Raw genomic sequence first — 487,587 nt, forward strand, 5'->3', positions numbered from 1 at the left:
GCATCTCGGAAGAGCTGGTCAATGACAGGGCAGAGATCCTGGTAAGTGCCAGGACCACTCCCAGGGCCCCCAGTCTGAGCCCTCGGGCCCAGGGCACAGCAGAGTGGATTTAAACTCCACCTGGGAGTCCAGTAGCTGAGACGGGACACGTACCCCGATCTGGCCCCAATGTGCACTTTAAGAACAAATCCAGCCCTGCCACTTAATTCCCTGCATCATGAAAAAACAATTCAACTCCCTCTGCACAAAGGGCAGGAGAGGGTGTCTATCCTTCAGCAGCCCAGAAGGGCAGACGCGGTTTGGGAGACGCTCTAATGTCCTTGAGTCACTGAAGTGGGCTGAAAGCGTTACCAGTGACGACGCATACCAAATCAGCTATTTCGATTCTTCCGAGGAGACATTGATGGACTATTCCTCACGGCAGGATCCTGCGTAGGAAGTGAGCCCGGGGGACCCGATCAGGGACGTGAGAGTCGAGGAAGTACCGGATCGTTACCTAAAGCAGATGGTAGTTACCCACAGAGGAGCAAGCAGAAGCTCTGCCGTGACCGCTGATGGAAGCCCGGGCGAGGCACAAACGAGGAATTCAGTGAAATCCAACAGGCTGTCCAGACCAGCCGTCTAGAGCAAGAAATCCAAAGGAGACGGTGGGGAGCAATTTTTACAATTTTTCTGTAAACTTAGAACTGTTCTAAAAACTAAATTTTAATTAAAAAAAAATAAAAAGGCAGCTGAAATGACTGAAGAAGTTCCAACTGATCATCTCTTCACACAGTTGTTAAACTTGATAAGGTCATGCGCACATGTAAGAGATGTCCTCCTTGTCTAGTGAGCCCCGATTCATCGCACAGGTCCAGGGTAAACTTATTTCACCCCAATCTTGTTAGGTAACCTGCCCCATATTTGAAAACATGTCCTTAATTTGGCATTCTCTTCAGATTCTGGAACACTTGCATGAAGATTCAGTATCTGTAGTTCTCTGCTTGTTGTAGGACTTCGTTTAGCTAGTATTTACCTTGTTGTTGGATAGACAAGACACGGTAAGAGTGAGGTTTCACAAAATAGTGGCATCATTTTTTCATTTGCTAGAAGAAGACAGAACTCGTTCCCAAATGCACATGAAATTACTCCCACCAACTATCTTGTTAGAACGGTACCTTGACAATGAGCTTTTTATTTGGAAACATAAGCATGACTTGGTAGAAATTTAGCAAAACTTCTAGCACTTTCACGATGTCAGGTCTGTAGTCAACTCAGAAATGCACACAAAGAAGCCTAGCATAACCCTAACCTGCTGAAAATCATTAAACAAAAGTCCTATTTATGGCACTGGCCATGTCCTTTCCGTAAATATCTCAACACAGCTGTATTGTGGGTATTGATGGTTATGTTTAATTCCCAATTATTTTTCTGCTCCCAAGATTAGACTACACTAAGCAATTCTCCTCTGTCCTTCACATCTGACCCATTGGGGGTTGCGGTGCCTGTGAGGCAACTCTGGCCCAGGGAACACGATGGGAGTTTGACCATAATAAGCTCTCTGTCTCACGCGGAAGCCCAGGTGAAGAGATGAAACGCTTAGGCGGTGTGCTAGAAATGAGTCTGGAGCTGCTCAGGCTCCCTCGTAGTGTATTGAGCAATCCCACCCAACGGTGAACTCTCAGCACTAACTCTCCTTTGCGTAGGACCTTTCACCTCATGAACAAAACTGCAACCGAACTTCTGCACCTGCTGGTCTGCTATCAACAGATGGCGCTAGGGGTCATGCTCTGTCTTCAAAATCTCCTCCTCCATTGGGTTGCTCTTTAGCTGGATAAGCTCATGCTCAAGTTTGAGGGGTGTTATAACAACTTCATAGCACCTTTACTCATCCCATTTTAGAGATGAAGAAAGTGAGTCATAAGGAGGTTATTGCTTAAAGTAAATAAAAAGTGTCAGGACCAGAATCTGATGAGGTTTGTGGAGTCTACCTGCTTTCCACCAAGGGGTTTGCATTAGAGAAGGAGGTGGGAAGACTTCCAGACCATCCCAGAGGCAGAGTTCAATGGATAGAGGGGAAGAAGCCAGACCATGCCAGCGTCCCTCTAGCTGGGGGTTTTGGCCCTTGGCCCATTGTTCGCTAGGACTGTCTCTAGGTGCATTCCTTCTCTTGCTGCCTGAATCTCCCACAGCCCAGGAGCTCACGGCACAAGGCCCTCCAAAGCAACCTTCGAGCTGCACCTCCTGGCTCAGCAGGAGTTCATACTGTGCACTTGTGGAGTCAGGATGGGTTCCAGGCCCCGCTTAGACCGTGCGACCAGAATCAGCGTGCACACAGCTTCCTGGGCCTCAGTGGTTGTTCCATGTCAAGGACTCGTCTGTGCAGCCAGTCAAGGTGCATGAAGCCCACACCTGCTTCGTTCCAGAAAGCTTTGCCTCAGCCGTTGCAGAGGCTCATGGTGATGGGATAATATTCTGTTCTTTTAAGGATGCTACACCAGTGATTAAATCACTAGAGAGAGTGAGTCAGTGAGTTTGAAATTATTATTTTGTACCCAATTTCTTTCCTGTGAATTTTTGAAAACAATAAAATCACCAAGGAGAAATAAAAACCTGGGAACCAAAATCCCCATCAGCGTCCACCTAAAGGTCCCTTCTTTGTGATGGTTGAACTAGTCTAGAGAATTGCGTGTTCCCTAAAACTAGCAGAAGGAAAGAAAAGGCGCCTGCAGATGAGAGGGGGTGGCCATTATAAGCATCAATAATGCACTTTTTCTTTTTTTATAAACATCCTTCATTGGATAATGAGGAAGAAGAGACATCATTCTGTGTTGGCAGATCACTAAGGTCTGCAGTGGGGGAGGGGTACCAGGAGGGGAGAGTGGGAGAGGAAGGAAGAGAATGTCACCTCCAGCACTCCATCTGATTTAACTGAGAGACCACGACCTTGAATTGAAATGATAATCGATACAACTCATTCCAGCAGACATTAATTGTGAGTCTACGGTGTGCCAGCATACAGACGCAGAGATGTCTACAGCCTGGAGGAGCTCACCCTTTAAGGGGGAGAAAAAATACACTGTGCACAGACAGAAGTAGAACACCAGGGATCCCATCACTGCACTTTCTTATATTAAGAGATTAAATGGGAAGGCCATATGGTCATCTATGTGGATGCCAAAAAGACATTTGCTAAAATTGCACATCCGCTTCAGATAAACATTCTAAGTAACTGGGAAGTTGTAATAACTTTATAAAATTAAGAGTACCTATTAGAAACATCCAGCAAACAGTATCCTAATAATAAATCATCAGACATTCCCATTAAAGTCAGATGGCGAAATGCCACAAATGGCCACACGTTCGCCCTCCCCGTGTGTGCGTACTCCTTTGAAGTGTTGCTTTGGCACTTGTCCCATACGTGGTAGAGTCTTATCCCTAAACTCTCAAGTACAGGCAGGACTCGTGACATGCTTTGACAGTGGAACAAGGTGGAAGTGATATAGTGTGAGTCCAAGCTGAGGACCTTGGTGGCCTTGCAGTCCCTGCCTCCCTGGGAGTGCTGCTCTGACAGCACCATGTGAAGAAGCGTGGTCTTACCTGCAGCAGGACGCCAGATCACATGGAGCAGAGATGAGCGGTCTCACCTGACAGCCACGTGAGGCCACCTTAGGCCACTCTGCCCTTGTCACGCTGCAGATGACCATAGCTACACGAGAAATCCTGGGTGAGCCCAGCAAAGGAAAATCCAGCTAAGCCAGCCCCACAGTACAATGAACAAATAAAACAGCGACTGTTCAAGCCACTAAGTTTTGGGGTGATTTGTTACTTGTATTCGCTTGCTAAGGATGCTGGAACAAAGCACCCAAACGGAGTGGCTTAAACATAAACAACAGGCATGCATTCTCTCATAGTTCTTGAGGCTGGAAGTCTGAAACCAAAGTGTCGACAGGGTTGGTTGAAAGAGAAGGGTCTGTTCCAGAATTCTCTCTTTGGTTTGTAGATGGCCATCTTCATGTCCACATGGCATTCTTCCTACGTGCGTGTCTGTGTGGACAGATTTCCCCTTTCATAAGGACGCCAGTCATAGTGGAATAGTCTCCACTCTAATGACCTTGTTTTAATTTGATCTCCAAATAAGGTCATGTCCTGAGGTACTAGAAGTTAGGGCTTCAACATATAGATGGGGGTGGGGGGCACAATTCATCCCATCACATTACACAACAGTAGATGACGTGTGCAATTGGGAACAAGAATAATTGCTATTACTCAGTTTTTGTTCTGAAGGTTCTAACTAATATAATAAAGCAAGAACAAGAAACAAAATGTTTAAATAATAGAAAGGAAAAGAGAAGATTATCTTATGATCTACATGGAAAACCAAAGCACATTATCTGAAACACTATTAAAACTAAGGCTATTCCTTAAAATTCCTGCATTCCACATTAAAAAATGTTTCAAAATGGCTTTCCTTTATATCAGTGATAACTAATTTGCATATATAATTTAAAAATACTATATTCATAAAAGACTTGTATATGAATGTTCTTAGCTTTATTAATAAAAGCCCCCAAACAAAAACAATTCAAATATCCATCAACAGTGGACTATCTAAATTGCCACATTCACACAATGGTGGTTACATTTGACAATGTATACAAGTGTGGCATACACGTTTTTATATACAAAAGGTATTCAGTGAGAGTATAAAACTCATCAAACTTATACTTAATATGGTGCATTCATGTTATCGTATGCAAATTATACCTCAATAAAATAGCTTTTAAAAATTCTAATTTCATTAAAGGGATAAAGCTAAAATGAGTAGAAGGTATTAAAGTGCCAAAAGAAGATTTAGCGTAATATTTTTATAACCAGATGGCAAAAATAATTTCACATGACAGCAAAGCAAAAACCATAAATTAAAATGAAAACTTTATGTTATATAAAAAAATTTGAACAATTTGTATATCATAAAACATCATAAGAAAGTTTAAAAACAAGCCACAACTTGGAGAATTGCAGGATATCTGGCAAATAATACAACCCTATGCAAAACACTGGTCTAGGGTGTGAAGTGAGTGGAGAGAAAAACTATTGGAACTATTGGAACTTGGAAGATCTAAGAACTTATAAGGTGGGATATTAGAGCCACGGGGGTCTTTCAGGAGGAAGATAGGCCGTAGGAGGCAGAGCAGGCAGAGAGCTCTGCACAGGTGTCCATTGCCCGGCCACATGGTGGGAGGAGCCGTAAGGAACACCTCTCCTTGTACATTTAGTCCGATGCAGGGTGACCTGGCTTAGCAGCTAATGTAATATTACCATCACCTTCTCCTTGCGTAAAAGTGTGAGGATGACGAGAAAAATTTACCATGCCAGCAGGTCTCAAATCTTTTGGTCTCATGGCCTTTATACTATAAAAAACTACTGAGGACCCCAAATAGCTTTTTTTACATGGGTTATATCTATCACTATTGACCATACTAGAAATTAAAACTGAGAATACTTCTAAATATTTATTCCAATACATTTAAAAATAATTATAAAACAATTATGTGTGAACAGAAATTATTTCATGAAAATTAGCCATATTTTTCGAAACCAAATAAGGTGAGAATAGCATTTCTGCGTATCTTGTTAATGTCTGACTTAAGTGACGCCAGCTGGGTTGTCATATCTGCTTCTACAAGCAGTGTGTTGTGATGTGTTGTTTTGGTTGAAGTAAATGGACACAATCAGATCTCACACAGATATGTAGTTGGCAAAGAGAGCCATTTTGTAACAGCCTTTTCAGAGAATTGTGGAGATCCTTCTTGCATACTACACCAAAACTCTTAAGAAGTTTAGTTGCAATGTAGAAGCAGAAACCTCATCAGTGAATGTTTTTTACTGCACTACATTAAACACTATCGGTCCATCTTATACTTTGAATGGACTTTTACCCACACATGATTTTGCAGCATCATGAAGTGGTCATTTGAGAAAATGTTGGTTCAGTGATCTTTCAAATGTTGACACATTTCATTAAAATCATATTTGTTAAAATCACCACCCATCACACCAATAACGCCTTTAAATCCTGGGAAGCTATCAGGCTCAGGATGGCTGAGATAAATGTTCCAAAATTCCAGTTTTCACTTGAAAGCTCAAATTTTATCACTGGCAAAAAATACGGTCAGTTGCGTTCTTTGACACGACAGGCTCACTTCATTCATTTTTGAGAACATGGCTAGCACACCCTCAGTCTGGACTGCCGCAGCACGTCTGTCCGTTATCCTTTGACGGAGGTGGAGCTGTGAGGATGCAGCGGCTTATTCAGCCCCAAACAGGAAGCATGGCAGTGTTTTCTTGACACGATGCCCATGCCAGCGTGGGTAGCAGAAATGCTGTGCCCACCTTTCCCAGGAGATGAAAGAGGCATGCGGACAGGACCGAGACTTAATAAAACTAATGGATTCTGCTGCCTCATCAAGGGCATTCCTGAGTGAACTTGGCTCTTCTTAAACTGTGAGTGTGTACACACACTGACCACGAGTCCACGTTGCTGCAACTGCCCTGACACCTGCCGCTTTCCCCACAGCTGCTTTTGCACCACAAACACAAATGTCCACACAGTAAAAGAGGCAAATGACATCCTAGCACTAACCTGAACAGACTTTTGACCTCACAGACCTCCAGAAAGAGTCACGGGGACCCTCAGGGTCTCCACATTCACACACAGCGTGCTACCCTACTCCAAGGAAGTAATCTGACGTTGCTTCAAAGATGTATGCTCCACACTGTTTGAAACAACGAAAAATGGAAAATAATCTGAATGTTTCTACGATGGACAAAACTGTTTTACTAAATGTTGGTGCTTCCATCCAGGCAATGAAACACTCCAAAGCAGGTCACATGTCAGGGGAATTGGACAAGACCCAGAGATGGGCACCCTGGAGGTGTGTGGGGAAGTGCTGTCAGGAACACATTATAAGAACACGGAGCAAGTAGGACTGTGCGAGTCCTGGGGCGAGAGGGGCCTCAGCTCATCACACCTCTCGCAGGTACCCAAAGGGCCAGGGCACCAGCCGGCACCCTCACATCCAGGAGGCAGCTCCCTACAGCTGGGACAATGCATGTGTCACGCAGATCTCAGCTCCCGCTCCCCACATAAGAACGAAGGGTGTGGTGAGACCAAAAGGGAACACCCATGGAGCCATAGATAGGGGAGTCAGACCACTATATTCTCGCTGGTGGCTGGGTTGGAGACACAAAAGCAATCATCTGCCCGTACCCCAACAAGGGGTCTTCCTGCCCCCCAGTCTCACTGGCGGCTGGGCGAGACACAGGATGTAGCATCCAAACGATCTGCAATCCGTCCGGTTCTCTGCCTGCCAACCAACCAACCACCACAGCCACGGCACTTATATCAGTGGCTAATTGGCCAACTGGTTACAGCTGACGGCCAACCAGTCACAGCTGACGGCCATTTACTACCTGAGCCAGCACGTTTCCACGTGAGGCCGAGAGCCTAGAAACTGCTCTCGGGGGCTCTGTCCCCACTGCGTGCCTGTTCCCAAAGGGGATCTTAGTACAGCATCTGCTTCAAACTGGTAAGAAAGATGAGGTGATCCTACAGCCTTTTATATAAAAGGATATTTTTAAGGGAAGTAAAAATTCCCAGCATAAGTCCATCTTCTGTACTAAGAAAACAAAACAAAACACTCGAGAGTGTGTGAGGAAAAGCCTGGAGAGACCAACAACAAACTGTTCGCAATAATTATCTCTGGAGGGAGCATTTAAGGGAAATTTCTTCTTGAAAAATTTCTGGATCCTTCTAAACTTTTAGACCACTAGCATATGTCACTTTTATAACCATAAAGAGATTTCCAGTTTAAAAAACAAAACAAAAAGTGTCGGCATCCCCTGGGTCTCAAATGCTGTCCTCCTGAGTGCTTGTTCAGGTCCCCAGAGACACAGGTGCCCAGTGCAGTCAGAACTGATGGAGACACAGAAATGGCCTTCAAAGCAGGGGCAGAGCTCCAGGTGAAGCTCAGATCCAGCCAAACAGAACAGGTCCAGGGAGCGAGAAATCGATCCATTTTCCTGTGAAGGTGAGTGAGGAACAGGTGACAGAGGCTGGCATGGTAGTCTGGGCAACGCTGTGGAGCCTCAGGACCATGTGGCAGAGGAGGGGACAAACATCTAGGCAGGCAGAAGTGCCGCCGGAAGTGTTTGAACTAGCGATCCTATCACTCTGGGATGGAAATCGCACTCAACGAAAATGACTCTGGCAGCTCAGTTGTCCAAGGAGACGTAACAGAAACTGAAATACCAATACAGGAAGTAAGTGGAAAAATTAGTTAATGGATTTGAAGAAAAAGAGTCAAGCATCTTGGGACAGTTTAAGTGACACTGAAGTGCCACATGCTGTTGGTGCCACTCAATTCTGTGTCCAGTCCCGGCTATGGCACCGAGGGCCACAATCAGGAAGTATGGCAGCTCATTCACTCCACTGTATTTGCATTTATAAGCCTCGGCTCTGTGCCAGGCGGTGTTTGGACTAAGTTTCACATTTCAAGCATGTCTAACCCGCCCACAGAGGCATCTGAGGAAGTTCAAGCAGCGCTCTAGGAGACTGAACCGTGCAGTCATGAACTTTGAGAAGCTTCTGGAATTGTGGGTTTTCCTCCAGGGAACACAGAGAAGTCACTATGCAAAATTATTTCACCGAGAGATTCATGCCAGGAAGTTTAGTACCTGAGTTTTATAATTCAGCGTGAGCAGGAGTGGTGGGGACAATGCCCACGACGGACGGATGCACACGGTGGAGCTCAACACAGAGGTCAGCCAGTGCAGCCCCCAGGGAGGCTGAGCCAAGCCAGGCGCCCCAGACGCAGAGGCAGACGTGCTGGGAGAGGAGCGGTGCTGAGCTGTTCCCAAGAGAAGGTGACACAGAGCAAACTCCCAGGCCACCTTCTGCTGATGTTGCCAACTGCATGCCCTCGGCCCATTGCAACTTCGGGTCCATGACTATGCCCAGTACCCCTGGGCTGGGCCGGGCAGAGGGGGTTCAGTGAGAACAATCCCATTGTCAAGGAACTCAGACCGAAAGCCACACATCTAACAAGCTCTCGTCCAAGTCAGGTGCTGACAGGGGACTAAGCACATTTTAGGGGAGACAGAGAGAGACCACGGATTCTGATGGCGACGGCGGGCCTCATGGATACCGCGGCATTTCAGTGAAGGCCTTCACCGACGCGGGTGACTTTAAGCGCAGGGGGCTATTGCAGTGAGACTCTGATATATAAGATGAGTGTCCCCATTTTTGAGTGTGAATGTGTTAGCACCACTCCCTAAGAAACTGATCTTGCACTTAGCCCCTCTGCCTCCCTTTGCCCCATAAACAATCCACGCTGAATGCCAGGGCTGGCAGAAGGAATTTTCCTAAAACAGTGTTTTTATCACGTCACCCCCAGACCCAAATCCTGCTGTGACTGTACATTTAGAAATTTTTTTTCTTTTCTTTTTTTACATCGATGAAACTAGACATTCTCCGTAAAATGTGGAGGAAGGCTGCTTTGGAAGCAGCTCTCCTAAGAGAGGGCTGGAATTGCAGACACTGACTCCATCTGAGCCCAAGCAAGGACCCCTCACTGCTGGGGTGGGGGGAGCAGGCCCCCTGAGTCCGGAAGGTTCTATTTCCAGAAGAGAGAGAGCCATTCCAGGGGGCATTGCCAAGTGGGGAGCCTGAGGAGGGGGCAGAAGGGTGAAGGAGAGTGGCCACCATGGAGCTGGGGGCCGAAGGGGAGGGGAGCTCTTTCACCTGGAGAAGGGACTGCTGGAGTCGGAACCCCAGAGGAGTGTTTCCGGGGGGAGGGGGTTCACAGCTGTTTGCAGCCCTTGAGTAGAGGGAGGTCGACGTGGACTTGGGCTCAGGGAAGGGCGACTTTCCAGGTAGGTGATGGCACATTGAGCACACGGCCAGCTCAGCCACCGCAGACACCTTGGTTCTTCCTCATTGTCTGTCCTGCCCCGAGTCTCTCCTTGGAGGCAGGATTGTGTGCTGGTCCCAATGCTGGGGACACAGCGATGACCTGCAGACAGGCCCTGTTTTCACCAGTCCTGTAGTCTAGTCCAGAGCAGGGCTCAGCAAACAGCCTTTGGGGCCCCTCCAGCCAGCCACCTGTCTTCATAAACAGTTTTATTGGCACACAGCCACACTCACTCATTCACACATGGTCTTGGCTGTTTTCGGGCTAGTGGCAGAGCTAGTAGAGTCGCAGTGGAGACTGTGTGGCCCACAAAGACTAAACTACTTACATTGAGGAATAATTTGCCGAGTCATGCTCTAGACGTAGGCGGGCGGTAACAATACAGTGTACAGGGCCAGACCACCTCTCAGAGATTCTGTATTGAAGGAAACGCTTCATGTCAAGTGTTTCGCGCAACTCTTGTCACATAGTAAGTGTCATAAAAACCATAGCTCTCGATGAGGAGGATAACGGGTCGTTTGGGGTGCTCCAGCAGCTTGGAGATGGTGGCTGTAGGGGACGCCGGGGAAGAAGTAATGTCTACGACGATACCAGAAAGATAAGAGGTACGATCAGGCACATTACAGGCCCAGGCGCTGGAAGCACATGGAAAAGCCAGAAGCGAGAAAAAGCATGGTGCACTCGAAATTAATTCAGCATGGAGGGGCTGGTGGGCATGAGAGATGATGCCAGAAGGACCCTCCAAGGCTGGAAGAGCCAAGACACACACGCGGTTTACCCTGAGGCCCATGGCGATTCAGCAAGAGTTTACTGGGGTTGACATAATCTGGCTTGTGTTTTAGAAGCAGTTGTCCTGGCTGCAATGTGGCGAATGCATTAAAGGGGCAAGTGTGAAGGTTAGGAGGCCAGGTAGCAGGCTATCGGGGGGTGGGGTGGCATGGGGGTGGGATGTGGTAGCGGTCTCGACGAGGTCTTGGCAGTGGGGATGGAGCCCAAGGACAGAGGGTCGAGAGGAGCTTGAATGGAGTGGGTATGAGATGAGGCTGAGGGTCCCGGCCAGGCGCCTGGGCGGGGACGTGCCACTCACTGAACTAGGGCACGGGGAGAGCAGGTTGGTGGACAAGGGCAAGGCAGGCAAGGAGAGGCAAAGACCAGTGGGGACACCATATTGGCGAGCCGGTAACAGGAGACACACCCATCAGGATAACCAAGGGGATGGTAGTGAAGGCACTGATGACAGAGCTATGGGCAGGACCTCAGGGGCGACAAGGGATGGGGAAGCTGCCAGAGAACAGAGGGGAGGAGGCCAGCACCACCCCAAAGGCAGAAGGAGAAGGGGAGCATCCGTTACCTGAGTCAGAGAGGGCACCTACGCACACGGGACAGGAAGTCAGTGTCCAGCCTCATAGGGAGGAAACGGGAGAGAATGCCAGCCTCTCCCTCCCAGGACCCGACAGTCTCCTGCAGAAGCACAGGCCGAGGGAGCCAGCTGGCACGGTCCACCCTGGCCGGCCTCCTGGGCACATCGCAGGGAGGAGGAGAGCAGAGAGAGAACCAGCACAAGCAGGGTGAATCTGAAGGGCAGTGGGGGGCCTCCCAGGGGAGCCGGGTTTGGGTGGCTGAAGCTCAGGAGACGGTCTGCGCTAAAGGCACAGAGTGACAGGAGCCATGGGCCTGGATCTGGGGCCGGCAGAGGAAGGCCCACAGGAGAGGGCATCAGGGAGGTGGGAAGAAAAGCCGGACGGTCTGGCTTCCCCCAGACCCAGGAAGGGATACTCCTCAAAGGGAAAGGCCCGCTGTGTGGAACGCTGGGGAGAGGTGAAGTCCAGAAGGACTGACTATGACTCACCGACATAATAGCTGAGCCACTGTGGGGATCTGCGCCAGGACGTGTACTGAGCAGGACGGGAAAATCGCATCTGCACGCAGCTGCAGTGACAGAAGGCAGGTGTGGGCTGGCCGTAAAGGGGGAAATGGCAGCCGGGAGTGATGAGGGGAGGGGTGTCTCCAATGCCCAAGACTAAGGTGGTGAGTAAGGAGTTAGGAATGAAGCGTCCCTGTTCTCTGGAGAGCGAAGCAAAGCAGAGGGGACGCCCTAACAGACACCCCTTCTTCCCTGGCCCAGCCAACTCCACGGCTTGTGTGGGCTTGGATCCAATAAACCACTGGGGTCTTACGTAAAGGACAGTTGAACATCTCATCTCTCTAATTCTTTTTTTTCCATGCCAGAGGCAGCTGGGGGTAATAAGGGAGCACCCTTCCTGGGCCACAAAGGGAGTGGAAGTGAGGGGATGTGGGGGACACAGCCTTGTAGAAAACAGGAGAACCCCGACTATGTAAACACACAGATTTTCCAGGCTGGGTTGCAAACGAAGTGATGCTACTTACAAGTAATAGAACCTTGAGAAAACTCCCCACCCCCAGGCCCACCCTGGCTTCATTCACTAACTGAAGGTCGTAATACTCCCCCTCCAGAGTGTTACGGTGACAATTAAGTGGGATTCCAAATGCCAGGAAGGGACTGGCACATTGTAGGAGCAAAATACATGGTCATCACTTCTCTCAACTCCTGTGTGTTTCTGGGCATATCACTCACACCTCTTCCATCCACAAAGAAGACTTAAAACCTATAAACTCAAAGGAAATATCTCGAGCATGATAGGGGACTCGGAGTAGGAGATAGTTCACCCTTCTAAGATAATAGCACCCCCAAGTGTCTCTTGGAGGGACGTTTTAATCTGCAGTCACCTGACAGTGGAAATCTTTAATGACACAGCAACACAAGAAAAATGCTTTATCACAGAGCATTTCGCCTCGTACTTAAAGTGAAAACAGAATCAGCCTTTCTGTCAGGTAGTTCAATCCTTATTTAACGTTGGTTTTAATTAGCTCGAGCTCTAGTTACCTCAATTATCAGAGTTAAAAATTAAACCAAGCCTGCGAAAGAAATGTTTAGCTACTGGCAAAAAATTGAAGAGGGCGTGAAGAGGACATGCTGGGTTTTTTTTTTCTTTTTTTTTTCAGCATCTCTTAACTGTCTTTGTTCGACAGAAATTATTTTATTGTCGACAGATTTGTTACAAATTTATGAACCATTTTAACTTCTTTTTGTTGCATGAGGAACATTTTCTGGTGACAGAAATTGAAGAAATTGTCCAAAGCAGCAGACTCGTACGTGGCAGTTCTCCCACCCTCCTGGAGCGTTCCTGGGAGAGTGAGACACACTCCCCGTGGGTTCACGAGAACAATCACTCGTGTCTGTCAACGGGAGCGTAATATTTAGGGCGTTTAGAAGTAATCTTCATAATACAATAAATAAGATGAAACACCATGCGATTACTCATGCCGATTGACCTATGAAAGTGAAAGAAATGATATGACCACATAAAAAAATGGAGAGGAAATCAAGTTCCCTTTATGGAAACATTTTAAAAAACACTTTCCATTCCATCACTGGACAAAACTCCCCAAGATGATTATTGGTCTGTCTACTTTTCTTAACCAACACCCACCTGTGACACTCAGTAGAGGGCATAGCTACATTCATTACAAACTGTTGGAAGAAAAAATATGAGTGTCCAGAAAGATGCTTACATTGTACGCTTTGTCAAAGAGCTCTAACGCGAGGGGAGAGGGTTATATATCGCACTGTGGCTTTTTATTGCCCAATGAGGTAAACTGCAACATCTTGTTTCATGTACAAATATCATCATCTCCCATATGCGCTTAGAGGATGTAAATCAGAATATGATCATTTAGCCAGAGTTGCCTTTTCTCTTGTGCAGAATGAAAGCTCTCAAGGTTTCAAGCAATGATTAGACACTTTCTGTGTCCAGTGTCTCTAAGTATGCTTTTCAATTCATGACACAGTTGATCCAGTGATCCTTTTGCAAATTAAAATGATCTCAAAAGGAAATTCTGCATTTTAAAAATCCTTGAAAATGAGCAGCATAAAGAATAGGTTATAACCTAAGCTCCTGCTAATAAAATAAAAGATAACAATATAAAGAGAATTGTCCTCATATCACATTTAAGAAAATGGTCAACACTTTCTTTTAGAGAATACCTTGCATACACCACGTGGCATTTTGCATGTATCATGTGGAACAGTAGTTTATGCTACTAGGCGTTGGGTAAAGAGTTACAAAGTAAACTTTCTGAGGATTTTACATCCACTGTGTGCATTAGACTGCCACAGTCAGGAGCAATTCACCTAGGCTGCTACCTGCAGGAACCGGGTAATTTGAGCAAGGCAGCTGATGTCTTTTTAACCTCCAACTGTCAGACTGGATTGGGAATAATGAAGCTTGACAAGACTAACATTGTAAAAGAGTTCATAACGATGGATCTGCAACAAGAGCTGAATTTTAACGCAAAAGTAATAAATATTGTGCTGTGATTGAAAAGTTAGCTAATCTGGGTGTTCTTCTATAAAATACCACACTTCACAGAGGAAATGTGTGCCCAACTGGCACTAGAGTCATTTGCTTTGAAGTACATCATTCAGTAAACATTTGCGGATGGATATATTTGAATAATATACTATCCAAAAAACCACTCTGTGCCAAACAGAGTGGTAAGCCCTGGGGACTGAAAGACGAAGGACAGCAAGCCTGACCTTGGGGAGGAAGACAGACTGTGACTCAAACTAGATGGGGTCACTCCCATCAGAGTCACATAAATAAGTGCTGGACGACCCAGAGGGGATTTGGGAAAATTCTCTCCTCTGCCTGAGGGCCAGGGAAAGTTCTGTGGTGGAGATGACATTTGATTTTTGTCTCTGAAGGAAGACAGAATATGACAGGTTGAGTGGGAGGTAGAAGGGACAGAGGGATATATATATAATATATGTATATTTATATACATATATTATATATGTATTTATAAATAAATATATATATTTATACACATATATGTGTATCTAAATATAGAAAAGAATATATAAATATATAGAACTTTATACTCTCTAGATAATATACATTATTTCAAAATATCTCTGGGCCATGTACAAAAATTAAAGATATTCTAAAAAGTAAAGAATGCTTAGGTCACCTTCACAGACCACAGTGTAGTAAAATTACAAATGCGTGATTAAAAAATACTGAACCATTTGGAAATAAAACATTTCAGTCCTCTAGCTAGCACTTGAGACAAAAGGAAATCAGAATTGCAACTACAGAATGTTTATATAATAAGGACAATGGGAAGTCTAAAGGTAAAAACCTTAGTCATACTTGCATATGCTTTTTATTATTAAGTCAAAAAACTGTTAATGCTTATCATTCAATTAAAGAAATGAAAGAGAAAAACTGAGGAAAACATGATAGAGAAATTGAATCCAGATAAAAAGAGAAAATAATGAAACTGCAATATATTTTTTAAAAAAGCTAAAAACACCGACAGGTCCAAGCAATGTTTCTATAAAAAACAATAAAACAGACAAACCTCTGGAAAATCTAATCAGGAAAAATGATTGACAACAAAAACACATCATTACGAGGAAGAGGAATATGAGCAGAGATAAAATAATCTCCAATAAGCAACTCTATGAGAAGACCTTTTAAAGTTTTGATGGAACGCATGAGTTTTCTCTTATGTTTATAAGAAAACCAAAATCACTTTTAAAAGAAGTTGGAAACAAATAAGTAAAAATAGTTTTTAACTCTATCAAGGAGCTCTCAAGAAGTTAAAAACTCAAACAAGCCAAAGAGAGAATTTTAAATTCTGAAGTATCTATTTCCAAAATGGAACAAACAAAACACAAACAAAACCTGTTGTACCAAATGGATTTGTGAGTGAGTTCTAACAAATTCCCAAGAAACAGATAATTTCTCTGTCCTTTTAACCATCCCAGAGCACGGGAAAATAGGGAAAATGTCCCAATTTACTGCTTCAGTATAATGGAGCTACATTAGTTACCCGCAAGACTTAACGGTTTAAACAACAAACGTTTATTGTCTTCCCATTTCTGTGAGTCAGGAAGGAATTCAAAAGCAGATTAGGCGGGTGATTCTCACAGTCTCTCATGAGGCTGCAGTCAAGCTATCAGCAGGGGCTGGAGTCATCTGAAGTCTTGACTGGGGCCGGAGGACCCATTTCTAAGATGCTTCACTCTCAGGACTGTGGGCAGACGCCTCGATTCTTTTCTGGCTCTTGGCTGGTGACCTTGGCTCCTCACGTGTCAGGCCTTCCACAGGGCTGCTTGGGTAGCCTCAGGCCATGGCTGGTGACTTCTTCTGGAATGAGTAATCTGAGAAGAATAAGAGGAAAGTTGTAATGATATTTATGATGTAGGCTCAGAAGTTATTTCTGCTTTGTTCTATTTATTAAACAGGAACCACTAGGTCCAGCCCAGGCTTAAGTGGAGGAGAATTAAGTACCAAATCTTGAAGGCAGGTGTATCAAAGAATGTGTGGGCATATTGAAAAACCAACAGTCTACCCCTGGCCACAGATTATGTACATTTCTCCCCCACACAAGATACACGTATGCCTTCCCAGGATTGCTTCCAAATGTCCATTTCTTTCTAGCATCAGCTCTAAATCCGGGACTTCTCATCTAAACGAGGTCCAGATTGAAGGCTCCTCAGATGGAGCTCCTTCCATACAGCTCTTCAGGTACGCTTTCTCTTGCTGAGGACCCTGAACTATACAGAACACTTATCTGGCCCCCATACACACAACATACAATGACGGGATGGACATGGATCTGTGCTGTCGCCAATCTTGTTCATAGAGGGAAATGAAGGCCCAGAGAAGTCGCCACACCAATTCTGAGACCCAGTCGGGAAAATGCTGTGAGTTTTCTTGTTAGAACTTAGTCTTAGCCCTGTTTGGGCTCTCGGCTCTTTCTCTGGACTCTTGGTTCTGCTTTCTGAGTCATCCTTTCTTTTTCTGTAAAAGATCAGCATGTTTGCAGTGGCAACCTTCTCTCAGCTTGCTTCCTGCCGGCATAACTTTGACGGTTCAGTGGTCTCTTTTCCTTTTGTTCTTTTGGCCCTTCGGTCCAAGATGCTGTGATTCATGCCAATATACTCCTTTTCACAAGTCTGTGGGTATCAACACAATTTTATTGGAGATTCAATTAGACAAAAGCCACAGTCCCAAATGTCTTTGAGATAAATTCTTTTCCATCTTGAGCTTCTCCTAAGGGAAAAATTTTAACTCTGCTATCAGCAAATGGAGTCCGTACATTTATTAAATGGTATAGGTGCTGCTCCATGACCAAGTGAGGTGTTTGCAGAAATGATGATTTCGTATTAGAAAATTAACAAGCCCCCTTTTCTTCTTCAACAAATTGACCAAATTATCTCAAAATTGATTTTGAAAAATAAATGAGTGAAAATACATTTGGAAGACTACGTTAGTTATAATCACCAAGAAAAGAGGCTGAAAGTAATGAGAGGGACTTGCATTGTAAAATCTGTGGAAAGACAGCCCGAGTAGCCGCCAGGCATGCCTTGGGCAAGACTGAAACTGCACTGTGAACCATTATTCTGAAATCAACACGGAGAAGCAGCGTGGTGTTTGATGCTTTCCAGAATCTAAGGCAGAATCTTTGAAGCGCTTGAGTTCTGATGCTATTAAGCAACCCTGCCATCATATTTAATTCCCTCACCATCTACCATGAATAATGGTGTGCCCCACTTAGGTCGTCACTCCATCTCCCCCTCTGTCTCTCTCTCCCCGCCTTCCCCCGCCCGCTCCCGCTTCTCCCTCTCCTTCTCTGGCACCCCCCACCCCCCTCCTCTGTCCACCTCCCTCCCAGCATAGCCTTCTCTCTCCTACAGCTTCCTTCACAGCCCTGTTGATCCAGCCCCACAGACTGGGACAAATAAGTGACATTGGATATGTGCATTTTCATTTCTTATTTTGTAGAAATTGGTCTACATTCTTCTTTTTTTAGATTTTAGCTCTTTATTTTGCAATAAATAAATCATATGGAAACAAACTAGGAAAGCATACGCAATTGTGTGGTCATGTGCGGGATGCCCTCATAACCCTGCATTTATCATTATTTCTTACAAGATGTGCTTTGATTCATCAGATTTGCTTTACATGTGGATTCGCAGGAACACACTGGCAGCTAAAGGTGCCTCTATTGAAAGCCAATTCAATGAGGACTCACTGTCCCCAAAGCAAACCTGGGCCTTGAGGATCTCTTCCAGGGTGTGTCAGGGCAGGTGGGGCCTGGAAAGGAGCATGGCCTCTGCCCCACAGGTGCCTGGGCCCAGGAGTGGGTCCCTGAAGCAAGGCATTCTGGGTCATTGGCTGCTGGGGACTGAGGAGGACGGGCTGGAGTCCAGGTTGGATTAATTCCCAGAACAGAGAAGAGCCTAGAAATGTCTTCCCATGTAGTCCCTGCATCAAGCCTGTAATTCTGCTCTGCTCCTGATTTCAATTTCCCAGGGAAGAATTCCTCCTCTCCAACATATATTCCACTTTGGACAATGCTGTTCAAAGCCATCTATCCGTCCATCCATCCATCCATCCATCCATCCTTCCATCATTTCAACTAAGTACCCATTATGGGCGGTGCTGAGGGGTCATAATGATACACAGACCCTGGCAGGCCCTGATAGGTGGACTCCAGCACAGGGAATACAGTCAGGCTACCAGCACACTGTCGTCTAAGAATTAGAGCCATACAACTCTGGTGTCACCAAACCCTTCTGTCTCTGACAAATGCTATCCAGGCCTTGGTACCATGGACAGTTTCCCTGGAAGTTAGAACTACGGTTTAACACTGCTCAAGGAGGCAAACTGCCGGCTTCCTGAGATCCGGCTTCCGTGCTGGGCGGACAGTGTGCTTCACGAGCAGGCAAGTCTCAGGGACTGGGAGAGAAGGAGCTGGGTTTGAGGTCGGAGGCCGGAAGGTGCCGGGGAACCCCCTTTGACAGTTGTGTGGCCCCACTGGTGAATGGGTGCCAGCATATCCAGGCTGCGGGTGAGGTCTTTCTCTGTGCTGAACCCACAGGGGGTGGCTTTCCTGCAAGATTCTAAACCACCCGAGGAGCCTCCTGACTGAAGAGCTGTGCCCCCTGAAGGCCTGGCATACAACCAGAGAGAGATGGGCCTGCTAGCGGCTCTGCAGAAGACCGTGAAAGGGAAAGCAGAGGTCAGAACCACAGCTAGTGGTGACATGCATGGGCCCTGGCTGGCATGGCCCAGACAGCTGCCACCCTCCAGCCAGATTGCATTCCACTCACAGCTCTGTCCAGCCTGCCCTGTGTGTCCAGCTGTCAGCTCTCTGCTCAGGCCTTGAGGACCCACTCCAGCAAGCACATTTTAGGATGGACAGAGGGAAAGAACTGGAGGCTGGATGTAGTTTGGCAGGTGAGAAGCTCGGGACCGTGAAGTCCAAACCGTCACTCTGGACTTATGGCGGTGACCATGACTTGTCCAAGATCTGAAACGCAAGAGAAGAGTCTGTCCAATGTATATCCCTTGGTAAGGCTCACATTAGCTGTCACGGCTGGGCAGGTCTTAATACAGATGTATTTTAGATTCTGGAATTCAACACTGAGGAGCTTAACATTTTATTACAAAAAGTTCAGCAAGGTAGGCATTGGAGGTTTCCACAGCCGGTATGCTCAGGAGGAGCCGTGTAGCAAAGATGATGTGTTTTAGGGCTTTTTTACTCTTGTTATTGCTCCTGACGCAGGTTTCTGCTCACTGCTTTTTATTCTCAGAATTTAGCGCCGTGCTTTAACTCATTCAGCAATTGTTAGTTGCGTGCTTAATGCAGAAAGAGCTGGGAATGAGGAGCTGATGGGGGCCGGAAAAAGTGAAAGTTACTGAAGGCCAAGCCCAAGGAGATTCCAGCAAACTTTACACAGGAGGGGAGTTGGGGTGAGACAGCCATGCAGGGGTAGGTTGGACGAGGGGCCAGGCTGGGTTTGAACTGCGTTTGAAAGGAAGTGACGGCCAGGGAGTGATGAACACAAGGCACTGAGGGACAACAGGCGCCAAGGTGGGGAAGGAGGCTTGTGTGGACATGCAGAGGGCGGAAGGTCAGGCCTGAGCCCCAGAGCCCAGAGCCCGGATCGAATGCGGCAGCTGGGACCTTCCTCGCCCTCTGCTGGCGCACGGTGTGCACTGCAGGCTTATCAGGTTGTGTAACTCCTCGCTAGTTTCAGCCGGCAGCTGGCTGGAACCTTCCTCTGTAAAAACTCAGGGCCTCACTGGGAGCTGGTCCAGCACACAGGTAGAGAAGCTCTGACGTGTTCGCTTTAGGTTGCCAGTTGGCTCCTGCTCTGTCCTGGTCACTCACTCCACCTGCCCCTAAACCGGCTTGGCTGGCCTTGCTTCTCCTGGTGGGTCAGGGAGCCCTCCCCGTGACTCCTTCCACATTGGACCCACAGCCTCTGTTTTAGCCTAAGTCCCTCCAAAAGCAGAGCCTGAAATACGTCATTTATTTGGGGAAGCGAACTTGCACACATAGGTGATGGAGCCAGCCCTCACCTGCCCAGCCTAAAGGACTGGCACCTGGAAGGCTGTCAGATCGTGCCCGCTGCTGAGACTGGTAACCTCTTAGAGCGGTTCCTGGGCGCCCTCTTCTCTACACTTTGAGTTTCAATTAAAGGCCTCCTTTTGTGACCCTGTGTGTGGGCCAGGCCCTGGGAGGAGGGTGCCTGAAATCCCCAGTGGGTCCCACTTGGTTTTAGCACATGTGTGTACCACCTGCTGGGAGCGCTGGAGTGGGGTGGAGTCCGCCCAGCTTCCTCTCCTGTCAAGTGGAGATACTCTTGTCTAATAAGGCCGAGAAAGTGTCTAGCGCATCGAGAAACACGAGGCGGGCACTCAACAATGGCCTTTCCATTTCAACAGCTATTTGTTAACAGCGAACTCTAGAGCACCCTGCACACGTGTGCACTCACACTTACACACGTCACTCTCACACACACACACTCTCACACACATAAACACACACTCTTACACACACTCAAATACCCAAAAGGTCACAGCAGATGAGCTGCTGCATGCAGCCTTTCCAGGAGCTAAGCAGGCAGTGCCCTGTCATTTCGGTCGTTGCCCAAAGCACCTGCCTCTCCTCTATCATCTTCATTTACAAAAAGAGGAGTGGAGAGGTTAGAACCTTCCAGAACCACTGTCCTCATTCTGTGCAGGGGCACAAGCCCCACTGGCCACTCCCCAAGGCAAAGGGATCCTGGGAGGAGGTGGGACGAGGGTCCCTCTGGAGTTTAGACATATTAACCTGGGCCAAATTGCTTTGATCTTTTGAGGCCTCCTGCAAAGGGCTGTGCCCTGAGGCGAACACGACCTGGCATGTTGGTGTGTAAATGAGGGCCTTGCCTCTATGGGAAAACCTTGGCTACATCCTAAATGAAAAAGTATTTAAGTGAGAGTCAGGAGAGCCCCCAGAGGTCCCCACGATTTCATTGTGCCAATGCCAGTGATACGATGCTGGAATTATCAGGAGAATTGGGGAAATTCACCAATATGAGACTCAGTGCTTTTAGGGTGAGGGAGCTGGGCCCGGTCAGAGCCCAGACAAGGCTTTGTTTACCAGCCTGGGTCCAGCACAGGGACAGTGGCCCTGAAAGAGCCTTGTCCCATCTCAAACAACAGAGACCCACGGTCAACCTTCCAACATCCTGCAAAGATAGGAGGGGGCTCGGTGTCCAAGCATTTTCCTCAAGAAAGAATTGCCACCCGCATATGACTGCGTGGTGACTAGTCACTTTCAATCACGCTGCCCCATCACGTAATGCTCTTTGTCAGGCAGAAGTAAGAGCATTGGAGGCGAGGCAGTTCTAGAGGAAAATTGTTTCTTTAGTGCAACTGTGACCCGAGGAACAAGCAAGTGCTCCGGGGAAGACACGTAAATGATGGCTCAGCAAGCAGTATGCTAGCTCAGCGCAGTGGGCATTGCCCGGGGCGGGGGGTGGGTGCTGCCCTCCCACTGGCCCCCTCAGTGCCTGTGGGCTGCGGAAGCTGTCATCCAACTCGGGGACACTCCTGACAAAGTGAGGCATGGGGACTCGGCGCTACAGCCTACCTTAGGAATTCGACCCAGGCTGCAATCCCAGCTCTCCCCCAATGAGCACCGGGACCTTGACAAAGAAGGGTCTCAGACACAGCTGCTTCCACTGTAAAACGGGGACAGTTGTAGTGCCTGGCTGCCTAGCTGCAGATCTCCAAAGTCAGAGAATCACAGGGCAGCCGTCAGCCCAGTGCCAGCACTGACTGCTCTGTGCACATTGTGTCACTTAGTCTTCTCACCTGCCACCCTGGGGGACGGGATCAGGGAACACGCTTTCCACTGTAAGTAACAACACGCAAGAGAACTCAAAGCAGGAGAAGGAAGGAAGTAGTGAAGATGAGAGCAAAAATGAATGAAATACAGAGGAGAACACCAGAGAAACCAAAGGTGTTTCTTTGCAAAGATCTATAAAATGGACAAGGTGGACCGAGAATAAAAGAGAGACGACGGAAATGCTAAAATCGGGAAGAGGGACATTCATTGCTGCACCAAGCTTACAGAAACACACGCACAGCTCAAAGAGGAAGCCAAAGCTCTGTACCCACCTAATACGCCTACCCTCTGCCTTGCCAGCACCCGGTAGGATTACGTCACCACTCTTGTGACTTGCTGTGGTCCGTTAAATGTGACGAGCATGGCATGGGTCATTTCAGGGAACCAGGGTGTGTGCTAGCATTGTGTTCTTTTCTTCTGGTGTGACGACTGTGGAAGCCCATGTCGAAATGGAGCCTCTGCCTGGGCCACTGGGTGGCCAAGAGGAGCGGTCTCCTTCTGCTCCAGGTGGGTCATGGAGCATCATGAGAACCACTGATGTGAGCATGTTTGGTTTTGAGCCACTTCAGTTTCAGGGTCACTGATGCAGGTGACTGATACACTGTCCCCAGTGCCAGCATCCTGCTAAGGCTGGTCGTCACGATCACAAGAGAGCCAGGCAACGGGGCCCAGCCACAAAAGCCTTCGTTCTCATATCCATCAGGAGCGACAGCCCCTTCCCCAGCCATGAAAAAGAAGTCTCTCTCTTTGGTCTCAGTGGGTCGTGTCCACTTGTAGGTCCATAGAAGCTGCCAGAACAATGTCTATGCTGATTGGCTTTGAAATAATCTGCTAGGTACGGACCCCAATCTCCAGACCTAGATTTATATTCTTACCCAGATTACTAATATCGTGATGATGGATGATGGTGATGAGGAGGTGACCTTCAACTTGTTCAAGGTCAATAACTTACACACCTGGTAGAGGTGGAGCTAGATTTCAAATGAGGCTGTCAAATCAGAGAGACCAAGTCCTTACCAGAGGTCAGCTCTAGAGGAAGAAACACTCCCGTCTCCCTGTTCACTGCTTTGTCCCTCGCACCTAGAAGAACAGACATGGGTCCAGTGAATGAGCCAGCCGAGCTCTGTCCTCTCTGAAGGGCCGCTGAGACGACTGAAGGAGACCTCACACGCTGGCCGTTTCATCAGATGCCTGGCTGGCTTTGACCACAGCCACATGTCACTCAAACTTTTCAGGACTCAGTGCCTCTTCTACAAAACGGGAAGGGAAACAGTTACTTCTCGTATGTCCTTAGAAGGCAATTTTGAAGATCCGATGAGATAATAAATGTGGAAGCATTTTGGAACCTAAAGAGATTAATAACAAAAATAAATGATTATTATAGCTTACGCACAATAATAATTCAACATTATAATTGTATTGGCCCACTACCAAGTGTCTCTAGGAAGCTGACAGCAGTGATTAAAGTCTGGTTAAGATTCTTCTACTTTCCATTTCGCCAGTCTCAAGATGACACTTCCCATCCGGCCAGTGAAATCTATCAGAGAGGGAACAGGTGATGGGAAAGGGTGAGAATTTGCCTTGTCAGAGGGAGGCAAGCCTTGGCATCTGGTGGGCAGTGACTGGCATTTGCTGTTTTTTTCTTTCTTTGGCTGCTCATTCTGAGTCTGAAATTGATGACCAGCTCCCAGTGTGTGCAAATTAGGTAGAGCTCCAGGTGTGCAGCTGGGCAAGACCTATTTTCTATTTTTCCTCTCCTCTTCTGTCCTCCTTTCTCTCTCTCTCCCCTTCTTCCTCTCTTCCTCTCCCTCTCCCTCCCTTCCTCCCTCTCTCCCTTCCTGCCTAGCTTCCTCTCTCTCTTCTCAAATTCCTGTCAACCCGTTTCTCCCTCGATGGCCTGGTTTGTGATGACAAGAGCTTTCCAAGTTAACAGCACCCCACTATGGCTGCTCTGACTTGGGGGGCCCAGTGCCCTCATCACACACGTACCTGCACGGAAGCTGCTCCATGAGCCCCCGTCTGCCCCCACACCTTCCTTACCTTGAACCTGGGCTGCATTTCTGGTTGTGTCCTGTGGACGCTGATCCTTTTTTGGTGGAAACTGCTTCCTCTCACAGCACAGACATCTCGGGGCCGGCAGGTGTGCAGGTGTGCAGGTGTGCAGGTGCGCAGGTGCGCAGGTGTGCAGGTGTGCAGGTGTGCAGGCCTTGCCGCCTCCTGTTTCTCCCCAACTTCCTTCTGGAATTCAGCAGAGCAGGCTGCAGTGTCTGGGACCCCTGACATTCCTGTCGTCTGCTGACCTCCTGGTCTCCCTCAGTTGCCAGCCGCTCTGGTCCCTGGCGTGTGGTCTTTCCTGCCTCCTGGAAGCCTGTCCTTATTCTCGGGGGCTGACAAACCCCTATTCTTCACTCTGCACGAAGTGCCAGAGCACGTAGCTGGACCGTCCCTGCGTCCAGTGTGCCCTGCCCCTGGGAAGGAGCACATGGGTTTGAGGATATGGAGCAAGGGGCAAAGCACACAGTGGGAGCGGGAAGCCGCCACCCTCCACGCCCTGCAGAGAGTCCCGTGGGTGCTGCCCCGAGAGGAGGGAAGGGATGTCCACGGCAAGAAGGGGCAGTGGCTGGCAGGAGGGAAGAGAAAGGAAGAGCAGACGCCCAAGTCCTTTCTCAGAGGCATCATGCCTTCCTCTCTGCCCCCACATGTGTCAGTCACATAGCAGGAACCACAGTGATGAATATACAGACCTTCCAGGGTCCCCCATCCCCAACTGGGAAGAGTCTGCGATGGCCAGACTGCCTCTGTGGGTTTTGGGGAGGCTGACAGGACCCTGAGAACAAAGACCTGAGACCTGCAGGAGACCTTCCAAAGGGGGAGAATGACAAGTAGAAATGCACGGACAAGCAAATTAACTCGTTTGCAATAGGAAGCTGTGAGCTTTCCCAAACCATTGGACACCCTCTTTCATTCTGTGCAAACCTCTTTTCTCAGCCAGGAGAACCCAAGTGGCTGGGGATGGCGCAGTGGCAGTTCTTGCCTTCGCTTGGCATTCCTCCCTGGGAGTGGCCTTCCCCACCGGATGTTCAAAGGAAGGAAAGCTGCCGCTGCAGGTCCCTGCTGCCCACTGGGCCTCCCCTGCAGGCGGGAGGTCTGCTGCCCTGCAGACCGGAGGAAGCGGCAGGCTCTTTCTTCCAAGGCCACAATAATATGGTTTTCTTTCCATCCATGAACCCTCACTTCACCAGGGTTTCTGAAGAACCGAGGGCTGGCTCCGATGGTGCTTTTCTATGATCGTTGCTTTGTCTTCCAAGCTTACTTTTCCCGTGGAAAAGCTTTCAAAGGCAGCGAAAGCCCTTGGGTGTTGTCTGTGCTCCCTGCAGAGAAGCCAAAAATGTGAGGAGCTTAAAAATAACCCTGCCTTTTGCAAGGAGCTCCTTGTTCGATATTAAGTGCCCTCCTCTCCAACGCAAGTGTTCATAGTGCTAAATTACCTGTTAACAAGGATTTTTAAATAGTATAATTTATGCTAATTCAGAAACATTCTCGTTTCCAAACTGATTATTTTTACCTTTCAAGTGGCTGCATTTTTCATGAGTGGCGGTGGAGTCAGGGCTCTGTGATCAAGCATCTTTCTGAGTGGCTTCGTGTTCCGGGTTGTTTTCATAGGTGGCCCCCACGGAGGCACTTGCCCAGCTCGTGTACCATGAGCCACGGACGCGATCTGTTGTGACTGTGGGAGGATGAAGACGCCACCAGCGTTGACTGGTGGTGAGTGGCCAGGGTGGCAGCAACGGGAGAAATCTATCCGCTCTGACTCAAGAGGTTTCGTGGGAATGGAGGGGCCCGGGCTGGCCTCCGGGCCCCTCCTGGGGGAACCTCTCTCTCCCGCCCACCCCCAACAAGAATATCATGGAGTCTGATGATGAAGTCACAAACCCAAAGCCCAGGGCTACTTCTGGGTGTGGTCGGTGGCTCTGTCGAAATGTTCAATCTTAGGAAACCCTGCAGCCGTACCTTCCATTTCCCTCCAGTCTTTTGCAGAGCAAGTACGCCCACCTGCCCTCACCTGCGGGAAACTGGTCCTCTCTCCCTCCTACTGCATTTGGCTCTGATACCCACGGTGCCTCCGTTGGCTTGTCCCCAGTGTCGGCAACTACCTGGCTTTGTCCCCAATAAAGGACTAAGCTGTCCAGGAAGGATGGGAAGGGAAAGGAAGAGAAAGAGGAGCTGAGCTTAGAATTCTGCCTCCATCTTGGAAAACCCAGATCCTGCTAATAAAGGAGAGGCCCTTGAGTCCTTGCCAGCAATTCATCCCCCACCCTACCTCAAAGAAATCCACGTGAAGGTCTAAGAAGGAATCAAATGCCACCCGAATAGCTGCGATGAGGAGCAAGTCTACTTGGTGAGATATTGGGGGGAGCCCCAGGTTCTTTCCCTGTCGTTTCTTTAGGGCTGTCCTCCACGCAAAGGCTTACCAAGCCGACGAGGGAAGCTTTGCCTGTGGCCAAAGGTCCTTTCCTATAAGTTCAGCCAAAGGTCATCAGGACATCATGGGTGAGGGGAAGTCTGGCTGATGGTGCTTTTTCAGGCAGGGCCCCCAGCAACAGAGAATCCATGTGCACTTGAGCACTTACATGTCCCTGACATGCCCTAGCAATCGCAATCCAGGATGTGCTCTGGAGTGGCTGTCAAGTTCACTTGGATACACTGCAGCCCTGACCTCACAGCGTCCATACTGGCCTTTGTCAGCCATGCTCCTTCATGCTCCACCATACTCAATGGCTTCACCACGCTCCATCATTCTCAGCCATGCTCTACCATTTTCCATGTTCCCTGATGCTCCATCATTCTCAGCCATGCTCCATCACTCTCCATCATGCTCCCTCATGCTTCATCAAGATCCCCGGGACTCCATTCAAAGGCAAACTTTACATGGCGGCTGGTGGGTCCTCCTGCCCTTAACACTGGCCAGGGACACGGGACAGAGCCCAGGGTGCTCCCAATGGCCTAGAAGCATAGGCAGTCCCCCTGTGGATGCTGCCCAGCTCCCTGGCCTCCTCCAGCCTGCTCCTCTACACTGGCCCATCCCGCAGGTCTTCCTTCAGAAGTCCTTTCAAAGGGGCTCCCCCATGTCTGGGAGGTTGTGTGTGCTGAGTCTGCTACCGGAACACTCTCCATTCCCTGACTACCCTCCCCTCTCTGCCCAATTCTACTCATTCTCCAGGCATCCCCAGAAGTCTGTGCTAAAGGCCCCTCTCGTCCATGCTGGTGCTCACCACACGTGGCCTGCAACAAACCGAACCCTACTCGGCTGTTAGCTTGTCCATCCCTCACTAGACGCTGAGCTCCAAGAGGACAAGACTGGATCTGTGTCTCTTTCCCCAGGTGCCTGGCAAAGCACCTGGCAGGTAGCTGTCAACACCTTCCCAATGTCTTATAAAACAGCACACCTAGTTAAGAGAAAGGATAAAGAACAGATGAAATTCAGCACTTTCTAATATTGAACATAAACATTAATCGGTAGCAACAGCTAAACAGGTGGCAATAGATGAGCAAAACTAAAGCAGACCAGGACATGAGGACACGACGCTCAGAAGCTGGAAAGCGGAAGGCGATTCCTTCCTAGGGGCAGCACGACGACGGCAGGACCGAGCTTTGCTGCGGGTTACAGTTCCGTCAGTCCCCGCCCTCCCTTTTATGCGTGGGCCACTGCATTTCGACCATCGGAGGACATGGCTGAAGCAGCTGCTTCTTTGTGATGGCAAGACAAACTGGGAACACCGATTTTAGCTTATTTAGGAGCCAACAGTTATTTGCCCAGCAGGTTTCCAGTTATGTCTCTCTGAGCCATCAGCAATGAAACACATATTTAAATAATTCAAAAAGGACAAATTGGCAAAAAAAAAAAAAAAAAGTAAATGACCCCAAACAGACTTTAAAAGTAAGTAAATTACTAAAAAGTAATTAGAGATAAAACTAAAAAGCAAAAGTTAAAATCCATTCCACCAAGAAAGACTTCAGTGAATATGAAAGATAAAACCCGATACTAGAATCCAGAGCCAAAGATAATGAAAAAGATCAAATACATAAAAGAACAATCTTAACATCGATTAAAAAATAATTTCTTCAAATACTAGGAAGCAATCTTCAAGCACCAAGGGTGGTTTTTAAATAAGAAAAAGATTTTCCTACTTATTAAATCTAGGTTATATACTATCTTCTTTTATAAAGATTTGAGGAAAGCACATATTAAATTGGGTAGCTAAAATAAAGATGAATTTGTAATAGATCAGAAAGCATTTTGGAAGGCAGAAGAATAAAACCAAAATTTGTGTGAGAGATAAATTTGGCTTTGAGCTTCCTGGCAACAAAAGCGAAAACAGAGCATATGCCCTCATCATTCCTGTTTTACTGCACGTGTTCTCAACAAGGCCATTTTGTCCCTAAGGGAATGAAAATTGGTACCTGGGGACAAAAAAAGAAAAATCTTAGTTTAACGTAAGAAGCATAGGTATACATAACGTACATATAGCTACACAGTATATCTATACTATTAAAATTTCATGATGAGGAATGATTAGAAAAAAATGCCTAAAAAGACTCCTTGGGAGGCGATAGTGAAAAAAGGTTGAGAAACACTGTTTCTGATTAAATGGAATATATTTGCATCCAGAGAGGTACGCTGTGTCCCCGGATCATCATTCCAGAAGGAATGTCTCCAGAAGACACTTGATAACCAAAGATCAGTTTCTCCTGATTCGTTTTGCAGTAAAACCTTGATTTAAAAGGTGAAGAAATTTTGTGTCTGTATAGTTTGAAGTTCTCTCATTTGTGGATATATTTGCATATTTATAACTTATACTAGGAAATTTCTGTAATGTGTAAAGTGTGTCAAGTTTTACTGGCCTAACCATTGTGTTTTCTGCGTACATTCCAGCTCTAGACACCAGTCTGGGGTTCCTGGAAGTTAGGGAGGGAGGGGGAACCCCACCAGAGTGTGGGGTGTGGAGATTATCTGGGGGGACTTCCTGGAGGAGGCTGGGGTGTAGGGGAGAACTAGAACCCAGATGCCATTCCAGGATAAACACTACCATTTTTCCACAGGGCCAGGAACTATTTTACAATTTTTGGTGACAGCTCATGCAACGTGAAATGCTGACTATCCAAAAATTATCCACTGCCAGGGGGTGGCCTCTCACGTGCTCTCCCAGGTTGGCATGCTGACGCAATTGTTTTAGGATTGTGGACAATAACCAATTTCTCACGTACTTGATTGACAGGGAATGAATATTTATCTTTGTCAAAGAGCAAGGATTCACAGAGAAAAAAAATTCTATATTCACACGTGTCTAAAATGTCCTGGGGATGGAATGAATGGGGGACAGCTACTGAAGGAGAGAAGGGTCCTGTGGCAGCCTCTGCGAGGCCCGGTTAGGGGAGGCAGAGAGGCCCATCCTTGCGGTTTCAACAGGGACGGACACGTTTGGAAGAAACACAGGAGAGCAAACAGTGCTTTACCTGAAACACAGGACCCCTTCGTGGTTTCTTGCTACTGAAGGTCCAGAGAAAGCTCTGAAGTCTGATGTGTCTCCAGTTATATGACAGATCCCACGAAACAAAGTGCTCTCTCAGATTAGCTTCTGAAAAGGCTACCAGGAGGCAGAAAGAAGTGCAGGCAGGAGCCCTGGTCCAGGAAGGGTGGCTCTGCCTGCTCTGCGGACACGCAGAGGGACACACAGCGGGACACACAGTGGGACACGGGTGGGGTCCATCTGGGGCCCAAATCAGAGACAATTTAAAGCGAGATGACTAAGAATGGTGTTGGAAGAGGATGTGCACATTTCTAAATGGGGATCACAAAGCTCCTTGAGAAAGCAGAAAGAGCTGCATTTGTATTTTACACCAAAGGATGGAAACATAGTATCTCAGACACTGGGAGTCTTTTTAAATAACATTTTATTTTTTATTGTCAATGATTAACTTTGAGCCTATTAGAAGAGTATCATGATTATACTGAATAAAAAAATATAGATGATAGAATAAAAATATTAGGTTATACGAAGTTAGTTTTTTAAAATCATCGTCCACCAACATTTTCAGTATTTTAGAGCTTTGAAAGAAAAAGATCAAAACTTAATTTGCATTTTTGTTTTTTTTTTGTTTGTTTGTTTTACATTTCCAGCAGTTAAAAATTAAGAACATACATTGGCAGTCATTTGCAGACACCTATTACAATAAATGGAAGGACCACAAAAACGAAAATGAGTTCTAAAGACAATCATATATACACACTTCTGTACAGAAAGAGAACAAGAATTTACCCAATTAACACCATCTCTTGTGGTCTATGTATTCTTTTTTAAAAAGGAAAGAAAAGTGATCTTCCTTTACTCATAGCTATTTTTCCACTTGATCCAGTATTTTTAATCGTGTTTCCACTCCATAAATTAGTAACTGTTCAGTAGCTGCGAAATGTCCTACTTTAAATTATACCAGAGGAAATCAGGAACCTCCCTGAAAGCGTTGACCTTAATTGCCCGATGCAGGTTGAAGAGACATTCAACCCACAAAAAGTCACACCATCAGCCACAGTGGGGAGGGTCTGGTAAAACATTCTGCGCGCGTAAGCTGGGGACGGGCTCCGAGACGGGGAGCGTTCGGAGGCTCGGTGGCCATGCAGTTCTCAGGGGGGTTGGATGGCCTACCCTCGTCTACGATGCTCACCGCGGCTCCGCTGAACTCTGTGCTAACGTGTCATTTGGCACAAAAGGAAAGGGCTTTTGGGCAAGACTCAGGCTCTCTCAAGGAGGACACACTTTTGATCAACACAACGGTACGTGCCAGGCCCATATCCACCTTGCTCCCTGATACTAAGGGCCACGTACTCCACGGCTGAAAACCAGCTCCTTTTAAGGAAAAGCAATTGCACTAAATGTCAGACATCACAGCCCCAATGAGGTAAACGCCAGACACAGAAAGACACACGGAGGGAGAGGAAGGACGGCAGCTTGCTCCTTCCAGCCCGTCCTGCCGCGCTCACTGCACGATCCCGGAGTCCACAGACGTCTGCTTGCGCGTCGTCTTTGGAGGGGGAGGAGGCGGGGTTTTGCTGGGCAGTGGAGGTGGCAGGTGCTAGAAGACATGAACGAGGGAGACGTCACATTACTGATGCTCTGACAGGAAAGAAATGGTCTCTGGTGGCGTCTGTCCTGTCAAGAGGGCGGGGGGCAGGGGGAGTTCACGTGTTAACGTGTGCCCCTGGGTGGGGACTGCCCTCTCCAGGTGACCTGGGGTCTGCTCATGACTGGGCTGCTGCATCTCTGATGCTTTTCACAAAGCTTTTCACAAAGCACTTCAGAAGTCTGCACAGCCGCTGAGAAGTGTAACCACTTGTGTGGCACTTTCAAATCCAGGTGCTTATGTGGCACTTTCAAATCCAGGTGCCATTGTTTTAGGGGCCCCTGGAGATTGACTGTTTTCAGAACTAGGCAGTTTAAATGGTCAAGAGCAAGTGAATATGGGCAAAGCAGGAGCCAGGGCCACCCAGACAGCCTGGTGGGGCCCCAGTGGGTCCCTCCTTGTATCCCTGAAAACGCCCCTAAACTGTTCAGGGACAAACCAGTCCTTGGAGAGGCTCCCCAGTGGGGGTGAGAGGACCCCCTTGCTCTCAGAACTGGAAAGGCCACATGAGCGAGGCCACACGGGGGCAGCTGCAGCCACCCGGCAAGTGACCAGTTTACAGGCAGTTTTTTATCCAGTTGTTTCTGAAACTGCAAACAGAGGCGGATAAACAAGGTGAGGGGGCTGTTTAAACTCTTCACGAGGGAAACCCCATATGTAAAGAATGGTGCAGCTGTGTCTCAATAAAAATTTATTTGTAAGAACAGGTGGCAGGCTGCATTTGGCCCGTGGGCCAGACTCTGCCTTAGATTCCCAAGAATGAATTTACAACTGTAAAGGTGACAGAACAAAGCCCCGTCTAATGGACCTGCCAGGTGTGAAGTAATGAGGGCGGCTGTTGCCCTCTTCTTTCGGCACCCTGGCACCCATCACAGACACCTGACATACAGGAGATGTAACTGCTATTTACCTAACCAAGGAGGTAAATGAGTGAGCCAGCGAGTGCACGGATGAATGAATGAATGAACAGGTGAATGAAGGAAGAAGTGAACAGTGAGTAAATGAACCACTGAATCAATGAGCAGATGAACAAATGGACAGAGCAGGGTAAGTGGACGCATGCCCTAGGGAGAACAAACCAGAATGAAATCAGAGCATCATCATTTTTAAAAGCCTCTCAGGGAGGGTCACGTTAGCTCAATGTGAGAAAAGTTTCAAGGTCAGAACATCGATGCAGCCGTCTCTCACTCATCACGCACACTTCCTCCCCATTTGCAGACAAGTGAATATGAAAATGACCCAGTGCTTAACAGAGAGAAGAGAATAAATGTGGAAAAACAGAACTGATATAATGACATTTAGAGATTATAGAAAGGGAAGTAAACAAGTAGACTTTAAATCGGTAAGAAGGGTTAAAAGAAACACCTACTTGAAGGTCGGATAAAATGGTTATTTGTTTACAATGTGGCAAGCCCTGACAGTGCTTTTTTTTTCCTTTTTCATCATGCAGGCAGCAGACTTAAGCTTTGATTGCCCAGGAATGAACACACCCACTAGATGAAGAGCCAGGCCACCTCCTCCCACGGAGGCCCCTTTGTTTTAGAGATCTTGGTGGATTTCAGTAACTGACCATTTGGGCCACTTGTTTTTCCTCTTCTCACTCTTATGTTTCAAAGTCACCAATGAGGAGTGAGCCCACTGCAACCCTAGGTCCCAGCCTGGACCCTCAGAAAGGCAGAACCCAGGCTCCTGCACTGTGTGCTCTCGACCTGCGATCTTCCTGTGTGGTTGTGCTGTGTGATGTCCAGGTTCTGTGAGTAATAAACCTTTATTTTATTTTCCGTTTCCTGATGGTTACTGCTGAATGGCGTCTTGCCATCGTAAGAATCACAAGGGTTGGTCCAACCACCTGGTGTTTGACAGGCTGATACCTGCACAGAACACGTGTGAAAGCCCGAGAGAAGTCAAAGGTGAGCAACTGAGGGCCAGGCCACGCAGTCGGATACAGACACATGCTACAGACACCCTTTATGCTAAATACGAGCATGGCAGGTTTATCACTAATAAGCAACATGCGAGCCCCCATTACTGGTGGTCAAAGCATTTTGAAAGAAATGACAGCTTACAGTGGCAACAGCTAGAGATACAAGCCCACGGCTGCTCAATGGGCATGACGGGAGACTCAATGATCTCCCACGGCAGAGGAACGACAGCTGCCCTACAGCAGCTCTCAGCGTTTGCGCAGACACACAACTACTTCCAACTAATTAAGACATACTAACCACGGCCGTGTCACCTGAACGTACGCTCGTGCTGAAGGCAAATCAAATAAGAAACAAATAGCAAAGAGACTTGGGAAATTAATCTAATCAAATCACAACCCCTTTGTAAATGGAGCCAGAGTTTACATGTATTGGTCCCAACAGCACTGGCATCAATAACAATGATTTACCAAAGAAACTGAGTTGATACAATGTTGCCCATGAGTTGATTTGTAACAAAAACAGACTTGTTCCTACTTCCACCATCAGAATTCTCAGTTCATAGGTGTAGGGAGACCTGCGGGACAGTTGTGCTTTTCCAATAAAATAAAGACATGAAAATAAAGATGTGGCTGATCAACTAAGCTGCTAGGAAAACAACACCCCATCCAGTCGATGTTCTCCTTTTGTTTGAACTTGTAGTTAGTCTTGAGTTTCTGCAGTTGCAACAACAATCCCAGCCCCCTGAGAAGCCATCATTAGGTAACTTGTCCCTTCTCCAGGGCTACTTCCCCATCACGGTATCTTTAGGGACAGAGGGCCGATCTAAAAGGCACTGCAGCCTCAAGGACACCTGTCCCTTCAGCATCAAAGACAAAGTCCCCTGCTTGTTTGGTTTTCTTATACAAGAGGAATAAATCAAATATATAGGACCGTAAATAAATCTCCTCTCTCTTCCACTCCTCTCACAAGAAAAGAGATAATAAACTTACAGAACACTCAGTGAAAATATCTCCCTAAGAAGAAGAAGAAAAGGTGTGTAGGATTTATATTGTTTTTTAATGGGAGAAAGCACGCTTTGCAGTTATGAAAAAAATCACAGCCCTGTGACAAGCTCACGTGTTTGATGTTCCACAGTCCTATTGCCATGTAATCACTTTACTGAGGCTTCCCGGCACACAGATGTGAAGGAGGATATTTCAGTCTTCACACTGGGCTGATTGTAGTTTATACGGATGCACCTGGAGTCGGACCTCCCGGCCCTCCTTGGTGATTTCCCGGATGCCCGCCCCTCCACGCAGAGGCTGACCTCTGCACACAGCCGGGCCAGTGAACAACTGAGAACCTGTCTGACAGCAGCCTGGAGATCCAGGAGAGAACCGCCGTGGATCTCAAAACAATGTTTCTGGAACTGTCAATGGGTAACAGAGATCCTGGTTCCATGCATTTTAAGACTTAGCTAATATTGGCATTAGCAGGCTGAGGTCACTGAGCAATGAGCACATCAGACAAGATTAACGACTAAAACAAGTGTCCAAGGGGTACCAGCCTCGAGGAACCAGTGCTGACGAGGGTTCGAGCTGGCTGCTCATGCTTGTGGCAGCCAACACCCCAAATCTAAATGGGGGGGTTTCAGGGAGGCACAGCTGGGGGGCGTGTGGCCTCGGGGAACTGGGGTTTGCCCTGATGGGAGCCAGCTCGTGCTTCTCCTCTGCAGAGTCTCCGTGTGGTGCGTGCCTGTCCTCACTGGGAAGCGGCCAGTGTGAGGGTACTGCCATCTGGAGGAACTGCTGGGACCAGGGTTTCTCAGGGGCCAGGTGGGCATCTGATTGGGGCGTGACTCCATGCAGCGTGACATCGGCCAGCTGCTTTAAAAAGTCAGACAAACCTCCTAATAGAAAAGCTACATTTCAAAATCAACTTTCACAAGAATTGCACCTCAACTGGAATGACCCCCAAGGTCATGGGGTCACCCTCCAATCCAGCATCAGGAACTGCGCTCCCCCTTCCCGCGGTCCACCTCTGGATGTGGCTCTCTATGCAGTGATAGCGACAGAAGCACAGATTGCGCAGAGCTGTGATCGCTGTGACCCCTTTTCCCAAAATCAAAGCTAGGCTGGCCCAAAGGAGATACGTTAACATCAGGAAGGAGGGCTTTGGATTCTGTGGAGGGAAAGCCCTGACTTACCCTCTGGTGGGGGGGAGGGGGTGGGGGCGTCGCAGAAGCCATCGCGTCCTGCTTTTCCATCAGGTTCCCATAATCTGCCATGCTGCCTTTCAGAGGCAGAGGCGGTGGGACCTCGGCCGCCTCCATCCCTGTCATGCCATTCAGGTCCAAACCTGGAAAACCGGGATGGAGTTAAAATCAAACCCACATCCCCACTGGGTGTGAACACATATGTGGCCGCTTCATGTTCTCTCTGGAAGCGGGGAACGGAAAGGAGGCAGAAGTGCTTGTCAGCGGGGCAGAGAAGAGAGCGTGGAGGGGCAGAGAAGGTAGAGGGCAGGGGATCCCCTCCTAGAACAGGGGTAGGGAAGAGAACATCAAGTACCATAAGGCAGCTAAAACCAGAGCAGAAGGAGGCACAAACCCACTGTCACAATAGCCATGTCACCCTGGGTCCCTTCTGGTCCCTCCCTCCCTGGGCACCTCACAAGGACAGGTCCGCCTGCTGTTTCGGAAGCCCAGCCAGGACTGTCCCCAGCCTCCCACAGTTATCACCTGGAGCTTCACTACACGTGGAGAGCTCCGTCTACTCACACAGCGCACAACCCGCCGCCCGCCTTTCAAAGCTCCCTCGCGGGAAGACCCAGGCCTGCGTGCAATGACGCTAGTAGCAGCCGCGGTCACGGTGGCTGTTGCTTTAAATAGGCCAAGGGACGTACAATTGATTTTTAAAGTAAACTGAAAAAGTGGTCCTTTGCAAACGGGGAACAGTCATTAAGATAGCGTATTTTCTCAGCCCTTGTTGAGACTCTTAGAAATAATGTGTTTTCTTTTTATGTTAAAGGGAAGAAAATTGACATTTTTGCTGACAGGCCCCTTTTAGAGTTTTCCCGATGATGCACATGATGAAAAAACCCTTCATTAGGAAAAGGCTTCCTGGGAAGAGTTGTGTCAACTTACAAGGAAGTCTTGCCGTGGAATCCAGGGGAGCGCGGACAAGGCCTGTGACTGACCGACCACCCTCACGCTTGGTTGGCTGCTTGTTTTTATTGTGGTAAAATGTCTATAACCCCACATTTGCCACTCAACCATTTCAAGTGTACACACCAGTGGCATTTATTATATTCATAATGTGCGACCGTCACCACTATCGATTTCCAAAAGCTTTTTATCGCCCCAAACACAAAGCCTCTACCCATAAGGCAACGCTCCTCCTCTCGCCCCGACGGGCGCGGGCGGTTTTGAGAGCCTGGGTGGGCCCCGCGCTTTTCGTTTAGGGCGCTCGGGAGCCCTAAGACTGAGGTCTGGCCTGATGTGCGGAAGTCCCCAGGGGGCTCCTGGAAACGCCCCATCTGCTGCAACGGGAGGAAGTGGGTCTAATTCACAGGCTTCAAGCAAGTGGGGAGTTACATGCGGGACAGTGGCCTGAATTCAGAGGTGGAGAATGTGTCACTTACTGGACTGCAAACTGAAACTCAGCTTGGCCCGTGGCGTGACCGGCGGGGGTGTTTGCTGGCAGGACGGCGACGTCGGGGACACCGAGAAGCGCCTCTCACTTCCGATGACATTGATGACCTGGCTCTTGGGCCTCTGGGGCCGCAGGGGACTTATCTATATTGGAAGGACAGAAAGAGCGGAGTTAGCATCTGTCACGGGCCAAGTGTGTCACCCCCAAGTTCGTAGGTTGCAGTCCTAACCCCCAGGACCAGTGAGCACAACTTTATTTTGGACACAGGGCCTTAGCAGATGATGAAGTTAAGATGAGGTCAGTAGAGTGACCCTAGTCCCATGTGACTGGTATCTTTATGAAAAGGGAAATCTGGGCACAGACACGCGCACAGAAGGAAGGACATCTGAACATGAAGGCAGAGATCAGGTGACGCTTCCACAGGCCAGGGGACCCCAAAGACGGCCAGCGAACCTCCAGAAGCGGGGGAGAGGTCTGGCACAGAGTCTCCCTCCCAGACCGCAGAAGGAACCAACCCTGCTGCCACCTTGATCTCGGACTTCCCGTGAGACAATGCAGTCCTGCCTGCCGTTTGCGGCACCAGTTAGTCATACCCTGTTGCAGCAGCTCTGACCAGTTTGTTCCATCAGGAAATTTTATTCACATATTTCTTACAACTTGGTCTCAGATTGTTAGGCCTTGGGGATCACAAGCAATTCCAAAGCGCCCTGAGGTAGGAGCAACTACAAACGCCATTCACCAGTGCGGAAGGAGGAATCCAGACATCGACCCCCAGGTGGGGAAGGGGCTCGGGGCCGGGTCCCTGTGGCCTGATTGCTGGCCTGTGGGGTGGGCCCTGCGGGTGGGCCAGCGGCAGAGCAGGGGGGCTGAGACGTGTGCCCTCTGAGTGGTCTGCAAGGGCAGAGCTCACGTGGACATTACTGAGGCTGAAAGGACAGGAGAAAGGTTTAAGCCCTTCAGTAACGGCTGAGGGGACACAGGCTGGCCGCCAGACCTCTGCCGTGCTGATGGGGCAGCCCCGGAGAGCAGGAGTCAGGGCTTCCCTAACTGCTGTGGGAGCTGTGGGAGGCGTGGCCACGCTCGGGGCTCTCCGTGGGAGAATGTGAGTGTGACTGGCCACAGAGCTTCAGGGCTTGTTCAGGCGCTGAACCCATCCTTCCCGTCCTTTCCATCCTTCCCGTCTTTCTCATCCTTCCAGTCCCACGCCATAAGGGCCCTTTGTGAGGACTCTGAGAGCACAGGATGTTTGACTGTGAGACGCTAAGTGCACCTGGAGGGCACCGCAGGCTCTGAGAGGCTCAGCTAAGTGCCATGAAATTGTTGATGATGCAAATCAAGTAGGAAGCTAAGCCAGCCCCATAGAGTGACCAGAGAACACCTCTGCAGGGGCTCAGGGAGGCTGCAGGGAGGCAAAGAGCAGTGGCCGCCCCAGAGGCCCCCGGGGCACGACAGGCAATGGCCTTGCCTCAGCGAAGGGGGATGCTGCCTCCCCCTCCAGTAAACCTTCCTCCAGGGGTCCCCCATCTCCTGGGCCCTTCCATGGCTCATGGGGGCTTGTGCAGGAACTGCAGGTGCCTAACTACCCACAGACCTTGCAGGCACCTGTTACCGCAGGAGAAGGCCCCTCTGGGGACAGACAGGTAGCTGGGCTGAACCAAGAACAGTAGGCCTGCCCCCAGCAAGAGGTTGGGAGAGCTGGCTCCTGGAGCCGCAGCTGTGGTCATTCTGAGACTCCTCCAAAGCCAAGGGAGGTCACAGCTCTGTGCGCTGACCCTGCTGCGATCCTCCGGATTTGCTGAGGGTACCTGGGCCAGCTGTGGGAGGCCCACTTTGTGCTGAGCTCAGCCCATATTTGCTAGTGTCCTCGCAGGCCAACTGGGCCACAGCGGGGAGGGACAGAACTGGCATTGCAATGGCCAAGTGCCTGGGGCGCCCTCTGACTTCTTTTCACACACCTTAGTTGTGATGAGCTCTGCCACTTGGCTCAATTTCTGAAACCCTCTGTTTCAACAGCTGAAGTCCAAACATACTGAGACTTGCACAGTGTCTGGCATTTAGTAAATATTCAAAACACCTTTCTGTGAACACCCCCACCCCGTTACGATGCCTTGAGCCGTGAGGGGTGTATCCTGGGCTCGAGAGCAGGGGACCTCAGCCAGTCCTAGCAAGGTCACTGGCACTCCAGCTTTCCAGAATCGTGAACAGAGAATGTGCGTGTTCATCAGACACTCCTCATTGCGCGGCACTTCACGCCAGCTGCCGGCCGCCCTCCCCTGAGCCCTGACACTCTTGGCCAGCATCACACTGCAGTGAAACACCACGGCCAGCGGCAGGCAGAGCTGCGTCCAGCGGCCTCAGAAGGGCAGCGGTGGCTCTCAGGTCTGCCTTCTGCCTCTGGACAGCCGAGAACATGTGAGCACTGGTGTGCGTCGCACACTCTGGCTGAAACACAGCCTCTGCTGTTCAGGGTACAAACAAGCTGTGGGGTGTGTCCTGTTCAAAGGTGGTCACACCAGAGCCCTGTGATCAAGCAACCCTTCAGTCACAGCCAGGACAGATCATGGGCCCCTGGCCACCACAGACACACGCCCATCTGTTTCTAGGGGCGGTGGCTCTCCGCCTCACTCGGCCTCTGAAGCTGACAGCCTGTGAGAGCCTCCTCTTCGTCGTGCTCCCAGTCTACAAGTGGCACTTTCTGAGTAAAGTTTACCCCGAAGGCTCTCGGTGCCGCATTCTTGCCCTCAGATGGCAAAGGCTGCCGTGTGCTTCAGGGAGAAGCAGTGCCCCGGGCCCCGCCGTGGGACAGAGAGGACAGAGCGTGAACCAGTTTCCCTGGGATCCGTCTTGGATGTCAACTAAGCAGCACGTGTCACGTTAAGTCCCCGAAAGTCCTTCTGAAAGATGGCTGCGAGACCTAAGTGTGCAGCGGACGCAGCCTGGAGGACCACAGGGGATGGTGCTGCTGGCGGGGCCCAGTGGGAAGGGCAAGGAAGGGTGTCTGCTGGCACGGAGGACAGTTTTCTGACAACAAAGCATTCCTGCTCATCTCATCGTGTACTGGCAGCAGGTCCAGCCTCGCTGCAGAGACTACGAACGCGGGGATCCTGCGGGGGAACCCCCCACTCCTCATGGCCCCCACCGCTGCCCCTGCCCCTTCGGAATGGAGGGTGGTGCCAGCCAAGCATCTCGCAGGAACAGCTTCACCCGGTGCCTTCCCCTGCCCGTCAGCATTGGGTTATGTGAGGAGAGGGCTGAGGGAGACCCCAGATTGTCCAGTGACTACTTTATGGCAAAGGCCATGACCTCCATCCACAGCCCCATTGGCTGCCCGCGGAGCAAAGGTGGGTCCCAGCAGCTTCCATGGAGCTGGGCGGCGGTGATGTTGGGAAATTACCGTCTCGGAAAGGATCACGGCCTCCGGCTGCTGCAGGGGGCTGTCGGCAGCTCTCAGCTCCTTGTCGAATATCTCCTGAGGCTTGCTGTTCCTCTTCTCCTTCTTCTTGTCCTTCTTCTCCTTCTCCACGTCGTCTTTGTCCAGCTTGTCCTGGGACCTGGAGTGCATTTTCTTTGGCAGGAGGGGCTCCAGGGCAAACCTAAAGGAAACAGTTGTGTAAAGCACTGACATCTTCAGAAGAGAACGACTGCTTTTCACCCGGAGACACGTGTAATGTCACTTCCAGAAAATCGAAGTGCTGACTGGGAACCGACGAACTGTACTGGGAAAGGAATGATTTTCAAAGAGAGGCCGGGGGAGGCTCGAGATACTTACCAGCCAACAGCAGTGCGTGGGCTGTGTTTGTGCCTCACTAACCACAAACTGAAAAAACCCCCACATTTCCAGGACGGCGGAGGAAGGGGCGGCTGGGTGGGCATGACGGTGATTGTTGATGCAGGGGCTCCTGCTGGCCTGTGACGGGGGCATGGGATTTGGGGTACGTTTCAAAGGGGGGTGCTCACTTTTCAGGGACGCCTACTGAAATATTCACAGAGGCGATGGGGAGAAGTAGTCAGACACTGGTGGAAAGAAATTTCTGGTTTCTTGATTTGGACCAGGTTTCCGTGGCTAGTTTATGATCACAGACATGTGGGTTGCTTTCATATGAAAGCCCTGTGCATGGCCCAGTGAGAAGTCAGCTGAGTCCAACTCGCAGGTACGTACTGTACCGAGACGCCCTCAGGTTTCCAGCCAAGAACTGAGCTACAGACAGAGGACCTGGGTCCTAGCTCTGCCACCTACTGGTGAGTCGCGACATTCTCTAAGCACTGTGGGCGGGCTGTCCCCGTCACAAGATGAACCCAGGACACCACCACCCTTTTGCCTACTGACTCCAACAAGTGGGCACAAAAACATGTACATGGTCAGTCTACTGAGTAAATGGATCGTGGACTAGTTTCTAAGGCACGTGTCACAGCCGAGTATGCACACACATCTGCATTCAGTTGCGAGTCACTATTTTAATCCAAGACTGGGAGGGGGGCATTCTGTTTCTGTCCTACTAATTCATACGACGAGAGGGAAGAAACGGGTCCAATTCTAAGACTGGACTGTCATCCTCTGTATCAGGGCAGACGTAGGAGAGAGAGCCAACATGGAGAAGGGTGCGAAAGTGGCTTTAAAACCTGACAGCATTAACTCATATGTAAAGTAGTGTTATTACGAGGATCTTACATTTTCAAAGTACAGCATGTGAAAATGGCAATCTATTCCAAAAGAGGTATGGTCTCCTAAAAGGAGTTACAGTCATCCAGTCATAGATGAGAAATAGCCTGTGTTGTGATTTCTGATACATGTCTTTTGAACTGCGGGCTACACATCACTTCCATATGGTCAAGGCAAGCAGAACAGGAAGCCCAGAGCATTTGCAGACGCTCCTCGCCCTCTAGCTGCCCAGTGAGCAGCAGTCCCAAGCCTGGTGGCAGGGCAAACCCCAACCCTCACCAGGGGGACAGCTGGGACAGGAACTAGGCCCGAGCCTGCCCTTGGGGGTCCCCACAATGCCCTTGGGACTGGCTTGCTGGACCACCTGGGCAATACCTTGGCCTCTTCAAGGAGAGGCTGACTGCAAGAGAAGGAAACTTAGAGAGCCACTCACATTTTCATCATAACTGGTTTCTTTTAAACTTATTTGTGAAAGAAACATTTGGACCAACACCACTGCTCTGATTAAGGCCATTGCAGCCACGTAGCTCCCAGCGTGGGCGAGGTTAACACGGAAATCAACATTTAGATGGATCGTTCACAAGACGATCCTGCAAATAAATCCACTGGGGCTACAGGCTGAGAGCAAGTATTCTCATCTCCTCCTCTTTGTCTCTGCCGGTAAAACTGACAGGCAGCAGGATTCGTTGTTGTTAAGGCACATACCATTTCAACAGTAATGGTATTGAACGCGGGCATTGATTATCAGGAGCTGCTAACACGACTGAAACAGAGACAGGCAGACATGATGTCCCTCAGGAAGGAGGAAGGTATGAAGTCATCCTGGCCCCAAATCACACCTGAATCTAATCAAGGCTCTAGAAGCAATACCCATCTGCCAGGAATATGGAGGACAGAGACACACATCAAACGACACGGGAGGGACGCAATCAGCAAACTCCAGACTACAGGGTCGGCGGCCTAGATATTTCCCAAGGAATAAATTACAAGAAAAAGAAAAAAAGTGGAAAGAGAAATCTATTGATTCAAAGAGAATTAAAGAGATATATCAATCAACTGCAAGGTGAGCATCTTATTTGAATCAATTTCAAACCAATAAACTTTAAAAATATGACATTTATGACACAATTGGAAATGAACTCCAATAGCTGATGATAATATGGTATTACTGTTACTTTTTATGTGTGATAAATATCTCTTTTTCTTTTAAGTCCTTACCTTTTAGAAAATTCACACTGAAACATTTATGAATGAAATGATGGGATGTTTGAGACTTGCTTCAGAATAACATGGGGGAAGGAGAGAGCGGGATACAGACCAAAATGAGATTGGCTAGGAGATGATAAGAGTGGGTACAGGCCTCACTACAATATTCTGTCCACTTTGTCTATGCCTGAAAACTTTCCACAACAAAAACTTGCAAATGATGGATGAAATATATCAGTGTCAACTGGGATCAACCTGGACCTTTCCACCTGAATACACAGCAACCAATAAGTCAACACCCATTAGGTGCTAGATAGTGTATCTGTTATATTAGAAGCAATAATAAAAAATCTTCATGATTTTATTCTAGGTTTTGCAGAACGTGAGACAATTTAGGAAGAAAGGACTAGTGGACGTCATTCAACTCGGGGAAAACCTGCACTGTGAACTGTAGACAAGTATACAAAGAACCACAAGACGGGTTGAGTTTTAAATTTTTCACCTTATGAGAAGCAACTGCCGACAGGAGGTGCTTTATTTGGCAGGTACCTGTGCCAGTTGAGACCAAAGCCTCATTTTCTCCATATTAGTCAACAGCTCGGGGAGGTAACCCTGAGAATGAACGAAAATCTGGACTCCACCAAAGAAGCCTTCTAGGTCAGGATTAAACGAATTCCTCCCGGGGAGAAGAGGGTCCACACTCCTGTATTCGCAAGTGCAGTACACCACTCTCCTGTCCACAACCTGCACACCCATTTGCACCCTCACCCCTCATGTTTGGAAATACAAAACCTTTTTGTAACTAGCCTGGGGCTTTCCTGGGGAGAAGCTCAATTAAATTTCTTTAGCAACCTTGTTCGAAGTGACAAGCACACATGATTTAAATACCTCTAAATTGAGAACTTCCACATAGATTTGGCCTTGTAAGTAGCAGACACTGATAAAAATTACTGTTCAGAAAAAAATGTGGGTGTAGTTTTCAATTCTCCATCGGGCACATCGGTTGTTGCCAAAAAAAGGGGCATACAGAGTTGAATGTCCCTTGGGTGCTCTGGAAGTTTGTGCCTGCATGCTGTGGGAGCCAGGGGCTGGGGGACTGACAGGGTGATGGATTGTCAACCAAATGGGGCCAGACAAGCACTCAACTGTGCAAATGCGACAATAAAACCATCAGAAGTTCTTCTCTGATGATTAAATTGCATGCCACAGTTTTCGTTTTTTTATCATAAGAACAAACTACACGTTTGCTACACAAAAGTACAACAAATGTCAGCAATGGAGGTTCTCTTTGAACACAGCCAATGCGAGAGCTCGACCCACGTTACCCAGTCTGTTAGGTCCCCGTTCTCTTCTTAGTTGCTGTGTGCTTTCTGGTGCTCGAGAGCAAAAGTGGTTCTCCCAAGCAAGGTGGCTCTGCCAGCCTTCATGTGAGCCTGACTGTGTGTGACAGCCCTGCCCTGGTGCAACACCGTGGAAGGGAGCCAGAGATGGGAAGTCCAGGTACCTGGCCAGCAAGCGACACACGCTTCTCCCAGGGTACCTTGAACAGGACCATACAGTCCCTGGAGGTTTTAAGATTTGATGGAAAACCTTAGGGAAAGTGGTACCCAGAGTGAGAACTTCTTTCTCAAAAACTCACAAGACCCTGAAAGTCTTACTGGGTACGATATTCGTAAAGTCATAGACAGTTTTGATTAAAAAAGAAAATATCCTCTCAGTTGTGATAAAAGAAATCCAGGGCCCCCTCTGGGTCTCCTCCCCGCCCTCTCCCTGATGCAGAGGCTGACTCACCCATCAGAGCCTGGCCTGGAAGGGGTGCTGTCCGATGACAGGGAGGACACGGAGGCCACCGACAGAGGCCGTGACGAAGATGGCATCGTGAAGGACCGCACCATGGACCGAGGACGGCTGCCTCTTCTGTCGTCCAGGCTTGAGGGCTGAGAGAGAGGGAGACAACGGAGAGGAAGAGAGGGGGGGGCAGGGGAGAGAGAGGGGGAGGGGGAGGGGAAGGGAAAGAGGGAGACAGAGAGAGAGGCTTGTCTGATGTCTGCCCCAAAAGGCTTCCACCTGGCATGCCAGACTCTTAGGGAACTAATTGGTCTCAGCAGCCTGGAATCTAGACCAAAACTGCCCACACTTTTATGAACATGACCAGTTCCTCCTGTTCAGAGTCGAAGACGAAAACAATGACGGTTTGGGAGTTTTTTGAAACCTCCCCCAATATTGTGAAAAAGCCCAGAAAGAACTTCCTTGGCTTTAAAACAATTTTTAAATATAATTTTCTTTACCAAGACCACAGTGCATCAACCTGTTGTTCCAATGTCGTCGAGTGTATTGACCAGAAAATGTAATGTATGGAGAAACACCTAGGATGTGATGAAAAAATCTGCAAGAGCTTTAGATGAACTCCGTGTATCTCTGCATGCGGATAACCGGAGCCAATCACCCAGGTAATGGATGCATGACGCCTGAGCCTGTCCAGACTACAATGGTCTAGAGACCGGAACAGTGGGTGAGGGTCACCTCCTGCCAGGCAGAGGGCCGGTGATGCATTCTTGAGGAAAACGGTCGCTGGATGGAGTCTGCCATCCTCTCTTTGACATATTGTATATTTCCAAAACAAGTGTCCCTGAAATATACCACATGTCAACCTGTAATTAGCTACATAATGCTGGTGTATGTTCCCCCAAGCCAGATGTCGGCACATCTGGGACTGTAGCTGTGGCAGAAGCTCCTTGCTTTTACCTGAGGACGAGGAAACCAAATGCCTACCGGGCGCTTCCTCTCTGAGTGCCTTCGGCCACCCCACCCCTCGGCCCCACGCCACCAAAGCTGGCGTCTCATTCAGCCAGTCACCTACAGGAGACCTGCGTGGAACCACGGTGATTGATTACAGACTATATAACACCACTTCCACATCTGCAAAGTGGCCTGTTTCGTAAATGTGTTTTTTGCACATGAACTAGAATTTGATCTTGAATAAGAAAAGCTTCAAAACTGTGAAAGAACAGTATGAAGCAGGAGTTGGTAAGCTTTTTCTGTAAAGAGCTAGATAATCAGTATTTTAGGCTTGCAGGCCGTAAGGTCTCTGTCCCCACTGCTCAATTCCATTGCTGTAGCATGAAAACAGTCACAGACAATAGAGAAATAAGTGATCATGGCTTCTTGCCAATAAAACTTTATTTACAAAAACAAGTGGTGGGCCATAGTTTGCCATCCACTGGTTCAAAGCACTATGCAACTGGAGATCAGCAGTGTGGGGGGGTCTGCTGAGTCTTGGGATCAGCACCGATCACAGTGCCATTGCATACACCCCTGGAGATGTCCACTGTCATTAATTAGCCTTTAGCAGAAAACTGAACAGGAAACGGTTCCTCACAGACTAGTCCAAAGTGTGAAAAGGCTCCTAACACAATCTAGCCTACCATATCCTCTTCTCAGGCTTTCTGAAACACTTTCAAGGGCAATCCAAGGCCTGCTCTCTCTCTGAAGTGTCCTCTTATCCAGCCTCTCGGCTGGGCCCTGGCAGCCTGTTTTGTGACCTGGTGTTCCTGACACTCCCTGTGTGGGAGGGTCCTGACTGCCCCCCTGGGCCCGCCCCGGCCACCTTATCACCTTATCACCCAGGGCATCACCTGCCCGACACAGCCATCCCTCTTTTCTCTGGCGTCTCTGTGGGTCTTGGATCCTCTTTATGCTTTGAATGAGAACTGCTGGCAGGCTCTTTCCAAATCCATGCCACCCCTTGCTATTTTGTCCACAGCAGCAGCTTCTGAGGACAGCTCACAGGAGGGGAGGCAGCCGACACCAGGGGTCTGTCTTTCTGAACAGTCTTCTCAGCCAGCCTGCCCGCCTCAGCCCTGAGATTGCCTGGGCTTGACTCCAACCCCATCCATTCTGGATCCAGGTGAGGGACAGAAGGGAAGGGAGCCAGCACCTCCTGCTCAGGTGACACTGTGGCTTGGAAATGCTGCCTCCACATCCTGTCACCTCCTGGGCACGTGGACATGCAGAGTCCAGGAAAATGCAGCCGAGTGTACAGTGGAGAAGAAACGTGACCCGTCCAATGTTTGGGCATTATGGTCCCCATTCCTACGAGCAACCAGCGTAATGGTTTCCATTTCTCTGATGAAATGATCTTCACAGCAGCCATGGGGACGTGAGCATAGAGTGAGTGGCACAGGACTCAGTCGTGCACCGGAGCTGGAGATGGCCAGTGAGCCCCCTCCAGGTCCCGGGAGGCCCAGAAAGCAGCCCTTGAACTTCCTGCTACTGACCACAAACGGCTGGCGATGTCCCTTGAAAGGCAACCTTGAATCTTGGTCGGGATGTACACATACGGATTGGGAAGAATAAAGGAAGGGGGACGAGGAGGGACAGAAGTGACTCGGGGGCCCCACTCCTGAAGGGCACCCTTGGGTGTGGCCATGGGTGCTGCTGGGCCATTCGCCTCACAGTTCCTTCCTGACTGGGCAGCTCCTTTAGACATTGAGGAATTAGGACTTTTCTTTTTCCATCTGAAGCAGTTAGTCTCTCCTAGTCCTGACAGGTGTAGTTCCAAGGTGAGGTCCCTGTGAATGAACCATTGTCCCCTTCTCCTAGCAGCAGGGCCCACAGGGTGTGGGGCAGGTGGAACGAGGCTAAAATTCTGGCTCTAGCGAATATGTGACCTTGCTCTATAGAATAAGGAACCACTCTGAGCCTCGGCTTCCTCCCGAGCATAGGGAATAGTCATCAGGTCGGCGTGAGGGTGAAATGAAATGATGCAGGTGAAGCCTGTAGGGCTTGGCACACTCTGATGGCAGCTGTTGTTGTCCCTGCTGTGTTATTACTATGGACGGAGGCACAGACCCACTCAGCTCTCACAGGAGCGCGGCCTGCCCTGCCCCGTGGCTCTCTCGTCTCCAGGCTAAGCTGCCGTGCCTCCACCTTGACCCACGCCAGGTGCTTACTGCTCACGGAGTCATGCGCGGGGTGGTGAAGGTGCATTTAGCCACAGCGACCCGCGTTTTATGGGGAGGGTGAGAAGCAGGTACGTTTCCTAGTTTCCTGGACATGTTCCTTTCCAGATACTGTACAATGTCCACTGTGGATGGGAAAACCACAGGAGGTGACATGCTGGCCCCCAGGAAGGGGCCGTGGGGAGGTGGGCAGGGCCAGCTGGGATGTTAGGGACCCAGCCCACCTCTCAGAGGCCACGGGGGGTGGACATGAGGGGACCTGAAGGACTGGCCATCAGTCAGGTCTGCAACTCTCATGAAGCCCTGGCCCCATGCCTGCTCTCAGGCCTTGCAAGCCAACTCTTCTCCCTACTGAAACATGCTGTTGAACTCGAGCATGTAGAACAGGAGAAGGGGAACTTCTCACTGAGGGAGGGGCCGTCAGCTTGCCTGCCAGTCAGCACCCCACCCAGCAGCCTGTGAGGAACGCCAGGGTGCCACGGATCCTAGTCAGAAAACTACTGGAATGGGTCCCTCCCACTGGCCACTGCTGAGGGAGGCCCAGAGAGGAGCATACCGGGAGGCAGGAGCCTCCTGAGATGACAAAAAGGGACAGGTGACACACAGCACCCCCAGGGAGACCACGGCGGAATCTGGCATGAGGGATGAAGGGGACTCCCGGGCTTTCGCCTGGTGACCCGTGGATGGGGTGCTGCCAGGTAAGGTAGAGATGCCGGCCAGGTAAGGTAGGTGCCGGCCAGGTAAGGCAGGTGCCGGGCAGGTAAGGCAGGTGCCGGCCAGGTAAGGTAGAGATGCCGGCCAGGTAAGGTAGGTGCCTGCCAGGTAAGGTAGATGCCGGCCAGGTAAGGCAGGTGCCGGGCAGGTAAGGCAGGTGCCGGGCAGGTAAGGTAGGTGCCTGCCAGGTAAGGTAGATGCCGGCCAGGTAAGGCAGGTGCCGGGCAGGTAAGGCAGGTACCGGGCAGGTAAGGCAGGTGCCGGCCAGGTAAGGTAGGTGCCGGCCAGGTAAGGTAGGTGCCGGCCAGGTAAGGTAGGTGCGGGCCAGGTAAGGTAGAGAAGGAAGACGGGCGTACTCCACTGTGTGCACGTTGAGCTGATCGGCAGGAAGGGCACCCCGAAATTTGCTGGGAGGCAGTCTAAGAGTTGGGTCTGGAACTTGAGAGAAGCTTGAGCTGAGTGCCTGGACCAGGTGGCGGGTACAGTGACGAGGGCGGACAGAGGGAAGAACTCTCCAGGGTCCCCTGCTCCTCACCAGACTTGAAGGAATAGGGGGATGAAGAACAGGATGGGAGATAGGGAAATCTTCTTCACAAGCCTGAAGACAAACAAATACCTCCTGGGTGTCGAGGGGCCAGTGAAGGCAGAGGGGCTGGTGATGGACGCAGCTGGCACTTGGGGCCTCTTCTCTGCGGAATGTGGGGTCTGCACTCCTCATCCCTAAGTAGCAGGAGAAGCTGGGCTCCTGCGCTTTCCTCTGGGGAATGGGGGTTCCTCACAGCGCCAGGACTGGCAGGATGAAGGGCGAGCTGGAGCTGAGGGCCTGAGGGGCTGCCCGTGGATTGAGAAGTCAGAGCGTGTCTGAGTCCTCGCCTTCTATAGCTTAGGCTGGCTCAGAAAAATGCACAAAATGGTTTATGTCCTTTCTATGGGGTTTTTATTCTCAAATCCATCTTTTTAAAAACAGGATGATACTATATTGCTTTTCAAAGTATTCTGAGATGTTTGCAAGTTTTCCAAGTAGGTAAGACGGGAAAGGCTCTCTCAGACTGCTCCTTATTGTCGCATTTCTCAGAGGACAGAACGTCTGCCTGTCCTTTGCCTGCTCATGGGAGCCTGGCTACACGGTCTGCTTCTCGGGTCCCAGGACGGAGGAGAGCTCAGGAGGGCAGTTTCAGGGGACGGGTGGGAAATGCACTCTTTGTTCTGTTCCTGGATCACTTCTCCATAAGCCTGTCCCACCACTAGCTGGGAGGGGGCCCTGGCTGCCCCCATAGAGAAGGTGGACCATGGTACGGATGGTGGCTCCTCAGAGTGTGGTAGAAATCGTGACTCGCCAGCCAAGGACAGCTGCCTGGGAATAGGACAAACCTGTGCTTGTATGGGGAGACCCCACGCACACAACACCCCGCCTTCCTGCCCTTCATTCCTGAGCCTGGCAGAAGCACACACAGAAATACCGAACAGCAGTATAGGGAGGGACATGTGAGCAGGACAGGATTCTGTCATTTCGAAATATACATTAAATGATCGACAGAAGAGGAAGCTTTTCACTTAGTAAGAAAACTTCGAGATTTCACAAGTGTTGATTTCTTAGAAAGAATTCAAAGTGGCGTCAAACCTGGGAAGAGACGCATGGTGATGCGTTCCGAAACCCTTCTTGCCTCTCGATTCCAGTTGTGGTGAGTTACGGCTCCGAAGCCATCAGCGCTGCTCAGGGTTCTGACTCCTCTGAGGATGCTCCCGGGTGGCCGGCAGGAGAGCGCCTGCGCTCCCAAGCTGGTTCACCTGCGGCTGCTGCCGCTGCGCGGGCTCACCCGGGCTCCTGCCTGCTACGTGTTCAGACCAGAGCCCAGCGGTTGTGTGACTCCTGGCTTTGTCAGGCTCATTCCGGGCTGGGCCCAGAGCTCACCATGGCCGGCAGGGGTGGAGCAGGTGGGAGAGCATGGGGTGTAGTCAGAGCCAAAAGAGCCCCGCTCAGGGAGAAGCCCAACCTCTTCTGTCTCCAACCCATGGGCAAGAGAGGGAAAAGCTGCCGTGTAAATCATAGTCGTGATTAAAAGCACAGACAGGAGGCAGACTGACAGGCTTCAAACTCTGGGTCCGCCCCTTGCTGGCTCGTGATCTCAGGCCAGTTAACCTTTCTAAGTCCCCACTTCCCCAGCTGTAAAATGGGGATGACCACAGTGCCCGCCCTCGTAGTGTCACATGGATTCAGCAAATTTATATTTGCAAAACACTTGGAAAGGTCCCTGGCACATGGTAAGCACTAAATTGGGGTTTGCTAAATAAGATGCATGTATGAAAAGAACTGAGTTCAACAGAGAACTTCAGACAACAGTGGACAGGCGGAGCTGGGCCAAAAAAGGAACCAAAATGGCACATGACATTGCACACCTGGGTCTTTAGGAAGCAGAGAAAAGTGCCATGTGTTACGGGAAGCACAGCGACTTCCCACAGCATGCGTCCCTTTTGCAGGCCCAGGGGAACCTGCACACAGCCCTCCGTGCCAGCCGGCATGCGATTCTCATACTCCCTGCCTCCTTTCGCCACACTGCCGTTCATCTCTGAACAACGGGGAATGGGGTCCCGAGCCATCTGCTATGCCAGACGTCTCCAGATTCCACGGGCAGTCAAGGTCAGACCCCACCCAGGCTCCCAGAGACCGTGAGTAAGGATGGAAGGGCTGTTCTGAACCACACGCCATCACGACGTTCTGATGAGTGGTCAGGCCTTGCCCCCACAGCTGCTAAGACACGGCTCAGGAAGACGTCTCAAGCCTGCCTTAGGCTTAAACTGTAAGGCAGTTTGCATCATTAAAAGTCACAAGCGGCTCTTCCGTCACGCTCCTGATCCCAGCCCTGGCTCAGAAACCTTCCACGAACTCCTAGCTAAAGCCCAGCTCTGCCCTTCATCCCAGAGCAGAGCCTCTGGCCCAGACCGACCATCCAGGCTTCGGAGGTCGGGCACTTCTCCACCTCCTCCCTCCGACTCCTTTCTGTCCAACGCATGGCTGTGTCTGCTCTGGCCTGTGGCCTGCCATTCACACGCCTGCCTCCCGCCCTTTCCCCAGGCAGTGTCCTCCCATCTCCTCCCCTGGCCATCGCCATCGTACCCTTCCTGGCCTCGATCAGTGATGAACTCCTCTACTAGGTGAGTCTTCACTGACAGTTTCAGACCTCAGTAAGCCATCACTCGTCCCCTCAGCGACTTGGACCTGGGGCTGGGCACAGGCTCCACCTTTGCTTTGGGACATTGTGAGTGATGTTGGCCTGTGTGTTCTTTAGCCCTTTGTATGACTGCAGGCGTGGTCTCCCTGAACCAGCTTGAGCCGCACAGGGCTCTGAGACGTCCCTGTCACTCTGTCACACACACAAAGTGTCGATCGTGTTCGCAGCATGGGAGCCGGGTATTTGGCGACCAAGCAAATTCATGAATGGTCACTCATCCTGACCTCCCCAGTTATCGAAAGGTGGTTACTGGTTTGCTGGCAGATGGGCTGACAAAGGGGGCTGAGGTCCCTGATACGCCCGCTTCCTCAGCAGGCGTGATGTAGACATCGTGGTTACTCTGCCCAGTGAGCCTGTCACTGTTGGACGATGTGACACACAGAACCCCCGCGTCTGCAATTTGACCCGCTTACCATGGTCCGGACGCCATACTGCTTTTCCACTTTTTCCTTTAGCTGTTTGAAACAGGCTTCCATTCTCTCATGAAAAGGTCTCAGTGCTTCTGTGACTTTCTCTCCATGGATCCTGATCCCTTCGGCCAAAAATGGGATCTGAAAAACAAACAGGTCGACCCTCCTTATCTCTTGGTCAATGGTCTAGGGACAGAATACACACCAGGCGGAAAGTGGCATTGTGCAGCACGTATCTGCTTTTGCGTCCAAATCAAACTGGCTGATTAAATTCATCAGCAGGCACATCGCCCCCGAAGACCGAAATGTTTAAGTTAAAATCATTTGTGTTTCAAATTGGGCACGTCTCGTGCGGCGCTGGGCACACGACAGCCACTTGATTACTTCCCGGACTCGCATTTGTCTATTAATCCAGAAGAGACTTATCTGTGTTTTCACTTGAGTTCGGGAATAGCTGCATTTTGAATTTGTTTAGATGTGACTTGATCTATTAGCAGTGGGTCATGTCACAGTGAAAAGATGTTTTTCAGCTGAAAATATTGTCTTTGTAGGCAACTGAGACCCCTATTCCAAAAAGTAAAGATCTAATTATATGTGATTTGTGGTCCTGAAGGATAGTCTTATTTGGAAAGGAAGACCAAATTTATTCTTCCTTAAAACTAAAAATAATCACTTCTCTGCCAACACTGCTGTCACAAAATATCCATGCCAACACTTCATTTCTGAGAGTGGAGATGTAGCTGACCTTTAAAAGCGTCACCGACAGACATTTCATGCCCAGCCCCAGAGACCCTCCAGCGTCCCTGTTGCTGGGTGGGGTAGGAAAGGCTCCTTTCTCAGAAGCTCCTTGGCTTCTGCTTCTAACCCCCCACCCCCATCCCTCCTGCTCCGACAGGGAGTTAGACACTCCTCAGTGTAATCAAGCCAAGAGGCTTCCTCTTAATAATTTATAATTGAATCAAAATACTGATTAAAACCAGATTTTCCTAATATGACAGAACACCAATCTCAATGAGCAGATTTATTAGTAAGAAGGATAATAAGTACACAATTGAGTTTCACGTGAACACATTCGAGAAATCTTATCAAGATGAACCAATGCCTGAATGGCATTTGGTTGCCATTTATAGCACGCAGCTGCTGTCTCTTGCGGGTCTCCAGGAAAGGACAGACTAAGCGGGCGCTCCCTGTGGCTCCAGTGCCACCCGGCCTGCTCTCCACCTGCACTGGCAGAGTTTGTTTTCCTGACAGTTGGGTCTATACCCACGGTACACGCCAGGTATCCCCTTCCTGGCCGTTATCGCCAAAAGGGCAGCATACAGGTGAGATTTCAAAATGGCTGGGACGGTTTAGTGTTCCTCATGAATTCCTCCTGCAGATGGCAGCTTCTTAAATGAGATGCAGTTTGCTCAGGTTCAACACCAGGAAATGCTCCCGGTAATCCCTTTGTTTCCCGAGTTGAGTTCCGCCTCGGGGGATGGCAAAGGCAGGTCGGGGACTACTTGTGGTGGGATGCTACGTGTGTTGTGTCTGTCTGGGTGCTGACTGGGGTGAACGCACAGCTACCCTAGATACCGAAAGCATTTTGATAGAGAATGGACCTTCCTCAAAGTGCAAAATACAGTCTGATCATTTCTGTGTCTTTTGTTGGTTTGCTAAAACTCTAAATCGGGCAGACTCGACATCAAAAAGATGCTTAATGGACTAGAATTAAGGTGATTTGGTTTGGCCACTGGTACTATGTGGACTGCAATTTGATTTGGCAGCTGAAATGTATGGGGTGTGAGATTTCCCCCCTCGATAGGTCCCTGATGTTGGTGACACAGAGCCTCCTATGCTCGCTTGGGGCTGAGCTGCAGCTATGAAAATACAAGTAACCCCCGTATAACACGGTTGTTAGGTTCCTAAAAAATGCCGTTTTATACGAATCCATGTTATACGGAACAAAGAACTAGTACAAAAAAGGGGGTTAGTTTCCAAAAATTAAAAAAAAAAAATGCTATTATATTTTTACAATTAAGAGAAATACCTTCATTAAAGCAATTTTCACCTAAAGTATAACATATTAATATGTATTAAATAATGTTTTCATTGTCACCACTCCTAAGCTCTTAGTACGCTCCGTGTTGTTTGGGGAGTTCCCTAATTTTGAATGAGATATTTTTTGCCCTTAAAAGCTCTTATTACGCTCTGTGTTGTTCGGGGATTTCTCTAATTCTCGAACCGTGTTACAGCGAAACCATGTTATAGAAGCGCGGTGTTATACGGGGGTTACCTGTACTCTCCAACATACGAGACCTAATAACAAACAGAGGCGGCGGATCGAGGCCTGAGATGGCCTTTGGAGACCTTTTAGTTCACTGGGTTCCGACCTGGCTGATAGTTCACTGGGTTCCGACACCAAACTCTCTCAGGCAGATTGCTGGACCCCATCCCCAGGGCCCTGATTTGATCCAGAATGGGGCCTGGGAATCTGCATTTCTAAAGAGCTGCCCAGAGCCCAGAGAGGAGCGAGTCACGCCTCGAGGGGTTCAAACTGAGCAGCAGCCTGCTCTCAAAAGACGTCCTTCTACATGGCAGTGCTGTATTTGAAGAGTGCGCGTGTGTCCCCTACACACAGATTCTGGGCCTGCCTGCCATACAGAACATTGGCGAGCACGGCTCAGTGTTCCAGGAGCACCAACCCGGTGACAGCAGTCGTGCCTGTCATCAGCTGGGGATGATGAGTGAGCTTGGTCTTTCATCTTTGTGCATTTCAAAGAGAAATCTGGAAGCATCCCAGCAGGTGAATCTGAGTCTGTGGATTCATCTTTGGACTTTCCACAGGGAAGCTCAACAAGACAGCTGCATTTGGGGAACAGCTGAGCTGTGCCTTTGAGGAAAAGGCTGGCAATACGTGTGACCTGGCGACAGCTGTAAACCAGAAGAGGCCCCATGCCGCCTGCACCTGACTCCAGCTCACACCTGGGAGGAGCGGGTCTGCACCATCTCATTTCAGCGATGGCGAAAGCCGAATGAGTTGCTGCCTGCAACTTAACAAGCAGCCTTCACGTGACTTTAGGCACCAAGACGTGCTTACTGTACGTCAGGGAGGAAAATTCTGTCCACAGGTCCTGGGGGTTCCCAAGAGGAAAACCTCACTCCGCCCGGATGGCGCTTCAGGAAAACAGCAAACCAAACAAATTAACAAGCAAAAACAGAAAAAAGCATCCTGATAATCCCCAAACTTCTTACTTTTGATGAGTGTGTGACTCAATTACTGATACTAAAATATGGGTTTTCAAAACATTTGCAAATGAAAGCAAAAATCACAGGTACTGTTTTGCATATGTATTTTTTATCATTTTTGATTTAATGAAGTTGCTAGAAAACAGATTCCTTCTTTCAACTTTCCTGTGAGCCGTTTTAAAATTCATCCTTTAATACAGTTATTAGGGGTGATGACATAGTGCTGACATAAAGTTCTCTCTGGGGAACAAATTATTTTCCTCTGTAGGACTTGAAACTCTTAAAATCCAATTTGCTGTAAAAGCTTACAGGAAAAAAAAAAATCAATAGAACTTTTGCAGACCAAACTAGTTTTTGTGTAGCAATGGTTTTATAGCCTTCAGAGGAGTTTTGAATTTTGTACCCTTTGGTTTCTACAACAACTAAAATGGAATCCTTCACACTCCTAAACTCTCTCCCTCTTTCTCGGTAACAGGAGACAACCTACATGCGCCTTCCATTCCATGCAAAGACTCATTCCTGGCCATCGAGGTCCCTTGGAGTCAACCCTCAATGTTTCTCATCACAGAATAATTCCAAGGCAAACAGATGTCAAATGCATATGGATTTGTGGCAAAGTCACACCCATTAGGATGGCTACTGTAAAAAACAACAAAACCAAACCAGAAATCAACAAGTGTTGGCGAGGATGTGGAGAAATTGGAACCTTTGTGCACTATGGCTGGTGGTTTCCCTCAACTGCTGAGGGAAACACTTTGGTGGTTCCTCAAACAATTAAACATTGAACGACCACAAGACCCAGCAATCCTACTTCTGGGTCTATACCCGAAAAAGTGAAAGCAGGGACTCAAACAGATATCTGTACACTCATGTTCATGGAGCATTATTTGCAACAGCCAAAAGGTGGAAACAGCCTAAGTGTCCACTGATGGATGAATGGATAAATAAAATGTGGCACATACACACAATGTAGTATCATTCAGCCTTAAAAAGGAAGGGAATTCTGACATGTTTCAACATGGATGGACCTTGAGGACAGTGTGTGCAGTGAGATAGGCCGGTCACAAAGTACAGATACTGGGTGATTCCTCTGACATGAGGAACCTACATTAGCGACACTCATAGAGACAGAAAGCAGAGTGGGGGCTTCCGGATACAGAAGGAGGAATGGACAGTCAGTGTTTAATGGGCACAGAGGTTCAGTTTTCAAGCTGGAAAGTTCTGGAGACAGATGGGGCTGATGGTCACACAAGTGTGAATGTGCTAAATGCCACTGAGCTGCACACTTAGAAATGTTCAAGTGGTAAATTTTGTGTTATGTAAATTTTACCACAATAAAATGTGAAATAAGTACTTATAATGTGACTTGAAATCAAAGCTTAGCCCCACTCCACCCTAAGAGGTCACATCCGTCCACATGCTGATGATGGAGAAGCCACTAAGCTGAGGCTTTGGGTGGCAGGATAAAGGTGTCCGCAAACATGTGTCCTCAGGAACAGCCTCACCATGTCAGGGACCCAACTGTGTTTTCCGGGGATGACCACATGTGTACACACGCACACACACGTGTGCACACACACAACACACGCACACGTGTGCATATACATGTGTATGTACACACAACACACGTACACTTGTGCAAGAACAATGCACACAATACACATGCATACACAACACACATGTGCACATACATTCACATGTGCATACATGCACACATATACATGCAAACACATGAACACACAAACACACATGAATACACACACACACACCCCCCAGAGCTAGGTGGCCTTGCCTTGTTCCTTTGGGATTAGCATGTCAGGGCCACATCTGTGGAACACAATGATACTGAAATGCCCAGCTGCCCTTGGTTGGGCAATCACAGATCACACCCCAAGGACCCACCCGGAGGAAAGGTGCACAGGGAGCAGGAGGCAAGGTAGCCTGGGGTACAATGCCTGCTGGGCGCAGGGAAACCCAGGCCCCCGTCCCTCCGCTCTCTTCACTGGGTCAGCACGCTCCTCGCCTCCCACATTCAAAAATGAAGCCTAAAGCAGTAAGTTGGCCGAAGCACAGAGCAAGTAGGCAGCGCTCCCAGAGGGCGGGTCTGACGGCCCCTCCACCGCCAGGCTCACAAACGCTCCAAGAAGCGCAGATGCAAGAATAAGTAACTCCCCACGGAACACAAGACTCCCTCCGGGTCACCCACCCTTTCAAGACCATCGCCCTCGGAGAAAAAACTCAGAAGGCCTCAGACGCACAAATAGGAAAGCAAGATAATATGGCTGTCTTACAGCTGGGAAAACACAAATGAGGACCCCACCTGAACCCAGCACAGGCGGGGAGGCGCTGTGTGGGCTCCACCTACACCTCCCACAGATCCATGCGCCAGCGCCTTTCCTGGGATAGGCTGGAGCTGAGTTCCTAAGACGGCAAGGCTCTGACCTTGCCTCTGATGTTCTCCTCTGTCAATACCAGACAAAGATTTTCCAGCAGCCGGTGAACTGACCAAAGGAGGGAAACACATCAGGCTCATTTGCAACAGAGAATTTCCTGGGTGTTCAAATTCATGGCTGCAGCCCAGGAATTGAGTGAATCAGGGCAGTGGGGGGTGAGGTGTGGAGGTTTATCTGGGGACAAGCGTGGCTACGTGCGCTCTGGCTGGTGTCCACAGGACCCGGGGCTCAGGCGGCCCAGGTGGCCCGGGCACGCACTCAGCCTTCTCCCCCGCCCCCGCCAGCCCTGTGAGGCTGCCGGTGGACATTTACCTGCCATGCGATCAGGTCCTTGAGCTTCTCAATCTGCTCGTGGGCCTCTGGGTGCTCCTGCAGGTACCGCTCTGTAAAGAAGGCCTGGTGGAGACAGGGAGAGCCACTCAGAACCTCGCTCACCAACACGCACACCTACTGTGCACCGTGCCCTGGGGTAGGGCCGTGTGTAAAACAGACCCACACCCCTGCTGCTGCCACGGAGCTCACTCTCCCCGGTTGGGTGCTCCCAGCACCCAGGGCAAAGTGTCCACTAAGGTCAAATGAATACATGGAGTGAACAGGCAGCCAGGACGGGCATTCAGCGGGCACCCCAGGCCTAGGAGCCCAGCGAAGCCACAGTGGACCTGGACGGCTCAGGCCGCTGGGTGGCAGCTCCCAGAGGCCCACATGCTTATCACCGCCACCTGGTGCCCTGCCCATGCCGACCCCGCACCAAAGGGCAGCTGCCACAGAGCAGCATCTCCCTGTCCAGGGCGGTCAACCCCGTTCGTGCCCATTCTCGGCCAGTGCCCCTTCTGCCTCTGTTTACTTGGTCTAGATCAGGGACTAGCAAACTTGTTCACGAAGGGCCTCGGCTCTTAGCAAGGGCCATGGTTGCATCAGAAAACCAGCCAGACTCTAGGTAATGAATGGCTGTGGCCATGATCCAAACTTGAGTTATAAAAACAGGCGGCGGATTGTTGTGCAGACCGCTGGTCTAGACCACAGACGTGTCCTTCAGCTTCTGCCCTTCCCTATGGGGATGATTCCTAGGGAGACCAGCTGGCCCTCTCCACCGGACCAGCCCTGCTCAAACTCTGTCTTTGGCCTTTAATGATCCCAGGTCTCTTGAAAGTCACCCGAGGGTCACTCTCCAGAGCCAACCTGGGGGGTAGGGGGACAATGCACAGGCTGGCCGTGTCTGGGTGGGCAGCCTGCAGCTGCAGAGGGTTCCCTGGGCTCGTGGCCTGGCCTTGGCTCAGTCACTGCTGAGATGGCTCGATGAGACCAGGGTTGCTTGGAAACGGTGTTTGGAGACAGTGTGTCCCAGGATGGGGCTGGAAGGAGAGAGCTGGCATGTCACCTGCCTTTTCGTAATTTGCAAAGCCACCCATGACGGCAGGGTCCACAATGCCGTTGAGCAGCATGGACAGGGGGTTGACGGGAAGGCTGGGGTCATCCAGGTGTTGCTGCACCATGCTGTCCAGCTTGTCGTTCGTCAGCTGCATGGTCTCGATGGCGTTCTCCAGGGGGCTGATCTCCACCTGCGAGGAAGGGGACATGGCACGTCAGGCTGGCTGCTGCACCCACTGACTGCATCTTGTTTACCATCATCTTGTTTTAAGGAGAATGAAGAGTTGGGAATTTTAAGCATCGTGTCACTGTCCCGGAGGCAGGCCTGGGCACTTTGCAAGCCCCCTGTACCTGTGTGGCCAGGAGGGGACACAGGGGCCCTCCTATGAAGGAAGAGCTCGCACCTCCCAGGACGGGGGCGGGGGCACGTCACCACTTCCTATCGGACCTCATGGCCTCATCTCCAACCCTGCCACTGGTCTGTGGGAATGACCACATCTCTTCCTGGCTTCCCTTCCACGGCCTCTCACACATCTGCCCCATTTGCCTCTAGAAAGAATAGTTCCCTGTTTTTATCAAACCAACATTAGCCACTGTGTCCACAGATATTCCAAGGTGGGCTGTTCCAGGGGACAGACACAAGCGGAGAGGGCTCGAGGGGTGTTGATGAGGCTTTCAGCCGCGCCATTCTGGGATTACGCCCGCAGCCCTTTTCGTTCGTTTGCTACAAATGGCAAACACAGCCTGTGGCGGAACCACATCCTTCCAGAGAGTCAGGCTCAGCCTGCTCCACCTCGCAGCTGTTAAGCTCCTTCCAGGGCATCCTGGGCGGCTCACAGAATCGCTGATTACAAAGGGCTTAAGGGAAGAGGCTCACTAGGAGGATGAGATCCTGTTTATGAGAAGGCCCTCCTCTTCTGTCGTCTCACACACCAACATCACCAGATCCAATGGTACCAGTGGCACTTGCATTTCCGCCACCTGCCACGTATCTCCTGAGCTCCCCACAGGTGAAGGCCTGCCTGCCCGGGTGCTATGGGGGCAGAGCGAGTGGGAGCTTCTGGAGCAGGAAGTGGAAGTGCCCAAGGGGGCACAGAGCCCTAGGGCTTCAGAGCAGGAGGCGTGTCCTCTCGGATGGGCGGGGGATGTGGTGAGCTGGGCACTCTGGGAACGCCCCAGAGCTCACGTTGGCATGGGCGAAGGACTGGAGGGGAAACAGGACCGGGAAGAGAGGTTCCAGCCCGTTCTAGAACCAAATCAGCTGCTGTCTAGGGGGCTTATTGTGAACTACCAGGTAGGCACCAGCCTTTGGATAAGACCCTGATGGGTGAAAACAAAAGGCATGGGCACACACGACAAAGCAGGACAAAGTGTACATACGTCAATCAGGTCTTGTTATACTGGCAACTGCCACACCCTGGAACTGCTGCATATCCAATGAAAACCTGCTACCTGGCTCTGGTTCCCAGACACGAAACTGCCCGAGGGCTCACCACGCAGGCAAAGCACAGTTTAGCTAATGAGATACGAGTCATTATTTCTTTAACAAGTGCCAGTGAGGGGTGTCTTCTCAAGCTATTTTTACTTGAAATGAGCAAGTACTATTAATCAAGTTGTTTGTCATGTAAATGGCAATAAAACCATCAGGAAGAAAGATCTTAAAAAGTGTATGTAAATTGGAACTCATCTTAAACTTTTCATTTACTTAACAGAAACCACTGTCAAAACAGCACAGCGAAGCCTGGCTTTAAATATTTTCCGAGAAGAAATGAAATCTTAGTTCTGGTTTCCTTAGAAGCTGGAGTGGCTGTGATTACGCATCATTTCCACAACGATTTTCGAGGAGAGCTGCTGCTCTGAGAACACGTGGGGTGATCACGGGCTAAGACCTGTCTGGTCTGGGGTCTGCAGTGCGCGTGGCCACAGGACCGCGTGACACTCATGGGTGAAAGGGCGTGTCAGAGGCATAAAGGAGGATCACAGAGGACCCCTTTCCGGAGAGTCCTTACCATGAAAACAGACTTGACCTCAAACCACCTTAGAATTCCGGGTAACTTATATGCAGTGGTGTAGACGGCTCTCTCGATCCACATATTCTGCAAAGGGAACACACACAGCACGTGTTAGGCGGGTTGACAATCGCTTCGGCCCTAAGGGGGATTTCTACAACTCTCCACGAGGCAAGCCTCCCCCAGCAAGGGATTCCTCCTGGGACAGGTGACACATGGCCCTTCTGTGTTCTGAGCAGGTCACCCCTCCCAGGCCATGCATGCTCTGTTTACCAGTCACACAGGACACATCAATGTCCCCTGCTTTCTTGGCCAACAGTACGTAACTCCCTGCCACTTGGCAAAGAAAATATAATAGGAGAGTCGGGGAGAGTTATATACGCCAAAACGGGGAGGTTTCCTCGGAGCAAATAGATTTTTGGAAAGGTTCCAATGAGTTTTGCATCATCTTTACTTAGCGTTCAAGGGAGCTCCTTGTGCAAATGCGTTGAGGAAAAGTTAAGAAAAGTGATAAAATCAGTGTTTGAAGCTTAGAAATTTTTTCTTTTTTCTTTTTTTTTGTATAATACAGTGGTACCCGGTTTTTGAACATAATGCGTTCCGGAAGACCGTTTGAGTTCTGAAACGTTCAAAAACAGCCGCCAGCTAGGCCTCAGGATCTTGCACTCAACAGAAGCCATGTGACATGTTCGACTTCCGAGGCGTGTTCGAAAGCCGAAGCATTTACTTCCGAGTTTATGGCGTTTGTAAACTGAAATGTTCGTCAACGGAGACATTCGAAAACCGAGGTGCTACTGTAATGTGTTGATGTTAGAAAAAAAGATATGGAAATAGAAGGGAGAAAAATCACCCACTACTCAAAGTCGGTCACTTAATTTAGTATCTATTAATTAAAACTTCTCACTAAGCATTTAAAAGTTGTATTTTCAATAAAAGTACCACCTTATAACCTGTAATTTTTTTGTAAAATGGTACATTATATATTGCAGGAAATTGTTTCAAGCCAATAAATATAATTCAACATCTCTTTAAAGCCTGTACAGGACTCCATTGCAATAAATCTTTTTATAGTAAATCTTTTCTCCCACCTTCTGCGTTATCAGCCTCCCTGTCAGGGGTACTCACTGAGCAGACTGAGTCTGTCAGCGGTGATCCTGACAGAATGGGATGGCATAATGGAATGTTAACAATGCCAGAAAGCACTAATCCCAAACCTTTTAAACTCCAGAGCGGGAGGGGGAAGGACCTGGCTGAGTCCCCAGGACACAGGCCACGCCTCCCGCCCCCCAGCCAATGCTCCTAATGTCTCAGGTCCAGCTCCCTCTGGCACTTGCCCTAGGAAACAGCAGTCTGGCCCAGACCACATCTGCAGGGCGCCCCTTCCCCCACACCAACACACCCTGGGGGTGGGGGTGGGCTGCCTCTGGGTTCCACAGGGCTTAGGGCCAGCCCGGCTAGCCCTGAGCTCTCGGCCTGGCAAGATGGCTTTCCCAGCACCGGCCCTTGCGGCCAGGCTCCCTGCTGCAAGAACCCCCATGCTTACCTGGAAGCCTGAGGCTTTGTGGACTGTGAAGGACTAAATCCTGTGGCTGTGGGGACCTGGCGGGGCCATTAGGGGATTTCAGGGCCATTTAGAAAAATCACGGCCTTGGAGGCTTATGCAGCTGCGAAGGTCACGGGTCTGGGTTATTCTCAGCTCTGCCCTGACTGGCTGTGCACCCGTTGGCAGTGTACTTGACCTCCTTGTGCCTCTTTTCAGTACACGAATGCACAGAGCTGCCAGGGGGAGAGGTGTGCGGGAAATTCAAGAACTACAAATCCGCAGTTGAGAAACCATGTAAATAATGGCGGGAATGCTGTCATGACCATGACCATGACAGACAGGTAGGGCTGAGAAAGCCCCGCCCCCAGCGTTGCAGTACAGGTCAGGCCGTGCCTCTCTCACTACTACAGACAACACCACACTGACCGGTCACAAAATAGATCCAGGATGCCCCAGGAATCAAGAAATAGGGTCTCAGTTTTGAAATAACCCGTGCCGGAACTGGGGACGACTTCAGAATTCACCGACCCTGAGCTCCTAGCTGACACATAGACAACTGGGCTCAGGCAGGAAGGGCGTCAGGAGCTGTGCCCCGAGACTCGCAAGCATTTTGCCCTGAGATTGGAAGACTGTAAGAAAGTTAGGGCTTCCAGGGAAGGTGCATGGAGGTGGCTCCGCGGAAGCGCCCCCAGCTTCACTGGGGGTCAGCTGCCAGGTGCCAGGTCACCTTTGACCTCCAGGTCAGGGGGAGCCATTCCTAGTAGTGCTGGTGTCCTCAGGGGTCCCTGAGGTTAATGCCTCCTTAAAACACGGGCCTATGGAGGGATTTCCAAGGGAGGTTTTTAGGGCAAGAGGAGGGAGAAATATCAACATTAAAAAGAAAACCCGTGCTTTATTTCATGCCTTTGCAAAATGGAATCCATTAAACCAGTTATATGTATATTTTCTAAAAGGCTACAAGTATCTGCGTCAATATTTGCATGACTCTACGTGGTTTTCAACAGGGGACAGACATTTGGCAATGTGTGATAACGTTTTGACTCTGTTTTTGATTTTGATTCTGATTTGATGGATTGGGGAGGTGCTACTGGCATCTCGTGGGTCGAGGTCAGGGACGCTATGCCACATCCCATGGCCGGTACGAAGGACAGTGCCCAGCGCACAGAAGAACCCGGCCCAAGATATGGCAGTGCCCAGTGCAGACCCGTGAAGTGCCTGGCACCTCTGTGCGCCTATCTGAGTGGTGGGCCCAGCACGTGCTCCATGGGCCCCGAGGAAGATGACTCAGGTCCACCCTCAGAGAAGCAAGAGTGCTAGGGGCATGGGAGCGCTTTCACAGCACGTCACCTTATTGCAATATCGTATCATAGGGACCGCCACAACGCCATTTGTGGTATGTTCATCGTTTCACCAAATTTGAAGGGGTAACACGTTAGGATTTCTGTACATAATGTACAAAGCCACTGAACACTGCACTGGGGTCACCTCTGAGGCCATGTTTTTCCACAGGCAGTTTTGTTGGTGGTGGAATGTGCTTTTGGGGATGGTTGTTTTTTACCGCAAATTCATTGTCTGGGTTTTTCTCTCCTTTGCGTATTGGCCGAGAATATTCAAATCGCTGGACCTCGTTTACCCTGTAAAAACTGTAAAGAGACAGAGAAATCATTACACATTTAACCCAAAAAGCAGTCAGTTTGCTTTTAGATGTGAGGTCTGGCCTCCCAATAGGTCATGGCATTCCTTAAAATATCCCCAACCTTGACCCGAATCGATAGCAGCAGCTTCCTCTCTCCATGGGCATGGGAAGACAGATGCTGGAAGGTGGAAAAATGACCTTGAGTTTCTGCCCCCCCGTGTCCCTGAACACCCTCCAAGGAGAAGGGATGCTGAGGAAGAGTGAAATGGGCAAACACAGAGATACAATGAAGGGAAGGAGACAGGAAAAAGGCCTCCATTCTCCATTTGGGTATTTATTATTTTAAAAACCTAATAATGTAATAATTCAACAATTTATTAAAATAATTTAATAATTTATTATTTTCTTAGATAAAAAAGTTACGTCTTTATTATTTTTAAAGAGGTCTTATCTACTTCAGTTTTGAATCTACAAAAGGCAGACTTGCATGGACCAAGAGTGCACCTTCCTTGCTTGGGGTGGGGGGCAGGTGTGACAAACTCCAGAGACAGGCTGGGGGCCTTATTCATCCTCCTGCACTGAAATGCAGCTGGGCTCCCTACATGGAGGGGAAATACCTGAGAGTCCGCTATCGTTTCACTACTTGATTCATGCCTCCCTCTGAGAAAAAAATGTTGCAAAACTGAAAATGGATACTTTGTGGAAGTCATGATCCGTCAATAAACAGTCTTGGTTTATTTCCCATTATTGCTGATAAAAGGTTAAAAAAATGATAGTGAATTTTCGGGAAGGCCACAACCCACCAAACTCCATGATACAAAATAAGCAGATCTTAAGCATGGTTAGACCATTGAAGAGATTCATTTTCTTTTTTTTACTAGAACAAAGATTAGATAAAAAATTCTTAACATCAAAGGGACATCTAAAGCAGGGTGTTTCTACAGCATTGCCAAGTCAGATACAATTCAATGGAGAGGCATAAAATCTCACTCAAATTCACACAGCTGACCTGTGAGTTTTAAAAGCCACCTTGTAATCCCATAGTACAGAATTGTTGTGATTAGGGGTGAAAGGGCTCTTCTCACCCCAACCCAGTTCTCCACCAAGAGCACCTGTCCGAATCCCTTTTCCTGCCCTACAGAATGCAAATGCCGGGCCACAGCCCACGTGTCCAGGCTCAGATCTGCTGGAGATGGAGCGGGGCCTGTGCACCACTGAAAACTACAGGGATCCTTTCACCAGGTGGAGCAGAAGCGACCAGAGTGTCCCCTCCTCCCTCCTGAGTTCCCTGTGTCCTGACCTCGGGAAAGGAATAACCGTTGCATCCTCCCAGCCACTTCCTTTATAACTTCCTTTACAGTTGACCCTTGAATGACATGGGTGTGAAACGCAGGTCCACTTATACACGGAGTTTTTTCAATCAACACCTGCACTGTTTCTGAGCCCTGGTTGGGAGCCCACGGATGGGGAGGGCTGACCGTGTGCATTGATCTGTGCTATTTTATATAAGGGACTTGCGCACCCATGGATTTGGGTATCCATTGAGGTCCTGGAACCAATCCCTCCATATACCAAGGGACAATGAAGTTTTGGGGGAGTCCAAAGTTATACTCAGATTGTCGAATGCCCGAACCCCTGTGATGTTCAAGGATCAACTGTACTTCCTCACTCCACGTCCTTCCCTTTGATGCTGAAAATAACTGGTTTCCCTTTTTATTCTAAGTAAACAGAAAGGGCAGCTGAAAAGCTAATCAAGGACTAAGATCTGTCATTTAAAAGGTAAAACTATGAACAAGGGATCTGTACACAGCCTCTCCCCACCCTCGTGCTGGACAAGAAAAATGGGCTGATTACCTTACAATCTGCTCTGACACAGGCCTGTGAAATTTCGGGGGCAAATCGAGTTTGGGCTTCACTGTGAAGCACTGAATATCTGAAGGTGAAAGGGGTCAAGGATCTTAAGGCAGCGTGAACATCGATCGTGAGCGGGTCCCCCTCTTCCCCAACACCACCCTCCAAAGGAATGGGGGTGCGACCTCTTCCTGTTCGCTGTGTTGTGGTCTTAAAAGGATACACTGGCCCGGGGAGCTCTTAATATCCTCGCCTGGTGGAGATGTCGTCTTCATTTTCTCAGCGTTTGGAAACTGGGTTAAGAGCCGAGCCTCGAAGTCTTCCCTGCGTTCGTACTCTTTGCCCCGGTAAATGAAAACCTTCCCCTGGAAACGACAGTCAGGAAGTGACACCACAGGGCAGGGCCGGGAAAATCTCACACAGAAACGCACTGGCCTTTGGTTAAGAAGGAGGAAGTCGCTGACTGGAGGAACAACCTGTCATCTCACTGGTCTTATCGGCCAAGAACACAGGAACACAAGCCATGTTCGTTACACTGTGGAGGACGCCGTGACCACACCACGCAGAGTTACTGATCTCTGGTGATGTGTACAGTCTTCACGAGAACAAACCATTTACAAAACTATGAAAAACCAAGTGCATGAAATGGTAGATAGCGTGAAGGCACCTGGGCAAATGGATGGGTAATGGAAGGTGTCGTGTGTGTGTGTGTGTGTGTGTGTGTGTGTGTGTGTGTGTGTTATTGTTTTCTGGTAGGACCTAATGAGTTTTCATCCTGCCAAAAAGGAATTTGAGAGAGCATGAGATTACAGTGGGGCCTCAGAACCTGAGCGTGACATTTCCAGCGGACTCCTACAGAGTCTTGGCTTCAGCAGAACCAGACAAAGGGGTCCAGACCAAAGCAAAGCCCTTTGGTGGAGAGACTGGAGGTGGATGGTAGAACTTCCCTCATTTGCAGGTTCAGAGAGATGTGTGTGTGGACAACTATCCGTCAACCAATGAGAAGGCAGAACACAGAGTTCTCCTCCTAACGGGTCGTTTTGTCCATCTCCCATTTGTCACCTCCATCAGTTCCGGTTGGAGAGTCCCTCTGGGGGTAGTGATAGATGGCTGGGCTAGGTGACCTTGGGGGTGCGTGTTAACTAGGTAGGCATTCTTCCTTACATAGGCTGTCTTATTGAGGCCATTTCTGTCTGGGTGTGACTCAGTCACTCTGTAAATGTATCTATTAGGAAAGTTCTGATTCCAAGATATAACAAGTCTCTGTACCTTCACAGATTCAACCAGTGTTCTGAGTGTCAACTGAGTCACTGAAAGGTGGCAATGGGTAGACAGTGTGGTGCTCCGCTGGTCCCTGAAGCCTATTGCCTCCCCCATCCACCCCGCCCCCATCTTAGGGCTGTCTGAACCTAAAGGAAACCTACAACAAGGAAAAAACAGTGAGCAGAAGCCATGGAACCCGGGAAGCGGGGAACTGGGGGCTGATGCTTTTCCTCATGGGACTTGGTTGTGTGGGTGGATCTGTTGTTTTAACCAAGGAACACTGGGCAAGAGGCTCCAGGTGGGCTGGTCACAACCAGGTGCAGCCCTGTTATCTGTCGTGACGACGGCCAGACGCCAGAGAGGACGGGGAGAGCGGCAGACAGAACAGCATTCCACCGCGTACTTTTATATTTACCTCCCAGAGACTCAGCTCACAGTCAAATTAAAATTTGTCTAATTAATGAATTTTCAAAAGATAAAGAATGATCCTCTGGTATACTCAATTTATCTCCCTGCCTAGTCTCAACTCATTCTGAGTTCCTGTAAATCACTGAAGAATAAACAATTTAAGAATTGAATATTTTACTCACTCTGTGCTTAGGTATGTCTTAAAGTACCCATTATGGAAGAAAAATGTTCTCTTTCTCTAAAAAAATAATGTCAAACAGAGAGCAAAGTAATATGTAGTCTTAATCAGAAATATAAATACCCAGTGTGGACATCTTTGAAGGCTATATAAAGCCAAACATTTCAGAAATTCAGGAAGATTTAATGTATAACAGGCACTAGGAAATGAACTTATTATGCTTTACACTACAAGAAGGACTTAATAATAACAAATGTATATAAGGCTTTAACAGAAAAACACTAATGAGTTATAGGTGAAAACACTGATAACATTTTCTAGAAACGTCAATTACTTTGCATTCTGAAGTGGTCCCTTCAAACATGAAAACAAGGGGGAAATGTACATATAGTCAAAGATAGTCTTTCCTTGTAAGGACCATAAGTATTAATATGATTGCAAAAAAAGATCAACTCTTAAAGAAAAACACAGCAAAAGGGACAGCTAGTCAGTTCTCAGGGGCTGTTCTCCCGGCAATGCATTAAGAAGCCAGACGTTCCACCCACTCTTTTTATAACTGCTAATGTCATTGTCAGATTGAGCCCTGACAGGTGATCTGTGAAGCATAATAAATATACTGCTGCAGCCCCACGAAATTACTCAAGTGTGGCGGGAAAATCAGTTCAATAGTAATCACGCCCGTGAAACCCTATTCGTACTTTGCATTTTGTCCTTTTGACGTGGGTGACCCAGTGTGTCCTCCCAGCATATCTCTGGCATTATCAGTTGGCCCGGCACAGTGCCCACCCGGCTGGCACGTCAGGAAGCCAGGACAGAGCCGTAGTTAGTGGCCTTGGATCCAGCACTGAACTCAGACAGCCACACCTGTAACACCCAGCACAGCACGGGTCGGCCATGATTCGGGCTCGGTCTTCTCTTAGAGTCACACACACAGAGCCACACGTCCAATTCCACGCACATGAATCAAAGCCATGAGCAACGTGAGGTGACGTCAGCTCCAAGCCCATTATACCCTTTGGCTTGTTTTTCTATTTAAAATAAAGTTAATTTCCAAATGCTCCCTAATGTAGGACTTACAACCATATTCTTCTTGGAAAGGAAGACTTTCTCCAGAATGGGAGTTTCTGACCAACCACTATCTTAGACGTGTACTGCCATGGCTGTACAACGAAGGCCGTGGAGTCAAGGAGAGACTGAGCTGTGCCGACAGGGCCAGATGCCCCAATCACCCAGCCAGGACCCTGAGTGAGTGGGTCAACAAGCAGGTTTCCCTCTGGAGCAGGCCAGCCCTACGAGGGTCACTGGTTGACAGTCACAAACAATGACAAGTCCTCACCGACTACGTCCTTCCCGCTGGTGCCGACATTGCATAAAGGGACATTGTATACTATCAGGGAAGCCTGTGGAATCAGAAACTCCAGGCCAAAGGAACATAGCCCTGGGCCTAGGAATGTCTCACGGGGTTTAACTGCCCCAGGCACAGAGCTTCTCCTTCCTCAAAACCACAGGAACCATGCGTCGTCTCCCCATATAAGAGAAAAGCACGTGTCACTAAAAAAATGTCATAAGAAATGACAAGAAACCATGACTTGTTGGTCAGTGACCTCTAAGAATGAGTTTTTGGAAACTGGGAACAATTCTACGAGTAGGCCAGATGGCACTGACTCACCAGTTTCTCCTCTGGCCTCGTGAGTATTGGGGAATGGGCATTTGGCTGCCGACTGTGGTATTTCTTTCATCCTATGTCAAACAGCACATGTCTGTCTCAGGGATGGACCGTGAGTCAGAGCTTCCTGCACTGGAAATCCATTTCTAGCTTCGCGGGTGATTAAAAGTACACATGTTCACAGCAGTGTTATTCACAGTAGCCAAACAACCCAGATGTCCATGAAAGGACGAACGCATAAACAAAATGTGGTACATCCGGCCGATGGAGTATTACTCAGCCACAAAAAGGAAAGAAGTTCTGACACACGCTCCCACGTGGATGGGCCTGAGGACCTGTACTAAGAGCAATGAGCCAGAAGGGCAAATCCTGCGCCATCCCACGTATATGAGGTCCCTCGAGTAGGCAAAGCCATAGACACAAAGTGGAATGGTGGGTGCCGGGGGCTGACGGGAGCGGGAGGGGAGAGCAATTATGTAATGGGGACAGAGCTCCGGTTTGGGAAGATGAGAGAGATCTGTGGAGGGCGCGTGGGGGTGGTTGGACAACACTGAATATACTCACTGCTGCTGCACTGTGCACTTACAGATGCTTAAGATGGCAAATTTTATGCTGTGTATATTTTTATCACAGGTTTAAAAATACATATAAATGGCCAAAGGGGAGTTCTGTTTAGGAAAAATCAATAGAAAGTCTATATACAATCAAAGGAAACATTATCAGCCCCTCTTTGGCACCTTAAGCTCCACACTGAGCTACTAGAATACAGAGTCAGACTTTGAACCATGGTGGCAAAGTCCAAATTTTTCCTGAATGGGCAGAGGCTCTCCGCCCAGGGAACAATCTTGGCTCAGATTAAACAGAATCAAAATTTACCCGGAGGAATGTGGGAAATCCTTGTCCATAGTAGCCAACAGCAAAATAGTCAGGCTTGGGTCTTATCACTTTGACGATGTTTTCGTAAAACTGAGCTTGTTTTTTCTGAAAGGAAGTAAGAAAATGCATTTCAGGTTTGAATAGAGTATTTGAGCGTCTGTTCTTCTGGCGTCTTCCAGTGGGCTCTCGGTGCTTTGGCAATTCCAGGAGAGGGTCTTAGGAGGAGAGGCATGAATGTGTGCCTCTGAGTTGAGTCTCGCCACCCAGCCCTGAGAGAAGTTTTCACTCATCCTCTAGTATTCGGTAGGGGAGTGTGACCAAAAGAGCCAAATTTAGCAACCAGTGGTGATTTATAGGGTTTTCAATAACCACACAGACGCCACAGAAACGGTTTTGCTTCTGATTAAATGGCTGGTCTTCAGTATTTTAAAAAATGGTATTGACCAGATACGGGGAGACATTAAAGAAGAATTTAAAAGGGCAGAATTCTGCTCCAAATGAATGATAAACATTACAACACCATGAAGTCGGTCTGCTGAATACAGAAACGATGTGGTAGCCGAGAAGGCAGTAACCAGAAACTGTCGGAGCTTCCGTGGCAGGTGACAGGTCCAGGCCACTCTCCCTCCATCCAGTTTTACACCAGTGGCGCCTCTGGGAGGCCCTCGAGCCAAGACGACCCCTGTTTGCACGAGGTCAGCGGGTTGCACATGGAAATCGTCCATGGAAGTCTTAGCATGTGGTTACAAAAGCTGAGTGGGAAATAGATTGGACCCTCGTGGGCCAGAACCTACCAGCAAATAAATCACGACTCTCCTCCCAGACAACGCAGGACGATGGCCAAGGCCACCGAGCGCCTGAGGAGAATCCCCGCATGGAAAGGGAAAGGGAAATCCCAGCAGAGCACGTTTCGATTGCCCGTGTTCATGGACAGAGAGAGGAAGGAAGACCTACCAGTAATTCACTGAGCTGCTCATAATCAAACATCTCGTTTTCATACTGTTCGGCAAGTTCCTTGCCCAGGGCGATGGCCTCCTCCCACATCTGCGAGGAAGGAAAGGGAGAGAGAAAGCCACCCTGAATTATGTGGTCAAAGGCGGAAACAGTAACACGACCGTTCATAATAAAACACTTTGGAAATGAGCTTACTTAATTCAAAAACACTACGAGAACAGTGACTGAAAAGACAAATATTTACGAGAGGCTCGTGTCCTTCGGCTCATGATAGGCTTCAGCTGCCGAACGTGGTCACCTCCTGCCTCAGCCATCAGGCTGCGTCCGCCCGGGGCCCTCGCTGGCTCCCATCCTCTCCCTCCTGCTGCCAGTTAGGCTCCTGCAGCCCAGTGTGAGCAGCAGTGGAGCCAGGGAAAGGGGCCGCAGGGCGACGAGAGGCGGCGAGGAGCCTGATTTTGCTCTTTCCCACACCTTCCCATTTAATAAATTCTGTTTCAGCAGTCAGAAAGACCAGGATACATTTCAACTCCGAATTAAGGCTTCCAAGAAGTTCACTGTATATGTGCAAGTACCCGGAGGATGAAAAGCCTGCCATCATTTTATTTATTTTTTTAAGGAGGCGCAGCTCACAGTGGCCCATGCGGGGATCGAACCAGCAATCTTGTTAGCAGCACCGCGCTCTAATCTACTGAGCTCACCAGCCACACTGCCATCATTGTAAAAGAGGAACTTTCTGCAGTGATATTTTGAAAGTGGTTTTCCCCATCAGCTAACTGATGTACCAAAATGCTGATAAACTTTGTTACGTATGGGATAACTGATACGTGTAGTAGCCCTGGATTTCCCTTATTTTCCTTGGGAAAAATAAAGTGGTTAACTTGAAAAGAACATGGAAAATATGGAGGAAGAGTCTCTTCCAGGAAGCCTTCCAGGGTGCTGCCCACTCAGCTCCTTTTCTCCCACAAGGGCCCAGGATTCCACTACTTCAAATCTTTTGGTAATGTATCAAAATTGGAATTCTCCTTTGTCATTTGTCCTCAGAGACTTTATGTCCCGGAGGGCAGGGACCCAGCAGTACCCAAACTTCTGGACCGGAGCCCAGGACCTGCTGAACAATGTTTCTTGAAGGCTTTTGGCTTAGAATCAGGAAAGCGTCACACATCTTGCATACTGCGTTCCCAGACATTAGCTGCCCACTTCTCCACCGCCACCATTCCAACAAGATGGCGCACTCACTGCTCGGGCGAGTGGCTCCCAGCTTCCTCTGGGTCCAGCAACACCACACCCGTGTCCTTTTGTGTAAGTCCCTCACCTTTGTTCCACCCATTTTGCAGATAAGGAAGTTGGGGACTGGACATGTAAGTTACTTGCCCAAGGGAACAGGGTGAGTTGGACATGGCCCAGCTTAGTCTTTGGTGTTTGATGACTGTTTTAGATTGAACCGCTGTGACAAATACCACAGACAGGGAGGCTTAACCCACAGACATTACTTTCTCACAGTTCTGAAGCCTGGAAGTCCAAGATCAAGGTGCATGCAAATTCCTTTCTTGGTGAGGGCTCTCCTCCTGACTTGCGGACGGTGTTGGGAACACAGGCTGTGAAGGTGCACACTTGGCACGCCCTTGGCCTTGAGCCCTCAGCCACCTGCTATTCTGCCTTCTCTTAGTAGGATGACTCCATCGAGGGCCTTACCTGTTACTGAGTCACCCAACAGACTTACAGTACAATTTACATAGCTATGACTTAAAGAAACCATCTGCTATTTTTGATGAGAAAACAGCGATTCTGAAATAACAGCTGCATTTTAATACTTTGAAAGACGAAATAAAAATAAGCCCAGAGTAGAAACAAATTTCAGGGGCAGAGCCACCCCAGGGAAGAGAGAAAGCGGCTGAGATGTCCTTCCTACAGATTGCACACTGGCCCCTTCCCACAACCACCCCCGTCTCGTCTCCATTCTGTTGAAGCTTTCGAAGTCCCCTTGTATTCTTTGAATATCATACTCTACTGATCCAGAACTTTCTGTGGTCCTTTGCTGGAGCCCAAGCTCACATTTCTAGAAAGGGGGAGCTTCTGTCACTTTTAATGTTTCTTCTAAGTTCTAGCCACCAATTCTTTCTCCAGTGTATTTCCATTTCAAAGAAAACGTTACCTTTCCTTGTCGTTCTCCTTCACTGGATTTTTCTTTAGTTTTCTGCAAGCTGACACACACCTTCTCAGCTGCCTAGAATGGCATGGCTTCTAACTCATTGCTTAATCTGTTCTTATCCTGAACGACAGATGAGATGCTTTAGATCCACATCAAAAGCAATGGTTTTTTAAAAATATATAAGTCCTGAATAAATACCTTATCCAATTCACCCTGAGGTTACACGATTGTGTTTTCTATAAATGCACAACATCCCTCCGGGACTGTTTTAAAGGATTCTGCGTTAAGGAGATTTTCACCTGCTTTTAATAGGACTGGGCTCTAAGGAGTATGGGTAACTCATATTTCCAATGTGAATACCTTGAAAACTATTCAGTGCCAGAGAGCAAACAGATTCAGTACAATCAAGATTTAGATTATCTCGGTGAAAGAATCGCTTGAACTTGTGCGACTGAATGGCCTGCCTTAGCTGGGTTCTTAGATGTGCCCTAGGCTTATGGGGTTCACCGTGGTCCGAAGGGATAAGCACCCTTTGCACACACACTTTATTTTCTATTGTGAAATCCTTAATCCATGTTATAGCGTTCCTGACATTGCTAGCTCACTTGCAACACGGAATGTTCTTTCCAGCACCTCTTTCCATCAGATGGTCTTAGCTGCTTTCTCGTGATGATAATCTTCTCTTTCTCAACTGTGTGGTTTCAGGAAGTTCCATTTCTTCAAGTTTCGTGAATTGAAAACTTTTTCTTTCCCTGATGAAACTCCTTTGTTCGTTCTAATGCAGACGTGGCTGCAGAGAACAGATCGACTATTGATTTCCTGCAGAGAATTACAAGGCTGGTGGTGGACCCGTTGGATGGGGTGATGACATCGATCTCACAGGACAAGCAGCGGTGGCAGATGAAGGAAGAGGTGCGGTCTGGACAGCTGTCCCTTACCACTAATTCGGGCTGGTGATGACGCATGGGGGTATCCGCAGGCACCTCTGCTTTAACTCACTTACCAGCTGTAAGTGACATACCAGTGAAAGTGCTTTACCGGACGTTTGAATTCCACTTACTCTTCTAAAATTCCTGTGTTTCTCCAGGCAGCTGTTAGGGAATTACCCTCTGAATTTCCAGTGTCCACACAGGTCTCTGACGTGACAAGAATCCAACGGCGTGGAAGACCCCGGGGTGCTGGCCGAGGTCCCTCGGAGCCGGAGGGGACCATGGTGGCCCAGCTCTAGCACGGGCCCGAACACACAGTGTGTCTGCAGGAGTGCTGGGAGGGACAGCCTCTTCCCCGTCCCTCTAGGATGAGGGCTGGAGTCCTCGGAGAAGGTGTGTGTCATGGGAAGTGCAGCGGCAGCTTAGCGGCTGTGGCCCAGCTGAGAAGGGGCCCGCTGTTCTAAGAGGGGCCTGCCACCTCTCTTCACAGAATGGAGCCCCCTTGTGGGCACCTCCACTTTCTCTAGGCCTTTCCCTCTCTCCTTGAGCCAACGCATACCCTGCGTCCTCCTGCTGCTCCCAACGGGCTTCCACTGACCTGAGCAAAGAAAACATTTTCCAAAGACATTTCTGAGCGCGTCAGGCCTCAGCCCCAGCAGTGGTGCGTCCTCTGTGGTCTGAGCTCAAAGCTGCCTGACCCTGCAGTAACGGCTCCATCCTCTCCTTGAGTGTGCGCAAGACACAGCCTGCCACCCGAGAAAGGTGGCTAGACAGCGCTGACCACCCTCTGGAGGGGCAGAGGGACCCTGTGGGACCTGGCACTGGGGCCGGACGTGGGAGGCCTTTATGGAAAGTTTCTCAAAGCGACTAGAAGACGAATTCCGCTCTCGGGAGCAGTCAAGTATTCAAGGAGTCACAGCCCGTCTAACTCCTGGTCGTCCAAGTAGCTGCTTTCTCCCTACAGCAATTCTTGATCACTCAAAACAGAAAACCATTTGTTCACTTTTAACGCCCTGGAAGAAAAACGTGAGGAAGGACCACATTTTCTCAAAATGAGATGCTGTATATTTCTTGAGGCCAGGCCCCCTGCGGATCCGGAAGACCACCCAAAGCCTGAAGCGGCAGCAAAGTTACAGTTGCCTCGTGCTGGTGGTTCGAGTAGAAGGAGAAGGGACACACTCTGTCACTCACTCGTTCATCCTGCAGATAATTCATGGGCACCGGTGATGGGTGTGGGTGCAGCGAGCAGGACAGGGCAGGACGGGAGCACTTTGAGGAGTATTGTGGAAAAAAGAGGAGGAAAGGCACTGGCTACAAAGGGGAGTCAGAATGAGAGGACTTCTTGAAAGACGGGAGAGGTGACAGCCTGGTTGTTGGTGACTATGGATCAGCCAGTAGTGGAAGCACAGATGCCGAACAGGAGGGGCCGACGGGCTGGGATCAGGGCAGAGATGCGGGAGCCCCAGGGGACAGGATCACGGAGAGCCCGTCCCTAGGACAGGAGGGGCCTGCAGGGGCCAGATGCGGACCAGTGGTGAGGATATGCCGGGGCGTGTGGAGGTCTAAGCTGTGTCACACCACTGGGTCACCCCTCGTTGGAAAGTCAACTACTTTTAAAACAAAGTAACGTGTGGCAGGAACGGAGCCCACACCCTCAGAACTGTTTTCACTGCCTTGAAGGACACACAGCCTCACTGGACTCATCAGGACGCTTCTCCACACTTCTCTCGTCCAGCGTGGTAGCCCCGTGAGCAAGCTGACCCTCTGCTCCAGGCATCTGAGCGTGTCGGGTGCCTTCCGGAACTCACGCGCCTGACCCTGAGCCCACGTCAGAGCCACGAAACAATCAGCTGACTTCCAGGCTCTGGAGATATTACTTCCCGCTGTCACTCCTGCTGCCTCTGCCTCTCCGGGGCCCCCACAGCTCAGGCCTGGACCCACGCCAGCCTCCTGTCTCACCTCCAGCCCCCTCAGCTCTTCCCCACCAGGTCTTCCGCCACCATGCAGGCAGAGTGACCCTCTGAAACGAGGCAGATAAAGTCGTCATTGCCTATTTCCATAAACTCTCACGGCCCCTTGGACCTTGTGGAGTGGCCCCATCTATGGACACATACAAGGCCATGGACAAACTGCCTCCGAGTCCTCTCGGCTGTTTCCCCCAGGACACTCACCTCCACCTCCCCATACAAAGAAGGTTTTGGCTTCTCCAAAAAAGTGCGATGCCTCCGGGCGCCCCTGTCTTTCCCAGTGCTATTCCCACGCTTTGGAACCCCTGCCCCTCCCAGCCGTCGCCTGGCAAACTTGATCTCATTCTTCAAGAAGCAGTTTAAATGTCGCCTTCAGAGATACTCCCTTTCTCCTCAGAAGAGCCATCGCACCCACAACTGCTGGATGGCAGGCCCAGGGACCACCAGTGACAGACTGGAGGATGGTCTGTCATTTCTCTGATCAGCAGCAGCCCTCGTGTTCCCCTTGCAGGCCCTGTCTCTTCTCTCTGTAATTTATGGGTGCAGGCTGGCACCTGGCACACAGTAGGCTTGTTAGTGAAAAAATGTGTGAGTGGTCCTGCTGAGCATGGGGAAGCAGTGATGTTACTGAGTCTAAAAATGGATTGTCTCCTGCTTTGATAGCAAACGATTTTTTTTTACAGGAGCATTTATAATCAACGTATGATCTCTTTGAACACTTGGGCCAAATTCTGACTGAACAGATTCTGGTGAATATTAGGATTTTCAAAAATTTCGGGAAGTGCTGAGAATAAAACCAAGAAGAGGGTGTCATTATGCTCGTACCAGCAACTCCTCTGAATAACAACTTGTTTTTAAAGGGAAACTCATAGGATGAGAAAATTTCGCCCCCAATATTTAGAAAAGAAATCCAACCGTTTCAACAGAAACAGGAATTTGCTCCCAAACCCCCAATTTTAGTTCACAGGATGATGCAAGACACCTCATTTTTTGACTTGGGCACAAGGTAAAGTGAGAACTTTGTCAAGGCGATGTTATTTTAAGGGAAAAGAAAGCAGCGCTCCAGTGGAAAACAGTCATAGAGCTTCTACATGACGTGGGCTGCCAGTGAAGTGTCCCCTCTGTGGACGCTGACAAGCTGCTTCTGATTTCAGAGGTGGCTTCACGTTGAATACTGGCTTCTTCACTCTGGCGACATTTTCCTGCTGCCAGGTTTATTTTCGACTCACCCTCCACAGAGAAGCCTGTGATTTTCAGTGAAGTACTTGGACTTAAAGGCTTTGTTGAAAATTACGAGGCCTCAACCGAACACAATAAGACAGACAATTCAGCGCATCTTCAGGATAAAACATTCATTCATTCGTCTGCCACCATAAAGCCCGACCAGGCTTTGTCAGGGGAGGGGTGCTCAAAGGGGTGGTAAAAACACAGTGGAAAAGCAGTAATTATTAGCCCAGGAAGGAAGAGCTGGAAAAGAATAAAAAGGGGAACGAATGGAAATGTCATTTTACGGAGAGAAAGAAAAAGATAAAACGACCCAGGGCTAGGCTAAAAGACATTCAAAACTTTTTAAAATGGTAGAAAAGCAAAACTAGGAGAATGATTTTGTGCAGAAGAAATACAGAAAGATAACAACCTAATTCAAAAGCCAGAGTGTCCAATATAAAGAAGTGGAAAATCCATTCAATATAGCAGTTTTCGAAGCACAAAGGTAGAGAAACTTTTAATACAACCCGACCCTAGTCTCCTGCTCCAATGTTTGGGTCCCCCTGCCACTGAGATGCCGCCCGCGGGCGGGCCACGCCCCGGCTCCTTTAGTGGCCGCTCCAAGTTTTCACAAGACAAACCTGCCTTGGACTCTGTAGGTCCCTATTTCCCCTAGGCAGTGGGATAAATTTAAAATTGAAAATCAGCTTTAGGACGCGTAAAGTCTCCCATATTAAGGATACAATGAAAATGTCCTTAATTACATGCGGTGACGGCCTGTATCACTGGAGCTATACTTTTGCTCCTGTAATTTCCACTTTACAATTTTGTGGTCACCAGCGGTTGTAGGTCTTCAAGTTCAACGGTGGTTGCACGTTCCTTACCTCAATATATGGTTTTCAGAACTGCAAGTTGCTTCTTCTAAAGCATCAAACCAAGCCACAGAAAGTCTGCTGTAAATACACCTATGCTGAGGACCACAGAGAACACAGGCCTGGGTGAAGCTGTGCCGGCAGTTACCGTGTGTCCCCGAAAATAAGACCTCGCCAGACAATCAGCTTCAATGCATCTTTAGGAGCAAAAATTAATATAAGACCCGGTCTTATTTTACTATAAGACCGGTTCTTATAATATAGTACAGTGTAATATAATAAAATATAATACTGGGTCTTTATAATATAATATAATATAATATAATATAATATAATATAATATAATATAATACCAGGTATAATATAATGCAATATAATACTGGGTCTAATATAATATAATGTAAAATACTGGTATAATGTAATATAATATAATATAATACCAGGTCATATATAAGACCAGGTCTTACATAATATAATATAATATAATATAACATAATATAATATAATGCCGGGTCTTATATTAGTTTTTGCTCCAAAAGACACGTTGCAGTTGATTGTCTGGCTAGGTCTTATTTTCGGGGAAACACGTTAGGTCAGAGACTGTCCCTGAGGCTGGAAGGCCCTCCCTGCCTGCTTGTCCCTGCTCACTCACCCCATGGACTCCAGGAATCCTTCTGACAGAAGACTAATGTTATTTCTGACAGACATACAGGAGTCCAGGCAGGAAAACCCAGCCCTGTTCTTGCAAGAACTTGTGCTTGTCTGATCTACAGCCTCTGCGATACACGTGGCATTAAGTATAACCGGAGTCAGGCTCGGAGCAGGGAGCCTGCAGATAACACGCTCCCCTAACCTCCCCGGCAGCAGTGATGGCCTGGGACCTCTCACAGGCTCTGAGTGGGCTAAGGAGGCAGGACCACACTAAGGGGACAAATGTGCCCAATAGAAGGAACTCGTTGGAACGTCTGAACGATTGTCCTTTTCAAGTACTTGCTCAAGCGCTGGCCAGGAGGTGCCCACTTCAATGAAAAATGAATCAAAATGACAGTGCTGAGAGTGCGGGGTACTGTGTGGGTGGGGGGCAGGGGAATATGGGACCTCTCCGTGACTCCCACTCAGTTTGCTGTGAACCTAAAATTGCTCTGTAATATAAAGTTGATTAAAAAAGAATGACTGAGTGCCCAGTCTGTGTGTGGCATCGACCTCCCTCAGAGGGACACAGAAGCACCGACACAGCCTGCTCTGACCTCAACTAGCTTCAGCCCAAGGGGGGCCGGTGACTCAGGGGTGGTTCGTGGACCAGCTGCATTCTCACTACTGGGAGCTGCTTAAAAATGCAGAACCTCAGACCCTACCTGAGATGTACTGAATCAGAACCTGCATTTTAACCAGATCCCCGGGGGACCTACTTGAGGTCAGAGCAGGCAGTGTCTGGTGCGTCTGTGTCCACAGACTGGGCACTCAGTCCTTCTTTGAGATAAACTTTATATTACAGAGCAATTTTAGGTTCACAGCAAACTGAGTGGGAGTCACGGAGAGGTCCCATATTCCCCTGCCCCCCACCCGCACAGCACCCCGCACTGTCAGCACTGTCATTTTGATTCATTTTTCATTGAAGTGTGCCTTGTAAGAGGGGATACAGGAGCCATGTAAATAGTTCCAAGGCAGGGGCACAGAGGGGGCTCTCCCTGGATGAGGGGGCGAAAGGGGTGGAGACAGGAAAGGCTCCCAGGTAGAGAGAGCACGCAAATATGCGGAGCAGGTGGGAAGGATGCCACATGTGGAGACTGCAGGTGAGAAGGGCCGAACCGCATCCCGGGAAGGCCATGGGAAGTCCGGGTGGTCAGGATCAAAGAGCACGCCCAGAAAAAGGCACAATGCCGTGGGTGACGAGGGGACAGACACGTAGGGCACAGCCCTCCTATCAAGGGCCTCACCTGCCAGGTGAGAAGCCTGGATCTGCCTGTAGAGGCGGTGGGGTCCCCTGAAGTTTAGGCATCCTTGAAGTGATTCAGGCAGATCCCACGACCACTTTCAGGACCCAGAGGGATGGCAGGGGTGGGTGTGGGCCCCTGGGAAGGGAGTGGGAGAGCAGGGAGACTGAGCACTCACCAGGAAGGGATGCGACCGGATGAGCTGGCTCTAGAGCCATTTTTTCTGGCCACACACGGTCAGAGGATGTGTTGCAACGAGGAGAGCCCAGAATTGGTGTCAGAGAAGGCACACGTTCCTTCAGCCATGATGAACTCTGGCCCTCATCCTTCCTGGGCCTCCCGGGGTCCCCACCTCCCGCTCTGCCCACGCTACAGCCTGATGCCTGTTGGCTAGAACACAGTAAGCCAGGAAGCCATAGGAGTAAGGGATGATTGAATCAGCTCCATTTCTTTAGCAGATTGCCGAGAACCAGGATTCCCTTGGCTACGCTAACAGACGCTTAGTCACTGGCCTTAATCATGAAAGCGTCTTCTTTTTACGAAGAAATACATCCTGTTCCAATGCAGGGCCGGGTGTCATCCACAGAACATTTCTGATCCTATTTCCAAGTGGCCGCCGGCCAATCCACATGCTCTTCTAAATCTTTTGATTTCTGTCCTGTGTCAAGGACAGTAGGGATTGAGTAAGACACACATTGTCTTTCTGACAGGGGTTGGTTTATGTCAACAGCCACAGGGGGCAGCCAGCATCCTTTCCTGATACTGGTGCTGTTTTGGGTAGAACTGTGACCACCACCCCCGCCTCCCTGCCCCCCAAGGTGAAGTCCTCACCCGTGGTATCAGTGAATGTGACTTTATGTAAACAGGGACTTTGGATGGGGTCAAGTTAAGAGGAGCCATACTGGCTGAGTGGACCCTAAGCCCAACGACTGGTGTCCTTAGAAGAGGGAATCTGGACACAAGGCACCCTCACAGGAGTGTGCCCTGTGATGATGGACGGAAGGACTGGAGCGATACGTCTGCCCATGACGGGATGCCGAGGATTGCCAGCGGCAGCGGACACGAAGGGAAAGGCACAGAGCAGATGCGGTCCTACCTGCCCCACCTTCTCTCGGCGAGAGCATGGCCCTGCCAACACGGCGAGGCCAGGCGCCCCGCCCACAGGACACTTCTGCTGTTGAAAGCCACCCAGGTGGTGCTACTTTGTAACAGCAGCCCCAGGAACTCACACAGGGACCTTCAGGGAATTCTCTGGTTGCTTTTTTCAAAGTGAAGGAAAAAAAGCAGGAAACTGAGATGAATCCTGATGAAGCGCAGAAGGAGCTCGGAAGTCACTTTTTTGGCAGATTTTGAAAACTTTGGAAGCTGAAGGAGCTCCTTTGTTTAATAGTTTCTGCTCCTCGGATAGCACAAACTCCAGTGATGAGATCCAGTACTGGAAATGAAGGCAGGTTTCCTTCTAATAGACGTCAACGGAATAAATAATTTTGTTTGAGCCAATTTTTCTAGAAGCCACCAAGATGGAGCAATGTTGGCCTCACCATAAAATTAGTTTTTCGGTGACAATAGAAAAATGTGAATGTCAAAGAAATACTTTAGCTCAAAGTACCCCCAAACTCCCCCAGATTAGGGTTCCAGACTTAGTTCTCTGTGGCAACCATACAAATACTTGTGTTCTTTAGTCCTCACTTTCAGCAGAGCACCTAGGAAAGGGCGATTGTTTTTTTATTTTAAGACTTCTACTTAGAAGTACCAGCTGAAGGGCCATGCATAAAACCTTCCAAGAGACAACCTGTAACAAATTTCTGGTTCCACAGATATCAAATGTTAAAGAACATTTATCACTCACGCTGCAGGAAGGTGCATGTGAAGAGGAAGAGGGAGGAACAATTGCTTGTTTTCTTTTTTTTTTTTTTACCTTGCCTTTGTCGAAGTAGTGGATGATTTCCTGATAGAGTTGCTCCTTCAGCTGTCCCTGCGTTGTCGCCTGGTACCCATCCCGCTGGGTGAGGTGGGCCGCACACACGTCCTCCGACCACTGAGGCAAAAGCAAAGCATGAGTAATGCTACCATTTGCCAACCATCGGGTCAGAAGGCACCGTGAGCTCTACTTTTAGTGTGTACACATGGCCCTGATTCTGGGGACACCTAGGGCTGCTGTCATCAGGCAGCTGGGCCTGTAAATGGAACCTCTGTGCAGAGACCCTGAGAGGAATGAAGAGCAAGAGGGAGGCAAAGCTGGGTCTAGATTCCTACAGAAGAGAAACCCAGCAGGTTCAGCAAAGCACAGAACTGTCAGCTTGCTGATAATGTCATGTAACCCATGGGATGAATTACGAACCCGGTGATGTGTGGCTGTGTCACGGGGGCATCCAGGGAGCTGGCCTTGGGCCTGTGCTGCTCAACATTGTAATCGATCAACAGCCAAGAGGGCGCACGGACCCTGCTTCCAAGTCACAAGGAAAGGGACTTCACAGACGGTCCCGCTCCTTACAGACAGTGAGCAGGTATCTTTGTACCTTTAGCCCAGGCACGCTGCGTGGCTCAGAGGCAGGGCTCGGCCAGTGTTTGTGGAGGTGTCGGTGGGCTTATTTATCGTAAGAAGGAAGGGTGCACAGTGGTCTCAGCGAGCGGGGAACACATGCCACAGTGAATGAAGGCAAGCTCATTTGACATGTAAACTCCTGTACTCAGGCTCACCAAATCAATGGTATTAAGTATGCGGTTCTATAAACTTTAGTGTTAGGTGAGGACATACTATGTGGAAGGAACTAGGTCAAGGATGAGTCAAATGCCTGACACAGAGACAGTGCTATGCAAATTAGAGCGTAAGGATAAATAAAACACTGCAAAAAAATGTCACAGACATTGAAGGGTGGGAGGCAAACTGCACACTGGGATGTCAGGTAAGAATGAGACACCTTTATGCGGTCTGCAAATTGTTTCACCTTAAAATTAGACTTGATTTTCCTGACCACAACTGGAAGTTATAAACTCATTAATTACGGAGTTTTCACAATGTGGCTAGCTTGCTAGTTTTCTGGGGGATAAAAGTAAAACTTTAGAGGATTCTGAAATGTAACTATACTGAATAAATAAGACTAAGAAAATTCAGATGTCAAATGACTTTTCTGGATTTTAAAATCGCTAAAGAAATTGAATAGGGAGGCAAAAAGCCTCTATACGTTCTACTGAAACACTGAGATAAAGAACTTGACTGCTGGGCTACAGGCGAATGCTTTTATTGCCCTTGTTTTTTGACAAAATGTCCTTAACCAAAAAAGATTCCATTTGAGGATTTTTAGTTAAAGACCAAGAATGCATTTGTCATTGTTATATTGAAGAAGAATTTTCATAACAATACAAATAATGTTCCTTTAATGTGTTGATTAACCAGCATGAATTCACATTTACTGCAGTATCAAAACCTATCTAGGAGAAATTGCAAAACGTAATCACGTAAAAGATATGGAGAGAGTCTATGTGGGATCCACCATGTAACTGGAAAATTCAGAGCCCAGTGGGAAAGACAATGCAATGGTGCCCATTGATCTGGGCTGTGAAACACACCCTCATGCAGTTTTGATGACCCCATCTGTGCGCAATAAGTCTAATGATTAGACAAATGCTCATTACACACGTTATATATATATTCCATTCACACATAAAAGTTCATGTACTATGCGAGACAGAGCAACTGAGCGAGAGGTGTGTCAACCTTGTTTCAATTTCCCTGATGAAGAGATTTCTTCATATTTGCAAAAATGCCTTGTTACTGAAATTCGGGTTTCTCACACGTGAAGGCTATCAGAATTGCTAGAGGGACGGCTGGTGTCAGACGCACGAACTCCAATCTCTATCTTCATATATGACCCTCCTGGGAGATCTTTAGATGGTGCAGAGTCAAAGGCGGCCTTCTGATGATTACTGGCGAAGCATCCAGACGGAGCCCTGCCTGAGGCCTCTGGAGTTTTCTTTGCAACGGACCCTCTGGTTTTCAAAGGGAAATCTCCACACTCGAATGTCTCCAGAGCTGCCCCTGTACAGTTGTGTCACAGAAGCTACTGGAGATTTCAGGACTGGGCCAAAGGCTAGAAGATTCTTGCCTAACACAGTGTGCTCCTCACCGCCTGTCATCACCCAGTGGCCTCCTTAATGCCCATTTTCACGTCATCTTATCTAGTTTTCTTTCATTCAGCTTTCGATGTTTGGGGGGCTGACCTGAGACGGGAGATGGGATTCCTCAAATGAGTTGTCCTCAGGTAGGGCCACACAACTAACTCCTAGTTTTCAAAGCTGTTCTTGTTTATCCGGTTTATAGTTTTTCTAGTTTTCATAAGGCCAGAATTAGAAAGATGATCTAATGGTTGCTAAAGTTTTAAAATATCAAACTAGAGGTTGTGTGGTTATACCCACATCACGATCTGGTCCCTACACTCTCTGCGGTACGTCTCATCCTATCTCTTAGCTGTTCCACCCCAGATATTACTTCCTGACATCGTTCCCCACCATTACTGAATCTTGTTGGCATGATAAGGAATTGCAGAATCTCCATCACTGCTAGCTGACAGCCCAGTGATGGGTGTTTACCGTACTTACTGACAACTTGCTACGACATCTTGTTAAATCGACATTCAATAGGGCCAAATCTATCATCAAAGTACTTCCAAAATACCTTTGTTTATGTCACTGCATTTAAAACGTCGACATCCATAAAATCTTATGTTACAGGTTTACTAAAATTTGCCATAAAAAATAACATTTTAAATAGTCTTAGAATCCATAACAACAGAATCATAAAAGTGGATGGTAATTTTTATTACCTTCAGAAGCTTCGCATGGAGCAGCAAAGTGTAAGCGGCTTCGGTGTAGTTGTCACACTCTTTGTGCAGGTCACACAGTTTGTACAAATACCTGAGATGAGAAAATACAGGTACATTCTTAAAATGTCACCAAATAATTTGTGTTGCAGATAGCAAGAGCTAAATTCTACTTTCAGCAGTAAATCAGACCTATACTTTCTTTTTATAGTGTTCACAATTCATAATGCCTCGAAGACTGTTGGTGCAGAAAGCATGAAGAAAAACCAACAAGAGTAATATTATATATATATATTAATTTAAAGCCTCTCTTTTCAGAACAAAACTGAAACTGTCACAAGAAGGTAGAATTGTACTTCAAGATTTCTCATTCCTTCCCATCTTTTCCAGGATTTTTTTCATACATTTGAAATGAGATTACACAATGTTTGATAGTGATTTCTTATATTACTACTGAATCCAAATATTTTCCCCCCCAAAAAATCTGTAAAAATACAAATCCATAAAAATAAAGAGTTCCAATGATCACAGTGAATATGATCCAAAGAATTTCTCTGCCACAAAGAGATAAAGATTGCTTTTCAATGTAAAGCATCCTACATTTTTTGGATAAAAAATACTTGATTGTTTTCCCCAAAGTTTATTATATTCATATGGTATTTTTTTTTTAAAGGAGAAAGTTAAAAAAAAAAGTCTTAGAAATCAAAAGTTAGAGAATCATGCTTGGTGTAATAAACCCATCGTTAAACACTAATGCCACACGGATCATATTCTTGTTCTGGTCTTCTAAGTGGTGATCTTGCTAAATATTTGACACTGGCCCCTAATAGGGACCCAGGGAGGGATTCAATCACATCCCACCCTCTGGAGAAGTGATGGACAAAACTCCAGCAGGCAACACAGACCATGAGACTGTAGGGTCAGGTAATGTAAGAAGAGACTGAAAAAATTTCATAGTGCCTATTTCTGATAAAGTTCAAACTAGATTTCTCATTTGATCACGTGGCTTCCTGTGAAACATTAAATCTTGTGGTGGTACCTTTCCTCAAAAGGGTCATACAACAGAATTGCACACCTGAAATCTATGTAATTTTACTAACAATTGTCACCCCAATAAATTTAAAAAATAAAATTAAAAAAAAATGTCCTTACTCAATAAAAAAAAAAAGGATCATACAAATTGGTGAAAAGATGCAAAACCCCTATGAAGTACTCATTTATGGCTTTGCGTCTGAGCTGGCTAAGTATGACCCCCCCTCACGCCCCCAAATCTCCACATCTGCATGGTCAAACTGCACAAAAGCTCACAATACAACTGGACACTCCATCAAATTCAACCTCTAGGCTTCTCAGTTTCCTACAGGATAAACCCCTGTGACTGAAACATTTCTTAGTGTGGACTTGATAAACAGCAAGTACAATAGACATGTAGAAGGTACAGACAAGCATGATGCCCACATACCTTATATACATTTCTTCTCTTTCAATTTCTTTGTAGAAATTCTGAAAAATCAAACCACAACACTGTTAAGAAACCTATTCTATTAAAGGTGTGACATGCACATTAAAAATCCATGGGTTTTTCAACCCATGAATTAGAACCATTAGAAGCCTTTGAATTAGACCCATAAATTCACCTAAAATGCAAACCATCTTACACTGTCCTGCACTTGTTTTGGGGGTAGGAGGGCAGGGACTACATTTTAAACACTGCGATGGCTAAACTCCTCTTCTGTGATTTGAAAGTCACCTGCCCACAGTTACAACAAAGTATAGGACATCTTGAGATGGGACATCTTGTCCACTCTTAACCACTGTATTCTCATTAAAAGTGAAAAAGAAAAAATAGGAAAGATCCCAAATTTGGGAATAAGCGTCCTCACATGGTTGAAAGCAGGCTGGGCTCAGCCCCAACCAAGAGCCAGAAGGAGGCGCTGTGGTATTCCAGCTCGGAACCGTTCACCACAGTAGCCACATGCATTCAACTACAGAGTAAATTTAATTAAAACTAAAGAAGGTTACAAATTCACGTCCTCACTTGTCCACACTTTGAGTGCTGTGGTACTGAGAGGTACAGGAGAGGGCACTTCCGTCATCACAGACGTTTCTATCGGACAGCGCTGTTCTAGAACCACCGACCTTCCAAAACACAGTAAGAACACTGGTGGCCACTCACAAAAAGCCACCTTATGTACAAGCACTGATGGAGAAAGGTCAGTTAGCAGAGTATAAACAAGGGGTTGTTTCCCCATATTGTGGAGTATTTTCAGGGTTAACATCAACATTTCTATCAAAATTATATTTCTTCATGTGAACGCCTCTGCAACTACTCTAAAGTCTTTATCGTGCATGAGGAAACAGAAAGGTACAGACTAGTTACCTAGCAAAGCCTGAGGCATGGGAACACCATTGCTGTTTTGAGGGTGAAATTTAGCACCTGACCGCTATGGTAGAACGCCAGAGTCGGTACCTGAGATAACTAGTGACAATGACCATTTCAGAGGCAATTATCCAGGAAGAGGAAAGAGCCTGTTCAATTTCATTAGCAAAAAAACAACAACAAAAAACCGTTGCTTCTACAGCTGATCTCTCTGAAGAGAAACAAGAAGTAACTATAGAAAGTCAGAGGGGATACGTTTAGAAAGATGCACCAAGATTTTCACATTTTGCTGCATCTGAGATTTTACTGTCCTCTGGTTCATACGCTGCGGCTAGGTAATGAGAATATTTCCAGCTAAGAAAGAATCTGCTTCCTTCACTTCCAACTCTGCCTTGCCAGTGTTTACAAGCTGCAATTTCACACCATCCCCTTTTGCTCTCATATTTTTAATCCTTTCCTAAGCTTTTGATCATTCCCTTTACAATTTCACAACGGGGATATCACGCACCCTTCAATTCATTCCTCTCTCCGAAATACAGAAACGTTTTCTATTCCCTGCCTGTATTGAGTTCTGTTCCCTTCCCAGGACTTCAGAAGCTCTCTAGAACTGAGGACACTCATCTCAAACCCCAATTTCGATATCAAACCTCTGTGTTTCTACGTTGAAGTTCACGGTGCTCTGGGCTCCACTTCTGGGCTCTGCAGGTGGCATCCCAAGCCCCACAGTCTTCTTGCTCAAGCCCCCCCCGCCCACACCAGGGGCGACATCCGTGCCGGGTGCAAAGCTTGGCAGCTCTCCAGCAACCCCACTGGGGCCAGGTCCCCAGCTCCAACCCACCAGTAAGCACTGATCTTTCAGAACACATACATGACCTTTCAGTTTTGTACTCCTTCATGACTAAAACAGACACTAAGAATTTGAGAATTCTAGTTGGAACCACTGCAATTAGCCTTGTACAGGGGCCATGAAGAGAGTAACTTTTGTCTATAAAATAACAGTGAGTCTCCCTGTCGTAGAGATGGATAGGTTGATGGTTGCATAGAAGAACTAGGTGACACACAACAAAATTATTGACCAGGAATTAAAGATTGCATGATTCTCAGGTGACAAATGAAATTCTACTTAATTACAAATGTGCATTTTGTCTGGTGGGGACCATGACCCAATGTCCATGCCCACGTGTTTGCAGGGGTACGTTTAGGGGACTAGGCTGCAGGTCACAGTGACCCCTCAGATCTCTTTTTTTTTTTATTTCAATTTGTTTTTTAAGTGCAAGGAAGAGTGGGACATTAATGAACCATACTGCTTAGAATGTTCCAGTGACTCCATTTTTTAAAAAAAACAACAGCACTGGTTCTAAAGGAAATTTAGCAATGGGCTTAAAGGGCATCCATACATTCTATGTTCTTTATTTTATTTCTTAACGTTCGGATTTCAAGGGGATTTCTGCTTAGTGATAAACTGAGCACATTTTATATATTCCTAACACGTTTATACATCTATATTCATCTAGAGATGAATGTACATAGTCGTCTCTAGGAAATTCTATTTGTTTCACTAAAGAAGTACCAAGGGAAAGGGTGAAAGTGGAGCAGGACATTAAAAATGTATTTGTATTTTTATTTCTATGACTCAATGTGAGCTGGGCCGTGCATATTACGACAGAACACCTATCTATAAAAATGCAGTTTTCCCCTTTCTCTTTGACTCATAGACCTTTTTATTTGTTAAATGGAAGACCTGTGACAGGTGAGGACCCATCTGATCATCCCCAGGAAAAGGTTAAGAACAGCACCCCAGCTCCTCGTTGGATGGTCCGGGACGCCCCGACTTGAAGGAAGATCGTGTTGGATAACCTCAGGGACCCTGCGTGTGCTTCGTAGTCAACACCTAGCTCGTGCGGACGGCAGTAACAACACACAGGCACCGCGTGAGGCTCCATGCGAGACAGAAACACATGTCAGCGTCAGAAACCGTGCTGGCAGGTGTCATTACCAGAGCTGGTTTTCTGACCCTGAGTCTGGCTCAGCTACAAGGCCAGGCTCAGAGCACAGCACCATGTCCCCACCAGGTGTCGTGTCCCGGGGAGCATGGCACCTCTTGCTAAGACAAACAGTAGTCTGTCGTCAAAGTCGGAAAGCTAATCCACATAGCAATACTTTTTCCTTCTGGACACGAATCAGCCTCTCGGATCCCCCGAAAGACCAGAGGGAGCCCTAGAGAAGCATGTCCGTAGTAGGGAATGCTGTTGAAAAGGTTTCCGTTTCTCTCCACAGAAAAATCCTGATTTCTGTATCATGCTGGCCATGGTGGCATCATGGAAGCAAATGGCTTTGGACAGAGGCAAGAATGCGGGAAGGCAACGAGGCACGGGCCAGGCTCCCTCCTGTGGAAACGATCAAGGCCCTTACCTGCGGCACAGCTCACTGCCACGCTACGCAGCCAGTCTCCAGGTGGGTGCACAGACAAACTCACTTAGTGGCCACATCTCAGGGATAGAAGCCAGCAGCCGGTAATCCCTCCCGTTGCCCAAAACCCGTATGATGTACGTGCAGACATATTTAAATGTTTCCCGGATTACTTCCGGGGCCACGTCCAGTCTATGGATGAGACCAAAGACATTCTTCACTCTGAGTGTTTTGAACTTCTCGCGTTCGTTTCTGAATCTTTCCTAAGGTTTCCATCTTTCTGCTTATATTACTGTCCTTGCATAATGTCTACTTCTTCCATTAGCACCCTCAGCGCATTTATCACAGTTGTTTGAAATCTCCAGTCTGAGAATTCTAAAACCTCTGCCACATCTGAATCTGGCTCTGTTGCTGGCTCAATCTCTTCAAACTGTGTGTTTTGGCCTTGAGGTGCCTTGTAATTTTACGTTGAAAGTGGACATGATGTTCCAGGTAAAAAGACACCAGTACTGGCTCCAGCAGTGGTTCTGCTTTGTGCATCTGCTCTGGTAAGCTGGGATTCTCTGCACCATCCTGTCTTGCTGATTTTGGGGGCAGCAGCTTTCCCTGTGGCCCCCAGAAGATGGCTGTCAGAAGAGTTTTTGACTTTCTGTGTGCCAGTTGTCTCCTTGTCATGAGGATGGGAGTACCAACTTCTAAAGTCCCTTTTACATAGTGAACCAGAAACCGGAAGTCCCCCACACTTAGATTTTTAAGAAAAAGAAAACGTGCTACAGAAAAATGTTTATTATTAGCCCAAACAGGCCACCCAGCCACAGAAAGCCAAGGCGGAGATGGCCCCCGGGCTGTCACCTGCAAGTTCCCCATGCAGAGGCCAGATCCATGTTGACACGAAAGTGGATGGAAAGTGAAAATATTCCCCTTTATCTTTCCAATCCAAACATCTCTGGTGATTTTCTAATGGATGAATGATGTGTCATATTCATCCTGGCACAAAAGTCCGTTTCCACGAGCTCCAAGTGCCTGAAGTTGGGCAAAGAAGTCCAGGATTTGCATGTGGTGCAATGACTGGGGGTGATGTGGGAAATGCGGAGAAAGGAAATAAGGACCTGTAGAACTTACTCTACAGGTAGTGTTTTCTTGCTTTTCTGCCTCGGGGCAGGCAGGGGTGTTGAAGACACCCCTCCCAGGGCCAGGAGTCTGCTCTTCTGGCTCCTTCTGGGAGCAGCGGAGGAGGAGGAGAAAAATGCAGAAAGCCTGAAGCCAGACGTGGGAGTCCTGGCGGCCCAGAGGTTTGCCGGCCACTCCTTGCAGCTGAGCTTGTCATACGGCTTCCCAAAAGCACTTCCAGATGCCTCACAACTACACTGGGAAGAGCGTGTCCACAGAACTGGCCACGTCAGTGACAGCAGGTGTGTGGGGGGTCCGAGGATGGCAGAAGCCAAGTTTATCCGAGCCATCTGCTCTTCGTGTGGCCATACACTCCTTTCTTATGGCTGCCATAACAATTCGTCGCCAACTTGGTGGCTTAGAATAAAAGATATGAATTCTTTCACAATTCTGGAGACCATAGTCTGAAATCAAGGTGTAAAGAGGGCACATTTCCTCCAAACTCTCCTGTAGAGAATACTTTGTCTCTTCCAGCTTCTAGTGACCCCAGGTGTCCCTTTGCTTGTGGCAACATCACCCCAATCTCAGCCTCCATCTTCCCGTGGACTTCTTCTCTGTGTCTCTGCCTTCTCCTCTTATAAAGACACTTGTCATTGGACTTAGGGACCACCTGGGTGACCCAGGATGACCTCATCTCGAGAGCCTTGACTTAATCACATCTGCAAGATGCCTTTCTTTCAAATCAGGTCACATCACAGGTTCTGAGGATGAGGATGTAGCCACTATTCAACCCACTGGACATGTTTACAGTCTCTGAATAATGAAGCACGTTAGACCTGTAATCAACGAGGGCACTACCCTGCTTACGAAATGAGATGGCTCATCCGTCTTACCCACAGCAAACACCCAGAGGACAGATGATTTTGCAGACTTATTTACAGCCGATCTGCAAATGGTTCCTCGTTATTCCTTCCCTTCAACAGACAAGGAAACAAGCAAAGGAAGTCTATCCTGCCATGGGCAGCTCTGCGGCCAGCTATCATGAGCTTTCTGAACATCTTGGTTCAGTTTCTGGCTTACTGGCAGGTTGGAAATTTAATGAACTTTTCACTCACCAGCACGTTGACAGTACAGCTCATGCGGTTTTCTTTGTTCTCGTCATGCATGATGGTCCTATAATCCAGAAGTCTTTCCATCAGGCGCACGACGAGTTTTACAAAAGTTTCTCCTGTTTTGGCGAGGTATTTGTGCTTCCTGCAGTGTTCCAGGAGGCTGAAAAATAATTACACGCACCTTGTTAATCACACTCAGAAACCTGACGGAGATGCAATTTAAAATATTTCCCATTATTAACACATTTTAATTACTGCTGGGCTACAAAGTTCATTGTACTCTAATTACAGTCTCTCTGTCTCTATTCTGACATCAATCCCACCGTTAATCAACACTTACATTTTATCAAATAACACTTTGTACTGTTCGTCTCCTCTGCCTCCTTCCACTTCATGATCCAGCTTGGTGATGATCTCATTTTCAAACTATAATTAAACAGAGGAAGCGTAAGTCATCAGCATGGCAGGCATTGCATTTTATGGCTGGAGCATCAAGAGTACACAAACCGGCCAGAGATCACCATCAGGTAGCTACCCGAGGCTTTCAAGCCTGACTGCATTTAAGAGTTGCTGTCCCCTGGCCCCTGGGGACTGCTGATGACCCGGAATCTTCCATTTCCGTCTGTGGTTAATGGAGCCTAAACATGTGTATTTTGATAGCAGGAGTAAGTAAGAACCACAAGGGAACCCGAGGGGAAAATAAATCAAGAAGCAACATGAAAAAAAATCTCAAACTTCATCTCTATGAACAAGTAACATTTAAGACAGCTTGTTGGGTCCTGGAAATGAACAGATGATGTTTCACTTCCCGGCAAACAGTTCTCCGTAATCTGAAAACATCCAAGGGACCACTTCACTGCTGTTCCTTCATGGATCCTAGTGAAACATCTCTGGTTGAAAAAATAGTGTATGAAACAAGAGAGGCAGTCTCTAGAGACAGAGCAACAGACACTTCAAGAAGGTCCATTCCAGGCTTTCTTTGAACTCCCCAAAACTTCTTAGTGGACTTCCAGAGCTTCCCATTGGGAAAGAATAGTCAGAAATGACTATCTCGTGGGTGCATGCTTTCGGGAAAACACCAAATTCTGAGAGGTCCAAATCTACAAAATATTTTGACAGTGGCTGATCTAAAAATTACTACCTCGATAATGATGTATATGTGTCCCCATCTTCACTGCCCAGTCTCCCATCCCTGATAAAATTCAAAGCCACCTCTACTGGTATTCTGGCCAGGAGACTGCCCTATTGTAGGGGGACCTGAGGTCACACATTGCCTTGGGCCAGGTAGGAATAAGGGCCTGGGAGAGACTTAGTTACCATAGAGATGGAGACATCCACACAGAACTGGAAGACGACAAGTGAAGGAAGAACCGAAGGAAACAATAGCTGAGTTCAGGGCTTAGACAGCAAGCACACCATGGCATGTAGGCAAATGTTGCTGGGGTCCCTTTAAATTATATGCTGAGGTACTGCTCTCCCAGGCAACAATCCCAGGTCCCGCACTACTCTTAGGATCCCATAAGAGTCTAAACCACGCGAGAGAATTTCCTTCTCTCTTGGTCACCGCCGTGTCCCCAGCACCTGGCAGAGTGCCTGGTGCTGACGGTACGCTAATAGAAAGCATGCATGGTGTGCACATAAACTACTGGAGAGACATAGTGTGAAACTGGAGCTGGGCGGGGCTTAACATGGCAGCAAAGGAGGGGTCAGCAGGTTGCTAAGGCACAACCGGCGGACACTCAGCGAGTGCTTGTCACGGGTACTGCAGGGACCATCCACGGCCCTGGGGACTCAGCGCGCGGCTGCTGCAGTGGAAGCAGATTGTAGCTCCCGTGAAACAGGCAAGGGCTCTGGGGAGACTCAGGAAGGAGCCCGAAAGCAAGCCCAGACCTGCTGGATGTTGATCAGAACACACTGCCTGCACCTGGTGTGATCATGCTACAGATGAAACAAAGGGTGGAAGCAGGACTGGAGAGAAACATTGATTCCTGCTTGACATCAAGGACCCAGCAGCATCACCACAACCCGGACTTCGGGGAATCCCTGCAAATCTCTTCTTGATCTTCCCCATCATCTCCTCCCCAAACAAACACCCTCTCTTTGATTCTGTTTGGCCTAAGAAGTTAGGGATTTGAGGAACACAGAAAAAGAGATGGTTCTCTTGAAGAAGAAAGGATGACCTGCTCTTCTTTCCCCCACCTGAAGTCTCACGCTAACGACTTTGATTGTAAAATAACAGCCTTTCGGTACTAACCCACTATTACTCTGCTCTTTACGGAAAAGAATTCGGCAAAAGGAGGTTCTTTTCGGAACCCAGCACAAGGGAGCTGGCGTGCCACTAGCCCCAAAGCTGGCACTTCAAGACAGCTCCATCTACCAGATGGTGCCCTGGTGGGAACGCCAAAGATGAAGCATTTGGTGAGGGCTGCTTCCTTAGAGCAAATAACTGAGGTACAAAATAAGGCTCAATTTAACTAAAACACATGATTCAATTCCACACATTTAATGAGCATACAATGAGGAAGGCATAGACCAGGGGTGTCCAAACTCTTTTCAACGGTTTTCACCAAGGGCCGTATGCAGTAAAATACACAAACAGCCGGGCCACTCACTCGAGGTGAAGTACGTATTGCCTCACCTGGTTTATTTAAGTAAACTAAATATATTTTTGGAATTTGCTGCGGGCCAATTAACAATGGATTGCGGGCCGCAGTTTGGACAGCCCTGGCATAGAGAATGCAGAAAGACATGCCTTATCCTAACCTAGGCTTTTCAAATCGCTCATCACTTGTTAATCAGAAGACACTTGAACCTGGAGTCTACTTAATGGAAATGGCATGTTTTCTCTGCTCCCATGTAAACCTAGCTGTCACAAATTAGGGCAATAAGGAAGCCCCAGCTCATTACCTATGCTGCTTATCAAATTCTGACTGATGAATTTAATGTTCCTAAAAAGAGTGGATGAATGATGAGTAAATCACAAGAACACAGCTGATGCTAATTTTACTAACCTCTAGTCTAAACTAAGTAATTGGCACGAACACCTGGCAACCGTATTCTGTTTATCAGCAGGACGTAATACCACTGATCTGCAGCTAGCCTCTAGTTCCAGGGTCTTTGTTAATTTTTACTGAATGTACTAGAAATCATTTGCTAGTATGCCGTGAACTGTTATCATAAACAGAATTAAACGATTCTGCCCAAATAAATTGGAGGAAGTACATTTGTTGATCGAGCAGAGCTTGTTTTATAAAAAGCATGTTTATTATCTTACTCGTAAATGCACGCTGTCTGGTAATTTGCAACTGAGTTCTCTACGGTTAGGATGAAATTAGCAAGGGTTTACTGTGTTGCTCAAAATGTGGCAGAGGCTCGCTGATGTGATAAGCGAAATCATTATACAACATTTTCCTCTCCTTTCTGAATCGCCAATATTGCTACAAAAATATCCCCAGGGCATCCCACTTAAAGGACTGAGCAGAGCATCTCCACGCCTCCGGGACCAGCGGGCTCCGGGAACAGGAACATGAGAGGCCGCATCTGAATCGAGACCTATTCTGAAGGTTGATGTTGAGCTGAACGTAGTGACATCAAGGGCTGTGCTTGCAGGGGTATTGACATTGTTGTTAATTCAATTAACTCAGAAAGGAAGCACTGCTCCCCCAACTCAGCTCAGCATGGGTTATTGGCTCCGACATAAGACATTATAGAGTGAAGGGTCTCAGCCAATTCTATTGGTTTGGAATGCACTGCTTTTGTTTTGGGTCAGGTGTGCCATTCTGACTATATATATATATATATATATATATATATATATACATTTATAAATGCCTGAAACCAGGCCTGCATTTTGCAGGCATCCAGGAATGCATTTAGACGAGATCTGGGGTTATGTGGTAGCAAGGTCGGAAGCTGGACCGGGATGGAAAGGTTTGCATGAATAATCCTGATGATAAAGCGTGTAGAGGTTGTCAAGAGCTGCGTGGAAGCTGAAATCCAGAAAAATGCTATGCCAAACACGTCAGCAAAAGGGCTTCTTTGACCCCATGACAAATGAGCCCGAGGAGAGTGTTGCACTTCCCCCTACAGCCCTCTGCCTTCTCCTGGTTTTCACACTCACAAGATACTGGACGTAGGACCATGGTTTTAGGTCACCCCTTATAGCAGAGGGCACCAATAAAATCAGCCTCTGCTTCTGCGTTTGCAGATGGAACCAGGCCAGTCCCAGGGAACTGTAGAACCAACCACTTCCCTCCTCTTTGGCACCAACAGGATGGGTGGGCAGAGAAAGCCACTTAACTGCATCTGCGTGGAAAACATGGCCAAGAAGGAAGTGGCATGGCGCGGCAGAGAGCAGCCTGGCACTCAGACGCCCTTGGGCCTCCGGCCTGCATGCTGACGTCATACAAGTAACGGATTCCCCACAATCTAACACTCAGCCTTTCCACCCTCTGCTCAGACACACTTATATCTTCATGCATATTGCATTCCTCTTGCTTAACCATTCTGTAAACTTAATTACACACTTAATCTCTGGCGCTCCACATTCTAAAATCCCACCATCCTTCTACGTCCAATGAGCAGGCGGCTCACTGACCTTGGAAGCTTTTGTGAAATACTCAGCAGCCTAGAAGGCCCGAGGCCCCCTACCTGAGGAGCCTGGCTGCTCACCTGACAACACCTCAGACAGGTGCCGCTGCTCCCCATCTGTGCATGGAGCCAGATGGAGGAGAGACTTCAGGGCTGTGACAGCGCACTCCACGAACAGGCCCTCACAGCCAGTCCTGTTTAATTTGGTTAAAGGAGATGGTGGGAGTTTGAGCATCTCTTTGCTGAAGGGCTTTTTAAGAATCAAATTCAATGTAATCGCAACTCCTGGATCAAGGGTGTTAGCTTCTGTGATCTCTCAGGCCACTTTTGGGTCTGGGGTTCAATGAAATAAAAGCCTAATTCTTATGCCATATTTCCCCGTTAAGCATCCAAAACAATGGAATCAAGTACTACTTTGAAATTGAATGTGAAAAATCAACCAATCAACAAACGGAATCCCGAAGAACTGAAGAATAAACAAGATGAAATTGCTACCAAACTTGTTCACATTCATATTACTGTGCAAAATCTATTGGCTTTCCCATCAAGTGGCAGAAGCTGCGAGCATCCACGTGGGTTATTCAATTATTTGCTTAAGTTACCAGCATGGGCGGGAGGAAGAGATCATTCAAACAGGGGCTCAGAAACACCGAAGACACACAGATTCCTCATGTTACAATACTGTTCCAACTAAAGGGGGATTGCGGGGGTCGTGGAACATCTTAGCGACCTTGCAGAGAGGACAGAAAATAGCTCCGTGGCTGAAAACATGATTTTGCTGTGGAGCCTTTTTCATTCCCTTTCTATTAATGGTATACAGACTGTACGGTCATTTGCTGCAATTCTCATCTGGGAGTTCTGTATTTTCCAAAGACATAACAAATGGAATTCTTTAAAAAGGTGCCAGGAGAGAATTGCAAGTATTTTTTTCTTTTTTAAACTTTTAGACACTGGTAATTTTCCGTCAACCTTATTTCCATTTTGCTTCCGGTTTGTGGTAGAACAGCTTAGGACCACTCACTCAGTGGCTGTTCCTACCCCCTCAATGTCCCGAGCCGTGGGGGCTGCAGACCAGTCCTGGGCGGCAGGAGAGCACGCCAGTCTTTCATAGGAAACGGCTGGACGGGCTCCAGGGCACCTGTGCTTCAGAGCAGCCTGCGACCTCAGGTTGAACAGCCGTGAACTCGGGAGCTGGAGCCGTCCACCGCCCTGAAATTCCTCCACGGTCAGACTCGTCAGCAGCAGCCTTTTCAATCTCTCCAGGGTCTCTGTAGAAGCAGGGATCAGGCGTGACCTCCCACGGGTGTTCGAGGGAGATGGTGCCACACATGTGCAGAACTTCCCGGGTCAGCACCCCCACATCAGACCCGCGGAGGGGGGCTCCCTTGTTGTTGTACGGATGGCAATGTCCCCACGGCACAGAGGAGAGTCTGTGTTACACAGACAATGGCAGGCAGGCCACGAGAAGGAGCCTCTGTGAGAGGCTGGTGCTCAGCCGGGGGATCTGTACCCACCGGAAGTCTCGGCTCCCGGAAGGCTCCTGATCTGGGTAGTGAAGGTCCCAGGACTGACGCGCCGGCTCTAGGAGTGGGTCCCGGGGGTAGCAGCAAACCAGCACAGCTCGCTGGCCCGTATTCCCAGATTATAGGACACTGATACCAGCGGGGTTTTCAATGGCAACAGCATGCGCTGCCAGCAGAAGCTTCTTGCAGGTTCTCTCCAGATTGATAGTGGATGCCACCACTTTTCCATTGTAGATGGACTGTTCGTTTTGCAAGTCAAGGCGGGAGGCACCTCAGTGGGTTTTCGCTGCAAGGAACTCGAGGACACCCTCCTGCTTCATGTTCAGGACATCATGGGCTCTGCTCACGGTGAAAGATTCCCTTTAAGTTACGTGGGAAGCGAGAACAATGCCAGGGAGCGCGGAAAAGCTAAAGTATGTTTTCTTTATGAAGAAAAATCCACTGAAGCTGCAACTCGAATGTTACTCATATGGGGTTAGGGGACTCAGTGAGATGGGGGCGAGGTGGGCTGCGGGCCGGTGAAGGTAACATAGCCCAGCAGGTCTCCATGAACGTCCAAGGGGCACGAGGACGCCCATGCCTCCAACCTCTCCCTGCTAGCTTAGCAGATGCTGAAATCGTCACACACACAATCTCCCCTTTGAAAACAAACAAACAAAAAAATCAAGATTTCCAAAACTCTTAGTTTAAGTGTAAAATGCTACCCTGGGGGTGGGGTCAGTGAACAGTGAACACAACTGCTCGAATGACTCAAGGAGGGGATGAGTTACAAGGAAATAGACCAGAGATGTGTCCTTTGGGACAAATGGACAAGAGAGAGGCCAGAGACAAGGACAATGTTGGAGAATAGAAGGGGCTTGCAGACCATAGAAGACCCTTAGAAAGGGCTAGAAGAACCAGGACGGCCAAAGCGAGCTGGAGCATTGGAGGCACTCAAAGAGAATGGAAGAGGCAGAAAACACGAGAAGTGGGCTTTTGTTGAGTGGGTGCAGAAAAGGCCACATGGACAGGACAGAGAAATCACAGTGGCCACATTAACAGGGCAGACGATGGAGGGTGGCTGGAATACCAAGGGTCAACAGCGGCCGCCACAGGGCAGGAAGGGGTGACCCACGGGGGGCACAGCTAGAGTGGACACCCAGCTGAGGATGTACTCCTGCCTCCTTGCTGATGGAATATTCACAACACAAGTGCTAAGGAGAAAGACAACCCGAAAAGAAGGCGCCATCCTCTGTCACCACCCCAGCAACACAGGATGAATCAGACGCAGGGGAGCGGGGGATGGAACAGAGCCGTTCAGATCACAGAAGTTGTACAGCACTCCATCCCCCGCAGTGGCTGCCCTCTGGACCACAGGGCCGCTCAGGTGTGAACACCAGCCAACCTGAGGAATTTGTTCTGTAGGTGCAAAGGAATTCTAGAAGAACTCAAGGCCACTTGGACACACGTGGACCTTCTAGTTCATGCGCTTCCGCCTGGTGCACGCTCCTCCCTCATTGGATCAGGTCAGCTCGCCCCCATGGCCTCAGGTCCCTGCACAGCATCAGGTCCTTTTCCAGGTGCCTTCTGTTATCACTAGAGAATCTTAGTCAGCTGGCCTTTGCAGACACCTGTGAGGAACCGTCCAGCACGAACAGTATCAAGCTGACTTAGCTCAGCCTCAGCCCTGGAAAGAGCGTCCCAGACGCAGGACACGGCACACGGATGGGGAGTACCATGCCACCCCATCCCACCACCAGGAGAGCCCCTTCAGGGCACGGACCCTGGGGAGTCCACACCAACACCCAGGACCAGGGCAAGGATACGCCTGTTCTGCCCAAAGATTCATGCTCCTCTTGCAAGAGTGGAGACTGGGAAGAAGCCGACTCTGGCGGAAATGCATGTGGAAGAACATTCTAGTGAAGTGCCCTCTCTGCAGCCAAAGAACACAGGGGCAGCACCTCTGGGGCGCTCTGGACGAGCCCATCTGTAATACGCGCTTTTGAAATTCCAATAATGGGTTGGTGCAGTTTCATCTTGAGTAAAACGGCAGGTTTTTCTCCTGACTCTAGCAAGTCCCCTCACCTCCTCCAACGCTAAGAGTGTGTGTGATATGCCCGAGGGTAAAGCATATTTCACAAACAGTAGCGTATGAATAGCCCGACTCCGAGACGCATAGCAACCTTTAAACAAGTAAGCTGCATCACATGTTACAGAGCACTAAAGTTCTGTAAAAATGAAAACCCGTAATGTCTTCCCCTCACTCCATTAGGTCTGCACATCTGCTATGAAAGTTGAGCAATTTAAGCCCTTGTTGATGTGACGAATAAGGTTAGATAATTGGATTGGTGGCGGATTAGTTAACAGGAGCCAATCGGCCATGTCCTAGAAGCTTCCTAGGATGGAGGCAGGGAGGGCTGACTGCTGTTCTCTCCATGTGCCTGCCCACGACACATGCACCCCACCCCTTGCAAGGCAGAGAAGGCAGGCCTTGTGCTTCAGGAACAGCAGCTGATGAAAGATAAGAGTTAAACCGAGAACAGGAAGGAGTTAGAAAAGATCCAGCTAGTGGAGAGACAAGTGTTACGGTCCCGGAGAGCCCTGAGCTAGGGACTGGGAGAAGCAGACAGATGCTGGAGATGAGATGGGAAGCCCTGCAGCCACCAAGGCGGCCAGGAGAGAAAACAAAGACACGGCCAGTGTAACCCGTCCCCATAAAGCAAATGACGAGGAGCCTGGTGGAAATAGGATGATGGAGATGCAGCGGGTCTGGGAAAGATGACGTCCCACGTGACATCCCATGTGACATCCCACCTGACATCTATTGGCTGAGATAGGCCAATAGAAAAATAAATTGAGATATCCCAACAGAAAAGGAAATTGATCTTTTCCCAAATCACAAGAATGGATTACCATAGTAGGGAGATTTTTGTTCATAAGTTTTAGACTTTTTGCCTTTATTTTTAAAACCTTTGGTGTGTCCTACCACTTGTCCGCAAAGATGGCCCCAGCAGATGACAATACAAATGGCCAATGATTATGGACCAAAATATTCAAGTAGCTGACCACGCTTAGCCTGACGGTGGGTTTTGTCGGCCTGCGTCTTCATGTGTGTGCTGCTATCAACACACATCCATCCAAGCGAGGCCTGTTTCATGGTAGTGAAATTGTTCGTAAATTAGAAGTAAATGTGCATGAGTACTTCATGGTATTACTCAAACACTTCCATTTTCTGGAAAGATGTCACTTGATATTGGCCAGATTCTGAAGCCACTGATGGAGGGAGAGGCTTGAGAATGGAGGCAAAAGTGCCGTGACTCTCATTACTCTGTCATTTACTGAGAAACTAGAGTCCCTGTGAACTGGAGAAGATGAAGCACTTCTGCAGACGGTGTCTGAAGGTATGGGAAAGGCCTGGTGAAACAGGAAAGAGGCAAAAAGAGTGGGTGGAAGAAGAGGGAAAATTCAGAAATCTTTAGTCCAACTGCCTTTGATCTTATTTTGACCCAAAGGCTGCTCCAAAGAATGGCAAGGCCTTTGATCTTTATTTCTTGGGCTAGTGGCTTTTATCTATACAAATACATTTTCCTCCTTTACCTGATTCTTTAATTCCATGGCACGTTTTTCATAAAGTCCTTACTTGGGGCTTTAGTCATATAAAATTCAAAAGGTCCAATGCATTTTCAGCCCAGGAAAAAGCATTTTAAATTTCAATTCCTAGTTCTGGTGAGTTGACAGTGAGATTGGACCATGATTTAGTTAGTGCCAGCAGCAGTGGAGATGGATCAAATCTTATGACAATAACATTTAAAAAACTGGTAATAATATCAAAAGTTACAAAAATGTTTTGAATCAGCAATTCCACTTTCGAGAATGTACACTGGGAAAACTTTCAAAAGAAAGTCACGCTATCTATATGCATGTATGTGTTCACTGCACATTTATTCAGAGCAGTGAAAACCTGCAACAACCTAAATGCCCAACTAAACGAGATGCATAAGAGAAGATTAGCCAAGTTATTTTATGAAATGTTACGCCATATTTAAAATCATGGTTACTAAGTTATAATCAAGGAAAATGTCTTTAATAAATTGTCAAAAAAAAAAGAACAACAAAAAATTTGGACAATGTTTACAACATTACAATTACACATGTACGAAGACAGTGAACCAGAGAAACAAACACAGCTGTTCTTTTAAAATAGTCTCTTTAATTTATTTATTAATAAATAAATGTAAGGAAATCTTCCTCACCTATGGAAGGAAGGTAGGAAGGAAGAAAGGAAGGAAAGAAAGAAGGTGGGAAGGAAGGAAGAAAAGATGGACGGACTTTACGGGTTTGATTTTATTCACTTCTCACAGCATCCCTTTGGAGCAGATTCTATTTTTATATCCATTTTACAGCTCTAAGTTGGACATTTAAAGATGTTCAGTCATTTGCTCAAGACCCAGGTAGTACCAAGCTAAGGAAGAGATGGTGGACCACCTGACTTCTGTGTCTAAACCCAACTCCTACTCACTTTTAGCTTTGTATCTGTTTTTCGTTTTAGGAAATAGCAAAATTATTCTTCATGGCTACTTGCTATCTTTAGGCAACAATGATGAAAACTGACCAATAAACTCTATGAACTATTCAAAACTCCCTTAAACTAGAAAGTACAATGGTAGGGAAGGAAAAATCTACTCTTTAAATATTAGATCTCACTAAAGTCATGCTACCTTGATTGACTGAAGCTTAGGTTTCCTTTCAATACAGGATTTTTTTCTGAAAATTCCTCAAAAATCTCTGTAAAATATTCACATATTTGAACAAAGTTTGCTTTCAGTGTTGGGGACCCCCTATCGTTTGGGTTCTTCTCTTGCCTCCTGCAAAGCTTCATGGCCAAACCCTGAGTCCACTAGGGAGGAAGCCAGTGTGGGTGTGTACCCACCCGTGAACATGGGAGCACCTTCCTTATTTTCACGGAATCCAAGGAAGGAGGTTTTGTGACTTCTCAAGCACAAATAATTCAGATATTGTCCTTCCTGATGATACAGTATGTTCTGAGCTCTTTACACCCACTTTCTTTGAGCAATTCCCATTAGTTCTATTGCACAGGTAAAAGACCGAGTCACACATTTAAAAAAATAAAAGCCAAGCCGTTAGACTTTGAAATAACGTAAGTCAGCAACAAGCATCCAAGTCTCAGAGAATACAATAACACCTGATTCAATGCTCTAGGTGTGCATGTACCAAGGAGGGTGGGAAAGAGGCTTTTATCCAGGATTTAATGTGTATGTAAATCCAGATAAAATAAGTAAGTGAAAGCTAAAAACAGAACGATTCTCCCTAAAGATGAGAGCAAAGGACGATAGGCTGATTCAATAGGGAAAGTCCTAGGATCTTTCTGCATTCCATGTTCAGCACCTTTAACTCTAGAACCATCCACAGTCTGTCTCCAGGTTCTCAGGCCTGCTGTTCCCCCTTGCCCTCACATCACTGCACACCCACGTCCTTACCATCTGGAAGCTGCGGGTGGAGTGGAACTCACACTGCATCATGTCGAAGAAGATGGGGATGGTCGCTTTGCGCAGCTCTGTCTCAGGAATTAGCGTCATCTCCAGTATCGGGCCGACCATTTCGGGAATGAACTTTATCTTGTGCTGACCTTGAATAGAGAAATGCATTATTCAGGAATTAAACAAAGGATTCTACAACGGGCTTCAGTGGACACCACAAAACAACACTGACACCGTGAGGGTGAAGGCTGTGACCTTGGGACTGTGCACCCATTTGTCGCCTGCTGGCATTTCAAGCGTGTCCAGTCTTTAAGAAGCGGACTATATTCTAACTGTTGTAAGTGGATCTATTAAAACCTCCGCCCAATATAAGGGCGATAGTCATGACGTGTACAGTATAAAAGAGTAACACTGTTTTACAAATAGACAACGATCGCACGGATCAAGGATATGAGCAGCTAATGGGGACCCAGCTACGGACAGAGCGGGGCTGGGAGGTGGCACACTCCGGAACTCGTAACGTGGGCCATGAACAAGAGAGTCCATAAAGCGAGGGAGTTAGAGGAGCTGGTCTCTTGGGGCCCCTCTCACTCCAACATCTTATAAAGAATTTTCTATCAGGCGCCTCTGTAAAAAATGCAGAGTGATTTCTGTGACATTCTGAATGGCTACAATCAAAGAAATCAAAGCACAGCCCTGAGAATATGAAGTGGAAACAGAAATGACTCTGCCTTCTTTGGCTATTACTTGATTGAAAAACGCTTATTGGAATACCTACTTTATTAATCTCAACTCACCTATCTTGTCCAGATACGCTTTTTAAGGAATTCAGGGAAAGGTTGCCCAAACGTCATTTTTAAACTAACACTACTACCAATATGAATAATAAGGAATTTTATAATATCAGCTAACATTTCGCAGCGCTTACTATAGACAAGCCAGGTGAAAATGCCTCATTGAATTCTCAGGATAACCTTGTGAGACGGCCACCATCCCTCTTGCTTTGATGGACTTTGTTTTGGTTGGAAATCTTGGTATTGTGTCGTTGGAGGCCTCTGCCTTTGACTCAGACCGATGCTGCTAACTCAGAATCTTCGTCAGAAAAGCCTGTTGTTGTACAGAGACAGGCGGGAGCTGTGGGGCTGCTCTCCACTCAGCGCCTGCCTCCTGTGAGTGTGGGTTTTGCTGCCACGGTGCCCCCTGCCCACAGCAGGGGCCCCCACACGCTTAGGGTTATTGGCTTCTAAATCCCTGAGCGCTGGCAGTGACAGGTGAGCTCATAGAGAACTTGAACGGAACTAAGAAAGGTCTGAGGGGAGGCAGACAGAGGAAGCTGTAAAACCACCACCTACCTTCTCTCACAAAGAAGCTGCTGGAAAATTCATTTCTAAAAAGGGGGAGTTGACTTCATTTAGAGTGATATGATTAAACGTAGAGGCAGGTACTGTCAAGAAAGTGGCCTTTTAAAAGTCCTACCCTCTTGTTTTTAATTTCAGAAATCTTGATTTATGTTCATTGTGCACCATTGTAATCTACATCATTTTATTTCCAACATATTAGAGGAGAATGCACAAGAATAAATGCTTGAATGAATTCTTTGTGACATTTTGTTGTTAACACCAGGATTTATCCTGAGTTAATCAATCTTACTAATATTTTTACACAATCAGGAAATAGAATGGATACTCTGAAGAATTTAGTTTTCAGTATAACTCAGCCAATACAGGTTTCTGTAAAGAGAGCCATTAAAGAAATTTGGCTATTATAAATAACTACACTTGATGAAATACATAATCCTCATAATTAGCCTAAATTAATATATTTCCAAAATTTGTATTGGGTGGACAGATATGCAAAATGTAACCTAATAAGGAATCCGAATATAATTAAAATCTTATATTTCCAACGTTTAATAAATAATCAATGTTTTGACTAAGGCTCTATAATAATGTGATTCTCATCACTTCCCTAAATGCTTCATGTTTCTGAAAGGCATGTAACTGCCACGTGCAAAGCATTCTCTTAAAAACGCTATTATAGTCCGCCTCTCAGGTGACACTTTCCTTGTATTACGCCTAAAAAATGTCAAGCGCCGATGTTTCAGAAAACATGACAGTGACAGCAGGGTGTTCATCAGCCACAACTTGAGTGTCGTAAGAGTGCTCTGTCTGTCACGGCTTGCTTTTACTGTTCCAAGATGGGAGAGCCGCCTCAGGCAGTAACAAGTGGTTGTAGACACAGGGAAAGGAAAAGTTACAAGGCGAATCTGGCCTAATCTTCGATTCTGACACTTCCCACTAATGCAGGAAACACTGGCTGGGGCCAGCACTGAGCTCTGTCAACAGTGACACCCCTGCGGACGTAACCTTCGAGAAGGAATGGTCTTCAGGGTGAGATATTCCCCACTATTCACCTATTTTGGGTATTTTTTTTTTTTTTTGGACATGTTCATTATGGCTTTCCCCTGGAGCATATCTTACTCAAATTTAATGCTAAACTCATTATCAATGAGGATGAAAGGGACTCCTATAGTGTCGACTTCAAGAAAATAAAGGCTGCCTTTTCTTTTCCTTCCAAGAAAAAGGAACAAGCTAATTATCAGATCACAACGAAAATATTTACCTCCTGTCACCCTGCCAGTCTCCTAGTTACCACTCCCAAATTCTTTACAACCCACTAGAGTCTTTCTTATAGTTACTTATAGAATATAAACTATTCTATGTATACTTATAGAATATAAAGCTGTCTCCCCTGGGAACGGACAGCACCCTCTCTGGGAAGCCAGGCATACCCCCCACCCCCTGGAGGTTTGGCTGATCTCCTTACAATTATGACTGTTCAGAAATCTGGGCCGTTATCCCAGGAAATCTCCACATACACAGGGTAGACAGTGAAAGTGAGTAGGCCTCATTGTATGTGAGTTTACTGAAAAGCACACGATTTGTCCAGTCCCCAGAAAGGTACATGGAGGGAATCCCTGCCTGAAAAATACCCCAGACTGAACCCGGCTGCCAGGGATCTCACTGCGAGCACGTGTTCAGGCTGGGTTGGGGACAGCGCGGTGGCTCCAACGTGCTATACCTAGTAAACAGAGTGCAAAGCCAGGCGGCAAAGGAGAAAGGGAGAGCAGTGCTCCCCCAGGCCGCCTCACAGAGCACGCTTTGGTACCTAACTGAACAGCGGGGTACGTAAGCACATTTCCCCTGCCTTTTTTAGGAGACAGGCTGCTTTTGGTTTCCCCTCTCAGACTCAAACATGACAGGTTTGGGAGCATACAGAAGGTGCGCTCTGTCCTGGGGCAGTGCCCTGTTTGCACTTGCAGTAAATCGAGCAACAGTCTCGGGCCCTTGCAGTGAAGCTGCACACAGCTGCGATCTGAGACGCTCATTTCAAAGAACCCACATATTACTGGGGAGATTGATGGAGCGTTCAGCTCAAGGCCTGATCGAAGGATAGGTGATAATTGTAAGAGGATAAGTACATCTGACTTCTACTTTTATTTTCTTGGCAGAGCCGGTTGTGTTACCCTGCCAATACCTTTGCAAAATTAAGCCCATTTAAAAACAAAACAAAAACTATGTAGAAAACAGGTTGTGGACACCTTGGGGAGTTGTGCTCTCATACATTTCTGGAGTGGTAGTCTCGGCAGTGACACTCGCAGGCAGGCTTCCATAACTGAAATTCGCAGCAGGAAAGAACCAGGCTGCCAGGTGACCCCAAGGACCTATTCTTAGCCATCTGAGGGGCTGCTTCGGGCAGATCCTGTGGGTAGCCAGTACTTTTCGGTCAGGCCAGAGTCGATGGACTTGGTTGAAAAGCTACAAAGCAGATCTTGTGTATGAATCACAGTATTCAAATTGGCAACTGACAGGATGAAACGAGGCATCTTAACTGCATCCTGTATGCACCAGGTCAGAAGTGCTCTGCCACTCGACTCAGCCTATTTGAAGCATAATGACAGATGGTGTCAAGAGAACCAACAACTGCAGAAGGGCTTTAAAGATCTGATTTACACCACAGGGTGCAGTGTCAGAAGGCCTGGAGGTGGCGTCACAGAGAAGCGCACCATCTCTGGGCCCATCTCATCTTTCTCCATTGTAGTCATGAGCATCGACAAAATGAAATGGAGCCAGTTTCAAACGGTGATCAGTCTCAGGGACTCCAAAGGTGACCTTGAAAATACTTAAACGAAAACTGAAAAGACAGCAGCACCCATCAGTCAGGCCAGCTGTGGCTCCCACTGAGACTTGGAGGCTCCCTCTATGGCAGGGAGTGACCCTTCAATCGAGGGGCCAGAGAGAGGAGAAGAGCGTCTTGGGGGAGCATAAGGGGCCGGAAAGGGCTGAGTTGGGGCAGCAGCTATTAATCAAGCAACAGGGACCCATTTTAATATGTTAATGATCAGTGTGAATATGTAAGATCACGTCATCTGCAGATAGAGAGAATTGTATTTCGTCCTTTCTGACCTGAATGCCTTTCTTTCTTTTTCTGGCCTAATTGCTTGGCTCAGACTTCCAGCACTATGTTAAATATGAATGACAAGAGTGGGCATCCTTATCTTGTTCCTGATCTTAAGTGAGAAGCTTTTAATCGCTCACCACAGAGTATATTATTAATCGTGGTGAGCTTGTCATTTATGGCTTGTATTACGTCAAGGTACAATGCTTTTATACCTAGTTTGTTAAGAGTATCTATCACGAAAGGGTATTGAATTCTGTCAAGTGCTTTTTCTCCATTTACTGAAATATTCCTATGATTTTTATCCTTTATTCTGTTAATGTAGTATTATTACTTTTATTGATTTCAATATGTCAAACCATCCTTGCATCCCAGGGGTAAATCCCACTTGATCCTGGTGTACGCTCTTTTTAATATGCTGTTGATCCAGTTTGGTAGTTTTTGTTGAGGATTTTTGCATCTATGTTCATCAGAGGTAGTGGCCTACAGATTACTTTCTTTTATTGTAGTGTCTTGTCTGGCTTTGGTATCAGGGTGATGCTTTCCTCATAAAATGAATTTGGAAGTGTCTCTACCTCTTCAATTTTTTGGAACACTTTAAGAAGGATTGGCATTAGTTGGCATTAGTTAATTCTCCTTGAAATGTTGGCTAGAATTCACCAGTAAAGATAACTGGTGTTGGCTTTTTATTTGGAATTTTTCGATTGCTGAGTCAATCTCCTTACTCGTTTTCGGTCTGTTTAGAGTTTTGAATTCTTCATGATTCAGTCATCACAGGTTATGTGTTTCTAGGACTTTGCCCATTTCTTCTAGGTTCTCAAGTTTGTTGGGAGATAATTGTTCACAGTAGTCTCTTATAATCCTTTTCATTTCTGTGGCATCAGTGGTAGTGTGCCCTTTTTCATTTCTGATTTTAATTATTTAGGTCTTTTCTCCTTTTTTTCTTAATTAATCTAGCTAAAGGTTTGCCAATTTTGTTTATCTTTTCAAAAAAACAACTTTTAGTTTTGTTGAATTTTTCTACTCTCTATTTCATTTATTTCTGTTTTAATCTTTATTATTTCCTTCCGTGTGCTGACTTTAGGCTTAGTTTGTTCTTTCTCTAGTTCCTTGAGGTGTAAGCTTAGGTTGTTTATTTGAGATCTTTCTTTGCTGGTAAAGCCAACGCTATAGACCAAAGGGACCTAAAACATATAATGGAACATTCCACCTAACAGCAGCAGAATACACATTTTTCTCAACTACGTGTGGAATGTTTTTCAGGATAGATCACATGTTAAGTTATATAACAATTTTAAGGAGACTGAAATCATACCAAGTATCTTTTCTGACTATAATGGAATAAAACTAAGTAACGGATAGAAAATTAGAAAATTCACACATAGTGTAAATTTAAAAACATACTCTCGAGCAACCAATGGGTCAAAGAAGAAAACAAGAGAGAAAATAGAAAACATATTGCGACAAAGACAATGAAAACACAACATACCAAAACTTATGGGATGCAGCACAAGCAGTACTAAGAGGGAAGTAGACAGTGATAAATGCCTACATTAATTTCTAATCTTAAACACACACGTCTCTTTTTGCTTTAACTGCATAAGCATGTTGTGCTACCACCACCTGGTGGCAGCGTACCTAAATATAGGGTCCAGTTATGAGTAGGTGAATAAACCCTTTTGAAGGTAGACTATACGAAACTGAATAAAATACATGAGGCATATGCAGCAGTAGGATGAGCGACATGGCTTAATGTGTGAGAAGCTGAAGGAATGTTGGTGAAGCCCAGAAGCAAAGGAGTTCAAAGGCTGAGCTGTGTTCATCTGACACAAGAGGATGTTCTACTGATTTTTCTATTTGTCCCACCCATCAGATTTTCTTCCTTTTACTTTGGTCTCTCATCTCTTATTTACTGAAAACAGTTATTGCAAAGAATAGCAATTGCTCGCCAAGGAACAGAAGCAATTCAGATTTTTAAGATGCCCCAACACTGACAAACAGGTCCGATGCCATCACCCATGGATATCAAGATATTAACCACGACGGCCTGACATCATGGTTACTCACCAAGGTTGTACCACATGTCTCTGATCTCAAAGCCGATCTGTCTCCTCATATCTCCATACCTGAAGAGCAGGGATAGGAAAAACACTGAGTCACTCTACACAGACTTTGAAAATCAGAATTGGATTATTTAAAAGTGCAATTTAAGTCTTCCATCACTGAGACACAGACAGTGTCAAAGCTTCAACTTCCTTTGCCACCAAAGGGAATTGAAGGAGGAGGAATCCAGCCTGGGACTCTCACTTTCCTATCAGCACAGATTATAGAACACCCTCCCGCTGTGGGACCCTGGGGGAGGTGGTGGGGTGTAGTGAAATCATTTTCCTTTCTTCAATCTCCAATGACAAAGAGAGCCTGGCTCCTTGGCCTAAGGGGGAGTTTGTTTTCCAGGCATGTTGTTAGTATCAGGCCTGCAGACACCAAATGACACCCCACACCCCGCTCACCATTAGCAGTTTCCACATGGTAAAATTAAGCCCTGGAGTCTACAGTCAGAGCAGGGACGGCCTCTTCCAACTAACTCCCATTCTTCTTTATCATTTTCAATTTAAGGAAGGGCTTAACACCTATAGATAATGATAAATGCCCCCCCACTTTGTTGATCAGGGAAAACAAATGCTAATTTTCCTCCCAGTGGGTCAGCAAAGAGGTGTGTGTTTCGTGAGTAAACAGAATTTGATCCTTCAGAAGATAAACCTTTATTGGTTTGTGAGTAATTTAACTTTTTCCTTTATTGCCTAAGGAAAAGGTTGATCATATTAAAAATAATAATTTGGGAAATTATCATACAGTATTACAGTTTAGCAGCTGTGTCACTGAGCCTGCTCTGTTTGTCCTCTGTCAGCTGATGTGACAAGCAAAGCCGTTACAGATGACAGAATTGTGGCTCTAAAGGCAGAAAAGATCCTGTTGGTGAAGCAACAAGCACAGCCTGGTGCCTCTTTATTATAAACGTCTCCGGCGTCAGACACACCCATCTGTCACCTACATCAGGAGAGGGCTACAGACGCCATGATCATCTCAACCAGGGACGATGACACCCACCAGGCAGCTCGCTCACAGAAGTCAACCTTGGGGGGACCACAGTTGTACGGGTGCTGTGGCCCATTGTACAGATGGAGAAACTGAACGGGAGCGTAAGTCCTCCCTAGCAGGACAAGCTGGTCCTCGGAGGCCGAGGTCCAGCCCAGCCCCACAACCAGGAGAGCACCGATGCTGATAAATTCGGTGAGTGATGGAGGGGCTATCTCTGCCAGGAATGAACCCATCGCCAACACCACCGTGAGGAGAGCCTGTCCACCATTAGTGCAAAGCCACCAGCAGCAAAGTTACTGGATCCGAATTTGTGGGTGACAGGAGAGCACCCTTAAGTGTATAACTGGCACCCCAAGTCGCCTAGGAGTATGCGACCTGAGCACCGTTACGTTGCCCTTTTGAGGCTTGCAGAGCCATTTACCCCATTCCTATTTTTCTTCTGCACAACTGCCAAAGGGGTCCAAGCAGCTGCTGCAGCCCAGGACCTGAAAGGACGCAGCTGGCTGCACAGGAGCCGGGTGACTGGCGTCCTTGGGTGTCTGCCAGGAGAAGGGGACACAGAAAGTGACACTGTGCTCTAGCCCTAGCGCTGAAGGTCCCTCCCGAGGAGGGTGAGGCTGTCACGCCATGTGATGGGTCGCTTCTCAGGGACGTGGGCACCTGGCAAGGCAGGGAGGATCCTGACAACACAAACACCCCGGTGCCTGCCACTAAGTGCTCTGATCTCCACACACAGAGGAGACCAGAGGCCCAGAGGAGGTGACAGCCAGTCACAGGGGCTGGCCTGTCACTGATGGACTAACTCAAGCTTTAAACACTCTTCCAACAGCCAAGCAATTCTGTCTCATCCCGGGATAATACCTCAAAAAGTACGAACAGCTAAGGCGGGGCTCATCACCTGTGTCTCTGGGGCCCCGACTACACGGTCTTATAACAACTCTCCATTCACTGGAAATCCCCAAGTTCAGGAAGACAAAGTACAGGAGACCCTCAGCAGTGGCACACTTAATGTTTGCGTTTGGGTCACTCGGGAGTGACCGGTGCCTCATCCTTCAGTAACCTGCCAATTGGCCAGAGCTGGAGTTGCCACCTGGATGTGTGCAGGCGCCTACGGAGGGGAGTCTGCGGCCCTCGCCTCTGTGTGCACAGCACCTCTCCTTAAGGTGTGATGGGGGCGCATGTGTCTGGTCTACACTTACAAGCCAGTTCCGTTTTACTGTCCTGTAGGTGGAAAATGGCATTCCTTCAGAGTACTTGGGAAGGGGGGATTGGCAAAGATCTGAGGGCACACCCCACCCCACCCCCCCCATGAGAAACTGGACTATTATATACATGAAGGTACAAACAATGCTGCCTGCAGAGTCAAATAACACAAAGGTGCACCGGGCCGGAAAAATGGCAGCAAGGAGCCAAAGGGGCTGGAGGGTGAAGGGCAAGAAGGAATCTGCCTGGCAGGGAGGCTGATCGTTGCTTTGGTTTCAATGAGAAGGCGGTGTTGGTGAGTCTACACACGTCCCAGCATGATCCCCGATTAGAGTTACAGCTGTCACCACTCAGGAGAGATCCCAGAACCACGTGTGCATTCTTCCCGAGGACGAGAAAGGGGCAATCTCTGAGTTTCTGAGCTTCTGAGCTACTTCTGAACAGCATTGCAGAGCTGGCAGTCCCTTGGAGATCATAGCCAAGTTCACCTCTAACACTTCAGAGCTGAGGCAAATGAACCGGCCCTCGAGGGAGAAGCAGAGGGTTTGGCCGAGAGCACAGGGCATGGGGAGAAGACACGCCAAGTCTCCAGAACCCTCCCACAGCAGGCACCACGCGGCCGGGCGAGGGCGGACTCCCATGACGTCACGCACGGCGCTGTGCTGCACCCCTCCAGGTGTGCTGGTCTCACCGGATTCTCCCAGGGAGACTGTGAGCTGAGGACGAAGGCGCTGCTGCAGCCATTTTCCCACAGAGGAAGCCCCGATTCTTGGTGGGGGCTGACATGCCAGCTTGGTTGGCAAAGCCTGACTCCGTGTGGGGCTGGAGTCACCTGGCACTCCCAACGGCCCAGCTCACCTGTGTCGACCCACAGTGAGCACCTTCAACTGGCAAGGGGGCCCCAGAAGGCAGCCCTGCCACAGCCCAGGTACATGCAGGATGCCACATCCAGCCTGCCACTCTGACATAATTTAGCGTGGGTCTGTCTGGTCTCTGAGGCCTTGCCTCAGCATCTGGCTTCCTGAATCTTCACCCCAAGAAGCAGGAAAGTCATGTTCAGCAGAGACAGCACAGGCATGAGGGTAAGGCTGACGTTAGCCCGAATCGAAGCGCCCTGGGACAGTTACCCGACCACTCTGACCCTCAGTCTCCTTGTCTGTAGTACTGGGTAATGATGCACGATGCTCATCCCTCAGGCTTTTGTGAGAATGAGAGAGATGCTGGCCCGTCTGTCCTTGACGGCACTCAGGCCATTCTCGTTCTCTTTCTTTAAAAACCCCCTGTGGTTGTAATGGCCGTTCAGATGGATCCATTTTTGGAACAGGGCTATTGATTCACTAATTACTAAGCACATCCTAGAGGCCAGGCACAGAGCTACTACGGGAACATGAACATTGGGCAATTAATATTAGTATAGCGTGGAGAACACACCAGAGCACAGACCTGAGGGGGCTGTTAAGATGGGTGGAGATGGACACTAATCAAATCCCCCCCCCGAAACACACAGACACATATACAGTAGTTCTGGGAAGGCTGGGATCATGGCTCTTTGAAAAAAAGGGAGGAGTGTGGGAAGTTAACAGTGGGTTCAGGTTGGCTGTGGAAAGGGTTCTCTGTGTGAGTAACATTTGTTCTAAGATTTGAAGAAGAAGTGTGATCCAGACAAAGGAGAAGGAAGAGGACTCCAGGAAGGGGGCCAGGAGGTGGAAATGCCTGTGGGGGGGGGGGGTCAGAGGGGGTGGGGGGGGAGTATACAGACCAAAGAGGACTCTGGCTGGGGATGAGAGCCTGCACAAGGGTGCGCGCGTGCCTGCGTGTGTGCGTGCGTGTGCGCGTGCTTGTGTGTGTGTGTACACGTGTGCGTGTTTGTGTGTGTGTGTGCACGTGTGTGCGTGGGTGCGTGCGCGTATGTGTGTGCGTGCGTGTGTGTTGAGCAGAGGATGCAAAGGCAGAGTTTAAATCTTTTTTTTAATTTCAAAAACTTTTCTGAAACAAGACGTACATTTTACTTTACTAACGAGCACACACATAAGTATGTGTGTATGAAAGTCTCACGGACTAGCACTAACCTTACGGATGGCACTGAACTCTAATGCTGTCTCTTATATTCTATTTCGCTGAAAAATAAAAAAGCATGTTGGTCAGGCTGTTGTGGGTTGCACTGCGTCCTCCATAAAGACAACTGGAAGTCCTAACCCCCATACCTTGAACGTGACCTTTCTGGAAATAGGGGCTTTGCAGATCATGTGACGAGGAAGTCACCCCGGACTGGGGCTGGGGGCTAAGTCCAGGGACTGGTGCTCCTCTAAGGAGGGCACATCGAGAGACATAGACACACTGGGAAGAAAGCCCTGTGAAGACGGAGGCAGAGGCTGAGCGATGCGGCCACAGCCGAGGACGGGCCACCACCAGCGGACAGGAGAGAGGCCCGACCGGGGCCCCCGGCCCTCCCGCAGGAACCGGCCCTGCCGACACCTCCATTTGGAGTTTAGGCCTCCAGAACCACGTGACAAGAAACTCATGCTGTTTCAAGCCACTCAGTTTGTGCGAATTGTTAGGTTATGGCAGACGGCGCTAGGAAACAAATGTAACTGGCCCACTAAGTTGCTATCCTGGCCGAACAAGGGGCTGAGAATCAGTCTGAAAAACGCTATTTGAAGGAAAGAGAATGGAATGGGAAGGCCCGAGACCACGACTCAAGGAGCAACACCACGTAGGGCTTGGCTGGAGGCAGGCGAACCTGACAAGGGACCCAGAGGCCAAAAGCACAGCAGGAAATCCCGGAGAGGAGATATGGAGAGGAGATCTGGAAACAAAGCAAAGAGGTGGGGTACTGGGGCCTCTGCGGAGTCAGGGAGGCAGCTGGAGGCAGGGAGGGGTGCACTGAGGCATTTTTATTCCAATGGGAAGGGCCCATAAATTCCTGGGCGGTTTATTCCCATGCGGCCAATCAGAATAAACTTCTTCAGACACGGGGATGTGAGATGCCCCAGGGTCCTACGCTGCACACCGTGTGAGCGTGTTGAGTGAGTGTTTGTATGCGGGACACTAACCCTACCACCCAAGACTGGGCCCAGGGTTACCACTTGTTGAGTCCATCCCACTGGGTCCCCTTCTAATTCTTAGTTTACAGGGAACTTGTTTTGAATCATTCGAGTCTCTTGAAAATCAAAGCAGCACACAGGTTAAACACCACATTTCCTGTTACAATCTGGAACATACAATTGCAGCCCCAGATGAAGTCATGCCGCAGAGCAGGGCTTGTCACAGCGTATTTACCTCATTTCCGTTTCCCTAAAAAGTAACATGTACAGTTTGACTTAACACACTGACGCTTCAGAACCCAGTGTGTGGGAAGAAGGAGATCTTTCGTGTAGGTGGTATTTTGGTCCAGCTGTGAAAGCTGTCCTCTTAGAACAGGGGTGTCCAAACTGCGGCCCGTGGGCCAACTATATCCCACGATCCATTGTTAATTGGCCCACAGCAAATTCCAAAAATGTATTTAGTTTACTTAAATAAACCAGTTGAAGCAATACGTACTTCACCTCGAGTGAGTGGCCCGGCTGTTTGTGTATTTTACTGCATATGGGCCCTTGGTGAAAAACGTTGAAAAGAGTTTGGACACCCCTGTCTTAGAAGGTGCAGTGGGCTGACAGAGACTTTTATGGTAAACAAGGAAAAAAGGAGAAAAAAGAAAAGAAAAAGATGGGTAACAACTTGGGGAGTGAGCAGGTCCTAGTGAAGGGTGGTCTCTGCACACAGGTCCAAACGCACTGAACTGAGCTTGGCCATCAAACTTTATCCTCTTGGGCTGAAATTTTCAAGTGCGTTATTTTATGCTCAGATATGCAAGGGGCCCAAATCGTGAACCCTTTTCTCCCAGAACTTGGTCCTGTACACGGAACCGCCGCATTGTCCCATCCCATGGCTACCGTGTCCTGCATACTAAGGTCGTCGAGCTGGCTGCGAATCAGAAGTCAACTTCTTTATATTCGACTCAGATTTCCTGAGCCCCAATAACGTTAACGCCTTGTGGGGGAGAGGTGGGAGGAAGGCACGTTGGTCGGGTTTAGCCTTCAGGTGACATCTCTGTCCTCTGTCGGGAGTTACAGCACCAAGAACATGTGAAGGTGGAGTCAGCTGCATTTTCTTATTATGGACTTTGATTCCTAGGGGTTATTTATTTTGTGGTTCATTGGCAAATCTTGTCTTCAATTGGGGTTTGACATAATCAGTCCTGTGCATCGGGTGGCCCAGTCTTTTACGTCCCTCCCACGCGCGGTGGGGAATGTCTTTGGAATGACCATCCTAATTATCTCCCCGACCGAGGTCATGAGGAGGACAGCTTAACGAGAGGGAGTGAACAGGCAGATCTGATACTGGAGTTTTCTATCATTTTGAGCTAGACAGACGTGAGGAGCTGCAGGGCTCGGCGGGGAGGATGAGAGGTACCCCCTCTTGTGTGGGGGGAGGAACCTCCAAGTGGAGTCCGTACTAGGTGCATTTGGTTGGATTTACAGACCCTAGAGCAGTAGATGGGTCCACATGGAGACGGCCAGAGGCAACGCAGTGGGTGGGGCATTGTTCCACTCTGACCTCACAGGCTTTCCCTCTAGAAAAAACTCACCACATGAATCATGCTCCAGTGTGTTCTAAGTTAGCCCCCAGCCACGTGCTCAGATGCATGGGGTCATTCCCACGTCACTGGACCTCCTGCCCTGCCTCCAGCCATAAGCCCTCCAGATGCTGCCACTCATTTATGCTTCAACAACCCAGACCATCCTTTTGCCTGTAGAGCAGACCACGCCTCTGGGGCCCGATGTCCCCTTTGGGACTGGCTATCGCTGGCTCTTGGCTCCTCTCAGTGAACCTGGTAAATCTGTCAGCCTCCTTCACACCCAGGCTGGAAGCCCCTGCTGCAAGGAGGCCTTCGGGCTCCCAGGTGAGGCCTACACACCCACCTCAGGCCACACGGCATCTAGTTAGCACTTGCGCTCCACTCCAATCATTAGTATTTCTGCATATTGATCTCCCCCTCTAGACTGGGAACTTCGTATCTCTGGGTCCCTAGCACCAGGACCTAAAGGAACAGAGGACAGGTACTCAATCCCTTTTTATTAGCGCAATTTAAAAGTATTAAAGCATTTCTAGGCACGGGGTATGTTTAGAAATTTAACCATCTGGATAAGAGGTCTTCAAATATTTCTTAGGCATGTTTTGTTATTTAGAAATGAAATTGCACTTTGGTCATAAAGTGTTTGAGGTATAGCGAGAAACATGCAACACACAGGAATCATAAACCATAAAACTCCTAGAAGAAAACAGAGGCAGTAACTCTTTGACTTCACTCTTGACGGTATTTTTTTGGATCTGACTCAAAAGGCAATGGTAACAAAAACAAAAATAAACAAATGGGACTACGACAAACTAAAAAGCTTCTGTACAGTGAAGGAAACCATCAACAAAATAAAAAGGCAGCCGACTAAGTGGAGAAAATATTTGCAAATCAAATGTCTGATGAGGGGTTAATATCCAAAATATATAAAGAGCTCATATAGCTCCATAACAAACAAAAACACAAATAGTCCAATTTGAAAAATGGGCAGAGGATTTGCATAGATAATTTCTCTAAAGAGGACATACAGATGGCCAACAGATACATGAAAAGATGCTCAGTGTCACTAGTCATCAGGGAAATGTCACCTCACACCTGTTAGAATGGCCATTATCGAAAGGACAACAAAAAACAAGTGCTGGAGAGAATGTGGAGAAAAGGGAACTCTCGTGCACTGTAGGTGGGTATGGTAAACTGGTGCAGCCGCTGTGGGAAACAGTACAGAGATTCCTCAAAAAAGTAAAACTGGAACTACATTATGACCCAGCAATTCCACTTCTGGTATTTATCCGAAGAAAACAAAAACACTAATTTGAAAAGATATATGCGCTCCTATGTTCATTATAGCATTATTTACAATAGCCAAGATACAGAAACAACCTAAGTGCCCATCAATAGATGAATGGATAAAGAAGAGGTGGTACATATGTACAATGGAATATTACTCAGCCATAAAAAGACTGAAATCTTGCCATTTGCAGCAACATGGATGGACCTTGAGGGCATTATGCTGAGTGAAATAAGTCAAAGAGAAATACCACATGATCTCACTTACATGTGGAACTGAAAAGAAACCAAAATAAACGCACAAACAAAACAAAACCCAGAGATACAGAGAACAGACTGGTGGTTGCCAGAGGGGAGGGGGCGTTGGGTGGTGGGTGGAAGGGGTGAGGGGGGCCCAGAGGTACAAACTCTCAGATATAAAATAAATATGTCATGGGGATATAATGTATAGCATGGCGACAATAACAGTAATAATATATTGTAAATTTGAAAGTTGCTAAAAAGCAAATCTTGAAAGCTCCCAATACAAGAAAAACAGATTTTGTAACTTTGGGGACAGATGGCAACTGGACTCACTGGGTAACCATTTTGCAATGTGGAGTCATTAGGCTGTACATCTGAAACTAACATAATATTGTATGCCAGTTATACTTCAAAAAACACGCACAAAAAAGAATACAACAAACATGGTGAACCCGCCATGCCTCCCAGCCACACGGCCTCTGGGGCAAAAGCACTGGTCTCAGAAGCAGATACCTTCTCCGGGCAGCCTGTCCTGGCCAAACAAGTACCCACAACCCTGCGAGAGGGCCCCTCAGGCTCCTCTCAGGCTGCAGAACGGCTCAGGCAGTCTCTCCAGAGTCTTGCAAAGACAACTTCTGAAACACTCGGGATTTTTCCCTCAGGGCATCCATGAGAAATTTTCAAAGGGAAAATCCAAGTGTCTTATTGGTTGTGAGCGGGAGAACACTAAAAGCTCAATTCAGAGGCCCTGCCGGCTCTGGAAGGGGAGATGCCAGCTGGCTGTGTTTAGTTCCTGGGCTTTGAGGGCCCTGAGTGCAGGCGGCTTGGTGGGAAGCAAAGGTTTTCTTTGGCGGCCAAGGCCCTGGGTGGTTAATGCGTTTATTGATGTTGTTTTAGCTTAGCCTGCGAAGGCTCTCACCAACAAGAGAAAGGGCCCAGTGCAGAGCTGTCCCGCCCAGCCTGGAAAATGCTCCAAATCAAATTGTTTTATTCTAAAGCCCCTGAAGGAGATGCCAGCATTTTCAAGGCAGAGTTCCAGTTTAACTTGCTTCTCCCACAGGCATCCCTACGGGATGGACGTGCTGTGTGCTCTGCAAGGAATGGGTTCCGCCTCCGGCTGGAGGTAGGTGTGGATCCCAGCATCACCCCACAGGGAACCCTGCACACAGGCAGGCGACTCCACCTGCTGTGGACGAGCTTTCCTTCTGCAGATGAACGACAAAGGGGCCTGGGTTTCCGGAGCGACTGGATGAGCTGTGCTGTGTTGCTTTCAGTGTGAGTGGTTATTACTGATTCTACTACCAACAGCTTTTCACCAAGACAACCCTCAAACATCCCCCACTAACTTTGTAGGAGGCCTGAGGGCATGTAAATTTGGCCAGGTGGAAGCATTCCTGTGGAGCCAGTCCCCAGAGGGGGCCACCGGGAAGTATCTGCTGGTGCCTGGCTTCCTGGCACCCATCGGGGGCACACACTGTGCCTACACCATTCTGGTACATTTCCCTTTTCTGAACAATGAACACTGTCTACATCAATAGCATAGAATGGAGTCACCTAACTGAGGAAGCTTGAAGGAAAGATGGCAGGTGACAGCTGACCTTTACTTAGATGGGCACAGATGGAAAAAATGGAAGATTCTAAAAGCAGCACCGGTAAAAATCTTGGGCTCTGAACTGCCTGGATTAGAATGACTGTGTGTGACATTGGCCATCTGACTTGTTCCCATTGTGCTTCACTCCTCATCTGGAAAATAAGGATGATATGAGACCCTAAGAATACTTTTGGGTTTTATTCTAATGATTATATGTGAAAAACACACACAGAGTGCTTATGAAGTGACTGGCTATAGGGACAGAGTCCCAGAGAGCAGTTTCCAGATTCTCGACCTCACGTGGAAAGCTGCTGGCTCGGGTAGTAGATGGCCATCAGCTGTAACCAGTTAGCCACTGGCCACTGATATAACGGCTGTGGCTAAGCTAGCAAGCACGGATTGCAGCAAGTGAGGTTAGCAAGCGGATTGTGGATTGCAGATCGTGTTGATCCTATTTCCTGTGTCTCGCCCGGCCACCGGCGATACTGGGGTGCAGGAAGACCCTTTGATGGGGTATTGGCGGATGTTTGCTTTTGTGTCTCAATCAGCCGCCATTGAGAATATAGTGGTATGACTCCTCTATCTATGGCTCCGTGGGTGTTCCTTTTTGGTCTCACCATATCCTGCGTTCTTGTGTGGGGAGCGGGAGCTGAGTCTTTCTATTACACTGGTGCATAGTATGTGCTCAGTACAAATTTGCTGAAATAATTACTCTCTGGGGATGACATGCGTTCGATTTGCCTTGAAGGTCACACACACACAAGATGAGAAAGGCTGACCTGCTGTCCCTTCTGAGACTCTGTAATGCAGGGTCTCTGGCCCCGCTCTCAGCAGGTAGACACAATATGGTGAGGCCAAAAAGGAACAACAACGGAGCCATATATAGGGGAGTCATACCACTATATTCTAGATGGCGGCAGGTTGACACAAAAGCAAACATCCGCGAGTACCCCAACAAGGGGTCTTCCTGCACCCCAGTCTAGCTGGTGGCTAGGTGAGACGCAGGAAGTAGGATCAACACAATCCGCAATGTAATCCGCTTGCTAACCGCACTTTTTAGCCATAATCCGCGCCTGCTAGCGCAGCCATGGCAGGTATATGAGTGGCCAGTGGCTAACTGGCTACAGCTGATGGCCACCTACTACCCAAGCCAGCACCTTTCCACGCAAGGTCGAGAGTGGAAACTGCTCTCTGGGACTCCGTCCCTACAGACTCCCTCTGGAATCTCTAACCTCAGTGAGCGGGGGTGGAGGGAGTGGGGGTGGAGGGAGTGGGGGTGGAGGGAGTGGGGGTGGAGGGCAAAGCCTTGGAACGGTCAAGATATCGCAGAGGTATTGAGAAACAACAGATAGGGCCTGATGACTTGGCAATGGGAAGCCATCTGAAAACTCATTTCAAGTATTTATGGGAAGGGAGAAGTCAGTGAAACTGAGGTAGAAAGAGGGGAGGCAAGGCCGTTAGGGCACCCAAAGGTTAGAAAGAAGCCCCCACAAGAGTTCTTTTCTTTATCCTGGACCAGGGGTCCTGCAGGATGCAGAGCTGAAGGGGCCAGGAAGGGGGCTGGGCCTCCTAGGGGCTTCTCACAGGTTTGCCAGGTAACCCAAGGCTCGTTCGGCCCTGTAGAGTTCCACCTGGAGGACAGGGCTAACCCCCAGAGAAGGGGCCTGGCAGCTCTGACTCCACTCTGAGGCTTCCAACAAGCCCCTCGCAGCTGAGAGCTTTCACCAGAAGCTCCCTGTTCGAAGCAGCGCTGGAGAATTAAACAATAATGTGAACCACACATGGAAGGACAGCAGACTAGTGCACAGGAAAAGCTAGTACCTCCCCAAACTCCATTCTGTGCCATGCTAGCAGTCTTTTTTGGAATCTTGACTCATGACTTGGAAAAGGCAATGCCCGGTTCATGATTTGGAGCCACCCTGCCACCACACCACGACCACAGCTCAGTGTGTGCCACGGAGACTCAGAGGCTGCAGGGACATCATGCTGACAGTCACAGGCTCCTGCCCGGCACCTCAGGGCACCGTGCAGACTTACTTGTTAAGGATTTTGGCTCTCTTCGCACTTGAAAAATTCTCCAGTTGCAGGGATTCTTGAGTGAGGAACGCCACAGCCAGGTGAAAGTAGTTGTTCCATAGCTGAAACCAAAAAGGGGGAGAGGCTGAGGCATCCCTGCTTCACGGCGGCCCTCGGCAATGCCGAGGATGTCCCACCTGCCAGCGCACGCTCCTGGAATGTCTCGGAAACCACACTTCCTCTACGCAACTGGCTCACAGCCACCCAGGCCGTGGGTCAGGGCTCAGTGTGGGCTCCCCGGGCCGTGCTCAAGACCCAGCCGAGCCGCTCACCGAGGCCAACAGCCCCCTCCCCGTGCCTGGTGTTCCACACACAACAATGGGAATCCCCGCGGTACCTACCTTGGAGGGGACGGGACGGGGGGGGGGGGGGGGTAAATATTAATATGTGCGGAGACTTCCGGTGGCGCCGCGCATCCGGGAGCACGTGATAAATGTTAGCGCCTATGGAGTGCCTTTACAGCAAATAGATTTCTATAACTTATGATCTTTTCTGATACTAAAAAAATATATAAATGCTACACGATGAAGGAAAACAGATATAAAAAAATCAAGCATTTTGTATTTAGAGGACGCACAGACTGCACGTGGCGCAAAAGACTGTTTGCTGTGACATGACGTGTCATCCTAGAGCTGGCCACTGGGGAGCTGTGTGTGTGGTAACAGACACTTGCCGTGACAAACACGCTCTTCCACAAGAAACGGTGTGAAAGGGAGATTTCCTGAAGTCGTGGAACCGACTGCCCCCCATTAGGTCAATGTTGCAATCAGGTGGCGATAATGAAAATGAACGAAGGGTTCTCGGATCACAAAGACGGGTGCTTTGCTTGCTTATTGGAGTTCAATAAACGGCACCAGCATCCCCCTTGCTGCGGGGACTCTGGGCTTGGTCCCTGCCCGCATCGCATCGGATCAATCAGTAAGTCCATCGGTTTTCACCTTATCAGTACCTCCCAGACCCATCCATGTGTGTCAGTCCGCATGGCACCCTCCCAACAACCAGCACAGCCTGTGGCCTGTTTCCTGCTGCTGACCTCGTCCCTGTCAAACCCACTGTCCACAGCGCGGCCAGAGGAACCCACACCAACCTGAGGCTGCCTGGCCCTGGCTTGAGCCCCTCGGCAAGCTTCGCACACCTTTGGGGTCAGGAAAGACCCTGAGGATGAGTGACTGCCTCTCTCCGGCCGCCTCCCGCTCGCAGCCTTTGTCCTCACAGGACTCAGCCAGCCTGCCCCTCAGGGCCCTGGACTTGGCCTCTGCAGACATGTGTCCCACCCCCTTCTCCTCCCTCAGGTGTCTCAGCACACCTGGAACAGGTGTGTTTGCCTTTTTGCCCTCCCAGCACCGCCATGTGTCCCTACAACGACACTCTGTTCCCCCTTATGTGCAGGCACTGGAGTCCTGCCTTAATCATCCTCTCTGAGCCCCACAATGGGTTGGGGAGGATCCCATGTCTGGCATAGAGAAAGTGATTGAGCAATAAGAACCAATAATTGAGGGATGAACCCACTGGGAGTTCTCAGATGCAATATTAGAACCCCAGGGACACTGCCTCCAGATTGCTTCCATCTGCTCCCTCTCTCAGAGGGTGGCACCGTGGCTAGGAGGTATGAGGAGGGTGTGAGAGACAAGTGGGGAGGCCCCCAGGAACTGCAGTAGGGGGCTCAGAGAGTGGTTTTTACAGATACTCCTCGGCTCCGGAGCAAAGGGCTGTCTCCTGGAGGAACTAAGCATGCTCATAGCAGACGACATTTCAGGGGGCCTTCCACCTGCACCAGTGGGAAAGAGCCTGGACCATCAGGGTTCCCACTGCACCTCAAAGCTCCAGCACACCTTCAAGGACATTTGTGGGTGTCGGTTTTCTCAGTTCCAAAACAGGGATAATATTTATTATATCAAATGAGAGAGTTGCAAAGAGTTCTACAAAAATAAGGCATTAACAGTATTGATTCTATTTTTAGTCACCTGTGAAGTAAGTGGAAATGTTCAAGTATGAATATAAGAAAGAGTGTGCTGGGCTTCCTCTTATCCCAAAGCCACAGGTCACAGGTGAAGTGGAAGAAGGATCTTGAGTGAGGCACCCCGAACCTACAGCCCACACTCCATCACGGCCCACAAAACCCCGTTCTTTCTCAGCCCCTTTGACAATAAAAGGGGGGCTCGGGTCACTCAAGTACAAGTTGCACCTCCCACCTCTGGCCTCCCGTCTCCTGGCCGTGCCCTCCTGTCCAGGCACTGGCAGGAGTGACCGGCCACGTTCAGGTGTGACCTGAGCACCATAGCTGGGCACAGCTAGAACAGGCCCCACAAATGCACAGAGGGATTTTAACAGACACCGGCTGCCCTGCCTGCACAAAGAACATCAGCAAAAACGTGGATGCTTCCTCTTAAGTTCCAGCTTCACTAACTCCCTGTCCCTTCTCTTCATCCCTGTCTGCTGAGTCTGATGTCTCCTCAGAAACCTGCCCCAGGAGAGGTTGAAGGGAACTGAGTAGTCAGGTGCCCTGAAGAAGGGGGTTCCTTTCTCCGCGTGCCTGGCGATGGAGCACTTCTACCTGGAATGCCAGACAGGAGGGGCCAGGAGGACATTTTTATTTCCTTAGGGGTGGACAGGCTGCATCAGGCTGTCGGTGCCCCAGAAATCCATGGGCCACTGTCAGAGCACAAGCAGGGTGACGCCGACCCCCAGGGCTCGGGAGCTTCTGGCACAAGGCCTCATCACTTCCGTGCCATTCCTGCTAAAGGGGGGTAGCGTGGGTCTCTCCACGAGAAGGCTTGAGACAGCCACACTGAGAGGCCTTCTGCAAATAACAGGCCTGCGCTCTTCAGAAGTGTCAAGGTCAGAGTCAAGAAAGAGTGAGGAGCTGTTCTAGCCTGAAGGAGATGGAGGAGACGCAGAAACTGAATGCGTAGATGCCGAGAAGGAGCACTGAGGATTTGCAGGGCAGTGAAAATACCCACAGGACACCACAATGACGGATACAAGTCCATAGAATGGCCAACATCCAGAGTGAGCCCTCGTGTGAGCTACGGGCTGTGGGCGGCCATGGCGTGTCAGGCAGGTTCATCGATGTTTTAACGGATGCACTGTTCCGGTGGGGATGGTGTTAGTGGGGACACGGTGCCTGTGCGGGGACAGGTGGCATATGGGAAATCGCTGTACCTTCTGCTCAATTTGGCTGTGGACCTAAACTGCTCTAAGAAAATTAGGTCTTTACAAGAATCACATAAAACACAAATGTGAAAGCAGCTGTAAGCAATGCCTGTGACCACTGCGGTGCGTGATGAGGACGTTGAAGGATGTGACAGGGATGCCTGCACTTGACTGCGGTCTGAGGACTCGTGGCGGTGACGGTACCGTGCATCTCCTGATCTGGGCCGTCTCCTCGGAGTTCCGCAGGACAGAGTCCCTGCTTGGAGACGTGCCCGGCAACATTGGGGTCAGATTGTGAGCTTAGTACTGGAAGGTGAAGAAACAGCTCTTTGTCCTGCGCTTGTCAGAAATGAGGGGCAGGCTGAGGAGGAGCGGGGGAAGCAGCCCTCAGGGTCGGTTAGTTACAGGAGCAGGAAGTGTCAGGAGAAGGAACTGTGCGGTGAACCTGAGCGTGTAAGAACATAACGATTTGCCCTGTCAAAGCACCAGCTGCCTGAAGGCTGCCTCTGCCACATGGCACCTAAGCACGCCCCCTGGGGGTGGGCAGTGGGCACCCTTTGGGATGAACAACCATCCACACACACTTCACCCCTGCCAAGCTCAAGGAGCTATGTTGGGCCAAAAGGGCACATGGCTGCGTGTGGGTATGAAGGGGGGGCATCCAGGGGACCAAACTCATGAGACAGTGAAGAGTGCAGTAGTCCCTGACATGCTGGGAACACGGAGTCCACACTCACAGCAGCCATACTCGAAACATACAGAAATCTACCCAGCAGGGAATGGGCTAGGCTGATACGGACAAAGCGAAGGACAAAGCGTCATGAAGGACACGCACACACACACACACACACACACACACACACACACACACACACACACACAGATCTAAATATTCAGGTATAGAATGGGAAAATAAATACTGCAAAGTATTCCTCCAAATACTGTAACATTTCCCCTACATCTATTTATAAATTCAATGGCCTTCCAATTAAAATACAAGAGGCATTAAAACAAAAAGGTCAACAAGCTTACTTTGAATTTCACATGGAAGAAGAAATACAAAAGAAGATCCAAGATAATTTTGAAAGAGCGCATTAATAGGGAAGCCCTGACTCTACTAGATGGGTATAAAGCTAGTAGGTAATAACACAGAAAACAGAATTGATAAACACACCTTTGCAATTATGTTAACAGTGGCATTTCAAATCACTGGGGAAAGTGGAACCTATTCAGGAAATGAAGTAGAGAAAAGTGAAGAGTTTAACTTCACTTTTAGTGATTGGAAAGTTAAAAGAAAAGATTAATCTAATAACTTAGGTTATTAGATTAAGTCCTTAGGTGCCTATCCTTATTTTTTCTATACTTTTTGAATTTTAAATTTCTATCTTAACAGCAGTATAGAATGTAAGTATAAAATATACCAAGTACTATATATCTGGAAATGTTATCTTTTTCACAATTTGATTTTTTTTCTTATTTTCTCTGCCTAATGCTTGTTCCCTGCCTAAGATTAGTGATTCGAAAGCTAAAAAACAAAAACAAAAACAAAAAAACAGACCTATAAAGGTATTTGCAGATACTAACTACATAACAAAAAATAGTTACATTTATAACATCAAGGCAAAGAAGGATTTGCCAAGTAAACTAGAAACCACAAGATCCATAAAAGAACTGACAGATTTGACTGCGGAAAAATTAAATATTTCTACATGATAAAACTTAACCCAAGACTAGGCTGTCGCAAGAATTTCAACTTACGAAAGAGTATGGCAAATAGCCTATAGAAAAATCAGCACAGGAAATGATCAGAAAGTTATTATTAGTAGTAGATAAGTTAATAATAATAGAAATTCTCACAGCCAGTAAGTAGTCTCAGCCTAACTAGCAATCAGAGAAATTCCAACAAAAATGAGAATCAGCAATATTTAAGAAATTGATATTGGAGAAGATTCTAGAAAAAGGTGTATCTCAAAGAAGGTTGGTCGGACTGCAAATTGCTAAAGCATTTTAGGATCTCCATCAGACTAAAATTTCTTAGCAGTCAGCCTGGCAATGCTTCCTGGAAGCTTTTCTACAGCAATGCAGCGCTGAGATGCACGTGTGAGACCGGTGACTTTTCATGGTAGCATTGCTAACAGGGGGAACTGGAAATAGCTGATAGGTCATCAGTGCGGGGATGCCTGTGCAAATGTTGGTACATTTATATTGTGGAACATGACAGAGCTGAAAAACACACAGCATATGCTCCAATTCGTGTTAAAAGCCAAAAGAAAGCATGCATAAGCCCATATAAATGTTTAGCGAAGAATCAGGAAGACCACACAACATCTGGGTAAAAGTGACCCTCCAGAGGGAAAAAGACTGAAAAGGGACCTTTCATATTTTACTCAATGTGCTGATTTATACTGCATGAATATTTTATGATGAGACTATATCTCTGTATTAGGACATGTGAAAACAAGCATTAGGCAGAGAAAAAAGAAAAAAATCAAATCGTGAAAAAGATAACATTTCCAGATATATAGTACTTGGTATATTTTATACTTACATTCTATACTGCTGTTAAGATAGAAATATAAAATTTAAAAAGTATAGAAAAAAGAAGGATAGGCACCTTAGAACTTAATCTAATAACCTAAGTATCATATTAGCTCTAAATTTTCGGGGCCGCGATGCAAAAGGGTAAGTGATGGTGTGTAACTATTGTCTGCAACACATTTTTGACTCGGACCTTCCACTGGGTGTGCAGAATTCTTTAGGTTCCTTCTCAATGCTCAATTCCAGGAAACTAACATGCCATTTGCATCTGGATGCTTTTTTTTTATTTGCAAACTTTAGTAAATGAATCTAAGCAATAATAATGACAAAATCATTATTAGCAGAAACACATCCAGAATACAATGGAACTGAAAGCCACGAATATCAGATGCACAGGAAAAATCATACCTAGCAAGATCTATCCTTAGTACACACATGCACGCACACGCGTGCACACACGCAAAGAAGTGGTAGGGCTGAAACTGGTGGACCAGCTGACCCACGCCCAGAGGGATAGGGCGGGGTCTTCTGCCTTGCAAAGGCCAGTGCAGGCGGCACAAAGCCAGGAGAGAAGAAATACATCGGTGGAAACACTGAGTTCTAAAAGCCAGCGATGCACGCCCCGCCCCGGCGCCTCCTCTGCTGATGCTCCCCTCCGCCTGTTAGGATGGTCTGGGACAAGCTCGGCAGCCACACAGAGACACAGTGGCCTCCTGGCTCAGACTCCCTCTTGTTACTCTGATTCAATACGTTCTCTTTGAAACAGCTCCATCTCCTCTTCCTTGCTAAATTGAGCAAGTACCTTGAAGGCATAATTTTCAGTCCTCAGGTTCCAGTAATACATATTGTAAACGCCATTTCCACCCCTTGGAGGGGAGACCAATTAAGTTCTAGGACCAGGAATAAAAGGTATTGGCTCAGATGAGCAATTTGTTTTAACATGATTTCCCAACCAAGACTGCATCTAACTCGTCTCTTACCTGCAGCTCAAAGTTGGCTTGATCCAGAAATTTCTTGTTCAGCATATCTGCATACTGATTAATCGCTCGCAGGAAGACTCTGAAAGATCAAGAGAAAATGACATAATTACACACTTAGGCTCTGGCACCTCTGTAGGTTTGGCACTGCAATTAGGTACAACCTGGACTGCCGGGAACGTGAACTCTCCAAGTGAAAAGGGCCGAGGTTTTGCCAATGAAAAACCCAGACAATATAGGCCAATGTTCTCCAAATTAATCAAGGACATTAGCACATGCAGAATAAAAGAAACAGACCAAAATAACGGTGTCTGAAAGTAACATATGAAAAGTATCATTAAAAACCCTAATTTAAAAAAAGGTACAAATGAAATCCTTTTCTCAAGTCACAACATCTTAATGTTATATTATGAAATTGGTCTTTGCTTAGTTGGCTTTTTAAAGTTAAGCATTTGAAAGCGCTGCTGTTATTCACCAGCGTGGAAGTATGACTTCTTTCATTATCATTTGTCCTGTACTCCAAATGCTAATTTTGGTCACTGTTTACTTGTTTAAATAAAACTTTAAAAGCTTTAATAGGTCTGAGAGTGATTTACTAAGAACTTCAGATGGAATACTGACTCATTGAGAATGTGCAATTTTAAGCACTGAGATACCTTAACTTTCCCTTTTCTGTATGAAACATGCCATTCGAAAGGTCATAAATGGCTCCAGAGCTCTAGGCCTTTCACAAGCTTGCTCATTTAGTACATTTGTTTTATTACCCCTGGGAGTACTGACTATATAACACAGCTTAGTTCTCTAGATATTTCTTTTGAAATGACCCCTCTCTCTTTGCACAAAGGCAGGATGCAAGAGGAATTAGCATTAGGTCACAGATAATAAACTTAATTACACTTCCCCATTTAAGCAGCAGGAAGCAGCATAAGAGAAATCTAGGTTACCTACTAGGAACCGTGCTCTCTGACATGATCTTAGCTAAGGAGGCCGGAAAAGCTCCGTGTCTCTGGCCTTCCCACAGCCTCTAACGGTGGCCAGTCAGCATGGGAGGAGGGAGAAAAGTAGCCTGCAGCTGGGGCTTTAGGACCTCTGCATCACCACCCCTGCCACGACCTGCCCTCCCACACCTGCTGTCACTACGGCCTCTCTCATCCTCGTCATGTGGCTACAGCTCTAAGGAAGGGGCTTTGTGACATCAGCTCAAGAAACCTAGCAGTGGGATCCAGGACTGAAACAGGTGCGACAAATGGCCTGTGATGGGGTTTGCTAGCTCCGTCAGCGTTGTCTGAATTCTTCCCTGGGGACATTAAATCTAACCGGAAAGGAAGAATTAGTATCTTAAGTGACTATTAATTGGAGGACATGGGGATCCTGGCAGTTTCATTAACCAAGAGCATAGGCTGGGCAGCAGCATCCATCACCACGGTGTGTGATCAGCTTTTGCAAATACAGGATGAATTTTATAATTCATTGGGGGAAATAAAAGAAAAGATGAACACAGGGCACTTAGGGCATCCTGACAAATGAATACAGGATCAGGAGGAAAATCGCTAAATTCAGGACGTGCCTCATGTATACACAGACCACCTGGCAACCCTCTCCAGCCTGCCAGTGTTGGACGGGGCATCCCCTGTCACGTCCAGCCCTCACAAGGACAGGATGCATGGCCAAAGAGGCGATGGTCTGCCTTGTCCACGTGACCCCTGGCAACTGTGTTCAGGTAGCATTAAATACAGCAATCAGAGATCCCCCAAGCGTGAGTGGAATGGGAGCACTTCCTGTCATTCCAGGGGCGGGCTCTCATGCAGCACAAAAACAGTGGTACCAACATATCGTTGTTCGTTAAGTTCTCGAACTTGGCTGTTCGCTAGAGTCCCCTAGGGTCCTTATCAGCTTTAAGGAAGACCCTCTCTCCAGACGTCTGTGATAATAATGACAAGGGGACTAAAACATGCATTATTTGTACAGGGCAATTATTTTGTCTCAAGACAGCACCCAAACAGTGGCAATACGCTACTTCTAATTAAGCACTAGAACAATTTCAGCCAGTTAAATACAGATATTTCTCAAAATGACTCTTTAAAAACCTATACCTTGCAGAAATAACATGAAGGCCGAGCACAAACTTTTTAATGACCCGACAGCTCAGCAAGAGCAGTGCCTGCGAGAGTCTATAATTTACACTCACTGTACAGTTTTTGAACAGCCAGGACACAAAACCAAATAAACACAGAATGGGAGTTCTACAAGGAAATCTACAGGGAAGATAAAATAAAAACTGTAATCAGGGCAGTAAACAAAGATGGGGTGAACTGTACGCTTGGTGGGTCCAGGGCAGCTTCACTTCCACGGAACGATCCAGGACACACATAGATCACATCCGACGGCTCACACCTGATGGGATTAAAATCTTAGCTCCTCTGAAGCTGAATAATACTGAATGTCAACTATAATTATATATATATATATATATATATATATATATATATATATAGTCACGGGATGTGGAATACAGCATAGGGAACAGAAACAGCTATATTCGATGTCAGAAGGGTAGTAGATTGGGGGAGGTTATCACTTTGTGAGGGGTGTAAATGTCTAACTATTACATTGTTTTGTACACCTGAAACTAATAAGTAAATAAATAAAAACCCAACTTAACAATGCCCCAAGTCCACCTGAACATAAATCAATTATCTAACTAGGATACACGAAACCTAAACAGAGACTAACTTTTAGGCAAGACTATTATCTACTGTCATTCATAAGTTAATTTTAATACATGTCCAACTAGGGGAAATAAACAAGAAAATAACTGTAGCAGCTTTTGTATAACAATCTGCTTTCAGTCACAGAGGCATATGAAAATGATCACAAGCTAAGCCAAGTGACTGGATAGCACGATGCCTTATTATTCTGAAATGAAGGGTTTGGACTTGGCTTGATACAGCTCAAGATCAAGTCCTTTGTGTTGTGAGGCAATGAGACGGAGAGTGGGATGTGAGTGGGCTGGCCCCTGTCTCCCTGGTGACTGTGCTGTGCACTTTTGGAGTTGGGCTCAAGAACAGAGAAGCTCTCCAGACTATTCCCAAATGGTCCTCTTTGCTTATTCGCCCACGTGCCTGCAATGCCAAGTCAGCATCTGGTACATCACATATGCTCACTAGATATTAGTCACAGAAATGAATGAGTGGATGGATGGATGGATGGATGGATGGATGGATGGATGGATGGAAGGATGAATGATGGATGGATGGATGAATGGATGGATGACGGGTAGGTGGATGGATGGATGAAGGATGATGGATCGCTAGATGGATAAGGATGGATGGGTGGGTAGGTGAATGGATAGATGGATGAATAAGGGATGGATAGATGAGGGACGGATGAGCTGGCCCAGAATATCAGACCTTGACTCAGTCGAAGGACTTATGGAGGCTAGAGCTAAATTGTTTAGTAGCCCGTGGCTCTCCCCCCTAGAGTCCTTGCATTTTGAGTAGATTTTCCATGGTGAGGTTCTGCTCTTTTGAGGTTCTTGTTAACCAAATTTTTCATTAGACATTTGGCATTTACCCCTCACTGCCCTCTCTACCTCCTGTACTAGTCTCCTTGCTTCCCTCTGAAGTGAGTTTCTTGATGGCAGGAACCTTGTCCTTTGTATAACAGAATCCCCCAAAGCATAGAAAGAAATCTGTTGCCACTGCGCATATTCTGAAATATTCTGACCTAGGGAACTGTTAGCTGATAACCACACTAACAGATGTCTCAGAATCAGTGGTATCCAGGACCTCCCACCAGCCAAACAAAATAAAAACAAACACACACACACACACTCTGAGCCTGCTCCAGTGGAGAGGGAGAGAAACCACCCTTCGGCGATCTGAGTTTTGCTGTATTCTCTCCACTCAATGTCACTGTACATAAACTACAGGACACAGTGAACAGAGGTCACACGTGATGCTCATAACATCCTAAGAACATGAGAACGAGACGCTTGCAGGTGATGGAGAAGGGGGAGGACACGCCACTGCTGTCCTGCTGGAAAAGCGAAGGACTCGGGAAAGATCAATCACTCTGTGAATCACTCACGTTACGTCTTATTCCCAGCCGTGAGAATTAAGCAATTTTCAAAACCCAGAGCTAATGGTGTGAGAATTAAATGCTTTCAGGGATGCTGTCCCACATGGTCAAAATGGTCAAAAAGGGTAAGTCGATATTTAAATGAGTTCTTTTCAATCATTTTTAATCTACGAAAGGATTTATTTATGATCTAAAAATCTGGAAGATAAAACCAAACACAGAAATAAATAATGTAGAGAGAACCACAGGCAAATTACGTCATCCTAAAAATATTCAAAAAGCTCTACCGTTAAGACATTCAATCTATTCAAGGCAAGTGACGGTAACTTGTGATTTTAATGGCCTCATGGGAAGAAGTTCATCACCTTCTCTCTTCTTGGTAACCAATTCCTGTCGACCATCATCTTCATCAATCCTGCCACACTACCATTTTAATAATTGGGGTCCCGTGGGAGGGAGGGAGGGAGGGAGAGAGAGAGAGAGAGAGAGAGAGAGAGAGAGAGAGAGAGAGAGAGATTGAAAGTTCATCCCCGAAGCTCATACAATTAAAAACAAACAAACCCCAAAGCAGATGTTTCCTGATTTCCTTCTCTTCTACCTGGACATTTAACCTCAGGAGCTTCCCACAAGAAACACAATGCTGTACTGTAATTCCTGTTGGTGTCAAATATGAGTTTAATTGTTGGACACACACACACACACAATTAGCCTTAAGTTAATGCTTTCTATCACTCATCTAGCTATCATTTCTCTCTCTCTGTCTCTCTCTCTCTGTCTCTCTCTCTCTCTCTCCATGTCTATGTAATCATTTAGCTACATGGCCTTCAGAACGTTGCTTAAGTTTTCAAGAGTCTCATATTTTCAGTCAGTAAATCAAAGTACTAAACTATGGGGCATCTAAGCTCCTTTGAACTTAGAATCTAAGCGTTTTGGGTGTTTTCTTGTTTGTTTGTTTTTAGCTCTGAGATTAAAGGTACAAAGGAGATATTGCCATATAATACGAAGTCATTTATACACCATGGTCTCTGCTGACACTTCAGAAAGTGTTACGTAGCATTTGGTAAAAAGGAAAAGCATACCCTACGGATTGGACTCTGCAGACTTTAGGTGGTAGGCTGCGTGTGGCGTGGTCCCGGAGGCTCCTCCACCCGCAGGAGGCACCCAGCTCGTCACCTACAAGCATCTTATAGAGGAGGTCCCGCCAGCCTTGCCTCGTGGGCCACGTCCCTGCTCTGTTTTGCACAAAAAGGGCCGTGAATGCCACGTGGGAGACCAATCCCAAAAGCTGCCTATTGTAAGCAAGGCGCGCAGAGCAATAAACGTGGCAGTCCCCTATAATTATCTGTTAATTGAGTCCAGGGGGAACTTAGGGAGTGGAACAGAATCAGGAACCAATTTAACTATTAGAAGCTCCTGGCACAATTACAGTCACCAAAATGTCTTCATTATGATGGAGGCTCAGGCGTTTCTAGCACCTCTGTTACCCAGCGTCTGCTGCCAATGAAACTGGACGACGAGGTGCCTCATTACTACGAAGGAAAGGACACTGAGAATGGCATTGAACCTCCAGTGGGATACGAAGCCCCGTTTCTCAAATGGTGAAGCTGGGTTTTTGGGTTTGTTTTTTTTAATTATCCCTTCCCTAAACATACTTTAAGTTGCATAATTAGATTGTACAGTTCAATGAGGGCATTTAAATACCTCTGGCATTAAAACAAGAGTCGCTTTGGGGGAAAAATGCATCTTTTAATAAAATGTTTTGCCCAAAGTGGGAGGAAAAAGGGAAATAAATTAAAAGCGACAGAGTCTATCCCTGAAGATCAATGAGTCAAGGAATAGAGGCTGGAAAAGTGCCTTAAAACGACTTCCACATAATTCTGGGATGCTGGCAAGGAGAAGCAACCTAAGGTGAAGTGATATAAGGGACGCAGAGAATGTCACTTTGATTAGACAGGGAGGAGAGGTGATGAACGCCTGACTTCAGTGCATCCAGCTTCGGCCCATCCCACACTTGGCAGAGAGCCTCTTTGGTCAAGTCGCTGACCAGACAGGACCAGCCACTTGCTATAGTGGGACCTTGGGTGGAAATGAGGACCGCATGGGCACAAAGAAGAGGCTCCTACGCAAGGCCCTGGTACAGGAAAGGTGGGGTAACACACAGAAAGTGGGAACGGGGGGCGGGGAGGGCTTTTTGATTTGGGAAAGACTGGGAAACTCAGTGTCACTAGAACTTTCGGGGATTGAGGCTGGAAGGGCGGCTGGGTGCAGACTGTGAGAGGTTGGAAAGGCCAGGTGTGGAGTTTGCACCTTGGATGGTGGGCCGTGGGGGCTCCTGGAGGCTGGAGAGCTGGGCAAGAGCAGGAAGGCCAAAGCTGCAACGGCCTTTGTTCCCTAAGGCACTAGAGGCGTTCCCCTTTCCCAAGAGTTCCTCACTTCCTTTCCGACATAGGGCTTCGATATCCATCGCACTCTTAGCTAAAATCCCGACTGCTCTGGAACGCTTCTGCTGGGCAGCACCATAGGAGCAGGCTCCGTCTGTGGGGGCCACGGGAACCCAGAGAACCCCTGGCAGGGTCTGCTCCGGCCTACAATCGAGACGTCCCCGGGGAGGGGTGTCAGGAGCAGAGATCCCCGGGCCCTGCTCTGCTCGTGGGACTCATGCTAAACAGAGTCACTCGGACTCAGATTCCTGCCCAAACAGTACTGTGGCCACTGAGCCACGCGGTGGAGGCCAGGACTCCCGAGAGAGGTGGGGATGTGACCGGGGTTCTCACCGTTCCTCTCCCCCAGGTCCACCCCTCGCTTCTGCTGCTTCTCTCGTGAGCATTTCCGGAATCTTGTACGTTCCACGCACTGTTCGTACTGCACAGAACTCATGTTTTTACTGCTCAGAAGTCTTGTGGGGCATGAATTACCTAGTATTTTACGAATCAGGAAACGGAACCTCAGAGGGGTAGAGGCTCACGTTCCCACAAAACAGAGCAAACGCAGATCACGGCCACCCCCGGCCACCAAGTCATGCTGCCTCCCTCGGGAACCTCAATCAGTGTGGTCGCACCATACAAGCAAATCCCCACAACTGTGTTGGTTTTCCAGTGTATTAAGCACAATTACCAACACATATAACAGTAGACAGCACGAGACCCACGTACCCTTTACTCAACGTCAACAGCTGTCACCTCCTGCCCAGGATGGTTTCATCTCTCCCCATCCTGTACCCCTCCCATATTATTATTACTAACAGACTTTATTTTTAGGTGTGCAGCAAATTTCGTGAAAGTACTGAGATTCCCTCTGCAGCCTGTGACCTTACACGGGCACAGTGTCCCTGCCATCCACACCCCCACCAGATGCTGCACTGGTCACGCTGAACCACGCTGGCACTCCGTCATCACCCAAAGCCCACAGGTTACATTCGGGCTCACTGTTGATGTTGGATACTCCGTGGGTTTGGACAAGTGTAAGACAAACGTGTCACACGGAGGGCTCTCACTGCCCTGCAGGTCCCCTCTGCTCCCTGTTCATCCGTCCCCCTGCTGAGCACCTGGCAACCACACCTCTCTTTTCTGTCTTTGCGGTTCTGCCTTTTCCTCACGTGGCTGGAGGCATATCACGTCATATGCAGCCATGTCAGATGGGCTCATACCGTATTATTGTTATGGTTTCTCAGTTCGCTTTGGCCAGGACTAAGACCTTTAACATTTGAGGCGCTTTACAGCCAACATGTAAAACACTCTCTCGTGAGACCTGGTTCTAACACATCGTGGCAGCAGGAAGTGCCCGCCTTACACAGAATTTATGGGTCACTCAGAGTGTCGGGGGCCCGTCTGCCCCATAGTTCTGGGTACGGCTCAGGGTACCTCAGCCACCGACGAGCTGCTCACTATTGGGTGTGTCACCCTGCAATCTGTCTCAGTCTTCACTGGTGTAAAATAGGATACGATCACCAACCACACCACCTTAACTCACAAATCAGCTATCTCCACCATTTCCAACTATACAGTTCAGTGGACTTAAGGACATTCAGACGCAACCCATCACCACCCTCGAGCCACAGAAGTCCTGTCGTGTTGGAAAACTGAGACTCTGATCCATTAAACAACTCTCCGTTCTCCCCACCCCCAACCCCTGGCAACCACCATCTTGCTCTGCATTTCCACGGCTTTGACAACGCTAGGTACTTCCCAGGAGTGGAATCATACAATCCCTGTCCTCCTGTGACTGACTTAGTTCACTGAGTGTGCTGTTCTTCCATGTTGTGCCTGTGTCTGAATTTCCTTCCTTTTTAAGACTGAATAAATATTCCATGGTGTTTCTATACCACATTTTGTTCATCCGCTGGTGGACACTTGGGTGGCTTCCACCTTTTGGCTATTGACAATAATGCAGGTATAAGCACAGATGTATGAATATCTTTTCAAGTCTCGGCTTTCAGTTCTTTTGGGTGTATGCCCAGGAGTGGAATTGCTACGTCACAGGGCAATTCTATTTTGAACTTTCTGAGGAACACCAAACTGTCTTCCAGTACAGCTGCACTATTTTACATTCTACCAACAGTGCATAATATCTCCAATTTCTCCACGTCCTCAGCAACACCTGTTAGTTTTTGGGTTTTTGATAGTGGCCTTCTTAAAGGTATGAGGTGTATAAATAAAGTTTTATTACAACACAGCCACACTCAGTCATTTAGGGATTTTCTGTGGCTGCTTTCCCACTACAACAGCAGTGCTGAGTAGTTGGGCATACAGTTTTCTGGCCCTTTGCAGAAAAATCTGCTATCCCAGCAAAGCTGTGATTCAATCCAGATCTGTCCCCCACACAGATTTTGGGGATTCTTCACCTATTTCGGGAGGGCGATAAGGGCTCCCCTGTGCCTTGTCATCAGAAAACAATACCTGTTGATCAAAAAGACCATAAAAACCCCTCCAAAGCTTAGACAACGTCCCACTGTGAGCCCTGAAGTGGAGTTACGCGTGTTGGGATAAAAGTGGTTTGGAAACCACAGAAGGCGGGCTCCTGCCTCCTGCATCTCCAGGGCACCAAGCACGTCTTAAATGACAGTCTTATTTCTGGGTCAGGTTTTAAACATCAATAAAACCACCGTATCCCTCTATTCTATCACTTCCATCTCCTTCCTCTCCTCCCTAACCCTGCCTGGTTCACCTATTTCAACATCAAAAAATAAGTGTTGATGGATTTAGGGGTACGTTCGGTAAGGGGGAAAAATCCCCAAGGCAGACACCTATGGAATGCCCACCAGATATGTGCACGTGAGAATTCTCTGTAGCGAGAGGGGCAGAGAAGGAATGGGCATATCCTGACTCCAGAATAATCAGTCGAGACAATAAGCCAAGGTCCTGGCCCCCCCCAGAGCCCTCCCACCAGCACCCCAGCGTCCATCAGGCAGGCCTCTCCCCAGCTCCACCCCTCCGCCAGGGTCCTCCCACTGTTCCTGTGATTACAAACTGCAAGAGTCAAGGATAAGCATGGGTGCTTTGCCTCCGCGGGCTGGGCCGCCGAGAAAGCAGGGAGGGAGAGGTGACACAGCCCTGGGCAAGGCAACGACCGCCCGGGAAGATCCGTGTGGTCGGTCACTGTCACTAGAGGATTTCCCAGTTCCAAACACGTGGGGGTGGGCGTGGAGGGAAGGAAGGAGGAGCTAAGAGTTTCTGTTTGGCGATGGCACATTTTGAGAAATAAATAGCGGCGATGGCTGCACAACACTGTGCCCGTAACTAATGTCACTGAGCTGCACGTGTCCAGGTGGTTAACATGGCAAATATTAAGTTGTATGTATTTTACCACAATAAAAAAGAAAACCTTGAGAAGGGAAGGGAAACGGACATTTCCAGAAACTGCAGTGGTGGGAGTCACGATTTTTCTGTCCATAACTCCACCATCAGTGTGACTAGCTCCATGGTACACACACACACACACACACACACACACACACACACACGCAGTAAGAACCTCTGACTTTTACTCCCCAAAGAACCAGATTGTTCAGACCTGTTCTGGGAGTGGGTGGGGCATTAATAAATAAGCATAAACAAAAATAGGAATAATAATGACAACAACAACCATCAGAGTCTGTCACGGCCCTAGCAGGTCACTTCTCACTGAACACGACACAACAATGGTCACCTACATGGCGTGGTCCAGACCTACTGAGAGTCCACTGAGGCCCATCTGTGCTGAATTGCTATCCCCACAGCACCCAGCAGGCACCTTGTAGAAAATGAAATAGAGGGTCATTGAATCCACCTAGTGAGTCCAAGGAAATTTATGTGTTCAAAGAAAGGCCTGGGGGCAACTGTAGGGTTCAAAGCAGCACTTCTGAGAGAAACTAGGATAGTCAGAAAAGGGAATGCGTCTTCCCAGGGATTTCAGGCTCGGAATATCCCAGGTACGCCTGGGATTTATCCTGGTCCTTTTCAGGACTCGCTGAAGGGCGCTGTCTTCATTTTGCAGACAGGTATCCGTTGCTTTCGGCTCCTTGGCCACAGGCGTAAAACGGGGACAGGGCCTTTGCCCATTCGGGGACCGAGGTGCTTGAGGACGCTCTGGGAGAGGCTACCTGCCAGTGGAGATGTCTTCCACATTTGCCCATGCTCACTGCTGTTTGGCGACTTCTCCTCGCCACTCGTTCAGTTCCCTCTCACTGTGTCTGTGGGTCTGTGTACGTGCTGTACCCCTCAGAGAGGAACGGGGGGACATGCGCAGGAGGCGGAGAAGTGGAGAGAGCAGGAGCCTTGAGATCTGTGCCTAAATCATGCTCCGTCACTGCCGGTTGTGCAGCCTTGGGCAAGTGAATGAACACGTCTGACACCAGGTTTCCTTCCTGAGGTCTGTGGTGGGGAAATCAGAGGAGGCAGTGCTGATAAAGGGCCGGGGTCACACAAGCTGTTCAGTAACTGACAGCCACTGTTGGGCGGATGATAAAGATACAAAGCAGGAAGGGCTCGGTCCTCTTCTTTGCTATTTGTTTCAAAAGCGGCCTCCAAAGCATCTCTTCAGCTTGTAGTGGGCAAAGGCGAAACTAGGAGATTCGTGTCCATGAAAGTTCTTAGGAAAAGCGAAAGCGTGTCATGGACAGCTTCCAACTCTTTCATTTTATTTTGGCTCAGAATGTTTATCATCAACTGTTGAGTGTATGGAACTTGCTGCAACCATCTTTGTCCACGGAGAGTAGCTCGGAGAGTGCCAGACTTTCATGGAAGGTTTTACCTTGCCAAGGTGCAAAGGGGTGGCCTGGGGAGGTCTGAGCTCAGACTCCCAATGGTCCCGCAGAGACAGGGCACCAGCCCAGAGCTGCAAGCTCCTGGCTTGGCCGATATCACAGGAAGGCTGCTATTCTGGGGAGGGCCACCGTGTTGGTAGGTTTTCTGTTGGTGCATAACAAATGTAGTGGCTGAGAACAGTAGCCACGGATTCGCTCCCCGTTCCCTGATTATCTCACAGTTCTATCGGTCAGAACTCCCTGCAGGCTTAGTGGGGTCTTCTGCGTAAGATCACAAAAGGCTCAGGCCAGGTGTGCGCCAGGCTGGGTACTGACAGGGAGGCTCCCATCTTCCAGGCCATCCAGCTTGTAGGCAGATGCCAATTCCTTGCGGATGTGAGTTTGAGGTCCCCGTTTCCGTGCTGTCAGGTGGGGTCCACACTCTGCTCCTCGGGGCTGCCTGCATTCCTTCTCACCTGGCCCTTTCGTCTTTCAATCAGCAGCAGCCTGTCGAGTCCTCATGCTTCAAATCTCTTGCTTCCTTCTTCTGCTTCGAGCCAGCGAAAACTCTCTCCTCTGAAAGGGCTGCTGTGACTACATGAGATCCACCCAGATAATTTCCCTACCTTAAGGTCAACTAATTATTAACCTTAGTGACATCTGCAAGATCCATTTTTTCCATGCAATGTAACGAAGTCACTTGCTGCACGCACTTGCGTTAAGTGCAGTAACGCCTCATTACTTGCGTTACTAGTGTAACGCCTCCTAGTCAGACACAGTTCCACCCACACGCCAGCAGAGGAGGCGGACGAGGAGGAGGGTCCTTGGGACCCTCACTGATCACTTGAGCCCCAAACCTCGAGGCCAAACTGGTGTCTCGGGGCCTCGCTCCCATTCTCCTGCAGTCTGAGACGAACCCCAGGGAGGGAGGCTCTCATCACAGATTCTTCCCTTTGCTGGCCCCTGTGATGTTCTGAGCATTTGCGATGAGATGAAAAACTGTTTAATAAAGGGGAGATTGGAAGCGAACGCGAGAAATACCGACGGTAGCAGGTCTTGTGAGAATGAAGTGGCTTTCAGGACGCTGCTTGTCTGCCATCCATTGAGTGACACTTTATTAACAGGCATAGCCTTGTTCTAAGCCCGCGATGTCTGAGTCCATCCCTTGTTCGCCAGGCACAGTGTTAACAACCCAGACCACAAGAGCTCAGGAGCTGAACGGTGACTTTCTTTCCCATACCAGGCATAAAGTGCACGTAAGCAGGCACTCATACTTACATAATTCCTCTGATCCCCACTCATGAGAGGCAGCTTTCTTTGTACTGAGAATGGGGTGGTCCTCCACATTAAGTAAAGGGATCAAATTCTCCATGCCCACGGAGACATGTGACACTGGATGGTATTAGATTCAAGGTTGTACAGCATCTCAGAGGTCGGCAAACGAGAGCCTGTGGACCCAGTCCGGCCCTCTGCCTGCTTCTGCACCAATGAAGTCTTATTGGCACACAGCCATGCACATTCATTTACATATTGTGAAGGGAAGGTCTGGCCCACAAAGCTGAAAATAGGGCCTATCTATTATTTTGTTTTGTTTTTAAATTAAATTTATGGGGGTGACATGGCTTAGTAAAATTGCATAGGTTTCAGGTGTACATTTCTATAATACATCATCTATATATCACATTGCGTGTTCACCACCCAGACTCAGTGCTCCTTCCATCACCATATATTGGATCCCCTTTTCTTTCTTCTACCACCCTCCTCTCCCCCTTTACCTTCTGGTAACCACTAAACTGTTGTCTGTGTCTATGAGTTTTTCTTTATTTGTTTGTCATGTTTCTTTTTTGCTTTCAGGTTTATATCCCACATATGAGTGATGTCATATGGTCCTCAACTTTTTCCGTCTGACTTATTTCACTTAGCATGATAATCTCAAGATCCATCCGTGTTTGCGACAACATGGACCTCTCTATTATCTTATCAAATGATATTCAAGGAGGAAATACATAATTATCTGCTCCTATCTCTAAGAACAGTACCCATTACCATCTCTAATTAATCCTTCCCTACTTTCTAGTTAAAATCTGTTCCCTGTGCTTTTAAGGCCATTTGATCTTACTTAGTCTTTTCTGCACAAAACAGATCGCACATCTCGATAGCCCTGAACACATCCATCAGCAACCCTCACCTTCATTCTCAACAAAAGCCCTGGCATGAGATTTGGAAGACGGGGCTTCAAGCCTTGGTTGGTGTTGAGAGGCAGGTTAGCTTGCTCGTTATATCAGGGGCTCCAGGGATAAACAGCCGGAGAGGAAGTCCAGGCTCTACCACTGACCAGCTGTGTAAACCCCGAGCTGGTTTCCTGTTTGCTCATCTAGGAAATGGGTATGTAAGGTACACCGACCTGCTCAGTGGTGAAGATTCAATGAGCTGAAATGGTTACAGTGCCGAGAACAGCTGCTGGACCATAGTCTGCACCCTGTAAGTGTTAGGAGGACTCAAATACTCTCAGGTAATTCAGCTCTAAGCAGTCAGTTGGTTGCCTCCTTTAATCAGAAAACCACTTTCCACAAGACTTCTTGGGCAAACGCTATGGCTAGCCTTATCGTGATCAAAAGCAGAAAGGTGAAAATAATAATTCTTAGAAATTCTTTTCTATTGTGAAACTTGTACCTTCTTAATGAGTATAATGGATAACAGAAATGGGCTCTCCTAGTGGAAATCCATGCTGTTCCAGGTACATGGATGAGTTAAAACAGTTTAGGGACTCTCCCTGCTCATGCAGGAATAGGGCATATGGATCTGGGGTATCTGAGCGACGAGGCCCAAAGCTTGACCCTGTGTTCTGGTGACACTGGTTTGCATGACTCTGGCTGCCTGATGACGACCAGAAGCTAAATGAAACCTGCCTGCAGCAGAGTTTCTCAGCACCCAAATGACAGAGAAGTGGGGCTTCATGAAACCTCAGAACAGCCTGTGTGCATTGATTGTGCCTGTTGGTGAGAAAGGGTTTTCTAATAAATGTCTGTGTATGGCAGACTTTGACCTGATTCTTTTATTTTAACCTGGGGGCCAAGTGGTAGAAAAAAGCTAACTTATACCCAGTTTTAAGGATGAACAACTAACAGTATCTACGAACAAAAACCTACACCTGCCCTTGGTCATTCCCAAAAGGGCAGCTCCTCCCCTTACAGAGGGTGACTTGACCTTGACCTAAACGTCAGCCGCCACATCTGCAAAACGGGCATCGAGAGAACGCTGTCCATGAGGTGACACACGCGTGAGTCCCCAGTCTGCCCTGGAACTTCAGTGGAGGCCAAACAGCAGACTGTCTTCTCAAGGTGCCTCTTAGGAAATCAACTCTCCAGTTGTTTCTGAATTCTAACGTCGATATGCTACTTTAATGGATGCCTGAGTAATGGCAAGCATGAGGAGACAGGCAGATGGCAGGTAAGGCCACTTCACGTTTCCCAGGAGACGTGGCTGGTGCTTGGTTGTCAACTGGATTTGAGATGCTCAGCCTATCTTTCCGTCATTTTCGGTCCAGGGTGGAAGGTGCCAGAAGCAGATTCTCTTCCCCCAGTGGCCTCATCTGAACCAGCGCCCACATCACACTACTCCTCATGGCCTTGAGAACACCTTTGTTTTCCTGCTGGTTTTGATCCCATGACAACCCACAGCTAAGGTGCGGACAGCCCAAGGACCCGTCTCTGCTTCTCCAGAATCCAGCCCCAGCTTTGTGTGAGCAGTACTGCACTGTACAGGTTCTGTCCACCTCAGCTGCAAGAGCTCACCTGGAGGGATGGCCCAAGACTCACACGTGAGGTGGCTGATTTCACAGTTGACCTTGAGGCCACCTGGACACCAGCTGAGATGCTGAAATACACAGGAGGAGAAAGGTAGGCTCTTGTTCATCACATGCGAGGAAAAGAGAGCTGACATCGATCAAGCAACTCTGTGGGGTTCAGGTGCTCATGTGTTTCTCATCACTCACTCCCACACTCGCCCAGGCTACCCAGCCAGGAGGCACAAAGCAAGTTAACAAGCCAAGTTACTGTCCGTCCTTCTCCCCACCCCACGGCCACATGGTGTGGAGAAGGTGGAGGCTGCAGCCCGGACCCAGGCACCCCACACAGGAAGCACCCACAGGTTTCACTGAGCTGCCTGATGTTACCACGAAAGGACTCGTTAGAGCTATTTGGCCTTTAGAAGATACATCTCACTACGGACAAATAGCCTGCACACCTGGATAGAAGGCGATACACGTGCTGAGCTCAAGCCCCAGAAGCTCTGTGGGTGAGACAGCCCAACTGGACAGGACGCCCTGGGAGGCAGGACGACATCGGAGCAGACTCCTTCACCATAGCAGACTCGCTTGGCAGAGCCGTTACACGGAAGGTCACATCACGGGCTTTGCCAGGAAACAGTATGTCACAGGCCATCTGCAGCAGCAGCCACACAGCCCTGCAGTGGGTGTGCCGCTCGGGGCGGGGGTGGCGGCCCCAGGCCTCCAGAAGGTTGTTGGGAAAGGGTTCACTGTCCACTTTACATCCACAAGTGGAAAAGGCACGGGAGGACATGGGCTTGGAGAGTCAAGGAGTGGAACTTTCTGTCTGTGGGAAGTGACTGGACTTCCCCGTCTCTAAATGTAAGTGTTGGGCTGGATTGTTCTGTAGGATTCTTGGGACTTGTAATGTGGGGTGACTCTATGACATCTGGAGGACCCACAATTTGTGAAACTGACTGGAAGGGCATGGGGGGGAGCATTCATGGGGGGCCGACCAGACCAGCAGTTCTGCCACTACTGGTTTTCTCTGCTCTCTAAGCCCCGGCCCCAGGGAGCCAGGGGAACAAGAGTCCAAGGGAGCTCGGGGGTGGGGGTGGGGAGAGGGCAGAGCCTTCTGAAGAGCAGAGGTGGGTGAGAGAATAAACACTATTCTCAGGTCTCCAGGCTGAGTCATCCCATAGCCCAACGTGCTAAACCGCATCAAACATTTCCAACTGCAACGAATCTAATCAGTCTTTTGCACTGACAAAAAGAAAATCTCTATGAAACTGTCATTTAGAACAGAATCCACAGATGTCAGATGCAATCGAGACAGGGTTGCCATAGTCCTGCTTTGTGCCGATTTATCCCCAAGGCCACAGGTGCACATCCTGGGAACCCAGGCCCCTGCCTGGCCCGGGATGGAATGAGGGAAAGCGGAGGACAGGGAAAGCCGAGCCAACATGGGATCAACAGAGGGGACCAAAAGGAGCCCTGGCTTTTTTGTTCCAGTGGGAAATTCCAAAGGGACCTAGCGATGTTCCCAAGTGCATTAATGTCCCAGGGTCGCTGTAACAAATAACCACAACTTAGTGCTTAAAACAACACAATGTATTCTCTTCAAGTTCTGGAGGTCAGAATTCCAACACGGATCTCACCGGACTAACAGCGAGACGTCAGCAGAGCCGGGGGCGCTGGGGAAGACGCCGTCGTCCTGCCTTTCCCAGCTTGTCACACTCCCTCTGCACCCTTAATACCCCTGCAGTAGTCACAGGCTCTGCGGTCGAGGACATGGACATCTCTGGGGGCCATTTATTCTGCCCACCACACTAAAATAATCAAACGACCTGGCAACTATCACAGCTATACGGGTCCGAAGTACCCACAAGTACGGGTATAGCTCTCCCGGCTACCACCAGCCGCCTGAGTTACCTCCCAAGGGGTTCTTCTCTTCCTGCTTCCTGACCATGGGCACGACGCTGTCTCCTTCCTGGAAGGCAGAGTCCACGGGGAAGCCAGTTCCTGCATCCTCCTTACGTAACAGGTTCTTAGTTAACATCAGTTACTGATGCTCGGTCGCTGATTACTGATGACAACATGTGAATAATGTGTCCATTACCAACATGGCACTTTGCGCCTGGACGGTTTAGTGCAGGGGTCAGCAAACTCTTTCTATAAAAGGCCAGATAGTGAGATAGGCTTTGCAGGAGATACAGTCTCTGTCGCAGTGATTCAACTCTGTTCTTGTAAGGAAAACAGCCAAAGGGAAACCCAAAGCAGTGGGCGTGGCTACATGCCCATGAAGCTTCATCTATGGACACTGAGACTTGAATTTCATACAAATCTTGTGTGTCGTGAAATATTCTTCTTTTGACTTTTTGTGTTCACCACTTAGTTTGCCAACCTTGGGTTTAAAAAATCACGTTTGTGCTAATGTCCACTGCCTGTCAATGAGACTGAGCACCTACTGTGTGCCAGGAACAGAGTCAGTCAGGAACGGGTGATGGGTTGAATTTAGAAAAGGGGGAGTGGAGGAGGGCTAGGGCTTCTGCCTTGTGCAACAGGGTGGCAGGCGCCATTTACAGAGATATTTATAGCCAGGTGGATGCGCTCAGGGAGGCTCCTCTGGGGAGGAAGGTTCAGGCTCAGGGACCCCGAGAGTCAGCGAGGTCAGAAATCAGGTGAAAGGTCCAGGGTGGGATGTACATCTGGAACTGGATCTGAGTCCATGTAGAAACAAATCCTTGGGAAAGGATAAGACACCATAGAAGAGAGATGTTAGAATAATAATAAAAAAAAAAACAATGAAGGCCAGGAACAGAGCCTAGAGAAATGGCAACATATTTTCTGGACAGAGGAAGACGGACCTGTGAAGGAGAGGGGGCAGGACGGGAGGGAGGGGAGGTGAGGAGAAGGAGAGGGTAACTGAGGCTCGGCCTGGAGCTGACTCCTTCGTTTCCACACCAGCCACACTGAGTGCCCAGTAAATACTTCCAGAACAAACGAGTGGCGTGAGAATGCATTCTGAGTTTAGGAGCTGCCGTCTCATCACCATGGCTGCTCAGCCCTTCACTGCTCTTTCCGCGTCCTGGGTTTGGGCTCATCACCCTGCTTGCACACCTGCTACTCACCCTGTCTGCCTTGGGCCCCTTTCTCAGGTCGTTCTCTGGTTTACAGCCCCCACCCCCATAGCCCGGCTCTGACCTCATTTTGGGTCCTTCATCTGGTCCACAGCGTCTGATTGGATGGTATCAAACCCGACATGCTCCAGCCACGTGACCGAGTGGGAGGGAGCCCAAGGCACCTCGTTCTACTTACGCAACTGCTCTCTGTCTGCACCGGCCTCTGCGTGTCGGCGGCCCCAGCCTTCTGGAAAGGCTCAAAATAGATTTTTTTTTTTAACTAACTCCACATCTGCCTCTGCTCTCCCTGCCAGATTCCCTCTCCGTTGTTTTTTTTTTTTTTAATGACCCCTTTATTTCTTTCATGCTATTCTCCTAATTGTATGTCAGTGCTAAAGAGGGAGGTGGTGAGTCACAGCGTGAGAATCTGCAAAGGCAGGCCCCAGAAACTTCTGCTGAGTAGACTGTCACTGGGAGAAAGAACGAGAAAGGACGTAACAAGGAGTTGTGACCGTGGACTCAGCGCACGTGGCCGCTGGATGCCATCTTATTTCTTCCTGCAGAGGAAGCCGGAGGCCAGTTTCCATTGCCTGCCAAATATGGATGATTATGGATCTATCTAACAGACTGACTGAAGACTAAATGAGAACCAAGACAGGTGGACAAAGGTGAGCATCCTGACCTCCCCTTACCTAGGGCTCCATGAGGCCGAAGCAGTGAGCCACCTGAGGACGGGTGGGAAGCAGGGCCTGGAGCAAAGACCAAGGTCAGGTCCGTCTGCTTCAAAGCCCATGTTCCTGAGATGCATCAAGGAAACTAAGCTGCTCAGATGCACGGCCACGCTCTGCTGTGCTTCTGGAGCGCCTGGCGGTGACGATCCAAAGGCCACCTCCTCCCATGACCACGAGGATAGGGAACCAGGCATTGCTCGGGGAAGGATCAGGATTTCCTTGTTCGATCCAGAAAGTCACGCTCACTGACACAACACTTCCATTGTCTGTAATTCTCCACATTTATGCCAAATGTGGCCACGACGACAGGGTGCATTGACTTTGCTATTAACCAGAGGTGACTGTGTGATCACAGGGGAGTGACTGTCTTCCTTCTTAGTGCCCAGTGACGTAGTCCCCCTAAGCACACGTGGAAAGTGCACCGGAAGCTCCCGCTAGCCGAACACACGCAAGTTAAGCTTCTTAATTGAAAATATAATCTGTGTTGCAGAGATTAAAATATATTGGATTCATTTTGGCTCTATTCTTCCCCATTGTCCCACATACATTTTCTTTATGCTACACAATCAAATTAGTTCCCCTGCTACGGAAATTATTTCCACACAATAAATCAATTTTATGGGGAAGCTATGACTGAATGTCCTCTTTAAAGGAAAAGCAAATCAGTGATGGAAACAATTTTCTTGCTGATGTGATCAGTGTCTGCAGCACACGGTCCTGGCGATCTCTGCTGGTTTTAGCTCTGTGATTTCTCAGGTTTCTTTTCTCCCCTTCATCCCTGGGGAAGGCACGGTGTTGTGTGGCCGACAGGAGGCAGGGGTGGGGCAAGGCTGCTTCAGCACTCCAGCCTCAGGCCAAGGACACCCCTTCCCACCCCCTAAGGGAGCTACCCACCGAGGACGACACAGCGTTCCAGGCACCCTGTAGCCCCTCGCCATCGTTTTCCCATGACACTTATTAGTCGCTGACATGACACGATTGAGTTCCATGTTTGTTGGATTGTTGTCTGAGCCCCCATCCAAGGAGAAGGCAAACCCCACACCGGCAGAGGCGCGGTCAGCCGCATGCAGCATGAGGGCCCCGGGGTCTACAACGGGACCGGGCTCAAAGGGGCCTCATCAAAACGCCTGACAAATGCGGCAATGCCCACACTGAGGCCAACGTGGGTAAGCTGATTTCCTGCTGGAGGACGGCATGGGAAGGGGTCGTGTTATCCACAGTGACCTTGTGGATAACACATGACCTGACACATGACCTTGTAGGATGAGCGCGGTGCTGGGCCCCAGTGACCTGCTTTCAGGGCTTCCCATGTGCAGGGCCTTTGCATATGCTGTGCCCTGTCCCTGAAGGGCTCCCACTTCCTGCCTGGACACACCTGCTTCACTCCGTGCAACATGTCAGCGCCCAGCCTTCCCAGCCCCGCTGGTCCCTCGCAACCTGCTCTTGTACAACCTGCCTCTCTGTCAGGGTGCTTGGGTCGCACGTGTCATTCTCTGTTGGCTTCTTTGGTGGTTGGAGCCATGTCCAGCGCCTGCCCCACCCCCCCCAGACTCTCCTCTCAGCTCTGACAGCAAGGTCCCCATCTGCGTTAGGTGCCATCTATCCCAGCACCTCGCACTCTGTGTGACCCTTAGTAGGCACATAATAAACACTTGAATAGAGAAAGAGCGAACAAATGTCACCCCGAAAATGACGTGGAAGCTCATTTATCATTTTAAATTTGAACGCTGATGAATTTAGCAAATCACCATCAGCTGTGTCCTTACGCACCTGTGTACATGTACTTTAAGGGGGGAAAAGGGAAGGTTACTTGGCCGAGCAGGCACTGTACCCCAGACACAGGGCCAGCTGCACAATGGAGACCCCACCTCCGTGTCACATGGAGGCTACTGTCCTCCTCATCCTTCAGCAAAGCTACAGCAGAGCCCGTGGGAGCGTGAATGATGGCAAATTCCAAGGTGGAGACCACTGGGTACCCCACTGCATGGCAGCTGCTGTCATTTAAACACGTCAGAATGTCATGCACAGAATATGTGGGCATGTTCAGAAGTTTGAAAGATTTAATGTAAGATTTTCAAAGCCTGCCGACTTCATTATCTCAAGGAAACAAGCCCCATGAGATGGAGATGGCTCCAACACATGTCCTGATGTAAACTGCCATCCAGGAGCGGCAGCACAGGGCGGCTTTGGAGAATTTCCCTCCCACCATTACCAGTGAACGGAAACGAACTAGAACCAGAGCTCCTCCTGGGCATGCCATGTGCTCGCCCCACCTCACTGCCGAGTCTGTAATTACGAATTATTTCGGGTGGTCAGAGGAACGGGGCCCTGGCCTAGGAGCGAGACACCTGGCTCTGCGTTGGCCATTTGACATTACCTGTAATTACATGGCAAGCAAATGAAGAGAGGAAAATCTGCACAATTCCAATAAATCAAAGGATTCATATTATATCAAGATTTAGGGGACAAAAAAACCCCAAAACATAGCTTGAATGCTTATTTTGGAAAAGGCTGTAGTGGACTAAGCCTTTCTCTCCTGGTCCAAACTCAGACGTGCAAAGAGAACACTAAAGAGCCTGGGTTGTTTTTAACTTGGGGTTTTTAAATAAGAACACAGAGCGGGCACTGCACCCATACCCACAGGCTTATACAAAAATACACACTTAATGAGGTCACAGAGTTAAGATTGAAATGGCTGAAATACAGAGTGTGGGCCCAGAAAAACTGTCAGCAAAGTCTCAAAATAGCTTTACTAAGGTCTGTCACATGTGGGGAAATAACAGGAAAAGGATACAAGAGTGTACACAGAAGTGTCAGCTCACTTTAGCTAGTGACAGCCCAGTGAACAGTTTTAGGGTGAAGCATCTGATTACTTAAGGCGAGTTTCCGTGTTCCACGCTGACATTTCCCATGACCTCGGGGTCAGGGTGAGGAGTTGTTCTTGGTGGGGGGTGGTTATTTCCAAGTCTGGGTGGCAGCAGTGGGGGAGCTGCCAGGGCAACATGGGTGATGGCTGACTCCGGCCTCAGTTTTGTGCTTTTCCCATCTTTGCACTTTAGTTTTTCCACTGGATAATGCAGTTTCCTAGGCCCACACTCAGGTATCTTGTCAACCCTTTTGACTTGGACATCTTTATCCAAGTCATTCAGGGTCCAAAAATATAAACCCAAGGCGTCACAAACATAACAACCCAAACGCAACACTTTCACATCTGAACACAACAAACCCTGCAGAGGGTGTCCATATTCACAGGAAAAAGAGAGGAGAGAGGAAGTAAAACCTTTGGTTTCTAATGTTCTTTTCAAAATGAGTGCAAAGATCCAAAATGAGCCAAAAAGAACAGACAACTGTTTCTCAGCCTGGTTTCTGGCTTCTAGAAAAAAATCACTATCACCTGCTATCTGCTAACTAATACTGTGGTACCATTAGATAAACACAGTCCATCCGTATCCTTTCCCTGAAGTTCTAAATAAGAGTAAGCACTCCACTGCTTGTGCCCAGCTGGTCCGGAAGGCTATTTGATGTGCTGAGAGTCAACGGATGTGACTTCAGGGGCTGCCCTCACAACGGGTGAAGATAGCAGGACTCAGTCGTTTGCCAGGGCTGCCGTAACAAAGTACCAGACACTGCAGCGCTTCAACAACAGAAACGTGTGTTGTCACAATTCTAGAGGCTAGAAATCTGAGATCCAGGCGTGGGCAGGGTTGGTTTCTCCAGAGGCCTATCTCCTCGGCTTCTAGACGGTCACCTCCCTGTGTCCTCACACGGTCCTCCCGCTGTAAGTGTCTCTGTCCTAATCTCCTGCTCTTTCTGAAAGGGTACCAGTCACGCAGGATTCGGGTTCACGCTAATGATCCCATTTTAGCGTTAACCACCTCTGTGAACCCCCATCTCCAAATGGAGTCACATTGTGAGGTGCTGGCAATTAGGGCTTCCACACAGGAACTTGGGGGTGGGGCACATAATTCAGCCTGTAACAGACTCATTCCCGTGAAATCTTTCCCATTTATTTTTAACAGTCCACAGGACACGTTTCCCATGATGTACCCATCTGTATATTTGGTGTTCATTATTTTTCCTTGTCAACACTCCATGTCACCATATCCCAATCCTGTCTCCCGGAGGAGGGGGCAGCTTTCCATGGTGAAAACTGGATAATCCCACTGGCACAGGGAACAAAGAGCTGGTCCAGCCCGACCCTAAGATTGAGAAGTACCAGCTGGTCAGGAACGCAGGTTGGCTTCCCCTCTGGCGCTGCTCACGCTCTACCGCCATCACTGTCTCACTGTCTCTGTGGGTTCTACGTCTGCCTGCCCATCGGAATGGAAAGTGCCTTGAGTGCAGAGCCCAAGGACTTCATCTCAGAATCCCCGTGCACAAAGTGAAGACACAACACACACTTACTGAACACGACAAACCACTCGAGTGTGTCCGCACTCAGAAATGCTGGTGTCGAACCCCTGGGCCAGTCCTAGGAGGGCTGAGTGAGGCCAGGGGTTCAAACATCAACGAACTTCACCAGGAGACAGGCCAGGTTCCTGCCCCACAGTCCAGCCTCCCTTGGATGTGCTTCCATGGCACAGCTGGCTATCAATTTGAGCGCAAAAGGCTTTTGTTAGGTCGTTACTCCTAGTTTTCAACAGGAACCTGGAGACAAAATATGTGTGGCTTTGCCTATATATACAGACATTCAAAATTACTTGGAGAGACAGCGGCTTTGGGGCCAGAGAGCATTCAAATAACTCACAACTGAACAAAACCCATTTATAATGGTAGTTGCTAAAGATGTTTTGGACTTCCCAATACCACTGCCATGCCCGTCTCAGAAACCAGCAGGCGCATGTGCCTCAGGGACCGATCGTTCGTGACCAAGTGGCTGGTGGCTTTGGCCTTTGGTTATTCCTTTCTCCTTTCTTCAGCTTGTAGTTGAGAAAAGGGTCTATCAAATCACACACACACACACTCCCTCCCACTGAACTCTAAATATTCCACTCCAATGGAAAGCTTTCCTAGGGCCTGCCCCTTCTTGTTTCCAGCTCGCATTAAAAATAGACATGATTACAATAACCTACTTCCCTAGAGGAATTCCATGTCAGGAGCAGGCTCATCAGCCGAAGTGTAAAAACAGGTGCGTGCAAGACGCCTCGGAGTCAAGAGAAGTATTTCCAGTTTCAATATTCGTGGGCATGAAAAGTCATTTTCTCTGAAGGGTGGGGAGCTCTAAAATGTACCACATAAAATCAGTTCCACACAAGACCTCTTCACAGAACAAATCAATTGTGTACATCAGAGGGAGCTGCTGTAGAAAACTAACACACACACACACACACACACACACCCCCAGCTCAAATGCGCGCACGAATTCATGACTGTGCCAGGTAGGAGCCCGTGGAGCCAGGGGCCCTGCAATCACCAGCTGGGCCTTCAGCTGTAGACTAAGTCCCTCGCCCTCTCAGAAGTCCATCTTAGGAAGGGTATTCGGCAGTGCAGCTCCAAAGGAAACTAGAGGGGAGGGGGAAGAGCGGGGGGTGGGGGTGAGTGAGGGCGGCGGGAGAGGGTGGTGGCAAGAATGGACCAGGCAGAGGATGAGGTGTAGGTCGTGAATGAGTAAACTTCACACAAGGCTCCACTGTGCCCAAAACGTCAATCTTCAGTAAATCTCTGAAAGCGGGTGGTTGGGTTCCAAGGCAACTCACAACAACATCCGACAGTGGGAAGGACCTCGTGGACTCAAGGAGGAAGTATTTCATTTAACAAAGGCTCTGATAATGTATTTCCTAGCCATCCGGTCATTCCAACTAATTTGGCTCTCAGGTACTAAAGAAGCGCTCTATACCTGTTTTCATTTCCCAGGGTAGTTTTGGAAACCTCATCAGTCATTTTCTTAACTTCAGAAAACTTGAGCAGTCAATAGACCATTGCCTTTTAAGTTCCCCTTCAAGTCTCCTTGGTGGGCTCCTGGGAGCCAGGATGCTGCAGGGGAGGAGAAAGGCCAGGAGACCTGAAAGGTCAGGCTCCATGTCTGCCCTCTCCTGCCTCCGGCATCTCGGACAAGTTCCTTAGCGCCGCTACGACTCTTCACACATACAATGAGTAGAGACTGAAGACTTGTGATGATGATAAAGGGAAACCTGGGTATTTTAATACAAACAAAACAAAACATAGTTCATACCTACAAGGATGGCTATTGATAAAAAAAAAAAAACAAAACATGAAAACTAACAAGTGTTAGTAAAACTGTAGAGAAATTGGAACCTTTGTGCACCATTGGTGGGAATGTAAAATGGGGCAGATCTTGTGGGATTTAATATGGTGGTCCCTCAAAAACACTACAAATAGAATTGTCACATGATCTAGCAACCCCACTTCTGGGTCTGTGTCCAAAAGAACTGAAAGCAGGGTCTTAAACAGATATGTGTACATCTCGTTCATAGCCACGTTATTCACAATGGCCCAAAGATGGAAGCAAACCACACGATCGTCCACAGACGATAAACAAAAAATGGTGTACACACGATGGAATATTACTCAGCCTCAAAAAGGAAGGGAATTCTGACACAGGCTACATCACAGACGAACCCTGAGGACATGACGCTCAGTGAAATAAGCCAGTCACAAAAAGACAAATATTGTATGATTCCACTTTTACGAGGTACCTAGAGTAGTCAAACTCATGGAAACAGAAAGTAGGATGGTGGTTGCCAGTGGCTCGGGGGAGAAGAAAATGGAGTGTTTCATGGGAATAGAATTTTAGTTTGGCAAGTAGAAAAAGATCTGGCACAACACATGTAAATATACTTAGCACTAGTGAACTGTGTACTTAGAAACGTGTTAGATGGTAAATTTTGTGCTATGGGCATTTTGCCACAATTAAAAAAGTTTTAAATTAAACCAGTTAGCCTGTCCATGACACAGGAAGGGCTCAGTACACTGTTTTGTTCTTTTCAACACATAGATTTTGGTGCTGCACCAAAAAGTCCATTATTGTTGTTCTTCAGTGACTACTTTTCTAGGTGAGTTAACTGACCTCTTTTTGTTCTGTAAAACTGGGAAAGCTTTGTCTACTGTGGGTGGAAGGAGCGCTTGGCAAAGACTGAATACAATTGGTTGGTCATCATAGCCAGCCAAAATGGAGACCATCCCAAAACATCAGAGAGCATATCAGGGGCCAGGCCCAAGACTGCATCTTACAGAATGATTTGCTCAAGGCCTGGGACCCCGAGGAAAGGAGGAAGGATGTCTCAAGCCTGAGGAAAGTTGGAAAAGAAACAAGAATTCAAGTAGCTGAAGCACATCCTGGAGCCACCCCAGGAAAGGGTGGCTTTCTCTTCACTTTTCTCTTCACCTTCTTTCTCTTCACTGAGGATGATACAAAAAAGGAATGGCCTCACTGAAGAGACACGGGAAACCCCTTCTCAGTGGTGGAAGGGGTGAGCCTTGAGGACGGTGTGCTGAGGCGGGAGGGTGTGTGGAGGGCACTCAGAATCGGGGTGGACAGAGAGGACCCTCTAGAAAGGACAGCTGGTTTATAATCAGCAAGGATGGATTAGAATCTTGCTCCTCAAAGTGTGGCCCCTGGAAGAGCTGCCTTGAAGTAGGGGTCCAGGCACCTCCCCAGGTCTTCTGGATTCGAATCCGCGTTTTAATAAGAGCTCCAGGATACTCCCCCGCACAATGGAGTTTGGAGTATGTGTTCCCCCCGGGCCTATTCATGCTCTCATTCCATCACATCCAAATCCCTGAACAGTAAAGAAATGCAATCCTCTGAAGGAGGCGTCACGCCGAGCTTGGCCTGCACTGAAAGTTTCTGCCACAGGCTTTGGCTATCCTTTTTGTTCTTCTGATTGCCATCTAATAAGACAGAACAGGAGATAAATCAGTCTCCTAGTTTGGGGCCTTAAGAGACTGTAGTAATATGTTCTAGCAGCCGACTGGAGTTTATTTCCTTCTATTTCACGACAACTGAGGCATTAACTGCTCTTAAATCATCGGGCTGTCCCTCGCCTTCTCTATGACCACTCCTGTGGCTTTGAAAATCCAACATGAGAAATCTTTCTTTACGGCAACCTCAGTAGCTGCAAGCAAAGCAATTTCGAGAACATTTTTATGAGAACCGTTTCTACATACTCTGCTTCTGTTACAAATTACTGCCTTGCTTTGAGAACACTTACAAAATACATAGTTTAAGTAATACGAATATGTTATCAGATTTCTATGATATAAACCGGAAAGCTGTTCCCGGTCAACAAAGCCATAACCACACAGCAAAAACGTTCACCTGTTGACTTGCCAGCCAGCCATTCTAGCTAATCTGGCCATCAGCCACTGAAGGAAAGCTCCCTACCGGTTTCCTTCATTTCCCGGGGAAGTTGCTTCCTCTTAATATGTTAGCAAGGTGACGCAGGTGGCTGTGGGATACGACATGCCACAGGCTCCTGGTCACAGAAAACTCCAAGGTCTAGTTCTCACTTTTAATTATCACCAGGACCTAAGTAGAACACGCAGAACACAGTATTCCCTTGAACTAGAACATAAGATGTGAGGGAAATTTTTGAATGTTGCGAGTCATCTCATTGATTAAAAAATATGAACGTTGAAAATCAAGAAAGTCCTCCATGAGACTGGCTCCAACAAGCCCTGGAAATGGTCCGAAAAACCTGGCCACAGCTGTGTGACGAGGAGGAAGACGTGGCTAATCCCAGACTGAGACCTGGGCCAGCATCCCAGGTCGCCTCCACCGGCCATGGACGAACAATAAGGAGGCAGGACCCCACCACACTGGAGGGGCGCTGGCAGGCTGCCTAGCACACAGCGCACTGCCCATCAGGTGTACAGTGCTGAGGATTAACAAAGGAAAACGTAAGCTCACAATGCTGCCACGCCAGAAGAGAATGTCAAGTGGGCTTCCTGAATTTCTACAAACCATGAAGCCAACCGGACTACATAAGAGACAGTCTGAGGCTGCTAGAAACAGAGCCACCTCGGCCACAAGAAAGTAGACATGACACGCCACACGCTTCCCCAGGGATCTCCTCCTGGTTGAAATGGCCGTCTTAAGTGGAACCCGCCCACCAGGTGGCTGTCCCATGGCCACATGGGGACTATGTACTGAGACAGCCAGACTGTTTGCCCTGCCTCCCCAAACAGCTTCACCTTCTGGGCTGTGACATGTCCAGGGCAACAAGTGGCAGAAGAGATGAGGGACCCTCGTGAGAGGAGGAGTTCCCATGAGAACACCACAAGTGGCAAGAAACAAAAGACATAGAGTGATGCCCGGACAGGATATCCCAGAAATGGTGGCCTTTGTCCCCATGATGTGCTGAGACACTCCAAGTGATGGTGGGGAAAGCAGCATAAACGGAGGCCTGTGAGACGCAGGATGGCGGCTAGGAGCTCTGCTGAGAGAGGCTCAGAGTGGGGTGTCCCCCCAGGAGAAGGCGGGCCAGCCGAGGGCAGGCCTGCGACAGCAGGGGCCTCACGGGTGTCTGGCTTCCACTTTCCAGGCCAGGCCTGTGGAAGGGTCACCAGCATGCATGCCAGCCCTCAGGACCTGGCAGCTGAACACATTTGTTTCCCAGTTGGGCACTGTTTGCTATGGCAGACATGCACCAGACACGAGAATTTCCTCTGACGATGTGGTGTCAACTTTTAGAGACCAGATTAAGATGGAAATCGTCTCAGAGGAGATGAGAGTGAGCGGGGAAGAGTGATGGTCCCGCAGAGAAAATGCAGATACTGAAAAGGTAAAATAGCAAAACCTGGCAATGTCGCACTTGGTGTTAAAATGCCACCGCACAGTAGGGACCTTGGTGCCCAAATGCGTGTCAAAGGAGGAAGGACTTCCATCTGTCTTTCATAAAATGACAAAGCTGTCAACACAGAAGACTTAAATATTCAAAGTGATGAAAGGCTAGAAAAATAAGAGGACCATAAATCTGATTTGCACAGTTCCAGTGGGCTTTCTCAACCACTTTCAAAGTAATACTTTGAAAAGTAACCAAATGAAGTTATCAGGCTAATGTTATAAAAACTAGAGTGAAAAATTTTCTTAAAAATAGACCTTACTTTTAATCCTAAAACGGTTCCCAAATTATTGTCGGTGTATTGCATCTTTTCAATTAGGGCTAATTTAACTACACTTTGCACATAATACATGTAAATATTGTTTGAAAATTCTTATCCAGAGAGAGATTATGGTGAAATTCCTTTTAAGAAATCAAGATGTTCAGATTCACAAACCTCAATCTTAATGCCTCCCATCGCTTTGCGTTTGGTTTAATTTCATAATAGCTGAAAATCTAGCACATGGAGATAAATTTAAAAGCCCCCCAAACAGTTATCCAAGCTTCCCATAATGCAGTCAGTATAAACAAAACATGGTTCCCTCATAAATTCCTAAGATCAGAAAATGCCAAAGTCAGAGAGAGAAGGCTTAATTTTGAATTTAGGACAAACTATAACATGTAAGAAAAAAAAAATCTCATTCCTATCAACACAAATGTTTCCAGGCAATCATCTCCTGAATCCCCTAAGAGCCTGGAAATGCCCAAGTTATGCTTCTACGTGCAACGATGCACCAGGTTTTAAGATGAACACCCACATTTGCTGGTCCTGAACATATGAGCCAGTAGCTCTGAAACAGCACGAAATATCCAGAATGCATCTAGATGAAATAAGTGAACATGGAGACGTGTCCCTGAGAAGTATTTGTACAATATTTCTGACAACCCACTTGTGAGGTTTTTCAAGTTCATACAGCAACTCAAAATCAAATATATATTTAAAATGTACTTGAGCTAACCACATAAAGCATTCAACCGCCAATCACCTTGCTTCAATACCATGTTTCCCCGAAAATAAGACCGAGCCAGACCATCAGCTCTAATGCGTCTTTTGGAGCAAAAATTAATATAAGACCCGAACTTATTTTACTATAATATAAGACCGGGTATAATATAATATAATATAATATAATATAATATGATATAATGTAAAACTGGATCTTATATATTAATTTTTGATCCAAAGATGCATTAGTGCTGATTGTCCAAGTAGGTCTTATTTTCATGGAAACAGGGTACCCAGATGCCACAATCCTGGGGTTAAGCCATCTGGTCAACCCAGTAGAGAAAAGGTCGGGGGCCTGATCTATGACTTGAATAGATTAAAGGAACCCTGCTCTGAAAAAAAACGACCTCTGAAATCAACTAGATAAAACAAATCAGTAAATGTCTACCTCAGTGGAGAGATGCCACAGCAAATGGACATCTCAGTTCTACATCGTAAAGGCAGTCCCCCTGATTCTTTTCTGATTGCAAATTGATTGCCAATCTAATGGAAGATTTTGTTCTTGAGGATCGGTTTCTGAGGCTTAGAGCACGGTCACCGCTACCCTTTGTCTTAATCTCCCTGAGGGCACATCTCCTTTTTCGCTCTGTTACAGACTGCCATTGCGTCTCTAAACTGTGTGCCCTAGGATGCGAACAGGTCATATATTTCAGAGATGTTCCCCTCCAGACCTCGGCAGGGGGCGAGGCATGTGTTGGGGACTCAAGTTCAGTGGAAATCCTCTTAAGTCATTTCCAGGAAAATAAGCTCCTGAGTTTGCCAGCGCTTGCAGAGCCTCGATAAAATATGCTGCTAGTGTCCGAGGCACACTGACCGCTGAGGTCACACACTCCTTTCTAGACATCTGAGCATTCTGAGAGCATTCACTGGAGCGCACAATCCCAAGGGCAGTTGAGTAATTAAATACGATATGAAACAATGAATTATGAGTACCAAAAAGGGAGAACCATTTTTGGAAAACTAAATTGAATGCTTTCGAAAGATTATAAAGATAAGTCGCTTAAAAAACTGCAAAATTGGGCATGGGTGAAACAATGGGGAAAATAAGAAAATGTGAAAATCTCTTCACTCCGCTTTAAACAATCTTAGATTGATGGACTATGTATTATGATGTTTAACCAGTGGAACCACATTCAAAAACAGGCATTGGCCCTGTATTAAACAGAAAAACAAAACAAAACAAAAACAACAACAACAAAAAACAAAAAGGAAAAGTGAAAAAATTTTCATTTATGTGTTTTATATAAAAATAAAGTGTTTGATGATCATTAAAAAGCTTCTACTTTTTCAGTTAATCACCAAACTCTGGTTTAACCACACTGGGGAAGATTCTATCTACTCTGGAAGGCTGTACAATTTAATTCAAAGTCACAAGTGGATACAACAATTTTCAGGAAGCTAATATTTTCCTTTTGGATATGGTGAGTGAAAATGCAAAACTACACTAGCATTTTGCTCCTCAGAATAGAGGAATTTAGTTTCTGAAGTACATGAAGGACCACTAAGATCACCCTGGTTCACAAGGTGATGCTTTCCAGGATAGCACAGTTTTGATGCATGTGTTCTTACCAGCAAAGGTTCCCTCGGCCTGTTCCTTAGTCTCACTCCTGACCCTCCCACGCCCCTGGGGCCCATGTGGCACTCTGCACCCCGATAGGACAGGTGAGGAGGTTTTGTGCTCCTCGAGGCTTTGCACACACTGTTCAGTCAGCCCTATGCACTTTCCACTATCAAATGCTCTCTGCCTGGCAAATTGCTAAAAATCTTGTAGGAACAGTCCCCAAAGTAGATTCTTCAAAGGACTCCGCCGGTGTCAGGCTGGCCCAGAGTGACTCCTTCTTACTGATGAGCCCACACCAGAGTTTTTGTTGCTTTCTCTATTGCGGTAAAACTGGGGTACACAATGATACGTATTTCAGGTGCTCACCATTATAATTCGGCTTTGCAGTCCACACTGTGTTTTGTACATGGCCCCACCGTTGCACTTTTCAATGCACTGCGATATTATGTACCCTTTTTCTCACCCTCCACTGCTTTGTTTTTTAACCCTATCACCAAATCAATGGTCAGTAACCATTGAACAATGAGACTAACTCAAGTGCTGACAAAACTCTCTCACTGACTAAACTTCCATCGGGCTCCTCTGAGCCGTCCTCTCCACGAGGCCTCGAGTTGAGAGCCCACTCCTGAGCGGCCTTCATGGCCCAGTGTTAGCAAGAATGCTGCTAAGTCAGTCTGGAAAGAATCCCCGCCCTCAACAGCTATCCGATCAAATTCCTCCATCACTCACCATGGATGTCTAAACCCTTGGCCCACAACCAGCAAGAATGCCGTTACGGTGGACTCTCGATGCCTGCTCTGAGTGATTTTCCACCAGTGACTCATCCACCCCCCACCCGGCTCCTCAGCTGTAAATCCCCACTTGTCCTTGTGGTGTCCAGAGTTGAGCCTGATCTCTCTGCTCCTGCAACGGCTTTGACACCTAACACACTATTCCTGAAGAGCCTTCCTTGCCGCTTTCGCAAGTGCCAGAATCATTTTTTGACAGTGCACAGTGTTTTGAACTTTTACTGCAAACTTAAACACAAGATTTGATCATGTTTCATTCTGGTTAAATAAACTTCCTATCACTCAGGTGTGTAAGGGGAAATGTAAAGGATGATGCAGCTTTCCTAGCGACCTCCAACCTGCATTGTCACTGCACAGAGCTGGCACCACACACACCTCCTTCAGGTTAAGAGTTCAGAAAAAGCGGTACCGGTGTGTGGGGTGGTGATCCTACAAACTGTTAACAACTTCGAATGACGTAACAAATTCACCACAACGACTTCGAATGACGTAATGAATTTGGGAAACAAAATCGTTGGAGTTGTCCCCTTCAGCTCTCCATTCTCTGAGCCACAATTTCCACACAACGCCTTGGACGTCCGACACATCACCGGATGAGAACGGATTCGGGGGACGTGGCTCTGCTGTCCTCAAACTGGCTTTAGGAAGCAGCCCCCCGGGCATTCGGAGGCAGGACAGAATTACAGAACGGCCGCGGCGTTCCCTCAGCGAGCAGCTCTGGCCCCACAGGGACGGCCTCTGGGTGCCCTCCCTTCTCCTCGGGGCCCATCTGGTCTGTTTAGGGGTGCCGAGCACACCGCTCCCCTCACACCGCCCTCACGGGTGGTCACGCAGTGGAGGTGGCCGGAATCCTCCAGGGCAGACTGAGGTCAGGAAGCACAGGCCGTGGAGAAGAGCTGGGCCGGAAAGGGACCTGGGCCCGGGGGACCCTGGAGTGTGAGGCCTGCCGATCAGGACCCTGCATGCCAGCCCCAGGGCCATGCACGAGCCCACCACCAACCGCGAACCCGGCGACGTGGGGGCAGCAGGCTCAGGGGCGCTGAAGGCGCTGACTCGACATAAACCCTCGCCCACAACACAGTCCTTTCCTTTTTTTCCAAATACTGAAACCAAATGGACGTCTTCACAGGTGACCACCACGCCTTGAGAAATTATTATCCCATGTTGACGAAAACAGCAAAATGAAGCTGTTCCGCCAACACCTCCCATTCACCTAACGTCTGCGTCTGTGGGAAAAACTGTTAGTACAATGCTCATTACATTTAGCGTCACAAGCTCGTATTTGTTAAAGCAACCAAATGTTTGGGTCATTTCAGTACACATGGCTAGGAGCTCAAAGGAAGCAAAATTTCCTTTGGAAAGCTCTTGGTGAACCTGCTCGTGTGTAAAGCGGCCTTGGAGAAACGCAGCTGTTAACCCTCTGATCTGGACGAAACAGGCTCTCTGGCCCCTGCATCCCAGCGATGCCGAAACCCGGGCCCCGCGCCCGCTGACGAATGAACTCCAGCCTCTCACCAGAACTGGAAAAAAGCTTCCAGACGCTATGTTGATTTTGGCTTCTTTTATAGCGATTTGACCTCACAGATGTGTGTTATCTCTGCTCAGACGGAAACACCGCTTCCTCTCCCCAGGGGAGGTATGATTCTGATATATCTCAAACAGCTGGAGAACTTCACCAAGCTTGGAAAGTCAGGAAAAGCTGGTACGTGTTCTGGAGATGGCAGTGAGGGGATGTGCCCGGCCCCCGTGCTGGCCTGGCCCTGTGGGGGGCTGCACGTGCCATCTCCTTCCACACGGCCAGGAAGAAGGGATGAAGAAGCTCAAAGGAAACAAAGCAAAGAAAGTAAAACAAAGAAAGTCAGATGGTGCCCGCAGGACAGGAAGGCCAGCCTGGAGGACTAAGGAGGGGCCAAGCCTGGGGCAGCCATTGGGGGAGTGACTGGTGGGCAAAGAAAGGCCCGAAAACAAGGGACCATCAGAAAGAATTCAAAACACACATATAAGGGGCGCCAGGGCCTGAAAAGGAAAAAGAAGTTGGGCCATAACCGCTGGCACCAGCATGACCGGCCACATCCATGGTATGAAGGGGAGGGGGCATCTCTTCTCTATTTTGCATCCTACCCCAGCTTCCTGGGGGGTGGTCCCCAACGGTCCACCATCTACCCATTTTCCTAGGTCCCTGCTATCTTCTCTGGGGTCCGCCATTCTAGAACACAAAGAATGACCTTTACCGCTCCAGCCATCTTTATCCAAAGCCAGTGTATCAGTGGCTTACTTCCTATTTGGCTTTTCCCAAGTAGCTCAGAAAAGAATGTGAATTATCAGGAAAGCACAGAACAATGGGGATGGATGATGGACAGAAGCTGCCGTGAGGAGCACGTGGTGTGACAGAGGGCTTCCAGCCTGGTCTCCAGCTTCCCCCTTCCTTGTGCTCTCTACTTGGCTTCCCCAAGAGCTCAGCTGGGGCAAGTGCTCCGCGTGCCACAGCCTGCAGCGTCTGCCGTCGGCTCCAACCCAAGGCTGCCGCCAGCCCATGGAACGTTCCTCAGAGGAAAGCCAGAACCTGCTGAGCCCACTGAGTGCCCTGGTCACCTTCCCTGCTGTGGTTCTGCCGGCCTTTCTGCCTGGATCACCTCCCCTCGCCACACGACTAACATGGGGCAGCAGGCTTTGGAGAAACAGCGTCCCAAGGCCGGATGCTCCAAGAAGGACATAGAGTTTGAGAAAAGACCGCTGCATACACACTTTTCTTGTTTAATAACCCTATCTCCAGAAAGGCAGGAGGAAGGAGACAGGATGCAAGGTTTGTTTTTCCTGGTTGAGGTGAGTATGGGTCCAAGAACTTAGATGCAGGCCCAAGTCCCGCCCCTCCTGAGCACAGCATTGTGACCTTCCACAGCAGCCAGAATGGGTCTGGGTGGTCCCATCACGACTCAGCCAGACTCACGGAGAGACGATGTACTAGTGTGCTAGGGCTGCTGTGACAAAGGACGCAAGGCAATCGAAATGTATTCTCTCACAGCTCTGAGGCCAGGTATCCTAGATCAGGTGTCAGCAGGGCTGTGTTCTCCCTGAAGGCTGAACGGGTGACTGTTCCATTGGCTTTCTCTTGGTTTTGGCAGCACTGGTAATCCTTGGCAAGCCTTGCAGACACCTCACTCCAATCTGTCCTCAGTGTCACATAGTATCCTCTCTGTGTGTCTGTCTGAGCCTGCCTTCTCTTTTTATGCAGACACTAGTCATTGGATCAAGGCCCACCCTCCTTCAGGATGCCCTCATCTCAACTAGATTATATCTGCCAAGACCCTATTTTCAAATAAGGTTGTACTCACAGGTAAAGGGGTTAGGGAATCAACATACCTTTTGGGGCCATAAATCATCCCACAACGACGTCTTAGCTGGCTGCACACATGCCCCCTGAACAACTGTACACTGTTCAAGTTACTTTATAGATGAAACAATCACCAGGCCTTTTTGTCACCTTTGGTTGACTTTCTCCTCTCTCATATGAACAGGGCCATCACATCCATTCTGCAAAGTGCAGGAAGCTCTGAAAAATGTGCCCAATTGATTTTCAAAAGTGACGTGTGCTACTGCAGGCCCTGGGCCTTGGGACAGAAACCCAGAGAAGTGTGCGAGATGTTTCTCTTGAAATCAACCAATCACGGCTTTTATGACTCTTCACGAGGTTTAACCAGGCGCAGCTCTGGGCAGACCACCAACCTCCAATGCTGCCCAGAAGCAGGCAGCAATCTAAGTTGCGAGATAATTTCTGGGCCTGTTGAGGAAGACAGAGGCTGGGGGAAATGCTTCCTGGTTGGCAATGGTCAACGCAGTTGCTTGGTTCATGCAAGGAGAATGAAAGGATCTTCCAGCACATTTAAAAAGAAAGGAAAACTCCCCATTAACTCAACCATGAAAGATAATTTCACGAAAAGATTTCAATTAATGAATGATTTATTGAAAATAAAAACAATTTGAGCCCTCTGCTATAATCACCATTCAAATTTCAAAACGGGATTCACTATCTAATTAGCCATAGATTCAAACTAACCCTAAACAAAGGGATTCATCTGTGAAAAGTGATAGGCTGACCTGTGATTTTGGGCACTAATTACCACATAGACATTACTTGTATGGGTATTAAGGTTTTAAGGTCACAGAACATGGAATCACAAAGAATGTATAAGCAAATACTAAAACGATGGTGCTCGTAACTGGGAACCGATCTGACCTCAATAATAGCATTTACAGTCACACTGATTCACACTTAATGGATGTGTTTTCTTACAGACGGGTAATTACACGTGGTGGGAATGATTGCTTTTCCAATATTATGTTTGCTGGGATTAATTAAACCGTGCTTGTTTCCCCTCAAGAAAATATAAACAAAGCCTTGAAATGAATAATACTCAGATTAGGCAGAAGGGAAGAAGGCACCTTACCAGGCGATGGGTGGTAGGATTCGCTGTTCTCGCTCCCACAGGACGCTCACAGCTGTCCTCACTTTCTTCTACAAATGCTTCTCTCATTTCCTGTGTCATTGGACTGATTTTCAAGGCAAGGGCTCCCCAAGCTAATGCCAGGCGAGTCTGGTTTATGTTTTCAATATTCCAACATGCTACAGCATAGCTATAGAGAACATTCCAAAAGTTATTACTGCGATGGTGGGAGGGGTGCCGACATGACTGAGAGGGTTTGTATTCCCGAGGAATGTTACTCTGTTGTGTAATTACAAGAACTTGATGAGCACACATCCCGTCTCACACCGCCTTCCCTGGTGTAGCTCGCAGGGCTCCAGAATAGTCCTCCGCTTCTGCGCTGCCCACCTCGCCTCTCCTCTCTGCTCCCTTCCACGGAGATGGCCCCATGAAGCGTGACTGTCATGACCCAGAGCTTCGGAGCTCCACAGCTGCACTTCGTGCTGGTCAGCTCATCCTGCCGTCACCGTGGCATCTCAGACTAAGTCTGTCCCAACTCCAATGTACTCGGCTTTGGTACTATTACAGCATCCTGCTTCGTGTTCTCCGGCCCCCTCCTTACCCTCCACAGACTCTAAATCCTAAACGCCCCTTGCTTCCCTCCACCCCTTGCACTCTCCCTGATGTCCTATGATTGTGAATGGCTGTCCCAGCTCTCCCCTGGCCTCCCCGTCTCCATAACCATCCTCACCTGAGGACACAGCAAGTAGCGCAGGATGCGTGATGCAGTCTTTCTCTTGGTGAAAAATTTGGACGAGCCCACCTCCAGCCCCTCCCGGACACAACTCCCACCTCCCACGGCTAATTAATGAGGCCTTGTAGGTCGTGTTCCCAAACCGCTCCTTTCCTCACCTTGGCCCCCGCCATCCAGCTGCACAGGGCAGGTTCCCCTCCACACACCGACCTCCTCCCACTGTGCGAATGCTCTTTAATATGTTCTAGCTATCTGACTGCATAACTATGCATGAGACAGGAACCCTGAACCTCCATTCGCACACAGCTACAGGCTGTGTGTTAAACGGGCTCGTCTCCCTGGCCCCAAATCCCTGTCATGGTTCTGTGGATACCATCCTTATTTAAGGGTAGGGCAATTCTCATAAAATACAACACAGTGGAAATATGGGGTCTCCTGGGACAAGGTTCAATTTGTAAATAAAAACGGTTCTATTCCATTACAAGTCAATCTGAGATAGGCCTTTAAATAAGCGGGCAACGGTCCCCCAAAGGAACATGAGCATGGAGGGCAAGGGGTGAAAACATAAATTGAGTTGGGGGCTCAGACAGACAGAGAGGTGGCCGGTATGGTCCTCACGAGCTTCCCTAAGTGAAGAGGTTCAGTGCCCTTGAATGCTGGAGGTAGACCAGATGACCAGGAAGGTCCCAAGGGCACAGCAGAGGCAAAGAGTCTTGGGGGAAGGGGTCTGGCAGAGGAGGGGTCCACAGCTGTTCTCATCAGGCTTTTAAAAAATCAAAAGCCCTCCTGTTTTTGCTGGTTTCTTTTTCCTCTGTGCAGTCATTTCACAAATATATACTGGTGCCACCTGCGTGCTGGGCTCTTGCTGTATCTATGGGCGATCTGGTCACAGAATTTGTTGCTGACCACCGGCTCATTGGGTGTCTCCCCATCCCATGGCCCCACATGACCCCTCTCAAAGCTGCCCAGCAGGGGAGTGCGGAGGGGGACAAATGTGCCTTGGCCCAGGACATACGGGTACTTTGGTGACCAAGCCATTGCTCTGTTGACTGAGAATAAACCATGAACCCAGTCTGGGCTGGGTGCACAGAAAGAGGGTGCAAGTGACACATGAAATTACACCCTGTCTTTTCAGTATCCAGACAAGGGCAGTGGTGTCCCTTCAGGTGCCCGTGGACACAGGTCGGGAGCACCAAGCCACCAACAGGCCACCAGAGTGCTCTTGTCAGAGGCAGGCGTTTGCTCCTTTTCCCACCTGTACTCATGTCTCCTTGGAGATAAGACTAAGATTCCAGCTGGCAGTGTCCTGTCTCTCCATGAAAAGGCCACTCCTGCCAGGTCTGTGCTTCTTCAAAGACCCGGAGTAGCACATGGAAAGCAAAGGGAGCCCCGTGGCTCTGACGCGTCCTGACCCCAATAGCGGAGCCTGCCTCGCAGTGTCATGTGGAGGTCGCCTCCAGGCCCCCCACAGGGATCTTTTTGACACTCGAGCCACTAATAGACCCCTCTCCTCTCCTGATCTTGCTGAGTTCTTGGGTCAGCAGGTTTGGCTGGCCCTGCTGGGTCCTTATTTTGTTTTGTTTTCTGTTTTTTTCTCAGAGCTTTTCACGTTACAAATTGAACCTGTCAAGTTGGGACTTCCTGTCCCTGTTTTTAATATCCCTAACAACTTCGAGGCAGCAAACGGTGGCCAGGAGACAGGGCATGAAATCTGTCTGCCAATATCAACTCTCAGCGGGCCGAATGTCACTTCAGATCATCAGCAGGATTTCCTCGGCAAGTGCAAACCATCGAGCCCTCGCTGCGCGCGAGCTGCGTGAACGACCTTATTTCTTCTTAAATAAAGGTGGTCAGCAGCACCCCCGCTCAGTGGGAAACAGGCCTGCCACACCTTTAATCACCCCATCGGATGCCAGCGGCTACAAGGACGTGAGCAACAACGCGGCAGAAAAGCAGCGCCTCAGAGACATCACACCTGGGACTTTCAGTTACCACCTTTCTGTTCTTCACAGCATGAGCCCCACTGTCCTGAGGCTTCTGTCTGACATTATCTGGGGCACGTTACCCTGAAGCTCTGTGACAAATGCTGGTGGCCCAACTCTCTTATAAAGACACACACAGGTCCAGTAGCACTGTCTCACACTGCCACGTCCTGTGAAGCCAGACAAAAGCTTAGCAACAGAGGTAGCCAGGGAACCACCTGCAGCCGTTTACGTCCCAACCAGCGACGAGGTGCCTGAGTCCCTAAGGTCCAGGGCTTCAGGGACAGCTCTCAGCTTCCTCCCCTGGGGCTGGTAGGAAGGGTCCACAGAACCCACAGTGTCTGGAAATATCCCATCTTGCACAGATATGGAGGCCCCAGCAAACACTTGACAGAGGATTTAAAAAGAAAACCAAAGTGGAGACACCTGGAGTGGTCATACTGGAAATGCACATAATGAACTGTCCAAACTCAGAGGGTCTATTAGAGATGCTGTCAGAGGCCAGCTGTGACTCAGCTCAGGCCAGTGGATGAAATACACCCCGAGGCGCTGAGGCCATGCAGGCTTTCCAGGCATCCACTGCTGCTTCTGTCCAGACATTTGCTCCAGAGTCATGCCCGGCACTGAGCCTGACGCAGCCAAGGGTCGGCGAGCACACACGACGCACAGAGGGGGACGGAGGGAGCCCGGCTGCTCCTATTTCCTCAACAGAGCTGCTTACTGCCAATGGTCCCGTTTAACAGATAGCTCATGGCCTGCATTTTACTGGGCTTGTGACCGAAAACACTGTCCTGCTGTGTTCTATTTAGACTTATACTCAACAGTACACACCAACGGCAATGGTGGAGCAGGGAGAGTGACTCTGCCTCCCCAACAAAGACAATCAAGCAAAGCCACAGAGCTGCAACAGACACATGGCTATTGTGGCTCGGGGCTGAGCCCCTGTGTGACCTGGAGCCAGTCCCCCCTCAGCTGTCAGCTTCTCATAGTGGACTGACCCAACAGGGGTGCTCCTGGCCCATTACCATCCCCCAGCTCTGGTACTTGCTGGTTACACAGGGCTGTGTACGAGGCATTAGACCCACTGTGACATTTAGAGTTCCACCCAGGGACATCTAGAACTCAAACTAAGGGTCAGATATAAATCTCTGGCTGAAAATGGGGGCTGTGGGACCTGAGACTGAGTGTGGCATGTGGCCTCTGCCTGCCACAAGGAAGAGGGACAGTGGCAGGAAGGACTGAAGCTGGCACACACAAAGACGCAGAGGAGCGACAGCATTTAATCCACTAATTCTGGTTATCCCCAGATGCCCAGCTAAACTGCTGCCTTTCATGGCCCACAAAGTCCTTCTGGTACATTCCTGTGTGCCTCAGCTGCTGTGAGCCTGTGCGCTGACACCTGTAATCAAGAGTCTTCACTAATACAGAAGGTTTAGATGAGAGGCTGTGTCACGTCTTCTCCATTTCAGCGTACACCAGTGGACCCCAGGTTCTAGACTGGTGTCCACAGCTGAAGCAGGAGGGGATGCAAAGTCTCCATTCCGACATGCAACCCCAGCACCCTTAAAATCCAGCCTCCTAAATTCGTACAAAACTAAACATGCAATTGCCATATGACTCAGCAATTGTACTCTTTCGGCATTTGTCCAAGGGCAATGAAAACTTATGTTCACACAAATGCCTATACATAAACGACTGTAGCAGCTTTATTCATAACAGCCCCAAACTGGACACAATCCAACTGTCCTTCAATGGTGAAAACACTGTACTACATCCATACTATGGAAGAGTACTCAGCAATAAAAGGAAACAAAACTGTCAATACATACAATAACGTGGCTGGCTCTCAAGGGAATTATGCGGAATGAAAATAGCCACTCTCAAAAGGTGACATACTGTATGATCCCATTTATATAATATTTCTGAAATTTAAAAAGAAATTACAGAGATGTAGAAGAGATTCGTGGTTGCCACGAGTTGGAGAGGGTGAGGAAGAGAGAAATGGCTGTAGTATTGGTCACACAAATCTTCACTTATGATAAAATTACAGAAAACTGAATATACACACACGGACACACAAACGAGCGCATATAAAACCAGGGAAATCTGAATAAAATGCATGGATTGTATCAATAGCAATTGTTTTTTTTGGTTGTGATATAGTATAGTTATGCACGACATTATTGGAGGAAATTCGGTAAAGGGTGTATGAGATTTCTTCTAACTGCAGCAAAATCTACAATTATCTGAAAATAAAAAGTTTAAGAAATGCAATTGAAAATCTATTTCCCACTCAAAACTGCCTTCGTGTTCACTTTGACTATCACAGAAAAGGGGCTTGGTCCTACTGTATAAATACACACACTATCAAAACACATGAAACGACAAGAAGAAGTAAAACCTATCTGGAGTGAGATGACCTAACTCACATCCTCAATGAACTCAATTTTTTTTTTTTTTTAACATATGACCTCTGGCATTCATTTCAGAAAAATCCAGACACAGGAAATAAAGACATAATCATAGTCCAAGACACACAGAAGACAAGAGAAACAGACCCATCAAGACTATTTAAGGGATTCTGATTAGCAAAAATCACCGAATGGAAATTCCATAACAAATTAAGAACACAATACATGGGTTTACCCACAGATTACATGACAGAAAAACAAACAAAACAAAAAAAACTGGAACTAGAAGATGTTTCAGGTAAGACATCAGCGCTAAAACACAGACAAAAAAATGGGTGGAAAATACAAATTAACAAAGAGCATAAGAGATACAGGTTGTATGATGGAAAGGTCTAATAACAGCAACTGTGGTTCAGAAAAAGGACAGAAAGGGAATGAGAAGCAATAATAAGAGATCCCGTCTGAGGACTCTCCAAACAGTTCTGAATTCCAAGCACTGTAGAAACAAACGAACACGACATCCACAACCTACATATCCACAATTACACTGAGAGGGCGTTTCTCACCTGACAGGTTAGAAAAACCCATGTGCTTGGCGACACAATATGGTGGGAAGAGTGAGGAAGCGCCCATTTACTTCTGGTGGGTATGAGCAGCTGAGTGATCCTCGGGGGGTGGGATTGGGTATTATTCCCCAACAAAGCCCAGCACTTGTCTTTCAATCTAGGCGACCCACTGCAGAGAATCCGTCACAAAGGTACACTGGGCAAATACCACAAGATGTGTGCACAAGGCTATACTACTTGAAGCACCAACACCTGTCACACCAAAAGGCTAAACCAATGAAATGCCAGTTAACAAGGGCCTGGCTGAATGCACTGCACCCATACAATGCAGGGGTGAAAATGACGAGAAACATCCCTATGTGCTGCTCTACATGTATCTCTAGATATGTAAAGTAAGTTGAAAAAAGGAAGTGTGTACATAATGCCTCCATTTAATTAAGAATAAGGATGGGAGGGGAATAAAAATATGTGTGTATTTACTTATACCAGAAATTAAGTAATGATGTAGATAAACAACAAACTACTAAGAATGGTGTCCTGTAGAGAGGAGAGGGTCAGAAATGAAAACAGTCTATAAATGTCCATTTAGTATATTTGAAACACATAATTAAGAAACAAAAGAGCAACTCCTAAAAATATCAAGAACAAAATGACATTATCCTGACTATCAAATGGAGACTTAGACACAAAGAACGAGCCATCCCAAGCGTGTGCAAAACACAATACCTGGACTGTACATTTCTTGTGCTACACATCTTAAAGAAAAATAAACTATTTTCATATTGTTAGTAATGATATTGGAATTCCTATTCTTCATCTATTTTACATACTTGTATGTGTGAGTATATGAAAAGTATAGATTTCATATTACATGCTATTATTCTGTATTACATGCTACATTGGCTAATTCCAGGTCTGGGGCAAGAAATGTACATCCTGTCACATCAGAAGGACAAGCCATTGCCCAGGACGATCTGGGCTGTGTGGAAAGGACCCAGGAGTCCAGGGGATGAGAGTCCGCTGGCCCGAGATGAGGCAATTTGAGCAGAAAAATCAATAATGATAGCAAAAGACAGAGACACAGGATGACTCATGATAATATTAAAGAATACATTCATGGGTCATCCTTGGAGGATACTAGAAAACCAGTTCATTATTCGGAAAATAGGTACGTAAAAGAGGCAAACAAGCATCTTTCCTTTCCTTTCAAAACTGCTCTTCAGGTTAACCAAACATTTTGTGAAAAAACTTGGTACTAATGGGCTTTAGTCAAGGATCATCACTAGCTGATAAGCATTAGGTGAAAAAACTACATTTTGAATGAAACTGGGTAGATGGATAAGTGCTAACAACACCTGAAAAAGCTAACCAATCTCAGCATTATAAGACAGACAAACAGACCTAATTTGCTTCCTTCCCAGTGGGACGCAGTAGAAAGAACACAAGACCACCTAGGGAATATTCTTACCAAACAACAACAAACAACAAATAAAAAATTACTTTCACTCAGTCTGTATATCTATGAGTTTACAGTAAAGACAGAGGAACATGTGAGATAACACCATGGGGATCCAATGACAATATCCAGAATGTAAAAATTCCTATAGGACAAACATTTTCAAGATGTCAGAGGGGTAGTAGCTTGGGGGATGGGGCTTATCATTTTATGAGGGGTATAAATGTCTAATTATTGCGTGGCTTTGTACACCTGAAACTAATGAAATAAAGCAAACAAAATAATAATACAAATAAAAATAATAAAAAATTGTTACGATAAAGATCAAGTGGGTGGTTGAACCTAAAGATTATAAGAAACTTACTAAATATAATATTTGTGCCTTGCCTAGATACTGATTTGAGCAAAGTCTAAAAATATATGTGGGACAATGTTGCTCAGGTGTGATCACATACTGTGGTGGGGTTTAAAAAAAGTTCTTGTTTTTAAGAGTTACAACTGAAGTATTTATGGATGATCTGATATAATGCCTGGGATTTGCTTCGAAATAATGGTGAGATAGACAAAGTTCAGGTGATAAATACAACAAGCTTACCCATGGATAACAGGGAGTCATTATGCTATTCTACTTTTGCATATGTACAAAAGCTTCCATAATAAAAGGTTAAAAAACAAAAACACCTGGGATTCAAACCCCACTGCAGAAAAAGACACATTACCTTCAGAGGAGCAATAAGACTCAATAGAAACAACAGAAGCCAAAATACAGTGGAGTAATTATTTTCAAGTCACTGAAAAAAAGTACCAGCAAGCCTAAAATTCTTTACCTGAAATATTCTTTAAAAATGAAGTCAAAGCAAAGACATTTTCAGACAAATAATAAGAGAATTCAAAACGAGCAGACGCAGGTGTTCCTCAGGCAGAAAAATAAATCATCCCAGATGGAAAGTAAGAGCTACATGAAGGGTCATCATTTAATTTCTGTGGGAAGGGAACAAGATGGAAGCCTACACTGGAAGTGACCCGAAGGGAAGGCAGCAGAAGTGGAATTGCAGAAAGGCAGGCTGGCAGCTGAGGCTAGGAAAGCATGCTAGAGGCCGAGTCCTTTGGGAAACCCACCAGGAAGTACATGCAGGGAGACCCTGCACCGGCCTGAGGGCAACACCTGCTCTGCTTTTGAAGGATGACATGACAGCGAGGCACGGCCCCTAGGCTCGGGGAGCCCAGTGCTACCACATAAGCGCATTGCGCAATCTGCTTAGACAGCTCCTCTGAACCCAGACAGAGGTCTTGCAGGTGATTCCTTGCTACAAAGTCACCATCATCACAGATGGAGCTCCCTGGTGGGACTGCTGATGTTCTCAAGAGCATCCTCAAGAGGAATAGTTTGTAAAGACCACCCGTGCCCAGAGGACAGAATGACCTTGGCCATCTCACCGCACCTTCTCCAAGTGACCGCAACTATACTCCTTGGTCCCTGCGTCTGGCCCCTGCAGATGGGTCAGATGGCATCTGGAGTCTTCAGCATGGATTCCCTCTCCTACTCCACACTGAAAGTGAAGCAGGGCTAGGGAACCCCAGCTGTCAAAGATACTGAAGGGGAAATATGCACATGACCGGAAGAGTCTCCATTAAACTGTCAGCAAGGTCATAGGTGGGCTACCAATGTTTCCCATAATGAACATGGATTTCCTTTGCAAAATAAAAAAAATACATTCAGCACGAAATTTAGCACCATAAGATGTGCCCATTTTAGACTCGTCTCTAATGCAAATCCAATCAGAATGTGAACATAATTATTTTGATAGGAAACTTGATAAAATGATTTAAAATTTAATTTGGTAGAACGATGGGTTAGGATATTAAATACAAGTCAGAAAAATAATAGTAAGGGAGTTCTGGGGCTGCCAGATATTAAAATATAGCATAAAGCAGTAGTAATTAAAACCATGCTGTCCTGCCTGACCCAGGAATAAAAGATTATGTCATTGAAGCAAAAAATCGCCCAGAAATGACCAATAACATTATGTAGAAAATTTAAGTAAAAGAATCATTTAAAAATTTTTGAGGATTATTTAATACATGGCATTATAACAACTATTTGCAGTTTAAAAATCAATTCAGATACATTTAGTACAAAAAGTCTAATTACAGATAAAACTAAATGTTTAAGTATATAATAATAAAATAAAAATAAAACTTAGAATTGAATTATCAAATTTGTGGATGAAGGATGCGACACTGAAGAAGTGGTAGAGAAAAGACGCAGAGGTTGGATAAGTAAAAATTTTTATGCATATTAACAAAGCAAATTTTTAAAAATCATAACCAAATGAGATGGCAAACAACATGGGAAAAATATCTGTAGAAATATTAAATGAGTTAATATGAGCACTATATAAAAATGCTAATACCTAAAATTTGTCCAAAAAACTTTAAAAGCTAATAAATAAGCAAAAGATGTAAACAGTTCACAAAACAGAAACGGTTAGAAAGAAAATGAAAATGATTTCATCTTTCAAATAATCGAAAAAATGCAAATGTAAATAAAATAAAGCAACTTTTTGACTGTTAAATCAATAAAATTTTTAAGAGATAATAATGAATTCTGGCCAGGGTGCAATAAAACTGGTAAAATCCTTTCGGGAAGCAATTTGACAATATATATCAAGCCCCAGTAATCGCATTTCTGGGATGAATCCTAGGAAATAATCCAAAACAGGGAAGCCATGTGTGTGAAGGTATTCACCGTAATGTTATCTATAAGAGATACAACTTGAGAGCAACCAAAAGGTACAAAAAACAAGAGAATGCACTGGCAAATCACTGGAGAGATTCTTTTGCAGCCAATAGGAAGGTCGGTGACGACGGTTTTGTAACATGGAGACACGTTTTTGATAGACTGGTAAGTAAAAAACGGTGTACCCAGATGATATTTATACTAGGAGTACAAGAAAGTAAAATATACATATAAAAAGATCAACCCAATGGAGAAAAGTTGCGCTAGTACAGGATAATATATATACACTTTTTTCCATTCCTTTCAGGCCAGGTATAGGATGGTGTTTTATTCCTTCTATAATGAATGAAGATAAAGTAATGAAAGGAAACACCAGTCAATTCTCTTCTGCCCTGTGAGGATGGATCAGGCTGCAAGCCTTCTGATGGCTTCTGGAACCTCCACGGTAAGAAATCAGGTCAACACTACACAACTGGGCTCAGCCCGTGCTCAGAGCTTTCCTCCGATCTCAATGGCTCTGGAGCATCCACACCTCTCCCTGCCTGGCCTGCTACTCCCAGTGATTACTGCCTGTGGCTGACAAGTCCAAGCCACTTCCATCCAGGGAAGAAAACATGGCGCACGCAACACAGCCGAACAAAACCCCAGTGCTAAGTATGCTTCATGAGCATAACTTCCAATGGCTTTCAAAGCCACCTTCTGGAGCTAAGCAAAGGGCACCACGCCCAACACAGAGCCCAGCCGTGCTCACATGTCCCACAAATGCCCTGCTCTTCCAGCACGTTTTAAACTCAAAGGACACACAGTCCCAATGTGGAGGACTCCCCACATTTATCTGTTCTTACGTAGCAAGAGGAAAGAGGATGGAAAAGTAGTTGGTAAACCCATGAGCTACCTGGGTCCCCTCTGCCAGGTTCCCAGAATCACTGTACAGAAATTGCCTTTTCTTTGTTTCTTCTTAGAAAAGAAAAAAAAAAAAAAAGGTCTGCCACTAAGAAATGACAACTGGATGTAGGCAGAACAGAGCTTGCTCTCAGGACTCTGGTGATGTTGGAACAAGCAGATGAAAAGTGAGTATGGAGCTGGTAGAATGTTTGTTGCCACTGAGAAAGGAAAGAAACAAATGGCCAGGAGAAGAGCAGAAAAAGTGACTGGAAAAGTGTGGTGTGCAATGGACGGGTGAAGGTGCACAGTGGCTTTCCTCAGGTACCACCTTGGGGGCTCACATTGGCTTTGCAAATTTCATTGTTGCAACAGAGTCTGACTGCGACTCATTCGTGGGCAGGTTGCCATTTGGGGGTGAAAGCCTCAAGGTTTCTGAGCACAAGTCTGCTGGAAGCTGATGCTCTGTCACCTGTATAGTCCAGTAAGGGGAACCGGCTGCCAGAAGTCCCAGCCAGGGTCTCTGAGGGTCACAGGGGACCCACCAGCTACATTGAGGAGCCACTGAACTCTGTGCAAGTCACATTTGTCTGTGCCTTTGGCCTCTTTTCCAGAAAAAGGAGAAATACAGCACGTGGAAAAGGCCCTGAGGTCATCTGTGCAAAACACAAAGGTCCTTTAGATCCAGAAACTTTGAACTTTCCAGAAGATTCTTTGTGCCTAGAGTCCTGAAGAACAGGACATCACTGGAAGATGAAATGACAGCTGTACTTTCAGCCATGTGATTTTGCTGATTGAGGAATAAGAACCACAGTTAATAAAGATGCGTCTTGGGGTTATGACTGTACCTGCAAACATTCCCACGGAGCCCTGCAAAAGAATGGCCGTTCAAAGCCATCCTCCCATGAGATCTCAGAATCACGTAGGTTTGGAAAAGAATCTATACACCTAAAATGGGTGAATTTTATTGAATGTAAACTATACCTCAACCATGGTGATTAAATTAAAAGGTCGACTGAAGAGGGACAAGCTCAAACTCCTCTGAAACCGAGATGCTGTTGTGAGCAACAGCTCTTTCCGCCTTGGAAGACGGATGACTCCTTCCCCCTTACATTTCTCGAAGAGCCTCTGCTCTCCTGAATCAATGAGAGCCCTGCTTCGATTGCTTCTCATGGTGTCTTGTTCAACGAGGCAGCCCCTCCTGGCAGGAGGACAGAAACATGGTGCCAGCTGGGGTGTCTTCTGCTGGCCTTCCACTACCGCAGGCTCCTTGGGTCCCTGCTCAGCAATGCCAGGGAGGTACCCGTCAGGAGACAAAGAGGACCCCAGTCTGAGGTCACACACACGTCTGCAGCACCCGCTACCTGTTCCCATGGACAGCACTGGTCTCCGGCAAGTAAGGAAAGACCATTCTTAATCCCTTCTGGAATGAAATCCTTTTATTACTCCAGGAGGGTCTAGAGCTGTCCTATTAGAAACTCTCCCCACAAACAGCCAGGTGCTGACCCGCACTAAACACTATATCATTTTTTCAACGAGCCACAAAACTACTTGACACCGTTACAATTTGTGATGTCATGACTCAATGAGCTAATCCTTCTTTCTTGTTAACTTTCTACCAATTATGACTTTGGCACTGAGTTTTCGGGAAGCTGCAGATTTATGAATTTGCTCCTTGAAGGATATTGAACAAATCCACTTTTCGATTTAAAAATAAAACTGTATCAGTGTGACAAAGCCCTGGGGCCTCCGCTCCAGTGCCATTAGAAGCACAGAGACACCACCTCCAGCCAAACCAAACAAGACAGCAGAGCAGTTATTGAAAACACACTCACTAAATGGAAAGACACTAAGTAAGGCCTTACTGTAAATTCCAACAGAGTGACGGGCTAAACGAAATGGGTGGCGGTAATTCATTAAATTAAGGAATAAAATATGGACGATGGGGCTGAATGGATCTTCACGTCCTCTGAACTATTTTACAACTGGAAAAGCTGAAAATATTCTTGATTTCCCCCCAGCTTGGCATAAAAACGTGAAAGGGAGGAAGAAAGGACGAGAAGACATCTTCAATTCAAAAGCGACACGGGTTACTGAGAGCAGCAGGCAGACTGTCAGTGCACGCTGGAAACGTATTCTGCGTGAGTCCCTCACGTACTGCAGCCAGGGACCTGCGTCCTACCATCTCTGACGCCCACGCGTGCGAAAGAGGCTCAGCGCTGCAAGAACAGAGAACAAACTGCCAGCTTGGTCCCCAGCATTGCCAAAGCTGAGAAAATCCCCGTAATTCTGGCTTTCAATTTTCCGAGGGTCTGAACGCTGTCAGAACGAAGGTCATGAGAACGGGTGAGGACGATGCTGTGTGGAATGTGTGTTAAGTTTAAAAAACAATCCTTAAAAAAAAAAAAGAAACGCAGATGTTCACTATCAGGACATTTCACTCAAAGAACAAAGATTTCTCCCTTTTTAAAAAATGTAACTTAATATATGAAATAAAAATTTAAAACCACAAAACTTTCCCAAAAACAAAAACAAAAATATGAATGGGCTTTCAAAGTATGATGTTTGACTCTGATTTTAAGGTCACCTTTCTACAATTCTGTTATACGGAGATATTATGGAAAAGCCATTGCTGTGATGAATGAGAAATGATGGAGTAAAATAAATATTTCTTTTGCATGTGGTCATCCTTTATAAACTGCCGTGCTCTCCCCAGCTTCCCAAAGTCCCAAGTATGAGCAAGTCTCATCATACACTGCAGTCGGGAAAGCGCGCCTCCCCAAGGGGGCCGCCCTCTGAGCTGTGTTTCCAAAGCACACTGCAAAAAGGTGAGGCCAGGCTCTGCAGTGAACACTAGCACGTTTCTTTATAGAAATTCCGGCCATATCTCTGTCCCTGGACAAAGATTCCTTCCTGATCAAACTCGGGCCTCCCTGAATTGTCTTCTCAACTAGGCCCTGACTTGGGGTTTCCATCTTCATCTCTGCACTGGCCAGTTTTAGCGGGAATTCTGCTAAGTCAGTTTAGATAGAATGCCCCCCTCCCTTAATATCTGATGGGGTTCCTCCCCCTGCAGCATCCCCCAGATGATGTCTCATCACCCCGGCCCCCCTTCAGCAAGAGTCCTGTTAGGTCAGTTTAGCCAGAAACTGCCCTTACCTCTGAGGTTTGCTCAGCAATTTTCCATTTGCTGACCCTGACCCTGGCTCCTTGGTTATAAATCCCCACTTACCACCCACTGTATTCAGGGTTGAGCTCCAGCTCTCTGCCATTTGCAGCGGTTGCTAACCCTATCACGGTGGTCCTAAATAAAGTCTGTCGTTTATCTGTAAGAAGCACCATTTTTCTTTACCATCCCAAACATTTACTTAGCTGGCAGAAGGTTAAGACTGGTGCAGGAAGTTCTGCATCAAAACAATGGGTGAGAAAGCTTTGGCCAAGCAATTACATTACTGGATACTCTCATGCCTTCATCCCCACTCACCCCCAAAAGGGCAAAGAAGGTACAGTGAAGGTGAAAAATAAGCAGGGATTAAACAATTAGAACACAAGCTTTGGAGTTAGACAAACCTGGGTTTGAATTTGGTCCTTTCTGACTTTCTAACCATATGACTTTCCATGAACTGCTAAATCAGTATCAACGTCAGCTCCCTCACCTGCAAAATAAGGATCTTACGACTTGCCTTCTGTGGCTACTGAGAGGATGAAATAAAATGATGCAAGTAAAGTATGCAGCCTGGACTAAAGGCCCAATAACTGCGCAATGCTTTTATTATTTTCATTATCCTTGATAATAATGCCCATGAAATACACTTAGAACTCTATTGGGGTCTTTTGAGCTGTTTCAAAGCATCATGAATGCTATTTTATTGTGAAAAAGTCTTGTGCAAAGATTTACACCCCTTTGTAGGAGACACGACATTGAAAATTGATTAAATATGAAGTAGGAACAACAGATTTCGTCAATTCGTCAAATATTTCTTGGGAACCAAGATGTTCAGAGCATTGGGCGTATCCTCTGGGGGCAAAGGAGCTCCATTAGGTGGCTTCATACTGGGGTTTCTGTTGGTTTGGACCCCAGGAGTCTGTCAGATACTTATCTCTGCCCCCCTCATCTTATAAGCAGTGGATCTAAACACCTGTCTGGTCTCCGGTTTGTCATAGTTGGAAGGAAACTTTGTATTTCGTAAACAATACTAACAGCATCTCAGTAGTTTGCTAACATCAGTGATTACATTTTAACAAGAAAGAACACATCTTTCTGAAGGAAAGTTTCCCTCATCTCCTCTCTTCACCTCCCCTGCCAGTCTCAGAGCCTGAGTGGTGCTTTACCATGCGACCAGTTGTCACGTGAGCAGGTGCATGTGATCAGGTACCATGTGGTCTCATGTGTTACCATGTGACCGACCACATGGTGCTTTACCACATGGTCAGGTTCAATACTCAGGATTGAGAAGAATATAAACTTTTAAAGTTAAATCGACTTTCTTTTATAACCTTCTGAACTTAATTTTCTGTAACTCCCTTCCCCTCGTGTAATTCTCCCCTGGATGGATTAGAGGTATTTGGGGGGAAATGAATTTCTTTGAGAGGTAAGCAAAGAGGTAATTAGTAACAGTAAGGACCAGTCGCTGCTTAGTTACTAGTATTGTACTTAATGCTAATTTAAATATGTTGAAGTCTCTTTGCTTGGGAAGGTCCAACACAATCCAGTCTCTACCTATGTACAAGGATTCAAGGGACCTCTGTACAGAAAGTCCCTTATAGCCAACACTGACCCAAGAGGATCTAATTTTTACTTGAACTGTTTTCTTTTCCTTATCCTGTACAACAACGACACATACTTCCCCTGTGATGCTGTCACGTAACCTGTACAGCTAAGAACACAGCACATACACATATATTGTATGGACACACAGTGTGTGTGTTCCCTACAGGTTTATACCCATTAAACCTATGAGAATAACTGTACGACATACTTAAGCATTACATAAAATGATAAAATATGACTGTGAAAAGCAACTTGACCTTCATGTGAAAATGAAGTTGAAAGCTTTGAAAACTGCTGTAAACTCACTTTGAAAACTGCTGTCAAATCAGATGGGTGTGAGACACCTGGGATTCGCAGACCTGAGAGTTCAAATTGTTACACAGGTTGTCTTCAGGTCTTCAGTCTTAAAGGGATGAAAACTGGCTTATTGGAGGTGTTTTATGTCAGAAAGATACTGTGAAATGCTAACTGGGAGACCCATCTGAAATAAACAAAGAAGGCAAAGCCACGTGACAAACGTGCCTTGTGAAGGTTCATCTATATCTCATAAGTAAAAGTGTGCGAGGTATATATATTTTTAATGATCTACCACCTTACCAATAACGTTCATGATTGTTCAGAAGCACTGGATGAGATGTTTCTGTATTACAGAAAACAGGAAAAGTTTTACAGTCAAAAGTCCATTCGAATTTGAGGTGCTCCAAAGATACTTCGAGATTAACATTCTTTACTAAAAGGGGAGCTGATGTTCTGAGCGAGCCGGCTCTGGACTCCCAGCTGAGACTCATGGCTGCTCAGGCAGCACGACTCTCTCCACCTGGATCGGACAGACAAGACACTTGTATGTGAACAGGACCAGTCAGGTGCGTCTGGGCCATTAGCTTCCCAGGACACCTTGACTGGCGGCTTGCTGACACCGGGGACACTCATCTCACATCACAGAGGAACTAGGAAAGGGACATTGGCAGCAGGAAGTGGTCCATGACGCTCGCCACGTGAGTTCTAAGGCCTCTCCATGCATTCTGTAACAGAGGAGTCGGGAAGCAGTGGCCTCATGGAGACCACGTAGTAACGGCGATGGCACAGGAAGAATTTGGTTCTCAGAATTTTTGCTGCATCCAAGATTTCCTGGACCTGATAAAGAAGCTCTGCATAGAGCTCTCTATTCTGTACTTCTAAACAAAACAGAAAAAGGACTACAAGCCGCCTGCCTCGTGTGAATCACCGCGGGGACCTGAAATATCCCTCACACTAGAGTGATTCCTAGGTCCTGGCGCTGTTGTCATTCAGGACATGGAGGGGGATGGCAGGGGGAAGAGAAGAGGTATAGGATGCAAGAAAAGGAACAGGACCATAATCTTCTGGAAATTTCTAAACTGAAGCGGCAGAAGAGAAACATCTGGGCAGATGGTATGGAAGCCGCCCAAGCATCATGGAATTCACAGCCAAGAGAAGGGAAGGCAGTGAGCGGGCCAGGTGCTGAATGCAGCCCTATCCCCAAAAAGGAATGCCGTAGGCTGAGAGCCCTGGCACAAGGAAGCCCGTGAGGGCAGGCGGCAGGCTGGAGGTGGGCCCTGGATACAGGTCCTCTCCGGGGGGCTCTGGTTCCTGCTCACATGGCCCGCACCCCCTCCCATCATCCCCACAGGCCACCCAGCCATGATGAAAGCGTCTGCGAGGAAGCTGCAAGAGGGCTCTTTTGAGAGACTAGAGGGTTTTGATGGCTGATAGGGTTTGCTGAAGCTTAAAAGACAAGATTCTTCTAGGAACGTTCACAGAAGAATGATTTCACATGAGTTATTTGAAGTAAGGTATCCTTTTAGACTCGTCTGGTTGGGAGGCGTCTCCCGGGCTTTACGTAAGAGGCAGGCTTAAGCTATAGAGACCGCAGCCTGTGCCCCGTGAGCGTACGAGCAGAGGAAGGCGGTAGGTAAAGACATATACGCACAGCATATACACATAGGTATATCGTAACCTTTGACCATTCCCCAAACACCTTCGCTGATGACCTTGCTTCACACTTGGCTAAGGAAAGAGGAAGGAGCCACATAGTTTTTCTCATCATTCAAGCCCCACACCTACACCCGTGTGGACATTTGTCCCCACCCTCTGTGTGCTCTCCCGTAACAGCGGATCTGCTGTCCTCGTTTCCCATCCAAGGCCAGCCCTTCCTCGTGTCCCTTCCACTCTGGACCACGTAGCTCCCACTCGCCCTGTCCACCACTCCCACCACCTCTCACCCATCTCTCTCGCCACCAGAGTCCCCAGCATGCCCTGGATCAATAACGGACATAAAACCCCGTCTGGCGTCACAGCTCCCTCCAGACACCATCTCTCTGACCCCTGGCAGCACCAAGTCCTGACGGAGGTGCCCATGGCCAGTGTGTTCCCTTCTTTACATTCCACTCTCTCCGCGGCCCCTACAGGTTGGTTCCCTCCTCAGCCGGCCCCGCCCAGGACACTGCTCTGGTTATCATCAGCAGCGACCTGTGTGTGGCTAGATCCTCAGGTCGCTTCTCTGTTATCGTCCACGTACTCTCATTGGGATTCAACAGCGTCTCTCTTCCCTTCTCCTGCCACTGGCTCTCGTGTATGGTCTCCTTTACTGGCTTCCCTTCAACTGTTAAGCCCCGAAATATGTGAGCGTCCCGGGACTTCAGCCTGGTCTCTTTTCCAGCCACACTCATTCCCCACGTGGCCTCAATATCATCATAGAAACACCAGGGATACCTCAAACTGTATCTCCTAACCTTACCTTTCTTCTGAACTCCAGCCTTGAGCTTTCAGTTGCTAGCTGCACTTCTCCATCTCGCTGTCTGCTAGGCATCTCACAATGAACTAGGCCTGTTAAGGCCACGCATTCTCAAAGGAGCGATGTCTCAAAGGGGATGAAAATTGGTTCCCGGGAAGCAAGAAGAACATTCTAGACATTATACTGGCCTGTGGCCCTACAAAGGATACCCTAACCTACAAAACCTTATTTCTTTGCTCTTAATGTCTCCTCTCAAATTTAAATCTGATTTGATCCATCTCCTTAGGAGGGTGATCATGAAAAACAAACAAACAAAACAAACAAAAAAACTGGGAAACACTGAACTGGGACAAAACTAAGCTCGTGAATATCCACACCCCCAAACCTGGTTCTCCCTCTCGTTAGATGTTCCACCGATCCCTTTGGCTGCAGCCAAAACTCTTAGATCTTTCCTTGATTCTTCATTTTCCTTCCCTCCCTGCATACGGTTTGTAGCAAGTCCATTTGACTCCACCTCCAAAACAATCACCAAATCCTCCATTCCTCCTTCTTTCCCCAAGGACCACCTGAGCCCAGGCCACAGCCATCTCTTGCCTAGATTGTTCCGAATCTCATAAGTGACCCTCCAGTTGGCAGAGTTTTCCCCTACTCTCTAGGCGCCGAAAAGCATTGTGAAAACCTACATCAGTGATGCCATTTCCTTGTTTTGAAGCATCCAGCAACTTTCGACCTCGGAATGAATTCGCTACGACAGTCAAATCAGCCTTCTTTCTTGCTCCTCGAATCCCGTACTTGTATCTACCCAACAGCCTTCGTACCACCTGCTCTCTCCACCTGGGACACGTGCCCGTCTACTTGTCATTCAGATCCCAACCTGACGGCCACTCCCCTCGAGAGGCCATCACTGAGCCCCGGGTCTCAAGTACGTCACCGAGTCCACCACAGCTTCGGTCAGATTCTCTGAGTGATCCGCATTACCATCTGATCTTTTCCAACCTGCCTCTTTCACTTCTAAGAAGTTTTAAAGAAACATAAATCTGAGAATAGTTTTAGATTTACAGAAAGTTGCAGACAGAGTTCGGGCATGTACCCCTCACTCAGTTCTTAACTTCTGACATCACTGGGGTACATGTGTCTCCCTCAGGAAACAACACTGTCTCATTACTATAAATTAAACCCCCCCGTTTATTCAGATTTCCTGAGTTTTCTCCTAATGTCCTCTTACAGCGCGGGGATCTCATCCAGGACATCACATCCTGTGGTGTCTTCATGTCACATTAGGTCCCTCTTGGCTGTGTCAGTTCCTGAGACTTTTCTTGATTCTCGGGGACCTTGATAGTTTTGAGGCGCCCCACTCAGATGGTGTGTAGAACGCCCTCCATTTTGGATTTGTGTGATGTTTTCCTCATGGTTAGACTTCGGTTTATTAATGCCCTTGTCAGTTTGTTTCTTGTCCATCTTTCTCCAGTGCCTCGTCCCCCAAACACCCATGGGGCTCACTGCACCATACCATCTTGAGCTTCCCCAAACATCCTAACACAATCAAAAGTTTAAATAACTCAATTTATGACTGTTCCCTTTCTAGGAGTAGCAGCATCGAAAAAATAACAGTGAAAAAGAGGCATACCCCTGAAATGCCCAGCTACAGGGCAGTGTGACGTCTCCACCTCCATCACAGAGGTGCCATGTGACCTTGGGTGCGAAGCTCTGCCCTTGCTTCCCAAACCTCACTCGAGCCTCAGTCATGCCCTAGCTCTGGGAGTGCATCATCCTGACTGGTCTCTCACAGAACAAATCAGACAGCCCACCAAATACAAATAGTTCCCCGTAAGTCTAAACTCAAGAATTCTGACTGGTCTCAAGACAACCACTCAAAATCTGCCTCTAACGTGGTCATTTGGGGTCACGGCCAGGTGATCCCCCACAGTCGGCCCCACATGTAGCTGACGAAAGACTGACGTGAAGCTTCCAGATCCTTCTTCTTCTTCCTCACGCCCAGAGCTCTGGAAAGCTCACAGCCCTGAGGCCTCACTGGGGCGACCCCGGGCGGGTTGGTAGTGGACGTCAGCGCCTCGGCGTGGAAGCTGCCGAGAAGCTGCTCTGTGAAGAAGCACTCTGCGGCCCCCGGGGACCGGGTCACTCTTCCTCCCTGAAAGTGACCTCCCCCAGCTGTGTAAATGAACAAGCTCCCGCCACGGTGAGCATTTTTTTCCCAAAGCTACACAGACAGCGTGGAAGACAGAGGGTGCCGCCTAATGGCGACCCCAGGCCTGCAGCACAGGCTCTCCCTTGCGGTCACGGTCCACATGGGTCTGCTTCCCTCGAAGGACCATTGCTGGGGTACCAGGGAACTCAGGTTCAATGCTACCAACACTGCCGGACAAGGAGAGGTTGCAGCAGGCAGAAGATGTGGGCTGCATTCACCCCGGGAAGGCCACGAAGGGACTGAACCACAGGGAGTGCAGGGAATCGTGGTCTCGAACCTCAGAGCTGGCCGCAAAGTAGTGGCTGGACCTCATCCCTATCCCCCTTTCCACCAGGACCAGAGGCAGGGCCAAAGGGAAGGCTGAAACCCTCTGAGGTCAGGGGAACTGGATGTGACCGCTCTTAAAACGCAGTCGTTCCAGCCAAATCAGGACGGAGGGGGTCGAGGCGCTCAGGGGAGGAACACAGTGAATCACAAACCGTTGCCACTCGCGGTCCATGGCGTGATTTCTCTCTATCCTCTCACCCTCCGTGGCATCGCAGAGCACTCGAGGCAGCCCAGGCGCGTGCTGCCCGTCCTGAGAGGCCAGCGCAACCCACCAGGGAGAGAAAGTGGCCTGGAGCCACCTTAGCGCCTGCTCTCCAGGCTCCGAAGCTCCGCCCTGCAACCGTGCATTCAGTAGGAATCACCCGGTAATGACCACGGGCTGGGAGGACAGTCCCTCCAGCATCTGTGGACAGTCCCTCTTTGCCAGGCACTTGGCACACACCATCATGAAACCTTCCAGACTGATAATCCACAGGTGGCCCGGGTAGTCCAACCACCCCCACGGCCCCCGGCTCACAGGGGTGTTTGAACCATAGTCTGCCCGACTCTAAAGCAGACATGCTTCTCCATCTACAAAAGACCTACATGACACAACCTTAGCGACCTTGGAAATGTCACCACGGAATCAGCATTTACATTTTTCACCCAGGTGATCATAATGGTAACACACAAAGAAGGCCTGTGCTGTGTCATGTCTTGAAATTGGACATTGAGGAACGTTCTATTATGTAAAACGAAACCACCAACTCCGGCCAGGCCTCTACAAACAGCAATAAGATACTTCCTTAAAAATTAGTGTCGGGGAAAAGTGGGCGGCCCCTGGATCGTAGTTCCGTTCTGATCAGATACCAAGAATGACGTCATTCACATTGTCCCTCATTTGTCTGGGCTTAGAGCGCATTGGGGAAAAAATGAGGCACCTGCCTTACGCCGGGTTCCCTTTGGGGTTCCCTCCAGCCCTTTCTTTCCCCAACAATCCCCATGTCACTGCACATTTACTCTCAGGTGTCGTGCTGTACATACGATTTCTCTAAACTGAAAAGCTACCCAAATCCATCGTACAGGCAGAATAACAATGATAAGCAGGACATGCCCCTTGGCTGCCATTTTTCCCAGTATTAGAAAGTCAGTTCACAATGTACTGCATGCTGGGGCGCGTACAGTCCACGAAAGGACAGCTATTTTATACAACGCTACTGAGAAACGCCAGGCCCCCTAAATGACAAGCACCACGCTCACCTCCAAGCATGCCTCATGAAAGAAAAATGCTCCATTCTCTCAAATCCAGCTTAATTTGTAGGGTGAACATTAAAAGTGAAGAAATCGATCCAATATTCAGCTTGCTTCTTAGATTGCATTTCCAAGTCCTCTGCAGGTTAACAGCTAATTAAAAACACCTTCCACACAACAGGTGGCAGCATCAGATGGTAATGAGACAGCCATTTACTTTAGAGGAGCAATAATACTCAGTTCAAAAAAATCCAAACCGGATTCCTGACCCCTTAATGCCTAGGACCTTGGGGAAAGCCGCAGGGAAGCCAGCTCCCGCACGGCAGGGGTGGGGGTCTTCTGGGCAAAGAGCCTAGGCTGCCACCTGTCAACACCTCCACGGTCGCCTAGCCCTCGGAAGGCAGAGGAGAAAGCACAACACAGGTTGCAGGATGAAGGTGTGGAAAGCTCCCGAAAGCAAACCCAGCCCTACAAAACACTCACCCACCTTCTGAACACATACATCCTGTCCCCTGCATCACACTTAAGAAATTGAATCTGAGAATTTAGGGTTTTCCAGCTCTTGCAGGAAATCCCACTCCATGTTTCCTCCTGAAAACAATGAATCATGAGAGCCAGAAAGGCTGGCAAGTATTATACAACCACAGAAAAGGAGAGACAGAGGGGCTCCTAACCTACTCTCTGGAACCTCTGAACCCCAAACAGCCCCATGTTGGGGTGCAAGGGCAACACATCAGGCCAAATGGGAAAAGGATCTTCTCTAAGAAAAGTGCCAAGTACTAAAAAGCCGCCCCAATGGTCAGACAGCTAAATAGCTCCTTCCCCTCTGGGGACGGTTACCATTTATATCCACAAGTATTAGCATTCCACACGATCTCACCCTTCCTGAGCCGCTGTGTGTCGTGACATGGAGTCAGTGGACACTGTGACACTGCGTCGGGAGCACTGAGCTCGGTGCACAGCGTCTTCCACATGGCAACTTGGGCAGAGCCTTTCGCTGCGTTTTCTGTTTTGAACCATTAGAATTCACTGAACTGCAAAGACCAAGCTGTCAGAGTTCATTTTCTTCCTAAATCAACCAAACTGTAGAATAACACAAAATATTTCACTTTACAACATAATTTGTATCTGCAGCTTACTTGCAGCTCTGGCATCTGACAGGTACAGTATTAAGTAAAAAGCCTCCTCTGAAATCTTACTGGAAAGGTTAAGCGTGGCCACAGAAGGCTCCCGGGGACAGCAGCCTCCCTGCCGCTCGGATCCACACGCAGACGCAGCTCCGAGGTCCAAACGCAGGGCTCTAGCAGACATTTTGGTGCTGACCATAGAACAACGTTCAGTTCAGGAAATCCACTCGCTAAGAGGTCTTCCAGAGAATAAGAGGTATTATTTGTTCGTCATACATCTACGTCTGGAATTATTTCTTTGTGGACCCAAACATAACAAGCGTGACTCCTTTATTCCCGGAAAGAACTGCTATGAAACTTTGTCATGAATTTTATCAGTTGACTTGTAATAAAGACCACCGCCCACTGATACGCAGTCTTTAAGTCAGGCAGTTACTCAGCCCGTTTGTTGTGCACCTACTACGTGCCGGTTCACTGGACACTGAGCAGCCTGGGAGATGACGAGTGATTTCCCCATGAGGCACCCAAGAGCCACACACAAAACTACAGAACTCCACAAAAACATAGCAAGTGACACAGCGTCTTACATGAGGAAAAATGGATAGGAGATGTCGCGCTCCTGTTAACCTTCTGATGCTAAGGAGAAATTACACTAATTATTATCATTTCTTTATAGATCTGCCAAGGTACTACATACGTGAACTCTTAAAAATTTAATTATCCCACTGTCAGGCTTTCCTGAAGATGGAGACAAACTATTATTCAACTTTATTTCTGATTTTGTCTTTAGAACACAGCAGAAGCTTGATGAATACTGGTGTAATTCCACATTTAGTCTTCACGAGGACATTTCAAAAACTGCATTTCATGGAGCTTCCACAGAGAAAGAATGTTACCCCCTCCTATTGGGACGGTCACCACACTTGTGATGACGAATTCACCAGCAGGAAGTCCACACAGTTTCCTAAATAAAAGTGCCAGTCCTTTATTTTGCCCCCAACTTTTAATTTTTCAATTACAGTTGACATACGATACACTAATTTCTGGTGTACAGCATACTGACTGGACATTTAAATAACTTACGAAGTGATTCCCCTCGATAAGTCTAGTACCCAATTACAAGAGTCTTCAAAGATTATTTTAACGACACTTTTTCAAATAAAAAAATTCTAATGTTGACCCATACAAACTACTACTAAGAGCGAAAACAAACAAACAAACAAAAGTCACAGAGCTGGACAAGACACGTGCAACACACGTACCCGACACGAGGTTTAAGGATGAGCGGACAGAGGAGACGGCGCATTTATGTACAACACACAAGTTCTCAGCCACGAGAAAGAAGGACATCCCGCCGTTTGCGACCACGTGGACGGAGATTGAGCATTATGGCAAGCAACGGGAGTCAGAGAAAGACAGATGCTGTGTGACCTCACATACATGCAGAATCTAAAAACAAAAACACAAACTCCTGCAGGAGAGACACTTCTGAAATCTTCTGTAATGTCTGACATGCAGGGACTAGTACCGGGTTTCTCCGAAAATAAGACCCAGCCAGACCATCAGCGCTAATGCATCTTTTGGAGCAAAAATCAATATAAGACACAGTCTTATATTATAGAAGTCCCGGCATTATATTATATTATATTATACCCAGTATGATATTACATTTTTATATTATATTATAGCCAGTCTTATAGACTGGGTCTTATATTAATTTTTGCTCCAAAAGATGCATTAAAGCTGATGGTTGGCTGGGTCTGATTTTCGGGGAAACACGGTAGGAGAAGACCTAAATTCACACCAGTGTCACTCTAATGCCCACCTTGCGACCCTGTGGCCACGTCCACGGGGATCTGCGGTGAAGCGCGAGCCCCTGGCAGGGTGTCCTGGGGAAAACTGGCTGCAACCCCCAGGCACCAACATGATACCTGAGAGCTCTGCCATGGCCTCTTCAGGCCGTGGCTGCTACTACTTATCTTGAGGGGTGCTGGGGTCATGCAACAGGGAAGGGTGGCTGTGAAATGCAGAAATAAAGAGAAGAGCGTCGTTGAAATGAATCACATATATTTCTATTAATTACTTAACATCGTTGGGACTCACTGTTTTTATCCATAAAGTGGGGATATTGTTGACATTTTGAGCCAAATATGTCTTTGGGAGCGGGGGCTGTGCCACACATGGAAAGATGTTTTTATTTAGCAGTGCCTCTGGACTCTACCCACCAGATGACAGTAGCCCTACTTGTGACAACAAAATTGCCAAATGTCCTCTAGGGGGCAAAATCGCCCCTGGTTGAAAACCACAGAAAAGGTACCTAAGACACTGCTGGCAACCCAAAAACTCGGTCCCCCTTCCTCCCGTTCTAGACTTAAATGGAAGCATAACACCACATGATCTTACCCTGCACAGGATATCTATCTTCTAAGTCCCAGGAGCACCAGGGGTAAAAATTTAGGATGGAAGGGTCTGGAGAACAATACGACCTTAATAAAATGTATTTTTTCCATTTTGTTTTGCATGGAAGATACATTTCGTGCATCAGACTGAGAAGGCCCGTGGCTCCGTTCCTCGTGAAGTTCCGCCTCCAGCACCGAGTGCCGGCAGGACGGCGTCCTCGGCGCCGGCCCGGAGCACCCGGCAAGCTGCATGCTGTCTCTGAGGACACTTAAACACACTTTGCCCTTTTCCAAACGTCCCTGTAAAGCAAGCTTCCAGGAAGAGAGTCCTGGCTGAGAGCTCTTCATCACTGCCTGCCTTTGAGAGCCCTCAGATTTTTCATCTCTGCATTAACTAAAGAGGCGATCTGAATAAAACCCAGCTGTATGAAATGCCAAGGCTTGCTCAAGTGACTGCTGATAAAGAAACAGGTAAAAATCTGGGATGGTTTGTTTTAATTTTAGGCCACGCTGAATTATTAAGCAACGACCAGAAGCACATATGCCACTGAAGTGCTGCATGGGGAGTATTAAAATCGTTTACAGAAATGCCATGAAGGAGAAGCAGAACTCCCACTGGGACCCTGGGACCATTACTAGATCCAGATCGGTCTGCTTTGAAATCCCAGTGCTTCCAGATGGCCCACCCTGCCCCAGAGGGACATGTCCTGCAGGAGACAAGCCAGAATTGTGCCGGTGCAGCGTGGGTCGACTCAACCCAGGGGACAGGCCATGCCTCGATGCCCGCGAACTGGGGTCCGAGGCGCAAAGGCACTCGGTCAGGTGGGTCTCCTGGGGGAGGACTGGGCTTCAAAGAGCGGTATTATTAAGTGCGTGAGCTGGGAGCCTGTGGGCATGCTGACCTCCAGGGAGATTTTCATTCCAGAATGTTTTCATCAGACTGACTTGGAATTTTTTTTATTCACTCAAAAACAATATTTATTTCTTCTTCCTTTTGGTCCTTGGCTAGTTGTGCTGTGACCGTGTCTACGTCAACAGCTGCTGTATCCTGCTTCAAAGGAAGAAGAGTTCCGAGGTGTGCTTAAAATCCTCAAGCCATTGGCTATGCAATACCCCGACAGGAAGCCATCAAATTAAAAAAAAGTAAAGTAAAAGTAACAACCTCCACTAAACCCTAGGCTTCAAAGAAAGGAAAAAAGATGTCGAGAAGAAAATCTCTGGAGCCACAAATGCTTTATGCCCATGCTTTCAACTTGCACCAAGATTTCCGCTGCGTGTCCTTTCACGGGAGACATGTCTCCTCAGAAGGAGGCCAGGCTGGGAAGAAATGGCACAGCCCTCCTAGACCCGACCATTGTCAGGCTGTGGCTGGTGCCCTGGCCCTTGAGGCAGTTCCCTAGCAAGTAGACAGCCCCCTACCTCCCTCTCTTCCATCTTAAAGCAAATGGTACATTTTCAGATGCGAGCCCGAGGTCTCGTGCTGGCAAGGACTGACCTTCCACAGCAATGAAACCCAACGGTGCTGTGCCTGCAAACAACCGGCCCTGCAAACTTACTTTCTGAGCATTACCATGATTTATCTTTGACAGACCTGCCGCTTCAAAGATAGAGAGTCCCTTTCTAAAGCTTTATGCCCTTTTCTGTCCTGACTATGTGTCAAACAAATATTGGCAGAAACATCTGTGAGGTTACCACCTGAGCTCTGGTACCTCTAATGGATACTACTTATGAGTGGGAAATGCACTATATTGAAAAGAAATCACTAAGTTAAAAAAAAATGCATGTTAAGATTTTGCAGGGGTTCAGATGGGCTTGTGTCTGATTAGGCAGACCACTTCAGGGACGGTGTAGATGCCTGACCACTGCGCTGTACAGCTGAAGCTGAATAATATTGAATGTCAACTATAATTTAATATATATATATATAGTCACGGGATGTGGAGTACAGCATAAGGAATAGAGTCCATGGAATTGTAACAGCATATACGATGTCAGAGGGGTAGGAGATTGTGGGAGGGGGGTTATACTTTGTGCGTGGGGGTAAATGTCTAACTATTGCATTGTTTTGTACACCTGAAATTAAAAAAAAAAATATGCATGGAAAAGTCACCAGATGAAAGGAGCCACGTGAGATTCTGAATGTGTAAATATGTATTATGCACACGTGGTTGCTGGGAATATACTGCAGTACATCCATAGACAGAGGAAACACTTCCTGGTTAAGATGTCTGGATCACAGGTGAGAGAAGGGGGAACAGAAGAGAAAGGAGACAAGGCTGGAGTCTAAAGGAGACCAAGAATGCAGGCTGTACAGTCATCGCGGCCTGTGGTGGGCTGTCCCCACATGGCTGTGAGTGAAACCAAGAGTAACACCTAGACACACGCAATAAACAGCAATGTGATCTCACATGTTCTGAGTTGGGATGACATTTCAGAGCTTGAAAGGAAAAATGTAAGATTAACATGATTCCAGTTAAAGTAGAAGCAGACAATAGGTTTTGATTGGTGGTCTCCAATATTTAATGATCAACAACTAGACCACAATCAACTGAACGGGTCAATAAAATCCACTCCATTCGATGAGCGAGTCTTTCAGACAGGTTCAGCTGTGACCAACCGTATCGTTACATTGGCGATATCGTTATGGCCAATATGCTGACTCATAACATGTTAGGCATTTCAGAGCTGAAATAGTAATCTCCTCCATTTCCTGTGGGCAGAATTTTGAGTTCTCAACTGATTCCTTAATGATGATATCCTCTTGCTCAATGTGTCCTATAGAAGGATCTACATCATAAACCATCAGTCTCCCTGGACAAATTGCAAGGATCTCTTTTTTATTTAGTGAAAATTTAGCACCCTATGATATTTTCCTTTTTGCTATGTTTTCCAGGCAGCTTCAAGACTTTTGGTTTCCAGAAAGCTTCATGTATCCTCTGTGGTTTTACATGTTCTATTTTATATTCACGGTCCGTGAATCCTTGCTTGTAAAACATACCAAGTCCTGTATGAAAGTGTATAGAATATAAACCACAAATTCAACATATGATCTTCTTCAGGCCCTAGCTTGACATTTAAGAAAGAAGAAGTAGGCGACACAAAATCTACACTAAGAGACAAGGATACTTGAAAACGAGAGATAACCATGGTTGCAAAGTATCATAGCTCCGAGGAAGTAAAAGTATTGGTTTCATTTATTTTTCATCCTGAGAGAGGAGGACACAAGCAGTAAGGCCTAGTGATCATTGAATCAGGGTAGTTAAACATTTTAAAATTCTGTTGCAAGTCTGAAGAGTTGACAAATTCAGGAAAGGTTTTGTTCAGCATTACGCAGTCAAAATGAATTAGAAACTCTAATTCTAAAAATCTGAAAATTATACTCAATACCAGCCCTCTTTTCACCCACTGCACACTATAGAAATGCCTTCCTCATGTCAAATTAAAACAATGAATAACAAGTGCTGAAATGAATTCCTTCAGCAAGCTGAAAGAGGAATTCAGTCAAACCCTCAGACCCATTCCTACCAGGTCACTCCTATTCCTTAAAATTCTAGTTGGAGATGATTAGTGCACAAACACCCTCCTGGGATGAGTTCAAGCCTTAAGATTAGAAGAAAGACATAAAAATTTAAAGACCTGGCCACGTTCCTGCTAACCACCAAAGAGAACCGTATGATAGCCATGCCACACTCCCTGCGAAACACAAATCGGACGCGTTTAGCCAATAGAGCTACGGATGGACGGCAGCCCTTATATGGCGACAGTGAAAGTCTGTGCTTCCAATCCATGCTGAGATCTTATGTGGAAGCTTAGCACCTGCCTCCCTTGGGGCGGTTAGGAAGCACTTCTGGATGCTAACACACAAGCACACTCCTATATCCGAGCTGTGCTTATCGGAAATGTCATCCCACCATCTGGCACCATCATATCCTATAGCAGACGATAATGTCAGGCCATCGCCACCCGGTTACTATCTTGAATGGAGCAGCCAAGTGACTAGTGCCCTTTGGGATATTTATTAAACCCTATAACTTTGATACTTGATTTACAAGTTGTTGTGCCAAAACTAATGGGCGTTCCCTTTAATTACATTCAGAAGTCCCATGAACTGAGGAACGGTGCACTTGCAGAGACAAATCAGAATAAGTACACACATATTTAAGAGACCACAGAGGCCGGTTTTGTCAATTTCTAAGCTGTGGATGGTAAAACTGCCTGCCCAGCTGTGCCGTGAAAACTTAAATACAGACTCCACAGGCTTCTGGGAATCACCACTCACCCCAAGGAGGCAAGCAAATCTCTGGTGCATGCCGGGAGCGCGGGCAGGCAGGCTGCAACTTATTAGATATCAAGCGATCGAGTGACAGGCAGAAAAGGGCAAAGAGATAATGGCATGGAAACAAGGCAATATGATAGCTATGTGATTTCCAATGGACATTATTTTATGACAATATTAATAAGATTTTGTCCTCCAGAAGTTCACCGCAGGTCTCCATACAGCTCAGTCACGAGTGGCGTCCTCTCTGATAACTTACACTTCAACTGGCGAAGAAAGCTAAGTAGAAACGTTTTGACTTCTACACTGAAAATTCACTCAGGGAAATAGTAAATATTGTGGGAAAGTGCTTTAAGGACACAAGGATAAACAGAAGGTCAACTATAATTAGAAAAAAATAGTCATGGGGTTATCAAGTACACCCTAGCGAATAGAGTCAACAGTATTGCAATAACTGTGTACAGTGTCAGGTGGGTACGAGGCTTATCGGGGTAATCACTTCGTGAGGTATAGAAATGTCTAATCATGATGTTGCTTTGTATATCTGAAACGAACATAATACTGTATGGCAAAAGTAATTGAAAAACAAAGTTTTAAAAATTCAAAACAAAAACAATAAGCAAACACCAGCCACCTCCAGGTGCTGCTGAGGGTGTCCTGGCCACGATTACACGTCACATCCCCAGGGCAGGGCCGGGCACAGGGAAAGCAGGCCAGATTGAGTGCAGGCTTAGCTCTAGGCTGTACACGTGTAACATCTCAGACAGTGAGGGCATGGCGTGGAAAGAGAAAGCCCTCGTTCTGAATCTGGCATTTACACAAGGGTGTTCAAGAAAACAGAAGGGTCAGACACTAGATGTCCTGAGCTACTTTTAAGTTTGAACTGGTTGGGTACACTGAGGCAATAACCTTCAAGCACCCAACATCCAGATTCCAAACACCAATACTGCTTGTTCACCAGAAGGGGAGCCTTTGGGGCGTGTCATGCGGAAGCCCAGACTCCGTCAGTGTCCACGCGCTCCCTCGTGCTGGTCATGCTGGCCTGGGCACCTGTCCCAGAAGAATGCGTCTGCTGGGACAGCAACGCTGTTGGAGCTTCTCAGAGTGCCTTTACTTGGCACCAACACACCCCGACGCACATGGGCACATACACACGTACACACACGCGCACACACACCCCACATATGTACACATGCATGCACACACCACTCATCCTTAGGAAGCTCCAAAGGAAGAAACTCTACCAGCTGGAAGATCTAGCCTCAGTCTGCAAGACTTCTTGATTGGACAGTTCCGCACGACGGTCCACGTAGGACATGAAATAAACCATGGGGATTTTACGTTCAGACGGACACCCTTCTCACAACGTCCTGTAGGGCGTGGTCGGTGTGTACACTGAACAAGAGAACGGGATGGACTTCCTGCTCCAGACTCTCACCCTACTGTCACCTACACAGCTCATCCCCAGGAGTTTTGCTAAGAGGACACCATGGCTTCTCCCTTGTAAAGTGTTTTTTCCCTCCCTATGGCTGAGATGCAAAGGCTTGGGTCCGAGATGCCACCACACACCCGTATCTCTGTCACATGGCTGTGCCCTGCAGAGGTGCCCTGGTGAGTAGGGACGCAGGGGCAAAGCTGGCTCTGGTGTACAGGGACGTGAAATTCCAGTGAGCACGGGACAGCCTCCTCCTACCCAGAAACAAGACCATCCTGCGAGAAGGAAACCCTGGGTCTCTGGGGAAGGAAACCCTGACCACAGTTTGCTGTGCTTTGAGTGACCAACCGTGTGGCTTTCCCCCACATGCAGTTGTGGGGCGATGCTCTGATACTTCAGGGTAGGTAGGAGGCTGATGATGCAGCAGGAGGAAGAGGGAATGATACAACCATAACGCTGAAACCGAAACAGACCCTCAATCATCATAAAAACAGCATAAAAATAAATTGAGTGTGGCTGTACCATCCTTGACAGGGTGACAGTTTACCTGGGTCCCCTAAGAGTGGGGGTACCAAGTCATACACTTCAAGGAGCAGACTGCATCCAACCTTTGCAGGAGTGATGCCTGCCCCCGCGCCCAGGTGTGTGGAAGGCACAGCCTAGATGCCAGGACTTGGCCACACTGCAGGGGACAGGCAGAGCAGGTCCAGTCCACGTGTGGGGTCACAAAGCCCGACTGCACCAGGGGCCTGTCCTGCTGGCCTCACATGGCAGAGTGCCCTTTAGTTCTGGTCAGCAATGTAACGAGACCTATGGTTTCTTTACTGACATACAAATTGATCCTCAAAGTCTAGTTAAAATGCAGAAGCCACGAGTTACTTCACTGGTAGAGAGCAGCGACTGCTCTGTCATTTTCGGCTACAGCACATGGCCGAGCAAGGAGAACGTGAGTTTCCGTTCAGATCTCGGACAGTGTACTTGGTTTGTCGTGTATTTGTTTGTTTTGCTATGTGAAGCACAGGCCATTAAATACATGAACATTGCAGCTCTTCAGAGGCATTTTAAATTGAATAACTCACGAAAGTTAACCCAGCAGAGAAGAAGGAAGAGGACACAGGCGCTTTATTTGAAGGCTCTCACTTTCTACATGAGGACTGTGATGCAAGAGCCCAGTGAATAATTGGAAGTCACCCAGCAGGTGACACACAGACGCTGAGGCCAGGACCCTGCTCTGGTCCCCAAGCCATGGCTGTATCTATAGCGGTGAGCTGCATCTCCCGAACCTCTCCACTCTGATTTCTCAACTGCTGTCGGACGTGTGGAAGGAGGTGAGGTTTCAGACACAGCGACAGATGACTTACGACAGGCAACATTCACTGAGGCTTACCCGTGAGGCCTGCTCAGAGCGCGGCAGCTTACGGCACACACGGCCGACGTTAGCCCTGCTATCCCAGGGATAGCATTACCCAGGGAAGGCAAAGGAGAAGCCCTCGCTGCTATGGATGTGTCCACAGGGTGGACAAAAGCGTTAAAAAGAGGCAAACACATGAGGGGAAAATGCAAATTAAAGCCACAATGGGACATACTATACATCTATTATAATGGCCAAAAACAAACAAAAACAAAAACAGTGACAACAGCAAATGCTGGCGAGCATGTGGAGAGACTGGATCTCTTACAGGGTCGTGACATTGTACAAAGGCACAGCCGTGGTTTGGCGGTTTCTCATAAAACTAGTGGGCAATTACCACACACCTCGGAGCTTGCATCCCAGGGCATTTGTGCCAGAGAAACGGAGACACATGCACACAGGAAGCTGTCCATGAATGTTCACGGCAGCTGTGTTTGTAACAGCCCCAAACTGGAAACAACCCAGATGTCTCTTGAGAGGAAAACGATTAAAACCTCGGTGGTTCACCCACAGCCTGGAACACCATTCGACAGTGAACGGGGACAAGCCACTGACACAACCATCGAAATGAATCTCCAGGGAACTAAGCAGAGTGAAAAAAGGCCGACATCCCAAAAGGTTATACAGTGCATGCGATAACATTTTCCAAATGACAAAATTTTCGAAACGCATTGGAAATTAGTGGTTGCCAGGGATTAGAGAGGGTGGAGGTGCAGAGGAGGGGAAGATGTGTGACAAATGGATCACAAGAGAGACCCCTGTGGAATGGCAATGTTGTGATTTGACTGTCACTGGATTCAAGAACACACGCCACACGCAAGTACGAGTCAAACTGGGAAGGTCTGAGTAATACCCAGGATTTATGACATCAGTGCCGCTTCCCGAGGTAAGGTTTTGTGCTACACCTCTGCAAAATGTGATCGTCGAGGGACCCTGGGTAAAATGTACATAACCTCTTGCTGTGTTATTTCGTACAACCCCTGCTGAGGAATCTACAATTATCTCCACAAAAATTCTAATAAGAAAGAAGGGGAAAAAAGAGGTAAACAGAAATTTCTTCTAGAAATCGCATGTGACAGAGAACCTGATGGCCACCGTGGGTGCTTACAGAAATTAAAAAACCCAGGGGCTGGAAAATTAACCAACAGCTCTCACAGGGAGATGACCAAGGCGCAAGTTTAATATTTAATAAGTAAGAAGAAAACGCTCATTTTTTTTTTAAGCTGAAATGTGAAATGCAAACACCTTTCAAAAACCAGCATAGAGCTGAGAATTACTTGGGCTAATAAACACAGGTGGTTAAAATTAGATGGCAAACTGACGGCAAACAGTACCTCTCTGCCCTTGACGGAGGCTAAGGGCGGCTCAAGTTCAGGTTTGTTTTTCTCCAGGGGGCAGAGCCCTGTGTTGGCATAAGGAAATCACCAAATCTCCAGGTCCCTTTCTGCAAGCGACTGTTTGCAGCACAGAAGGAGGAGCACGTTTAATTTTGGGGAGGAGCCCCATGGTAACCAGGCGACACCACCGTTCCCGCCGGACATGAATTAGGCACCTCACACAAGGCGAGAGCTTCTCTCCCTGTACTCACTTATTCTGCATCATGTTCATTATCACCCAGTCGAAAGGGTAGACGTTCTTCCCAATGAGGTTCTTAAACATGATGAATGTTTCCATCAGGAAGTCCTGAAATAAAAACCAAAACATTGAAACGGCCCGCCCAGAATAAAGCGGAACCCATCCCCTCTCCCTGGGTGACTGGATAACGCGTGACCTCCTTTCTGTTAGCTGACAGAAAACACTCTGAAAAGTCGCGGGGAAGTATTTCCCGCGAGCTGTGCATCACTGCCTCTGGCTTCCCGTTTGCCCGAACTCCGCCTCTCCGGGATATCTTTTCCAAGCGCACATTCGGAAACAGCCTTTGGGCACGTCTTTCTAATAGTCACGAAGAGTTAAGTCCCCAAAGACAACAAACACGCATTCATTCTCTTGCTGCTTATAGAAAAATCTATCTTTACAAACATAACATGCAGGTTATTATTAATATTTCTTATATTTACTCGAAATCCATTTCTCGTTATGAACAGAGCCCACCCAGCTGAATATGGGATTTTATTATCCTTTCCTTTTTCTTATCTAATTTAACAAGCAGAAGGCTCAAAGAGGAACCCTTGGCCATCTGCACATACTCAGCTCGCCATGAACCATTTGAGTATGTGGTTGCCTTGCCCAGCTCTCTGGATGGCAGCTACATCCCCGTAAGCTGCTCAGCGATGCCGGGCCTCTGACCACCACACCCCCTCCCCCCCACGCCCCCAACCCCCGGCTTCCACACCGATGAGACTGTGCCTGGCATCAGGAAGGGGAAACCATTTCCTAGGGGCTCCACCCTGTGCCTGTTGGAAGTAGGAGAATTTCTTGAATCTGACAGCTTGGCAGTTGTACTGAGCTAGGCTGAACAAAACAAGCGGTTATCCTGGAAAGCACACATCCTGGTTGTCTGCACACTCCCTCAAGATCTGGGCTGTCGGGGGAGAAGGCAACTGAAAACTCCCTTAGAAACGTGAGGCAGCTGCCAGAGTGGACGTTTCTCATCTATGTGTGCAGTGGCTATTAAGACTGAGGTGCTGAACAGCATTTAAGCAGCCAGGAAAGCACTTCCCAGCACAGAGTTCGAAACAAGTACGTCTTGCAAAGCGGCACACTTTCAACTTGACAGCAACAATAAGCTGAGCTTCAAAGGTGAGCTACTTTCTCTGCGACCTTCATAGCAAGGCCAGGCCCCCTACCGTGAATGAAAACTCGGGGAGCAACCCTGACCTGCTTTCTATGACAGAGACCGCCAGTCCAGGAGACCTTAGGGACCCCGGCAAACTCAGGAGCGACAAGCCAGCCCCACGACCCCCAAACTCTGCTCGCACAAGCACTGGCCAGCAGGTCTTAGAGCGGGGGAGTTCTGGATTCCTCCCCACCCCCCAGGCACACAGAAAGGCTTCTCTCCCTCGTTTACATATTGAAATTCCTATTTCACTACTCGAGTTTCCCCACTTTGTCAAGAGTTTCACATTTTAATGATCAGGTTGGCGGCTGAGCGCTGTAATTTAGTCACATCTCTATTTGCATGAAATTGCTGGCTTTCTTGCTGATCACTCCTCAAAGCCTAATAATTGAGATATAGGGTCTGGTGTTTATTATTCTGGAAGAGAAGCAGATTTCTCCAGCTCCTTTTTTTTTCTTTCCAGGAAACACAGCCTCATACTTCATTAGTATGGCTCAGCTGTTAAATTTCCGTACTTTGCTGATCAAACGAAATGCTGCATATTATGGGAAATGAGGTTTGCAAGGCTTCCTTGTCGGTCTGCATAACTTACTAGCCGAGGCGGTAGTCCCCACCACTGCACTTGCCAGAGCAGCTGATGCAGCTTAACAGACTAGTACACAGCTATTTTCAAGTCAACAAGGGGAGATGGAGGGCTACTACAGGATGTTTTGTGAAAATTTCATCTTCTAATGCCAAGCCATGGCTGCTGCATTTTTCTTAGTTTGATTATTGACAGCATTTCCCATATACTAAGTGGGCAGGTCTACCAAGAGCTACCAATGTATTCCGTGGGAAAAGTCTCCTTGTCATCAACCCATCCACTTCTGTCTGTCCCTATCCCCACCCACATGAATAAACGTCATCTTCTCTCACCTGAACTGCCAGAAAGGAATCCTAGCTCATCCACCGACATCCACTTGTCCCTCTCGGTCCCTAGGCATCACCCAGAGTGATCATTTCAAATTGCAGATCTGGTCAAGGCAACCACACTTCTCCAGTCTCCCACTTAACCGACGTCCCCAGTGGTTTCCCAGTGTTCTTAGATTAAAGACAAAGTGCCTTGACTCTCAGATGTAGGAAATCCCCACTCTGCTATGTCAAAGCAATAGCTGTGTCAGACAAGGACCCTCAAAAGATGCTAAACTCATCAGATGAAGGGTTGCTGGGGGTAGAATAACTGCCAGCTTTCTGTGGCTGCCTAAGTATTGCTCAAACATAACATGACAATTGCAAAGCAGCATGCACCTTCACAACGGGGAGCTCTGACAGTTACCCCTCTGAACCACGCGATCAAACTTATCCTCGTCATCACCTGCATTATCAGCTGCCCACTGGAGACACCCGGGAGTGCTTCCCACCCACTGAAGCACCCTTGTAGAAGGATGAACTTGAATTTAGACAAAGCTTCCAGATTGCAGGACATACAGAGGGATGGAGAAACAAATGGGGAGCCCTTACAAGGCAGTACTCAGCAATTCAAGAATGGGGGACAGTCTGCAAAATGATTGGCGTGGTGTCTTTAAAAAATTCAGAAAGCAATGTCTTGAAAGGAAGAATGAACTAGGTGATGAACTTGTTCTAGAAAAAAAGAGATTAGGGACACACACACACACACACACACAAAGCAAATGGCAGTGGGTGAATGTGGACTGGACTAGGAATTAAGGAAGCCCCTAAAGAAAGACCAGGAAGGTGGGGGTGAACCGAGGAAATCTGAATCTATCTGGTACGAGGGGGTGGTGGTTATGTCTGGAAGAGCGATGAGCCAGCCCACTGGAGAACGGCTTCATTCCTGAGAGACGTTTGTTGAACCACTTAGGGAAGAAGCGCGTTGCTCACATACTCGCAGGATTTGGCGGTCTGGATGCAGAGAGATACAGAGACAAACGTGGTGAAGTAAGTGCTTGCAGCCGACGAGTTCAGGTGACGGGAATAATAGTGTTCACTGTACTATTCTTTCAGCTTGTCTCTAGTTTGGCACTTTTGCATGATAAATAGTTAGGGGGAAGAGTACAAGAAAAATGAGAGAATTGGGATGAGACCGCTGGACTGTATCAATGCCGAGGCTGCAGTTTGGACATCAAAAGTGTTGACATTCATCAGAATATAGTTTTCAAGATGTTACCACTGGGACACGCGGGGCAAAGGGTATAGGGGCCTCGCCGTGTTACTTTTTGCAGCTGCATATGACCTTACATTGACCTCAAAATAGTTTACTCAAAAAATAATGCTTTAAGAATAATTTTAAAACATTTAAGGGAAAAGACGGAATAAAGGACGGGGAGTGTTGAGAACAAGCAAGCAAAGCCCAGTTTCCCTCAGGGCGCGACGCCGCAGCCCTCTCCAGGCTCACCTCACTCCCGATGTGCCCACCGCCCCCCAGCACACGCTGCTGCCCCACACGCACTGTTCTCCCTCCTAGTCCTCAATACTCCCCCGTTCTCTCCTTAGCCAGGAAGGAAGCTTCCTGACCCCCCGACTCACCCAGTCTGGCTATGGATAAGGAACTTGGCTTTGCAGCACGGACATCCTGGGTGAGTTGGAAGGCTTTCCTACATCACTGTGCTGTTCTCCACGAGACTGTGGGGCCCTGCCTCCTGGGCAGGTCCTCTCTGCCTGCCCTCTGTCATGTCCTCCACTGTGCTAACACAACGTCAGTGCGCGACAGACAGCTACTGAGCGAACTCCCTGTAACAGATTCGGCATCGCCCAGACTCACCGTCCGGCATGGAGAGCCCTCATTAAAGCTCCATTTACAAGGAAATGGTCACAGGAATAAAGACACAGATGTTCAGCCCAAAGCTCCTCCTCCCACTCAGGACGCTCCACATGGGTTTGCAAACCACCCTCTGGTGGCTGTTTCACACGGAGCTCAAGGCTGTCCAAGACCAGGAACGGCCAATAGTGGACTGTCTCCAGGCAAGGACGGTCACCTGCTAGCTGTCTTGCCTTCGTAATTCCCACAAGCATTCTCACTTTCTCACTCATCATTTTTGAGGTATGAAAAGTCACTCTGGACTAGCTCAATACAGGCTGAGGAGTGACTGGGATGGCTAAGTTCAAAAGGAAGGGTCAGAGGGTGTGCGTCCACCTGGTGAGACCAGGGCAGGTGTTGGGTAAGCGATCTCAGAAGGGGTGGACTGAAGCTGAACGAAGGCAGGCGGGCATTTCAGATAGAGGGACCCAAGAGCACAGAAGCCTGCCTGACTCGGCTTCCCTAGGCACCCCACAAGTGGAGATAACTGGGGGCGGGGGCACAGGGAGAGGTAGGGCTGCACAGAACACGTGGCCCGCATGAGTCCACATGGGAGCTGACAGGGACGGCGGCACCCAAGTTCCGTCAACCATCCACTGTCCTTTATCCTATATTCACTCAACCTTCAACTAGCAACAATGACTTCCACCTGTATTGTCCTGTGTACATCACTATTCATTCACTCAGTCACTCAACAGACATTTCGTAAGGGCCACTTAGGGAGAATCTGGGACAAGTGGCAAGACGACACTGTCCCCTGGAAGGTCCAGAGCCCTCATCCCCTCCGATCTCACTGTGGAGGCTCTGAGCACATTCTCTGCTTCTGCTCCTGACTCTGAGATGGGGACATGTGTGAGCTGGCACGCCATCCCACAGGTCTGCATCTCCGCTGCAAAAGAAGAACTGAAAGCTCCTGCATGTCTCACCATCCAGAAAGGACCGTCTCTATGGTGAGAGAGTTTGGAGTCGAGCCTGTCCATTCTTGTTCTTTTCTGGGTCAGTCCTTCTGCCTCGTGCTGTGCTCCATCCTCTCAGTGTCTTAAGGTCCAAGGGGTGATTTGAGAGACTGTAAAAGTAACAGCTCTGTGGCATGTGACTTCTGTCAACAATAACCACAACTTTGTATGGGAACGATTCGTCCAACCGAAAACGGGCTGAATTCCACAACTTGAAGTTGCACTTGTAACAAGGAAGTACTCTTGAAAAACATGGTCTAGGCTGTTTTCATATTGGATTATTAACTAACTTCCACCTATTTAACACAAAATGACCTTTTATTTTTGCGACAAGCAATCACAGGAGAAAAACAGTCAAATCCTCTCTATGCATAGTTCATGGGAGGGAACCCATTTTACAAAGGTTCTGATTGATTATCAATAATAAAAAAAGGTTTACAATCCTTGCACTATGAAGTTGTGATATCCAAACCAATTTTATATCAGAAACCAAATGCCATTTTATATCAGAAATCAAATCGCCTGCAAATAATTGATTTTCTGAACTGCTGTCTAAGGAAAAACATTCCCTGGAAATGAGGACCACGAACGACAGAAGCGCCGGCTCCTCTGCTCTGCGCAAAGGGAGAGGGTGCACAGCGGAGGTCAGCAAACAACAGGCATCCCAACACACCATCCTGTGGAATCACGCTGCACAACACCCCAAAGCTGCCCCCTCAACAGCACCACTCGTGGTTCAGATGAAATAGTTCCACACTGCACATGTGTGGGTTTCGATCACATGACTGTTCTGATAAGAGGCGCATTATTCATTGGAGTCCTAAGTTGTCAGGACGGGCGACGCTTCTCATTCTGCAAACTTCAATATTCGGCCTGGAACGTTACCTAGGAACTGTTCACAGAGGTTCGGCTACAACTCTCCTTCCACCGACCAAAACAGGGCTGAGGGATCCAGTTAAGATTGAATGGTGGCAATGTCAACTACAATATGCATATGTGTATGTATATGTATAAATGTGTATAGGTACATAGATATTTGTGCAGATGTAAATATAGTGACAGGATGTGAAGTACAGCATAGGGAATACAGTGAATGGTATCAGAATAGCTATGTATGGTGTCAGATGGGTAGTAGACTTGTGGGGATTATCACTTTGTGAGCAGTGTAAATGTCAAATCATTACGTTGTTTTGTACACATGAAACAATTAATCTAAAAAGATTGAATGGTGGCATTAAATGGTACACATATCAAATGTGATTTCACGATGCCACAATGGCTATGGCTAAAATATCACAGGACCCAATGTGATATATATTACATACATGAGTACACCACTCCTTGAAATGGCTTATTAACATTTAAGAAAATCTGTTATTTTAAGGTATAGACCCCTTTTTGTTCCCCTTAGAAATTTAAATATACATACATGCACACCTATATAGTGGGACCTATATTTTTATTAGAAATAATCCTTTGGGAAAAAATCATAAAATGCATTCTCTTCTCCCCCTCCCTTAATAATAAGATAGATGGAAAATGCAATCAACTTTGTTCTACAAACACTGGTGGCCTCTTCTGTACTCTATAGGAATCTAGGGGCCTCAGAAATGGAGTCTGTGACACCGACACAGAATTCAGGTCAACATCGAATCAGAAACTGCCAACAAGTTTGGCTGCAGCTTGTGGAGGACATTGGCCACGTCCCTGTGACGCCGGGTCCTTAGAGAGGAAGCTCGGAGGCGATAATTCCCCCCATTGTGAGTCTCTTACTTAAGCTGGGTCCTAGTTTTACAGAGGCCGACTAGAGACTTCTCTGGAGAAATGCTGATAAACTTCCACGATTAGAGCTAACTAATGACAGAGTATAGTTTAAGGCTGGAAGGCTCTCTGGATTCTGCTGTGGGAAGTCAATCAGTAAATGAACAGGAGTCAATGAGAGACCCTCCACGGGTAACAGCTCCAAATTTTCAATGATCCCAGAGTACAGGAGAGGAAACTGTGGCCACAGCGGAAAAGAGATTTCTCTGGGTTTACACCAATAGTCACCCTCCCGGTCTCCTTGCCTTATCACACGGCTTCAGTTAGACCTTCCCAGGAGGCTTTTCAAATCAATTGGAGGCAAGTCTCCATGCAAAACCACGCTTAACATGAAAATATTCCCTCCAGTGTTTTGCTGAAAATGCTGGCCCTGAAACGCAGGTGAAAAGCGTCAAAGGGAAACTTACCACAACATCCGTCCTCATCTTCCCAAAAGTCTTGATCAAATGGGCATAATGATAATCTTCCATTTGCCGTAAAATAGCGGTCATACAAGCCACGAAGTTCCCCTGTAAATGAATCAAAAGATACAATTAAGATGGGAAAGAACAACACTCGTGGGAAAAGTTGATACCAACAAAGAGTCTGGGGTGGAAACATGTCAGGGAGAAGCAGTGGGGTGGAGGGAGCCCCAAATTCTGTCACCCCTGGCCGGCCAGCGTAAGGTCACCAGTCACTTCCGACCTCACGAAATTTTTTTTTTTCCTTTCCCTTTCCTATATTTCCTTCTCTCTAATTGCACTAAACTGAATGCTTCCTGACACATGGTTGTCCAGGCTGGAAAAACAAGCTTTCAATCTTTTTGCATGAAATAAGCAAAAATTAAAGACGAGTGAAATCACACCACATATGTCTTGCGCTCACTGGAAACTCGCTGCCCTGTTACCAGGCAATAGGTGGGTGCAGTCCTTTCCCGGGGGCCGTGGCAAGCAGAGGCCTTTTATTTCTCAAAACTCTGCCCATGTTCCCCTTGGCCAATTTGGAGACAATTGGCACCGACTCCACAATGAGTTGTGGTCCAGTTCTCCTTCCCAAGAAGGATGTGAGGAGAAATGCAGGCTCATCAGAATGTAAGGTGTGAGAGACGGGAATTTCTCGGAGCACACGGAGCTGGGAGGAAAGGAAAAGAGGGAGAAAAAAATAAACCGATAGTCACAATCAAGACATGGAGAAAGTAAAGGGCCCAAGCAGATAGCAGACGGAGGCAGCCAGCAGGTGGGTGGCTGGGAGTGCACGAATGTGTGTGTGCAGGGCCGTGCGTGCGTGCGTGTGTGTGTGTGTGTGTGTGGTGGGTGGGCAGGTGGCTAAGTGGTCCCGTTGTCCCTGAGCACAGTGTATAACCTCTGGCGTCCATGGCTAATGATATCTTAAAAGTTTCCCTTGCTCGTAAACATTTTCCCCTAAATTAATGACATCTTAAAACACAGGACATATATCCTCTCCCATTAAATCAGTACAAGTCTGATAAAATTGTAGAATGAGACATACTTTCGACATGTTCCTAATTTTGCCCTATTAAATGAGTTCCCAAATTGCATTCTTTTACTAACTCTACCTTTACAAGCAATATATTTGAATGCCTGAATGTCTTTTGTATTAATTTGACATGCATGCACTGCAGTGAAATGTTAAAGTCCAATATTGTTCCAATTCATTTTATATCTATAGTATACATATATGCTTCCAAATGAGTCCTCAAAGGATGCATTATGTAAATTGAACAAATACAATAATGATAATATGGTATCTTCCATTTGCCTAGAAATGTAAATTATTTGTGAATAATGATAATTGCTGAGATTTAGATTCCAAGTTGGTGTTCAGGGAAAAAGCTAAATAATGCTTGTTTTCCATTGGAGGGATGATGTGTGAAATAGCAAATGTCTATTTATGAATATGAACCTTTGAAATTCATAACTATTTGGCATCCAGCTGGGTTCAAGAGAAGCCACCTCTGCGTCTTCTTTACACGACGAGATGAAATCTTTTGGGTAATGGTCTGCATAACATTACAGATTGGTCAGTCACAATGTGTCAAGAGCTGTGCCAAGGCCAGTAGAACCATGGCCCCAATTCAATTGTGCCACAGATTGTCTTCTGGCCCCATTTTATAGGCTGTGAACCTGAGCTGAGAGGTGTTCCCATCTGAACGAGGTGATGGCAACCCTGGGTGTGAACCCAGCACCGCCGACGGCAAGGCAGCGCTTAGTGTAATAGCTAAGCTCATTTATTTCCCTCTTCGCCCGATGCACATTTTAATTCTTTCTCTGAGAATTCTGAGGCCACTGCTGATGACCATCGTGAGGTAGAGAGTCACTTTCCCGCACCCTGAAGTCTTAGAGAAAGATGGAAGAGGAAGAGGAAAAGGTAAAGGCCGCCACAGACGATGACCCACCTTCTGCCCTGACAGAGCTGTCTGTGAGCCAGGCCTCTTCTTACCAGACAAGGACCTTTCTTGAGGAAGAAGAGGCCTGCATCGGCCAAGGTGCACATTGCAGGGGCTCACATTAATTTTCTGCAGGTCACAAGTGTGAAACAATGGCAACGCACACATAAGAATCACCTAAACCACAAAGCCAGTTATGTCTAATCAGAAGCAATATACCGATGTGCTTCACTTAAAACATCAAGTGCTAAGTTGGAAAGCAAGACCCCGGAGCGGACTTGAGGATGCTGGCATCCTGAGCACAGAGCACCGTTCATGAGAAAAGCCAGTGCATCAGGAGTCTGGCCAGATACTCAGACAGGAGACACGGATATACTCGATTTAGGGAGCAGAATGCCATGGAATGCTGCAAGCTCATGCAAAGCAAAGGCTGCAGAACTGACACGATGCAGCAAAGGGAAAACTAACGACAACGGAGCAACTTCCATTAAGCCAGTCCCAGCAAGAGGCCAAAGGCCCATCGGGAAGTCTTCTCTTTGGATGAGAACACCACAAAGAAGGTGACCAGAGGCCTCTTATTTAATAGGCTGGAGGCTAACTGGAGCAGGCCTGGAGGAAGGGACAGACACAGGTCATCACCAGGAGACAGAGGTCAGAAGGCCAGGCAGGGCCTATGTGCTCCTCACTTACCCTAAGGAACATTCCAAAAGGAATCGATACAGTTCAGCCATTCCTTTCTTAGAGGAAGCACATTCTGCAATCCCAATTCTTTTCTAAGCTGAAGCTTTGGACCCCACTAGGAAAGGGGCAATGTAGCTGTTAAAATTCACGGAACTGCACCCCCGTTTCCTTTGGAATGGAGTCCCATTCACGGTGACCCAGTATTTTTAGGGGAAGCATCATGGATATCATGAAGCCTATGGCTACGTGAGCACTTGGAACTCTGAGAGCAGATTGGTGAGTGTTCTAGGGCGGTTCACCTGGGTTGTATGGAAGCTGTATCTGAGACCAGCTTGACACTAGAGACAGAAATGGGGATAACTGCGAAAAGGTAACTTATTCTGCAGGCTCAGAGGAAAATTACTATTCTGTGCTTTTTAAATGATTAATTTGAAATGCATTTAGAAGTCGTGTGAAGCTTTTATTTTATACCATGGGTAGGTGGGCAGCTGGGCTGACAGTGGTTGTGCAGAATTCCTCCTGGAATCTGAGCCTGGAGACCAGGTTCCAGCCCTAGTGGCTCAGTAAAAATGCATAAATAAATAAAATAGGATATATTCCTTATGACTTCAAAACAATGCAAAATAGGGACAGAGAAGGCAGGATACGGTTGCAGAAAATTTAAAATTCAGGACACGGAATGCCTAATAAACAAAAATTGTGAACTTCATTAGTAATCAAAGATGAAAACGATATATCATTATTTGCTTGCCAAAATAGCAAAGAAGTATTTAAGTGATGACAACGTTAGCACATGTGCAGGGGATGAGAACACTTGTACACCACTGGTGGGAGCAGAAATTGCTATAACCTTTTTAAAAAGTGATTTAGCAGTACGTTTGAAAAATGTTGGGAAAAAATACTCATCTCCTCAGAGTAATTCTATTTCTAATAATCCACCTAAGGTAGTAATTCAAAATAGGAAATATTCTGCCCAAAGCTGTCCATTGTATCACTGAAAACATCTAAATGTTCAACAGCAAGAAACTACGTTAAGTAATATGATATTTTGTAGGAATGCAAGATAAAATACTGGATAGCAAGTCAATTTGAATCTCAGATAAACAGAGAGAAACAAGTATGTCCCGAATACTGAATTGGAGATATTGTACGGGACATCCATATACTAAAAATTTCTGTGTTGTCTATCTGAAGTTCAAATTGAACTGGGTGTCCTGTATTTTTATTTACTAAATCAGGCAATCATACTATAGCGCTTTGATGAAATGTTATACAGACATTGAAACACTAAACACGAACCATGCGAATATAAAATATTTGAATAACATGAGAAAAAGCTGGAAGAACAAAACTGGAGATAGTTACATATATACTATATGTATATGTATATACATATATACATATATACACACACATATTTCATCGCTATAAAGACTATAGCGCAAGAAAAAAAAACAAAAAGATTAAAAACGAGAAAGAATACCAAATAGTCATCAGAGGCGGCAGAATGAGCCCGATTACCTTTGTAAACACAAAATATGTTGATGTTTTAAAAGGCAGTCCTGAGACAAAGAGATCTCACCTGGCAGCGGGGACCAGCTCTCCCTTGTCTCTGAATCCCACATTGGTTACTCCCTCATCCTCAAAAATATCACTTACAGGGCTCCCTGTCTGTGTAGACCTGGTTACTGCTTTGCCTGGCTCCTCGAGCCGGCACCATCCTAGAACTACCCTCAGTGTTTCATATCTGTTTGGGCCCCCAGTGCACGAGGCAGGTGGACAGGTAGAACAGAGGACAGGCAGAAGGGAAGATAGGGAGCACGGAGACGATGCAGTATGGAGAGCAGGTGGAACGGGGGATGGGTAAAACAGAACACAGATAGGATGCTGAACGGGTAGAACTGAGAAGAGGCAGAAGGGAGAATGGGTGTCGAAACGGCACATACTGTGGTAGGCAAGTGTATATGAGATGTCACTGCAGGATACAGAGACAAAAGGCTAAAGAAAGGACAGCTTTTAGAAAATGGGAACTTCGGATGAGTGTGAGGGCACAAATGAGAAGAAAAACTCTCAGGGAATTGCATTCACAGTCCTGAGGAGTTATGACAGTGAGGCCCATTTACATAATGGAGACAGTCCTAGCCACGTGACCTGAGGCGGGCTATGAAATCGCTCTTGGTAAATCCATCAACCAGACAAGACTGTTCCACGGGACACACTTTGCTCGGAGCACAGATCTTCTCTCTGGGACACAGGGCAGAATCTTAACTCTCTTTGAAATGCTCAATGCCAAGGACGTGAGAGCAACTCCAACCCCCAGAAGCTGCTGGAGCTGCAAACAGTGACCCCGGAGCCCTGAGTCTGCAAGGCAGGCACCAGTTTGAGTAAAATAATTCCACTTGTTGAAAGGGGGTTGTGCTGCATGACTGCCAGTGGGGATTTATTAGGAACTTTTAATCATGTTGTCACCAACGCGAGTACTTTGAGGAGGAATTCTCATTTATGTGGTTAAACATCAAATATATTGAGGAAAACAAACCTACCTCATAATCATTATTAAAAAGTAAAGAAAAAGTAATCCTCCAGTGACATTTTCAATATATTGCTAAATGACACTGGGCAAGAAATGCAGGAAAGGTGGAAAGATGTATGATGTGGTGAATTCTGAATGACTTTCATTTTGGGGGAGCATTCAAGCCAAAGAATCAAGGCTGTGACGCGACATTATGAGAACTAGAATACAGGAAAAGGGAATGTTAACTGAAAGTTGGGTCTTCCACTTTAAAAAGCAGGTGTGACTTGAAATAAATCCCTGTGTGGGTAAGTTCTTGGTACAGATAATACAAAAGCCCTAGAGAGCACAGGCTTTCTGCGTTCAAGACAGAAAGCCAATGGTGACATGTTTAAGGGTTCTAGTGTTGCAGTTTGCAAAGGTATTTCTTGTGATTAATTAAATATTTGATTAAGCATAAAATATAATAAAAAAGAAACTGAATCAGGTTCTATTGTTAAAGCTGAAGTTCTTAGAAAAATGAGTTTTCACTCACATCATCTGAACTCACTACACCTTTTCCAGAAAAGCAATTCATGGTAAAACCAAGGACTGTGTTTTGTTCCTTTTTCCATTTACAGAAAATTTCAGTCCCATGATGCTTTTATCCAATGTATGGTTAATTTTTACTCATTTAGTTTCCAAAATATTGTGATTCCTTATTTTTTAAAGGACCATAGAATGAAAAATGTTTGTGAAAATAAACTACACGAAATTAAACACACTATGGTTGTTCAACTACACTAGTGCAATCTATTAGCTATTCTCAACTACTGGCAACAAAATGAAACCGAAAATTTAAATTGAGTGCTTGGTTGAATTCACAGAGTACTAGTATTTTATATCATTGCAGACACTATAAAGAAAGAATCTAATTTTAGAGACAAAATCAATTTCAATTTTACAGTGGCAGTAATTGTAGCAAGATGTTTATAGGCCAAATATACCAAAAGGGCATATTTGGATCTTAAATAACCCATAACAATTATTTGCTACTTATTCAATGTAATAAATAACACATAATCACATTTGTTATGAGAATAAAAATAAAATAAAATCAACTTTTATATATACAATTATTATATATATATATATATATATTATACTTTATGGTATAATGAGGAATGTATATTCTTTATACATATCTTCTTAATACGATTCATTTGTTGCTAACACAAGTCAGGGAGTAAAGCAGAAAATTTTATATTTATTTTCATAAATCAGATAATATTAGAGCCTTTAGAATCTTCAAAGTCTTCTCCCATGATATACAATATCTTTAAATACACTATAATAGAAACAACAGTAATTTGGTCTTAATAACCTTACCATTGAAGGGAGGATCGATATGCTCACCTATTTTTTTAATTGACTTCTCTCCATAAAGGACATTCTTACCATCGTAGTTATAGATTAAAGTTGAAAGTCGTTATTGAATAAAATGAAATTCCCCCATATGAATCACAAAAGGATACTATCCTCAATATTATTTATATTGGTTGGTTGAGTTGGTGAGGAGGAAACTATATCACATACCGTGTGTTAAAAGAATTAACTTAATGAATCCTCAGGAAGATGTTTTGAAATATGAGACTATTGGATAACGGACACAGAGTTCACCTCAGTTATAAGGTATTATTTCTGAGGAGATACTTATTTATACGTAAATATATGCACACGTTGTGTGCATACACACGCTCGTCACTATACCTCATGTCACATAGAGCTGGTCCGCTTAAGACCACCTAAGGCACCAAACTGACATTGGTGCAAAATGTGTGGGTGTTTATTTCAAAATCTACTGTGGGGAAGTGTGACTCAATCTGGGGGTAGCCAAGAGAAACTCGGCCAAGCCACGTACCTGTCTAGCAGGTGTACAAAGGAAAACACAACAAGCATGAAGCACAATCCCACTGGGGCTCCAAACACATCCCATCTCCCTCTCACCACAGCCCTGAGGAAAGCCAAGGTTCCTGAGATTCTGAGCAAATGGGACCATCTGGAATACACCAGGGGAAACTGACGGGCTAAGGCCAAAATGATGAGAAGACTCAAAATCGTGCAGAGCACTAACAAGTACGACTCAACAAATTCTCACCGAGCAGGCACTGTGTTGAAAGCGCGGAGTTCCTGGAGGCGGGTCGGAAGGTGACTAAGCAGAGCCCCACCCAGGATGAGACCCAGGGAGCTTGGGACACAACTCTTTCCCAAAGGGACCAAGTGAGAAGGACACAAGAGGGTGCCTGAGCCCCCCTGGCCATTTGTGGGACCACTGGGACAATGTGAGTATCAAAATGAACAATGACAGTCATGGATTCTAACACACTGAATTAAAATTAAAAATCCATAAGCCCATACTGATACACAAGCCTGAGGACGGTGGGGAACGAGAGGCAAAGGTCAAGTTATTCCTCACAGAAGATGAACAAATGGAGATGAATGAGAGAATCAGTAAGTCAGCAGTGTCAACTCGTAAAGTAATGGGTGATTCCAGCAAGGATCCGCAATGGGTATTGAAACCATTAGGTCACCGTCACGGGGTGGTGGGGGGAGGGGCAAAAGGTATTCACTGGATCTGAGAATAGCACCTCACAGATTCTTAAGGGCATACAATCAGTTAAGTAATATTTTATATCAAAAATGTTTACTCAGGAGGAAATGAAAAGACAGATCCAGAATAGGGGGCATTTGAAAAGACAACTGACCTGATCTCTTAAAAAAAGTCAATGGGGAAATTTCATTTGGGGTAGGTATTATATTACATTAGAAAATCATTGCTAATTTTTGCAGGTCTCAATATTGTGAATGTATAGAAGAAGTATTCTTAGGAGATACATGAAACAACTAGGGATGATGTGCCATGATATGTGATGAACTTTAGGTCTGGCAAATTTACATTCTAATGTATACAAATACTCAGTGCAGGGAGGGCAGGGTGACATACATATGGCCAAGTGTCATAAGTGGTGGATGTATTGATGAGTATATAGGTCTCACTGTAATCCTTTTCCAATTATTTTTGTAGCTAAAAAAAATTTCAAAATTAAAAGCTGAGGGAATACAATTTCTACCCATAGTCACAAGAACGACTGCTGAATATAATAATAGGAATACAAGCGATGATTTATCTATTTTAAAATACACTTGGGGGCGGGGTAGTGAATGGCTCTAAGCAACCCAAATCCAGGAATATTCACTGTCTGAGGAGCTAAAATATAATTAAATGGAGGGTTGCACTGCTTTTGCATATAAAGCTCCACCATATGCATTCTTCTCAGATGAAGGAATGGTTCATTTATTTGGACCATTCTGGCCTTAACAAAATTCAGTGAAAGTGGGAAGGAAGAATAAAGCATCCTGTTTTCCCGCCAAATATGGGTCTTAATTTCACTCACATTTTTTTCACTATTTTAAGGTACTTTTCTTTTCATGATAAAAGTTACACAGATATTTGATAGAAAATTAGTTTAGAAGTCAACAGGCTTCCAGAGGCCGACGGATAGAAATAATCACTTGACCCAGATCAAGAATACTGCACAAAGTTGAACAGGCTATTTAAGCTCCCTGAGCCCTAGTTTCCTCATTTGCAAAATGGTGATAGTGATTTTAAAATCTGGAATTCCTGAAAGATTTACATTAGTTATGATTAGTTACGTACGTAAGGATATTAGCACAGCTATCGAATGACAGCTACAATGGTGGCGGTGGTGGATATGATGGTTTGTAAAATACAAAACACACACAGGAGAATAGTTTAAAGTCACACAATTTGCATACCAAAACCACAACACATTCATGACAAAAACAAAGAGAGCTGACAGAGAGATATACCATGTTTATGGTTTGAAGAATTTTTATAGTTAAGATGCCAATCAACAGACAGTCACAAAATGCTGGTAGGTGTTTACTGTAGAAATTAACAATCTGATTCGAAACTTTACATAGAAAAACAAGTGACAGGATGCAGCCAAAGAAACTTTGAACAAAGGGAAGGACACACACTACCTAATTTTAAGAGTTATTATAAAAATGCAGATATCAAAACAATGTGGTACTCATTAATAGATATATAGATTAAAAAAAACAAAAACTGACCATACACATATGATATGGTTCATTGATTTTCAACAAAGGTGCCAAGAAAACTCCATGAGAAAGAAAGCAAATCTTTTCAAGAATTGATTTTTTCAAATGGTACAAACAGACACCATATTAAAAAGAAAAGAAGAAAAGGCAGGAAGGAGGGTGGACCCAAATTTATACCAGATACAAAAACCAACTTAGAGTGTATCATAGGCCTAAATGCAAAACGTAAAACAACAAAATTTCTAGGAGAAAGCACAGGAGAATACCTTTGTGACCTTGGATTAGGCATGTATTTTTTAGGATACAAAAAGCATGAAACATAAAAAAAAATAAGTCATACTTCTTCAATATTAAAAACTTTTGCTCTTTGAAAAATACTGAAAAGAAATGAAAAGGCAGGCTGTGGCATTAGAGAAAATATCTGCAGAATGTATATCTGACAAAGAGCGTGTATCCAGAATATATAATAAACTCCAAACATTCAATAATAATAAAGGCAAAAGCATCAAAATCAGGCAAAAAAATTTTCAATACATACTTTACAAAAGAATTTAAAAAAGAGACATACACATGGGTAAGACACACATGAAAATACGTTCACTGTCACTAGTCAGTAGAAAAATGGAAATTAAAGCCACAATTAGTTACCACTACACACACATATTAGGATGGCTAAAGTTAAAAAAAAAAAAAAAAAAAGGAAATTTTAGAGCAACTAAAATTCTCCCATATTGTTGGTCTAAAGGCAAAATGATACAGCCATTTTGGAAAACATGCAGTTTCCTGTATAGTTAGTCATATATTTACCATATGACCCACCCATCCTACTTCTAGGCATTCACCCCCCGCAAAAAAAAAAAAAAAAGGAAAATATGCCCACAGAAAGATCTCTGTGCAAATGTTTATAGCCAATTTTATTCATAATTGCCAAACATTGGACACACCCTACATATCTCCTATCTGGTAAATGGGTCAACAAACTGTGGTATGTCCATATTGGATATAATGCTGAACAACAAAATAAAACTACTGATAAACTATAGTGACAAAGGGGAGGGGACTGATGCCAGAGGTGCACGACGGACTTTTTTGGGGAACGGAAATATTCTAAACCTTGCATTCAGTGGTGGTGATAGAGCAGAACACATCTGTCAAAATTCGGAACTAAGAAGTATAGATTTTACTGGAGAACCTTAAACATATATACAAAAAGAAAATTTGAAAGCCATAAAATTCCCTATAAGTGTTATTCAGCTAATATTGATATTTTAGTGGCTTACTTCTTGCTCTTACACACATTGAAGCAGACTCGTTTTAATAAAAGTGGGATCACACTTTAATTATGGTAGCTTTCAAATGGTTTTATTTACTAGCACAGTCCTACACCATTGCTTATGTTTTTCACATTTTTTTCTTGAGTATCCATGCCAATTTATTCCTGTACATGAACTTTAGAAGCATATTATTGAGTTTGAAACAAGTCCCATTGGAATTTAAATTGAGATTCCATTGGATTTTTAAATTAATTGAGGAGGCTTACAGCATCGGCCTTCTTATTTATACACATACAATGCCTCTCCATTTGTTCACGTCTATTTTCATGCCATTCAGGAGTATTCTGTGGTTTTCATCATATGGATCTTAAACAGCTCTTGTAATGCTGTTCCTATGTGGAGAAGTGCTTTTTTAAAAAAAGATTTAACATTTCCTATATGTTTTTATCTATATATTTGGGGAAACTATTGAATTGGATGTGTATATTTTGTAATTGAACTTACAGAACTCTGTTACTACAGTTTTTGTTACATCCAGGGGGAGGGATTCTAAAGACATCAAACCAACATCTGTCAATAATTTTGCATTGCCCTTTCTAATCGCTCTAAGCCTTACTTCTGCTTCTATACTTACTACACAGTCTGTCACCACCGAGACACTATTAAGTTGTAATAACAGCCATGTCATTGTTTTCGTAGAGGGGCATGTCTTCAGGGTCTAATTTTTTACACTTATTTTTTATCTTATGGAGACATAGCTGACATTGTGTAAGTGTAAGGTGTACAACTTGTTGATGTGATACATTTATATATATAAGTATATATGATTACCATTGGTACCATCAGCTAACACTCCGATCAAGTCACATAATCACCATTTCTTTTTTGTGGAGTGAATACTTAAGATCTAGTCTCTCGGATACTGGTTTAAGACAGACTTCATGGATCATATTACAGAAATATCCCTAACCTGGAGATCATCTCTAACAAAACATGTGAAGCTAAATAAATACGGTTATGGATATTATGGCAAAAGGAAGAGTTTTATTCTTGAAGAGCAAATGGATCAGCAAGAAAATTAAGCATCAAACGAGCACATAGGGACACTTTAAATTTTTATTAATAGGGTAAGGCTGGGACTTACCCCACCAAACATAATTATGTAGGGCAAGCTATAATAAAACTACACTCAGAAGAGCAACTTTGTAAATAAATCTCATTTCCTAGGAGGGGCCTGAAGCCACATTATTTATTCATTCACTGAAACAGATCCAGAGGCTACTGTGATCAGGCACCGTTCTTGACACCCTCACAAAGCTCATACTCTATTGGCTGGAGCGTATTGATAGGCCAAACATTCCATTCACCTGGTGGAGTTGCGGTAAATCAGTGAGGAAGGAGAGAGACCCTTCGGCACCTGGAGGGAGGTCACATCACACACCTGGCACATGCATCCTGTGATGTTTTCATGTAATACTTTGCAAAAACAAAACAAAACAACAAACCCTCTTGGATGTCCACTTGTTGAGAAAAAATATTCAAGGGGATATCAATCAAAATATATAGCAATTTACCCAGAGTTGTGTCAACATTATTCATTGTCTATACATGAGACATAATGAAAATACTACAAGAAGCCATTCCACTTATCATATCAAAATTTAGATCCACATTTTGTCATTTCCAAATTACTTAGCATTCATCATGAAGGTACCATCATAATTTTAATTAAGGAATACAAAATATTGGTTTTTTGAGAGTAATCTCATTGAACAAAATTCACATATTTTTAAAGATTAATTTTTTTTCTTATGACAATCATAGACATTTCAGTTATTTTCCTCACACACAAAATTAAAAAGGAAGCATCACAAATCGAATCGGATTACCTTTACCTGAAACAAACCTCTAATCGCAAGTCACATAGAGAAGATGTAAATTGGAAGTCACTTTGCAACAGATGTTCAGTCCAGATATTTATTTATTAATCTCGCTTAGACGAGATCTTAACAGCATGCCGCGGAAGGCAAATCCACAAAGTGGTACTATAGTGAGTAATTTTAATTACATTCCAGAATCACGATGTGTTTGTAAAATTGAGTATGTTTTTCACCAGTTAATTATCTGGCTAAGCAGTTGGAAGTTTGTAAATCGTAATGCTCCTAGTTCCTGCCTGAACAAGAAGCACAGTGGATAATGCAGCCCACTTGCTTTAAATTTAAGTCAACTGGTGTGTCATGAAGGGGCAAAAAGAACAAATCTCGGCCGACCAGTTGGGCACAAGAAAGGTCAATAGGAGGCATTTGTTTGAAAGAATCAGGAACCTTGAACACTGCTTCTCGGGAATTCTGCTAAACAAATTATTTGGGATAAAACCATTATCACAAAGAAAAAGCCAAATTTCAGGACTCACGTGGGCAAATGTTCAGGTCTACAGGGACATCCCTGAGCTGCTCCGACCTTCCCCACACCGCCCGATGCCACCGCTGCTCTGTCCCCAAATTCCTGTGTTGAAGTCCTACCCCCAAAACCTCAGAACACGTCTGGACACAGATCATTTAAAAGGGTGATTAACGTGAGGTCTTTGGGGTGGGACCTAATCCAATCTGACTGCTGTCTTCCTAAGAAGAGACATGCAGAGGCACACAGAGGGTGACCATGTGAGGACACAGTGACCAGGAGGCACCTGTGAGCCAAGAAGAGGCCTCAGCAGAACCCAACGCTGCCAACACCTTGACCTTGGACTCTGGCCTCCAGCACTGGGAGGAAATGACTTTCTGATGTTCAAGCCGCCCCACCCCCACCCCCCACGCTAGGGTATTCTGTCATGGCAGCCTGAGCAACCTCAGGTAACCTCCTTCTCCCTCATGTTGCCAGCCACTGTCCCTGGGGTCCTAGAACGGGCCCTCCAGCCCACTTTAGAGACTGTGCTGCCTGTGCCCCCTCAAGAAGGCTCCTCCCCAGGATCACCTCTGTCCCTCCTTCGGAGCTTGGCTCCAAGGCCTCCGGTCCCAAATGCGAAGACTGCCACATCCCATTTCAAACTGTAACCCGTCTCTGTCCCCAGCACGTCTGACCCCCTCCTCCGGACTTCTGCACGCACCAGTCCCCTTCATACACATTCCACACGCTACCTACTTACTACAACCATTGTTCATCATGTCCCTTCACTAGAATATAAGCTCCACGAGGGCAGGGATCTTTGTTGGGCGCCAGTGGAACGCGTGGGCCTCCAAAAGACCAATAAATCCATGACAACACTGACAGAGGGCATGCACTCTGTCGATTTTTTTTTAAAAGAATATGTCAAGTCAAAGAAAAGAAGACGGCCTGACATCAACAGGTCAAAAGGGGACGTATTCAGTCTGGCGCAGGCCGTGACTCACCACAAGGAGAGACGGGTTCTATTAACCAATAAGAGAATGCACTTCTGATGACGTTATCGGTTTATTTCTGAGTCTTTTTAAAGCTCCCTCAACCCACAGCTAAATGGCACCATTCTGAAGAAATTCAAGCACCTAAGTCTTTTTCACAATACACCTGATGTGTATGTTCTGAGACACTGAGAACACCGGCAAGTTACTGTACCGAACAGTCCTGAATTCCTATTTTCAAAATGCCCCGCGGTGGGAACTTGGAGTTAGAGACCAGCGTGACTCCACAGCCGCCGACCGTTTCTCTAAAGAGCTCCATCTCCACGCTATCACTTTCAAAGCAAATTTAAACCCGGCCCTGGAATGGCCTGATGAGTCTTAAGGCAAAACTACCTCTTGTTTAATGGAAACTGCCTTAACAACGACAGTCCGATATGCTGGAGAATTTGTGCCGTTTTGTACGTGGAGCGAAGCGGAGGGCCCTGTTACAAGCGTCTGCGGGTCCATTTACTGGCGGAAGCATGAGTGCTGCCTGTGGCTTCAGCCCCCGCAAGCTTCGCCGGTGGCTCAGGGCCATCGGGTCAGGACAAGCCTCCATCAAAACACAGGGCCAAGGTGAAGACCAAACAAGAGTGCACTGGTCCCCACCCAGCGATCACTAGCCGGCATGTCCTACAACAAGAGGAGGAAGCAGCAAACCTTGTTTTGCCAACACGTTGTAGAGCATCTGAGGGAACGTGCTGCCCAGTGCCCTGTGTTGGTCCCTGCCCGGCCAATGAGAACACAACTGTGTCTTCCTGCCACCTGGGGACTGGGCAGTCTTGCTGGGACTCAGACACAACACAACTCGTGGGAGGGCGCACCAGGCACCCTTCGTCCACATTTCATCAGGAAAGAGGTAAGTCATGCGACCAAATGACTCAAGGACCCTCACTTGACACCCAACAGCAGTCGTTTCATAAAGAAAATTAGGCAAATGGGGCTTGTTTGAAATACTGAAATTATCTTCAAGCTGCTAATACTTTCGTGATTTTTACCAGATGGGAAATCTACTTGGTAACTATCGGCTCTCAGGTATAAGGCACGTAGTATATTCAAGCTGAGGGTTATGACGGTAACAAGGAAGAAACAGCCCGAGCTCAGAAAAACCCCGCGGTTTATGGAAGGCTCAGTGTCCTCCCTTGTCACATGTGACTCTGAGGGAGCTGAGCAGGGCTGCTGAGAACTCATTCTCCGTCCAGCCCTAATGTCAATCTCCCAGTGACTGTGTCTGAGCCACAGGGACGGCCTCAGTGTCTGCGCCCCCCTCGGAGTCATGAATCCAAGGGGACCTCATTCCCAGGCTGCCAGCGTGGAATGAGGTGGGAGGGTCCCGCTGCCTGGCACCCAGAGGCGGTGGAGACGATTTGCCCATCACGGTGGCTCTGCCCCTTCCTGTGCTCTGCCTTCCCTTTGTGACTCAGCATAAAGTGGCTTCTTTCAACCAGAGGGCAACATGCTGGCTCCACAAAGAGCAGGGTCGTTTTGCTGCGGCCCAGGATCTGTGCAAAGCGCCTGGACATCCACTCTGGCCACTGATTTCAGTTAAAGGGCTGTTAGTAGGTGGCTTAGAATGAAGACGGTGGTAGACGAGAGAGCCCAACCCACACCCATCTTGTGTCCGCTTCCTGCCAGCCACATGGGGACGCCATGGGGAGGACAGAGAGGGAGGCAGTGGGAATGCCACGTGCAAAATGTGTTGGGTAGAAATAGCTGCCAAACATCCACGCTGGCAGAGCCCTACGAGTCTAATGTCACCTGCCCTTGGGCCTTGGCCAAGTGCCTTTACCCACCAAGCATAACCCTGCTGCCCTGGCCCAAGGAGAGGGTGTCCATGACAGACGCTCTAGAGCAACAAGACAAAGACTAAGACGAGAGCAAAGGTCCAGAAGAGGACGGGCCGGGATGCCCACCATGGACAAGCGGCGAGAGTACACGTGGGCGGCTGCAGTCAAGGCGGGCAGCCAGGGGGTGTCCACCATCAGCTAGGTCCTCAGGATCCCCCACGCACTTTTCAGCAAACGTGTGCATGATCACCGGCCGTGGGCCAGACCCGGTGCTGGGGCTGGGACTATGAATGGAAATAAACCAACAGGGTGCCTGCCCGTGTCTAGTAAGAAAGGGCCCAGTAATGAAGCCACTGTGTGCAGCACGACAGGGTCAGGATGGGGTATCAGGGGTATGGGATGGGAATGCACCAAGGGTACCCAGGCAGGTGGAAGAGGGGATGGGAGAAGGGAGAAATCCAGTCAGGGCAGAGGTCTGCCGAATCACAGCGGTGGGGGCATCAGGCGCCTGAGAGCTGGGAGCCCCACAGACCTCTTTACAGGAGCTGGTAAGAGAGGCGGGAAGGAATCGGCAAGCCAAGGCAGAGTCCGGGCTCCTGGCATGGAGGCAATGGGCTCTGGGGGAGCCGATGGGCTGGCAGCATTTGCCAATCCGTTCTTATATTTGACCCTTCATCAGAAGCCAAGAAATAACTGGGGGGTGGGCCACACTCCTTGCTCGATTTTCCTTGCCTTCGTGTTTCCCGTGTCTTCTGTGGAACCATTCTACTTCCAAATTAAACCCCACTTCAGCCCACAATCCAGTACGATCAAAATGATGGGGAAAGAAGGTTGCGTGCTAGGGAAACTGCAAAACTCCCCAAACTTTGGTGTTCACTTAGAAATGAGCATATTATTATATTAACTGCTTCTCACGGATGACAGGTTTTAATTGGCTTTCTATTTGCACGCTCTTGTACACAAATGCAATTCCTTTCCCGGCAATTACAGAGGGAAAAGTGAAAAAAGATACCTTTGAAGCAATTTATAATCTTCTCAGCTATATGTGCAACAGTTAGAACTCAGAACGCTAACTCCACCTTTAGACACATCAGATTAAGCCCTGCGTTTGTTTGCTGGCAATATGGAGCAACATGAGATGGTGACATGTACAAACAAAAGACAGGCTCAGTTCCATCCTGTGTGATATGATTGTTCTGGGGTCCAAAAGGAAAGAACAACGATCAGAGAAAATGTCAAGATTCACAAACCAGAGGCACGTGCTACCTGCTTCTCTTCAGGGAAGTCTCTGCAGACACCCCTCTCCTGCCTGGAGCATGGATGGAGGAAGAGGGAATACGCTTTGTTTGATGAAAATTTATTCCTTCCCTGTCATTACCAATAAAACATGCAAGTAAAAAAAAAAAAATGTCAGTTTCGTACTTAGAAAATTCAATTACAAGGGGCCTGCTAACAAATTATAATTCTTGTTCCTCCCATCAATTACTTTTTATATTTTTGACACATAATCATGTATGCCTTCCAAACCTCTCTAATTCATATTTACTGACAGAGAGAGGATAAAGTGGTAGAAAATGTGAATTTTAGGATATATCTTATAAAATAGATTATATATATGTACATGTATAGTAACATTGAAAAATAGATTACAAAAGCATGTACAGTGATTTTTCTGATGCCTACTTCTAATTTAATGGTTATATATAACTTTTTCTTTCTATTCCAGCACCCCAGTTAACAGTCATGTTCCTTAAAACATACTTGAACTTTCTACTATTTTGAATTCAAAGAATTTTTATTATGTACACTCCTCCTTGCCCTTCCAGAAAACTCATGCTTCAAATTTTCATTGATTTTTTTTATTCAAAATTATTTATTTCAAATAAGTCAAGCTATGGTGAAAATACATACATATGCACTTTAAAACATTAGTGTTTCATAACAGTCTACCTCCATTCTAAAAAACAGGCTCCAAAGTTGTCTTTGGATATAATTAAAGCAGGATATTTTTTCTTATTAAATAATTAATAGCTCATGCAGAAACTGATTTTCCAGGCACAGAAAATAAATACATGAATTTTTAAGAAGCAGCATATAAGCCCAAAGCATGGTTATAAACATGTATCCAAGAAAACATCAATGTCTTAACATTTGTTGTGAGTCTGACTTATTTTGATAAACTAAGTACAGGAAACAAACCCCAGTAAGTGGAACTCTCACTTAGCAGCAGCGCTTGGCACTATTTCACTCTATCCTTCACCACTGGGTGCTGCAAGAAACACAGCCCCACCTTGCTTCTTACTGTCAGTTAAGATCTCCTGGTTCCTGCACATACAAGGAAGAGGAGTGAGCTAAAAGGGAGGAGTCAAGGAGGATGGACCAATGTCATTAAAATGCTGCCACTCCATAGAGACCGACATTGGTCCTGCAGAGCTAAGGGCTCATTCATACCTTGTGTCTGATGCTCAGGCTTCTCTACTGGCTCCTTGAAGAAGAGGAATATCAATATTCTACTATAATAAGTGGGAATTGGCAGTATAAGAGCAACCTGGAATTATTAGTCTCAAAAAATTGTGAGTTAAATAATAGCATGTTATTAAATTAGAACCATTAAGAGATCTTTTTGATAGGACTAATTGACTTTAGTGTTTAAACATACAAAATTTAACAGTTAATATGCTTTTGTACATATCCCTAAACTTTTTTTTCCAAAATATCCTCACAAGATGCTGATTTGTGTTGTTCCGAGTTTTTTTACAGATTGTTAAAACTAAATAATCAAACACCTTCATAAACTCAGAGTGGTTTTCAGGGTTGATTACTTCACTGAGATGCAGTATCACAGTAAAGGAAGATACTAACGCCGGGAACCGGAGTGAGGGGTGTAGCGGGGAACGTGCTGGATGGTCTCGGTGACTTTTCTGTAAGTCTATCCTAAATTATAAGGCTAATTGTTTGAAACGTAGAAATGCAACATCAAAACAAGGGGGGCTCTATCTAGAGAAACTGTAAAATGCATCAACCATGGGAACTTGTTCATTATGTAAAGATTTCTAATCGGGAAGATAGGACAAGAAGAAACTTGCATGCGTCATCCTATTGCCACTCAATCAAGTCTGTCCTGATGTCAATTTGACACACTCTGATTTAAGCATGTTGTGAAACTCAGATACAGCAAAGGAACTAGTGTTTGAAAGAGATCTTTAAATTTCACAAATCCAGTATTTGTGGGTATGCTAAATACTTCTGTAGTTCCTAGAAGCTTATTGTGAAAAAAGATAAATTGCACCGGTATGGGGAGGGTTTTTATGATGGGGTGTATTGTTCAGAGTCGGGAGGAGACTAATGAGGAAAAGGTGATTTAGTACGCTAATTACACACTTACTTTTCAACAGGTCATTTGTAAGCACAAATCCTGATTAAAAACAAATGCAGGAGAGGCCAGCATGTATTAATATAAAATCTGACATGTGTACCCTTTCTGTACCGCTCCTGAAAGCCCAGACACAGTAAATTCCTCCTTACCCTTGTCTAAGGATGACAAAGAAATGAAGGATGCCATTAGCACTGCCATCTCCCTGGTAGCATTTCACTGAATTTAGTCACTGTCACACACTCACCATGCATGTTACCCAGTCTGCACATGGCACGTCGTTTTACTCTCCGCCCACGGAGGTTGATGCCTCCATCACTTCCCCGACAGAAATGCTGGGCACCAAAAGATGCAGCATGTCCTCCCAAATGTTGAATTTCATCATTTTTTAATTCAAATAGCACTGAACTCTACATTAAAGTAAGGAAATAATTAAAGAAAATCCAGTAAAGGAAAAATAAGCCAGAAAGTGTAGGTTCCACACCAGAAATCATCCTTTGAGACACTTTCTGACTCCTGGACGGCCCACCATCCCCCACAACGGACAGGTGAACAGACGGCCCAGGGTAAGCTGCTATTTGCAGCAGAAGCCAAACTCACAAACTCCATCTATTTCACAGTAATACCTCAACGAAAGGGACATCTGACCTGGAGGGTTAACAGACTTTTGGGGCATCTCCTTTGATTGGGAAATAGCAACAGAAAGTAGGAGGGAAAAACAGGGAAAGGATCTTGAATTTCAATACGGCACAGACAATGGGTATCAACTGTGGAGAGTGGACAGATGTGTGAACTTTCAAAAAGCATCCCTTTGTCTCAGTGCAAAGTGTAGGGTCACTGCCAAGAGAGCATTCTTGGCTGGGAGAGTGAGAAGAGTTTGATGATCACAGGTACCAGGTACGCACGTGAGACGGGACCTGACGGCAGTCAGAAGCCACCAGTCCTGCTCTTCGTTCAGCGAGCTACGCAAGTCACCAGTTTTCTCTTTTAAAGAAGACTCCCCCACTTACCTACCCCCGAATCAAAAGGTTACGACTTCATTCCATTCTGAACCAAAATTATCTATCTGGCCCCACTATGACTGGTACAAAAAGAAAATGAGCAGATTCTATTTACACACAAGAATATTTTCAATTGTGCAGTCTCACAGATGCTACTGCATATTAAGTCAAATTATGTTTGCATTTCTGTAAAAGAAATCCCCATTCAAATGCTTTAAAGAAGATTCTCGTAGGTTAATAAGAGTAATTACAGTCCACAATTTTTATAGCACATAAAAATTTTCCAAGTGGCATATTTTCCTCAGATAAATGTGACCAGCACACAAGAAAACTTTATTCTGCAATAAGCAAAAGCGTATTTGAGCATGCTCAGATCACCCGGATGGCGGCATTATGTGAAGTATGACTTTGCCAGTATTTCCGTGAGGATCTCCAAAGAGATAAGAATCTGTTACGTGGTCTTAAAATGTATTAACTGAAAGTATTTTTCAAATATTGCTTTTCATTTTTTAAAGTAGATGGAAAGTCCCTAGGAGGTCAGAACCGCCTGGAAAGTACAGTACACTCAACAGACTGCCAGGGCACACAGTAGGCTTCTCGCCGTTTCAGCTTCCAGCAAATTAGCATATTATCAGTTTAGGACAATTATAATCCATACACAGTATAACTAATAAAATAAAACCCAGCAAGAAACTGCTTAAACCAATTACACTATGCAGTTTCACAGAAATAATGTGCAGAATCCAATTAAAAAAAAACAACAGTTTTCATTTCTCAAAGCTGAGGATCACAGACAGAATCAAGTTACAGAGACAGAGGAAGGTGTGAGCAGGTGTCCCATTAGCAGACATGGTTCTAGGTACAAAGTCCTGAGATGCCTGACTCTGGACCGTTTCTTGCTTCTCCTTCCCACACCGTCTCCCTCCTCCTCCCCGCTCCCTCTTGGTTACAATACAGCCTCCATGAGGACAGGAAACCAGTGTTGGGTGCAGCCCGGATGCTGCAGGAAGGAGACAGGGAGAGTCTCCTCAGCCACCACCCTCCCCCTGCCCTGGCCAGCCAACAGCTGGAGGGAAAGGGCCAAAGATGGCCAGTGTGCACCGGCCTTTGCACTTGCCGAGAGCAGAGCTGTAGGGTGAACGATGCAGGAACACCAAACCCTGCCCCTCATCCAGACACCCTGATGGAAAGATGGTGGACCCAGCCATCAACTGCAAGGTCGCTGCCCTGTTGTAGGATGGCTTTTCTTCGCATTGGGTACAAGGCATTTCTCCTTTAAAAAGCGGCTCAAATCCTCACCCAACTCCAGCTTTCTTAAGGAGCTCTTCCGTCTGACAAGGGAGCTCTTCCATAAATGCCCTGCCTGACTGCAGTGGTGAATGCATTGTTCTGACGGCCAAAACCCTTATGTACACTTAGGAAATCAACGAGCCAGAATCCTATTAGCAGTGTAAGGCCCACTCTGGGTGTCCACCGGGGGTCTGGGCATCACAGCGGCTGACAGACTGGAATGTGAAATATCGCCAAGAGGAAACGTGATGGAATTCCAACACACTTACAGAAATGGAAGCCCCGACCATTTACTGATGTCCGTGAATGGCTTCCAGTCCCAGCAAGGTGCTGCTCACAGACAAGACAGCCAAGGAGACGTGATACGTGGGCATTTTTCCTGAGTCACACACAGCATTTCATTTGTAGCTTGTAAGCCTGCACTTAAACTCGTTTTTCTGTGCTGCTCCTCTAATCTCCCCAGTTGATATATTAAGAACTCCTTTAAAATGTGTTTACCCAGCAACACTGCTTGTAGGAGTAGGCCTTAAGGAAATAAACCTCAATAAAGAAATATTTTAGGCAGAAAGATGTTCCACGCAGCATTACTTATCCCTGGGAATGACCTAAATATTTCATCATTATAAAATAGTTAAGAAAAATAAGGAACACTCCTTTTTGGCTGGTAACATTTACAATTTACAGTGGATGTGAGAAAGACAAAGCGACAACATGGAAGCAAGTGCCTGGCCTGGGATAGCAGACGTGGGCCGCGAGCGAGTGAGAAATGCAGGTGGAGACCTCTAACACATGGAGGAAATGCAGGTGCAGAACACAGACCTTTACACAGAAGGTCAAGATTGACACAGGGAGAACATAATACAAAAAAAGAAACAAAAAATATGAGGGGAGTGACAACAGCGGCTGGACTAAAAGACACCATAAAAGACAAGGAGAAAAAGTGCTCAGAGAGGTGAAAGAAAAAGAATTTCAAGTTATATACAAGGGATTACAGTGTTGTGGATTTTTCTAAAAATCACAGGTTTTGGTAACAGGATTCCAGTTCACTCATATACGAAGGGTGCAAAAAAGTATGCACATTTTAAGAAAAAAAAAACTGTATTAAAATTACGCTGATGGTAACCACTTTGAGCACCTCTTGTAATGCAGAAGTCAGTTAGAAGTGACTTGTATTCATCTTTTGTCATCAGTATATAGTGAGTATTACAAATTTAATACAGTTTTTTTCCTTTCTTAAAATCTCTATACCTTTTTTGGCACCCACTGTATAATGTAATACAGAGAGATTGCTTAATCTCTCTGAGTATCAACTTATTCATGTATAAATTTGAGGTGATTCCGTCTACTCTCGAAGGCTGTTTTGAAAATGTCTGATGCTTAGTGGAGAGTTACATGTATCCTCTCTGTCCGTCCACCAGCAGCTAGGAAAAGGAAAGCAAATGCCCGTGAGAGATGCAGAAGGATGGGGACAGCCATAGGCCTGCCGACGTGGTCATCGAGGGGCTCGTAGGGACCCCAGGACAGAACAGTTCCGGAAAGGCAGAAGTGAAAAGTGAGAAGGCAGGAGGGGTGGCTGGAAACGGAAGCAACAGCTATACATTCTCCAGCAAGGCACAAGGATAAACAGACTAGATGGACCTGGATGAAGGAAGCATGGACAGCAGTGCGTCTGGGCCTAGGAGGGTTCTAAGCTCAGTGCAGGAATGGAGCGGAGATACGAGAGATCAGAGACGCTAGAGGACGTGGGAAGAGTGAATGCAGCAAGGCCTGAAAAGCTGGGGGAAAGAAAACAAGGATCAAGCAGAGCTGGCCTTGAAAAGGAGAGGACACATGCGTCTCCAGTCCAGGAGAGAATTGCAGAAAGACATACAAACAGGCACGGTGGACTGAGAGCGAAGGGAGCGGGAGGGACGCCACTCCCATCCGATGGTGTGGAGCAAACATGTTTACAAAGAACAACCGACGCGCCAGGAGCTCAAAGTGGGCGGTTGGGTCATCTGCAAGGCAGCAAGGAGGGGACACAGGCGGATGCTATGAGCAGTAACAGAAAAAGAAGTCCTATCCTGCGGACATGTATACCCTGCGGTGCCACCACGCAAAGCAGAACTAGAGACTGACAGACACACGCAAACCTCTAAGAGCAAGGGCCGTACCCTGGTCTCCAAGCAGGTTCGCCAGCCTGGAATTTTAACCAAATGGAAATGATGCCAGTTCTGAAAGGACAGCTACATAGCATGGGACACACACTCACTCGGAAAAGAGACCAGGATGTCACACCTGCCTACGTTCTCCTCAGGTGTGACTCTTCTGTGAAATTAGCTCTTTTGATGTTGCAAAACTTCACCCACGTTGAAAAGTAATGAGAAAGGGCAGCCCTCTGACACTTGGGGAAAAGGGGGTGTTGGGATACGTGTGTGCTTCCTGATTGGCAAAACTCTAGCCCAGACGGTGGCGGGGTGCGTCGTCACTAACTCATGGGGAAGTTACGCACTTCCCAGCAGCCGCCCTTTGCCCATGTGCAGCGTGGGGGGTTCAGGCTCTTCATTTTCCAACAGGTGGAACGGTGAGGTCGCCCAGCCCAGAGGCTGCCGCACGTGGTCATAGGGTCGATTTCCAGGTGGTACCTGTGGGGACACGCTCGCTCTGAAAGAATAAAACTCCTCTGACAAGTTTCCACTACGTAACAAGCGGTGTTCCCTTCCAAAGCTGCCAGTGCTTCTAAGGCTATGCACTGACCTCTCATCTCTGTCTAGCGAGTACCTGGACTATGCACGTTCACCTTGGTTCCAAGGACTTTTTCTTCTTTTCGACCAAGTGTTAGAACTTGGGAGGAAAGCTCACAGAAGCCACGTAAGAGCGGATATAATGAACGGCATCTTGACAAAAAGGTTCTGGTAGCTCCCAAGTGACGCCGAAGAGTAGTTTTTGTTTTTGTTTCCCTTGCTGCAGTCCAAGGATGTGGCAGACTCTACACCTTCTAGAAAACCATTTCATTTATGAATTCTGCAACCGGTCTCCTCCCCGACACCCAGGTATCACCGATTCTATTATACCAATCCTTGTAAATAAATCCCCCGTCACAGCTCAGATGTGTTTACTGGGGAGAAGCATCCCTCTCTGTGAGTTTACATTCCAGACGGACGGTGCAGTCAGATAAGTCAGCGGCACAAACAGAAATGAATATTCACACCGGCTTTGAATAGAAGCGGTGTGGATCCTCTGGCTACAGGTACAGGACAAGAAAAGGGAAATGTTGCTCTCACTGCCCTTGTTATACAGATGTTAGGAAAACTGTTGTTTCCTCGGGTTTTTTTGTTTGTTTATTTGTTTGTGTTTGCTATAGAATGTTGGTTTTGACTATTTTAAAAATATCCATAAATCATCCCATTTACGTAGGGTTTTTCTGCCTCTTCTTTTCTTTAGCTCTGTGTAACTTATTCTGAGATTGACCTTACAGAAGCACATTTTAAGCCTCTGAATGGGATTTGGTTACAAAAAGTGTCCATCAGTCAAACATCCTTATCCAATCCATCTTGTCTATTTCAGGGTCTAAAACAACAAGGCAGAGCTACCTGTTCACAATCCATCATTATTCGTACCTGCTAGCAGGAGCTCAAGATAAACAGGTACAGAATTTAGCTGAGGTTTCTGTTTTAAATTATCTTGGTTTAGATGCCCTGGGCTTCCAGGGGAGCCGGAGGCTAGGAGGCAGTGGGCACTGTGCTCAGATTCAAGCCACAAATCTGTTCCCATCACGTGTGCTGCACATTTGAAAGTACAACATCACAAACATCATAAAGATCAGTAAAGATCATCAATAGCTCGTCACTTGGGAGCTATTCTGGATTAGAAAATGAGAATGAGGACGAGCCTGAGGAGGAGCCACAGGGCCAAGCCTAAGTGTTACTGTTACATCAGGCGTTTGGAGTCTAGGGAACACTGGGTTCTCTCCCTGCCGAAAAGTGCATTTGCCGTAAGGAGATGGTGCCCCACCATTCCACTCCAGGGTGTGCGATCCAGAAACTCTAGCACAGGTGTGCCAGGAGACGGTGAGACGGGTGAGCTCGCAGACACCCATTCTAACAACAAACACGGACACCACCACATCCCCTTGGATGGAGGGATAGTCAGGGGTGATGTATTCCTACACCTGCAGTAGTCTACAGGGAAGAAACTGAGTGAACCACAGCTGCGCCGTGGAGGACTGACAGAAGCATCACACTGAAAGCCAAAGGCATGTCCCAGAAAATAGGCAGTGTATACTTCCTCTTCTATGAAGGGCTAAAGCAGGCAAAACAGAAGAAAATACTGCTAAGGAGCACATCAATATGTGACTGAACTGTAAAGAAAAGCAAGGGGACAATGAACCCAACAATCTGGCTAAAGATTACATCAGAAAACGGCGAGGAGTCGAGTTGAGGGGAGAAGGAGCTTCTAAGAATTCTGAGCTGGAGGTGGCACATAGGCACAGTTCCTTATTTTTTAAACAGCACATACTTTGCTTTTCTTCTCACGTATGCATGATGCATTTTGATTTAAAATAAAAAAGAAAGGATGCTGATAAGCACCGCTGATCACATGGCACGAGGCAGAAACCTCCATAAAGGGAAAGCTCATGTCTCTTACACGTGAAGACACGGCCCAGGGAGCGGCAGTCCCCAAAGTGTGTCTCCAGGACACTAGTGCTGGCGTGCTTCATGAACATAAATAAAGAGCTCCCTGGTAAGGAAAGTTAGGAAAATGCTGTCACGCAAAGCCCTGCGTCTGCCTCCTCCTCTACAAATTCATAGTGTGTATTAACATACTCAAGTTTCTGAAAACACGGCCATAAGGAGACATTTTCATTTAGTTCAGTTTGGTGTTATCCAATCTTATGTGACCAACCCATCACGCAGACCTGGTCACTATCCTCCCAAAATGTTTGACAACACCCAAAGTATGCTTCCTCGTCATGGAAAACCTCTCCCAGCTCGGAAGTACACCAGCGTACTCCGTGAAGAATACATCAGAGCTTTATGATGGGAACATTCGAGATGTGTAATCCTTCCAACGCATTAGAAAATGTCAGTGATTGCTCTGAATGAAAAGAAAAATGATCTGCCGTGTTCTTTCTCCCTCTAGGACCCTATGACTTGCTTACAGTGCTACTCAAAACGCTTAACTTCCGAGCCGTGTCGTAACATCACTTTTCCACTGTGAAGAACAAACACAGATGTATTTGCAGCAAAGATAATTACTACTAATAAATTTGTTATGAAAAATTAAGGGAGAAATTATAGCTTTCAATGTATAAGAGATGAGGAATGTTTAAAGAATATTCTGGTAAAAGAAAGAGAACACTTAGATCTGTATCTACAAACTGGAAGGAATGTCCATGTTATAAAATTATAAAACAAGCAATTTGGCAAAACTGAACATACTCTTATTATCAGACCCAGCAATGTGCTCCCCAAAGGAGTGGAGAACTTATGTCCACACGAAAACTTGCACGCAGATGTTTACAGCAGCTTTACTCACAATCACCCAAACGAAGACGTCCTTCAGTCGGCAAATGGCACATCCAGACAGTGGAATACTATTCATGCTAAAAAGAGATGAGCTATCAAGCCACAAAAAGCCAAGTGGCAACCTTCACTGCACATGACTAAGGGAAAGAAGCCAGTCTGAAAAGGCCATATACCGTGATTACAACTATCTGACATTTTGGAAAAAGCAAAACTATAGAGATGGTGAAAAGGTGAGTGGTTGCCAGGGTTTTGAATCTCATGGAGGCATGAATAGGCAGAGCACAGAGGACTTTCAGGGCACTGAAAAGACTCTGTATGGCTTTACAATGGCGTCTATGTGTCATCATACGCTCGTCACACCCATAGAATGCACAGCACCAGACTGACCCCAAGAGAAAACTATGGACTCTGGGTGATAATGACGGGCTCATCAACTGTGACAAATGTCCCACTCTGCTGGGGGTGTTGACAGTGGAGGGGGCTGCCCGTGTGTGCGGGGCAAAGGGTACATCAGAAATCTCTGTACCTTCCACTCAATCTTGCTGTGAACCAAAAACTGCTTTAAAAAATACTCTCAAACAAAAATGCAATGAAGAGTGATGTGACTATATTAATTCTACTTTGTAAGAACAAAGAAAACAGCCCCCTCTTTCTTCCCTTCCCAATAATAATCTGAGTTTACATATATAAATAAGATATGTATATACATAAAACACTGCATCAGTGCCTGGGAGCAAGAAGAAAGATGTGTAGTGAGAGTGACCCGAGATTGGGGAGAGAAGTCATTAGATTTCACGTTTCACAAAAAGCAGGTATTATTGCTAAAAGTAAAAAAGAAAAAAAAAAGTTTTTCCTTAAGTGAAAACACGTCTCCAAAGTTAAATTTAAGCAGCAGGACCTCATCATGGACGTGAGATGCAGGAAATTAGCCTCCAAGTAAATGTGAGATTCTCTATCCTTTGAAGAGGCGGGAAGGGATGAAAAAGCATTGACAAAACTAGTGAACTAAATACGAAGGACGCTCCAGGTCCTTTACAGAGACCTGCGTCACGGGAGGGCTTAGTACAGATGTGGTAAATTCATCCTTCACAGATGAACCTCTCAGTTGGTTTAGGAGTATTTGGGGTATTTCTGAAGACTCTTCAAGAGTTTGCAGAAATACCCCAAATACTCCTAAACCAAATGAGAGGTTCTGAATTACTGGGCATGGACGAATCCCACCGGTCAGGGCTTCGCTCACCTGGGTGATTTTAAAGCGTGAAGGGGCCAAGTGAATGGGGAGTGAGGAATCGGGAAGCTTGAGGCTGCGTCCTCGACAGTCAGCACTTGCACGAAGCAAAGGCTTATAATATTAAAGGCTTTTACCTCTTAATGGAAACACATTTGGGAATTCTGTATGGATTATATCACATACAGGCTCACATACTCCTTCGGGCATACACAAGTACAAAATAACTTATAAAAATGAAGTCTCACTTTCCTGGAAATGCTGCCAGTGTTGTCACATAGTGGTCTACTGCGTTTCCCCGAAAATAAGACCTAATTGGAAAATAAGCCTTGGCATGATTTTTCAGGATGACATCCCCTGAACATAAGCCCTAATGCATCTTTTGGAGCGAAAATTAATATAAGACCCGGTCTTATTTTCAGGGAAATGCGAGATGCACATTTGCTTCTCAAAACTTCTGTTACATGAGTGCAAAGACCACAATGATTCTTCAAATAATTTCCTACTTGATCCAAGCAGACACACAAGTGGAGGCCAGCAGGTGGGCCACTGTGAGAAACCAGGGACGTGGGGTGAAATGATTCTTCTTCCTTCAGGATACTATCATTCTCCAAGTCATTGGAAAAATGCACGTAACCAAAATTATACACCTACTTCTCATAGGTATTTCTTAAACACTGAATGAGATACAGTTGGTTATAAAAAAATCGCCAAAACAAATACCAGTTTTTGTAATAGATGCTTATTCTCCAAAGCATTCGCTTCTTCAAGAAGGAAAACACACCGGATTCTCAAAAGGGAATTTACTTTTGTTTGCAGGTTTACATTCTTTTTAAAATGGCACTATGGAACTTGAAATTATGGCGCACTGCCATCTTCGGGACACATAGCAGGTTTATTCACACTTATAGGAAATGATGTACACAGTTGATGTCCAGGTGAAAAGGTGCAGGACCCCAGTCAGGAAGGCAGGTGTTCCCAGGAGCAGCTGGTATCTCAGGGTGTCTCCCCGGGAGGACTCCCATTCCCCCCAGGGGGTGGCTGGAACACACGGGTGGATCCCCCTGCTATGCCATCTTCATTTCCCACCAACTGCATGCATTACTTTTGAATATATTTTAATAAATATTATGGTTTCTGAACTTTCCTTTTTAAACTATCTCATCTATAGTTTCTACTAGGGGAAAAAAATCCACTTTTGTATCAAAAATTCTGTTAAGAAAAGCTGTTAAATGTTAGAGGCACATACGACAATAAGAAAAAGCACAAAATCCTTTTTGGCAGTGAAATTACTCTGTGTGACCGTGTCGTGGTGGGCTCGTGTCATTATCCTCGTGTCCAGACCCACAGAATGCACACCACCACTGGTGACCGCAAGGTACGCCATGGCCTCTGAATGATGAGGGCAAGCCAAGGTGGGCTCCTCAGCTGTGACAAACGTCCCCCTCTGGTGGGGATGCTCACAGTGGAGGAGGCTGCGTACGAGTGAGGGCGGAGGGTGCACAGGAAACCTCTGTCCCTCCCCCTCGAAACGGCTCCAAAAAACAAAGTCTGGATTTAAAAAAAAAAAATCAGTAATAAAAGCTGTTAAAGGTCAGAGGCAAATATGACGATACTTACAGAGTCCTCTAAGGGGGGCCAGATGGCAGTCACATCACATCTCAAGACCCCCAAACCACAAATAGGATGACAGTCACTCCACATGCGCCTGTAAAGCCTGGAAGGAGGACGGAGGGAAGCTGGCTTTGCTCAGGTCAGTACATGGGTCTCAGAAGCAGCCCGAGGAGGAGTGTCTCGGTTCTCGTCAGATGGTGTCTGATACCATCTGCCTGGAACCCTACATGAACCCACTGAGTAAATTAAGGGAAGTGTCCTGCCCAGCAGAGGAGACCTGCAAACCCCTTGGTCCAGCAAGTGGCACCCCCAGCAGGCCTTCCTGCGCTGGGAGTGCAAGGCCTCACAGTCCAGCTACAGCTTCAGAAGGACAACAGGAGGTGCTGGCCGTCACGCATTAGGGCATTAAGTCCTGTCACACTCTGAGAGCAGCCATAAGAATAGTCTGAACTTTTACTTCACTCCTTTATAAAGAAATTCAGTCATGCCGAGGCTGCTGCAGCTGAGGGAGAAGAGAATTTGCACTGGGCTTTACACTCCAGTACTGAGGAACCCTTGAGGAAGGAGATGGAAAGAGAAAGACCAGCAGAGGTCATCGTGCTGCCTCCCAACCTGCACCAGCCGCAGCTCCTGCAGGGAGGGGAAGAGCAGAGAGCTGGCCTGGCACCATCCATTCAATGGCTTGTACCATTAGCATCTCCGGGTGCAATGCGGGACAGACAGCGGACACACAAGGGCTCCGGAAGCAGAGGAGGAGGGAAAAAGAAACAGCCCGACTTGGTTCCTGGAAGGTCTGCATTTCTGAACCTGGGCTCAACCTGAGAGTTACATCCAGGTAATCACAGAAAGCCCCGTTCTGACTGGATTATCGTGTAGCTGCACGCAGTCCTCCATCCTTCAGAATCAATTCCAGGCACAGGTCCCTTTACGGTGGCCCTAATGCTTCACGTCCACCTCCCTGGCACTCCACGACTTCCGTGGGAGCCATTTGCAGGGACGAGCAAGGGCCGAGCTTCCCAGATGAGCACTGGGTCATGTTCTGGCCACCAAAGGCGCCAGCGCTTGTGCTGATGGGGCAGAACAGTCTTTACAATAGTTTCCATAGGGAATGGGACAAAACCGCCAAATGGAAGACTTCATGAATATTTTCATTCTCACTGCTAGGGAACCAAGAAGCTGAGATAGAAAGCTTCTCCTATTTTTTTCCCTGATTCAAAGTAACAATAATAAGACTAATAAGCCTGGCATACCGTTGTAATGCGTCCGAGGGACTATATAAAGCAGGGATGATGGCTTGACAGCAGCCAGGCTTGCGTTTCCTGAAGCCAAGTCTCCATATCCCTGGAAAACAGCACAGTGGACACTGAAGCCATGCAGCTCTGCGGGGGTGAACTAAAATTAAAGAAGTCTTAGGAAATGGGCCCCCGCTGAATTCACGTGCTCAGGCAGCCTGCATACTTGGGTGCACGTGCTAACAGGAGGAGGTGGGCTCATCCATTTATAATTGCAGCTGTGATCCCTGGGTCTCTCAGTTCTTTCAATAAACTCTACGTGTGACACTTAATTGCCCCCGTTGTGGGACATATTTATTATCACGACTTATTTGACGGAACACTCACGGGTGTAAATCACTTTCCTGCACTTTTACTACTTTCCTTGTTTCCAAACCCACAAATTTAAAAAGCAAGGCAGCTGTGCTCAAGGAAGACAGGAAGAAGGGATGTGATGACTGCCTCTGAGCTCGGCCTGCGGCGCTGTGCTGCAGCGCACACCCCGATGGCGCTTTCAGTTCTGACTATGGGGAAGAGATAGACCACCACCCTGTCCCGCCTCTCGCAAGTCATGAAACCACCGGGGAGCCTGCAGTATATGGGTTCCACCCCTGCTAGAGCTCGGCTCTCCTAGAAGCTTCCACTTACTCTCGCTCTTCAACCCTCTGAAAGCCCTCAACACGATGTCCCCACACAGAATGCCCTCAGAGTTTGCTTTCTTTTATAAAAATCCAAAGCAAGCCCTAAAACACACACACACACACACACACTGAGCTTTTGTTCTTAAACTCCAAAGGTAAGCTCAAATTTCTTCTAACTTCTATGCCTTAAATATTCTGACTCACACATGAAACCTCCGTGTAAAGATGGAAACTGGCTCTTAAGGCTGCCCCTCGACGTGGGCTGAAGCAAAGTATAAAACCAGACAATTGCCACTGGGTCGTCAAAGGAATTTCAGTGCTTCCAAGAGTTGTACCGTGAGAAGATAAACTCAAAGGTGCTGCCTTCAGTTAAACACACCTGAGGGAAATGCAGTGTAGGATAAGCTTCTCATTGCCGGGTAAACACAGGGCCAGCACCAAAGAGAGAGCGTATTACCTACCACTGGGTAAATAACAGCTGAACGCACAATGGACTCATTGTAACTCATAACGCAGCTCCAAAGTCCTAATGACCAAAATGTTGCTATATAAACTTAAATTAGAAAATTACCTATTGTCTTCAGAGACTATGGCAAAGGACAAACAGAAGATATAGTACTGACAGATTTTAAAGTAGGTGACAACACAGAATGACATTTATTGAATTCAGTGATCACTATGTCACATTTTGAGCATTTAAAAAAAATGACACACGGTCATGAAATCTTTGCTCACTGATAAAATCCAAATCTGAATAATTAAATATATAACATGAATAAAGATACTTGATTATTGATCCTTATTTGAGTGAAAAATCCATATTAAGCTAATACTTAATCATTTTTCACATGGGTTCAAAGAACAATTACAGACCCTTAACTATTCATCTCAATTTTTTAGAAACTATCAACACACAAAAATATATTGTATCAGTCACCATAATAGCTCTAGTATTAAAAGCCTACAGAGAAGAGATTTCATTTGGTTTCATGAAGCACTTAAATAAATCAGCCAGAGATGAAAACCCAATATTAACTGTCCAGTATTATCTCCTCCTGACTTATACGGCTTTCTCTCAGGGGGAGTGTGGAAGGGTAGAGCCTCTGAACACGCTGGCTTTCCCTCTGAAGAGACTACCGCATTTGAGCTCTAATAACTAGGATATTTTCAGAACCAGCACAGCACAATTCTCTGGTAGACAACCACAAAATGGTGCCAGTCCCAAACTCACTCGTGTTTTTCAAGACTGTGAATGCTGAGGCATGGAACTATCGTTTATTACTCGAATACTAGCAGACAAACAGCTCCCTCACCATATCCCTCACCAGAGGAATCCTTGATGGGCTATCCTGACCGAATTCTGCTCAGTTTCAGATGAGGCAGGTTTACCTAGAATCCAGTGTACGTAAGGAGCAAAAGGGGAAAACGCTGTTTCTTGTGATGAGTCAAATGCTTTATTAATTCATCCTTAAAATCCGGATCCATATATGGCATCAAAATTCTTCAGAACAACTTATGGTAGGAACCAGGGATCAGCAAAAGACAGTCTGTGTTAGAAATCTGGCCCCACCTCCTGGTTTTACAAATAAAGTTTTATTGGAACTCAGCCACGCTCATTTGTTTTCATATTGTCTATGGTTGCTTTCCTGCTTTGACAGCAGAGATGAATTTTCAGGACAGAGATTCCGTGACTTGCAAAGTCAAAAATATTTATTATGTAACTCTTTGAAAGCTTGCAACCCCTGCTATAAACTATTCTTTCCATCAACAATCAGAAAGTAACGCCTAGCATCTATGTAAGCAATCCCAAAATGTCATAATCATCCCTGTTCTCAACGTGTACAAGAATGAAGGATGTTATTTTTCTGGGGGAAAAGGAACAGAGATTCCAGGTCTTCCAAAAGTGTTATTGTTGGGGCGGCCCGATGGCTCAGTTGGTTAGAGCGCGAGCTCTGAACAACAGGGTTGCCGGTTCGATTACCACAGGGGCCCGTCAACTGTGCCCTCCACAACTAGATTGAAGACAACGAGCTGCTGCTGAAGTTCCAGAGGAGCGGCCGGATGGCTCAGTTGGTTAGAGCGTGAGCTCTCAACAACAAGGTTGCTGGTTCAATTCCCACATGGGATGGTGGGCTGCGCCTCCTGAAACTAAGATTGAAAACGGCAACTGGACTTGGAGCTGAGCTGTGCCCTCCTCAACTAGACTGAAGGACAATGACTTGGAGCTGATGGGCCCTGGAGAAACACACTGTTCCCCAATAAAAATTAAAAAATAAATTAATTTAAACATTTTTTAAAAAGTGTTGTTGGTTCATGCCGACACAATGAAAAACAAACAAGGCCAAAACACTCTGAATTGCGCCTCACTGAAAGTTGAACTGCTCTGTGCTATTTCGGGAGTGGATATCTCATCTCCCACGGCTTCTCAGCAGCAGTCTCTGTAAAATCCCTGACTGACTTAGTCATTTGTTGACTCCGCTGTGCTTCCTTCCTCATCTGAGAAACGGTGCTGATAACAGAGCCTAGATTCATGAGCTTTTAGGAAGATCAAGGCACTAATTCTTGTGCAGCTCTAGAGCCAGGACTACCAGCACAGAAGAGCTGAGAGGTCCAACTGAGGCAGCTCAATGATGACCAGCAAATAAGGGTAGTCACGTTTTTCTATTTCCCCATGAAACGGTTCAGTGGAGAAGAGATCGTCCCCAAAACCTGAGAAGCCGAGACTTGTCATTTATCCAGAAGAAATTAGCACACATTTTTAATAAAATATTTAATAAGCCAATAAGTCTCTTTACGTTCAGGGAAGCAGGGTGTGGGCTATTGTAAAAACATGAATAAACTGAGTCAAATTGGACCAGATCTGGTGCTGTCCTAAGCAGAGCACATTAGTACGTTCCAGCTTATTAAAGTTGTGAGAAGTGACAAAAGCAAGGGCTACAGCACCAATCCTTTGGTGAACGCCTCCCACGAACATGTCATATGCTAGGACCTTCTAACGTGGCTGAGGGGATGAAAATAAGAGAAAATAAGTGCCGGGCCCTCAGGGGGACACGTTCGCCTCTTGATTTTCTCAGCCCTGCTTTCTACTGAGTACATGCAACCCAGTAGATAGAGAGGACATCAGCCAACTTAGGGCACCGATGTGCTGCTGTCACAGCCCAAATCCTGTCCAGACTCTTACTCACGGAACATGTACAGAAATCCATCACAGACAATGCTGCCAATTGCAGTGTATACACGTATTCATACATGCACACGTATACGAGACTAGACGGCAGATTACACTTACTGCAAAAGATGCATTTCTCTGTAAAGTCATGTATTAAGTAATTCTGACAACTCGAATCCTTCTACACACATAAGAGACAGTAATTTGAAGGTAGCCTTAATCAAAATGAGCATTTGGTAAAGTGAAACTTGTCCATTTACCTGCTGCTAAGTCATACTTTCCCATAAGGAGTTTGCTTAAAGTGAGTTATACCCATGGATGAAACACTCTTTTAAAATACTGATTCTGTCTGGTATTCAAATGTAGAGATTATGCATGCTTGTCAAGAATTAGAGGACAGGGAGCCTACAGGAGGTCTCTGCGTCTTACATGGTATGTAGATATCATTCCTGCTTGAGTCGATCTTATTCAAATTTCCTGGTGCATATCAGCCACGTTTCGACACGTGTCACGCACATCCTACCTTAAATGGATTTCACTCCAGCACTGTTTCCAAATGTCCTTTAAGTACTAACAAAGTACATACATACTTCCATGGAAAAAGCAAGAACTCAACAAAGAACCACACAATGCCTCAGGGACGCGAGGTACCCCTTTCCATGGACAGCCACCTGCCTTGGTCCGCCCACGTGACCCGGAGGGGCTACTTACGACACAGGGGGCGCGCTGGCATCCGCTGACACTAATTCTAATGAGAGGGTGTCTACAATTTCAAATTGAATTCACGCAATCCACCCACAACAGTGGGGACCAAACATGCCATTTCCAGGGCCGAGACCAGGGCCTGACCCAGCCAGCCAGGACCCTCCTTCCTTATTCACTCTGGAGCCAGAAGCAGAGAAAGTTCCCAAAGTGAACACACCCATTAACACCCAGGGACCAAAAGGGAAAGGGCCAATAACACGAATCCGCAGGTGAAGATGTTGCCTCTACTATTCTCACGGTGTGAAAGGGTCACAAGTCTTATTTTAAGAGACTCAGAAGTGTCATCAGCAGGTTCATGTGACACAATATTTACTCTGCTGGGAAGCGAGGGGTCGGGGAGTATCATTAAAAGGAATTTCTTCATCTTCATACTTGATGAACAAAATCGATCATCAATGAATTTCATCCTCTACTAGCACCTCAGGGCGTAAGGCGCACAGCCCATGACAGCCTAATGGAAGGGTCATTTTCCATTGGCTCCTGCTGATCAAACAGAGCAAGGGGATCCCCATTCCAACGGGCAGAGACATTGGAACCACGCGATGGTCCAGGAGGGGACAAATCAGGCGTAATGAGGCCACACCAAGCGGTGGCCAAAGCAGCCACAGAGGGCCCATGTCTCACAGCCCCGGGAGCCCTCATTTCCTGCTTCTCTGCCCAACCCCCGGTGGAGATGTTCAATTTTTAACCAATCGTGAAACCAGTGTTCGGGTTCATATTGAGAACACACGTGAAATGCATCCAGATTTCCTTGAAACTTTACACTGAATAACCGATTTCTCTAATAAAGCTGTTTCATCTTTTCGGTGCCTCAGTTTCCAAATTTACACTTCCATTTTTCTTTTGTAAACATATAGATTTTCAACTTTCTTCCTTTAATCCACGGAAATAACCAAACAATGAACAAAACTGGGAAAAGGCTTCGTCTGATTTGCCTCCCTGTCTTGACTGAAAGCCATTCTCCGGGAGACAGAGAACCCTCCCTCTTCCGAATGAGCAAGGCCCAGAGGCCACGCACACCACATTCTAACCGCATGAACTTTAAGTGATGGAAACCGGATTTTCTAAAAACGTATTTCAAAAGGCATTGAGAATACTCAGCAACATTTAAAAACAGAATGTCTTGCTTTTCTTTGAATCCTGGAAGAAATTAAAATTATGTAAGAAAAGTGTTAAAATACGTTTTGGATTATTACTTTCACATTAGTTAAAGGTACATGAGTATTGAGAGAAAAACCCAGAAGTAGCTTCTCAGGCCGCGCACATTTGGAGATCAATCAGCGAAGCTCCAGACAGCGCCAACACACAAATTAGGCAAATTGGAGACGGGGAGCTCTGCAGCCCTACAGTGCAGCGGCATTAAAGTAATGACCTAGTTAATTCTCCAAGGATTCAATAATATGAAAAAGAAATGTTTATGGAAAACATGGAACTGAAAATCTGTGTGTGCCCTTAGAGGTCATCACACACAACTAGAGATTTTTTAAAATGTCTGTCCTCTTCCCATTGGAAGGTGGCGTCTAAAACCAAAATGCCTGCTTCTCAACGTACAGGAGCTTGCTACGGCCGCCTCTGTACCCACACTCCTTTGCAAACACATCTCAGGTCAGGTGGTGAGAACACCAATGGCTTGTTTAGGAAATTGGAAGACCACGGTAACACAGTGTCATTACACCCGGCCCCAGAAAAATCTGCAATGGTCTTCTGTGGCTTATGGGGAATACGTATTGTGATGGATTATTTTAATAGCTGTTATTCAATGAAGGAAATGTGCGATAATATCATTGAAATTATATTGGAGAAGTGTAAGGTGCTATCTGAATGTGACAATTATGGTCTATTGCTGTTCCAGTGACTGTTTTTACTTCGAAGGATAATTGACCCAGTGATGAGATGAGGCCTAGCTCATAAAGGTAAAGGATGCCCGGGTGAAGACACTCTTCAGTCAGCCTGCAGGTACCATCTGTTTTACGAGGACTTGCCGTCAGCAGGTAGCATTCTGGTCAGAACCTGCCCATGTGAGAGCCAAGCTGATACCACCGAGTCGAGGTGGGGGTAGGGGGCCAGTCTCCCCTGGACACAGGCCCCTGGTATTGCTTGCGACCAGGTAAGTACCAGGAGAAAATCACACTGGTTAATGCCACTCCTCAAATAGGGCCATGATGTGGAGTAGTGCATGGTAACCTGGAGTGACACTAAACTATAATGTCTGTTGTTGAAGAAATCTCAAGTTCATAGTAACATAATAAACCTGAGTGGGGTGGCATTGCATTGACATCCAGCAGAACTGGATTTGAGTGTAGGCTCCATCACTTCCTAGGTGTGTGACATTGGAGAAATTACTTAACCTCTCTGTTCATCTGGGACAATATAGCCGTACTGATTTCATGGTTGTCTTGCGAGGATAGGGGGAGATCGTGCCTGGCATCCTGCAGGCATACAACAAACGGGGGCCGTCAGGACTGCCAAACAGGGTTTGCAGAGAGAAAGGAGAGGCGCAGGGAGTGTTCCGTTTTCTCCTCCTCTCCCCGCCCCCCATCTTTGGAAACTAAGGTGAGAATGGAGGGCAAGCAAGGGAATAACTGGACCAGAGGCCCCACAGCACTCAGGCCTGTGCTCACCAGGACGCACAGCCCACAGAATTGCCATCAACAGTGATGACACCAGCAAAGTGGGTGTCACGCAGGGTCTCTGGTCCCACTCACCGCACAAGAACGCAGGATATGGTGAGGACAAAAAGGAACACCCACGGAACTATGGATGGGGAGTCATACCACTATATTCTCGCTGGTGGCTGGGTTGGAGACACAGGAAGCAGGGGCCACAATCCGCCATCTGCTTCTCTGCCTGCCTGCCTGCCTGCCTGCCTGCCTGCCTGCCTGCCAGCCAGCCAGCCAGCCAACCAACCAACGAACCAACACCCCAACATAGCCACAGCAGTTATATTAGTGGCTAATGGCTGACCGGTAACAGCTGATGGCCACCCAGCCACAGCGGATGGCCATCTGATTACAGCTGATGGCCATCTAATAACCAAGCCAGCACCTTTCCACGTGAGGTCAAGATCTGTTGGAACAGATCTGTGGATCTGTTCCCACAGTGGGTTAGCAGAGCAGACACAGAAATCTGAAAGCAATTTTTATCACTTCTTGACCTAATTCTGGTCAAAGGTAGCATCGTCTGGCCTGGGTACGTCACCTGTTTTATGAGGCCTTGACTACAGCAGGCTCAGCGAGATGGCTGGCCTCCCCCGAAGGGATTAAGAAAAGCCCCTAAGCTGTGCCCTCATCCAGAAGAGGCCTGTTACCCACTACATTAGCCTGGATAAGGACCCCACCACTGAGATGAGCAGATGAAGGTCAGCAGCCCACCTGGAGAGGAGGTCAGTAACTGCCTTCAGGGATGGGAGAGGGTTTGAGCAGAGCCCTGCAAGTGAGGGGGAAGGGCGGAGGCCAGAGCCCGAGCCCTGCCGGCTCCTCATCTTCCTACTGCATTATTGCCTGTGCTGTGTGATGTGTGAAGAAACGTGGAGCCAACTTCCTTCTTCTCCTTCAAAATGAAACCACTCCATTTCCTACAGATAAATTAGATTTATAGTGAGGCACGATAGAAAAGTGGGGCTTTCAACTAGTCTGTGTGATGTTCCAATTGTCCAAACCACATCGTCATCCAGGCCAATAAACCATGTGTGGTCCCTAATCGCGGAAGGAAAAACACTTGGGGTGGGACAGTCCCTGGAGTACGGACTAGCACTTCAGCATCAGTTCCGATTCCCACAAGGAGGAAACAGCTTGTTGCCAGGACAATGGCGAACCACAGGCAGAGGCTTCACACAGAGGGAGACTCTTACGCTCAGAAGAGTCAGTCCAGAGAGCGGACAGTAAATGCTTGAGCGGAATGTGGAAAATGGAGTGATTCAGAAGGGCTTCTCCGTCTTCTAGGCAAAGGACAGGCTCTGGTGGGAGCCCTTGGAGCACTGTGTCTGGCTCTTGAAGGAGGAAAGAGAAGCGGCCTGGTGTGTCTGATCTCTGCCCTCCAGGTTGGGGTCTGCCCCAGCCACCTGTCCCCTTGGAGGTGTGGGCCACAGCTTTGGAACTGGAAGATGTCAGTCTGCTGCCATCACAGACAGAGGCTCACCTGACAGTCACTATAGAACATGAAGGGGTGAGGTAGGAAAGTCGTTTCCGAAGTGAACTCTATGGTGGCTGCATTACAGAGTCAGGCAGGCGTTCCTCGGCAGCGTCCCCAGAGAAGGATTTCCCACAGGAAGTCACATCCACAGCAGCAGACAGCGTGCAGACACCCCTCTTTTCTCTTAGTTTGGGTTTTGGAGAGAAAGTGGCTTCAGCTGATTGAAGTGAATGTCACTGACGGATAAATAAAGCTGGGTCATTTAAAGGGGTGACTTACTGGGAAGCATGGCATACATACGGCAAACATGCAGTGGTAACGCCCAGACAGAATGGAGGCTTGATGAAAAGCTGTTCTCCAAAGAGAACAGCTTGATGAATTTGTCCATATGTATACAACCCTGCAAGCACCTAGTTCAAGACACAGAATAATCAGCACCACAGAAGGGGCCGTGGACCTGTGCAATGAGGACGCCCCCATTCTAACATTTACTACCAACAACTTTTGCACATTCTGGGACTCCACTTACATAGAATCATGTGACATACACTTTGTGTCTGGCTCCTCCTGCCTAACGTTTGTGGACGTCACTCTCTGCCCCACACATCAGCAGTTAGTCCCCTGCTTGCTGTGTAATGTGTATGAATAAAGCAAGACATTTTTATCCATCCACTGCTGACAGACATATGGGTTATTTCCAGTTTGGAACTCAGATGGACAAAACCGTTATGGACATTCTTATACAGCTTCGACTTAGATATTCTTGTCCTTTTTAGTGTAGAAATTGAGACCTCAAGAGTTACTAAACTGTAAGCCTGGCAGCCTAGCGGTTCTCTGCACAACACCTGCTCACATCCAAGAAGATGACAGCAAAAGAAGAGAGACGCAGAGGTTTTCTCAGTCATTTGTCTTGTACTTTTTTTTGTGTGTTCATTCTTTAGTTGCCTCTGCTTTCAGGAAATCCCACTTTAGAAACAGCTATTTTTCCGTTTGCGAGTCCATCTTTTTCAGCAAAACTTTGACGCAAAATGTAAAAAAACAGTTTTTACCTGATTCCTAAAATGCATTGACATTCTACCAACTTTAAGTCTTTTTTCTGAGAAAACTGAATATAACGATTCATTCAAGACCCTAAAAACATGCACACATAAAACATAATGCAACGGGGTCGGGGATCTGTGGGCGGGACAATGGCGACCAGCCCCTGGCATAGTGTTTGCCTTAAAGATTAGAGCATGATGACACGTCAGCCCCACCCACGTGGAACACGTCTCCATATCCAAAGGTGTGGTGAACCAAGTTTCATCGAAATTTATGTTTGTACAGTTGAAGACTTACAGCAGACACATGGTGTCTTATTTCAAAAGCGGGGAGTGGTACCAATGATTTTAATAGACTCAGGAAAACAACTAGGAGTCTACTGGATAATTGAGTAACAAAAAGTAGTCTTGATGACATAAGAAGTTTAATTAAACTCCCCTCTCTGTCTAAGTAGGATTTCCCGACCTGCCAACTGCAATTCTTCATTTTCTTCCTAGAACTATATATCATGTGGACCTCAAAGAACGTTGTCCCTGGAGCCATTGGCTTCCATTACACTGCCACCTGTGGCTCTGTTCTGTCCTACGGTGCATGCATTTATGTTTATCTGTTTTCACCCATAGCCCCTAAAAATTTAGCCTTCCACATCACCAGCACAATTTCACTATTTCCTGGCAGCTTTATGTAGTGACATGTTTAAGAGATGGAAGGCAGGTTTCAATTTTATGGATTAGCATTAAAGCAAGATTTATAGAACGTTCCCCCAGACCACTGGAGAATTACGGAGCCCACAGAAGCAACAGCAAGTCCCCAGAGATGATGTCGGAAGGATCCATGGTGATGACCTCTCCCCACTGGCATTAAATGTCCCCAAGCCCTACTCATCCCAACGTCAGTTCCCTTCGAGGCAGAGGCGTGGGTGGCAGGTTTCCAGGCTGCTCCCGCATCCCCTACAATGATAATTAATGGGATGATCTCTCTCCAGCCAACTCCCACCAGCATCACCAGGCAGCCAGATCAGGAAATGGGCTGAAAAGCAGACTCAGGGGATCTGGGTTAAGAAGGTGGTAAAAAGCAGCACCAGGTGAGCACAGTTTGAACCCACAGGGTGAGGACGCCCTTCCTGGGCATATCGGGGATGCCTGAGGGCTGTAGAGTTGTGTCCCAAAACGTGCTGAGAGGTAAGAGGAGAAAGGAGACGATCTTAGGATACTTTTTTTCCCCTGGAGTATCTGGACACATCCCAAAAGCACCCACATATAGATAAATCAAGTATTTCATGTAATGCAATTTATAAAGAACAGACACGATATAAAGCACAGTGTTGGGCTTAGTTCGGATCAAAAACAAGGACTGAGCAACAGCTGGGTCCCGGGCACACAGCTGGGGCTGAGGGCTGAGGGCTGAGGGCTGGGGGCTGGGGGCTGAGGGCTGAGGGCTGAGGGCTGAGGGCACACGGCTGGGGCTGAGGGCTGAGGGCTGAGGGCTGGGGGCTGGGGGCTGAGGGCACACGGCTGGGGCTGGGGGCTGAGGGCTGGGGGCTGAGGGCTGAGGGCTGAGGGCTGAGGGCTGCTGGAGGTGTGGGCACCTGCAGCGCTGCCTCAAGAGGTGGGTGAGTGAGACCACTTTCCCACTTGTCCTTGCAATTCTTTCCCCAAAGCCTGTCACTGCCCTGGGGTCCACCATTTCTCTGTCCTTTCTTGGGAAATAGTAATTCAGACTAAGGAATGTCGCTACATTCAAGTATGTCCAAGGAGAATGAACTTCAAGCCCCACCGCTGGGAAAATTCAGGAAGCCATGAGACCTCTGGCCGGCTGGCTGGCCACTCAGTCCCAGGCCCAGGTACCAGAGCCTGCCAGGAACAAAAGAAATCCTGGGCCAGCTGCTTTGAGCTCAGACCTACTCACTGGTGCATTTGGGGGATGGAGGGCCGCAGGGGGTGTAGCTGCACAGGCATCCTAGATCTCTTCCTCCCCAAGTGAGCCGAACTTTGCCCTGAGACCAATGCAGCAGGAGCCCTGTGACATTTGCAGGTGGCTGGTGTGTACTGGGGGGCGGATAGGGTCGTCTTGGTTGGGAGGAGCAGTGCTGCCTGTTCTGGAGGGTTCCTAAACGTCAGCGGGCACCAGACCCAGGGGAAACTCCCACGAGGTCCTCAGGCCACTAACCGCTGGCCTGTCAGTGGAGACTGGCAGGCTCTGGCCCTGGACTGGACTCAGCAGGGAAACTTGCCCTTGACCCTGGCCTCCAAAGCAGCCCGCCGCGGAGGGGCAGGCACCCAGCTCCCGGATTTCAAAGCCACACTGGGCTCAGCCAGGTGGCACAGCAGACAGCCATCTCAAGGGGTCCCCAGCGACCCTTCTCAGGAGAAAACGCTGGGTCCCCCACTCTCCAGCTGCTCCAGAGGCGGCTCCAGGGTGGACTCAACAAGTTCCCGGGCGGCGCAGCGCCGCCTGCAGCCCAGAGACCCCGAGGACGCGCTGCCATGTAGCCCCGCGCGCAGGCGGCAGCCGCCGGCGGCTCCTTCCACCGCCTCCTCCAGCTCCGGGCTCGGGTGTCGGCGGGCGGGGGCTCCTCCACTCCCTCCGGATCCCCCACCCCACGCACGCGGCCGGGTCCGGCCCCGCGCCGCCCCCACCCCGCCCCCGCTGGCCCAGGGCTCCGCCCGCCTCGGTGCCAGCCGGGCGCACAGGCGGCGGGCGCGCGGCTCCGGTGCCCTCTCCTCTGGCCGCCTGGCTCCATGGAGTAGCTGGGTCCCGGGGGCGGCTGCAAGGACTTCCCTCCTGCTCCCTCCTCCGCTCCACCCCCACCTCCCGGCCCGGCTCCGAGATCTCGCCGAAGACAATTGCAGTAAATGAGGACATCGGAGGAGCACGAAGCCGGGTGGCTGTGGCTGGCTCCGCCGCGCCGCGAGCAAGCGAGCGCGCGGGCGTCCCCGGAGCCGGCTGAGCCCCTGCCTCCCCGCGCGCTTCGCTGAGCCGGGCCGGAGGGACGCGAGCTGCGGCGCGGGGGCCGGCGGGCCAGGCGGGCCGGGCCGGCGGCGGCGGACAGAGCCTTCCTCTGCGCGAGCTCAGCGAGCCTCGCCGCGGATGCCCTGCTCGGAGTGCTCCGTGCCGCGCCAGGCTTGCCCGGGTCCGCGGCGAGACATGCCCGAGCCAGGCGCTGCACCGACCTCGACTTATCTGTAAGCAGCGGAAGGTAAGCGGAGCCCCGCGCGCCCTCCTCCCGCGTCCCGGCGCCCGCTGCACTTGGCCGTGGGCAGAGCACTGCCTGGACGGGCGCCGACCCCGGCTCGGGCGCTCGCACTCGCAAATGGGCTTCGGCGGCTCCTGGGGCTAGGACGTGCCGTTGTCATCGCCAGCGGATCGGGCGGGCGCAAGCAGGGGTGGGGGGCGAGGTTATGCAACTACACCTGGCACAGCAGGGTCGCCGCGCAGCGTCCGGCAACTTTGGCGATGGCCAGGGAGGAACGAGGCTGCATGGCTGCGATGTCGGTTCTAGACAAACGCCACAGCCTCGTGAGCGCCCGACAGCCCTGGCCAGGCAGAACTGGAGGGATCCGGGGGCGGCCGGGTCCCTGAACGTTTCGAGGGTTTTAAGTATTTTCCAAACTAAAGCGAACTGGCAAGTAAGGCTGATTAACTTCGGGGAGGGGGGGGCGGGAGGATAAGTCCGAGCAGAGCAGAGGGTCCCCGCCTGGCACGGGCTGCGAAGGAGAGGCTGGAGCAGGAGAGAAGGCAGATGCCCACGTGAAATGCCTGTCTCCTTCCGTGGCGCCAGGGCTCCTTCGGGTTGGCACCTTTCCGGGGCTGCGGGCCGGGGTCGTTGTCCGCGGTGCTTCCGGGAGCTTGGCATCCCGGGTCAGACCAGAACAGGTGTGGGAAACCGACCAATGCTGCAGACAGAGTGAGCGGGCTTGCAGGCAGGCTAGGGCAGCAGGGAGGAGGGAGCACGGGGGCTGACCAGGGGCCAGGGTAGTGCCTTGAGCCCAAAGTCAAGTGCAAGAGTCTGCGTCTTGCTGGTTCATGCTTCAGGGTTCCTGGCCGGTGTCTCCATTGCTCAGATAAAGAGCCTGTCCCTGTGACCTCAGCATTCTACTACCCACAAATATGCCACAGGGAGATGGAGCTAGCGATAAGGGGATGCCAGGAGTGGGGGAGGAGAGACGCCTCTGGAGGAAATAGGGGAGAAAATGGGTGCCTTTGGCTCCTCTACAGAACAGGGATCCTGCCCTGACCCCTCTCCTGCTGCAGGTCTGTGCCTGGGGGCTGGAAGCCAGGTCAGCCCCTGAGCCAGAAGCAGAAGTGAAGCAGTTTAATTTGACCTTGTCTAAGCAGACAAGGAGCTTAAATTCTGCGGAAGCATCCTGAGGTGAACTGGCCTGAGTGGGAAGGAACTTTGGGCTAGCCCTGCCTTGGCCAGCAACCCATTCCATCATGGCACAAGCCTTTAGTACAGAGTGGCAGAGATGGTGGTGAGGGCGCTTGCAGGTTTTCCCTGGGCAAGGATCTGCTGAGGGGTTACCTTTCCACTGGCCAGTGGGGGACTGTCAAGGTAACAGCGCTGAGGACTTGATTAAAAAATAGCACCCCAGTCACCTGACCTGGGCCATTCCCAGTGTGTAGCACAAACAGGAACAGGCTTGAACCTTATTCAGCTTATGCTACAGATGGAGCAGAAAGTAACCACCATGTCGCTTTGCGGGGGCGGAAAGTGAAGGTTTTACTATTCACATTGTGCTATTTATTACATTCATATCCTGTTGAATGTGACTTTTCAAAGAAAAGTTCATATTTATCTTTGCCATTTTTTCTGCAAGAATGATTAGCAAAGGTGCACAAAACAGCTCAAAGGAAAAATGCAAGCCCTGCATGCCTCCCCAGATATTAATAATTTACTATCCACGTTTACTACTCACATTGCATGGCACTCCTACTCATGTGGTTTTATTAGAGGCGCATTTAGAGGAAAAAAAATATCTAGCACAGTTATCACTAATTGCATGATTTTGCATAAATTATGTTAGCTACAGAGAGTTTGAGCTTTTCTTCACTAAATTCATCATTTCCTTAAAGATGGAATGATTCTGTTTCATTTCCTTAGCTACTCGAAAGACCTCTACTTAAAGAAGACAGGATGCCCTTGAATAGCAAAGTATGCCTGTAAACTTACTACAGTTGCCACGGCTCCATTTCTTATTATGGTGCTTAAGACTTGGAGTTTTTACTTAAATCAGGCCGGTGATCCCATTGAGAAGCAGGTGAAGAAACAGGCTGGCTAATAAGACAAAAGCTGGATACGTAGCTCCGTGTTTGCACCAAAGAGCTTTCAAAAAGTCCTACGGAGGGCTGGATGCTCTCTGACTGTATACACTGGGGGGGCTTCTCTCTTCTGCCACAATTGTTTTCCCCACGGCAGGATAGGGGATTTTTGTCTTTTGTTTCTCCCTCTGTAGGGAAAAATCAATTAAGTAAGTAAATAAAGACGTGTGCATGAAGGGCATCTGTCTCCCAGGAAGACTCCTATACATGGAAATAGGAAGTCAGAAAATAAAACTGATTCTCAGAACTAACAGTTGGTCAGAGCGGACAGATGCGTTCACTTAGCTAGACATTTGTATTCTCCTGTAAGCTCTCACCCTTGGCTATCTCATTTGGACAAACAGCTACTGAACCCTCTTGTATGAGAAGCAGATTACAGGCTGCTTCTCAGGGGATAATGACAACGAAACCGTAGCTACACCACAAAGCAGTACCCCATGGACGAGCACTGATTCAGGACGGTAGCGACAGGGTCACCAGGACTATTTTATCCTAAAGCTCTGAGCCAGCCCACCAGACAGCAGAGCAGGTGCAGGCTCCTTGACCAATCAGTGGCACCTGCAAAGCCTGGGTAACCACACAAATCCTGTATAGTTGAGGCAAACCACAATCATCTGGAGAATGTGCGGTCATGACGACTCCACAGATCGAACTGGCATCGTTACTTTACACAATTCTTCCAGCAACGGGAAGAGCCATACCCCTCCCCCCCCCACTATAGCTCCACGGAGCCCTTCGTTCTCCAGCCCAGAATTAGCTGACATAATTCATGAGACAGAGCCCTTTTAGTTGCCTCACATATTTGATTTTAATATTTCATAATGTTATGGAATATTTCAGTATTTTAAAGCAAAATTTGATATGATTGATATTACATGACAACGCTTTTATTACCATGAAATGTGCAGACAAACATTTGGATAAGTCTTTACCCAATATCTGAGCTACCCTATAACATAAATGTAGCAGAACATTATACCTTTTAATCCGTTTATTTTAAAAGTATATTGTTCTTCTATAGTGAGGAGAGAATAGAGATGTGGTACCAAGTTATGGGGACCCTACCAGGGTTCACATAAATAAGTTGTTTAGATGTCAGCTCATGTTAAACAGTAAGCCACACAAAGTATAGGTTCGAACCTTTGGACCAGGAATGGTACTATATCTATTTCAGATCCAAAGTTGTTAAGGTGTCTCCAAGCAACAAAGACTCTTACCTCTCAGGTTAAAAATCTATAAATTCAAAGACAGCTCCTGGTTCCAAATTCAATTCCTGAGATAAAGTCTTTCAGAGGCTCTTTGACTGTAAACCAGCAGGATATTCAGTATAAGTTTGAGTCATACATAGTTCAGACATCATTCGTACCGTAAATGAATGAGTTGAGGGACTTGGGGGAATGAAGATATTATCGAGTGACACACGCTGATCTAAATAAAAACAAAACATTCTAACCTGATAGCTCTGTGTCTTTCTGCCGAGCGCATATTCCCAGCCCTAATTGGGGCTGAGAGAAAATGAACTTGAGGAAAGAAAAGCAGATACTAGGGACACGAAAGAATCGTGCTTCTAAATTATAAACCTTTTGGCTAATACCTTATTTCAAAGGGATTTGGAAAGAACAACCTCCAAAGTCATTATTTGTGAGGACTGTGCTTTTATAGAGTATTGAATTAATTCTTCCAAGTCCTGCACTTCCACAGACACGCTCTCTTTTCCATGTCATCTTGCTGTTAGGGAGGCTGAGCAAGAAGGGACCGGAGCAAAGACTACATGTGTGCATTATAGGCTCACGTGAAGTCCACGACTACAACCATCACAGGTGAAGAGACTTAAAACATCTTAACAGCAGGCAAGATGCTGGCCGAAGTTTCTGTTGCAGTTATTATGGAAAATTCCAATTCAATCCTTAATAATCTAGCCTTGGGCATAAAATGAAATGCAGTAAACTATAGCATATGAGAGACATGAGAAGGAGACTACGGGAGGCCAGAAATACTACCAGCAGCCTTGCAAATAAAAGGTGCCCTCTACTCAATACTCCAGAGAGGAAGGGGAGAAAGGGGAGGCTGACAGTCTGAGGGACTCATTTCAGCTGCTTCGTCGAGGACCCAGCGTCGGGGTACACCATATTCCTGGCCCAGCTTACTGAAACTAACCAGTCTTTGTGTTCCTAGGTCTTTTCACTGGTGATGTGGGTCTCTCCACACTGGTTGTGCCCTGGGGGGTGTCCGTGTTTGTCAATGGCCCATTTGTTTATCTTTTCCATATGTCCTTAGTGGTCAGATTCTGAACACCTCAGATGATCTGCATTTTGCTTCATGAAAACTGCTTATTTTTGTAGAAAGCAATTTTAGCATTGTTGGAAATGTGGTGGCACTACAAAACGTGGGACACGGAAATGGGCAAGCATAGGGAAGGTAGATTGATATGCAGGTGATTTTATCCAGAAAGGACTGCTGGTTTGTGGAAATGTACTGAGCAGTAGCAGCAGTGACCATGGCCGTGGCCACGTGTGCGATGATGCAGAACAGAGGGAGAGGTCCTGAAGAAGCTCAAGTCCAGAAGGGTGAGAGGAAGTGGGAGGGAGAATCAGGTTAGGACCAGGGGCCTGCTTCGGCTCCAGGAAAGAGTGATGGTCTGGCTGAGACAAAGGTTGAGATGGGACTCCCGGGCCCGGCCACTCATATCCTAGGGCATCGGCCCAGTGGGCAGGGGCTCAGGGCAAAAGACTTGTATGGAAAGAATGAGACGTGACGTTGGGCAAAGGTTTAGGGAAGAGGACAGGAGAGAGGAGAAGCAGTTGGAAGACAGCTGGAGAGGGAACCAGCAGGAGGGGAGGGCCTCTTTTCATTGGCAATCGGTCACCACTGAATGCTTTGAAGAGTAACACAAATGGAGAAGATTATGTCTTATACCTAGAGATAAACCAGAGAAGGGGGATCGGAGACCAGTTGACAGGGCGTGACAGGTGAGAACAAACTGGTACTAAGAGTGAGTCCTGGCATGGATGTAAGGGGGCCACTGTGAGAGAAACATCCTGGGGGCCAATCTTTGTAACATGGCAACGTGAAGAAGGAATTAGATGATGCATCAGGCTGAGCGAGGTGGAGGGTGACATACATTGATGTAGAGACATCAGGGAGGGAGTGGGTTTCCGGGAAAAGATGTGATTCCTATTAGAAACCCGAGTTTGAGCTTTTAACTGGAAATCTTATTTTTAAAAAATACGTTTTTCATCTTCTCTAACTCCTTAGCCTTCCATGAGAAACACTTTCAAAGAGGAGAAAAAGGGACCAAAGGATTCACAACACAAAGAAATTATTAAAGGACTAAGAATCGACAGGTTCTTAATAAATATTTAATGAGGCTATTCACAATAAACCTAGTGAGTGATTCTGCTAGAAATTTAGGGAACCAAGATTGAACGATAGTTTTCCCCTTCGTTTCAAGCTATACTTTTTTCCTAGTCAAAATTGAAAGGAAGTATTATGAGAAGGCAGGAAAAGAAAGACTGCTTCTAGACGGGCAATCATTACATCAGGACACTCTGTTTAGAAAAACAAAAAGACTATCAAAGATTTGGGCTTTTCCACCATCAAACCCAACCACAGAGTTTCCTTTGGTCAAAATTCACTTGGGTAGAAGGTGAAGTTTTAAAGACAATGTGTTTGAGTTTACTGACCTCGTATTAAAGGAAAAGAAACACACACGGAGACAGGAGAAACTCCATCTTGCCTCAGTCAGGTGGACTGAATGTTCTTGTACCCTACACGCTGACATGTTTGTTGAAAGGAAGTTTCACTAGTGCCATACAAAATACTGGAGAGCTCACTGGGTCAGCCCAAGTTACCCAGAAGACACCTGTCTCAGCCTTCACCTCACATGTCAGTGTGACAATACGACATCAATCCCATTGATGTCTGTGCCAGACCCATCAAATTATCACTGCTTTTTTTTTTTTAATCAACACCGGAGTGGTACAGAAAGACCTGCTTTCTTTTTTGCTTTTTTCCTTGTTGAAATGGCATGGCACAAAAGACTAGTTTCCTGTTGATCATGCACTTGAGACTTGCATAGCTCAGAGAAGTGTGGGCATGAACCGTTCCCAAGAAAAGTTCATACTACATGCAGGTGGAGAGGGTTTGAAATGAAAACAATGCTGAAAAAGACAAGTTTCTTGCTTTCACACACTGTTTTTCCCTTGACTTCTCGGGCCACAGCAGAGTCCCATGATAGCTGCTTTTCTAGATTATTACTCTGTGTGTGTGTGTGTGTGTGTGTGTGTGTTTTAATAGTAGCCATTAGCTTGACGGTTTCGCAGAAGTAGTTTCCACTCTTGCTTAATTTCTCGTGTTCTTGCTCTGTACATGTCTCCTTATATAATATCAACGCCCCACTAAGTATATGTCTACTTTATTTATGGCGTCTATCAGATTTGCTAGTGTGGCAAAAATACACAGGGTTCGGCTGAATGATGGGATTTAGCATATGGTCGGAACGGGCTCTATGAAAAGATCACCGATTCTAACTGGGCAGGGGAAGCCCAGGGTCGGCACCCCTCCTCCGTGGGTGGGGTCTGCTGGAGCCACAGAGAATGGGCCGTGAGTGACCCAGGGCTCGTGGCTCTCGGTTCCTTCCTAGTGGTGATTTAAATTCTCTATTGAAGCATCAGTTCTAACTCTAGACCTAAAGAGTCCGTGAAAATAACCACAGGCGTGCCCCATGGTAAAACAAAAACCTAGGGCAACTGTTTAATCAGCCATTCAAAGTTGAAACGTTCCAGATGGTTCTCAAACATGTTTCTCTCAAGCAGTAGATTCAGTGTGACCCATATGCACACCGCGTTCCTAAGTGTCCTTGCTATGATCCACTCCGTGGCTGACGGCAGCACGAGACCCACACTCTGGATGTTTCCCAGGCACCCACCCCTGAACGCTCATCATGGATGGATCGGAGCTGAGAGCGGTGTCCAGGCAACCCTGTCCGCATTCACACCCCCTGTGCTGCCAGCACCTGTCTGTCTGATCGTGGGCACCGACTCACCCGTCAGTGCCTCAGTTTCCCCATCGGTATAAAAATGATAATTTCTCCTTCAGAAGGTGTTTGGAGAATGCAGTGTGAAAACATATATAAAGTGCAGGACCCAACCTGCAGCAAGCACTCCGAAATGTTAGCTTGTATACTACCTTTACTCTCCCAGCTTATCTACAGCTGGCTCAGGACTCTGACCAAAATCATAGGTAGGCCGGAGCTTGAAATCAGGCAGTTGGTCTCTAGTTCTTAAGGATCACGTGGTGCCACATAGCCAGGAATCACCATGTCAAGAAAAGACTCTCGAAGACGACAGTGCTAAGTGGATGACTTTGAGTACAGCCGCACCAATTTATAAAATCCTACGCGTAAAATCCAAAAGCCAATCATTCACTGCAAAAGCTGGCACTACTAAGAGATCTCAAACCCCAGATCGGTGGTTGAGAAGAGCTGCCCCTAGCCGCGGAATCCTAGGAAGAGACAGAGTTATAGATGTTTTGTGTCCCCAACCGGAAACATCACAAGAACAAAGGTGTGAACATGCCAGATGCCGGCAGTACAACTGCCAGGCGACAATTTACTTGGAATTTGCCTCCTGACCTCAATCCACATGGCAAAAGACCTGTATTCAAACCGTGACCATCATGGGTCTCTAAGTGTCCCCCTCTGTGGAAGGTGACTCCACCTCCATGGCTGATAACACCAGTGAGGCCACCCAGGCCGTGGAAGGGCACCCGCTCCTCAAGACCTGGGCTCTGCTGATGATTTCCCCAACATCTGGCTGAGTCCCAGGTTCATTCTAGAAAAAATGGAAGGGCTGGCAGTCCTGGCTCCCCTGGAACATTGTTCACTCGTCCCTTCATTCAATAAATACCTATGGGCACCTTTTCTATGCCACCTGTTGCTCTAAGCTTTGGAGAAAACACAAAATAGAAGAGAATGGGGTGGGGAAGAAAATAAACAAACAGAAACATGTAGACCATGGCTCTTATCATGGATGCGTTACTAAAACGGTCTCTGCCGCCGTGTCTCCATGCCCCAGAAATTCTGACTGACCTGGACTCGGGTGGCGGCCAAGGTGCTTTCCCTAGAGACCAGGCTCGAGGACGGAGCCCTTCAGGAAAATGGGTGCTTTCTTCTTCCTGTGCGTGCACAGCCTCCCTCTGGGTTCTCATCTCCTACACATCTCAAAACGCTTTCTGAAAAAACCGCCAAAACACCGTGTAAAAGGTTTCACTTCTTCACCACCTGTGCTCTCCTGCAAAGCTTCAAGAAGGCCAGAGTACAAAGGGGTCACTTGAGGTTCCAGAGAGACTTGTGCTTCCCTTTCTAGTACATTTTTAGCATTCTGATGTGCATGGAATATTGTTTCATCATGCTTACTCACTACGGTGCTAACTTCTCTTCGTGCGGCTACGTGTCTTCCCCCACTGTTCTTTCTTCCCCTCTCCCACAATCCACGTGAAGCAAGAGGGTGGCAGTTCCAAGGAGGTGCTGGAGAGATGAAAGGATAGAAGCAGGACCACAGACATGTAAACGCAAAATACGATTATTCATTAACCGCAACACTCGTGCTTCACAGAACATGAAACTGTGTGATGTCCCACCTCAGATGCCGGTATTACCTTGCCTTTTGTTTTGCCCTAAGATGAACTGGCAGGTTCCATTCTGGACTGGAGGAGAAGGGTTGTTGTAAGTGTCCCCTAAAGGGCAGTGGAAAAGCTGACAGTAGTGGCTCCATCCATCAAAATGTCATGTGTGTCTGCTCCTGTCCACAGCAAGCAGGATGGGCTGACTTTCCTGAGCCCCGCCCCTTCCTCTCCTGTGTCTGCCTGTCTGTCTGTCTGTCTGTCTGTGTGGTTCTCACCCTTATGGCCCATTGTCCCTCTCTTCTTATCCCCATCCCTTCCTCTCCATATTCATCTTAACAAATACACAGTAGTATAGAATTATATTTCTAAGTATTAATTTCATTGATTGAATATAATTTTATATTCGGTGTTCTCAATTCAAAGTAAGAAAAAAATGGAAGTCATTTATTTCCCACAACCCTTTGTACCAAAACACACTCCCCTCTGGAGCAGCCTGACTCCACGGCACGCTCAGGCCCTCTGGGTTTTTCCCTGAAGGTCAGAACTGCCTCCTCTACAGCAAAAACCAAAGTCTGATTGGAAAGCTGAGAATAGCCAACATTCCACACTCTACAAAATGTTCACGGTATTGAAAGCTATTGAGATTTCTGAATTAAAGTCTTCATTTATTTTGCCACAACTACATCCCACTCCCAAGGAGAAACCTGGATAACAGAAGAACAGACCTACTGGTACTCACCACCAATTCACATTTACTACAGATACGTGATACGGACTCCAGTGTCCTTCCTGATTAAATATATACCACTTCTGTACCATCTACTAATTTTTGTGAGTGTGTGGGCCATCTCTTTCTCCGCCATCAGCACTCAAAATAAAAACACAAATTAATACTTTAGAACAACCAAACTCAAGATACTTACACCAGGGTTCAGGAGAGAAAAGTCTCTGGATGTGGTTTTACTTAAATTAATGAAACTATCTCTTTCTGTCCACTCATCTAGTTCCTGTCCAAGTTTCAGACAGAATACAGCCACATTCCACCTAGATCCAGGAAGAACCAGAAAGCAGAAAGAACCCCTGGAAACCACAGTGATGCTGTACACTCATCCAAAGCCTTCTGAACATGTCATGCCCCAGCTGTGAGGATGATGTGATTTGTATCATTAGCAAATATGGAAGGCTGACTGAGTTCAGCAGAAAGAGGAGGTGCTGAGAGGGATCTAGGCTACAGACACGTACGTTTGTGTTAGGAGAGAGAACCGACACACATCCAAGAAAAGTGACTCATGCTGGAGGCCTGCTCTTCCATGGGGAGGCCGTCCCGTCTCCCCAGGGAGCACTCTTAGTACTTTCCTCCCCTTCCTCCTTTCTCCAGGGTGGTCCTGAGCACAGTGGGCTGGTGTCACCCATCAGTGCATGTCTCTCCCGTGCTGAGCTACACATTCCAAGGACCGTGCCTCGTTTTCCTGGCAGGATGCCTGCTTTACCCTAGACGTCGGGCTATTCACTGACTCAGTGACAGCAGCAGTGAGGACGGGAGTAGCCAGAGAAGGGCTAGACATGAGGGAGTAGCAGGACTAGACATGAGCCGTTAGCAAGAAGCTCTCCGTGGCACAGGAAGAGGGGGCAGTCCTGGAATGTGAACCACCGGAAGTGAAGGCACAAAGCAGGCACCGACCATGGCGTATGCTAGAGACAGTGTGCGAACTGGCTTACCTCCAGCAGGTAGAGCATTTCTCAACAACCGTAAGAAATTGAGAGAGATAGCAGGGTGAGAAAGATTCTAGAAGACCTTAAGAAAAAAAAAGGTTGCTTTTTAGAAGTGCTACCAAACGGGGACTCTTGTGGGTATCCATAGAGAGGTGATACATGGGCACTGGACTAAACGATCCCTTATTCATTTTTCACCCAAGAATCGTAGGTAAGTCTTGAGAATTCAGGCCCAAACAGCCTTTGCACACGTGTATGGCTGACTACTATGTGCGATGACCCCACAAGCTGAGTCTGTCTGTGGGCTTTTAATAGGACTCTGTACCTGGGCTCCACGGGCAGTCGTGTCTCTATGGTTGGCTGTCCACTTACAAGTAGAAGCTGATGATGAGAAAGGTTCATTTCTCCCTTTCGTTCTTGGCTTGCTACCTCTGCAGTAAACCCCAGACCCTGCAACGTCTACAGTTTGGCTAGACTGAGGACATAAGAGACACCCTACAATGAAACCATAGGGGTTCTGTTTTGATGGTAATAGATGAGCACTCAGGTGGCCTTGCCAAAAAACGCAGACTGCAGCTGCCACGCAAACTGGTTTCAGTTATCACGGACGGGTCCCTCCCAGCAGAAGTCCTGTCCTGGGTGTTCCAGTGTGGAGTTCTGAGATCCCACTGGGAGAAAGACCGGGGGGAATAAACTCTTATTTCTTGGACAAAATCAATGTTCTAATTTTAGCTTCATATATATCATGAGTCAAAACATGCCATTTAGTAAAAAACATATGGATTTGTCATAGTGCATCCAAAGGCAGAACACTCCGAGAGGCTATTTTAGGCTGTGCATGTTTTCACAGGAGTGAGACTCCCATACAGTGCAAGAAAGTGAGGCCACCTCCTCTGCAGCCTCCAAACTCTGTGGGCCCCAACTAGCAGCTGATTATTGCTTAATTACCTGGAACCATCCAGGAAATAGAGCAGGTGGGACTTTTGCTATAATGTGTAACGCCCTCGTGAGTTATGCTCAAAATTGGAGCCCTACGTCTAACATTTTCCGTAACTGTCATGCCAGTCTGGGAGGGGAGGGAGAGGAGCAGGAAAATGAGTTCCTTTTATTAATCTTACATATAATTTTGGTGAGTTGTTGGAAGCTGTTTTACTTGACTCTTTTTGGACATGATTAGCAAAGCTAATTGCTGCACATAAAATTAAATTTTTACATTGATGTAACGTCTCATTTGGAGGAAGCACTTCTTTTCAGTTGATTTTTGCCAATGTTATAAAATTTTGCTAATTCATTTCTATTAATTCAGACAACATTTGGACAGAAAATGAGCAAAGGTCGACACCAGTATAGGCTGAAAAACAAAGAACTAAGTAAACAAGGAAACACAAAGTCTGGTCTTTTCCTGGTCCTTCATAACTCTCAACACCAAACCCCCAAGCATAGTATATAAAATGGATGGTTCACTTCCTCTGTTGCCACTCGTTAGAAGCAGGCCAGTGTGAGCCCATGTGGCAAGAGTGATTTACATTATGTGGCTGAAGTAACGGCATATAGGCTTTCTGTTGTTTAAAATGTGTTTTCTGAAATCACAGGTATGAATGACGAGGGCCCCACCTGGGATGGTTTTTCTTCTGCCTCAATACCTGCAGTGACACTCCGTGAATATCCCCCGCCCTGCCTCTGACTGGATGGTCAGCAGTTCTCAATGACAAGGCCCCCGTAACAGCAGCCCCCAAATAAATGGAGGGCCGGGGACATGGCCCCGCGGGTTTGCTCCCACACGCCCCATCCCTCCATCTCAGCCTCAGAGGAACAGTGGCATTCATTTCAGTCCTCTTAATCAATGACCTCTGAGGAAGAGAACAAATGTCTGGGAAAATATCATTTCAGCATATTAAAGAAAATTAAATAGGATAATGAATCTAACTAAGACACAGTCCAAAATCCATAAGCAGTTAGCTTTGCCCTGAGGAAGGGAGAGCTTCCATTTGGGGAGGATCCATTGGTGCCTATAAACCGGCCGTAGAGTTAACTGTTTCCCCACACGATGGGCTGCTTGCGCGCGTGAAGCTCTGCCTGCCCTGCCTTTCCTTCCGGGAAGCTGCGTGTTAAAGAAGGGCTTATTCGTTGTCTGCACTCCCCCTCTCAGTCGTCTAACGTTCAGGCACTCCCTCAGCATATGGAATAAAATGCTGACCCAATTAATCTTGAATTCCAGCCAGTGTCTTCGACTCCAAGGTGTCTCAACAGCAGGAAAGCCACCAGAAAAGCCAATAATATCATACGGTCCCTTTGCAGGCTCGTGGAATGGCCTGCGCTATCTCCACTGACTGATGGCACACAGGGCGGTGTTGGCCAGGCCATCCCAGTCACCAGCCCGACGGTCAATCGGCTGCATCCTGACTTGTACATCACAGCGCAGGCCAAACTGGAAACCTAGCAGTGCAGGCGGGGTAAGGACAGAGCGGAGCGCAAGGAGCCCTCTCTCCTCAGCTGCCGACACCCCACAACATTTCCTTCAGAAGATAAGTGCAGATCACAGGACAAATCCATTTTATTTCTAATGAAAACAGATGGCAAATCCCATCCTAACAGTGAGTTTGCTCGCACACTGGTATTTCTTCGACTAAATACTCTCTTTGCACTCCCAACCTGCCCAGGTGCTGTAGACATGTGCACGTGTATAATGTGTACCTGTGCACATAGATATACACTCACACAGGGGCTATCACTACTTTGAAATTCACTCTTTCTTTAATCAAGGCTTCCTCAAAACAATAAAAGATGACCTTTGGGAGACGGCTTGTACCCAAATCTAATCATTTCCGGGTTTTTCTTATTCTGATCCAAGTGTTTATACTTTCAGAGGCCTGGTGCTGTCCGTCTGCCTGAGGTGTGGGCTGACTTTGCCTTGTGTTTTTGTGACAATGTAACAACATTTGCACCCGCCCCGCCCCTCAAAAAAAGAAAAAAACAAGCCCGGGAAAACAGAAGGGAAAAGAACTCTTCCTCCGATCAGTGTCTTAATACCACAGTGAGGACTGTTTTTATTCTTTGTCTTCTGGTACAATTTGGTAGAGGGCTCTCTTTCACTTAACACTGTTTCAGAAGTGTTTCTCTATGATACTAAATAATCTCCACAATTAATGGCCACACTGAGTGACTGTAACCCATACTTTACTAACCATTTCCCTATTGTGAGGCATTCGATTGCTGCTGTTTTTCACACCTTTAAGCTGGAATGAACATGTTTCTATAAGCTATTAATTTAAAGCAGCGTGCAGAGATGGTTCTCCATTGCTAATCTAAAAGTACAGGGTTTATGTATTTACAGCTCACATTTGATTAGGAAATTTAATTTGAGGGTAATTAAGACATTTATATTCCACACAGCTTCTTGTCATCTCGCGCTCCCAGAGCCAGAGAGGCACAAGTATGACTAGCCATTTTCACCTCAAGATGGCACAGTCCAGTGAATTCTAAAACACTGTTTTCTTGTGAAAAATAAACGTCGCAAGCTACCACTGCTTTGGAGCCAAGGGATTAACTCCAAGACCCAGAGTCCCTGGTTCCCTGGGGTGACACAGCCAGAGCAAGCCATCACTGCAAACGCCATGTTGGTTCCATGCTGTGTCCAGAAGTCAAGGAGGCTCTCACCGAGGCTGTGCTCTGTGGCCAGGTGTGTCCCCGGTTCTCTGAATAACCTGCATCCGGATGCTCAGATGAGGTCCAGCTGTCTGATGCTGTTTGAAGTTTAGCATCTCCTGGGCAGGACAGTGGTTTAATGTGTGGGATTTAAAGGAATAAGGGTGAGGCCCCCTAGCTGTGTGACTGAGCAAGTTAAGAAAAAACGCCGGTGCCTCAGCCATTAAATGTCTGCAGCATGGGAATAACAAGAGAGCCTCACCCATGGGATGATCGTCAGGGTCAAGGAGAAAATGAAAGCGAGGAATGTAGGGAAGGCTGCTATTGTCACGGTGAGGACACAGAACGTGGGGACTGAATGTTGACGGCACACGGGGACATGTGCACATTTATTTGCTGAATGAATGCATGAAGAACTGATGCATGAACTGGTGAGCCAGAAGGCTCCACGTGTCCTCTGGACTCTCATCTCCAGAATGCCCACTTTTCTTTCATGACAACATCATTTTCTTAATGGGAAGCATGTGGCCACCTTGATAGGAAAGCAATTCTTCACATCCAGGAAAGTTTTATTCTAAAGCTTTAAGAAAAATGCCATCGGGCCATCCCAAGGACTCAACCCCCTCTGGAGCCAAAAATAAGTCAACGACAAAAACTGCCTGGTGTGTTCCCTTTCACTGAGGTTGTTAGGACAATTCAATTACTATTACTCAAAAAAATATTCAGCAACAACAAGCCGAACTGATAAAAATTCCTATTTATTACCATCATTTTTGCTCACAAGGAAATGATTTTTATATACTTAGCAACTCCCTGTAAAACAGAAAAGAGCTTAGGAGGTTTGTTTCGTGTTTTTTTTTTTCTTTTTCATTATTATTATTTTGCCACTAGCAATTAATTTTTCTGATTTGTTTTATTAGTTTGTTGGTTGGGTCCAAGACTCAGAATATCTTTCCAAACCAGCAGACAGATGTAAGAAAATTATTTCGCTGCAGTTCCTGGCAAGTCGTGCTGATGAATAGCATGGCAGGACAAACTGATTCAGACACACATTTTTCAGTAGTGGCAGGGAAAAGGCTGAAAAATTACTAGTAAATTGCTTTTTGTAAAAATGCTCTCCCTTTCAAATTTCCTCTAGTATGAAGGTCTTCTCAGAATGATGGCACAATACGTGTACCTGGGCAACAAAGGCAGTTAAGGGATGACTATGAGATACGAGTGAGGGTTAAGATTTAATTTTCTTACTATACCCCACTGTCTCCCATCCTCTGCCCCACACCAGGTCCTTTGTTGTGCATCTTGTTGACCTGTGGGTCTGAGTGTCTCTAAAAGACATATGTTATCTGCGCTTAGCAGGCACACTCTGCCTCACCCATGTACCCTGATCTAGTCCTCCCCAAACGGCGCCAGGATATCGATGCAGACGCAGCTCCAGTCTGTGCCTTTCCTTCTCCTTTCTCTCCAAACTGCCCAGGTTTTCCCAGTGTCAAATTACGAAGGTCTCCAAATATGTTTAGCAACTAGGAAAGCACCAAAGACCAAAGTCTGCCTTCTGCAAACTGCCCCCAAGAGTGAGTGTTTCTGATTCTTTCTTTGGTCAGAAGACACGCAGATGCCTCAGTGAGGCCTTGCCTCGCGGCTGGCTCAGCACAGAGCTGGGCTTCTCCAGACTGCAGCTTCAGAACTTTCCAGACCCGCTGTTTCTCTGGGAGGTGGGATACCACCACCTGTCCCTGGTCTTTCACATTGCTTTCTCCCCAGCCTTACCTTTCAGGTCACACTCTAGCATCCAAGGGTGAAAGGTCTAATGCCAATGTTTCTCACTTGGGGGGGCTATGCCCCCCCAGTCATTTGGCAGTGTCTGAAGACAATTCTCATTGTCACACAGGGTTGGAGGGCTACTTGTACCCGGTAGGAAGAAGCCAGGACACTGCCATCGTCCAGTCTGCCCACGAGAGGCCCCACAACAAAGACTTACCCAGCTAAAATGCCAGGCCTGCCCAGGCTGAGAACCTGCTTTCATCTAACCCCAGTTCTGCCCGGACAGTCTGATGTCCTCTCACAGGAGGAGCAGTCCATCGTTAGGACGCACGTGAGGAAGTACTTGGATTTGCTCTAAGCCTTTCACTCGGTAACATGCGTGACGTCCATGCTGGCCTGAGATGCAGAGGTCAGGGTAGCTGGAGTCCCCAGACTGCAGAGAGGGCCAGCTCTGTCTCTGACACTCCCAGACAGGGGCTCTGGGCGTCTCCCTCTCTCTTCCTTCACTGCACCACTGCGCCCATGCAATCTTGTCGGTAAGAACCAAGGGTGTGGGGTGTCACGCCTCTCTGTCCGTGCCGAGTTCTCGGGCTCCTCCGGGACAGGCCTGTCATCAGCTGGGCTGGGCAATGCGGCCCGAGCCGCTCTTGTTCTCTCTCGCTGGTTCACGTCAGTGCCTGTGCTTCTCTGGCCACCTTGCTCTGACGCCAGGGCCCTGTGCACCCCAGACTCCTCCCCTCTGTTTCTTCTGGAACACGGGGCGGGGGTGGGAGGCGTGAACGCTAACTCACAAACAACGTACTAACTATACTTCTCACTTTAAGTTCGACCCTCAAGAAAGTCCTTCCGTGTGCCACAAAGAGCTGTGAACCAGCCCAATATAGTAAAGGTTTTTACCCCACCGGTGTCCCCGAGAGCAGCCACTGGCCACCTGCATCTTTTGAGTGGTATTAATAACTCAGCCCAAGATGAATCTGCAGGATTAACATAAAGCCTCGTGATTTTATTTTCTTTCAGAATTAAAATACTGAAGCAACCACCATTGTTTTCATTTTCAGAGGTTGTGATCAAAACACAATACTGGATTCCAGAATGAATAATGTCTTTTAGAAAAAGTACTTTCAAAGACCACTCTCAATAGAATCAAAGAAGTGCTAAGTGCCTTTGCAGACACGGGGAAACCCTGTTCTTTTTATGGCTGTGCTAACCCAGAGGGAGCGAGCTGCAGCTCCGAGGTCTGCCCTTTACGGTTTCCCCATAAAGTAGGGTAGCGCACTAGCCCATGGCATCCAGAAGGGCTAACACGCATCGATTGATTTCAGTTCCTCAACTTACGGCTCTCCACATTTATCTGGTCAGGAGCGGGAATCGCCAATAAGTCTTTAAGAGAAAACAGCAATTCCCTTGGATTCCACTAACAGATTGATCACGTCATCCTCAAAAAATAGTAAAAACCCAAACCAAATAAGTCGCATTTGGAAAACCATCTGCCCACGAAGCAGAGGCGCGCGTGTGAAACGATCGTCTGCAAAGCAGAAGAGGCGGCATCGTTGGGTGTCTTGACGAATATAGTAAAACAGGTTTGTCTAATGGGGAAACACGCATTACAATCCCCAGACAAACCAGTGTGTCCCACATGGAAAAGGAAGCAGGCGTTAATACCCGAGGAGCATTTCAAGCTCTGTCTGCCAGCCTTTCTCAGCCTGTCTGCTTTCGCTTAACATAAAGGCCCACGTCACCTGTTCACAAATAATTAGGGAGCAGGCAGTAGTCGTTCGGGCTCAAAGTGCTTGCGTGTGCATTTGGGGCTGCCCGTGTTTGCGCGTGCATGTCTGTGGACTGACAGCTCTGTTGATGTTCCCCAACGCAGGAATCATGGTCAGTAAGGACACCGGCAGATGCGTCCTCACGTCGTCAGAAAGGGACGTGGACCCCGCCGCCTGCCTGGCCCTGGAGATGAAATACGCGCTGGATCCCAACCGGCAGATTAAGAAACGGAATAAAGCCTTGCAGGTGCGGTTTAAGGACATCTGCGAGGCGCAGAACGAGCAGAGGGACACGCAGCTCTCCGCGGGCCCGGCGGCCGAGAAGCGGGAGCCCAAGGCGGCGTCCTGCAGAGCCTACCGCAAGTACATGACAGTGCCCGCGCGGAGGTCCATCCCCAACGTCACCAAGAGCACAGGCGTGCAGACCTCGCCAGACCTGAAGAAGTGTTACCAGACGTTCCCGCTGGACCGCAAAAAAGGGACCCTCAAAAGCATCCCAGCTGCGGACGCCTTTAAAAGTCAAAACAATGGGTTTGTAGTAGATTCCAAAGAGAAGCGGGAGGAAGAGCCCCAGGAGGAGGCCCGGCCGTGGGCGGCGGGCCGGGTTCAGAAGACCACGGCCTTGGTTTTCCACTCCCACGAGCACATGAACGCGCTGGAGCAGCCCGCCGGGGCCAACTGCGCGGAGCCGTGCGAAACCGCGGGGGTGCGCAGCTGCGGGGACGCGCCTCCCCACAACTCCAGCCGGCCTCCCTCGCAGGGGTCGGAGTACCAGCCGCCCGGGAGAGCCAGACAGGACAGGCCCGCAACACCTGACGCTGAGGCACCCGCTCCTTCCGCGCCCGGCACGGTGTTTAAAACGGAGGTGGCCGCTGTTTATGCACCTGCCCCCGGGGCGAAGGCCCCCGAACCCGCCTTGTCAAACTCTGCCGCCGCCAGCGAGCGGTCGCTGTGCCCCGCGGCCGACGAGGAGCGGGGCAGGGCTGCCCACATCAACGGGCTCCAGGCACCCCCCGTGCAGTGCCTGTCCCCCGAATGTAGTGACCAGCCCCTGCAGACTCAAGCCCCGCTGGGGCGGGAGAACCAGCCCTGTCCGACAGAGGTCGCTCTGGGTGAAGAATGCCACACAATCGTGCCTCACACGGAAGTGTTGGACCTGAAAGCACAGCTTCAGATGATGGAGAACTTGATCAGCTCAAGCCAAGAAACCATCAAAGTGCTACTGGGGGTCATTCAGGAGTTGGAGAAAGGAGAGGCCCACCGGGAAGGGTAGGTACACACGTTTCTTAAGATGCTCGGTAGACTCAGCACCCCAGGGTTCATCTAGAGCTCCCCCAAACCCCAATCCATAGTGAGACTAGAGGCAGCATTTCTGTCTCCAGGCTATGGTCTAGCACAGAGCAAGCCCAAAGGGGTCACAGATTGTCGGATGATGTCAGGATTCATTGTATCCTCACCTTCAAGATTTACTTGTGAGCCGGCCTCACTCGGCTGGCCTGGAATTCCAACCATACGTACATTTTGAATAGGCTGATGGAGCTTTTCTTGTTATGTCTGAGGACCAAGGGTTTATGATACTGACTAAGTATGACAGGTCTGCCAGTCCAAATAGCTAATCTACACAACAAGCTACTTGCCCCTTAGGAATCACATTATGGGCGAGAAAGGAAAGAATTCAGATGGCATTTTGAAAAGTAAACGCTGACTCCCTTATAGTAAGTAATTGGAATAGCGCTGACATTCAGGACGGTACACGGTTTTCTACAACAGAAAGCATGTTTTTCTTTCCTTACCTGACTCACTGAAGCAATGCCCGTCCTTCGACGAGCCCTGTCTGTGTGATTACGAGACAGATGCCGTGTCCCCTGACACAGCTGCCCTATGTGTCTAGCTGAGCTGTAGAGGGAACAATACCAAGTTAACAGCCAAACTGTCTAGCATTGATAACAGATCGCTGAACTTCATTTCCCATCTTTTGAACTTGAAATTGTGTAACAGCAAGTTTAAAAACAAACGACTTAAAAGGTAGGAGCCCCTCAGCTAGGAAGGTGCGTGTGGGCCAGGCAGCGTGCCATGCTGACACAAAACAGCCAGCGCTGCTCTGGGCCCGTACATCCAAAAGCCTCTGGCTTACCGGCCTTTGCCTAGACAGCCATACCTTCTCTTTCCCGTTCCACCTTGAACCTGTCTAGATTCCCTCCAGCCTGTGTTCTGGAGGTGGCATCTGAGACGGTACCCTGTTGTCTCATGTGATCAGCCCCGAGCCCTGGGGAAGTGAGTTGGCAGGCAGCATGAAGGTAAGCCAGGAAACACATTCTCAGGGCAGCAAATCACCCCGTGCACAGTGTCCTCCAGACACTGTTGTGCTTGCATTACACAGTGTTTGCATATTGCAAAATGGGGAGGTTGCAATATTCCAAGGCAGCAAGTAAGGCTTAAGTCCTGGCTCCTAGGCAAGGTGCCAGATGCAAACTTTGCCCTTGACTTCTGGCTTCTCCAGCTTAGTGAGGGTGGCCCATGTACAAGAGGAGTGAATTCTCAACAAGCCCCACCTCCTGTTTTCAGAGTATGGTTTGCAGTTGCTGGCAGTGAGCAAAAAGAGTGGCTGGCCAATCGTGATCGAACAGCAGATTCAGAGGGACCTAACATTACAGAATGCTTTCCAAAGGCCTTGTTTGGTCGTGGGTTTACATCTCCATTTTCATCCCATTTCAATCATTTAGACTCGAGTAGGTACATATTCCAGAGCTACACACACTAAGGTGAGTCCCTAAGGCATTTGTCTGTGGATCAGGAGACCACATTCCCACAGAAAAATTAAGAGGCTAAACAGGGACCTGACACTGACTTGGATATAGTGACTCAAAGCAGACAGCAAAACAGAAAGGGATGGACATCGCCAGTGGGGAGTGAAATTCACCAAATGTCAGACAGCCAACTGAATGCATTTGCTCGTGTGCGTGCTTACCGGGGTATGTACAAGAATAAAAGCCTGCAAAGGCTGAATACCAGTGAACCCCCTGAAAGGAGAACCGTGCTGTACGCTGTGTATAGGCTGCTTCCATGATTAGAACAAGTGCGGGGGTTTGTTTTAAATAGGACCCCCGAGTTTTGTGATGAGAAAGGTTCTGAGATGAGAAAGACAAGTCTAGGTGGGAATTCTGGCTCTGAGGGCTTGGGGAAGGGTGGCAGCTCTCTGGGCTTCATTTCTTTGTAAGTTGGAGATAATCGCCCATCCTGCAGATGGAGGGGGAGGGAAAGGCGGGATGACCTAACGTGTTTCGCCCAGTACCAGGGGCAGCTGGATGGATGTCTGCTGGTGGTGTGAGTGCTGGACTTCCCGGTCAGCAGTGTTAGAGTCTGGGGAACACAGGGCGGCCCCGTCTGAGTCCAGCGTGGTGACGCACCTCCCCCACTGCCAGCACCCTGGCCGCCATCCAGTGCCATCCCCGAAAGCCCTGGACTGCCTTGTCCAGTGCAGTGGCCCCTAACCACATGTGGCTGTTGAAATGTAAACTCAAACTAATTATAACCGAAAATTCAGTTTCTCAGTCCCACTGGCAACATTTCCAGTGTTCAGGAGCCTCGGGGTGGCTACTGCAGAGGACACAACATTTCCATCATCACAAAAAGCTCTTCACCCAAGTCCCCAAAACAAGGCGGAGCAAGCCTAAGGCTGACTTAACTTCAGATCAGTCGCTAGTTCAGTTGTCTGCACAGGACGAGCTCAGGGTGGAAAGGCACGTCGCTATCCTGCTGACCCCAACATCTGCTCCTAAGAACTGTCATTTCCTCCTCCCTCTCTGAGTCCTCAGGACACAGATAACCATGAAGCAAGTGGCTTCAAACTCCAAGGCCACTTGAAGGTGACCCTTCTTACTCAATGCCCAGGGTCATTAATTTGGCCAAACTTCCAATGTCCACCACTCTTTTCTAAGTCAGAATTCAGGAGCAGACAGCAGCCTGAGGGGTGGGCAGGTAAGAAGCAAGAACCTTCTTCATCCCGTTCCCAGGTGTCTGGGTCCAGCAGTCACGAGGAGTGGGAGACAGGTGTGTGCGTGTGGGTGGGCACTGCTTCCACAACTGGCTCTGGGCGGAGGAAGGGGCAGCATTTGCTGATTTTCTTGATGTAAATACTGCAACTGAGACCAACTTCAACCAGATCCCAAGACCCTGAATATAGAACATTCTGCCCCCGAGAACTGGACCGGCAGGTGTGTTCCAGGACCATCACCGTAGAAGGAGGAACGCGCAGGACGTATTTATGTATTCAATCGGAGCTAAGAAATAAGTGTTTTCATTGCATGTCACGGTAGAAAACAGGACAGCTCCCTTTATGTAGATTGTTATACGGTCATTATGTAACACAATGAAGAATTTCATGACCAAGTTCAAATATCAATGGAGTTTTCCTTGGGAAATATTCTGAAGTTTATACTAGGAGTAGAGAATGCTCAGAAGTGAGGTAAAAGCAATCTCTCTCTCCACCGTCTACCCCCAATTAGCTCAGAGGGGCCTACTTTGTACAGAATTTTGCCTGGGTTACGAGCAGTCCCAGGGAGGGCAGGCATCTCCCACGCATCGCGCAGCCCATGACGTTTAACCCAAGTGACAAATCCTGCCCCAATGCCCTCGCACTGCCGGCCTGAGCCAGGCCTGCTGGGGCCATGGCATTGCTCTTGTGTTCAGTTAGGACAGGGTGACGGAAAGCAAGGCTCTCAGAACTTGGCTAGTGGCCGCGGGCCAAATTATGTTTCTTGAAGCATTTTGAATATATAACTCTTTACTAGGACTTCTTTTCACTACTGAGTTTGTCTGGCTAGCTGTGTAGCGCTTCTTACTCTGTGCATAGGCATTTCTGTGTCACCAACCACAGCCACTTTTAGTAGTTTCCAAATTATTTTGTGTGAGAGAGACTCAGGAATGCCTTTGCTTATGTAGATTGCCAAAGGCCTCAGCAGAGCAAGTTTTCAGCTCAGGCAAGTTCCGTAATCTCAGTGAGCTGCCGTTTCCTCTTCTGTCAGGGCGGGATGGTAGAAGCTTCAAGGTGACGTCTACACAGCTCCTGGCAGGTACCAGTGCACGGTGGACACTGATTAAGGGGCATATCCTACGAGGGAGTCACTAAAATCCCTTGCTTGATGCAGTGCAGGCGTGAAGGCCGGTGGTTACCCTGCTTAGTTCACAGCTCTCGGTATTATTCTTGTCTCTCCTCGGGAAGTTCAGGGTCACACAGGCTACCAAAATAAGGCACTAATGCAGTCACTGCAGGCTGCGAACCAGGCGAACGGGGCACTGAGTTTAAACACACAACCACTTCTTGTAACGGCCGTAATTCCTGAGCGGTGATGGGTTGCTGGGCGGGAGCAGGCCTGCAGCGCGCATGGTACACAGGCACCAGCAACTGTGACGTGGCACCTCGGTGGGAGACGGCTGTGTACTTCTAAGACTGTATCCCACGCATGAGTGGGGGGATGGGTCCATTGGTGTGACAGCCTGATGGTACCCTGCTATTCGGAGAAAACCTGGAGAAACTATGAGAAGCTAGAGTCGAGCTATCAAATACAAGGGCAGGATCTACTGTTGCCCAGGGTGAAGCAGGTTCTTTCACTGCCGGTCTCTCCCAGCACCTGCTGGGCGCTACCTGCAAGCTCAGGTGTGGGCGGAAGGAGGAGCAGCAGAACCCAGGCCACACCAAACAGGCATTAAATGTGACAAATAGGCAGAGATGAAATCATGAAATGGGGGGGTGGGGGAGCGGGAGGGGTTGTGGCTGTACTGAGTCAGAGCAAACGTGAGACTGTCACTTAAAAGAAAATCCTAAATAACCAGCCAACCCAAGAAGCCCAGTGGCTGGCAGGAAGTGACCCCCCGTCTCCTGTGGGTCCCTGCTACCTGCTCACCAGGTCCTGTTCACACCGCACTGATGAGGGTGTTTCTCTCTGGCGTGATACCGAGTTTTCCCGCGTGCAGGGCACAGAGCGATAGAAAAGAAAACGAAGCCACGCAAATCCCCTGAGACCAGGACATTTGAGGGCAGCACTCACCGTGGATCTGACAAGGAGACAGGAATCTTTATCTGAGGAACAGCAACGCGTGAACCGGAACCCAGTGCAGACCGTGTATTAACGGTCGCTCCGCTTAGGTTTCCTTCTACTCAACGAAACATGGGGGAGCAGGGAGGGAGGGATACGTACAGACACACACCTTTAGCGATGAGGAGAGAGGCTCGAGGGGTGCGTGCGAGTGGAAGCAAGACCTCGGGTCCCACATGCAGACATTGGCGCACTTCATCTGCAAAGGGCAGACGGTAACCACTGTGGGCCTGGAGGGCCACCCAGTCTATAAAAATGATGCAGCGCCATCGCCATGTCAGGAAAGCAGCCATGGACAACACACGTGCTAATGACATGGCTGTGTCCCCACGGAACTTCATTTCCAGAAACAGGCAGTGGCCAAGTGTGGGCCATGGACGAGACATCACCGACTCCTGTACCATGGTCTTGTAAACATAGGGACACAACTGAAACCCAAGTCAGAACGGGGTGCAGGACCAGCCCAGGTGTGTGACTGCTGGCCAGACAGGTGTCTCGTTCATGCACACGTTCAGAACGCTTCTACCCAGAGTCTCCTAAGTGGTGGGCACTGTGCCAGGCAAGGAGGGGGTAGAAGTCAAATGAACTCAGGCCCACCTTTGAAGAGTTCACAGGTCATCATTCCAGGCGACGCTGAAGTGTTCATCAGCTCGTACAGCGTTCGGGACTCTGCTTGGGAAGTGTGTGCATGTCTGTGTGTGTGTGCCTGTGTGTGTACGTGTGTAAGAGAGAGATAAGCACACACCTGCCATTTAAATGTATAATACGGACATGACAGCAGTTCTCTAAATCATAAAAAAGGTCTAAACCTCCCACCAGCAATAATAAGAGGTCGCCACAGCACAAAGTTATGCCACGTGACTTGCCTTCACCCACTGATGCCAGATGGACAGAAGTTAAATACTTGCTTTGCCTCATGTCCTTATCGTCACAAATCACTCAGAATCAGGTACTCTTCAGAAGGACCTGTCAGGGGATGAGAAACCACTCCGAATTTTCTCTAATTATCCATGCACAAATAGAATAAATGCTGTATCACAATTACGGAGGAAGCATCAGGGGACAATTCAATGTGTTTACGTCATAGAGCAGAAAGAACCAACGTGGAAAATTGTGCAGCACTGCGGCAGCCTGGGCGTAACCAGGAATCACCAAGGTCTCGGCACGCGATTCTTACTGGGAACTTCCCGGGTCCACCCTCCGAGAGCCAAGAGGAAAGCTGGGCATTAGGCGATCCCACCTCAGAATGGCTGGGCTCGCTATGGAAGGACGACCGGGTCACTCTTGCCAAGCCTGCCCACTTCACTGAGGGCCACGCCTTCCACCTGGTCAGCTGGAAGGGCCAAAGTGCGAGGGGGGAGGGCGGGCACCATTGGTCTCTCACTGGCCTCTGTGGTTGTGCAAAGGGTCCTCATGGACCTTCTCTGGGAGGCGGCGTGCTGCCTCCCAGGCGTCTGGCACCGTGCATCACAGCAAAGCAGGAAACAGCTCTGGGCAGCGAGATCAGACACACCAAGGTCCTTAACCAGCCCAATGCACTGCTGTCCGGACCTCCTCCCTATATGAATGGAAGGAAAATGGCAGCACTTCACTTTCTCCTGTTCTGGATTAATCAGTTTCGGTGTCCCTCTGCGCATTTGTTGTAACCCCCAAACGTTTGAAACATTCCAGCCAGCCCACTGAAGTCTGCCTCCCGGGCACTTGGCTTTTCCATTTTCCGGGAATGAGATGGAGGAGGGGAGCCGTGGAATGACCTGGGCTCAGCTCAGCCAGTCCGGAGTTGGCAGCTGGCCCTGCCCTCCCTCCCCTAATGGTGCCTGGGTAGGATTATCCATCTCTCCGAACTTCAGCTTCTTATTCTGTAAAAGCTAAGAACACCTGCCTCCCGACTGTCTCTTGAGGAGTGAATGGAATGCAGAAGACATGTCTCTCAGTCCACGACGGTGTTTGCACTCAGTAAAAGTTACTCCTTCCAACTGTTACTGAGCAGCAACCTTCCAAGGGCTGCCGTGCAGGGAGGTTAAGGGAAGGAGCAGGCTTCCATCCCATCAGAGATAGTTTCTTGCTTTATTATGTAGGCTGGTTTATTTCCAAGGATAGGAGGGGTTGAGGATTACAGAACGGAGACGCCGGGCTTTGTACTCGTTTTCAGAGAAACGTACAGGGCAAGTTGGTTCAGTGTCATGGCCAAGGCTGTTGATGTGGGGTTCGACCCAGCTCACGCTGGCCTGGCCTCTCTGAGCTGTATGTTCCCGTGTTAAAGAGAACAGTCCAAATAAGAGGAGGGACCTCAAGGCTCTTTTCTGCTCTCAAGACAAATTTTCAGAGATGTCCCAGGACATGGTCATTTCAGTCACTGCCTTAAAATGCTCCCAAAAGGTTACAAGAGAGAAGTGACACAGCCCTCTTGACAGGTGTCCATCATAAATGTGTACAGTGATCCCACTGTTAGGTTCTTTTCTCTCCTCTGGATACTTCATCCATTCCACTACCTAACATGCTGGCTTTGACCGCTGTCCTTTTGTTTCCTTCTTTTTCTGTTATCACTAATGACCTTTATATATTTGTGGTAATATGTTCAGTTTCTAATGTCCAGGTATAAGTTGTCATATTTTGTGACTTTGAAATGGAAGCACAGCTCATATTCTCTCTAGCATCTTCTTCATTTCGTGCACACAGCCATGGGGAGCCTTCTCGATAGCTCATATTTATATAACTTCGTAAATGCTATTTTTAAGTTCTTGAAAAATAATAGCCTTTCCATCTTTAATATGAAAAATGAAGCAAATATATTTCTAAGAGTGTAAAACACATTTCAAATTCTTGCTTTGGGCTTCATGTAGGTATCACACATCCTTGAAAATGTAATTTAAATAATCTCCCTGTGCAGAATGCCAAAATAAGATTCCAAATACCTCCCCAGCCTTGTCAGTTGGTAGGTGAATAAGGCCTCACCACCGAGCCACTAGGCCGTTCAGACACCCATTTGCAGATAAAATGAGCAACTCAAAGCATGACATGCACGTTTATGGAATTTATGGATTTATGTCCCCGCATTGGAATTTTTTTTTAAAGGATGAAATGCAAGTTCTAGTTTTCAAATATTTTCTTAGATCCCATGCAGTTTCTGCCAAGCTCTGCAGAAATGTTTGTGTTATCGCTCTGACTGGATCTGTGGGCGAATTCCAAAGAAATGAGTCTCCGGGCTGAGCACCTACAGAACTCGTGTATTTTGAGCATCTCCAATATGCTGGCCATTCGGCATCGTCTTAATTAACGCTCAGAATGACAGTGGGAGGTAGGCATGCTCTCCAGGAGGAAACTAAAGCTTGGTCATGCTAGGGACATTCCCCGAGATCAAAGGCTGCTGGGAAATGGTAAAGACAGAACCCATCTCCTGTCCTGTCAGGCACGCGCATCCATTCTCTTCCTTCTCCGAAGATGGGAACCCTGGTCTGTCTGCACAGAATTAAAAAGCAGGCACTTTTGTTGCTACTGCAAATCTGGGTCCTTCCTTCTACTGGAAGGGGCTATGAGGCTCCTGCACCCCAGACCTGGTAAGGTCCATGCGAATTTATGTTCCCCAGAGAGCAACCTCCTAGTAGAGAGAGAGCAGAGACCACCATGCGAAGGGATTCCAGAAATAAAGCGTATTTTTAAGGATGCATAACCAGTCAGAGAAATCCCATCTACGAGGTAATTTCAGAAAAATCGAGGTCATTGATCTTCAAGTACAGGGACCTGAGTGCCAAGCAGACAATCTATCCACGAGCAACCTTCCTGGGGCAACGACGGCAGGGCCTTCCCGTGCCCTCTGCACCGTGAGCGGCTCATCCAGGGACCAGCCCCTGCCCGTCTGGCTCTAACTGCTTCAAATGTATGTCCAAGTTCATGTGAACAAGTAGAAGGAAAGCTTTCTTCTACTTAAAATAAAATAAGCACATCTGAATTTGAAAGACTGAGTTCCTAGGTAAAGATAATCAAAAATGGGCATATTTTGACTAAAAATGGAGTAACAATTTCTCTGTGGATGTGTCACTGGTTCCAGCAATTTGCTACCTCCCCAGATAAAAGTCTCATCATTGAATTTTAGAAATGATGACACCCCGATTTAAAGATGTTACTGTCAGCTCCAAGAGCTCTGAAGGCTTAAAAGTCAGGCTTTTGAAACAAAGCACAAAAGCTTCACAAAGAGTTAAGTTCTGATTTAAATTTATTAACTAAACTGCTGTAAAAACGCACATCCAAAGAAACGATAAATCCCAGAGAAAAGCCTGTGTGGCTATTTACCACCAGACCCCTGGCTAAGGCACATTAATACTTGCAAATTAAAAGCTCTGTGAGGTAGCCCGCCCATGACAGACAGTACTAGAGCTGGAGAAAAACGGCAACCCAGAAGGAGGATTTGTTTTCACGCAGTGTACTTACATTCCTATTTTCATTCTAGTTTGGTAGCCACCAAAATTTATTATAATTAATTTCCAATAAATTATATAGCTTCAGCTTTTCTCTCTCCTCCAGGAAAAAACAAGTCAATCAAATCAGCCTGGACTGAGCCCTAAAAAGTTGTTTTCCTTATTAATAATAGTTACTCCCAGGGCCTCTGGGGTGAGCGACTTGTTTGTCATATTGTCATCATTTTGCAGCTTAAGAATCTCTTTGACTTCAGGAACGTATGAAAGAAAATGTAAGTCTTGCCTGTGTGTAATATAACCAGGCAGGACACACACAAAATAATAATTACTATACTCCCCGATTTTTATATATTACGATTTTATATTATGAAAATACGATTGTACAACACTAAAGATAAAGTCTGGCCCTAATAATAGGGGCCATCTCTGTGTCGGTCTCGGCCCAAATCTGCATGTATTTCTGACAGTAATAATGATGCATGTGCAGTAATAATAACAGATTCCGTTTTCTTCATCATGCACAGCTCTTATAAAGGGATGCATGCAGGGGGAGGGGCAGGGCCTCAGGGAGCGGCAGAGACAACCAGAAGCAGTGCAGGGGTGAGGCAGAGGGCTCGGGGCGAGAGCAGGGGAGGCCAGCTGAGTCCTCATGCTCTCAGGGGCTCCAGGCCACAGGCCTGGACTCTCCAGGAAGGGCCATGCCCTGTACTAACCACCCTTATTGTCTCCCTTTAATTCTTTGTAATGAAAACACACATTAAAAGCTTCCCTCACAGCCAGAGTCTCCCCAGAAGTATAGTATCACCACATTTGGAGAGCTGCTAGGACAATAAAAGTTAATTTGTCAACAGTGCCTAAAGAAAGCCACCAAGTTCATTATTAATAGGGTGTTTCGCAGTAAAACTCCTTCACCAGGGTTGTTTCTGGGCTAAAGAAAGGAGGAGGGGGCTGTTTCAGATGCAGACTAGGTCACTTATTTTAGTAACTCAGTGTGGGAAGCAGAAGATAACTGACCTTTCCCACTTGTTTGGGGGAATTTAAGATGGGATCACGGTAATACTTTTAGCCAGATGTTCTCGACTAGCTGATCCAGCTGGGAGTATCACAAAACTGACCATCCCATTTTCCTTTTCAGAAGAGAAGCTCAGGGGATGGTAGCAGTTAACCCAACAGGACGCTCATACAGATTCTTCATTCATCCATTCATTCATCCATCCATCCATCCATCCATCCATCCATCCATCCATCCATCCTTCCTCCCTTCCTCCCTTCCTTCCTTCAGTGCTCATTCATTATTCCAAAATATTTCCTGAGCACCCGCTACAAATCAGGCGCCAATGTGGGCACTGAACGTTCACCAGGGAAGAGACAAAACTCTCTGCTCTCAGGGTGCTGACATTCTAGCGGGGGTCACAGACTAAAAGCACAATAATAACTAACATCCATGGCATGTTCCATGGTGGTAAGTGTTGTGACGTGAAGCAGCGAGAAAAGGAGGGCGCTAACTTTCTGTTAGTGCATCATGAACGAAGTTGGATTTGTGACACACGCGCGCCACAAGCGCTACTCGGCAGAAAGCCCGGAACTGGGAACGCTGGCATTGGGAAGATGGATGGAGATGGATACATGGCCACCAAGATGCACGCAGTCGCACGAGAGAAAGACACCTAATCACTTCATCAGGAACCACTGCGGAATGGCCTGTAAAAGAGCCACAAAGAGGGTGCTGGGTGTTTGCCAGAGAACGTGCCGAGCTGCCAATGAGGGGACAGTGCAAGGATGCTGGTTTGGACGCGCACTGCACAAGTCTCACAGAGAGCGTGCTGTTTTTCCAAGTCACACAATTCCACTCCCTTAACGTATAAGCAGTTTCTTCCTCTTAGAAACATGTGTCCTCTAGACTGCAAGTGTCTTGAGGGCAAGGTCTGTGTTTTCATTCATCCAACCACTGCTGCCCAGCAACGAGCCGTGCACAGAGCTGGTGCAGAGAAACACTGGAGGAGCCGTGCACACGCCAGCACGGTGAAAGCCAGGTAGTGATTCTGGATAACACAGAGCAAAGTCCTTTAGAACACTGAGTGTCTTATGAGAACACTCAGCAGAAATCACCAGGATTACGGAAAACTATCCTGATGTGTTTATAAGATCACACAGGGTTTGCATGTCAAGCTCGTTATTCAAGGGTCAACATCTCGCTTTCCTGGCTCTGTGAGAATGGCGCATGTACGATTTTGAGAACTTTACCTTCTGGTGGAAAAAATTAAGTAAGGGTGAGATAAATGGGAAGCATGACCCACCTTAACCTGTGAATGGCTATGTTCTAGAACATCACTCCTAAGTAATTGGTATGGGCCTCAGACACTTTCCAGTAAGCCAGAATTATACATGGTGTTGGGGTTCCTGCGAGCCCTCAATTTTTTTCCAGCTGCACTGAGATCCAGAGACGCTATAAAACCTAACAGTCATGTCCATAGAGGGATATTCCTTCTAACACGGGCCTCCAAAAGTAGGTTTCCCTAAATGGAGTCCCGTAGGACAACTATTTTACACAAGGGATGTTTGGAGCATGTGCTTTCCAAGTCGGGGATCCCGAGTGTATGCGGAAATGAAGAAGTGTTTGATGTACTTCAATTTCAATGAGAGCCCTTTCCTCCAAAAAAGAAGTCCTAGACGAATGGAAGAAACCAGTAGTTAAAGAGATTGGCCTTATTGCATGACCTAACATCTCCAGGCGAAAGAGAAAGAGAAGAGAAAAACCAGGGCCGTGTAATAAATGACTGTTGATTATAATTCTCAAAACAGAAATAATTCAGGGATTATAATATAGGAACTTGAATGCAGACACTCCTCTATTATATTCAGGGTGCTGAACAGAAAACATAGAGTGAGCCTTTTTCAAGTTTTTTGTCAAGTAAGAGCTGCTAAATTCCACTGGAACAGAGGTCAAACCGACACTCAGATCTGAGACAGCATTACCTTTCCAGTGATTTTTATTTTCCATTTGCTCTTTCATTCGTCATCCCATGCATCCATAAACCTTTACTGCCACCTGTGCTGTGACTGGCACACCAGACATTGGCTGTGCCAACAAAGAAAACTACGCAGCACGCCTTGATAATACCGAATGACAGGCGTTCTGGGCGAGGAAAGTTACTGACCACAGGGCTTCTCAACAGCAGGAAACAGCACTATTCCCATAGACTACCGAGAAGGCTTCACAATGATCAACCCACTTAGACATCCCTAAGGCAGGGGAAAACGGGTGCCACAGAGACTTGGGGGGTCACGGTAACTTTATGTCCTCAAAACACAACCTCAGTTAAAACTGCTCTGCTCTGTCTTCTTGGGGATCCCAGGCCTCTAGTGGGCGCAGAATTGCTCAGCCTTACATAGCAAACCAGCCACTGGCTAAAAGACGCTCCTACCAGCGGTTGGGAAGCTGGTCATACGCTGGCCGGTGAAAGCCAGCGCCACCCTGATTGAGCAATCGGTGACCTTGGAGTTTCTTAGGGAAATCGGCCTCCTACTCACTTAACAAACTTCACTTGGATGGTCCCCAAATCCTGTCACTTAACAGCTCAAGTGCACAAAATAGATAAATAGTTGTGTCTGCATGGATATATGGGCAAAGTCAAAATTCACTTTAGCTACTGGACAGCTGATATATGAAATAACTACACTTCGAGGGCAAAAGCAGGCCAATTGGTAGCGAGAAGGCAGACTTAGGAGCAAGCCGAATCCACAGGCCCGGGAGCCTGACCACGGAGGAGGGGGTCCCTGAAAACAGCTGACTTAGGCTGTTTCTGAAACTTAATTTCTCCCAACAATAGGAGCGGTGTCGCTTTAGGCCTCTAATTAGTGTCACTTTGAGACTAGTAAGTGAAAAAGCCCTGTAAGATGCTGACCTAAGTGATTGATGGCTCAGGGATCGAATGGGGTACACACGTGGGCTAAACTGCCGAAGGAAACCACGGTTTCTGGCACCCGGTGAGGATGCCGACAGAACCAGAGATCAAAATTGAGAGAATAAATTAAACAAGTGCATAAGAGTATGACTGACAGCAGAGCGCGTGCTGTTTTCTTTTGTTTGCATCAACCGCCGTCCCTAGCTATGGGCATAACACATACCTCTGAGTTCATTCGAAGTGACAGTCCCCACACCCTGTGTAACTAGTATTTCGAGGACCATAATGAAAGGAGACGCTATGGTTGCAGCAGCATCTCAGGTGGCATTAGCTTATGTGCTAGGAACTCTGAGCTTGCTGAAAATCACGTGCCGTGGAAAAGGCCAGCCAATGAGCAACGGGACCCCAGGCCCTGTGCGGCCAGGCAGAGCTGCCCACGGCCCACGGCGGGCTGCGTGCTCCACTGATGTGGGTCGAGAGGACAGTACTTCTGTGACAGCTAAAACCAGTCCCCCCGGGAATGCGAGGAGGGGACTTTCAGTTGGGAATTCAACGACTTACGGAGAAAATAGTGTCCTGGGCCTGCGGCAGCAGGAACAGCTCGTAAAGTCAATCCAGTAACCCGATACCAGTAATTTCTACTAAACACCATAGAATTAATGTCCACCTGCCAACCATTCGTGTCTGAGATGCTGATAACTTTGTCGGACTCTGCTCCCGATAACACACACAATAAGATAATACGTGTATGTATTTTTTTCCATTCCTGACCTTTTCAAACACTTTATTTATTTATGTTTTGGGGGGGGCCTCAGAGTCATTATTCACCGTGCCTCTCAGGCCCCTTTTTCGAGGCCTCAGATACACTGAGCGAGCAGCTTGGATACGTATGGCCGGGAAAAAGCTTTGTGTGACCTTTCTATGGCATTTCTCAGCACCCTTCCTACCACCTAGGGCCTTGCTAGCTTAGATCTCCCTGTGACACCTTCATGAAAAGGCCGACGCTGTCTGCCACTCCTGTCCCCGGCTTTGCAGTCCCTCCGTTGCAGGACACAGCTGAGGTCGCGCTCAGGCTGAAGCTGGCAGTTGTCCTCCTTCTGTTATTGCCCCTATGGCTTTGTAGTAATACCTGCTACACCAGCTCTGCCGTGTGCCTTCCCTTCCTTGTTGCGGTTTTGGTGGTGGTGTTTTTCTAAGTTCTGCTCCTGACTGCTGCTTTCGCTGTCAGTCTGCAGGAGGAATAACTGAAAACTTGCCTCCTCGACATCGCCCCAGTGTTGTGTTGGTTCTCTATATACATACACAAACGTGAAGTTTTATATTCAGGAACTTTTGACAATGACAGCTGAAGAATTGGAGCAGATTACTGCAGCAGCCTAAGGGAGCTAGAGGTACTGGTGGCCTGCCTGCAAAGTCAAACTGGAGAATTCCAGGCCACTAAACAAAGGAGGCCCAGTGCTTCCTTCCAATGGGGGAGCCCTGGTTAGAGTCCCACGGTGTCTTCCATAAACGTCACTCACTTTGCTTTCTTTGAAGTAGAGCAAGGTCTTGTGAAGAAATCTGGTTCACTGCAAAGCAGAAGTGGACATGACACTGCAGGTGGACTCCGCCAAAACTACACTGTCAAATTAGCTTGTCCAAAATCTTCTGCTTTAACAGATCAGGAATAACAGCTCCTCCTCCAGGTGCTTTCACAAAGCCCATGCTCTTTACATCTCTATTCACTTCATAACTCATGTCTAATCTCCTTGGAGACTAATGAGTATCCAAAAGGCATCAAGTGAAGAGAGGTTCGGGGTCTCAGAATCGGTCCTTGGGTTGAAGCTGTGATCCGAGGGAAGGGGGACAAGAAGGTCAGGAAACAAAAAAGAGGAAGCACTGAAAAGGCAGCATCTTAGACTCCCAGCACTGTCCTTGGTGCTGAATGCTGGTTTTTCAAATTATAGACATTGTTGAAGCCAGAAAATACTGGCAAACGGCAACTAACTGCAACAGGACAATAAATAGTGAGTGCTACAAAGATCAATGCATTAAAAATCCATATTTACAATGAGCATGCTTATTACCGGGGTTCAAGGGGGTTCCTAAAGGGAAAAAAGTGAGGACCAGAGCTTTTCACAATTTATACTTTTCATTTGCTTTTTGCACTTGGCTGGAATTTTTTTATTAGATGTGTCTACTACTGATCTTCAGCATGAAAACACAAAGACTGTATTATTTGGCCAAATTAATATTAACCAAGCACCCAGGGTTTACCAGGCATTCTGACAGGCAGAGGATTATAAACCTATATAAGGTAATAAAAGTTCCTCAAAACAAAAGGGAAAAGGGATTTACCCGTGTAGCAAGTAACTTGCAAGACAAAAAATTTATGTTTTGATAAAGACGTTCTTCCACTACAGTTTTCACATCAATAACCCAAGCTCTGTCTTCTCCAAACTTGTAATCGCTGAGATCGCTAGCCCCACTGTCACTGGAGAAATATCTGCTCCAGAGTTCGAGGTTTTTGCTCAACTTCGTGAAAATGGTAATCTAGAAAGATAATCATTCCAAGTACTGGTTTTATGACTTGTTTTCAAGGGAGAAGGAAAAAAACTGGGAAATTCCGTAACAGCACTGCATGTTCCCTACGGTGCAGAGAGAACTTATCTGTTGCATCTGTATTTGGAGAACACATCCATTCAGATGCTGCAACACAATTATTAACGTGACCATAAAATTATGAGCGAAGCCAAACCCTACAGCTCGGAAGTTCCAAGGACAATTAGATGGTTTATCAAAGCAATAAGCACAACGTATTACAAAGTTTCAGCCCTCTTTTTAAAACACCCTCATGCCTAATCAAATTTCAGCAAGAATACCTTGATTGACGTTAGCTGCTAAAGCAGTCTATGACCTAACCACATGACATAAGGACAGCACTTTCAAATTTAACCACAGATGAATTTCTCATTGACCTCCATTTCTATAAACGACCTCTATGGACTCTAAACACGTGAATCCTTTAAACAAAAGAAAGGTCCTAAACAAAACCTGAGAAACAGACTGAAGGGTTTACTCCAAGAGAAGTTCATGGCAATGAGGTCCTAGAAATACTTCTCAGACCTGGTAGAAATATGACCGACCAACAATTTTTCTTTTAAATTAGCTAACGAAAGAGTGACCACAGATACGTCTCCATATAAAGTAGACAAGACGACTCATTTGCTTCTTACCAACAAACACCAGGCAAACCCTGCTACCACGTTTCCCCAAAAATAAGACCTAGGCAGACCATCAGCTCTAACGCATCTTTTGGAGCAAAAATTAATATAAGACCTGGTCTTATTTTACTATAATATTTTAAAGATAGGGAATAGTATAATATAATATATTATATTTTGCAATATATTGCGTAATATATTATATAATGCGTCCAAAAGACGCATTAGAGCTGATGGTCCGGCTAGGTCTTATTTTCAGGGAAACGGTATATCTCAGGACTGAGTAAGGTAGGCTGGGTTGTAACTAAGTGAGAGAAAGGAAATTGAGTGAAAGTGATACTAGAGCAGGAAGGGGTGGAGAGTAAATTCAAGAGGAAGTGTTTTCCATGTCATTCTGTCAACCGTCTATAAGAAAAAGTCTACAGTGGTTTCCCTTTAACTTTAAATAATGGCCAAAGAGCTTCCCATTGTACATGATCTGCACTCCGTCCACTCCCATTTGCTCCATCTCTTCTAGCCACACCAGCCTGTTTTTCTGTCCTGCAAACATGGCAACGCCATCCCCCCTGCAGGAAGCTTACAAGTGATGGTCCTTCTGCTTGCAACACTCATCCAAACAACTAACTTCATTTTTCGTTATCATCCAGGTTGTATTTCAAATGATGTGCCCTCCATGTGCCAGCCAGAGGCCTCGCTTTACAACACTTTCCTAACACACAGTAGTATCAAAAATGATCCGTCCGTCTGTCCATCCATGCATCCGTCCATCCATCCATCCATGTGTTTACAGGAAGCTTGTCTGCCTCTCCCACTCTACAGTAAGATTTGTGAGGGCAAGGACACTGTTTTGTTCAAAAATGTCTCCTCAGTAGCCAGAATAATGCCTGACCCCAAGAAGGCGGTAAATAACTGTTTGCTTACCGACTATAATGGGGGAAAAAGTGTGCTTTTTACAAGGTGCTAAGAATAGAGTCATTTCAGAAAGGGCTTTAAAACAGCAATGTCTAACTGAAGAACCCCAAGGTCCTGGAAGAGGATCCTCTTGTGCCTTTCAGGTGCCTGAAGCCTTTGTCTGTCATTGCTGGATTCACTGACTGTCCCAGGCTGGCAATTACATGTAGTGCAAAACACCAGTCCCAAGGTCCAAGCAGGGCATGGCACAGCATCAGAAGCCTGGGGTCCAAGCATAATGACATCCCAGACCCGACGTGTTCCTGTGCCCTCCTCTGTAAGACGAGGATGGCATAATTCAATGAGGACTCAAGGCTCCAGTGTAAATGAGACACTTGGGAATCCCACGATACTGGGAGGAAATGAATCAGTCAATGCATCCAGAAGGCAGGGGTGTTGGTGCCGACAGGCTTACTAGAGATTTGTCCCGAGGTCTAGGGCAGGAAGGTTCTCTGTGCCCCCAGATAAGGGTGAAGAAATGCCCCCCCCCCAGATTTTGCCCATTGGTTTTTAAAAGCCTAAGCTTCGCAGTACGACTAGCACGTAGACAACTAACACATCTCCCCCACCCCACCCCCGCCCCAGCCCGCGACTGGTGGGGACTGCATGCTGGCACAATACAGCAGTGGCGCGATCCCTGTGTGCAACCCAACCCAAAAGTCTGACAACACATTGTGCATACACAGGACATGTCATCACTAGGACATGGGCTCGAGTATTGTACGAAATGACCTTGGTCAGAAATGAGCTTAGGACCAAGCTGGATGGAGCAAGGCGTTTGGGGAGGTTCAGGATGAAGGCACACTTGGGGCTTGTCCTGAAGAGGGAAGGGCTGGAAGGAAAGTCTTTGCATCTGGTTAAGAAAAAGTGGAAGGGTGTAACACACAGGCACCTCATTGTTCCTCTCCTGATAAAGCCAAGGGGAGAGAGAGGAAGAGGCCAAGTGTGGGTCCCAAAGGTGCCCCATACAGGAAGTAGTGGTGGACCAAGGTCAACACAAAAGCAAGCACACTCGTATGATTCCAATTCTGGCCCAACTAGAATGGGTCACAGGCAGTGACAGGGAAAACTTTGGGGCACAACGTGCTCACTTGATAAAATGCACAGAACTCAAAGGTCGAGCCCCAGTTTACCAAAGCTCACTGAGACAACATGGCATGGAGTGGAAAATCCTTTGTCAAATGTTTATGTAACACAAAATATAATGAGGAAAACAAAAGTTATTTTCAATTCAAAACCCATGATGCATACAAGAGAAGTTTGCATAGTGAGGGTGACAAAATACTGAAGATCTTTGTTGACAGAAAGCCTTTTGTTCACACTATTAATATGTTGAGTGACTGCACAAATGTAAATGTGCCCCCTAAGTGTGTATAAGCCAAGTCAGATGGAAGCTTTTCTTCTACCACAAATTTAACAGATTCTGGTTGTCACGTTTGTCCCTGGGTACAAAGTAATATTCATAACAAAATACAATTGCATGTTAAAAAATATCGGAAAGGAAAGGGTAGCCAAAGTGATTAGAAAAACCTGTGTGGAAGCACCCCAATACTAGTTTCTTGGGGTGACTGTGCTGAGAGATATTCAAGTCCTGGTCAAGAAAATCCTGATCCTGAGAGATATTCAAGTCCTGGTCAAGAAAATCCTGATCATCAAACTTTCAAGTTTATAGCAACTTCCACAATATACTTCAAAAAAGACTCCATGATTTTGGCAAGAGGAGAGTTAGCTCCGCCCCCCCGCCCCCATCTCCCAGAACCCCCTGCCCCAAATCCCTGGCCTCCCAGGGCTGCAGATCTCATCAGGGAACATAGCCAGAGAAAGCAAATCAGGAGGCATGACAGCGGCAGCATAATACTCTACCACAGGGGTCAACAGATTTTTTTCCTGTGACGATCCAGAGTAAATATTCTGGAATTTGCAGACCAAGAGGCAAAATCAAGGATATCATGTAGTTATTTATACTAAAATTTTCACAATTTTTTTAAATCAAAATTTAAAACTTTACATAGGGACACTGAAATTTGAATTTCATTACTTTTCATGTGTTCCAACTATAATTATCCTATTTTTTCAACCACTTAAAAATGTAAAATCCAGTCTTAGCTTGCTGGACAAATCAGGCCCAGGGCGGGATTTGGCCTGAGGGCCGTAGTTTGCAGACCCCCTACTCTTCGAAGACAAGAGGTTGTGGGGCAAAAACAAGCTATCAAGTCAGTATACCTGGGGTTGATTCTCCCTCAAAGTTTCTTTAAAACACCATAAATATAAAGTCGCACTGAAACATCCCAAATTCCCTCTGCTTATAATGAAATCAGATTATTTACTTCATCCAGTAGCTTATGTTCACAATCGAAATTTAATTTCAACATCATCCTAGCTTGCGGTAGCTGTTGCACTGGTTGTGTAAATGCAGAGTCAGGAACAAAATGGGGAACACACATGAATCAATTGCCATTACTGTGACGAGCACTGGCTTTGGGAAAGCAACTGATGGGAGGTGTCTGCTCTAGAAAAGCCAGCGACCACCAGCCACCACTTGTAATACTCTCCTGTTCTTATCTTGTAGGCTTTCATATCGGACTGGGCAAGACACAGCTAATTGTGACACATGCAGGAACAGTGCATGTATTATCTATAGGTATGTTAATGTTCTCCTCTTCCCACTTTTTCATTATGAGTGACAAATGATGTTTACCCACCAATGAAGAATCGTCGGGGGCCATGCTGGGATGACTATATCAGATAGAAAGTAAAGGGCGTTACTTGGCCACAATTCGAAGCTCCTTCGAAATACCTGACCCCAGGTGTACGATCACGGGAGAGGGAGAGCATGAACTCATTTATCCGGCGCGTGTATCTTAGTGGTTTCAAAAATTGGTGTGAGTTTGATGGCGTGCTCCCTTGGAATCGATAGCCCTGAGTGCTACTAGTAGTACAGTGTGTTCCAGAAAAGCTGTGAAATATAAGCCCCTTGGATGGTATAGATCAAAGGCAAGGAAAGCAGTGTGGCTGTGCTAGGAATACCACGGAAGAACCCAGGCTGCTACCTGGGGTGTCACAAGGCCTGTGTGTCCCCTGGGGCGTAATCCTCTGCCTAGCGTCCCTACAGCTGATCTTCTCGGGTTTTCTTCTGAACTTACTTTAGCTCCCTGACATCAACAGTAACACAGCAGAAACTTTCGCCAGGCAAAGCCATGTTAGTCTTTTGGCACTAATTTAGGATTTGAAAACATAGTCAGAACCTTCAGAGGTCACTGTCTTTTTTTGTTTGTTTTTTTCTGGAAATATAATTTTCCCACACAACATAGGAAAACAATAAGGGATATTATAATTTAGTTCATTTTTAAAAGGTAAGCTGCAAGAACAATTTTCGTTAATTTGCCAAATTATCAAAAACAATTCTAACTGCATAGTTATATACCTTAAAATGTGTAAAGCAACCCCCACCACCCCCAAATACACCTTCTAAAACGACCTTCAAAGTTACCATCTTCTCAGTAAGAAGGTCGACATAGGGAGAGGGTACAAATGTTTTCAGTAGAGCAAAAAGCTTCAATCCACACAATCTTGGACCCATCACACATCTCTAATCAAAAAAGAAATCCAAGACAGGGCCCTGGGTTCTTGAAAAGCACAGTTGGGTTACCTGGTGACCTTGTCTGGAAGCAGGTAGAAAAAACCACAGGGCAGATGTGAGCACCAGATGTCACACTCACACATTCCTTACTGCAGAAGGTCTCAACAGAGGCTGATTCTGCCTCCTAGAAGACATCTGGCAAGGTCTGGAGGGAGGTATCTCAGCTGCCACAACTGGGGAGGTGCCATTGGCATCTAGTAGGTGGAGGCCCGGGACACTGTTAACACCCTATAATGCACAGGACAGCCCCCACAGCAGAGGCACATGGTCCAAAATGGCCATAGAGCCGAGGCTGAGAAAGCCTGCCTCGCTGGACCCATCTCCAGGTGAAGGTCTATGAAGAAGTCCAGGCAAAATGCGAAGGGCTCCAGGCAGCCCCTGGCCCTGGTTCTATTAACAAAGAGGCGGTGACAAGCCAGCACCCAGCAAGGGTTGTGTGTCAAGACTTCCCACCAACTGCACATTATTTCCTCAGATATAGCAACTTACCAGAGAACTCTGGTTAGTGAGACTGTTTTCACTATATTCATATCATGGAAGCGGATTTTGAATCACCCGTGAAGGGATGTAACTCTGACAGAAAACCACTTGCTAACATCAGGCCACTAGGAAAAGACAGGAAGAGTGTAGAGCACTGGCCATATATCCTCCCGGTTCAGCTTTCGGAGTTCTGGGAGCTAAAGCTCAGCCAGCCTTCGAATGCAACAAAGCAGAAGTGAGCAAAGGTTTCCGGAAAGCGTTCAGAGTGAACTTGATGAGCATAAACCCATTTACCATTTTGTGGGTGATTGAGAAAAGAGTTCATTAGGACACTCTCCAATGTGACTGAAGTAATTTAAATAAATTTGGCTCTAGATCCAGAAGTAACTCACATTGAAAGTGACATGAAAAGTGCAAGCCTGAGGAAGACAGGCACTTGTCCTTTTCAGGAATTACCTGGAGTGGTTACTATTCTGAACTGGCTCAACCCGCCTTCTGCATGAATCCCGTACATCAACCATTGGCCGGCTTTTCCAAAGAACTGTGAGTGTCCAGCAGCACAGGAATTTGCCAAAAGTTGGCAGAGATTCTCCAGGTGGAGGGATCGAGCCATTGGGATGGTGTAGACTGCCATGGTGCGTTATCTTGAGGCACAGAGCAGAGACGAGGCCCTGTACAGCCTTGCCGGCCCTGCCGTCAGCCCTCCAGAGGAGCCAGGTGTCCTAGCAGAGGTGATGCTAGACCACAAGTGGAATTTTGAAGCTCTCTTTCAGAAAAGTATTTTAAGAGCTCTCCCGCCAGAGTGATAGTAACAACAGCAACCGTTCCCCAACCCCCAAACTCCCACGGTAACCAGAAGTGACTCTGGAGGGCTTAGCGGGAACATTTCAGCGGGACCCACCCCGCCTCGTGAAGTCAGTCATCCAACTACCGTGTTTCCCCAAAAATAAGACCTAGCCAGACAGTCAGTTCTAATGCGTCTTTTGGAGCAAATATGAATACAAGATCCAGTATTATATTATATTATATTATATTATATTATATTATATTATATTATACCTGGTATTATGTTATATTATATTATATTATACATGGTCTTAAATTATATTAATGTAAGACCGGGTCTTATATTAATATTTGCTCCAAAAGACGCAGTAGAGCTGATTGTCCAAGTAGGTCTTATTTTCGAGGAAACATGGTACTAACTCAGACAAAGAGCTCACCAAACTCCGTGTCCCCATTTTCATATCACAGTATGTTGGAAATCACTAAAAATTAAGTTAGTAACTCGGCAATGTTATCTGTCAATACCAAAAGGAACAGCCACTCTCGCATTGGTTACTGACATTGGGCAGGAGTTTCCTGAGCTCCTGAGAAGGTAAGGTGAGTGACAGCTCACTTCTGCTCAACTAACTGAAAACCAGTCAAAGGGGAATCCTACGCTGAAACGTGTGACTGTAACCTGACTCATCTGCATGGAGATCTCACCATCTACCTGATTTAAAGTCACGCCAGTTCTGAGGTGAGGCCCAGCTGCTTCCTGTAAATGTGGGGGCCTGCCCTGGAGTTCCAGGTCACCCTCCGTGAACACACCCATTTTCCTTTGATCTGGAACAAGGCCTCGTGATGTGTCCTGACTTCAGAATCTTTCTGGATGCTCCCTTGCCTCTGCGTTTCTCACACTCAGTAATGTGTGGCCTCTACTCTTCCCCGGGCATCTAACTCAGAGACGACTCTCTCTCACCTCAGTTATACTGCGTTGGCTTATGTCACATGCAGATAAGTCCAAACACTCCAACGATGAGTACAAAAGTCATAAAGATCCAAACACAACACTGAGCATGCAGCTAGAGAGTAAGAAGAGGGACATGGGTCCGAGGAGGAGCCCGTTCACCAGGGGCCGTGGGAGGGCATCAGTCGGGTCACAGCGGGGACGGGGGGCTCATCCCGCAGGTCCGTTAAGGAGACTGTCATAATCCTGTGCCAATACCAGACTGATGTAAAGGGATAAAGGGAAGCTGGCATCTACATGAGTGTCCTCAGGGCTGGCAACTGTTCATACACTGAGACAGGTAACTCCCCTCAGGGTTCCCTTTGGCCAAACGGAAAGGCGAGCAAGTGGGAATTCAGACGGGTGATTTCTGAGCTTCCTGTCAGCCCTGTGACTCAATCTTCAAATGCCAAACGCTTCGTGAAGAATAGAGGTTTCTTTGGTAAAAAAAGCATTCAGAACTCAGTAGGCCCTGGACAGAAGTCGCCTGTTCGGGTTACCGTGCAGCAGGGCACGGGGGCAGTCACGGCATCTCAGGACAGACCCAGTGAGCCAGAGAGTGTCCACATTTCAAAGGCTTTATGACTTAAGTCTCTTTCTTCTTATCAAGGAAACCTGCACACAAGCCTCCTTCACTTCCTGCACACAGCTCTATACATAGAGGATCCCCTTAGAAACGTTGAGCTGAGCTCAAGGTCGGGGTCCTTCCCAGCCTGGCCTTGGCACCAGGGCCTGCATCCGAGGCTCGGGCATGTTCCTATGAGTCCTGGCACCACCATCTCTGCCACTCTTCTTGGTCTTCCCTAGGGGACGACTGTGGCACCTCAGCATTGATTCGGTTTAGTTTCAAAATAAAGAAATTTTAAACTGCCAAAGGACTATGGTTGTCCCAGAGACGGGGAACACAAGAGGGTCAGAGCTGTCATGTCCACATGTCGCAATTTGTCACACCTGTTTGTTGGCTGTTGCCCAGAGAACCCTGGAGGTCAACGCATTTGACTCCGCCTGTCTTGCATTTATACACTGCTTTGCACTCAAAACCCAATTACCCTCTCCGAGTGGCATAAAAATCCACCACGTTTCCAGTAACACTTGGTGTAGGGAGATGCAAAGGGTGTCATGTTCAAGACCCAGCTGCCCGAGGTCTTATCAACACAGTCCTGTAATAAATGTGTACCTCTGCATGGGGGGCGGTACCTGTTTCTCTGTGAAAAAAAAAAAAAATAGTCCCTCTTGGAAATATGCAGGGCTTGGGGGAGGAGGGAAAAACCATCAAAAGGACAAAAGGTCTTGAAGCAGTTTCAGGGGGAAGGGCTGCGGCCAGTACCACAGGCAAAACACCTGCCAGCCAGCGCCTGCTGCTCAGACACTGGGGGCTCTGAGGTTATGGCTGAGCCTCCACCCCTGCTGGGTAGGGCGTCCATTAACACCCTCAGGTGTGCAGGGTAGCACACAGGGAGCAGGGAGGTCCCTCCCCACTCTGAAACACTTTACAGGGAAATTTCAAATTCAGGTAAATTGAAATTTGGTAAATCATTGTAAATCATGGGCCGGTGATTTACAATGATGAAAGGGATGGGTGTGAGAGCATCGTCAGAAAGTAAACATGGAAGTAAAGGTGTGGACAGTGGAAGGCGCTTCTCAACAGGACAGCGTCCTTTCCTGTGCTGGCAAATGGACGTACGCAGAGCCAAACGACCATTCTCGGGCAGGGAATGGACTGCCCTGTCACTCGTCACCAAAACCCCGAGCGTCACAAGTGATATTTTCTGGAGCTGGGAATTTTGAGGTGGTTGACATAATTCCATGTTTGGATCCCTTCGCCTGGGATCCAGACCGCTGGTGACATTCTCATTCAAGACCATCGCAGCAGGAAGAAAGAGTACAAGAGAGACAAGCTAGTTTTCCGTAGCAAAACTTTTCTGGATTATCATCCGTATTTCCTGTCAAAATATGCTACGATTATTTCAGAAAATGTTTTAAGGATAAATTGCTAATATAATCTTTGCTCATAAACCCTTGAAATCTTTTGTACCCAGACTATCTTGGTAACTCTCTCGTCAGATCACGCTACTGATGAGTCACCTTTTGTTCAGATTTTCTTTCAGAAAGGAACAATGAGGCGTACCACTGGCAAAGCCTTCATTTTCCTCCTTCACTAACGTGGTTAATTTGTAAAATAATCCCACACAAAATGGCTTGAATTCAAATTTGTAAATTTTTATGAGACTGGCATGTGGTAGCTTCAATTCAAAAGGGAATGAAAGCATGATTTAATAGATAATAATAATGCTGATTCAGAAAAATTACATAGACTCTTTACCAGAATTTGACATTTCCCTGTAAAGTGTTAGAACTCCTACCACTAGTTACAAGACCCGAAGCAAGTGTACCCTCCTGGAGAACCCTGCCCAGGCCTGCGTCATTTCTGTATCATAAAAGCCACCACACAGCTGCCCTCGAGTGACACTAATAATTATGTAGTTGGTCAGTGAGTAGACTCGGAACCTGAATGGATGGCAATGCTGTGGTCTGCCGATCACTTTATTTCAAATATGAGAGAGAGAGAGAGAGAGAGAGAGAGAGAGAGAGAGAGAGAGAGAGAGGACGTGCTTCTGGAATGCCCTGTTGTCTGTGCCATACTTTCATCATTTGACATGATCCATCGATGGTCAAGCATAGGCAGGATTCCAAACAACCATTCTGATAAAATACCCGACCCCTTTCCATTTGACGCTTATTTGCATTTCTTCAGCAAGCATTTGTCATGGGATTCCTAGCAGTCCACAGGCTTGGCATCAAACACGGGGAGGAATTTGTAATCTGGCTGAAGAAAACCCCCCACACACCCCCTACCAAAAGACCCTTTCAGCAGAGCTCTGACAGAAGGGAACCTCCGGTACTGAAGGTGTGGGCCACAAGCTCAATGACAAAGATGGAAGAGGAGGAGCTGAAGGGGGCTGGGAGGCTGGACCTGGGGGACAGCTTCCTGGGAGGAGACAGGAACATGGTGAGGGCCATATGTTGGGGACAGTTTAGATGTGTTCTATAGGGACCCCCTCCAGGTCTAGAGAGTGAGGGACAACTGGCAGGAACTTGGGGGACAATCAGCCAAACATCCCCAAGGATGGAAGGGGGTACCTTGCTGCACCAGGTCTAGAGAGTGAGGGACAACGGGCAGGAACTTGGGGGACAATCAGCCAAGCATCCCCAACGATGGAAGGGGGTACCTTGCTGCACCAGTGCAGCATCTCACAGCAGCTGGGAAGTTTCCAGTGCATTACAATCTTTGCTTACCAAGTAGGACGTTCCTCAGTACTGCAAGGTCCTTTCCAAAATGATGAGAGGATTTCAAGACAGATGAATAAGATGCCCTAAGATTATGAGATTGAACGAGGAAGTCGCAGAATTAATGGCTTGCATTTTCTCAAATCATCCTTGGTAATTCATCGCATAATCAACAAGAGCACAAAATAGAAGGTTGGAAGATGCCAGGCAAAGTGTGTGGAAATCTCACTGAATCCGGTGGTGCTGGTGGCGCACACTTCCCACAGCCGCCAGAACAGGGAGCCTCCCACGCACGTGACGAAGCCCTACTGTTACGAGTGGTCACTAGATTTGTATGCAGAGATGGTGCCAATTCCAGCCTGCCCGAGCCCACGTGGAGGGGACTCGCTGCAGCGTTTGTCATCTAGTGATTATCTCTTAGTGGAACTGCCCTTTCCAGTCCTGCTTCAATTACCGCCACTGGTGCATATTAAGTTCCTTAACACCATGAGCTGCTGTGGAGGAAATTAGCCTATTGTCTAATATTTAGCGCCCTGTTTTTAAGTATTTACAGTAAGTGCTGGGGTGGGAGGAAGATGACAGGAAGTGTTTCCTGGATAATACCTTAGGCGAGGTTATTCTCGTGTAAGGAAATATATTTTTTTCTTTTTTAATAGAGTAAATTAACAGAAAAAAAAGAATAATTGAATGGACCTCAAAATTCTCCTTGAAAATTCCCAAAGCCAATAATTCAAGTTTTTTTCTATTGTATTAGAATTCTAAAAATATATTATTTCTTTTTCTGCCCATGCAAGGATTTAGGTTTTAGTCAACTTTACTAATCTTTGGTAACACCTTGGTTTTAGTATGTAACCCTGATACCTGTTAAATGTTATTAAACTGATTACAGCTGTAAAACTGACCAGTAAAAACTCAGGTCAACCTAGTCTTTGTAAAGCTTTCATCAGAGAAGGGCCAATTATACTGATACCCTTTTTCCTTTTACGAACCTCACCTTTGGTTATGCCCACAGGTAAAAGTTAAGGTGGCATTCACCAAGGTCCAAAGCAGCAGGGGGGGTTACGCTGTCAACTGCATGAGGAAATCAATGTAGTTCATTTTTCAGATGAATATGGAGACCTTTCTACGAGCTAGATACAGGATCCAGTCCTTCCCACAATGCCCTGACTTAGATCCTGTGAAATCCCCCGGGGACCAGAGTGACAAGAGAAGATAGTGTTTGCTAAGGCCACTCAGCTGACTCTTCGCCCCCATCAGTCATCTTGAAGGAACTCTTCTCAGAGAAATGACATCCCTGCAGGTACAGTGGGAGGCCGGGTTTAGACTGGTCACTGCTGACACCCGAGGACACACCCAAGAAGCTAATGGCTGTCTGGTCTGTGGGATGAGACACCACTGCTTTGTATCAATGGGAGTGGTTCACTCCACTGCCGTCAGAATATACAGGGGAGCTCTTTAGGGCATCTAGAACTCACAGTTCTGAGCCAGAGCTCAGAAGGGGTGTGGGCTGCTTTGCACGTTAGCTCCAGCACTGGAACCCCAGGAAGTCATCTGCCTCTCTGGGCACAAGAGTGTCCACCTTCAAAATAAGGGCAGACGAGGTGCCGGCCCAAATCCAGGCCAAGCCCACGCTAGTCGCCTGACCTGGTGACTCAATCCCTGGCACCTGTGGGATGCGACTACAGCCAATTTGGGACACTCGTGTGTTTTCTCCTTTTAACTTCACTCGCAACACACTTCCTGGCCAAACATTAGAAGCCGTGTGCTCTCCAATGAGGGCAAGGACAGCAGCATATTCCTAGGCTACATTTACTGATTAGGGACCCCTTCTAATTATAACGTATGATCTGTGTGGCTTGCGAAGAATGTGGCATAAAATATGCTTAATACACATAGAACACTCTTGTTAGTGACCTGGTCCCTTTCCTACTCAAGAAATTACTGAGCAGAGGTTATAAACAGGGCTCGAGTCTTTCTGATTCAACCTCACAATTTACGTGGTTCCTGATCCCCATGCATAGGACCGGCCCTCACACCCGGGTACTTAGATGTGACCTGGGAGCCAGATGAGTATTTCTTTGCAGAGAAAGTCACAGATAAGACTAAAGCTCCTTTGGAGCTTTAGTCCAGCACAAAAGGAGTATGACTCCTCTGCAATATGGTCGGGAAACAGCCAGATGGAGTCGAAAGGTCATTGTCTAACTTTAACTGTGGATACTTCATAGTACACTTCATAGGTACGATACCAGACTCGTGACTTTTTGGTTTTGTTTTATAAGTGTGATGATCATTGCCTTCCCATAGCATACCAGGGAACGGGGACAGGTCTCATCGTTTGGGTATTCATCTTGAATAGCCATCTATTTCTGGTATTTTAAATCTGATAGTAGTTCTCTAAACTTTGATTATCTACCTACTATGTGAAATAATGGTGAGGGAAGTATTTAAAGTTAGGATGAATTATTTCACTGTTCAAAGTGTTAAACGCTAGTTCTTACGAACTGTTAATATAGGAAACTATTGGAATGGGATCTACGTATCCACATATAGATATGGATGTGTGTGTGTATATATATGATATATATATATATATATATCATATATATCACATGATATGTAACATATCCATATAGAGTAGATATGGTATGTAAAATAGAGGCATATTTGTATACGTAGACTTGTTTTGATGAATACATTATATATGTCAAACAGAAAACAGAGTAACAACATTCTGCTGAGACTAGAAGGATTTGGGTTCAGCTCATCTGTTTATTTTAAATTCAATAAACAAAGAAAGCACGTTCTGAGCCTGACATCGTACTAAATGCACTACAAACGTAAGATGAATTAAACATTGCCCATCCCTCGGTGAGTTCACAGACCTGAGGAAAAACAGCTGCAACCCAACATGAGACGGACATGCTGTAGTAAAACGGTGGAGAGAAACCTGCCCGAGGAGCAACTTGTTCTGCAGGACTTTCGACAGCATGGAGGTGTGTGCAGATGTGGTTATTTTAGAATATTCACAGAAAAAAGAGCTGACATGAGACCTAGGTTTGACGCGTGAACAGAAGTTTGTCAAGGAGTTTCGGGATTTCTGAAGGCGACTCTGGTAACTACAAGTAGGTTAGGGAGGGGAGCGAAATGCAGAGAGGGGAATGAGACTCGACTGTCTGAATGGCTAAACCAGAACTGCGGAAGGTATGGCTTAGGGAAGTGAAAGGGCCAAAAAGGGAGGAGCCTGGAGATGGCTGAGGGCGAACGCATGGAGCCAGCTGGTGGGGGCAGGCAGGAAGGACAGGTTAGCCAGACTCCAAGGTGCAAGGCGTGGCCAGCTTGCAGGAGGAATGGTAGCCACAGGCCGTGTTTGGGGGAAAGGTCTGACTTTGGACATGTTGGACGTAGGCTGTCCTTCAGACAGTCAGACATGGATGTGTTCATGAGAGAATGATGGCTATTTTGAGTCTTGGTTCTTTCACAGCCTACATGTGTGGCCGTGGTCACATCGGTCAACCTAGGCCCAGAGGTGGAGACGCTTGCCTAAATCCCCTAGCTTCCAAGGGACAGACAGGCCTAGAACTGGAGCCCACCCTTCAGGTCCTCCGAAAAGCGCTGGTGCTGTCCATGGTGCTAGCACGAAGCCTGCCCCCGTCTATTCCTGCTGCTGCCCTCGCCATAAAGCCCAGTGCTTTGGGAACATTACTTGTCCCATCCAGATCCACATGGCAATAGCCATCACACACCCCAACAAGCCAGCTGTCCTGGGCCTGGCCATGTTTCCCCACACGCCGGGCTGCTCTGTGGAACCCGCCGTGGGGTGGGAGCGCCTCTCCACCGTCATTTCCTAGCCCAGGAAGCTCAGGCACCTGCAGGTGAGATGATTTATGCATAGTGGCAGAGCGTGAGTCAGTCAGAGCCAAAGTGGGCGCCAGGGGACTCAGATATAATTCAAGGAGAATTAAAACCAGAGGCCCCCCTGCTCTGCAGGCCACTGAGCCCCGCCGACTCGGTCGCGGCCAAAGAAATCAGAGATCTCAGTTGTTCTTCCACGACCACGTGCTTGAGAGCCAATTTACCTGTTTTTAACTCTTAACTGCTACACACACGGGACTGGAGAAAAATGTTTTAAATACGTTTCCCTCAAATTAACTTGAGGAGCTGACGGCAGCTTGCTGAAGAAATGGTGGCAGGGCCGCAGTATTTCTAGGAGCATTAGACAACCAGAGGGTGGACTGCAGAAGAGAGAACGACACTCCGCGCTCGGCAGCAGCACATGAAACGGTGGGGAGACGTGTTACTACGAAGCCTCGCAGAGGCTCCAGGAATACAGCCTGGCTGCCAGCTGACACAGTGGCCTGAGATTTAGGGCAGGTTTTCACTTCTTTGGAAATGCACAGAATAATCCTTTCGTCAGGAAGTCCTCATACTTAAAACTTCCTTTTTATTTTTTATTTTTTTTTTACAAGAAAAAGCCTAGCAAAGAAATCCCATCTAGGCCCCCTTCGCTTTAGCCACTTGTCACAACGAGTCACGTAGAGTGCTACAGAATGGCACTGCAAGGGACACTTGATGGCCCAGCTCCAGGCCATGTGGAGGTCTCAATACGCCGTGTTGGGCTGGGTGGCTCAGTTGACTGGCGGGAAAAGGCGGATGCAGAGCAAGGAGAGGGAAGAGCACATCGGAAGCACTCCCCTGGATTTGTGCCTGCTCCACAGCCCAGCCGTCCTGGGATTGGCCATCTCGCGCAGCACAGTCCGCAGCCTGTGTTTTCACTTAGGCATTAAAGGAGAGAACACCTAGCACAGGGAACGCGGGCCTGGCTCAGCCCTGCACACTCGCGCTTTGAGATTCAAGGTGTCAGGACTTTTTCCAGCGTGCGTATCCCCCTGAGGAACAGCATGCAGCGTGATATGTGTGTCCTTGGACCGTGCATTACAAACACCAGATCGCGCCTGCAGGAGACTGGTGGCATCACCAGCAGCCTCCTGCCTCCTGAGTGTACGCTGCTGGGCTCAAGACCCAGGGGGTGGCAGGGAGCTCTGTCAAGCCCCAGCTGGGGCCCAGACTTGGAGTACACACACACCCTGCCTGTCCGACGGGGGACTAAGTCTGTGCTAGAACCACGGTGAGGAAGCAGGTAAACACTGCACGGTGGAAGTGTGTTACCTGTGACAGAGCTTAGAATCAACTTTATGCAGAAAACAATACCCAGGTCTCCAGCTCAGCCTTCCTCCAGAGGAATAAAATGACACTCCCAGCTTCCCGGATCAGAGCACAGGAGCAGCTGGCCTCCATGGCACCCCTGCTCACCCGACCCAGCCTTTCCAAGATCTTCCTCAAAACTCTTCCAAAAAGGGGAAGCAGGGAGTGGAAGTGCAGAGCCAAGCTCCAAAGAGATCCTAGTATGTGTTTTGCAGTAAACTTCTCAGAACCTCAGTTGATTAAGTCCTGAAAGAAGGGAGCTGGGCCACAGATTCCACCTAGGGTCCATTAACGCTGCCTCCTCAGGGAAAAGCCGATTTGTCTGTAGCCAGGAGGGGGGCTCAGTGTGGGAGGAGAGGGGGACAAAGGACGACAGCACTGACAGACGGAGCAGTCGGGCCACTGGGACAAAGGCCGAGAGGGAATCCGTCTTTTAAGGCTTTGTGCTCATTGTTAATTCAGTAAATATTACACAGGCAAGGGCTGTGGACGCTAGGAACACAGAAAGGACAACATTCTCCCTGGTCGCAGCACCTGCATTTGAGGGTTGGTGGCAAAATGATATGGAAACAAATTTACTCGTGGTGCGTGTGGGGAAGGAAGGAAGGGAGGGAGGAAGGAAGGAAGGAAGGAAGGAAGGAAGGAAGGAAGGAAGGAAGGAAAAAGGGAAGGGAGGGATGATGGGGTCTATTTTAGAAGGTGGCTGGACACTGAGGAGGTCACGTGTACCTGGGCACGGTGGCTTTTGTGCAAGTCCCCTACTCTGACCAGGACAGCAGGTAATGCTTCCTTCTGGCCATTTCACTGTGAAGACTAAAGGGACCTTTGCTTTGTGTCAGCCAGAGTTGGCCAGACTATTAACCTTCGGACACTACCCTCTCAGCGAGTCTTCGTCTTCTGAGTCAAGCCGGTGACTGGTGTGCTCCTTCCCCAGTGAGAAACATCCCCCAGCAGAAAGCAGTACACAGAGCAATGCACATTCTTCCCGCCCAACAGCCAGGCCACATCAGGGTGCCGTCTGCCGCCTGGTACACACGCCTCACCCTAAAGCAGGGGCACAGCCACTCGCGAGTCCCAGAAAACTCAAGGTCGCCTCGCTGGCCCCCTGTGTGCATCTCCCACCCAGCCTTCACTGCTACCCACTCCTCCACGAGGACACCCCTCCTGGCTACAGACTCTCAGCAACGGAGGAATGCAAACAGGAATCGACTCAACAGGAAAGTCGAGTCCCTGTTAACAAGGGCTCAGATTAGATTACCCTGTGATTACATGGCTCCGTGGTGTGATAAATTGGTTAATGACAGGATTCCCAATGTAGTTGCTTAATGGGAATTCAATAATTACAGGTACCCAGAACTGCAGCGTTAGCCTCGGAAAGGCTGGCACCCACCCTCCAATCTAATAACTCACGGCCTGTCTGGGACTGTTGAAATGGTTATGATCTGCAGGGCATGCTTTCAGTATTCAGCCAGCACTTTGATAAAACTCTTCCGTTCCTCACAGACCATATTGGATACACTATCTCACGGACTCACTGGCAAGGCTCTTGTTTTCCCTGTTACTTTTCCAAGCTGAAGAATTCTTTTATAGGTACCTCTATCATTGTTAGCTCTTGTTCCCATGACAAAATTGGTGGTCAACAGATAATAAAGGTAAAATAATATTGAATTGCATCTCATAGTTTATAAAAACCTTTTCACTGACTTCTCAGGGAGGTGGGGGATCCTTACCAAATCAGTGAGATACTCAGGGCACTACGACACCCCTCGACGTGAAGGACACTGAGCTGTCACGGGGACGAGGGGCGTCTCTGAGCCCTGGCTCTTCCCCCAACGTCCAGTGGCCACGACAGGACAGGATAGTGGCTTCCTGCTGCCCCACGTAACAGACCTGAGGGCTTGTGTGCACGGATGCAGCGTGTCCTGAGATTTGCGCTCCCACAACCATCCTTCAGAGGAACTGTCCTCCCTTATCACATCCTCTAGACTAGTAAGACGAGAAATTCATGAGGTTTTCTTCTACCGTCTCTAAACTGCAGCCCTTTGAAAGGAGGGGGAAAGTAACTCTTGCTTTGGGAGCTGGGGGCAACTGGCCATAAAATTCTATGACGATATTTTTAATTTTTTCCATAATATTATAGTCGTGGACAGTAAGAAAAATGGAACAGTGGGTTTAAAACATAAAATGGTCCGTTAGATGGGTCTTAAACTTGTTTTGAGAACTCCAGATAATACCACTTAGCTGTTTCGTCTTTCCAAAATGTCAAAATTTGCCTTCGATCAATGGTTCCCTAAATGAATCGGAGTTTGTGTTTATCAATGGTTTACGGGACTACTGGATATAAACTGTTATTAGCTCATGTATTATCATCATCACTAAGACTTGACTGAAATCGTCTGCCATTTAGTCTGGCATCCAGACCAGACCTAAAAGAGCACAGAGTGGAATTCTCAGGAAGCTTGGCATGATGCAGCACCCAGGTTCACGTAATAGGGGTATGGGGGGTACGCAGAAAGGAGCTAGGCTGCCAGGACCATGACAGAAAAATGACACTGGGCCAGGGGGGTCCTAACCCAAATGCCAAGGGGACCCGTTAAGCGTTTGTTAAGGTTAGGGGATCAACAAGTGTCCTTATCAAAGCCAAGAAGAGAAGGGCGGACTCTAGGCAAGTGACAGCATTCTTTAAAGAAACTTCCTCAGAAACAACATACACTTAAAAAGTCATTTTAATCCTGTCACTCTAACACAAACATTATCGCTGCTGGCACACGTCGTTCCACATGGCTACATGTTTGCACACTGTGGCTTCAGCAATGTAATTACAATTTGGAGTTATTTTCACTCAACACTATCTAGGTGTTTGCCTGAAAAACTGTCTTTGATAACGACTGAATGATGCCCAATGGCGTTGACTTAGAAACACACTGTTTTCCCTAATGTTAGATACTTTGGCTCCTAATCAGTTTTTTCAGTGGATCAGATTTTACAAGGAGAATGTAAGCCAAGGTCATTTCATTTCACAACTGCTTCAGGTGAGATAAATGGATTTCTTGATCTTGACAAAAGCTGCACAGTAATAGAGCTGTCATACATCGGACATACATGTACTAAGATGGCCCCTGAACACTCCTATTTTTGGTTAGCTTTTAGTCTAGGAGGCACATAGGTGCAGTCTGTGGACAAGCAAAAGGGTGACTCATATGTCCCATTTCTCATTTCAACAAACACATTACAGTCACGCACTACTTCACGACGGGACGCGTTCTGAGAAGTGCGTTGTCAGGCGGTCTCGTCGTCGTGCGAACACCATGGAGTGCACGTACACAAACCTAGCTGGTAGAGGCCACCGCACACCTAGGCTGTGCGGCAGAGCCTACTGCTCCTGGGCCTACACAGCACGTTACTACACAGAACAACGAGAGACTCCATCAAGCGCAAGAGAAAATGATGCAACAGGAGACGCGACAAACACGAGCTGTATGAGGCGACCGCCGGTGTGACGCGGCACGCTGCTTTACGGCAAACTTTTTTTTCTATCAGTAGAAAGAGGACGCTCTCAAGTGATGTCAAACATTACAGCTTAGTAAATACACAAACCAGCAACAGGGTTGTTTATTATCAGGTATCACGCGCTGTACATAATTGTACCTCTTACACTTTTATGTGCCTGGCGGTGCAGTAGGTCTGTTTACACCAGCGTCACACAGACACGTGAGGAATGTGTCGTGCTGTGACATTCTGACGCCGATGACATCCCTAGGGGATAGGAATATTCAGTCCATCGTAATCTTATGGACCACCCCCGTATATGCGGTCTGTTGTTGACCAAATGTCGTTTTGTGGTCCATGGCTGTGTAGATTTTAACGCCAACTGTGTACACTAACAATTCAGAGGTTCCCCATGAAAGCAAATAAGTTAGTTTTTCAAGAGAATAAACCGATCTTGACCCTGAACAACACGGGTTTGCACTTGTGTGGGTCTGCTTTACAAGGATTTTCTTCAGTAATACCATAAATATATCGTCTCTTCCTTATGATTTTCTCAATAATGTTTTCTTTTCTCTGGCTTACTTTACTGTAAGAATACAGTATATAATACATACAACATAGAAAATACGTGGTAATCAACTGTTTATGTTATCGGTAAGGTTTCTGGTCAACAGTTGACTAGCAGTAGTTAAGTTTTTGGAGAGTCAAAAGTTATACGCAGATTTTCAACTGCAAAGGAGGGCAGCTTCCCATGGCCCCACGCCTTCAAGGGTCACATGCAGGTCACAGTGACATAGAGCTAAAACATATTATTCAGCCCACTGCTTAAGACTGAGTCACAAAATTCACTATAAACACAGTACGAATGATCAGTCACCCTGTACAATGTCACCAAATTTTGCTGTCATTCAGGGGGATCTTTATATATATGAAAGACCAAGCACTAAATCCGTCCTTCTTTTCTTTCTAGTGTGGAGCTAGATTTTAAGCAGCAAGAAGACAAACTCCAGCCAGTTCTGAGGAATCTCCATCCCTTTGAGGAAACTCAGGTTGCACCGTCGCCTTACTCTCAGGAGACTTACTCCTCAACTCCCAAGCAAAAATCCAAAACTGAATCTAAAAAGCATGGAAGATGGAAACTCTGGTTCCTTTAAAAAGTCACAGTGTTTGGACTCTAAAGGCCGTCTTTAAAACCCACTGCAGTTGAGGAAATACTTTTCCAAAATGAATAGGGTCGAGGGAACTGTGGCTGACTCTGTGTCACCGAGTTCTCACCCTGCTTACCAAAAAGGCCTTTGTACTAACAACTAATTAGGAGAAGCAAGGTATTCAGTGTCACAACTTGCCGGCTGTTCTTTGCAGTTTGCGGATGTGGGATGTAAAGTAAAACCTGAAATGAAACTGATGTAGTCAAAGACAACCAGTAAAAACTCTATCCCACCCAGATCGGCAAGTGTTATGTTATCGACCTGCAGAATGGCAGGCTGTTACTCTGTACACAGCTAAAACTCATAATTCTTTTCCAGACTTTATGTTTTGGGGATTTTTTTAATAATGAGAAGAAACAGCAAGCCTTATGTTTGCAAAGGACTTCATTTTTACGTTTCACTTTTCAAATAAGCAGGGGGTGAGTGCAATTTTCAGCACATGAAATTCTGGAGAAAGCACAATTTTTTCAAGTGGTCAGAGACCATGATTAATCTCTAAAATGTGACTATCTGTATATTTGCCTTCATGTGCTGTAGCGCTAAGCCAAGTGACCACATCTCAGTGTCACACTGACACCTCAAAGTTAGCATTCTCCACATTTCCAGACACGCGACATGTTTACTGCTCATTTTTCCGGCCAGCAACCAGGAGTCCCCCAAAGTCAGGACATGCCTTTAATCAGTGCAAGTGGACAGGGTCCAAGCTATTGGACACTAAGCTTTCTTAGATCTCATTTGTAATCTTTTGGTACCCAAAGGCCAAATGATAAATGCTGGCAGGAATGTGAAAACACACTTAGAGATACACAATAGATGACAGAGTCACCATAAATCACAGGCATACTCTGCCACCGGAAAGTGTTTCTGTGGATCAATCTCTGAGACACCGCGGATCACCAGAAGCGCAGGCAGATGTTTTATACAGTTCGGTATGCCTTGTAACAACGTTGGGAGACCCGACCATCTCAAGGAGAAACAGTGTGTGTAGTTTAGCTGCTACCATCAGACAAACTTAATATCACCTACATTTAACCTGTTAGTAAGTGGTACTAAATGAAATACCTAGGGGAAAGCTGTGAATCAAATGTTTTTAGGTATTTTTTAAACAAACAGTGATACTTAGAGTTCTCTTTTGATGACACATTGCAATATAAATCTTAGTTCCTTTATTTTTTCACTCATTCCTTTGCAAGTATCTTTTTATAGAAATCAAAAGCCCCTCGTCTATTGATGACTTTGTGTATCCATTTGTGCTTTTCACACTAGGAAGCAGGGATCTTATTTTGCCTTTTATGGCATAACTTAAATTTTGAATAGTTTGTGAATATACAAGAAAACCTAGTCTTCAAGTTTCTGTCCAACAGTTTCATATCTAACCTAGTGCGGACGTGCACACCTCATCGACTAGACGCCAAAAATAAAGTGGCCCCCTGAATAGAAGGATCTCTACCTGCAGTTTTCAGACTGGAGCTATTTGTTGCTGTGCATTTTCCTCCTGACTCAACAGCAAATCTACTTTAGTTCTAAGTGGTTTGATTCGACAAGGACCTAGTGATCCGCAATCAGACATGAACTTGAAATAAATGCAAAGAGCGTATCGTGTGAACATTCTTTGGGGGTTACTCCAGCTACACCGCAGATGTATGCTTTAATTCAAAGAAAAATACACATCTTTTGTGGAAACACTAGATGAGGATACAAATCCTGGAAAATCAGTAAACAGAACCGAGAAATATTTTTGTGCAAAAGAAGGATGAACACGTCGATTCTGTACCAAGATGGAAGTGCAATTGTTTCCTGTAGACAGAAAATTTAAAATCTGTGTTTCATGTATTTTATACTGTTTTTTAACTAACGTTATAAAAATGTTTGCAACAAGTTATCTCTCCTTGTGTTTTAAGAATTCCAACTATCTCAGTGAATTGAAATAAGGGTATTAGCAGCTTTTTAATCAGTACTATAAATCTGTCAACAGGACATCCTAGTAAACAAAATAATGTCACTGTTTGAAAGCAGTCTAGACCAAAAAAAAGGAAAAAAAAAGAAAAAAAAAGAAAAAAATTTCAGAGTCGAAAAGGAGACTGAAGATACACTAATTACTATATAAAAATAATAGTGTCTTCAGAATAGGAAAAACTATTTCCAAAATCATTTCATAGTTTAATTGCAGTGTGTCACTAACAGATGATCCTTCTCTTAGAAAGATTTAAGTCAAAACTTTGACACAAAACCAAGGTAAAAAGTACAGTGTTCCCTCATATGTAGATGTACTCATGGCATTACGTATAGAGATTAAATTATTATACTTGTCACTAAGTTCTTTATTAGTTTTTAAATAAAAAAATCAAAGGTGATGTTTTGTGTGTCGTTTAAGCTTATTTCATGGTCTCAGTAATTTGGGAAAATAGAATAAATCTCAGAAAATAATAAGGAAAGAAGGATGCTCAGGCTGTAAAGAACTTCACGGAGGTTTCCGGAGACTAGGCCACTCTGAGGCATGGGTACCACCCACTTGCCTGGCCTGGCCGAGGAAGGGGTGGGAGTCAAGTCCAGCGGGGCCTCAGCTAAGCAGACCATGCACCTGGTCTGGGCTTTGGCTACTAGGAGGAGAGGATGACAATTCTTAAGGGCACTGGGCACCCCACAGGCTCACAGCAGGACCGGCTAACTGATACCTAATTTTTAAAGACCCTCAGATAGACAACCAAACACATCAATGTTTTCATGGCACATCCTGCCATGGCCCGTGGAGACAGCTTCTCTGTCCATCACCCATCAAGCAAATCTCAGCCCCAGGTGATCAACCACTGCCTTCCTTGTGTCTTCCCTCCGCTGGTAGGAAGACCAACACCCCAGTTGTGCTGAGTTCCCCACCTCTCTCGTGGAGACCAGCCCACTACTGACCCCTTCCCCGAGGGAGAGGTCTGCCTGAAAGCCCAGGAGAGGAAGTCCCCACCCCCTTTCCGGGTCTCTGCAGAACAGAGTCTACTTGCAAGGATTGGAAGGGGGGCACTGTAGGCTGAGAAAAAAGGCTCCCACTGCGCTCACAAGTTCCACAGGGAAAAGAAGAGGATGAAGACAACTCATGTGCAGAATGGGGGTAAGACCCAATGCACTACCCGGACAACTGGGGGGACACTCCAAGTCACATGCTATAACTCTGGGAGCCACTACTGCTGCTGCCGCAGAGGTCCTCTCTTATAAGTCACTGGCTACAACAAAGGACTCTGTGCCACGCAGGTGCCCATCAGGCACTGAGGGTGTGCCATGGGCCTCTGGGGAGGGGTCCCAGGACCTGTGCATCTGTCGCTTCGACCTTACACCCTCCCCTGGTTCCAGCAGAGTATTAATGGGGAGTGAATCAAGGTGTGGGAAACCCGTGCTGTCTTGGGAAGGGCCTGGGAAGTTAGCAGAAGCTTCCCACGCATCCTACGAGGTTGCCAAGGTGTCCATCGCCATGGAGATGTGAGGTGTGGTGTCAATGGACCAGCATCAGGCAGATGGATCCCAAACTCAAACGGTAACAGTGAGCCTGCCTTGCAAGGCCGGTCTCCTCGGGTACCATCCCAGGCACGGCACCGCAGATACACAGCCCTCACTACACAAAATCCACACCATCAAAGTGAAGCGCTTGCCTTGTGCCTTTCAGAGACAGAGCAAGAACACAAAGGGAACAGGGATCGGCCATGAGCTTGTCCGTCGCTCCCTGTCTGGAGCAGCATAGAACGTTTCCCAACCCCACCCCGGGTGGGCTGATTTTTCAGGAGCACCTTCATCAGCAAGTTAAATTTGACGTGACTCCTAGGTAAGGCAGTGTCATTGCTGAGTGTCACCTGAAGATCACAGCAGCTGCTTTCCACACCGACATAGCTCAATTTGTCTAGAAAATGCTGCCACTGGCACATTTGGCATGGGAAGAAAAGAGCTATATGACTCAGGAATAACACTGCATCCTGTGAACTAGTGTTAACGAATCACACTGCAATGGGCAGCATACATTCCGGCAGATGAGGTCCTGTGAAGGCAGCAGCTCAGGAATTAAGTTAAGATTGCGGTTAGCTATGAATATGCAAGAAATGCAGAGCCCATGCTACCCAGGCACAGACATGGTTTTTATTTCCTTTGCAGTAAATCCACAGTCCGTGACCTACCTTGAAAAACTACTAAGGGCCACAGAAACCCGAGAAAGGCAGGAAAAAATTGCTGTACAAATACCACGTAAAGATGATTTTTATAATGTCACCACAGCTGACACGTGCACGCAGGTCAGGATGACTTTCTGAAAGCCACAGGTTTTCAAAGTACATTTATTACCAAACATATCATTAGACACACTTTTGATGACCCTTGTAAACAAAATCCAGACACTGTCCACTTGAAGCTTTTGTAACGTATTATTTTCCTTTGCAAAATGAAGATTAATACAGCTGTTTTTTAAAATGCACATTCGTTCATAAACCCCATTAGGATAAACATGGCAAAATGAATGTTCACGCACGGAGACATAACACCTATGTGAAGACGTGGTTACCAGACTCGGTAAAGGGGATCCATATACTGAAAGACGGTTTCTCTTACACTGTTTCCAAATGAAGACAAGCACGGCCGGTCCTTCCCAATCACCCAGGTTCAATGGGAGTACTGGGTTTTCACTGACAGGGTCTTTCCCACCAATGGTGCTGTCGTCACAATGAAACAGGCCCCACCCCATCAGCGTCCCCAGCAGTGAGTGTCCTCAGCAGCTGGAGTTCAGTGGCAACAAAGTAAATTCCACCAGTGGATCTAAGGAGCCAGGAGGTGTCGTGGTCACGAGAGCAAGAAGAGAATCCAGGCAGAAAGTGCCCCTTTCCTAAGCCTGCTTCTGTGGATTTTCCACAGGTATCTTTCCTTAGAAGAGGCCCACATTTTCTTTTCGTGAAGTGGTAATTCCCAGTCTTCTGGTGTGTATCCAGGCCATAGAGAAATCTTTAGAAGTCCTTCTCACTCGATTACATTTGTAAAGGACCCATTGACAGAACGTAAAGCTGGTCATTTGAAAGCAGCAGCAGCTCATATCACAGAAGGGATCTTCCTATGGATTAGTATGCATTTCATCTGCTCACAACCCAGCTCTGTGTACAGGTGGTTATTCCAGCAAAGACACGGGCAGGGGGTGCCCAGTCACCCACCTAATGGCTGGTCAGGCCACCTGCCCACAAGACAAGAGCACCCAGCCCACCATGGCCACCTGCTCAGAACTTACCAAAGACGAAGAACGCTGCCTAATGCTGAGGGCCAAGAAAGCTTTCCCAAGAGGAAAAGAAAAATAAACTGAAGTCAGAAAATACAAAAGTAAGCACTTCGCTCAATTATTCTGCAGCATTAGAGGACACTGGAATCAAGACAAAACAGCATTTAACTGTGTGGCAAGGTTACCACAAGGCTTCTCTGCCAGGGCCTGTTTTAGGCATCCACGTGACCTGCGAAGCTCCACCTGCCAGATGGAGTTCTACTTTTTTTTTCAAAGTATAATATTAATACTTAGGATCGTGGCATATTTTTATCCTACGCATGAGGTGTATTCCAATAGCCCATGTCAAATATAATGTTGAAACGTATAAAATGAACTAAAACAAATTATATACAACAAACTGCATAGTGTTGTATAGAATACCACAGATACAGATAAAAGGAAAGGATTATACCGTACATCACAGCTCACCCAATAACGTCTGAAGTTCCCGGTTCTCAATTTCATCATAAATTGACAGAGAGCTGATCAGACCACAACCGCCTCCCAATAACTTATTCCCATGGCAACAGAGGTCACCTCTCTAGTATTATTGCCGACGACAGCATGGAATGAATCATTATGTGAAGCGTATCTATTCAAAACTTTTCTTATCACCTTAATTTTTAAGTCCATTTTCAGTGATTACTTAGAATTTTTATGCCGGCTCCTAGTCACACGACCTCCATTCCATTTATGCACAAATGAGTACCAAGCACTGAGGACTGAATCATGAAATGTGACCGTTTACCAACAACAGGCCTATAAACCACTTTCTCGGCTTCTTCCACTCCAGAAGGCCCACTGAAGCCTCTGTTCACCTGTTCAGGGACATTCCCCCAGGTCTTCCTCTAATCTGCATTCACACAGCAACGACAGTGACATTAAGCAGCCAACGCAGAAGCCTACATCTGAGGACACCGGGAGCAAGGTCGTACCACTGTGTGGACATCACAAAGGGACACATGTCTCCTTGGTGACTGAGAGATCCTTCTAAACAACACTAGTCTGACATGGCCAATCCCCTTCCTGAAAACTCTTCATGCTGTCATCATTGCTCACGAAACAAATACAGCTTATTCAGAATTTTTTGTTTGTTTTTGAGATTCCTTCCACAACAGCTTAGTTAGTTTTACAAATGGAATTTCTGGACTCCTTTGATAGATACTTATTGAAGATGGTGGAAGTGGGAGGAGTCAGCTAAGTACCTAAATCCACTTCCTGCTTCTGGAGACTCCTGGAGAAGGTCCGGGAGGAGGGAAATAGGCCTGGATGTGGGCAGCTGGCCTTGGGCCACTGCAATTACTCAGGAGGATCCAGGTAGGCCACAGCAGGATAAGAGTGAGTGTGGGTCCTCGTCACACCTTCTCAGAATGTGCAAGGGCTGCTCTCAGGGCCTCCTGAGGGTTCCTCAGAACACAGGTTTCTCCACGCCCTTCAGGCAACAGGCACCCAACTCTTGGTCTGACTCTTGTACCGCCAGGAGATCATAGCATTTGGCCCAGGGAAATGACTGAAAGATGGACGATGGAAAGGTGCCTTCTGGCCTGGACAGCTGCGTGCCCGACACAGGGGGGGGCTAGGAATGGTTCAGAGTCCCCTGTGACACTGCCTGGCATACCACTGAGGTCAGCACCACGAGTCTCAGCCCTACAAGAGACGAAGGCAGCCAGCTCTGGCACTGAAGCTGGGCTCCCAATGACAGCTGCCACGCTAGGTGAGGGATTTCGGACAATTTCCTGTCTCTGCACAGGGCATTTTCTGTACTTGCACATGCTTGATGAAGGGGAGAATTAAATGTGCATCCTCCATTAGTCACACAGTGCCCAGCACGTGAACAGATGCTACATGAACAGCAGCTAGTATTATTGCCACTAGTGTTATTACTAGTGGCCTGAGACCTGAGGAATCTCCCAGGGGCCTCCTGGGCCACAAGGTCTGAGAGAAGACACCACGCTCCATTCGCCCTTCGCTAGACCCTGTGCTTGAGCTGTGAGCACGTCTTACAGTCTCTCCAAGGTCAAGGACCCACCGGAACCTGTATGGGCATGCTCCCTGCCCTCCTCTCCCCAGGTGACTCCGGGCCAGCGGGCTAAGACCCGAGTGCACACCCACCTGGAGTCAAGCCCCGAACCAGGGACAGGGTACCTTCAGTTCACTTGCCCCCACACCAGCCCCCTCCCCCACCTGCCCATCGTGAAAGCCCGTCACTCACTCACTGTAACCCCCTGAGCACCACTGTGTCTCCCCAGCTCACTAATCCAGCCCCTTCCAACAGGGGTCTTAGCACAATGACACTAAACTTAGTTCAACTTCAAGCCACACGTCATTCATCCATTCTACTTTGGTCTTCTGTCACTTCCACAACTACAGGGCTCGAAGGACACCCGTGGCACAAGCCCAAGAAGACAGGATCACCAGACATCGGGAGTGCTCCTAGAGTCACCCCAAGTCTCGTTCCAGGGGGCTCAGTCTCCCCCAACTTTGACAAAGGCATTTCAAGACTATAGAATAACTTATTCCCATGGAAGTAAGTTATAATGAGGAAATAAGTTATGATGAGGAACATGAAGAGGCCAACGTGTTGACGTTTACAGAAAATGGAAAAGCCCACTGCAAACAAAGCTAATTTACTAGAAATACTTTATTTCCTAATTTACACACGTTCTCGTCCAAACCTAAATGAGCTATGCCTTCAAAAGGAAAATCTGAACGCAACGTACTGAACTCTGAGACACAGACGGGCTGTTTCACTGGGCGGGAACACACTGGGAAGTGATTACTTACTACTGTGCCTCCATCTGTATTCACCCAAACTGCCTCCTTTATCGTCACCTCAGCCACAGAAAGCACCACAGGCCCAGTGCTGTGTTCCTGCTTTGTCCTCCGATAGAAATGTGTGTCATCTTGCCTGCTCTAACGACATGCAGCGGGAACGGAGGCCACACGAGGAAGTCCGACGTGCCAGACCCGACGGTCAGTGGAAACTCGAACCGGATTTTCTATTCTTTCATTACGAAAGTTATTTTTCTGTTTTTTGAAATGCCATCAAAACAAACTTAAATGGTACGATGTGTGAGAAATGACAGAAATTAAATGGCACCTATATGTGCATCTTTTGCCTAAGAGACCCAATGTAAGAATAAGGGGGGATGAGGGGGCGAATGATAAACTCTAGAAAGAAGGCACCATAATATAAAATGTGAGACTGTCTAAATTATTAGAAATATCCTGAAAAAAAAGATACTATCCCCTGCCTCAGGAATCTGTGTAAGAGAAACAGCACATTAGAGCAGAAAACAAAACAGCTAAGTTGGAGGACCTCAGTTACTTTTTAAGGTCTCAGTTATGACATTTTCAGGTGTACAATTCTGTAATACAGTATCTATATCTCACATTGTGTGTATTAATGGTATCTTAAATGGAAGTACGTAGAAAGAAACTTCCAGAAGAATGAGGTCTTAGAGAAAAATACACATCCTTCGCTAGAAGTAATGAGGAAATTAGAACCAAATGCTTCTCTCTCCGAAACATTGGCTTGGTCACCTCCAACTTTGACACTTGCTTCTAAACTCATGGAAAATGAGCACATTGTATAGCCCAGACTATAAATAAATGTGAATAAATGCACCTCATCCGCTCACTAGGTTGTAGTAAAATAAGCTTAGTTTCAAAGGCAAGAAAAAGGCCCAGATGGATTTCCAGGTGACAAAGTAAATGACATTCCCAGGAAAGAGGCACTCAGCCACAGTGACATGCCCACGCGTGTGCCCCAAGCACTTACAATGAGGTCGGAGTCCCGGCCCATGGAGATGACCGTTCGGTTCACTGTGCGTAGCAGCTTCTCCATGATTATCTGGACGTGCCTCTGCGTCGGGCCCTGCAGGACACACCGAGAATGAGCACCAACGTCCAGGACGGTCATTAGCCGCGAGCCCCAGCGGCTGCCACTGAATTCATTTACCCCGTGAAGAGTAAATCAATTCTAACCCTTAACGAGATGAAAAATGGTCCCTGTCAAAGGGGAAAGCCTTCAAAGAAAACTCAAGCCATTTTATTAATTATCGCCATTAACAATAATTTGTCATATCATCATAGTAATTTAAGCAAACCTTAACAATAAAAGCAAGTCTGTTTAAACAATATCATATTCATGGCCCCTGATTAGCCCGCCGATTAGTTTTCTAAAGACACGTGGCCATTTATAAATGGGGGGACAGCAGATGACAACCACATAGGGCCCTGCAAGTCCATCCCGCTCACCTGGGCAACTGGCATATGCAACATAATGTTCACACGCCCTCTTGGCGACTGCCTGAAATGCACGGGTCTTGGAATTTCTATCGGTGAAAACCTGCTCTTTTTCAGCATGTGAGGAGGTTCTTCATGAACTCTGAAAATGCTGAAATACGCTCCACAGGCACTTCCGCCACGGCCTGGGCAGGCACCACCGCCGGCATGAGGTCTGGCCATTCGACCGACCCCTTTACTCCCAACCATTTCTCCACAAAAACAGGGAGGGGGGTCCTGGAATGGGACCACAGGGGGCAGGCTTCCACGGGCTTTCAAAGGCAATGTACCCTAAAGAGCTGGTGCAGCCATCATCACCGTAAACTAATTCAATCCACTCTCTTTCTTCAAGGGCACTAATTATGCTCTGAGAGAATGAGCCAGGGCAGGACGTGTGTGTGGCAGGACGTGTGTGTGTGTGTGTGTGTGTGTGTGTGTGTGTGTTGACTGGAAAGGTGTCCAGACGTCATTTGGCAGGAAGCTAAGAACCAGACCCACCAACTTGAAAATCCAAGCCAATCTGTCCAGGGCTCAGGTAGAGATGGCCAAGGCCCTGTACACCTTTCCCGACACACCTGGAAAGCCAATGATGTCACCTGTGTATGCACACCTGGGCACAAATGTACACGGTGGCTATACTGAGGATGGCGAAGCATTGGGTCAGACTTTTCCACATGTGTTTGCACTAACTTTTGAGTAAGAAAAAAGGTCAATGAAAAAAGCATACAATTTAGAAATGCAAAAGGAAATACTATACAACAAAACACACACACAAAAACTAACTAATAAAGCACCAAAAGAAATTACCCATGGGGAGAAGAAAAACCTGGGGAGAATGGCAGAAAGCTGTTCAGTTGCTCTTCTCAAAACTCTCAGAAGCACCACTGACTTAAGAAAAAGAACAACAATAAAAAAAAAAAAGAATACCCCCTAACTACTATGTGCATGTATTACTTTAAAAGAATCAGAATTGGAAAAAAAAGCATGTAGGTAATTCGCCTCCACTTGTTTATTTCCAACTTTTAACATCAAAGCCTTTGTCTGACCTTAGCGATCAAAATACAAGTCTTGGGAGGCATTTAGCTAAGAAGTCACAGCAAATAAACGTAAAAATATATATATATTTAACGTGGAAGAATAATCATTGTAATATAATTAGCATACCTTATACAGAAACAAAAATAATTTGAGGGTGCAACTCTGCAGAGAGAAAGAGAGAGGCTAACCTTTAAAATCAAAGCCATTTTTTTTTTAAATGATTCAAACGTGCCTCTGTACCTCGAGCCTGGGGCTTACGTGAACTACGTGAGGACACCTCCCCGGGGGTCCCAGAAGGCCTGAGCAAGCAGGGCCGTGACTCACCACATCCTTCCTGTACAGCACCTCCAGGATATTGCTCAGCAGCTGGCAGCAGGCCTCCAGGTCTTCCTGTCTCTCCAGATGGTACTTGAGCTGATCTGTCATCATGGGAAGCAGGATCTCTCTGCAATCTGCAGGGGACACGGGGCTGCTAGTTAGCGGGAGACCCACCAAGATGCAACTCGTGTTTGCTAGAAGCTTGTTTTCCTAGCACGCGCTACATTGTTCTCAAGCACATTACATTTCCATCTGCCAACTGACATCTGGAGAGGGTCGGATTACTTGACTGGGCGGAAATCACTTATATTGCTGTGTAAATAATTTTCACACCAAATTCCCATGTCCGTGAATACATGTGTGTATCTCATGTAAATATACAGTACTTCATAAACAGACAGTAGTCCCCCCTTATCCGCGATTTCGCTTTCTGCGGTTTCAATTACAGTTAACTATGGTCCAAAAATATTACATGGAAAATTCCAGAAATAAACACTTCATCAGTTTTAAATCACGTGCTCTTCTGAGCAGCGTGATGAAATCTGGCACTGTGCTGCTCCATCCAGCTTGTGCATGTGCCACCCTCCGTCCAGCATATCCACGCTGTATATACAGTACAATACGACACTTGAGAAAGAGACCACGTTCGCGTAACTCTGGTAACGGTATGTTGTTGTAATTGTTCTATTTTAGTATTAGCTGTTGTTGTTAATCTCTTACTGTGCCTAATGTATAAGTTAAACTTTATCACGGGTGTGCAGGTGTCTGAAAAAACATAGTACATATAGGGTTCGGTACGATCCACAGTTGGGACATCCCCTGGGGGTCTCAGAATGTCTCCTCTGTGGATAAAGGGAATGACAATCCCCTATCATACGTATGAGTATAAACACACATGCACGCATATGCCCTCGTGTGCACATAGATACAAACACAAACACACACTGGGGTTTTAACTAATTTTGAGTAGTTACAAATTCAGTGATTTGCAACTTTAAAGGAAATACTTCCTACAACAAAAATTACTGAATTGCAGCTATCCTCAATTATTCCTCGAAGGACCCACGCATGGTTTCCTTCTGCTCATGTACCACCACCCCCTAAAGGTTTCTGAGCTCCGCCAGTCACAACCTACAGACACCTCCCTGGGTCTTTACTCACTCGGGGACAATGTTCTGCTGGGTCTACACTTGCAAAGGGACAACCTGCAGAGAGCTGAGAGCTCAGGCTCTGGAGGGACACTGTCTGACATCAAATTCCACTGGCTTCCTAGCAGGGTCATCTCAGGCAGCTCATGTCACCTCTCTGAGCCTCAGTTTCCTCATCTCTAACATGGGCACGACGGCACTAGCTACTCACAGCTACAAGGCACCATGTACCCCTACATGGTAGGGGGTCTGACACAGGTTACATGCTCAGGACAGTAGACTCACTCTTATGATGTGACACAGAGGCTGGCTCGTCACCAGCCTCTCTCTGGCCTCGCAGACCCCTGAGCTAATGCACGAGTATGTGAGGGGGGGAGCAGTGGGGAGCAAGTATTGACCTTGGAGGTGAAAGTTCAGGAAGCAATATCTTCACCTGTTGGCATGAAGTACAGGAATTTGCCATGTGGGGCAGCGGGCAACGGAGAAAACAATCCCGCAAAGGGACCACTAGACACACAGTCTGTGAGATCGGAGATGACATATTCACAGAAGCACATGCCTGTTCAGAAAGGTGGGGAGAAGGAGGGCAGACGGCGGCTGGATTTCATCCTGAACATGATGGGTGGGGTGGAAGGGGGCAGGGCACTAGAACATGACAGAGGAGAGAGGTGATCAGATCAAAAGGCTAGAGGTCCTCAGTGGTGCTGCACACGTACGGCAGTGGGGAAGGGAGGCCCGGATCGGGTCGATTAGCTACGCAATAATTCAGGCAGGAAATAATGAAGGTCTGAGCTCCCGCTGACTCTTAAAGAAGAGACCTTGAATAAGAGAAACTGGAGGCAGGCTGCGCACACTGCTGGCTGGCTGACTGCAGATGGGGGTCGGGGGAGAGGAGGCCCAGACACGAAGCCCAGCATCCTGGTGACGAGTCTGTCATCCAAGGAGCTTCACGGGCCTCCAAGGAGAGGACACTGAAAAGAAGTGTGTTTAAAGGAGGGAAACATGATGAGGGTTTGGTTTTGGACAGCTGAGTCTGAGCTGCCTGCTGGACACCTACGTAACTCCATCGAGTAGGCAAATGGAGAGAGGGTTCCAAAGGCTGGAGGAGACTTCTGGCCCAGAAATACGGACCGGGCAGTCATCAGCCTCTGGGCAGTAACGAACGCCAAGTAACGGGGCGTGTGCAGAATGAGAAGGAAAATTTGTGAATGACCTCAGGACATAGGAGACGCACGGGCCATGAAGATGGGCCAAGGAAAGATGTGGGATGAAGCAGAGATGGGCGAAGTCACCCAAAACAAGGGAGAATGAGGTGGTCAATGTGGCAGCAAGCCTGAGTGGACGAGGACAGCTTCACCAGATGGCAATTACAGGCACAGCCTCCTTCCCCAGGCAGCTTCCTGGGGCGGGCGGAGGAGGAACCAAAACAGGAAAAGGAGCAGACACCATGCTGGAAGCATGGCTGTGAAATGCAGGGACGCTGGGGTGTAAGATCGGAGCCAAAGAACATTGGTGTCTTCATGTGGCTTTTAGATGGGCGCAGAGAAAACGTTGTTCAGAAAATTAAAGAACAATAAGGAGAGACAAAAACGAGCTTACAGATGAAATGCAATTACTAATTGTCTCTCCCAGCTGGGAAGGCCCACTCGACTCCAGCATCACTCGCTCTCCCACATGAACGCTCAGATGTTTACCACCGGTTCTGCGCTGTGCAAGTGCCCGCCACTGCCCTTCGAACACGCCGAGCCCGAGAGAGAAGGCAGCGGAGCCCTGAAACGTTAAATATACTCAGCGTGTATTTAAGATCTTACATTGTAGGAGTTCCAATGTGAATAAGACGTCAAAGCATTGTTTTGCATTAATGTTTCCTTTTCAAATATGCGGGGGGGTGGGGGGGAAGGAAAAAAACCCCCGAGCACTCCACATCAGGACTGCTCCTGTAAGTATGCAGACACCCCGTTAGAAGACCCTCGGAGTGGGGTGCAGACAGGGAGAGCTGAGGAGGCAGGAACAGCACAAGCCCTTCTGCCTCAGTGTCTTCCAGGGGGACAGCATGGAGGAGGCTCATGCTCAGACTCCTACACACCCCACTTTGGTTTATTCCTCAGGAAAGGGCTGGTAACAACTCCATTTATTCAGAAAGCGTTCTGTCCTATAAACATAAGAATTCCCTTGCTGACTTCCTAAGCACAGTAACCAGTGCTAAGGCAGAAGTGATGCGTGACGCTGCAGAGCAGGCATGCTGGCCATGAGGTCTTCAGTGTGCAGAAGGTCAGGGGCCGGAGCACGGCACACGGAGAAGGCGCTGTCCGGTGGGGACCAGGACGGTCCCCCCAAATCTACACCCCTGGATGTCAGGGGGCGCTCACAGGATTCCGTTCTCGTCTCACCCACAACTTCCTGCGATCCCACTGGATGAACTCGGGCCCCATGGACAGCCTCCCCCCAAAGCCACAGCCTCTAGAACTCGTGATGGATGTGCTCCCAAGAGCCAGACACGCTGTCAGTGTAGGAGGGCACACAGGTGTCATAGAGGCACCCAAGGACGAAGCCAGTCCAAGGAAACACCTCAAGAACATGACTTCGTGGCAGAGAATCCAGACTGAAAATGCATCCGCCCAAAATGCAGACGCACAGAGACATGCATCCCTGAAACATCCCCAAGCCGTGTCCTTCCTACACAATCTCCACATTCACAAACCCTATCTGCCCTTAGTGGCTCCTGACCTGTGGCTGGACCTTAAACACAACACAGCGCCCACTGTAGGGGCCACCTCTTAGAGCCCAGCGGGCAAGCAGGTCCCTCGGCGGACCTACTTGAGTCCAGCCCTGCCTGGGTCCCTCCTCGTGGTGGACGTCTTCAGGGGGTCCCCTTGCCTTCAGCCTGAAACACACTGCCTGGTACAAGCACCCTCCACAGGGATAAACCGTCGGCTGCCCCAGTCAGATGACTTTTGGTCAGCCCTACACAACCACTCACCATTCAGGAGAATAAGCCAAATTCTCAAGACATCTCAGAGCGAGGAGCTAGAGCCACAAACATCTGAGCAGGTTAACGATGACCTCGACAGCATGACTGAAGGAAACAAATGGCTGCGGCAGCTTGGCATGGCTGTTCCAAGCCAGCTTAGGAGGAACCCACAGAGGGAGAGGCCCCGGGGGGAGGAGGGTGTGCCCACGAACAGCCCTAGGAAACTAGGGGAGCACAGTTCTAGACTCCAAGATGGCACAAACAGCCCTTCAGGTTCTGGTACCCAGATGGCCTGGCCGAAATCCATCCCTTTCGGCCCCATTTATCTGCCACGCCAGACAGGACAGGTAGTTGTGGTGTTCCCTGTTCTCAGGGGTAATTGAGTGTGTTGGTCTCATTTGTCAGAATTACTCCAGGGTGAAGGAAGTGTCGGCTGCCCTGTTCATCTCCGGCTGTCAACCATCTCTGGCTACCTTGGGGGAATGCCCAACGTGCCTGCCCCAAGCCCAGGGCTTTGTTATCCATGCTCTCTTTTGGAGAAACATATGAAAACTTTGCTGCCATTTTGTCACATTTAAAGACATTTCAGTCTCTTAGCCCCTTGAGAACACAGAGACCATGTGTTATAATCCTTCAGGTAGACCTGTGTCCACAACTTGTGCGTTTTCCAACCCACCCCACCGGTGGCTGGTCCAGAAAGAGTGGGCAAATGGGGGAAGCGAAGTTCGCTGAGAGGATGAGATGAGACCACACGTGCAGGAGGACTGTAAAAGCAGCCCCGCGTTCCAGTGTGGAGGACCGCCACCTCGCAGCCCGAAGGCACAGCTCCGGCCCTGACCACACAAACCATAGGACCTGATGACCAGAGAGGGCACCAGGCCCCCAGACTTTCTGTAAAGGTTGCACAAACCACACCAGGCATCTCATGCTGGCCTCCAAGGACAGGGGATCACAGGGACAGCAGCACCCTTCAAAAAACACCGCAGGACCCCAAAAGAAGAAAAGCAGTGCCCGGAATCCTTCATAGTGGCTGAAAGGACCAAAGCTGGAGGCCACACAAGACGGCTGTGATCTGTATGACCCAGCACAGCCCACCGACGGACCTGGGTACAAACAGGCCTCAGTTGCCCAACTCCTGGACCACTGTGAACTACCATCGGTTCTATTATGTTTCTCTGCACTGGGATGCAATCTCCATGAGAGCAGACGTCTTATTCTTATGAAGAGGAGTAGCCCCTGCACATAATGCAAGACCAGATGAAGGTAGTACGTGTGTGCATGCGTGTGTGTGCGTGTACACACATGTATGTGTACGCGCACACGCACTCCCTGTGAAGACTCGCTCTCTCTCCTCCTAGTCAGGTGGTTGTTGCATGTTTACTTCGTCCACGGTCATTGTTCATCAGGAAACCACAGCACTTCTGTTAAGAGGGGAGGAGGGACCTGCAGTCTAGAGCAGCCTGTCCTATCCTTGGAAAACATCAGAGGGACAACTGCATCCCTACAAGACCTCTGCCGCCTTTCCGGTGACCCAGTCTCACTGGATGGTGGCCAAGCTGGCCCGGAAGGGAGTGTGCAACAGCACGCGTGCGCACACATATGTGAATGTGCAAGTGTCACTTTGACTTCCTTAGCAGTTACAGGGGCACAGTGTCCAATTACAGCGTCTGCAGCTAGAAGCGGGTCTGCCTCCGGGCGCCCCGCCATGTGGCTGCTCTCTTGAAAAGCGAAACCAATGCAAGTCTCTGAAACCCTCAGTTCTTCAACAGGGTCTCTGTCTCTGCATTTCTATCTACGCTCTGTTTTGCTAAGAGGTGCTGGGGCACAAGTTTGAAATAATAGTAACATCTCTCAAATGTTGTCACAGACGAAAAATCTAGGGCTCCGAAGAAGGTACACCAGAAAACACTCAACATATAGACACACATTCACACACACCACACACCACACACGTCAACACCACACACATACTCTCTCACACTCATACATACCACACACAACCTACGTACACACACACACACACACACACACATTAATATATACTATACTCACACATACACCGCACACACATACACACCTGCAATGTGAACTATCCTAAAGCAGGAATGAGACGCTGTCCCTAGAAAGCCAGCGAGAGCGGTATCCTGTCATGTGACATCCCAACTCAGTGTCCTGAATGCCCTTGCCTTCCTTTCCCAGGAACAGAATGTCATTTCTACATGATAATTTGTGTCAACTGTCCCTTTAGGCATAAAACAGATGGCCTGGGAATCTGACAATCAAAAACAAATCCAAAACCAACTTTATATATTTTAAATAAATTGACCACAGATGCCCATTTGGAAAAGGGATGCAACAACTGCTTGACCAGAAGCAGTCCAGGAGCGTGGGTCACTGTGAGACGTGGGGAAAGGCTTCTGAGCTCATCGAGGTTCAGTTACCCACACACAGGAGGAAACCACGAAGCCCGTCCCACTCTGCTTTGCTTTGGACCTTGAGCACGGTACTTAAACGCCCTCAGTCTCTGGTTCTTATTTGCAAAAGGGGGAGGCTGTTGTTTACCTCTGAGATTTACTGTGAGAATTAAATGACCTAATGTGTGCATTTGGCAAACAGTGAGCATCCAATAAACGGGAACTTGCAAAAACAGTAATAGAATAATATGACTACACAAAGTCAGCCTTTGCGACGAAAAGTACACAAAGCAAACGGGTGCCGGAGCCTACAGCACAGTGCGGTGGCCCCGGGCGCCGGAAACGTAGCACCTGCCATTGAGCAACGGAATTGTTAATTTCACTTAATTTTCAGTCATTTACATGCAAATGTAAAAAATGACAGCTGATTTAGTTATTGGAAACAAATGTTGTGAACAACTTCGGTATGTAAATCCACCTTTAAATGGTGGGTTTTAGTAAATGTTTATTAAATACAGATCAAGTAGCTTTGACAAAAATTTAGCATCCAGATAGAGGTGTGCTGTGAGTATAAAAAACACACTGGATTTCAGAGCCACCATGTGACAAAAGTATAACGTGTCATTAAAATTAATAGCACCAACTGTTTTGTACGTTTTTAAACATGTGGCCTCGAGGACATTTTTCTCCACACATGTGGCCCGTGATCTCTTTCTGTTGGACAGCGCAGTCGTGGCGTGTGCTGAGAGCAGATGTCACAGACCGCACGTGCAAGCGCTCACGTGGATGGCCTGCTGCTCATCACTGGGGCAGATCCGGGGCCACAGCTCTCTCCTGTCACACCTCCCGTCACGTGTGTTGTGTGTGACTTGGGGACTTCCCGGGGCCCGGCAGCTCTGAGTTGAGGCATAAGCATGACCTCCAAGGAAGCCAGAATTAGCGTGGACAGAGAGGAAAGCAGTCAGCCCGCCAGGCGGCCAGGACCGGGACGGCCCAGACTCCATGCGACTCTCCTGTGGGGATCAGCGGTCTCGCAGCGCCCCAGCCGCCCTCCGCCCCCCTCCCGGTACGACCCACACTGATTACAGACGGCAATAACTCGACATCTGCTCATCCTCAGCTGCACGAGCTGAACCATGATGAGTAATGCTCTGGTGATGGCCACAGAGTACAAAATATTAATCTTTATAAAAAGTATTCAACAGGCAGCCTCCGCTTACACATGCCCAAGCAGAGTATCTGTCTATAACCCCGTTCCAGCTCTACATCAAAGCAAGATGCAAATACAAGAATGAATCTGTTCATTTAAAACATTCATTTTATGAACACTGAGTAATGGGCTTCTTGGTTTTTAGTTTGGTCACATTAAACAAATGATCCATACCGTACATTTCATAATGCAACCTTGAGCCTGTTGCATAGAACTGAGATCCAGAGTAACACTTAATGACAATTAAACAGTAAGACCCATATAAATGGGGGCTGGTTACTATTCATCTTTTACAGACAATCATCTTAGTTTTCAACCACCAAAGAACTATGTGCCCACATGATCCAATTTGTTCACGCAACTTTCTCCCTCCATCCAAGTTTTCAAGCAACACAAAAGCAGAACACGGAATTTGCAACAGAGGGATCTCAGGGGCAGTTAGTTATGTCCACCTGGTACAGATGTGGGAACAAGAGCCAGAGTGAAGGGACACAGGGGCGGCACCACTAAGCAGCAGCGGAGTCAGAAGTGACACCTGGTCCTGAGGCCAGGGTGCCTTAGGGCAACCAATCCATGCATGTGCACATGTGGGTAAACATGTATGATTGCAGTATCTTCACGTCAAATGCAAATTCAGTTTTTCCAAGAATCGCTTAATGGAACAAGTCACAATCGTTAGCAGGACCAAGAGAAGAAATTCACACTGAGTAAACCCTTGCTTCGTCATTTTTTCCTTCCTGAACAAGTTTCTTTGTGAAATGAAGGCGATCCAACTGCCCCGCACTGTGCCTCTGGCCCGAGAGACTGGACGCACCTGTGTACGTGCTCCGGTCAGCAGACCCTCGGGACCACTCGGCTGGGGGCTGAAATGACCAGAAATCAGGGAATCTGCGTTTCAGCCCTGAGGTACTCCGTGTCCCGGAACTTTAACTGAAAGGGTTACAAAGCAATTAAAAGTACCTGGAAATTGGAAAGAGCAACAGGGCAGGATATGGACTATCGAACAACGGGAACGAGAAGTTGTCAAAGATACGTCTTCTGGATGAAGGCATTGGGCCTAATAACAAGTGTGTTGTCATCTTTCGGAAGAAGGGAGCGCGGCAACAGATATTCTGCATTCTTTATTTGCAGAAGTGTAATAATAGCAGCAGTTAAACCACCCATTGATAGTGTAAGAATAAGTAATTTCTCAGAAGAAATGAAAGAAGAACCAATGGAGAGAAATCGCAAATGAGTCCCATATATCAGGAAATGAAAAAATCAGACAGACTCAAGTAAAATGCAGGGGAGACTGTGTGGGAAGTACTGGTGAGACCAGGGATGTATTCTCCAGGCAGATTCAGATACATCCAGGAGGTGGCCTGGTAAGCTCCGGAAGAATTCTACTGGTCTGTCAGTCCGTGGGCAGAATCTGACCATGTGTAAAGTGAGAAAAACAGCGAGTACACAGGCCTAGAAGTGGCATGCATTCTTTAACTAGGAAAGTGAAGGTCTTCAAGAAGATAGGTCTTGCTCAACGAGCTCTGGCACTGACTGCTCTCAGGGTGCCGACAATGAAACGTATGTGATAAAAACAATGTCAAAAACATAGTATGGTACACTCCATCTGGGGGGTGGCCTGTGCCCTCAGGGAGTAGTTCATGCAACAGAAAAAGAACTAGACCTTGAAGGAGAGCCTGCCCTGGAACAGCTCCAACTGTCCCCGGCCCCGTGACCTTGAGGCGACATATCACGCAGGTACATCGCTAAGCGCTGAAGGCCCGGGAGGAATCATGAACTGGGGAGGCTGAGGAGCTTGCTGTGCTGGTGCCCAGTGTCAAGCCGACGAGATGTGACACAGACTTCTAAGACTGCTCTTCCTATTCCTGGTACCCACCGCCAGGGAAGGAGCCCACCCAGAGGAGGGTGCAGAACAGACCATAATAAAGGTTAGGCGACTCCACCCTGACGGACTGCTGCTGGCTCTGCAGTATGAGTACAGATACGAGCCTCACACAGAAAAAGCGAAAAGCTATGAAAACTCAGTGGGCACATGAACACAACACTGCATGCTTCATTTACATTTATTTTATTTATGTGTTATTTGTTCATATATTTGTATTTTAGCTTGTTCCATGGGGCATTCAAAGTGAATTCTGTTTTCAGAATGCAATGCTCATGGCAGGTGCAAAACAGTTTGAGAGTGGGTGATGGATTTGTAACAAGACAATGCCTTAATCAGCACCCAGGTAGTGGACAGCTCCCTGCCTGGGATTCCGCTTGCAAACTCAAATTTGTTCCTTTAACCCCTGAGCCCTTATCTGTAAATGAAGACAATTACTCTTTTCCAATTATACATTGTTTTAAGTTGACGGCTCTGAAGCCTCTCAGAACAATTAAACTTGCTAACCAACAGTCCTGAGCACACGATAGGTACTCAACAAATTATAATGGAATTGAAATCAATGTAATTAAGTAACTGAAATTGACTTCACCCTCCTAAATTCAATAAACCATTTCTAAACGGCTGCATTGTTGTAACAAATGGTCTTTTCAAAAACACATATAATGAAAGATACAGAGCGATATATAGAATGAGGGATGCAAAAGGTACAGTGCTTTACAGATAAAGATTAAAATGTTCTTATGGCATGAAAAAACAGAAGAGGAGAAAATGGTGTACACATTCCACCATTATTCAAAATAGTCTTTCAGTTCACAGCTAGTAACAGTCCTTAGAAATCATCAGCACAACTACCTAACTAAAGTACTCCAGAATGACATAAGAGTGATACCTTAAGTGACTATACCACATGATGGTCCCAACCCCAAGTTTTCTTTCTGTACAATATCCATCAATTTAACAAAACTACCACAGAGTAGCTCTGGGTTTAAGATTCTTTTCAATAAAGAGAAATACCTCTCCATTTTCCACAGTGCAGTAACTAAAGAGATATTATTTTGATTTGTTTATGAATCAAAGCATTCAGGTTTAGTTTATTATAGGTCTGTATTAAACACACAGCTTTTCTTTCTAAGATTTAAAACACAAGAATGTGATTAATAGGGTAATTTTCAGAGATACAAATTTTCTATCTTGGATCCAATTACAATGAAAATAGCCTAGAAATCAGACTTTGATATTTCCTAATAGCTAGTCCCAATAGGTAACTTGGCCTTTACCCTCTGATTTCAAAGGGCCGCTGTAACAAATGTTCCCACCATTAAAAAGGAGAATTTCACTCTGCGTCTAACTGGAAGAATCATTCACCTTGAAAATAAAAATGAGGAAAATAATTTAAGCTTTCTAAGACGACATTTTTAAGCTCTGTATTATTCAAAAATGGAACACAAATGAAGTTTTATGAGGCTGATTGCTACACTGAAGGAAAAAGCCATGGGAGGGGCTAGGAATGTGGGAATGGCACACATCCCATTCCTACGCACTGCTAGATTCCAACCATCCCAGGAAGAAAAACAAGGAAACAAAAACTAACAAAGGGGATGCCAACGAATCCTGAGCTTCCAGCAAGGGAATCCAGCAGGAGTAGTAAACTCCTGTCAAGACCATAATAGGCACATCTCCCACTAACTCTTCAAAGCTTTACTCATCAAGTCTCATACACACTACCCTCCCAAAACAAATTTAAGAAAATGATTCGTACAGACCGTAAGTAAGCGCCGCAGAAAATCTGCCAATTACACTGGTCACTTTCAATATGGCCACCTCAGGTTGATCCCTTTTATTCCAGTTTTTATAACATTTTGTGGGCATAAATCTTAAACCTCGGTGTCCTAGTATTTATTTTAATTTAATTACATTGAAACTTTTCATTTCCATTATAGGATTTAAGCTTTAATTTTTTCAGCTTTTGTCAGATATCTGGGCAACAATATAATCACATGGGAACAAAGCTACAAATGCACAAATTATGAAGATCTGACCTTTCTGTCTCTTTTTATCTTGCTTTCGAAATCTGCTCACTCCACATCACAGATTATATGCAAGAGTCATCTTTCTGTGAAGCACATAATCTACTTAGCCAGCTTTCAGGCAGTCAAGTCACATCAGGAGCCGCTTGGAAGCCAGTACCGCCCATTCATTGGCTCCCGGGTACAGCATGCGAACAACTCAAAGGCTCATCACCTTGGCCCCGGAGCGGGAACAGCAACATGCAAGGTGGAGTCCAGTCACCAGCATGGCAATCAGCCCCTCCGCACATCCTCCCTTTTATGAAACAATGCCATTCACGCTTTGACCACCAACACACAAAAACATCCTCGTGAAATGCTGTCATGGCTGGGATTTGCTTCAAAATCAAGACTGACCATGCTTTAAATCAAGACTGATCACGACATGAAAACTTCAAAGCCCAGTATCCTGGGCTTTGATACTCTTCCTCCACTTTCTGTATGTTTGAGATTTTCCATAATTTTAACCTAAAGCTATCTGGACTCCAAAGGTCGAGTTGAAATGTCCTCTCCTCCTTTCATATTGCCACAAAACTGGGGAATAATTAGATCAGAAGCAAATAAAAGACCACCCCAATTTCATGAAACTGCTCCCAGGTGGCCTTTTATATCTCAAGTCTCTCACGAGTCTTTTCCTTCTCTCATTAAATTAATCCCCCAAAGCCATCTCCTTCCTCCCCCATGATCAGTCTATTCAGATTCAACACTAGAAGCCATAGCCAGTTTCTGTGTGAATACACACCTCTCCTCCCCAAGATCAAGTGAATTAAGTACATATGCAGCTGGTCAGGCTTCCTTCTCTGCTCTGCTTCCCGGGAAAAACAACAAGGTGCTGGTTTTGAACAGCCACGTCCATTTTTCTTCATTCCATAAATGTGCATTGTGGGGTGAGACAGAGACAGAGCAATGACCAAACGAATGAGAAGAACGCCCTGCCCCAGGGAGCTCTCAATCCAGAGAGGGCTTACAGACAATAAGCCAGCCACGTCAAAAACACAACCATTTCACACTTTGGAGACTGTCAAGAGGAGCCACGGGGCAGAGTGCCTGGGGGTATTTTATGCAGGGTGTTCAGAGCACTTGCCTCTCAGTGGAAGCTCTGGAGGTCCCTGCATTATTCTGTCCCAACTGTCTTTCAGCTGGTATTTGACATGCTAATTACCCTCTCAGATGAAGGTAGGGTCTTAAGTGCCATTTTTCTAGTGAATCCTCAACATAAATGAAAGACACGGCTAACAATGGTGCATTCAATACTGAGCGCAAATCTCAGTCCTACTCACATATTAATCTTCAAAATATAGGATGTAGGCAACAAGAAAAGGGCAGCTGAGGAACAGGAAGCTGGGAGGAGAGCTTATGCAAGGTCACTGAGTGAGCAGGTGACAGAGGCAGGATCTGAGCCAGGCCATTTGATCATAAAGCCGAAACCACCCTCAACCCTCTCATGTACCGGCTGCCCTCATCGCTGAAAGGGCCTCAGAAGTAAATAGTGCTTCATTAAAAAGGAAGGAAAATCATCTGTAGGAGAAATGATGCAAACCAGTCATTCACTTTATAAAAACCAAAGAAAAGGGAGAGGAGCACATACTTGGAGAAAAGGCTCATGTGGCTGACACACAACCGTGTGCTGCGAGCGGCCTGAACTCTCAGAGGGCCGGGGACATGGGCCCTATCTACCGCGTCTCCCCGAAAATAAGACCTAGGTAGACAGCTCTACTGCGTCTTTTGGAGCAAACATTAATATAAGACCCGGTCTTATACTATATTAATTACATTATATTATATTATATTGTACCCAGTCTTATAATATATAAGATCTGGTCTTATATTATAGTAAAATAAGACTGGGTCTTATATTAATTTTTGCTCCAAAAGACGCATTAGAGCTGATGGTCTGGCTAGGTCTTATTTTTGGGGAAACACTGTATCAGCCATCCACAGTGACAGACATGTGATATGCCAGGTCTGCCCTTAAGCAGCTGAGCAGTCTTCCTACATTTGGGGGTGATTTCTACATGATGAGCTCAGTCTCCCCAGGACATAACCCAGAACTCAAATCCACAGCCACCCTTGCGAGTACAGCAGAGACCTGGGCCCCAGGTTCTGCCGATGAGGTGTGACTCCTCAAGACAGAAGAGAAAAGGAGCAGTGGGAGGAGAGATCTCTGTGAAGAACTCCTGTATCCTTCAGACCAAGGTGTAGGCAGCACGAGTCGCAAGGTCCCGATTCACACGTAGCATTGCAAGTGGTACACGTGTGAGCAGAGGGGACAGTGACAGTGGCCATGGTGTCCACCCAGGTTGGGGCCAAACAAAACCCTATTTGCCAAAAGGCATATCTGTTGTCACCCAACAAACTCTGCTGGATGTGTCCTGAGGTTGTGTGTTCTTTAGAGGGACAGAAGAGAAGCAATAAGGGAAAGAAGGATGAGACTGTCAGGGCACCGTAAGGGGTGGCACACAGGGACCCAGTCCTGGCAAGGAAAGACTATTCTGCACAGAAGCAGTTCCCGATTCAGAATTCACTGCCAGCCTCCCAGCATAGATCAGCTTTTCATTCCTGTTGAAATGAGACTGAAACTATGCAATGCCTTTGATATTCAAGGCAGATGGAAAGAAATGTGCTAGAGCAAAGCTAAGGGAGTCTCTTCTGTGAGTCTCTTTTGCTCACGCTGATGAGCAAAGAAAGACCTGCCCTGGAAAGCAACGTGATGCCCTCTGATCACATGCCCAAAAGAACGTTTACCAAGGGCTAGCACATTCAGTAGCTTGTGCAGCTAAATCTAGTTCTATCCAATTGTAAACATCTGGACACATGGGGAGTTAGTGTGATTGGTTCCACTGGGACCAGGAAATAGGACACAGACAACAACATTTTTTACAAATTAACAAGAAACGGAACACAGCAAAAATATCACAGCCATCATATCTCATCAGAAAATGGTTTGGCTTTAAATATTTATACCGAATGTGGCAAAGAGTATTTTACAAAAGTAATGACATCTTTGTAAGAACAAGCCAAGCAGAAGATTTCCCCTGATAAGTCTTTCCTGACAAGGAGGTAAGATGGCTGTTAGCTGCTTTAAAGAGGCAGGGAGCTTGCAGATAAGAAAAATCAGGGCTGTCTTTGCTATCCTTCACGTCTTACCCAGAATTATCCAGAAATATCACCCAGAAATATTAATAAAACTCAAAGCCTCAAAGTGGAGCCATTTTCTCATTGGACAACGCACTCTGAAAGGCTTCCAGGCAGCCAGTGAGAGTCTGGAAGCATCCTGGGCTCTCAGTTATGGCTTAGACAACTTCAACTGATTGGGTAATTCTGGAGCTGCTTGTAAGACATGAAGCTCCAGGCTAATTTTGGCTCATTTAGCCCATGATCATTTGGGATTCATATATCGCATATAATCTCATTTACTATGTTGGGTACAACTTGCTGTTAAGACTCAATCCCAACTTTGTACTTAAAAAGAAACAATTTATTCCAAAATATTATATATTCTGGTAACTTCTTATTAAGTAAAGCTACTGTTTAATAAAGAGCTATAAATGCTTAATAAAAGCTATAAATGTTTATTTGCACGTGACATACGTGCAAAACAGGACTTGAGGCGGTCTATGATAAAAGACTTACGGAGCAAGACTGAAAGCAGAAAGGGGGCACCGGAGGAGGAAGAGAAGCACCATCGCCAAACAGGGAGGCTGACGTAATTACCAAAGTAAATAGTAAGCTTCCCTGCACGTTTTGAGTAAGTTTCGGTAGAAAGAAGTTCTTTCAAAGAACTTCCATTTTAAATATTTTTAATTGAACCTTTATGTCTCAGGTTCTTAATGCAAAGAAAGCTAAATGATATGTGGAACAAGGTTTTGCAATAGACATTTTGAAATACACGTAAATGTGTCCTCAAGAAGGTTCTCCCTGTATCAACTCTCAGTAAGAGTTGAATACTATCAATCCACTGACAACTGTTATTTATTGAAGGTACTGGTGGTACTGATGGTGGTGGTGGTGCTGGTGCTGGTGCTAGTGTATGTGTGTTGGGGTTGGATGGTTAGAAGAAGGGACACCAGTAACCTACCTAGAAAGACCCAGACATAAAACTTTCAGGGGATTTTACTTGCTCTGGTATAAAGTTTAGTCCATATGGAAGGAAACAATGGAGCAGTCCCCACCCATCAGCTCTGTCATCATGCCTTCATTGAGCCATAGTGTCCCTCAAGCTTTAGTAGATACCTAGAAAATGAGCAACTCAAGATCCAGCCCTCCATGAGAGCCTGAAATATGGGGTTAATGGTGTAAAGAAGATCTGTGTGCTTTGAGCTCCCAACAATGGCAACGGTGCTGACTTCTTAGGAAAGAGAAATGAGCGTCTGGCCCAGAGAGGTCTGCATGCAGGGGATGGAGAAAGCTCCCCACTTCTTGGTGTGATGTTTTTTTCTCCAGAAGAACATCCAGATGAAGTCTTAATATAATCTCTTAACATGAGCCTCAGCTGTTAAGTGTAAACTCCAGTGCATTTTATAAAGTTAAATCAAGAAATGAGATTAAAACGAGGGTCTAGTTTTAATCTCATAGGCTCTAGTAGCCCAGAAGGCACAAAGGACTAAGCCAGACACACACTGAGTTCTCAGTGTAGCCAGTAACTCAACGGGACATCCAGGCATGGGCTGATCCAGCTCTGATACAACGCTGTGAGTGAGGATGAAAGAAAATGAACAGAAGAGCCAAATGTCTGGACAGAAATGGATTAGAATAAATCTATGCTTCTCAGCATGTCACTCAGTAGTTTTCATATTTGCCTCCAATAAATGAGGAAGGTTACGGAATTATGCAAAGGTTTTACGCTTTCAATAAAACTGCTTGACAAGTGTAAAATATTAATTCAGTCTGCCCAAAAAGAAAGAAAATGATTAATAAAAAGGGTAGGGAGATAATGTAGGGAAATAGAAGGAGTTTTTCAGGACAAATGAGTTGAGAAACCATTAAAATTCCTCTTCTTTTGAGCCGGGTTTGAAGAAACCCTGTCAAAGAATGCAAAGTTAGGATGAGACAGAACCATTATATCTAAATTTAAAGAAAACTTGAAATTTTTCTTTGCAATCATCTCAACAGAAGCAAGTGATTGCGTCCCCAGGATAAAGACTCACACATTGTAAAGGGGACAATATATGCTGATTACCCTAGGGCTGCGGTGCACACCTAAATCACAAACGAGGAGGTTCTGCCTTCACCTGTCAATGATCTATTACCTCTGCCACACGTCAATGACCATTCTCTTGTAAGGGCTAAATCTTCCCATCTTGTAATAGAACTGTTTTAATTGGTGGCAACCTCCACTTCTTTCAGCGAGGAGGAGAGAAGTCAGAAGGGACAAGGTCTACAGACAATGAGTCACGTGACAATTTAATGAAGCCAGGGGGTTCCACTCACCGTGCTGTGTGAAGAGGTCACTGTGAACGATTTCGATCAAACAATACAGCTTCTGAATGGTCAGCAAACCCATGGGGACATTCAGGATGAAATCGGTAAACATTTTGCTATGAGGAAAAACACAACGGAAAGAGTTTACAGATACAGAGCAAAATGATCCAAAATGTTACAAGAAAGTGCGAAGCTGCAAGGTCATTAAGTGGCCATGAAATGCCACGAGAATACTGGACAATAACCATTATAACCATTATATAATGTAATTATATTATATACAATACTGGACAATAACCATTATAACCATTATATAGGACAAAATCTCACCCGAAACATGCTAGTTTCAAATGTTATTTTTTTTTACTTCACACCCACTAAAATGGCGAAAAGTAAAAGATAGACAACAACCTTTGGCTGTGCCGTGAAGAAACTGGAACCCTCATACCATGCTGGTAAGAATGTCAGACGGTGTAGCCACTTTGGAAAACTGTTTGGCATTTCCCCAAAATGTTAAAAATAGTTACCATATGACCCAGCATTTCCACTCCAAGAGAAATGAAAATATATATCCACACAAAACCTTTCAGATGAACTGTATCAACATTATTCATAATACTCAAGAAGTGGAAACAACCCAGATGTCCACCAGTTGGTGGATGGATAAACAAAATGCAGCATGTCCAGAAAGGAATAAAATTCTGACACATGCTACAACATAGCTACACCTTGAAAACATTACAGTAAGTGAAAGAAGACAGTCACAACAGGCCACATATTGCATGATTCTATTTATGTGAAATGCCAAGAAAAGGCAAACCTGTAGGTACAGAAAGTACATTTGTGGTTGCCTAGAGGTGGGAGCAGGAGTGAGTGTTATTGCTCACGAGGGATCTTCCTGGGGTGATGAAACTAAAATTGGATTATTCTGATGGTCGCACGACTCCATAAAAATACTGAAGACTATTTAACTGAACATTCTAAAACTGGTGAACTTCATAGTATATAAATTGTATCTCAAGGGAGATATTTTTAAAAATTTCCTTTTTCAAATGGCCAATGATACATGGAAGGAGTATTAGAAAAAGAGTTATTAGTAACTAAAGAAAGACAAATTAAAATGGTGAGATCCTTTCTCACCTTTCATACTGGCAAGGTTCTATAGAATAGTAATCCCAGGTATTGGCAGAGTTTGGGCAGACAGACACCAACAGACACCAGCATAAGGCTGGCTGGACCATTTGGATGGCAACCAGAGTGTCACTATTAAAAGTCTTTTAAGAAAGTGCAAGACCTAGTAATTGCACTTCTCTGCTTATACTAATGATATAAGTCAGGGCAGGTACTACAATTACATTACAAAACAACTGTATCCTCGCATATTCTACAATTATAAACAGAGGACCCAATCTAGCACCCACTAGCACAGCACGGTGGCCTGTTCTTTGTCCTCAAAAGGGCTGGGTTGGCAGTGAGGCCTGCCACTCACCAACCACGTCATCACTGACAATTTACTTAGCAAACAAGTGGGCTAATAACAGAACCGAGCTCACACCACTGCTGCAAAGACTAACTGAGTAATACATGGAAAGGGCTTTGTGTGGAGAAGCACATGATCAATGCCAGTGTCTACTGTTGTTATTTAAATACATGGCGGGCCAGCACAGGAAGGAACACCATGAAAGCTACTGAAAACTCTGATGGACAAGACTATTCAGGATGTGGCCAAACAACGTATTAAGTGTGGGAGCTGACTGCAAAATAATAAATATAATGTTGAATGTTTTCAGGGGGGTGTGTGTTATGTGTGTGGGCACAAAAGATAACTAGAAGAATCCAACGAAGTCAAATTTGAGTTATTCTCCTCTGTGATCTCTTTTGTTTCCTCAAAACATGAATCCATTTCTAAACGGGAAAAAATACATACCGTGTTTCCCTGAAAATAAGCCCTAGCCGGACAATCAGCTCTAATGTGTCTTTTGGAGCAAAAATTAATATAAGACCCGGTCTTATTTTACTATAAGACTGGGAATGTAATATAATATAATATGATATATATAATACCTGATCTCATTTTACTATAAGACCGGGTCTTATATAATATAATAAGACTGGGTCTTGTATTAATTTTTGCTCCAAAAGATGCATTAGAGATGATAGCCCGGCTAGGTCTTATTTTCGGGGAAACATGGTACATAATTTTCGACTAAATCAGTAGATAAGGTGTCCAAGAGGGACACACACATGCTTAAAGGGCCAAGGGACCAAAAGCAAACAGCGCTGGCGCTGGGGAAGTGGTCTTTGGATCTCCAAGCACATGTCCCATTGCGAACATGGCACCATCCCTCCTGTGGGCGAGGGGCTGGTCCCTGTGCACAAGGAGAAGGACAGGACAAGTGCATGGCGTGACCCACAGGACACAGCTTCCCTATGTCCTCTGTTTCTCCAGACCTGAGCTCCCAAACAGGAACATTCACTGGCAGTGTCAGAGGATTCAAGAGGTCTGGGCAGGAACCCGAGATTCTGCGTTTTCTAACCAGTTGCACAGCGCTGCTGTGGGCACCCCTCTGAGAGCAGTGCTGCAGAGATGAGTGCTGCAGCGATGGACGCTGAAGAGGTGGGCACTCCAGAGACCCGGGGACAGGCACGCTGCCCATGGGCTCGTGTTTCTCCTTTTCTCATTCAGGGCCTGCTAAGCTCTACGCAGCGCGGTCAGTTTCCAGGACCAGAAAATAAATGTGTCCATGCAGGACAGTAAATCCTCCAGCACGTCAGAAATAGGAGGATTCGTGGAGGGGGGCACCTCCCGATAGCCCCCGCCCCTCATGTCTAAGGCACAGCAACCATACACGGTGCCCTAGGTCGACATAAAGTACAGGCAGGATGACCGTCTTTTATTCAGGTTAATGGCCTGGGGACAGATGGCCCTTTGCTTGTATTTAGGTGGGCTTTTCAGGCTGGTAAAAACGGGGCCATCACCTGCGTGTAGTTTATTGTGTCACATGTTAAATCAAAGGCAAAACAAACCCGTGTTGTTGATGTCAGGGGTTCAAAAGCCTGAGGATGCATTTGCTCATGTCAGCTCTTTTGAGGCGGCAGTGACATCTGTACCATAAAACCACGAAGACTGGGCTTGGATGGTGGGGCTGGTAAAATCGGGAGGAAAGAGGATTCGGTCCCCAGCCTAAGTCCTGGGTCTGAAAACTAGTGACCAGCTTCCCTGAAGTTTTGTTTTCTTTTATTACCTTAGATGACAACTTCTGACTCTTGGGCCTGAGGCTCACAGCCCTCAGGTAGGAGGTTTATGCAAGGTAAGGGATGAATGTTAAAGCTCCTTTGTCAGCTATTTCAGGTGCTGAAAACAAAACCCAAACCCAACAACTATACTGAAAGTCAAACCCTAAGAAATGCAAAATGCCAAGTTTGCATTATATATCCAGTGGGCTACAAAGAACGGTCTAAAGAACATACTGTGAATGTCGACAGATGACGTCTTGTCCCTATAAAGTCATAATTAGCCAAGCGTCGCAGATACCACCCCTAGCGCGTGCTCCACAACAATGCAGCGCCCTGACTTCTGGCGACACACGACAGAACCGCAAGCATCCCAGGAACTAAATGCACTGAAGAGGCGGCGAAGGAGGAAGGCGGAAAGCCCTCAGGCCCTGGCCGCTGCTTACCTGAGCTCCTTGGGGTCAAACACCAGTTTCACATCGTTGATGATCGCTGGCAAGTATTTCAGCGCCGCCCCCTGCAAAGCAAGACCAAGGAAGAATGCTGAGCCTAGTGAAGCTTGGCAAGTGTTAATATACATTGGTAATGACTATGAAGAGCCCCTGATATCCAAGAGAAAGACCACTCTCTAGTTGAGGAGCTGATGTGAAACCTGATGGAAATGGAGCAAAGGAAAAAGCCCGTGATCCACAACCAATGGTCATCTGTTACACGGCGACCTTGACACCTAATGCATAACAGCAACAGGAGCCAACATTTCTGCCTGCTGACCAAATGCCTACACTGTGTCACTCTTCTCCTTAACCCGCCAGCAAATGACAACCGTGCCCTTTGAAGAGCCCTCTACCATTCAATGACTGCAGCTCTACGAGAGTCAGCCACTAAAATGATTCTCGGTTCCATTCCAGACTGTTTTCCTGATTATCTGTGCAGCCCTTAATTAGGAATCATTTTTTCTTTACTAATTTTCTGTTATATTGACATTATGTATCTTCTAGAAAACCCACACTCTAAAAAAAATACAGTGGTGGTAATACTGAGAGATCCCACACATGCTACGCGCTATGGTAGGGTCCTGGTATAGTTTCTCTTGAATTCCAACAAAACTCCACGGGGTTAGCTGAGTTGGGAGGCAGGGAAGCTGACCATGGAGATGTCAATTACTTAGCCTTTGATCACACGGCACTGAACTGAGCTGGAATTAAAATTCAGTTTTGTGGGAAGCCAGAACCTCAGCCTCTTCATCTATACTCTCATTGGGAAAAGTCCTGGATTTTAAGTGTTCTGACCATGACTGCTCCCACCCCCACCTCAGACCCTAAGTGACTCCTTACAGCAGGCTGGCCTTACCCTCCCCGAAAGAAATGGATGAAAATAACACTCATGCTAAATACCTCCACGGGTTGCATTAAAGCTCAAAAGCAAATTGAAAAAGAAGAGGCTGACAATGGGGAATCTGGAGAATATGATATTACATAAACAATTGTTACCACTGCTTTCCAAAAGTAAGTGGGCAGAAACCCCGGTCAAGTATGACACCCTCCATACTGACACTCAATGAGCTGATTTGCCCCCAAGGGGTCCACGCTCCGCCCCCTCCAGCACCTAATGAAATTCATTCCATACCTCACACTCCCTGTGAAAATTTACTTTAAATGAGTCATACATCTGAAATGTAAAACTATAAACCTTGTAGAAGAAGATCCTGTGACTTTGGGCTAAACAGACTTCCTAGCGATGACACCAAAAGCATAATCTGTAAAAGCAAAAACTGATAAATTGCACTTCATTAAAACTAAGAAGCCCTGCTAAAATAACAAGATGAGCCACACACTGGAAGAAAATAATTGCAAGTCACAAATACAGCTCTGTATCCAGCATATACAAAGAACTCTTAAAACTCAATAATAAGAAAGCAATCTCCCCCAACATAGGCAGAAGATTTGAAGAGATTTTTCCAAAGAAGGTGGCAAATAAGCCCGTAAAAAGACGCTCCCATCATTTGTCACCAGGAAACGCAAATCAAAACCACAATGAGATATCACTAGTATCTATTAGAATTGCTAAAACAAAACAAAAAAAACAGACAATACAAAGTGCTGTCTGGAGATACTGCTGGTCTGAATACAAAACTAGTTCTGTTACTTTGCAAAAGTGCTTGGCAGTTTCTTACAAAGTCAGATATGCCCTCTGCAACTGGCCCAGCAATTGCACTCCTGAGTGAAATGAAAACTTTTGTTCACAGGAAACCCCGTATGTGAATGTTTACAGCAGTTTTATTTGTAATCGTCAAAAACCAGAAACAACCTAAACGTCCCTCAAGAGGTGAATCCGTATGACGGAACACTCCTCAACAATAAAAAATTTAAAAAGCCCGTGTTACACACAACATGGATGAATCTCAAATGCACTCTGAGAAGTAAAACGGGACAAACTCAAAAGCTACAAACTGATGATTCACACATTTGAAAGTAAAGGCGGCGCAAGTAAAGGGAAGTCCCTGGTCCAGATTCACCGCTGGGAAACCAGAAACAACCTAAACGTCCCTCAAGAGGTGAATCCGTATGACGGAACACTCCTCAACAATAAAAAATTTAAAAAGCCCGTGTTACACACAACATGGATGAATCTCAAATGCACTCTGAGAAGTAAAACGGGACAAACTCAAAAGCTACAAACTGATGATTCACACATTTGAAAGTAAAGGCGGCGCAAGTAAAGGGAAGTCCCTGGTCCAGATTCACCGCTGGGATTTGGAGCCAGTTGGTCCACCTCCCAGGTGACAGTGAAACCACCACACTCAGTCGTCACCACGGATCTCAAGGTCTCACAGTCAAGAGAATATGGGACAGGAAAGCCACGTCCTGCACTACAGAATCACAGGGTTTCTTCTTCCCGGTGTTTACCCCATCTTTCAGTGCCGGTCAGATCATGGGATCCCAACTACCTGCTTGGAGATGCAACTTCTGGAAAGATCATTAAGTAGAAACAATTGCATTCTGGTTTCAGAAGTCTTGCTTCGACAACCTAGAAGTTGCTTTGAAAAACAAAGAAATATTTGTGGTGACATTTAATAATGAGCCTCTGCACAGCTGACTGCTCAGGCCCATAGGTGTCTTGTTTAGTTCGTGACGGCCCCGACGGTAAGGAACATATCAGCTTTGTGCATTTTATCCTCTACCCCCCAAGGCACCATTTGCTTGTGGCGAAGGGATCAACTCCATGTCACAAGGACAAAGCAGACAGCGACAGACCAGACAGGCCCTTACAGCCCACCTTCCACATGGTGCTCTGAGGCGGCCCAGCGCTGTGTCATGCAGGTAGGCTGAGCGCCAGAGCCGGGCCGGGACAAGCAAGGGCTTCCCCACACCCCGCACACGAAGTCAGGGCAATGCCTACAGACAGGGGTCTGTGATCCCAAATCACAGCCAAAAAACTGTGATCCTTCCAGAGAACCCTGGACACAGTAGAACCTCCATGACTCCCAGACTGACACCTTTGTATAAAACACCTCTTTCATTCTCAAGAGACACTCCACCTCTTGGCTGTCAACCCAGAGAGGCCGCCATCCTTAGCTCAGAGAGGCAGAGGGAACTCCGACGTGCAGCCCACCACAGGCTCTCCACCTTTCTTCATCACCCACTCGTACCGAGGACCACATCGCGCTTTGCGCACACCTAACACTGGTTACTCGTCGAGAATCTTTTGAGGTCCAAAGGCACCGGCTTCCTCAGCACAGCTGCGCGGCTTGGCTCGATGCAGGTCTCCTCCCAGCGGACAGAGCCGCCGCTTCCAGAGCTTCCCCAGGTGGAGAGCGCCCGACAGGTAGAGCGGGGCTCCTACACGGAGGACAGACAGTGCAGGTAAAAGCTCATCCATGGAGGACACCTCGAGACAGGCAGGTCCCGGACGCGGGCAGAGCACCTCCGCGGGCAGGGTCCTCAGAAGCAGAGCCGGCCCCACAAGGACCGGGGCGCCGGGCCAGGTGGGCTGCGCACGCACTGGCCCCCAGCACGGCAGCATCTGCAGTCGGAGATGCTCAGGTCAGTGGTGACACAGGGTGGTTAACAGCGGCTGCCCCCAGGACTGCGGGGGGAACGGACTGACGCACAGCACGTGAGCTCAGCCCGCGGCCACACGTGCTGCCGCCCAGCGGACGCGGGCACTGCTGCCGCTGACAGGGGGGCGGGAGGGCGCATGGACGTGTGCCAAGAGCAGCACGGAAAACGGCTGCGGCGTGCAGTGCGGACCGCTCCACCCTGCCACTGCATTCTGCGAAAACCTTCACTTACAAAGTCCTGCATGAAGAGGTCAACACTGACCGGAATCCTTTGCCGCATCACAAAGCAGTCTGGACAATGGGAATGGAGGACATCGGAGAGGGTTTTCTTTTTTTGTTTGTTTTGGTCTCAATTTTATTAATTTTTTGTAAATCAGTTCTTTATTTAATAAACAAAATCTTGCTCGGAATGTGTGAGGCTCTTTTGAATTGTGGGGGAGAGGCTGGAAGGGCAGTATGCCCGTAGCCCCTCGCCAGGAGGCCGCCAGGGCCTCAGCTCGGCTCCCTGCAGACAGCGGGATGCTCATACCTGATTCACTGGGGGTGGGGGGTGGGGGCGAGAGAGGAGAGGACGATGCCTGTGCCACATGCCAACGAGACAGCGCTGAGTGAGCAGTGAGGCCTCTTCCTCCATCCCTTCACCGTGAGGAGCCGGGAACTCCATAACCTGTGAGAACACCCCCCTGTGACAGGGCCTGGCCAGGAACGGCCGACAGCACATGCAGGAACTTGGATGAATTCACTGCTTTTAGCTTTGTTTATTCATCTCCTGATTTTTAAGTCTTAATTTAACTTTTCAAATCAATGTTTGCTTCCTAAGAAAGTTATTTCTTCAGATCTGATATTAAATCCCTTTTAATTAACATAATGACAGTTTAAGTCCTAGCTTGCTTTTCTCTTGGAACTTGGTAAACCTTTCATCTGTTCATCCCAGGATGGATGGGTCCCACTCTAAATGCATGGGGGCCTTGGGGCCACCGACACATGTGCAGTGACACCTTGATGTGCTGAAAACACGCTCTTGATTCCCCCACACACTGAGGCACACAAAGGATTTAGGTAAAACTGAAATTACCTCCAAACACAGCAGGGCTCCCCACCGTTGAGCACTGATTGAAAGCCAGCAAACCAAGGAAAGATACCAGAAAGAAAAGTAGAGAGAACACTGGCCAGTAGTAAAGCTATTTCTGTTTGTATTGAAAGACAGGCAAGTTGCTGAGTGTCCCTTTAAAACTGGGTTCGTTGTTTAATCCCCAGGCAATCAAGAACTCACGGCAGCCCACGACCACAATTCTGAGGAAGGAGAGTAGGTCAGAACTGAATCAAAAGGACAAGAAATGCACAGAAACCCAGGTTTTAGGGGGGAAAAAACTAAAACATATAAAAAGGATTAATAAATGGCAGGAAATGCTAAAATGTTCTAATTGTTGAAACAGTTCAGGTTGCAGAAATTAAATAAATTTGACACTCTTCTCTAAGCAAATTTAATTGTCATGCATCTCATGAGAACGCCACCTTAATCCCAACTGCAAACCCAAACCAAAAGTGCACTTTCTATCTACTATTGGTTTAATGGTGTGTCTCTCTGACTAAAAATATTACCACTGATGATGATTAATAGACACTATTTTAGGGTAAAGTTCAGGCTACATTATTCAGTATAATTATTTTAATTAAATCCATTAGCATATCTTTATATAACATTACAAGAGCTATGGGTGATACAAAATAAGTTTTGCTTGAATAATGTATGAAGCAATTATTAATTTACATATTTCTCAAGAAAACGCATATTAAAATGATTCCAGTTGGAGGTTTTGAGCTAAAACATAGTATATGGTCCACAAATTCTCCTTTCAGACTTAAGTGTTCCATCTTTGGAAGATCTGGGGCATAGCCAAACAACCTCAGAAGAACCAGAATAATCTGCTGTAGGAAAATGTAGCAAGACCAGTTTGGCCAACAGATGCCCCGGGACCTGAGCTTGTGCCTTTCCTGGGGAATGAAGGAAACAGGGCTGGACAGGAGGGTTTCAAGCAGCTAAAGACTGGAAACGCCCAGCACTTTGGAAAGATTCGAGGATGCACCCCTCTGAACCACCCTGCTGTACGTACTGTAGGAATCCAAGACAGAAAAGAGAAAGACGATAACAAAGGCTGCTTATATTCCTTACACCTTATGAAATAAAGGCTGCCTCCATCCTTTGTTACCTTAAATCTAAAAATACCTCTTCTCTTTGTAATCAGGCTTCCTCTAAGCTGAGTCCGGCCTTTAAAATAGCATCTCCCGTCTCTACCGTGAGCGCTGCAGCTCATTCAGTCACAAATGACAATACTGCAGTTGGAGGAAATCATTCCTATGAGTCGTTTCATGTTTCAAATTCACAAAAGTTCAAACAAAACAATTAATGAAAAAACTACAAACTTATTACTAAGATTCTTCAATGAACCCAACACAAGCTCCTATACTTGAAAACTGATTTATTATGGCCAACAAACACATGAAAAGATGGTCAACATCACTAATCATTAGTGCAAATCAAAACTGCAAGATATCACAAGATATCAATTGCAAGATATACCCATGAAGGTGGCTACTAACCAAAAATAAATAAAAAAGAAAATAACAGGCATTGGCAAAGACATGGGGAAATTAGGACCCTTTTGTGCATTGCTGATGGGGATGTGAAAGGAAACAGCCACTGCGGAAAACGGTGCGGAGTTGCCTCAAAAACGTACAAATAGAACTACCATATGATCTAGCAATTCCATTTCTGGGTATAGACCCAAAGGAACTGAAAGCAGGATCTTGAAGATGTATGTCACACCCACATCCACTGTGGCATCATTCACAACAGCCAGGAGGTGGAAGCAACTCAAGTGTCCACCAATGGATGGATGGATGGATAAAGAAACTGTGGCAACAAAGGAAACAGGAAGCACACACTGGTAGTCACAAAACAGTCCCGGGGATGTGAAGTACATTGGGAATATAATCCACTGTGTTGTAAAAAGCCCTTATCAGGGGAATAACTTCTTCAATTATATAAATTCCTAACTGTGCTATACACCTGAAACTAATAGAAAATAAATTTGAATGTCAACTGTAATTAAAAATATACTGTGTTTCCCTGAAAATAAGACCTAGCTGGACCATCAGCTGTAATGCGTCTTTTGGAGCAAAAATTAATATAAAGCCTGGTCTTATTTTAATATAATATAATACGAGGTCTTACATCATATAATACCGGGTCTTATATTAATTTTTGCTCTAAAAGACGCATTGGAGCTGATGGTCTGGCTAGGTCTTATTTTCGGGGAAACACGGTAGCCACGCACGGTCTCAGATGCGTAGAAGACTAGTTGGGGTTATCACTTTGTGAGGGGTGTAAATGTCTCATCATTATGTTGTTTTGTGCACCTGAAAGTAATAATAAAAAAAAGAAAAAAGATGAGATTAAGAAAAAGAATGTGGCAAATACATACAATGGAGTGGAATTCAGTCTTAAAAAAGAAGGAAATTCTAGCACGGGCTGCTGCATAGATGAACCTGGAGGACATTATGGTCAGCGAAATAAACCAGTCACACAATGACAAGCATCGTATGATTCCACTTATACGAGGTACGTGTTTCCCCGAAAATAAGACCTAACCGGAAAAGAAGCCCTAGCATGATTTTTCAGGATGACATCCCTTGAACATAAGCCCTAAAGTGTCTTTTGGAGGAAAAATTAATACAACACTGGTCTTATTTTCGGGGAAACATGGTATCTAAAGGAGTCGAACTCACGGAGACCAAAAGTATTACTGTGGTTGCCAGGGGATGGGAACAGAAGGGGGTGGGAACGGGAAGTTGTTGTCTAATGGGGACAGAGTGTAGGTTTTACAACATGAAAAACTTCCAGATGTGTGTTTCACAACAATGTAAATATAGTTAATACTACTGAACCATACACTTAAAACCAATTTACATAGTAAATGTTATCTTATGTGGCTTTGAACACAATTAGAAATAAGTAGAAAAATTAATTATTTCTCATGCCTTCCTTGGAGAATATCAACAACGGGGAAAGTGTCTCCCCGTGTTTCTCAGGTGCGGGTGGGGTGGGAAGGAAATGCTGTTTTCACGGGGCCGGACCACTTTTAGTACTACTGGCTTCCGCCCATTAAATGTCAGGAAGAACCCTCTGTGCACAAAACACCGTCATTGTCACAATCAAACATGCCCCTGACATTCCCAAACAGCCCCTGGCTGAGAAGCACCAGATATGACAAGAGAGTCCTGTGTGGCTGTGTCACAAGTGGGTGCACCCACAGAAGCCCTCAGCCCTTGGGTCAGCCTGGCCAGCCCTGGGCCACTTGCACACTCCGGCCGTAAGTAGCTGCGCTTTACAATAATAACCAGTTTCTATGTACCCAAGTCTGAACTCCGTGGGAAAACTCAGGCTCAGGCGCCCTCTGCTCTGCTCTCGTCCCCTCCTCTCTGGTGGCAACACCCACTATTGAACGCGTTTCATCCGCGTTCCCAGTGCCAGGGGAGCGGGAGACCAGAAGGCAGTTTGCTCAAGGACGGAATAAACAATAAGACAATACATGGTCCAGGTGTAGCTACCACGAGTAAGGGAGTGAGGCCAGGCGCCTGCGGACGTAGGGCTATGTAGCAGGACCTCGTAGCAGGACCTCGTAGCAGCAAGTACAAGGCGCTAGAAAGAAAGGGGGGACGTGAGCTAACCGCAGCACATCCCAGAAGAAAGCTCTCTTCTTTGGAGCCATTGTGCTGTCCTTAACCTCCTAAAACCCATTTTCCAGGAATTAAGTCATGCTATATAGGAGTATTACTGTAATCCAGGCAAGAATACATTTGAATTAAATTACTGAACTTTTTTTTTTACTTTTTACCAGCACAGCAGTGTAACTTAAGAGGCTCAGGGAGGAAGGCAGCGAGCCTTTGAACAGGCTCCCAAATTGGCAAAAATTGGTTACCTCTCTAGACAGCTTCCAGGAGGCAAAGCATGACTTCTAAGTAATGGCGATTTTCTATAAAACACTGGAAATTCAGAAGTCAACAGACAGGAAAATTGTCCAGTTCAAAAGCATCATAAGAGCCTGAACTGCAGTGAAGCGGTTTTGAAAACACTGACTGGGGAATGTAACATGTCACACTTGTGTTTTACTCATGGTCTGAATCATCTCACAAAACAGAGCCTCTGAGGAGCAAAGAGGGGCCCCTGCAGGACAGCGGAGGCACAGAGGAGGAAGGACACCTACCGGCAGCTGTCTGTCAGGTGCAAGGCCCTCCCCAGCCCCCAGCCACCTCCCGCGGCCCCCATGCTCCAGCCCACCTCACCAACCCTCAGACAAACCATCAAGGATGATGGTCAAGGGCGTGGACACGTCAGCAGGCAAAGGCAGACCAACAGGGGGAAGGAAAGCCCTTGCGGGAGAGGAAACCATGACAGCAGAGAGGGGCTGAACCCTCCTGGACCCAGGCCTGCCCCGCCACTCCCACACCAAGGGCGCACTGGCTGCCCTGCGTCGCAGGCACAAACCCACCCAGAGCGGTGGGACAGTGTCCCCTCCAAACATCCCTAACCCCTGGTACCCGTGAACGTGAACTGATCTGGAAATGGGGTCTCTGCAAAGGAAATCAAATGAAGAGGAGGTCATGCTAGATGAGGGTGGGCCTGCAATCCAGTGCCGTTGTCTTTATAAAGAAAGGAGAGGGCACTGGACCCAGAGGCACAGGCAGGGAGGAATGCCGGGAAGGCAGAGGCACGTGGGGTGCTGAAGCAGCAAGCCAAGAGACGTCAAAGACTGTCAGCAGCCACCATGAGCTGGAAGAGACGGGAAGGATCCTCTTCTAGAATCTTCTCAGAGAGCACCACCCCGCCGACAGCTCCGGAACCACAAGAGACTTTCTGTTGTTTTAAACTATCCAGATGGTGTTCCTTTGCCTAAGGCAGCCCTGGAAACTCACACACACACCCCCGTCCCAGGACTAAAGGCAAGGATGGCTCCACTCCTTACCTGTAGGAAAGACTAAGGTTTGCTTTGTTTTCAATCTGCTTCCAACCAATGGCTTTGTAAAATAAAGACGATTCCCTAGTAAACCAAAATGCTGCTTGGATGACACAGTGGTGTCAACTTACTCTATGAGTTTCTAGAGCTTGTCATGATGTCACTAGTAAGAACAAGCACCTGTGGCACAGGCAAGGACCCCGGGTCATCTGCTTTGAGCAGCACAAAGAACATCATGTCCCAGGCCCCCGGCTGAGGCTCAGCTGAAGAAGCCCATGGCAGTGGGGGTGTGCTCAGTGGGGGTGTGCCCGGTGGGGTGTGCCCGGCGGGGTGTGCCTTGGTCAGGGATGACAGAGCTAGGATTATGAGTCCACCTTCCAAGATCAAATCCTGACACGCCCCCATCACCACCAGCACCTCCTCCCGTCAGCACCAGGTTCCCACCAGCACCTCTTCCCTGGGGCATCAATATTACTGCTGTGGTCAGTCCAAAAAAGGAGAGGGAGGGGAACCTTTCCAGACCACCTTTCCCATGTAATTCAGGAGTCCATATAAATAAAACTATTAAAAAATGTCCATTCTTCAATAAATAGTTACCAGATGACCAGTTTCACTCCTCAGTCTATACCAAAAGAACTGAAAACACATCAAACAAAAACTTGTTCCAGAATATTCACAGCAGCACTATTCACAAGAGCCAAAAAGTGGAAACAACCCAAGTGTCCATCAACTGATGAAGGAAAACACAAATGAGGTGTATCCATAGGGTGGGGTTTTGATTCCGCCATAAAACGGAATCACTGACACCCTACAGCTTGCATGAACTCGAAAATATGCTTCGTACAAAAAACCATATATTCACGATGTCATTTAAAAGAGTGCCCGTAATCGGCAAATTCACAGAGACAACAGACAGATTAGCGGTGGCTGCGGGGAGGTGATGGGGTCTGAAGGTACTGGGATCAGGGTTTCCTTCTGGGGTGAGGAAACCGATTTGGAACTAGATGGTGGAGAATTGCACAATATTGCTAATGAACTCCACATTCACTCTAAAATAGCTAAAATGGTGAATTTATGTATATTTCACTACATACAAAACAATTTATTAGAAAAAAGCAAAGAACGTCCTGCCCCCAAGTGTTAAGGGTACTTTTCATTAACACAGTCACAGGGCGGCTCGTTACTTACTGACTCAGAGTCACTGTCTGTCCCTGAGGCTGTGACGCACGTGACTGACCCACACAATGGTTTTCAGCAGTGAAAGACCAACACCTTGGAAACAGCAACTGGCCTCAAACCACGTCTCAACTGGGGCATGAGATGAGCGTAGTAATGATTCCATTGTCACTGCCTGGTCACTGGGGCAGCCACCTCCCCCGACAAATGCCACTGCCAATGCCACCGCCTTAATTAAGCACGATGTGACACAATCCACGAGGTGGAAATCGAAGGACACCAGGGCCAGGGCGGAGAGCCACCCCACCGCCCCCAACATCAGGCACTGTCCCAAAAGGCCACCCCTAAACGTGCTTTCAGACATTTCTACAGTTGTGTCTCCAATCTGTGTCTCAACAAACATTTCCTATTGAGGTCAGAGGATTTAAAACACGAACAACCAAACATGTAACTTTTTAAAAATGTACTCAGGTGCACAATGGGGAATTTTTATAAACATCATCAAACGAACGAAAAGCTTCAGGGTAGGTAATTAAAAATGCTTCTGCAGGTCAGACAGTCTCTTCTCCTCCCAAGGACAAACTAGCTGGGGACACTAATTATCACCGTCCCCAGACACCAGCACTGGGCAACTTCTGTCCTGGAGACCAGAGCGTCAGCTCCTCAGCTCCCGGGGGCACCCCTCAGCACACCCTGGGCCTCGTGCTAACACGCCTGTGACACGGCCTGGTGCCCTGCTCTTCCAGGTGGGCTTGATTACCTAGGTTCTTAGATGCAGGTCAGAACCCTCAGTTACCCTGAGGTGCCCAGTGAAGGAGGCAGGATGTCTCGGAAGAGGCTGAGGCTAGAACAGAGCAATGGGAGGAAACAAGGTGGATGCCCAGGGGATGTGAAAGTGGAAATGGAGGGGTGCTGCGCGGGGAGGGGGGCGGGCAGGGACTGGGACCAGCCAGCAGGGCAGGATGGCTGTGGGAGGAGGTGGAGAAGGAGGGCAGGGTGAGACTGCTCCAGGAATGCGGGAGCTATGAAGAGAAGGGGTCCCAGGAAAGGGCTCCCAAACCAGAGGGAACAGGTGCAGGCAGAGGAGTCCACAGACACTAAAACAGGCCCCGGAGACCACAGAGAAAACACCAGCCTGGCCGAGGCACCACAGAGGTCAAATGACTAAGGGACCTGCTCAAGCCCAGGACACCGGAAAAACACCCTTTCACTGGGCGGAACCCAACCAGGGGAGGACAGTGAGGCTAAGAAGTCGACCCCCACGGTTAGGCTGCTCACTGAGTTTTGCTGTTAGAGTTTGTATGAGTTTGCTGGCGACGCTGTAACAGCCACAGGTCCGGAAGCTTCCAGAGGCCCAAGGTCAGGTGGGGATTAGGGCCTCCAAGTACCAACCTGGGGGACACAGCTCAGTCCGTGACATTGTTCCTGCTTCTCCTTCCTTCATTAATAGAAAGTCCGTCCTTCACACGTGCCTGCCCCAGCCCCGTGGTAACACACGCCCATCAGGACCGCACACACACACCCTGCTGACCCAACTACAGCCAATTACTCCTTCTCGGGTCCCTCCGATTTACCCCTGGGGACTACAACCCATGGGTTAGGAGACATTAGCCTGTCAGTGTAATGAGGGCAGAGACGGGCCCTGTTGCAGACTGTACCCACATGCCACGCCCAGCACTGGCATGACAGAACAGTCAACAAACACATAATAGTCGTGATCTATAGGAGATCCTTCGGTTGGCTGTTCTTCTAGTTCCTGGTGGTTGCTGCAGAAGGAAGACAATGATGGCCGGAGTGCCGACAGCAAGAGAAAAAGCAAGACAGCTACGCTATCCCCGTCCATACGCGGCAAGTCAGCTCCTCGGTGTGCAGACTCCGGGCGAGGCCTGGCTCGGGGTTTCCCGGCCTTGCTGTGAGCCAGCACACAGGGCAGGCACACAGTGGGGGGCGGCTCCGTGGACAGTGGCATGGGGTGATCAGGAAGGATGGGCTCTGTGCAGACGCGGGCCGGCTCCAATACAGTGCTCGGCCCGCTGTCTTCTCCTCTACCTTCCACACTAGCTGCTGAGCTCCCAGCTGGCTTTGTTCAGAACCCAACTTCGCTGGTGCCCAGGCCACCTCCCAACTCGTGGGCACGATATTTCCAGTTGGGTTCTTCCTTCCACATCACACCATTTCCTCAGCACCTCCTCCCTGGGGTGAGTCACCTACAGCTCCATAATGCTCCTCTAGGGTGACAGGTGGGTGCTTTTCCCAGCAGGACAGGGAGCCCCTGGAAGCCCGGGCTGCTGCCTGCAGGCATGGCCACCTCTGCGCTGAGCAGCTCTGGGCATTTGCAACCTCCACAGGCCCAAGTCCTACATCTTCCGCTAACACACCGGACGACCCACAGCCCGGCCATCCCCTCCTGACTTTTCCATCCCCCAAACTGAGCTCCAGATACTAAGTTCTTCCCAGATTCCTGAGTGTCGGGGCTGGGCTGCAGCCGCCAGCTCATTAGTGTAGGTGTCGCTGTGAAGGTGATGTGTCGACGTGGTTGACATCAACAACCAGGTGACTTTATGTAAAGCGGGTTGTCCTGCATAAGCTGGGTGGGCCTGATCCAACCCCTTGAAAGATGTTAAGAACAGAACTTCCCTGAGGAAGAGAGTCCAGCCTGAGAGCGGCCTTGACAGCTCCTGCCCCCGTATCTACAGCACGTCCACATTTCAGACTCACCTAGGCAGCCCCACAGTCACATAAACCCACTCATCTCAACAAACAAATATTAGGTCGGTGCAAAAGCAGTTGCTGTTTTTACAATTAGTTTTAACCTTTTAAACCTCAATTACTTTTGCACCAACCTAATGTATACTCTGTTGGTTCTGTTTTCCAGTGGACGCCTGACTGATACACCTCCCAGGCACCTCAGCCCTGCGGGGGCTTACCGGGGCCAACGACCTGAACCACACGGACCTGAAGGGCAAGGGCCTCACCCTGCTCTGCGTGCCCTCCAGCCTCTGCCCCACCCCTGGCAGGACACTCAGGAAAGAACAGGGCAACAGAATAGACTGGTACTCAGTAATTCCATGCTGAATTAACACAAGCAGAAACCAGTAAATGCTCAGCTAACTTACAAAGGCATGAAGCCCTCGCTCCCCAGGATTTAGTCATTCATTCATTCACTCACTCATTCATTCACCCACTCGTTAAACCAAAATGTATTGATTAACCAAAAAGATGTGCTAAAACTCCAAAAAGGATTGAACAGCAAGGTTGCTGCATTCCTGTGGAAGAAGCCTCCCGAACACAGGGCTTTTCTTTTCTCTGAGAGCGGTTCTGACCACGGAGGCTGGTGGTTCCTGACCCCTCGGCAGACACAGGCGTCTCCGTCGCTTTCAGACCTGGATGCCTCTGGAGTGTGATGCAATTAAACCTGAGAATCACAATGTCGATTCACTTAAGTTGACTTACCCCAAAACCTGGCTTCAGATTTCTTTTTCCAGGTAAGACTAAGGGACTAAAACGTACCTCTTATGGTACTTTTCCTAGATTCAGTTCAAACACATTCCGAGTCATGTGGAAAGCACCATGACTGCTATTTTCAGATACAATAAGAGAAACGACAGATTAATTTCAACCAAACAAGAGTTCACAGAAAGACACAAAACCAGGGCAAAATCACAAAGCAGTGCCGTACCTACTGTGCGTATAAATGCTAATCAAGTCCACAGCTTTGACCAATCTCTGACAGGTAGGTTCAACACAGACCCAGGAGTGGCATCCCTGTGTGCAACCGGAAAAACATGGTATTTTGCTCCAGAACAGGACAGGAACTACTGTGACTGAAGGGCAGAGAAAATGTCACGGAAAGGACAGTGAACAGTACAATCCTAAGTCAAAGCGACAAAAGCGCCAGCTTCCAATTGATAAAAGCTTTCTTACTCGAGGACGCCAGTGTGCCTGAACCTATAAAAGAAAACTCTGAGGCACCAGTGGGGGCTAACCGGTTACCAAGTTAAATAAAACTTCGAATGCATTTGCCACCCTCAAAACAGAAACCTGCTGGCTTCGACTGTGCATTTGTAAAGCATGAGCTAGAGTGAACGGGAGAAAACTTTGAAATTACATACAAAAGCAACTGCAAGAAAATAATTACATTTATTGGAGAATGAAATGGCACGACCATCAGAGAGAATTACTCAGCTCTGGATCTTGGAAGGTCTGGAATTTGACAAACACAGTAGTGCATAAAAATAAAGCTGTGAAGAAGAAAGCTCAGAATGAGATTCCCCATTTATTTCCAAGATTTGTATTTGTAACCAAAGAGTCATTTATCTCTTTAATGACCAAGTAACACCAAAATTATTTTGGTTCTACTTTAAATAGACGGCCCTAAACAATGCCAATTTCTAGCTCTATGTTGCCAGTTACATTTCATCAGGGTAACCTCGCAAACGTTTGGCTGTCATCCCAAAGCCCACAGAACACTTCAGAAAGAGGGGGGCACGGGCAACGTGTCTTGGAAACGAACTCTGTAAACTAAAGTTCCTTTGATGCCCTCACACTCAAGAAGCCCCTAACTCCCACCTTAACTGGGTTTGGGGAGAAAAATCTTTCTCAGGTCCCAGATTTCTCAGGGATCCCCCCACCAGACCACGATTCATCCTAACAGCTCAGGAGCACCTCCCACTCAACATTCTCCCCGAGATGGGTCCACAGAGCTGCCCTCCTCTTTCCCCCCTCCCCATGAGCACTAAGGACTGAGCCCAGCATGAATTTCTGGGACATGGTCAAGCTCAGGTTAAACCTTACAAAGCAGTGACCCATCTTAGTGGATGCTGTAAACATTGCAGCATCCCCTGGAGATGATGTGTCCTGTACTGCCTGGGAAATTACAAGCCCATTGTCTGAAAACTCATCACTCTGGCAAGTCCAATGCGAATCTGGTACCCGTGCGGCGTGAGCAAAGGTCCCTCCTTAATAATGGACGGTGCTCTAAGCACAAGCCGCTGAGTGTCCGTCCTTCTCCCCAAACCTGACCATGTTTCTTCACCTCTAGAGCATTCTGGAGCGCACCAGAGTCCATCACAAACGTCTCCTGCCACATCCACTCCCACCCACTCAGCTGTGAGGAACCACCTTTCGTCCCTATGAGTCAGGTGACCCTGGATGTAAGACAATCCCTCATTTTCCCAGTGAGAGAATTTCATATTTTGGCCACTTCAACTGTATATACTTTTATGCACATAGATAATAACTACTGTCTCCTTGGAAAACTTCATGAATTTAACTATGCATTCCTCTCAATCATAGTATATTGATATTAATTCGGAAATAGTTTCGTCCATTCTCGCATTTCATGAAATTATTTTAGCTTCACTTTTTACTTGCATCATTGTTATCTGTCTCTCAATCATCACCACAACCAGTTTTGGTCATCACTTCACATGAATCTAAAATGTTTACAATATGGCACTGTTTACGAACAACAGTAAATTGTTTCCCAAGCCTTGACCTTCCATTTGCATAATATTAGCAGCTTTATTTTTAAATTTATAGGTTAGGTACATATTCATGATCCTTCATTATCACTGCAATGTAACCAATTATTCAACTTTTTAAATGACCTTTAAAAGGTTTACTGTAAAGACATCCAACACTTATGTTCATGCCAGCACAAAATTGCCAAATGTTGGGTGGCTGGATGGCTCGGTTGGTTAGAGCACGAGCTCTGAACAATAGGGTTGCCAGTTCGATTCCTCCATGGGCTAGTGAGCTGCGTCCTCCACAACTAGACTGAAGGATAATGACTTGGAGCTGATGGGCCCTGGAGAAACACACTGTTCCCCAATATTCCCCAATAAAATTTTGGGGGGGGAAAATTGCCAAATGTAATTAAATTTCTTTGCTCCCTTTTAAACCAATTTTGCCAGGTAACCTGTAAAATTGTGGCTAACTAGCAATAAGGTTTCAGGCTAATGTGTTTTAGTACTGCTTTTTAAATAAAATAATGAGAAAAATGTTATAAGGCCTCCAAGAGAAAGCTTCTTTGCAAGATTCTGTGTCCCCACGGTAGGTGCGAGAGGAGGCCCAAGGAGCACCCTGGGGGGAATGTACTTTGCTGCAGTATGTGAGTCCCGGTCCTTGAACATGGAATTCCTCATACAGACACATTAGAAGGACACGGCAAACTAGCAGCTTGTTGAGCTATCCACTTGTGTTTTAGTCTCACTAACATATGACATAGGAAACAGCAAGTGGTAGTTCCACCTGCCCATCCCAGGAAGGCGGTCCTGTTTGGGTGGGCAGAAGATGGCACCTGCAGGAGCAGCAGCGTAGGTGCTGGGAAGCGTTGGGGCTCCCAGAGAAGTCGCCACACCACGAGAACAGCCCCAACCCCTTCATGCTCTGAGGGCCATCTAGGGAGAGGGTCTTCTACATTACAACTGGATTCAACATCGCCGGCATGCTGGTGAGAGAAGGGCTTTGAACCAGCAGGCTCTGCCTAACACAAATGAAATAGGAGATAAGCACAATGAAGTAACCAGATGCCTCCAAACCCAACTTGGGTGCAGAACACCCACATTTAGCTAACGTGTCTTCATACAGAACCTTCCTGGTTGCATTGTGTAACATTCACTTGCCGATGAATAATTAATTAGTTAACAATCATGAAATACCTACGATATGGCCAGGAGGTTACTGGGTGAAAGACTTAAGGATAAAGGAGGTTAAAAAAAAGAATAAGAAGCATTCTTCAGTCATCAGATGACAAGACAATATTAAGTCATGAGATTTAGAAAGATTTCGATCCACTAAGAAGTCTACATTTTTAGGGGCAATACAGCTAAAGAGGGAAAAGCAGAAATATGAGTTAAGTCTAAAAACTCATCATTCTATTTATGACAAGTGCCAGTAGTCCAATATTGAGATCAGAAGAGCATTTAACAATGTTGACCGCAGGTCAACAGCACAGAATGCTTGCCTATAATATATTTTCTCTCCTGTGCCATAACATAATAAAGCAATAGAAAAATTACTCAGTTCTAAAGCTTTAAACACCTACTTAAAGATTTTAAGTAACTTTTAATGGGTTTTTCTTTTTTTCCCTATGTATCACGGGAATCTATTTGGAAGATTAAGAAATCACCTTAGGAAAAACAGAAAACAGAACTCACTAATCATCTCCCATTTAGCCTTTTATATGAGTAAAGAGGGAAATCATTTATAATCGCATCCATTATAAAGAATTCAAAGTATTCCACTCTGTTTTATTATCAACAGGAAGCATACTTCCTCTCTAGGAGGTTCACTTGGTGAGTTTCTCATATGATTGACGCCTATTTTAACAGCCAAAGGGTTTCTCAGATCAAAGCAGTGAGGTTAGAAGCCCAAACCACAAGAGGCAGCGGGCAGGCCACTGTCCCTCCCTCACGCCGGGCAGGGAGGAGGCGCCACGAGAAACCAGAGCCGCTCGGCCAGCTTCAGGTGCCCTGGACCGTGGTGGCACCAGGTGCCTTAGCTCCCATGGAGGCCAGCGCACGTGCACGTTCCGAGTCACTTCTAGGCCACGGATTCCCTTATTCCTAAGGTGCTGGTGCCCGCGGCATGCCAGGCCAAGTGCTCAACAGCCACGGGCTCTGATCGACAAGCGGCATGTGCAAATGGCCATCGCCAACACACCTGCTCGAGTCCTTTTGGAGGACTCTGGGGACAGCGGTGGGAAGCACAGGACGCCAGTACAAACCGGTACGAGCGGCTTCTACACTGGGTTTCTGAGGCTGACTGGCGGGTCCCCTGGGAGAGTTGAGGGGTCCACGCATTTCAGGGACCTCTGCATGCAGACTCAGGGACAGGCACAAGCACAGCAGGGCCCCAAACGAGCAGACAATCCCTTTGGGGCCCTGCAGCTGCAGAGACGAGACAGCACAGGAGAGCACGGAGCAAGTAAGGCTGACAAGTGCTCGGAGCCAGTCAGGAGGGGACACGCACGGGGTGCAGGGGACAGAAGCCCAATGTTCGTCTGGCTTCCTCCTCTCACGCTAGTCAGCCGCTGATTCTCCATTTAAGCCTCTAGAGCCCGAGCCCCAGGCAGAACCCCACTGCCCGCCTCCGCCCCAGGGCCTGGAGGGCAGGCAGGACTCAATCCTCTGCACACTGAGGAGGGAGAACACGACTGTGGTCCAGGAGGGCTCCTGGGTCCTGGAGGGAAGGCCCCGTCCTCATGACTACAGCTCCCCCCCCTTCACAGGTCCAAGGAGCCAGCCGCCTAACACAGCAAGCACCTGTAGGTGGAAGGATGGAGTAGAAGCCGAAGGGAAGAGAGGCCGGGGCTCTTGGTCATCGTCTTCGGCTTCAGCTGCTTTCCTGTGAAGAATCAGCACAAGTCTGAGGGTCGCGGACGCGGCCCAAGGGCTGCTCAGGGTGAAGAAAGGTGCCAACTCCGGACTGCGGTGTGCGGTGGCAGCGGGGGCATTGTGAAAACCCTTGGCATCCTACCCGCAGAAGGGCTGCACTGATGAAACGTGAATTACCCCTCAGTAAAAGTGATTTTACAAAGAGCTCCTGAGGGGGGGTGTTTGGCCCCAGCAAAGGGGAGGAACTGCAGAGACTGCCTGACTGGGACACAGGCGTCCCCCACCCAGTCTTGGATTAAGGACAGGAAATCCATGGCTATGGAAGCTGCTGTCACTCGAAAGGTGACAACCAAGCTCGTAGTTCCACGTAGCAATATAGAGACCCCCAGAAAAGCGATGAAAGCAGACAAGAGTGACAACAGGAAAGAAGCAAGAGGCACACTGACAACCTTGGGTTGGGTTTGAGGCAGGGGGCATCCAGGGCATACAGCCCTTCTCAGACGTGGGGACCATAGATACATGAAGCAGGAAGCAGCAAGGCAGGAAGGCTCAAATGAACAAAAATGCCCTGCACCTAGGGTCCCCATGAGTGCCAATGAGTAAGCAAGAACCATCACACACACAGACCGCAGAGCGGCTAGCAGCCACTTCCTTCTTCCAATAAGAACGGCAGCTCACAGTTACATGCCTCATAAAATCATTATATCTCCTCATAAAAGGCAAATATAAATGGACAGGTTTTATAATTCTCTGAAAATAGGATTTATTTTGCCAAAATAGAGCACCACAGGTTCAGGGACCTTTCAGATAGAGATGACATCTTTAATTCAAAAAGACAGCAAACCTTCATTTAACTACCTTGGGGGGTGGGTCAGGAAGGGTTAAGAATGAGATCCCGCCCGACTCTGAAGAGGTTATGGACATAATTAGGAGCTAATGAGTAGACACCAGGAGGGCAAGGGAGGAGAGAGGCAAATTACAGGCTGGCGAACTCCATCCTCGCTCATGACAAATGCAAGACCAAAGGTGTCCTTTTAGAAATATTAAATTACTGAGTAGGAAAGTCCAAATTCAAACACAGAATAAATAAAACTGATTTTCAGTAGCCTAGCATTAAAGACAGGCTGGTAGAGACAGATTCAGTGGCAACTGTGACACATAATTTAAGTCCCCACTTAGGGCTTAAGTCTTCCAGGAAGAATGGGAATCTGCAGGAATCTTCAGGTGGGTGAGATGCCAGGAGCCAGGGGATGCCTGGAAAACCTCAAAGGAGGCCCATGGCCACACAACCTCCCACCTCTTTCGAGGAGGTGACATTTTCCACAGGCAATGGAATCTAGCCCCAGGAAGAACAAAGACCCGAAAGGCTAGATATTAAACAGTAATTAGAATATAAAAGCCAATAGCAACCAAACCCTGTAGCGCGGGGGGAGATTAGTAAAAAGTCTGAAGAATGACCAGTTTCCAAAAGATGAAATGTTCTTAGTTTCAAGTTTTCAAAGGAAATGAACAAGCCAGCGCAGCGTGATACTGGCGAGAATGCAGACTTTCTGAGCGGGAGGCGTCTTGGAATTTCTCACTTCCAAAGGCCTAAGAGGAGATGTGGTGGAAAGAAGAGTTGAGAAGGACTGCTCTGCACTGTGGCACATGAAAGATTTCACCGTCTTAGGAAGTATAAGCATGCCATCATGGACTTACTCCTGCTTAAAATATGGATTTGTCTGCCAAAGCCTCATTCTCCTAGCTGGAAGAGGTGAATGGCAGCCCAGCCACGACAGTGATTATCCTAAATTATGAGTAAGTGGGGTGTAAATGAGACTTTGCTCCACTGAACTTCACATGGTGTCAAAAAAAATGAGCTGGAGAACAGACTTGAAATATCACACTGCAGGTACACGAATTTGGGGAGCTACGATTAATTTAAAATACAAAGATACGTCATTTATAAAAGACTGACTACTGCATGACACTAGTATTTCTTTTAAAAATCTGTCTCTCTGCACTTGAAAGAAATTACTTCCCAAAGCAAGCAAACGATAGACAGCATTTTGTCCTTTTCCGCCGATTCAGTTTCCTTTGATGTTCGCTGTCTATTTTGAAGAGGTGACCATTTCACTTCCAGAGAGAGGATCACAGAGAGTAAATACAGAAGGAACCCAAGAACACGGTCTACACCCTTCCTTTATTTCATGGATAGGGACAAGAAAACTCAGTGCAGTAAAAAGTTTCTGTCTGAAAGAACCCGAGAGGTGCAAAGGCTCACATTCCAGACCGGAGAATGGAAGAAACACGCCCAGAACCCAGGGACGGGTGAGGGAAACGGCCTTAGCTTTGGTGGAGCTGTGGGTTACATCACGTAAGCATCCGTCAGAGCTGGCACCTCACAGTCGTACATTTCAATGTACATGAATTATACCTCAATTTAAAATTCAGCTCTTTCATAAAGGGATTTCAAACGAAAATTCTAAAAGTAAGTAGATTGAATATGCCAAATAAAAGACAAAATTGTCTGATTAGGGAAAACAATAACCAAATGCTGCTTACCATATGCTCTCCTTAAATATAAGAACAAAGAAAGGTCGGCAATAAAAGGATGAAAGATCCTCCTTGCACACACCGGCCCACAGAAAGAGCAGCTGTGGCCTCGGAAGGGAGCCAGGCGTGCGTGCCCCAGTGACACCGCCACCCTCGTCTGGGCATGAGACTGGAGAGGAAAGGACTCGCCCAGTGTCTCCCAGGTCCTAACGCAGTGCTCTTCCCCTCCTGGCGAGAAGGAGCTGCTGGAGAGCCCACTGAGCAGCTGAGGACCCCCGAAGTGAAGGAGAGCCAGAACGCAGGGGACAGAGCCATCTGTATGTCACACGATGACTCAGAACACGTCATATCCTCCACTGAAGATGACTGGTCCCCTTGGGAAATGGTCCTTATTGCCTATGAATACCTGTCACATACTCAGGCTGTCACGCTGATGCTGCATCACCTCTCTAGCTGGTTAGGACACCCTGACTGAAGAACAGGTGTCAGCCCCACAAATCTCCCTGGGACAATTGTCAGCATGAAGGGCTTGCTGTGCCCGCCGAGAAGGCGCTCCCAGTGAGTGCCACAGAGATCTGACAGGGGACTTGCCAGATTCCAGGAAAACTTTTGTGCAATGAAAGACATATTTTACTTAAAAATGTAAATGCAAAAAGTTATCCCATGACAAAAATAAAAGCACTAATGAAGAATTTCATGAGATAAAATTTCTAAGAACTCATGTAATTTTCATACTGAGAGACACCCGGCGGGGGGAAGTCCATTTTCCCCCTATTCCTTCCCTAGGAGATCTTGTCCTTTTCGAAAAATGTGGTTTTAGATTAAAAAATAAACCCATATTTCAATTCTCAATGAGTCAGTTCAGGATCTCTATCTGATGATCAGAACATATCCACACTCCTCTTCTCAGCTCTGAGGTCCCAGGCTGGGACCAAGGCTGCCTCCAATGCATGTCCCCTGCTCCCAATGGAATTCTCCACTCCTGCCCCCAGGTTCCTGTTTTCCCCAAAACACAATCCACGGGTTCCACCTCCATCCTCTCTTTTTTCTTCTCCCTCATGTCCCCAGCCTTCTGTCCCCTCCCTGAATTGTGGCCCCATCTCAACGCCCACCCACCCCTCAAAGCTCAGTGCCAGTCCTATGAAATCCTGTGATTTCAGGGTCCATGCCACTTTCTCTGGGTCCTTGCTTGCCTGTCTTTGAGAAGCAATCAAAGAAAGAAATGAAAATTTCATTTAAAAATAATCCTCCTACAGTTTTTGTTGGCTCAAGATTCTGTGACAGACAAAGTTTTAATAATGAATCACAAAGAACACTCAGCTTCCACCCCAGCCTGCTGCCACCAGGGATGGCTGCCCTGTGGCCCAAGGGTACCTCTGGCTGCAGTAGGAAGGTGGGGAACTTGAAAGGGTAAGTGCCCGGTAGTCACTCACTAGACACACCCAAAGGGAAATTCCAGTAAAGGAATCATCTAACCTGGAATTAACTTACATACTGCTGAGCCAGTGCTTTGTCCTCATGTCCCCTCTACTGACCTGGAAAAATAAGGCAGCAGAAAGGAGAAGGGGCCAGCTGCTGGACCACGTAAATCAGCAAGGTGACTGCCAGGGGTAATGGATGCACAAAGCGACTCCTCTGAAGGATGCTTTGATGGGAACCCGTCAGCAGAGTCATGAACTACCCAGGAACTCCCACAAGATGACTGGCCTGACAAATGGCAGTAGGAAGCGCGTTTTTCCCCATCTTAACAGAAAATGAATCACTTAAAAGAAAAATAATGATAGACGTGACAGTCACCTAATTTCTCAGACATAGCACCTTTACGTTTAAATCTTGAGTGGTGACCACACAAAACGTGGAATGTCACAAAGTAGATTTCTTGGAATTCTATGAAGATACTATTTTTGAAAATTAATTATACTTCCATTATGTTTTACCTAATCAGACAATGAGGACCATAGTTCTTCCTTCACCATTAAACTAGAGAGAGACAATTTATGCCAAAAGAAAACTAGTGTCTCTAAGAATCAATCACGGTAGCTAAAGGTTACACAGGAAAGAATAAAACCTGCCTGGTTTTAATAAGATACGTCTTTTATAGCCTTTTTTTTTTTTTGTCCTTTACCTCTTCCCTAATTCAATACACCATACCGAATGTATAGAATTTCCCAAGGGAAAAATAATTCTACTTGAATTATAAAAGTGTCACATTCACAGTTCACAGAGACTAATGCTATTCAGCTCCTCATCAAAATTATATTGCCTGGCACAAGACTCCAAATAACACCAGTGCAATGTATAAACGGAATACCTGCCTTGGGGTATCATGGGAAAAGCAATGGGCTAAAGAATGGAAAGCCAGGCGCCGGCTGCCCTCACAGGACCACTCCACTCTGTTCCTGGGTAAATTCCTAACAACACCTCTGGATGTGACTCTCCCACTCCCCAGTTCCCTGATTCCCCAGTGCTGGCTGCTCGAGTGCTTTTGAAATCTGACTTCACATCAAGTCCATGACTTCATCAATACATACCCCAACATAATTGATTCCACCATAAAAGTTTGCAAAATGGTTTTAATGAAATTCTGTAATTATTCGATACAAGTATATGATGCTCACATATGAAATATTCCTTTTGCGCAGTTGTGAATGCTACAGCACCCGCCGACAAGTGTGAAGTGTGTCAGTACAAAATACTTAAGTTCTGGTCTCCTCTCGGGCCCCAGCTTGGGCTGCTTGGCGCGGGGGCGGGAAACCAGTCCTAAACGAAGGTTTTAACTACCCATTCCATCAGCCCAGCAGACAGGGCCAGGGGACAGCTGCAACATTCATTTCACAAAGTCACAGAGTTGCACTGGCTTCAGCTACGTGCACAGATGTCATGTCAGGCCTCCTATTGGCAGCTGCCAGCCCTCTCTCTCCACTCAAGAGAAGACTCAACTTCTCTTTCCAATTTCCTTGAGTCTTTTCCTTTCAGGGATGGTCTCCCTCCTTTACAGGAAAGTCAGGGAGGGTTCTTTCTGAGGACTGTCATGGCCTTGAAGAGACAGGCAGTGACTACTCCTTGTCCTCTGGGATTATAAACAGTAAGAAAACTACAAGCCTCTGACTACTGGTGGCCATTTTCCTTGAAATGGACAGAAGAAAGTGAGCCAAGAGTGAGGAAACCTTTCAGCCCCTGCAAAGAGTCATGCCCATCTAAAGCCTTGGACTGCCCAACTACATGAATCAATTATTTCCTTCTTTTGGAACCTAATTTGAGTTGGTTTTATGCAATTAGATTATGATAGCTTTATAGTAAGACCTGACATCACGCAGCATCAGTCCCCTGACTTTGATCTCCATCCAGATTGTGCTGACTCTTCTGGGTCTTCTGTCTCTTCGAATAAGCTTCAGAATCAACTTGTCAATATCCCCAAAGTAACTTGCTGGGATTTTTATTTAGATGGCATTGAATCTCTAGATCAAGTTGGAAAGAACGGACATCTTAACAATATTGAGTCTTCTTCTCCATAAACTGGAATATCTTTCCATTTATTTAGAGTTTATTAGAGGTTTATGCCACTTACAATCAAAAGAGGCTTCAATCCACAGAAACTCAAAATATAAACCAAAACTACAAAAACCTACAGCAAATGCATTTGTGAATTGCACGAGTGAGATGCACGTAAGCTTTTGCAGACTCTCTACCTTCAGTTCACTTGAGAAGACCCTGTTTAGACTGGTCAGACTGTTTTTGACCCTGTTTGAAAGCTCCTCATCTTTCCTAGAGCAAAATCTCTCTGAGGAGGCTCCCTGGGACAGCTGCAGTTTTAAGATCCCAGAGAAAAGCCAGTGGACGAGGGGTATACATGTGTCCACCCACGCCTCAGCTACTAAAACGCATAGCCTTTACATGATTATGTTCTCTGCCCATCCCTTTGGAAAGCTTTTTCATTATTACTTTTCACAGACACCATGGTGGCCCTGGAAGGATCACAAGAGATAACAAGCATCAAAAGGCTTTCAGGAATGAGAGTGCCGCACAAATAGAAGGGATCAGGATTATTTCCTGCTCCACAATCCATCTGGACAAAAGCAGCAGATGAGTTCTCTCCAAACCGTATGGGAGTCTGGGTTTGGTATTTCCACTGCATTATGTAACCAAGTTTACAATAGCAGTGCACGCTACATCTGCACCAAAACCAACAGCCAGTCAGCCAGCAGCACCACTAAGGCGACACCGGGCAAGGAGCAGAGAACAAGAAAATGAGAGCCCGGTCCATGCAGTTAGAAACACAGGAACAGGAGATCCGGAGGGTGCAACAGGTAGTAAATGGGGACGTACCAGCACCGAGCAGCCGCACAGGGTCAGTTTTCTTAAGACGGCGCGAGGCGGAGTTACTGTAATAATAGCAGGTCCCAGGAAGAGACCACGCTCACGCAGCGTCTCGGGAGACGCCCGCCGTGGATGTCTACACAGTCTACACTCTCCACCCACTTCTTAAGATGTGTCCATCTTGCAGTTGCTTCAGCCAAAGATTCGGGAGGTGATCGGGACCGCTCCTTTCCTCTTCCTCACCGCCCACATCAGACCCACCACCACAGCCGGTAAATTATCCCAGCAAGTCTCCATCACCTCAAAACTCTTCACAATAATGCAGCCCACTGGCTCTCAACGGGGCAGTGTTGCTCCCCACCCCCACCCGAGGGGACACGTGGCAATAGCTGGGGACATTTCTGGTTGTCACATTAAGAATGACATCTGGTGTGTGGAGGGCGGGGATTCTGCTAAACACCCTACAGTGCACAAGCCAGTCCCCACCACCAAGAACCCTCAGCCCAAATGGCGTTGGCGTGGAGGCGGGGAGCCACTCAAGCCGGGTGTCCCATGGTCGCTCACACAGCAAGATGATACGACAGCCTTTCACGCCACTGCCTCCTCTCTCAGCCTCCCCCATCCACCCCGACACAGCAGCCGAAATGACACCTTGAAAAGCCAACTCTCATCAACCGAGTCCTCACCGGGGGCTTCCACAACCTTGAACCAGCCCCCAGGCTCCGCCCACTGTGCCCAGACCTGTCTCTCCAGCCTCACCCTATAGTTCCCACTGTGTCACCGCCCACTCTGTTAACCACCAGTGAGCCTGTCATTTCCTGAAAGCAGCAAATACACTCCTGGAACTTCCCCCACCTCATGCTTTCTTTCCCTAAATCCTCCTTGAACCCAAAACTCTCCCCAACCCCCCTGGTCCCGAAATGCCTTGCGCACACACTGAGGGCTGAGAAGCGCAGGTCTGCAGCCGCCAGCCCACAAGCCGGGCTGGCCTGTGCACTTGGCTGGCGCAGGCCGGCCTTCTCTCTAGCCCTTCTCCAGCCACTGGCCTGGGTGCTTGGACATCCCCGTGGACGTCCACACTGATTTTCAGTGCAGGTTGAATTGTGTCCCAGAAAAAGGTATGTTCCAGTCCTCCCCCCAGCACCGGTGAATGAGCGTCCTTATATGGAAATGGAGTCTTTAAAGATGGAATCAGTTCACATGACGTCACACTGCAGTGGAGTGGGCTCTAGGGGCAGCACGGCTAGTGTCCTTATAAGAAGAGGAGAGACAGACACGCAGGCGGACATCAGGTAAAGATGGAAGCAGAGACAGAGGTGAAGTCTACGAGCCAAGGACGGCTGGCAGACTAAGAGAAAGGCACACGCACACGACAGGCTGTGTGTTAGAGCACTGCTGTGAACTAAACACGGTCCCCTCGAGTTCATGCTGAAGGCTGACCCCGCAATGTGGTGTCAGGAGGTGTGGCCTCGGGGAGGTGACCAGGGTTAGACGAGGACTCTCACGCGGCAGTAGGAGCCGTGCCTCTATAAGGAACATGAGAGCGTGCTTTCTGTCTGTTCCCTGCCAGTGAGGCTGACATGGGAAGGTGGCCATCTACAAACCAGAAGAGATTCCGCACCAGAACCAAGCATGCTGGCACCCTGATCTTGAACTTCCAGGTTCCAGACCGTGAGAAATAAATTTCTGTTGTTTATAAGCCACCCAGTCTGGAGTGTGCTGTGATAGCAGCCCGAGCTGACTATAAGCCAAGCACCCAGAAGGAACTGCGAGAGAGAAAACTTCTCTAAAAAGCTACCAAGCCTGAGGGTTTTGTTACAGCAGTCCTAGGAGAACAAGATCCCTTCCAAGGGGCTTGGTCCTTGCACTCCTGGACTCGGGGCCCTCCGTCTCCTCTCTGGGTCAGCAGAACTTGCCAGAAGGACTGGCCTCCTGAAGATGGATTCTCAATCAGCTGCAGCCATTTCCTTCATGGCTGGCTTCTCTTGAGCTGCCAGATAGTCTGGTTTGACAAGTCTTCCCCCCACATGGATAACATAACCTGAAGCTCGCCATCCAAAACGTCTCGTACTTGTCCACATGAATGATGGAAGACTTGAAAGCAAAGGCCTGACTGGTGTCTTTGGCATTCCTGGGTCAATTAACACAATCAACAACAGCCCCCAAACCTCAAAAAGAAAGAAAGAAAGGAAGAAAAGATTTTATTTGATTGCTTGCTCTTAGTATACTTTTCTGGCTCAAATGCTCCCAATTTCTTTAAACTTTGTGCTGGTCTAAGACGGCCCCATCTCACTGACTGCTTTCTTCAGGGCCCAGACGATTCCAGGCTGATGGAGTTGGATTTGGCAGAACTTTCATCTCCTTACCTGATGCGGCCACCAGTCCCATGCCAAGAGAAGCTCAGGATACATCAGCAGGTCGCTTCTGGGGATTCCACAGCTCCCCATCTGGCTACAGAACCGTCAGTCAAGTCACTCAGTCCCACAAAGTGTGCAATGAAATGGAGTCACAGACACAACGAGAGCCCCGTGGAAAACCATGGCCGGGGATCACATTCAACAGCGCAGCCCAGAAGAAAGGAGCACAGAGGGCACTCGTCCAGGGGGCAAGTCCTAACCAGTCTGGTCACGACTTTCACTGGACTTCGGAACATGTGGAAATCTGGATGCCTCGCGGCAAACAGATGGAACAAGGTTTCTGCCAGAGAGAGGGGGTCAGCCAAGGAGACTTATTAGAGCACTGTTTCTGGAAATGAAAACGAGAAACAATCTAAATGTCCTGAAACACCAAATTGATTAAACAAGTTATGATACAATGATGAGGTAATGTGTGACCTTAAAAAATATGTCCTTCAAAAATGCTAAGGGACGTAGGAAAATAAATGTGGAACAATGGAAGTTGGAAAAGTATGTGTATATATATACACGTACATATATATGTGAATCGATACGAACATAGTTATCATACATCTATATATCATACAGATTTATAGGATGCCCCTACGGAGAAAAAGCACACAATTTTAAAGACAAAACGCTAACCATGTAACCTATGGGAAGATGGGAAGTGAGATAAGTGATGCTTATTTTTCTTAATTCACTTTTGGGTATTTTCACTTGTCTAACAAGATCTCCTACTGCATTTAAAACTGAGGGATAAGCACACAAGAAATGCCTGCTTTGTTTATAGAAATCGGGAACTTGGCACCTGAGGTGGGAATTTCACACCAGGGCCCTGGAGAGGAGCTGGGAGCTGCTATTCCAGTAAATGAGGCTATGCGCAGGTCAAAAGTTACCTGGGAAACCTGATTTCCTCATCTGCCAGGAAATTATATTATTTCTGATCCTTATTTCCATCATCCCTAACACATTCAGGCACTTTTTCCTGAGGACAAAAGAAATTCTAATCTTACAAATTTGTGCGAGGTCACGTGGACCCCAGATGATAGCTTAGAAATAGCCCCAAAGCAACAAAAACTGATAAGGAAGAATTTTGGATAAGATATAAGGCAACTAAGTATAATTCATTTCAAGTCAGGATATTATTTTTAAGGAAATGAAAGCTGTGCTTCTTGGTGGGCAAAACTCAGCCAGCAACCACTGTGTTGATGGTGATTTTGATATAGCTTATTTCCAACACAGTTCCTTCCAGTGAAGACAAAACAGAAATGGCACCCCAAGATGGTGTGAACTGCAACAGACAGGGGAGCCTGCACCCCAGGGATAGCCCCGGGAAGGAAGACAGTGTCAGGCATCTGTGTGCCAGCCTCAGCTGAGGGCGGGGGGACCTCGAATTCAGTGACTCTTCCCCTCAGTCAGGTGCACATAGCCGTAGGGAAACTCACAGAGCATCAGGGGCCTGCTCCTTTACAAGACGATGGAAGAAAACCACTATGTTCCTACAGAACTGAACAGGGGAGTCCGTGGAAGAAATGTGAAGCACCTGAGAAGAACAGTGCTTTTCAAATGAGGGTGGGGACACATTCGTCACTCAGGAAATAAATTTAGTGCCTGTCAACCAGCACTTCCTTTTTTCGTGAAATATATTCGTTCAGAATAGACTAACGGGTACTAGAACAGAACAGAAAATGCCAGAGTGTGTCACATGGAACAAAGAAAGGTAAGTGCGTTTTCATGAAACATTATTGAGTGTCACGTACACAACACGCCCACGCCCACGCCCACGCCCACCAAGAGTCTCTCTCTTAACGGTGGGTCGTGGTCAGTTTCCGCCTACAGAGCTCTGCAATTCTCAGCCCCAGATAGAAGAGCAGACTATGCTTAAGTCACAGGACAGTCTTTTCCAGGATCATCCCAGAGTTGCCAGTACTATTCGTGGAACTCAATGACAGTTCTGCCTGTGATAAGTCTAATTGCAAAGCCCCAAATGCCCCGAATCTTGACCACTAATGGTAGGTAATGAGTGATGAAGAAACAGAACCACCGACTGCCAACAGTGGGGCCATCCCCAAGATCCCGACCCCCAGGAAGCCTTCCTGACGAGCCCCACCATCTCCCTTTACTCCCACTTTAGACACACGTCCAAGTTTTCTGTTATAATTGCTTTACAAGTGAACATGGAATACACCCAGTTAGATGGAAAGCTCTCCAAGGAAAGATGTTTACGTCTTTGCAGCCCAAAGCATCCTGTCCCTCAATGTACATGGTAAGCATGGGTCCCACCCCTAATCACCACAGGACGGCTCGTGTTTAGCAGCTCTCTGGGGAGCTGAAAGGGAAAGAGTGGGGTCCCGGAACCTGCCATCCTAGGCTGAAATCATCACTCTGACCGATCCCAGCTGTGTGGCATTGGGCAAGTTAATGACTATCTCTAGGAGTCTTCCTCTGAAACCAATGACAGTACCTATTTAATAGGGTTATTGTAAGGATCAAAATAAGCTGATAAAGTAGTTAAACCAGTAGGCGATTAGTAAATACCAGTTTTTGCTATTCTAGCACTTGGAGCTCACACTCTTTCTATCAGCCTTTGGTTTGGGGAACTGATTTTCAGGATGCTTGCCAACATCCAGGAGTCTGTGTTCCCTGGGGAAGGTACTCTACTTGCGTCTCTAAGAACTACAGGTGACAAGAGTTGGTTGGGTCACAATGAAGATTTCTGAACTGGAATCTGACCCATTTGTCCAGGGACTTGAAGAATGTCACAGCTTTCTGAGAAAAACAAGGCCGGCACCAGATGTGAGTTTTACGAAAACAGTGAAATCAAGTCAGGAGAGAAGAAAGGGCAGGCCCCCCACTGAGGGTGTAGGGCGTGGAGGTGGGATTGTTTGCATTAAGTCCAGCAGTAGCTGAAGACCTGCACTCACAGGACCTCATGGCCAAGGTGAGCGAAGGGAAGAGCAGGACCAAGTGTGGCTCTGGAGAAGCCACGCCTATGGTTCCACTGGGTCATTCGGGGGAGAGCCAGGCAGTGATCACATGGGGTCCAGCAGAGACGAGGACCAAAGGTTACGGGGTGTAAAGGGCAGAGAACAACACAATGGCAAAGAAGGATCCCCAAAGTATTTCACGAGTGCTGAGAAGGTCTGGGCCTGGTTGTGGGCAAAGTGAGGGGGACCATCTGATGTGAAGCCAGAATCCCAGACGGACAGGAAAGAAGTGTTACTCGGGGCCCGAGAGGGAGGGGTGGGTAAGACCTGAGTGCAGGTGGAAGGGTAGTTCAAGGCTATAAGATGGACTTCTCTCCAGACGGGAGAAAGAAAAGGTGATGTCGGACAGATCTCAGAGGATCCTTTCAGTAAAGCAGACAGACCAGTATCACTTGCTAAATGTGGGGTGGGGTGGGCAATAAACCTGAAGCTTGAGAAGCTGCCAGAAATAGCTGCTAAGGTAAACTCGACAAGGAATTTAAAAGACAATTTTTTTAGTAAAATGGTACAGTTGCTCTGGAAAACTGTATAGTAATTCCTCAAAAGATGAAACACAGAATCTTACCATGTGAGCTGGTAAAGCCACTTCTGGTGTACACCCAAAGGAAGTAAAAGCAAGGACTTGAACATTATTTATACACAAACGTTCACAGCAGCATTATCCACAAGAGCCGCAAGGTGGAAACACCCCCAGCGCCGGTGCGTGCTACAGCACAGGATGGAACGCTCATCGGTCTGAAAAAGGAAGAAAGTCCTGACACAGGCGACTACATGGTGAGCCTTGGAGGCGTCAGACAAGTGAATTAAGCCAGTTGCAAAAGTATAATTGCCGTATGATTCCATTTATATGACGACCCCAGCAGAGGTGATTTCATAGACACAGAGTCGGAGGGTGGGGACTTGCAGCTTGGGTGGATGACAAGTTCTGAGGTGGATGGTGAGGACGGTCGCACACCAATGTGAATGTATTTAACGCCACTTAAAATGGTTCAGACAGTCTATTTTCATGTTATTTCCCATAATAAAAAAATGCTTTTAAGAATGTGGTGGCAGCCCTGAGGTTGGGAGCACGAAGGGGGGACAGGAAAGCAGCAGGTTGGGGAGTCTGTCTCCAGAAAGGCCCAGATGCCCAGAGCCGGAGTCTAGAAGGGAGGCGACCTGAGGACCCGGCAGAGGCGAGAATGATGGAACTGCCACCTAGGCCCTGCAGCGCCCCCCACCCCCGTCCAAACAAACAAAAACTACCCAAGCAATCGGTCTCCCATTTTGTGTTTGCTCACTTAAATGAAATGACTTTGCTGAGAATGTTGTTGAAAGTCACAGGGAAAGCAACGGTGCTGCAAACTCTCGTTTGGCGCCAGGGTTGTCCTGGGGTTCATTGTAACATGATCTGAAACTCCTCTTGCCTCGTACTTCTTTGAGGCGTAAACTGCGGTGGCTGGCTCCACCCTGCAAGGGGGACGTGCGTCGCGTCGTGGCATCTGTTCTGAGAAGGTAACTGTAGGGTGAGGGCTCTCTGGGACACAGCAGCCACCTCCACCCCCACCCCTACCCCCACACGCCACCCCCAACACCACCAAGAAGGCACCAGAGCCTTCTGCCCCCTTTGCCATAAATGGTGCGTACAGATCATCTCGAAAATCAAAAGAGCTAACAAGGGCCACGCTTGCGGAAGCAACGTGTAAGCCCTAAGAAATGCCAGTCTTTGCACACGTTCTCCATGTAAGCTGATTCACAATCGTGTTCCATTTCCACAGAGCAGAACTTAAAGAGTTAAAGCAACACAAAAACCAGGGTCTCAGGATGGCATCCTGGAAGCTCAGATGCTGAGAGAACACTTACTTACCGTGAAAAAACCAAATACAAAATTAGCAACAAGGAGGCAACGTTGCAAATAAAATGAAGTCACCTGTCTTGCAGATGGAAGGTTCACATCGAGGCACGGACGTCACTGAATTCACTCGTGTCTGATAATAAACCACCCAAGTCTCCAGTCACTAAGGGATCTGACATCAGAGGGAGGAGGCAGACAGAAGCCAGGCCTGATCAAATTTAGTACTGTAAGACCGTATTTAGAATCTCGCCACTTCTGGGCTCCAAACTTCCTGTAATTTTTATCTATTCTTACACTTCCCACGTCCGTTTCCCTAAAATGTCACAGGATTTAGTAGTAACTGTCCAGAGCACATTGCTAATTTTAACCTTAGAACAATAAGGGAGCTCGAGGCAACATCGCGTTCCCAAAATAGTTCACCTAAAACGATAATATGCCTACCACATAGCTACTGCCTAAAGAGCACCAGGTCTTTACAACACATTCCTATACAGAACGGGGAATTATATTGAAGAACCCAACAGCTCTGCCAGGCAGCTCCAACACCTTGGAGGTGAAAAGGGACGTGAGGACTTGATTCATATTTAGCTAGGCTGCTTCTCTGGTCACAGCAACCCTGAGACGCATCTGAGCAGAGAGGCATCTTCATTCCAGACCAAATGATAAGTGTTAAAGCTGGGAAATCACGTCCCCACAACATTTGTAAGACAATAGCCATAAAGATGTTTTCTGAAATTATACACCAAAAGAACATTAAAAGAGGAAGTAAGAACAGAGGTGGCTACAGTGAGCAGCCGAGTGAAAGCTCCCAGCTAATCATTTGGAAGATTCTTCTCCTGGAAGGAATTAGCAGAGGTAGCAAAGTGCAAATTGCACAGCTCCTTCTGCAATAAGTCAGCCCCACGGAAATCACCAGAACAGGCACGCCTGAGCGTGCGGGTCCTGGGGCTGCTCCGTGGGCCGCTGGCACCCCCACACCAGGACGGTATGAAGAACACTCAGACCCCGTGCAGATGAAGGCAGCTTTCTTCTAATGGGCAGCAGGGTGAGAACAGGTAATCAAGGTGCTGAAAAGAGTAGGAACCTGGACCCCTGGCCCTGCTGCAGGCAGAAGATGCACGAAAAGATAAGGATGTGACACCACTTGCTCGGCACAGACTGAGGCCTGGCTGATGCCTGGGGCAGCGACGCCCCCGCCTCCCACATCTGCTCAGGTCCTAAATACCCACAGCATCGTTCTCCTCAGCTGCCTCCTATTTACATCAGGTAAATTCAGAACCTCTCCTTGCAGAGGACGGAAGACATAGCAATGACAGGATTGCAGAGCACCTACAGAGGACGGAGAAAGCAACTCGCTTACATGCGGAGCATGAGCGCATTCACTGCAAAAGCCAATCGTGGGCCTTCTGCTCAAGTTCAGGCATCGCGGGATGGAGAGCCCACTTCTCTCAGCCCCCAGGGCATCCTGCCTCTCACAGGCGGCCTTGACAGTGGCCGGTGCCGGGAAACCAGGGCCTACCTTCACCCGGACCGTCTGGTCCGACACACTGGTCATCATGTCGCTGATGGACTGGAACAGCTGCAGCAAGGATCCCATGAAGTCGGCCTCTCCCTTGTTCTCGTATAGTCTGCAGAGGAACACAGGAAACTGTGGGCCCAGCAGACAGCACCTCGCCACTTTCTGCTCCTGCAGCTTCAGCTATTCGAGGTACTGTCTGGCTGACGAGTTGTAATGTCAGTGGACGTTTCCAGCATCCACGAAAACATGGGAGGGGTTTGGAAATCAGGTTGCCGGGGACCACTCAGCTCTGGGGTCATGCCTTCACATGAAAGAAGCTCAAGTTTACCCGTCGTGTGTATTGTCTCCACTGTAACAGAATACATTCCATACACAGAAAAGTATGGAAAGAAAGGGAAACAGAAAGGCAGGAAGAAAAGAAGGAAGGATGGAGAAATTCAGCTTCAATTCCACCCCAAAGAGATTACACCACTAACATTTTGGTGTTTTTCCTGCCGGAACACATAAGGTCACATAATTGACAGAGACACTAAATGGCCTCAATTTAACATAATCTTATAACCATTTGAAAATGACATAATAGTAAACTCATAATTACATCAGTTCAGAGTAATGGTGGTAATCAAATTCATTCATCACAGAATTGGTCCTGACAGGAAAACTTTCAAGAAGGGGAACATGCTAAATAAATGGATAATAAGAAAGGCACGCATTGGTTACATGTATGCAAATATATGTTGTTAATTATAAATAAGTTTCATCTATAAATTATTTATTAGCAGTTACCTCAAGTTGCTGTGTGACTAAGAAGCAATGTATTTGCATTTTAAAATGTTGCAACTCAGATGTTTTATTAATACAGACTGTCTTGCTGCCTAATTAAAAGTATACCATACCTGAAAACTTGTGTACAATGGAAAATTGTGTAAACTAAGCGATAATTAATTACCCTAGAGGAACTCATTTGAGTTCCACTGCAAAGCAACACATTCTGTCCAAAATGGGACATTGCAACCGAGTGTATCCGTTTTGTAAAGGGTATTCACATAGGAGTTTGCTTAAATGGCGTACCAAACAATGAAAATTATGGAGTCATGAACTTCTGCTTGTAGGTGACATGCAACAACATTTGGCAGACACGGGTGCAAACACTTGAAAGGCTTCAAGCGTGCAGTCATTCACCTCCTCAGGATAACCGCCAATTCCTACAACTCGATGAGTCAGGAGACTAAAAAGAGAAATGAAAACCTCTATAAAGCAGGAGAGTTTTCATCAGTCTTCATGATAATGAAAAGAGCTTGGAAAAGGCCAGGGGGAGAGCCTCAGCTTACACAATGGACTGTAAGTTGAAAACCCTGGAGAACCAGGAGCAAACAAACATAAACCGAGGCTTCCCAAGGCTACATGCAGCCTTTACTCAGTGCAGTCCCTGTAGAGAAAGGCGGTTGCCCACGATGGCTGCCAAGAAGGGGAAAGAATGAATTGTCTCTGAAAGAAGGTCATATCATCTGGAGCTTTTCCACTTTCACATATACACAGTCCTGCATACTACTAAACAGTAAAAGAACAGACCGATGGGTGAATCAAAGAAGAAACAGATTCAAAGATTCAAAGAGAAACAGATTCAAAGGTGATCAAGATATTGTAGTTAGCTAACAAGAATGTCAAAATACATGTAATTATTATCCTTTAAAATAAAGAGAAAAACATGAAGAGATAGACAAAAATATGAAAAATAGAGAGAGGGCAAAAACCGAAGTGAAGATGAAAAATTTTAGTAGAGAAATGAATCCACAGGAAAGAATCAAATGAAAATTCTAAAACTAAATCAAATATAGTACCTGCAATCAAGAATTCGTTATATGCATTAAATTTAGATTAGACACAGAAAAAGACAGAATTACTGAAACGGAAGACAATTAACAGGAAAATAAACAAGCGAAAAGATGAAAAACATGAAGACAGTGTTAGAGATACGAAGGGCACAATGAAGAGAACTAATAATATACACGTAACTGAACTGTCAGAAGAAAAGGAGAAATACAATGGAACAAATGAAACAATGGATAATGGCCATGGATTTTCCAGAATTAATAAAAGACATCAATCTAAAAATAATAGAAGCTCTGAAAATCCAACGTAGGATAAACAAAAATGAAAGTATCCCTGTGCAATCCACAGTAAAACTACTAACAACCACAGCGAAAGAAATTGTAAAAGCAGCTAGGAAAACAAGAAAAACACCATCACCTGCAAAGATGCAACAATAAGTCTGAGCACAGATTTCTCACCAGAAATGACGGAAACTAAAAGAGAGCAGGATAACATCTGGAGGAGGAAAATAACTGCCAATCTAGAAATGTATATTAAGTGAAAATAGCCTTCAAAAACAAAGATGAAATAAGGGATTTGGAGCATTTTTCGGTAATGAAAGGGAGGTCTCTAGAGTCTCCCCTCTTAGTTTTATCAAATAAAGCAGGAAGAGCAGCTTGCCTGAGCCACCTTGAGGTGGAACAAGGAATGAGAGGGAAGAAGCCAGAGGGATATCAGTAGATAAATAGATGAAGAAAACATAGTCACCATTCCTTGCTCTACTTAAATGTTATACATATTCATTAACAAGGAATGACAGGATCTTTGTCTATAAACTACATTCTATTTTCGTTACCCAGGAAATGATAGCAAAATGACAGGTCTGCAACAACTTATTCCTGATCAATAATGATTCACAAAGCTAACACCCAGACGACAGGCAAAAGCTCCACAAAGCACCTGACAGACAGAAGAGCAACACAGCGATAAGTAGCTTAATAATTAGATTCAGAAGGTCTCGTGCAGGATGGATCTGTTGGCTGGCTTTCTAGACAATGTGATACGCCCACACAGAAAACACAGACAAACAAACACCAGCAGAGAAGTACCCCTGACTATCATCAGGCATCTTTCCGCGGTTCCCCACGACCCAAATGTCTTTGGGTCACAGGTGTAAAGCTGCATTTCTCATTTCAAAACAAAAAGAGCCTCCTGAACAAAACAAAGGGTAGGAATTCGCACAGTGAGAAAAATAGTGCAACCACAATGGCAAGCTTCGATATCTTCATCTCCAAAGCTTCCCCCTTTGTTCTCTGCAAGAATAATCACCCTCCATTATCCTGGCATTTTACAAAGCTACTACATCATATGAAAATACAGCAGACCACTTTGAAAGAAGAAGAAGAAGAAGAAGAAGGAAAAAAAGATCTCAAAAGTTTCTTCCAACTGCAAAACGAAAACCACACCTGTCAATTCTAGCTGTGAGCACAGCTGTTTTTCTCCCAAGGGAGTAAATGTGTTACAGCTAAGATGAGGAGAAGCCTATTGAGTTCTCTCCCTCACCTCTAAAAATACCCGATGAGGCCTGCTTAGGGCGAATTAGGGATCGAACATCCTAGACCTCTGTGTGGGACACAGGGCTGCTCTTTCTTTAAGCAGCCTATGCAAACTAGGAATATTATTTCGTCTACAACTAACACCTTTGCTGTCACAGATGCAGAACCACTGAGATGGGTCAGGCAGCAGGGAGTGGGGCTGAGCGAGAGAAGCAGACCTCACTATTGTCCATGATGCTAAGGTCATGGTTTTCTTCCGACCATAGAATCTCTAAGATACTAAAACACCTCGGCCGTTTCAGACTACAGATTTAAATTTAAGAATATTATCATTGCTAGACAGCGTGGCTACAGCTGTGCTCGCGGGTTTGAAAGGAACGTGTCCTTCCCCGCACTCAAGAATTGTAGAAGGCAGCCGAGATACACATTTAGGAAACACTTGGAGAATAAAAAAAATAAATAAAGTCAAGAAATGAACCTTCACTCTGGGATCGAGTCAGGGCTCCAAAGTTCATAAAGTACTTGTTGGAGAAGAAGAAAGGGGGCAGGAGTGAGGAGGGTGGAGGAAAGAACCAGGGAAGGAGGGAGAGAGGGAGGGAGGACTCTGACCAACCAAATCCCCAGAATCACCCCAGTATCTGGTCAGTGAGGCAGGCAGGCCCAGACAAGGGCCTCGGAAGAATGAGGAAGCCGTGCTGCCTTCTGACAATTGCTGCTTCTAGGCTCTGACCTCTCTGCACTTTGTGTCCTGGACAGTCGCAGCTCGTTTGACAAACAAGTCATCCAGCCAAGAACCTCAGCCTGGGGTCAGGCCCGGCTCCTGCTAGAGCCACTTCAGGACGAAGGCTAGTCCAGGACAAACGGTCCATGCCAACAGCGCGTGAGTGCCAAGCAGCAGAACGAAGGCATTCCTCAGCACGGCAACCACAAAGCCCTTCCCAGGCCCGGACAAGGGTCTGCTGGGCAGCTCGCCCTGTTCCTGCACAACGTGGTGGGACCGCGTCACGCCTGTGGGTCACTTAGGGCTCCACTGATTTAAAGCCAGAGACACCGATGCCAGGAGTCTCTGAGATTGACCCCCAAACTCACGGGGAAGAGAGACTCCGACGAGGCTAATTAAGGAGGATTTCGTGACCCAGAATGGGTTAGCGCCGTTCAAGCCGTCAGGAAGCAGAAACTGGGTCACAAGTATGAGGAACGGAATGCTGACTGCCCGTCCTCTCTGTAGCTCTCCCTCACTACGTTACTCAAAGAGCTCCGATTTGTTGAAAGCAACAACAGGCGCATCGAAACACCCTTTCCAACTTCCTTTCCATCTAAGGAGCTCACGTGGCATACTTCTGGCCAGTGAGATTAAAGCACACGTCACTTTGCAGGGACCGGGAAAGGTCTTCGTAAGGAGAGGCACTGGCAGAGCCCATTGCCCTTCACCTTTCCCTCCCTGCTGCCTGCACCACGCTTCCCTCTAGGCTGGGTTATGAAGACCGTCCCTTTCCCCTTGGCCCTTCGGGAGAAGACGGCTGCTGCAGACCGAGTGAAGAGGAAACAGGAAGGTACTGATTTGGGCCCACACGGATCCAATTCTCAGTTTCCCAGTTTTCACCACTATGCTTCCAGAGTGCTGTGCTTTTAAAAGGTGACACGCGCTCTCTAATTCTGAGGGCTGCGGGCTCAGGAGCTGTGTCTCTGTGTTTAGAACTCACAACAAGAACGTCCCTCCAATAACCAACACAACTCACAGTACACCACCCAAAGCCACCGTCGCCCAAGAGAAACAAGCGGCGCGAGTCAACTTTAACTCCTCACACGCAATCTATCTTCTTTTCACATCTCTTCATTCAGAATTAAATATCGTGGGACGACTGAAACTTATTTGAGCACAGCTCTATCTGCCGATCTCGAATGAGGTCATCAATACACTAGTACTTCGTGCTAATACATGTTCACAAACAGTTCATGAACTGACCCACAACCACAGTGTCCACTCAACATGGCCGTTTCCGATGTGGGCATTTCTCTCTGGAAACGAAACATGATTGTGCTTGAAGGAGAAAGACACAGGAAGCCCCACCGTCTTCCCAAGTGAGGCAATTTCACCTGGTTTCCCTTTTCATGGTTGTTGTGGCTTGTTTGTCTGAATGTTTGTCCTTTTGGAGCTCTTTTCTATGTAAAGACATACTGAAAAGGACGGCAGAACCCTTGGTATACACCCTGCCCTACATTTGAAGCACTCGAGATACTTTCAGCGGACAATGGTTTCCTCCCACGTACATGTGTCTGACTCAGGAAGAGGGCTGGCCCCTGAGGGCTTGCATCCACTGTACTGGGGAGAAGTGGGGGCCAGTTACAGTGAGAGGGGCAGGCCCACGCCACTACTGCTGTCTATTGCTGCTCTGTCATGCTAGAAAACAAGGAAAGGACAGAAACAGAAAGGAAGAGAAAGCAAAAGGGAAAGAGGAAGGGTAAAGGAGAAGAGAAAGGAAAGAAGGAACGGATTTCCTAAAAGCACCTTGGAGAGCCAGCCCAGGCGACACCTACTGATTGAACAGGACCCGGGAGCGCACGATAAACTTGAAGATGTACTCCAGCGCTTTCATGGCTTTGTACAGCTGCTCACTGATGGCCGGCTTCTCGGCATTGTCCACGTAGTTCCGCAACACTTTTGTCAGCTTCCTGTTCGTAACGGAAACACAAATTAATAAGGTCAGAAAATGACAACACCTCGATCCTTAACTGGGACAGAAATACACAAGTGGGTTATCTGTATTTTGGTTCACACTTATCACCATATTCCCATTGGTAAAATGCATTCTGACAAAACTAAAAGTGACCCATAAAAATAACTCTCAGAGGAGCAAGATCTGAGCGTTTAACAAGCACTTACTAAGTTCTTGAGGTTTTTCTAAGCTTTCCAATGCGGTGTTTTTAATCCCCACAATAACGCTGCAAGGCAAGTCATGGGTCTTATCCCTAATTACAGATGAAGCAGCCAGGCTTAGACAGGTAGGCCAGCGTCCCAATGTCAAATAAAAAGGTCAAAGGGACTTTCTCTACAGCCCAAGAGAAGCATAAAAAAAATCTTTGCAAAACGGCATTATACTGAATATGGTCTGGAACTAGATGATCATTGCACAAGATTTGAATCTCTAATACTACAAGTGTATACTGAACTGTACATCTGAAAATGGTTAAATGTTAAATTTTGTTACATAAGTATTTTACCAAAATACAGAAAGTCATTATATGAAAGAGTATTTGTTATCGAAAACCATCTCAGCCACCTCTATTCATTTTAGTTCTTTCTCTAAGACTAGAGTTCTTAAACTCAAAAAAAAAAAAAAATTCAGAACTAATTTTTCAAATTTTCAGGAAACATTCTTAGTTTTTAATGAGTTTTCTAAGAAACTTTATATAAAAGATAATGAACAATCTATGAGAATAACATGGGTAAATACATAAAATGATTTGTATTTTTTTTGCATTTTCTAAGATTACACAAAAACAGTTATAAAAGCATAATGACTATACTTCTCTTAGAGTCTATTTTTTTATAAATTGTGATCTAAAAACAATTAACTCCCTAACAAGAAAACATAACAGAAATTTACATAGTTTATCACATACCAAAATTGGTCAGAATTATTTTTAAATTTTCCACACCATTATCTAAGTAATTATAGAACTTTGGTATAAATTAAGTATATACTGGAACTTTGATTTTAATGCATAGCTTCATAAATTATATTAAGTGCTTAATTCATAGGTAGTTTAAAGAAATACTTGTTAAAATAAAAGCGAAAGAATTAAGATTTTTCTATTTTTCTGTAATTCAAATAACCAGAAAGTTCAAGTGGCAGTAAATTTGCTCAAAACTTCAGAGTATGTGAGAAGGTTAATTAAAAAAAAAAAAAAAAAAAAAAAAAAAGACTCCAAGAGGCCATATCCAGGTGTATCACAGAAAAAGAATCAGATTAAAAAATCAGCTTCATTAATAAATAAATGCATACAAAGTAAAATAACACAAAGTAAAATAAACTGTCCCATATATACGCAAATAGAAAAGACTGAAAATTAAGGTGGTCGGATGAGATGTGGGGAAGCCGGGCCCCTGCTGGTGTCAGAACTGACACAGCACGTTTGGGGCAATAAACTGGTAATTTCTACAACAATTAAAAATCTTCAAATCTTTACACACCAGCAGTTCCACCTGTAATTTATTCTACAGAAACAATTATAAATATTAAAGGCTGTTTACTGCAGCAATGTCTACAATTGTAAAACTATGCACACGTCCATCCTTTGAGGACTGATTACAGAAACGATACTACATCCTTACAATGGCACACTGCACGGCTTCTCAATACAAAATGTGAGGGCCAGAAGGAGAGATGTTGCATCATGACCACCATGGAAAAACGGCCAGCTATGAGGTTTCTTTGCTTTTCAAAGAAAAACAGCGTTTTCAGAGCAGCAGGTGTGGTGGGGACCACTGTAGCAGACGTCTCTTCCATTCACCTCTTTGTCCGTCTCTGTGACACTGTCCTGGCTTGTGCAGCTTTGCACGATGGTCTTAAAATCAGTATCTTCTTCTGAAAAATTAGTCAGCCTCTTCTAGACAGGTTGCGTTTCTACTTAAGTTTTCAAATAGCCTAGTTAATTTTATTCACAAAAGCATGCTGGGTTTTTGACGGGGATCATGTTGAACTATAGATGAATTTGGGGAAAACGGACATTTGGGCAGGATTTTATCTTTCGATCCATGAGCATGGTATATAGCTCGTGATTTCTTTATATAAGCTTTGGATCTAAACTTTCCTAAGTTTATTTACGAGTTCTAGCAGTTTTTTTGAGAGGGAGGCTTTTTAAAAATAGATTCCTTAGTGTTTTGCAAGTACAGAATCACATTATGTGAAAGTAAAGACCGCTTTACTTCTTTCTATCCAATTGTTATACTTTTTATTATTTTTTTCCTGCTTTACTGCACTACTTCCAGTAATAAACACATGTGGTGAGAACAGAGATGCTCGCCTTGTTCCCAGACTTAGGGGAAAGGCTTTCAATGTTTCAGCCTTAAGTCTTAGGTTAGCTGTTCATTTTCTGAGATGTCCTTTGTCAGATGAAGAAGTGGCTCTCTATTTCTACTTTGCTGAGAAGTTGTATCATAAATGGATGTTCAATTTTGTCAAACGCATTCTCTGCATTACTGAGATCTAACAATAAAAGCACAAAGCTACTAAAACAGTGGTGGTCCAGTAGACCATCCTGCAGCAATGGGAACCTTCTCTATCACATTATCCAGGCCAAATGGAGCATCAGTGAAGGGGCGGGAACCTGAACCAGCTCCGGGAAAGACAGCTCAGTGGACAGAAAGTCTGCTGGTTTTCTAGGAGAATGGTCCCCAGAGGCGATGCCTCCCTTCCTTGTCACCCGGGACAGCTGTGGTCACTCTGATAGGAGTCCAGCTCCCATGGATTCCTACCTCCACAGGGGAGCTATCCGGGAACGCTGGAGCCCTAAGAAGTAATGCCCATTGCCTGGAGTCACCTTTAATTTGTTCTCTTGGAATTCTTGGTGAAGAAAGGCTAAAAATCTCAGTATTTATCAAAGGAAAGAGACAAAGAAACTAGCAGGACAAGGGTCTAATGCAAGCCCACGCTGCCAAGGCCTCAGGGCGGGGGGCGGGGGAGGGCGGCTCTCTGCCATACTACTATTACACTTAGCACCAGCACCTCCCAGGCACAGGGAATAAACACCTTGAGCACTTTGTCAGTGCAGACAACCTCCCATGATTTGGTTAAAACTGTGAGAATCTGTTATCTCTTTTGGTTTTTCCAAATGTAAATACTCAGATGCAAATTTCTGAGGAAACACTTGCGCGTTGTTAATTTATCAAAACATGGTAAGAATACTTTTTTCCAGAATGACAATTTCCTTTTCAGCAGATTACAGAGACGGAATGAGAGGACACTGATTCTCAGCTCAATCCCATCGCAGCTGAAAGGTAAAATGGTACTTTCTGCTTCTCCCATTGAGTAACTTGCAAAAACTCTCTGATTTTCATTTTGCCACCTCTGAGAATAAGTACGTTATTCTTTCCCCAAAGGCACGTAAGAGGCAATGCCAACAGAAGGATCTGGAATGCAGTGTGGCAAGCTGATTCATCGTTCTGATTTTCTGAAATTAACGTACAAAATCTAATCTGAGAAGAGTTGTTTGGCCACCTTTCAAAAAAGCAGCAGAACTGAGAAAGTGACACATACCGGGATCCTGCCGCATTAACAGCCATCTGCAGGCCACTTCCGTCAGCCGGCTGGGGTTGTGTTTTGGTTGCCATCGCAAGATGGTGCCACTTGATCCGACCTCCCCCCCACAGTCTGTAAGGAACTGTCTGAAGTCCAGACACACTGGGCATCTCCACTGAGATAACAAACTGCTTTAAACAAACATTTGCTCACAAGTAAGATAAGACTCGTCCAAGCTTGCTCTGTGTGCCTGAGGACATCGCAGCTCCCTGCCCACTCGGGGCTCCACCGCCCGGCACAGAACAGGTACCCAGGGCTGCCGGCGCCAGACCTCTGACCTTGAGCTTGTGGCTGCACGTAGGCAGAGACAAGGCGCAGATGGGAGCTGCGATCCAACTTAATGGCCCCGAAGAGAATCGGTTCTAATGATTCCATGTGGATATCCTTCAAGAAATTATATCAGATCACTATGGCATACACCTGAAACTAATGGAAGATGCCTTGTCGACTATACTTTAATTTAAAAAAATATTTAAATCTTTTCATTGCAACTTGCACAATTGAAAGTGTGTATTTAAATGTCAATAAACCCCACTGTGAGAGACAGAGAATAACTCACTGTGATGATTCTAAGAATAATGAGCCCCTAACAATTGCCTCGTGCTTTCCAAGTGCCAGGGATTATGCCAAGCAGTCGACATACAACTCACTAAAATCCTCAACAAACCTACAATCATGCCCAGTTTACAGATGACAGACTGAAATCCACACTTTAAGTGACTTACAGGTGGAAGTGACAGAGTTGTCGTATAAGCCCAGGGAGCTGGGCCGCAGAACTGTGCCCCTCAACAGAGGTGAGCAGCCTCTGCGGCCCTGGCGTCACACACCCAGTGGGACACAGAGGGACACATGGGAACATGGGATGGGCTGGGAGTAGCTGGGTGGGCACTAAGAACCCACGTCATTTACCACTGGAACCCAAGTTATTTATCACCAAAGCTTCTAGAACAAAAGGAAAGGCATTCTTTAAAGAGCAAAAAGATATAATGAAAGATACCGAACTGAATTTTATTCACACTAAACAAGTAATAATCTCAAAATAAGAACACATCCATTTGTCCATTCATCAAATGCTCTTTGGGAAGCTACAGAGTGGCAGGCCCCCCACTCCCCCGGCGCCCATCTATCCGTTTCATTGAACATAAACTAACAATTTCAAAGACAAATGGAAGGTGTGGAGGAGAGCACGAATTTACTCCAAAATGGTATGATAATTTAGCACGTGTCTCTTTCGACAAGATTTTTAGGGCTGTTAAGAGGGAAACAATAATAAAATATTATCCCAGGAAATTCAGAGTTTTGAGGCAGAGAAAGTACAATCACAGACAAAAGTATATGAAAAAAGACTCTTACTAACAAACACAAGAACAAAGAAAGTACTGGTTTTGAAACAACCAGAGAGAACTTACGTGTAAGCTAGTGTTGCACTAAAGTGTTTCTTAATGTACGTTTCCAAAACAGGATTAAAATGCTGAAATTTTCTGTCAGCGATGAGTCCAATGATAAATACCTGTTAAATTAATATTTTCATTAGCAAATAACTCAAACTCTTTTGGAATCTTCATCTGAGCCATCTGTACAGTGTGAGCCAACAAACTGTAGGGGACGTGGGTCGACCAGCTTGCCTCTCTTTACCCTACAAAGCACACTTGCCTAACTATGTGTTATGGGCAGAAGCTTTCTAGCTCTCAGTTTGTCGGCTCTGACTGGATGTCCACCTGACCAGGCTTTCAAGGTTGCCGCGGCGGACCCCCTCCCCAGCTCCAAAGGCTGTAGCACAAAAGTGCGTGATAATACGTGAGCAGGGAAACCGTGGAGGTCTCTCACCAGAGCATCGAACACCAAGGTATCGAAAGTCTCGCTCTCGGAGTTCTCCATCATGATGTTGAACAGGGCATCCAAGGTGTCCTGGAGGAACTGCAGAGACACAAGGGCCAGCAGACAGGGTGAGGCCGCCCAGCTTCCCCCTCTGGAGCAGCTAGTGTCGCTGCCACTCCAAATACCCACTTTTCTCAAGGGGCACCTAGGCAGCTATTAACACTAGGGATTTCTCCCAGTCATTAGAAGCAGAAGCCGGGTACCTGCGTCAAGCAGGGGAGGCTCCACTACCCCCCGCCACAGGAACTCTCCTACCCTTTTCCTGGTCCAACCAGTCCAGGGACAGAGCCCCACAGCAAGTACTTTGGTATCATTTCCCACCATTTTCAGATTTCAAAATGTTTGCAAAGGTCCAAACTTTATGCCATCTGCCAATAGCCCAATGTCACTGTCAACAGACTCTCCAGGTGCCAAGCCCTGGCTAATCCAAGTTCACCCAGGGTTTCTGCAGCAGGCCTACCCGTCCCACCCAGACAGGTGGCACGAGCGGTAGCCCAGGACATGATAGCAGAGTGCTGTGGCCTTGGTCATCCTGCTGCAGAAGGTGCGGGGACACAAGTCTCCTGCAGGAGGTGCTCACACGGGGCAGGAAAAGCCTTGTTTGACATCCACCCTCTCTAAGAACACCCACTGGAGGACCCAAATCATCATTTTCATTTCCACTGAAATAGGAGGCTGCACCACTTCCCACAAGAGCAAGTACTTTTTTCAATCTATCTAGCAATGCCCCTTCTCTACTCCTAGTTATAAATATACAGAAGGGAGGCCCTGGACAAATGGAAAAACACCCAGTCTATGAGGCCCTGAAATAGAGTGAAAGGAGCCCCGAGTAGGCTGGGGGCCCCCCAGTCCTGGCTGCCGTTAGCAGCTGTGTGGTCTTGGACACGTCATTCACCTCTACAGACCTACAGAGCACACTGGCCAAGCGGAGGTCAAACGAGGTGAGGGTCACACAGGTCACCCTGCCCCGGGTGGTTCCCTGTGCTGCACAGGAAGCAGAGGGAGAGACGTGACAATGTCCAGCGATGAGCAACGGGATTTGATAATAGATTAGACAAGGAGGACGAAGAACAAGATGGTCCTTGATTTCCCCTGGTAAGTGTGACAACAGGTCAACAGAAATACAACTAATTCCTGGTGTGCTACAGGGACTTAAAAATGACAAGGGACAAAATCTCATTAACTGTGTGTCTTCTAAAGTTACATTAACTTATTCTCCCAGCTTCCATCAGAATCGGGGAATTTACAGAACCCAGGGAAGTTTCAAATGCAATTAACATTGTCCAGCCAGTGGTAGCTGACGAGGACCTGAAAAGATAATGAAAACGGGAAGATGAGCGAGGATACGTTTGAACGGTTCTACAATGAAGTTAGAAAAGTGGTGCGCCAAATTAATTCACACCGACATTAACCATATTGCTATTTAACTAAGGCCACTTTACATAATTAATTTTTACAGACATAAGACAGTGTCCGGGTGTAAGCACCTCCTGGAGGGTGAAGAACTGGGGCAGGGACGGGCCTGGCTGTAGAGACCACGCAAGTGGGGGACCGGCTTATCGCCTGCCAGCCAAAATGGAACATAACGAAAACAAAAATGCATTTCCTTGTGCACAAGGAAAAGTCATGTGAGCAGATGCAAGGCGAGGGTTGCCCAATGTTGAAGAAACTATCAGAACAGCCAACAATTAGCCAATAGAGAATTGGAGGATGTGAGCGCTGACAGGGATCCCAGTCTGACTGTCCTCTTACAAAGACCTAACAGGCACCTAACATTTCTCCAGACCTGCTATGAACGAGGCCAAGCTCCTTGGGGAGAAAGACAGTGGCCACGCCCAGACGCGTGCTCGGCTCCGTCCCACACGCCACACGAGTTCAGGTTCAGTACAGAAGCTCCAGGTGACCGGTGAGCCAAGGTGATGGAGGCACCCTTGTTACCTCCATTTTACAGCAGGGAAAGCGAGGCTCAAAGAGGCGAGTTAACCTCTGTACGTCTGGCAGCGAGGACCCATGGGAAGAGGAACCAGCACCCAAGGCTGGCTGAACTCCAGGTCCCGCTGCCTTCACCGTGATGCCACCCCAGCGTCCCAGAGGAGTCTGTCCACGCAGAGGTCACAGCAGGCCCTAGGTCACTGCTGTCAAAGGATTCTAAGGCGAGCCGCCACCACCTTGGGAGGCAGCACCTGACGACGTGCCGGAGGACGACAGAACCAGCCAAAGCCCTGGGGCGCCAGGCTCACATTACCTTCACCACTTCGCCTCCGTCCACCTTCATCAGCTGCCTCAGGTTCTGCTGCAGCAGGTTGGTATTGGAACGCCACTTGAGGAGCCCCAGGAGATCCACTGGAAACAGAAACGAAAGTCAGCTCCTCCAGCAGGAACGCGGCCCCTTTACGGATGCACCGTGTGGGGCTATGTGTGTCGTTTGTTTGGAACAGAAAAATCAGCCCTACTTGTAAAACGCCACCAGCTCGATATTTCACTGCTTTCTAGCAAACATACCTGACGTGCAGGGTGGCTGATCATTATTTCCAACTGCACTTACCATGAAGAGATTTCCATGTGAGAGCTTTAAAACTGCATTTGGGAGCCTAAGAAAGAAGGACGGGCCTTTCCGACCCGCAGGAAGGCGGGGTCCAACCAAGCAGCGACGGCCTGGAAGGCGCTGTCACCCACCAAGTGCTTTCCTGGCGTCTCGTCCCAAGTGTGAGCAGGAAGCTCGATTTTTCCCCCCCTTTTTAAGATAAAATCATATAAAATAATGAGCGCAAATCCAGGTCGCGAAGGAGCCAGGAGCCCTGGCCCACGGAGCCCCTGCTGCACTGAGCCACTGCCCCACCCTGGGCCTGGCCTGCCACGGCTGCCTCTTCCAGTTGAGTTTTTGTTTATTTGTTTTCTAATAGAAAAACCACAAGCTGGATGCACTGGGTTTTCACAGACTAAATGGAAGACGATGTCCAGAAATGATTGTTTTAGGCAGCAAGATGTCTGTTAAGGCTTGAAGACAGAATACAGACATCTCTAGAAAAGAGTGCCCCCATAATGTTCACTGGGAGTCATTTTAATACCCTATTATGTGAAAACCACAATTAGCCAAGAGCACCTAATGTACTATGCGTGCTCATCAGGAACGAACTTCAGCTACAGAAGTTGTCTCCCTAAGAAAAACACCAGTAAATAATAAAAGACAAACACCATTTCAGCAATAAGCAGCATTTCAGGGAACATAAGACACCAACCAGAATTTAAGGATAAAGCCACACAAAAGGCACACATGTGAGGAGCGCCGAAACATACATCGTCATTTATGTGACTTTACCCCCAAGTAGAGCTGACGAAGGGAAGAGTTAAAAATGGGAAAATGAGAAAGGGACAGCATCTTAAAATACTGTGAAAGGTGTAAAGCATCGGCTGAACGACCAGCTGGGCCACACCACCACTATATGACTTTGGGCAAGTAACTTCACCTCAGTTTCACCATCTGAACAACGGGTACAATGTGGTCTGATTCACAGGGTTGGTGCAAGAATTAAGTGGCATGACGTGAAGAAAACATTTAGCGTGACACCCAGCATTGAGACTAAGGCAGCAGTCCACCAAAGAGAAGATCAGAAATTGAAAATTATAGCCATTCAACATGAAAGTGAACATGTTTTCATTTCTAATCGACACTGAAGTGATGATTAAGGTGATATCCTGCCCGGACATGGTTTTGGTACTGGGGTTTAGAGAGATTTCCATTCCACAAGAGCCACTAGTGTTTTCTTAATGGAGACAGCTAGTAATCTGGGTTCCATCCATACAAAGTCAGTGGGACTTTGGATAGGAGGTAGGCTGAGGTTATCTCTGCTCTGTACATCTGAGAAAAGATACAGCTAGGCAAATTAGTAGTGAATGAACACCTTGGAGGAGAGGGAGCATGTTTGCAGGACACGGAGCTTGCCCCGCCCCCAGCTACCCAGGTCAGACCAGGCATTCCCTCTCCGTTCGCGGGGAGCCACTGCAGTCAGACCCTTAATAATTCTTTGTTTCATGACTTCTCCCTCTCTAATTATATAGTAAGCTAATTGAGGAGAGGAATCACATCTTATATTCTTTTTATACCCCCCACAGCATCCAGCATAATTCTGAGGACAGAGATGTGTAACACAAACCTCGATGAATAATTCAGCTACTGCTTTTCCCTAAGTAATGGAACTTCGCAGTAACAAATCACGGTTTCAGAAAAACGACTCTCCAATGAGAACCTGGCATCCATGCTTAGGACCAGCTAGGGGAGCTCCATCTTTCCCACACCTGACACGCCACCATCCCCAAAGGAGGAATCGTTGGCTGGGGTGAAATGGAGCCAAAAAATGACCCCTTTCCTCTTAGTGAGCAGCACTCACACTGGAATTTCCCAGTTGCCCAGCAACGGCTGCTGGAGCCCAGGGTGCTGACGACTCCCTCAGTTCCAGGGAGGGAATTACCCGGGGGCCAGTGAGATGCAAGGAGCTCAGAGGTGAAAGGAAGGGTGGACAGCTTCCCCGAGAGATTTCTGTGACTTAATACCTTGGTGAATTCCTAGTTCACAGTCTTGTCCTCTGGGGATTCGTGGGTTAAGAAGGAAGGATTCTGTGGGCGGGTCTCACAACCCAGCTGCTATTCAGAGTATTGTTTCGATGAGGGGAATATGCTCAAGTTCAAAATAGCAACTTCCAAACATGCTTTTGGAATATGACCCACATACAACATGGTGGCTTCCTACACAGTGACAATGGCAACGCACAGCAGCACTCAATTGTCCAGCACCTACGAACAAGCTATAGTGCCAGCCACACACGTGGGGTGGAGACTCACCGGACAGGCTGCCTTTGCCCTGAGTTAATGAGCCCTGGGTGCAGCCATCAGGCCAGAGGACTATCAGAGAGGAACATATAACATTTAGAGGACGACCAAATCCAGGGAATAATGTTTAATCTATGTGGCATCCCTGCCACAACCCGGCCCCAACAAGCCCCAGCCTTGGGGGCCACAAGCTCCCAGGGCACTCTCTACCCCTCCCCAGGCCTGCACGGGACCCGTGTCCCAGTTAAGGGTTTTCATTTGCTTCTGGAGGTGACTACATGACCACCAGCTAGGACAACTCATAGCTTAGGGTGAACTAATGTTCCTAAGTAATATTAGTGGTACGACTATGTATCCAAAATCCAAATGGCCTCCACATGCTTCAGTGACAACCCCCCACACTCCCCCACACAGTTTACTCAGCAGACAAGCGGTGAGAAAGCACAGCTCCTATTGCCCAGGAGAGCAGCACAGAGCCACGGGCCTGGAAAGTTTGAAAGGACCTGCCCACCCTAACAGCCAACGCACTTTCCACCACAATGCAGTGGCTTTCAGATGATGGGGTTACTTTTGTCCTATGTTTATCCCGTTAAAGTCCAAACAATGACTGTCCCTCGGGCACATCCGAGACAACTGCAAGATTTATGGACAACCCCCAGGGACACAATTCATGATAGCAACAGACATTAATAATCAAAACCCATATCAGGTAGTGAAGAGGGAAAAATGGATTTTGGAGCTGAGTTTCGAGAGAGCACAGAGTCACTGCACAGCTGTGATACTGTCACTTTTGGGGGACGCGATCTTTAAATGGAGGATTTGTGCACAGGAGCCTCTGCCTCGCCCAGACAGCGTGCTCTGAATAAGAAGTGCCCCTGGCCAGACAGCCATGTCACCGGGGAGGCGGGAAGCAGCGGTGACAACACGTGGCAGCCAGGCCAGCACAGGGACACAGGCAGCGTGGAGCTGCATTCAGGCTATGCTTCCGTGCGCGACATTCAGCATGGGGCACCTTACCCAGAGAGGGGACTAGAAACGTCTTCAAACTAGAGAACACCAGTGATCACCTCCATGAGTAGCCGGGAGAGGGGAAGACACAAAGAGGTGGGTACCTCCCACCCTCCACACAGCCCCCACGAAGCCCTTTTGGGCAGGCACTGTCACCAAGTGCACAGATGAGGAAAATGGGGTTCAGAGGACCTAGTTCAAGGTCATTCCCAGGGTTAACACAGGGCAAGGGCTCAGGCCCAGGTCTTTGGTGTAACTTTAAATCTTGTGGATTTCCCCTTATGCCATGCCACCCGCCTTTGGCCGAAACACTTTTAAAAAAGAAAACCCACTGCTTTCTTTCTCTCTTTAAGGTTAATCCTTGGATCAAAATCAGAGCGTGAATTCTAAAGTCCGATGACTGTCGCCCCCTTTCCTAATCCGCAGACATCCACACAGGCCGTTACGGAGAAAAGCCAGGAATGACTTTGTTCAGGCACCTGTAGAAGCCTCCTCCCCTCAGCTAAAGCATGAGAAGGACGGGCCTGCGGGGGGAAAACTCCGGGGTGACGTGTGTCCGCCCGAAACTCACCGTTCTGGGTTAGTTTCGTGGAGCACACGAGAGTTGACACCTGGAAGGAATCTTTGCTGATGGTGCAGCTCCCGAGACTCTGCATGCTCTTGCCCGTCGCCGAGTGGCCCTTCTCCTCCAGCTCCGCTTTCGTGGAGGGCAGACTCAAGTACGTGCCAGCATCTTCCAGCTTCTTCGCTTCGGCCTGTGGGTTCAATTATGCAATACGTGGACCCCAATTCACCGTCAGTGACCCCCATGTTATCCTTGATCCTTTTAACCATCGTAATATTTGCACTTGATCATTTGCTAAACAGTTTATTCTAATGATTTCCCTAATTCCTGTCAATTAGTTCATGTCACCAGAGCATTTCATCCTACAGCGCCTGATAGGTTATTGTATATACGTATCATCTTCTCTCACTAGAAGCAGCTCAAAAGCTGGTCATCGGAAATGTGCATTTGCATGGTTACATGCTGCTGGCCAGCGGCTCAGGCCACGAAGCCCAGAAAGGCAGGAAGCAGTCGACACCAGCGAGATGGCACCCAGGAAAAGGCCTACCTTATAGACGATAAGATCATGCTCTCCGTCCCTCAAAGTGGTCCCATCGTATCTCATCAGCTTCACAAACGCTAGTGCAAATATTTTCTCAGATTTGTCTTTAGCTGCAATAGAAATCAGTAACGTCTTCAACTGCCGTCGTAACATAATAACATCCTATGATGGTGCGGGGAGCTGCCTTTACGAAACAATTATAAAACCGCATTAACTCATCATAAAGGGAATCGCAAATTTGAAGCAATTCCAACTCAAGTGTCACGGAAGCGCTTGCTCATGAATTTGAAAACTGATTGGAGAGTAAAGGGCCGAGTACCAGGACGATTTCGCAGGAAAGCCTGCAATACTAGAAGCCAAGAGTAACTGTACAGTGATACTGATGAAGACAGCGTGTTTAGCCTGAGGATCCACAGACCAATGGGAACGGCCGTGGTCTGGAAACACGAGGCCACGGCCAATGACAGCCAAGGGGCAGAACGTTCACTGCAAAAACCGGTGTCTCGGGGAAACAAGCAAAGCGGATGGAGTCCGACTGCACACCATCCGCTAATATAAATCACAGCGACTGAAAAACCTCGATGTCACCTTCTGTTCCCTATCTGGCAAGGAAGTTCCTCCTGAGGTGTCTGCAGGTGAGGCTCCTGCCCTCATTTCCTTCAAGTATCGGCGGAAGTATCACCCACTCTGAAGTGACCAGCCGATTAAGACAATAAGTTCGTAGCCTGGTTAACTCCTTGTCCTTGCCTGACTTAGTTTCCTTCACAGTTACTATGGGCTGAATCGTGTCCCCGCAAATTCTTATGTTGAAGCTCTAGCCCCAAGGTGACTCTGTTGGAGATAAGCCTGTAGTAGGGAGGTGCTGAAGGTTAAACAAGGTCATATGGGTGGAGCTGTGATGCTATACAATTGGGGCCTTTAGAGGAGCGGGCGAGACCTGGGTTTCTCCTCTTCCATGTGACTTCCCAGCAAGATGACAGCTGCCTGCAACCTGGAAGAGGGCTCTCACCCAAACGCGACCATGTTGGTGCCCTGATCTCAGACTTCCAGCCTCCAGAAATGTAAGAAAATAAATTCCTGTTGTTTAAGCTCCCTCGCCTATAGCATTTTGTTGTGACTGCCGGAGAGAACGAAGACAACAGTCCTTAGCACTACCAGATTACCAGGTGTGAGAGCGTGTGTGAGTGTGTGTGCGCACACACGTGCGTGTACTCGTTGTTTATGGTTAATTTCACCCACTGGACTTTGGATTCAGGAGACAGTGTGTGTTCTTTCACTGCTGTCTCCCCAGTGCATGAAGTAGTGCCCACCGTGTATCAGGCTCTCAGTAAATATTTGTTCTGGTTGGGGAGACACCAAGAGCTTACTCTTTCCGCTAACAAAGTCAACAAAACTTGGAGAACTGTTGAAGGCTTACGTGGGAATGGGGGCAATCTGGCTGGGGGGCGGAAAAGGTCTGTCTGAGCCGAGATGCAAACCTTCCCGGGAAAGAGGTGGACAAATGCAAAGGGCTCTGGCTGGTGGGGACCCAGAAAGCCAGCGTGACCAGTGAGCCGGCGATGAGGGACCCAAGGCCGGCAGGGGCCACATCAGGCAGGGATGGAGAGGGAGTCTGGACTCAAGAGACGGACTCGCCAGGAATTCCTCGAGATGCAATCCGAGGATAGCATGGAAACACTGAGTCTCAGAGCAGCAAATAGCTCTCAAGTTATGTACCCTGTGTTGTCTTTTTAGAGACCACAGGACAGAGGTCCAAGGCGGGAGGAGCACGTCTGCCCACGTTGAGTCAGGGGCTAAAATATTTACCAGAAGATGCCACTGCATGAGATAACACAGCTCATTAATCTTTGCATCCTGGTGTCCTTCAGTATCTGGCACACAGTAGGTACTCAACAAATGCTAGTCAATTAGATGAATGAATAAACAATCCACTAAACAAAAATAAAGGGGGGATTAAAAGTAAAAAAAGTATGTACCTTAGGAATCAAAAAGAAACCTTTGTAAAAAGGTACTAAAAAATGTAAAATATCTTAATGTTCAGGTGAAAAAGAACAGATCCTTCTAAGTTTGGGCTGACACAAAAAATAAAGAATGTCTCTATGAAAGCTGCCGCGATTCAGAAGGACACGTGACCACACCTGCCAGCCGTGGGCTTCTCCCATCACACTATCAAGTAGCACAGAATAAAAATGCTCCTCTTTTATTACTATCATACATCTTTACACCAATGGGATGGAGTCCGACCCCATGTTAAATGATCATTAGCAGCCATTATGAGGTGGACAAATTTACAAAACGTCAGGCGCCACGGGAGGAGGCCATGTGCTCCAGGAGCAGGCCGGGCTGCCCCACCCAGCCAGGCCCCCTACAAACAAGGGAACCCACCAGCCCCTGGCAGGCTGGGCCCAGAAGCCACACATCTGCTCTCGCTCGTGTAAAACATGAGCTGATGCATCTGGAATTACTAATGTGTAGCTGGAGAGTGTTACACAGTTACATCCACCCAAACTTCCCAACCCCGAGGACAGATCCCAGCCTGAGAAACCCCAGCACTTGCTCCCTTTGGGGGAAAGCAGCTCATATTCTGCCGGGAGGGTGGTGTACAATGTGGTCTCAGTTCTCTCCATTTCTGACCCAAAGGGTCTGCCCACGGGGGGGCCATGGGAGAGGCCCTGGTGGCCACCATCATCCCAGCAGCCAACAGCTTGGGATTTCGTCAGCATCACACTTTCCAAGCTCGACACAGCTCCAAAGTCCCACAAGCTGTGGCCGCGGAGACTTCATTAATTATGCAAATGTGTCATGGTACTTTGGGTGATATCATCTTGTCTATAATGAGTACTTAAAACTGACAAGAAAAACAAGGATTTTGAAAATTAAAATGCAACAGAAGATACCCCTCTGCCCTAGTGAGATTTATTAATTAGAGAGAACGAGCTTGTTATGAGGGGGGGCGTGCTCAAACTTTGAGATCAAGGCCTCTGTGGATCCCAGAACGTTGCCCCTGCCCTCCAGCGCCGCTCGCCTCCTGCTCCCCTGCAGCCCACTGGGCCGCGGTCTGACCAGCTGCCACCCCTGCTATTCCACTCCCTCAGGCCTCGGCTGCAGACAGACCTGCCCTAAATGTCTTCCATGCACACACTCACACCTCTGCACTGCACCCTTCACGCTGCCCTGCTCTGCTTGGTTCTCACAAGTGCCCACGATCCTCGACTCAACCTCAGTTCTGTAAGAGGAGAGGCCCCCTGTGCAGGCCCCACACTCAGGGCAGGCCCCCAGAAACAGTCAAGAGGATGGACCACTGTCACAGCAGCAGTGGTGTCCACCAAGCCTCTGTTCTGTGCCAAGCATCATGCCACGGGTCAGGAGACTCCATCTCGCCTCACCGAGACCCCTCTTACCCTCAAGCTGAAGCCTCTGAGGAGGTACACATAGCCAGGGCTGAGGATCCCCCCATGTGGCCCTAGTCCCACGGGGTCATCGGTGACCATCACAGCCACACAGACCACCCTTCCCTCGATGGCACAGCATACACAACTGTAGCCACCTCACTGTCACTTGTTTCCCCAAATCTATGGATACAGACCTTGAGGATGCGGGAGCAAATCTTCCTTCGGTGATATTATTTAGTTTCTGACACAGGGCTATGTCCTTAGTGGACAATTAATTCAACACATGTGAGGAGACAGACTGCAGTCATTGATAACCAATTTTTTGGAAGGTGAATGCTTCAAAACCAGTTCTTTCTTCCCGAAGTCTTGGCTTCATGATCAAAGCTGCATCAGTGTCTCTGATGAGAAAAGCTCTGCCCGAGTTCTAGACACCAGGGCCTCTGAAAGGCCTTAATGGTTTTCAATTCCAATGCAGAGTAAGCAGTAAGAGCCCATGTTTGGAATCTACTTGTATCTTAGTGACTTTTCTGATGGATGGAACAGTGTTACAAGCAAAATGGAAGAGAGGAAATCAAAAGAAGAGCCAGTAGCAGTACCTCATTGGAAAAACGCAAGAAGAACATTAAGATCTCCTGTGAGATCTTGGCTCGATGAAAGAATCAATAACATTTCCCGGGAACAGGGTAACGTGGGACACGAGCCGAAGTGTCAAGCCCTCACTGTGTTATGGCAACCAAGATCTAGAAACTTCTAGAACAATCTAGAATAGAAGTGCAGCCCATTGGGTTTTCCCTTGACAAATGTGGGATTAGGCACTTGATTACTCACAGTCCTGCGAGGATCGATGGCGGAAGGTGAACCGAAGGTGACTGCGGTTGACGTCCTCGATGGGAATGGCCACCTTGCAGAAGTGAAAAGGGAAGTTTATGCACCTCGACCAGCATCATCTCGCTTCACCAGCTCTATTCCACTGGAGAGACCCTGTACAGCGGCACACGTTTCTACACTGCAGTGCCAGGAACACTGGCTACCTAATCCCCTGTGTGGTTTTCCTGAAGGCAACCTGCCTTCTGAAAATTTAAACAAGATAACGTTGTAAAGGATGCAAAGCCAACTCTGGGAGGCAGCTCAAGTGTCTTCAAACGTTCCATCCTCACTGCTAAGATTCCATTTGTAAAAGTCGCCGTGTTTGTTGTGAGCCCTTCCGGGAGTGTCTGTGTTCCCTCCACAGCTCGGGGACCTGCCCTGGGCGGCAGGATGAAAGCCTTCCTGTCATGACTTACGGTGAAAGAAGAAAGACCGAATGCATGCTGCCTTTAAGCAAAGACTGTGCCTGATGCGCATATCTAACAGCTGCACCCAGCCGTCTGCTGGCCTGGGTTTCAAATACTCAGGCCCTTGGTGTGTGCCGGCTGGTGTCCTCCACGGTGGGCCGCCGTGGGATGTCAGCACGTGCATCATGAAATGCAGTGACAGCGCCAGGGGAACGGGACCCGTCGGCCCTGCAATACCCTCCGCATAATGTCATCTCTATTTTTTTCCATTTGGTGTAAAGACAGCATTTCACACATAAAACAGACCCGGGAAGAGAAAGACAATAGCTGCCTTTAAAGGACTCTGTCATTTGTCTCCATGAAAGTCCTATTTTCATGTCCCAAAGGAGATGAGAGCAAATGTATTCCAAGAAATGCCCGTGTGGTTCCTTAGCAACCTTGAGTGACTTTGTGGCAAGGTCCTATTGCTCAGGGTGCCTGTCGGTGAGCGGCCCCTGGGCGGGGTGGGAAGTGGGGGCCGCCTCAGGACACTAGTGAGCATTTCATAACCAACCCCACGGGACAAAATGACCATGTAAATGATACCTTCACAGTCTCAAACCAGCGCGGCTGTTTCACTTGGTAGTAAATTACGGACTTGTACTCTGAAATCGCTTCATCACCAGCGCCGGGGAAAATCACATGCTTTAAAAGAAAGCACAAGGAGTTCACATCAGATCTCACAGAGCTTGACACGGCACCATCCCCCACTTCCCGCCCCCATCAGACGAGCTAGCAGGAGCGCGCGCACTCCAGGAATGCCAAAAGAACCTGCAAATGCAAAGTGCTCCCAGCAAAGGAAGAACAGATCCATCTGACGCCAGCAGCCCGCGTAAAACCCTTGCGTTCAGACATATGAGGTCTTGAGGGCTTTGCGAGATTGGGGGTGCGCTGTCCTCCACTCTTCTTCCCCTCACCCGTAATAACTTCAACATTAGGATCTTCAGGAAGTTGCCTGATTCACTCAGTACCTCTAGAATAAAGGGCTACGGGCAAAATTTAGGAGGTGACAACACTCCCTCCGTTACTGCAGCCATCAACACTGACCACGCGTCGCTAGGGGGAACAGTACTGGTTCAGCCCAACTGGCAAGGACAGCAGTGTCCAGTGTGACACTGGACATGGGCCACCCTGAGAGAAAGGTAGGCACAGCTGAGCCTCAGGGCGAGCACAGGGTGTTGAGCTCAGCCACGTGGGCAGAGGGAGCCCAGCCCTCCAGCCGTGCTCCAGAGAGGTAGCCGGCAGGGACACCTTCTTTGGCTTGGCCTTGGGACATCGGAGGAGGCCACAGCCTCTGAGAACTGCCCAGGACACTGAGTCCTGCATGCTGCAGTGACCACTCCAGAGGAGGTCTTGGTAACCAGCACTGCCCAATCGAGCACAAGCTCAGATGCCCAGGGTCACTGCCACGCTCCACTCTCACTAGCTCTCTGAGCCTGAGCCAGCTGATTCATTTCTCTGGGCCTGAGTCCCCTCACATCTCAGATGGCGCTAATACTGATACCCGAACTTCTAGGACCTCAGGCCCTGCTGGGACAGGCAGCCCCTTAGACAAGCGGGAGAAAAGGAAGACAGAGCAAAGGCTGTGCCCTAGAAACACGAGTAGGTCCTTTTGTATTCTGTAGCTGAGCCAAGGTGAACCTTTGGAAAGTAACAGTGTACCACCACAGATTAAACTTTGCAACAGTAAATACCTCCAGTCGTTTTCCGTCTTCATCGTAAACAGAAACTGTAACTTCCACATTCTTTGCAGTCGTTTTGCTTCCTTTATCAAAATCTCCTTGAACTAAAGTTACGTAGATATCATTTCGAACATCACCTGGGGGAAAGAAATTATACCTTTAAAACCAATCCATTATTCATCGTGTAACCGTGAATTTTGCAAAATGGTGTAACTCGCTACCTCTCCTAGCAGACTATTATAAATACTGTATTAGATTATGAAATATTTTCTACAAAATTGTCTCAGCGTTTAAAGGCATGACAAAAGCAATTTTCATCATCATCGTAAGACTTGAGAGGAAGAGGAAAATGTTCAAGGCCCTAATTATCTGCTTGGTTCTTCCGCTGGGCTGAGAAGCCTCGAGACCTCTGGGCAGCCCAAGCCCAGAGCTGCTCAAATGCTGACGATGAGTTTGCCAGGACCCACCTCGTCTCTAGTGGCCATGGCTCACTGCAACCCACATGACCATCCCTTCTTAGACCACTGGCTGTGGTAATCTGGGTCTCAGTAGCCAAAAAACACAACCACAGCAGCTGGCACAGTGAGAAAAACTGGCAATGTTGGCCTCTTCTTCATTTTACTAAGGAGTGGAACAAAAAGCTGATTCAGATGTGAACCAAAAGCCCAGGTCCTGAGTTGCCCGGGATCAGGGACGAGGGATATGTGCAGAGAGGGAGTTTCTGCCTGGATCGCCTCCCCTCCAGGTGGGCAGCTGGCAGGATCCAGAACGGGACCACGGAGCAGAAGGAGAACAAAATAGAGCTGTGAATTTTATGTTTTATTACAGTGGAGCATGCAGTACAGACCCGTGCATTAGAAATTGGGATGGGCCTTAAATAGGGGGAAAAATGAAAAAGACCCACAACTAACGAGCTGAGACGCTTCCCACTGAGAAACATCCGAAGCCCCTGGCAACGGTCCGGTTGGAAAAACTCAGCAAGCTTCGTTAGCAACATGACTTAGAGAAGCTTCCCCACTGTCCGTATGGCCAACTCCCACGGCTGACCCACCTGCTGATTCCCGGGGACACGAGGACAGGTTTTGTCCAGAGCAGCACAGGGCCACGCTGGGCACAGAACAAGGAATCCTTAAGAAAAGAAATCCCCTTGTTTTCTTGTTTTTCCTGTTTTTTACTGCTCTATTTTGGCTTTTAATGTATCCAACTATTAAACTTTCATTTAAAAGTCATTATGATAATAATAATCCCCGTGGACCGCTCGCTGCACGCTAGTAGCTGCTGGGAAAGGAAGCAGGGCTGCACGCTATCCCGCCCGTGAGAGATGTTAGCAGTGACGGAGCGGGGAGCCAGCACCACGAGGCAAGGCTGCGTCCAGGACCGCCAGGAACGAGCTGTGGGACCTTGGACCAGTCACTTAACCGCCTACCCACTCAACCATCCACTGCCAAACAGTTTCATCGGTCGGGGAAGTCTGGATGATCTCTCAGCCTGAAAATTCCATCAAAGCACAAAAGCCACAACCCAAAAGGTGCCGACAGCTTCACAGAGACCACATGAGCCAGAGAACTATCGTGCTAGGGCGGAGAGGTGGGTAAGCCCTAGGGTCTCCCTCTCCCACTGGCCTACAGATACACACTGTGGGCCTTCCCAGAAGTAACACCCCATGTTTCCTGGGTAAACCGCGCAGACAGGTGCTCACAAGAGGCCCTCGGCAAATGCCTCCTGGCTCCAGGGCTCTCACCAATGGAAGGACAGAACTGGGAGGAGACTTGGGTGGATTCAGGGCAGTCCTCCTTCCCTTTGCCTCATCGAAGCCTCCAGCCACCTTCCTGGCTCACCCCCCACCCGCCCCAGGATCCCACAGGACTCCAAGACTTCCAGTGGTCAGGAGAAAGGAGAAAAGCAGGCTGTGGCAAGGGCGACCACAAGCTCTCCCACTGAGCGGAGAGAGGTGAGCGGGACAAGACAGGGTGACACACAAGTTCTCCCAGGCGACAGGCGGGGATTGTGAGTGAACACCCTCAGGCCTTCTCTCCTCCAAGGGTAAGGCGTGGCACCCACAGCCTGGCAGTGATTACTGGGCTGCAGAGATGGCGGTGACTCATGCAGGCTAGAATCCCAAGGAAGAAGCCCCACTCCCAACTTGGCACATGGCATCCAGCGGAACGACGATCAGCTGGATGGCTCCCCATGAATCTCATGAGATGACTTTAGAGGTTGCAACTTCCTTTTAAGTCTATCAGTTATAAGTTAAACACGACCAGTGTGAACTAGAAGTTTCCCAGGTCTCCCTTTGAACATGAGGACATCCTCATGTTCTCGAGAGAGACACAATGTATAGATTTGCATCTCGACTTCAAATGCAAACAACACAGCCACTAAGAAATCCAAATGCATCTGCCACGGACAGACTTGACCCATACAAGCAGCAGAGGTTCCAGCTTCATAGCACAATGAACGTCACACTTCCTTCCTGCACAGTTTAACCCATTTTAGATGTCTTTCATATTGATTTACCAGACAGAGTGTACCATGACCCACAACAATCCTGAGAGCACAGGGAGTAGGAAGAGCGTGTCCCCAATTGCCCTAAAATAAAGCAGTAACGGTGACAGCACGCTGAGAGGCCACCTCTCCCCTCTCCCTGCAAGTGCACAGCAGAGCCCAATAAAAGGGGGCCGCGGGGATCTGTCGAAGGTGGGGTGGCTGGGCCCCATTTCCACTGCTCATCAGCCGTGTGAATTTCAGCAGTGGCTTAATCTTGATGGGAATTCATCCAACAACAATTTATACCCTTCCGGGGTCCTCAGGTACATCAAGCTCGACTATCAGGGTGAGCGTCGGCTGCAAACCATAGACATAAAGGGTAAACATTAACATGCTTCCAAGATCTCGTGAGGATCAAATCTGATTATTAAAATGAATGTTATTTGGAAACAGAAAAAGTATCACATACACGGAAGAGATTAATCTTAACATGGACTTGGCGTTATTGGTTGCAGAAGCTGAAAATCCATGACTGGGCCTGAGCAATGCAACAACAAATGCACACTGAGCAGACACCCAGTGGAAACACCCACATTCTGCTCCTTCCTTCTGATCAGATGTTCATCCAGATGTGCAGGGTGTCCACGCCTCCCTCAAACCACTCTTGCAGCTGGGAGGAGCTGACGCCATCCAGATGTCCAGGTGGCCAAAGCACACTCCACCCCCCGCCCAATGCTGTCCCGGGTCTGAGGCGGCCCAAGCAGCCCGGTCAGGATGACACTCAGCCTCCTCGGCTGCAAACACTGGGTCAGAAGCATGCCATGTCTTTCAGGAACTGGGATTTGGGGAGAACATGGGGGGCAACAGGGTCTGTCCCCCGAAGAGGAAGTCAATATGCGAAGCACACAGCTCAGCAGAGCGAGCTGGGGGAAAACTGAGGCAGGACCCAGGCTGACATGGCGGCTTGCTCTGCTCTCTTCCTCAGTCCAATGAGCTGACCCCTGAGACTCCTCAGGGTTCGGCCGTGTGGCCTTGTGCTTTCTGTTACTTATAACCCTAACGCGTCCTAACTCCAACCAGCCCTATAGGTGGGAATTATTATTATTCTCTTTCTTCAGAGGAGGCAACCACAGCTAAGAAACGTCAGGTAACGTGTCCAGGCCACGGCGCCAAACAGGAGCAGATGTGAGACTCTGAGCAATGCACCACACTCCAGGCCCTGCATGCTCACTTCTGGGGCCAAAGGGTGGGCTGCGAGGCTGTGGTTCGCTCTGGGGAAGAGACAACCCACCGCCTACGCAGGGGGCCATTTTTCGCAGCCTAGGAGACAACAGGGTATGCTCACCTACCCTGTGCTCCCCTCGCTCTGAACACATTCTGGATGGTTCACATTCTCTTACAGGACCACACGAGGGGCCGAGGGACAGCACCAGGAACCTACGTCATCATCGTAAAGAAGTCACCTTAGTCCTGCAGTGAACTAACCGTCATAACCAATCCATTCACCAGAGCCTAAAGGGAATTCCCAACAACTCTCCCAACGGTCCCCTCTTGGTCAGCCTTCATTTTGTGACTAAGCATGACCCAACCAATGCGTGCACTCCTCTGGGCAGGTATGGGCAAGAACAAAGAGTTTCCTTAGATAACGAGGATGGTCACCCAGCTGGTGACAGGAACCCATCGCACGTCCTCGGGGCTGGGCTTCTGGCAGACGCTCACGTCACCCTCGTGTTCCTATTACTGTATTGTCAGGACTCTCTCCCCACAAGCCCTCCCAGGCTGTTATAACTGAGAGAAGACACTTCTGCTCGGCCTGAACCTGGGAGGTCTGTTCTCACTGAGGCCACAGCTCCTGCCTGAAGAAATGATCTAAAACCACCTGCCACACACACAGCCGTCTGCCTGTCAGCACTCCTACAGGTCACTGTCCACATGGCACTTGCTGTGACCAGCTATGGAAAGTCCCCAAACACCGGCTACATCCACCCCACACTGAGAAACACTGAAGGAACCAGTTCTTACCAGGCATGATTATCTCCGGAAACCCCGTTTTCCGAGCCACCGCCGTGGTCCTGTCCACTAAATGAGGAAACTCCTTTCTAATCTGATGGATATCGCCAGGGAGTAATTTCAGGGTTACCCACAAACCTAGAAAAACAACGGATGCATGAGTCACATTGTATCTTGTACATTTTTAAAAGAAGATATCACAAAGCCACCTTTAATGAATGAGCAATGTTTAATTCCCGATTCAATGTCTTAAGAGAAAACGTGGGTGTATGGGAAAGAGAAAGACTGGCCCAGGGGAATTCCCTGCATCTGATTAGCTGGGAGACAGATCCTGCACTGGAGGAGCCTAGCAACAGGTGTGCACATAACAGCAGCTGTGCGCCACGTCTGCCCAGGACCAGCGGCGCTTCTGAGTTGATACGCATTGAAGATAAACCAGAAGGTAGCATTTTCTGGGAGTGGATTGAGAGGCCATCACTTCTCCTTCTCCCAAGAAGGATGGCAGTGGAGGAGGGCTTGGAGGTTACGCTCACAGCTGGACCCACGGAAGCTGCCAACTGCTACGCAGCACCGCTGCTCTCCAGGTGGGCAGCAGAGCAGGCCAGGAGCCAGCTGCAGCCGGGGCAGCCTCACAACGTCACGTACAGGAGAACAAAGGCTCTGGCCGCGGCTTGGCTCTTTCCTCCAAGGGGAGAATAAAGACTCTCACACCCTCCAAGCAAGACGCAGAGGACGCCCTGGAGAGAACAGTGAACTCACTAATGCCTGCGAGCTGAGTGTGTGCCCTGATCTCCCTCCTAGAAAAGCTGATGGAGACTCACGTTTGGTATGAATATAAAACACTCTCAGGCAGGAATCCAAAGCGGGTAAGGAGAGCGAATCAAGATGACACGTTTAACAAAATCAAAGGCAGGAGACAAAGCAGTGGCTTGGTTCTCTCCATGGTTTTCAAGGATGCTGACTTTCTCCCAAATCACAAGGGAGTTGTCACTGTCAGCTGGCACACTGTGAGCTCCGAGAGCCCGGAGGTCGGGCCTACGTGCTCCCTGGTCACTCAGCTCTGCAGGATCCCATGAGCTCATCAGAATATAAAGGCACCTGTCCTCAGTCCCACTGCAACAGACGTGTGTGTCTGTCTGTCTGTCCAGCTAGCCCTCCTCTAGATACACGCCTGCAGGGAGCAGGCACCATTCACCAGTGCTTAGCTCAGCACCCAGCACTCAGGAGAGGACGATGGGAAAACCACAGTCCTTGCCCACAAACTACCTGCATTCTAAGTGGAACAGGTAGATGTCTAGAGGGTCCATGCAAGATGCCATCTGATGCTGCTTCTGCCGAGAATGGCTCTACGTGATTGAACCGCGCCCTCACACCCTGACCCTCTAGCTTCCTCAACTTCTAGCAGCTCGGCTGGAACCGTCTTTGTCCTCTGCAACCATCTGCACTGCCTGTGGCTGATCGAGTCTGTGGTCACTGATGGCATTTTACTCTTTGCCAGCTGCTGAAACCCCTTTCCTCTTGCCATCGACTGAGTCCCTCTGATTTACTCCACAGTATCTAAGAGCACCTACTGTGTGTCCAACACACAGTGGGCACTGCAGACACATAGCAAACACTCATGCTATCCCCACCAGGGACTTGGCTTCCATTCCATGAGCCCAACACTAACCATGGGCTCTCAGTGAAATATGGAATTTGGATACAAAGAGGTTTTTCAAGGAAAAGTCAAGCGCATGTGAAGACTGTATCCCCAAGACTGCCATTCTGGGGGTCACAGAGGTTCCCCCGGGAAAGGGGCATCATGCCGAGATCTGAAGATGAGTTGCAGGCCTGGCCTGGCCTGCGTGGGCCGAGATCTGAAGATGAGTTGCAGGCCTGGCCTGGCCTGCGTGGCTGGAGCTCCGAGACACAGGGCGGAGAGCTGTGAGATGTGGACGGGAAGCTGGCAAGGACCAACCCTGTGGAGCCCTGTCAGGAGTGGCAGGAACTGTGTGTGGTCCATCTGAAGGGCAGTGGGGACCCAGAGGAGGAGTGAGTCCCCGAGTTTGACTTGACAGCACTCTGGTGGCTGTGTGGAGCTGGACAGGTGGGAGTTTAGAGCAAAGTGAGAGGGGCCACTGCTGGAGCCCAATGGGACACTGGCAGGATGACAACTGTGGTCGGGGGAGCATGGAGGTCAAACCGGAATGGGAAGGAGGGGGTGGAAGGAGGGGCGGCTGTCAGAGACGGACACGGTTGTGGGTAGGACCAATAGCAGGCCCAAGGCACTTTCCCCTGAACCGGGAAACCCTGCATCCCAGAGGGGACGTCATGAGGAGCAAGAACACAGAGCGGGGAAGCAAGGAGGGCCCTGGCATGGAGAACGCTGTTGTTTGGAGCTCACACGGGGAAAGAGAAGCCAGCGGGGGACACGGGGAGTCAGGGGAAAACAGAGACAATCAGGAGGGGTGGTGTCAGTGTGGTGACAGAACAACATGCAGCCCACGGAGACGGGAGTGTCTGCGGAACAGACAGCCAGGTGTCACGGAGACCTCCGCAGGACATGTCACTGCTGGTGGAAGAGGACGGGCAAAGGCTGGCAGAGAAGGACAAAGGAGGCAGAGAAGACGAACAGCAGCGACAGCGGGAGAAAGGTAATGAGACAGATGTATGATTCCAGGTAGGATTCTTTTTATGGTGCTTTCCTTTTAGATTTTTTTCGTTTTCTTTATTTTTAAGACCTAGCAATCCTGATCGTGAGGGGGAGAGTTTGAAGATGGAAGAGAAGCATAACCAACAAAAGGAGGCCCTAATGAGATGTCAGGGGATGGCACCCAACAGGGGCACCTGTATGGTTGCTGAGGCTGTGCACTGCACAAGGCCGGGGCAAAGACAGGCAAGCGGGAGCTAAACCCAGCCCACACTCTGATCACCAGGCCATGTGCTCTGGCCATGAGTGCATCTCCCACTCACCCAGAGGATGGGTCCCCTTTGTCTAATCCACACAAAAGCACCACAAGCTGGCAGCAGCTCTGGGCCAGGGGGACACGTGAGCAGACAGACCCTTGAGTGGCCAGACATCTGTCCTCCAGCAGAGCAAACCAAGTGAAGGGGACACTCACAGATGTGCGAGGACAATTATCACTGACTGTCATTGACATGGAGCTGGTCCCTGCTGAGGACACCAGGGTGCAGCTAAGGGTCCTCAAATCTTAGGAGTGTGAGTCCCAAAACCTCCCAACGAAATGAGTGTCTGCAGAGTAAATCTAACACAAAGACACTTGTCAAAGCCTTTCCGGATGTGATGAGGAAATTGTTTTACAGGCGTCTAAGGTAAAGAAATGAGGTCAAGACATTTAATCACCTAAAATCTAAATCCTGTCCTCCAAACACCTCTTCTTTCCCACAAATACCAGCTTGCTCAACTCTCTCAGTTCATAAACTTGTAACTTAATGACACAGTTGCATTTGTTTCAACACAATATAAACACAGAGATTAAATCTTCCTGATCATGATGGGCTTAAAACACTTTCCTCGTGGGAGAAAATAAGGCCAGTTTTCTAAGAAAAGTGCATTTTTGAGTTGACTTTTGCTTTACCACAGTAAGTAAAAACAAAAGGAATTAGCATACATTATATTTCAAACAATGGGAGCAGATGTCGGGGGTGTCTGAAGATTCACTGTCCACATGAAACGCCAGCACCTCTGGGTTCAGGGTTCAGAATAACTTGGGCTAAATATAAAAGACGTTGTCAATTCCGACAAGTAAACATGTTGATGTAAATAAACCCCAAAGAGACCAAAGCCTGGAGACGAGCTCAGAGGAGCGTGGGAACCTCACTGGCTCCTGGGGCAGACGAGGGCTCCTCCCGCCGTCCCCCTGCCCTGCTCTGGACTGGGCCTCGATGGGCAAACGACAGGGTAGGCCTGGCTCCTACTGATGGAACACGGAGCAGCGCAGGGCACACCCCGCAGGCCAGCAGCCCACTCTGTGCGGTGTTCACTGGGCCCTGCCTGGAATGCACTGAAGCGGCCCCACAGGGCGCCCGGAAACGCTCCCTTCCCTCCCCGCCCACACCTGAGTGAGGACATGGCCGTGGGCACTTGGGATCAGAGGCTTTGCGGTCTCCACGGAAAAACAGTCGCTGTTCTCGTCTCTGTTCCCACTGTGACCTGAAGACACCCCTCCTGCCCTCCCTTGGAGTTCGAGGGACTGGGCCCTGGCATCAGCTCCTTGGCTGCTGGTGTCACATTCTGGCCACAGCCAGCGAGACTGACAGGCAGGCTTTGGGTCCTCTTTCCGAGAAATCTCCTGCTGGCCTGACCCCAGTCTGCACTTTTCCAATGTGACTCTGTAATGAAAGTCTATCAAAACTCTGATGCCTCTGGGAGAACAAGGGGCCCCAAGGGGAGCCAGGGGCCTGGGGCCCCCACCTGACAGTGGCCCACTGGAAACAGCTTAAAGTGGACCTCCCTGTGGTTTTCAGTTCTAGTGCAAATTGGGAGGGGGGTTCCTTTAAGGAAGATGAGTCCTGGGTCAGCTTCAAATGGCTCTGTCTATACAGGTCACATTTCATTAACATTGGGGTCAGAGGTGTTGTTTTGCTGTTGTTTGCCAGGTAGGGGGGTAGTTCACACCAAAAGAAAGCCAAAGGTCCCTCCTACTGCAGAGCGATTGGACCCCAGAACCCTCTTCAGACTCAATTCACACTCTCCTTTAGAACACTGGGAAATGAGTCAAGATCTGCTCACCTAAGCTTGACAAGTTTATGGTAAGTCTGCATCCAATCAGGGACGGAGAAGTAGATTTTCCCACCAGTGCTGAAAGCAACCGAGGGAGGAGGGTTCCCAAGGTGACTTCCCCTCGGGCTGGAGGCGGGGCCTCAGCAAACAGTTGTTTTCTGGCAGCCCTCCTGGCCTGCCCACGTGCCAACTGTCACCAGCCTGAGGTGACTGGTTCATTGCCTCTACCAACAGCAGGTCAGCTGCTTAGACACTTGTCAGCCTGACAGTAACAACGACGAGTGCAAGATTGGGAGGGAGTGAGGGAGGAGAAGTCGCTTCAAAATGACAGGGAAAAATGACAGGGATGCACGTGCAAAACGTTCTCAGGGGGACAGGAGAGCGAGTCCCAGAGAACAACGGGCAGTGATTAGGGCGGCACAGGCAAGGAAAATCAGAGAGAAGAGTGTGTGGGGAGGTGGCTCAAATGTCTCCATAACTCTATATAAACAGCAAAGTGACATAACAGCCAGTAGACAGTTACTGTATTCTCTGGTGAACTCATTCAAGTGTTGTTAGAAATGATTAGGATGAGAGGAGACGTTTAGAGAAGGCTGAGGAAGGCCAACAAATGAGTTGCTTCCAGTCTCTGGTTTCCAAACATTGAATTGTATCCCCCTCAGTCTCCCCTCTCATCTAGGCTGGCTCTCGGCAATGCTTACAAAGGTGATCAGTAAGAGAACCCTCACATGCTACATACATCAGGGACAAGCACACAAGTACATCAGAGACAAGTACATGCCATTATCAGCAGCAGCAGCAGCAGCAGCGTTATCATCACAATCATCACCACCATCACCACCACCATTACCACCATCACCACCATCACCACCACCACTACCACCATCATCACCATCACCACCACCATCACCATCACCACCATCATCATCATCACCACCATCATCATCATCACCACCATCATCATCACCACCATCATCACCATCACCATCACCACCATCATCATCTTCATCACCATCATCACCACCATCACTACCATCATCTTCATCACCATCATCATCACCACCATCATCACCATCACCACCATCACCATCACCATCCTCACCACCATGACAATCACCACCATCACCACCATCACCACCATCATCACCATCCTCACCACCATCACCATCACCACCATCACCACCATCACCACCACCATCATCACCATCATCTTCGTCATCACCATCATCACCCCATCATCATATTCTTCATCATTAGCATCATCACCATCACCATCATCTTCATCACCACCACCAGTCATTATCATCATCATCTTCTTCATCACCATCACCACCATCACCATCATCACCACCAACACCATCATCATCACTGTCATTATCACCATCGTCACCATCATCGTCACCATAACCATCATCTTCCTCATCATCTTTATCATTATCATCACCCCCATCATGACCATCATCAAAGTAAAATGCAAAGCACACAGCACAGTCCCAAGTTCATATACGTGGACATGTATAGAAACGAAACGCTAGAATACGTACCCTGGCCCTTGTGGTTGACTTCTTTGGCAGCAATGACTTTGTTTATAACAGTCTGAAGGAAGTCATTCTCCCCTGCCACCCTGGGTGAAAAACGGGATGACATGTTCAGCGGCTTGTGTCGAATGGCGTCATCCAACGCGAGCCTGGAGGGCACGGGACGACCAAGACCACAGGAGACAAAGGGGCACAGAGACCCAGAGGTCACGGTAACAAGGGAACACAAGAGATCAGCGTCACCGAGTGCGAGAGAGTCATCATGAGTCAACGCACGACAAAGGACAGGATAGGTGACAAGAGAGACAGGGAAGAGCATCGGTCAGGAAAATGCTGAACCACATCAGAAAAGTAAAGCAAATGAGGGTGACCCTATCCCCAGGAAACAAATGGGCACCAGGCCTGCACACTTCCTACTGGGCAATAAAGACAAAAAGGAAACTCATCTGAAAGGAATGTGGCTGGACATCATTTAATCGCAAGGAATGTTTATGGCCATTTCTTCCATTTCAATAGCTCCTGACCATAGCGTAGGTCAAGAGGCAGGTGGTTTGAAGGAAAAGGCAAAATCAGTCCCCCAAAACAAGATCCCTCCAACCTAATGTCTCGGGAAGCTGGGGCGATGACCACCCAGGGCGGGTGATGACCCCCCTCCATCCAACTGTGTACTCAGTGTAAAATACTTAAATACTTAAATGTGAAAAAAAAATGGCATAGGCTTTGGCGAAGACAACTACATGCCTGAAAAGTGAAATCCTGATACAATCATGAATGTAAACCACCAATATTTTAGGGGCCCAGGGACCAGGAGCTTTTAATAGAAGCTGTACTAAAACCAAGAGAATAAATACAAACAGGCAACATGTGCAAAGAGAAATACCGTGTAGCACAGCAAAGGACGATATGCAATGAGCAAGGAAATATACGTCATGTACATAATGTTTAAAATCATTTCTAGAACCAAGAACACGTATTATTCATCACTTGAGCCCACATTACTCAGGAGAGCTGGGGACTATTTTAATTTACTTCACCAAGTTACAAAAGACACAGGGAGAGAGAGAGAGATGTAGACTGTGCTTCCTTCCCTAAAACTCATCCTGTAATACAATAAATCAGTTTTAATGGAGCAGAAAACGGTTTCATTAGCATGGCATTTCCCAAAGAACTGGTTTCATTGCTTATTTTGCTATGAAAGGCATGCTGCTCTTTTGTTTCCAACCCTGCAAATATTAATCTGGATATTAGTCTTCTTTAATGTAGCAAGGAGTTACAGATTACAGCAGGAGTTGAACGGGTAGTAATTTTTTTTGAAGTGGACATTTCACTAAAAGATGGAAAAAGATGGTGGCAATACACCATCTCAAGTAGCTCACAACGTGTCCTGATGAAATTTAGATTAGTCAATCTACCACTAAGAATCCCCCTAACTTTTCAAACAATCACCCAAGTTTTTTTCTGTTTTTTTTGTTTTTGTTTTTGTTTTGTTTTTTTCCCTTGACTTTTCCCAGAAGACACTAGCAGGCAATGGATAATTTCAACTCAGTGGTCCACGGGGCATCGAGAAACTCTGAGGTCTAATACTAGAGCATTCAAACCAGCCCTGGGCTACATAATTTCTCATGGGTGAAAGAAGCAACTTGATATTTTCATTTTACAAAGGTGTATTTTATGTATTACCTCAATGTTCAAAGATGATGGTCCCCTAGTTTACTGAGGAAGCTTCTAGATTCAGCAGAATTGGCTTCCTTTGTAACTAACTTTACTGGTTACAGCTCTGGAGTGGCTCTATCTAGGAGATGGTGGAAATATTCTAAGCTGCACAGACCGATATGGTAGCCACTTAGCCACATGTGGAACTGAACCAGTGCAACTGAGGAGCTAAACGTTTGATTTTATTTAATTTTCATTCACTGAAGAAGCCCCATGTGGCTAGCGGTTACCGTTTGGGGCAGAAGAGTAAATCTGAAGCACTGAAGCCACAAATGTTTTTTGCCTCCAGTTGGCTGTGGGGACGCACATGTAACTGAACCCCAACTGCAAGCTTGATAATGCAGGCTTTTCTGGTGTTCTCATGTCAAAAAGGTGGCAGGATGTTCTTCTGAGCCAAGCTTCAGGAAGCTCTCTGACAAATCACACTGTTCTCATCCTGAACAAGGGGCCAATCCCAGGGCTGAGTGGGGTGGTCTGTTCATGCAAGGAGGTGGGAAGCAAAGGGAAGCGGACCTCTATCTCCTGCCCACCCCAACCTGCAGATAGGACTTCTTCAGCCACCCACTGTGTATCACCCGCCTCCAAACCCCCTCGGCCAACACCTGAACATGAAGTAAAGTTTCTAAAATAAAACTTATTTCAAGCCTGCAACCAGTGAAGTCAAAACAGAAATGAGGAGAAAAGGCAGCACAACAGGGCACTGTGACAGGGCATACTAACTCGCCTCGCCATTTTCTCTTCTGCGATTTCACATCCCAGGAGGAAACTGTCTCTTACAACTGACCTGCACCATTCTAATTCCTTTCTCTCTCTCTCTCTCTCCACTCCTGGCTGAGGTGTGGCAGTGCCCTGGAAGTCGCCTCAGACCATTCACTAGGTTTCCTCTTGCTTTAATCTCTAGGGAAATAACAATAATTCTTCCAGCCTTTTCCACAGGATCCACCTTCAAATCAGAGAATCAATTTAGAGAATCTCCTCCAAACGTTTTTCAAGCTCCCCATTCCTCTGCAGATTTCATGTCAGAACTAGACAAATCCTGGACAAAGCCTTAAAATGGTGAGCACAGATACAGTCCACTCTCAGCAACAACCAAGACAGAATGATCAGCAGTGTATTCGCTAGAAAGTATTATTTCTCGCTTTACCAAAAAAGTCATTATTATTTCGTTTGGTTTTTCTATTTTAAAAAACAGCAACCTCCTGTGATGAATTTGAAAGTCCTGTATTTTGAAAATGTGAATCACTGCTAGAATAAATCAATTATGTAAAGAAATATCCATGCTCAGAGCAGAATTGTAAATCTGCGGGCCCCATGCGATAAGGCAATTCCGGGATCACATGTAAAATCTTCTACTTGCAAGATGATAAACAGACTTTAACCCTGGATTCTTACGGCTACAAAAATTCCATACATTACAGAAGTGACTAAACAGATTTGTCATTATTTTAAAATAATCAATCCCTAATTATGAAGATAACTATTAAAAACATACATTTTCCATATTCTATCCAGTTAAGTACTTTGATGGCTCCATACTTACGGCTGAAAGGGAATGAAATGCTGTTTATCTTCATCATCTACTTTTCCATTTATTATATCTGTTACATCCATCACTGGGGACAAGAAAAAAACAGAGATTGTTTTTGCTCAAGTGGTATAATCAGAGAAAACAAACAAACAAAGGAACATTAGAATGCCTCAGACAAACAACAGCATGAACTACATGGTGGAATTTTCTTATATTCAAGTAAATTATCTCCCTGTTTGAAAGACAAAGGAAGTTCTCTGAAAACACTGGCTAAAATGGGGTTGGGGCTCAAATGACAGAGTTCCATTTATTAAAGTCCTTTGCCTGGTATCCAGTGGGCACCCTAGAGCTGCACTTTCTGAGAGAATTTTGGGTGATGATGAAATGTTCTCTAACGACGAGCACCTAAAATGTGGCAAATGTGATGGAGGAACTGAATTTTTACTTTGATTTCATTCATTTAAGCAGCCACAGGTGGCAAGGGGCTACCATACCGGACAGTACTGCTTTGGTTATTTCACTCCCCCAAACAACCAAATAATAATAAAGTAGCTACAACGTACACACCCCATGCTGGCACACTTGACAGCTATCCTTCACAATCACCTACTATACAGCTGAGGACTGAGGCTCAAAGACACAAATGAAGGACATTTCCCAAAGTCAGAGGACCGGACGGCCTCCACGCCCAAGCTCAGACCAACAGCACAGCAGGAAAACCCAAGAACAGCCCTCAGGGACGCTGCACACTGTGTGTGTCTGCTCAGCCTCCACCTTTGACTAAAGATAAGTGAGCAACATGCCTCATTTAGCTTCTTTTCCACAATCCCTTCCCTAATGAATATAATCTTATATTGCAAATGTGTGCAATGTCCATTTCTATCACACCCCCTCCAAAAACCGGGGAGGGGTCTGTGGGACCAGAACACAAGCATCCAACCTCCTGATTGGTTTAGTGGAGCCCTGAGCCCACAGCACATCCTAAGGAAAAACACCCGCACACATGCCCAGGAACCAGCGCTACTCAGACAGCAAACACATCCTACCGATGTGTTTAGAGATACAGGTCAAAGAGTCGCAAATAATTTGGAGCACCGAGTTGCGGTTGCTCAGAAAAGAAATAGCCTGGACTGCAGTCTCCACCTGGTAGAAGACTTTCCAGCTTCAAGCGCTCTTGGCGGTGACTGGTTGGCACTAGATCACAACACCCACCCATTGTTAAGATGCTTTTACACCCAAGACCACATTTTGACCACCTGCTCAGAATCATCCAATAGAGCTGATTTTTATAGCCAAAGTCCAACCAGCCTCTGGTATTTGCAGCAACAGCCCACACACCCAGCAAGGGGCCAGAACAAGGTTGGTCGGAGCCTAGGAGACCATCCCAGCAGCCCAGTCGGCAGGGGCTGCCCTGTGTCCTCTGTCACAGGACTCATCCCACCAGCTGATGGAGAGTCTCCCTGAGGTCCATGCCCCTTGCCAGGTCTCCGTCTGCAGCCCTGGAACACGCCGGAAGGCCAGCAGCACGTCCCAGCAAGGGCACCAGGGGGAGAAGGCACCTTTTATCCTGCTGCTTCCCAGAAGGGACAGCCCTTTCTGGCCTGCCCGTCCCAAGCCTGAGGAGAAAGTCTAAAATCGGTCAGCGCGTACTTTCCCAATGACTTTCCCTTGCTACTCTTCGGCACGCAGGCCCATGCCAAGGAAGTTCTCAGTGTGGCTGCCACTTTGTCACCAAAGGAAGAGATGAAGGACTGGGGGAGGGGATGGGCGGAGAGGTCACCTCCAAACTGACAGCCCAGGGTCTCTACATTCACATCTGAGGATCAGACGTAGGAAAGCCAAGAGCCCAGCGGTGTGCAGGGCTCCGTGATCGTGTGGGGGAGGATGAGAAAGGCCCAGCAAACATGACATCGCGGAAGGCAGGGGGAGGAGAAGGAAGGTGGCGTTGTGACAGTAGTGATGGAGGATGAGGGACAGCAAAGGGAGGAAACCAGGAAGGCAGGGAAGAGGAACACACTGCAGAGGAGAGGGGCCGCTGGCTCAGGACATCACTTCCGCACAGCTTGCTCACAGCAGCTGGGCACGAAGCAGCAAAGAGGCCACGATGCAGTGCCACTTCCAGGGGTTCATCCTCCCCACAGTCAGAAGGGCACAAAAATCCAAGTTCAAGGATGGTCACTGCATACCTACGACACCACAAAACTGGAAACATCCCCGAAGCCCCAAAAGGAAGGGTTGCTGAAATAATGACACAGCCATAGATTACAGCCATATTTAATAAAATGAAATGTTCACAATAGGATGTTAAGGTTTTTAAAAAGATCAAAATGTACAAAATGCGTAATGTGAATATACTTAACACTACTGAACTATATGTTAAAAATGGTTAAATGGTAGAAAAATAAAGACTAAAGAGACCAAAAGAGTAAGTAAACAAACCAACAACCAAAAAAGCACCACCAGCACAGTATGAACTGAACTTGTTTTAAAAAAATTATAAACCACGCACAGAAAAAAACTAGAAAGAAATATATTGGATTATCATGAGGTACAACCCTAGCTAAAATTATGAATGTCTTATTTTCAATTACACTTTTCTTCCTTTTTCATAATTTTACAATTTTATATCACTTTTTCGTGATAAAATAAGAAATGTAACATAATATGTTCACTGGAAGGCTAAAAAGCTGTAGGCTTTAATGGCCATGAACACTTTGAAAATTGGGACTCTGTGGACACAAACAGGCAGACGTTTTTCTGGATAAAGCCTCAAAATTAAATCTGTCTGTGCAAACTGTACTTGCACAGGAATGGGCAGAAAAACAAAACTGGAGGCATCAAGCTTCCCTGACTTCAAACTATATTACAAAGCTGTAGAAATTCAAACAGTATGGTATGGACATAAAAACAAACACGTAGATTAATGGAAAAAAATAGGGAGCCCAGAAATGAACCCACACATATACGGTTAATTAATTTAAGACAAAGAAGCCAAGAATATACAATAGGGAAAGGACAGTCACTTCAATAAATGGTTTGGGAAAACTGGACAGACAGACGCCGGAAAATAAAACTCGACCGCTATCTTCTACCATACAGAAAAATTCATTCAAAATGGATTAAAGATTTGAATGTATTCCTGAAACCATAAAACTCCTAGAAGAAAACACAAGTGGTAAGCTCCTTGACGTAGGTTTTGGCTAAGACGATTTTTTGAATCTGACACCAAAAGCAACAAAAGCAAAAACAAACAAGTGGGATCACATCAAACTATAAGGCTTCTCCATAGCAAAGAAAACAATCACAAAAGGAAAGGCAACCTACTAAATGGGGGAAAATATTTGCAAATCAAATGTCTGATAAGAGACTAATATCCAAAACATACAAAGAACTGACACAACTCAACAGCAAAAAAAATTAAAAATTAAAAATTAAGTATCTAATCCCAGTTTGGGCCTTAGCTAAGACCTGAATAAACATTTTTCCAAAGAAGACATTCAGATGGCCAACTGGTACACAAAAAGATGCTCAACATCACTGATCATCACCGGAAGACCAGGTCTTACATTAATTTTTGCTCCAAAAGATGCATTAGAGCTGATGGTCTGGCTAGGTCTTATTTTCGGGGAAACACGGTATATGAAAAAGAATTATCTTGCCATTTGCGACAACATAGAACTTGGGGGTATTATGCTAAGTCAGAGAAAGACAAATACCATATGATCTTCTTATATGCAGAATAAAAAGAAGCTCATTGATACAGAGAACAGATTGGTGGTTGCCAGAGGCAGGGGCTGGGTGGGAGAAATGGATAGAGGAGGTCAAGTTGTAAAAAAAATTTAAAAAGCAATGCCAGGGATAGTTTGCCTAAGAAAAAAATAGTAATTGTAGTGGGTGATTACATTTTCCTGTGATGTAATATTATTTATGTTACAACCTCAGAAATCTTTCCCTGTCTCCCTCTAGCCACCTCCACCATCTTCTGCCCATCCTATTTCATTCTGATCATCTGAATAAATGTGTTTTCCTGAATGCTCTCTGTGGTAGTGAAGATGTCACAAAGGTGCAGCAGGTCCTAGGGAAGGGATGATGCTTAGTCGTGGTCTTTGCCCTGCAAAGCTTAGTCGAGCGAGGTGGGCAAATAAATTTAATAGTTATGTACACACAGTGGGATAAGTTACATCCTACGACAGAAGAATTCACCGGGTGTTATAGGGGTACAGAGGAGGGGTGTCAACGAGCCTGGGTTGGAAGTGGGGCTCGGGACAAGTTTTTATAGGAAACGATGCTTTGAATGGACTTTTGTCTTGTCGCTACCATTATAAAAAAAAATTTAAATGCACATGTTGTAATATAGCTCAATGAATTTTGAAAAATGCATACATCCATGTAAATACCATACCCAACAAGATATAAATCATTTTCAGCACACATGCAAAAAAGTCAACCTGTGAAAGCTGAGAAGATTCCCATTTTACCCTCAAAAGGAGGGCAAAACTGTTAGGTCTAGATGTCATCACTGTTTGAAGGAATCTGTGCTCTCATAGGAACTTATGACTTTACTACTAACCTGATAACCAAAGAATTTACAGCCTCAGTGTGGGTAGAGGCCCAGCTTACATACACTGTCAAAGATTTCTCTGGTCACGTAAAGCCCAATACACCTGAGCTGAAATGACAAGATTTCCTTAAAACTACCACCGAGGTGGGAAACAGAAAAAACAACCCTGAAAAATTACAGGTATTTCAACTATAATATCAGATTACACATAAAAGATACTACAGGTTCTGGAAAACAGGTGCACTTTTAAAGTACGTATTCAAGTGATCAGGGAAGAAGACAGGAAAGTATGTCCTGAGCCCACACTCCTGGGGACCTGACAAAGGCAACCTCACCCTCAAAATTTCACTCACAAATGGAAAAGTCAAGAGTGTACCCCAGTATGTAGCCCTGTTGGTACATGGAAGTGAACTGAATTAACGTGCTTCTTTCTCATAAGGCCTATATCACTTATTATTTAATCCTTATATAGTAGTAAACCATATATTTAAATGATTTGATGTTTTATCAATAAAATCCAGGTAGAGGACAGAGGATTTTTACGATAGTGAAAACTGTGTGTGACACTAAGATGGGGGAGACAAGCCATTAAACATTTTGTCAAAACCCACAGGATGGCCAATACCCAGAGTGAACCCTCATGTGAACTACGGACTGTGGGTGACACGTCAGTGGGGGTTCATCTGTTGTAACAAAAAGCATCTTGGTGCCTGTGTGGGAGTGGGGGCAGGGCGGGGTGGATAGGTGGAAATGCTCTAAAATCTCTATACACTCTGCTCAATTTTGTTATGAACCTAAGACTGTTCTAAAAGTAAAGTCTAAAAAGGTGTTGAAAACAAAGCAAAACAAAACAAACTAAGCCCTGAGTTTCCTGGTAGCCACAGTAAAGAAATCCAGCTGCGTATCAGAAATAAAGAACTTTTCCCACATACATATTCTTATAAATCCCAAGATTCACAAACAGGATGAGACTAGAAGGCTATGTAGTGAAACGCCACTACAGCCATCAAATTGTGAGGGAAAATCCCTTCCCAAAATCGTGAAAAATGAGTGACACTGAAAGAGGCCCACAAATAAGAGCTTCCTGGGGTCAATTCCATCATTCCTCAACAGAGATAACAAATTGCCCGCTTCTGCTGTGCTGTCACCAAACCCAACGACACCAAAAGAGAGCACAAATATGGAGACGACAGCCTGGTGTCTGCATCCTGCCGCTGTGCTCGCCTTCTTCCTCTTCATCACTGGCCACTCGGGCAAATCACTCCTCAATCAATCAATCACTAAGTCCAGAACCCCGGACAGCCCCCAGTGACCGGCTTCCCTCCAGGCTGCACATGGGGGTTAGAGGCTCCCCAGGAGAGGTGACCCACTTTAAAACTAAATCCGTGATTTACGTCTGAAATTCGGCTGCATCCTGAGCAGCAGACACATGGGCCTCAAACCACCCAGAAGAGAATGGATGGCTTTTCTTTCCCTCCCACAGAAAAGCCGACAACACCACCATCCAGCATCCTGCAGCAAAAGCGCGAACACGTAATGAGAAGGAGACAAATGGTTACCGGCCACTCCGAAAGGCCGCCGCAGGCCCGAGGTCAGCTTCCTGGTGTTGTTCTCCCGCAGCTCCATGCGGCCCACGCGAACGATCTGACAAACGAAGCTGATTTTCTCCCTTTTCAGGTCTTTGCTTCCGAGGTCCTGGAAATATTAATTTCCATAAATTACTTTGGAGCACCAAGACTCAATGCAGGTTCAATTGATACTGACAGTAAAGAGATGGATGGAGACGCATCTCTCTGAGCAGTTTTTAGCATTTTAATAAGCTGTTCACACGGCAAAAGGAACTGAATAACAATAGTCAATTAACCTTAAGTGGACTTAAGATACAAGGTTAAGAGCAACGTTCGGGGTACTGGAGTAAATCTCTATTCTGGGGACTCTAAGGGAAGCTCGAACCCAGAAGGCTTCTGGGAAGAGTGCTGATATAACTACATTTGCACGTATTACAGGGGGCCCCAAAACCCACATATTACAGAGGTCAGCAGGGGTAGCTGAAAATCGTCATTTGAAAGGGGAGCGATTCAACCAAAGATCACTGGAGGCACTTACAGTAAAAACCGCTCGCAAATTATGTAATCTGTCTATGTCTTTAGGCAATCCTGAACTTGACCAGCGAACCAGGTAGTTTTCACTTGAAAAAGAAAATAAAAAGAAACGCGAATTCATTTTCCAAATATAACAGGACACCAAATGTACATCCACACTGACTCATGGTTACTGCCACAGAGGTCAACAGTGTCAAACAGAGCTGCTTTTCCTTCACCACAGGAGGTAAGTAATGGCCCGCACAGGCAGGATGCCAGGCCTGGCTGCAGCAAGTCCTCGGGAGGTTTGGTTTCGAATGTCTAGGATTGTGTTTACCATGGAAGTATCTGAAAGTGCCATCTCAACAGTTATCTATTTCTAAAGCATTCTTGTTCTTTTAGAATGACTACAGTCTAAAATTCACCATCCATTCATTTACAATATAAACACTGCACATTTCTTTCAGAGTCTGTGACAAACCACATACAACCTAAAAACACAAGAAATAAAGTCCTTATCAGAAATGAGAACGAAATTCACCCATTTGTTCTGTTTTCTATCATATACTATGCTTTTAAATTTTGAGTAACAGAAGTGAAGATATAGACTTTTACATGCATGCACACACTTTACACATAATTTAAACCAGCATTTTTCCATTTGGACAAAGAGAAAGTTATATTGAGGGACAAAGGCAAGAACTAAGAAAGAGACCACCACGCCAGAAGTGACAGGAATGGCAGATGGGATGTACAGTATTTGATTCAACAAATATTAACTGACAGCCTTTAGGTGGCAGGCACCGTTCTGGACACTGTATTCCAGCCAATCATACTGGAGAAATAACAATAGGTTAAAGGTCCGGGAGTGACATTCACAGAGAACAAAAGATGGAAAAAGTAAGATGAAGAGAAGAGTGACATTTGGGGACTCTGGATCTATAAAATCCCATGAACAGAGGAGACAGAGCATTAAGTACTCCAGTCTTTAGTGGCTAGGTCCTTAAAACTTTATAAAGGTAAAATTCTACAAATACCCCCGGCCCCGAGCCCAAGCCAGCTGCCATCACACTGCCGCCGCACAGGGCACCGGCGCAGCTGTGTGGGAGAAGTCTGGCCGGCTGATGCCCCCCGCCCAGAGCTCTCCACAGGCGTGAGACCCTGTGCTGTGTGAGGCCATTTTCCTAACACTGACCAGATGAAGACAGCAGCCCAGGCGTGTTTACTGACCTGATGAATTTGGACTCCACAGGGTCATAAAGAGACATGAGCACTTCGGCATCTTCTCCTATTTTACAAACCACATTTTTGAGGTTGACAAACAAGGCCAGAGAAGGGGTGGCAGCAAACTTGGCTTGTCTGTTAATATCTATGTTCTGCTTCTGAGACTGAAGTGGAAGGAAAGTAGAAAGGTGGCGTTAGCAGCAGTCATCGCTACCCCTGCTTTTGTGTTCCCTACAGAACAGAACACCGCACAGAACCCGTTGGCCTCACCCAGCAAAGCCATTCGTGCAGGCACTTCTTTGTCCCCACTTCAAGTTCTCGAGACATGCAGGCACACAACTAAAAATAACGGCCTGTGCAATGGTCACACGTGAGAATGGAGTATGTTCTTCAGAGATATGAAATGTTGGAGTGTCCACGCAATGAATCAGAATGGAGACTGCACGTGTAGTCGCTTGCTTAAGTTTGGGTTCTCCCATGAGACTAAACCCTCCGAGGACACCTCTGTCTTATTCATCGTTACGTCCTCAGTCCCTGGCACCCAGCAAATGCTCACTAAATACTTGCTGAAGGAATGGGTGACTCAATCGGTGATTGATTTCTGAATATCTACTGTTTAAAAGATGCCAGTAAAGGCCATGGAAGGTGAAAAAGATCAGTAAGACGTGCATTCCCTGCCCCCATCGAGCTTACAAAATATAACCCCACACCCCCACACCAACCCCCCAATGAAAGAGGATGTACAGAATCAGGTATCGTTTCCCATGAAATGAGAATGGAAACTCAATGTCGTTAAGATCCTGCCCCCTGAGATGGAGGGCGATGCTGTACCCCCCCCCCCGCCCCCCAAGGGGTGAAATCCTTTCAGGTCATCAGCAACATGATTTGACACGGGGCTCCATTCCATTCATCACTGTATGAAATGTGCTGGGTCTCTGTGCCAGTTCAGGTACTTTTTAGTGCAAATTCTGGGCTTTGCTGATGATTTACTGGTGTGGAAAATCATTCCTGAGAAAGAGTACTCCAGACGTAAATGGCGTGTTACAGAGCGCTGAACTTACTTTTTCTTCTTGTAACCGTTCCTCCACTTGTTTAGAAGCGATTTCATGAGCTCTGAAGAGACTAATCGTGCTGGTTAGCTCTGGGTCCAAGATGTTCCCATCTTCGTCTCTCACCACCAAGTCCAAATCGAGAATTCTAGAATGACAGGAATTCAGAACTTCATGGACACAAACTAAGGGCCTTAAATTCTCTAACACAATTTTGGTCCTAGCACCTGAGCAGAAGAAAACATCACAGAAAGTCGGGGTCACCACAAATATACAGGGAACATAATTCTGTAAGGTCACTTTCTTTACCTTAAAACGAATCCACCTGGGTATCAGAAGAAAAAAAATACTCAATTTTTACTTCCATTGCAATAGTGACTTTGTCTTACAATGAGACATTTTACAGCTCATCAACAAAGCCCAAAATAAGTGTACGTTATTAACTACTATGTGACTAGGATGGGTAGTTTAAAGCACACACATGCTATATATGTTGTGGGAGGCACGATATATACAGAGGGTGCCAAAAAAATGTATACACATTTTAAGAAAGGAAAAGAACTATTAAAATTGTAATACTCAATGTATACCAATGACAAAAGATGAATACAAGTCACGTTTGACTTCTGCAATGACAAGAGGTGCTCAAAGTGGTTACCATCAGCGTCCAGACACTTCTGATTACGGCAAATGACTGCTTGAGCAACGTTGACCGAAGTATCCACTTGTATACATTTTTTTCACACCCCCAGAATATGTGTGTATATGTGTGTGCGTATAAACACATACACAGTTTCTGTGTATATATTAAATATATACATATAGAATGTGTGTACGTACACATGTATATACATATACATACATACAAACGCTTATGTCCAAATACATAAAATTGGTGGCTGGGACATCATCGTTGGGGTAGGGAAGGGAAGGGAGGGAGGAAACGCTGGAGCCCAGGCACACCCACCACTCTGTTTCCTCACCACTGGCCCTGGGAGTTTCCAGCACAGCTCTCTGTCTACCTAGCGTCAGTTCTAATCCCTAACTTAGTCCATCAGAAGATTTTCAATAAAGACGTTCCATTGCGTTTCATCACCAAACATACGGAAGCCATGCACAGTAACGTTAAGCACCTTTCCGGCAGGAGGTGCAATGTGTAGGCAGCTTCCCGCACACGCAGCCTCTGGCCAACCAAGCTGTCCATCTATCTTTGGAAATGCTTTTGTGCAACATTCTCTCCGTTTCCCCAAATCCAACAAAATCATCTGGTGATTTTTACCACAATTTATATTTAAAGAACAAAAAAAAAAGGCAATTAAATACAGAAAGAAACCAAGAGTCGTGCTTTGTGGTGTGTTGTGGTGTTGTTTTTGATAAGCCATGCGGACCCTAACCACAGATGCCTTTGGGGTTTTCTGTCTGCTATTCATAAGTCTACAGAACAGAAATTTTTAATTTTTTTAAGCATCTGACAAAGGAAAGTCTGTTTAAAGAAAGATAAACTTCAATTAGAGAACGTCTTTAACAGTTACAAGTTTACGAGGAAAGTCGACTTGGCAATAAAGATTCCATCCCCAGAAACCAATCTCCGACTTCTCTGAGAGTCACACACCTTAAAGGTGGGTATGAGCCTGATGACGTGGCAGACGGGTCTCATTGTGAAGGTTATGCTGGACCACTGCACCATTTGGGAAGCAATCACAAAAACCTTATTTTCGTCCTTTTCAGATGTATTTCGCAAGTGCACTGACGGTGAAGCAGGACCAACTGGGCCTGTGAGCAGCATGAGCATAAAGAGCCTTTTCGCCTGGCATGAAATCAGCCTCGGCAGCTGCATGGATTGTGGGCCGCCTCAAGGCGATCAGAAAGACCTGTTTTTAAAGCCTTTTAAGCTCTCATTCGGTGCCTTTGTAGCATGCTTCCCAAATATCATTGCTTATCCCAGCCCTGAACCTGCCCCAGGGAGGAGTCGGTGTGGGTATGGGTGGAGTCAATGCTAATGAGGGTGGAAAGGGGAGGGGATTGCTCTGTGTGGGCAGAGCCCATGCGGGTGTGGGTGGGCGTGGCCTGAGGAGGGCTGGCCAGAAGGTCTTGCAGGCCTCACAGAATCAGGGTCCCTGAGGAGGGGGGTCCCAGGCCAGGTGCCAACCTGCTGCATACATCCTCCCAGGTACTCCTCACCTCAGCACTGCCAAGAGAGATGGTCAGGCCCATTTTAAAGAGGAGGAACCCTAAAGTCAGAGAAACATCTAGAACAGCCAGATCCTGGATTCTGAGCCTATGCCCTTTCCGGAAGGCCACGTGCAAACCACCACAGGAAGTGGCCTGTCATGGAGCGTCTTCACGCCAACCATTCTTTATGCTGTTCTCAGCACTCCGTGCTCAGTGGGCCTGGATCCAGAGTGCCTTTCCATTATGAAGGTGCATCTTAGCAGACCAAGAAAATCGAACGCCATTAGCAACCAATTCCACGGGCGCCTAAAGCTCTTTGAGGAAAGGAGAGTCGAAATACCCCTGAAATTACATGCAAAACTGTGTATGTGAACTATACACGTGCATTTTTCAGAAAGATGGTCCATGATTTTAATCACATTCTCCAATGTCTCCCAGAAACCACTTGAAAATCGAACTTTGAACACTGTGATTTTATGTTGTATTATTTTTTCTGAAGAAGGAACTAGAAAGGTATGTGCAGAGAGCACTGGGCTTTAGAGAAATGATGGCATATACTTGAGTTCCTTGGGCAAAAAACTGTCTTATTAAGGATTATATTTCCTGTCAAAATAGTAGATGACGTTTGGAAACTCTTCCTTTCTTAACTGGATTGTCCCATGACGTAATGTGCTTTGGTAGCTTCCTGCAGCCAAATTAAGCAGGTGGTTTCTGAACAAAAGTTCTAAATACAATCTTCTACTAAAAATAAAATCAAAGCTCCAAAAGTTTGCTTTTTTTAGGCAGGTAGTCTTGAAATGGGTTTCACTGCGACAATCTCAAATATCCTATACCCAGAAGTCCATGGCTTTCTGGGGGAAAAACCCAAAATCTTCCTCCTATAGCCTTTCTAATCCAAACACTACAGCTAACTAATAATGCTGCTTTTGGAAACTTCTCACACTTGAAAGTATGAATTACTAGAAAACAAAATGAATGATGTTATAATTCTGATTTTTTACAGAAAGGTTCTTTAATTTACGCAGCCTTCTCTTCAGCTGAATGGCTAGGGACAAACCTCTCCTAGTCTCTGAGCTTCCGTCCTACTGTGTAAAATGAGGGACTCGGACGAAACCCGAAGTTTCGCAACCTGCTGTCCATCACAGTCCAACTGCAGTCAAGAGGCGAGATTTCTAGCCAGCATTCCACAAAACTGAAACCAGACTCTTCAGAAGTGGGTCCCAGGAGTGTGTGTTTTAAGAGCTCTCCCAGTGACTGTGACATAGGCCAGCATTTGGGAACCATGTGACCAGATTCATTTGCAAGGCTGCTTGCAGCCCTGACATTAAATGAACAACCATGCAGTTATCCGGTGGGAAAGGGCAGAGCCTCATTCTGGTCCCAGCCTTGGCAGAAATGGGATGAAGCGGCCATTTCGGTCCAGGATCACACGCGCTTACTAAGGCTGGATCACGCAGCTCCGTGGGGGAGGGAGCACAGCACTGCCCAAGACATTCAAGCGGGGCTGGGCGGAGGCTTGTGGGGATGGAACTGTGCCTGAGACATACACAAAACAATTATTTGTTGTTTCTCTGAGACTCAAATTTAGCTCATTCTATTGCTGTTTGCCAAATCTGTCTGCCCTACACTGGTGACAACTTTTAAGGTGACCTTTGCTGTCCTTTCCAACTCTCACAACTTAGGTTCCACAGAAAGACACCAAGTGCTTGTTACTACACAGGTGCACCCCCACGTCCCGACTCAAAGTCAAACACGATGAGCAAAATAAAAGTTCCTGGTTGGGGGATCACTGTGGGACCCCCTCCACAAGACTGAAACTGACAGGCTGCCCCAGCCTCAGCACTCAGAAAACTCCTGATTTTCAAGACGCGATAGAACATACCTCCTCCTTTTAAAAGTGAAAGCCATGCCCTGTTTTGATGCTAGAAATTTTTCTTTAAAACAGGATTGTAGTCTCCTCCAGGCTTACGTGGATGTTATGATATCGGATAATTTAAGCATGAGGTCATCGTTCAGATAAACAAACCTGTTTCCATAATCAATCTTGGCAGTGACCTTCTTCTTCAGCTCTTTGAGCTCATCCTGCGGCAGAGTTCCAGAAAGAATCTGCGATCGCCATTCGATAAGGTCGTAGATCATGTGTCGCACACTTCGAAACATCTCCCTGTTATCTTGCTGTAGGAAGGGGGATAAACAAGTCAGTTGTGAAGCGCTTGCTGTAAAACAGCATTGTGACTTTTATTTCCAAATACACATGCAGTATATGCTGTATGGGATGGAATGTAATACTGTATGTCGAATTGAAAGATGCTTATATAGAATTTGGTTCGTATCAGACCCTGGAAGATTAAAAGGACAAAAAGCAACGCACAATCCTCAGTATTCCATCCAACATTCCAGGCTATGTCCCCCTGAGTTAGGAGGCTGAACAGAGCGGGATCTGGCCCGAGCCTCAACGCCTGCCCACGAGTATGGGCCCACGGATGGGCAAACACTGACACTCCCTCAGGACCCGAGTGAGCCTACACGTCTGACGACCAAATCTTCACAATGCCCTGCGCACACTGAGATCTGAACCCCTCGGCCTGGCTGTCAGCTCACTACCCGGGACAGGGGGCCAGCCCTCCGGAGCACAGTGCTACACTTGGCACACAAAGGAGCTTCTGCAAGAAGCCACCTCGGAGCCCACAAGCTTTCGGGGCATTTATGCCAAAAGGAAACTGGAAATAAGACGCAAACTTCACACTTAACTTTCTACATATTTCAAGCAGATTGATGGTACAATGAAAAGCAGCAACTGCAAGAGTACAATTCATCAAGGAAATTAGGGATCATCCAAAGGAAAAATAACCTAGTGGTTCTTTCTGTGAAAAGAAATCTGGGTGAGACCTAAACTTGATAATTTCTAAAAATCATGATCCCTAAAAAAAATTAAATGTGGTCAGTGCTACTTTTTAAAATAACATCTCCTCTACATATTTGAACTTCGCACCCTACCATTTCTAGTATTTCACCTTCTTTCTAAGAATTTCTAAGGTCCCCACCACCTACCTGTCACATAACACCCTAGCAGACTATTCTACATCCTATCAAACTCTAAAACTATCGTAATTTTAATTTCTTAAATAAAAACTAAACGGCCAAAATTAATGGCTTATTGGAAAATTATGCTTGTTTCCCTCGTAGGAATTCTCCTTCTCCATTTTTCTAAGGCTTTATGAAATCTCTAAAATCCTTAATAGTTTGCTAACTCGTCTACAACCACACAACAGAGAAAAACCAGCCACATAAAAATATTGCATGCGTTTCTCTTTGGCTCTGCACAAATCCAACAACGCAAGTCCGTAAAAGGCAAGTCTTACAAAGGAAACCACAGTGGTTGTTAGGAAAGCCTCCTTCAGAGCTGCATGGCTACAGCCGGTCCACTAATGTATTAGTCAGCATCAACTGTTTGTTTTGCTGCCATATTTTTGTTTAAAAATTGCGAAGTCGAACATGAAAAACCGACTACAAAATTGCTCAGATTTACACAAAACATTCATAGCTAACTTGACGCTCTTAGGTTTTTGAGAACATTTGATGAACAATTACTGCAACTCGTTATTACTGTGCATTTACAGGAAACCGCTGTATAATCAAAAACAACAAGCCTGCCCAGAGAGCAGCTGGGACGTTCGGAAGTTGTCTACGTTCCCGAGAAATCAATGTACCGACTTTCCTGCGTCGCCCAGCTTCTGCACTGACAACATTAGCATAGGAGGAATCAACACTCTGAATAGAAGTCCAGGCTAACAAAAGGGAATCTTCTGCAACTAGGAATTTATGTGCAAAGAAATGCCCTGAGGGAATATGAAACGGAAGATGTCACAGCCCCAACCGCTCCAAATTCATAAGACTTCGCCCGTGCTCAGGCGCGATCAGGGGAAGTGGACACCTGCGCACAAAGCCGGGCTGTAAAGTGTTTCACCACCTCTGCAACACACATGCTGAAATCTAACAGACTATGTAGTTTTTCACAAATGAGAAGAGGCATACCTACAGGCAGACGATGGCAAAAACAAATACGTAGTCACCTCCTCCTGCATCCACAAATAAGCCCCTACTACAGTTTAAGAGAAGATGTTCATTTTCATGACCAGTATATAAACTTGGACGGTAGGTACATCAATGCAGATCATCTAACCTTGTCTCTGAAAGCCCTAAAGCAGCCCCATTCCCTTCCCAGCACAAGGAAGGTGGAAGCCGTGATGGTCCTTTACAGCCTTCACCACAGTGAGCATGGCTGCACCCTGCCACGGAGCAGGTCAAAGGGCACACCGCCCCCCAGGGTGAGCAGAATATGGAACCCTGTTGCTTTCTTTGTCCTTCTAAGTACCACCCTGTCCAAGAAGGTCTGCTTTTGAGGTTCCCAGGGAAAGAAAAGCATCCCATTGGCACAGAAAGGGGCCAGAAAGACCATTCTCTATTTTCAAGCTTCGCTTCACCGCCCCGTTCTCTCACCACGTAGAGCTGCCTCCAGATGGTGGACCACTCTCGCAGGGTTGTGGTGACTTCCTGAATGAGCGGAAGGTCACCTGGAATGACTGTTTCATGTTGCCTGGGAGGAAAGGAGGAAAGGAGAGCTCAGTTGATGACTTCGTTAAACTCTGCGAGTTGCACCTTGTAAATTCCAAACCTAGGCCGTAGAGTTAAACACAGAGCGTGCAAAAAAAAATGTATACGCATTTTAAGAAAGGAAAAATCTATTAAAATTGTAATACTCAATGTATACCGATAACAAAAGCTGAATACAAATCACGTTTGACTTCTGCAATGACCAGAGGTGCTCACAGTGGTTCCCATCAGCGTCCAGACACTTCTGATTACAGCGAACTACTGCTTGAGCAACGGTGACCAAAGTGTCCACTTGTACACATTTTTTTGGCACCCCAGTATTTAAGCAAACGGGAGAGAAAACACACAAATCAGACTGTATCCACACATAAGAATACATGCATCTTTAAGTGTCACAAGTAATGTTTGGACAAAGCCTGAGACTGTCCATTATCCTGTGATGTCCAACTAAGATAAAAGAGGTAAATAATGCTACCCATCAAAAGTCTTCAGAACATCAAGGTCTGGGAAGTGGAAATACATTTATAATATGTGTACCCATCTATCTTATACAGGCCATACATTACATCCAATCTGTGTGGCATTAAAATGCAGGGTTTTTTGTTTATTTTTATTAATTTAATTTTTTTTATTACTGGGGAATATTGGGGAACAGTGTGTTTCTCCAGGGCCCATAAGCTCCAAGTCGTTGTCCTTCAATCTAGTTGTGGAGGGCGCAGCTCAGCTCCAAGTCCAGTCGCCATTTTCAATCATAGTTGCAGGGGGCGCAGCCCACCATCCCATGTGGGAATTGAACCGGCAACCTTGTTGAGAGCTCGTGCTCTAACCAACTGAGCCATCAGCCACCCCACCAGCAGCTCAGCGGCAGCTCATTGTCTTCAATCCAGTAGAGGGCATAGCTCACTGGCCCATGTGGGAATCGAACAGGCAACCGTGCTATTCAGAGCTTGTGTTCTAACCAACTAAGCAATCCTGCTGCCCAAAAATGCAGGTTTAGGTTAAGTTGATTTTTACATTTCCATCATGTATAAAACTCATTATGTGATAATACATGAAGCAGTTATCCGTGATGAACTACAGTACCAGCGAGGTTATAGCTTTCACCGTCCGTAGGTATTCTATCTGATCCCAAAACCCTAATTATCCTCTTTTCTCTCTACCTCAACAGGTTAACCCTTGACTTATTCTGAACTCCGTATCTATTTGTGCTTTGTTTTTATCAAATCAACCACTGTTTTCCGGGCACACGCTCTGGGTCAGGCATTGTGCTACACAGGACTTAATATTTGGGACAGTGGAGAGACTGAGTTTGTGGCCACCTGACCCAAAGGTCCTGAGCAGACAGGTGTCCTGAACAGATGAGACTCCAGCCAGCGTGAGAGGTACAGGGAGGCTCACACAGGTCCCAGCCACACAACTTGATTGGCAGGGGCCCAGACCTGTGGGCAGGACCTGGACTTCAGCTCGCAGTTGGGGTTCAGGCCTTCAATGAGCCCTGGACTTCAGCTCGCAGTTGGGGTTCAGGCCTTCAATGAGCCCTGGACTTCAGCTCGCAGTTGGGGTTCAGGCCTTCAATGAGCCCTGGACTTCAGCTCGCAGTTGGGGTTCAGGCCTTCAATGAGCCCTGGACTTCAGCTCGCAGTTGGGGTTCAGGCCTTCAATGAGCCCTGGACTTCAGCTCGCAGTTGGGGTTCAGGCCTTCAATGAGCCCTGGACTTCAGCTCGCAGTTGGGGTTCAGGCCTTCAATGAGCCCTGGACTTCAGCTCGCAGTTGGGGTTCAGGCCTTCAATGAGCCCTGGACTTCAGCTCGCAGTTGGGGTTCAGGCCTTCAATGAGCCCTGGACTTCAGCTCGCAGTTGGGGTTCAGGCCTTCAGTGGCTTATTGATGGGAGATGGGCTTCCAAAGGAACAAACAATGGAGCCCCCGAGAGAAAGTCGGCCTCTGGGGGAGGCCAGCCACGTGCTCCTGCTGGGGCAGCAGCGACCGGATGTCGGGGGGAGGGATGCATACGAGACCACCCCTCCCTCAGACAACTCCTCAAATTGCTTTTAGGAATTAACCTCCGATGAGACATCACCAGTTACTATGAGATGCGACTGTGAACACAGCCCTGCCAAGTCTGTCACCAAGTTTCCCAGGAAGGATGCTGACAAAAATGTGGTTCATTACACCCTGCAGTGTCATCCTCACGAGGCCTCCAGGGAGACTCTCTCTCCACTCAGTGTGAGCACATCCATCAGCGACGGGCTGCTTTCCATCTTACAGATCCCGAGGTTCATGCTGAGTTCAGGGGCCTCTTCCCACTGGTTAGGAGCCTGGAGCGCGGTTAGACGCCGCTCTCACGGGGAAACGGCCTCACTTTGCATGGGTCTGATCTGTCCTTGGACCGATGGGTCAACTGGGTCTACGTATTTAATATGGCTGTGTTGCATTATCTTTGTAACCCCTGTTACCTGCGGGGCGTCAGCGCTACAGAAACCCGACAGTGCCTGCCGCACAGGGTCGGTGGTAAGACCGAGGGGAAGAACGACATGGAGGGCATGTGGGAAGAGCAGTGGGCCTGGCACTCGACCAACGGTCGTGATTCACATCAGTTACTTGGCTGTGCGTGACGGAACTAGACGTCAGGGACACGTCAGGGCTGGAGGTCCGGGTCCAAGCATCACCCATAGGGAAGAGCTGAGGGTGCAAGAACAAGAGGCCATCTGAAAGGCAGGGCCAAGAGGGAACTAGGAGAGCCCAAGGAGAGCACCCCGAGGGGAGCGGGCACAGGGGACAGCAGGGTCAGGTGGCAACAGAAACAGGGAAAGAAGGCATCACAGGAAACGAGCTGTAAGTGCTGGGTGGCCACTGTGTCTGACGCTGCAGGAACGCTCCAGAAAAGCAGGACTGAGAAGACACTTTAAGTCTGAAAATTGGGTGACCATGTCAATATGGGAGAAGGGACAAATGGAAACTGCCTTGGTTATGCAGGACAAAGTACAGAGTCGGCAACAGCAGTTCCTTAGTAATGATTTGGGATGTCTGAGAGTGAAGGAAAGCCAGTGTACAGAGAGATGAGAGAGGTCCTGCAAGAGAGAGACCAACCAGAGACATGGAGGCAGGCAAGGGTGGGACGGAAGTGTGGCCTGCGCTAGAAAGGAGGAAGGACCAGGAGACGACAGGGAAGGTGGATGGAGCAAAGGAGGAGGGGTGAGATCACCTGTCACGTCTGAAGGCAGGAGGTTCTCCACAAGGAGGCGGGAATAAGGCAGGTAGGCTTGGGCGGGAGCAGCGGAGAGCAGACAGTTAGGGCCAGGTCAACAGCTGGAGAACAATCACCGGGACCCCCAAAGCATCAGCAGGGAAGCTGTTTTCAAACTGTTTCTGTCACCAGTGCTCCACTCATTTGCTGATACTGGGCTCCTACACTAGACCCAGTAACGGGAACAGCCGTGTCTCTGTCTGTGTCTGTCTGTCTGTCTGGCAGGGTATGAGTCTGTTTATTGAGAATCAAATGATCTCCTGTTCACTTTACCATTATGCTTCATAATTATATTTTATATGTATTTGTTTGTATTCATCAAAGTGCTTTTTTAAAAAATTAATCACATACAGTCTGACTCCTACACTGATTCTGACAGAGGCGAAAATACACTGAATGCATTTTATTCAATCATTTCCACAATTGGGGGAAAGTTTCAAAACTTTTCCGTTTTTGTTTTTTTTTCTCTTCCCTTTAAAACGTTGCATACAAAACATTTTATCTGTATAAAAATACCATGCTCCAAGTTATCACCACTTACATATGCCTCTAAATTACTTTCTTCGCTTTAATGATGTGTCATGGTACCACAGAACCCGAGCAGGTCCTTTCCATACATTAAAAGCACGGTGCTTGGAAAGGCAATTTTGTAATCAGCCAAAGGGATGTCATTATGCAGTAATCATATGATTAGTAATTTTATAATTTACATATTTAACTGAGTGTGAAGATGTAGCAGAGACAAACGAGGAAAACATTTTAATGTTCCTTCTTCCCAGTTCACACCTGGCTGTTCGACTGCCATTCCTGCCTGATGGGTTCCTGTTCTGCAAATGTCCTGTTAATGCTCTGATACATCACTTTTACAACCTCTGAGAAACATACACCACAATTAGACAAAAGGTAAATTTTAACATGTCCCCATTTAACAACTGTTGCTTCATCCTAAACTCCACTTGTATCGAAGCCTGTAAAGACTTCTAGAAAAATGGGTTCAGAGCTGGGGCTGTAGCGCAGAGGAAGCACAGAGCCCTAGGAGGCTTTCCAAAATCAACATCAGGTTCAAGGACAAACACTGCGGTTTGTAGACTCTTCAAAGGCTCAGAGCCATGTTGCTCAAACCTCTAAATCAGAAGTCCCCTTTCTCTCCCAAAACTCCTGGCACGGCCAATCACCCCCATTTTCTAGCCCCCTAATATTACCCTGCCATATGAAAGAGCAAGACGGCTAAATATTATCACTGCACCCTTCATTTAAACATGAAGACCAGACTTACCCTTTTCCTTCAACTATGGCTTCTTTAAGATGAATATATGAAGCAGGAAATATACCCTTTAGGAGAAAAAAAGAGACAGCAGTTTTTATTATCAAGATGAATACCGACTGCCAATCAAACAACTGTCCCCAAAAAGGGAGGGGTTTTGGGGTGACTGGATCAGTGTTATTAATTATGCAAGTTTTATGCTGTGTCTCACATATAACATATCACAGAAAACAAAGAAGCATAAAAGACGGCAGCTCAATCAGCTTGTGTTTCAGAGGCCGCTGCTGTCTTATAAGAAAATGGAAGCAAAATGTTTGCAAGGAAAAAAGTTCCACAGGATCTTCCTGTGTCTTTCCATAGGTCCCACCTTGTTTTAACTGTCAACCTGAAACCAGGCAGATCAACAGACAGCTGATGCTTAAAGACAATTTTTGGTGATGGTGTCTGACAGTTCCTCCATTCAAAATGCTAAAATTGTTATCGAAAGTTAATTTCTACCATTGGCCATCACGTATGTACTGAATACTCACCTGACCCACGGAGAATTTCTCACCAGTCTCCAAACAGAGGGCCTATTTGATCAAATACAGCAAGGAGGCGAGTTTTGCCCCAGCTGCGTGTCTACTGGGGGAGCTACTACAGTCTACGTTCAGTCTCTGCCTCTCCACAGGGCAGAGCACACACGGCCTGACAGAACAGTGCCCAGGACACAGCTCAAGAGGGCAGTGTCGGACACAGGCCATCAAGGGCCAGGAGCTTCCCCAAGAGTGTTGGTCCTGCTTCCTGTGCAAGCAAAACACCTCCCTGTGAAGCACAGAGGAGCACCTGACATGCAAGCACGGGGGCGCCTGGGCTGAGCTCGGGGGTGGCACCACCCAAGGTGTCACGGCGTCCTGGCTGAGCAGAAATCCAATCAGTGGACCGGGGGCTTCTAGGCGCCTGTTGTGGGAACAGAAGCTCCTGTCTGGGGCTCCCCGGCATCTGGCCCCACAGGATTTACACAGGCCACCCAGAAACCACTACTTATCACGCCTGGGGTGGGCAGGGCACCAGTGATTCATGCTCCCCTGCCTACCAGAAAAGTGGCCAAATTTCATTTAAAGAATTTGCACAGTGAGGGCAAGAGAGAGGCAGAAAGACAGAAGCTGAGCCACAGAGAGGAAGGCCCCTGGTCGGCCATGATCCCACCCTCTCTTATTATTAGTAAGTCCTGAGCTGTGGCTTTCTCAGCTCAAACTCAGGGCTGCACCTACAGGAAAGGCACCCTTAAGGACAGAAGGGCAATCCACGCGGAACAGAACTTTCCCTGGAGAAATCTATCCCGTCCTCCTGGCTGGAGCCTACCTTGTTCAGGCCTCACGCCCCAGGTCACGGTGGGTGGAGTCTGAGCCTGGCAGGGTGGGGGTGGGGTAGGGGTGGAAGTGGAAGGGCGCTGCTCGACCACTGGACTTCAGAAGCCTTAGTTACAGGCTGAGGGCCAGGAGAGCGGCCCAGCCAATGAGGAGATAATGAGAGGCAAGGGTAAGACGCAGAAGTAACATGAACCGTCTGTCAAGCATAATTAGGTATTAAAATGTAGAACTTAACGGGGACAGCCTAACCACAGCTTAGAATGGACATGACTTCAAAATCACCAAATAAAAGAGCAGAGCTGTAATTCGGTTTTGTGGAGCTAAGAACGGAAAGCCACAGCCAAACTGTGTACAGGAGTGTCCCACACAATGACCGGGGTGTAACTGCACGTCTAAGATTCAGACATTCACACAACCACACATGCCAGCTGCCCTGCGAAAGCAGAACGTTCTTCTTCTGCCAGCTGACATTAAGTGGTATCAAAATAGTTACGAGCGAGAGGGAAAGGAGCACACACGAGCTCGGCAAACCTGTTCCTTTATCAGCAACAATAATGTAAAACTGAAAATCACGCCTAGTGTTTTGGTGCTGTGGTTTTCTAAAGTCATTGTACCCAGGTCATTCTCTTATGCATCCTGCGCTGAAACTAGATAAAAACTCCACCAGGGAAAGAAGAAGTTTCCACGTTCCACGACAGCAGGTCAACACCGTCTCACAGCCCAGCAATTCAGTCACAGAAATGCAGCTGCAATTTCTACATACACATACTGTTCAGAAAAAAACAATTCGGGGCAGTACACAGTTCAGCCCATATATTGTTTAAAGTCAGAGAAAGAGATATAGACGGAAAACTCTTAGATACAAAGGAGACAGAATTGATTTCTTCTCATGGTGATTTATGAAGGGGAATGCAATGGGTTTAATAAAAAGGACTTACCTTCTTCGACTTTTTTCTTAAGGTGTAACCTCGGTACCACCCTAAAGAAACACAAAGTTGACACGGTTAGTACACGGAGAGTCCCGGGGTCCCGGCCACACCTCACGCAGTGTGGAACTGCACTGCAGGACCTGGGACGGCAGTTCGTCACCAGAATTAGATAATGCCAATGCCTTGGAGATAAACTATGGGGTTTTGTAGAGGGCGTCTCAGAGCCGTCCTGGAGAACTGGCCACAGCCTGAGTGGACAGACATGGCTCCTTTGGCTCCGGGAGCCGCACGTGGCCTTGAAGGCGTCAACTGGGAGGTAAGAAGCACAATTCTGGGAGGACGAACATTCTCCTGACAGATCGCCCCGGAGCAGACTCCCTGAGCGCGCATTTTCCTCTCTCTCCGTCTCTCCGACTTGGATCAGGGTCACTGCCAAGTGCAAATACCAGCATCCTCAGATCATCAAGAGCTGCTGCACAACAGAAATCCTATTGAGAGCTGGGACCCCTCCCTCTTCCGCACAGAGGGCTCTGCCCTGGAGCGGCCACAACCCCACAAAGTCCTTCTGTGACAAAGGCGCAGCCCTCCGCAGGAAGCAGTGGCCCAGAACCGGGCCCTCCTACCCCCTGGGCTCTGGCCTGGGCTCCAGTTCCCATCCCTCCTGAGGGAGAGAAAGACAACAGGGAAAGCAGAAGACACACACGCTGGACTGCTGGCATGAATGACACGCTCAGTGGAAGAGTCCCTGCAGGACAGACCAGACCTGACCACATCCTTGGCACCCCTACTCAGACACTGTCCCCACAAAACCCCGTGGGTCCACGGCTAGGCACCAGCCGCCCAACAACTCCATTACAGCACTACAGTCAGTTTCCATGTCCCGAACACGCCAACGTCGCTTTAGGTCACCTCGCTGGGGGAAAGTATATCAGAAGCTCAGAGACATTCCAACTCTGCCACACAGGAGGAAGAGGACGGCCAGAGAACCGCGCGAGCACGTAGAAGGTGCACGTGGGAAAATTCCCAGGGAGTAACCAAATACGAGGTTTCATACAGTATCAGCAAGTCAGGCCTTAGAAACCAGGGGTGCGGGATCAGCCCAGAAACTGAGCGTGGGCAAATCCCACGGCAATGCCAGCTCCCCCCCTTAAACAGTAGTTGTTTCCACAACCAGAGGTGGGGAAAAGCAGAAAGCGACGGGGAGGAAATGAGCAAAGTCCTCAGGCAATTATTAAACAGATGCTTCGTGAGCAGTCAGAACAGGAGCTGCACACTCCCGGGCACCTTGCAGGGGCTGTGCTAAGACCTAGAGAGGACCAACTGTACCCACTGCGCTTTCCCGAAGGGGGACACACAGATGGCCGGGGGCCCCGCAGACACAGAATGTCTAGACTGCAGCTGCAGTGGGAGGATCGTCTCCTCAGAGCCAAACCATCCACGTCAGCGGTTCCCACGTGCCAGCGCAGCGTCGGAGCCCGTCGAGGACGGCGTTCGCACACGGTGACGTGGAGGAATGGAGAGGTCAACACAGCCGGTTGTCCAAAGCTACACGTCCTCAATGGAAAGGACTGTCCTCGCTCCTGTCATTGTGTCGTCCCTACATTTTCAAGATTAACATGCCCTTTCTTTTCTGGAACTGACAAGGGATTAATGTCCTAGAACATTCAAGAAAATACTGCAAAGTGACAAGAAAAAGACAGAACCCAAGTAAAATGTAAAGAAAGTCTATAAACAGGGCATAGAAGAAACCCAAAAGACTTACACATATATGAGAGATGCTCAACTTAAACCAGGGAAATGAAAACTTAGAAAACAGTATTACTGCACAATTATTAGCGTGGTAGAGATTGTGATACTGCAGGACAGTCGCCCTGGGGACTGTGGGTGGGAGTGCAAACTGTGGCAATTAGTGTGGGAACAGCTGGCCCTACCTATCCCCACACCCGGCCCCTCCTGGGAAAGCAACCTAAGGACATCTGCACGCCCATCCATGCCAGGTGGGACAGACACAGCACGCCACGGCACGGCAGCATGATCTAGGCGGCCGGCAGTGGGGCCGAGGCGAGTGCCTGCAGCTGGGAGGGCAGGTGGTAAACCGTGGGGAGCACGCACGTGGGGGCCTCGGACTACATCTACACAGACAACAGGAGCGCATCTGAGAATACAGCACCGAGGCATAAGTCAGAAACAGAATCAGACCTACAACCAAGCACGTTGACATACATGAAAAATACATGCGCGCCAACCAGTAAAAAAACATAAGCAAACAAAAAACCCACTTCAAACACAGCCGAAGGGTTTTCTGTGAGAAGGGGCAGGAGAAAGGGGTGAGCTCTGGGGAAATCTTTCCTTTGACGTTATGATAGCAGATGGCAGTTTCTCGTTCAGTGGCTTTCCATACCAAGAGGAACACCTATGGGTTTCCTCCCCAGGACTTTCTGTAGGCATGAATCTTTCAACCAACTGAGCCCACACACTATGTGCCAGACACCGCCCTAGCCAGAGCAAATCTAGAAACAGACTGGACCCAATTTTCTGCCCTCCAAGAGCTCACAAACTGCAAGACTCCCTAATACAAGCACGGGGCAAACCACAAACCGAGTTGCAGGACAGAGATTGCGGTTTGATCAAAAGAATGATTTCCTAATCTTTGTGCAAAGCCAGCAATGTCCCTCAGGTACAGCCTCCAGCGCTTATGGAAATGAGCAAGCAGCAAGCTAGGCAGGCTTGGCACAGGGTTAGTCTGGCGACAGTCACTGAATAAACATCTGCGATCTCCATTCACCCCTCCCATCTGCTTGACCCCGGACATGGCATACAGGCAGGGGCATGCCCTCAATGACCCCTCAAAGCCCTTTCCACCTTCAGAGTGGCCTGTAAACTTCCTGTTGCTTGTTCTACACTCCAAGCCTTCAGCAGCCTGAGAGAAATTAACCATAACTTGAAGGTAAATTTGTTTTTTGAACCTTAATATAGAGAGTGATCCTTTAGAAATTATATTCTCTGGAGCAATCGCAGTAATATCCTGAAAAGGATCACAGAGAAAAAGAAAATCAAATTTGACAAACAGAAATAAATTTTCTTAGAGGAAAAGTGGGAGGGGAGAGGAGGAAAATAGAAGCAGAAAATGCCAAATTCTAATAATACAATCCGTGAAATTCAAATAGAACAAGAGGAAACAGTAGAAAAACAATTATTCCCTTTATACTCGATGGTAATAAAATCACCAAGTTTCCAAAGTCCAAACTACTTCCCTGGATGCATTTCTCTGACCAGGTTCTGATTCAAACCAAAAGGCAGTTTCCAAATAAGGAAATTCATTTTATATCAAAGGGTCTTTACAAAGACTAGAATATTTTAATCAAAATTTACAAGATGGACTTGCCCAGCAAATAACTGCTCACTGAAGAGTCCTTTCCCATATGGGCCAAAAAAGTCAAATGCCTGCTATCCAGTTGTTAGTGTTTTGTTTTGTTTTGTTTTTAAGTTAAATGTATAACAAGGACCACTGACTGGCTTAAGGACTCCACTGCTTTAAAGCGGACATTCTTCTTAGGAAGGAAAGGACAAGAAGCTGCAGTCCCTACGTACCCAGGCTGCACAGGAAGCTGTTGTCTATTCAGGAATGATGTCATTGCCCAGTGTTTATTAACCAGGATTTCAGCTTCAACTGACCCGGGGGGCAAAAACAAAAAAGATGTAAGAGCATTTCTCCCTTCAGATCAGAAAAGGGTCTGAGATGAGAGGCTTGATCCTTAACCTCCAGTTAATTTCTCTCTGTTTCCTCTCAGCCATTGGCAATATATACTGAGAGCAGACAACTGTCAGCTGTGAAAATTGAAAACAAGCAGGAGGCACCCATCACAACTACTCATTCACTTAAGGACCAGCTCTGTTGTGCAGTGTTACATCTGCTTCGAGGCATACGCCACTAGAGCCATTTTTTTTCCCCAACAGGACTTGTGCAGGGTAAAGGATGCAAAAGAAATAGAACACTAACTCAGCATGCATCACATGGAGAAATAAGGGACATGGACGTGGACATTTTAAGAGGCTGTGCCTGTCACAGGAAGCTACGAAGAATACTGGAGCAAGTTGCAGCTTGCCAAGCGCAGAAAAGCTCATTGCTGCTTCGTTCCTGTGCAAAGTGGATTTCAAAGACTGAGTCTGAAGTTCAATTTGTTGATTCCTATGGGATGTCTGCAATTCCTCTCCCACCCCCGCCTCCTACTTGGAAGGGTTTGGCTAAACCCAATCTAAAAGCAATTTTTCTGTTGAAATTATCGACTTTAATCAGTTGTTTTTATTCCTGTGCTATAAGGGAGTTACCCCTTCGATCAGGAAATAAAGCCACCAACGCTGAAACTCAATCTTAGAAAACTCCAGAATCCGAGGACTCTAAAAATCGAGCCTGTCCTTGCCGCTCTTCTCTGCAATAATAATCGCAGTGCAAAACGAAAGGTGGCCCGTTCAAATAGTCTGTAAACACTAACTATGAAAAACAATTGCCTGAACAACCAAGGACATCGGAAATCCACTGTCACCAACAGTGTTATTTATTGGCTACTTATAGCAATTGTTTCCCTGGACCACATCCCACATAGCTGTGACAATCTCTGTTCACTCCTAGGAAAATGGGGTCACAGATTTAAGAAAAAAAAAAGGAAAAAATAAGAAGTGACAATTTGGGTTCCTCTGAGGATGCTGCTGAGAAATCTGTGAGCATGAAATGTCTCACCACTGCCATCAAACATCTCAAAACAACGGCTTCAACACCAAAATATCTTACGTGTATTTCAAAAAAATTTTTTCAAGGGGCCAGTTGTTAACAGTCAGGATTTACATACATTTGCAAAAAAAAGAATCCATGAGTTTGTTTTAAATGAAAACAACTTTTTCAACAGAAAGCTTTAGTGTTGAAACCCAAGAATTTTCCGTTTTAATTTCATCTTAAGAAAGCATGATTTAGACAGCAGAGAGCCGCGTTACCGCTCTTACCTGAAATGGCACATCATGCAAGAATATGGGGCATATGAGAAAGAAGATGAGGACACACGCTTTCTTAACAGAGTAATGCTTTGCCCACTGAGCATTGAAAAAGCGTGCTAACTGCCCCAAAACACAAGAGAACAGATACCAAAATGTATACGCACCTTCGTATGTTTCCAAAATGTGCACGGTGTCTCCTATTTGTAAAGAAAGTTCATCCACTCCCCTAGCATCATAGTTATAAAAAGCTGTGAAGAAAGAAAAAAGGGTAAGAAGATATTAGAAGAGGTAGAAGTCACGAGGCTGAGTTGTTTCTGCTTGTTTTTAATATTAAAACATATTCAGACTTTCCCTGGATCATCCTCTGATGCCCACAAAAGTAGCCTTTGCTTTCAAGAAACAAAAATAAAGGGTCATCATTTAAGCAGAAGAGATTCATAACTACTCATGATACCAGACAACCGTAAGTGATTTTTTTTTTAATTGTGGTAAAATATACTGTATGATCCAGAGTTTGCCTTGCTGACCATTTTTAAGTGTACAATTCAGTGGCCTTAGTCCCATTCCCAACGCTGTGCTACCATCCCCACTATGAATTTCCAAAACGTCTTCATCACCCCAAGCAGAAAACTCACACCCATTAAGTAATACTCCCATTCCTCCCTTGCCCCGCTCCTGGAAACCCAAATCTACTTTCTGTCTCTCTGACTTCAGCTACTCTACCTTTCTCAGATAGATGGTCATAGAGTATTGTCCTTTTGTGTCTGGCTTCTCCCACTTAGCATGTTTTCAAGGTTCGTGCACATGGTACCATGTATCAGAAGTTTATTCTTTTAGGGGCTGAATAATGTTTGTCATATGAAGAAAACTGAGGGTACTGTTAACAACATTTTAATTATCACTTCACATACTACTTGTGTTTCCATTAATTAACTTTTTTATTAGCTGACTTTTTCCTATGAATCCATTACATGTGGACTGAATACTCTTTGGAAACCAAACTGGGAAAAGGAAAAAAGAAAAAAAAAAAATCTCACACACACACACACACACACACACTCACTCGTTTCCCCGAAAATAAGACCTAGCCGGACAATCAGCTCTAATGCATATTTTGGAGCAAAAATTGATATAAGACCGGGTCTTACTTTAATATAAGACCCAGTCTTATTTTAATATAAGACCGGGTCTCACTTTAATATAAGACCCGGTCTTACTTTACTATAAGACCGGGTCTTATAGTAATTTTTGCTCCAAAATACACATTAGAGCTGATTGTCCGGCTAGGTCTTATTTTCGGGGAAACACAGTATATTGCTATTAAGCCAAAAAGCTATGCTATAATCAAATAGGCAAAAATATTCCCAATATTAAGAAGAAATCCTTAAAAATGGCAATACTCGACGAATCTCTGAAATCCCCAATCTTTATCCTGACATAAAGCAGTTCCTATTCTAGATAAGCCCTAAAAGTTATATCATAAAATTCAGACTACACGTGTACTCAAGTATTATGGGATAAAGGCAACTGTTACAGTGAAAAAAGGATGTTAGGAACTGTTTAGACGAAAAAATGATTCAATTATTCTACTCCCAATTAAAAATACAGTGATCCAGTCATGTCCCTCCTTCTCAAGGGTTCTCCTCAAAAGGTGTCATAACGGTGGAAACCTCATCTCCAACCCCCTGATCAATTTCTCGTACATCCTGAACACCCCAAAGACTAGGCTGCCCTTACGTGAGAGCCTTACGGTGACCCTCTCTAAAATTACCCTTGGTCATATCACGTGCAAACCGCCCCAGCAGGCACGGTGGGTCCCTCGTGGTACACAACTCATGTCCCAACCACACAGTATGGGCGTCCCGCCTTTGCCCTGAAGGAAAGAAGCTGGCCTGTCCCACTCCCGTGTGTACGACTTGTCTCCCGTCACCAAACGGGTCTTCCCACAGGGCGCCATCTCTTCCAGAAAGCCAGGTCGAAGTATGTGTTTGCTTTTTCAACCCCCTTCTCCAAACATCTTTTGCCACAGAACTCTGAATCCCTGTTGTCAGCTCCAGAATTGAGCCACCTCTGGCTGTGACAGCACTCAGACTTTCAGGCCCCCGGCAGCCTCCCTGGCTTGATGTCCGTGGTTTCCAGAGACAGACAAAATGCAGGGCAAGACCTCTGCCCGGAGGCCCTGGGTGACCTCCAGCAAATGACCCACCCTCTCCATCTTTAGCTTCCCTGTCTGTCGGATAAGGATATTGACACTTAGACCTCATAGGATCATATGCGTTTTGTGTCTTACAGAAAAGAACGCTGCTGACAGACTTGGCGATAGAGCGCAATGGGGTCCCACAGTGAATACTCAGTAAATGGCAAAGGCTCTTATTGTGGCCGAGAGGACTGGGGTGTCCTGCAGCAAAGACTCCTGTCGGTACCAGAATCCTTTTGAGAAGCCAGCGCAAGCTTACTATCACATGCTCGCAAAAATCCGAAAACATCCAAAGCCATACATACGCAGACAACTCCATTTTCCCAGGGATTTTCTGGTATTTCCACCAAAATTCATAAAAATGTAATGTCCTCAACTAACATAAATGGTTATTAGTAGTTACTGAAGTTTATGCAGCATTTCATGGCGACTCTTTAACAAGAAAGAACTGCATGAGGTCCAGGAAGCTCAGAGCATGCCCTTGCCTTGCAGTTCTGTGTCACCATATGCCCCAGCCAAGAGGAAACACACGGGCGTTTACCACAGCTCTTCACAGCACCAGGTAGCGTGTCTATTCTCTTATGGACAAGGAAAACGTAAACACACCAGGAATAATAGAAATAAAAGAAACCGAGCACGTCCCCTCTAAACACATGCAGGTCTGTGTGACTCGGGAAGGCACACCCGCGAAAACCTTTAAGGAACTGCCCCCTCCGTCTCTGAAGGAGGCAGACAGAAGCAGTTGTGAAAATCTCACACATGAATACAGAAACTCCCAATTTAACTCTGCAATGAGCCCTAAAGATCCCTGATTTTACAGATGAAGGAAAAAAGGGCCTCCAGAGGGTTAAGGCATACGGCCCCAGATGACACAGCAGGTGGCGGCCCAGCCCCCCGCCGTTTGTTCTTCTTAGTATTACTGCCTAAACAGTCCCATATTAAAAGCAAATCAACTATATACGATTACTGCACAGGGGAGTGGGAGGGAGGGGGCGAGTGAAGTAGATAGAATAATGGCCCCCCGCCCACGTCACCCACGTCTGAATCCCAGAAGCTGTAACAATGCCACCTGACATGGCAGATGTAATCAGGGTAAGGATCTGAGATGCGGATGCTGGTCCTGGATTATCCGTGTGGGCCCAGTGTAATCACGAGGGTCCATGTAAGATGGAGACGAGAGGGTCCGAGTCGGAGAGGAGATGTGATGATGGAAGCAGAGGTCGAAGTGAGCAAGGAAGGGGCTGCAAGCCAAGGACCATGGGCACCTCCAGAAACTGGAAAAGGCGAGAGGGACACGGATTCTCACCCAGAGCCCCAGAAGGAACACACCTTGACTGTAGGACTTGTGATCTCTGAAACTGCAAGAGTATCAATTTGTATTGTTTTAAGCCTCCACGTCTGTGATAATTTGTTACAGCAGCAGTAGGAAACACGTATAGGGAGGTGTAGGAAAAACAATGGGAACACAGTGTTTTGTGGCTTATTTATTTATTCAATGCTTAAGGCAGCTGGAGCAGGGGTCCCAACTGCAGGGGTCCCAACTGCAGGCATCTGAATCTGACAAGCCTGTGGCTGAGGTTCACCAATTCTTGGGTGACAGAAAAATGAGAACAATGCAGTACATTTTTCTTAGGTAAATCCAAAAGGATTCAATTTAAAAGATTATTCTTCATTCTGATTATTTGACCTTCCAAAGATGCCCCCTATTGGGGGGTGAGAGCAGGGACCAGAAAGAGCAAAAGTGTCTTCTCCTTAATGAAGGATGATGATAGATGGCACCTGGGTTTAAAAAGGTCTTTGCCTGACAGAAGCACAAAGATGGCAGCCTTTCTGCAAGTCAGCCAATTTGTCTTCTTTATTTTCCCAGAGTTAAGATCCGGGAACAGCTCCACAAGAGAATATGGTCACCAAGTATGCATTCACATCTTCGGAGGGTATGGCATTCGCTTCCCCCAGCTGCGGGGCTATACGCCTCTCCCTCAGATCCATTTCTCTTTTGACTAGCCTGGCTGCGATGGGTGGCACTGGGCACGCCTGCACAGTCCTGTGACCCTCTCAATCCTGGCTGCAGCGTGCAGTGTAGAAGCATGACTTGTTGCTCGTGTGAAAAGTGACATGGGAACAGATGCAGAGATGAATACAGCATGACGCTTCTTTCCCAGGGTGGTGTTTTTTCTGTTTCTGGAAGGGCAGGCATGAGCCTAGGGTTCATGGGCACCTGGATCTTTCTGTCTCCACGTTAACACTCCAGTCTGTGCCCACACAGCACGTATGCCTCCGAGATGTGAACAGGGACAGTCATCAGCTCTGCTCAATCTCCTGATCACCCTAAAAACAGCTGCCCAGGGGTGTCAGGAAAGAAGCGTGGCTCATAAATCACAGGGAGGGTTTCCACTGCCCCCATATTAGTAACACTGATGGTGATACTACGGATGAAGCTGCTGCTGCTGCTGCTGGTGTAACTGGCATACCATGATGACGGTGGTGACGGCGGTGGTGACGGTGGTGACGGCGGTGGGGACAGTGGTGACGGTGGTGACGGCGGTGGGGACGGTGTTGGTGATGGTGGTGATGGTGATGGTGATGGTGATGGTGGTGATGGTGATGACGATGGTGGGGACGGTGGCGGTGACGGTGGTGACTGTGGTGACGGTAATGGTGGTGGTGGTGGTGACAGTGGTGGTGATGACGATGGTGGTGATGGTGATGAGGAGGATGATGGTGGTGATGGCAATAACGCTGCCGCTATGACACTGACTGACATTATTTACTGAGCCTATTTTCTCCGCTAGTCAGTGAGCTAAGTGTTTCACATGTTCAGACTAATTTAACCTTCACAATAGTCCTATGAGTTGGATACGTAATTTTCCCATTTTGCTCATCAGAGTTTACAGCAGCTCAGAGTGTGCCCATGTTTGAGCAGCCAGTGGAGGGGCTGTACAAAGCCAGAGGCCAGCATGGATCAAGGGACATAGTGACAAAGCCCTGTGCGGTCCCATCCTCAACCCTCGGCCAGAGTCAGTCATCTCTGAGCCTCAGACTGCACTCCTGATGGCTCCCCAGCAAATGACAACATCCAGCTTGGAGTTCCCTGACAGGCCAACAGGCCCATGCGTTCCTAAAGTCCACCACGTCTAAAGCATCATGCTAATGGATTTCCTCTCCTTACACAGAAGAAGCCAAGTTGCGGTGATTTCAGAAATACAGGGTTGGTTTAACATCCAAAACCAATCAATGTGATTCGCCACAGTAACAGAATAAAGCATAATCATATGATTATATGATCATCCCAACTGGTACAGAAAAAGGACCAGATGAACTATAACTCTTATTCAAGGAAGAACAAAAACACCTACTTGACTACTCTGACATTAGGGTAAAAAGACCATGACAGTCCATCAACCCATTTAACAGATGAAAACACAGCGTCCTATAGAGGAGTTGTGACTTGCTCAAAGTTGTGTGGTGAACCGACCGCAGCCCTGGGGACCTTGTGGTGTCTCCACCACCCCACTCTGCCTGGCCCAAGTTTTCACCGAGCTGAAAAAATGATATTTTGGCTGATCTCCCAGCTAAATTTACATTAATTGCATAAACTCTCTTTTCTTCTATCACCGGAATTATCTTCTTTAAATCTCACTCTGAAATCTTATCATTTCCGTTGACTTTCTGAATAGTGCCTAAATTCTCCAGCACATCATTAAGCCCTGTGATATCTGACTTCAACCTACCCCCAGTCCCCTCCTCCGCCCCCCCCAGGCTCCCTGGGCCTGCCAAAGCTTCTCCTTCTCTCACCACCTCTGAAGACCCCACTTGTCCGCAAGGCCTGCCTTTGCCTTCACATCCCTCTCCGGGTCCTCACTGAATTCTGACTTTCGGCCCCAACCAAGAACAGCCTGAATTAATTGCTTGCTCCTGACCTGTCCTATCAACTCTGTGACCCCCCCACAGCCCTGCAGAGTTGCTTATCTCTCTGTCTGTCTCTCCCTCCAGACCAAACTCCTGGGGGGAAGCAAATGTGTATTAATCATTGAATTTCACCCAGTAGCTAATACCATGCCTTGCAGGGACTCCATAAAAATTCACTGAATTTAACCAGATCATAAAGTGTTCCTTCTTGTGAGGCTAGCAATAGAATGAAAGCAAAAACTGAATCATTTCTTCCTGTTCACAATGATCTTGCCCTCGACAGAAAGATCCAGGAGCCCAAGATGTATTCAATCAATAAGGAAGAGACACAATAGTAGCTCGCCAGGCTCTGCTTCGTCTCTTGCCTGTAATGAGGTAATCTACCATCAGCACTCAGGTTCAAAGCCTTGGTAAAATGTCCAAAACACGGACTGACCGCGCATCACTTCTCGAAATCTGCTCAACTCCGTTTCTCTGTCCCACACATTGTCCTCTTGAAACGCGACTTCAGGGTTTCAAGTAGCAATTTAAAAGTTAATTAATTCTGTTAAAAAGTCAATTTGTGAAAATGAATTGCTCTGCTTTTCTTCTCACTCCGTATTGCCTTCAGTTGGAAAAAAACTGCTCAGAAGCATATGTCTTCTCGGGGGCTGCGGAAAATGCCGACCGTGAGTTTAAGAGGACCAGGCTAGAGCCCTCCCTGTCTGTGCCCCTACGGGGCTTCATCCTAAAGGGCTGCCCGTCCGCCGTCCTCGAGTTTCACAAACTCTACACGTTTCTCTAGTCCACTCGGCCGTTCCCGAGCCTCTGTCGGGCTCCTGCTCTGGTCCAGTGCTGAGCTGCTGCTGGGGTTGCAGCGAGGGGCTGAGCACAGCACAACCCCAGGGAGCAGCGGCCCACAGCCTGGTCCCTAAGGAACAGCCTTTTCACGCACTGGACCCACTCGGGAAATACAGCGTAGAAAGAATCAGGTTATATACACATCCTTTCTGGGCATGCAGCCAAAAGAACAGAAAGCACGGACTTAGCCAGCTATCGGTCCACCCATGTTCACAGCGCCACGACTCACAGCAGCTGTGTTGTGGAAGTAACCCAGCGGCCATCGAAGGATGAACGTACAAGCAAAATGTGGTCCACCCCATACAACGGAATATTATTCAGCCTTAAAAAGGATGGAATCCTGACACATGCTACCTTGAAGACATTAGGCTAAGTGAGAGGCCAGATATTGTATGATCCCACTTGGTATATGAGGCACCAGAGGAGTCAAATTCGTAGAGACAAGGCAGAATGGTGGTTGCGGGGGACGGGGGAGAGATGGGGGAGTTCAGGAGACCGACTGGTGATCGCTGCACGACAACGTGAATGTGCTTAACGGCACAGAACTGAACACCTAAGAATGGTTCAAACAGTCAATTTACATAATGTCTATTTTACCATCATAATAAAAAAGATACAGTGAATAAAAGGAAAGGCTGGTAACGTACGTACATGAGGAATGTTGCTAGTGGATCTAGTATCTCCAACTACTGTGAGCCGTGAAATAGTCAATGGCTCAACATACAAACGGCCACGGTGGGTAGCAGTTCCCTTACCTGGTTCACCCCAGACGGAGAAGCAAGGGAAAGTAGGGGTGATGGGTTCAGGTCAAAGGACCATCTAGAACCGTGTGTGCGTGTGTGTGTGTGTGTGTGTGTGTGTGTGTGTTTGTGAGAGAGACAGAGAGAAATGGGGGGAGGACAGAGAGACAGAATAACCACATTTCCAAAAAGGATACTACGTTCAAAGTCACAAAGCTACTTCTTCTGGGTTCCCATCTTTCTTTCTTAGGAGCAGAGTGTTTCTGTGCCAACAAAAACCCCTGCGGCAGGACTCCACGCGACATTTGGATATTAGAATCAAGGAACTCATCTAATAATTTAAAAAATGGAGCAAGGCATCAGAAGATAAAGTAGCCATCATTTGTTATTCAGTATTTCCTTTTGCCTTGTGGATGGAAACAGGTGGGAGAGATGGTGAAGATAAAAGTGTGAAAAGAAATACATGAGTCTTTTACAAATTCTAATTGAAGTGATACACACAATTCACAGATATTTTCATGTCTTTCTTCAGAATATCACTGTCTGCCTTACCCACAACTAGCCAGCAGCTATCATATTTCTATCTAGTCCAAAAGGCCACCGTGCCCAAAACATGCAGGTTTCTTAGGAAATACACTGGGTGGTGGATGGATGCCGGCCTTATTGCTTTTCTGTGACAGGAAAAACAACATTCCACTTTTCAAGACTTTCGTCTTCCATAAAGTCAGTGCCAGGATGGAAAACCATCGACCTCATTACCGAGTCTTTGCAAATCCACCCACAAATAAGAAAAGACTTAACTGACCTGAAAATTATCTAATTTTGCATTTAATTTTGCTTAGCAGCAAAGAGTTGTAGAGAAGAGATGAGGGGAGATTTAATCTCTTTAATCGTCCTTCTTCAAGGCAGAAAGGTTATTGCAATTTAGGAAAATATGTGCTAGTGAACTGGCCAGACACTTCCCCTCCCCCAGCAGGCTATGGGGACTTTGTGTGACCTCTGGGGCCCACAAACCCCACCACCAGGGCCAGGTGGAGGAGACTCCCTGCAAATCAGCGATGCAAGCCAGTCAGTCACATGGAATGCGAGTCCACAAGCAGGGGCCGGTCCCAGTGACATTCCTGACGAGAGCCATGGGCAGCCAGGAGCAGCCAGCGTTTGATGTGATGCAAGCCTTACTTTCTTTTCTCAGCTGTAAACCTGGCCAGAACTTGCACTTCCCCCCACCAGCCAAACAGGTTCTGCCTAAAGGGCACAGTGAAAATACACCCCTGAGAAGAGGTGAGCCAGGTCTGCATTGCTGGGGACACACCAGAAGGGCAAAAGGAGAAGAGGAGAAAAACTGACCGTGACCCATTTATCTGTGATAGTAAATAATAAGGTCACTTTGTCAGGCCCCCAAACCCCTTACTGGGCTTCAGTAAAAAGTCTCTCATGATTTGTTATGTAGAATATGAGGTCACTCTTTCTCCTCTCCTCTTTTCAAATCATTCACGCTCATATTAATGGTGACTAATAAAGAAAGAACAAAGGGAACATTCCAGCATGTGAATTTGTTTTTCTTAATGGTAAAGAAAAAATTAAATTCACAATAAAGCTAGTCATCAGGCTGGGGGGAACCTTCTGTCATTACGTAAATGTAAGCAGAGGAGGGAACCACAGTCACCCTCGTCTGTGGCCACCCCAGTTTGTCCCAAAGCTTCCTTCTGTCTGAATGCCCTTTCCTCCCCCTCTTCCCCTGGCTGGGTCCTCCAGGTCGTCCATCACCTGGATGAAAACCTTCCAGTCACTTCCCACAGTGAGGGGTGGAGCGGGTCAGTGTGCGCTCACATAAACTCAGCACTGCCCTCTGCCCACCCTGGCAAACCCCTCAGATCACTGCCCTTTGTGCTACCCACTGCTGGATGCACCACCCACCACCACCATGGAACAGGTGTCCCACAAGTGTTTGTCAGATGGAGCCGCAAATAAGGGCCTCCCTCCTGCAGCGTCCCGATCCACGAACAGCTCTTCTAAACGCCTGGGGGGGAGCTTTCTCCCTTTCCCTCTGCTCCCTGATGCGGTGCACACCTGCCCTGCACCTTTCCCATCTCTGCATCTTCGCTGAACGGAGCCTGGCACCCACAGGGACACAAATGTTGTTTGAGTCAATCATTTAATAAATCAATAGAGAAACTCGAGGTGGCAAAACTATTACTTGAATCCTAAATCCACTGGAAAACACTGCAGTTTTGTCTGCGTTGATTTCACACTGGAAACTGAAGACCCGACCTCTTAGCTGACAGAGACAACTTCTAATACCTCAGTGCGGCCCGTCTAACCAGGGAGGCAGGTCCTGCAGGTCCAACCGTACAGCCCGAAATAAAGCCCAGTTTCACTTGGTGCCAATGATGCCCCCAGGGCAGCCGCACACTCGCAGCCCTCTCAGCTGACCCACACCCTCCATGGGCTCTGAGGGGCAGCTGAGAACAGGTCACACGTGGCTCCGAGCAGGGTTCTGCTGGGTGAACATGCTGCAGGGAGACCGAGCCAATGGTCTCCCTTTCCAAGATCACCCACCGGCAGCCCTTCACAAGAAGCGGTCTCTCGAGGAGCGAGCGAGCTGAGCTGTGCCAACCCGAAAATGACGAGGATCGCTGTAGGTCTGAAGTCACTGGGGTCCTGTGCTCTTCTCCGGGGCACACTTACTCGGGGGCTCACCTTCCTCCAGGCTTCCAGGGAAAGTGCACCCGCGCTTTCCCACAAGGCCCCGAGCCTCCAACATCATGTCCGCATTCCCCATCATTCCTTCAACACATCCTCCCCACACCCAGGTCGGACTCTGCGCAGAGCAGGGAAATGCGCCGAGCCACGATGCCCCGAAGCAAAGTCCATCCTGTGGCCCCACCAGCTGTTACTGTCCCTCCGACCTGCTCTGCTGAAGCCCCAACAAACCCTGAGGGTTTAAAACCACTGGGAAGAAGCAGCCAGATTCCTGGACATTGTGTCAAGACAGCAGTTATCTACTATGTCTAAGTACAGGAAACGTCACGCAGTGAACCATACAACACACACATATAAGGTCGCTCACCGACATCTGCATACAGACACTCACATGCTGTGGGGACAGAGTCCCAGAGAGCAGTTTCCAGGCTCTCGGCCTCGCGTGGGGAGGTGCTGGCTTGGGGAGTGAATGACCATCAACTGTGATTGGTTGGCCACCAGCGGCAACCTGTTAGCCAATTGGCTACTGATGTAACTGCGGGGCTGCGCTGATTGGTTGGCTGGTTGGCAGGCAGAGAAGTGAATGGCAGACTGCGGATCGTGTGGCTACTACTGCACGTGTCTCGCCAGGCCACCAGAGAGAATATAGTGGTGTGACTCCCCTATCTATGGCTCCAGGGGTGTTCCTTTTTGGCCTCACCATGTCCTGTGTTCTTATGTGGGGAGCGGGAGCTGAAACCCCGCAGGCCGCCCCGCACGACTCATGGCGCAGCGAGCGGGGTCTCCCACACGACACATGCATATGAATATTCTAATGGATAGACTAGAGTACATAAGCCAAGCGATCAGTTGAGTTTGGAATAATTCTCTACCTGAGGCAAACCCAAAATAAGATTTCCAGAAAGTCTCATGCCCTTCTCTAGACAAATGTCCTCCCACAACACCATTTTCTAATTTTTGTTATCACCAAGATGAATTCTTGGATTCTATTAAATCCAAAAATTATATATGAATTTGCTCAATTCTTGGATACAAATGCAAGTCCATGTACACTTTTATGTCTGCCTTCTTTTACTCAGCATTTTGAGATTCACCCACAGCTGTTATCAGTTTATTCTTTTATTGCCGAATGGTATTCCACTGTAACAACGTATCACAATGTGTCTATTCGTTCTCCCACTGATGGACATTTGGGTTATTTATTTCCCGTTTGGAGCTATTACACATAAGGCTGCAACGAACCTTCTCTCACATGTTCTTTCTGTGAACATGTTTTCAACCAATGGGAATTTCAGCCTTGATTACAGGTGCCTGCACTTTCTGAGAAGCTGCAGGTGGCAAGGGCATCCAGCACCTCTGAGCTACCAGGAGGCCAGCAGGTGACATTGGGCAGGGACAGCGGGCAGGAGGGCAGGTAGGGGGCTGGGAGCGGCGGGCAGTGACGGCAAGCTGGGATGATAGGCAGTGACAGCAGGCTGGGACGGTGGGCAGGAGGGTGGGCAGGGGGCAGCGGGCAGAGAGGGTGGGCAGGGAGCAGCGGGCAGGACGGCGGGCACCCCTCAGCCCTGGATTTCCGGGGAAGACTGACTCAGCACCACAAACATCTGGTGTCTTTGTACTTTGTTGAAACTCCTCCTCTTGAGCGTTGTATTATTTAGCTTTGATAAAAACAATGAAGTTGAAGATTAAGAAACAAATGAGCCCTCTGAGGAAACCAGCAAAGCTGAGCACACGTGGGGCGTGGGGTGTGCAGGAAGGGGGGCCCTCCCTGCAGCCCAGGGTTTCCAGATGCGTGCTCCCGGAAGAGCCATCTCCCCTCTCTTGTAGGGGCGGCAGGTCACAGAGCACTTGGCCTCTTCACTCTGCCTGCCCTGAGCTCCCACACACTGGACAGCACGGCCGTCTGTTCTTTTGCCCCATTTCGCAGATGAGGGAGTAGCCAGACAGACGTACCCGTGTGATGTGCCCAAGAAGTGAAAGAGCCCAGCAACACCTGACACAGGAGCCCAGGGCACCTCGTCCCCACAGACACATGGCACTGTCCCACTGCCAGGCCACATCTCTCGGTCTCTGCAGACCAGCCCAGCCATTCCCCCTGAGCAGGTCACTCAGACTGTAGTCGAAACACGGACTCAACCGCAAACCCCAGCCTGTGCCCCTGGGCAAGTAACACAAGCTCAGGGAGGCCCCGTTTCTCCCTCTGTGAAATGGGGCGATGCAGCAAAGTCCCATAGGTATGTATGGGACAATGTATGTGAAGGTTTACCCAGCGGGCGCTAGCCCCTAGAATGTGCACAATAAATGTCACCTTAAATTTAAAAGGGTTCAAGTGCAAAGTGAGGATCTGCTTTCCTCCAGCTCAATGCACGTGCAGAGCCAAACCACCGGCATCCTGGCATCTTCCCTGCCAGCGTCTGTGCCATGCTCCCTCGTGCCCCGCCCTCCCCTCTGGAGCCCCTCCGCTCTCTCACTCGCTGAGCGGGAGGGTACATACAAGTACAGTCAGTTCCACAAGAGCAAACAGAAGGGACAGGCTCCTTGCCTGCAGGGCCTCGCACAGGTCTGGAAGCTGCTCTCGGAGCCCAAAGGACAGGACCAGTCCCTGCCTTCCAGAAATCCCCACAGAGGGCCGTGCTCTGGAAGGGAAGCCTGCTCAGATGTGTCTGTGCACTCCGGAAGCTAACTGCTAATCAGGCTGCCCAGACACAGCCTGCTTGTTCCCAGAAGGGAGAAGCAACACTGGGCAGTCGCAGCGTGGGCCTGGCCCAGACACACCACGTGGGGAGAAGGGACATTTCCACGCTTGCAAGGGAAAGCCGGGAAACACGAGGAGAGGCCCAGCACAGCACAGCCTGGAAGGAGGAGCCAAGGTCACGACTGGGCCTGGCCTGGGCCACCTGCCACTCCGTCTGGTTTACCAGGCACCTGGAAGGGACGGATTCAAGGCCTCCCGCCAGGACGCCTGTCGGAGCCATCGAGTGTGTGCTAGGAGTTCCTGGAGGATACAAGACAAACCTTTCCTTAGTTAATCGTTTGATAAATTTGCCTTCGGTGGTCACTGTGCAAAGACAGGAGAAGCAGTATGTTAATTGAAAAGGTGTTTGCAGGTGGACCGCCCTTCACAGAGCAGGCCACGGGATCCGCTCGCAAGCATCATGCAAAGTGGACACCCAGGCATAAATACAGATCCAAGACGAAGCATTAAACGAACCAGCGGACGCTGCGATGCTCGCCCTGCTGCCTGTTCACCGCCCCCGAGCCTACTCAGCAGACCAGGGCCTCCCGGGAACCACCTTGAGGCCCAGACAGCACAAGCCTGTCTTCCCATCAGGTCGCTAAACCAATAAACCTACACGTGCCCAGACCTTCCTGCTCTCGAATGTGGCCGGGCGTCCTCAAACACCCAGTGTGCCCCAGACAGCATTGGTTCCCAGCAGGGCTGGCTGTGTCATTTTCAAGGCCCAATGGAAGTAAAAGAACAAAGTCCCTCATTCAAAATGTATTTACATTTTCAAGATGGTTGGGATGGCTACTATCCTCCCCACCTCCCCCAAAAGCATACAATAACAAGTGTTGGTACAGATATAGAAACATCGGAAACCTCTGCACTGCTTGGTAGAGGGTGAAATGGTATGGCTGCGTGGAAAACAGTTTGGTGGTTCCTCAATAACTTAATATGCAATTAATATACGACCTAGCAATTCCACTTCTGGGTCTGCAGCCCAAAGAACTGAAAGCAGGAACGCCAACAGATGATTGCACGCCCATGCTCAGAGCAGCACAACTGACCAGAGCCAAGAGGTGGAAGCAAGGAAGTATCCATCGACGGATGAAGAGATAAACCAAACGTGGTCTATACGTGGAACGGAACGCTGTTCGGTCTTCAAAATGAAGGAAATACTGACACACGCTACAACATGGACGAACCCTGAGGATATTGCACTAAATCAAATAACCAGTCACAAAAGGACAAAGACTGTCCTCATAGAGTCCCAAGGGGAGGACTTCGAGGGCGACCGCAGTGATGTTCAGCAATGAGGGGTGTAGCACGTTTTCTAGGATGAGTTCACGCACTTAATTGTCTGACCTCATAGGACCCCAGTTACATGAGGTCCCAAGAGCAGTCAAATTCATAGGGACAGAAAGTGGGATGGTGGCTACCAGCGGCTGGGAGAGTCGGGGACGGGGGCTTAGTGTTTCACGGAGACAGTTTCAGTTTTGCACGACGACAAAGTTCTGGAGACGGATGGTGTGACAGCTGTACAATAATGTCCGTGTACTTATGACACTGAAGTTTAGCCACCTAATAAATGGCTAAAGTGGTAAATTTTAATGGTAAAACCAAAACTGAAAAAAGAAAGAAAAAGAAGTCAGTGCACGGTCCTGTGTGACTGCACAGGCCTCAGGCTCTGGTCTCAAGAAGCTTTCTCTTTGCAGGATGCAGGTGAGCATCTCGCAAGGGCAGTGCTTCTCCAGCAGAGCTACCGTGAGCCTGACGAGCTATGCTCGATTTTAATGGTCATTTCAATTGACTATAAAAATACAGCATCACATAATAAAATTGCTTTCGCACCATGGTAGAAATACTTAGCAAGAGGCTATAAACACCTATTTGCTTGCTTATAGAGTTGCTGCTGACCAGGATCAAAGCAAAAGAGGATAAAAGGAAGGCAGGAGAGAATCCATCCCAGAAAATGCACACACCAATGTGTCCACCACCATACTCAACAGACAGGATCCACTCAGTATTTCTTTTTAACGCACTGAGCAAAAAACTGACCACTGACTGTGGCTGCACTATTTGTTTCTTTGTTTCATTTTTAACTTTTAAAGCTCCACAGATTTGACATCAGAAAACACTCATTTCCCTGCAATTCTGTGTTTTTCAGCTGACTTACCCAGTGTGCTCTAGATAATACCATGGCTGACCATTGAGAAGCCACAACACCCCCAACCCCAACACATGTAGAAAAGTATTTCCTCCACCAAAACAATCTCCTAGGAAAAATCCCAACTACAAACGAGGGAAATCCTATTCGCACTGTTCCCTTGAGGCCTATGTCCCAAAGGCATTCAGTGAGAAACATGGGGTGCTCAGCACCACCACCGCCACCCTCACTACCACCACCACCACCAATACGGTCAGCACTGTCACCATCACCACACAATCATCACTACCACCGCCATAATCACCTACACCTCCATCACCTCCATCACCACCATCACCACCATCACCACCATCACCACCATCACCACCATCACCACCATCACCACCATCACCACCGTTATCACGGTAATGATCGCAGTTAATTTTCATTCTGCACTTACTAAGACCAGGCACTCCACTTAAGCCTTCATGCATTTCCTCATTTCACCCCCTACAGCCCTATGGTGTAGGTGCTAAGAGCCTCCCCATTTCTGCATCCAAAGCTCTGAGCAGTGAACAGGGAAAGGAGTCCTTGCTGCCTAAAGGCTCTGGGTATCATGTGACCTCTGGCTGGTAGAACAGCCCTCCCTGGCTGTTCTGTGCCTCACAAACAAAGAGCGACTATGCTGCTGCTTCACAAACAAGGGCTTCCAAGTGCCTCCTCTATAACCAGGCCCCTCTGCTTCAAGGGGCTGCGCCAATCGTGGACAGTGTCAAAGGCCCATATATCCCTCACTCCAGAAAGCCCTTGAGACATAATTTAATAACAATTCCATTAATCCCGTGAACCGGACCCCAGTCTAGAGGAGAAACTGCCTTTCCACGTCATATCTGGCTAAGCGTACCCCACAAGAAATACTCACCAGAACCTCTAAGACCATCAGCCATCCAGTCCAGTAAAGGAGGAACATGTACCCCCAAGATCCCAGGTGAGCACTGAGGCAGGCAGGTGGAGACGAACAAGACAAGATTTCTATGCCAAGAGAGCTCACAACCGCAAACAACCTCCCTCAGGCCAAAACTGGAGCTGGAACTGATACAGATATGATGCAAAAGAACTCGAGTTGGCAGCCAGGTCTCCAAATGACGCAACCGTGAAGAGCTACTAACCCCTGGCCATGGAATAGCCATGTGGCATGTGGCATGCTTCTCAAGGGTTATCTCCAGCCATCGCAAAACCTTGTAAGGCAGGTATTACTATTATCATTCCCATTTCTCAGGTAAAAAAAAAGAAAACAACTGAGGCTTGGAGATGTTAAGTTGCCTGTGCAGAGCCTCGGGCCTGGAAGGCAGAGGACAGCAGGTTTTGGCCAAGCGTCTGACTGGTGTGTGTGTTGCTACAAACACGGGGCAGCTGGACCCGGATCTTCCTGCCTGGCTACTCTCCCTCTGGCCCTTCCTGAATAGTCCTACAAAACCAGGCAGGAAGATGTCAAAACAAAAGTCACACAAAATATCACCTACTACCACACAAGGACCGCCACAAGCAAACCTTGTCACCAAGTCCTTTTTAGGTGAAATATCCTCTAGTAAGACTTTTCCCCTCCAGATCTTTCCTGCATCAGTCAAACCCCTACATTTTCCTGTCTTACGTGTATACATAGTTACCGCATGAAAAGGGCATTCAATACCCCACGATCTTGTCACCCAGAGAGATCCATCTGTGTCCCAGCTCTGCCCTGCTCCTCTGAAATAAAACCAGGGAGCTACCAATACCCTGGGGAAACAAGGGGTTTGCAAGGACAAATCCCATCATAGGAATAACCCTCACCCACCTACCCGTCCAAGACCACCATGTGCAGTTGGGTAGGTTGTTGACTGCACAAAGTTCAGGATCAAAGGGTACGTAGGAGCTGAAATCCAGCCCACCTTCTGTTTACCAAGTAGAATGTCTTCCCCAAGCGGGCACCTTTCTGTAATTCTCAGAGGTCCTGCCTGGCCTAGGGGCATCCTGAAGCTCCCACCTCCATGCCCACAGGCAGAGCTACATGAGAATAGGAGTGGGGGGCTGTTAACCTCATGTCCCCAGGGCCCAGCACACAGTGCACACCCGACAAACATCTTCAGGCATCAGCTGGGATGGGTCAGCAAACAAATGCAGAGGAGAATCCAGGCAGGGAGCAGAGGGTGGGGCCCCTGAACAAGGAAGGACCTCCATCCTGCCAGGACCTGCACCGTCACCCAGCAAGGGTGGGCGGGATCCTCAGGGGCCCAGAGTCCCCGGGGAAAGGACGTGAGGGTGGGGGGCATGTGCAGGGAGGGGGGCCTGGGCGAGTCACGGGAGCTGGATGCCCAGCTTGCTGGCAAACCCACGGCCTCAGCACTGCCCCGCTGGCTCTGCGGACCAGGTGAGGGGACGCAAACCCTGCTGGCACACACGCCCCATCTCAGGAGGGCGGACGGGGGCAAGGGCCCCTTCTGAAGGAGAGGATGGGAAATCAAGCCCAACGAACCAGAGGAGTGTAGACACGCTACCAGGGATGGGAAATTTGGGGTTCATCGTAGCTGAAAACCTGGACTCACAAAGCATGGGTTTCTTAGGAAGCTGAGACTCCAGGAAAACGGCCTCTGGTCCAGGGTGCTGGCCCTCAGCCCCGGAACCAAAACCTGTCCCCGCCACCTGACCCTGGAGGGCCCTCCTTCAGTGCAGCACATGTCACCCCACTGCAACTGGGACAGGTTGTGCCTACATGCGTTGTATGTATAGGTATGTACGTTTGTATGTATGCATGCACATGCGTGTGTGTGTGTGTATAGCTTTTTACATGTAGTTTACATTTTAGTTTTTAATACTTAATGTACTAAATATGTACTAAACACATTTTAGTTGTCAAGCTACGGAAGGTGGGAAATCCTTTAATCTTGTTAAAGGAGCAGCACTTCCCTCGACACAGGAGCTTCTAATCCCCCGTCTTTTATTCGAGTTTTAATTACTCCAAGGAAGGGAGCACATCTGTGACCAACTATTTCCCGCTCCACTGCTGAGGGAGTGTTGCCGGCTTCAGTTTCTCCCTCCCTTTCAGCAGTGTAAGAAACCGAACGTCAACGTCTGCGATCTTTCTCTGGGTGTTTACACTTTTCAACGGTACCTTGAAGCAGCAGAGTCGGACGAGGTTTGTCGATGTTTTGTCTGAGGTGCTGCTGCCACTTTACAAGGAACCCACGTAAAAAATGCATACTTTTCAAACCTTGTAGATAAAAATATAGATCCAGTTTTTAAAGATAAATGATGTAGTATTAATATTACATCGAACTGCATACTTCAAATGGGAGAACTGCGTGGCGTATGAATCATCTCAGTGGTAGATAAGGGTAAAAGGGATCAAATAGCTGGTGATGGAAGGAGAACTGGCTCTGGGTGGTGAGCACAGCTCATTTCCATTCTGCACTTAACGAAGACCAGACACTCCCCTTAAGACTTCATGTATTTCCTCATTGCACTCCCTACAGCTTGATGAGGAGGTTCTAAGAGCCTCGCCATTTCTGCATCTAAAGCTCTGAGCTTTACAATTGTACTCCTGAAAGCTATGGAACTTTACTAACCACTGTCACCCCAATAAACGTTAATTTAAAAAAAAAAAACCTCACTGAAGCTACTTTAATAAAAATAGAGTATGTAGGTGGTGGCCCTGCCCAGCGGTGTCCCAGCCCCTCACGTAAAACTTTCCCAACAAGTGGTAGATGCAAAGGTCCTTATATTTAAAGACCTCTCGGGCAATCAGAGGCCCACGGCAGTGACCTGCTGGTGACCTCTGTGCACTGCCACCGACGCGGGGCTGCCCACCTCAGCAAAACACCCGAAGCTGCCCAGAAACCGCCTCCCACGGCCAAGAGGAAACAAACTATCAGCAACAGAGCACTGATCGGCATGCAAGAGGATTTGGGGACCACATGCCTCTGGGGACCGGAAACGGGGACCAAGCACAGAAGACTCAACACACACCTTAGCAGGCCCAGGTTTCAAGGAAGGAGTGTTTCCCTGACTACATCCATGTTCCTAGAAAACCCATACAAGGCATCACACTAAAATGTGATCTACATTTCACTAGCGGAGAATATGACTGAGAAAAAAATCCACCTTCAAGATTGAAGACTTTTTTTCATTCTTGGTCATCTATTTGACCAATTCTGGAAGGAAAGTCCCTGGGGTTGGCCGAGCTCTCTGCACGAGGGAAGAGGGACTTTTACGACCTCTGAGCTTCTGCCTCACCTACCTGTGATGGGCAAAGGACCCTCACATGGCCAGGCAGCCTCTGCCCAAGGGCTTGGCAGGATATGTAGGGGGCAGAGGCGGGTTGTGGGGAGGGGTTACAGAGACGTGTCCCCGCTGCTGTCATGTGGGCTGCCAGGAACCGCAGTGCCGGGCATCCTTCCCCCACGCTGCCTTCTGCACTGGGAGCCACCTTGCCAGGCACTGCCAGGAGGGATCCACCTCAGATGACCCCTGGCCTGGGACAGGCTGATGCAAGAACACAGGTAGAAGGCCAGGCCCGGGGCCTCATGGGGACCAGATCCCAGGTGCTCTTCACACTGCAGAGCTCCCCGTGGCTCAAGCTCAGGGTCTCCTCCTGTCCGGGCTGCTCCCTCACCTCCCTCCAGGTTTCTCGGAGACCCCCAGCCCATCACAGGGACCAGAGTCCCAACTTAGGTACCAATTTAGAAGTAGGAATACTCCTGACAAAGAGGAAAGTTCAACAAACCTCACCAAAGAAAATATAATTTCTACAGATTCCCAAGGCAAAAAAAAGTCCAGCTCCATACCAAGATGTGAGTGAAGGAAGAGAGGGAGAGGGGCAAGGGGAGGGAGAGGGGAAGCTGGATTTTTAAAATAAACCCAGAGAGGTTAAGTAACGTGTCTGAGGTCCCACAGCCTAGAAGCCGCAGGCCCTGTCAGGAAAGGAGAGCCTTAAGAGCCACGCCCCAGCACCTCTCAAAAGCGCCCCATTCGATCTCCAACAGCCCAGTGTGCAAAGTGTAACGTGGACAATAAAACACAACATAAAACGGTCAATGTGCGCCGACGACCCATAGAAAAAGCACCCGAGGCGTTTTACTTTCTCCTGCCACAGATCTGGGGTCAGTAACCACAGCCCACAGTCCAACCTGGCCTGCTGCCAGCTGGTGCAAATAAGCCTTTATTTACGCACAGGATGACGGGAGAGTTGAGTTGCCCCAAACAACGCAAACCATGGCTCTGAGAATCTGCAGGACTCCGAGGCGGCACAGCTGCAGGGCCCCTGGAGCAACCTCGGGTGAGGAGGAGCCTGTGGACCCAGTTCAGGCAGCATCTCCATCCACCCCCACCACACCTGCACGTTCCTCCCCAGGGGATGGACAGGACAGGCGACGTGCGACGTGCATCCAGCCTGCAGTGAGGATGGCGGCCCTGTGTCTCCCCAAGGCTTACCGTGCCCTCCCTGGATGCTAGCCCCACTGGAAGCACGTTGTTTCACAGACGAGCCGGGTTCCACGAGCAACTTCCCTTTTTCCCAAGGGGCATCTCCTTTTCAATCACAGTGTCTGGTAAATTCAGGTCGGCGTTTGCCTCTGTCTCTTCCGAGGGTCCCCACCAGGGAGCTACTGCTTCCTGCACAGATCCAGGGTGTGTGCTGGGCGCCCACCACAGCCCGCGGAGGCATGAGGTCACCAGGACATCCCAAGGTCAGGACACAAAACTCAGAGACTAGGAAGGACAGACTTCCAAGACGGCCCCATAGCCCCACAACCTGGTGTCCGTGCCCCTGTGGTCCCTTCCTTTGGAGTGGACTGGACCTGGTGACTCACTTCTTGCCAATAAAATATGGCAGGTGACAGGATGTTGCCTCCGTAATTTGGTTATAAGAGGGTCTGCCTTCGATAATTCTCTCTCTCTCTCTCTTTCTCTCTCTCTCTGTTTGCTCATGTTGATAAAGCCACCTGCCATGTTGTCAGCTGCCCTATGGTGAGGCCACATGGCAACAACCACTGTGTGAGCCTGGAAGCAGATCCTGTCCCACCCGGGTGGACCCTGAGATGATTCCAGCCCTAAATGCAACCCCATGAGAGCCTGAGCGGAGGCCCAGCGGAGTCACACCCAGATTCCTGACCCACAAAACTCTGAGATAGTCGATGTTTCAAACCAACCACTACATCTTGCTGCCATGTATTCCGCAAGTTGATCCCCAATGCAGAGCTGGGGTTCAGCCCAACCTCACTCCACTCCCAGAGCTCCCCCTGCACACACACACCTCTCCAGCTCTCACTCCCTCTCACAGCCTAAGCTCTGACCCCACCGAGCCCTCCCACAGGCCAACCCACCTGCCCCTCCAACTTGCCCTACAGGGTCAAAGACATCCTTGGCGAAGGTCACTCCTCTGCTTTTTTCTATCGGGGCCACTTCCTCCTCAGGGGGTGGTGTCTCCCCTGAGCCTCTCTGACCAGGTGTCCTCCTTCTCAGTGCCTTCACGCTGATGGTCCTCAGGGTTCTGTGACCTTAGCTACCTCTCAGTCTTCAGACGCCTGCACAAGTCGTCCACACCGGCTTCCATCACCATCTACCGTATGCGCTGTCTCCCGACTCTGCAAACTGTGCTCCCGTCCATCTAGCAGCAGCCCATGGGTCTGTCCCTTGGCCCTTCCCAACGGAGCTGCCTGCTCAGCGCGCAGCCCAGCGGAGGCCTCCTGACTGTCCCGGGTCCATCCTTGCCCACGAGCACCCATCCCGGCATCAGCAGCACGTCCGTCCTGACTGGATGCCGCCCTCCTCCATCTCCACCCACCCACAGCATGATGCCCCTCGTCCCCCTAATATTTCTCAAAGCCACCTGCTTCTCCCACCCCAGAGGGCCATGACCCTCATCCAGGGTGACAGTGTTCATCTGGATTGCCGTCATAGCCGCCGAATCTCCCCCGCTTCTCCCTCCTCCTTCCTGCTCCACAAACCACGGGATCTGTCTACCACGAAGCCCGATGAGGGTGCTCCCTGGCTTTAAATCCTTCAATAACTACACACTGTTCTGAGGAGAGTCAGACTCCTCAGGAAGGCTTAGAAGACCCGGCTGGACAAGCCTGCCTCATCGTGCACTTTGCTCCATCCTCCACCCTCAGAATGATCCAGACTGCACTTCAACAGCACAATCTCTCTCGTGTCTCTGAGCCTTCAGGTGTATTCCTGCTACTCCTGACGACCCTTGTTCATCTCATTAATTCATACCTATTCTTTAAGTCATCCACTAAATGTCACCTCTTCCAGGAAGCCTTCCTTGATTGTCCTTTTTCCCTCCTAGCATTCACCACATTGTATCCCAGAGTTTAGCCCAGTGACTAGCATTTTTGTAGGCACTTAGTGAATATTTACTGAACGTATTTAACCAAATTTGGTCAAAATCCTTTCATGATCACAAACTTAAATAAACTTAGTAGGTGCTTACACATGCTAACTCAGTTAACCATCATCTCAGCCCTATAGCCATGACAACTGTTACTATCTCCTCTTGACAGACAAAGAAACTGAAGCATGCAGAGGCTGGCTTGCCTATGCTCGCACAGGTAGTAAGTGAGAGAGATGGGATTTGATCCCAGGCAGTCTGTTTCCAGAGTCCTGTGGTTTCCTGACCACAGGAAAATCAGCCCTTCAAAAAAAGCAGTCAGGTTCAAAGAAAGCCTTCAACCTTTTCTTCGTTTGTTTTTAGTGGCCATTTCTAGATGAAAAAGGAAAGGAAATCAATATTTTTAGGATAGTAACTAAAATCTCAAGCGTTCATGAAAACTCAAGAATCGACAGTGCGGCTGTGAAACACATAATCTATTTGAGTATTTTCTGGGAAGAAACGCCTTGTAAGTAAAGACCCAGCAATCAGAATAATCAGCTACCTCCTACTTTCCATTACAAGCTTCCCAAAAGGACCGATCTGCTTATCTTTCAATGAATCTTTGTAATGTTGAGTGTATTTACAGGAAAAACACGCAGGATGAGATTCCTCTCTTCATCAGAGGTCCGAGGTTCCCAGAGATGGCTCATCCCTGGAGGCCAACTCATCCCATTAAGGCAACTTCCTGCAAATCAGAAGAAGCAGATTCGTCCGTGACTCTTTGATTCTAATGCTTGTAGGTCTTTCAAGATTTATTTCCACTGTAACAGCAGGCAACCTGCTCCCAGATGAATCTATCCCGCCATTTCAACCGGAAATGGAAAGTGAGCTTCAGGCCATGGACAACAAGTTAAGAGAGGGGCTCAGCCCACCTTTGCTTGTGGGCATTACTGGGGACTCAGGGAGCACGGGGACAATGAGTCAACATCACAGAGGGAAGCACAGGCCACGCCTCCTGACCCTTGGCTCCACCCACATGACTTTCGCACCCACAGCCACAACACTCAAAACAAAGGGCGTGAACAGACATGCACAGAACCAAGGGCTACATCTGCAGCTGGGATTTTGAACTCTCGGCACCCCACCTGCAAAGGCTGGCTGGGGAAGAAGAAAGTTTTCGAGGGAAGGCGATCACACATTCTTCAGACAGGTAAAATCCACAAATTCTGTTTCACTGTGAATTTGCCAGTTTTCTGTTGCTATTGTTGAGTTGATTGGTTTTGTGTGTGTGTGTTTGTGTTTTAAAAGACGACTAGCATCAAAACAAGGACCATTAAGTGGAAATTTTCATCAGGATTTAGATCTATGCCATCTATCCACAATACGTACTCTTTTATCTGTTGCTTTGTGGGGTTTCTTTATACAGCATAGCATGTCCTCTCATAATCGCAGAATGCATACCTTCAAACTTTCTCTTCCTCTCTGTCCACCAGATACCAATAAAGTCTTGACACTCCAAAGAGTTTCTGGAAAGTTAAACTGCTGACATGCCCTCTGGTGCCATCACAGGGCAGATAAACCAATCAAGCAATATTATGCAGAATATCCTTCCAGACAATGGCCCAACAGATTACTCTGGACCAGCAGGTCCCAGAAATATTGTGATGGAAAAATGTAAATGTACAGCTGATAATTACTTTGGTTGTTTATCCATCTGTTTGCTTTCTCATATATATGGTTTCATGATCACATTTAATCACCCTCAAAAGAATTATCTTGGTGAGTTCACAGAGCCTCATAATAGAGTCACTATAATTCAATAGACACTTTTGATTTCCCTGATAGATAAAGAGTCAGCAATTACTGTTTGTTATTGCAACTCCAGTTCTTGTCAATAAGATTCAAATTTTACTTGATACACTCATTATATAAACCCTAGCCAACTACAGAAGTTGACGCTCTGAATTATTTGGAGTGAAGAGTCTGTTTATTGAAATACATACTTTGAAAAATTATATTGAGTAGAAAGTGCCCCAGATTTCCTCTGTTAGCTAATTTGGAAAATCACCCTGGTTTGTAAGAATAAGCAGAATGGCTGCATGGATCTCCTCCTCCTAGGACTGGTTTATTTCAAATCATTCTCAATCAACTCCCATCAAATGAACCAAAGTTAGGAAGCAAGGCAAGTCACTGAGTCCTCAAATGCCCCGTGGCCTGCCACCATTCCTATAAACGCGTAACTCCCTGGGTCAATACCTTGTAGGTTACCAAGACTCTAAGGAAATGTCAAAGTCAGAGGCAAAAATATCATCCACATAGAACTTTCAGTAGGAAGGCATTTGGGAGGAAGCATAAACTGTGCCCACGTTCTCCTCTTTCTTACCTCTCCTCACATCCGTCTTCCCCTGGACTCATCTATTCCAACCACGATCCAGGGCCGGGAACAGCAAAAGCTCGCCCAGGCTACTGCTCAGGCCAGCCTCGAGACATGACCCTCAGAAGACAACAGATCCAAGGAAGGCGATTACTTACCACGTTTCCCCAAAAATAAGACCGTGCCGGACCATCAGCTCTAATGCGTCTTTTGGAGCAAAAATTAATATAAGACTCGGTCTTCTTTTACTGTAAGACCGGGTCTTATATAATGTAAAGTAATGTAATGTAATATAATATAATATAACATAACATAACATAATATAATATACCAGATCTTACATTAATTTTTGCTCCAAAAGACGCATTAGAGCTGATTGTCCGGCTAGGTCTTATTTTCGGGGAAACACTGTATTACTTTTCTTCGCTTTACACTCATGTCTTTTTATTCTTTTAAAGCGGGAACCCTGCCTTTGTTGGGAAAGAATTCAAGCACAATCTTAATCTCTAGTAACCACATAGACCAGAGATCTGCAAACTATAGCCCTAGGACACACCTGGTCTGCCTGAGTTGGCTGTGAGCTCAAGGATGCTTTCGACATTTTTAAACAGTTGAGGGGAAATCAAAATAAGAGTATTTCGTGACCTGCAAAAATTATACAGAATTCCAATTCTGGTGTCCATAAATAAAGTTTTATTGGAACACGGCCACATTCACGCCTTGACGCCTCATCTGCGGCTGCTTTGGGGCTACAACAGCAGAAATGAGGAGTTGCAGCAGACGCTAAGCCTAAAATATTTACTTTCTGGCCATCAGCAGAAAAGATTTGCCAACTCTTCTAGAATAGCCCCAATTTTGAATGTTCTACAACACAGCCACAAATCATCAAAAGGTTTTAGAATTTTAACATTTCAGCCTCGTTCATTCAACAAATATTTAACAACCAGCCCTGCGCCAAGGACAGCTCTAGACACCCAGGATATAAAGACGGGCTAGGCAGGTGTCATCCCTACCCGCTCCGAGTTTCTAGTGTGACAGCGGGGACGGCCCAGTATCCAAGTGGCCAGAGCACAGCCCGAAACCTTGGACCCTAATACACAGGATGCTGTGGGCAGCACACAGTAGGGCACCTTAGCCAGACTGAAGGCAAGTGTCCAAAGGTGCTTCCAACCGGAAACAAGGTCAGAGAGAAGTTACACAAAGAGAAGAGCAGAGAGGGCAGAAGGAAGGAGGTGTGAGGGACGGACGGTGCCACCCCTCCAGGTTGACAGAACAGGACACCTTCGCTATCCCAAAGCTGCAAGGATATGGCTCAGCCTGGCTGGTCTTCAAAGAGCAATGGTGAGGTGTGCCTGGGGCAGCAACAGAGACCAGGCCAGGCCCGAAAGAGCTGTGCTGGCACTTTAAAGAACCGACCTCCACCCCACATCTCCTAGGCTGGTGCTTCATCTGCATGGCAGCCGGGATTCCCCTGGGGTCTGTGAACACGAGCTCCAGTTTCCTGCCCTACTCCCGTGGGCTGTACAAGCCCAGCACACGTGAGCACTGTCTAGCCTAAACTACACGGTCGCTATTCAGAAACCAATAAAATGTACTAAAAGTACGACTCCTCTCCAACTTCATGGAGGTCTTCACAGAAAATTCTAGATGAAAATCAGCAACATCCCCATGGAAGCTTTTTACGTGGCTATGATATAATAGCCCACATTTGAAAGGAAACATTTCATACTTTCCATAATCCTTACCATCACCCTATGCCTATAAGGGCTCCACTGAGCAGACAAGGCAGAAATCAAAACTAAAAGCCTGTAAATTCCAAACAGGCTACAGCTAGCCATGACACTGAGCCACATACAAAGTCCGCTCGTAGCAGGTGGAAAAACAGATAAAGCTGACACCCGGCTTGTAAGCAGGAACGAAACCCTGGAAACCTGCAGTGTCGATTTTAAGTCGCTGCCCAGTCTTGCTCCGATTTATTGCTCCACGTCAGGGAAGAATGATTTCTTTTTAAGATAAAGTTAAAACTCATCTTAAGGCATTCGCAGAATTTATCATGCTTTGATCCTAAACGCCAAGTGTTATGATTGGGATAAAATAAACCAAGTGGCGCATGGCTCCTCTCAGAAGGTGGGGCTCTGCAAAGGAGCCCTGTGAGGCGGCCAGCGAGTGACAGCGTGCACGTCCTGCTCAAGGTCACCGTGAAGAGTCCGCACTGACCGTCCAAGGCCATCGCTCTGACTTCCACCTTGGACGGTGCTCCTTTCCCATAGCGACAATGACAAAGGCAAGTGCCGGGCTATTTTGTTTTGGGGTTTGGGGCAATGAGAAACTCAATTCTACTAAGATGAAAAGATCATGGAAATGCTACATATATACATGTGGGCTCATATGTAATGAATGCCGCCACGTTAGGAACAGATACAGTAACTTCCAATCACAGATCTGAGCACTCCACGAGAACCCGTGTCCTGGAGGTTGGAACTGCTCCAAAGGATGCAGCTGCTGCCTTGTGTAAAACACGGAAGGTCTCAGAGGGAAACGTGACAAATACGGACGTCACCAACACGAGTTGAATAAAATCTCCCCCAGTTCCCTGCATTTCTGTCCCCTGCTCCCCCACGCCGACACCAAGCATCCCAGCAGCGACGTGTGCCTCCTCCACAACTTTGATGCCAACCCACACCAGTGCCAGACACACCGCCCTTGGCAAGTGCCACATGCAAAACCCAGGAAGAAAGGTCTTCACCGAAGCACTGTTAATCTTCAATAGGTGAAACCTTGAGCTTAAAATGGGCAGGAAGCACCCCAGTTCCCCCAACACCGATGAGCCCAGCTGGTGTAGACCTGGGGGCCTCCCTCTTCCCTGCCCCACTGACGAGCAGGAGACAAATCCCTAAAGAAGGGCAGTGTGGCATGGTGCTCCCTACAGGAAGAGCCTCACCCCCCAGGTAAGGCGGCAGCCCCGAGAGGCCACAGGTGCGGGCATCTAGTGCACTGCAGCACCAACACAAACCATTTTGATCAGCTACAACTGTCTCCCCCAAAATGAAGTCATACTTCCATCTCAGCAGACCTGTAAGAGCTACAGATCTCAACGCTTCCCACCCCAGAATCGACCCCCACTGTGGGAAGTGGACTAGGGTGGACAAGCGCCCGCCAGGCTGGTCAGCCCACTCGTCAGCGCCGCGTTTCTAAGCCACTGGCCCCTGGGCCTTCCACTCCTCCAGCTGTCCATAGCCAAGGTCCTCAGGGGCCTCTACCAACCACAGAAATCCTGCGGGGTCAGTCCTTCAGGATCTATCCAAGCCAACCCTGGAAAATGGACTAGGGTCCGCAGGGTCCATGTCCGTCAGGAGCTGACAAATGAAGACATGTGGTTCCTGGGGTCAGAGGAGCCTTGTACTCCGTGGCCCGAGAGCTGGCGAGAACCCGGGGGAGAACCCTGACCGGCCCACTCAACAGATGAGAACCTGGAGGCAGAGCGACCCACCCAGGCCAGGGGCTTCTGCCTTCAACTTTCATCCATGTCTCTGCAAGTCACAGCCCAGGGGAGGCTTCCCGTGAAAACACGCTGCTGTCCTCGCCCCCAAGGTCATCTGGGAACGGACGGCTCAGACCTTGTCTCTGAGGGGCTCCTGCCTTCTTGGGTCCCTGGTCCTTTCAGGGCCTGTAATGTCATCTCTGAAGCTGTTGCAACCCCTTTTCTTGAATCCCTGCTGGCTTCCTTAGCTGGTACGACCTCCGTGATGACCGCCCCAGGTCCCAGCCACACCCACTGCAGCTCTAGTGAGATCCAAACAGTTGTTTCCCCCTCGCTGGTTCCCCGAACTTCTAGGAGCTTAACTGTCAGCCCAGCAAGTGAGGAATCAGAGAAGCTCAGCTTGAGGACTGTGCCACCCAGTCGTCTCCCGGAACGTGCATGAGGAAAGCACTGCCACTCAGAACAGGTTTCCTCCAGGCCATCGGCATTTACCAGTGTTTGTAGTCTTCCCTGCATTCCACAACCCTGGATAAGACCTGTTTATTGTGAAATACTCCTAATTAGTAGCTGTTGGGGGTTAAATATTACCCTCCCAAAAGTTACATTCAACTACCTAACCCCGGGCACCTGGGCACGTGGCCTTATTTGAAAAAGGGGTCTTTGTAGATGTGATCAAGTTAAGATTTGGATAGCCCCTAATCTAATGACTAGTCCTTCTAAGAGGGAAATCTGGACACAGAGGAAAGCAACACAGAGCGAACACCATGCAAAGTCGGAGGGAGAGATCAGAGAGATGCTGCACCAGCCAAAGAACGCCCAGGACAGCCAGAGCCAGAGGAAGCTGGGAGAGGCAAAGAACAGACTCTCCCCCTGAGTCCCCAGAAGGAACCGACCCTGCCAACACCTTGATTTCAGACTCACAGCCTCCAGAACTGTGAGAGAATACATTTCAGGGGTTCCCAGCATTTTATTATGGCAGGGAACTAAGATGCTGGCTGTCATTCATTCATCAATCACTCTTACTGTACAGCACTGTCCACCCACTTGACTCCCATGAGCCTACACCGCTCTCAGCATTACTCTATGAGGTAGACTGCTAATCACACCGCTCTGAGTGCAGAAATTGTGACACGTCAGCTGCCCACGGTTATGGGGCTAGTACGTGGTAAAGACAGGGCATGGTCCCAAGTCTGCCTTTCCTTTAGGGCATCACCCCCTTTTCCAAACTCTGCCAATCCTAGTCCGATCGTCCCAGGCCCTGTTACACCTGGGGGACACCTACCTCTCATTACCAGGTGCACAAACAAACATCAATAGACACATCCACTCTAAGTATTAGGGTGAAAGCTGACACCCAGTACTGCCCTCATGCTTCTCCCAAGTGATTTCCCCACCGGGAAGCACCAGGACTCACCACCAGCCCCACCCTTCCCTGCTTGTCGGAGCCACTGGCTCCCAGCACAGCAGAGAGAGCAGGGCTCCCGGCCCACCCCACACACTTTGGGGCTCCAGTGAGCCACAGAGCCCTGACTGGGCGGGGAGTGTGGGGAGAACTCCAAACTCCAAAACTGAGCTCGGGACCCTGTCCGCGACTCCGTGATGCGGGCATCACACCCGGGCAGGGGCGATCCATCTTGACTGCTCACCAAGCATTCACTGTTATGCCCAAGAATCACACAACCAAAGCAAACATAGATCTCCCACATGGCCCCGCAATTCCACTCCTAGTGGGAGTCTAGACCCAAAAGAATGGAAAACACGTGTTCAAACAAATACTCGTCCATGAATGCCCATAGCAGCCTGATTCACGATACCCGGCGGTGGAAACCCAAGTGCCCATCGATAGATGAACGGAGGAACCAACTGTGACATCCTCATACACGTAAGGAGACATTATTTGGCCATAACAAGAGATGAAGCACTGACACGTGCTACCATGTGATGAACCTCAAAAACTGGTGCTCAGGGAGAGAAGCCAGACCACAAGGGCCACATGTTGTCTGATTCGTTTCCGTGAACTCTCCAGAGAAGATAAATCCATGGAGACAGCACAGAGTGGTGGTTGCCAGGGCCTCAGGGGAGGAGGGCCAGCGGAGACCGTGCTTGAGGGACTCTTACTTTGGAGTGATGGAAACGCTCTGGAAACAGACAGAGGTGGTGGTTGCCCAACACTGAATGCACGAAAGGCCACTGAACCACTCACTGGATAATGCTTCACGTATGTATGTGAATCTCACTCAGTATACTACTTTTTCTGTAAATCATGCAACTGATTCACATACTTACAAATGTACTCGAAAGTGCTCCTGCCGCCTCCCCCACCCACCGCCTGGCTTCTGGTCCCTGCCCTGGCCAACAAGCTCTGTCACCGTGAATGGTCCCTGCCCTGGCCGGCAAGCCCTAGGCCGGCCAAAGCCCCTCCCGGCCTCCCACACTGCAGCCCGGGCAGAGCCACCACGACTCCGCAGCCTCAGGTGCTGGTCTGCTTTCCCTCCTGTCCTCGGCGCCCCCCGCCCCCCGACCCCTCAGAAGCCCTTCAGTGAAGCCTCCCCAACAGCCCACCACCCACGACTGAGCCAAGACCACTTCTCGGACCAGGACCAAACACGTGGCATCCCCATCCCTGAGCACGGTCACCCTCGATGGTCCTTTTCCCCACCAGACTCTTGAGAACAAGTCCAATACAGAACTGCATGACCTGGGGTTAACTTTTAATCCGTTAACAGCACAAAGGGGTGGCAACTGGTATTGTCCCTGGCTTATGGATGAGTAAGGCCACAGCACAGAGGGTGAAATTAGTTCTCAATGGGACGCAACCTGCAAGGGTCCCCACTCAACTCAGTGCAACCGTCTTTTAACCGTCTGGGATCCAGGCCCATGAGAGGACCGGACAACGAGTTGAAGAATCAATTCCGACGCAAATAAACGCGCGTGGGTTTTGCTCTGTGTCAGTGAGCTCTGTAGTCGCTGGAAACTCCAGGCCCCTCCGCCTCCCCAGACAACGGGGGAAATTAACACTTCGGCTTTCTTCACGTTTAGCACATTTTCTTCCCTGCAGTCTTTCCAACAGAGACACCATCCTCGAACAAGACATATGAAAATGCCTCGAGAGATGAAATGCCCACAGCCACGCTTCTGAAAGTGACCTGATTAAATCCTTAACCGTAATACCAGTCTAGACTCAATAGATCAACCCTTCTGGCTCAGGGCAATCCCGGCTGTGTGGCAACTGTGCAAAGTAATGCTTACAAATGGAACAAAGGAAGCCCGTTTCTCCTTATTTTCTGGTAAATTGGGAGTTGGGGACTTAATCATGCCGAGCAAGTTTACAAGTCAGGCTGAGCACTCGGCTGAGGCCCCAGGGGGCAGAGCCCAGCCATCAGCCCAGGACACAGCCCTGCACCACTTGTCACTGAAAGCCAGGCTGAGGCCGCCACAGAGCTGCCGGCAGGGAGCTGGCGCGGACCTCCCACTCCTCTCAGGCCCCTGCATTCCACCGGGGGAGTCCTCCACCTCACTCAGCTTTGAGATTCAGGACCCAGGAATGTCTTCGCTGCATTCATGTGCATTCTTTCAGGTTCGCCAACAAGCCACTCTTCTCCTCTCCAAACCTCGATGTGCAGTTCCCTCTGCTGAGAACCCTCGTCCCCTCTCCTCCACCTGGGGGTCTCCTGAGGGCCCCGGATCTCTACATAAACAAGCCTTGCTCCCAGCAGCACTCCCAGACTGGCAACGCCGCCCGCGTAGGTGCCCCGCACCTCCATAGTAGGTGCCCTCCCCCTAAGAGAGTACTCGCTCTGGGCATCAGAGCCGCCTGGTGCCAAGTCCGTCTCTCCCACTCGACAGTTGGCAACCTGAGGGCACACGTTAGCTCAGCCTTGCTCTTCTTCACTGAACCCCAGCACCTAGAAGGGTGCCTGCCATGTAGGCATCTCTGACTCAACGTCAACTGACAAACGCAGGAAGGAAGGAAGGAAATAGCTCAGAGACGATCTCTGCAGGGAAAGAGAGAGATCATCTCGGAAACTAGCAAATTAACTGAGCCAGGAGAATCGCCAACGTACATGTCAGTAGCTGACCGCTTTGGAGGGATGGCAGTTAATTAAGCATTTTCCTATTCACCTCAAGTTCTGGTCAACAAACCACGTGAAATCCAAACTGAAACAAAAAAGTTGTCCAAAGAGACGAAAATCTACTAACATTATCACATACCTGGCACATTTGTTACCACATGTCAGTCTCCGGACATTTTTCTAAGAAGATGACACAACCTATAGAGGAAGGCGACCTCTCTAAGCATCCGTTTCCTTGCTGCATGGAGACAGAGGACAAGGTGCAGAAGCACAAGTCCAGAAGGAGCCATGAGAAGGTCACGCATCCCTCCTTCCAGACGTTCTGCTCCCAAAAACCACCTTTCCACCTGTACCTCAAATGCAGTCCCGCCCTAGTTCTCTGTATGAGGGCCACCACAATGAGTGACTGCCTATGTGGGGGCTCACAACACACACTCAGCAACGTGTGTTTCGAAACGTATCCATGAATCCCGAGTGGTCAGAAAAGGCATCAGACATCTGATGGGTCAAGAGAAGACGCTGGAGTAGGTGTTGCCAGGATTCCACCCAGCTCTAAGTCAGTGTGTGTGTGTGTGTGTGTGTGTGTGTGTGTGTGTACACGTTATTCAAAGTATTTTCGAACACAAGCAGAGGGCAAATCAGGCCTACTGCCCAGTAAGGCAGGCTGTATAAAACAAGAAATGTTAATAAAAACTGAAAATAAGACTCAACGGCACACTCCCGTTTCTTCAGGCTAGAGATGCACTCCCAGCCATGAGATGAATCATTACTACTAGGTCAGTGATAAAGGCGGAAGCCCAGTGAAAATTTTATCACCTGGTACAAACACTGTTGGAGGATGACACATTTAGAGTCTGCAGAACTGCTGTGCCCGTTGGCACGTAAGCAGCAGACCTTGGCAGGTTACACAAACAACGGCCTTTCAACCTGGAAGTACTAAGGCAATGCTGCTTATGCCACAATTATCAACACTTTGTCCTTGCGAAGCACTTCCATCCGATCCTTCATTTCCAGGGACTTAGATTCTTCACTCTGAAGGCCCACTCCACGTTAATCCCACCTTTAAGCACTTTCCCATAAATCAGGAGATCAAAGCGAGAAATCGTGCAGACAAATGTGTTAGAGCCCTTGACAGCATCTGGTCCCCGCTGGTAACTGCTGGTTAGATGAAAAGTGCGAAATGGAGATTTTATGTTCTGTTCAACTGGAGGTGACATGTTTGAAGGGGCAGGAATACCAAAGAAGTGGATTTGTGTGAAATCACTTTTTGTTTTCAACCTTTCATTGCCCCACCCCACCCCCCCCCATTTCACATGCCTCTTGGTCCCAGCTCAGCTGCACCCTGAGCCCGATTCCGGAGATGAAACTTTCAGGGTCTACGAATCCCCCAGTTCTCTACGCTCTACGCACAGGTTGTTTCTGCATGGTCCCATATTTGGAGAAAGCCTGGGAGGTTATTTCATCTTTCTACTTTCCATACTGTTTGCATCTTTTCATAATTAGCACATAATGTTATTACACAAGTCATTGCTTTAAAGTTCAAAGGTCCTAAGACTCTAAGCCAGGGACCCACAAACTGTGACCCACAGGCAAATGCAGACACAGCTTGTTTTTGCACTGCCCATGTGCTAAGGAAGGTTTCCACTAATATTTTAAAAGTGAGATAAAACTCACATAACAAAAAATTATTTTAAAGTGTATGATTCAGTTGCATTCCATATATTCACAACCATCAACTCTATGTAGTTCTATTTTCGTCACCCCCAAAGGAAAGCGCATACCCACTGAGAAGTCACCCCCCACCCCTTTCCCCCAGCCCATGGCAACCGCTAAGCTGTTTTCTGCGTCTGTGGATTTGCCGCTTCTGGGCACGTCACACAAAGAGAACCCGACAGTCCATGTCCTCCTGGGTCTGGCTTCTGTCACTGACAGAATGTTCTCATGGTTCCTCCATGTTGTGGTGTGTCGGTGCCTCGTTCACTTTCAGGGCGGAATAATATTCTACTGTATGGACACTCCTCGTTTTGTTCATGCCGTCATCCACTGATGGACATTTAAACTGTATCCCTCTTTTGGGTACTGTGACTAGTACCGCGATAAGCATCCAAGTACCCGTGTCTGTTTGCAAGCTCAACTTCGGTTCTTTGGGGTATAGACCTAGGAGTGGAATTGCTGGGTCACATGGTATTTCTCTGATCAACTTTTTGAGGAAATGCCAGTTTTCCAGTTGCTACATTTTTTAATGGTTCCATTTTTGTAATGGTTATATACATACCTACATAGGACCCTCAATTTTGCCTCCCGGCCTGTAAAGCCTAAAGTATTTGTTACTGGACCTCAACAGAAACAAGACCTTTGTACTCAGCAGAAATGTGTTCCTGTTCCTTTTAGCTGTTCAACGCTTTACAAAGTACTTCCGCACATATGAGTATGATCGACTTTGATTTCACTGACTTTCCATCAGCACATTCGGGGGCAGGAATGAACGGCGGCAAGACCATCCTTTTAGGTGACCGGCGTCCCTGCCAGCTGTTCAGGCCGCACTGGGGTCCCTCAACGGCCAACAGCTGGAGCCAGGACTCACCCCACTCCCTTCTCAAACCCCGTTCTCCTCTCTCTCCTGCTGGTCCAGGCTCTGCAGTCAACTACACAAACACCTGCACTAAGGAAACACGTTGTTGGAACATGACATTAAAAGGGGACTTGAGAAGTAGTCTTGTATCAGTATTAAAAGGAGGGGGAATGGGGGGGGTCTAGGGACAGTAAAGTCACAGCAATGCTGGTGACGCCAGGTGATCAGAGGAGCACATGAACGACAGTGTGTGGTTGAACCACCTGGCCCACGAGTATCTCCAAATGCGTATGCAGCATGGGACCGACCAAGCATCTGCTAGTTCAGGACAGAGCCCCTTTTTAGGGAGCCTCCCACAGTCAGGGGTGGGGAGCTTTAAGGCCGCTGAACCCAATCACCCACTGGATTCCTGAGCTGACTCCAACACTCGTCCTGGGAGGGTCACCCATCCAGGGAGGTGACTCCCCAGCAATAGAACTCCTGCCACTTTGCTGAGACGGAATCTCTCCATCCCATCTCCTTCATCCAACAAGGCAGGCCAGGGAGTAGAGAAAAGAACACAATCCAGCCCTGTCCTCAGGGCCCTCTGTCCAGCGGGGACGTGCATAAGGAGTGCACCCCCCTGCCCCCGCACGCCAAGACTGGTGTGCAGGCGTGTCATGGATTTGCACAGAGCAGCACGCAGGAGGTCCCCCCACTGGCCTAGGTGAGTCAAGAAGGGTTTACAAGTTGAGCTGAGCCCGGCAAAGTTAGACATGGGGAGGTACACAAAGGCTATTTCCAGGCAGACAGAAAAGCATATGCCAAGGCCTTCCAGAGCCCACGGGGGTGAGTGCCTCAGAGCCCGGCCGTGAAAATCCCACCCAACATCACTGAGCTCAGCTGCACTGAGTCCCTCCCCTCGTGCACGTGGGAGGCCCCATCCCCACGTCGCCCTCCCCTTGGCTTCTCCAACCCCCCCAAAAAAACCAATCTGAGGAAACTTGGCAGCCTGGCCATCGTGCCTGGAGGACCACGACGCATTCCTGCCTTTGAAAAATGGGCACAGAACACACATGATGTTAGAAGGACTTGAAAATAAATCTTGTGAAGTTAATAGAAGCACAGCAATTTGGAAGAAAAATCATCACATTTCCCTCCCGCTAAATCATTATTTGCCCCTGGTAAAGTCTATTACGTTAAAGAAAATAAGTTATTATTTTAGAAAGGAAAAAAAAAGCAGGCTTGATAAGTGCCTTTGTGCCAGCAAATAAAACTCTGAGAGTGAATGCTTGACTTCCTGTATTTATGCCGGTGCCACAGCAGCCTGAATGGTATTTCTCAGACAACACATTGGGTGGGGATGGGCCACAATTCCCCTGGTCCTCTCCCCGTCCTTCCTCGGACCTAACCTCAAAACTGCCATCTGTCTCTCAGAAAGGAAAAGACACAGAGCCAGAAACACCGCTGGCTCCGGACCCTCTCAGGCAGCCAAGACACCTGGCCCACACCCCCCAACCCCCGTCCCCACCCCCAGGCTGCCTTGTTGCCTCCTCCTAATCCTCTCGCTCAAACACACCCATCAAAAATCAAGTCCTGCAGGTTTCTAACTCTTCTTCCCAAATATGCAGGAAAGCCTTGGCTTCTCGTAACACGGCAGCAGCCCTGTGAGTACAAGTCTGTGGGGAGTTGAGTGCGACCTTGGTACCACTCCCAGCACTTCCAGTCAGCGGTTCCCCACGGGAGCCCTCTTGCCCCCAGGGGCACGGGGCACGGTCTGGAGCTATTTGGGGTGTCTGCAACTGAGGGAAGGGGGTTGCTATTGGGATCCAGTGCACAGGGGCCAGGGACGCTGCTAGGCACCCCACAATTCACAGAACAGCCCTGCACCACAGAAAGGCACCCAACCCAGAACGTCAACGGGAAGCAGGTCAGACCCCGCCACCCAGGCCAGCCTGGCCATCACAGGCCTGGCTATGACCGGGCAGCCTCCACTGGAAGCAACTTCTTGGTAGTGCAGTCACTGAATATCCGCAGGGACAATGCCCTGCGCCTCAGACAGGTCACTTCCCGGGCAGTGCCAGCTACCACTGGGCGGAGCCGGGCCCTCGTCCACATTCAGGGCCAGCTGCTCCAGGGCCCTGGCTCGGCCCACTGAACGGCTCGTCCCTGGGCCACACAGCTCCACCAGCCCAGTCTGCCTGAGGGCATTCTGCTTAAAGAAAGGAAGAAGGGGACCCACAGCACTGTGAGTTCTGGGGGGCCCCTGGGCTCCTCAATCCCGACTCCCTCCTGTCCCTGGGCCATGCTTGCCCCCTCCCCATTCTCTCTACTCCTCTCCCCTCCCTGTCCCCTCTTCTGCCTCTACACTTCCAGACCCTGGGGACTCAGGGCCATTCTTTCTGAGCCCTCAGCCCTTACACACACTTGTCCCCGCAGCCCAGGGTTACAAAAAAGGGGCAGTCTCTTCCAGAAGGGGTCTGGAGGCCCACACCTGCTCTGCTGAGGAGGTGGGAGGAGGCACAAACCCTAACAAGCAAAGGCAGGAGGGAGGAAATCAAAGAGCGGGACCTGGGACCAGCCAGGCGGACAGGAGCGGAGCAGGAATTGAGGCCAGGAAGGCCATTGGAAAGGGTTGCCAATCCCGTCAGCCACCGTCTGAGAACTCAGATCAAAACCTAACAGTGTAGCCATGAAAAAAACCAAATAGACAATGAAACAGATCCACAGCCCCTGCAAACTGTAGCGTTTGAGAGCAAAAGGCGAGCCTCAGTGGAGACAAGGCTAATTGTAGGGCATTGCCCTCACGCCGTGGATGCGCCACGTGTCTGACTGCCGGGCGCTGCCCACCTGCTGAGCGGCGCTGGGCGCGTGACCCGCCTGCACACGGACCAACTTGCTCTCCACACTGTGACAAACCTGAATTCTGAAAGGCCACTAGCCCCAAGATCGGCAGATAACAGACTGCTGACCTTGAACCAGAATATAAGCCCCATGAGAGTGGCTCTGGATCCCCAGTGTCTAAAGGAAAAACTGGGAGCAAACGGAAGAAAGGGAGGGGGAGGGGAAAAGGCAGGGGCTCTCTGAAGGCAGTTCTCTGCTGTCTCTAATTGCTCTGCTGCTTATGACAGTTGTGTGTGTCCCTCAGGCTGGGGCACACGTACCACCTTCGTCGCCATTCACCTGTACTGGTGGTTCAGCTGCCCAGGTCAGTTGCTTATGCAGAATTCTCATCCGCTCACAGTATTCATCAATTACTAGACAACTTGCCTAGTGACAAATAAAATAAAAGTTGCAAAACCTTAGGAAAAGTAACGCTCACGAGTGCACACTGCCCCTTTCCAATTCAAAAGTGATTCAAAGCATCACCATAAATGACATGGTTTGTCCCTAGCAAGTTAACGTCGACAACCTAAGTGAACACTAATAACGCCACGTGAGCAGTGCTGTCTCCTTCCGCAAGCCGCTCCACACGCACTATCTCGCCAGCTGCTCCAGGCACAGTGCAGGCGAAGCACTATGACTGTCCCCTCTCCCAGGTGAAGGGCCTGAGGTCTGGAGGGCATACAAGGTGGCCATAAGTGTCACACTCGGGCCTGCACACCAGGCCAGCCTTTAGTACACCACCTTCTGCAACCCAAAGCATTCAACATACAGGGAAGGGGTCTGGAGGTGCCATGAACGTTTTAGGATGACAGAATCGCAAGTGCCAGACGGAAACGAAGATGACTCATTTAGAAAGCAGTTTTCCTTACACTCACCGCCGCCCCCCCGAGCACCCCTGTGGGTTAGGTACACGGAGAAGAACATGTGAAGCCATAGGACCTAAGTAGCAGAATATACACAAGCTAAGGCAGGAGAGAGGAAAAAGAGCCGCGTCTGTCCTCAGCCACATCGTGTCGCGGCTTCGCAGGACTCTGGACACTTGTTCTGCCAAGTGACTCTCAGGGACAACCAGGTGTGAGCACTTGCAGTGCCTCCCGCGCTCAGAGCCTGCGGCGCTAAGGGTCCCTCGTCACTCTCCTGGTCAGTGGGAAGTGAGATGACTGAGCACGTGGAGGAGACGCACAGCCTCCTTCCGGTCTGTGCTGCGCACACCAGGTGCCCCCTCCGAGCCCCGGGTGCCATTAGGTCCAGCCAGGCAACGAGCTCTGGGCAAAGGAATGTGAGCAGACAGGCACCACGTCCCAGCCAAGCCTAATGGCAGAAAAGAAATCACGACACGTAGGTGTGCGTAGGCAAGTGGGCCTAATGCATCCAAGGAAGTTAAACAAAATCGCTCAGGACGCATGTACATTTGGGATCACGTTCCTGAGGAAAAGCAGCAGCAAATGGCAAGTGTACCAACCAATGGCACAAGCAGAAAGAAAGACCCGAGTGACATTTCTGATGAGAGGCTTGATTGTCCCCGGAAGCTTCAGAGATCTGCCTTCACCTGGCCCTGCCAGGACGCCGACCTCAGAGGGACATTAAGTTCCGGGGAATCCACTAAACATCTCTGCCACCGTCGACCCTCGCCTCACAGCAGAGCTGCCAAAGCGATGGGGCCGGCGGTGCTGCTGCCACCCGGAAGTCAGACAGGGGCTGGGAGAGCCTGCCAGTTAGAGAGTCAGTCTGGGGCAGCATGAGTCTTCTCCTTACAATCAGAAAAGAATGAAACGAACAACATTTATCAAGCATGGACGGGGGCCAGCTGTGTGCTGGGTGACCTCCCTTTTTCCCCAGAACTGCCCAACGAGGTGAGTTGTTACCACCAGTCTTACAAAGGAGAAGCCTAAGGGAAACAACTCACCCAGGGTCACCTGGCTAGTAGGAGATGGAGCTGAAATTCTAAGAGGGACCTGCAGGCCCCCAAACCTGTGATCTTCTGGCACAAACCACATGCTGAGAGAAAACACCCCTTACTCCCCAAGGCACCACGATGAAAATTTAACAAGCTGACAGACACCTGTCTTGGATGAAACCATCTGCCTTTTGACATTCAGCATCCCACCTGCACGCACGTAAGTAGATGACTGCAGAATGCCCTGCTGCCAACTGGGTGTTTATAGGTGATCAAGAAGCACCCGTCATCCATTTGTCACAAGTCAACACTCTCCCCTGCCCCTTTAGCTACTAAAATTACGGCGCTCCCATGACTGCCCAGGGCCACTGCGAGCTGTGCGTGGTATCACCGGGTTGGAGGTGCCAGCCTCACGGTCTACAGAGTGAAGAGTGACCCCTGGAGTTGTGCGCTGGGCCGACAGCGAGTGTGCAATGTCAGCACCAAAGGCCTCCTGCCATCACCGGGGGGCTGGGGTTGCAGGACCAGAGTGAGCCTGGCCACCCCACTCACACTCAAAAACACAAACGCAGAGAAACTGGGAATCAACGCTTGCAGGACGTCTTAGTCTCCCAGGAGCCAACTCAGGTGAGCGGGGAGGTGGGGGCTGAAGGGGCGGCTGAAAAGACCGTCCCTGGGGAGGGGCCTTCCCCTGGCGAGCTCGCAAGGTGAGTGACTGCACTTTAAAAACAGCACAGCTTCCCTCCTCGTCTCCAGCTACCTGCTGGTGTTGTCCTGTCACTGTCTGATTACAAGCAGTGCCCAGGTTTCAACACACAAACCAGTGAGAGTCCTTAAGTCAGATGCCATGAGCCTTGTGAAGGGAGGGAGGCTTGCACACTGTGAGCGGCCACCTCTCACTGCCCAGGTGTCCCCGAAACACTGGGGACCGGCATCCTCACTGAAAAAAGTCACCCAGGTGGGGCCATGGACACAAGTGAAAATTCAGCGAAGTCTCGTGTCCTGACAATCATAATGTTATGGGCTAACTTGTGCCCCCCCCCCCAATTCAAACACTGAAGTTCTAACCCAGTTCCTCAGAAGGTGACGGTATTTGGAGAAAGGGTCCTCAGAAAAATGATTAGGGTAAACTGAGGTCATGAGGGTGGGCTCCCCTCATCCAGTGTGAGTGATAGGACAGGTGGGTAGGTAGATAGAAATAGGTAGATAGATAGAAATGAGCAGAAAGAGGAACTTAGTCCCAGTTAGAAGGCGCCTGGCAACTGCCCTGCGGGATTCCGGGTTTACACATACCCCTAGGGGATGTGATTACACAGGCCCCTAAACCAAGGGGACGTGTTTACACGTGCCCCTACAGCAAAGAAAAGCACTGCTCTATACCAGAGAAGGCAGGACTAGGCACCGCAGGGCGAGAAGGAGAGATAAGGGAGAGCACGAGGCAATCCTTCCCATAAGGCTGCTTCGCTCCCTTGGGTCAGCCCAGCTCAGGGATGGGCTGTAATCAGGGAAATGAAAATCCAACCCACAATGACACACTGCTGCTGAAACAGACAGCAGGCCAATGACGACGAACGCTGCGAGGTCACAGAGAAGCAGATCTCACATACATGGCTGCGGGGAATGTGAACCGGGACAGCCACTCTGGAAGAGGTCGGCAGTTTCTTAAAAAGCTCAAGTTGTAGGCAACGACCATACAGCTGAGCAGTTCCACTCATGGGCATGGATCCCAGCAAACGAAGGCTTAACATTCACACAAAAACCTGTGCACGGATGTCCACGGCAGCTGACTGTACGGGTATCACACCCTGGTTCTGAGAGAATACTGTATTGCGCAAGACATAACCTTGGGGAAATGGGTAATGGGCACATGGAATCTCTCTGTCGTATTCCTTACGAGTACACGCATCTATGATTATCTGAAAATACAAAGTTTAATGAAAAAAGAGAAAGAAGGAGAGGGAAGGAAGGAGGAAAGAGGGAAGGAAAGGAGGGAGGAAGGGACGGACGGAAGGAGGAAAGAAGGAAAGAAGGAAGAAAGGAAAGAAGGAGTGTGCACGCGCCCGTGGGGAGTGTGACTCTCTGATGGACCCCGCAAAAGACTAAGGACGGCCTTTTTCTTTCTCCGGGTTTTTACTCTCTGAATCGTCAGTGGTCACAGAAAACAAGAGAAAGAACTACTCTCACTCCCTAAGACAATCCTGCTAAGATGTCTGATATTCTAGGCAAACACTGGCAAGACAATGAATTTAAAATGTATATAATATTTCCAAAGTAAAACCAGGTTTGTAGAAATATAATATGCCCTAATTTGGTTTTCCTGCAACTCCAGTGAAGGAAAATGTCTGCATTTCTATTTACTTACGATCAAATCTAATTTTCTTCCCTGACATTGCAACTTGCTTGCTACTCTGGATAACAAAAGAGATCTCTCTGCAACTCCCACACTCCCAAATTTATTTGGATATTACACTATTCCTAGCAAGTATCACTCAGAGCTAATCTGAATACACACAAGTCATGCTCCCCACACCCAGCAAATGTCACTTCCTCCCAGTACAGGGGCAAAACACACCACTAAGAGACCAACTTTTGAAGAAAAGCATTCTTTCCACAACCATGACTGTTAAAGTCCTAGCAGAAAATGACTTGTTGCTACCTTTCCAAACTGGGCGTTAGTAAATAAAGAGTTGATAAAGCAACACCCCGAGAGCGTGGCTTCTCAGCAGCGCCCCGCGCTCTGCCTGCACTGTCTCAATGAACCCTCACTGGCCTCTGCAGTGGGCAGGCTTAGCTCTGCTTTCCAGAGGAGGAAACTGGGGCTAAGAAAGGGTGAGTCATTTGCTCTAGGGTCACTTACTGAATGAGACTCAAAGGTGTCTGCGGTGCCAACTCCATCTCCTGTTCCAGAGCTCTGGGTGGATGCAGCCAGAGTGCAGCGCACACTTGGGTCCCTTAGGGCTCAGACAGCTTCCTAACAACGCTCAGCGCTAGAAAAAGAACCTCCCTGTGCCCCCAAGCTGCTCTCCACACAGCCGGTTAGTTCTCCATCGCTGCCCTAAGAGACTAGCACACCCTGAGCAGCTCCAAACCACCCATATGATCGCACAGTACTCCAGGTCAGACAGCCAGTGGCTCTGGGCCTCAAAGTCAAGGTGTTCGCAGGCTGGGCTGCTACAGAAGCTCTGGGATGAATGGGTCCCAGGCTCATCCAGGGTGTTGGCGGAATCCAGCTGTGACTGTACGACTGAGGCCTGATTCCTGGCTGGCGGTCGCTGGAGGCCGCCTTAGCCCCTGGGGCCTCTCCGCGGTCCTTGCAAGTGGGCCCTAAACCTCAGGGCCACCAGCCCTGTGACTCCGTTCCTGAGTCCCTCTTTGGTGGCCAGCCAGACACAGTGCTCTGCTTTCTGGGCCCGTGTGGATAACGCAGGATCACCTCTCCATCCCAGGTTCGTGACCTTAATCACATCTCAAAGGCCCTCTGCCATGTCATATGTCATTTTCAGCTGTTCTGGGGATTAGGGTATGGACGTGTGTGAGTGTGGGGGGCATTACGCTGCCTGGAACACCAGCCTAAGGTGTGACTGGAGAACCTGCTGCACGCAGCTTTCTACCTAATCTTAGGGCCAGGATCTATATGTCTATATGAACACCAACTTCGTTGTTGTTGGGACGGGAGACTCTGCCTAGCTGGGGAGGCAGGGGTGGGGGGTCTGAAGGAAAAGTTCATCCACCCGAACCTCTTGGTGTGATAGCTAGGTCCAAGTTCATGCTTACGTTGGTAAGCCAGATCTGTAAACACTGACCCTCCAAACTCAAGTCCAAGGGGGCAAATTAAAAGGCTGGCAAATTTAATGGGCAACCCCCACAGGGATGATTGGGGGTGGGGGGAACCAGCATTTCCTGCCCTTGCTGTTTACGCCTTTCCCGATTTTACAAAATGAATAAATAACTGAAGTGTGTCATTTACAGACAATGCTTCTAACAGCTTCCAAGTACTTGCAAACAATGAGCTGTGATTCATGTTTCCAAATGAGATGGAGTTTTATCATTTTCTTTCCCCTCGTGATTCATTCATCGGCCAAGCCAGTGGCCGGAGTGGAACCATTGGAGCCCCTCTAGAGAAATGCAGCTCTGCTCTTAGGCTCCTCAAAAACACAGTGGTTGGGAAGGGGGATCTCCAGGAATTTCCCCTCATGCTGAAGTGGCCAGTCAGCTAATGGGACTGACCCCCGCCTCCCACACCTACACCTCCCATTCAGCACCCTTGAGACCCACTGGAAGCCTCCCGGTGCAAAGTCCACAACAAGCCGGCATCCCGCCATCCTCTGCCATCCTCTGCCCCAAACCGGATTTCCAGGCCTGTGCCCCCTCCTATCAGGGGGTTCTAGGTATTTAAAGCTGCTTGGGATGCTAAGGGAGTTGTGGTGTCTTGTCACTTTCACCCACTTCGGCGGTCTCATCCCCACCTGGAACAACTAAGCACAACAGCTTGCTCTCTCCTCTACCTGGCAGCCATTCACACCCTTCCTAGAATTGCCTGGAAAAACCTTCCTGGACACTTTTCTTTGGAAACTTGCCAACATGGAGTTTTCTTAAGACCAAAGCTGCGATGTTAAAGTCACCGCAGTGAGTGCTAGCAGAGCTTCTGGAAGGCATGTGACAACACGGAGGAGCACAGCTGTGTTCTAGCCCACAGCCACTTCCCCCAGGAGGACACCCTGCTTTCTCCATCTGCAAAAAACCTTCCCCTTGGTCTTCTCTGGACATGAGAGTCAAGCCATTCTACAGCTGTCCACACGTGCAGCATCCTCAGTGACACCCTGCAGGCCACCCTGAGAGCTAAGGAAGGGTATGAAGGTGTCTGATAGCGCGGCGCCCCAAAGAGAAGTCCCTCCCCACGCACCGCTCCCCGTCCATCTCCTCCTCAGTCTCTCTGGAGGAGTGTCTGTACCCAGCTGTCCCAGCTATACCCAGTGTCTATACCCAGAGACCCAGATAGAGATCTCTGCAGGTTCACCATACCCCATGCTGGCCCAGGCAGAACCTTCACCCCAAACTTCCCTCATCAGATGCAGACTCATGGGGACGTTTCCATCAGGACTCGCCCTGGACTGAACCCACCCAGGGGCGCACAGGGTGCTTCTTATCTACTCAGCACCCAGTCAGGAAGCTCCTGACCTGCGTGCGTGTTTGAGCCTCAGCTTGATGGTCTCTAAGACAGGAGTGGGAGGGGAGCTCAGCCACGGTGGTCCTGACTCAAGGAGCCCCCCACCCCAGCCCCATGTGTGAAACGAGCTGAGAGGGGGACCTAGCACTGTCTCAGGACAGTTCCCCTGCCACTGCCCAAGCTGGCTGCACTCTATGTCCCTGACACCTAGCAGAGATAAGCAGCTGGAGTCATAGAGAGTCCTTGGGGCTGGAGCCACCCCCAAGACTTCTTAAAAGTCAGAGGGCCAAGACTGAAGCAGACCAGCGGCGGGCATGGGCAAGACAGCCTGGGAGCAGGGAGGGCACTGCAGAGACAGGAGGTCAGGACCCCTAGGAGGACAGCCTGGCAGGGAGGGGAGGCCAAGGTCACAAAAGGCTTTACAAGTCAAGCTGTCTGACGGGCTGAGGCTGGTAGTCAGAGTTCTTGGGGTTGCCCAATCCGAGAAAAGTGAGGCTGAAAACCAACTGGGAAGATCCAGGGTGGGGAAGGCAGGCACCACCAGACTGGAGATGGGGTGGGCAAGATAGAGAAGGCAGGAACCTAGGGGCCTTGGCATGCCCGGAAATACCCTGAGGAGGACAGCAGGCCAGGCAGGGCTGGGGGTCCCTTTTACCACTAAGGACAGCCTGCCTCTGGAATGTGTACTGGGGTCTGAAATGTAAACTTGCAACCGGACACCCCCTACTCTCCTCAGGAAACGACAAAGAGCAGTGGAGCCGCCAAAACAGGTCCCGCCCTCCGAAACAAGCTCTCTCTGGGCCCGGGGACACCAGAGCGCTCTGCCTGCCTCTGCCAGGGTCCGCACAGTCCAGGGGAGGGCCCCCAAGTGGCAGGCAGCCCATCGGCTGCCCGGGTCGCGCAAGCCACTTCCCACTGGCGGAGAGCACAATTCTTCTCTTTGATCACTGCAACTTGAAACTGTCCTCCCGGAGCCCGAGACCCTGAACACAACTTCATCTAAAAGCAGAAAGGCGGGGCAAAACAATGACCCGGGCTGCCCGGCCCGGCCCGGCCCAGCACAACTGCAGGCTTGGCCAGGGGCAGAACGGGACCTACGATTTAGGGGCAACTCGGGTGGCTGGAAGGCTCCACCACCGGGGTGCCCGCCCGAAAACTGGATGTTGGAGGAGCCACCCGGGAAGTGACACAACCTGACCCCGTCCCCGCGTGTCCCCAGCCCGGCTCGCGCGTGCTCTCGCGGGGGCAGGGGGACAGCGTGCGCCCGGGGTCCCAGTGGGCAGTGCCTGGCCAGGGGGTGCGCTCCGGCCTGGGCGGCGCGAGAGGGTGGACCGGGCGGAGAGCCCGTTCCCGGCCGCGGCAGCCACTCTGCATCCCGCCCGCGCCGCCCGCGTCGCAGCCACAGGCTCCCGGCACCCCTGCCCGCCGCCCGCCGCCCGCGCCCTGCTGAGTCCCGCCGCGGCAGCGCCGCGCCCGGGGAACTTGGAGCGAGTGGCCAGCGGCGGGGCAGGCCCGCGCGAGGTCGGCGCGCTGCTCACCCACGCCGTATTTCTCCTCGCGCTTGGTGGGCACCCAGCGCGTCATGGCGCCGCACGGGCCCCGCGCCCCAGGCCGCCGGGACAGCCGCCGCTGCTGGTCGGGCAGGAAACTCCGCGCCTAGTCCGCCATTTTCCATTCCTTTCGAGCCGCGACAGGATGGGGAGGAAAAAGTTTGCGGCGGAGGCGGTGTCATGTGGGACGGGGCGGGCGGAGCGTCGCGGGCCGGATGGGAAAGGCCAGGAGCGCGGGCGAGAGGCGGGACGGCCCGGGCTGCGCTCCCGCCCTCGCGCTCAGACCCAGCCCGGGGTCCCCGCGACCGCCGCCCACCGGGACCTCGGTACCACTCCCCCTCCCAGGGGACTCAGCTCTGTCACCGCGCACCCCCAGCCTGTCCCCCACACTCATGGCTCACGGACACCCCCAGAGGAGCATCCCAGCAGGGGCGTCCCTTTTCATTATCAGTGGAATTTCCCTGACTTAGTGAGTCCTCCTGAAGACTGGATGCCGTACAACGAGAGGGGTGCGTCCAGGCGGGGGTGGGAGGGGGCATTCTATGGGATTTAGCAAGCGTGTGGCTTGCTCAGCTCTGGGGTGTTTGCTCAGACAGGCGCCTGGTGATGTAAGGTCCCCGACTAGATCCGCATTGGTGGAGAGTCCTGGAGCGGAGCAAACCCGGGAGGAGCCTTCCAGAGCACATGGTTCATTCATTCATTTGATAAACATTAACTGAGCACCTACCCAGTGCCAGGCTGTGCCAGGATCACGAAGCTAGCCAGGTTATCGGGTGGGGAGGTGATGGTCAGGTAACAACAGATGGCCAATAGGTTGGCTCTTGGTACTTGGGCAGGACACCCAGGTGGGTGAGAGGAGATGCTTCCCTGCTTGTCAGGAAGTGCTTTACAGGGACATGCCCCCAGGCTGGAGTGTTTAATAAGTGGTTACCCAAAGAGGTCCAAGGAGAGGCAGGCAAAGCCTAGCTACTGCAGGAGACCTCAGCCTCCTTGGGTTAACCTTCTGCTAGTTCAGTAGGACTCAAGATCTGTGAAGTGGGGGAAGAGAGGAAGTGGGAGAGATGCTGGCTGGGAAAGGAAGCCTCAGGCTAGGCCTAGGGCAGGCATGCATGGCCTCCTAGGAATCTGGTCTTCACCCGTGTAGGTAAGTTCTCAGACTTTCATGTTTTTCACACCAGGAAAAATTGGGGCTTCAGATTTCTCTAAGGAAAAACTTAAAACAACATACATACCTATTTATTTTTACCCTAATTTCAGAAAAGAATTGAAAGGTTAAAGGAAATAGCCTCAGAATGAAGGCAGCCCCTTAAATGGAGTAAATTTGGTTTCATGGAATATTAACTGTCCTTTTACCTCTCATGCCCCCGAGAACCAGTGACAACGGCAGTAGGCCTGGGATCCTTCAAGGATTGGAGGAAGGAAGGCAAAAGGATGGAAGACTCCATGGAGTAGGGATACTGCTAGGTGACAGAGCTGGGGAGGGGTTCGGTACGGCCTGGGAAAGGCCAAGTGGCCACCGCTCTGCTGAAGGGAATACCGTCGCTTGGATAACCTGTGACTTGACAGTTGGTGGTAAATCAAGCGCAGATTCATAGAAAGTTACA

At 47.5% G+C, this 487,587-nt stretch overlaps 2 protein-coding genes across 4 annotated transcripts; one reads left to right on the top strand and one right to left on the bottom strand.

The window, feature by feature from the left end:
* Positions 1 to 30,378: 30,378 nt before the first annotated feature.
* DOCK1 (dedicator of cytokinesis 1) lies at positions 30,379 to 486,158 on the bottom strand. Of its 2 annotated transcripts, XM_033130588.1 has the most exons (52): positions 455,579 to 455,896; positions 439,564 to 439,647; positions 434,420 to 434,460; positions 432,142 to 432,197; positions 427,506 to 427,602; positions 425,032 to 425,180; positions 420,846 to 420,981; positions 419,791 to 419,948; positions 418,586 to 418,667; positions 418,039 to 418,174; positions 411,931 to 412,003; positions 408,684 to 408,826; positions 402,429 to 402,554; positions 397,932 to 398,056; positions 396,784 to 396,882; positions 395,753 to 395,825; positions 391,539 to 391,642; positions 390,998 to 391,181; positions 386,837 to 386,934; positions 384,541 to 384,630; positions 384,123 to 384,223; positions 378,950 to 379,084; positions 373,044 to 373,152; positions 338,307 to 338,377; positions 334,636 to 334,742; positions 317,518 to 317,645; positions 315,650 to 315,745; positions 207,317 to 207,418; positions 200,148 to 200,242; positions 129,302 to 129,380; positions 122,592 to 122,692; positions 110,584 to 110,642; positions 104,059 to 104,207; positions 92,809 to 92,894; positions 92,472 to 92,628; positions 86,920 to 86,960; positions 85,461 to 85,551; positions 82,556 to 82,675; positions 71,581 to 71,670; positions 70,627 to 70,731; positions 66,459 to 66,600; positions 66,239 to 66,317; positions 64,307 to 64,391; positions 61,206 to 61,292; positions 59,211 to 59,387; positions 58,141 to 58,224; positions 52,151 to 52,288; positions 44,624 to 44,769; positions 40,361 to 40,559; positions 36,956 to 37,109; positions 35,520 to 35,671; positions 30,379 to 31,361 (listed from the first exon to the last, which is right to left on the bottom strand). In XM_033130588.1, exons 1-52 carry the CDS (start codon positions 455,844 to 455,846, stop codon positions 31,266 to 31,268), a joined length of 5,883 nt encoding a protein of 1,960 aa, XP_032986479.1. In that variant the 5' UTR covers positions 455,847 to 455,896; the 3' UTR covers positions 30,379 to 31,265. The 2 variants fall into 2 exon arrangements, with proteins under 2 accessions (XP_032986479.1, XP_032986478.1); XM_033130587.1 differs by lacking the exons at positions 30,379 to 31,361; positions 35,520 to 35,671; positions 455,579 to 455,896 and adding an exon at positions 485,972 to 486,158 and having other exon boundaries at positions 36,933 to 37,109.
* On the top strand, positions 251,143 to 308,867 carry INSYN2A (inhibitory synaptic factor 2A). 2 transcript variants are annotated; one of them, XM_033130589.1, is made up of 4 exons: positions 251,143 to 251,317; positions 269,054 to 270,218; positions 290,088 to 290,159; positions 306,359 to 308,867. In XM_033130589.1, exons 2-4 carry the CDS (start codon positions 269,059 to 269,061, stop codon positions 306,540 to 306,542), a joined length of 1,416 nt encoding a protein of 471 aa, XP_032986480.1. In that variant the 5' UTR covers positions 251,143 to 251,317; positions 269,054 to 269,058; the 3' UTR covers positions 306,543 to 308,867. The 2 variants fall into 2 exon arrangements, with proteins under 2 accessions (XP_032986480.1, XP_032986481.1); XM_033130590.1 differs by lacking the exon at positions 290,088 to 290,159.
* Positions 486,159 to 487,587: the final 1,429 nt, after the last annotated feature.

The sequence above is a fragment of the Rhinolophus ferrumequinum genome, chromosome 16, assembly GCF_004115265.2.
Source record: "Rhinolophus ferrumequinum isolate MPI-CBG mRhiFer1 chromosome 16, mRhiFer1_v1.p, whole genome shotgun sequence".
Taxonomy (NCBI): domain Eukaryota; kingdom Metazoa; phylum Chordata; class Mammalia; order Chiroptera; family Rhinolophidae; genus Rhinolophus; species Rhinolophus ferrumequinum.

Excerpts from the sequence above, each read along its gene's own strand:
- INSYN2A (XM_033130589.1), top strand. The coding sequence starts at position 269,059 with ATGGTCAGTAAGGACACCGGCAGATGCGTCCTCACGTCGTCAGAAAGG. Across the intron at positions 270,219-290,087 it reads GGAGAGGCCCACCGGGAAGG|GCTTTCATATCGGACTGGGC; the intron begins GTAGGTACACAC and ends CTTATCTTGTAG. Across the intron at positions 290,160-306,358 it reads AGTGCATGTATTATCTATAG|TGTGGAGCTAGATTTTAAGC; the intron begins GTATGTTAATGT and ends TTTTCTTTCTAG.
- DOCK1 (XM_033130588.1), bottom strand. The coding sequence starts at position 455,846 with ATGGCTATTCCATGGCCAGGGGTTAGTAGCTCTTCACGGTTGCGTCAT. Across the intron at positions 402,555-408,683 it reads AGTCAACCACAAGGGCCAGG|GTTTGTGGGTAACCCTGAAA; the intron begins GTACGTATTCTA and ends TTGTTTTTCTAG. Across the intron at positions 35,672-36,955 it reads GAGTTTCAGTTTGCAGTCCA|GTTTGGACCTGAATGGCATG; the intron begins GTAAGTGACACA and ends CCGGTTTTCCAG.